At 41.8% G+C, this 576,716-nt stretch overlaps 5 protein-coding genes and 1 long non-coding RNA gene across 18 annotated transcripts; all 6 read right to left on the minus strand.

Moving 5' to 3' along the window:
- Positions 1-65,618: 65,618 nt before the first annotated feature.
- TMSB4X (thymosin beta 4 X-linked) lies at positions 65,619-67,735 on the minus strand. Its single transcript, XM_061407860.1, has 3 exons — positions 67,631-67,735; positions 66,484-66,597; positions 65,619-66,062 (listed from the first exon to the last, which is right to left on the minus strand). Exons 2-3 carry the CDS (start codon positions 66,581-66,583, stop codon positions 66,028-66,030), a joined length of 135 nt encoding a protein of 44 aa, XP_061263844.1. The 5' UTR covers positions 66,584-66,597; positions 67,631-67,735; the 3' UTR covers positions 65,619-66,027.
- Positions 67,736-77,413: 9,678 nt separating this feature from the next.
- On the minus strand, positions 77,414-87,075 carry LOC133242003 (uncharacterized). Its single transcript, XR_009734750.1, has 2 exons — positions 83,971-87,075; positions 77,414-83,697 (listed from the first exon to the last, which is right to left on the minus strand). It is a non-coding gene; the product is annotated as an uncharacterized LOC133242003 (long non-coding RNA).
- A 7,250-nt stretch (positions 87,076-94,325) lies between these two features.
- On the minus strand, positions 94,326-112,483 carry TLR8 (toll like receptor 8). 7 transcript variants are annotated; one of them, XM_061407859.1, is made up of 4 exons: positions 112,350-112,483; positions 105,918-105,981; positions 97,089-98,959; positions 94,326-96,860 (listed from the first exon to the last, which is right to left on the minus strand). In XM_061407859.1, exons 3-4 carry the CDS (start codon positions 98,951-98,953, stop codon positions 95,852-95,854), a joined length of 2,874 nt encoding a protein of 957 aa, XP_061263843.1. In that variant the 5' UTR covers positions 98,954-98,959; positions 105,918-105,981; positions 112,350-112,483; the 3' UTR covers positions 94,326-95,851. The 7 variants fall into 7 exon arrangements, with proteins under 7 accessions (XP_061263843.1, XP_061263839.1, XP_061263841.1 ...); XM_061407855.1 differs by adding an exon at positions 108,727-109,039 and having other exon boundaries at positions 94,326-98,959; positions 112,350-112,482; XM_061407857.1 differs by adding an exon at positions 108,727-109,039 and having other exon boundaries at positions 94,326-98,959; positions 105,915-105,981; positions 112,350-112,482.
- Positions 112,484-135,182: 22,699 nt separating this feature from the next.
- Positions 135,183-155,019, minus strand: TLR7 (toll like receptor 7). Of its 3 annotated transcripts, none has more exons than XM_061407862.1 (3): positions 152,889-155,019; positions 152,336-152,436; positions 135,183-139,361 (listed from the first exon to the last, which is right to left on the minus strand). In XM_061407862.1, exons 2-3 carry the CDS (start codon positions 152,336-152,338, stop codon positions 136,212-136,214), a joined length of 3,153 nt encoding a protein of 1,050 aa, XP_061263846.1. In that variant the 5' UTR covers positions 152,339-152,436; positions 152,889-155,019; the 3' UTR covers positions 135,183-136,211. The 3 variants fall into 3 exon arrangements, with proteins under 3 accessions (XP_061263846.1, XP_061263845.1, XP_061263847.1); XM_061407861.1 differs by having other exon boundaries at positions 152,816-155,019; XM_061407863.1 differs by lacking the exon at positions 152,336-152,436 and adding an exon at positions 152,467-152,528 and having other exon boundaries at positions 152,816-155,019.
- An 8,900-nt stretch (positions 155,020-163,919) lies between these two features.
- On the minus strand, positions 163,920-194,535 carry PRPS2 (phosphoribosyl pyrophosphate synthetase 2). 4 transcript variants are annotated; one of them, XM_061407864.1, is made up of 8 exons: positions 194,302-194,527; positions 188,890-189,073; positions 183,208-183,306; positions 182,057-182,181; positions 176,274-176,450; positions 175,209-175,368; positions 166,729-166,839; positions 163,920-165,269 (listed from the first exon to the last, which is right to left on the minus strand). In XM_061407864.1, the coding sequence occupies exons 1-8, from the start codon at positions 194,421-194,423 to the stop codon at positions 165,231-165,233; spliced, it is 1,017 nt and encodes a 338-aa protein (XP_061263848.1). In that variant the 5' UTR covers positions 194,424-194,527; the 3' UTR covers positions 163,920-165,230. The 4 variants fall into 4 exon arrangements, with proteins under 4 accessions (XP_061263848.1, XP_061263849.1, XP_061263851.1 ...); XM_061407865.1 differs by having other exon boundaries at positions 163,922-165,269; positions 176,274-176,447; positions 194,302-194,526; XM_061407867.1 differs by lacking the exons at positions 163,920-165,269; positions 166,729-166,839 and adding an exon at positions 170,809-173,370 and having other exon boundaries at positions 176,274-176,447; positions 194,302-194,535.
- Positions 194,536-230,098: 35,563 nt separating this feature from the next.
- On the minus strand, positions 230,099-435,546 carry FRMPD4 (FERM and PDZ domain containing 4). 2 transcript variants are annotated; one of them, XM_061407869.1, is made up of 16 exons: positions 435,379-435,546; positions 342,181-342,341; positions 337,577-337,679; positions 291,421-291,466; positions 282,623-282,727; positions 280,000-280,107; positions 275,031-275,162; positions 269,814-269,933; positions 263,038-263,174; positions 260,094-260,220; positions 257,605-257,694; positions 256,715-256,897; positions 254,589-254,727; positions 248,181-249,248; positions 246,536-247,828; positions 230,099-244,944 (listed from the first exon to the last, which is right to left on the minus strand). In XM_061407869.1, the coding sequence occupies exons 1-16, from the start codon at positions 435,414-435,416 to the stop codon at positions 243,620-243,622; spliced, it is 5,175 nt and encodes a 1,724-aa protein (XP_061263853.1). In that variant the 5' UTR covers positions 435,417-435,546; the 3' UTR covers positions 230,099-243,619. The 2 variants fall into 2 exon arrangements, with proteins under 2 accessions (XP_061263853.1, XP_061263854.1); XM_061407870.1 differs by having other exon boundaries at positions 230,099-244,949; positions 435,379-435,495.
- Positions 435,547-576,716: the final 141,170 nt, after the last annotated feature.

Genomic DNA, 576,716 nt, shown 5'->3' on the forward strand with positions numbered 1-576,716 from the left:
TAGAGGCTAGTTAATTAAATGTCTCCCTCCATGGAACCTACATCCAGAAAACCACAAGCACTAGGTGATGATGAAGCATTATCACTATTGCTGGGAATCATTAAAAGTAATAACATATGCCAAGGGATGGAGAGTAACGTTATAAGGAGCTGACCCGCTGCTTTTAAGGAGGCACCAGTAAAGAGAATCATAAATCCTTATAATTCTATTCCAGAAACAGAAGTAGAGAACTCACAGTGGTAACTAGTCCTCATTTCTTATTTTTCTGGCTATGGATCATTGAACTCTCATTTTATCAACAGTTCTCCATTGTGTGGCTCTTAGTAGATTTCTCAAGGGGAAAGGCAAAGGGTGTCAGATAACTCCCTCTCCCAAGTCTTCTGAGACTGGCACTTGAGCACATGACCTAGGCTCAGCCAATCAGAAAGTCCCAGTTAGGTCTTCAGGGAGGCAGGCATTAGATTATTCTTGAGGCTAGCAGTGAAGTCAGGAGCCTAAAGGTGCCGGGAGGTCTAGGTATACTAGGTGTCAGCAGTAAGGCCCTAACGCGAATACAGCTTGCCCTTGGTCTTGGCCATCAGGCTCACTGTTAGTGGTTGTTTATTTTCTGTACCTGATCTCTCATTTTCTGGTCATTATAATGAACGACCCATGTCCTTCTAATCAATTCCTTTTTTCTTGAGTTATCCAGCAAGGAGAACAAACCGGTCAATCCTAAAGGAAATCAACCCTGAACATTCACTGGAAGGATGGATGCTGAAGCTGAAGCTCTAGTACGTTGGCCACCTTATTCGAAGAACTGACTCATTGGGAAAGACCCTGATGCTGGGAAAGATTGAAGGCAAAAGGAGAAGAGGGTGGCAGAGGATGAGATGATTAGATGCCATCACCGATTCAATGGACATTGAGTTTGAGCAAACTCTGAGAGAGAGTGAAAGACAGGGAAGCCTGGCATGCTGCAGTCCATGGGGTCACAAAAAGTCAGACACAACTTAGCAACTGAACAACATCAATCCAGAGTTGGATGTGATATTTTATAGATGACACTTCTGATGGCCTGTGTCATTGCAGGAAGACCATCCAATGGACATTTAGAATGGCTTGAATCCTGAGGAATAAATAATTCAGGGCAAAGGCTTGCCTGAGTATTTGTAATACTAGTCACAAGACATTATTCTAACATGCCAAATAAGCACATTCATGATAGGTTTCCAAATAGCGATCTTTAGCATTTATCGTTTTTCTACATTCCTGAAATCATCAAGCCCCATCTTTACAATCAAAGTTCAGTGTGTCTGTGAAGAGCTTCCCATAATTTAAAATGGGGATAAAGTCAGGTAGAATCATAGCACTCAGTTTGCCGCCAAGTGCTAGAAATACAGAATGTCACACACAAGGGCAGAGGCTGTATTCTAAACTATTCCAGTGACACGTCCGCTCACAAAAGTGCCTTATCTTCCTATATATTTGCATTGGCTTTCATGCCAACATGAAAAATGCAACAGATCACTAGATTTTAAAATATACCCCAGTTAATCCAGTTTTTTTTTAATCTCTAAGCATTTGCACAACTAAATAATGACATCAAAATACCATATTTATATTAGCAAAGGACAAAACAGCTAGAATCAATGTAAATAGCCACCGGGAGGGAACTAATGAAAAAATGCTACCTCCATATGATGAAATACTGTACAACCATGAAATAAAGCAAATACACGTGTAATTATAACATGAGAACCCCCAAGGCTTGTCATTAGATTAAATAAAAGTGCAGATTTGCGGTGTGATCCTATTTATTTGAAAACAAAGAAATGTCAGTTGGTATGTTTCCATTCACAAGGCGGTCAAAGAGAAAACCAGCTGATTTCAATCCACTGATGTCATTTATAGATAATAGATGCTGGGAGGGATTGGGGTCAGGAGTAGAAGGGGATGACAGAGGATGAGATGGCTGGATGGCATCACCAACTCAATGGACATGAGTTTGAGTGAACTCCGGGAGTTGGTGATGGACAGGGAGGCCTGGCGTGCTGCGATTCATGGGGTCTCAAAGAGTCAGATACAACTGAGCGACTGAACTGAACTGAACTGAGAGTAAAAAAAAAAAAAAAAAAAAAAAAACCTGAACACTTATCTAAGGTGTTGTTAATATCCCTCTAAGGAATGGGACTAAGAGAGGGTGAACTGTCATTTCTTCATTCTAAATCCATATTATTTTTAGAAATAAATTTAAAAAAAGATCCCAAATGCCATGATTGTACTAAATAGAAAACACTGATTTGAGGCTGTGGACTCTTCAGGAAATTCTTTCAAATGAGTAGTTATTACTCATAACTAGTGTGCTGAATGGATTATGCTTATTTAGAGCAATACTGATTTGAAGTACATTGTAATTCTGATTTTATGGGACTAAGCTAAAAACTCCTGGTTTTTATGATGTTTTAAGATTATCCCATACCAAAGGGAAAAGGTGGGAAGAGGAATTAGGAATCTGGGATTAATAGAGACACACTATTATATATAAAATAGATAACCAACAAGGATCTACTGTATAGTGCCGGGAACTCTACTCAGTAGTCTGTAATAATCTATATGGGAAATGAATCTGAAAAGGGTGGATATGTGTATATGTATAACTGAATCACTTTGCTGTACACCTGAAACTAATGCAACATTATAAATCAACTCTACTCTAATATAAAAAATTTTTTAATTATCCCAGTAATTGCTATGGTGAATGCTAATGGCCAAAGATTCTCTCTGTGTCCCAGGTCCTTTTGTGTTCATGCACTCATATAGATTCAAAGTTCAAGTGTGTTGATGAATTCTGACTCACTTGAAATTTGAACAGAAAACACTGGTGATTCAGAGTTCAATAGCAAACACTGATTAAGTCTAAATGATTAATAATTAAGTAGTTTAAATCATAAAGAGAACAGCAATGTCTATGAATAAAACACTGTAAAAAAAAAAAAAAAGAACATTTCTGGGATGGCTTTAGGTAAATACAGAAAAATCTTCTTAACTAGAATGTTACTGGAGGCCAACTGTAGTTGATGGCTACTTAGCAAGGAATGAGGAGTATGATCACATAACTGTGGCAATCACTCCATTTTAGCACAATGACTTCAGATAACACAACCCCTTCATTGCAATATGGGGGCTGCATGCCTTTACTTAAATCAAGATGCCTACAGTGCTCTGTTCTCCCCCTAAGGCCATCTTTGTGACATCACAGATCCTGGGTATTGTTTCTGAAGTGCATGGATCTTGATCATAAACCTAGACAGATCATAAACCTAGACTAGGCCCAAGAACCTAGACTAGGCTCATAAACTTGGACAGATCATAAGCCTAGACTAGGCCCAAGAAGACATTCCTCTCATAGGAGACTAAAGAATGAGAAATTACAAAATGCCATGTCACCTAGGAAAAGTCATCATGGTTTGAGGCAGTGGTGCTTCAAATACTCTATGGCTATTTGTCCATGTCTATGGATATTTGTTCATGCCTCCTGTATTTAAATTCAAACCATGTGGTCACCATATCCAAAATGGTTCCCAAGGGAAACCTTCAAGGCACTGGATCCAGGCTCAAAGTCCCTACTTCACAAAGAGACTCCAGAAACTCTGACCCTCTTCAAGAGTCTGATTTTCAATAGTGGTGGCCAGACGGCAAACCATTCAAGTCCATCATGGTCCCATGGATCGGAACCAAAGTTCAGGACATTGGGACAATTTCAAAGTTTCTTTAGCAGTCTGATTTCACATAAAGTCATCCTGGGAGCCCCCTCCTGTCAGTGAGTCTTCCAATCCTTCCATGGCTGCCCTACCTACATTCTGTGCCAAGAGATGTTATCAAAATGTACCATGTCCCTCTGAGTTGGTACAGCAGTCTCACTCTGGGGGGGTGGGGGGGGGACTGTCCCTCTTGGACATTACTTGGAAGAATTCTCAACCATGACAAAGCTGAAGTGGTGAGTGAACGTGGCAATGACATGCTAGGTAGTCTGGGAGCATGGCTTTGGCCTTGGCACCTGCATTACAGGGCCCATATGAGCCCAGTGCCATAATTTTAAAATAGCGTGGGGAATGTGTGGGTATGAGCAGGGAGAGGATGGTGGGAGAAGGAGATTACAGCTCTAGGAAGAGGCACCTTTTCCTGTTCAAATGGGATGACTAGGAGGAATTGTGAGGCCAAGATACGTAAATATTGATTGAAAAAAATCAGTACAAATAGCTTTCCTTTTTCAAAACTATTGTTCCACCACCTTTGTGTATAGCCAATTGCAAGCTCAAAGAAACCCCTAGAATCACAAATCGGTTCTAATTGCTCTATAATTGGTTGCTCGGATCAACAAAGAGGAAATTGGGAGATTTAATTTTCTTCAGGAAACCTAATAGCATAAGAGAAAAAGAGCGGAGGTGGGGAGCAGAGAGAGGAACACAATGGCGTGGATGCATTGACCCCTCAGCATCAAACAATCATGCAAACAAAGGCCCTTGGAGCTGGTCTGGCTCTGGCAAACAGCCATCACTGTCTTTGAAACCCTCAGTGATATTGTTGAAATCATCTTCAAAAACAGGAAACTGTGTGATTTTGATTTTCTGGCAACCTCCCCCTTTCTTGTGAACTGGCAACCTGATGTGAGCTACCAGCTCTGATTCACACTAAAGGAGGGAGGTAAAAACAAAAATATTTCCTGTTCACTTAAATCGCCATGTTTTCAGAAACAGCGCTAAAGCTAAATCACTTCTGTTCATTATTGTGCCCAAGAAACATTCTTGAAATGAGGCCCGGACAGAGGCCAGACATGCCTTTGGCTTGAGTTTCCATCTGTTGCTAGAAAGGGGAGGAAAACCCACCCTGATGAGAATGGAAATTCAGTGGGTGATGAGAGCTGTAGTAGGCAATCAGTCATTCCAGGAGGCATTTCTGCTTTGTCGGAACAAGACAGAAAATAGGTATAGAAATAGAATGGGATGTCTGTTTCCTACATCGAGGAAGCTGACCTAGAAAGGGGATTGACCAACGTCCTCTAAAGGGCCTGATGGTAAACATTTTCAGTTTTGCTGGCCACACAGCTTGTCACAAGTATTCCACTCTGTCCTATATCACAAGAGCAGCCACAGACAATACATAAACAAGTGGGCAGAGTCAGTTCAGTTCAGTCGCTCAGTCGTGTCCGACTCTTTGTGACCTCATGGACCACAGCATGCCAGGCTTCCCTGTCCATCACCAACTCCTGGAGTTTACTCAAACTCATGTCCATTGAGTCGGTGATGCCATCCAACCATCTCATCCTCTGTCGTCCCCTTCTCCTCCTGCCTTCAATCTTTCCCAGCATCAGGGTCTTTTCCAATGAGTTAGTTCTTCGCATCAGATGGCCAAAGTATTGGAGCTTCAGCTTCAGCATCAGTCTTTCCAATGAATATTCAGGACTGATTTTCTTTAGGATGGACTGGTTGGATCTCCTTGGGCAGAGCTGTGTTCCAATAAAACTTTATTTACAAACATAGATTCTTTCTGTTAAAGCATACTTCTGAGAAACAGAGTTAAAACACCAGTATGCTCTCTTTCTCTGTGGCACTAACCTCTTTTTCTAAACTGTCCTGGCCCTGGAGGGAGGAACTCTCTTCCCGTCTCTGTCTCCATATCTTCAATCCACTACAGTCTGACTACTCCCTACACAGCCCTTCAGAAACTACCAAGCAAAGAACTCTGGTGACCTCTGGATGGTCAAATCTGGGAGTGGCCTCAACCCTCCCTGAGGGCTTTGAATTGACTGACCTCGCCACAACTCTTAGAACTATGTCCTCTCTAGAACTCTGGACCCAGCTTTCCGGCTTGTCCACCCACCTCCAGCTGCTGCGTCATGGTCTGTAGTGGTACTTCCTTCTCCTTCATCTCTGCCAGGGTCAGCCTTAGCCATTTTCTGACTCATTCTCCCTGATACATCTATTAACCATGTCTGCTCTCATGGTATTGCCTTGAGATCTCTTAGATAACTGCACCTTCATCTACTCCCACCCCCAAGCTGAGAGTCACGAAGTCATCCTTGACTCCTCACCTTTGACCTGCCAGCTGGTATATTCCCACTTCATATATTGCCTTTCCCCTCCCCTACTCCCTGAGTCAGTCCCCTGTCATTGCATGGATATAAATGTCCTCAGCTGTGAGACGCCCTCCACTGAAGGACTCAGACAGTCATTCAGACAATCAAATGAAACTCTCTGAAAAACTGAAATCAGAAGCTAGTGAGAAAAACAACTATTTCCTTGAAAAGAGGAGAGTATTGGAATGTAAGGAGGTGACATCCCAGACCACTAGACAGCTTTCAAGGACTGTAGGCACTTGTCCCTTCATGAGCCCCTTCCTCACCAAAAAAAATATTTAAAATTATATTTTATGGCAACTACAGTCCAGGCTTTTTTTTTCCCTTCTGATTTTTAGAAGAAAATGAAGTAATTTGTGGGCCCTCAGCTCTGTGCCTAATGGAAAAAATTGCTCCTAAAAATGTTTGTCAGATGTTGATAAAAGCACAAAAGTTATTTTTAAAAATAAAACCTAATCTTGTTAGATATTTCCTGTTTTAAACTGTTTATTCTTCTTTTAAAGAAAAATGTAATGAATGTCTGCCAACAGGAAAAGAAATGTTAATATGAGTATTGAGATTATATTCATTTATATCATATAATATTTGGTGAAACTCAGATACTAATATAAGGATAAGAAAATCATTTTTATATGTTAATTTATTGATAGAAGTAAATCAGCATTCTGATGATGCTGTAAGTTATTTCTTTTTCCCAGCTTTATAACTGACAAGTTAAAATTGTATATATTAAGGAGTACAATATGATATTTTGATATACATATGCTGAAGCTGAAACTCCAATACTTTGGCTACCTGATGCGAGGAGCTGACTCATTTGAAAAGACCCTGATGCTGGGTAAGATTGAAGGCAGGAGGAGAAGGGGACAACAGAGGATGAGATGGTTGGATGGCATCACTGACTCACAGACATGCGTTTGAGTAAACTCCGGGAGTTGGTGATGGACAGGGAGGCCTGGTGTGCTGCAGTCCATGGGGTCACAAAGAGTCGGACACGACTGAGCAACTGAACTGAACTGAATACATTATGAGATGATTGCCACATCAAGCTAATTAATATTTCCATCACCTCATTTAGTTACCATTGTGTGGTTTTGTTTCTGTCTTTGTTATTTGTGTTGAAGACAATTGAGATCAGCTCAGCAAGTTTTAAGTATACAATTCAGTATTATTAACTATGGTCATCATCCTATACATTACACCCTCAACACTTATTCATCCTACAGAAATGAAACTGTACCCTTTGACCAACATCCTCTCCTTTCTCCTAACTCTCAACCCCTGGCAGCCACCATTTTCTTCTCTGCTTCTGTAAGTTCACCCTTTTTAGATCCTATTTATAAGTGAGATCACACAGTATTTATCTTTCTGTGTCTGGCTTATCTCACTTAACATTAGGTCCTCAAGTTTCATCTATGTTGTCACAAATGGCATGATTTCCTTCTTTCTTAAGGCTGAATGACATTCATGTATTTTATATATATGTCACATTTTCTTTATCCATTCATCCATCGATGGATATTTAGATTATTTCAATTTCTCAGCTATTGTGAATAGTGTTTCAATAAACATGGGGGTACAGATATTTCTCCCAAAGCCTGATGTCATTTCCTCTGCCAATACAGCCAGAGGTGGGATTGCTGGATCATATGTAAGGTCTATGTTTAATTTTTTGAGGAGTCTCTATACAGTTTTCATAAGGGCTTCACCAATTGATATTCCTACCAAGGGTGCTAAGGGTCCTCCAAGAAAGTAAATACTGATATGCTTTATTCATGCTTTAATAATTAAAATGAAAGCCCGCTATCACCTCTTTCAGCAACCACTAGAGAAGACATCAATGTTAAACAAAATCTCTTTACCTTTTCCATTCTATACATCACTTGAATCTTTGTGTCTTATTCTGATTCACTCAGTTACTTCATTGTTTCATCCAGCCAAAGCTTATTAAGCATAAACCTTACACCAGGAATTGTGTTCAGTCCAGCAATACAGCTGCAAGCACTATACCTTCTCTTTTAACTGTGACATTTAACACTGTATTAATTAACCTCTCATTATTCAGAAGTTGCCATTAGCACAGTGACTTCAATTGTCCATAATAATAAAGAGGTAGCTCTGATAATGCAAAAGTGATTTAGATTTTGCCTTAAAAGGCATTTTTGGGAATTCCTGTGGGGTGGGGTGGGGGAGGTGGGAGTCCCAGGAAGAGGGATCAATGTGCCTGGCTAACGATTAGGTTTCTATGACACCTCAATTCCATTTCTTGACAGCAAGGAAGATGAAGGTTTTAGGCCTGAGTTTGTTAAACAAAGGGGTTTTTTTAACCATGGGAGATCCTTCGTTCTCTACAAAGACAACTCAGATCTACTGGGGATCTGAGGCAACTTGTTGTCTTTAAAACTTGGTGTGCACACCCTTCATTAAAAGTGTGATGTGTCGAAGGAGTTGAGATTTTGTGTTTAGAATCTCTGTCTCCCAGGAGAAGCAGCTGGCCCAGCAAGGAAGGGTTGAGCACAAAATGCTCGCATTGAACGTAGGCTCCGTCACTTGGTGGAGACAATCCCACCTGCAACATCAACAGTGACTCAGACGCACTTTGGGACCCACAGCTGTGTGTCTGTCTCGCCTGGGGCAGGGGAACGGCATGTACAGAGGAGTAACAGAGAAGAAATTGGTTTGATGAAGATGCCCCAGCCGGACGCAGGTTACTAGAGACAAGGGTGTCTCCATTACAGCCCTACTGACATCCGAACAGGGTGCTGTCCTGTGCACTGTAGGGTGTTCAACAGCATCCCTGGCGTCTACACACCGTGTCCGACTCTTTGCAACCCTATAGCCCGCCAGGCTCCTCTGTCCATGGGGATTCTCTAGGCAAGAACGCTGGAGTAGGTTGTCACTCCCTCCTCCAGGGGATCTTCCCAACCCAGGGATCGAACCCAGGTCTCCCATATTGCAGGCAGATTCTTTACCGTCTGAGTCACCAGGGAAGCCCGGTCTCTGTGCACTAGGTGCCCCCCATCCCAGATGTGGCACCCCCAAAAGCCTCCAGACATTGCCAACTGTCCCCTTCAGGGCAAAATCGGCCCCAGTTGGGAACCAGTGCCCCCTGATGACCTGCTAGCCTGTCCTAAAAATCAAATGACAGAAAGCGAGTGAAGGTGAAAGTATCCGGCAGCCCCTGAAGCTCCAACCCAGGGGTTCTGGGTGCTGCCGGCCTTTTTTGTCCCTGGGGCAATTTTGAATGATGGGAGGCCCAGGCGACATGCCAGTGCAGGTCATCAAAAACAGCAAGGAGGACGAAGGCAGCATGGTGCTTGGGTGTGGGGACCCTCTGCTCTGAGCAGACGTGTCCTTCTCAGGACCAGGCAGATTAACTCTGTCATTGGAAGGTAAGGCCAGGGCCTGTGTACACAGCTCTCATTCACCCACAGACAAAGGCAGCGTTTGCTTATGGCCCAAGACTGGTCTTGTCCTCCAGGCAATTCTAATCTACTGGCTACAGAGACTCCGGAAAAGCCCGTTAAGAAGGACCCCGATGGAGTTTGCACAAAGAAGCACACAGAGGAGGGGCAGCGGTGGCAGAAGGGTGTGAGGGACAGGAAGCTTTCTGATGAATGCAGGTCTTTATTCTTAAACAGCCAGAGCCTAAAACATGCTGCTGCATTCCAGTAAAAACTTGCCAAGGGGGAATGGGGCGGGGGCGGGGGGGGATAAATTAGGAGTTTGAGATTAACAGATGCACACTACTGTATATAAAATTGACAAAGACCTACTGTATAGCCCAAGAAACTATATTCAGTATCTTTTAATAACCTATAATGGGAACAAAATCAAAAAAAGGATATACACACACATTATATATATTGACTCAGTTATATGTATAACTGAATCAATTTGCTCTACTCCTGAAACTAACACTACACGGTAAAATCAACTGTACTTCAGTAAAAAATTGTTCATTTGGGGGGAAAAAAAGGAGAGAGAGACTTGGTTTAAAAAAAAAGGAGGGGGACATATGTATACCTATGACATGTTGATGTATGACAGAAACCAACATAATATTGAAAAGCAATTATCCTTCAATTAAAAATAAATAAATTTATTTAAAAAAACACACACACAACTTTTGCCAAGAGTCTAAGACCTGGAAAAAATTTCTGAAATTTAAATGAACATGAAACACTTGAGCATCTAGAGGATTACTGAGAGTGAACCCTCATCTCCTGCAGTATCAGCCCCATTTGATAAATCTGCAATATTTGATTGGCCATCAGAGCTGAAATCACTAAGTCAGGCAACAGAACATGGATGCTCCCAGTCTTGAGCCCAATAGGCACATTTTAGAATTCTAGATGTTCTCAAAATGAGAGGTAGATTTTTTTTCATAACATTTCTTATTAAAAATTTCAAACATAATACCAGAAGAAAAGGATTTTATAGAGAATACTCTCATGTTCCCACCACCAAGATTCCACCATCAACTTTTGCTATACTTGCTTATCCACCTATTCACCTTCTCCTCTGTCCATCTACTAATTCAAGTTGTACATTTCTTTGAGCTCATTCTTAAAGAATGCTCATTTCTTTTGAGCATGACAAAAGAGCAGACGTTTTTAAAAGCCATTTCTAATTTGTTAGCCAGCATTATTACTATTTGTTGGCCAATTCACACAACTGTGTGGAGAACGGTGTTGAGGGTGGGAGGGGTCAGGCCTTGAGTTGTTAGAAACCAGGTAACTAAATTACTATATTTATTCTAATAACTTTTGAGAAATAGCCTTTAAGTTTGCTCAGACACTTCCTGTGGTCTTTGCAGATAACCTCTAGTGGAAAAAAAACTGAAGTGACCATGTTCATCCTAAACACTGTGGTAAGTGCACAAAACCTATGTGAAAAACGCATTTTCAAGTGTTCAGCTTCCTCAAGCCACTGTTGCCTCAAATACACTTCCTGCCTTTACAAAGGCTTAAAGATTTGCATATTGAGTTGTTTCTTTCTGAGAGATGTCTCACAAATACTCTAGCTTGGAAAAGAGGTTAATTGCCCCATTTCTTCAGGGGTTTCTAGCTTGGACACTTGGAGTTCTTAAAAAAATCATTTTTGGTTTGTTTCTAGGTGGCTGTGCCAAATAAGTGGCTCTGTAATCCTTGTTTGTCTCCACCTGCCTTCTCATCCTGCTTTGTTAAGATCGAGAATTGTTCCTTGATTTGATATTATCTTAAAGAAAAAAAAATGAGCTGGCATTGAATTCTTAGCTGAATTCTTAGCTAAATACTGCTTGTTGGTGTGTATGTGTGTGTTTTTCCGATTACACCACAGGCCTGGAATACCATTTTCAGCCCAACTCCTTGATGAGGCCTTTGTAAAGTTTATTTCTCCAGATGGGCTATAAAATTGTCAGGATGGTTGCACAAAGCACTCAGCAAGATGTGTCTTCTTTCTTAATTGTTACACATCTTTAGCTTGAAACAGAGGGAAACCTGAGGCCATTATGGCTTAAAATTGCCCAAGATGTCTGACTGGTTAATTGGGGAGTCAAGTAGATGGTGCAGAAATGGGGTGAGCTGGTAGTGTTTAGTGGCAGGAGGCTGGGATTCTCTTTGGGTTACTGAGAACTCCCGGATATAAAGCGGGCTGGCTGGACAGGGGAAAATGGCATCCGACCCAGAAAGGGAAATGTTCCTGTCCAAAGAAATCCTGACATAAAGTGTGAAAGTTGAGTTTCAGGCTGGTGTAGAATTTTCCAGGGTGTCACTGTGCCTGTGCCTAGGGCGGGGACCGACACTGGGGGTGGGGATTGTCTGGGATGAGCAAGGGAGTCCAAGTGGTGATGAAGGAGGCACAGGCGCAGTCTTGGGGACTCACGTGGAGATGGGGAAAGAGCTCTAGACATGATCGTTCCTCATCTCCGAGCCTATCATTTTAGGCAGAACAGATACTTCGCCCAGTGGAGTATGAAAGGCCTGGATAGATTTAAATCCATCCTGAGCATTGCTGGTCAAGAAGGTGGAGATGGATTTTGAAAGTTTCTTAGCAGAGGAAATGGGTTTACGGCTGCAGCGAAGGGGCCTCAGGCTGGGTGCTTTTTGTGCCTGATGTCAGATGGTGGAGGAGGGAGGCACCCTTGGCCGCCAGAGCTGGGTCGGTGGGTGTGTTCTCCAGGCCCAGCGATGGTGCAAGCAAAGGGTCAGCACTGGTGGGGGAAAGACTCCACAGTGGAGGAGCAGGTGTCCAGGAGACAGGCAGGGAGAAGGGTGTGCTTTGGGCGCCCCTGTTGTGGTTTCCTGTTCTTTGTTTCGTCCTGAAGCAATTCCGTTTATATCATGGTGAACTCATCACCAGGCTGAAGCAAACCCGAGTTGCAAACAGACCGAGCACATCTCCTAGAACAACAGTCTGTCTGCTCCAAGTGCTTGCAAGCCATTGGTTGGGCAAGTCTACAGCTTTGTATTAGATTCAGCTTTGTCATAGATTGACTAGAGAATCATGTCAGGCCTGGAGTGAGTGAATAAAGTAGCAAAGGACCAAATCAAGGGCCCTGAGTCTATGGCAGGTCCTCCACCCTGATACTTAAGCCCTCCTGAGCTTTGTGAATCATTTCTAAAAGCAGAGAATGAACATATCCTGAAAGAGACCTTAAAGCAAACCAGTCCTCAAACCACATGCTTGTTTTCACTCCTCCCATTGTCACACTGAACACCCTTCATAATCTTTGGACCCCTATTTTCATGAACTTGAACTTCCAGAAACTGTTGCTTAAGACATCCCTGGTACATATCTTGATCCTATGTTTAAAAAGTCATCAGGGCTTCCCTCGTGGTCTGGTGGTTAAGAATCTGTCTTGCAATGCAGAAGATACTAGTTCAACTGCTGGTACAGGAAGACCCCACATGTCGCAGAACAATAAAGCCCATGTGCCAAAACTGGGCTCGAGAGCCTACAAGCTGCAACTACTGTGCTCACATGCCTAGAGCCCCTGCTCTGCAACAGGAGAAGCCACTGCAATGAGAAGCCCGTGCACTGCAACTAGAGAGTAGCCCCCACTCTCTGCAACTAGAGAAAAGCCCGCATAAAGCAATGAAGACCCAGTGCAGTCAAAAATAAAAATAAGTAAAGCTTAAAAAAATAAAAAGCCATCTAACATGCAAAAACGCCCACAGCGCAAAGTGGAGATGAGAAAGGTTAAGAAGCAGGAAAGAGAAAACAAATGAACAATGCTTAAAGGAGCCTGGAAGCTGAATAGGGGTCAACAAACACACAGCAAATTCAAAAAGGGAAATGTAGAAGTTGCCGAACCCATTTGCTCAGCTACCACAGTACTGGCTGGCAGTGGAACTCGTTGCAGAGGGCTGGGGATTAAAAAGGTTCAGTCCCCAGAAAGCCAAGACTGATAGTTGCTAAAAACCAAAACTGTAGGAAGGATCACAATTAACTGATCCTGACCAGCAAGCCTATGCTCTAGAAGGAAAAATTTGCAACCTTGAATTGAATATCATATTAACCACCAGAACCAAATCCATCAAGAATGTTCGTAAGGAACAGAACGAAATATTATGTTGACCTTCTTCTTAAGGAATGTTATCAAAGAACATTTTCTGTTACCACTCAAAGTTACAAAGCTTTATTGTCTCTATCTGTTCTTTTCTTGTTCCCAAACTCCTCTTACACACACTATTTGTATTGCATGTTTATGTGTTTACACTGGATGTTAAGAAAGAGACTACCAAGCTTGTTGTTAGAGAAATGGTTCGTAGTAACAAATCCTTGAGGTTTGAAAGGCGGCTGTGGTTAGTTTAAGAGTTCTGGGTCCCGCCTGATTTCAGCCTGCGTCGCTTCTCCAAGTTACTGTGGTGTCCATTTCCTTTGTGAATGAAGGAAGATGCTTTCCCCTCTAGTGATTACTGGGGCTGACTGGTTTTGCTCTATACTTCCCTGGAGGACCCTGTCTTTTCTTTGGCTCACCTTCTGTTGCCCTTCCTTATTTGTAGATCACTGAGCCAGACAGGTTTCTTTTGAATGTCATTGACACTTTGTAACTAGCCAGGAAGCTAACAAGAATACCAAATGTCCCTTTCCCATCAGGGAACCACTGCTGTTTTGTTTTTCTATCCTGAACCCCAAGCGGGGAGTGGCCCGGATATAACACCCCTCTTGGCGAAGACTGATTAACTTCATGGGCAAGTGAAATTTGCACAGTGCTCTCAGAAGCTCTTGACCTGTCCAGCTCAGGACTCAGCAAGCTTTTCTTCCCAATCACCGTGGTCAATGTCTTAGTCCTATATAGCCACACCAGTCCTCAGCTTCCTCCTCAAACACAAAGTACGAAAGGACTGTGGATTCACTGGAGTGATAGCAATACTACTGCGAGGCAAAATGCAAGGACACCCAGGCTCTGAGTCAGACTTGGGTTCAAGGGGAGGCCTGGATAATATGTGTTAGGGAAGCTGGTAAAGAATCCACCTGCAATGCAGGAGACCCCAGTTCGATCCCTGGGTCAGGAAGATCCCCTGGAGAAGGGAATGGCTACCAACTCCAGTGTTCTTGCCTGAAGAATCCCCATGGACAGAGGAGCCTGGCAGGCTACAGTTCATGGGGTCACAAAAAGTCAGAGACGACTGAGTAAGTAACACTTTTCTTTCACTTGGATAACATATACTTTTGTTTTTAAAAGTTGGGTGGTGAGGTGTAACTTACACATGGTAAAAGTCACCAAGGCCTGGTATTTAGAATTGCACTTTTCTATAATCCTTGGAGGAAACTGCATCACATTCAGAGTCAGGAAGCGTGCACCCTGTTGCCATCCCACCGCCATCAATGTCACCTAATAACTCTCACCTCTGAATGGCTTCTTTTGTAAAATCTAAGAGTTGAACCAGGTGATGGTAAGACTCCCTCTAGATTTTAAGTTCATACTTTTATGTTCTAAAAGACCCTGAAACAAAACCAAATCCCAAAACTTGTCTTCTTCAAAGATCTTTAGGAACCACAGGACAAATGGACTTCCCTGGTGGTCCAGTGGTTAAAACTCTGTGCTCCCAAGGCACGGGGCTCGGGTTTGACCCCTGGTTGGGCAAGATCCTGCAGGCTGCATGGCAGAGTCAAAAAAAAAAAAAAGAATTGTATGAGTCAAGTTTGCTGTTGAAAGAATGAAGCTTCTGGAGCTCAAAGTTTCATTTTTACAGTTGCTGCTAAGGGACTTGCTAAGCATGTCAGAGCAAAGAGTTCCCACCCCTTGCTAATGTGCAGTCGGGCTCCTCCACCTCAGTCACCCCAGTCTGCAGAGGCTGTGGGAACCAGAAGTCAAGTTTCTCAGAAAGTTCAGGCTGCCTTGGACGTTGCCAGGTGGCACTGGAGTAGAAGCGCCCAGGGCAGACACACAAGGTTCTCTTCCTCTGGTTACAGAGTCTCTCCTTACATTCCTCCCTTAAACCTTTCTGAGCTTCAAGGTGAAAACTTTTCTATAGCTGGGGAGAGTCCAGCACTCTTCGGTTATGGACTGGGGGCTCTGTTCAGCCAACTTTCGAGCAAGACGTCTTGGCTTGGCTGAACTTTGTTTGCTTTGCCATGTCTCTCATCCCCCAAACCAAATACCCGAATGCTGGGAATTAGTGGAGCGCACACCTTCCTGGATCCAGGTTTACATCCAGGACTGAAATGGGACATTCACTCACACGGTGACCAGCATTGAGTTTTTGGAGAGTGCTCCCCCGCCTGTAAAACTCTCTGGCTTATAAAAAGGAACACATGTGAGTCAGTTCTAATGAGGTGGATGAATCTAGAGCCTGCTATAAAGAGTGAAGTTAAGTCAGAAAGAGAAAACAAATATCATATGTTAACGCATACATATGGAATCTAGAAAGATGGTACTGATGAATAGATTTTCAGGGCAGCAATAGAGACTCAGACAGAGAGAAAAGACTTGTGGACACCGTGGGGGAAGGGGAGGATGGGAGGAACAGAGAGATAATCATGGAAACATATACACTACCATATGTAAAATAGACAGTGGGAATTTACTGTTTGACGCAAGGAGCTCAAACCCGGGCTTGGTAACAACCTAAAGGGGTGGCAGGGAGATTCAAGGGGGAGGGGACATATGTACAAATATGGCTAATTCATGTTGATGTATGACAGAAATCAAACCAATATTGTAAAGCAATCATTAATCAATTAAAAATAAAAATAATTACATAAAAAAAGAAACACACAGAAACTCTCTGGCTTGATTCCCAGTTGAGGGAGGAGACAACCACAGTGCCCAGTCTCTCCTTTCTGCTGGTGGACACAAAAGCTTCATACATGGGGGTAGGTCCCATGAAGAGATCAGATTCCTGACTCCTGGCCATTACTGGCAGCCTTGGTTTTGACTTGTTTTGTTTTGAAGTCCTATTGGCAAGTTGATTTCCACGGAATCTTGTGGGACTGACTGAGGAAGCCACACCTAAGGCTCCACAGTCCAGTTTACAGAAGCCAGTGGCAATGTGCACTGCATCATCGTCTGATGATACTTTACCTTGTTCTATTATTTCTAAGTTGCACGTGTTGATTCCTAACATACTATAACATTTTCAATTGTGTTTTTTAAAAAGAAGAAGAATCAAAATGACCAGGAAAATCAATCACTCCTCAGTAAAGCTGAAAAATGCAGAATATCCACCTCCTCTCATTAGAATATACAGGAATAAGAGCTGGGACTCATATCTGCTTCCTTTTTTATTGCATCACCGGTGCCTAGGACAGTGCCTGGGACCTAGTGTTGAACTGATTAAACAAGGAGGCCTTAGATGGATATGGCCTATGGAAGCAAACCAAAAGCTAAGCCTGTGAAGGCCTCAAGGGTACCAAATTGAAACCAAAGGACAACCAATCCCAAACAGCCAACTATGCTAGAAGCTATAACCAATCATTTCCTTATTTTGCTTCTGCCTTTTCTCCATAAAACTCTCTCCCCAAGCTCTTGTCAGTGGAGGGCTCCTAACCACTTTCGGTTTGATGCTCCCCATTCAAATAGAATTTTTCCCTCAGTTAAATGCAGATTATCTGTTTATCTTTTAACACTAGTAAAGGCTGAGCCGATCCTTGCAGAATGATTGAATAAGTGAATTAATTAATGACCTCTCACAGAATCTTCTTGTAGAGTTGGTTTTTTTTTTAACCAAATCCCTAAATAAATCAGTATAAGTATTTACTGCACCTCAAACAAACAAACAAAAATAGAATAAAGAGAGTAGGAATGTGTCAACTATCTATTCAGAGAAGTAATAACTAAGCTTAAAAAAAAAAACTATATGAAATATCACTCAGGAGAAAAAGAAATACTGACACTTGAAACATGGTTCTCAAAATAATTATGCTGAGTAAAAGAGGCTGGGTTTAAAAGAGTATCTGCTGCATGATTTAATTTATATAAAATTAATCTACAAAATACAATTGACAGTAATAATAAATGGGTCAGTGGTTGCCTGGATACTGAGAGTGGAGGGGGAAGGATTGCAAATGGGCGTCAGGAAATGTTTAGGAATGATGGCAGTGTTCAGTGTCTTGATTGTGGAGATGGTTTTACAGGTGTGTTTATAAATCAAAGGGCTTCCCAGGTAGCTCAATTGGTAATCCGCCTGCAGGAGATCCCAGTTCGATTCCTGGGTTGGGAAGATCCCCTGGAGAAGGGATAGGCTACCCATTCCAGTATTCATGAGCTTTCCTGGTGGCTCAGAGAGTAAAGAATTCATCTGCAGTGCAGGAGACCTGGGCTCAGTCCCTGGGTCGGGAAGATCCCCTGGAGAAGGGCATGGCAACCCACTCTAGTATTCAGTTTCCCAGGAGATGTAAGAGATGCACGTTTAATCCCAGAGTCAGGAAGATCCCCTGGAGAAGGAAATGGTAACCCACTCCAGCATTCTTGCCTGGAGAATCCCATGGACAGAGGAGCCTGGCAGGCTACAGTCCGTAGCATCTCACCGAGTTGGACACAACTGAAGGCACTTAGCACACACACATATAAATCAAAACTCATCATATTGCACACTTTAAATACATGCAGTTTGCTGCTGTTGTTCAGTCACTAAGTAGTGTCTGACTCTTTGCAACCCCATGGATTGCAGCACATCAGGCCTCCCTGTCCCTCACTATCTCCCAGAGTTTGCCCAAGTTCATGTCCCTTGTACATATACATATTCATATAGTAAACATGCAGTTTACTGTATGTCAATTGCTCAATAAAGTTGAAAAATGCAAAATGAGTACATTCTAATGTACCAATCAAGAACTACCATCTGAGTAGTTCATTAATTAATTCAAGAGAATTAATCCAATACGCACTCAAAGAAGTGATGTTAATGAAGTACATTTATGCTTGTCATGATACATCATAGGTTTCTATTTCAGAAGCAAAGTCACCACAACTATGATCCACAGACCTTTTGCTTTATCCATAGACCTGCTTCTCCATCTCCCCCTCCACCCTTTCATTTTAATACTCATTCAACAAGTGTTTGTTGTACTGTTTTGTTGGTGAATTTTCTATCAGTCTCCTCTGATCTCTTTTGAACTCGGGTCCCGTCTTCCAAATTGCTAGGTACCCACCATCCACTCCCATCCTCCTCTCCAGAAGCTTATCTTAAAATCTAGGGGTCTTAAAATCTAGGGTTTTTCTCTTCCGACCTACAAATCCTTGATAAAGCAATGAAGAACACCAGGACTGTGAAAGAAGATGAGGAAGAATTCCCCAGCTGTTTACTAAGAAAGCAATCTCTGTCACTGAAATTCTGGAGCTTTGCCCCAAGTCTCACCGGAAGAAGCTCTATCTAAAAAGAATGTCTGTTCCCAGCTGGCTCTCGCCTTGTTTTGCACGCAACCAATAAACTTGTGTCAGCTCAGAGAGAGGGAGATGGCGTAAGTGGGAGTAACTACTTAAAGTGAAAAGAAACATGAGATGTTGATATTTCCTTGACACAAACCCTGATCACTTTCTTTCTTGCTAGGCTTCCCAACTTTTCCAGATGGTGCAGTCCATCATGTCTGGGCTGTTCCCATATGCACGGTGGTTTACTAGTCCATATTCCCACCAAGGTCATCTCATGACCTGGAGTACCACTGAGCTGGTTTCCTTTTCAGATATTCTTGGGCCACATTTTCATTTCCCCCACATCCTCACTTTTGAAAAATTCTATGTGAAATCATCTTTCCCCAGCGAGGCTAGTTAAGGGGTGACTGATCAGGAGACAACAAATGACTCTAGAGTCGAGGGTCCCAGGTTTGAGTCCTGGCCTTGTAACCTTTGAGACTTCAGAATTGCTGATGACTCTCAGAGCCTCCGTTTCTTTATCTATAAAAAGAGGCGATAATACTAACCTGCATTTTTAAATTCTTTTTTACAATACAAGAATTTTATTGCTACTGACCCATGTTTTCTAAAACAGCAAGAATGAATTGTGCCCAATGCTGAGTAAAGGCTGACTAATTCCTCTCACTCTCATTGGTAGGGTGAGTTCAGCCGTTTGCCTTTGGGAAAATCCTCAGCTCTTCACTGCATCCGTAGTTTGTTTATTCTTGTTTGTTTTCTTGGGGTTCCCCCCTTTCTTTCCACTTGGACAGTTACTAAGCCTCGGGGGGTCTTAGCTCACAGAGAATTGTAAATCTCAGATGCTAATAAATTTTATGGCTCCGATCTAATTAGCCAAAGACCTCTGAGGCCTGCCAGGCACTTCATTAATTGTGTTATATCTAAGACCGTGGGGAAGTTGGGTGGTTTCCTTGGAAATACCCAAGTTCATAGATTTAGGTCATGGGTTTTCTGCAAATTTCTTACAGGGAATCAAATATGTGTCCGAACGATTAGTGTTCAAGTCTGCTTTTGCCTTGCTCTCATCACTAGTAAGGAGTGCTTTATGGCTGTGGTCCAGATTAAATTGCTTTGTGGGTAAAATGATTTCCTGTATGTATTCTTATATCAAAATCAATCAGTCTCTTTCTCTCTCTTTTCAAAAAATAAAGTGGCCCACATTCACGAGCTGTAGAATCTGGCAAGGGTAACTGTTATGATCTGCTGTAACCTCCCACTGTTGAAAAAGAAGATTCTTGAGAAGGCCCAAGCAAGAGGCTGGAGTCAACTCCCTTTCCTGCCAATCCACCGCTCTCTCCGAACTGGCCAGTCAGTATCTTTTTTTTCTGGCTCCCAGATCCACTCCCAGCACCCGTGGTTTCATGTCAGTCAGGTCTGCTTTTTACACACACAGAGTTCTGAATTATGTTTGCAGTCCAGTCCAACCTTCATAAATGACCATCCACGTCCACCTGAAAGTCTTCTTCTGCAATGGAAGAAGGATACTCAACCACTTAATATTTGCAAACGCCCACCAGTAGACAAGACGGCAGAGCCCGGAGAGAGCAGAAGGGATGGGAAACTCGTTAGCTGCCTATTGAATTCAAAGGAAAACAGGCACTTCCCCCAGATGTGCAAGGCGAGGAATGGGATTCTTTTCATGTGTCAGCACCCAGTGCGCCTGCTCATTGTAAGACTGAAAACACACATGGGGTATCCTCCTATTCTCCTCTGGAGGAGCGGAAAAGAGAACAGGTGGGATGTGGGAGAGGAAAAAGGAAGGGACCCCGACAGGCACTGGAAGGGACCCGCTGCATCCCTTGAAGATAAGGCCCTGCGTTGAGAATGGGGAGTGTAGAACCGGGAACTCTATTAGCTTGGTAAACAGTTGGCTCATCCCCCCTAATGGGAGGAGATCTCATATTTGCTTTTGTCTAGTTGCCCAGCACTGTTCAGCAAGCAAATCATAGAAACCTAAGGGCCAATGTCAATCACTTTCTGTCCCCCACAATCTTCACACCGTCTCTCCATATGTCCCATCCTTTATCAGTGATGGGGTGAAGAAGCTGCTTGACAGAAGTACTCCTGACTCCTCTTCCCTCTGCTGCTGCTACTGCTGCTAAGTCACTCCAGTTGTGTCCGACTCTGTGTGACCCCATGGACCACAGCCTACCAGGCTCCTCCATCCATGGGATTTGCCAGGCAAGAGTACTGGAATGGGGTACCATTGCCTTCTCTGCTCTTCCCTCTAGTTTCCCGCAATTCCAATGTCTCAGATAGGTTGTGGCATGGAGCTAGGGAACACAGCATGGATGACCCCACAGAGCAACCCAGAAGGATAAGAGAGAGGGGTTGTTGGGGAAAGAGGAAAACCCATCTGGGCAGGCTGAGCTCTGTTTGCAAACAAGGCAACTGGCTAAAAAGGGAAAGATGCATTCAGTTCAAAGCCTGTACTTCTAGTGTTCACTGCCGCCCTATTCACTATAGCCAAGACATGGGAGCAACCTAAATGTCCATCAACAGATGAGTGGATAAAGAGGTGGTGCATATATGCAGTGGAATATTACTCAGCCATAAAAAAGAATGAACTAATGCCATTTGTGTCAACATGGATGGACCTAGAGATTATCATACTGAGTGAAGTAAGTCAGACAGAGAAAGACAAATATCATATGAAATCACTTATATGTGGAATCTAAAAACAAAAGACTCAAATGAACTTAGTTACAAAACAGAAATAGAAAAAGGACACAAATGAACTTAGTTACAAAACAGAAATAGACCCACAGACAGAAAACAAACTTATGGTTACCAAAGCAAAAACATGGTGTATGGGGAGGATAAACTAGGAGTTTGAGATTAACATATACACACTGCTATATATAAAACAAATAAACAACAAGGGCCTACTGTATAGCACAGGGAACTATATTCAATATTTTGTAATAACCTATAAGGGAAAAGAATCTGAAAAAGAACAGCTATAGATAGATACATAGATATTTGAATCACTGTGCTATACACTTGAAACTAACACAACATTATAAATAAACTATATTTCAGTAAAACAAAACAAAAAGACTGTTACTGTGTTTATCTGACACCAAATCCCTGATTTGACTGGGTTCCCTTCCCTTCTACAGAGCAGTTTTTGACTGAAATGGTCCATTGTGACTTCATTGTGGAAACAGCTTCATAGCAGAATTTGTGTTGGGAGTCAAGTTGTGGAAATGTGATCCTCAAATCATTATGGAATCATGAGATAAAAAGAAAGAGAGTTGCAACAGTTTATAGGAAGTCTAAAGCAAAAGCGGAAAGAATCGATACTGAAAATAGGAGCCTTAACTGTATCCAAATCTCAGTTTAGTTTATCCCGATCTTACTCAGGTTGAAATGCAGGTTGACCTCACAACTTGAGAATCCCTGGGAACTAGTCATGTTCCAAGGAATTTTCCATTTCAGGTAAACAAGCTGTTGTTTGGGGTGGGCCGGGGAGAGGGGGAGGGGGGGTTTCCTTTCAAGTTACTCTTATCTTTTATCAAGGCCAAAGGCAGAACAGTGGTAACACTAAAGAAAAGCAAACATCAGAGCATGATATCAGAACAGGCTCCTACCCAGCAGCCCACGGTCAATATCTGTGGTTCTCAGTCCCCACCCTCCCATGTTAATTCATCATCTCCACCTGCTCCCAGATTAAGTCTCCCGATCTAGATGTCCAGTCCAAGGCCTCTTTCCCAAACTTATTAGAAGGAGAAGGAACTTCCCTGGTGGTCCAGTGGTTAAGAATCTACCTTGCAATGCAGGGGACATGGGTTCAATCCCTGGTCAGGGAACTAAGATCCCTCCTGCTGCAACTACTGAGCCGGTGGGCCACAACGAGAGAGTCCTTGCACCACAAGAAAAGATCCACATGACACAATGCAAATCCCATTTGCTGCAACCAAGATTCAACGTAGCCAAAGAAAGAAAGAAGGATGATCTTGAAAATGACCCTAATAGGTACACTGTAACATTCTTATTACAAAACATCAGATTATCCCACTCCCTGCTGTTGGCAGCCCCAAAACCTGAGAATCAGATGGCACCAGGACAAGGCCCATGGGCTTCTTCCCCATCCTTTGTACCCCGTGCTCACCAGCCATCCATCTATGTCTTCTCTCTTCCATGCAGTGCAGTGAGAGGCTCTCACCCTCCTCCCACTTCCAAGGCCTCTGCGCTTGCTGCCTGTCAGCCTGGGACACTTTGGCCCCCAGTTTTTCTTGCGGCTGACTCACTCCAGTCATCTTGTCTGAGCCCAAGCTCTCCTTCTCGAAGCCAGACTTTCCCAGATCACTTGAGACAAATCCACTGCTCCCCCACCTTCTTCCTTCTCCATCTATTTACCTTATTTTTTATCTTCTTTCATTGACTCGAAGCTGATTGAGTTTATTCTAAGGGCAGAGATCTTGCTTGGCTTTTTCAAGCTATATTTATTGAATGAATAAATAGCCACACACAGGCCAGCCTTCTCCCGCTGCATCCCTACCCAGGAGGGATTCAACTTAGAGGTTTTCCATTTCTAGAAACTTCCATCCCCCTCAACCACTACCTCTGTCCACCGCCCGCCCCCCCCACACACACACATACCTTTCTCACACCATCTCATCCTACCCCACCGTCCCACTCTCGAGGAGACCTGAATATACTTAGATTCATACTTAACACGTGGAACTGCAGTATCTCCCCCCAATTCCTTAAGCTTCCTTTGAATGTATGATGCATATGTGAATCTCTGGCGTATGCTAGGCCCACGTGCTCAGTAAACACTTGCTGGCTCCATAAATAAACTAATGAAGGAATCAAAGGGGCTTATTAGCACAGCTGATGGTCTATTTTTATATCGGGTTTTACTGGAAATCAGCAAACGTTTTCCGGGAAGGCCTAAATGGTGAATATTTGAGGGTTTGCGGGCTATACAATCTCTGCTGCAGCTCCTGCACTCTGCCCTTGCAGCAGGAAGGAATGAGCTGGGCTGTGTGCCAGGAACACTTCATTTACAGAAATAGGCGGTGGGTTGGATTTGGCACCTACCTGGCAAAGATCCTTAAAAGGTATTGCTTTGTTTAGCCCTAAAATACTTCGAGACAGATATTAGAATTCTTCTTGGAGAGGAAGAAATTGGGACTCACAGAGGCTGAGTAACTTGCTACAAGTGGGAGAGTCGACCTATCCACTCCAGAGCATACACCGAAAGACCCAAGGAATGATCTAGAAAGAAGGAGGTGGTCATCATCTGGAGAAGACTGAGGTATTGAAGATGATCAGCAAAGTGTTTTCTTAAGAACCTTTAGGATCAACAAGCAAAAGTGTTTAAAATGAAAGGTCAAGTGCTACTGCTGCTGCTTTTTGCCTTTTTTTTTTTTTTTTTTTTTTTGGTATTTGGTGTTGCAGAACATTCAAATGATTTGAAGGAGAAAAACGTTTCTTACATGATGTAGATTTGGGGAGAGTCTTGGGCTCTTGCCTGGCACAAAACGCTAAGCTGTCCTGAGTTGTCTGTGCCCAGATGCCTGGAGGGGGCAGGGGTTCAGGGAAAGGCAGGGCCCAGCATGTATTGCGAACGCACCCTGCACACTTAGTATCGCCTGATTCTCCACAACCACTGCCTTCGAATCAGCGATGACCCCTCATCAACAAGAAAAGGGAATCAGTGCAGACCTCTGTGTAGGCCACGGCAACCTGCCTGCAAAAGCATATTAATTTGGATCTGCCAGAGAAAGTGACTCAATTTGACCTTAAGGAGATTTCCCTTAGGATGCTTTCCTGCCTCTATTTCAGCAGCCTGTAAAAATTATAAAACATAAAAAGTCTCTTAATTTTAAAGCATAAAGAAGCTAAGCTAAATTTGGATTTATACATCCAACTGGGTATAATTTGAGTGTCTTCTCCCTTGGAACATGGAAATAAACATCGTCTGTCTAAGCCAGGGCATGCAATGGTAACAATTCCATTGGATCTATTTTGGCATTGGTTTATGTTGACTAGAGGGAAGGAGGAAGGGAGGGAAAGAAAAAGAACTTGGGTCTGCTGGCCTCAGGCAAGTTACTTAACCTTTCTGTGCCTCACTTTCCTCTTTGTAAAATAGATGCAATGATACTTAGACTTCAAAAGGCTTTTATGAGGACTAAGTGAAAAAAGTGAAAGTCAAGTGGCCCAGTCACCTCCAACTCTTTGCGACCACATGGACTGTAGCCTACCAGGCTCTTCCGTCCATGGAATTTTCCAGGCAAGAGTACTGGAGTGGGTTGCCATTTCCTTCTCCAGGGGATCTTCCTGACCCAGGGATCTAATAGAACCTGTAATCCAAGATGTCTGCTCTTATGAGAGGAAGTTCTCCTGGTCATTACAATCATATTCCAATCCCTCTTTTTAAAAATAAGGAAAATGGAGCCAGAACACATTAGTGACACATAGCATTCAGATACAAAGCTGCTCTGTCTTTACATAGACCAAAGCCTTTAGGATGTTTTTTTTTAAAAAGCTTTCAACTATGTATTGAAACGTTTTTACCATTAATTCAGTAACACAAAAAAATGCTTTGTATGCAGAAATTTTTACACATAGCTTCTCTACACATCTTTCCAGTAAAATGATACAGATTTGAGTGAAAGGATCAGCTGGTGTTTTGGAGTTTCTTGTAAAGCATTCCAGCTTGTTCTTAGACCAAGTCAGGTGGATTAAAAATGATCCTTGGAAAAATCTTATCCAACTGATTATTGCTGGGTGATGTTTGTACAGTCTTTTTGAAGTTTTCTCTCCTCCTGAATATCTATTAAATAAAAAATGATTAAACTTTTTGAACGAGTGATTTCACTCCTGGAAATACATCATACAGAATCTCTTGTATAAGTGCACATAATCCAGTAGAAGGATGTTTACTGTAGCATCATCAACTTTCCATAACATTAAAATATCCTTCAGACACCATGTTTTAAAATGATGCTTACTCTCCCATTTTGCTACACCATCATTTATCTGACTAATGTCCTTTGCTTGGCTATTCAGGTTATTTCAAACTTTCTCTTACTACAGCTGGAGACATGAATATTCTTGTGGGGAATCCACACAGAAGAGCCTCTGTGAAGAGAAAAAAGATGGTGAGGAGATGAATCTTTTATACTAGAACACACACCACAGCATACAGAGAATGAAAGAGTAAAGTCACTCAGTCATGTCTGACTCTTTGCAATCCCATGGACTGTAGCCCGCCAGGCTCCTCCGTCCATGGGATTCTCCTGGCAAGAATACTGGAGTGGGTTGCCATTTCCTTTTCCTGGGGATCTTCCCGAGCCAGGGATCATACCTGGGTCTTCCGCATTGCAGGCAGACTCTTTACCACCTGAGCCACCAGGGAATCAGAGAATGAAAGAGGCAGCACAATTAGTGAGGTAATTAAAAGCCAGCATCCATGGCACGGTTCCTCTGCTAACAGAGAGAGTAGCTTGCAGGCATGGAATGCCTTTCTTCTTGAAGAAAGGAATCACCCCAGGCTTGGCTGGGAGTCCCTCCAGCTGCTGATCTGCGAGAGGTGATCACTCCATGGTGATTTACAGAGAGAAAAATGTGGCCCCTGGTTGATTTTTAAACTACCCAGCATGCATGCTTAGTCCCTCAGTCCGACTCTTCACAACCCCATGGACTGTAGCCTGCCAGGCTCCTCTGTCCATGGGATTTTCCAGGCAACAATACTGGAGTGGGTTGCCATTTCCTCCTCCAGGGCATCTTCCGGACTCACGGATCGAATGTGCGTCTCTTATATCTCCTGCATTGCAGGCAGATTCTTCACCAGCTGAGCCATCGGGGAAGCCCTAAACTACCCAGGGATAAACCCATATGGAGAATTTCCTGTGCAGGAAACCTCCTATGTTCCTTGTCCAGGGTACAGAAGAAGGAAATGGAGTGGGGATGGGGGCAAAGAGCCGGGAGATTTCCACGTGGTCACTGTCCTGCAACATCCTGACTGAAAGCTTTTAAAGAGGCTGGTGGAGGCGAGGATGACAAATCAAATGAAGCCTCTCTTTCCACCTTGGGAACAAGAGCATGTTCCTCAGAATTGAAACTGTGAGTCAACCTTGGTAACAACGTGGCTTCGAACTGAACCATGTGTAGTAAAATAAATGTAAAATTGATTTCAGAATAAAGCCATCCACTGTGATCATTGACATTATAGTGGGAGTTATTTTTAGGGGGAAACCAGAAATAAAAGGATCCTTGTGACCTACACCATATCAGCTGCACCTTCACTGTGCCGTTAAGAGCTGTCCACAGCTCCACTGGGGGAAACGGATACAGGTTATTGAAAGATCAGAGTGTGCAGAAAAAGTCAAAACAATTACTGACAATATAGACTAGGTAGTTAAGTCAACTTTATTGAGTCCGTTCAGCAATTCATTCATTGAAGATAGTTTGTACTAGGATCTCCGTACAAGTTTAGAGGTAAAATAGAGGCAAAGAAAGACCTTTTAAACTCTGTCGTTCTTGATCTCAGTCATAAAAAAAACAACATTGTCAGCAGAAATTACACGGTACCCCAGTTTTTAGCAGAACGGAATTACAGAGGGTGGCTTTAAGATAGTTTCTCCTTTTCTGTTTTTGTTTGGTTGTCATGGAAGTGGGTGTCTTTGGGGCAATTCTGAGGGTGTCTGCTCCAAAGAGCTGTGTCTAACTTCTTCGCCCAATGCTCTTCAGGTAGTAGGAGCAAGGAGAGGTGGCTTTACTGAATGTGACTTAAGCAAAAGCACAGGTCTTAAAATGAGATTCCATTGGAAAGAGATTTGACTGGAGATGGAATGGAGGCTTCCCTTGTGGCTCAGATGGTAAAGAATCCACCTGCAATGCTGGAGACCTGGGTTCGATCCCTGGGTTGGAAAGATCCCCTGGAGAAGGGAACATGCTGGAAAGCATGCCATGAATGACTTTTCGACCCATCCAGGGATCTTCCCAACCCAGGGATCACACCCAGGTCTCCCACATTGCAGGCAGATTCTTTACCATCTGAGCCACCAGGGAAGCTCAGAATACTGGAGTGGGTAGCGTATCCCTTCTCCAGGGGATCTTCCTGACCCAGGAATTGAACCAGTGTTTCCTGCATTGCAGGCAGATTCTTTCGCAACTGAACTCAGAGAAGCCCAGGAAGGCTACAAGGAGATGAAAATATGAGTGAACAACTGTCGTCCAAAGGTCTGACATGGATCAGAGACAAGTGAGTTATTCAGAAAACTGAAGCATACTTTCTGAGCAAGCTGTGCTTCCTGCACTTGACTCAGAGACAGTGACTTCATCTTTCCGGATCTGAGACTCCTCATGAAAATGGAAGACAAAAGGCCCTGCCTGAAGGATGGCTGCCCAATAGCGGGGGCTTATTTCCTCCTGCTCCTGCTCTGCGCCTCTTGCAGGCCCAGCTCCCAACAGTCCCCAGATGGCTTTGCTCCAGTCCGTGTAGCTCAAAGCTCTCCTCAGTGTTGTCAATGGAAACCTTGGGGGAGCTGCTGAGTATGTGGCTCAGTCCTCACACACTTCCATGGCTGATTAGACCACCCTAGGAATGGGTCACAGGGGAGAAAACTGTCCTCCTGATTATTTGCCATAGGAGACAGGTTGGTTAAATACAAAATGATCAGTTCAGTATATTATATATTTTATAATACATGACCATGTCCTTGGTCAGACTCTATACAATATATGCCAAAGTAAAATACAGTGGAAATCAGAACAACAACAAATCATGCAGTAGCAATGGTCTATGATTTGGGGCCCCAAATGGAAGGAGAAGCACAGGCAGATCCATGACAGTGAATGGCATTTATTCTTTCCTAGTGTTTTAAAATGTCATTGTAAGGATTCACCTGACCAGTTCTTTTTCTTTCTTTTCCCATGAAAGACACTAATGTTACTAACACAATAATAATTATAACTAAAGGCATTCAGTGCTCTCTGTGTGCCAGGCATTGTCCTAGATGTTTTGCATGCATGACCTCATTAACTTTCTTTCAACAACAGTTTTTTTTTTTTTTTTTTGGCCACACAGCGTGACTTGAGGGATCTTAGTTCCCCGACAAGGGATTGAACCTGTGCCCCCTGCATTGGAAGCATGGAGTCTTAACCTCGGGATCACCAGGGAAGTCTGTCAACAATGCTTTGAACCTGCCCTTATCGTTCTCATTCTAGAGATGAGGAAACTGAGCCTTGGAAAAATAAACTCGCTTAATACCACACAGCCAGAAAGCAGGACTGCTGCCACTGGAATCACATCCAGCCGTCTTTCCCAGGACCACACCACACCAGAGAAAGGAGACTTGTGGGGTTTTGGGACTCATAGGTGTGTGCTACTGCATTCAACCTTCTCTCTCTAAAGGGATGGGAGGTAATCATATTTCTGATTCTATCATGAGCACACCCCTCCTACTATCTCGTTGAGGTTCCTTCTTTATGTCTTTAGTTGTAGAAGATCTTTTTTGGAAGGTCCCAGTCTTTTTCATCAGTGGTTATTCAGCAGTTAGGTATGATGTTGGTGTTTGTGTGAGAGGAGGTGAGCTCAAGGTCCTTCTGTTCTGTCATCTTGCTCTGGGATCAGGAATTAATGTTTCCAAACAGAGACGCAAAGTGGGACCTGCCTTCGTCGGTGAAAGGCTATTAATGGCGGGGCTGGGGAGGCATTCCATAAAAGGCCTGGCTATGCTTTTCCCCCTTGGAATTGCCCAGCACTGCAGAACAATGGCTCTGGGGTATCTGGGATCTGTCAAAGACCAGTCAATATGAATACAAGAGCGATATCTAATTCTACCATGAGCTTGTGGCAGACAGAAAGTCCCAGAGGTTTACATTTTGGGCCGTGAAAGGCGAGGCAATAGAGGGAACTTTCCCTCAACACAGGGACCTCTTCATCCAGAAGCAAGCAGACCCGGGAAGATGCTGTGCTACTATGCCTGCCGGAGCCCTGCACCCCATCATGCCAGATGAGGATCCTGCCTTCCTTATGGTTCCAAGGCAAGATGCCCAACGGTGAACATTGCAAACTGTCAGTTCCTGAAGAAGGAACTTGGAAGCCACATGTCCTGAAGTCTACAAAGGAGGTGACATGGTATAATTTGTTGGCCTCCGAGGCCTGCCCCCAAATCCGCAACTCTCGAAACCTGAGGTTAAAGAGGAACAAAGCAGCTCTGTTCTCTTTTTGCCTTTATTTACTTCCTCATCCACTGTGTCCCGGCATGAAAAAAAAAATGAGCCTATGGTTTCTCCAGTGTGGTCAGTGGACAGAACGCAAAGGACAGGGCTTCATGATGGAGCCCAAGTTTGGGGCAAAGAGTCCAGAATGCCACCTGCTGTGATGAAAGCAGCCAGAAGTCACAGTAGTCAGGGGTCACTTCTGAGATGGCTGCACTTTGCGGTCAGGGGGAGAGTCTGCCTCTTAGAGACGTTGGCAAGGGAAGAGAATAAGCCACCTCATTGCTGAATCGATGAAAATGTCAAGGGATACTTCTAGTAAAGATTCTCAACAGTTTCAAGGACCTGAGATTTGAGAGCTATCCTTGGCAATACAAGGCTTATATCTGATGCCTGCCCTAGAGCACTTAGATTCCAATGGAGACATAAGAAACCAAATCCTGAAGTTTATGGAGGAAAGAAGGTACTAATAGCAGGGCAGAGTTTGACTGCTTGGACAGTGGTCCCCCAATATTTTCTATGGCCCAGTGATTAAGGGAGTTGAAAATCTGGAATTTTGCCCATAGTCCATATCTTCCAAGTTCCAAATTCAAAAACTGTCAAACCATGCAACTTTTCTGGTCCAGATTTGTAAATGTGTAACATAAGCAAGATAACTGAAGTCCCTTCACATAATTGTGTTTGCAAAAAGGCCCTGTGACTTTTAGTTGTGTCAGCTCAAAGGAGGGAGATGTTGAAGAGAAACAGAGGAACTCTCAGTAGAACTGATAGAGCCACGGATGTGAGGGGGAAAAATGTCTGCATTCAGGGAAGGAGATGAGCAAGTCCTGGAGACCCGGGTGGCTGATGCAGAAGCTTCCTGAAAGACGATGGTGGAGCAGCGGACTGGAAAAGATACAGAGCCCGGAACATGGGATACAAATGGGACCGCGTGTCACGGTGATGTACGGCATCTCCCAAATTTCAAATGCTTTGCTTCCCTGTGGTGACTTACTGGTTCTGTGCCTTTCATTCCACCATCGTCAATATACATCTATTCCATCTAATCAAAACAGCCACCACTGATCAAGCGATTTCTAGCGTCAGGCACCGTTCTGTGGGCCCCATATATTGCCCTCCTTAATCCTCACAACAGCCACGTGGCATACACTGTACTACTCCTTCCATTCAAGATGAGAAAACCGAGGCACAGAGAGGTTAATTAGCTTAGTCAAGGTCACATAGCTTGAAAGTGGTCCAACCCGAGATTGAACCCACACTGTTTGATGATAGAGCCCCACCCTTACCCTCTAACTTGAAAGATCCTTTTGCTGGGAAAAAAAAAAAAAAGAAATCTAGATTGTTGAGTATTCATCCAACGAGGTATCCAGGAGGTCTATGTAGTTTGTCGGTTCATTTGATACATGCAAGCCTGACCACAGTAGCCCTGATCCTCAGACGGTGTCAATACAGGCAGGGGATAATTGCCTCCCATTAAGCTGGAAATGTTGTTTCCCGATTCCTTGGCTGACCCGCCAGGCAAATCTACTGCAGGAACAGTTTTCATGGCATTTGTGACAAACTTCTATGATAAGAAAGACATAAATCGACTGCCTTCTTTCACAGACCACACCGGCCTGGTAGCTCTCAGCTGTGCAGTGACAACAAATAACACGCCATGGGGCCGCCATAAGTGGGTGCTTATCCCTTTTCAGCCTTTTTAATCCCGGACAAGCAAAGAGCATTCACAGGAACGAAGGAGATGCTGCTATTCAATCATGTTATATATGAAAAGATATTTCTGCAATTAAAAAAATGTTTGATCACGTCTGCAAGAGCCAGTGCAAGTGTTCCATTCGTCTTCCTACAACTGTGTCACTGCACCTTAGAGCTCACTCACTTGTGTAACGTGGGGGAACGAAGAGTGCTGCTTCCTCATTGTCGCACAAGGCACTGCAGCCCCTCAGCTGTTATGAAACACTGCTGAGCTTCACAACAGGAAGTACAGTCCATGGCCAGTACATAAAGCCCTTCCTTCCCTTTTAGCAGCCCCAGAACTTCCTTATCCTCAGTTCCAAATCCTTTTACAGATGTCAACTTAGGACCTTAGGTTTCCCTTTCCCTCTCTGAGCTCCTCTAGGGGTCAAACAGTATGAATCGGGCTTCTGTAACTCACCCCTCCTTTTAGGTAGTGTGTGTGTGTGTGTGTGTGTGTGTTCAGTCATATCCATCTCTTCACAACCTCATGGATTGTAGCCCACCAGGCTCCTCTGTCCATGGGATTTCCCAGGCAAGAAATACTGGAGTGGGCTGCCATTTCCTTCTTCAGGTTACAAGCAAGCAAAGAGACAAGCAATACTATCTGCCTTGTTCCCACGGAAAGCATGACATCATAAGGGAAAAGCTCACTTGACCGTCCCCATCTTTCTTTTGTAAATATTTTGAGTAGGGCTTTATCAACATCATTTTGCCCTTGAGTTGGAATTTCCCTTTTAATTTAGCCCTGGCAGGCCCAGTTCAAAATCCAACCAGGGAGCCTGAAGGAGGCAAGAGTATTTTGTATATAAATCTTTGCAAACATAATAGAAAGTGTAAAAAGAGCTCTGCAAATAGCTGTTCAAGCTCAGCAACTACAATTCATGCCAGGCAAGTGGGGAAAAAATACTAATGTGTCTGTGATTATACATGAGAAGAAGGAAAGAGGTTCCTGAAAAAGCATACAGCTAATAAACATTTCGTTCCTAGATCCAAGAACGCACTTGCTCCAGAATTTCTATGGCTAGGTGCGTTCGTTTCCTCTCGCTACTGTAACAAATGACTGCAAACTTAGTGGCTTAAAATAAGACAATTTTTTTTCTCACACAGCTCTATAGATCAAAAGCCTGGCATGGATCTCGCCGGGCTAAGATCAAGGTGTTGGCTATGTTGTGTTATATTCTGGAGGCTTTCTGGGAGAATCCACTTCCTTGCTTCTTCCAGCGTCTAAAGCTGCCGGCATTCCCTGGCTCACGGTCCCTTCCTCTGCTTTCAAAGCTGATTCTGTCCAGCCAAGTTCTCTTCATGCCACCATCTCTCTGGTTCTCTCTTCCATAGTCACATCTTCCTTTTTCACTTGTAAGGACTCTTGTGATTACATTGGGCTCACCCAAGTACTCCAGGATCATCATCCCATTTTAAGTTCATCTGATTAGCAATCTTAATTCCGTCTGCAGCCTAAATTCCCCTTTGCCTTGTCACATACGTTTTCACAGTTTCCAGGGTTTAGGATATGAACATCTTTCAGTTCAGTTCAGTTCAGTCCAGTCACTCAGTCATGTCTGACTCTTTGCAACCCCATGAATCGCAGCATGCCAGGCCTCCCTGTCCACCACCAACTCTCAGAGTTCACTCAGACTCACGTCCATCAAGTCAGTGATGCCATCCAGCCATCTCATCCTCTGTCATCCCCTTCTCCTCCTGCCCCCAATCCCTCCCAGCATCAGAGTCTTTTCCAATGAGTCAACTCTTCGCATGAGGTGGCCAAAGTACTGGAGTTTCAGCTTTAGCATCATTCCTTCCAAAGAAATCCCAGGGCTGATCTTCTTCAGAATGGACTGGTTGGATCTCCTTGCAGTCCAAGGGACTCTCAAGAGTCTTCTCCAACACCACAGTTCAAAAGCATCAATTCTTCAGTGCTCAGCCTTCTTCACAGTCCATGAACATCTTTGCAGAACCATTATTTTCTCTACCACAACAGGCTATATATATATTTTTTCTTAGTAATATAACATTTGTTCTCTTTCTCCTGTGACAAGACCCTCATATTTCTAGGAATTCAAAAGCAGGAAAATGTTAAGATACATGAAGTCATATAAATAATAGCCACTCCAGTACTCATTATGCACGTGGGCATGCTAAATCGCTTCAGTCGTGTCTGACTCTTTGCCACCCTATGGCCTGTAGCTGGGCTCCTCTGTTATATCGGGTAATATATTGGGTTGGCCAAAAAGTTTGTTCAGGCTGTTCCATAACACCTTATGGACAAATCCGAATGAACCTTTTGGCCAACCCAATACTTACTCTACATTCATGTGTTTTTCTGAGTTTTTACCAGAACCCTGTAAAATAGACAGTGTGGATGATAATATTCTCATGTTCAGTTGAAAAAAATCTGAGGTTCAGAAAGATTCAGGTTCAGTCAGCTATTGAGGGCACCCTGGCTTCCAATGAGCCATGAAAGGCACATTTTTTTTCCTGCCTTCTCAACCTCCAGGCCCTCACCCAGGGAGGCCTCCCCCATTCTCCCCCAGCCTCTCCCTCTTCTCTCATCCTGAAGCTGCCTCGTGAGTCCCGGAGCTAAAGAGCTGGAATCCTGACAGCCCTCCCAGTCCTGGCTGGTCCTCGGCATCAGCCCCACCCCTGCTCCCAATACTGAAGTCTGGGGTTGTGGCCTGGGCATGTTGAGAATTGTGTGGAAGATGTGACTGCTAGAGCATCAGTGCTACATCTCGGCCATCTTTGCATCAAGAAAGCAAATTCTCATGAGAGATCAGAAGCTTTGAATATGGAAAGCAGAACTTGGGGACCCTTTGGCTGAACCCCACCTGAAATCCCATAGGTTTTCAACACCGTGATTTCTTCTGACATCAGTGGATGCCCTGCTTTTGGAGAATGCTGCTTTCAACTCTGTGTTGGGTCTCTCTCCCGCAAGAGATCCTCTCTGGGGACCAAACTGAGGCTGTGTGTCAGTCAGCTGGCCCCATTTCCCTGCAGCCCTTTGGTTTCAGTGGAGGAAATGGGGCCACACCCCGCGAGTCAAGCCCCTACATGGATGAGAGTCAGGAGCGGCAGAGTGAGGGGAGAGCAGAGATGATCACCGCCAACAAAACGAATAACCAACCACTGAAAATGACTGCTTTTCTGTTGGGTGCTGACATGGTACAGGTTTTGGCTGTTTTCCTGTGCTTTTAGCTGGGGATAAAGGCACTCTTTTTGTGAGTTCTTTGCTGTAAAATCAAACAGTTCAACCAACTACCATGTGATAAAGAATAAGATTGCTGGAGTCTCTTCCTAATGAGCCTTGCTTGAAAATCATACACACACAAATTGTCCCAGTATTAGGTTTCTTGGAGACCAGGACACTGCCCAGTTCTAAGAGTCTATATCTCCCATGATTAGCTCAACACCCCTGCAGTATTTTCTCCTTCTTAGTGAGGTCAAATTGGGCAGAGCCCTGTGTATCACCTTTCCAGATCTCCCTCCCAGCCCACTGACTAGCTAGGAATGACTTCTGATTTTTCCTGAGCTCATAGCAAATGTGTCCTCAGTGATACCTCTTTCTGCAACCTAGAGTTTCTGTCTGCAAACCACACTAGCTGTGTGCATCCCATGGTATGGTGGCATTAGTGGTAAAGAACCCGCCTGCTAATGCAGATGTAAGAGACATGGGTTCGATCCCTGGGTTGGGAAGATCCCATGGAGGAGGGCATGGCAACCCACTCCAGTATTCTTGATTGGAGAAGCCCATGGACAGAGGAGCCTGGCGGGCTACAGTCCATGGGGTCGCAAAGAGTCAGACATGACTGAAGCGACTTAGCATGCACACATGCTTGACAACTAGACAGCGACTGCTTGAGGTCATTTCAACCCTGCCTCTCAGAGTTAGTCCAGCCAGGGGCCTGCATAGAATAGGTGCTCAGCGAGGCTGGTGAAAAGATCAGCTAGATGTGTACAAGTGGACGTTTGCTAGAAAAAACAGCTACCAAATGCCATCTTGTGCCTGGGATTGGCTCCTGGGAGAGAAAAAGCATATTAATGGAAAAGCTGATGAAACCCAAATAAAATCTAGAGTTGAATTAATAGCACTGCCCCAATGTCAGTTTCTTTGTTTTACAGACAGTGAAAATGTCAGATGTTAACACTGGGGGAGGGGTATATGGGACTCTGTATGATCTTTGCAACTTGTTGGCAAACGTAATCCCAGAACAAAAAGTTTGCTCAAACAAAAAGAACAAGTTTGCAATTTGGTTTTAAAGACAGGGAGACGTTTTAAGATCAGTGGTACAATACGAAAAGTGGGTTTGATCTTTTCTCGGCCCCTCCCTTCTTCATTCCCCCTATCCTGGGTCCTGGCTCACTGGCTAGAGGTGTAGAATGGGCGGTGGGTGTCCTCTTCTACCCCCACATCTGGAAGTGGGCACAATTCAAAGTACAAAAGATTTAACCATTCCAAGTGACAGTGAGAAGGGCCATTTGAATCAAAAGGAGTGTTTTCCTTTGATTTACCAGAATACCTCTGGAAAGTGTTGGCGTTCACCCAGCCAAGATCACAGTCTCACGTGGAAAATGCTGAGTCGCCCCTCAGCCTCAGCCTTAAGACCCTGCAATGGACTGAGATCTGGTGATGACGAGAAGGGCGTTTGCCTTCACCATTCCCTTCCCCGAGGCCGGGAGGATGTTACAGGCTGGACCTGATATTGACCAGGAAACTAGTCTTTGTTTCCCTGGGTGGCTTATCCAGGTCATAGAAGACCGTCCAGTAACTGATAAGAGAAAGGTGCCTTTACTTGCCACCCCTCGAGTTCAACTCCAAACAAAAGAGACTGATGAAAACTCCCAGAGTGAAGTCCAAACTGCTGGGCCACTGCTGGGTGGCTCAGAGGGTTCCATTTGTCCTTACTGAGAGTGTTGGGGGGGAGTCCAACTGGCCTGAGATGGAACAACCATCATATCTGGTTGGTGACAAGTCTTAACTACCAGAAGGAGGAAGGTAGTCTGTAAGATTCTGGCAAATGCAGAGAAATCCAATGTCAGCTCTCCACCACCCACTCACCACCCCATCCTCACAACTCCCGCCAGGTTTTACTGAATACAGACAAATGGCCCCAAGTCTCTCAAACTGAGATGAAGCCCCTCGTAGCAATGAAACCCTAGACACACCACGACGGCTTTTGCCTCCGCAAGAAAAAACGGGAACTGTTCAGCCTGTGTCCGCTTAGAGCTGTAAGTTTACTTTTTTCTTATTATCACTGTGAGCATTTTCCTCTGAGAAAAAACTGAGCTTGCAAAACGACTTGAGGGGCTTAGTCCTCCCCAGCTCAGCCAGCTCACAGGGCGGGCGCCTGGCTTTTCCCTCCTGAACAGATCTCTGGGGCCCCAGGACGTGCATTCACATGCGAGGGTTCAGCCCAGGTAGTGGACCCCAAGACTTTGCAATAGCCAGTAGCAACTTGGTCCAGATGTCAACAGCCACAGAAGGTGGGTTTTGTGAGAATCCTGCTCTCTGCAGATGGGCTCTGCCGTCTATCCCAAACCAGGGCCCTGTGAATACTCCCCGCTCCCTTCAGGATGGCTCAAGCGAAGGACTGAACAGTGGGTGGTGGCAGCCCCTCGCAGAGGAAAAGCCTCACCATGGGACCAGCTCTCGGCTATTTTTATTTCCCAGTCAAAGATGCACGCTTTCATTTGTTGACACAGACTGAGTCACCCTTGCAGCCGAGATTAGCATGCAGGAGTCTCAGCTTGCAATCTGGTGGGGAGACACTTCCAACATTATTTATGCAACGGTCCTCCTTGCTCACTTCTCCCATCCCTGAGTTTCTGACACATGAACCCCTTCTTTTCATGGCACAAACCATGTGGCCTCCATCGCCTCTTCGATCAAGTGACTTGACCACGTGGCCCGGGCAGCCGGCAGAGATAACTCCGGGTCTGAGACATCTGTTTCTTGCCCAGATAATTACGTGCTTAACATTGTAATTCAGGCTTGGCACTGGTATTTCATAATGTTTTCTTTTTTTAAGCTGGATTCTTCCAAGGGAGGGGAGGAGGGTAATGGGGAAGGAAAGAAAGGGAATGCCAGCTTTGACTCTGAGGTTCTTCTGCAGCTGTGCTGAGGCAAACTGGAGCAGGGGTGCCTGGACCTCACTACTCAAAGTGTGGTCCATGGACTAGCAACATCAGCATCACCAGGCTTCTTGTTGGAAATGCAGAGTCTTGAACCTCAGCTAGACATCTTGAATTGGAATCTGCATTTTCACAAGATTCCCAGCTGACTCTCATGCACAAGACAGTGGGCAGTGTCCTGAGCGCTCAAGGACCGTCCAGTTGGTGGGGTCAACTCTGGACCACTCTGGAGTCACCAACTGGTATATTAACCCGTTTTACTTAGGTCTGTCTAGTCAAGGCTATGGTTTTTCCAGTGGTCATGTATAGATGTGAGAGTTGGACTGTGAAGAAAGCTGAGCACTGAAGAATTGATGCTTTTGAACTGTGGTGTTGGAGAAGACTCCTGAGAGTCCCTTGGACTGCAAGGAGATCCAACCAGTCCATCCTAAAGGAGATCAGTCTGGGTGTTCACTGAAAGGACTGATGTTGAAGCTGAAACTCCAATACTTTGGCCACCTGATGCGAAGAGCTGACTCATTTGAAAAGACCTTAATGCTAGGAAAGAGTGAGGGCAGGAGGAGAAGGGGATGACAGAGGATGAGATGGTTGGATGGCATCACCGACTCAATGGACATGAGTTTGGGTAAATTCTGGGAGATTTTTATGGACAGGGAGGCCTGGCACGCTGCAGTCCATGGGATCACAAAGAGTCGGACACAATTGAGTGACTGAAATGAACTGAACTGAACTGAACTGATTTTCAGTAGCCAGGTACAGATAAGAGAGTTGGACCATAAAGAAGGCTGAGTGCCGAAGAACTGATGCTTTCGAATTGTGGTGTTGGAGAAGACTCTTGAGAGTCCCTTAGACTGCAATGAGATCAAAGCAGTAGATCCTAAAGGAACTCAACCCTGAATATCCATTGGAAGGACTAATGCTGAAGCTGAAGCTCCAATACTTTGGCCACCTGAAGTGAAGAGCCGACTCATTGGTAAAAGACCCTGATGCTGGAAAAAACTGAGGGCAAGAGGAGAAGGGGAGACGGAGGATAAGGTGGTTGGATGGCATCACCAACACAGTGGACATGGGTTTGAGAAAATTCTGGGAGGTAGTGAAGGACAGGGAAGCCTGGCATGCTGCAATTCATGGGGTCACAAAGAGTCAGACACAACTTAGTGACCGAACAACAACAACATCTTAGGTACCATTACTGCTGGCATAAGTTGGTAGGGGGACAGTGTTGGACAATTTATTTTGTACTCATAAAAAAATAAGTACAAATTGATTGCAAAGGGAAGAAATGATAAACCTCAAAGTCTCATGATAGCAACTAATTTCCAACTGGGAGCAAGCCGAGGGTGGAAGCAAGAGTATTGATCTTGAGTAGCAAGAGCTTGGTTTTATTCCCAGAGGATACAAGTCAGCGGGGGACCCTTGGGCCATCTCTCAATGCCCCTGTTTCTTCATCTGTGCAGAGGGCGAATGGTGATGAAACTTACTAAGTTTTATGATCCTAATCTGTATAAAATAGCACAGGTCCCCACCTCCCATGCTCTATCTCCTTTACACTATTTTGCTTTTCTCCAAAGCATTTATCAATATGTCTAGCATATTATATATTTCTCTTTTTTTGGTCAGTGTTTCCTTGCTAGAATGCAAGCTCCCTTGATGCAGAAGTCTGTATTTTAGTCAGACTCCAAATGTTGGAAAAGCCTCAAGTATACAGGGAAAGATAAATCTCATATGATATCATTACACGAAGAATCATTAAAAAAATTATACAAATGAACTTATATACAAAACAGAAAGAGACCCACAGACATAGAAAACACACCGTTACCAAAGGGGAAGGTGGGAGGGGTGAATTAGGAATTTGGGATTAACATATATACATTATTATATATAATAGATAAACAAGTACCTACTGTAGAGCACAGGGAACTACCACATTCAACATTTTGTAATAACCTATAAGGGGAAAGAATCTGAAAAAGTATATATATATATGAGTGCTTGTATGCTAAGTCGCTTCAGTCGTGTCCGACTCTGTGACGCTATGGATTGTAGCCCACCAGGCTCCTCTGTCCATGGGATTCTCCAGGCAAGAATACTGGAGTGGACTGCTGTGCCCTCCTCCAGAGGATCTTCCCAACTCAGGGATCAAACTCAGGTCTCCCATATTGCAGACAGGTTCTTTACCATCTGACCCACCAGGGAAGCCTATATATATGAAACTGAATCACTTTGCTATACACCTGAAACTAGTAAACCATTGTGAATCAACTATACTTCAATTTAAAAGAAATTTATTGAATGCATCATATCCCCTCTCCTTTTTTTTTTTTTCCCCTCTCCTTTTTTATCACTCACTGAGAAATAGCTCTTCCACTTGGGATCCAGTATTTCAAAAGGAAAACTAATTTTCCCTTCCCACCAAAACTTCATGGAAAGCTTGGAAAGGTACTTATGGGCAGATTAGTAACATCTTTCAAAAAGTCCTTATACAAATGTTCCAGGCCTATCAGATGTTGTCCTTCATAGACTCTTCATTTTTCTAAGATGTAAAAATATCAGAGGACTAGCTTGAGATGAATGGTGACAACTATGGAAATTTAGGACTGGCCAAAAAAGGAAAAATTTCCCTGTAGTAGTGTCATATGTTTTTCCTCATTAGTTGTTCCTATTTAAACCCTTAGCGTTTCTCTCCATCTTCTCTTCACACTCACAAGCACATTTCAGATGTTCCTCACTCCCTAATTTGTTGTTATGTCTAAGGGTTGGTGAGACAAAATCCTGTGGAAACTCATACAGATAATCATTTGCCTGGAATACATTTGTCAACTGGGATTCAAATGAACTTCAAGCTGTAAGCATAGGATTTGCTGGCAGTGTGCTTAGACCCAATAATGACATGGATCCCTGCCTTGGTTGGAGGCCGTAGGAAGCAATGGTGATCCACCATTGTCCAGCATTCTTGGTCCCAGCATGGTCACACAGCTCAACTCAAGTGTTCCTCATCCCACAGAGCTACTTGGAAGATGTTATTGCATGTAACATGGGTTCAGACAGTTTCCCCTCTTAGCACTGTTTTTTGGTTTGTTTTGGTTTTTGTTTTGAAATCTTAAGACCCACCCAGAACTCATCCTGATACATGGAGGTGTGGAAGCATTGGAAGTAGGTAGGCTATAAATGTCCATCAACAGGTAAATGGATAAAGAAGATGTGGTACGTATATACAATGGAATACTACTCAGCCATAAAAAGAACAAAATAATGCCATTGGCAGCAACAGGGATGCACCTAGAGATTATCATACTAAGTGAAGGAAGTCAGACAGAGAAAGACAAATATCATCTGATATAGCTTATATGTGGAATCTAAAATAAAAAGATACAAATGAACTTATTTATAAAACAGAAAGAGACCCACAGACATAGAGAACAAATTTATAGTCACCAAAGGGGAAAGGGAGGGAGGGATAAATTAGGAGTTTGGGATTAACAGATACACACCAATATATATAAAGTGGGCTTCCCTGGTGGCTCATAAGGTAAAGAATCCACCTGCAATGTGGGAGACCTAGGTTCAATCCCTGGGTTGGGAATATCCCCTGGAGAAGGGAACAGTAACTCACTCCAGTATTCTGGTCTGGAGAATTCCATGGACAAAGGAACCTGGCAGGCTATAGTCCATGGGGTTGCAAAGCATCAGACATGACTGAGCAACTTTCATTTCACTTCACTTCATATATAAAGTAGATAACCAATAAGGACCTATTGTATAGCACAGGGAACTATACTCAATATTTTATAATAACCAATAATGGAAAATAATTTGAAAAATAATATATATATGCATAACTGAATCACTTTGCTGTACACTTGAAACGAACACAACATTGTAAATCAACTACACTTCAATTAAATAAAAGATGCAAAAAAGGAAGGGAATATGACAAAGCCAAAAAAAAATAGGAGGTAGGTCTGCCAAAAGCCTAAGTGGATACACACGCCACCACGTTCTATTTCTCTTTGTTTAACAATGCCTCTACTTATTCTTATTTTTTCTTTTCTGGCTTTGAGCAGTGATGTGTTTTGTTCCAAAAGAGAACCACCATAGAAAGGAGTTGTACATTGCTCATCCAATCTCAGGGCTCTGTTTTTGCAGGATTCTTCTGCCTACTCACTATTTCATATGCATTTAAATTCAAAACTCACTAAGTCAGAACTGAAACTATGTGGGTTTCAGGTCTCCTTTTCCATTTGCCTTTCTTCACAAACCAGGGAGCCCTATACAGAGATATGCGTGCGTGCCAGGAACCAGGAGCAAGAAGGCTCTGAGATGCTGTACTGGAAGCTGTGATGATGCAGCTTGCCTAGTCACCATAGACCTTTAGAGATGGAGAGGACCAGAAAGAGGCCTGGAGAGAACCTGATCCAATTCCATCATATTACAAATGAGAAAGTCAAAGCCAGAGAGAGTAACCCTCCCAAAGTCACTGGGCTATTTAGAAGCCAAGGGCAGACCCATACATCTTGGCAGCAGTTGGGTACCCATATCTAGATCTGTTTGGTCCACTATTTGACAGCAAGGTCAGAGAACCATGCAATTTAAAACAAAAACAAAAAACTTAGAGACAGTGGCAAGTCTCTGTACATTATTTAATGTGAAAAAACATCCCCACTTATTTTTAAAGAAGGCAACATAAGCAAGGATCTAGACCCCATGAAGAGTTCTTAGTAGTCCTTAAACAGAGAGATCTGTATAATTCCCAAGCAATTCTATGCAACCAGAGTTAAGGTGACGTGTGTTTAATATCCAGCAACCTAGAGAAGAAGTACTAATGAGGTTTTGGAACTGAGTTAATTGGGACATTTTCTCAGTAGAGGTAAGGTTTGGAGGTCATTGCCACTTAGATAAAGTCCCTAAAAACCAGCCTGTGAGGAAGGCATCCGTGAATCTAGTGGGTCAAGATTTTCCAAACAAGTTCATACCAGCCACAAGCTAAGAGCCAAACGACAGTCACAAAGGAATCTGAAGGGGAGCTTCTGTGCTGAGAATGAATGGAGCCTTTTCAACAATTTTTAGGATAACTTGTTGACAAGATGACCATAAAAATTATGATGAAAAGACATAAGAAACAAATTATTTTCAAGCAAGACTAAAGTACAGGTGAAAAAGGTGGTTATTGAGGGCATTTTTTTTTTTTCACATGACTATTCCAGCAGTCCATGGGTCAGGTCTAGATCCTTTACCCATCCAGCCATGTGACCCTGATGGTCCTTTCAGGAGGGAATAGGTCTCTGCAGTCTCTATGCTCATCAGGAAACTGAAAGACTCGGCAGTAGTAAGAAAAGAAAGCAAAACGCTCTGCAAAGGACAAAGTCTGCAAAGATGGAAAGTGTTAATTCACAAACATGTGGTCAGATTCTCACTAGATGGAGGTTGGAGGCCCTTCACTTTGTACTAACACATAAAATGAGTTGCTGCAACCAGAAATCTGTTTGAAAGGTCTGCACAGTGGTTCTGCCCAGGCAGAAGACGATCAAGAGGAGGGACCAAGCAATGCATGAACAGCTGGTGCTTAATTCCCATCCCTGGAAATGAGACACTGAGAAGCAGTTAGAAAACAAGGCCTGGAGTCACCCAAATGGCTGAGTGAAAACAAGCAGAGACTCGACACTGGGTCCCACCAAATGAATGCAATGCCCTAACTAGAAGATGCATCTTTTAAAATAAATTTCAAAACTCATAGTATCTTGGGGGCAGGCCACAAAAAATTCAGGGTGCCAAAAAGGGGTCCCTTTTTTTAAAAGTTCAGAACTGCCGACAGAGCAATAGAAATTAAACCTATCAATATAAAGGAAAATATAAATGGACAAGGAAAAACCAAGGGACTTTCAGAGAGGAGAAAGATGCTGAAAGTCCTAGAAAAGGAGAATTTTAATTCTTCAGCTAGTGTCTTTGTGGCCACAAAGGTAGAAGTTTCTTTTGGTTTCAACAGGACGGTTTGGTTAGCAGAATATGGGAATTAGGCTAAGGTTTGAAGGAAGAATCATCAAAATCTCTGAAAAGGGTTTTTGTTTCCAACCCAGAGGGAAAAAATCTGAACCTTTTTTATTATTTTTTTTTGCTATACTGAATGATTTATTCATATACTGCATATACACAGAGAATGACAAAGAGAGAAATGGCTTTGCAACTTTGGGGCCTTAATCTTCCGGTTCTAAAAGGAGCAAAACAGTGTCATATTCCTTCCAGAGACAGAGAAGTACAGTTTGATGAAATGAATCGTCACATTTTTACGAGGTTCTTTGAAATATTTAGCTTTAAGAGGCCATAGAAATGCAAATGATTAACAGGAAGTCAGGGAGGACCAAAGGCTGCCAAGCCCACCAAGGTGGCTAAAGGCAGATTTCTCACAAAATCTCCAGACACATGGAAAAAAGGCAAAAGTGGGCTTTAGAGATGCATGGTCTTGTAAACTTCTCTTCAATGTAATCCTGGCAGTACAAACTGTACCACTGACCCAGGAACTGGTGATTCAAATCTAACGGTATCCTAAACAGAAGAACTCGCAGGGTGGGTTAGAAAAATAGAAGGATAAGGAGGCAGAAGAGTCATGCATTCAACAAACACGAACCCTGCCATCTCTGGTTGTCCAGGATACAAAGGTACATAAAACGCACTGTCCTTCTCCCTCAGAGCTCACATCCGGCTTACATCTTAAAATCTTTAAGGTCCATTAGTAAAGGAAAAAAAGAAAAAGAAAACCTTCAAAATCAGGGAAAGGAAATCCAAAAGCATTTTCTATTTTCTCATGCTATGCCAGATTTTTGCCCCAGCTTTATTAAGACATAAAAGTTAGATTTTTTTTTTAAAGTCACTCTAGTTTATGTTGTCTTAAAAAACATCGCATCCTAGTGTGAGGGCAAGAGAGAATTCTAAAAATATGAGTTTGTGTATTTAACCTCATATTCTATTAAAGAGCTAGAACAAATGGATTTAAATCAGTGATATTTGAGCTGAAGGCTTGGAGTCCATTATCAGCCTGTCTGGAAATGATTTCCTTACTCTCTGGGGTTCTTAATTTTTATTTGCATGTGTTTCTGCCAGTGGCGGAAAGGTCGGCAAGAGGAAACACTGTTGTGGGCCCCCAATCTGGCTCATTCTTGAGAAATGGCTGAGCTGGCTCCTGGGGACAGGCTCATGCTTCTAGAAAATTGTGGGCCTGTCAAAGCAGTCATCACAGCCACAACAGCACTGCTGTTTCAAATGCCAGATTCAGTGTGGTTTTTTTTTTTTTTGTTTTTTTTTTTTTTAATTCCTTAGCCGAAGAACAGACAAGCAAACACAGACACTTTCTGCCTGCTTTGTTCGAGACTTTCTTAGCAAGGCCTTAGAAGAATGTATGGGCAGGTGTTCCTGCTCTGTCTGGAAAAACAAAACACAGCAGTGTAGAAGAGTACAAAAGGTTTCACTTCCTTTTTAACCTTTACTGAGCGGAAAAGAACAACTTGAAGATGGTGTCTCTGGGGAGAAGAGAGTGACTTCCTGGCTGCCTTTGTCAAGAGAGACCCTGCCGGGTGACCCATCTTCAGACAATACAGAGAAGCACGGTTTCTTATGCCTTTCACAGACACAGACAATTAAGTAATGTGGAGTGCTGACTTAACATCCTCTCCTGAACATTTCAGGGTTTCTGATAACCAAAAAGATGATGCCACCTCGGATAAAATGCACCTCTCTGTAAGGTGTTCAAATGTGCTCCAAGGAGTCTACCCACGGGCCAGCTGCTTAAATGGCTCACACAGTCCAGAAATATAAGACAAAAACTGCAATAGCACCACGTGGATTATTCCTCTTAACAATAATGCTGCAAGTGGCACATATAATATATAAATGTGTATATACAAATAATAGTATTATATACATAATATTATACATATCGGGAGAGAGAGAGGGAGATAGTTGGTTATACTTTAAGAAAAATGTCTGGAAGGAAAAGAAGGAACGCATAAAAACAAAAGTCATCAAGTTTGAGAAGTGAATAGCACAAGACATTCACTCTCAGATTCTCTTAGTATCATGGGTAATACCCTCTGACCATATGAACCCTTCCTCGCATCTACTGCTTCTTTGTTTTGAAAAAGGCAAAGGCTTCCAGGTTTTAAAGAGAGGAATCTCAGGTGTAACGCTGAGCTTCAGATAACAATTATCCTGTTTTGTCACTTATTAAAAAGAAAGTGAGAAGAGTTGAATGGGGAAAAATACAGCTGGCGATCACTGAATGAGAAACGCATGTGGGAGGAAATGCGTGGGAGAAACCGAACACTTGGTTCAGAGGTGGAAACTGCATCTGACTGGTTGCTGGCAATTCTACCTTCCTGGTGGCAGCTGGGCTGCTTGTTTTTCCCTCCAAGAGATGTGGAAGAGAGCAACAAAAAGCTGGCTTACTCCGACTAGAAGCCCTTGGTTTGGCCGCTGGTAAACTGGAAATCAAGCTAAACACATGTGCTGAATGACCAGGCAATTCAGCCTCACTCTTGTTCTCTTCTAGAATTAGGTAACCCGTGGAATGGTTTGGACCAACTTTCCAGAAAATGAGTGAGGCGTATGGATGTCACCACAACTTTGAACAACGCTTGTCACGAGATTTATAGTCCCTGGAATAGGAGCGCAAATTTCTTATGGCCAAAGTCCCTCTGTGTTTCATCTGTTTGCCTTTCAGTATCTTACACACAATAGATGCTTCCTAAGTGTGTGTTGAATGAATGAAATCTGCGCATGGCCCATCGACCCCACCCTTCCAAATACATGTGTTATCAATAAGCAAATAAACCAAAAGGATAAACAATGAATCCATGTAAAGCCCAGACTATCTATGTGTATACAGACTTCTACTACGGATGCTTCGAAACTTCTGGATAATCGATTGCCTGCATCCTTCTACATTCCTCCAACGATTTAATGATAAAAATAGATTATATACTGGGATACATTCTGAAGTAAGGCAAGAAATAATCTACCAAGCCTATTAAGTCGTTCTGTTCTGTGGTCTAAAATAATTCCTATTTTATGAAAAATTGAGCAAGATCTGAATCTGCCACTTAGGATGGTTTGCTAGTACTTGACAATGAAACTCAGAATGTTGCTGCATCTTGATGTCATTTCCCTCCCTCCTCTCTTTTCTATACAATTTTAGAACAGCGAGTTCTTTGGTTCACTCTGATAGGAAGAGCCCAAAGCACCAGCCATGTCAAGAATCCCAAGATGGCAGAGTTTCTGGACCTATGGCACAGGCCCTGCTCCCTGGAATTTTCTTTTCGCAGTCTCCCCAGACACAGCCCATACCCACACCAGCCACTCTGAAGAGGTTTCCTCAGCCAGCAGGCCCTCTCCCTGTTACCATGGCAGCAGCCATTCTGGAGAACAAGAAGCCAATACAAGGAGAAGACAAAGCCCAGACTGTGTGATTCCTGTCTGCCCACTGCGGTAAGCACGCGCCAACGTGGGGATGTGGGTGTTGCGCGTATCAGGAAGTCTGGAATCCAGGGAATCTATGTGACTTTACTTCCAAGTGTGAAAGTGTTAGTCATCCAGTCATGTCCAACTCTTTGAGACCCCATGGACTGTAGCCCACCAGGCTCCTCTGTCCATGCAATTCTTCAGGCAAGAGTACTGGAGTGAGTTGCCATTTCCTTCTCCAGGGACACGAGCAAATCTAGAGTGGTGTTTTTGTATGGAGTCTTCATGTTTGGGGGGCGGTTTGTTTTTATTTGTTCCTTTCCTTTCCTTCAGAGAAGAAGGCCTTAAAAGAACCCTTCAGCATAAGACTGCGAGGTAGGTAAGAATTACTGGCTTCCCTGGTGGCCCAGTGGTAAAGAATTCACCTGTCAATGCAGGAGACACAGGTTTGACCCCTGGGTTGGGAAAATCCCCCGGAAAAGAGAATGGCTATTCAGTATTCTTGCCTGGAGAATTCTATTGAAAGAGGAGCCTGGCGGGCTACAATCCATGGGGTTGCAAAGAGTCAGACATGACTGAGCAACTAACACAGGAACTACAGATGCTGGGTAGAATATTTGTATTTCTCCCTTTGCTACACATACTTTATTAAGATCTTTGGCAAGTGTTCTTATACTCTGACTTTCTCTATTGGCTTCATATTAATAGACCTTATCTTAGATGAAGGAAGAAGGCAGGGGCCATGTGGGCGGATTAAGTGTCTGTCAGTTCAAATAGCTCTGTGGGTAACAATAAAGAGAAAAAAATAATTTGGTGAAGCAAGCGATTTGACTTTAAAAAGAAGATAATCCTATCAATCCACAGACAATTGCTATGTACAATTACAATGTACTTTTGTCCAGATTTAAATTCAATCTATATTTATTTGGTGCAGACGCTTTCACAGACTTATCTCACTTTGTGTTCAAACACCATTTACTGAGCTAGCTTGTTCTTAGTAAGTCATTTCTATTATAAAACCAGGACTAACTTGCATTCCTAATTCCTTCCTCTCGTCTGGCTCTTTGAAGATCCTGGGATGCACATCCTGGTGATATCTAGCATAATTTTTTCTGATGGATGAATAAAACACCTGTATGTATGAAAATGAATATCGAATGAAAATATCTGACACCTATTCACCACTTGCTATTTGCCAGTCACTGTGCCAGACCCTTTATAAGTGTAATCTTATTTAATTCTGCCATCAGCCCCAAAGTGGTAGGTGCAAGAACGCTAAAATGATGCTAGAATGATCTCCAATTTACAGCTGAGAGCACTGAGGCATAGAGAATTTTAATTACTTGTACATTCACACAGCTAGCTAGTGGAAGAGTGAAGACTCAAAGTTGGCTCCCTATGACCCTGAGAGTCATGCTTTCTTCGCCCAGTGTGATATTCTAAGATGATATCTACCATTTTGGGTCCTGGTGTTGTGCCATGATTAGATTTATGTTATATGACAAAGGAGGCTTTCCTGGTGGCTCAGACGGTAAAGTGTCTGTCTGCAACACAGGAGACCCAGGTTCAGTCCCCCGGTTGGGAAGATCTCCTGGAGAAGGAAATGGCAACCCCACTCCAGTATTCTTGCCTGGAAAATCCCATAGAGCCTGATGGGCTACAGTCCAGTGGGTCGCAAAGAGTCGGACACGAATGAGCAACTTCCCTTCACTTCATATGCCAAAGGTGATGGATGTTGCTCCCTTGATGGTGTAACATCAGGTGGCAAGGCAGAAGGGACTTTGCAAATGTAATTAAGGTCCCAAATCAGTGAACTCTAAGTCATCTAGAGGGTGATTATCCTGAGTGGGCCTGACTGAATCAGTCGGGCATCCTTTAAAAGAGGGCTTAGGCCTTCTCTGAGTCAGAGAGTCAGAGACTCTTCACAACCTTGAAGAAGCCAGCCACCACGTGTTTTATAGCTTCAAGGAAAATAATTCTGACCCCAAACCAACTTGAACTTGGAAGGAGACCCAAGCTTGCAGATGAGACCACAAGCCCCAGCTGACACCTTGATTGCACCTTGGTGAGATCCTGAGCAAAGATCTAGCTAACCATTTCCCAGACTCCTCATGGACAAAAACTGTGAGATGATAAATGTGTTGCTGTAAGCAACTAAATTTGTGGTGATTTGTTATGCAACAGTAGAAAATTAAGCCAATAAGAATGTGAACAATTTGATAACACAAATAAAACTATCAATTAAAAGTTTGGGACTTCCCTGGCGGTTCAGTGGTTAGGACTCTGTGCTTCCATTTCGGGGGGCATGGGTTCCATCCCTGGTTGGGAAACTAAGATCCTGTACACTGTACAGTGAAGTCAAAAAATATTTATATCTTCTAATAACCTATAAGGAAAAGGATCTTAAAAAGAATATATATATAAATATATACACACACACATATGTATAGCTAAATCACTTTGCTGTACACTTGAAACACAACATTGTAAATCAGCTATATTTCAATAAAAAAAATTTTAAAGTTTGAGCACACAAGTATGTAAAAAAATGTATTATGCATTTATAAATTATATACAGGAGATTGTGTAAGGTAAGCTAAGTCACTTCAATCGTGTCCAACTCTGTGCAACCCCACAGACGGCAGCCCACCAGGCTCCCCCGTCCCTGGGATTCTCCAGGCAAGAACACTGGAGTGGGTTGCCATTTCCTTCTCCAATGCATGAAAGTGAAAAGTGAAAGTGAAGTCACTCAGTCGTGTCCGACTCTTCGCTACCCCATGGACTGCAGCCTTGGGGAGGAGTGCAGGCTCCTCCACTCATGGGATTTTCCAGGCAAGGGTACTGGAGTGGGGTGCCTTTGCCTTCTCCAGAGATTGTGTGTTCAGTTGCTAAGTCATGCCTGACTCTTTGCGACCCCAAAGACTGTAGCCCTGGAGGCTCCTCTGTCCGTGGGATTCTCAAGGCAAGAATACTAGAGTGGGTTGCCATGCCTTCCTCCAGGGGATCTTCCCAACCCAGGGATAGAACCCACGTCTCCTATGTCTCCTGCATTGGCAAGTGGGTTCTTTACCACTAGCACCACCTGGGAAATCCCATACAGGAGGTTGCTGTGTGCTGTGCTTAGTCCCTCAGTCGTGTCCAACTCTTTGTGACCCCATGGACTGTAGCCTGCCAGGCTCCTCTGTCCATGGGGATTCTCCAGGCAAGAATACTGGAGTTGGTTGCCATGCCCTCCTCCAGGGGATCTTCCCAACCGAGGGACAGAATCCAGGTCTCCTGCATTGCAGGAGGATTCTTTACCATCTGAGCCACCAGGAAAGCCCCCAGTACTGGAGATTATCCCCAAGTAAAACATGAGATACCCACATACACACACAAACCAGAAATTACAAAGTATAACCATTGTTCTTAGCCAGGTCCATTCTCCACCACGGCCAAGGTTAATACAAGTACTGAAATTCTAATCTTCATTATACCCTCACAAATGGATGAAAATCTGTCCAAAATAAAAGGAAGTGGCAGGGTTTTTGAAAACCTGACTATAGCCCTTCTCCAGAGGCCATTTACGGAAGACACAGACTCAGCCTTTACATGCTCACCACCGAAGTATGTGTGCTTTGACACGCTAAACATTCAAAGGTCACCCTGATCACTGCCTACACTGACCGAGGTCAGAGGTGAGTGACCTCATCCAGCAGTCAGTCAGCAAGGGTTTGCAATGACCTAGTGCTGCACAGTTCTGCAACCAGAAAGGGAAGCAGGCTAGTCCAGAAAAGGCACATTTTGACAATAGATAAAATATGCCCGCAATCCTTGGGCTCTATTCTCCAGACTTCCCCACAATGCAAAATTTAGATTTTTGTTTTTTACTTTTATCTCTAGATTTTAATTTCCCCCACTTATGCAAGATGCTGCACTAGAAATGACATCACATGTGAAGCTTGGTTTATATCCCAGGCCATTTCATTGCAATCATTTTTCTATGTCTACCCACTTCATGCTGGGGTTCAGTTCTCCTTCCCAAAATAGCTTTATTTGGAACAGGAAGCAGCAAACTTTTTCTCAAATGGGCCACATAGTAAACATTTTCTGTTTTGCAGGTCATAGAGTCTCTGACAGAGCTACCCACTTCTGCCACTGAACATAACAAGCCACATGTGAACGAGGGTACCAATCAGACTTTATGGACACTGAAATGTGATGGTCATGTAATTTTTATATGCCAAGAAATACTATTCCTTTGATTTGTTTTCCAGTCATTTACAAATATAAACACCAGCCTTAGCATTCAGGCTATAGCAAAACAGGCAGCTGGCCAAACCTGGCCCTCCGGCCAGAGCTCGATGACTCTGATATATAGAGAGACATTATCAGAGTTAATGAATTAGTCATTATAAAAGGTTCTTCTCTTTTTTTGGAATGAATATTTTTACAGATGAAAAAGCAGGAGTAAGTATATACACATGTATTAAATTAGCAAAGATGTGTTTAGAGTGGTCAGGTTTATAAATCATGCCAGATCTTTATAGAGGAGGCTGATTTTATTTTTGCTAAGGGCACTTGTTGTGCATTTCATTCTACACAAGAAACTCAGTCAACCCAGGTGTAGTTTGTAGTTCTTACAACTAAAGACCCAAGCAGTAGGTTAAAATTACCATGCAGTCCTTTGCACTAGTTGACATACACACATCACTATGTATTAAAAATGGACCAGGTGATGGCAGAATCCCTAAATGTTATTGGTGGCAATCAGCCAAGATAACTAAACCAAAGTGACTCAGCAAACCCAGATCTCGGCCATCTTCAGATAATCATGGACAAACTCCAAATGTCCAGTTTCCCTATGTCCTCATTCATTGCACTGAAATATATAATTTTAGTCTCAAATACAGCTAACTGTAATGTCATGCTGGTATTATGTTATAAAACAAACAAGTATAACGTTATAGATGTAAAAGACTGGACTAGAGTTTGCAAATTCTTATAAAAAGCATTTCTTTAGCCGATGGGAAACATGGCAAATGGCAATTCCACTTTCCAAAATTCAATTTTTTTGGCACTAAAATGCTATATATACACACACACATATATAATTTTGTCTTTTTACAAACCTCAAAAGAAGGAATGAAAGAAAGAAGGAAGAAAGGGAGGAAAAGTATGAATCATTTTTCTACAGCTAGACAGAACACTACTCTTATGATTTTGTCTTGTCCTGTTGGGTTATCAGAGTTTTGCTGGACTAACCCAGCGGTCATGTATGGATGTGAAACCTGGACCATAAAGAAGGCTGAGCACCAAAGAATTGATGCTTTCAAACTGTGGTGCTGGAGAAGACTCTTGAGAGTCCCTTAGACTGCAATGAGACCAAACCAGTCAATCCTATAGGAAATCAACCCTGAATCTTCATTGGAAGGATCAATGCTGAAGCTAAAGCTCCATTACTTTGGCCACCTGATCTGAAGAGCCAACTCATTGAAAAAGACCTTGGTGCTTGGAAAGACTGAGGGCAGGAGAAGGGGGTGATGGAGAGTGAGGTGGTTGGATGGCATTCCCAACTCAATGGACATGAGTTTGAGCAAGCTCCAGGAGATAGTGAAAGACAGGGAAGCCTGGCATGCTGCAGTCCATGGGGTTGCAAAGAGTCAGACACGACTGAGCAACTGAACAACAACAACCCCAACTTTATGCCATTGTATCCTCTACAGTGTAATATCTTGACAGATAATGAAAAATGAGGAGGATCCACTTGGGTGGTCTGGCAAAACTCAGTTTAAAGTAAATATAAGCTCTCTGGAGATATCTACCATGAGGAATGTTCTTTTAAAAGCTCATTGTTTGTTTTAATCCAATAGGAAAAAAAAGATAAAAACTGAAGAATAAGATCTATAAAGAGAAAGCACAAATATTAAGACTGGCAAGGGGAAATAGGCAGTCAGGGGATGGACTGAAAGCCAAGTTCAACTTTCAGATTGTCCTGGCAAAACTGATAATAGTGAAGGATTAAGGCTCACCTGAGCACAATATCTTAGTTAAACTCAGTAACTCTTAATGAAAAATCTATTAGTATATTTAAACTGAACAAACTTTTTGGCCAACCCAATATATGTCCTTATAATGTTTTCAAACACAGCTTTCTGTTTGTATGACTATATATATATATATATATATATATATATATACACATCTGAAAAATAAAGAAAAATACAAAGAAGAATATGCAATTAATAAGCAAATCCACCACCCATAACTAATGCCTTCTGTTGTTAAGGAGAGATTGTATTCTTTATGGGGAGGCGGGTATTTCATGATTACAACAAAAATTTCAAACTTTTATCTATAACAGTCAAGTAAGGTTAATAACCCAATTTCTAACTATAGAACTAAGGAAACTTTAATCGAGAAAAATTGTGACATGACCAAGACCACCTAGATTCTCATATGTTCAATCAGGATAAGAAATTAGTGTCCTCCAACTTATAGCCTAGTTCTTAAAATATTTCAGGCCATAATCCTAGGCGAGAACCAAAATTTGTCCTCAGCCCTGGGAGAACTGTGATTTACAAAATACCAGCTTCTGTGCAAAATGAGACCTTGATGCTGAAAAGAATTAGTGTGCCTTAAGTTTCATAGCTCTCTAATTAAAGAGGAGCTTTAGACTTACTCCCCAGAGGTTTTAATATTGTTACTTTAATTTATAGCTGTTCTTTAATTTTAATAGTCAAATGAAAGCTTTAATTATAATCAAGCAGTTCTTCATATGGAAAGATAGCACTGCTGGCTCACCTTCAACAGACCATGTGTTTTCAGTTATTTTCTAGGGTGGGGAAGAAGGGACCACAGTGAGTATTAAACCACCCCGATTCAAACAGTGTACATTTGCTCAAGATCTCTCTAGACAAAACTAGGACTGAGACTACAGCTAAAGAATCACACAAAACTATGCCGCCATGTCAGATCTAGAGCCTTGATTTTACTTGCTTTATACATCAAGCAGATTGCCATGAACTGTTACAGAAGACTTCACTACATTAACAGATGCTCTGTGTACTAACGAGATATGAGGAGTATTAAATTATTAAAAACAAATCTAGGTTGAATACTTGGTACCCAATTTAAAGTTGTTATCTTCTGTCATTTACTTTCTTTCAATAAACTTTATAGTGTTTGTCACAGCTAAGAAATTAACAAGCCTGTGTTACTGTTAACTAAACAGAAGACTTTATTCCAGTTTCACCCACATTTCCATTCCTCTTTCTGTTCCAGAATTCAATCCAGGATCCCACATTACATTTAGTAATCATCTTAGTCTCCTCAGAACTGACAGCTTCTGCATCTTCCCATATTTTTTCATGACCTTGGCAGTTTTCAGTAGTCAGATAGGAATTTTATAGAATGTCCCTTGATCTGGGAGTGCATGATGTTTGTCTCATTAGACTGGGGTTATGCATTTTTGGAAAGTGGCAAAGTTCCCTTCTCATGACAACACATCAGAAGGTACCTGATATCTATATAACATCGCTGACAATGTCACCCTTCATCACTTGGTTAAGGTGCTATCTGGCAGGTTTCTCCACTATAATATTGCTGTTTTTTCCTCCCCTGTCATACTCTAGTTTTAGAAGGAGTTACTAAATCTAGCCCAGTGTGGCTGGGAAGTGCGGAGGGGTTAATCTCTCCCTCTTGGACAGAGTAGCTTCATACATCATTTGGAATTATTCTGTAAAGAAGATGTGTATTTTCTCCCCTATGATGTTATCTTTTCATGCCCAAAGCATGGTGACCAGGCAAATTTTCATTTAGAGAAAATGTCTTTTGAAACTCAACAGTCAATTTGAATGCAAGTTAATTGTTGTCAGACACTGGATGCTATATTCTTTTAGGAAAATTTCAGCTCTCCATCTGGGTAAAATCAGACATTTCAGTGTCTAATTAACAGTGGACTCAAGGTAGGATAACAATGAAAGAGTAGGGCAAAAGTGTGACAAGGGTGGAAAGGAGAAGAAAGGGTCAGGCCAGCTGAAGTGCCCCTCACTGGTATAACGAGTTAGTCTCCACCATTCAGCAAGAGACTCGCCCATTCAGCAAGAGGAAATTCCTCCTAGGTCACTAACTCTTTAAGTCACTGAATCTAGAGACAGGTTTTTGCCTGGTTATTAGCCCGCTAATCAATAGCCATTATGCTTTATGCATCCAACCTACACATCTCTGACTTGTAATAAAAAGGGCTTTATCTGGGCAGCAATCTAACACTAGGGATAGAGTCTAACTGAAATGATTAAGTCGTTTAAATGGTTATAATCAATTACAGGTACTACCATGGATGTACAATTTTAGCTTTGCTCACCAGGCCCTTTCATTGATTGGGAAAACGTTTTCTGATCTACAACAGGTCATCTTGGTTCTATTGTCTAGATTCCTTTTTTTTTTTTTTTTGCCTCTTTCTCATTTTGTTGTTTTTGCTGTTCCCCATTTCTTATGTATTTTTCCAGGGGATTTTGCAGATTTATTAATACAATTTTTTTTTTCACCAGAACTTTTCAATCCTGGGGGTCTCTCTGCAAATCCTGTTTCCTTTTACTCCCACGGAAGACACAGCTCCCTTGTCTTTAGCACTCTTCTGACTTGGCACCTCTAGTCAGAGTTGTATCTCCCTACCTCCTTTCCCCATGGAGGAAGTGGTTCTAGATTTCTCCTTTAAACCAGTATGTGCTGTGGTCGGAGGAAATCCTGTCATCTGGTGGGGGAAAGACAAGCGTCTTGGCTGACTCCCACCTGGTGGACTATCTGACAGAAAGGAAACCAATGAGTCTCTGGGAGGTTGCCTGTTTTCTCCCTTTAAACATCCCTATGTGGCCCATGTTACAGGATCCAAGGAGCCATGATGCCAAAAGTTTATGGTAAGCCACGTGAGCATTAGGAAGACTTTGATTCTGTTAGATGAGAATACATCGTCATCCTCTCCACATGGAAAGTGGCAAAGAAGTTGACTGATTTATTCATCAGTTCAGTTCAGTTCAGTTACTCAGTCGTGTCCAACTCTTTGCAACCCCATGAATTGCAGCATGCCAGGCCTCCCTGTCCATCACCAACTCCCAGAGTTCACCCAAACTCATGTCCATTGAGTTGGTGATGCCATCCAACCATCTATCTCATCCTCTGTCATCCCCTTCTCCTCCCGCCCTCAATCGTTCCCATTGTCAGGGCAAAATAAGTATAGAGAGAAACAAATAAGGAGAGAGAGCAAAGGAGAGGACGCAGAGGTAAGCTGCTGCCAACAGATGATGTTCACAATTGAAAATAGTGCTTCAATTAATGAACATGAGTTCTGGATCTTGATGCCAAAGTACAGGAAGTGCAAATCACATCATGAGCTGCACCACTCAGTAAACATCAGCAAAATCCAGACTGTGGGAAACTTTACAAGTCCAACACCCCAGGTGGTGGTGGTGGTGGTGGTGGTGGTGGTTTAGTCACTAAGTCGTGCCCGACTCTTGTGATCCCATGGACTGTAGCCTACCAGGCTCCTTTGTCCGTGGGATTCTCCAGGCAAGAACACTGGAGTGGGTTGCCATTTTCTTCTCCAAATACCCCAGGTACTTCAACAGAAAATTTGTATGGAAAAGGAAGGATTGGCGGAAGATGTAGATGAAAAGACACAAATTTTCAAAAATAACTAAATTTGTATTAAGTTAGAGTATAGCACCTCGGGGTGCACTTACAAATGATAAAACCATAAGAAAATGAAAGCAGATTATTAGTATAAATGCAGAGGAGGGGTTCATATGGAGGTGTTGAGACTGGAACGGAACCCAGGTGGGGCTCCCGGGATGGGTGACCAAGTTCTATTTCTCGACCTGAGTTTCCATTATAAGAGCTGGATATCTGCCTTATAACACATTAAACTATAGGTTTGTGTGTTCTTTTTGTAGTTTTCTTTACTTTTTTCAATTTTACAACAAAAGGTTAAAATGTCTCTACTTAGTTGCCAATAATTAAAACCTGGGGGACTGCACATTTAAAGTTCTCTATTTCTGCCTTCTCTTGAAAAATCAGAATTGGCAACACTGGGTGCATGTTTCCTTATGGAGCTGAAAGGGCTGCCTCGTTTCTCTCTACAGAGCTTGACCTCTCCGGTTATTTATGTGACCTGCTGGGCACCTGTAAACACATGAATTTCCGACCCCAGGGGTGGGGAAAACTAGCTATATCTTTCACCTTTTATTGGCAAGATTCCTATATGTTGTGTGTAAATTCAATAGAAAGCAGTTCAACTCACATTTCTCAAGCATATACTCCACAGAGCTCCACACGAGGATCTCTTCTATTCCTCCCCAGCCCAGGAGCCTCCAATATGGAAAGGGAAACCGAGATTTAGGTCATCACCCTATTCCAGTGAGGTGTAGATTCTAAAGTCTTCATAGAAAGTACCAGTAGGATGCAGCAGGCATTGGGGAAGGGCAGAATCAATCTAAGCTAAGGTCTAAGGAGACTCCTTGGAGGATGTGAAAGGAACTGGGCCTTGGAAAATGACTGGGATGAGGATGGGGCCAAAAGGGAAGAGAGAACTTGACAGAAAGAAAAATTTGAACCCAGGGACACAGCTGGAGGCTTGTAGACCAGTGTTTGCATTAAATTCCCAGTGCTGGTGAATGATGGACATGAGTGGCGAGTCACAAGATACAGGCGTTTTTTCAAGTGTCTTGAACGACAATGATGCCATTGACCAAGTTGGGAGGACAAGTTTTGTAGACAGGATGACTTTAAGCAATGGAGCCTAAGAGAGAGCCAGATGGAGTTCAAAGGAGTCATAAAGTCATCATGTTAAAGAAACTTACTAGGCGAAGCCATGGGGAAAGGAAGAGCATAGATGAGGAAGACTATAAGGTCAAGGTTAGCTCTGTGCACAAACCAATATCTAAGGGGCAGGTGAAGCAGAGCCAGAGAAAAAGATGAGTGAAGAGAAGCAGGAGAATTCAGGACCAGGGGAGACGCTAGAATCACCACCCCAAAAGTGATAGGTGGACTACAGATGAAATTTTCCAGGATGACGGAGGACAGATCTTGTCTACTTGGCCATTTGGATTTAAAAAAAAGGAAAAAGCTATTTGGACATCAATGAGAAGTAGCTTTATTTTCTTTCCTAATTAAGCAGTGTCATTTATTGTCATGCTGTGGGCATGCATGCTCAGTCGCTCAGTCGTGTTTGACTCTGGGACCCCATGGACTATAGCCCGCCAGGTTCCTCTGTCCGTGGGATTTCCCAGGCAAGAATACTGGAGTGGGCTGCCATTTCCTCCTCCAGGGGATCTTCCTGACCCAGGGATTGAACCTGCAACTCCTGCCCTGGCAGGCGAATTCTTTACCACTGAGCCACCAAGGAAGTCCAGGTCATTAATGTTTGTTTCCCACGTGGTATTCTGCACTTGCCTTGTGCACATTTCCAATCACTGCAGCAGCACCATTGTTTTTTCCTATGGCCACCTGGGCTCCTCATCTCTGTCATTACAGTAAATCTACAACCAATCCCAAGCCTTTGATTTTCCTTCCACTCCATTCCCCTTGGTCCCTGCTGATTCACAGCTCCTAGAAGTTTTTCCTTATGACTTCTTATATCATGGAATAACTTTCTGATGGATGCAAAAAAAAAAACAACTGCAATTATCCTCTCTCCTCCCACAAACCCATTTGTTCAGTAAAATATTTGTCTCTGCCCACAGAGCTGATCACCAGTTTACTACTTCAATCATCCGGGTGTAACTGGATCTATGGGTCATGATTCCTGGTGGGTTAGATGGTGCCTCGCCCCTCTCCCCAACAGCTCTACCCATGTCAAATCCCTGGAACTCATGAATGTTAACTTATTTGGAAAAGGAGCTTTTACAGATTTAAGGATTTTGAAATGAGACCATCCTGGATTGCCTGGGTGGGCCTTAACCCCAATGACAAGTGAGTGTCCTTAAAAGAGGAGAAGACACAGAGAGTCATAAGTGATTGAAGACCAGCTTTTAGTGTGCAAACCCTAGAATAAGGCACTGCAAACCACACAGAGCTCACCAGAAATAAATAAGTAAATATAATTTTAATTATTTCAAATATATTAACCGCTGTCCACACCAGTATAAAAATTGGAAGCAAATCAACATGAAATGAGTTTCTAGTATGGAGATGTGACTGCCTGTGTTGTTGAAATGTAGACTAAGAAACACCAATAAAAGTCTGATGTATTACCTTCTCATGCTTGGTTAATGTCAATTAATAATTGTTAATGACAATTGGCTTTGTTGATGGCAAGCATGGGCAGTCCATTCTTTGCCCTATCCTCCATATAGCTTCATTTTAAACAGGAAGAATCTAGAAACTACCTCACGTGGGCTAAGTGATTTTACTTCTGAAAAGCCCCAGTTGCCAAAGGGGAGTTTATAAAACTCCTTAGTGAAGCAGACAGGCCCTTAAACCATCTGCTGTCATGTATCTCCCAACCCAAGTATTACGTGGCAAACATGGAGCTCGGTGAAATTGTTGGGTAAATGAACCGATCTATGGCTCACGCTCTATGTGGCTTTTCATGTACACAGGTCTGCCTCTCCCATCAGGCCCAGCTAGGATGCAGATTCCTATCCCCAGCAGCTAGGAAAGAGCTGGGTACACAGGAAGTGCTCAATATATGTTTGCAGAACAACTTTTTTTTTCTACCCTTCATGCAAGCCATGACTTCAGGTTGCAATAACAGGATGACATGGATATGTGTATAATATTATGTATATATAGTGTATATATTTAACCTCATGAAATATTTTTGTTCTTAGATTAGGAAAACTCTATGACAAAGTCTCTGCATAGCCAAAGGTATCAGCCACTTACAAAATTCAGTGTGGTGATGAAGAAAAGCATAATTTCCTATGGTTTGACAATAATGGGACAAGAATAGCTTCAACTGCTTTGAATAGATTATGAACATAAATTGTCCCTCTCTGTTGAGGCTCAAAGTTCTGGGGTCCTACTAAATGGAAGTGACCCAGCTGTCCATCAGCCAGGTGCTAGGCTTAAAGATATCCTCATGTGGTCGCCATTTTGCTACACCATCTGAGGGATTTCAAAATTTGAATGATCATTGTTTTTGCCCCTGTCAGTCTTTGTCAAATTGGAGAAAGAAGGTTGACAGAGGAAGGGTAGGAATTTAGCAATAAGAAGTGTTTCATAAGAAAACAAACTTATGGTTTTCAAAGGAGAAAGCTGAGGGGAAGGGAAGGGATAAATTAGGAGCTTGGCATTAACAGATACACATAGTAGTATATATAAAATAGATAACCAATAAGGACTTACTGTATAGCACAGGGAATTATACTCAATATTTTGTAATAACCTATGAGGGAAAAGAATCTGAAAAAAAAAAAGATATATGTGTGTCTTTGTGTGTTTGCTGTACATCTGAAAGTAACACAGCATTGTAAATCAACTATACTTCAATAAAATAAAGTTAAAAAAAAGAGAGAAGTCTTCCTCTGGAAATTCAGCATCTAAATAATAAAATCGTAGAACTGATTTTAAAATAACATCCAGCCAGTCCATTCCTAAATCTTGGGCATTTCTCATAAAAGATTGTCAGATGAGAGGCAAGAGTTACTATGCCTAATCTTTCTATGCTGAAAAATATTTGATTGTGATGCAAAGAATCAGGTGGTTTCCATCAAATATCACTCACCCTTGAGCTTTCAGAGGGATTTCAATGGAGTCATTATACAGACATTTGGGGAAAAGTCCACACCAAAGCAGAGAATAGATCTTCACACACACTTAAAAATACAAAGCCCTTGGGTTCGACATTCACCCTAAAAATGGAGAAGAATACTTTCTTAGCATTTTTTACTCAGGTTGAGATAAAAAGGATATCTTGAACTAAGGGAAGACACACAAGGGCAGAGGCTACATTTTATTTATGACAATCTCTGTGGCAAATAAAATACCTGGCATGTACTGGGCAAGCAATAAACATCAGTGGAGTGAATGAATGATCCAGCGCCCTGGCTTAATATTATGGAGTTGGTTACAAGCACTGATTGAAACCCAGCTCACAACAGATGGTGGCAAATTAGCATTCAAAGCTCTTTAAATATATTTGTAAAAGAAGTATTAAATTTCATGAATGGAGATTCCACATTACCTGTGACTTTACTTTCATTATATTTAGGTGTGTATTAGCAATAAATATTGAGAAGAATGTCCCTGTATAGTCTCCTTGATTAATAAGGAGACATTAATATATGTAGTGTCCTTGGTGGCTCAGACAGTAAAGAATCTGCCTGCAGTGCAGGAGACTGGAGTACAATCCCTGGGTCAGGAAGATCCCCTGGAGAAGGAAATAGCAACCCATTCCAGTATTCTTGCCTGGAGAATTCCATGGACAGAGGAGCCTAGCAGGCCCCAGTCCATGGGTTTGCAGAGTTGGACACAATGTAGCGACTAACAACTTAACTTTACAGACACACACACACACACACTCACTCACACACACACACACACACACACAGGGCTTCCCTTGTGGCCCAGAGGTAACGAATCCTCCTGTAAGACAGGAGACATGGAGACATGGGTCCGATCCCTGGGTCAGGAATATCCTCTGGAGAAGGAAATGGCAACCCATTCTAGTATTCTTGCCTGGAAAATCCCATGGACAGAGGAGCCTGGTGAGCTGCAGTCCATGGGGCTGCAAAGAGTTGTACATGACTTAGCTACAAAACCACCACTACCATATACATATACATATACATATACATATATATTGGAATAGGAAATGGCAACCCACTCCGTATTCTTGCCTGGAGAATCCCACGGCCAGAGGAGCCTGGTAGATTATGGCCCATGAGATAGCAAGGAGTTGGACATGACTGAGCGACTAAGCAAACATATATATATGTGTGTATATATGTGTTCAGTAGCTCAGTTGTGTTCGACTCTCTGCAACCCTATGGATTATAGCCCTCCACACTCCCCCATTCATGAAATTTTCCAGGCAAGACTATATATATATTTTTTTTTAATTGTATATCTATTATTGTATATAAAATTGCATATATATTAAAATATATATATTAAAATTATGTTTTGAGCATGCTATTCACATACTCAAAAGTATGTTCAAAAACATGTTAAATGAGATCGCCATCAGTTAATAGAGGAAAAGGGTTTGCTGAAGCCCTAGTATTTGTCCACCACTACACAAGGCACGCTATTGGACGTAGAAGAAAAAATACACAAATGGGAACACAGACTACATGGACCCTGCTCACAAAAGAGCTGGGCTGGTACCAGCATGGGTGTGTGACTAGAGGGATAAAAAAAATACACGTATCCAAGATCAAAATAAGCCAGGTAAATAGAGGTCACAGACACATATTTTATTCTTAGCTTACTTCATGGAACATCTGTATCTTCAATTTGTAATTCAATCCCTTCTCTTTACATGCAAATAAAATATAGTTGAACTTCAAACTGGTGTATTTCATTCTCTTAGATTGGTGTGTAAGCCACTCTAAAAAGTGAGAAATTGGGGTGAGGGACTGGGGAGGGTAATTTTCTTATTCTCTTGCCAGGCCAGTGAATGCTACCAGCGTAAATAAGCGTGAAGCGCTTTTCAAGCTATGAAACAATGTTTTCAATTTACATGATTGAACTAAAAAGAGATCAAGATTTTTATTTTTTGGCCATAATGTTGTTTGCAAAATGCACTGTTTTTTCAAGTAAGCACAAAATTGGCCCCATACATTTTTAGAAAGGATAGAAAATTATTTTGGTGTCTTGAGGAGTTAAAGACGCTTCTTTAGGGAAATAAATCTTCCCGGTACATTTCAAGGAGACGCTGTCTAATTCACAAGGCCTGTGAGGAGGATGCAATGATTATCAGGCATGGAAGAGGCCCTGGGGGCGGAGGGAGCTCCACGTTTGCACACATCCCCCCAGCTCCCCCATATATACAATCCTCCAACATCAGCCCCAAGACTATGCTGTTCTCCTGAAAGAATGAAGTAGCCTGAAAACTGTATCCGTTGGAAGACTGAAAAGGGTAGCTGTGATGGTTGAGGCATTTGTAAGATTTAGAAATGAATAAGACTCTGTCCCAAGCCTCTGTCTGTGAGCCTCTTACTTCCTCTATTTTTGCTTTATTCTTCCTGCTCAATTCAAAGTTTGCAGAAGTCCCAGCCCAGACTGGACGGTGCAAACTTCAACTTTTACATAAGCTCCCTTGGCTTGTATTATTTCTGGGGGTTTGGCGGGGAGAGGGTCTAAGACTTTCACTGTCATTCTAACGGTGACCCTCAGGTCCCCTTTGTGAAAAGCACGGTCCACTCCAAACGCAATAGTGAGGGTATAAATCCCCAAACTGATTCATAAATACCCCAACCCTCTGCAAAGATCCTCTCTTGGGAAGAGAATTCTCCGTTTCCCAGCAAAAAAACAAAACAAAACAAAAGCAGCGTCTCTCCCCCACCCCCTCCATGTACAGCAGTAAAGTGTACAATGTGATAGATACATGCAGAAGCTTTTGGGTTTCGCCATCCCACACACCAAGCAGGCAAAATTCAATCCTTACCAGATTTCTCATTTTACTTTTTTTTTTTTCTGGCAACGTTTGAGCTTTGTTGTCCCGGGAGAGAAAGGTCTTCTCTCCCATCACTTGATTTCATGACTCACCCGTTTCCCCTTAAATGCTCCTTTTTATTTTAAAACGGAGGAAGACTGGAGTTGTGTGCATTTCTTACCATCTGATTTCATCTTGGCATTGTTTGAAAAATGCAGTCAGTAAACACCTGAGCTTGGTTATATCTTTGTGCCTTGGACATTTTCATTTTGCCCACACCCCTCCTTACAGGCAGGAAGAGAACACGCAGGGCTTGGGGGGGGGGGCGGACTCCATCTTGAGAAGGCTCCCGGACTTTTGTGCTCGCTGCTTGGTTCTTCATCTATCCAGCAGGGCGAAGCCCTCCAGGTTTTGCAGCCGCCGGTTTTGCACCTATCCCTGCCCTTGTGAAGCAGATAAAGGCTTCTTGGTGATGATCTGGTTGTCTATAAACCACAGGTAAATGGTTTCCTGTGCCTTTCTCAAAATAAGTGTTGAGCAAAAGGAAACAAAATCAACCAATTTAATCATCAACAATGTGCCCTCCAGCCCCTCTCCTTAAAAATGTGTATTTTCCTAAGTCAGTTTTTTTTTGGTGGGGGTATAGTTTATGTCTTGGACATTTGCATTGTGAATCTCAGCTTTGCTGAACTATTTATTCAACGATCATTAAATGCTGTTTCCACTTAAAATTAATATTTTAAAAAATATTCGCGCCCTTCCTTATATAAAGGAGGAATCCGTTGAAGACGTTTAAGACATCCCCTTCTCCTTTAAAACCCTGCCATCTTATTTCCCTTTCTGCACCTTAAATGCCTCTTGAACAAGGACTTGGAGTTTTTTACCCATCAATATAGGTATTCAAGTAATTGAGAAGTTATCAAGGACTCAAAAAAGGTAAAGCTCTGGAGGGTGAGCCCATTAAATCCTATTGGACTTACACAGCACAATTTCATCCTTGCCCAGCTGCTGTCCTTTAAATTTGAAGATTTCCTTTCATTATCTAGATTGAGAATTTTAAGTCATATTTATTAATCCTAAATGCACTTTACAAAAAACTTTAAATATTGAATTCGAATTGGAATCAGACATTAGACAAAGAAGGAAGCACGCCTTCAATCCTTTATAAAGCAGCTGTTAAATGTCATTTTTCCGTATATGACAAGACTGGTAACTGGCTAAATACGCCAAGTTTGACACCTGAAGTAGTGTGCTGTGAATTATACCACCTTCAATTTCTTGATCAGATGAGAGGTTCAATGTAGGCTTAACAAACCCTTTAAAAGTAAAGGACTGCAAGTATTTTTATCAGTTTTCACTCAACTCCGGATACCAGGAATTCAATCAGCCTAAGAAAATGAACCATTTCCCAATTACCCAGTGTAGATGAGGTATTTCACATACCTGGATGAAACCCATTTTGGTCTTTTACCCAAATTGCCAGATGTTTGTCATCTATCACTCCCCAGGTCACCCACTTTGGACCCTTTTACCAAGATTTCATCTGAGTAAGCCACTCCTTTCAGAGACCAAAGCGTCACACCAGCCAGGTTTTAAAACTTTTTATTTGCATAATAAAAAAATTGTGCATTCCAATAATTAAAATCATTTGAACAACAAAAAAAAAAATGGCACTCTGATTAAACTGCATTTTACAGCCCGCAGAACACCTTGGACCAGCTTTTTACTCTAGATTTCACTGTCGTCCCACCCAGCTTCCTCCTTCACCAACATGCAAGTTCTTTTCCTTCCCTGCCAGCCACACAGGCAGATGGGAGAGGCAGGCGCGGCCTACGTTGTCAGTAGTTCTCCATTCTTTGATGTGAAAAGGGGTAGCACAGTCATTTAAACTCGATCCAACCTCTTTGCATCTTACAAAGTTAAACAGCTAAAAGAAGTAAAATAAGAAGGCAATGCTTGTGGAATGTACAGTGCATACTGGCGGCGCACGCTTCATTACGACTCGCCTGCTTGCTTCTCCTGTTCAATCGCTGTGATGGGAAAGAAAAAGAAAAAAGATGGAGCGGGTGAAGATGCGTATTCAGTATAGCGTAACATAGGATTACAGTCCTTTCTTTTGAAAAACATCTCTCCTTATCATACAAATTCTATCAAGTACCAATAGGCATTCCATCATGAAATGCTTATACAAAACAGAACATTTTTACAGATAAAAGGATACCGGCATCTGCATATTAATATGGAATATTAAACATTGCATTAAATTACTAAACCCCATTGTTTGTTGGCTGAAGTTTTAAATTAACCTTTGCAAGCCACCAGAATCAAAAAGCTGTTGGCTCCTCCCGCACTCCCTGCCCCCACCCCAATTCTTCTTCCAGCCCCTCCCATCCTCTCCTACCCACCCGGCCACTCCCGCTCAGCGTTTTCCAAAGAAGGGGGGTGGCTTACTTTCTTTCGAAGGCAGTGGATTTTTCTCTTGCGTTTCCGTTTTCTTCAATTTCGACTTATCGAACTTCTCAATCTCAGCCATATCGGGTTTGTCAGACATGGTTGCAGAGGGCGCTGCAGGTACAAAGCCAAGAGGTTGAGGGTGAGCCACCTACCCCTCGTCTGTCTGGGCTCAGAAAACGCCTTCTGCCTTCCTGTCTCCTGCCTGAAGACGCACTTTTAACTCCTACCACTTTCATTCAGGACTAAACATCTTCCTCTTTCTACAGCGGGGAAAAAAAAAAGAAGAGCGCTTTCCCGCTCCCTTTAGGATTTCAAAACGCGAGGGGCCAAATTGGGAAGACCGCCCACGTTAGGAGGCGGAATCTCAGGCAAGCGTGAAATTAATCACCGCCGATTAATGGCGGCGTTTCAACATAAAAGTGAAGTCATTTCAAGTTTAAGGGGAAGAAAATCGAGTAAGATTTCCGAAAATGAAGCCAAGGCTGCACAAAATGTTTCTTTTTTTGTATACTTGGCCTCCTCCCCAAAGACGCGAGCCATGCGGCTTTCTTTTCTTCTCACAAAGGCGGCAGCTGCGGCCGGGCGCCACCGACCACCGCCCTCCCCGCTTCCTCCCTCTCGCCAACAATGCAGCCAGCCGCACACAAAGCTATATCGATTAGGATCTCCATTTAGGAGCAATTCGGCAGCTCTGCACACGTCCCCCTGCAAGGACGTTTTCAAGATTTCATAATATAGCCCCGCAGCCCTAAACCTAACACATACAGCCCACGAAGCCAACGGAGGCGAGAGAAATAACTGTGAGTCTGAAGCTCCGGACTTGGGTGGGTGTGAGCTGGAACAAAGGATCTTTCTATTCCTGATTCATCAACGCCTAAGAGGCTACGCATAATGCCTTTGAGAGTAGGAAAGAAAAAACTGTTCCCTTCCAAACGGCAATAACAAAAAGTCAGTTTTAAAACATATTTAAAAACCACCGAATTCCCGACCCCATTACCCATCTGAACGGTCTAGCATTCCCCATGCTCCCGAGGAGCAGCATTTTCCCAGGACGATCCCTCGCGCTGGGTTGCGGGCGGCGAGGGGGTGAGCGCGGGGCGGGAAGGGGAGCGGAAGGCAGGAGGTAGAGGGCCCCGGGGCTCACCGGAGCGAACTGCGAGCGAGTGAAGTCGAATCTGCGCTGTGGCCGCCGCGAGTGCCGAGCGGGGCGCGGCAGGCGCAACTATATGCGCGCTCCTATGCAAATGAGGTGACGTCACCCGCCCGCCCGCTTAACTCCTTCGCGCCGGGTTTCGTCTCCGGAACGGCGTCAGGGGCCTGTATGGCGTTTGGGGGGGGCTCCGCGTCCACCCATGCACCAAGCCACGACGAGGGCGGCAAAATAAAGCACGTAAAGCGTCCCATCCCCGCCGCACTTCCTTCGTAACGCATCCCCCTCCCCTTTATGTTCGTTCTAGCTGCGTGGATTTTTGCAGCGGCCGTGAAAACCGGCCCTTGGGGATCCTAGCGTGATAACTAAGGGCCTGGGTGGTACCTAGCGGGACAGGCATTCCTTTACTGTGAAACTGCCTTTGTCCGTGGCAGACATCCCCCAGCCGGGGTGCAGTATGCCTCGCCTCGCGGCCTCGCCCACTTGCAGAGCTGCGATTCCTGTGACTCAGCTTTCAGACCAGTGGAAGCCCTACGCCCCACCCTAGCCCTCTTTGTCTCCTCGCTAGCATTCTCCTAAACTTGACTGCGAAGTAAAGCACCCTTAAGTGATTTTTTAAAAGAAAAATTTCTCACTGAAACACGCCTTTTTTTTTTTTTTTCAATGCTGTAATTGTGGTGGGCATCCAAACCAAATAACCGGAATATTTGCTAGTTGGTGGTTAATTTTTCAGGGATTTATTGAGTACGTCGCCTCCCTCTTAGAAAAATTAAGTCTCAAGTTCAAGCTCTGCTATTGACTTGCTGCCGGACAAGGGGGAAGTTCCTTTACTTTCCTGTTCCTTATTTCCCTAAATTATAAAAGTGATTGCTAAGGAGGCCCTGGTACAAGGCCAAAGGCTGCGGTCCCATTATGTCTAAAACCTGAATATTAAATTGAAAAGGCGAACTCTGTATTTCGAAGGGACTGTTTTGAGCAGGATTCCATTTTGAAGTGCGTATCTGAGTTACATCCGGAAACATGGGAGCTCGAGGTAGAGTGGAGCAGTTTTCAAAATGGCACCTGACTCTGTGAACACGAGGGACCCCCGCCCCTTGCGGCTGAAACAAGTTACAAATACCATGGGGGTGGGGCTGCCCGAGGCCTGTGAAGGGAAAAAAGCCAGGTTGCGAAGGTTTTCAGATAAAGCAGTTGGCAGTGCAATGCTCCCCTCCTCCTTCTCCCTCAGAAAATGTTTCTAGAAACCTCTTGCTAATCTCATTTATGGCAGAGGCTTTTGTCTCACTGGGGATTAAAATCAATTGTTATATAGACTCTTAACAGCAGGAGCACCTCCGACTTCCCCATTTCTTCGTCCACTAGACTTCCTTCTTCGTGGTGGGGAGCAGGTGACCGTCTGGTTCCCCAGTTCCTGCTCTGCTCGGCGGGCAGCCATTCTGCTCCTGAACTGGGGGCACTGAGCCTTCAGGCAGGCACAGGATGTCACCTCTCTGGTTCCACGTCCCTCTGACCTTCCCCTAGTTGACTGGTCGGTGAGTCCACTTCATCGTGGAAACTCAGGGTGGATTTGGGGCCCTTTTCAGCGACAGCTGCTTCATGCCAACACCATTTCTCTGGGGTCTGGAGAGTCCAGTTCCCCTCACCCAGCCGCTGTCAAAAATCACTTCTTTCCTCCTCAGTCTCCGGATCACAAGGGGACGCCACTAAGGCTCCCCGCTTCTCCCTGAGACCTTTTCCTCAGAGAGGGATAGGCCTTGCTGAGGCAATGCAGGAGTAGAAGTCTGCAGAAGCCTGGGGCATTTTTCCACTTAGGTAATGGCAGCTTTCCTGCTGCTTGTCTGTTTAGATACCGATAGAAAGGAAGGGAAAGTGGGGGAGGCGGCTCTCTAAAAGGAAGAGAGGCCCGAGAGTTGGCCCTGATGTCCTGACTTGCCTGGGGTGCTAGAAAGAATGGAGGGGGCAGCAGGAGGCAGATGGAAGCAAATGTGAATTCAAGGAATATTCCTCAGAGTTGTGTGACCCTGGCCTGTGAATGAATTTTTCTGTGTTTTCTCCTCTGCGAAATGGGCTTGGTCAGTCCTTAAACTCTCAGGGTTGCTGGGAGACCAAAATGCTTCAGACAGTGTATGACACTGTTGTTATTGTTTTGCTTTGTATTATTATCATTTAGGATGGAAGGCTGAGGAAAAAAATGCTTAGTGTTTGAAATTGACTGCACATTTTATATTAGTTCTTTGTCTTATAAAGGACCAGTTGACTGAGAGTTTCGTGAGATCTTTTGCTAATTTTTCAGCCAATAAAAAATAATTTCAGGCAGGCATTGTAGTATGGGGCTTTACATGTGTTTTCACCTTTCCTGCCCAGGGCCTTTCCATGAGGAGAGATTTACAGGTGGGGAAACTGAGGATTAGATATCCAGGGCTGTGAAAACTCAGCCAGTAGCAACTCTGTGGTACATGCTGAGAAAATTCTTCAGCCCCAGACCCCAAGTCTGCACCTGACACCCAGCAGGAAGAGCGTGGGGCAAACTGTCTTGTTTCCCACAATGCCTGGTTATGTAGTAGTTGCTCAGTTAACAGTGAAGGACGACCTGGGACTAACTGGCTTCAGTACAGAAGACCCTTGCCCCTGACTCAACTCCACTCTGCCCCTGTGACTCAGGCCACCATGCTTTCTTCGCTACAGTCCTTTCAGTATTGATGTTTTAGACGTCAGGGGGTCATTCCTGCCTCCTAGAAGCTGCCGTCTGTAACTGAGTTAGCATGTGCTGGGCCACCACTGGAGGTGAGAGGTCTCAAGCCCAAGAAAAGGCTCGTGGTTTGGAGGGACCAAAGAACAGCAAGCAGGGTGTGCTCGGCGCTCTCCAGCAAAAGCTGAGGAGACAGCCCACCCGGCCCTGGCCCTGCCTTCCTCATCCTGGGGGCCACAGACCCCGTGCAGACTGTGTCGAGAGAGAGCCTGCCCTGGAAGGTGGCCAGCTCCAAGTCCGTGCCCAGTGGAACCAGGAAGCGGTGTCAGGGCACGCTGTGTTTCATGTTGCTTTCCGGGGCGGGCTGGACACAGATTTGGAGCTATTTCCAAAGCTGGAGAAACAGGCCTTGAGGTCTGTTGAGTTCAGGAAAATTCATCCTATTATTTTTAAGTGATTTTGCGTACAGCACTGACCAGAGAAGAGGAAAAGGAATGGAGATGAAGCGGGGCTCCCAACTCTTTGCTTTCTGAGGCCCAGGTAGCTTGGTCCATGCTTTTGGGCCTCCTGCCATCTGCCCCCACCTGCCTCGATCCACCTTCCCCTGTGGCCCCGCAAGCTGCATCTGTTCATCCAAATCCCCTTAAAGACACAGCCCAAGCCCCCACCCCCACCCCACCGTGATGACAGGGAGGTGATATTTAGTGGTCTCACTATGTATTTTGGATCCTTGGTTAAAAGCCTTTTGTGTATAACATCTGATTTAATTCTCACCCTGAGCAGGGGCTACTAATATGCCCATTTTACTGCTGAAGAAGCTGAGGCTCAGGGAATCTAAGTAATTTGCTGGAGATTATCTCCCAAGGTCTGTCTACCGTGTCTACATCCCACGGAAACCTATCTCTCCTGGAGTCCCCAGCATGGGCGGCTCCACATTGCACTCAGTGCCAGGGAACCAAAGGTGCCCCCAGCGAGGGGCTGAAAAGGAGGGGATGCTGCCAGGAGAACAGAGGAGAGTCGGAGAACACTCTCAAGAAGGTTGGCCTGGGGGCTGCTAACTTCCCTGTCCGCTTTGTTGATCTGATGGAATCTTAGAGCCGAGGGGAACTTTCCAGGGGATCTCATTCCGCCCAGTTCCCTTCTGTGGCTTGAATTTGCCTCTACAACATCCCCTCCAAGTGGTTACTTGGCCTCCTCACAGCAAGGGCAACAATAAGAAGGCAGAGAACTTTCCAGTATGCGCAGGGGACAAGGATTTTCACCCGGGATTGCATTGAATGGGAAAAACTGAAAGGAAATAAAGTTGTAAGGCAGGCAGGGGCCAGAGGGTATAATAATAACAAAAACAACAACCAGAACTAGCACAACAAAACCAACCGCAGCAGTAGTCATGCCCATAATAATAGCCAAGAGTCTTTTGAGGGCTCGCCATAAACAGGGGAGCTTTCCATGTATCACCCCAAATCCTTGCACACATCTCAGACAGAGGCACTCTAAGGTTCCCCATTTTGCCAATGAAAGAATCTTGGAGAAATCAGATAACTTACCCAAACCACACAGTGAAAGCCTGAGGCAACATATGAACTCAGACTAGCTGGCTCAGAAACTGCCTCATTGAAACACAACACTTTTCTAAAAACCTACCCTAAGGCCTTTCGTTGTTCTGTAGGCCGCTTCAGGGTAGAGTTCTGTTCCATTGCAAGAAACCATCCAGGGTTTCCAGCACTAAAACGTTGAAGCATACATATCATAGTCATAGATCATATCAATTAAAAATTTGCCTGCTCCAATTTTCAAATGATTTTGTTACAGTAACCCAATCTGCTTTTTGCCTCCTCCGACACAGCCTGACACAGTCGCGGTAACGATTCTTTATCATGAACACTGACAGTTTCACACAGCTTTTCACTACTTTAATATTTTCCCCTGCAGTTGTTCATATTATGGTGGTTAAAAAAAAAATTAGTAGGTCAAATAACATATTGAAAGGCGAGGCATTACGTATAGCCCATGGCCTTCTGTGTTAAAAATGAAACTTTTTATTCCACTGTGAAGTCGAATTATCATTAGCAAGTAGAAAGTGTTCATGTATTTTAATGTGCTTCTTTGAAGGACGCCAAAGCTTTTTTTATAGAATATAGTTCCCACATCATCAGCAGAAGGTGGCTAATGGCTAATGAGAGAAATGAAGCTGAGGTGGGCAATGGACAGGTGGCCCAAATTTGGGGGGACACCTCACATGGGCCCTAATCAGGCTTATTGGATGACTGACCATTGCTCCTCCCCTAGGTTGGATTTTTGGGGCCTGTGATGTGTGCTGTTGCACAAGGCCCCACACTCACAGAGGCACTGTGCTTCGCTTAACACTCTGCCACCGCCATCTTGAAAGTCTTAATAATTTTGAACCAAGGGCCCCATGTTTTCATTCTGCACTGTGTCCCCAAGTTATGAAGCCAGTCCTGCCCCTCTCGTTCTCATTCCCTCTGTGCTCCCAATGCCCCTGGCTTTTCCTGGGGTCCACTGACTCATCTGCCTGGAATGCCCTCTCTTATCTTGACCACTCAGCTGCCCAGGTGTGGAAAGGTTTGAGTGTATACATGAGATGGTTCAGCCTCTCCCTCCTCTGCTAAGCTTCAAAGTTGCACTTGGAGGTGGTGGCCTGGGGTAGTCACTGCCTTTTTTCAAGGAGCTATGCCTGATGCATATGCCAGCTCTCTTCCCTTCTTTTCTTCCATGTTATTTTTCCTGTTCGAGGGATGCCTGCAGTGATTGGCCTACTTGCGCATCAGAACTGACTGGCACATACCAAGGCCAATGAAGGAACAAGCCTTTCCCAGCATCTCCACCCACTTCCCCAAGTCTCCCTTGAGCCTTCCCAGGGAAAGAACCTCATAGGCATCGTTTCCATCAAAGCAAGAAGATGAGGAGGAGGATGTCATCTTTTCACCCAAAGGCAACACATGGAGCAAATGAAAGCACCAGGAAAGAGAGAGCTGAGTTCCAGCTTTATGCCATGCCATTTTTAGACAGGAATGAACTGTCTGAGAGGGTCAAGATGATATGGACAAATGGGATTCCTAGACACCACAATGACCAAATCTCACTTTAACAATAGATTTTACTAAATATTTAAAAGTTAATCATATTCTTCACAGAGGTAAATAGTTAATGTTCATACGACCCAGTAATTCTACTTTTAGAACTGAACCCCTGTTCAATTGCTGATAACAGTGCCCCAAAGAACTGAAAGCATGTACTCAAATACTTGTACACTGGTTCACAGCAGCACAATTCCAATTGCCAAAAAGTGGGAACGGTCCAAATGTCCCTCAGTGGATGAATGGATAAATAAAATGTGGTCTAGCCATATGGTGGAATATTATTTAGCCATAAAAAGGAATGAAGCACTGATGCATGCTGCCACATGGAAGGCCCTTGAAAACCTGCTAAGAAGCCAGATACAGAAGACCATGTATTATATGATTCCATTTATATGAACCATCCAGAAGAGACAACTCCATGGAAAGAGAAAGGAGATTAGAGGTTGCCAAGGAATTGGGGAGGGAGGAAAAGGGTGTGGTGACTTAACAGGTCCAAGGTTTCCTTTTAGGGTGATGAAAATGTTTGGGAACTAATTAGAGGCAGTGATTGCATCAGGCTGCGAATGTGCTAAATGCCACTGAATTGTTCACTTTTAAATGGTTAATGTTATGTGAATTGTAACTCAATTTTTAAAATGAAAAAAAAAGAAGAAAAGTGAATCTAGTCCCATTTCCTCACTCCCCAGCCCTGGGTTCTGAGGAAATGGGAGGGGAGTCAGGGTGGAGTAAGCTTCAGGGGTTCTTAACTCTTTTTGTGCCAGGGCGAACTAAGGAAACCTCTAGACTCTCAGAATTATATAAATGCAGAAAACAAAAAAGCTGGGACCACGAATGAAAGCAGTTCCATTTCCATACAGTTACCGCAAGGGTTGTAAGCATTGTGATGTAGTGATATACATGCTTCTTTCTGCATTAAATAACACAATTTAGGAGGCGGTCACACACCCAGCATAATTCAAACTGGAGATGAGTGTGTAGTGTCCACAATCTGCGAAATGTGGACACGTATAAAAATACCTGTGATTTCTGTTATTGCCACAATCTCAGGAACTGCTGATAACAGGGGTTCCTTGCTGTTACGGACAGAATGTTTGAACGAAGGCAGGTGTCTATAAGCCAGGAAGCGAGCTCTCACCAGACACTGAATTTGCCAGCACCTTGACTGTGGACTCCCCAGCCTCCCAAACTGTGAGAAATAAATGCCTTTTGTTGGACTTCCCTGGTGGTCTGGGGGCTAACATTCCATGCTTCCAGTACAAGAGGCCTGAGTTCAATCCTTGGTCAGGGAACTAGATCCCACATACCTCAACTAAGACCCGCAACAGCCAAATAAATAAACATTAAAAAAAAATGTCTGTTGTTGAAGCTAAGAGATGTGCCTCCACCTACCCTTGAAGGAAATGCTAACACTCGGTTAGAGGTTGATGCAAATAAAGATGTGATTTTTGTCTAAGTTCATGGATTCTCTCCAGAGATCACTTGAATGTCTGTGGACCCGAGTCTATCTAAAAGAGATGTCTCTTGAATTAGAGAAAGTCCCCAGCAGGGTTTCTGAGACAGAAAGGAAGAGATGGTTACCAATACATCTGGGCTTCCCTGGTGGCTCAGACAGTTAAGAATCCGCTTACAATGCAGGAGACCCGGCTTCCATTCCTGAGTCCAGAAGATCCTCTGGAGAAGGGCATGGCTACCCACTCTGGTATTCTTGCCTGGAGAATACCATGGACTGAGGATCCTGGCAGGCTACAGTCCATGGAGTCACAAAGAGTCAGACATGACTGAAGAGACTTAGCACGCACGCACACACATATCGGATAAACCACTGAAGAACTCTGCTGTGGAAATTTAATCTACTCCTTCCCCCTGCATGCTGTCTGCATGGCCTAAATTCCACAGTCGAGAACAGATTACCTAAAAAGGTTTAGGCACTAGCTCAGGGGAACCAGCATATTGGACAACAGTTGGGAAAAAAATTAAACTAACACGACTGGCTAACAGCTTACAGGTGTCACCTTACATTCTGGGCTGCGGTAATTCTTATGTAATACAACTCACATTTATCTGATGTTTCTACACTTTATCAATGCATTTTCTCATTTTGGCGTCATTTTATCCTTCAAGCACCCTTATGCAGATAAAGGAATGAGGTGCTGGAATCAATCTTTCCCAGAGGATGAAACTCAGCACAGAGAGTTTTTGTGACCTGCCCAAGGGTATTCAGCTGGTTAGCTGAGCCAAGACCACAAACTAACTCCTGACTTGAAACTGTAGGCCCCAGTCCTCTAGGCATGGTTTTAGGTGTCTAGAGCTCAGACAATGCATCCTTCAGGAGAAAGATTTGAGATCTAGGATGACAAGGAGCCAAATTCAGTCACTTGTGAAACACAGTCATCTATGGGCAGTATTATTAATATAACTAACTGTAGGATGGGGCTTCCCCTGTGGCTCAGCTGGTAAAGAATCCGCCTGTTATGTGGGAAACCTGGGTTCGATCCCTGGGTTGGGAAGATCCCCTGGAGAAGGGAAAGGCTACTCACTCCAGTATTCTGGCCTGGAGAATTCCACGGATTGTATAGTCCATGGGGAATTCCTCATTCATGAAAGTGGCTCACCCAACATACTTATACACATGCTCTCCCCCAACTCTTATTTTACTACTTACGGGCCTTGGCACAGAGAGTAAGCGTACATTTGGACTTCAGTCTCTTTTTCTGTCTACATCCAGACAGGGACATAATTTTAGTTTGGGCCAGGAGGAGGTATTTTAATGTCTGAGTTTTCTATTTTGTACTCTATGGCTATGTTTGCATAAATGCTTTACTTTTTTAGCTAAAATACTTGATCTGGTTTTGCATATGAAAGAATGTAGCTGGCCTTGGTCCCTGGTTCCCTGGAGGGAGCCTTGAAACTTTTGGCATTTCCCAAGTGTTTGGGGTGTCTTTATTATTCCTGATGGGCCCCTTGGACCAGTCCCAGTTGTTTATGATAACAAGGTGACTTACAGAAAAGCTGCAAAAACACAATGAAGAAACAATGAAGAGTTCCTGTTTACTCATCATCCAGATTCACCAATTGGTAATATTTTGCTTTATCGTTCTTTCTCTAACGCTTTATCTGTCATCTATCTCCTAAACTCTTTGCAAATATGACACTTTTTAGCCCCAAATAATTGGTGTGCATTTACTAAGAGCAAGGCCCTTCTCCAGCATAGCCACTGGACAATTATCAGTACTAGGAAATTTCACATTGCTCCAACACTGTTATCTTAGCTACAGACCCAATTCACTTTCTGCCAATTAGCCCGAGACGATCCTTATAACATTTTTTTTTCTGATCCAGATTTCAATCCAGGAGCATGTATCACATTTAGTTGTGATGTCCCATTAGTGTATTTTAATTTAGAACTTCCTCAGTCTCTCTTGGTGTTCCATGACACGAATATTTTTGAAGACGACAAGCCAGTTGTTTTGTGGAATTTCCCTTGAATTAGGTTTGCCTGATGTTTCCTCGTGATTAGATTGGGGCTTTGCCTTTTTGGCAGGAATACTACACAAGGGATGCTGTGGCCTTTTCAGTGTCTCCCATCAGGAGGCACGTGGTACTGGTTTGTTCCATTGTTGGGGATGTTAATGTTGATCACTTGACTAAGGTGTTCTCTGCCAGATTCCTCCATGGAGAAGCCATTATGCTATGAGACGTGCTTTTGATTGTATCTCTGTTCCTTACGTGGTGTGGCTCTTTTAGCAGTCCTCAAAAAGAACTCTTAGCCCAGTAATACCACAGACTTGGTGGATTACAAACAACAGAAATTTACGTCCTACATTTCTGCAGGCTGGATGTTGAGATCAGAGTGCCAGCATCATTGGGTGAAGGCCCTCTTCAGGGCCACAGAGTTCTCATTGTAGCCTTAAGTGGCAAAAAGGCTAGGGAGCTCTGTGTGTGTGGGGGGGGGTCCTCTGTTATAAGGGCACTAATAACATTCATGAAGGCCTCACCTCTTGATACCATCACATTGAGGGATAGTATTTCAACACAAGAATTTTGGAGAGGACACGTTCAGACCATACCAATCACTCATGGTGGGATTAATTGTAACCTCCAAGAAGGTGAATTACTCTCCCCACCATGCAAAAACCCAGCTGAGATTCTATACGACATTGAAGGATCTGGAGAAACCATGTTCACACCATCCCCGCTTACAGGTAACTTGGCTGTCACTTGAGCAGTACCGCAGTATTCAAAATGTATGCCATTTCCAAAGGAAAATATTTAAAAAGATAAAACATGGCAAATATATTTTCATGAAGTAGACTCATTAAGGTCTTTTCTTATTAGATGCTAGGGTATGGGGTAATGGGGGCTGCTTGTTGAACCTCATAGGATATAATTTGATCTCAAAAGGCAGACCAGAAAGTTGAAGGACTCCCTTCCATCAGTGCCCTATGCAGTGTTGAGAGTCTCAGAGGGTCTTCGACTAGCCTGGCATTGAATAGGTGTTTGAGAATCATTTGTTAGTTGAGGGGAGCCTGCTGTCCACCTGCCGTGCTGGGGGACGTGGACTGAGCCTTTGGGGGGAATCGTGGCTGAGAGTAACAATACAAGGCTCATCCCCAGAGGACTGTCCCACGTGTTCCAGCATTCCCCTAACGACCTGGCTGGGTAGGCAGAGCAAACACCCAAAACATCCATCTTACAATGGAAGAAACTGAGGCCCAGAGATGTAACATGCCCAAGGATGCTTGGTGAGGGAAACCAACCATTTAATGTGACAGTTTCAGTTTTCTTTTTCAGCATCTGATTTGCATTTTCCTCCCTCAAACAGGGGCAGCAAGTAAGGAGAAGGTGAGGCCTCAGATACTGCAAAAGTTGTTTTGACTAGGTCAATTGACATCAGTTTTGTGTTTTGGGGTGCATTTTGTTATCTGTTTTGCTTTGATGGGAACACACTAACATTTGTAGTTCTAAATACTCTCTGTTGGATCCTCTTAATAACCCCAAGAACTTGGTCTTAGGATGCTCATTTCACAGATGGAAAAACTGAAGCTGTGGAGTTTGGCAAATGGCTCATCTGGTTCCACAGTCTGGTCTTGAAGCCCCTTTCACTGAGCCAGAATTGATGTGAGGAGATCCCTGCCCCCTGCATAGGAAGCTTTCAGATGCAAATCAAATAAGGAACCCTTGTGTGTCCCTTTCAGACTGGCAAAGTGAGAAGGTGGGGTAAACCTCCAGACCTGAGGTTGGTCAGAATGCAAGGGAAGGAGAGTGGGAAGCAGTTCTCCCAGGCCCTGGTGGGAAGTATAAATTCAACTTTTCAGAGGTACCAATGGCTTTCCCAGCATTTCTAATGTGATCTAGTGATTCCACTGTTAAAATTATTTTCAATGGCTGTATTTGGACACACACAGAGAGAGAGATCTACATCCATATACATATATATTAATAACCTTTTCCCCATAGCACTGTTACTAAGAGGAAAACCTACAATCAACCTAAGTGTATATTAATTAGATCACTTAAATACAGGATAGAATACCCAAACAATGGAAAATGACACGGCTGTTAGAAAAAGATTGGGGCAGGTTTATTCACAATGCCCTGAAAGAATGTCCAAAATATACTTACATGAATAAAAGAACCTCAGAAATAGTGTACGATCTCCTCCGTGCAATAAAAAAGTGAGATGTATTGAGACAATTGCCAAAAGGGAGTTTTAAGAACCGTGAATAGAGGTTACCTCTGGGGGAGGAAAATGGACAGTCCTCTATTATTTACATTTTTCCCAGAAGCAGGTACTATACCTTTCTATTTTAAAATATTTTAAATCATTTTATGTTTTCCTTTCATCTTTTATAGATTTTAAAAATATTCTTTATGGGGATGGTGGGGGACACTATGTATTACTGTGTGTTGGGGCAGGGGGTATATGGGAAATCTCCATGCCTTTCACCCAGTTTCGCTGTGAACCTAAAACTGCTCTCAAAAATAAAGCCTACTGAAAAATATAAAGAGCTATATATATTATTTGTACCCTTTCCTGCCCCCCAAAACTTCATAAAACCAACACAAATGGGAGCTGAGTATGCATTTGAAAAAAATCAAATGTGACCTTGGACTTGGGGTTTCTTTAGTAAGAAAACACCTTTGAAAGGAAGTGAAACAGGCCTTCAGGAAGGTGTAGGGGCACTTCCTGCTTAGCTGCACTTGAAGGAACTTGAGTTCTTAAAGGGGCAGGAGGACAGTCTTCTCCAAACCATGGCTCTTACAATCCAAAATCAAACTGGCTGTATACAGGTCCCCAGCGGACTTCCATTCTAGAAGGCAACTCAAGTACAGTTGAGTTATCCAGCCCTGCACAGGTGCAGTTCAGAGCCATCCTTCTGGAGAGTTCTGTATTGGAGGTTCCCTTGTAAGGTGTGAGCACCACATTTCAGTTCGGTGGACTGAACTATATTTTCAGGACATTCCGCCCCGGATTCATGTAATGGTGTATGTGCGTGTCTGTTATCCACGTGTTGGGTTTCTCTAAGTGGAGGCCCCAGGGGCCAGGCTGGCCCACGATAAAAGCTTATGCGGGTGCAGAGGCTTCGTGTTTAGCTGCTGCTATTATTTTTACATTTTCTCACTCATTCCTGCCCTCCTGACAGCCAAGCAAGTGTGTGACAGGGCAGCCAGCATCCCACTTAGAAGGGAAGGAACAGGACAGATGCCCAGCGACTTGCCCAAGGTCTCTGGGTGTGTAGCGAGCCCACAAGCAGATCCCAAGCCTAGCAAGCTGGCCTCCAGCCCAGTGCCCCCGCAGGGGAGGAGCCGTGGTTTCCTGGGGTTTCATCATTCGTCAGTCCGTTTATGTGCAAGTAACTTTCCACTGACTTCTCCTGTGCCTGCCCCGAGGGTTAAATGCCAATGAAGCGTGGCCGTGGGAGTTCTAACCAGGGCGGGGTCCACGTGGGTAGTGGATGAGGGGAGAGCCTGGGAAAACAGGTGAGGCTGGTGCAGGCAGCATCGAACCTTCCTTCTCTGCCTCTCATCCATGCCCACGATCCCCAGTGACTCCCACTTGGCGACCTTGTGGGCTTCAGGGCCTGGGAGACGAAAAAGGGTGGCACAGAGGAGGAGGTAGGGGGTGGGAGACAGAACGGAGCATCTTCACAGCTCGTTCCTTCTGACATCAGCCAACTGTGGTTTTCCCGGCAGTATGTTCACCTCCAGGGAAGCCCAGCAGAGAAGCTGCCCGCACCTGCCCTACAGTCGCCATGATCACTGCCGATACTGACAGGATTCTGACGCCCTGGTGAAGACCGTGTCCTGTGTAGCCTTAAAGGAAACCCATCTTCTCCTTTTCCCCACTGTTTCCCACCATACCCCAGCATGGATGCTCCATTTAGCGGGTTAAAAAAGCAGGGTGTTCCAAGACTAGACTTTCAGATAAATAACAGATAGCTTTTGGAGTCTGTTATCTCATGCAGTCTTCGAGACATTTAAATTTAAAGGTGATTCCTCGTGTATCTGAAAGTCCAGTTTAATGGGGCATCAGAGAGTTGATCTGGCAATCGTACCCTGAGAAGGGACACTTAGACCTGTCCACCAGACAACTGAAGAGCTGTCTGTCCACCCAGATCCACCCAAACACAGGCAGGCAGGCAGGCAGGCAGACACACACACACACACACACACACACACACAAAGAGCCCTTAGTCAGTCTCAGGCCTCTCAGTTCTCCCCCAGGGCCTCCTGCCAGCCCTGCCCCACCGGGTCCTCTGAAATAGGAGGGAGGGGGAGGGGAAGGAGAGGAGGGGGAAAGAGAACTCTGGCATCAGGGGCAGCAGCCCAGAGAAGGCTGCAGACAGCCCAGCAGATGGGAGCCACCAACAGCACAAACAGGCCTGCGAGGCTTGGAGCTGGTCCACCAATCACGCCCACGATCAGATCCACAGCTCCTGTGTGTCAAGACAAATGAGCCAAAAGACTTCCCTGCACTGCCTAAGGCCCTGTGGGATATGTGCATTGAGCCGAGGCTCCTCCTCCCGCAGAGGTTGGCCCCAGTCCTGGCTTCTGGTGGCCACACAAAGGCAGGATTGAGAACGGGCAGCCAGGGAGAGCCAGCTCCTGGGGACACAGAAAGTTTCTGTCCTCACCCCTCAGCGCCTTCCAGCTCTCGTGGGGCAGAGAACGGCTTGGAGAGGCCACCATGCGCCAGGCAGCGTGCTCACACGACCGCAGCGTGCCTGCCCTTGCAGACTTCTCTTCCTAATCAACTCGATGGACAGTGAATTTACATCAAATAAAGCACATTCATTTTAGGTTTCCATCCATGGATGTGGATGACCACGTGCGCCAGTGTCTCCATCATCCCAGGTGCTGGAGATACAAAATATTTCTGTGGCCCTAGAAAGTTCCTTGCCTCTCAGCCATTTGAGAGACTTGGCTTTAAATGGCGCCCTCCTGGGTGAAGCTTTGACTTCCTGAAGCAGAAGGCAGTTTCCCCACACCCCCTGCCTCGGGAAAATCTTCCATTGTTACGATTGCTCCCCTTGTTGCCATCTGTCTGCTTGCTCCCTGTCAGGCCTGTTTCCTTGGGGCGGGCCTAGGTTTTATTTCTGTTTGTATCTCTAGGACACAGACACCTATCAGCCCTGAGGGAATAAGGTTTGCTGAATGCTTCTGGGGCAGAGTTGAACCCTGAAAGTAGGAAGATGATGAATCCAGAGAGTTTCTCTTCCAAGGCAGGTAAAGATCGGGTCGTCTTCCCCTCTCCCCTGTGGCCTGGCTCAACACAGATTTCTGATCTTTTATCGGTCTCTGTTTATCAGGAGCCTGTATCAGTAAACAAAAGAAGTTTCGAGCATCAAGCCCTAAGCCCCTGCACCGGCCCCAAGCTGTGCAACTGAGGGAATTCAGGCTTGAGACAAGCAGGATACTGGCCCTGAGGTGCACATCAAAGGAATGATTTCAGTGAGCCCAGACTCTTATCTTCTCATACTTAGGAAAGCACCAAATTCATTAACTAGAGATGTCTGGTTTTCTTTATCAGTAATCTTTTGACGTGCTGACGACGGCATTTTTGCATAAACTCCTATATTTCCTGGCTCCTCCCTTACCTCTTGAGAGCACTTCTGCAGAGTGATGTGAGAGGCTGTGATCTGGGCCTAAGTCCTCAGTTTGCCCGCCGAATAAAACCTAATTCTCAACTTTTAGGTTGTGCTTTCCCTCTCTCTCTCTTTTTTTTTTTTTTCAGTCAACAACCCCATGTGGGAGGACCAGCCCATGAGTCCTTCTTTCCAGGACAAGCAAAAGGCTTAATCCACCCTTGTGACCATAGTGTCAGCTGATGGTACCTTCATTCCCAGTGACAACAGAGAAGTAATAATAAAGATGATATAACTTATATAGATGCTTCTGATCTTCAGTGTCATTCAGGATCATTGTAGAAAGTCTGAAGAATATGATAACTGACATATATGGGCTGCTTATCAAGCATGCCAGGGACCAATTCAAGCAATGCTCATTTCATCTTTAGAACAAGGTAATGTGGTAGGCATGAGGTAAGAACTAGCATTGTTAACCGCCGCCCCCCCCCCACCAACACACACACCCTTTATAGAAAGGAGCCACCTAACTTGTCCAAATCCCATGGCTAAAAAGTGGGAGCTGGGATCTCAATCCAGGCATTCAGGCTTGAGGTGGGCCACTACCCAGGCCCCTCCCAAGTGTAAGAGAAGACTCTGGGAGAGATTTGGAAGAACACTCCTTTTTTTTTTTTTTTTCCTTTTTCTGATTTTGTTTTAACTGCATAGTTTCTTTCCTCTGAAATTGACAATTATTGTCATATGATATAATTACATACAAGGAACACAATCAAAGAACTGATAATACCTCTGGAAACTGGAATATTCAGGGGGAAAAATCCAAATTGAGAAATAAGTGAATGTAGAGCCAGTGACAGCTGTTCTTTTCAGGAAGTGAAATCAATTTTTATCTCCTCAAAGAATTTCTTCTTCCTGAAGAAATGTATCCTGTTCACTGCGGGCTCAAAGGCTAAGTGTGTGTAGGTGATGATACCCCAAGACAGGCCTGAGGTCCCCAAAATGAAAGGCCAGGTCATCAGGCCTCAGCAGCTTTTCCTTCCCCCCCCCCCATATGCAGATGGTAACCCAAACTCATCATTTTGACTTGCCTGGGCTTGGGAAGATCCCCTGGAGGAGTGCATGGCAAACCATTCCAGTATTCTTCCTGGGAAATCCCATGGACAGAGGAGCCGGGCGGGCTACAACCTATAGGGTCACAAAGAATCGGACACAACTGAAACGACTTTGCACGTGCACACACACACACACGTTGTCCATTTCTCCCCATTTCCCTGCCTCTGCTCCCAGAGCCCCTCATCATTGTGCTCCTAGGGTGTCATCAGAACAGCTTCCTCCAGGTCGTGCTCGTGCCCAGGCCTGCCCTGTTCCACACAGCCCCTCAGGAGAGTTCTCTGACCTGTGTCTACATCACCTCCTGTGTCTAAACCTTCCAGTATGTTTCGAACGTATGCTATTTACCAGCATGCTTCTGCTTCCTGCAAGTCCCCAGACCGGCAGTCACAAGGGTACCTCATCCCTCATGCATATTCCTCTCCATTGCCTCCACTTCCAGACCACTGCATATACCATTCCTGCTGCTAAGAATGCACGAGTCTGGGGAGTGGGGTGGGTTGGGGGGGGGGGAGGAAGGCTCAAGAGGGAGGGGACATAGATAGGATTCTGATGGATTCCCCTTGATGTGCAGCAGAGAGCACCACAGCATTGGAAAGCAATTAGCCTGGAAAAAAAAAAAAAAGCATGCTTACTTCCAACCTGTAATTGTCCTGACTCTGACACTGACAAGCCATGTAACTATAAAATAAAAATAACTGTGAAGGGCATAGAACAGGGTGGGCAACACTGGGAGTGAGCAATAAATGAGACACATCTTTTCTCTCCGTCTCACACAGGAGGAAACACAGCCTCAGTGAGTTCATCAGTGGCCCATGGATGTCACGTGACAGAAAGTGACGCAATTCACTTTCACTTCTCTGTGAATGTGAACTTTCCTACGTAGCCCTGACTTTTCTCAGCACGTGATCACATCTGCTCTCAGTGCATTAACTGTGTGACAGTAGCTAAGACCTGTTCATACCTCTTTTACTCCTTTTTATAAAGCCTTGAAAGTAAGCCAAACACAGAGCTGGCATTTCTCACATTTGATAAATGAGGGCAGAGTAAATAAGTGACTAGCCTAAAGGCTCAAATCCAATTATCAGCTTTGCTGAGACAAAGATGGCGACATCAGAGTCTGGGGCTCCTATAACTCATTCATCACGATGTCTGGAACCAGAACCTTCCTTCCTCTCTGCAGATTGCCCAACAGGACACACACTGGTCTGGGGGACAGGCTACTTCTGGGGCCGATGGGTAGGTAGTCTTGATCTTTCCTGCAGCTCCCAGACTGCACTGAGGGAAGTGGGGGATGGGAGGAAGGCAGCTCCAGACACTACCAAGAGATGCTTTTAACTGTCATGAAGCTGTGAGAGCCCAGCCCTATGATTCTTGGTGATGATGAGGTGCAGTAATATTGCTAATATCAGAGTCTAGCATTCATTCACACATTAATTCATTCTGAATCGAGTTACTATGCTCTGGTCTTGGGGGAAAGTAGCACACTGGCAGAAAATGGTGCAAAAGTGAGGAGCAAACTATCTTGCTGTCAGGGATTAGGGAGAAGACGGACAGGGAGGCCAAGAATTATAACCATACAGTAAACCAGAGGGCCCCAAGCTCACGGACCAGTACCACCTGTCAGATGAGCTGCAGCATTGGATTAGAAGCAAAGCACGATAAACCTAATGCGCCTGAATCATCCGGAAACCATCCCGCCCCCTCTCCAGTCAGAAAACTGTCTTCCACGAAACCAGTCCCTGGTGCCAAAAAGGTTGCGGACCTACATAAACGCTAAAAGCCAGGTATTACGGGAAACTCAGGGGTAAAAGCAAAGGTATAGAAAGAGTGAGAGGGGAAAAAACAAAAGCCTCTCCCAGACTGTGGAAGCCAGTCCACTGTATTCCCTTCCGATGGCTGCTGTAACAAATGACATGACTTCGGTGGCTTAAACACCACAAATGTATTCTTACGGCTCTGGACATCAGAAGTGCCTCATAGGTCTCACGGGGCCACAGTCAAGGTGCTGGAGGGCTGTGTTTCTGTCTGAAGACGCTAGAGAAGAATCTGCTTTCTTACCTCTTGCAGCTTCTACAAGCCATCTGCACTCTTTGGCTTGCAGCTCCTTCCTCCATCTGCAAAAACAGGAAGGTAGGGACTTCCCTGGTGGCCCAGGGGTTGAGAATCCACTGGCCAATGCAGACGCCACCGGTTCCATCCCTGGTCTGGGAAGCTCCCACACACCGTGGGGGGCAACTAACCCGGAACTAAGTCCCGGCGCCCACGTGCCGCAACTCCTGAAGCCCGGGAGCCTAGAGCCAGTGCTCAGCAACAAGAGAAGCCAATGAAATTAGAAGCCTGTACACCTGTGACAAAGAACAGCGTTTCTGAGCCCCCTCCCCACGCCCCCCAATCGCTGCAACTAGAGAAAAGCCTGCGCAGCAACGAAGACCCAGCACAACCAAAAATAAATACAGTAATTAAAACGAAAAAAAAAGGCAAAAAACTCCAGCAACGCAGCCTCTCTTTGGCCCTTTTCCTTTAGCTACATTCCCTCTGCTTCTCCCTCCGTCTTCGACTTGTAAGGACGCTTGTGATTACATTGGCTTCATCTGGGTAATTCAGGAGTCCCTATTTTCAGGTCAGCTGACTAGCAACCTTCATTCCAGCTGCAACGTCAATTCCCTTCTGGCACATGACCTTCACAGTCACAGGCTCCAGGCAGTGGGCTGTGAACAGCTTTGCGGGCCATTATTCTGCCTGCTGCACCCATTTCATAGATTACAGTGTGGCCTTGAGCAGTTTGTTCTAGACTCTCCCAGACTATAAATAACATCTGTAAACAGTAGAAATCACACCCACCCTGCCCGTCTCACAATGTTGTCCTGAGAATTTAATGAGAGAGTGTATGTGAAAGTACCAGAAAAAATACTAAAGCCCTATGTTGCTATATGGGGTGGCTCAGTGGTAAAGAATTCACCTGTCAATGCAGGAGACACAGGAGACCTGGGTTTGATCCCTGGGTCGGGAAGATCCCCTGGAGGAGGACATGGGGACCCACTCCAGGACTCTTGCCTGGAGAATCCCTTGGCAGAGGATCCTGGCGGGCTGCAGTCCATGGGGTTGCACAGAGTGACTGAGAGCATGGCAGCATATGTGTTTGTATGGTCAGGGATGGGGTGGTGGGATGACAAGGACATACCCTCTTGTGAGTATCTGTGACATTCTAGGAAGGCACCACAAGATGGTTTCTCCTAGGTGGTACACATCTCTTCCCAATTCCACATTCAGTGACGTCCCACTGGTATCTGGAAATCAGCCATGGTGGGAGCATTTACATCATGGAAATAGGCAAACACTACCAATCAGGGTGCTTCCCATGCCCCTCCCGGCCCCCACTCGTGTTTAAATATTCCCAGCACATCACAGCTTTATCCCATTTCTTTAAGAGAAACCATCTAACATGATTATCATTACCTTGGAGGAGGGATCCCTTCTGGCCCCAGGGACCAGTTTCACGCAAGACAGTTTTTCCACAGACCGAGGTAGAAGGATGCTTTGGGGATGATTCAAGCGCATAACATTTATTATGCACTGTATTTCTATTATTATTACATCAGCTCCTCCTCAGATAATCAGGCATTATATCCCGGAAGTTGGGGGCCCCTGCTTTAGAAGACAGAAGAGCAAGGTGAAGCCTGAAGCCAGTGATAAACCTGCATAAGATCACACTCCTGGTGAGAGGGAGGTGAGGCCAGCTTGTCACATACTCCAAGGATCTAGCCCGTCCAGCACACCCCGTGACCATGTTACAGCCCCCCAGTTCTGCAGCTAGACTAGAGGGCAGTTAGTCTAACTATCCAAAAGAGTCATGGGACCTTACCGCATGCTTAAAAATGTAACCATCAACATAAGGTGCTAGACGACCGTTTTTTTTGGCTGTGAAAGTGATGTGTCCTGGGGCTCACCCAGATCACTGCCTCCAGTGGTGGCCCCATGTACTAATCTTTAAACAGACTTGACCTAAATTGTGCCTGGAGCCTTCAGCTCCAGAGTTTCGGCAACATATGGAAACGGTGACATCACTTGCCAACACAAAGGTTCAAAGAGATGTGGCACCAACAAGCTGCCAGGTCACTCAAAAGTCCAAGTGCCACATGGCTTCCTCTTAGACAACCTGGAAGTATTTGAAGGTCAGCCAATATGAATACAATCCCTTCATTCACAGATGGATAAAGTAAATAGCAGGCTGGTATTTGGGGGGAGCAGTTAATGGAGGCAATTGGAGAGAGAAAAAAACTGACTTTCCTTTATGTTCCATTTAAATCAGGTTCCCATGTCTCTGACCCTGCACTAAGTGTTCCTTCCTAAGCTTGGGCTTCTATTTCAAACGAGCTCAAGGCATGAGGAATCTGGTTAGTGGATTTCATTAACACAGGAGCAAAGGTTCACATCTAACAGTGGTTCTGTCTTGGCAGAATACCAGGATCACCTGGGGATCTTTGAAAGCTCCAGCTGCCCATATTACATCCAGAGCAGTTCATCAGAAGCTCTGGGCTGGGACCCTGGAGCCATACTTGCCCATGGAGACCCTCAGCTGAGAGGCTCCCTGGTGCTGAGTTTATTTTTCTCACTCCCACTTTCCATTCAATTTCTGGGGTTTCCTGTTGTTCATAAAGTGTCTGTTTGAGAAAAGCTTAGTATCCAGTTACAGCTGGAGGCCCTGGCTGGGCAGGAGGTGAAAGGCCTCAGCACTTTCTAGATGTTTCAGGGAAGAAAGCGGCCCCACACCTAGAAAACCAGTTCTCCCAGCCTCATCTGACATCACCAGGAGCCAATGAAAAACTTGCACTTGAGTTGACTGGTTCCTGTCTAAACTGATTAAACCGAGAACTGACTGGACAAACCATGTAGGGTTATGCCCCCCTGACGCCCCCAACTGCTCTTTTTAGGAGAGCCTATTCTCTGATGTGCACTGATCCAGCCGTCTATCAGCTTGCTTAGTCTCAACACATTTGTTCTGAGGCTGTGGGTGGAGGAGGATTTGTTTCCCAGGCAGGTGAGAAGCCAGGTCTGAGTAAACAATAATTCCACACCCCAAGATCCTTGTGAGAGAGAAGATTTTGGTAGATCGTGGCTGCCACCTGGTGGCAATAATTGGTAATTGACTCCCGTGGAAGCATCACACCCCTTGGTGGAGGTCAATCCTAGCTGCAGTCATCTCACCTCGTTGCTCCATATGTACCAGCAGTGCTGCAGGCAGAAAGAACTTTTCCTTAAACATATAAGATAGGGTAATGCAGATAGGGAGACACATGCATCAAAGCACATGAGCTTTGGATCATGTTCACTTGCAACTTAAATGAGCCTTCTTTTTGTAATTATTCATGTTCTATGATCAGAAAATCATGATTGTGTGTTCAGATTAGGGCCAAACATGATACTTCTGACCACTGGAAGCTGGGAAGGTGTGAAAAACCCATCCTGAGGAACTGGAGGAGCAGGGAGACCAGAAGAAGGCAAACTGTCACAGCTTGGGTGGTTCAGTCGGTAGGTGTTCGCTCAAACTATATCCTCTCAACATTGCTCAAACGAACATCATTAGGACACATTCATTTAAGATACTGCCAACAGGAAACAAACCATGGAAATCTCTGAAAAGGCTAATGTGTGCATTATTTATGTAATAAACATATTTATCAGATCACTTTCTAGAATTTCATTCTGCCTGTCTTAAACGACTGCTCTAAGATACCCCATGCTTAGCACTTGGGGGAATACAGGTGTGAGGCAGGGCTTCTCAACCTTGGCACTGCCAGTATTTTTCACAATTCTTTGTTGGGGGAGGGGTGTCCTCTGCATCGTAGGATGTTTAGCAGCAAGCCTGATCTCTACTTACTACATGCCACCGCACCCTCTCCCATAGTTTATATGCTATACCTATCAAGGAAAAAACATAATAATTCCTAGAGTCCAAGTCTCTATCCGTTGGCTATAGATTATAAAAAGTTGCCCACTTTTGTCCTTAAACTGGGGAGGGAAAAAAAAAAGAGGTTTGTTCCACGTTTATACCACAGCATACTCACACCTGTATCCTCCTGAGTGCCAAGCACAGAGAATCTTAGAGCAGTCATTTAATAAATGTAGAGTGGAATTCTGGAAAATTCTTGCAAGTGAACTGATAAATGTTCTCCCTTTGCCTTCTTCTTCGTCTGTGCTGCACTTGCTCTGAACCACAGCCCCGCCTTCAAAGAAGGCGGCAAGTGATTTCTGTCCAGGCGCGGAGCCTCATGGACTCAGCACCACAGCATCCAAGATGGCTGGTGCTATCTAGGACCCAAAGGACAACTGGCATGCTTGCTGCTGTGAGTGGGGAAGGGGGAAACAGAGGGTTAAGGAGCTCCCCCATAGGTGCTGCGGTGTGACATATGACAGTGGGCCCTCCTGCCCATATCTATCTGAACTTTCATTCATGCATCCATTCATTCACTCACTTGAGAAGTATTTCCTGAGAATCTCTGTGTGTCAGGCACGATAATAAATGTTGGGGACACAATGATGGACAGAAAGGAACCTTCTCTCATCTCTAGAGGCCACAGTCTAACAGAAGACCCATGTGTTAAAAGCACTCTATCCATTTCTCTGTTGTCTTCGCAATAAAACTTGTGATCAATGCTAAGATGATAGTCTAGGTGAGATTTGGAGGTTAGGGAACAGCCTCTCTAAGTGAACCTCTCCCTGTAGGATGAGCAGGAGTTAGGAAATTGAAGCCTGGAGGAGGAGGGACCTCAGGGCAGTAGCATGTGTGGAGGTACTGAGGCAAGAGGGTTTGGTGTGTTCTCAGCATGAACCAAAGGCTAGTTATGGGGATGCACAGAGAGGAGGCTGGAGGAGCAGGCCAATGGGAGATTACAGAGAGTCCTGTGTGCCTTGTTTAGGATTAAGATTTTAAATTTAATTCAGTAGTTGCACCTTTTACACAAATCACTGGCTGTTGGAACTGAACTGGAGGGATCAGAGTAGATACCAGCAAACCAATAAGAGATGCTCATAGCTTGGATAAGGCACGGTGATGATGGAGACAGAGACTGAGGATGGATCGGAGAGAAATTTAAGAGGTCAAGACTGCTAGATGGGGACTTCTCTGGTGGTCCAGTGGTTAAGACTCTGCTCCCAATGCAGGGGCCCTGGGTTCGATCCCTGCTCAGGGGACTAGATCCCACGTGCCATACCTAAGACCCGGCACAGCCAAGGGGAAAAAAAAAACCCTGCTAGACGAACGGTTGGGTATGGGAGTAAGATGGAGTAGTCGACAGTGAGCCTCAGGTGTCTGCCTTGGGGAACTGCCTCTGAGCTTCTCCTACAAGTCCAGACATCGATCACTCTTGATTAGCTCTGAGTTTCTGGCATCATCATTACTGAGATAGAGTTATACTTAAAATAGGCCAGGTATAATGTCAAAGGAGAGGAAGACTGGGAAAACAGAGGGGTCTTCTTTTCTCTCCTAGAAATGCAACTCACTAGAAATGAAAAGGCTCAAAAAAATAAAGAGCTTCCCCATGGCAATATTCTGCTATCATAAGTGGGGTTTTGGTTTTTCTCTCTGTACCTCTCATCTCTTCGCACACTGAAGGGACATTTATAAAGACCATTTTCTCTTTGGGGTCATTGGCAGACGATGTCCCGTGATGGCCCCTTCTGGTTCAAAATCCAGTTATCCCTCACCTTGTTCCTCCAAGACTACACCGTGATTGCTGAGTGAGACATGGATTGACCAATTCTCCCATTCAAGGGCAGAAAGAGAACATGACTGCATGACCTTCTTTTGTGCTCACGGGAAATAATGGATACCATTATGGCTTTAAGTTCAAGGATAATGAGGGTGGAAACCTGGCCGTATCACTATTATAGCTTTATTAATGGCTGAGAGGGGAATTGCCTTTATTCTTCCAATATTCATAAATGACTTTCCCTTTCACAAGGGCATTTTCAACTTTCACAGAGTTCTGAGTAATTTCTAAAGAAGCAAAGCCACAGTTGTTGTTATGAGTTGAACTGTGTCCTTCCCAAATTTTATGTTGAAGTCATAACTCCCAGTACCTCAGAGTATGACCTCATTTGGAGGGACTTCCCTGGTGGTCCAATGGTTAAGACCCCACGTTCCCAATGCAGGGGGCTGGCGTTTGATCCTTGGTCGGGGAACCAGATCCCACATGCCACAACTAAGAGCGCAGTCAAATAAAATAAATAAGAAAAGTAAATATTAAAAAAAAAATAAAACACTACTTCCTTCCAAAAAAGGAAGACTATGACCTCATTTGGAAACAGAGCTGCTGCAGATGTTATCGGTTAAAACACAGCCATGTTGGAGGAGGGGTGGACCCTGACTCCAGTAGGACTAATGTCCTTATAAGAGCAGAGAGACAGGGAGGGAAGGTGGCCATGCAACAATGGAGGCAGAGACCAGAGTGGTGCAGCAACGGGCCAAGGAACTCTGAGGACTGCCAGCAACATCAGGAGCTAGAAAAGGCAAAGAAGGACCCTCGGCTACAAGTTTCAGAGGAACCATGGCCCCGTAGACACCCAGATTTCAGACTTCTAGCCCTCAGAACTGTGAGACAATAAACTTTGATTGTTTTAAGCCACCCAGTTTGGGGTACTTTGTTTTGGTGATGCTAGGAAATGAATACAGTTGTAATATTGGAAAATCACATAGAGATCACGTAGTTCATTCTAGACATGAGGAATCATGCTCAGAAAGGTGGAGCGGGAACTTCCCTGGGGGTCCAGTGGTTAAGACTTGGTGCTCCCAAGGCAGGGGGCCCAGGTTTGACCGGGGGTCAGGGAACTAGATCCCACATGTCACAACTAAGACCAGTACAGCCAAATAAATTTTTTTAAAAAGGATAAAAAAAAGAAATGCAGAGTGATTTGCTATGATCAGACCTGGGTATTCTAATTCCTGTGGTTCAGGGTTCTTTACAGAGGCCAACCACCAGAGATCAGTGCCAAACAGGGATTTGGCAAATCTTGACCAGCTACCCCCCAAAAGAGGAAGACCAAACTAAGCTGATAGAGACGACTTCAGGAGTAGAACAGAAATGCCAGGAGCTTCAGACATGGTGAGGCCATGCTGGAAAAGCCACCGAAAAAAATGGCAAAGAAGAGAAATAAGGCTGTCAGGAGATTCACAGAGTTGTGCAGCCAACAAGACATCCTGTGACCACATGCAGTCACTTCCCAGCTTCTCTTGGCTCCCCCAGCCCTGGGGGAACCACTTACCCAATTTCTGTCCCTATGGATTTGCTTATTCTGGACATTTCCTATAAATGGCATCAGACAACATGTAGTTTCTTGTGACTGGCATCTTTCACTGAGCATCTGGTTTCTAAGGCACATCCATGTTGTCCTGTGTGTCAGTACTCCATTCCTTTCTAAGGCTGGATAATACTCCAGTGTATGGCGATAGCCCATTTTATTTATCCATTCAACAGCTGATAGATATTGGGCATTTCGGAACCTACCTTAGGACTCAGTACATATTGGTTGTTCAAAAAGCATCTGTCCATTAAGTAGAAATTGTGAATTGAAGAAGATAGATGACATAAAGGGATTTTATTTTCTTATGCTCTAATGATCTCCAGTTATTTTCAGGTCAATTTCATAAGGCACCTCTTCAAGATTCATACTGCAATGGACAGAAGATCCTATGGACAGATGCAGAGGAACAAAGGGCTAGCAGAGGTGGTAGGGAGGGACATCACTGTCTCACTTAGGAGAACTACATAAAGGGTACCAATACATACGCATCCTGATTTTACGTCTTCTGAATAGGAAGTAAGTGAAAGTGAAATTGCTGTCGTGTCTGACTCTTTGGGACTCCATGGACTGTGGCCTACCAGGTTCCTCTATCCATAGGATTTTCCAGGAAAGAGTACTGGAGTGGGTTTCCATTTCCTTCTCCAGGGGATCTTCCTGACCCAGGGATCGAACCAGGTCTCCTGCATTGCAGGCAGACGCTTTACCATCTGAGCTACCAGGGAAGTCCAATCCCCAGGGAATAGGAAGTAAAGATAGAATTAATTTCTATGTTAACAATTGTACACATTTCATGAAAACTTTTCCACCTTTGATATCTATTAAAGGTTTTCTTTTTCCCTAAGGATTCTCCAAAAACCCAGTGTTGGTGGTAATTTTATCTTTTAATCCCCTTAGGTTTTACTTTGGTGCCAGCAAATTTGGAAAACTCAGCAGTGGCCACAGGACTGGAAAAGGTCAGTTTGTCTAGTCAAGGCTATGGTTTTTCCAGTGGTCATATATGGATGTGAGAGTTGGACTGTGAAGAAAGCTGAGTGCTGAAGAATTGATGCTTTTGAACTGTGGTGTTGGAGAAGACTCTTGAGAGTCCCTTGGACTGCAAGGAGATCCAACCAGTCCATCCTAAGGGAGATCAGTCCTGGGTGTTCATTGGAAGGACTGATGCTAAAGCTGAAACTCCAATACTTTGGCCACCTCATGCGAAGAGTTGACTCATTGGAAAAGACCCTGATGCTGAGAGGGATTGGGGGCAGGAGGAGAAGGGGACGACAGAGGATGAGATGGCTGGATGGCATCACTGACTCGATGGACATGAGTTTGGGTAAACTCTGGGAGTTGGTGATGGACAGGGAGGCCTGGCATGCTGCGATTCATGGGGTCACAAAGAGTCAGACACAACTGAGTGACTGAACTGAACTGAGGTTTTACTTATTTTTAAAATTGAACTATAGTTGATTTACAATGTCATGTTAATTTCTGTATACAGCAAAGTGACAGTTATATACATATATACACTCTTCTTCATATTCTTTTCCATTATGGTTTATCCCAGGACACTGAATATAGTTCCCTGTGCCTTACAGTAGGACTTTGTTGTCCATCTATTCTAGATGTAATAGTTTGCATCTGCTAACCCGAAACTCCCAGTCCATCTCCTCCCACCCTCCTTGGCAAACACAAGTCTGTTCTCGATGTCAATGAGTCTGGTTCTGCTCCACAGATGGATCCCTTTGGGTCATATTTCAGATTCCACATATAAGTGATATCTCAGTACAATAATTTCTAGGTCCGTCCATGTTGCTGCAAGTGGCATTATTTCATTCTTTTTCTTATAGCTGAGTCCATTGTATATATGTACTGCCTCTTCTTTATCCATTCATCTGTCAATGGACATTCAGGTAATTTATTTTATTACAGATTTACTTCCCTGTGTATTTATTATATGCTCATGATGTGAAATGAAGCATTTTAATAATTAACTTCATGATTTACAGCAATGGTGATTGACAGATAACTCCAAATGCTTCTAATTTAGCTGCACACTTAAAAAATGGTTAAGAAGCAAACAAACAAAAAAACTTAACTACCATCCATCTTAGCCTTTAAATGGTATCTAAATCTTAGAAGTAAAATATTATAGCCAGTGTTTATAAAAAGTAATTATAAAAGGACTAATGCAACCATAACATAATATAACCAAATAGCCATGGATATATGATAAATCTAAACAGCAACTTAACATCAGAACTCTTACAGTCACAAAAGTCCTGAGATACTGAAAAGAAGGCAGAGCAGGCCAACTGTCAGGATGGCCATAGTGATCCCTGCTCCTGGTGTTCACCATTTACAACCGAGATGGCAGGCTGAGCGAGCTTACCATGACTGCCCGCCTTGGTCATAGACTACTTTCCCGGGACTGAGGTGATCACTCCCATGGAGCTGGCAGGGCCGCTGATTTACTTCTAACAATCAGAATATGGCCAGAGTGAGGGGTTATCACTTCCCTGATTGGATTACAAAGATGGCGACTTCCATTGTGTCAGCAACCTGTCTCTCTTGCTGGCTTTGCTGAAGCGAGCTGCCACGGGCAAGGGTCCGTCCATGTGGCCACGAACTGAGGGTAGCCTTGGGCCAGCAGCCCAGGGAGAACTCAGTCCTGAAAACCACCACACAAATGTAGGCTCTGAAGTGGATGCTAACCGTAGCAGATGCCTGTGGCCCTGGCTGACAGAGAGATTACCGCCTTTGAGGGGCCCTGAGCCAGAACTCAAGCCCGGACTCCTGGTCCACAGAGACGATGACACAACAAAGTGTATCATTTTAAGCCATTAAGTTTGGAGTACTCTGTTATACAGCAAGTGACAGCTAAGAACAAAAGGAGCATTGCTGTGCATTTTGACTATGCCTGTGACCCCTGGCTTAACATCAGTTAGTATTGCTTAATGGAATTGACATACAAGTTGTTATACCGTGAATCGTTGGCTGTTAGGACGACATTTTTCAGACTCTGCCAAAACAAGCCTTCCGCCTTGGGGTTATCAGGCCACTGGAGGATGGAACTCTTGCAGATCCTCTGCCGCAGTCTCAAATACTGCGAATGCTGCAACACTGGCTCCAGCAGAATAAAGACAATCACGTCCATATTCTCCTCCATTAGCCTCTGCAAGGCCAAGTAGAATGCCGTTTTAAAATTCCAGTTTTTGGCATATTTTTTGGTTAAAACAAATATTGTTTTCTTGCTTTGGTTGATGCTCTGCATGAGGTTGTCGATGATGGCTAGACCCGGGTCCCAATCCCTTTCCTCTAAACACAGGAGCACATTCTTGTCCTCACTCTCTTCCAGGTGGAAGCGCAATTCATTGATCACCCAGTCCGTGACAGAAGCGTCTTTGGTGTCATAAGAAATGTAAGCATCATAGAAAGTCTGGGATGTGGACAGAGACCTGTAGCCTTTGACCTTAGCTAAGCACACATGGTAGATAAACCAAGCATCCCAGTAAAACCAGTGGTGGGCCAGGGCAGCCAGCATCACTGAGATGGTGACAGAAAAGGTTAAGAAACAGAATATGGCTGCAATGGTATCTGAAACACAAGTGCTGAGGTCTAGACTCACAATGCTCTTGCCTTCTTGATCCCCAGGACTGGCACAAATGACATCGGTCAGTCTGGGAACCCTGACGTTCAGATTTCTGTCCATCCATTCTAGAAAATCTCCGAAGTCACAGGTACAGTCAAAAGGGTTACCCCCTAGTTCCAAAACAGTTAACTTGGTGGCGGTCTTCGTTTCAAATGTGGATCTGTTGAGCATCTTGAGCTGGTTGGAGTTCAAATCGAGGTGTATCAGGCTGCTGGCTCCAGAAAGAAAATCAGACGGCAGGTGGGAAATTCTGTTTCGACTCAGCAGTAGCGTCTCAAGAGAAGATGCAAATGTAGATAGGCTATTGGTTAAAAAGAACAGCTGGTTTCCACTTAAGTCAAGCAATCTGAGGTGAGGGAAGTATTCCAGTAATGACCAGTTAAAGAAATTTAACATGTTATCATTTATATATAGGTCAGTGAGAGTCCTGGGCAAGTTAAGGAAGGCCTGACTGGAGATATGCCGAAGGTTATTACGGGCTAAGTCAAGCCGGGTCAGATTGGTGAGATTTTGAAAAATTTGCCAGTACCTGACATCTTGAGCATTCCACAGAAGGTCAAGGCGGTTCCCACTGAAAACTAATTCTCCCAGGGACGCGCTTTTCAGTTGTGTTTCTGTTAAAGTAAAAATGTCATTGTTGCTCAAGTTTAAAACTCTCAGGTTAGTTAAATGTTCAATAAATCCTAGACGGTGCGTTACCCCTGCTATTCGGAAATAGTGCGCATTGTAGCTGAGATCGAGAACTTCTAACAATGGCAATTCACTGAAAGCAGCATCGTCATCAAAGTCTAGTCTATTGTTTGTCAAATCCAAATACTTGATACCAGACAAGCATGAAAATTCCGTTCCATTTAACACCTGGCCATTGCCATTTGAAGATAGATTTAAACAGGAAATGTTGCCAAAATCTTTAAACTGGTTTACCCCAATAAAGAAAATACTGTTCAAGCTTAAATCTAAGGCACTGCCAAGACGTGAACATTCTGTCTTTATTAAAGGACGGGTGTTATGATAAAAATTCGAATGTGGGTCAAATTGAATATCGGCTGAGCGTCGCTTCAGGATGTGACTTTGGAAAGAGGTCCCATTTGCATCATGTTGCTCGGTATCACTGACCAAGGGTGATATTCTGTTTTCTGACAAGTAAATGATTTTCAGGTTGGGGAACCAGTGGAAAATACTAAAATCAATCTGCTTAATAAAGTTAACGCCCAAGTTGATAGTCGTTAAATTTGAGAGGTTCCGCAGGGGCTCGAAATCTTCCTTTCTAAGTTCCTGGAACACATAACCTCTTAAATGCAACATCTGGAGAGATATAAGCTTCGAGAAATTTTTGGAAATGTTAATGTACTGAGGGTATTTTTTCAGTTCATAGTTGTAAGATAAATCAAGTATTTCTAAGGAGGGCAATTTTGTCAAAAATTCCCCCGAGGCTATTTCGTCCATTAAATAGTTGAATTCAAGATCCAATACCTTCAGATTGTGCATGTTGTCAAACCAGCTGGCAGGAACCTTCCTGAGCGAAGTGCTAGAGAGGTTTAGGTAGCGAAGTTGGGTCAGGGTTTGAAAAGCAAGAGGGTGTATCTGAATTGAAGCATCTCCTTGGCAAGGTACACAGGGAAATGGAGCGTTAAAACATCTCGGGCAGTTTCCACTTAAATCTAGTACTCTTAAATTGCTCAGTTCCTTGAAGTCTTCTTCACTGACGTTTCCAATATGGGTATTACTAAGGTAGAGTTCTGTTAGCGAGCTTGGCAGACTTGGTGGCACGCTGTGAAGGGGATTAAAAGATAATGACAGCACCTTCAACTTGGTAAGGTTTTGGAATGCTCCATTTTCTATGGTAAATTTTTTATCACAAGCAAAATAACAGTTCCAGCCCAAATAGAGACTTTCCAGGTTCCCAAGTCCAGAAGTGTTCTTTTTCGTTAACGTAATTATGTTGTTTTGAATTAGACTAAGTTTTTTTAAAGATTCTGGCAAACCAGCTGGTATTTGTTGTAACTGGTTGTCTTCCAGCAGCAACTCCCTTAGGTGTTTGAGGTTGAGAAATGCCCCGTCTGTAATAGTCATAGCTTTCTTTACAGCGGGATTTCCACTCTGGGACTTGGCATTATGGTTCAGGTTGATTTTAGTCAGATTTTGCAGCCCTTGAAAGGATTCATTCGTTACCCGTGTGATGAAATTATCAGACAGGTCTACTTCCGTCACATCTTTGTCCACTGTTTGGGGTACTTCCTGTAATCGACGACCATTACATTCTGCAATAAAAGAGCCATTTTCGTTTTTCACATCACAAGGATAGCTTCGGGGATAACTGGCTTCAGTGAAGAACTCACAGGAATCAGAGATGAGCAGGAAAAGGGATGTCAGAAGCAAAAAGTGAAGGGTCATGTTTTCCTAAGGAAAATCAAAGTAGAGTCACAATGTTAGACTGGCAGTATTTTCTAGGCATTTCAGGATGAAATTCGCAGTGCTTTGACCATACTTTGAATGAGTTCTGAAGTAGGAGTTCTCTGAACGGTTAAAGAAATTGCAGTAAGTTCAGAATGGTTTTAGTTTTTCACCCTGTTCAGTTTCTTGATGTTCAAAGAAGCCAAAGATGAAGTTATCTGAGATGTGATGACAAGAAAACATGGAAAGCTTTGGCAGAAGCACACAGCAAGATGCCCCACCATCACAGGGGGCCTGATGTTGGATCCTGGCTATGGTTCATGCCAGACCTATAGCAGAGCAAGGTATATGTCTGTTGCTTCAGTCTATTAGCATAACTCAAGGAAACGCTGGCCAGCCCCAAGGAGAGTCCAGATCCAGCTTCTACTAGGCCATCCTTCAAGATTTCCAAGCCAGAGTCTCTCTACCTTATCTACACAACCATATATTTTATTGATATTTCCCACAATCTGTCTATACCTCTATGATGGTATGTATCAAATTCTCTCATGTCCCAGCATGACAGGAAAGTGGACACTTTCGGTTTATAATAATAGCAAAGTGTCACGTGTTATGCTAAACATGAACATTTTCCCACCCATGTTTATGCTCCCTACAATGCAATAGGTTCCATTATTATCCATAGGTTGTAAGTGAGACTCCAACTCAGAGACTTAACTAATTTTCAGAAGGATAATACACTGCAGAGGTGAGACGAGTCCATCAGATTCCAACATGGTGCTTTTAACCACTAACCACTGAGAGAGCCATTTCCTAGGCAGGTTGATAGGGAGTCTAGGGGTCCCCAAAGAGAGAGGGGTCTGGAATTCTCAAGGAGGAAGAAAGGACAAATTTTTTTTTCTTTCTCCACATTCCTTAGGATTATATAACAATCATGTATCCTGCCTAAGGACAGTCTTTGGATTCAACCTTCTGTTATCTTAAAATGTTAATTATGGGAGTAGACCTGATCTTTACAAGGATGTATCTTGCCTGAGGACCATGTTATCTTAAAATGTAAATTATGGGAGTAGGTCTGATGAAGTCTTTACAACCTCCAGATATTCTTTGGATTATATAACTTCATTATTAACACTAGCAAGCGGGTACTCTTTCTGCCCCCTTCTTATGCCTATGTCAGAAGCTTTCTCTATCTCCTTTATACTTTAATAAAACTTTATTACACAAAAGCTCTGAGTGATCAAGCCTCGTCTCTGGCCCCGGATTGAATTCTTCTCCTCCGGGGGCCAAGAATCCCGGTGTATTCGCATGATTCAACAACCTTTCACCATCATGCTACACAATATCATTTTGAAATCTTTATGTTAGAATATATCTTCAAATGTAGACAACACTCAAAAAGTTTTTTGTAGGGAGGCTACCACTTATATATCTCTTATCATACAAACACTGGTATTAATAGCCATTCTTTTGCTTTTGTAAACTTTTGTGCGCATGACATTTAATGTTTTTGTACGTACTCTATAATGTTTAGTAGAGTGTCTCACTTTCTGTGATTCTTCCTTAACAGTGGGCTGAAAATATTATTTTCGTAATTATACAAAGCAATGAAAAGATTAATGTGATTGGTATGATCAAGGGTTATAGTTAAAAAAACAAAAACAAAAACAAAACTCTCAAAATCATATTTCACTGGGTGTGGAGACCAATCTTTACTAAACTGTATTTTTCACTAAAATCCAACTCATCTCCTTAGTGTGAGTTATACCAAGTACGTGCTCTCTTTTTAAATTCTCCTAAAATTTAGGGTTAGTGAACTAACAGTCACTGCTGCTGCTGCTGCTAAGTCGCCTCAGTCGTGTCCGACTCTATGTGACCCCATGGACTGCAGCCTACCAGGCTTTTCCATCCATGGGATTCTCCAGGCAAGAACACTGGAGTAGGTTGCCATTTCCTTCTCCAATGCATGAAAGTGGAAAGTGAAAGTGAAGTCGCTCAGTCGTGTCCGACTCTTTGAAACCACACGGACTGCAGGCTACCAGGCTCCTCCATCCATGGAATTTTCCGGGCGACAGTACTGGAGTGGGGTGCCATTGCCTTCTCCCAACAGTCACTACTGTACCCTTACTACAATATAAAAAACTTTCATATGGATGTTGAGAAATCTGAGGATCAATAATTATTGCCCATTCATAAGAGCCAAGGAAAAGCCAGCTCCTTACGAGACGGAAGTTAAAGTGGAACAGAACTTGCAGGCATTTTCAGTTACCTGTAGTTACTTCCAAATACAGCACCATCAAGGTACCACTGTTTAATGTTTAGCTTTTACTGAAAGAAAGCCTGGCTTTACATGGGGTAGGTAGAATTTTAAGGCGATCCCTATGACCTTTGCCCCCTGGCATTACTCCTGTAATTACATTATGTGGCAAAAAGATTATCTAGATGGGCCTAATCTAATCATATGTGCATGCCAAAGCCGCTTCAGTCATGTCCAGTTCTTTGTGACCCCATGGAGTGTAGCCTGTCAGGCTCCTCTGTCCAAGGGATTCTGCAGGCAAGAATACTGGAGTGGGTTGCCATTTCTTTCTCCAGGAGAAGAAATGGACACATCATTGCAGACTTGAAGCTGGAGGGGTGGGTCCCTGGCAAGGAATGTAGGCATCCTGTGAAAGCTGAGAGTGGCTCCCTGTTGACAGCAAGGAAATGGGGGCCCTGATTTGACAACCCAAAGAACTGAAATTGAGGGACAGCCCAAATGAACTTGGAAATGACTCCTAAGCCAGAACCTAGTGATAAGAGTCCAGCTGGCCAACACCTTGACTTGAGTCTCATGAGACCTAGAGCAGAGAATCCACTTAAGCCCACCCAATCTCTAATGCCCAGAAATGTAAGCTAATAAATGAGCATTGTTTGAAGGGTTTAAACATGGGGGTTATTTGTTATGCGGCAATGGAAAACTAATACATCTAGAAAACATCTGTGAAAAGATGCTTCATGGCTTCAAAATATGCAGCTTTTGCGGACTCCACCCCAGGTCTCCAAGTTCAACGTCTCTGTTGGGAGAGACCATGTGCCAGGAGGGTAATGAACCTTGGAGAAGCAAGGAGCTTGGGTAGGTGACCCAGGCAATACTGTGTTTGCTTGCCACCTAAGCAGATCTCAGCCTATGTGACTTTCAAGTGTGAACATCGCTAGATTTGGAAGTCACTTCCTGACTCTTCCTTGTCCTTTCCTAGCTAGTAGGTGCCTTGGGGTGGGGGAAGTGCTAATGTTAAAGAACCCACCTCCCAATGCAGGAGACATAAGAGATGCGGGTTTGATCCCTGGGTCGGAAAGATCTCCTGGAGCAAGGAATGGCAACCCACTCCAGTATTCTTGCCTGCAGAATCCCATGGACAGAGGAGCCTGACAGGCTGCATGGGGTTGCACAGAGTTGGACACGACTGAAACAATTTAGAAGGCACGCACGCACAGATTATTAGTTAACTCACAGACATAGATGAAACACAACCACATTACAAGAACTCAGTTATGACACAAACAAGTGAGACTAGAAGAGCCTTAAAACAGGAGGATTTCACCTCTTCATGGAGGCTGGGAAAGGTTTCCCTGAGGAAGTGAAACTCGAGCTGGGATTTTCAGGTTGCTTTGGCATGAAGAAGACAGAAAGATGTCAAAAGAATGTCTCAGCATATGAAAAGGCCCTGTGAGCATTCCTTTGAGTTTCCCACATGGTGCCACCACAGGAGCCCTGGACAGCAAACAAGAGGGGTAATGGTGTGGGCCAGAGACAAAGCACAGCAGGTTTCAAATCCTCAAAGCCCACTGAAACCTGTGGGGAACTGCTTGCAACAGCAGGACTCAGAATAAGAAGTAGGGCCAAGAGGACTGGAAGGCCATGTGAGAGACAATGTGGACAGAGATCCTCAGCACCTCCATGTCACTACCATCAGCAGACATTTCTCAAATCTCATCTGAATGAGCATGTGACTGTAAGGGACTGAAAGAAAGTCACGGATGTAAGAATCCACGAGTGTGGATTTTGATCTTGATCTGAGGAGCAATGCAAGCAGGGTGGTGCCATGCTCATTATTCTACAGTAGTCTCTGGAAAGAGGGCACAGACCTTCAGGAGAGGTATTTTTCACTGATTCTACTGTGTAGGTGAGGCTGTGGGGAATCAAGTATTCCTATATTTTACTTAAGTGAAAGTGAAAGTGAAGTCACTCAGTCGTGTCCAACTCTTTGCGACCCTGTGGACTGTAGCCCACCAGGCTCCTCCATTCATGGGATTCTCCAGGCAAGAATACTGGAGTGGGTTGCCATTTCCTACTTGGAGGGGTCTAAATTAGGGCCACCTTTAAGGTGGAGAGAAATTTGTAATATCTATCAAAATTAGAGAGACATACTTAGAACTTAACAATTTCAATTCTAGAAGTAGACCACAAGAGAGACCTTCACATACACAAATGCCTATCTACAAGGATATGCCATGCTGGGCCGTCAGCAATAGCAAAAGATTTGAAATAATCTAGATGCCTATGAGTCGTGTTCTGGTTAAATAAAGCAGGATGCTATAGTCATAAATGGAATACTATACAGCCATTAAAAAGGAAAAGGTAACTCTACATTCATTTATTCATTCAAAAATATTTACTAAGCATATACTTTATTGGGGGAAATATAGCAATGAACAAAACAGATGAAAATATCTGTCCATTTGGAGCAGTATGTTAGATGGTGGAAAGTACTAGGGAGAAAATGATGGGAAAGGGGATGGTCATGTAGACTGTCCCTCAGTTGGGATGTGTCTAATGTCTTTGTCAGGATTAGACTGGGGTAATGGGTTTGGGGGAGGGCAATCACAAAGGTCAAAGGCCACTTAAGTCACAGCTGAGCAATGGCACATACATGACTTCCACTGTTGGTGCAGAGCTTGATCACCTGGCTGAGGTAGTGCCTATCAGCTTCCTGTTAATAGATTAATAAATAATTTAAAAATATATTTTTAAAAAGTCTCTTGGGGAACAGGTGGCAAGGCAAGCTGGTTGCAGACTCTTCCCTGCATGCAGTACACAGAGTACTGTTAGTAGGTGAGACATTTCTATGTGGGTGCTTGGGTGGGGTGGGGTGGGGGTGTCCCCAGGACAGGATGGTGCTGTGCAGCCTCCCTGCTGCTGCTGCTGCTGCTAAGTCGCTTCAGTAGTGTCTGACTCTGTGTGACCCCATAGATGGCAGGCCACCAAGCTCCCCCGTCCCTGGGATTCTCCAGGCAAGAACACTGGAGTGGGTTGCCATTTTCTTCTCAAATGCGTGAAAGTGAAAAGTGAAAGTGAAGTCGCTCAGTCATGTCCGACTCTTCACGACCCCATGGACTGCAGCCTACCAGGCTCCTCCATCCATGGGATTTTCCAGGCATGAGTACCGGAGTGGGGTGCCATTGCCTTCTCCAGTGCAGCCTCCCTAGCCTCAAGTTAATTCCTCAACATCTGATTCCAAACTCAATTATCACACAACACTGAGCAATTGAGGAGAAAAGCCTCTAGGTGGCGCTGGAGACCACAAGAAGAGCCCTTTGACACTTGCCTGAATATTGAAGCTTCACTATTTTGGCCACCTGATGCAAAGAGCCCACTTGTTGGAAAAGACCCTGATGCTGGGAAAGACTGAGGGCAAGAGAAGAAGGGCACGACAGAGCAAGAGATGTTTCAATGGTGTCACAGACTCAATGGACATAAGTTTGAGCAAACTCCGAGAGATGGTGATGGACAGGGAAGCCTGGGGTGCTGGAGTCCACGGGGTCACAAAGACTCGGACACAAATGAGCGACTGAACACCACCACCATGGCCTCCCAGAGAATCTGAGGCAACTTAGGGGCTAGGCCATGGAAATAAGCAGAATATTGCAGAGAGGATTTCTAAGTGAAGAGCTTGAGGTTCCTAACTCCTGCCTCCCAAAAGAGTGTCCTGAGGTAAAAACAGGATTTGACAAATTCCAAATAACTTCAATTTAAAGAGAAGTACATGGATGGAAAGAGTGGGAGGTGTGAAGTAGGCATCTAACAAAGATCTTAAAGAGAAAGCCCGATAGTTCAAGCCTCTCCACCTACCTCAGGGCCTCAGAGAGGCAAAACGGACTGCAAATGCTCATCATCCATAGCGCAAACCCTAACTCACAACATCCACTGGCCTCTGAGGTGAGATGGCAGAGCCCAAAGCCCTGGGCAGCAAAAGCCCCACCTCGGTAGCCAAGTTCTTCCTCTTAGTCACACTCATGCCTCTGGCTTCCAAAAGTCTTGGCTCCAAAAGGACCTCAAAGGGAAACAGAACCCAGAGAACTAAGAAGGGTACTTGAGAGAATTTACTCCCTTAGTGAATAAATGAATAATAAATAATGAAAAAAAAAAAACATTCAGCCTGGCAGAATAAAAATGGCAACTCTGCAAATAAAATAGAGAAATGGCAACTATGTGGAAGAAGGAAAAAAAAAAAAGAGAAATAGCAACTCTGAAAATAGAAGGGAAAGGGTCAATTATGCAAATAGGATAGAAAGCCAAACTATGCAAATAAAGCTGAGAGAGAGAGGGAGAGACAGAGAGAGACACTTCTGTTGTTTGAGGCTAATAGCTGAAGGTACCCATTAAAGTGAGAGCAAAGAGTTAGGATTCTACAAGGTGAGAAAGGACATTAAGAGGAAAGCACAGCAGACACGGACTGTGTATGAACTTGAGGAAGACCGAAAGCAGATGGATGAGTGGTAGGTGGTACAGCAGAGTGGAGAAGGGCTAAAGCTGACGAGAGCGAGGTCAATTCATAGCAGACAAGCCCACAAAAGACTCGGGAGCTGCAGACAGCAGTCACAGGGGAGTCACCAGTGGAGTGCCAGGTGGGGCTGCACGAAGGATGGCCTGGAAGTCTGCATGAGAAGTTAGACCCCGCCTGAGTCCCTCCCTGAGACGTACTACCTTGAAAGGTTGAATCCAGAGCCTTGGTTCAGGAATTCAGGCACCAAGTGAAGGCAGGGGTGAACTGTCACAAAGCAAACAGGAGGGTTAAAGCCCTGTGTGTCTCTGGAGCGCAGATCCCCATTCTCTTCCCTCCTCTGGCCCTGGGGCCCCTAACATCCACCTGGTTCATAAATGCTCCACTCCACCCCCCAAGCAGAAGACTGGAGCACCTCATTGGGAAAATGGAAAGGCACAGTAGCAGGGCCACAGTGGCAAAAATTAAGAGGTTGCCCCAAAAGGTAGTCATCAAGATGAAAATAGTTTACAAAAAAATGAAAGTTCCTGATGGACCATATATCACTATGAAATAATGACAGAATCGGACCCTGCATGTGCCATGCAGTAAGTCCCCTGCCTTCCTCCATCCCAGCTCTGGTTCCAAGAAAACTTACTTTACCAAAATAGGCCCCCAGCCTGTGGGCCAGAGTTCCTCACTATGACTTTTAAAAATAGAACACTAAAATATTATGTGTCCTGACTGCCAAGCTGTTGGGGACCTTACCTGCCTGCAATTCTGCACCCAAAGCTAGGACCTCACTCCCCTCACCCTAGCCCTGACCCTGCACCACAAAAGAGACCTGTGATCACAGTGGTGCACCCAGCCCAGAGGTTTGCTCCCATCCTAGGCTGGGACCCATCATTTGGAAGGCCTGTCCTTGCAACTGAAACTTCTCATCAGCTGTTTGGGGTTCCACGCTTGAGTACGAAGTAACAGTCAGTACCAGTCACCTGGCATTTACCCAGCATCAAAGAGAGATGCACATAGGCAAAAAAAAAAAAAAAAAGGAAAATCACAGACAAAGGAATTAGTAGAATCAGGTCTTCTGGTCACCAGGACAGTGGCTGATGGTTTATATTCTGAATGCAGGTCCTGTCTTGTACCGGTGCTCAATAATCTCTCTGCAGTTCTGAAATTCTTAAAAATCTGAGCACCAGAAGATTTGGGGTTTTTTTCCTAACTTATTTGACAGAAAAAGCTGATCTGAACTGAGCTAAGGCTACTAAAATTTTTATTTATCCACTTATGGGAGCTCTGTGGTTTCAGAGTGGAAATTACCACATGTGTTATCGTCAGGGCTGCTGTGGACCCATCCAAAGTGTTTTATAATAAATCCTCTATGTACTATGATGGCATCACCAACTCAATGGACATGAGTTTGAGCAAGCTCTGGGAGATGGTGAAGGACAGGGAAGTTTGGAGTGCTGCAGTCCATGGGGTTGCAAAGAGTCAGACATGACTTAGCAACTGAACAACAAAACTATCTTCTCTCGCTACAGTGCAAATTCTGAACTTTGACACAATTCTAGCCTACAGGTTGCAGGCAATGGATTGTGATTCAATAATTAAATCTCCTTCACTGGAAACCTATTAGCAATTCCTGAACTGTGCTTGGCATATGTCAGATCAGAAAAGAGAACGTGGTTGTCAACAACACTGAGTTTTGACTTCGTGGGCCTGAGATGCTTTGGCCTTTACCAGCCTCTTCCTCCATTAAAAAAAAAAAAATTAGTAAAAAATTATATGTTATGACCACGTTGGCATAAAGACAAATATAACCCAGACTGGAATATATTCACTCTTCTGCAGATTTTAAAAACAACTAAAGTCTTTGCTTAAAGTGTCACAGGCCTTGTGTCTTTTCTGACCAAAGAGAAACTGGCGCTGGTTGTCAATGATGGTATCCTGGGGCTCAGACCAGGTCCTGGGAAAGTAGTCAAGATAAATAGGAGATACTTGCTTAAAAGTAAGGTAAGTATTAGGTTGGGAGAGGCTGAAGGGGAGGCCTAGGGTTGAGTGGAAGTGGCAGAATAGAGGACCAGAAAAGGACAGTGTTGCAGGTTGAATCGTGTCACCCTAAAATGATATGCTGACATTTTAGCTTCTCCATGTGAATGTGACTATGTTTGGAAATAGGGTCTCTGAAGTTGGAATCAAGCTAAGGTGAGGTCATACTTAGACTTGTTCAGTTGCTAAGCTGTATCCAACTCTTTTGCGATCTTATAAACTGTAGCCTGCCAGGCTCCTCTGCCCATGGGATTTCCCAGGCAAGGATACTGGACTGGGTTACCATTTCCTTCTCCAGGGGATCTTCCCCACCCAGGGATCGAAATCATGTATCCTGCACTGGCAGGCAGACTCTACCACCAAGCCACCAGGGAAGCCCCATACTAGACTCAAATGGGCCCTCACCCAGTGACTGCTATTCTGATAAGAAGAGAGAAATTTGGACACAGACAAGGGAAGAGAGCCATGTGGAGATGGAGACAGAGACCGGAGTGATATGTCTACAGGCCAAGGAACATCAAGGACTGCCAGGCACCACCAGACACTGGGGGAAAAGGCACAGCCCAGACTGTCCCTCACAGCCTCCAATTGGTAGAGGACACATTTCTGTTGTTTTGAGTCACCCAGTTGGTGGCAGCCCCAGGAAACAGAGAGGAAGAGCAGAGAGCAGGGGAAAAAGTGCTGACCAGTGGACCCCATGGCTGAGCCAAGTTCGATCTGCTAGATACAGCTCTTTGGCCGTGGCAGTGAGCTCTCTGCATAGCACACCCTGCCAACGATGGTCCAGTCTACACGGTCTCCCTGTGTGTTGCTTTGGAATATCCAATGGGAAAAAAAAATCGAGAACCCATTTCTTTAAAGAAGCATATGAATCAGATCAGATCAGTTGCTCAGTCGCGTCCAAGTCTTTGCGACCCCATGAATCGCAGCACGCCAGGCCTCCCTGTCCATCACCAACTCCTGGAGTTCACTCAGACTCACGTCCATCGAGTCAGTGATGACATCCAGCCATCTCATCCTCTGTCATCCCCTTCTCCTCCTGCCCCCAATCCCTCCCAGCATCAGAGTCTTTTCCAATGAGTCAACTCTTCGCATGAGGTGGCCAAAGTACTGGAGTTTCAGCTTTAGTATCATTCCTTCCAAAGAAATCCCAGGGCTGATCTCCTTCAGAATGGACTGGTTGGATCTCCTTGCTGTCCAAGGGAGTCTCAGGAGTCTTCTCCAACACCACAGTTCAAAAGCATCAATTCTTCAGCGCTCAGCCTTCTTCACAGTCCAACTCTCACATTCATACCTGACCACAGGAAAAACCATAGCCTTGACTAGATGAACCTTTGTTGGCAAAGTAATGTCTCTGCTTTTCAATATGCTATCTAGGTTGGTCATAAGTTTCCTTCCAAGGAGTAAGCGTCTTTTAATTTCATGGCTGCAGTCATGATCTGTAATGATTTTACAACAAAAGAAATTTGCCTCACATCCTGCTCCATGCTGAATAAATTTCAAAAAATTGCTCACTATTGAGGCAGTCATTTCATAACTGTTTTCCTGATTTCCACAGCAAATCAGTTCTCTGGCTGGGTCCATGGTGTATGATAATCCAGTCCTCTTTTTCCCTCATAGCTCAGTCGGTAAGGAATCTGCCTGCAGTTCAGGAGACCTGGGTTCAATTTCTGGGTTGGGAAGATCCCCTGGAGAAGGAAATGGCAAGCCACTCCAGTGTTCTTGCCTGGAGAATCCCATGGATAGAGGAGCCTGGCAGGCTACAGTCCATGAAGTCACAAAGAGTAGGACTACTTCACCTCTCTCTCTGAAAGCCTCCTTTGCTAAGATGTGATCTGCCTCATGCCATCTCCTGAGCTGCACTACTTTCTCAGAATGGATCCTGCTGATGCCCCCGACACAAAAGTGTCAAAGGAACCTATGGATTGTTAAAGATGATGAATCCGCCCAACTGAATCACTGAGCTGATGGCCATGATGCATGATTCCACTGGAACTAAATGGAACTAAATGCTTGCCAAACGAAACGTTTTCTAATTTTGCATGGGTTCTGATGTCTTCATAGTTGACTATGTTGAGCACTGATACATTATGAAAGTAAATTGATAAAGAAGTGGCAGAGAGAATTTGTCACCTGAGATGAAATTTACAGTAAATACTAGCTACTTGACTTGATCCATTCCACATTTGATGGATTCACTAACACCTTTGGAAGACCAAAGAAACCACTACCACATTAAATGCACGTATCAACGAAGAGGTGGAGCCTGATTTCATACACATAAAAATATGAAAAATTATGCTATTTGAAATTTAGCAAATATGGTAGCACACGTTTGTTGAGTGCTTTATCATGAGGCAAACACTGGGAGCACAAATCATGTATTTTCTTGTCTGATCTTCATAAAAATCAGTGAGGTGGGTGCTGTCATAAGCCCTCATTTTACAGACATGGAGCCTGAGACTCAGAGGCTCATTTACCCAAGGTCAATCAGATGGTAGGTGGCAGAACGGAAACTGAGTCTAAAGGTACCCACATAGGTAACAAGGTGGTACCAAGCGATGATCTGGTTTCAGTTATCAGCAGAAACACCACAGCCATACATGGAACCTTCTGGACTTAAATGGCTGGGAGTATTACCCACCTTGCCTTTCCACTGATGCCACAGAGCACTTACAGGTGCTCTGTAATTCCATAGAACAACTGGAAATCCATTGATTCTAGACATATTAGCCAATGAGTGGCTATTAACAATCAGCTGAAAACTCAACCCAGTCTGTGCTAGGTAACGTTGACCCAGAACCATGGGTTATGCATTTACATGTACTGTCTCTATAGCCCTGAAGAGTTATAAATTGGGAGTAACAATTTAAAAAACAACAAATCCCTCAGCACTGTTCAATAGGTCAGCTGAACTCAAAGGATATTTCCCTGGAATGACATCCCCCTCAATAGACCCCAGAGGTGACGCTGAGACGCACTTACAAATAATATCCAACTGAGTTTCCAAGGCTGACCCTGGGTCGTGACACCCTCCCATGTCAGACATACCCTGATACTCTGTCAGTCTGGGTTTCCACAGGACTGACTTCTCTCTCATCAATTCCTGTGCACTTTTTATGATTATTACATGAAAGAATGAGAAGCAGAAAGAAGAGTGGACAATATCAAGTGTCCCTGCCCTGATCCACAGCCTCAGCTTTTTGGATAAGGTATACGTGGAACTTTTATTTTGCTTTCTGGAATCAAGCTGAGAGGCTAATGAATAAGCTTCAGGTCTTTCTGGAGGCTTTGTCAGTCCCACTCCCAAAAGTCTGTGCTCCTTGTGGAAAAGACCAAATGGGATGTTCAGATGCTTCTCTAAGGCGGTGGTCCTTGACTCTAGCTGCTCGCAGAGATACTTGGGAAGTTGAAAAGCTACCAATGCCCAGGCCCACTCCAGAGATGCTGATTCTATTAGTCTGTGGTTCAGTCTGGACAGGGGGATTTTTTAAAGTTCACTCTGTGGTTCTGACACATAGTCAAGCCTAAGAACCTGTACTCTTGAGACCAGGAGTCAGCAAGCCTTCTACCCACCACCAATGACAGGGAGGCAGGGCATTTTTCCAAGTTGAGTTTGATTTTGTTCTAGTATCATTTTCTTTTAATGCAATTATATTGGCTATCAGAACAGTTTGCAAATATCAAGTAGAAATGGGATAAGATTAAATGCAATTCCCTATATATCATTGGCCCTGCTGGCCTAATTCCTTCTGAGCCTTTGCAGTCATTCTGCAAAGCATCAGAGAATTTCAGAGCAGACTTAATTTACTTTCAAGATCTATAATGGGCAGTCACTGGATATAAAAAAATGAACTTCAAGAACTTACATATGTTAAATAGTGGTAAAAAAAAAAATAACTCCAAGAACTTTAATAGGCACTAAATGATCATGGAAAAAATATACTAAAGTAAACATTGGATGAGATTCTCTGGAAATCAGTCTTTGCAATGGTGCTTAAATTGCATTCAATTATCGAGAAAATACATGATTTTTAAAAAATCGTTAAGTTTTTCAACCTGACAGTTCTTGACAGTAACAAAAACTTACCACCTTCTATGTCTAAACACTACAGAAGATAATTATAGCAACAGTAACATCTTCACTTGAACACTCTGAACAAGAAAGCCTGGAAATACTGAATGCACCTGAAGCTCCTGGTAGGAGATGAAGTCCAGGTTCTGCCCAGGCACTAGCAAGCAGCCTGAGTGAGCAAAGACAGCTTGTCCTTTTCTGTAGAAATAGCAAAGAACAAACACCTCCCCTCCAGCCTCTTGGCTCTAGATGAGAATACTATTTCTGGCAGGACCGGATCAATTCCTAACTTGGAATTCACTTCTTTTCCTCTTGAAAATGCTAAGACCACGGCATTGGATTTCTGACACTTCCTGCACGCCAGACCACTCCACCTACATTTAGAGCTGCTCCAAGACTTCGCCTTTTCATGCTCATCTGCCCGTTCACCACTTCTTTGGTCACAGTTATTTGCCACCAAACCCTGTTTCATGGCCAGAAATCCTCTATTTTGCTGGAAAGCTTTGTTAAAAGAATAGAAGGGGCTTACCGCGCCTCTGGTGGTGTCCTAACTGCTCATTCTAGAACCTGCGGTGCTGCCGAGTGGCAACCTCTGTGCTGTTGGGTGTATGCGCACAAAGAAACTAACCAACTTCCTAAAACTGGCCGCTTTACCAGCAGCAGAGCCTCGCCTACGGTTTGCAGAAGCTTATATGGGAAGAAGGGAACTCGTGATTTCTTAACTGTTGCCAAATCATTTATTGACTAGGCTGTACAATTTCAAAACTGAAGTGGAGGGGGTGGGAAAAAGGCATTTATAAAATGATCTAAATATAACCCAAGCCAGATCGACCTGGCGCATCTTTGTGAGTTTGGGTTCGTTTGTCCAGGTGGGTTGGTGGGCAGTTGCTGCAAGGATCCCCAGCGAAATGTTAAGAGCAGTGAGCTCTGGGGAGCAGGATGAGGGGGAAAGGAGGGAGAAATGGGGAAATTTTTCCTTAAAAAAATTTAGGGTGTTTTTTTCCCAACTTTACCACAAATGTATACTTGATTTATGGTTGCACAAACTCATTTTACTCATGGAATTCATGGATGCAGTTAAATAACATTTGAATGGCTTCATCTTTGTTCTGCCCATCTCTGGGACAGCCCTTGGTGTGGTGGGCACGGGTCCCCCCACCATCTTCCTCCTGGGTGTCCTTGAACCCCAGACAGTCCCTAGCATGTAGCATAACTCAATACACCTTTGGTGAATGACTGAAGGGATGAGCAGGAGCATGAGGCAGGAAAATTTTACTTCCTGATCTGCTGATAAGTGGATTGCTTCTTAAGGTCTCAGAGAGAAGGCTGTAGAAGGTTTACCAAGAGCAGGAGTCAGCAAACTCCAGCATGTGGGCCAAACCTGGGCAGGGAGTAGAGAACGATTTTCACAGATGAACCTTTGCCATTGATTGGTTGAGAAAGAACACTATCTATAAACTCCCATGAGGCAAAAGAATTCCAGAGAGTTCCATTCTTATTAATAGACTTATAAAAAAAACCCTGCATTTGATTAATATTTATAAAATTCCTCTTTTCTTAAAGAACCTACATGCTGCTGCTGCTGCTGCTAAGTTGCTTTAGTCGTGTCCGACCCTGTGCGACCCCATAGACAGCAGCCCACCAGGCTCCCCTCCAGGCTTCCCTCTCCAGGCAAGAACACTGGAGTGGGTTGCCATTTCCTTCTCCAATGCATGAAAGTGAAAAGTGAAAGTGAAAAGTGAAAGTGAAGTCGCTCAGCTGTGTCCAACTCTTAGCGACCTCATGGACTGTAGCCTACCAGGCTCCTCCATCCATGGGATTTTCCAGGCAAGAGTACTGGAGTGGGTTGCCATTGCCTTCTCTGAAGAACCTACATAATGCCCTCAATTGGCCTATTGTCCTGCAAAGCCTAAAATATTTACTTTACAGAAAATATCTGCTGACCCGTGGCCAAAAGAATAGTCTCAAAAGGGATATAATGTGGTTCATTTCCCTGACTCTCCTTGAATTGGAGGGAGCCACTTGGGGGGCAGAGTGGGTAGGGGGTTACATTTTCTCACACACACACACACTTCACCATTATTATTTTCCCTCAGGCCCATGGTCTGCCTCTTGTGCATGACTTCCAGATGACAACCTCATTACAAAGGCATGCCTTTCAGAACACGCAGGCTTGGCAGCAACTCTTGAACTGCCCTCCACTGGTCTCTCAGGTGATTCATGGCCTGACACATGGCGTGAGAAAGATATCATAGATATTCCTATGATATCAGAGAACACGACCCGTGGCTTCATGGAATCACCAAAACTCTGGGTTATAATCAACATGAAGGCCTCATCTGGCCACCACCCAGTCCTCTTGCGTGTATGTGTGAGTGTGTGTGCACTCAGTCGTGTCCGGCTCTTTGCAATCCCGTGGACTGTACGCCCACCAAGTTCCTCTGTCCATGGGGTTTCCCATGCAAGAATACTGAAGTGGGTTGCCATTTCCTCCTCCAGGGGATCTTCCTGACTCAGGGATCGAACCCGTGTCTCCTGCTTTGCAGGTGGGTTCTTTACCACTGAGCTACCAGGGAAGCCCCACCCAGTCTCTTGGTTTCCCTTAAAACATTTGCTTAGAAATAAAGTTTAAGAAAGTCAGTCAGTGTGACTGCCAGTAGTAGAGCAGTGGAGCATGCTCAGCCTTTTGAGAAAAAGCCAGACACATGTGGCCTGGCCCCAGGCTACAGAAATCACCCACCAGGCAGCTGGGATCACACAAAGCATGGCACACACTTGCGTTATACTTGCCAACAGTCCAGTGCCCACGCCAGGCAGATCAGAAAAATGAGCTACTTATTCAAATCAAATGAGCCATCACAGGTTTTTCCACACAGCCAGTAACCAAAAAAGATGAGCATGCAAATGGAATCAACATCAGGTCAAAACAGTCACCATGAGCCAGAAGTTGATCCCACGTGGAAAGTGGCCTTAAGGACCCAGCCCTCTGCCCAAGCCCAGAAACCAGCTTTCAGGGCCCAGGTCCGCTCTCCCCACTCTGGGAGAGCCCAGAGCTTCAGGCAGCTCTTCCCTTGCTCTTCCCCTCGCCATGCATGCAGACTCGGATCTTTATTTGGCAATGGAGGCGATCAAGTGCTCCCACCAGGAAAACCCACCAGGCAGCATGCATATTCCAGATGCACAAACCCCCATCCAGGGCACATGAGCCTCTCTGAGCCTCAGTGTTCTCATCTGTCAAATGGGGAGAAGAATAACAGTATCCTTGAACAGGGGCTGTGAGGATTAAATCATGCTTACAGAACCCTCAGTACAGTCCCTAGCACAGAGTAAGCACTCCAGAAGCGGAGCAGATTATTACTTCTCTCACTGTCATGGACTTCACTCGCCTCTGACTGCTGCCTGAAGTAGGCCTGGAGGACCACTCCAGGTCTGGCCACGAAAGCTTAAAACTAGTCTAGATAACTCCTCAGTGCCAATTAGAAAATGACAGCACAAGAAGCCATCTGCCAATGTAGTGGTTATGGGTTCAATCCCTGGTCCAGGAAGATTCTACGTGTCGTGGAGCAGCTGAGCCTGTGTGCCACAGTTACCAAAGTTTGCTGAGAGCATGCTTCCTATGGGCTGATGTACTCGACATCAGGGCGCAGAGCTGAATAAGAGGAGGGAGGGCTGGATTCCAGGCTTGCTTGGCCATATGAGCAGTGGACAACCTATGCAAGTTTACATGGCTGCCCAGCTAAATGCAACTCATTGCATCATACTGAATGGGACCATCTCCCCTCAACAGCACACCTGACTTACCAAGAATGGGGACAAGGGAAGGTCTCTGTTGTTCTTGGCAAATTCCCTTCTTGAGTCAGGCACAGGTTGCATGCAGCCCAATTACCTGACAATCTCAGTCTTTCCATCAATTGAAACCTCTTCCTGTCTTTCCTAAAGTCAGTGTCCCCCATATAATTGGCCAAGACATCAGAAAAACCCATAGCACCCTACAGCTGGAAGGGCCCCTTATTTCATGGATGAGGAAACAAGCCAAAGGTCAAGAGTGCAACAGTGCTGGAGAGAACTCTTGCGGCTCCACTTCTGCTCCTGTGTTCTTTCAACTTCTCCCTTTGTTAACCTGCTAAGAAAGGATGTGCTTCATAGCCACAGCTGACTTAGGCAGGGCTTACTATGGGCCTGGAATTTTTCCTTGATTAATTTCTTTACCTTGCCCAGAAACCCCATGATGGAGGGACTGTGACAATTTCCAATTTTCCTATGAAGAAACTGAAGCACAAAGAGGTTAAGAAAAGTGTCGTATTCTGGACTTCCCTGGTGGTCCAGTGCATAAGAATCCACCTGCCAATGTATAGGGTTACGGGTTTGATCCCTGCTCCAGGAAGATTCCACATGTCACAGAGTGACTAAGCCTGTGTGCCACAGTTATTAAAGCTGGTGTTCTAGAGCCCATACTCTCCACCAAGAGAAGCCACTGCAACATAAGCCCCTGCTCATCACAACTCGGGAAAGCCCACACAAAGCGATGAAGACCCAGCACAGTGAGGAAACAAAGTCATGTTCCTCTGGCTCCAGAACTGTGCTCTTACCCACTATCCAATATCCTAACCACGCACAGGATCCCAGAGACTCATAAAAGCCATCTACTTTGGCAAAGAGAAGATTGTAGGTGACACTCAACAAAGTAGCTTCCAATGTGGTAGAATCAAACGCTGGGTTCTAAAGGGCTAAACAAGTAGTGAGGGATGACAACAAACATGGTCACTTTCCAGCTCCAACCCCAGCACGCCAGAGGAACTTTCCAGAAGGAGCACACCGATGATCCCCATCATGGTGGAGGTGGAACCCCTCAGCTGAGAAGCAAATTTCTCTGCAATCTTGATCCAGTCTTTCCCAATGTTCCCTCTCCGTAGCCTTGGACCCCAGTCCTCCTCAGGTTGACATGACTGCCCCTCACTGCTTGAGAAGGCCCCACACCCTGCTCGCCTCTGCAGCCTTCTTCCTGCTTCATGGTGAGCTCTGCGCTGGCCCCCACCTCCTGGGATGGGTGCCTCCTAGCTAGAGGCGTTTGGGGCACAGCTGTCAGCAGCCTGCTCATCTCAGCCAGCACCCACGTGGCCAGGCCCACCCAGCAGACGTGTGCCCTGTGTTCAGTTCCCAGGCCCCTCCCTACTTCTGGTGGCATTTAATCTCCTCCGTCCCAGGCACCCACCTGTGGCTCTGCTGCTGCTGCTAAGTCGCTTCAGTCGTGTCTGACTCTGTGTGACCCCAGAGACGGCAGCCCACCAGGCTCCCCCATCCCTGGGATTCTCCAGGCAAGAACACTGGAGTGGGTTGCCATTTCCTTCTCCAATGCAGAAAAGTGAAAAATGAAAGGGAATCAGTCGTTTCTGACTCCCAGCGACCCCATCTGGGGTCCCTCCTCCATCCATGGGATTTTCCAGGCAAGAGTACTGAGGCTCTAGCCATGTACATTTCACACTGTGCTTTGGTGGTTGGTAAAATCTCCACTTTTAGAGATAGAAGCATGCTTGCGAAGCTCCAGTAATTCGCCCCAATGAACCAAAAGCTCTGTAGAACTTGTCACGTTCTGTCTTGCATTGTATTTTGGTAGGTCCATTTTACCTCCTCTATCAGACAGTAAACCTTCTGAACCCAAGGGCTGGGTTTTGGGGTTTTTGTTTTTCGGCTGTGCTGTGTGGTTTGTGGGATCTTAGTTCCCCAACCAGTGAGTGAACCCACGCCCTTGGCAGTGAAAGCATGGAGTCCTAACCACTGGACTACCAGGGAAGTTCCAGGTTTTGTTTCTTAATGGCTATGCTGTATACACTGTATGGACATAACATGTTATTTAATGAATCTCCTATTGATTGACTCTTGGGTGTCCTAATCATTTTTTTTTCCCTGAGCTGTAAGTATTGATGACTTATAATACTACGTTAGCTTCAGGTGGTTTATTTAAAATAGCCAAGACAAGAAGGTAACCCAAGCACCCATCAACAGATGACTGGCTTAAGAAGATGTGGTGTGTATACACACACACACACGTTCCGTTGTATGCATATGCGTATGTGTATATATACACAATGGAATATTACTGTGCCATAAAAAAGAATGAAGTATTGTCCTGATTTTTTAACATTACAAACAATGCCACAATAAACACCTTTGGAGGGAAGGTCATTTTAGAAGAACTATGTTCAAGTGAGGGGAAGTGCCAGCAGGATGGACAAGAGGGATGATGAAGCATATCTGATACAGCAAGTAGGCCAAAGGGAGTGAACCAGAAGCAGAGGTGGGTGGAGCTGTAACTTAGGAAGGGCCACCTAAGGGGGGGCCACCTAAAGAGGGGCCACCACTCCTTGCAAACATGACGGGCTCTTTGGGGAAAGGATCTCATTTTTGTGAGCTGGTGTGGAAGACAGTCACGTAAAACATATTTTGATGTTGAGGGGAGGAGATTTGAAGAAGTGCATGTTGGGGGCCTCCAATTTCTCTGTGATGGATATAGGAGGTGAGGTTGGTTACCAGGAGAGAGCGCAGCTGGTAGAAGGGCACGTGTCAGTACTAGAGGCTGAGAACATGTGAGAAGACTCGGAGGACAGCCACGTAATTCACGCAGATGAGGGCACACTGAACACATAACATGCTCTTAGGTTTGAGGCCCCGGGCTGGGTGCAGAGAGGAAGACTCCAGGTCATCAATGGATTTCCCACAATCCTCAGAACTCTTTCTTCTCTCTCTTCACCCCAACTTGTCTTCTTTCCTCTTGCCTTCTAATTCTCTTTTCCCAATCTTCACTTCTCTCAACATGGTGCTTCTAGTGTTGTATAAAACCATTTTGGTTTCTTCTTTTCTGGGTCTGCACTCCACACTCCCCTCCCAGCCCCTCAAAGGACTTCAGTACCCCTCCAGGGTCAGAAATTACTTCTGGAAGATCCAGCCCATGGCAAAGGAGCTAATAACCATCCTGCCACCAGGTGGCGCTCCCCACCCAGTATTTTGGACTTGTGACTATAGGCAGAGGGGTTCTTCTTGTGTGATGCTGCTACTGCTACTGCTGCTGCTAAGTCGCTTCAGTCGTGTCCGACTCTGTGTGACCCCAGAGACGGCAGCCCACCAGGCTCCCCTGTCCCTGGGATTCTCCAGGCAAGAACACTGGAGTGGGTTGCCATTTCCTTCTCCAATGCATGAAAGTGAAAAGTGAAAGTGAAGTCGCTCAGTTGTGCCCGACTCTTAGCAACCCCATGGACTGCAGCCTACCAGGCTCCTCCATCCATGGGATTTGCCAGGCAAGAGTACTGGAGTGGGGTGCCATTGCCTTCTCCTTTGTGTGATGTGTATGGGATAAAATGAGTATAAAATTTTACTGCAAAGGTTACTACAATCTACACATGTATACAAGGCTTATTCCTCATGTGGGGGCCATTTCAGTTAAGGCAACTCGAGTTTCCAAATAAAAACAATGTTTATGCACAATTTGCCCTATGGGTCTCAAAGGTTTAAGATTCAAGGAAAACAAACACCATGAAGCAATAAGCTTTTGCCCCTCCATCTGGGAACAGATAGAGACTTTTAACTAAACAATGATCTAGAGAAGGGTCAATTTCATAAATGAAGAAAGTGTATGTGGATTTCCCTGCTGGTCCACTGGCTTAAGACTCTGCACTCCCAATGCAGGGGCCTGGGTTCGATCCCCAGTCAAAGGAACTAGATTCCACGTGCCACAGCCAAGAGTTCAGAAGCTGCAGCTAAAAGATCCTGCATGCTACAATGAAGAACTAAGACCCAGTACAGCCAAATGACTACACTTAAAAAAAAAAGAAACTGAATGAAATAGAGCTCGGACACTCCAGGAGATAGTGAAGGACGGGGAAGCCCATGGGATCGTAAAAAATCGGACACAACTGAGCAACTAAACAACAACAATACTCAATCCACTTACTGAGTTAGATTTTGAGAAAACAAAACAAAACCAGATTACAAAAGAAAGCCAGCCAGGTAGAAAACGTTCCAGGAGTATAGTGGAGAGCTAATGCACCCGGTGTGGGTGTCAGTCTACCAACTGGGATGCACAGCAAGACAGCTTCATTTCCTATGATTTGATTTTGTTTCTGTCCCTGAGCTTTCATTCTACCTGAGGTCTCCCGAAGGTCAACTCAGACCTTCAGGGGACCGGAGGAGCCTTGCCTTCCAGGACTTGTATGCAGCTTCTGAGTCTAATATAGTAACACCTGGGGGTGGGGGATGCATGTGAGAGAATGCACAATCTATTTCTTAAGCATTTTCCACAGAAAGTTGGCAGGTCCTCTCTTTTCTCGGAATCAACCGGACTTCTCAGCCCTCCAATTCCCTTCCCTCTTGGCTTCTCTCTCCCCCCCCCCCCAAAAAAAAAAACGGTTGAGGGACTTCCCTTGTAGTCCAGGTTTAAGATTCCAGGCTCCCAAGGCAGGCGGCATGGGCTCGAACTCGATCCCACCAGCTGAGACTAAAGGTCCCAAACACCACAACTAAGACCCGGTGCTGCCCAATAAATAAATAACAAAATCCAAATAACGTACTCACCCCACCCAAGACTCCCAAGGCAGTGGGCACAGAGCTTAAGGCCAACTTGAATCAGAATGATGAAAATGGAAGAAGACAGATGTCATTCTTAAAGATGACTCTGCCTCCCAGTGCCATCTTAGCATCCAGGGCAGGGTTTTGCAAAGGTTTCTCTCTACAGCACGTGCATAGAATCAGCTGTTTTTTAATTTAAAATGCAAATGTCAGGACTCAAAAAACTCAGGAGCTCTGGGGCCAACGAAGTTTGAGCACTACTCAATAGAGCAGGAGTTCTCCAAGTGTGATTCTTAGCCGAGCAGCTTTGGAGCCCCCAGCCCAGCTTGTTAGAAGATGCAAGTTTGCAGGCTCCAACTCGAGACCTACTGAATCAGAAACTGAAGTGGGACCCAGCCATCTGAAGTTTAACAAGCCTCCTCAGCTGACTCTGCGCATGCTCAGGTCTCAGACCTAACTGCAATACAGCAAAGATTCTAAAGCAATGGTTCATACTGTTGCCTGCAAATTGGAATCACCTGCAAGCTTTTAAATCCAAACGCTCTATCCCAGACCAATTAAATCAGCATATTCATGGATGGAGATTTTTAAAGAACCTCATGTAATTTTGGGGCTTCCCTTGTGACTCAGCTGGTAAGGAATCTGCCTGCAATGTGGGAGACCTGGGTTCGATCCCCGGGTTGGGAAGATCCCCTGGAAAACTCCATGAACTGCTACCCACTCCAGTATTCTGGCCTGGAGAACTCCATGAACTGTATAGTCCATGGGGTCGCAAAGAGTCGGACACAACTGAGCGACTTTCACATAATTTCAAGGGCAGCCAAGGTTAAGAACCACTTTTAGGAAGTGGGGAAACTGAGGCCTCACCAGGACTGTCTTAGAATAAATGAACCCTCCCTGCTGGGATAGCCTGGTATTGTCCCCAGCCTGAGACTCTCTGTAGTCCTTATTATGGATGGAATAGGGTCACCTTACACCTGTGTGTTTGCATGGATTAAAGACTTAAATGCAGGACCTAACACCATAAAACTCCTCGAGGAAAACAGGAAACACCTCCTTAACACTGATCTTGGCAATGTCTTTTTAGATATGACACCAGAAGCACAAACCACAGAAGCAAGAATCAGCAAGTAGGACTACATCAAACTGAAAAGCTTCTGCACAGCAAAGAAACACATCAACAAAATGAAAAGGCCATCTATAAAGTAGGAGAGAGTGTTTGCAAACCATATATCCAATTAGGGGTTACTATTCAAAATACATAACGAACCTATATTACTCAATGGCAAAAAGCGAGCAATCAATTTTAAAATGGACAGAGGATCTGAACAGGCATCTTCCCAAAGAAAACATACTAATTGCCAACAGGTACATGAAAAGGGAAATACAAACCAAAACCACAATGAGATATCCCCTCACACCAGTTAGAATGACTATCATCAAAAAAAAAAAAAAAAAGAAAAGAAATAACAAATGCTGGCAAGGATGTAGACAACAAGGAACACTTGTGCACTGTTAATGGGGATGTAAATTGGGGCGACCACTATAGAAAACAGTATGGAGGTACCTCAAAAAATTATACCATATGATCCAGTAATTCCAGTTTTGGGTAAAATTTATCTGAATAAAATGAAAACACTAATTTGGAAAGGTGTCTGCCCCCCCATCGCCCCGTGTTCACTGCAGCCTTATTTACTTTAGCCAAGATACAGAAACAGGCTATCCCAGCAGGGAGGGTAAGTGTCCACTGATGTATGGATGGAGAAAGAAATGTGAGATATATATATATATATATATATATATATATAATATATATATATCAGCCATAAAAATAAAGGAAATTCTACCATTTGGAACAACATGGATGAATGTGAAGGACATTATGCTAAGTGAAATAAGTCAAAGAGAGTAAAACAAATACTGTCCGATGTCTTTATAAGTAGAATCTAAAATAGTCACGGAGAAGGCAATGGCAAGCCACTCCAGTACTCTTGCCTAGAAAACCCCAGGGATGGAGGAGCTTGGTGGGCTGCAGTCCATGGGGTCTCAAAGAGTCGGACACGACTGAGCGACTTCACTTTCACTTTTCACTTTCACACAGTGGAGAAGGCAATGGCAACCCACTCCAGTGTTCTTGCCTGGAGAATCCCAGGGACGGCAGAGCCTGGTGGGCTGCCGTCTATGGGGTCGCACAGAGTCGGACACGACTGAAGGGACTTAGCAGCAGCAAAATAGTCAAACTCGGGACTTCTCTGGTGGTCCAGTGATTAAGACTCGGTCAGTTATCTATTTTATATATAGCAGTGCTGTACACCTGAAACTAGCACAACATTATAAATCAACTATTTTCAGTGAAAAAAATGTTTTAAGTGTAAGCAGAAGAGGAGACTCCCTCCAGAGTATCATTCTGAATCAATAAGAATCGGTCTGTTCCTTTTCAACAGAGAAATTAAATAGTTCACTTCTGGGGGGAAGGTCTTTTTAAAATTTATTTATTTTTTAATTGAAGGATAATTGCTTTACAGAATTTTGTTGTTTTCTGTCAAACACCAACAAGAATAAGCCACTTTTTCACCATGAAAATCAGCAAATACCCATTGGCTCTTCAGCTTTTAGAGCTGCAATGTCCAACAAAAATGAGTCACATATGTAATTTAAATTTCCTAGCAGTCACAATTAAAATGTAAAAAGAAACAGGTACAATTCATTAAAATAGCATATATAACCCAATATGGGCTTCCCTGGTAGCACAGCAATAAAGAATTCACCTGTAACGCAAGAGATGTGGGTTTTATCCCCAGACTGGGAAGATCCCCTAGAGAAGGAAATGGCAACCCACTCCTGTATTCTTGCCTGGGAAATCCCATGGACAGAGGAGCCTAGTGGGCTACAGTCCACCAGGTCACAAAGAGTTGGACACAACTTAGTGACTAACATAACCACAGGCTAACCCAGTATCTCAAAAATACTATGTAAAAATGTATGACAGTATAAAATTATTAGAGACATTTTATATTTTAAAAAAAGGGAGAAAGAGAGAGAGTCTGCCTACCAATGCAGGGGACGTGGATTTGATCCCCGGCCTAGGAACCAAGATCCCACATTCTGCAGGGCAACTAAACCCATGTGCCATAACTACTGAAGCCCACATGCCTAGAACCTGTGCTCCATAACAAGAGAAGCCAGTGTGAAGAGAAGCTCGCAGCACGACTAGAGAAAGCCTGCGTACAGCAACAAAGAGTCAGCACAGCCACAAAATACATAAATAAGTTATAAAAAGAAAATAGTCAATTAATTTTTGACTATTAAAAATTTTGACTAATTAAAAATAATTTTAAAAATTTTATTTTTAATATAAAAATTAAATAGTCAAACTCATAGACTCAGGGAGTAGAATGGTGCTTACTAGGGGCTAGAATAAGGTGGCTGGGGCAGATGGGAGACGTTGGTCAAAGGGTACAAACTTCCAGTTATAAGATGAATAAGCTGAGGATCAAATGCAAGGCACGATTATTACATTACTAATACTGTATTTTACACTGGAAATTTGCTGAGAGTAGATGTTAAATGTTCTCACCACACCCGCCCCAACAAAATGGTAGCTATGTCAGGTGGTGGATATGTGGTAATCATTTCACTAGATATGCATATATTAAACCACCACATTGCAGACCTTCAATATATACAATTTTTATTTGCCAATTCTGTCTCAATAAAATCAGGGAGAAAAAGAAAAAGGAAGGAAAAAAACCCACCAGTCTAGAGTAATAGACGTCAACTGCACATCCACTGATACAAATGCAATTAGTAAAAACATTAAGATTCTGTTTACACCAAACTATACTAAATAGTCTTTGTTTAAGAAAGTCAATTAGGTGCAAAACACATGTTCATTTTTTATTGGGCACTAATTGCCTGCATAAAGTAACAACTGTACTTGAGACTTAAAATCATGAAATTTTGAAGCCACCATCTATCTTGAAAATAGGAGTACAACCAGAGCTCTGATTTATGAGTTTGGAAATTGCATATGTTCCTGTTTAAACATGTGCCATGTTCAACCATATGTGGTTCCTTTAAATCTATTTATAGACAGTAAGTATATTTAAGGCAGTCATGTGTAGCACACCGGTTGTAGATAAAATTACACAATGTCTTTTTCTTCTCTTTGACTATCAGACTGAAGACTTGCCTGTTAGTCAACTTTAATGTGCAGGAATCACCCGGGGACCTGATTCAAGAGGTCTGGGTTGGGACCTGAGACTCTGTATTTCTAACAAATCCCAGAGGGTCACTTCCATCTCTCTCTCTCTCTCTCTCTCTCTCTCTCTCTCTCTCTCAATTAAATGGGCACTCAGCAGTCCTCATCTTCCACTTCATTTCAGCATCATGTGACATTGTCCTTATCACCCTCGCTTCCTTGATTTCTTGGATACTGCTCTCCTGATTTTTCTTCTCTGTCTACTCCTTTTCACTGTCCTTTCCAGGCTCATCTTCTGCCAGCTGTGAACAATTAGAATTCTTCAAAGCTCAATTCCCATCATCTTTGCATCTACTCCAAACATTGCCCTTAGGTCAGTGGTTCTCCATTGAGGTGTATTTTGTCCCCCAAAGGACATTTGAGGGATGGATGGTTTTCACAGCTTGAGGGGAGGAGAGGTGCTCATGGTATCTAGTGGGTAGAGGCTGGGGATGCTGCTAAACACCCTACAATGCACAGGACAGCTCTCCCTTCAAAAGCATACCCCCCACACACTTCATCCCAACAAAGGCCTTTTTGTCGGTAATGCTGAGGTTAATAAGCTCTACACTAGGGCAGTTCTTCTCACACTGTAGCATGCCTGGCAACCGCCTGGGTCTGTTGTTGAATTCAGATTCTGATTTAGCAGGTACAAAGCGGGCTTTTCTAAGGAGCTTCCAGGAGGTGCCAATGTGGCTGGTCCGGGGACCACAGTTTGGATAGAAAGGCCCTAAATTATATCATTGCTATGCAAGGCGTCCGTCACTGTCATCACCACAGGAGACCTGAACTACGTGTCTCTAGTTCACAGCTCTCTTTCTTGAGCTCCATAGATGATGGTCAACTACTGACTCAGCATCTCCAATGTGGGTACTGGAAACCTCCCCAGATCAATATTACTAAGCCACACTTGTGATCTCCTACCTCCAAATGCTGTCCTCTTTCAATGCTGTCTCGTTCAGCATTTTCACATCTCAGCTCTGGTGGTCTTCCTTAGGCTGCCTGCTCCTCCAGTTCCCCAATCTGACTCATTACTCTGACCTGTAATGTGAGAATTATATAACCTTCTGGAACATTCTTCCTTTCCTTCAAAGTACTTAAATCTCCCCCAATATGATTATCTGAGTAATGAGTTTCTGAATAAGCTCTGAAGAAATGAAATATTTCTATTTTTGCTGATCAGCGTCTCCTTGGGCCCTAGAATGATGCCTGGTCCATAATAATATTTATTGACTACCTGAATAAAATGAATAAATGAATGAGTGAGTGAGTGAATATAATTGACAGCTTCTAAATACATCAATATAATGCAGAATACAAATTCTAAATAACTTATTCGGCACTATTTCATAAATGCTTAAAAGGAAATTATGGCACCCAGTCAATAATACACGACTGAGTGACTGAACTGAATTGAATCAATAATAAGGAATCTTAGAAATGATATCTTTAGTGCCCTTGAAGGTAACAACTCTGTCTGTCTCCAGAAAGGATGAGAAATCTTTAAGTTTTGGTCTTAGACTCTAAAAAGAAGAGTCTTCTTCATTTCATGCGTCCAAGCATGGCCTGATGTTGTAGAAGCTAATTTATTAATATAGTACATTTAATTGAGATTTTATTCACGTCTTATTGATTCAGAATGATACTCTGGAGGGAGTTTCCTCTTCTACTTACACTAAAAAAATTTCTTTAATTGAATATAGTTGATTTACAACGTTGTGCTAGTTTCAGGTGTTCAGTTCACTTCAGTCGCTCAGTCATGTCTGACTCTTTGGGACCCCATGGGCTGCAGCACGCCAGGCCTCCCTGTCAATTACCAACTCCCAGAGCTTGCTCAAACTCATGTCCATCGAGTTGGTGATGCCATCCAACCATCTCATCCTCTGTCATCCCCTTCTCCTCCCGCCCTCAATCCTTCCCAGCATCAGGGTCTTTATCAATGATTTAGTTCTTTGCATCAGGTGGCCAAAGTATTGGAGTTTCAGCTTCAGCATCAGTCCTTCCAATGAACATTCAGGATTGATTTCCTTTAGGATTGACTGGTTGGATCTCCTTGCAGTCCAAGGGACTCTCAAGAGTCTTCTCCAACACCGCAGTTCAAAAGCATCAATTCTTTGGCACTCAGCTTTCTTTATAGTCCAACTCTCACATCCATACATGACCACTGGAAAAACCATAGCTTTGACTAGACAGAACTTTGTTGACAGAGTAATGTCTCTGCTTTTTAATATGCTGTCTAGGTTGGTCATAGCTTTTCTTCCAAGAAGCAAGTACCTTTTAATTTCATGGCTGCAATCACCATCTGCAGTGATTTTGGAGCCCAAGAAAATAAAGTCTGTCACTGTTTCCATTGTTTCCCCATCTGTTTGCCATGAAGCAATGGGACCGGATGCCATGATCTTTGTTTTTTGAATGCTGAGTTTTAAGCCAGCTTTTTCACTTTCCTCTTTCACTTTCATCAAGAGGCTTTTTAGTTCCTCTTCACTTTCTGCCATAAGGGTGGTGTCATCTGCGTATCTGAGGTTATTGATATTTCTCTTGGCAATCTTGATTCCAGCTTGTGCTTCATCCAGCCCGGCATTTTGCATGATGTACTCTGCATATAAGCTAAATAAGCAGGGTGACAATATACAGCCTTGACGTACTCCTTTCCCGATTTGGAACCAGTCGGTTGTTCCATGTCTGGTTCTAACTGTTGCTTCTTGACCTGCATACAGATTTCTCAGGAGGCAGGTAAGGTGGTCTTGTATTCCCATCTCTTTCAGAATTTTCCAGTTTGTTGTGATACACACAGTCAAAGGCTTTGGCGTAATCAATAAAGCAGAAGTACATGTTTTTCTGGAATTCTCTTACTTATTCCATGATCCAACAGATGCTGGCAATTTGATCTCTGGTTCCTCTGCCTTTTCTAAATCCAGCTTGAACATCTGGAAGTTCATGGTTCGTGTACTGTTGAAGTCTGGCTTAGAGAATTCTGACCATTACTTTGCTAGCGTGTGAGATGAGTACAGTTGTGTGGTAGTTTGAACATTCTTTGGCATTGCCCTTCTTAGGGATTGGAATGAAAACCGATCTTTTCCACTTCGGTGACCACTGCTGGGTTTTCCAAATTTGCTGGTAAATTGAGTGCAGCACTTTCACAGCATCATCTTTTAGGATTTGAAATAGCTCCACTGGAATTCCATCACATCCACTAGCTTTGTTCGTAGTGATGCTTCCTGAGGCCCACTTGACTTCGCATTTCAGGATGTCTGGCTCTAGGTGAGTGATCACACCATCGTGACTATCTGGGTCGTGAAGATCTTTTTTGTACAGGTTCTTTGTGTATTCTTGCCACCTCTTCTTAATATCTTCTGCTTCTGTTAGGTCCATACCATTTCTGTCCTGTATTGTGCCCATCTTTGAATGAAATGTTCCCTGTTACCTCTCATTTTCTTGAAGAGATCTCTAGTCTTTTTCATTCTATTTCTTTGCATTGGTCGCTGAGGAAGGCTTTCTTATCTCTCCTTGCTATTCTTGGGAGCTCTAACAAGATCTCTTCACTCAGTGACATCAAGTCCTAAAGTGGGGCATGTGGTCTGCTATGGGCTGATTGATGATAGCTGGAAAATGGTAACTGCTCCTGCCTGTCTCAGTCCCCTGGCTCTTGTTCTCTCAGAACAGCCTGCCAATAGAACGGCACACCCCCCACAGCCTTGCTTCTACCACCCTGAGGTAAGCCCTGTATAACAGGGCACCTGCACTCTGGATTGAAGTTTCTTCTTTTCTGCCTGTAGCTGGGTGGGCCAACTCCATGGAGTTGGGGGGTTAGAGAGGTGTCAGATGACAAGTCTATGCCATGGGCATCAAATTTAGCAAATGCTGGGTCTTAACTCCACCTGACGCCAGAATGTATAGCTCAGCAGGAGAGAAGAGTAAGGAACTCGACTCCCCCAGACCCCAACAATTCTGCAAACTTCACGTTCTAAATGGAATCCTAAACATCCAAGTGAACCTCACCAAGGCGGGACTTGATGCAGGTTTGGTATCTAGCACCTCTTAGGGAGAGATCAACCGTGCCCATCACATTCTCAGAAGAGAGCACTTTATGCTTTTGTATGTAAACCTTGATACGGTCTCTCTCCACAAGGCTTTTTAAAAGAAGTTTTTGGAAAACAGGTGATATCAGGAAAATTGTAAACTCATATGTGACAATGGAAAAAACCCATTATATTCAGTCAGTGAAAATACCAGGAGATGGTGGGGGAGGGGAAGAACAGGAAAAACTGCATCCTGATTTTTGACAGTAAAGAAGCACACAGGCTTCTATGTAGATGAACATGGAGCTCCTTCAGATTTGTGGATTTTCTTCATCTTCTTGTAGGATCATAGGAAAAAGCAGAACTGGTGACATATGGGAAATTGGATCAATGAAAAGGGACTTTCCTCTGATAAGTTTTGAGCAGGAAGTGGTCAGCATTCTCATGGTACGAAGATTATGGAAAATGAAAACTTATACTTACAAAAAAGGCCTAAAAAATGAGCTCTGGGTATCTGAGACATTTCTGGAAAGTCTCATGGACTTCAATTCAAAGAAAGCAAGAGGAGACCAAACAATGAGTGAGACTATGTAATGCGTGGAAGCGCTAACAAATGAAATATCACCCTTTGCATAAAAAAATTAATTATATGAATATAATACATGAAATACATAAATTTTATACAGCAGGAAAGGCCAGAAGAAGGAAATTTCCAGATACTGTACACTAAGAGCCAAAGACTAAAAATATTAGTGAATATGAGGAATGAATTACTGAATATGAGGAATGTTCTATATATATAAGAGCAAGTGAGCATGCCATCATCTTTGACTTGTTTAATGCTACCTGTGGGAGGTGGTCATGAAACCCCCAAGCATCATGCCCACCCAGAGACAGTTTTCATCAACTCACAGTTAAGTAGGATGGGAAAGACCGCTAATCCTCAAACAATTAAATTACAGCAGGCTTTAAAGATGCCATTTATGGGCTAAGGGGGGTGATGAGGAGGTGGAGGAGGAGAACAGGTAGATTAGTCAGAAATAGGAGAGAGAGAGAGAGAGTGCTTAGTGAGTGAGACTGGAGTCAAGAGAGCGACTAAAGGGTGTCACTACTACATAAACCACAGTTCAACATGACGGCCACGTTCTATGGAAAGAGGAGATGTGTCATAGGGAAAAGAAAGCCCCTCACCCAGTTAACTCAGGTTTTTCATCTACACCCACATGTGCAAATGGCAATGCATGGCCAGCCCCTTCTTGAGACAACAAGCCAAGCAATGGAAATAAGTGGTTGAAACAAAGAGTTAATAGTCTATGGTCCTCAATATTTTTATATTGCCCTCTCATTAATAAACAACATTGAACATACAGCCCTACATATTTCTGTGTTAACACACTGGACATATGATAAAATAGCCACAGACACACTTTCTAAAAGATGATTATATCTATTATATTCTCTGTCCGCACCCCACTTTTGGACCTAGGACCCCACTCCAGTACTCTTGCCTGGAAAATCCCATGGACGGAGGAGCCTGGAAGGCTGCAGTTCATGGGGTCGCTAAGAGTCAGACACGACTGAGCGACTTCACTTTCACTTTTCACTTTCATGCATTGGAGAAGGAAATGGCAACCCACTCCAGTGTGTTCTTGCCTGGAGAATCCCAGGGACGGGGGAGCCTGGTGGGCTGCCGTCTATGGGCTCGCACAGCGTCGGACACGACTGAAGTGACTTAGCAGCAAGGGTCTCAGAAGCAGACCAGCAACACACATGAAGTTCCACTAGGTGGCGCTCTGCACCGCATATGTACAACCACAGTCAGCATCTAATTCAGTCAGACACTAGGAAACTGACAGTCAAGACATCCTTGAAACCGTGACCACAAGCAGCAACTCTACTGGTCAGGATCCTCAGGACTTCGAATCACTTCGCCACCTGTCTCTGTCACTACTCAAATCTGTTCGGTTTGTGCCTGCCCAAACTGTCTTCACATTTTAGCCCTGAACAGAACTGCCAATCCTATATGGTTAGACTATGTCCCTACTCAAAACAAGCACCGAGAGGGAAGCAATTTGAGTTGAAGGGCAGTGGGTTAAGAGCACCGAGGTCTGGATGCAGGAGAAAGAGAAATTGAGCATATCTGGGGGCTCGGGCTTTCCTTGCTGAAAGATCCCCGTGTTGACTCTCCCTGGTATCCCAAAGGAAGATGTGGTGCTTCCTGCACGGGCTCTGCAAACCAGCTGCTTCAGAAGCACTTAGGGAGTTTCCAAAATGTCCTGAGTACCAGAGATCAGGATCTCTGGCATGAAGGACTGGAAGCCACATGATATCTAAGCTCCTTGGGTGAGTCTGCTGCAGCTGCTGCTGCTAAATCGCTTCAGTTGTGTCCGACTCTGTGCGACCCCATAGATGGCAGCCCACCAGGCTCCCCCGTCCCTGGGATTCTCCAGGCAAGAACACTGGAGTGGGTAGCCATTGCCTTCACCAATGCATGAAAGTGAAAAGTGAAAGTGAAGTCACCCCTGTAAAATTGGGAGAACCAACTGGTCTGAGTGGACAGCTGGGTCAGTTTGGGGTAGGGCCATTTCCAGCCTCATGGACCTTGGCAGTTGACTTAACACATCTGATCGCACCTTCATCTCTGAGTTAATCCATCCTCTTTAAGATGGAGCCCCTAATACCACCTTCAGGGAGCTGCTGTGAAGATTTAATGGAATAAATGAGGTGCTGAGCTTGGCATTTGCTGCTTTATAAATGTGACTCCTTCCCCTCCACTTCCCTCTCCAGACCCCACTAGATAACGCTGTCCAGGTACCAGTGACTTCATCTTATGCCCTTCTTCCCAAGATCCTTCTTGCTATCTCCTCACCTGTCATTCCCTTGGGGGCCTGCCCTCAAGAGGAAGAGCAAATTGGTGATTATTTTACAGTTCATTCTTCCCATTCCACTTTCATCGAAGGGTAACTAAATGGTGGGAAATGAGGACCCAGGGGAGAGAGATGAGCACTATAAAAGATTGTTATTTAATGCATTTCTTGTTGTTTAGTTGCTAAGTCATGTCTGACTCTTTTGCGACCCCAGGGACTGTAGCCCACCAGGCTCCTCTATCCATAGGATTTCCTGGGCAAGTATACTCCAGTGGGTTGCCATTTCCTCCTCCAGGGAATCTTCCAGGATCAGGGATTGAACCCATGTCTGCTGCTTGGGAGGTGGACTCTTTATGAGACTGAGCCACTGAACCACCAGGGAAGCCCACTTAGTGCATACCACCTGATTACAAGGTCCTGCTTGGTGGACCACCACTTGGACCTGGCCCAGGATATTACCCACTGTTTCAAGGTGACTTCAGGACAGCAGGATGGTTCTAACTGCCAAAAGAGTCCACCCCCGTCCCACTCCCTGCCAGTTTTCTTAGCAGCACAGTCCCCGTGGACAAAGGGCCGCAGATATGGGTTCATGGAGATGTTCCTACCAAGTTCTATGGCTCATGCAATTCACTATTGCAAAAGCCTCTGGGATGTCTGACCCGCTGCATCTCCTTGGCCAGTGATGGGTGAAGCAGTCATGTGTATCATACAAGACAAAGATGGTGTCCTAGTTGTCTGTCTCTGGCCTTTGCTTCAGGGGCGCCACCAGCCAGGATCCTGAGAACCGTTTTCTTGTGTCAGAAGCATCTGCCCATCTCACCGTGACCACTGGTGGGCTCTAGGGATGTCTGAAAATTGCCACAATGCCACAGGGACTTCCTCTTACCCTCCAGAACTAACAGACTGTTTCTGGAGGGTGCTTGTGAGACACTGGGACTCAAACCTCCTCAATTAGTCTGGGCTTTTTCAAAACTGTTAATATAAATCACCAAGAGGGAGATGGGATGCTTATACAAAGAAATACAACCACTGAAATGTCATGGCAAACACATTAGAAACTGTCAATACTTACAACCCAAGAGCAGGGTAATCTTGAAGGCAGAGGACCAGATCTCATCCAGTTTCTTAGCCCACATGCTTGAAAATCGAGATAAGTTGAAAGAATATGAATTTGAATGTGACAGAGAGTCTGGCCCATGTCAGCCAGGGAAAGTTTCACCATGCCAATTCAGAAGCTCAGGCTCAGTGAAGCAGGTGGGGATTGACTCTGTGTGTGTGGGAAAGAGACCAGTGTTAAACCAGGATGACACACCAAACCAGTGCTTCCCCACAAAAGAATCCACCTGCAACAGTGGCTCCTTCTCTTCATTCTTGTGCAGGACACGAGGCTTGCCGGGGGCCCTAAAGCCGAAAAGGGAACTGAGAGGTAGGGGGAGACAAAAGAAGAGATATAAAACCCTCAAACAGGGTGCAAGTGCCCTGCTGTTATCTCCCTGTCACCAGCATGGATGGCCCTTCTGCCACACAAGCTCCTCATGAGTTTGGGGCTTTTTTGCTCTTTGTGACCCTCCCCCCTCACTATGTTGGTCGGCTGGTGCATCTCATGTTTGCCTCCGTTACATTAACTCAGTGACATGGATTCATTTTCAGGCCTCATGTTCTCCAGAGAACATCTCCTTTGGAGTCACCTTTAATCACGTTCTTTGGTCATTTTCTTCCCACACTGATATTTGTATTTCCAGAGAGACAAGGAATTCCCAGAGCTTCTCAGGCTCAAGGGTTCAGACTTCCAGCAGAGGGGCCTCGTCTCCCACTACCAACTGCTCCTGAGGTCCGGCATCCCACCACCCAGCTGGTCAATCTGCCCCACGGCCAGGGTTCTCTGTCCACTTGAGTGTGTGCAGAAGAGGTGGAGGGCAAATCAAACCTTGTCCCCACCCCCCATTGTAAAACAGGGTCATCAATACCTTACAGGAGATACAAGCTGGATCCCCTTGGTGAGGACCACGAGAGGCCAACAAAAAGCGTGTTTTATAGCGGGGGCGGGGGGGGGGGCAGGGACAGCCTCCTGAAAAAGAGGTGTGTGCATCCTTGCTGTCCCCGTCAGCTTCCTCGGGAACAAGACAAGACGCCCAGACTGTTACATCACTGCGGCCCCTCTCATGTAGTCTGTACTCCCTGACTACATGTAAGAGATCAGCTGGACCTAAGACTGTTTGGACAGAGCTGGGAGCAGACGTGAGGATGGGCCAAGAGACCTTAAGAGACCCTGACTTAGCCGTGGGGTTGCAGTCAGACTCAGACTTTCTCTGCTCTATGAACTGCAGCTCTGTGTTTCGCCTTTTTCACAGCCATAACGCTTACCTGCCCAATGCCTCTCTTGGCTTGGATCCTACGAATGTCCAAGTCGTGCTAAGGTACAGTCTCTATCTGAGGAAGAAGGACAGGTTCAGGGCTGGAAGAGGTTGGGAACCCCTTCATGGTAGCATGGGATTCATGGACAATCCGGAGTCTCTTCCCCACTCAGAGCTTGGCAGGGGACCTAGCAGTCATGTTTTCCTGGTGGCCTGAGTTGTTGGCTTTCGATCCAAGCCATCTATGAATGGCTCTAATGGTACAGGACTCCACAGAGGACCCTCAGGAGATTAAGAGTGACTTGTCAAGATACAAAGGAATTAAAATGAAAACCATCTGTTACTGTGCTTTGGGTCATTTCCTACAACAAACCACTGTGCACAACCTCGTGTTGAAATATGCTGTGGTTTCTGAGTTGTGTTGTTGTCAGTTTCCCTTCCTCTTGATTCATTTCAGAAGATGTTTGTCTTCAAGTGCTTCATGGTTTATAAATCACCAAAATAACTTAAACCTTGTATAGTTATGTGTTTTAATAGAAGAAATTTATGATGCCAACAGCCAATTTTTATGACGTTATCTTTGTTTTCACATAGGCACCTATGAAGTACAATCTAGCTTACTGAGGCTCAGATCGTTGGCTCTGTGGATTCCAGAGATTAATTTGGGAGTTTGTGACCCTTATTGATTACATGTCCTTTGGAAATAATACATATAGCCATCCTCAGAGTAAAACCTTTGTCTTTTCCATATATGAAGAAAACACAGTTATCTCCCAGATAATTTGAAGTCTGGGATTTGAAGCTATCTTCTAAAGGGCACAGACACCTCTGTAGGTAACTTTTTTCATGAAATAAAAACAAACAGGTCACATTTCAGACTTTGGACTCATGCAAATTTATACACACTTAGAAAGTATGTGTCTTCAGAACATCTTGGTTCTTTCTGGTGTTTTTTTTTTTTTTTTTTTTTTTGAGTACTGAAGCCAAAGTTCAAGACTCAAGCTTTCTCAGTGTTAATGGTGGTAAACCTCTGTTCCTCCCCCAGCCTCCAAATTTAAAGGAATCCATGTGACTGTCATCCCTGCTTGCTAACTCTAAATAAATATATGCTCTTGGGGTTCTCCTTTAGAGTTTATCATCAAAGCTGTCTGACGTTGATGGATCAGGTTTTCAGATAATTACAAGTATGCAGTATTAGTTAATAAAGCAGTTTGAAAGATCATTGGATGAGGCAACTTTTCTTTGGAAACAGTACTTTGCCATGCAGATAAAAAAATCTGTCTTAGATCGGCTGCTGTAACAAAACATCACAAACTGCATGGCTTAAAGAACAAACATTTATTTCTCACAAGTCTGAAGCATGGAAGCCAGTCTGGAGGAAATCAGAATGCCAACGTGATCTGGTTCTGCTGAGGGTCCTCTTGTGTGTTATAGACTGGCAGCCTCTCTCCATACCCTCACACAGTGGGAACACAGCAAGTTAGTCCCCTGACTGCTTCCTCTAAGGCAGTAATCCCATCACGAGGGCTCCAGTCTCATGACCTAACCACTTCCTAAAAACCCCACCTCCCAACACCATCACATTGGGATATTAGGATTTCAACATATGAACCTGGGGGGAGAGAAACATTTAGTCCAGAGCCATATTTAAGCAGGTAAATTATCATCAAAAGTAAAGAGCATGACTTTGCATACAGAGTGCTTTATTCTTCTCCCACTTGTAAGTAGACTATATCCATCGATGACAAAGATGTTTCTGTTTCCCCAAAGAGCCCAATAACAGGCCCAGGAGAGAAAGAGCAAGGAGCACTTGAGCTGCAACCACCTGCTGGGGGCCAGCACATGGTCTGCACAGAACGGGGCACTAGATAGTTGAGTCAATTGGCTGAAGAGTTAACTGTGTCTTTATTTTTACCACTAATTAACTGGTACATTTTAATGCCATATAAGCAGACTCTGAGCCTTTTTTTAACCCTATTTCTATACATACCAGTGCCTCTTAAGGGTAGAAGTGCAGTTCTTGGTGACTGTGTGTATGTGAAATAATCACAATTACAGGAGAATCAAAGTCCCACATCCTCTACTTGCCACCCTTCTCCCAACAGTATTTTATGCAAGGGCAGAAGACAAAGACTCAAGTGCAAATGGAGACAGAGAGAGCTGAGAAAGATGACTTGATGCTTATATAAATCCCATTTTTCCACTTCCTTTGTCATGTATTGGTGACTCCTCTCCAATATGGGCAATCCCAGGGCTTGAAGAATCTTAAAACGCTCTTCTGGCAACACATGGGTGAGCCTATCAAGGCAGCCAAGCTTCTCCTTGGTAGCAGTCACATTCGGCAAAGAAGGGCTAGGCTGTCTCTTTGAACACCTGACTGTAGGTCACGTGATTGTCTGTGGCCAGGGCATTTTTCAGACACTGCCAGAAGTACGGGTGAGCCTGTGGGTTTGTTGGCCACTCAAGGACAGAACTGCCACAGAGCCTCTTCCGGAGTTGGAGAAACTTGGACTTCTGAAGGGGCTTCTCAAGGAATATCAAGATGATTACATCCACTTTTTCATCCATGAGCCTCTGATGGGATAAGTAAAATGCTATCTTAAAATTTTCAGTCTTTGCGTACTTGTCTGTCATCACAAACACTGTCTTTTTGCTAAGCTGTATGCTCTGGGAAAGATTTTCCAGAACAGGCTGCCCTGGTAACCAGTCCCTTTCCTCAAGACATAAATTAAAACACTTCTCTCTCGGGTCTTCCAATTTGGCCACCAGCTCGTCCAAAACCCACTCTGTCACTGCTGGGTCTTTAGTGTCATATACAATGAAAGCATCATAGCAAGAATTGGGTGATATCAGACGTCGATACCCTTTTATTTTGGCTTTACAGAAATGATAACTATACCACACATCCCAGAAATAGAGATGGTTTGCTATTGTGATCATCATCAGAGAGAGAACTGCTGATATGGAAAGTGAGAACAGGATGAAGTTAGTCAGATCTAACTCACAGGTATATAGATCCAGAGAGACTACACTCTGGCCCTTGTGTGCTCCTGGTCCCATGCAAGTCACATCTGTGGCCAAGTAAGGAATAGTCACCTCGGTATGGTTAACCCACCAGACAAACCACACAGCATCACAGTTGCACAGAAATCGATTGTGATGCAGAAACAAAATGTTCAGATTGTTGAGGACGTTTTCTGGAAAACTCGTCTTTTGGATAACCTGAATTTTATTTGAGCTGAGGTCCAGATGTCGCAACTGGAAAGCACCTTGGAGAAAATACTTTGTCAGGCACCTGATTTGATTATTCTTAAGTATGAGTTTCTTGAGGCTGCGGGAACAGTTGGATAATCTCTCAGGGACAGTCTTCAGCTGGTTGAAGCTGAGGTCCAAAGTTTCTAGATTCTTCAGACTCTGTAGTCTTTCCCAACTGAAAGACTTGAGCCCATTTTTGGCTAAGGAGAGAGTCTTTAGATTTGGAGGCATACTATCAAAAACTCCCAAAGGTAAGAAACTCAGAGAATTTTCAGAGATGTCTAGCTCTTCTAAGTTTAGCAGATTCTTAAAGAATTTTAAGTATCTGTTATCACCATCTCTCCATAAAATATCCAAATGGTTGCCTCTGAACTCCAGAATTTGAAGAGATTCACTCTCCATGGTCCTGCTGGTGGAGGTAGCAATGTCATTATAGTTCATCATCAGTTTCCTCAGAACCTTGAGGTTCTTGGTAAAATTTAGCATGTGAGTAATTCCTTCTGATTGAAAATAATGGCTGTTACTGCTTATATCTAGGACTTCCAGGTTGTGCAGCTCCTCAAATGCAGTTGAGTAGAGTAAATCAAGCCGATTGTTAGAGAAGTCCAAATATTTCAACTCCACTAAAGGCTGAAATTCACTTCCATTAAGCGTCTGGCTAATGCTATTTCCTGATAAGTTTAGGCATTTGAGGAAAGAAAGATGCTGGAAATCAGAAGGCTTGATAAAAAATATATTATTTCTACTAAGGTCCAAGGTCTGTCCATACATATAACAATCTTCATTAAGAGGTAAGAAAGAAGGAGGCTCTTTGCTCTTGGACCGGCAGCTCCTTGCATACTCATCATATCTGAAATAATGCAGTGTTTCAAGGACCTGGGGCCCATGGCCTTCTACAGAAGTTCTCCTGTTAGAGCAGAAACCACCTTCAGGTGAATCTCCCGAAGGTGATATTTTATTCACTGAAAGATCTATGAATTTCAATGTTTTAAATTGGTTAAAAATGCTGAGGTTAGCAATTTTTATAAAGTTAGTGCCAAGATCAAGAACTTCAAGATTGGGAAGATTATGTAATGGGAAGAGGTTTAAACTATTCAGCTCTTTAAAGACATAGCCTTTGATTCGCAAAACTTTCAATTTTTTCAGTGAAGAAAATGCATCTGATAGATTTATAACTGCATGGTAGACCTGAAGATCATAATTGAAAGACAGATCCAAGTTGACAAGGTTATGAAGAAGATGTAAAAATTTGGCATCCCCAATTTCTTTGGCCAAGAAGTTTTGGGAAAGATCTAGTTCTTTAAGTTTGTTAATGTTTTTAAACCATCTTTGGGGCACGTGCTGTAGAGAGTTACTGTGTAGACGTAAGACTTGCAATTCTGTCAATGCATCAAAAGCATTTGGATCAATCTGTAGGGGAGAATTATTTTCACAGGGTGTGCAAGGAAATGGAACATTATAACAACGAGGGCAATTTCCACTCAGATCAAGAACTTGTAGTTGACTGAGGTTATTAAAATCATCTTCTTGGATTTTTGTAATGATGTTATTGTAAAGATAGAGTTCTGTCAAACTAGATGGCAAAACAGTGGGGACAGCTGAGATATTGTTATCTTTTAGGGAGAGCAATTTTAAATTTCTCATATTTAGGAAAGCATCTTTTTCGATAGTAAATGAAACATTACAAGGGTTACGATAGTAACAGTTTTGGCCCAGGTAGAGTATTTCTAGGTTGGCCAGTTCTGTTAGATTCTCCTTCATGATCAAAAAGATGTTGTTGGCCTCCAGGCTCAGCAGCTGTAAGCTGGGAGGAAGATCCTGAGGTATTTCTAGAAGCTGGTTTCCATCCAGGTAAAGAGATTTTAAATACGTGAGTTTGCTAAAGCTGTTGGGTTTAATCTGTAGCCTTTTGGTGCACACGTTGTCTTTTGGCCCCAGTCGAACAGGTACGCAGTTGCATCTGAAATCGATCTCCACCAGATGGTCCAGCCGGTGAAAGGAGGCTGGAGAGATGCCTGCTATGTGGTTAATGGTGAGGGTAAGGTTGGTGGCATTGGCAGGAATACCTCCAGGAATTTCTGTCAAATGCTTGTCTGTGCAGTCCACAATCACATGGGTATTTGGGGCATCCAGAGTGACATCACAGGGCAGAGTTTTAGGAAACCATCTAGCCCCAAGGAGTCCAGAAATTAGGATCATGTTAAAAAGGATAGGAAACTGTCTCTTCAATGTCCACATTGGAAACACCTGAAAGTATAAGAATAAATCACCCATTTAAAATACACCAAGATCCAGAATTTAAAACTCCCGTTTGCTGCCTCTCTCTTGCTCCATTTGAAAAATCAACAGCTCAGGTTTATCGTTCTCAACTGTCTAAATAGCATCCCTGCCCCCACCCCATGACTGTAGTTGTCAATTACTGAGGTTCATAAAAACGTACATATTTCGCTTTCAGCATCTTGGCTTTTGTTATATCGCTTTTCAGATAGGGGAAGCAGCATTTTCCTATTCCCTGTTACTTATAATGTTACAATGGAAGAGCCGTCAACATGCTGCCAAAGTCTGAAATGCAACTACATCTGGTAAGAAAACCTTTAGTGCAATTAACATTTGCTTGTTAAGCCCACCTGGTACACATTACAAGAGTCCTTTACCACATCTGAGCTTCTTAATATGCTAAGTAGGGAAACACTTTGCAGACTGAGACACAGCTCAGCGATATTAACTGATCTGTTTATGGTCACCCAACTCCTGATATTTTGGCACTGCTATCTATAAGCCCATTTTCCTCTTGGACTATTTTTGGAAATCATCTCCAAGATGACTTGGGGATGAACATTTTCCCTACACATTGGGTTTACATTACACAGATTAGGAAAGGGGATAATATAGTAGGGTACCACCTGGGTGATCCCCAATTGATCAAACAGGATACTCATGGGAATGAAAGGGGAGGGGCTTTAATAATTTATGCCAAGACTACAGGCACAAAGACTCTCTCAGACCAACTGGGACATGTGGGAACCTACTCTTACGGGTAATTCTTGGGCATCTATGTTTAGTATCAGAAACACCTGGACTCTGGGCAAAAAAGACCTTAAGAGGGAATATGGGACATAATGAAGAGTTTTACTAACCACCCTATTAACTCGAGCTTGCCTTGCATAGGGGGTGGTTTACCATAGACTCGCTCTCAAGTTTCAGAATTTCTATCAGTATTTTCCTCCAGAACACTGGTTTTCATTTCGCCTGTGTTCATCCATGGGGTGATCTAGCCTGGGTCTCTACAACAGCTTTCCAGCTCAGTTAATGCTTTCATCCCCTCAACTGACTGAATCAACCAGTCATGCTCATATCTAATAAATCTACTGCCTACTTCCCTTAATTCCTTTAATAGGGGATAAATAAGCAAAATTTTCCCTCAGCATTTTCTCTACTGCAAGATGGTTAAAGAAGGAGTTCAAAGAGCTTCTTCACACATCTTTGCACGCCTAAAGCTTGTTAATTTATTATCATTTTATTAAGTCTTTTCCTCCCATTTCTACCTGTTTTCTTGCACCTGTCCACTTTTCTCCTTGTCTGCTCCCACCCCGTACTCCACTTTGCCAGGAGGTTTCACCTGGACTATCATCACACTGGACTCAAACCTGGTCTCCTTGACTCCCATCCTCCTCTACAATTCATCCATCAAGAGCATCAGAGCAGTCTTTATAAACACGAATCAGATCAATTACAGTGATCACTCATTATGTTTTGAATGAAGTCCAAAGTCTTTGCCATTGTTTATATCATGCATGTTTTGACACTAGCCTACCACACTGACCTTGAACCACTTTTCCCCTTCTTTGACCACATGGCAGATATCCGGCCTGTTTTCTGTTCTGCATTTGAGTCAGTCTTGGCACTTGCTGTTCCCGCTTCCTGAAATGATCTTTCTCCTCCTCTTCCCACAGCCAGGTCATTCTCATCCCCTGGGTGTCTGCTTAAATGACACATCCCCAGAGAGGCTGTCTCTGAGCAACTTGTCTAAACACCCTCCCATGTAATAACAGTGATAAAGACAGGAGCAGTAATTAACTTAGATAGCATTTAGCATATGTTGGGCAAAGTTTGCAGTGCTTTACATATATTAACTCACTCATTTCATCTTCATATTAACCACATGAGGGCAGCATTACAGGTCTTTGGTCCCTTATCCACAACCTTTGCAACTAGATGTGTTTTGGAACTCAGAATTTTTCAGATTTTAGAAGGCAATGTGATGTATGTACCTCATATTATGTAACACTCCAACTGGAATCTGGGGCAGCATCTCATAATCAAACACATAAAAATTTGTGCAATAAAGCACAGGATTGTCCACTCTAAGTGGGATTTAAAAAACAAGAACAAAAACAACAAACACTAGATCATCTGGTTCTGGTCTAAGATTCATCTCCAAATGAGTTCAGATTAAGTTGTGCTTACCATCAGCTGAGTTAGGACAAAGCTTTCAGTTTAGGGATTCTGGAATTGTAGACCTCTATTATTATCCCCATTTTACAGATAAGTCAACTGTGGCAGAGAGAGGTATATGTACTCTGTATTAGACTACTGTGCTTTATTTCTTTCATAGTCTTTAGCACAATCAGAAATAATCCTGTGGATCATTTATATGCTTCTGGTTTATGTGCTTATTTGTTTTATATATATTTTGCATGCAAATGTTAGCTTCGAGAGAGCAGGGTTTTGTGTGCCCTCATGTAAAACAATGTCTCACACTTAATGCTGATTATGTTTGCAAAATACATGAATGAAAGAATAAATGCATAAATGAGTGAACAGTGAAATACAGCAAAATAGTTAAAAGAAATCCTCCTTGGAGTAGGTTAGGTGTACAACATAATGATTTGAGATATTGCAAAATGATCACCACAGTAAGTTTAGTTACCACACATAGTTTCAAGTTTTTTTTTCTTCTGATGAGAACTTTTAAGATCTACTGTCTTAGCAACTTTGAAATACGCAATACACCATACTTACATGACATTCCCAGAAGGCCAACTTCAGTTTTACTCTAAGGGGAAATTGCTTGACAATATTCCTAATGATGACATGTGATGATTAACTCCTAACTGTTCCAGGCAATTTTATGAAAGAAATGCCCTAGGGCTGAAGTTAGCCTAGCGGGGAGGGGAAGCTAACTTTATTTTTTTTTAATTGGAGGATAATTACTTTACAATATTGTGATGGTTTTTGCCATACATCAACATGAATCTGCCACAGATGTACATGTGTCCCCCTTCAACTTGAACCCTCCTCCCACCGTCCTCCCCATCCTATCCCTCTGGGTTGTCCCAGAGCACCAGCTTTGGGTGCCCTGGAAAGCTAACTTTAGTTTTAGTTCTATAAGATGGATGGAAGGAAACATAGCTTCGCTAAGTGAGGTTTTCACTGCCTGCAGCCTGAATTCTAAAGATGATTAAGACTTCCTTAATTTGGGGCCTTCTGGGTTTGAAAAAGCCAACTGCCTTACCCCAAACAATAGCAGATGTCATGGATACAGCTTTAAGAGGAAGTAAGTGTATGTTCACACACATTTTTCTAGCACTTTCCATTAAGCATTTTCTAGAAGACAGTGAAAGCCAGCCCAGGGCCCCCAAAATCTGATTAGGAGTGCTGCCTTCTTCTTGACTCAGACAGCCTCTGGGAAGTTGATTAAATTGAGAGACAAGAACACTGAGGGAATACAGAATCTTCAGACTTAAGTGGTCTAAAGCTGCTCTGGCCAATGTGATGGCCACTGGTCACGTGTAGCTGTTTCTATTTAAATGAAATAAAATGAAGTGCAACTTTCAAATTCAGTCTCTCAGTCACACTAACCATATTTCAAGCGCTCAAAGTCACCTCAGGTTCGTGGTTACTGTATTCAAGCACACAGATACGGAATATTTTCCATCACTGTGCAAAGTTCTAGTAGACAGAGCTGGTCTAGACTAGAGGTTGGCAAACTTCTTCTCTAAAGGGCAGGACAGTCAATATTTTAGACTCAGTTCAGTTCAGTTGCTCAGTTGTGTCTGACTCTTTGCGACCCCATGAACTGCAGCACGCCAGGCCTCCCTATCCATCACCAACTCCCAGAGCTTACCCAAACTCAAGTTTATTGAATTGGTGATGCCATCCAACCATCTCATCCTCTGTCGTCCCCTTCTCCGTCTGCCCTCAATCTTTCCCAGCATAATTGAAGCTATTAATGTGGGTACTTAAATAACCACTTAGAACATTATGAATCAAGGTGGTAAAAAATAATTCTCAGCTCACAAAAACAGGTAACAGGACAGATTTGGTCCATGGGTCGTAGTTTTCAGGGCCCCGGTCTGGGCAAAAACTTCCATTTGCACATGGAATTACCTCAAAGCAAATCCAGTTCAAGTCTGCCAAATATGAAAAGAAATCATATCACCTGTAAACCTCTAAGTTGCCTCATGGGCCACTAATTTCAACCAATAGCTTTTAGCCAATTATTTCATCCTCACCCCAAGAAATAGGTTCACTGACAATGAGGACACTGAGATGCAGAAACTATAGAACTTGCCTGCCAGGAGATCTGGCATGCAGTGCTGGCCCTCAGCAATTCTCCTGGCTTACCTTCCCAGAAGTCTAGGTATTAATTCACCCATGTCTCCCTCTAGGAGGTAAAACACTCTAGGGGCTGTGGCCTTATCTGTCTTGACCATTTCTGATGATGCCTGCCACCTAGTGAGCACAAGACAAATATCGGGCAAGTAAACCAAGGCTTTGAACGTTCTTAAAATCCCGTGGAGGCTCACATTCAATGATCACAAACAGTAAAGTCTTTCCAAAGATCAGATTTTTGATAAGGCAGTGAGGAGGGACCAGGAGGGCTGGGGTCTTCTCAAGGAAGGAAGGAAGGAAGGAAGAAGGTGAAGTCGCTTAGTTGTGTCTGACTCTTTGTGATCCCATGGACTGCAGTCTACCAGGATCCTCTGTCCTCTAGGGCTTGCCTAGTGGCTCAGAGGTTAAAGCGTCTGCCTGCAATGCAGGAGACCTAAGTGCAATCCCTGGGTCAGGAAGATCCCCTGGAGAAGGAAATGTCAACCCACTCCAGTATTCTCGCCTGGAGAATCCCATGGAAGGAGGAGCCTGGTGGGCTATAGTCCACGGGGTCACAAAGAGTCAGACAAGACTGAGCGACTTCACTTCACTTTCACTTTGTGACCCCATGGACTGTAGTCTACCAGGATCCTCTGTCCATGGGATTTTCCAGGCAAGAATACTGGAGTGGGTTGCCATTTCCTTGTCCAGATCTTTCTGACCCAGGGATTGAACCCGGGTCTCCTGCATTGTAGGCAGACACTTTACCATCTGAGCCATCAGCAAAGTCTGAAATCGGAAAAGAGCCACAGAAGAAAAGGGGATGGTATCCAAGGGAGGCCCTGGGGAGCAGACCTATAGAAGGACTCCTATGCAATCTGTTTTCTCAGAAGTTCTTCCCCCTGGAACCTGAAACCTGAGTGGGAGCACAGAACTCATTTGTCTCTCCTGGGAACAAGCACAGCCAGGATGGGACTGTCCCTGACTTGTATTCAGTCGCTGAGTCCCAGCCCAGGCAAGCTGGATGCCGGACAAGCCTTCTCGTGGCTCTCTGCGCCAGCTGCCTGGAACTCACAGATGGGTTCTGATCAAGCAGGAGAGGAAGAAAACTGAGTCAATGAACAAAGCCTTTTAAATGTGTTAATGAGAAATAATACCTTTCAGGCTTCCAAACAGAAAAGGTATGTTTGAGAAGATGATTGTAAAATGTGAAATAGTCCTTTATTCCCAATTTCCCAAAGTATGGAAACTTCCCCTTTCAAACCATGGGGAACTACATGGCTTCAGAATTAAGCTAGGACCTTCGCTTCAACTAAAGGCCATTTTTAAATGTAAGTGTTCATTCAGCATGATATGAGGTCTGTTTTTTTCATTTCATACAAATAACCCACATTATTTTTTTTTTGCAATAATTGCCAAAGACATACATCTTTCAGGAATTTGATTTGTAAAATAACATAATTCACCATAATAGGCCTGGCTTTAGTCATGAATCATAGCTGATTACACATGCAAATATACTGGGTAAATTTGGATGCTCAATTAGCAAGCTAATTATGGTAAAAATGGGACTGTTTGATTTTGTACTCACAGGTGTTCTGTTCTCTCAGTAAATCACCTTTTTGTTAAAATGGAAAATGTAGAATTCACACTGACTAGTCATCAGACAGTCATTTGTGTGTTTTTTTTTTTATAATGGTCAATTACCAGGTATTTATTATGTTCTTAGATGCCAAAGAAGATACTTTGTTTATATTACATCACTGAGCCCTGACAATGAAGTTTAAAAGACATAAATATTCCCATTTTGCTGATGAGAAAACAGGGATCAGAAAAGCAGTTTCAAACCAAGATTCAAACTCCATTTTAACCAATCATCTTCCAGTTATTTCATATTGTTCCAACAAATGCACTTGGTATGCTATATACATGCATTTTGGTTAATTTCCTTTTCAGTTAAAGGATTTTTGGTCATCTAATGTTTTGATATTGTGGTATTTGGAGTTTTCATAATAAAAATGTCCAAATATTATGAAAAGGTATTTATGATTTGAGTGGGACCAACTCGAGAGAAAAAAAGAGACTTTTCAGATCATATAGTTCTTAGGTGTGCATTCATATCCAGTAATGCTATGCTAGCATAGTTCATGGATTTATAAATTTAAAGGCAGACTGAGCTTTAGCTTCCTAATAAAGAAATATATGCCAAGGCCCCCAGATGCAAACATGCTGGAATCACCACAAAAATGGCAACAAAGGAGGAATAGAGAGTAAAAGGAGATGAATTCAAAGAGGGAGGAGCTGTAGTCCCACATTGAGGATTCCTACAGGGACTTGTCAGCCATCCCAACAAGGAATGGAAGATCGATCCATTGCAAATTTTTAAGTCAAAGAGTGCCATGGTCTGACTTCCATGTTACAAAGATCATGCTGGTTACTGCCTTGAAAGAGACAACGAGGGGTGAGGTTGGAAGCGTGGAGACCAGTCAAGAGGCTATGATGGTAATTCAAGCAAAAGCCCCAGCTGGCTGGGGTAGAGGTGGTGAGAACTAGCCAGATACTTGGATAGATTTGGAAGGTGAAGCCAAATCAAGTAGGACTTTCAAGTTCTTGGAAGAAAATGAGAAGAGGGGTTGGAGGCAGCCAGCATTTCTGAGAAGCTTCCTGCAAAGGGGAACAAAGATGCTGGCGGTAGTTCCCAGGGCCAAGAGGGTCAAGAGGATTTATTTGAGGATGGGAGGAATAACGGTACATTGTAATGATGGTGAGAGGGAAAAAAACTTTTTTCCAAAAACCCCATCATTAATAATAGTACCAATGACAATGCAGGAGAGATGGGAGAATGCTGGTGCGTGGAGCCCAGGGAAGGAAGCAGGCAGGTGACCCAGTGCACTAGTGGAGAGATTTGGCTTTAGCAAGGAGCCTAACAATTCCATCCTTAGTATAAGAGTCTGCAAACTATGCAATTATCTCCCACCTCCTTAGAAGCTGGGCAGGCTTTTGGGACTGTCTGGAGGACAGCAGCAAAGTAGGACTGCACAACTTCCCAGGCAGGGACAGACAAGGTGGGAGACTTTCACGGCACCCGGTGCTCCATCTTTCCCTGTCTCTCTCTCCACCTGAACTGGAGTCCTGAGCCACCAGCCTTGGAAGAAGCCCGGGGACAGCACAGCTGACATGTTGGGGAGACCACCCAGAGACAGGGGCAGCCTGCAGCTGCGGAGCTTGCCCATCTGGGCACCAGACCTGTGTGGGCGGAGCCCAGCCCCTGACATTGACTGCAAGGCGAGGGGGAACACACACCAGCGCCAGAGTCACCTTGCTGAGCCCAGTCAACCTGTGGGCCCGCCACTCCTAACACTCGAGGACAGTGGTTGTTTCGAGCCAGTGGGTTTGGGGGTGATCTGCTCTGCCGTGGTGGGTAACCAGACCATAAGTCAAGCAGGACGGGCAGGTGTAGAAGCTCTAGGTGGGCACATAAGTGGGGAGGAGCAGGTGGGTAATCTCTTCCAATTGCTGTGATGCTCTTGGGGAGACGGTGAGCAGCCGGCAGGAGGGGCTGGTGGGGCGAGGGAGAGGGGAAGGTGGAGAGAGTCCTCTAGGCAGAGAAGTCAGGTGTGATTACCTGGTGGCAGGGAAAAACCCTTCACCATTCGGTATTTCATCTGCATTCCCCTCGCAGTCTTTATTATGTAATTTTCCATAGCCCCTGATCTGGTTGGATGAAAGGCCTACAGAAAAATTCTTCACAGAAGGAAATTGACCTCAAGGTGAGAACGAGTGAGGCCAGGGGACACTCACGGTTACACTCAGTTAAGAGAAGATCTGCTCCCTCCTTCGCTCATCTACCCAACAGACTGTCTGAAAGGCCAGCATACTGGGCATCCTCTGTGGGCTGTGACATGCCAGCCTTCAAGGGACCACAGGTCAGTGCCCTCAGATACCCCTCCCATTTATTTTCAAGATGAGAGAGCAGGAAAAAAAAAAAAAAAAAGGCCACATTGCTTGAGTTGAAAAGGAAGTGTTGGAATATGCATTTCCGGTGGAGGGAGTCACTGAAGCCAAGCTACTAAAGCCAAGCAGACCACGGCGCAGTGGGGATCCCCCACGTGGACGGGCTGGGTTGAAGCAGAGGTGATGGCAGGCTGGAGAATCATGAGACAGGGACCAGGAAGAGACAAGGAGTGGGGCGCAATTGTGGGAAATCCTTGAATTCGAATTCAGTAAACTTTTGTCATGTTGCCGTGACACTGAATTGTTTGATAACTAAATAAGCGTTGTATATATCACCCTAGTGGCTAACCAAGGTCTGCGAATAATGGAACTTAACAGATGTGATATTGTTTTATAGGCCAGACTCCACTGGGAATTTCCCTACTAGACTTACAATGACCAAATATCCCCTTTTTGCAAATTTTTGAAATATTTCTAATTATAGGCTAACCTCTGAAAAGTGTAATTACCATAGACATCAAAGTTTCATTATATAACAACCAAAAGATTAAGTACAAGGACATAACCCATTTACTTAAAAAATAGACTTTTTATCATTTCCTTTCTCCCATTTTAGCCCAACAGACCTAGTTTTCAAAATAAAAGAGTCAAACGATATAAAGGAGTCTTATATAAATTAGAAATTCAACAGCTACTTTGCATCATAACAGGCACCAAAGACCAGAAGAAATTACATCTTACTTGACCTCATACCCTACCCTCTTTTTTCCATAAAGGAAAACTGTCAACTTGGCAAACTTTTTCGGTAAAGAGCCAGTCAGTAAATATTTTGTTTTGCAGGCCATACAGTCTGTATCACAGCTACTCAAATTTGCCACTGCAGTGCAAAAGCAGTTATAGACAATATATAAACAAATATGCAAATACTAAAGCTAATTGTGGGCACAAAAATTTGAATTTAATATAACTCTTAAGGGTCACAAAGCAGTATACTTCCTTTGACTTTTTCAATCATTTAAAGAGATTAAAAAAACCTCTTAGCTTGTGGGCTCTACAAAAACAGGTGGCAGGCTGGCTATGACCCACACCCATTATTTGCATTGCAACCTAAACTTTGAGGGACTTCTGAGATATAAAAATGATCTATTCTTGGGGTGCAAAGACGCTGGTTGGTTGGTTGATCTGTAATGATTGCTTTTAATTTTAGTATGATTTTCCCTATTTTTAAATAATCAGTTTTGATTAGTTTAGTTAATGGACTGCTTTGTTTGGCCAGGAAGGAGTGTGCTATATCTAAGAGCAGAATAATGTTTTTATTTGTAAAATCGCTTAACTACTGTTATATCTTGGCATGTTGCCTCTAACACTCATCTCCCTCTTCCTGTATCTATTTCAAATAGTGAGAAGCACTTCAATACTGCCAGGTGCTTCATCTAGTAAAGTTTTGATTTTAAGTTCTTATTCTGTCATCTAAGCTGTCTTGGACATTAGTGAATCACTTTCCCTCATGAGCCTCTGATTTCTCAACTATAAAATGGTTTGAATACAGGGCTCTTTTGTGAAACTATTGAGAAAACTATTGAGAAACTATTGAGAAAAACTATTTATGCAAACTGTCATTCCAGATGAACCACCATTTAGCAAGCATCTAGTATGTGCATTAAAAACATCAGGAATAAACAATACTTCACTACTAGATTGCTTTTTCCGTTTACCATTTTATCATGAGTACTTATGTCATTCAGTATTCTTTTAAAAAATATGAGACTTCCCTGGCAGTCCAGTGGTTAAGACTCCAGGCTCTCAATTCAGGGTCACAGGTTCAATTCCTGGTTGGGGCACTAAGATCCTGTATGTCAACCAGCACAGCCAAAAAACCAAAATTAAACAAATAAATAAACAGATGATCTGATGGTTATATAACATGCTACTTAATGTCAGTCAGTCAGTCAGTTCAGTCGCTCAGTCGTGTCCGACTCTTTGCGACCCTATGAATTACAGCACGCCAGGCCTCCCTGTCCATCACCAACTCCCGGAGTTCACTCAAACTCATGTCCATTTAGTCGGTGATGCCATCCAGACATCTCATCCTCTGTAGTCCCCTTTTCCTCCTGCCCCAAATCCTTCCCAGCATCAGAGTCTTTTCCAATGAGTCAAATCCTCGCATGAGGTAGCCAAAGTACTGGAGTTTCAGCTTTAGCATCATTCCTTCCAAAGAACACCCAGGACTGATCTCCTTTAGAATGGACTGGTTGGATCTCCTTGCAGTCCAAGGGACTCTCAAGAGTCTTCTCCAACACCACAGTTCAAAAGCATCAATTCTTCAGTGCTCAGCTTTCTTCACAGTCCAACTTTCAAATCCATACATGACTACTGGAAAAACCATAGCCTTGACTAGACGGACCTTTGTTGGCAAAGTAATGTCTCTGGAGGACCACAATTAATGAACCCTTTCCCAACACTGGACATGAGATGTTCTCTTTGCTATGCTGCACAGACTACCTTCATAAATTGCTTGTGACATCCCTGATCATTTCTTTAAGAAGAGTTTCTAGAAGTGGAGTTTCCATATCAAAGGGTCTGAACTATAACTATTAATAAGATCGAATAATTTCCCTATGCTTTTTGACCTTTTCTGGTTTTTTAAAAAACTGTTTTCATATTTTTTCTTATAAAAGATATCCCAATTTTTTTCTTAAGGACTACATTATCGCACTTGAAGCCCACATTGAAGCCCTGAGTAGGAGTGTGTGCTGGGCTCGGTCTAGGTAGAACAGAGGGGTCTCCACCACGGCTTCCAGGGTCGAGCTGCCCAGCCAAAACCAGAAGTTCTTAGACTCTTGAAGCCCCGGCTCCCTCATCTATGACTTACAAGGCTGCTTAGAGGGTGAAATCGAAACAGAGACGTCCAGCCCTAAGCACGATGCTCACTATAGTAAGCAGTCAATAAATGTGAGCTCTCTTTACTACCATCAATCCTATCACGCCATCCCTCAAGGGGCACAGGCAGATGTGGGCCTCAGTTTGCCTATAAACAGACATCTGAGTTTCTAGGAAATGAAACTCTACACTGTTGCTTCTCTGTCTCTTCACACAGTGTCCTGTGGTTAAGTCTTCATTAGACCTTAGACATGAAATGAGCCTGGGAGCCCACCTTCCAATCTAGAAGTCAGAGTGGGTTCCTGGTACAAGTACTCCATTGTGTCTAGTTGGGGTGACAAAATAATTTCAGCAAGAAGTCACTGGTGTCTTTTTCTGATGAATTTTGTGGCATGCCTAATAACTCATACCACATGCAAAGGATCTAAATATACATTCTGTTATTTGAGCCTCCACAATGGCCCAGCAAGGCAACTAGAGAGCCATAGTAATGTTCATTTTATAGTATAAAAAAAAAGCTGACTTTCAGGGGGCTTAAGTGATAAACCTAAGGATCCCTCACTAGTAACTGGGATAGTGAACACGACAGTCTCTCTGTGACTAAACTTTAGTCAAGCTCCTCTGACTCAGCCTTGATATTTGGGCTTTTGTGTTCATGTGGCCATTTTTCACAAGGATCCTGTCAGGTTGGTTTAGGAAGAGCCCCTCACCACAGTTTCATTATCCTTGCTATCTGATCAAATACCCCATCTCTATGACCCCCCAGGGAACAGTCCATCTTCCTGGCCTGCTTTCAGCAAGAACCCTGTCAGGTGGGTCGAGTCAGAACCACCCCACGCCCTGCCACCCCTGATGTTTCCTCTTAGTAATTTTCCACCCGCTGACCTCCACTCTGCTCCTGGACTATAAATCCCACATGCCTCTGCACTATTTGGAACTGATCCCAGTCCTATACTACAGTCTCATTTCCCCGATTGCAACAGTTCCTGAACAATATCTGTTTTTACAGCTTTATCTACTGTCCGGTTCTGGTTTTCTTGGACTGCATGGGAGCCCAGGCTCCCTGTATTTCTAGTCCTATGCATCCTGCCCACTCCCTCCCCTGCATACTCGTTTAGACACCACCAAATGCTAGAAAAACACAAAGGAACCTCAGTAACTTGTATGGTAATAAAGCCCGAAACGAGGGCTTCCCTAGTGGCTCAGTTGGTAAAGAATCTGCCTGCAATGCAGGAGACCTGGGTTCAATCCCTGGGTCAGGAAGATCCCCTGGAAAAGGAAATGGCAACCCACTCTAGTACTCTTGCCTGAAGAATTCCAAGGATGGAGGAGCCCGGCAGGCTACAGTCCATGGGACCACAAAGAGTTGGATACGAGTGTACAACTAACTTTCAAAACCAAAAACGTGGGGTGAAAAAAGTTAGACCCATAGAAGCTATTTCCCCAATTCAAACATTTGCTCCTCCTCAGGGCAGGATGCATTAATTCTTATAGGAAGGAGAACACAGCAAGTATTGATTAATCTTAATTAATCTTAATTAATTGAAATTACTACCACCTGAGCCACCAGGGAAGTCCATAGGAATGAGAACACAGCAAGTATTGATTAATCTTAATTAATTGAAATTACACAATACCCCCATGATTAATCTTGGTTATGAAAGATCATGAAAGTTTTCCTCAGTAAATAACTGAAGTACAGATAACTTAAACATCTCTCTTGCTAGCCAGTTTCAGTTCTTCCACAAAAAAGGACAAATAACACTTTTTAGGGATCTCTTAGCTGTCCTTACCATTTTCAGTCTTCTTCCAAAATGAAACAGAGAGGTCTGGTTGAAGAGAGCAGAACATGAGAGGTGTCAAGATCAGCCTGAGATGGACCCAGTAGCATCAACTAAGATAAACAGAAAACACCAAACTTTACCTTGCAAAGACAGCAAAGGATTGATGCTTCAAATTGTGCTGGAAAGGCTGCTTTAATATACGCTGTTGAAAACACTTATTAATAGTATTTACTTCCTCAAGTCCAAGTATCAAGCCCAAATATACAGACGAGAGACACACTCCATAAAACCATTTCCAGCATTATTGTAAAAGTCTGACTTTATCTTCAAAGAAGTGACATTTGAGACTACCAAAACTCTTCTTCAGATTCTAAAAAAAAATTTTTTGCATATGATTTGGGTCCCTTCCCCTCTCTCCCCTTCTCTCTGAGAATGGCTCACAGATCTAGGTACTTAAATGATCTGAGTTCTTCCCAATGTTTAAAATACCTTTCTTTGCTGCATGGAGTGAGTCCAGGTCTGGAGTCTTCTGAGGTGAAGAGATGAGCTGTGGAAGACCTACCTAAGTCATGGAGACTCCAGGCTGCCAGTCGTGAACTTTCTAAGTGCAAAGACTGGTTAGGGGGTAGGGGGAGGAGTGTGACTATTTATGCCATCTCAGACATGAGGTTTGCAGAAGCAGCAGGTTCCTTTTATTTCTACCACCACAGTCAGGGAAACCTCATGTCTAAATTCAAGCAACTTGGCTGGCTGATGTTTTTTTCTAGAAGTTTCTCAACTGGCGCACTCCTGCCATTTCTGGTGAGCTACATCTTTGTGGCATTGTAAGAGGCTGAGCAGCAACCCTGACTTCAGCCCACGAGATGCCAGCCACACTGCCCCTCGACAATCACAGATGTCTCTAGACATTGTAATACAGCCCCTGCCCCTGACTGAGAACCGTCATTCTACAGGTATCTTTGAGACGTGTCTACATTTCCCTTGTTCTCTCTTAGGCTCAGCTGAAAGGGATTCTGGTTTCTAAGCAGGGGCAGACTTGGTTCTCTCACTTGGGTGAAATGAGGGCAGCTATACTCGCAGTCCAGGGTCAGGTAAAACCGTTTCTCAAAGTGGGGTTTCTGGGAGACTCATTCCCTTCTGAAGTGATTACTGGGCCTTTTAGGGGGTAGAGTCAAAATATCGGTGGTTATGTTTAAAAGTCCACCTAGTCGATCCAGAGAGAATTTGAAAATTGCCAAGAGTGCCACAGGAAAACCAGTTGCTAACCATCAGTGATATCTACTGGATTGAAAAGCAAGCAGTGCCCTAGGTCAGCTGAAAAACTACTAGATACAATAATAAATGATCTTTACTGGGAGTTTATTTTGAACTGGACTGTTCTAACTGCATAATATGTATTATTTCATTGACTACTAAAAAGAACGAAGAAACATCTTCTTAGCCTTCAATTTTTTTTTTTTTTTTTTTTTACAAATAATGGAATTAATGCAGAAAAGATACTGGACTCTCCTCAGGTCACATACCATGTAAATGATATTCACACAAGCAAAAATTAAATGCCTTCTTATCATACCACTTTGACATGCAAATAATACATAAAAATTAATAGCTTTCTCACATATTTTGTTGTTTGGTTGCTAAGATGTGTCTGACTCTTTGAGACCCCATAGACTGTAGCCTGCCAGGCTCCTCTGTCCATGGGATTTCCCAGGCAGGAATACTGGAGTGGGTTGCCATTTCCTTCTCCAAATAAACATTTCCTTCTCACATATAGACAGTAACTAATCCAGATGCATAATAGAACTTCCATGTAAAAGAGCAACAAAAAATATGAAACATTTGGGAAGAAAATTGTCATGAAATGCTTGGGAACGAAGAAGGTGGTAGATGGGCAGGGGTCAATGACGCCTTACCTCGCAGGCTGCTTCCTATCCATTTATTTGCCCCTCTGAATCTGCTCTCCATGCCTTCCTACCCAGCTATGTGTCTGGGCAGGCTGAGTTGTATGAACTTCATCACTAGCTGGCACACTTCTGGTTGAGTTCGGCCAATGCAGAGAGAGGTCAGAGCACCCCTGGGCTCCCTTCCTCTCTGAGGCTGTGGGTTGGCTACAACCCTCCAATGAGGCTCTCATCAGGTGATGCTCCAGGGCCACTCTTTGTGAATTCTACTGTTTCCTCACCTCGCCATTTTAGGCCTGGGGTTGTAAAGACTCAACCCTTGAAATGCTGAACCTTGTTTCTGATTTCCCTATATTCTGTGCACACTATCAAGAATAGTGACTTTTCCCAATTCATCAGTTTCTTATTCTGAGTGTGCCACATGTTTTTCTTGTCAGGAACCTGGAAGACACAGAGAAGATGTAAAAAGATAAAGAGAAATAGATCGTTATTAGGGCTAGAGGTCACAGCAAGGCATTTTTGGTTTATCACAAAGATTAGGGTTATGCTATCCATAAATGTTATCTCCTCTGGATAGTAAAGGGTACATGACCAGATAGCTCTTATAAAAATGAGCCACTGGATCTGACTGGGTTAAGATCCCCAGTGAGAACAGCCAGAAAGAAAAAGTAACAAGGGGAGGATTTTTTTTTTCTTGATCTCTAAACGCTTCAATGGCATAGTGCCGGCACATCAGTGAAAGGGATGAGACAGCAAATTTTAGTAAAAGCATATATGGGGGGGCCACCCTGGTGGTCCAGAGGTAAAGGATCCAGCGTCCAGGGCCATGGGCTCAATCCCTGATCAAGGAGCTAAGATCCCACACACCGTGGGATATCTAAGCCCACGCACCAGAACAAAATATCCCACATGCTGCAGCTAAGACCCCATGTGGCAAATAGACAAATAAAAAAATGTTTAAATGCACATCTGGAGTATTAAAGTCACATCAATGGCAAAAGGAAATATTAAGATAACATTGGGCAACTGGCTTAAAGTTTGGAAAAAAAATTAAGCTGTAGTCTTACCTTGTATCTTACATCAAAATTAATTGCATATGGCTCAAAAATTTAAATGTTAAGACCCTAATGCTGGGAAAGATTGAGGGCAGGAGAAGGGGATGACAGAGGACGAGACGGTTGGATGGCATCACTGACTTAATGGACACAAGTTTGAGCAAACTCCAAGAGTTGGTGACGGACAGGGAAGCCTGGTGTGCTGCAGTCCATGGGGTCGCAAAGGCCGGACATGAGTAAGCGACTGAACAAGACACTGAATATTAAAAATACTAGAAGAAACCATGGATAAATGTTTTTATAATCTTGATATGGTAAAGCCATTCTAAGCACAACAACAAGAACAAACAAAAACTCAACAGCAACAACACCAGAGTCTGAAAGAAAACGTCAAAAAATTTAGCTACAAAAAATACATCTGCTTACTAATCTATAAAGTGAGGGATGAGGCCATGTGATCAGTAAGGGCATGCGTTCATGTTTTATAGTCTAACATCTTGAGAGATTATGATACAATTCTGTGTTCTTGTATTGTTATTCATCTTTGATTCTGTCTGCTAGGTCACCAATGATATTGCAGACCCCTTGAGTCAAGAATGTGTTGTCCCCCGCATCTCATCCATAATTGGTATTTACAAATCATTTTCATGATGATAAAATGAAAGTGATCATGAAAACCCGCATAATTCAATCTCTTACGTCAATTTTGAGAAGAGTTAGTGTGGCCCCCATGAGCTACCCGCATTTGGGTGACATCGTGGGCCCAGGCTGCCGCAGGTTAGTTGGCTCAAGAGAAACGGTTGGATGACGAGGATGTGCTGTGCATGCTAAGTCACTCCACTCGTGTCTGATTCTTTGTGGATAAAGAGGATAGAGTGCTTCTATTTATCTTGCAAGAACAGGCCTCTCGTTGGCTGGGACACCTCTTACTTGGTTTTCTAAGTCTCAACACATTTGTTTTTTCCTTTTGGATGCTCAGTCGTGTCTGACTCTTTGTGACCCTATGGACTGTAGCCCACCAGGCTCCTCTGTCCATGGGATTTCCCAGGCAAGAATACTGGAGTGGGCTGCCATTTCCTCCTCCAAGGGATCTTCCCTACCCAAGGACTGAACCCACTTCTCTTGCGTCTCCTACATTGGCAGGTGGATTCTTTACCACTGCATCATCTGGGAAGCCCCTTTTACATCTGAAAGAAAAAAATCTACTTTTTCCTTTCAGATGAAAATAAAAGAAGACGGAAATGCCCTTGGTGGGTAGTTAAGGTTTAGGGTAAAGTGAAAGTTGTTCAGTTGTGTCCAACTCTTTGTGACCCATGGACTATACAGTCCATGGAATTCTCCAGGCCAGAATACTGGAGTGGGTAGCCTTTCCCTTCTCCAGGGGATCTTCCCAACCCAGGGATCAATCCCAGGTCTCCCACATTGCAGGCAGATTCTTTACCAGCTGAGCCACAAAAGGTTGGTAAATGTAGCAAACTGCAACATGTGGTATTAAAAGAGGGTTTGTTGTTTGTCTGAAGTTCAACTTTAATTGGGTGTCCTGTATCTTACTTGGCAGTCCAAGCTGTGTGTCATACTTTCATCTAGAGAATTAAACACTGATGATTAAGTTTCTGAAATGAAAAGGCAGGCCAGACTTCTGCAGGATCCAGAGTGCTCAGTGAACAGGTATACAGCTGGGGACAGAAACCCAAGGTTTGAGCCCCAGCGCTGCCATTTGATGGACGTAGACATCAAAGAGGTTGGGTGGAAACTTAACAACATACATACTTTCCTAAAGCTGATGAGAACCTAAATAAATCCGTAAATCAATTGCTCTAGTCCACCTAAGGCTGTGGTCCTAGCGTGGAGAAGTAGAACGTCTTAACATTTCTTTATTTGGGTGAGGATGGGAGTGACAGACCCCAGTGCTTCCCCAATTTCTGTTGCCTGTTTCCACTCTTGCATACTTAAAGTCAGGGCTCGCTTGAGCAAAAAGAGAAAGAACTTTAACGACAAGTGTCATAGTATTTTTATAACAAGGCTAAAATTTTAACCCTTTCAGTTAGATACAGCCATGAATGTCTTTCAAATAAAAAACTTTATTAGGAATTTGCAGATACCATGAATGTGCTCTTTATAGAGGACACATGGAAACAGAACACAGCCTCCATAGTTCCTTCGTATACAGTATATTTTTAGCACTGTAAAGTCCCAGTGTCATAATTAAACTTGTCTTTTGTTTCATCCCCCCTCCTCCTTTAAACTGAAATGTGAGGCAGTTCTCTGCTTAGTCCTCTAAGTTTCATTTTATCTTGAAATGAAAGTGTTCTGAAAAAGTCCTTGACAGGATATGCAAATTCATACAACAAAAACCTTCTTTCATGTTGAGGACTGGCCCCATATAAATATTAGTTTACCAGATGAGTCCAAAGGGTCAGCTGCTTTGAAAGAAGGCCCTGATGCAAAAACTGGAGGGCAAGACTTAGAAAGAGAAAGGCTATTTATGGAGGTAGTGGTCGCTAAGCAGTTCTGCCTGCTGCCTTGGAAAATCAGAAGCAGTTTTGCCAGGTGGGCATCACAGATAATCCCTGTCACCATCTGGTTTGCGTAGATTCATAAGTGGATTCATTAGTAGTGAGGTATAGTGGCAAGAACACTTGCTTGGGATTCGAGAGACATAGCTTTGTAGTAAATATGTGACCTCACACCTATACATTTCTTCATGTTTGAGTCAGAAGCACCATCACTCGAAAAGTCTAAGAATAAAACACCTGAGAGACAGCTATTGTTAAAACCTGGTTTGCCCACAAGGAAGCTGACTCCAAGAAATCATATATCTAATATGCAAAACCAGTTGTAATTCATGTTTTCTTGACTCCATTGCCCATGTTCTTTCTGAAAGTCATCGAAACAGTGAAGACCTCAGCAATTTAACCAGATAAGAACACAAAGTATGATTTTTGAGTTTATTTTCCATACGTGATGTAACTATTCATATAAGTGGTCATCTTTCGATGATCTATTGCTGTGTAACACATCAGCTGAAAACAGCAACCACTGTATTTGTTTACCCTTCTGTCGTTTGGCTGGGGCTCTGCTGGGCTGTTCTTCTGTTTGTCTCAATTGAGGTCTCTCACGTGGATGCAGTCAGATGGCTTTGTTCACAAGTTTGGTGCCCCAGTGGGGACAGTTGGGAGGCTGTGACCTTTTGCTCTTTTACTTTCTATGTGGCTAGCTTGGGCTTCTTCTCATGGTGATTGGGTCCTGTTGCTGTTGTTCAGTTGCTAAGTCGTGTCCAACTTTTTATGATCCCATGGACTGCAGCACGCCAGGCTTCCCTCCACCATCTTCCAGAGTTTGCTCAAGTTCATGTCCATTGAGTCAGTAATGCTATCTAACCATCTCATCCTCTGCCACCCTCTTCTCCTTTTCCCTTCAATCTTTCCTAGCATCAGGGTCTTTTTCAATAAGTCAGCTTTTCCCATCAGGTGGCTAAAGTATTAGGTCCTAAGAATAAGCATTTCAATATACATAAGCCCTAATACGCAAGCAGTAAGCCTTGTTTGCATCATCCTTCCTAATATTTTATTTACAGTAAGTCCCCTAGATACAATCCTTCAAGTTGTGAACTTTCAAAAACGCAAAACATGGAGCTTACTAATGAAGACTTGATGGGATTGGATGCCTAGACATCCAAGGACGAAGACAGACTAGAGGAAGGAGTAACTGAAGAACCAAAGAGGTTCACAACTAGGGGAGTTTCTTTACTTGAAGAGGCACTGTTAGTTTTTGAGGCACAGGAGCCAAATGTAGAACAGTACACAAAGGCTGTAGCAGCTGTTCAGAACGCAGTCCAGTGCTACTGTGTCATCTATGACTAGAGAAAAGGAGTTACTTCCCTCATAGCTGTCGGTAAAGAATCTGCCTGCAATGTAGGAGACCCTGGTTCGATTCCTGGGTCTGGAAGATTCCCTGGAGAAGGAAATGGCTACCCACTCCAGTCTTCTTGCCTGGAGAATCCCACGGACAGAGGAGCCTGGCAGTCTATAGTCCACGGGGTCTCAAGAGCCAGACATGACTTAGCAACTAAACACCACCACCACCACCCAGAAATCACTGGATCAGTTTTTTCAAGAGGGTAGATAGAACTGAATCCAGCAGAGTCAGAACCTGTGCCATCAACATCAAGCGTAAGTGACATTGCAGCTCTACCATCTCCCACCTCCTCTTCCTCCCCCAGTCAGTACTTCTTCTTGCCTGTTCACTTGATGCCAGCTCCTGTATGCCAGCTGTTGTACTGTACTACTGTACTTTTCAAGGTACTATACTTTAAGATTAAAAATGTTTTATTGTGTTTCTGTTTTTATAACAGTACAGTACTATATAGCCAATTGTGTTAGTTGGGTATCTAAGCAAGTGGGTATCTAAGCAAACTTTGTAGGACTTAGGAAAAAATTTGACTTATTACTACAAATGCACAAAGTATATTATAATTTAGAACAGGAATTGGTTTGATGGAGCAATTCTATTCATAGGAATTATAACAAGGATAAAATATTTTTAAATTCTCCAAAATGTACAAGCTAGCTTGTACTGATTTGTGGCATTAATGGTGGTACTTTGTTCTTTTATATACTCTCCAGTGCTCTTTATATTTTCTAAATGTATAAATGCTGATAAACTCACATGTTAGGAAGAGCCAGCCAAACCTGAGAGTTTCTTTGTGGCCGTGACATTAAACCATACACACTGGAAAGGGATCAGTACAAAGTGACTGATGTCTGGCACCCAAAGATTCGGATTTCATTACTCCTGGGTGAGGCTTAGGTTACCCAGAGTTTTCCAAGCTGCCCGATTCATTTCCAATTGACAGACAAGGTTGAGACCAACAGGCATAGTAATTCTCTTGATTGACCTCTGTTTAAAATATGATTGGTTGACTTGCATTCTCCCTTCTATTAAAAAAAATGTTGACTCATCTCCAGGACCTATTTAACATTTCAAGTCAGTCGGCTACTAGTATGTATGCCCTTCTGTGTCCACCAGTTGAGTTGATTTCCAAGATTCAGTTGTACTGGTTTCTAAATCTTTTTATGCCAGTTACATGTTTTTAAATAAATATGAGTATAAGCAGAGACAGAGTTAAATGTTTTTGACCGGCAGCCAAAGCAAGCTGCTTAGAAAAGAAAACCACAATGGTTCATTTTTTCTTCTCTTCTTAAAAACTTATTTTCATGATGGTTCATTTTCTGTGTCAGGTTGGCCAGGCTTCAGTGATCCATTGTTTGGTCAAACATTAGTCTGCATCTTGCTGTGAAGGTACTTTGTAGGTGCAATTAAGTTTTACAATCAGTTGATTTGAAGTAAGAGATTACCCCAGATAATGTGAATGGGCTTCAGAACAAAAATCGAACTTTTCCAGAGGAGAAGGAATTTTGCATTAAGACTGTCACAGAGAAATCCTGCCTGAGTTTCCAGCCTGCCACCTGCCCGGAAAATTTCAGATTCGCAAGCCCCCACAATCATCTGACCCAACACTTTACAGCAAATTCATATCTGTATCTTTATCTTATTGGTTCAGTCTCCAAAGAATCCTGACTAAAAGCTGTCAGGTGAGATGTGGGTGAGATAAATGAAAAGGGGAAAGTATCTGAAAAGATTCTGTACTCAGACTGTTGTACACATGTATTTAAGTTCTCACTCCAGTTAAAATTTTAAAAAATAAAGGTATTCCAGGCAGTTTGTGGAAGACAGGTAATCACGGACCTGTACTCAAGGGGTCTTGGCTGTACTGTGAAAGCTTGGAGGTAGTGCTGTACTTGCCAGCTAACAAGTTCATCTGCCACAGGTTCCTGGATGCTGAGGGAATATAAGAGACTCGAGGTCAGGCACAAGGACTTTAGCACTCATAGCACAGCAGGCACTGATTCCCTTTATCCCACCAATGCCACAGATTGGCCCCAGGTGGATGCTATACATGAAGTGGGTTTGCAACACAGCTGAGGGACACTGAGTATAGAGAACCCTAACATTCATGATGGGCTGCAAGCAAACCTAGCTGAACTTTGCCCAGGGGGAAATGCTGTCTTTATTAGACCAGACAGCAAACAAACCTGCCATCTGCCTCAGAAAAGGAGGCTATGTCTGTCTTCCAAAACTAGCCACTATCTTCTGCTTGCTATACAAACATCCTTGACAAGATGATCCAGAGGCAATGCTCTCAATGCCTCTGCTAATGAGATGTAGAGAACTGCAAGAGACCTCTGGAGAACTGTATCCCCAAATAAGTCCATTTATATAATTGAAGTTAAAAAACAATATTTAAGTCATATATAGATCCTTTTTTAAAATATAAATTTATTTATTTTAATTGGAGGCTAATTACTTTACAATATTGTATTGGTTTTGCCATACATTGACATGAATCCTTTTTTAATAAGAGTCCTTGGGGACGGAGGAGGGAGGAGGGTTCAGGATGGGGAACACATGTATACTGGTGGCAGATTCATTTTGATACATGGCAAAACCAATACAATATTGTAAAGTTAAAAATAAAATAAAATTAAAAAAACATAAGAGTCCTTGCCTTGGGTGTGGAGAAAAGGGAACCCTCCTCCACTGTTGGTGGGAATGTAAATTGCAGCCACTATGGAGAATAGTAGGGAGGTTCCTTTAAAAGCAAGAGTTGCCGTATGATCCTGCAATCCCACTCCTGGGCATATATCCAGACAAAACTATAATTTGAAAAGATGTATGCACCCCAGTGTTCACTGCAGCAGTATTTACAATCACAAAGACATGGAAGCAGCCTAAAAGTCCATCAACAGCTGAATGGATAAAGAAGATGTGGTGCATATATACAATGGAATACTACTCAGCAATAAAAAAGAATGAAATAGTGCTATTTACAGCAACATGGATGGACCTAGATTATCATACTAAGTGAAGTCAGTCAGACAGACAAAGAGAACTATCACATGATATCACTTATATGTGGAATCTAAAAAAATGATGCAAATGAACTTATAAAACAGAAAGAGACTCACAGACATAGAAAACAAACTTATGGTTACCAAAGGGGAATGGTGGGGGAGGGATAAATTAAGAGTTTGGGGCTAACAGATATACACTACTTTATCTACTGTAGAGGACAGGAACTATATTCAATATCATTATAATAAGCTATAATAGAATAGAATCTGAAAATATATGTATATACACACACATCTATAAAACTGAACCACTTTGCCCTATACCAGAAACTAACACAACACACTGCAAAACAACTACATTTCAATAAAAAAATAAATAATCCTTGAGTTAATTGACTTTTGGTTGTTGTTGTTTAACTGACCAACAGTATTGAAAAAAAATAGTATTAAATAAAACTGCTTCTATTATTTTTCTCTTGGTTCCAGCTTCCTTTCTAAAGATACTCTTGTAAAAGAGATTCCCGTATTAATAAAACCATTGGAAATTCCTTAGACATTAAGAAGTGTGTGTTGAACCCATTATTACAAATGATTAAGTACTGCTAATTTTTAACATTTTTTGGTAATAACTATTTTTTCAAATGGAATCTTATACTTTGTGTTTCTAGAAAATAAGCATTGCTGTTTTCCATCCATAAAACCAAAGTATTAACAATAATTCAAATATTCCAAGCTACTAAGTACCTGACAATTATAGTTTGGAGGTAAGTGGAAACAAGTATCAAAAACTTCTAATCTAGGTACATGTGAATCTTCAGATAAATTGAAAGCTTCTATTCTTTCCAAATATCCATAAGTAGGCATAAATGTCCAGAGTAGGCATAACTTTTCAGCTGAATATATGAATTACGATTAAGTATAACTAAATTGATTGTAACTTACTAGAGTCTTCTTTAAGAAGGAAAGGATCTTCTACGCAATGCATGAACTCAGTCATCAGGGATGATTCAAGCTTGGCTGCATAGTGGAATCTGGAGGTCTTTAATAATCCTAATATGTGGATGCTTCATGGGTCAGTTAAGTCAGACTCTCCAGGGGCAAGGCCCAGGCATCAATTTCTTTCTTTCTTTCTTTCTTTTTTTTTTTTTTTAACTGAGGTGTAACTGACATACAGAATTATCAGTTTTGGCTATACAATCTGATGATTCAATACTTGTATATGTTGTCAAATGATCACCACTGTAAGTGTAGTCAACATCCATCACCACACAGAGCTACACATTTTTAAAATTAATTTCATTTTAAACAATATTTATTTTTTTCTTTACTTTCAACAAGGGAAAATAATTTTTGTGAGTACATTGTTGAATTTATTGCCAGCATCATCTATATTTGTATAATTGCCCACATTTCCTTCATCTGCTTTTATGTACAGAACAATAGTATCACCCAGCAGGACTATTTTCTTTTATTTTTAATTTTATTTTATTTAACTTTACAATATTGTATTGGTTTTGCCATATATCAACATGAATCTGCCACAGGTATACACGTGTTCCCCATCCTGAACCCTCCTCCCTCCTCCCTCCCGGTACCATCCCTCTGGGTCATCCCAATGCACCAGCCCCAAGCATCCAGTATCGTGCACTGAACCTGGACTGGAGACTCATTTCATATATGATATTATACATATTTCAATGCCATTCTCCCAAATCATCCCACCCTCTCCCTTTCCCACAGAGTCCAAAAGACTGTTCTATACATCAGTGTCTCTTTTGCTGTCTCGTATACAAGGTTATTGTTACCATCTTTCTAAATTCCATATATATGCGTTAGTATACTGTATTGGTGTTTTAAGCTCCTTGGGGGCCCCATATGCAACCAAGTTGCCAACTACTAAACTACAGGACTTAGCCTTGCGATATAGCTCTCAAACTTTATTGTATGGAACCCCATGCCTGCCACACCTGTTTCTGATCCAATAGGTCTGGGGAGGGACCCAAGAATCTGCATTTCTCCTAAGCTCCCTAGCAATACAGATGTCACTAGTCCAGGGCCACACTTTGAGACCCACTCCCTACAGAATTATGGTTATGTTAAAAACATCTGTGCCCCAGGGTGGTTATTTCAAATCTCCCCACATTAGCATGACTCTGAGAAAGGACCAGGCAAATGCCATGTGTGCAACGGAGACTTTTTTTTTTTGGAAGGAAAGTGAACAACCAAATCTGCAGAAGCAAGCATCCCAGGCTGATGAAAGTACCACACCCTATTTTGAGCTTTTCTTTTTTTACTGCCCTGAGACTTAATGATAAACTCCTTTAAGGACCATCAAAGACCCAATAGTAAGCAGTGGCCCAATACTTGGAAATCTCCACCCCTTCCCCAAAACAGCAGGAATAATCCTCCCACTCATCACCCAGCCCACATATTTCCAGCAACTGACACACACTCGCTTTCTGAAATGGCCCATACTCTGTCTGTGGAGTGTGTTTCTTTCCAAATAAATCAATGCACTTCTTACCTGTCAGTTTGTGAAGGGAATGTTGGAGGAAACACCTGGATGAGAGGAAAGGCCTCCAGTGGAAGAGCACAAGGCCCATTGACCAACTACAGCATTTCTTCTAAGGAACAGGGTGGCCTTAACTGAGCCAGTCACTTCATCCTTGGGCCTTAGTTTCTTCATCTGAAAAATGAGTCTAGAATGTTTTATCTAACTCCGAAATCTTATCAATTCCATGACATTTGACAAGAGAGGTGATGGGCTCTAGGACATGACCACGGAAGACTCTGGCCACCTGTCACATAAGAGTTCAGTCATTGAAGGCCCAGGACTCCCATCACCTGGGCAGTGCAGAGGGATCTCTGCTCTCTGGATGTAACTGAAGTCAGACTAAAATCCAGCCACCTCTTTAAAGCTTACCTTAACCAGTTTCTTGACTCAAAAAACACACCTTGTGATCCATGCTAAAGCTGAAACCATTCTGAGAGGAAGTGGAGGGAGCAAGAAAGCACTTCGTGATTTATTAAAATCTCACCATATTTCATGGCCGACGTAGGGATCACTGAAGTCCTGTGTCAAAAGGATAATGCAATTATTTTGGTGTAAATTTCACATCGTAGCAAGTACTGGTGTTAATATATTTAAAGTGCCTTATGGGGACTTCCCTGGTGGTCCAGTGGTGAAGACTTAACCTTGCCATGCAGGGGGTGTGTATTCAATCTCTGGTTGGGGAGCTAGGATCCATATGCCTTGTGGCCAAAAACCAAAACCGAAGCAATATTATAACAAATTCATAAAGACATTTCAAAAGTGTGACTTATGACTACCATTGTCTTATCCACTTTGTTTTAAAATGCTTTTCTACTTGAGACTGAACCAGCAGAAGGATGGAGCTCCTCTGGAATTCTGACCTTAATGTCAGGACAGAGGATTAACAAAGAAGGTCCTGGTTAAAATAAATCTATGGTTCTCAGTAAGGACCAATTTTGCCCCCAGGGAATACATGGCAATATCTGGTGACATTTTTTGGGTTGTCAAAAATGTGTGTCTTGGCCCCAAAGGAAGGAGGCAGGCTGCCACCGGCTTCTAGACAGTAGAAGCCGAGGGATGCTGCTGAACATCCCATGACGGGAAGGACAGCACTGCAACAAGGAATTATTTAGTCCAAAATGACAATAGCACTGAGGTTGAGAAACCCTTAAATAAACAGCACAGGGAATTCTACTCAATACTCTGTAATGGACTATATGAGAAAGAGTGGGTATATGTGTGTGTATATGTGTGTGTGTGTGTGTGCATATATATATAGGTATATATATGTGCATGCTCAGCTGCTCAGTCGTGTCCAACTCTGTAATTTCATGCCCTATAGCCCACCAGGCTCTTCTCATGGGATTTACCAGGCAAGAATACTGGAGTGGGTTGCTATTTCCTGCTACAGGGGATCTTCCCAACCCAAGGATCGAACTCACCTCTCCTACATTGGCAGGCGGATTCTTCACCACTGAGCCACCAGAGAAGCACATATATGTGTGTGTGTGTGTATATATATATATGTACATGTATGTATATATGTACAGCTGATTCACTTTGCTGTACACCTGAAACTAACATACTGTAAATCAACCATACTCCAGTAAAAATAATTTTAAATTAATAAATATGTGCAATTCCCCCGCCCCCCCTCAAAAAAAGAAAAGAAATAGATTTTCTGGAGGCAAAAGGAAATGGCCAGAGGGATGAAGAGGGGCAGGAGCAGAGGGACTCTGTCCCTGAGGGGAGGTGTCTGACCCCAGAGAAAGGCTGTGCTCCTTTGTACATCTGGCTTCCTTCCCCGACCCCATCTTGAAATGCTTCCATCAGGGACATTGATTGAAGGTAAAATTGGTTCTGAGGAAAATACGTACTAAACATAAGAAGCTAATAAACACAGGGAAAAAATGATTAGCAGCAGGAGGACACCAGAAATGGCTATGAAAACAACAGAGTATGTTAAAGCAGGTATTTAACCTGGTAGAGACGTAGTCACGCACCTTTGAAACAAGCTTGCCTTTGTTCTATTTACATGTAATGCTGGGTATGAGCGTCTTGGTAGGCTCAACATAAACAATTCTGATCGCAGATTTGTTTTTTTACAATGCTGAAAGAAAAATACACCAACAATATTAAAAACAAACACAAAAACACCCCACAGCACTGCCCTTGCTCCAAATGAAGGATTGTGTCTACCAGGGTGTGGCGATCATCCTTCTGTGTTGCCCACATCACATGCCTATGTATGAAACAATCCATGATGTGTTCCATTTATCTGGTACTTTCATCAGAAGCCCATCCTAACACAGTGATCTAGCAATTGCTCCACCAAGAATGAATGGGTGAGTAAGTGTGAGACCCCCTTCTTCACTTTGCCGGTGGAAGAAACCATCAAGGCAGGCCAGAAGACTCCAGATACAAATCTTCCATTTGACATCTGTCTGAAACAAAGTGTTCCTAAGAGTCAAAATACAGAGAAGACATACTTCTATTGGATTATAGTTCCTATAATTTGTACAAATATAACACCTCCAGTGACAAAGGTTGAGACTCCGTTTATGGCTGCACCAACGCAAATCAGTAAGGAATTACTGACTGAAAACACCAGCCTTCTTGTGCTAACTGGTTGTCCCCCATGTGCTCTTTTATTCACAGGACATTGTCCATGAGTTGTGTCTTCATGGACACACTGCTCTTTGTAGGCTATGAAAACCATCAGTGGGGAAATGAGTGCACAGTTACTGCAGAGTGGGGTCTGTCCCTTTCAGTACTTTAGGAGGCTGCTCCACAGACCTGGTCCTAAAAACAGGATATTCTGAGGCTTCAAGAAATTTGGGACCCTTCCTTGGTTCCTTGGATGAGTTTCAGTGGCACTTTCTGAGTTCTTTTTTGTTTAGTGTGGACCATTTTTTTTTTTTTTACAGTGTTTATTGAATTTGTTACAATATTGCTTCTGTTGTTGATGTTGTTTTTTTCGCCACAAGGCACGTGGGATCTTAACTCCCCAAGCAGGGATCAGACCCACACCCCCTGCATTGGAAGGTGAAGTCTTGACCACTGGATCACCAGGAAGTTCCCATAAGTTCATTATATAGCAAATGTACGTGAAAATGTGCCCCCAAAGGATCACTCTGATGATCTGACACAAATTCAATGTTGCTGCTAAGTCACTTCAGTCGTGTCTGACTCTGTGTGACCCCATAGATGGCAGCCCACCAGGCTCCCCGTCCCTGGGATTCTCCAGGCAAGAACACTGGAGTGGGTTGCCATTTCCTTCTCAAATGCAGGAAAGTGAAAAGTGAAAGTGAAGTTGCTCAGTCATGTCCGACTCTTAGCGACCCCATGGACTACAGCCCACTAGGCTCCTCCGTTCATGGGATTTTCCAGGCAAGAGTACTGGAGTGGGGTGCCATTGCCTTCTCTGAAATTCAGTGTAAGGCCTCACAATTTTTCTGTAATTCATGGTCAGTCTTGGTGTTGAGGCAGGAAGATACTACATTGAATACTCCCTTCAAAGCAGAGGAGGGCGATGTCCGTCAGTGAACATTTGGGATTCTCTGCCTTCTACCTGGACTGTTCCCTGGGGTCTCTAAAGGTCACTTACAGCTTTAAAGGCAGCTCTGCCAAAGGACTGGCAGTCAAGTCAGATCTTGAATATTTTTCCTAAGAGTACCCCTTTTTCCCTCTTTTACCTCTGACTAAAGCCTTCAGCTTCTACAGGTAATTGACAATGGATTTTTAAAAAAACTGTGATGCCACAGGTCACTGGCACATTATTAGGCTTGTCATATAGCCTCCTTTTTGTTGCAACTGGCACAAAGCCAGTTCAGAGCCACGAGCATGGGATCCTTTAGCCAAGGTGATGCTGGGAATCCAGAACCATCCACGTTAGAAGAAAGAGAATTCGAGTGACCAACCTGGCATGCCCAGGACTGCAGGATTTCCTGGGATGTAGGACTTCCAGAGCTAACACTAAGCAAGTCCCCTGCAAGCCCAAACATGATATTCACCTGATGGGGAAGGAACCATCTTTGCCACATTAGAACCACAGCCTTCAATTAGTAGAAATAGTCCAGCTAAACCTAGCATGAAGTCACAGCCTATTAAAACTGCTGGGACTTGACCAATCATCTACCTCCTCATTTTCACAAAGATACCAGGCTCAGAGTGGTTGTTGACCTTTTCCCCGGGTCACACAGCTTGCTGGTATATCAGGAACCAGATCCTGGAACGCAACACTCCCAATTTAGGGCACTTCCCACTGCATCACATTTTTTGCTTTGCTCTTATCACTCTTGTAGAATGAGTTCATCTGAATTTTCTTCAGGACTTGGCTTTTAAAACAGTGAAAATTGCTGTTTATATTGGGCAACACTTTTTTTTCATGTTGGGATAGTGAATGGCATCAGGAGGCTATAACTGGCCTCAACTGGCCATTCACATTACTACATGGCATCCATTCCTGTCATTTTACAGCCCAGTTAAAAATCTTCAGCACGCAACCACTAGTCATCACGAGATGCCACCCTTGGTGGAGATGGTCACATGTCAGGACGATGTACCCCTGGGTGACCGGCTGGTTTGTGACTAGCTCACAGGCACACAGATTAGCATCTACAAAGTGCATGAAAATCTTGCTTCTTCATACCTTAGATTCTTTCAGGGGGAAGACATAAGATGCCTGTTCTAAAAAGTTGAGGTTAATGTAGAAAACAATCAGTTTTAAGTACTTTACAGGTATCATCTTATTTAATCCTCAGCACTTCCTCTGAGTTACCATTATCCTATTTCAAATACAAGGGAACTGAGGCATAAAGGGGTAATTAGCCAGCCCTGAAAGGTTCTGTTGTTGCCGTTGTTTTAACTCTAGTAAGCGGTGGAGGGTTCTGAGCCTCACGCTCTTTCAGAAGAGAAAACAAGAGCTCAGGAGAGCAAACCAATCCAGAACGTGGACTCTGGAATGCAAGGGGAAAGGTGGAGGGCTGTGTTCCTGGGGTGCAGGAGATAAACCAATATGGTGACGATCTGCAGTGAAAAGGAGCAACTCTGTCGACTTCTGCATGCAGCACACACAAAGGATAACGTAGTGTTTCGGCCCGACCTCCATCTTCATTGGCTATCCTCACTTAACCATAGTAAGTACCAAACACCTTATGCTGTCCTGCATCAGTCCATGCTGGAGTACAGCCACTGGTTCTGGAGAATCCCACCATGATGTACCATTGCTAACAGTCCCTTCACAAAGTTCCTTCTCAGCTCCCCAGCCTCACTCGATCCTCTGAACCCCTTAGTATTGCATCTTCCCCTTTGACTTTTAGCCCGTCCACCCAGGAACTCAGCCAGTGGGTTGGATAGGACCTACCACATGAAATCAAACACTTCTGAAGAAGTGTGACAGCATTAATGAAGTGAAACTGGCAAGTTGAAGTGATTTTGATATTTCCATCTCTCAATTTTCTTCCTCCCTTCTAGTACATTCTATCCTGTTCTGTCTTAAACTGTGATCTTCTGCAGCAGGCTTAGTTTTAGTTCTTTATATTTAACTGGGAATGTATTTCACTGGCACCATTTAAGACAGAATGGTGCCACTCTCAGCATTAGCCACACATTAAAGCTGAACTTTCCTGGCAGAACCGTAATTAGAAATTTGTCCCCACAAGAGTAACTTAAAGCATCACAGAACAGGTAGTTGTTTTATGGGAGAACAAAACTCTTCCTGGTGCTTCTGAAATCAAAGCATGTGAAAAACTTTTAAGGGGCCAACATTTAGGTTTGATCAATTCCAACTATGAACACAACTACTCTGATATGAAAACACACAGTGCAGTCTTCAGTTTTATAGGAGACATCTAGAATTCTTAAGTGGCCCAGATACTATGCTTTGGGGCAAGGAAACTGCTCACCAGTTCTTCAGAAACACCTTCAAAATGGAGAAGAGCTGACTTCAATGAATTCTGCTTTTTCTATAATTTTATATGCTGGGCTCTAGCCATGTTGTAGCAAACACTTCAAGGTACCCCATAAAAAAAAAGTCACTCCATCAAAACATATTACTCCATAATGATTATACAAGGTATGAAAGAAAGGAGGAGCATGATTTTATTGAAATCTTTTAGTACAGTGTTGGAAGATCTTCGAATCCTATATTCTAAAGCAATACAAGCACTGCAAATGATGTAGTTCCTGAATCTAGTTGAAATCATCTCTACCACAGGAAAGTTATCATACAAATCTCTTGAAGTTGTTGGATGTAATTTAAGTTGAAAATGGAGCAACTTTGGTATATTCGTATTTCTCTGGATCCCCTTTTTGGCTAGATGTACACCAAGTCGATTGCCATTCAGCAGAGTTGGATAGAACCAGTATGTTTGATGGTTTCATTGAAATGTTTCCGCACGAGCAGCAAGGGATTGCATGAGCTCAAATGAAGCAGCTCTCAAGGCCATCTTCATCATCTTTCTTTGAACTGGACCATCAAATGCCACTGCGTAGGGCTAAGTCTAGTCTAGTTAGTTGACAGATGTACCAGAAGTACTTTAAAATACAAAATGAAGCTAAATAACCGTGGAAACAATCAGCTCTTAATTCAGAGAATGACAATATCACTTTCTTAATATCTTTATCTGAATATCATTTTTGAAAATGAATTTTAAAATTATATGTCAGCTCTATAACACATTTAGATCTATGTGTTAGACTAAATCTTCAATGAAATCACTGCTTTAAATCAACAGGTTTTAGTAACTGTTAATGTGTCTATGCTGGGATGCCAAGATGTCTAGCTGCGTGCATTCATAACTACATTTTCACTCTACAGAAATTGAAGAAATACAGATTATCACTCATTTGTCAAAAAGAATAATTACATACATCTCAATGGACTCTTCATATATCTCAAATCAACTCTGTCTAGATAGAGTCCATGTATTGCATAGGTGACTTTAGCCATTTTAAGGTACAGCAAAATGCTAGTTTCTGCAATGATTAAAACAATCCTTTAAAACTTTGATTTAACCTCTGCTGTGATGAAGTTTGAAATCTTAAAGATTGCTATTCAGGTTTGTTAATAATTTAAAGAGACCTCATTTTTCCACCCACTGAATTTAGATCCGAGACTTTGCTCTGAGTTTTGAGATCCAGCAGGAGGAGGAGACTTCTCTTTCTTTTTCCTGGGCTTTGTCTATGGAGGCACGTTTTCTTTTTTGTGGGTGGAAGCGCTCAGCTGGTTGTCCACCAACGTGCCCTTAGTACAATTCAGAGTTGCTGCTTGCTGCCTGCCACCGAGGAGGGGGCACCTCACTCAGGAGCCATCAAAGGTCACCTGTGAATAAAGCTCTCTTCCCTCCACCATCACTCCTTGGGCCACCACTGAACATTCACTTCATGGAGCAACTAATGCTTACCTATTTGTCCTTTATTTGGTAGGCCCTTCTCACCTATGTAACAGCTTTAGCTAAAATAATCTATTGCCTAGAAGGTCTGCTACTTGTGATTACAAAAGACCAAAAACCACGAGGTCACCACTAAGGAGATAACGTTTAAACGTGTATTTGGAGGCACCCACCAAAAATGTACCCTTTTATCATGTCAAAAGCAAAATATAGATGGGACTAGTAAAGCTAAGAGGACTTAGGGAAGAAGTCCTTGTTGCAGTGGAGAGCCATAACATAAAAATCTTGAGGAAAAAGGCAGAGTAAAAGCTAGAGCTAAAAACAGGACGTTAAAAAAAACAAGATGGCAGGACATGAGGTGCATCTGGATGGACAGAGCTTGAACGTGACCCCAAACCTGGAGATTATCTTAAAAGAGTTTCTCAATCAGATCTATTGCTGAACAAACTTTTGGAATTTTAGAACAGTGTATTTCATGAAAAGTGACAGTCATGCTTTTCAGAAGTGGTAATAAAAAAATACACTGCTTCTGAGGTGTCTATTGTTTACCAAAAATAAACATGCCAGTGGCCATCTTCAGCTATTGATGCATTTCATCCTAATTAAGCATAATGACCAAAATGGTTTCCTGGAAACCTGACCACTAAAAACAAATATTCAAAATTCAGGGTATTATTAATTCTCTAAGGTTCACTCAAAAGTGAAAGACTAATTCTCTACAGGGTTTCACCCAAATGTCCATAGACATTATCATTTTATATTTACAAAAAGGCTTTAATCTGAAGTGACCTTTGGTAGCCCCGAAATTCTTAAACTATGAACTTCCACAATGAAATTATAAACTTGAAAGTTGTGGCCTCAAAGTACTGACAGAACAAAGGGCGGGGGGAAAAGTCACTTATCAGAACAAGTCAAGGTAACAAAAACATTTCTCCTTTAAGACTGTTCACTTAAAAGATCAAATAACCACTGCCCTCCTCACTAAAGTGAAAATAAATGGTTGAGATCTTTAAGAGGGGGAAAACAGTGGCCTTGGAGTATACATAGACCTGATGCTTTCGCATTAACATAACTGCTCAGTCCCAAAGCTAAAAAAATCAGACAAATGCACACAAGTTAGAAGCCAGACCAGGCTTGCTCCACACCTCACATCTTTACAGTGGGACGTGACTGAACAGGTAAGACACAGATTCACCGTTGTGGGTCCTTCGGATCGCCTCAGCCAAGATCATCGAAATGTCAATAACCTAAACACCAGTGAAAAGACAGAAAAGGGGAGAGGAAAGTGGGACATCTCAGTGATGTTTAATTAGAAACATAGAAGCCAGAAAGCCTAGAAAAGCTTTCTCCAGCACATAAGATACGCTACTTGTAAACCCCCAGCCCACATCCACTTCTTCTGAGAGGACAGTTTGTGCCTGTCTTCAGAGTACAATCCTGGGTGAGGGATCCTGGAAGTAAGATTTTTCAGTGTAGATACTTCAAAGGCTGTTCAGGGCTGCTGGTAACCAGAGACATCCTTTTCTTTGGGTGTTTGTTGTTTTTAAATTATTTTTAATCAATCATTGCGTAGAAGATTTTTGTCTCTCGGTTTCTGAAAACACAGATACCACAGCATCTAACGATACAGCTGTAATCACCTAACTCCAAGGTCAGCATTAGAACAGCCATACACAATGGAGAAGGCAATGGCACCCGACTCCAGTACTCTTGCCTGGAAAATCCCATGGACGGAGGAGCCTGGTAGGCTGCAGTCCGTGGGGTTGCTAAGAGTCGGACATGACTGAGTGACTTCACTTTCACTTTTCACTTTCATGCATTAGAGAAGGAAATGGCAACCCACTCCAGTGTTCTTGCCTAGAGAATCTCAGGGATGGGGGAGCCTGGTGGGCTGCTGTCTAAGGGGTCGCACAGAGTCAGACACGACTGAAGAGACTTAGCAGCAGCAGCAGCAGACAATGCATAAATGCATAGGCATGGCTGTGTTACAATAAAACTTTATTTACAAAAGCAGATGGTGGGCTGGATTGGGCCTGCAGGCCTTAATTTACTGACTCTCAACTACTGAGAATCAGACATGAAAATCTAAGGCAAAGCTATTTTGACCATTTTCAAACAAATCTCCTGGGGCCAAATGAACTGCGTTGCTCCCTGATAGATGAGAAATCACAAGGTGGATCACTCTGATCCATCTTCATGCTCTAATGATGGGAATGGAGGCTTCCAGCAATGAAAGGACTTGCCAAGGTTCACCAAGCTACAGAGGCCAAACAAGAATTCAAACCCTTCGACTTATTTCAGGTCAACTGGTGTACAGCAATCATTGCCACCTCTCTGGGGGCCCCCAAGTCAGGAGGGATAGGAGTAAACCCTTGGTACAGCCTTATCATTTCAAACAGAAACCTTGCACCCATTAAACACTAACTCCCTAAAGCCGCTCCTGGCAACCACCACTCTACTTCCCCTTTCTATGCATCTGACTACTCTAGGGCCCTCAGGTTAAGTGGAATCTAGTTTAAATATCACACAGCATTTGTCCTTTTGTGACTAGCTTCTTTCATTTAGCATACCATTTTCAAGATTCATCCATGTTACTGCATGTGTCAGAATTTCCTTCCTTTTTAAGACTGAGGAATATTTCACTGTATGAAGAGACCACACTTTGGTTACCCATTCAACTGGCGCTGGATAGTTTGGTCATTTCCACCTTTTGACTATTCCGACTAGGGCCTGCTATGAATGTTTGTGTACAAGGTTTTGTTGAACACCCGTTTTCAGATTCAGGGGAATAATCCTAGAGGCGGACCTGGTGGATCATACGGTAATTCTGTTTAGCTTTAGCACAGTCTGTTTCTTAATGGTCTTTACTGTGGCTTTATTCACTTACTCTTTATAACTTTGACCTCTGCTGACCCCAGCTTTTCCCAGATTATCTAACATGTATCAGACCTTCCCATTACAGGAAGCTACAACCTCTGCCAACATCTGCCTTAGCAAGGGGTCACACATGCAAGATGCAATGCTATTTTTCGGGATGTGAGCTAAGTGTCTCACTGCACGGCTCTGCCAGCAGTGTAGCCAGTACCTGAATCTTGGAGCAGTGTTTCATCTTGTCCTCTTGGGGAATAGTGTTTGTCACAACAACAGCCTCAAAGGCAGCATTATTTATTCTGGAAATAGCTGGCCCAGAGAAGATCCCATGGGTAAGGATAGCATACACTTTGGTGGCTCCAGCCGAGAGTAGTCTATAAAACAAAAGACAAAAAAGTTAAGTGCACACAAATATTCTTGAAACATTCTCCCCTTTGTGTGAATTTAGAAGCAATAGTGTGTTCCATATAGGAAAACATGAAACCAATTTCACTCACATTTATTAGTCTAAAACATGATCTTTTAAGCTATGTGCTGACCAAACACTTTATATTTCCTTACATCAGGGATTATCACCCTTGGCTTTGGGCCCGGACAATTCTTTGTTGTGCAGCACACATCCCTGGCCTCTACCCAATAGCAACACCCCTCCCCTCAGTTGTCACAACCAAAAATGTCTCCCGACATTGTCAAATGTCTCCTAGGAAACAAAACTGCCCAGGTTTAAAAGAGCAAAGCCAAAACGTCCCATGTTGACATACAATCAATACAAAAAGGTGAGCTATTCTACACTCTTAGTTTTGCTCTGTCTTTGAAACCTTCTGTGCACTGGACCCTCCCAGCACATCTCAGTCCATGCATTCTGCAGCCATGCACAGGTGGGCAGTGGCTCCTAGGTAGGATAGCCCAGCTCTAAGCCCCTGGAAGGCCACAGCTGAGAAAGCTGGAGTGAAAGCGAGCAAAGGAAGGGAGGGCCTAAAGAGGCCGAAAGACTGTCTTTTCCCCTCTGCTCAGTTTCAGAAGCTTCTTCTCTGAACTTTTAAAAAAATACACTGCAAGTAAAACCTTGAAAACAAACACCAGGCCATAAAGGACCATGGTTTTTTCCCTACCAAGACAAAAAGAAATGGGCCTAGAAACTGACTTTGGTCTGAAAATCCACTACTAAGCAGTCAGTAATAATTAGGAGGACGGAGCTCGGTTTTTAGCAGCTGACGCTTCTCCTTTCTTCATGAGATGGCCTAGTGCTTTCCTGAAGGGTCTGGAAGCACCCTCATACTTGTCTGCAGCATGGCAGATGGTGCCACAGGTGTCGGCCATGTCATCCACAAGGATGGCCACGCGGTCCTTCACGTCGCCCACCAGGACCATCCGGTCCACTTCATTCGCCTTCTTTCTCTCCTTGTGAATCAGTGCAAACTCCACGTTCAACCTGTCCGCGATTGACGTGACCCTGCTCAAAGACATATACAAACACAGACTTAGTGAACATAGACTTCTGGTTATTGCAGGGGGTTGGGGGGAGGCTGGGAAGAAGGGATAGTTAGGAAGTTTGGGGTGGACATGTATACACTGGTGTATTTAAAATGGATAACCAACAAGGATCTACTGTATAGCATAGGGAACTCTGCTCAATATTATGCAACAAACTAAATGGGAAGAGAATTTGAGAAAGAATAGAAACGTGTAAATAAATAACTGAATCACTTTCCTGTACACCTGAAACTAACACAACACTGTTAGCCAACTATACTCCAACATAAAATTAAAAGTTAAAAAGATACATAGGGAAAAGAAGGAAAAGAATTACAGCTGAAGTCTGAAAACATATTCCCAAAATTACATTAGAAAACTCTCGGTTTACAAAATAAGAAAAAAAAAATAGACAGATGTGTCAAATATTGTCAAAACAAAAAAGACTGTGCTTCTCACAGCTGCATTTTAGGACTATTGTAACTAGCCCCACTCAAGATAATGCAGGAATCAGGCCTCGCCTGAAAAGCCAGGCCTGGTGTGGGGTATGTGCTAAGCAACCAACACGGAGGAATGTGCCAGGACATGGCCTTGTGCCTGGAGCAGCTGGGGAAGAAAGCCAGGGTGCCTTGACCACGGTCTAAAACTCCTGACACTCAACAGGCTGATGTTTACGGGCATCTTGTAAAGTCAGAGGCCCAAATGAAAGTAAATTATTTAGAAAGTACTAACTGCTCAGTTTGGGCAGCAGCCATGAGGGACAAAGTCCTGTTTAGCGAAGCCACGTAAGCTGAAGGCTTATGACAAAGGGCTTGACTGCACTTGAGGCCTCTGAGATTGTAATCACAGTCCAAGCCTCTGCCCATCTACAGCAAATGCTCAAAGTCATCAGCCCTGAAAGGCCTGAACTGGCTAAAGGAGAAGTTGGCAGGCTAGGCTTGCTGCTGAGCCCGGGGCATTCTACATTTTTCCTGTGAAGAACAGACTTCCATGATGAAACTTAGCATAAAATAATCCCACTGACATAAGGGAACATGAAATATCCTGTTTCACTTCTTAAAATGACAGTCTCTTATTATGCAATGCAGCTGAAAAAAATTTTTGAAGGACCAAAACACAGACTCAGACACAACCCAATTTAGTATGCAGTCACTAGAGGATACAACCTCTGGATGCTTAAGTCCTGGCACCACTCACTGTGTCCTCCTCAAATGGTGACCAAGTAGAGCCTGGCCCAATCATTGAGGAGAACCCACTTTCTGGGGCCAAGAGGGCAGCAGGAAGGGGACTGTGTACCATGGGTTACCCCTGCTTGTTTCTGAGAACATACAACAACTGGTATCATTTGTAACTGTGGTAGACAAAGTTATACATATTATATACAGAGGTATGTATACCTAATAGAATTTGAACACTGACAAAAATTTTGCCCCATAATCGCCTTAAAACATATACTACTCTCTTTATGCCAATTTCATAAAAGATGTGCTCTTTAAACTCCAATTAAGGAAAGCTAGTTTCTCAGAACATAAGACAGATTTTGCCAAGAAAAGCCTCTTGAACACCTTACATATGAGCATATAAAAATTTTGTTTCTATGTAAGGATCAGGAAGACCTCGGTAGGGCAGGGCCAAGGTCCACAGCCTCACACGGGGACGCACCACCACGTGGGGTGAAGGTGGCATGGCCTGTGTTCACATGTCTGCCAGGGGATCTGCTCTCCTGAGTCTGCGAATAAACACACCAGCAGGGGGCGCAGTGGCCCGAGTGGGAAGGAAGCTGAGCTATGCAGTTTGGTGGGTAGGGTGGGGGTCAGGGGGATAGAGGAAGGCATGGAACATGAGTGGGGAGCCCCAGGCACTTCAGGTACCCAATGGCAACGTCAGAAGCAGAAAATCAGGGAAACTATTCCTGCAAAAAAGCTCCAGGGTTGTTACAATATCCCTATTTCTCCACAGGTTCCAATGCTTCTCTTCCAGGTGTACAACTGTGACTTACTGCCTATTCCTAACATACAGTTGTTGAGACAGGGTATTATACAGAAATCTCAGGCGGAAAAAGCTAGAACAACAACAACAAAAATACATAGTTCAATTTCTATTTCTTCTGGATACACCATTACAGTCTTTACAGAAGAAAAAGAAAAAAAAAGGAAAATCTGAAATAGTTGCACCAACTTCCTGAACCAGTTTTATGTGAATATTGACCATATCAACAGTGGCGTGCTTCCTTCCTAAGGTCTACTTTTTTCTCAGCTTCAAAGACTACCCACGAGTGACCTCTTGTGGTGATATTAAGTTTTACCTGGAACAAATTAAGCTTCAAAGGTTTTTCTACAGCAACAAGTCCCAATTTCTCAGACACCTATTTTTGTCTGTGTGTGTGAAAAACAACTTATCACATCAAGCAAAGAAGTCACAGATAATGTCAACTGCATGTACCATGTGTTACTTGCGAGGCTATTTTGTTGGTTGGGGAATAGCTTACTCTAGGATATGCGAGATGTGTAGCAAAAATTTAAGGGAAAAGAAACAGAGGTGACAAGAATTCTGAAATGCACACCCTTAAAAAGTTTGCCTTTCCCAGCAGAGAGGGAGCAGCAGGGTAGTCTGAGTGGAACTGATCTGAAGGGGCTCTGAACAAAAACAACATCTTGCTGCTGGCCTAGCTAGCCGATTCTGTTATTATTATTATTTATTTATTTTTTTTTTAGCAGGGGTTAGCAAGTGCATGAGGGAACTTGGCATATAATAAAAGATGGTACTTCAAGTCAAAGGGAAAAGAATTGATTACTTAACAGTTTGGGGACAATCTAAATAGCTGGGAACAGGGGAACTTGGATTCTTCATTCACTGTTTATTCCAAAACAAGTTTCAGATTGAAGAAAAATCAAAATATTAAAAAGGAAAAAAGCAACCCTTAAAATACGTAAAATCAGAGGAGAGGAAAAATGTTAAGGGTGAAGCTTTCATAAACCCAGAAGCCATAATTTGAAAAAGAGATAAATATGACTACATAAGAATGTTTTAAGAGTCTTGCAGAGAAGAAAAACACAAGAAGTGAAAAACTTGGAGAATTATTTGCTACACAGAGAAGCAAAGATGTCACTTCCTGCCTGCACAGAACTTCTAACAAACCAGAGGAAGAGGCCTCCAGCTGATAGAACAAGCAAAAGGTAGGAACAAAAAATAAACATGCTGGAAAGAGCGCTCAACCTTAAGCACAGCAACTGGAATTAACAGGAAGACATGCCCTGTACCACTCAGCTGATCTGTAAAGTAAAAAGAAGTTTGATCAAGTGCTGAGCAAATGAGCCTGTGTACGAAGTCACTGGCATGCATAGTCAGGAATGTCAACTGGTCTTTTCCTCCTTAACTGAAGTATACTTGATTTACAATGGTGTGTTAGTTTCAGGTGTACAGCACAGTGATTCAGTTATACATATGTGTGTGTGTATATATATATATTTATTTTTTTTTTCAGATTCTTTTCTATTATGGTTTAAGATATTGCATATACTTCCCTGTGCTATACAGTAGGTTCTCGCTTGTCTATTTTATACACAGTAGTTTTATCTGCTGATCCCAATGTTTTATCTTCTTTGAAAGACCCAATTTTGCCGCTGTCCATCAAAACCGAAATAGCTCATGCTCTTGGACTTGGTGACAGTAGTTCTAGGAACACTTGTACTTCCACTACTTGCACATGTATAGGAAACGTGAAAGTGAGTGTCGTGCTGCAGGAACGTGCCTAAGAACACCAACAACAGCACCAACTCAAGAGGAATGAGACTGGCTAAAGGAATCCCTACGCCTACACACAAGGGCCTATTACCCAGCCGCCAAAACCAAGAAAGCCGGGCTCCTGCACAGCTGTGGAACGCTTGCTAAGGTGGAACACACTTTTAAAAAACACAGAGAAGTATGTGCAGCGTATTATCATCTGTGTGAAATAAAAAGGGAGATACATGTTTCAATAGCATTTCCAAATGCTATTGGAAAGACTGGAAAGAATAGAGGCCTCTCAAGAAAGAGGTGGGACACATCACCTCATCCAAAAAAAAAAAAAAAAAAAAAAACGGGAGGGGGCTGGGATGGGAAAAGATAAGGCCATACAAGTTTGTGGACGGAGCTCTCTTCACGTCGCCCTTCCTAACGGAGAGCCCTCTCCCCACCAGAGAAGCAGTTGTGTGCTTCTACCCGGGGACCGAGTCCAGAGTCTCGGCGCACAGTACAGCACTCTATCGAATCGGCGTTCCACCGCCTTCACCCTGATCCTTAACTGTCTCTACTGACTGCTCAGTACACTTCCTGAGGCCATTCAGCGTGCCTGCGCTCTGTTGCTTTTAGTGCCAAGCCAGTTTCTGGCCAGCATCCTCCTTTTCCAGCCTAACACTGTTCTGTGGCCCCACGAGGTAGGCTGCCCGCCACCCAGTCATCTGCAAGCTCGGGCTCTCTGGGGGCTGCACCCTCTCGCTTTCCTAACTTGGATCATCAGGTGGTCTTCATCGCATGAGGTGGTCTTCCGGGGGGAGTATTTCCTGAACAGCTGGGCTTGTGGAATTCTCCCTCTGCCGTTCTGCAGCCTGGGGTCCATTTTCCCAGCACTGGGACCCCCACACCAGGGTGCAAGTGCAAATCCCACCACACATCCAGCCGTAGCATAGACCCTGAGCTGGCGCTCTCGCAGGTGGCGCCTTTCTCCCTGCCCTCTCCCTTCTCTCCGGAGGCTCCCCTGTGGGCACTAGCCTCTGCCAAGCCACCCGTCTCTTCCTGGATCCGACCCATCACCCAGGTCACCCTGAGCGCAGCTCTCAGCCTTTTTTATTTCTTGGCCACAGTTATCTCCCTTTCCCTGGCAGTTCAGTTGGTAAAGAATCCACCTGCAATGCAGGAGACACCGGTTTGAATCCTGGGTCAGGAAGATCCGCTAGAGAAGGGATAGGCTACCCACTCCAGTATTCTTGGGCTTCCCTTGTGGCTCAGCTGGTAAAGAATCTGCCTGCCATGTTGGAGACCTGGGTTTGATCCCTGGGTTAAGAAGGGAAAGGCTACCCACTCCAGTATTCTAGACTGGAGAATTCCATGGACTGTATAGTCCATGGGGTTGCAAAGAGTCAGACACGACTGAGCGACTTTTACTCACTCACATACTCACTCACTCATCTCCCTTTCTCTCGGGCTGCTCTGTCGACAGGGATTTTAAAACTGTTGTATTTTGGCTTCCATTGCTAAGTGTTTGTAGTAAGAAGGCCAAGCTTGGTCAGTTGTGTTGTGAAGTGAAAGCCTTATTTTCCAGTTAGGCTCATGGCTTCTATCACCAGAAATAAAAGCTTTTTAAAAACTCAGAACATTCTTTGCTGAAAATAAATGTCTATGTGTATTTTTTTTTTCTTTCGTGAGTGATGAAATATTAAAGATGACAGCTCTCTGCTCTGGAGGTGAAGCCTGTTGGTTACTTACTTGGTCATCTGCAAAATAAACTGGTAAGTCATTTAAGACATGCTTCCTTACCTAACACATACAGCAAGGAAAAAGCAGTTAGCAAACCCAGAAACCTGCCTCGTGCCACCTGAGCCTGTGCAATACCTTTTGGCGCCCCCAGCGTCAGGTGAAACAATGATACAATTTTTCCAGTCAGTGATGTTCTCCCGAATCCACTGCAGGACCGCAGGCTCTGCGTACAAGTTATCCACGGGGATATCAAAGAAGCCCTAAAGGGAGAAGTGGGTGTCATGTTATAACAGGGCTTTTTAAAAAAGATCTTCTCTGCAATGAAATAAAATTTGAATTTTTTATTCAAAAGAAGCCTTTTCAACAGATTCCCCTTTTACTTCTTTTTAAAAATATTTTTTTCAATTGAAGTATACATTGTATTTCTTTTTTAAAAAATGTTTTTGTAACTGAAGTATAGTTGATTGACAATGCTATGTTAGTTTCAGGTATACAGCCAAGTGATTCAGATATAAATATATATATATTCTTTTTAAGATTCTCTTCTGTTATACGTTACTACAAGATGCTGAATATAGTTCCCTGTGCTATACAGTGGGTTTTTGTTGTATATCTATTTTATATTTTATCCTTCCCCCCACATTTTCCCTTTGGTAACTATTAAGTTTCTTTTCTGTGTCTGTACAGACTCCCTTTTCTTAATTCAAATGGAATTAAATCAAAAGACAGATACGTTCCAGAAGCAGATTTTGGTTCAGCTGGTATCTTTGGGGACATGGTCTATTACCTTATGATCACCGCTATTCTAAGAAAAGGAGACTGTCTTTGTAGATAAGTGGGGGAAAGATTTGGTTAAAGCTAATCTTAAGCATCTTATTGTAAGCCAAATAATTCACAGTTCACTGTACTGCAGGGCAGGCATACTGTAATTCGGCCTGTTTTATAGATGAAGGAACTAAGTTATGAAGAGTATTTAAAAACTTAACAACTCTCCCATTCTAATTATTGGCAAAAGTTGAGGCAGAATTACAGAGTTTACTACCAAGAAGCCATTCCTGCTCCTCCAAAATTGAGTGGAGGCAAGGTGGTGGTGGAGATGGGCGATATCAATGTTAAATTATCTAAGTTCGGTAAAAAAGACGAAAATCCCAGAGAGACACCATATACAAACTTAAAAACACAAGTAGTGTTACCTCCTTTGAAAACTAACCTAACAGAGAGTTAGGATTTAACCACTTGCATTAAGCCCTCACTATAACCAAGAACAACAAAGAAAATGCTGGAACCTGTATCTGAGAGGCATGCAGGTCCATGGTGATGATGTGATCCGCTCCAGCGACAGAGAGCATATTGGCCACAAGCTTTGCTGAAATCGGAGCACGACTCTAAAATACAAAGGCACAACTTTTATAATAAGGGAGAGATGGCGACATTCAGATTTCTCCCACTGAGATCTACAGGAGAAAGATGAATCACAGATGTGTTATTACATGTAAAGAGAAGTAACATTAATAATTTAATTCCTCAGTAATTTGAATTTAGTAATTTAAATTATTTAATTAATAAAGAAAGTTATAGATTATAACAGCAAAAGAGACTCATCCCAGTTTTATTCACCAAATACTAATTATTTATTATTGGGAGACAGTGTGCCTGACACTGGATACAGAAAACAAATATCAAAGAAGCAAAAATTAAAGATAAATACACATAATACCACAATTTATGTAATTCCAATTGTGACAACTAGGTAGAATAAAAGGTACCAAGAGAGAAAGTGAGAGGGAGACAGAGAGAGACACAGACAGACAACAGCATGAAGGACAAGAAGTTAAAAGACATTAGTTGTCAGAGGCCCCTCTAAGGAAAGTACTTCTTTTTTTTCTTAAGTTCACAACTGAGCAATTTAAAAAAAATTTTTTTAATATAAATTTATTTAATTGGAGGCTAATTACTTTACAATATTGTATTGGTTTTGCCATACATCAACATGAATCTGCCACGGGTGTTCAGGAAAGTGCTTCTTAAGGCGAGGCCAGCAGAGGCAGAGACTAGTGGTGCAGAAAGAGCCCATGTGACATCATGGAGGCTGAGAGGTCACTCACATCCAAGGACGGACAGAGCCTAGTGTGGCTACCTGGTGGTCCAGGATGCAGCGCAAGGGGATATCTGAAGGGAGGCAGGGCTACATCTTCAGAGCCCCAAAGGTCAGTCCTTAAAGCTGAGTTTCTGCACTACAGCTAGAAGCAAAGGCTGTTACGAATTCAACAACAACCAGTAGGAAGAAAGAACAGCTTAAGGTGATGGATCAGCTGATATTTAGAGAAACAGACCACAGTGTGACACTGTATCTTCTTGAAGGTACCTAAGTTCTTCATAGCTTTAGCTTCCACACCATAAGTGATGGACATGAACTCTGCCCACGTCAAAACAATCCAAGGGACTATACAGGCATGATTAGGCCTACGGAAAGAGTTCAGCACTTTGCTATAAATCAAGCATTCTTACATACAACAAAAAAGAAAATGTAAGCTTAATAGAAGATTTTATTCAAACTTACAATGTTATGTAAGTTTCAATTATACCTAAAAGCAGAAAACAAAGATTTCATTCAAAATAGTAATAAATGATCTCTGTTAAATACACAGACATGCATACAGTATATTCCTGTAAAAACACACACAGGAATTAAATCAAAATGTGAACCGATTATTTTTATTTTCTCTAGTATCATTCTTTTCTAAAAAAAGAAATTATATTTTACGATAATTCACACGCCCACACACACACACACTTTTTTTTCCCACACACAAAGAATGAGAGGAAATATCCCAAATGTTAACAGTAAATGTTTCCAGAAAGTGAGATGATGGGGAAATAGTTTTCTAATTTTTTGTGAATCATTCGACCTGCTCAACTAACTCAGGTTTTTTCACAATGTAACTCCCCTGCTCTGTTCCACGTTGTCCTTGAGATAAAAAGCCTCCCGCCAGTGTGTGGCTCTAGCTACTTAGAAGTGGTCTGCCCTGCACCCTCAGCCTCAAGGAGTGGTCCTCCCCAGAGCGGGCTCCGGGCCCCCTCTCTCCCTCTTCTGGAGAACACTGTAAGCCTTGCCATCTACACCCACACTCCCACCTTACCCTTAATCTGCCCCTACCTTTGCAGACCCTGTATGTCTGATCCTCCAGATCTGGTTCCAATCTCCAAACTTTAAGGCACCTGGAGAGTGATCTGTCCGTTATAAAGGGACACAGCATTTGGCCCCCACCATGTGGGACTACCGTAAGCCACCTGCTTAAAGATGGACATCAGAAGATCGTTTACGTAGAATGCATAGTTCACAACTAGACTATGTGTCCCTCAAGAGCAAAGGATTGGTTTTGGAGATGTCTGCATCACCTGCAACCCCAGCTCTGTACCTTGCATGTGACAGTTCTTCAATAAATATTTCATAACAGGATTTCTAGAACACTGAGTTTCCAAGGCTTAGTCATTCACCCCACTGACTGGGAGAGTTACTTAGTCTAACAAAATTCCAGGGTAATTAAAAGAACAAATCCATAGCTGGGAATGTGATTCACTATGCTGATCAACTTCCTCTAAGTTGATAACCTGCAAAAAGATTCCTCTGTCTCTCCACGGCATCAAGCCATTCTTACTTCTGAGAGCTAGAGCACAGGAGCAATTTCTAAATCCATACTTTCTGCTCTCCTTCAAACTGTTTTAGAAGTTAATTTTCAGACCATCTTTCATGATTTGCCTTAACACCCAACTGCATCTTGCAAGAAAAATGATTCCCAGGTTTTAACTGACTTTATGGTTAAGAAAGAGAAAAAACTAGTATGGCATTTCAACAAAGGTAGTCAAGGTACAGCAACTGCAAATAAAACGGTTGACTCCCCTAATGAAAAATGGTTAAAAATCAAATATTTTGTGAGCCAGACCAGTCTGGACAAAGATTATCCAGAGAGTCCAGATTTCATTCAGCATATTAGCTGCTGCCCTGATAAAAAGCGTCAACTTCACAAGCTTTAAAAATGGAAAAGATTATAGAAATTTGTGTCAGCACAACTGTCCTCAATTTTTCCAGTTAAGAAATCAAAAGAAACAATGTGACCATTGAAAATAGATCATAACTTTGAAAATTTTGAAAAACAGCCCTCTGTGATTCCTTTTTTGCTATCAGTTTTTCTCCAACAATATGGCGTACCATTTCTGAATTCTGGGTTCCTTCTACTACTACTGGTGCCAACTCTCAACTGCTATCGTGGCCTGGCTTCTGTGTTGCTGACAGCGCTCACCTTGTCTCTTCTACCAGTGGTTAAGTTCAGAAAGTCGTGGGATTGTCTGATTGAGGTAAAAGAGAAAAGTGCCCACCGTATTGTTTCCAAGAAATGTTCCGACAGCAAAGTGACTAAGTAACAGTGAAAGAAAGGAAAGAAACTGGTGTTCAAAATGGCCTCCACAAGAAAACCTATCTAAACGTCCAACAATGGAAGCTGGATAAAGAGATAGTCAGACAAAGCAGATTCAGGGGATAGTTAAGCCCACTGGGGGCTCTGGAGGGCTCTTTGCCAGCAAGATGGCAAGTGGAGGCCAGAGGCCAAGAGTGACCTCACATCTCCTGTGGGAGCAGGAGATCAGCCACACAGACCCTGCTGGTGTCTCTGTATCATGATGATCAAATGGAAGAAACAAAGTTTGAAAATACAATCTTGGAACAAGAGGTAAGTTCCAGATACTTGCAAACAAAAAAATGCAGGTGTCTCAGTATTTGTATCAGTTAAAAAGAAAGTTAGGATAAAAAAAGACAACCAAAAACCAAAAAACCAGCTAGGGTTCCAAACTGTTAACACAGTGGTAGATGGCCAAGTAATAATAAAAGAAGTAATTTACTGAAAAAGCAGTAATGTATCAAATGTCTTAGTGCCAAGTGCAAAGGTTAGTAGAAATAAAAGGAAAATCTGGTGACAAATGGCAGAATACAGAATTTACTAAACCTCCTGTTATGTAGAAGAGAGATGGTAGCAGAATATTAGCTTCTCTAGGACATAGACAAGAATGAAGATGCTGAATAATCCCATGGAAATGCACAAATGGGAGGAAGAGCTGGGACGACAGATTACACTGAGGGAACAAAAGAAATCAATTTAAATTTAGCAGCTAAAAATGCACATAAAACTTGCAAATCAAGTCTGGAATAAAAGCAGCTTGACAAATGATACGTGGGAGGTCATATGCCTCACCGGAGCAGATGGGACCTATACATAAGCTAAAGCCAAGTTACAAAGTGAAAGACACACACACACACACACACCTCTCCACATACTACACACTCTCCAATATTTCATGGCAATGGCAATTACCTGCTATTCAATGTCCATAAATAAATGTTTTATAGACATACAACCATGCCCATTCATTTACATCCTGTCTCTGTCATACAACTGGAGCTTGGTAGTTAACACAGAGACCATGCAGACCTTCACAGGAAAAGCTTGCTGACCCTTTCTAACATATATAATGAGTCACATTTCAAGTGCAGAATGGAGTTCTGGAGATCAAAATTTTAGTGTGCAATTCACTGACTAAGCTGTGTTCAGCAGAGTCTGGAAATCACACCTGAAGGAGTTGACATTAAAATTTACTGGAACCTTGCTACAGGAATCCATATTTATAAACAACTTTTTTCACATGAGGGGAATCTTATGCACTGTTGAGAAATTTGCATTGTTTCAGAAAATCAATTCTGGAAACAAATGGAGGTGCACTGGAGAAAGTTTCTCTCACAACTAGTTATCCCATCACAGGACAACAGTTTGGCTGCTGAACTAGAAGGATTCACTTGGAACTGACCATCTAGTCATAAAACACAAGGAGGGCAACAGCTTAAGTGTTGCTCCCATAGAGGGCTGAATGGTAACCCCAAACTCACGTTCACCCAGAAGCTCAGACTAGGACCCCACTGGGAAATCAAGTCTTTGCGATTTGATTTCAAAGCAAGATGGTCATCAAGATGAGATCATTCTGGATTAGGGGACTCCCTAAATCCAATGACTATCCTTTTATAAAAGGGGAAAGGACACATAGACACAGGGCAATGACACTACCAGAGGCCGAGGAATGCCAGGAGCCCGCAGAAACGGAAGAGGCAAAGAAGGCTCCCCCTGGTGTCTCCAGAGGGAGTGCAGCCTGCTGGCACCTTGACCCCTGACATCTGGCCTCTAGGACAATGAGGGTGCACATTTCCGTCATTCTAAGCCTTCCAGTTTACGGTCATTTGTTTTGGCAGCCCGAGCAGAGTAATACGATCCCTTTGCAAGTTCCCCTCCACCTTCCCTGATTTTTCTTGAGGGCAGAGACCATATCTTCTTCAGTTTCTTCTACAACCTCACAGGGCCTCCTACAATGCCAGTGTTGCAAAAAGGATAATTCAACAATACCAACTTCATTCCTGTGGGGGTGTTAAAAAGGGATACTGGTGTAAATTTAACTTCGTATCCTGAGAGAACTGTAGACTCACACACAGCTGAGATGGTGCATCCTTACCCTGGTTTTTCATGGTGACATTTTGCAGCCCTAAGGGAGGAAATCACAACCAGGATACTGACATGGATACAATCCAGGGGTCTGCCTGGGACTTATCAGCATTTTACACTCACCAGAGTGTGTGTGTGTGTGTATGTGTTTAGTTCTACTCCCCACCACAAAGACACACACCAGTTTCATCACAAGGACTATAGTAAGAGTATTTTCAGACCTGCAAAAATACTCTTTACCTGTTTCTGTATCTACAAACATGACGGCTGATTCAAAGATAAACCTTGGATAAGGGCAAGAAAGCATGTTTACTCCATCACAACAGTAGAAGGCCAACATTTCCCAAGGAGTCGGAGGTATGAAGTGAGAAAATAAACGCAGCCATCAAGCCGGAGCCAGTTCCTCCAGCAGCTGCCCTGCATGCATACCTTGTCCTTCTTGTCTTGCCGGGCGTAGGGGAAGCACGGGATCACAGCAGTCACCCTGGAGGACGACGCAATCTTGCAGGCGTTGATCATGATGAGTAGTTCCATCAGGTTGTCGTTGATCTCGCCACAGCCACTCTGGATGATGTACACATCTTCCCCTCTCACACTTTCACCGATCTCCACGCTAGGGAAAGGAAGGTGCTGCTGTTAATAGCTAAGCCTCCCTGGGATCACCCCTAACGGTTGCGACTCGCAAGTACTCAGCAGGCGGTGGTCCTTGAAGGTAGGACATCTTCCACTGAGAGGAGACAGAGCAAAATCAGCGAAGGGGAAGAGGCACACGGGCAAGGTCTGGGCAGATTAGACACAAGCTTCCAACACTTCTTACCCGAGTGGAGTTGCAGAGGACATGTGTATTCCCCCCCAGCAACCAGCTGTGACAACACAATCATAGAGGAAGCCCTGTCATCCCGGGAAGCTCGTTGGAGACTCCGTTGCCTTGGGTTTTCTTGGGGGCCAGGGACTCAGTGTTAACCACATGGTTCACTGTTCAGCAGGGACCCTTTCCCATGAGCAATGGGGGAAACCTTGTGCAAACTCAGTTCCCAGAAGCCAGCCAAGGATCATCCTATAAAGGGGCCTTTTTCATATACGAGGGACTCTAATATGCTCTTTAGAAACTGTCTCTGGCCTGTTACATTAACTCTTTTTTGGCTCAGTACTGTATTCTAGTTTTTTACTTTCATTACTGTTACACGTATACATTGCTTTAAAAATTCCAACCATTCTGTAAGGCCTGTAGCAAATAAAATAAGCCCAGAGGCAGCCAATTTCATCTCTTGATGTGGTTTTAACATATTTATCTTCAAAGTCCCTCACTAATGCTTGGATTGCTTCATCTGGATTTTTCATTTTAGGCATCACGGGTTGACTTCTCACTCTGGACCATGAGGACTGACCCGTCCCTTCCCCATCTCATCCCCTGCATCAAGCACAGCCCTCCCATCTCTTGTCGCCATCCTCCCAGCACAGATCAGTTATCTGCCAACCAAATCTGAGGGCTGCATTTTAACTGTGTCGGTGCCATTCAGAGCCAAGCCATACAGTAAACTGAAAACCAAGTTCACGTTGCCTTTCTGTACACAATTTTGGGGGGTGGGTTGTTCACCTTGGAGGAAGTGATCCTACCTCTTCATCTACTAAGTTTTCCAATACAAATGGCAGCCTCAAAACTGAGCTAACAAACGAAACCCCACAATGTCAAGGTCAAGGCCTCGAGCGTGCCCTCTATTCCGCGGCCTGCTGGAGGCTCGCCCCCCCGCCTCCCCCCTCCCTCTGCTGGCTGACCTGGGTTCTCTTCCTGCCTGCACACAGCTGCCTCCTGGGGATTCCCTTCCCCTGTCTCCTGCCCTTGATTTCCCACTCTCTGTACCCTCTCTTGGTGCACTTGCTGGTTTTGCTGATGGACATCCTCTGGTAGTGTCTTGAAAAAAGCAAACAGGAGCTCAACTCTTTGAAAACTGCCTGCCAGGAAGTTGCAAGTGTAGGATTCTGGGGGTTCAACAAGAGAATGAGTGAATACAACACTGGCATACATATACAATCAGCTGTGCCCTTTCTCTTGTGATCAGAAGCCAATTATACCCAATAGTATTGGAAGAGCTGATTATTTCTAAAAGAAAATGGAAATATAAATGGTATTTGGAATACCATATAGTAGGCTATCTGAACCAACGGAAGCTTCTATCCAACTTCAAGTAAAATAATTAGAAGATAAAAATGCCATTTTTTAATTTGACATGATCTGGAAATAGTTTTGATCACAGTGGGTCAGGCTCCCACGTACTCTGTGCTCTGCCATGGATGGAAAAGGTACAATGCCAGCCTCAGGATGAGCATATGACAGAGTTTGATGTACTCCTCTCGAGCTCAAGTACTAAGGAGCTAAACGTAATTCCTTTGTGAGCATCGCGTCAAATGTGAGGTGAAGTTGATTGCGAAATCCCAGTATTATAGCTCAGAGGTTGACAATCTACAGCCTGTGAGCTGAGAATACTGTGGTGGGCAGAATGATGGCCTCCCAAAGACATCAATGTCCTAATCCCCAGAACCTTTGAATATGTTCATTTACAGGACAAAGGAGAAGCAAAGTGGCAGATGGAATTAAGAATACTAGTCAAGTCACCTGAAAACAAGAGAGATTATCCTAGACTATTTTAGTTGGCCCAATGTGATTACAAGGGCCCTTAAACATGGCAGAGGCAGAGAGGTCAGAGAAAGAGATCTGAGGGCCGAAGCAGGGTCAGAGATGTGCTATGTGGCTGGCCCTGAAGATGGAAGAATGGGCCAAGAGCCAAGGAAAGTGGGCAGCCTCTAAGAGCTGGGAAAGCAATGGGTGGATCCTGCCCTAGAGCCTCCACAAGGAACACTGACCCACAATGGATTTCTAACCCGCAGAACTGTAAGATGCAACAAGCAACAGAGCTGCTATGGGCCCATGAAACCTAAAATGTTATCTGGCCACTTACAGAAAAAGTTTGCCAACAACTCCTGATGTTATGATTTTTTAGCCCCAAATTTCAGGGGGATGAACTTCTTTGCCCTATTTTTTCTAAGGAACAACCTCAATCCCCATGGGGAAGACAGAAACTACGTACGATCACCATGGCAACTTTTTCCCAAAGCTATTCCTGATTCTACTCATATAGATGGTCACGACTGATCTTTATTCTAGGTCTTTCAAAAATTGTGGGCAGAAGGCAGCATCCACTGCTCTTCACTGATCCTGAAATAAGGCTGATGAGTTTATCTGAGCCAACAACGAATGGGTGTGGCAATTAAAAGACAGCCACAGACTAACATGTTTTCCACCAAGAAGGGCAATCTATGGCCCCTCCCCGTGGACCTGGGAGGACTCTGCAATTGACAACACAATGTGACAGAAGTGTTGATGCCCTGACTTCGGGGTCCAGGCCTTCATAGACTGGGAGCTCTGACTTCCTGTGTTTTGAAGTCCTTGTGCTTGGATGCTAGTTTCCACGCTCTAATAAGGAAGCTCCAGCAGCCCTGTGGGGAGAGGTAGAGAGGTTCCCAGCCAAGCTGCCAGGCCAAAGCTACTGCCAACTTACCAGCCATGCAAGCCAGCCAGCTCAGAAGTGGATTCTCCAGCCCCAGATGCCAACACGTGGGGCAGAAAGAAGCCTTCCTTACTGAGCCCTGCTCAAGTCAGTGTGAGAGTCAAAGAAATAACGATCGTATACAACAGATAACCAGGACTTTGGGTCTTACAATCCAGGTAGCCACTCTGGGCAGGTTAACTGACCAGCAGAAAGGGTTACAGTCGCCATCATCCGTGCTGTTCTAGGACGTCATCACAGCCTTTCAATGGTCAACTGGAAAGCTGGAACTGACATCTCCCTGTGGAGCTTAAATGATTTAGAGATGAGAAGGTAAAATCATGAGGCTCTGTGTCCAATTAGACAATGTTTTTTAAATGGGTAATAGGAGGAGTTGAGGACCAGCAGATGCCAAATCAGATTTATGGTCCTGGCTCAGGGAGAGATTTAGGAAGGGGCCCCTGGACCTGAACTGAAGCATTTTTCTCTTCCTTTCGCCCTTCTAAGCTTTTCATCTTTAGGACCACACAGTAAAAACCAGATTACCAGATTACAGGGAGACCTGTTTGTAAAAACTCAACCTCTGGGCCTAGACAGTTCATGGGAAAGAGGGAAGTCAGGAAGTTAACCTCTGATAGTCTAGATATTAAAAACATAAAATATAACTATACAGCAATTCCCAGACTTCATGGTGAGTGGTTTCTGATACCTCATGATTTCTAATTACCTGGTAATTATAAAATACTCAGAAACAATAATTTCTTCTTGACCTATATGACACCACCTCTGGAACACAAACTGTTATTCCTTTCTTCTGAAAGCTACTGAAACTTGAACAGGACTGCTAAATATTGTCGTATTCAAACCTAAATATACTATCCTTTGCCAGAACCCTGACCATCCTAGGAGACTTCGTATGGAACTCTGCAAAGTGGAATTCTTTAGCTGAAAGACTCCTGCATTAATACTACCTGCTACTCATTCACAAATGTGTCTTCACTTATATTATCACCAGGGTCATGTAATGGAAGAAGGAATTCACGGAGCCTAAAAAGCTGACTCAATAGCAAACAACACCTTCTCTCTCTGTCATAACAACCACTCCTCTGTAACTAAGCAATCTTTGCCTATGCCAAGGTCATCAAGATTTTTCTCCCGTGTTTTCTCTTAGAAATTTCCAGTTCTAGGTTTTACATTTAGATTTAGGATTTCAAGGTCATTTCTGAAATGGTAGGAAGTATGGATGGAGTTGTTTGGGGTTTTGGTTGGTTTGTTTGTTTGTTTTTGTTTGTTTGTTTGCAGCTCACCAACACTTGTTCCAGCCCTGCTTGTTGGAAATGTTGGCTGAACTGGGTCTTTGCCAAAGATATTAAAATGATTGGTAACTTAAAAAAATAGATCAGTAACTGAGTATAGTGGTAGATATTTAAGGGGGGAGGGAGAAGGAATGGGACCAACTTGAAATGAGTTAAGAGCTGCGTGGATGCAGGCAAGTGGAAAGAAAGGAGCCCCTGGCCCGGCTTCCGAGGGGGCCACCAGCCTGACCTCACTGAACGGAGGTCACCGCTTCTTGCGGACCTGAGACATGGGGAGCAGCAGTTACACTCAAGCCATGGCCTTGCTGCTGGACACTGCAGTGTCCCAGGACGATGAAGAAGCTGGAGAAGGAAAAAAAAAAAGTCCATCATCTCTGAGGCAGAAAAGTTAGCACAAGGGATCCCAGCACGTGAGCCCTGAAGTTCTCAGGCTCTTTAAACCCTACGCAGGTCCACACCTGCTGGATAACTCAGGAGCTGGCACCCGAGCAACTTAGGACTGTCACCTGGGGAGCTTTCAACAGGCGGACCCTCACAGCCCTCGGAAGAAACCTCCGGGAGCGCGGCGAAGCTGCATTTTCCACAGCCCCGGGCGAACCCAACGCGCCGCCCGGACTGGGGACGTGGGCGGGACGTTCCCTAGCGCGCCCCGGGTTTGGGAGCAGCGCTGCCGGCAGGAACGCGGACCCCGGGGCGAGCACGCCCCGGGCCATGTCCCTGCCCGCGTGCCCCGCACTCGATTCGGCTCCAGCTGGCTGCACCCACCTAGCCCCGCGGGCCGCCCGGGGGGTCGCTCTTCCCGGCTGGGGCCGCTCTCCTTGACTTCTCACGGACGCCGCGGCGGTGGCGCGGAGGCCGCGTCGTGGCCGGCCCGCCCCGGAAGGGGGAGCGGGCGGCCGCAGAGGGGGTCTCAGGCACACGCCGGCCCCGGCCGGGCCGCTCAACCGCGCGCCCAGAGCCCTCCCCGGCCCGGCCCCCACCTGGTCTCCTGGTTGCTGAACTTCTTGGTGATCACCTTGCCCAGCTCCAGGCCCAGCCGGTCGGCCACGCGCTGGGACAGGTCCTGGTGTGAGCTGCCGCTGAAGAGCACGATGTTGGGCATGGTCGGGCGCGGAGTTCCGAGCGGCGCTGGGCGGCTGAGGCGGCGGTCACTCGGCAACCGGTGGCGAGAGCGGGAAAGCGCGACTGGCGGACACCGGGGAGGAGCGGAGTTAAAGAGGAGCTGGAGGGGGCGGGGCTGAGGGGCGGGGCCTGGGGAGGAGGAGCTGGAGGCGGTGGCGCTCAAGGGGCGGAGCTGCGGGGTGGGAGGAGTGGGAAAGCGCAGCCGCGGGCTTCGGGGGAGGAGCTGGAGGCGGGGCAGAGGAGAGGCAAGGCGCAGCCGCGGTCCCGGAGGCCGAGCTGAAGGAGGAGGAGCCGCGCGGTGGGAAGCGTGGGTTAAGCGCCGCCGTGAGTTCCGGAGGCGGAGCTGGAGGGGCGGGCCTGAGGGAGGAGGAGCTGCAGGAGGAGGCGGAGTGGGAAAGTGAGGCGGCAGGACCCGGAGGAGGAGCTGGAGGGGGAGGAACTGGAGAAGCGAGGCGGGGGAGGAGGAGCGCGAGGCGCGGAGAGGATGGAGGCTGGACGGGTAGCTGGAGGAGCGAGGGAGGGCGAGGCGGGAGGGGGATAGCAGGAAGAAGAGCCCCGAGGGTGTTGGCGAGGCGGGGGCTGCTGCACACCGAGGGCTGTAGGATGAGAAACCCTGGGTGGCCTGGCTCCGTGGGAGAGCTCCAGGCTCTAATCTTGATCTTTCCGTCCAGCTTCGCGGGGGAGTCAGTGAACCTGCTGAACTGTGCACAGACGGAGGGTGCGGCAAGCGGGGAGGGAGATGCCTCCCAGCAGGAGCGCCTCCCAAATTGAAATACCCTCAAACCCGTTGCAGATCGCTAGGGCAGTTTACAAGGTTCTGCACACTGGCCTGCAGGCGAGATCCACATCCTGCCTGTTTGTACCAGAGAGCGAAGCATCGCTTTACACTTGACCATTTCTGGATGTACCTGATAACAGCTACCATGCCATTGAACCCCGATTAAGAGAAGTGTTTTCCTTTCTCTGATTAATGGGTGTCTGCTGAAAAAAAAAAACAAACCTGTAAATTAGAGTTTGGATTTCATCAATAAAAACATTGTGAAGTTTTTCCCTCTCTTGCTATTTAAGTACCTCCATAATAGCCTCTTCATTTTGCCTCTTGGCCCACAAAGACTAAATTATTTACCATCCAGTCCTTCGTCAAAGAGCAGAATTGCCCGGGGCCCTTGAAAAAGCCACAATATCAGCGATCATCTGAGCCCTGACAGCAGCTAAGGGGCAAAGTTGCTTTCGATGTTGGATGGAGCCAAAGCCCCTCCAGATTCCCCATCTTTAGATCGACCCGGTGGCCCTCGTATCAGCTTCACAGCCTCCTACCTGTTGCTTTCTCAAGGACCCGACCCCAGGAGCAAGACGGCCCAGGTGACTCCCAGCCACAGCCCTCCACATTCCCGGAGGCCCTGCCTTCCCTTCTCTCCCTGCAGACAGAGCAGAAAGGTTTTCTCAAGAAGCAAATACAAAACTAACACAACATTGTAAAGCAACTATACTCTAACAAAAAATTAATTTTAAAAAATAATAAAATATATTTTTAAAGGACATGGCAGTAGTTCACCATTTAAGAATGTTTGTGGCACAGGGAACTATATTCAATATTCTGTAATAAACCATAATGGAAAAGAATGTGAACAAGAATATATATATATATATAACTGAATCACTTTTCTATACATCAGAAGCTACTACAACATTGTAAATCAACTACACTGCAATTTTAAAAAGATACATAAAAAGCAAAATTTCTAAAAACAAAACAACAACAGGCAAAGAATCAAATACAGTCCCAAAGCCAACCTCTGGGCACAAAGCAAATGCAGGGGAAAGGAGTGTGTTACACAGGGGTAGAGGGCCTTTGCATTCATGATGCTAGTCACAGTTTAACATTCTCAATGTAAACAAATTAAACAGGGTGGATAAATGGCTAGGTTTTACCTTATGTTGCCAAGAATTGACTCTCCATCAATAAGAGAAAGCCACTTGCCGGCAGGGGGTTCAGTTCAGTTCAGTTCAGTCGCTCAGTCTGACTCTTTGTAACCCCATGAATCCCAGCATGCCAGGCCTCCCTGTCTATCACCAACTCCCAGAGTTCACTCAGACTCACGTCCATCGAGTCAGTGATGCCATCCAGCCATCTCATCCTCTGTCGTCCCCTTCTCCTCCTGCCCCCAATCCCTCCCAGCATCAGAGTCTTTTCCAATGAGTCAACTCTTCACATGAGGTGGCCAAAGTACTGGAGTTTCAGCTTTAGCATCATTCCTTCCAAAGAAATCCCAGGGCTGATCTCCTTCAGAATGGACTGGTTGGATCTCCTTGCAGTCCAAGGGAGTCTCAAGAGTCTTCTCCAACACCACAGTTCAAAAGCATCAATTCTTCGGCACTCAGCTTTCTTCACTGTCCAACTCTCACATCCATACATGACCACTGGAAAAACCATAGCCTTGACTAGACAGACTTTTGTTGGCAAAGTAATGTCTCTGCTTTTCAATATGCTAACTAGGTTGGTCATAACAGCGGGTAGCCTGCCCTAATTCAACTTCATATTCTTGGGCTATGGGTGATTGTTGGGATTATTCATACCATTGGAAATTTTCATCTGGGTCCATATACTCTATGAATTAGACTACCTAGCACATCAAGTGTTTCTTTTAAACTCCTGCATCTGCCTGCTCACCAAAAAATTGGCCAAAGCCCTAATTTTGGCAGCACCTCTGCCCCTTTTTCATCTATTGTTTTAGGAGGAAAAACCCTACTTGGAATGACTTTTTATCTATGTATTTTATGGATAATCACTGTAGCAATGAGATTCATACTCATACTCAACCATATGCTTAAAGTTTTCATTGAATGACTTTGCCAATGTAATTATTTTAAGCTCGCCTAATAAAATTTACTACCAACAGTATCACTATAATTTTTATGTCCTTAAAGTTTCTTTCACAGACAAAAATATATACACATTCTTCTCAGAGAGTGGCCTCTTGTTAGCATGGTGGGGCTGCAGTTCTTTGATAACAAAACATATGGACTCTATGAAACAGGAGAAGTTAAAGCCCCGGTCCTCAAAGTCTGTTCATGGTTGGGCATTTGAAAGCTATGATTGAAGTGTCACAAGCCACAACTTCAATACTACCAGGGAGAAGCAATATCTGAGTTGGGGCAACTAAAAAAAATGGTTGTGGGCACAACACTTTGATGAGTTACTCTGCTTAAATGCTGAGTGTAAACAAGGGGAAATGTACCACTGGGATGGATCTGAGCTACCTAAAATCACTAGGAGTAGCAGACTGTCCAAAAAGCTGATTTTTATTTAAATGTGAATACTTTCTCTCCCAAGCCACTTCATCCTTGATCCATAACACCCAGGTTGTGGGGAAATCTTGGTCTAGAGCAGCTCTCTCAGCTTTGGCACTACTGACATCTAGATTGGGTAATTCTTTGTTGTGGGCCCTTTCCTGTTCCTTGTAGGATGTTTAGCAGCAACCCTGGCCTCTACCAGTAGCAACTTCTCACCAGCTGTGACAACCAAAAGTGTCTCCAGACACTGTTAAATATCCCTGGAAGAGTAAACTCACCCCAGGTTGAGAACCGCTTGTCTGAATGAACCACCATCCCTTTCTTCCTCCACATGAATCTCTCCTTGGAGCTGCCTGGGCTTCCTCACAGCATAGCTGCAGGGTTCCAAGATGGGTCACAAAAGAGTTCTCAATGAGTAAGAGCTAATCAAGCCTCTGATTTTATCCTGTTTGCTCAGGTCCCACTGGCCAAAGCAAGTCGCATTGCCAAGACCAGTGTGCAAGTGGTAAGGGACAACATAAAGGCATGAATACTAGGTCTACCAGATGTCTACTCCAGTACACTGACTTCTTGGACAGAATATGGGGTTGAGGAAGCCTCCAGGAAAACGGGACACACATTCAAAGACTCAAGATTCAGAGGATGAAAAGAACATCTACTATGTTTACATATGATCTCAGACAACAAACATATTGTAAAATATTATTTTAGGATAAAATATTAATGGAGAAAATTAAAATGATAAGGTATTTCCATTGCTGACTTCTATTTTCACTGACTCATGGATAGGTTCACTGACTCATGGATAGGGCTGAAATGGGAAAACACTGATTTGACTTTGTGAACTGTTTCTTACCTTATATTTCCTGCCAATCTTTTAGCCAATTTCTGTCTATATAGTGAGAGCTCTAAGTATTTGCTGAATGAATTTATTTTCAACTATCCTAAGGCTGAGAATTGGAAGAAATGGCTCAAGTCACATGGCTAGTAAAAGGCAGCAAGGGGATTAGAATGCAGGCCTTCTAGCTCAGCCCTTTGTTCTCTGGAACAGTGCTGTCCAAAAGAAATGTAATGCAAACCATGTATGTAATTTACATGTTTAGTAGCCATATGTAAAAAGGGTAAAAAGAAACCACTGAAGTTGTCTTAATACACTATTTAATCAAATATATTCCCCAAATATTATTACTACTACTTATAATCAATATTTAAATTATTGAGATATTTTCCATATTTATACCAAGTCTTTGAAACATGATGTACACTTCACCTATAGCACAACTCAATTTAGACTCACTATAGTTCAAGTACTCAATATCCACACATGACTAGTAGTTGCCATATTAGAGACAGAATCTCTAGAACACTGGTTCCTAAGAGCAGTGCCAAGACACACTGATTCATCCATTCTATCTTGTGTCTTTATTAGGAGTATGACAAATAATTTACAGCTAATTATAAAATGCTAATGTTTATAAATAACAAAGTATAAGTTAAAATGAATGTAAGTTTATTTTTTGAGTAGTGGAATTTTTCACTCATAATCAAGTATTTCTTCCAATTTTTATTTTGATATCTTTTCCTTTTATTTTCTATTATTTAAAGAAAAATATTTTCTAAATACTGAAGACCCATAAACTGATCGCCTAGATTGAGCAGCTGTCACATTTTTGCTATACTTGCTTCATCTGTGTTTTTTCTGAAGTGTTCTACATTACAGTCATTGCATACTGACCTCAAAATTATTTAGTCTGCATCTATAAAAAGATATAGATATCACACAATAAACAAAGATTAACTCAAAATGGATCAAAGACCTAAATATAAGAGCCAAAACTATAAAATTCTCAGAAGAAAACATGGGTATAAATCTTCAGGCCTTTGGATTAGGCAATGATTTCTTTATTATGACACCAAAACACAAGCAAGAACAACAACAAAAACAGAGAAGTTGGACATCAAAATTAAACATTTTTGTGCTTCGAAAGACACCATCAAGAAACTGAAAAGACAATCCAAAGCATGGGAGAAAATGTTTTCAATCCATATCTGATGAAAGACTTGTATCTAGAACCTATGGATATGACCACAACTCAATAAAAAGACAAATAATTCAAAAATGGGCAAAGGAACCTGCAGCTTTATTCCTAAGTGCCAAAATTTGGAAGAAACCAAGATGTCCTTCAGTAAGTGAATAGATACATAAACTGTGGTAGATCCAAATTATGTACCAGTATGTATTCAGTGATACAAAGAAATGAGCTATGGAGTCATGGAAAGATACAAAGGAACCTCAAAGGCCTATGGCTAAGTAAAAGAAACAAACAGAAAAGAATACATAGTGTATGATTACAACTGCCTGATATTCTGGAAAAGGCAAGACTACAGAGACAGTAAATAAGCTCTGGTTTTCAGGGGCTGGGTGGAGGGAGGAATTAATAGGTAGAGCACAGATGATTTTTAGGACATTTTTAGGCAAATTATTCTGTATGATACTATAATGGTAGATACATGTCTATAGCTTTATCCAAACCTATAGACTACACAACACCAAGAGTGAAACCTCATGTGAACTACTGACTTAGGCTGAGGATGACATGTCAACCTTGATTCATCAGTTGTAACAAATGTAGTCAACTTGGGTACAGAATGTTGATAGTTGAAGAGGCAGGGGGTATGTTGAGAACTCTCTGTTCTTTCCACTCCATTTTACTGTGAACCCAAAACTGCTCTTAAAAAAAAAAGTCCATTAAAAGAATGAGAAAAATAGGCCAAGGGTTTGAACAGATACTTTTCCAAAGAAAATGAACAAAAGGCTAATAAACATATGAAAAGATGATCAACAGCATTAGACATCAGGAAAAGGCAAAAGAAAACCACAGTGATACCACTTCATACCCATTAGGTTGGCTATAGTCAAGAAGACAGTGACAAATGTTGGTGAGAATGTGGAGAAATTGGAACCCTTGTATACTGCTTGAAGGCAGGTAAAATGGTACAGCTGCTTTAGGAAACAGTTTGGCAGTTCCTCAGTTAAACACAAAATTGCCATATGACCCAGCAATTCCACTCCTAAGTATATAGCTGAAAGAATCGAAAACAGGTACTCAGAGAAACAATTTACATGAATGTTTCAGTTCAGTTCAGTAGCTCAGTCCTGTCTGACTCTTTGCGACCCCATGAATTGCAGCACACCAGGCCTCCCTGCCCATCACCAACTCGCGGAGTTCACTCAAACTCATGTCCATCGAGTCGGTGATGCCATCCAGCCATCTCATCCTCTGTCGTCCCCTTCTCCTTCTGCCCCCAATCCCTCCCAGCATCAGAGTCTTTTCCAGTGAGTCAACTCTTCGCATGAGGTGGCCAAAGTATTGGAGTTTCAGCTTTAGCATCATTCCTTCCAAAGAACACCCAGGACTGATCTCCTTTAGAATGGACTGGTTGGATCTCCTTGCAGTTCAAGGGACTCTTATGTTTATAAAAGCACTATTCACAATAGCTAAAAGGTGAAAACAGTCCAGATGTCCATCAACTGATGAGTGGGATAAACAAAACATGATCTTTCCATACATGTGATATTGATTCAGCCATAAAAAGGAATGAAGTTCTGATCCATGTGATGACATGGATGAACCTCGAAAATAGTACGCTAAGTGAAAGAAGCCAGTCACAAAGGACCACATATTGTATGATTCCATGCCTAGAACAGGCAAATCTATAGACAAGTACATTAAAGGTTACATAGGGCTGGGGGATGGGAGGATGGAGGGACTAGGGGGTGATGGCTAAGGCTGTGGGGTTTCTTTGGGACTCAGGAAAATGTTCTAAAATTGATTATGGAGATGGATGTATAACTCTATGAATATACTAAGAGTCATTGAATTTTATACTTTACAAGGATGAATAGTGTGTGAATTATATCTCTAGAGATTTTTAAAAGGCCATTTCTTTATGACTCCAATACTATCATATCATCTAACATATTAACTATCATCTAACATATTATCTAACATATAACTATCATCTAACATAACTATCATCTAACATATTAACGTGTCAGGTTGCCCTCCTATGAGGGATATTGAGGATGACCCTGGCTTAAGGCGGTGATAGTCTGATTCCTTCATTATAAGGCTCTTTTCTACCCTTGCAAATGCTAATTTTCTAATTTTGTCATCCCTTCCTGTCTACAAATATTCACTGGAATTCTCCAGTAAAAAAAGAGCATCCTTTATCTTCTGAAGCTATGTAGTTACTCTCAAATACAGTTTGTACTAGAAAATCGAGACTAAAGTTTCATTTTCTTCCTTTAAATGACCAGTTTTAAGAACATGGAGTTCAGTAAGAATGCCATCTCCCACTGAAAGGAAGGAGGGTCCTTGGAGATCTGGCAGGCCCAAGGTCCCGAGCAAGGACGGACAACACAAGTCAGGAAACCCTGTGTCAGCTCTTTCCAAGGCAAGGAGAGAGGACTATGTCTGCAGGATCAGGGAGCCGGCTTAAAGTGGTTGCTGCTGCTGCTGCTGCTAAGTCGCTTCAGTCGTGTCCAACTCTGTGCGACCCCATAGATGGCAGCTCCTCTGTCCCTGGGATTCTCCAGGCAAGAATACTGGAGTGGGTTGCCATTGCCTTCTCTGTTAAAGTGGTTACTTCTCATCAAAGGTGGGACAGTGTGAATAGCAAAAGTCATAGAAGGATAATGGACTGAAATACACAAAATATCTAAAAATCAGCAAGTCCAGAATAATAGGCAATAAAATGAAAACCAGAACAAAACAGGAATAGAAGTCAATCTCACTAGGACCCAAGGAAGATGAATATTAAACTAACTCCTTTCCATGAAAATTGGTCATTAGAGAGTTTGCTTTCTTGAGAGGAGAGGTGAAGGTAGAATTAGCCGATTTCTTGGGTAATTACATATAATATGATGCTGCCCAGGGGAATCTCCTTTTCATGTAGGTTGGATCAGTCACTTCTGGAAATTAGATCAAAGATAGAGACTTCAGTGCCCTCAGTGATCCTAAGAGAGCTGGATATGGCATACATAATTCAAGTAGAGGAGTCCAGCAAGTTAAGCAGCACAGGAATTCCCAACCAGGGCGTAGATGGGAGTGTGAGGAAGTTTTATAATGGCAGCGCCAGAGGTTCTTCAAGCGAATAGAGGGTTTTCAGGGTGGTGAGAAGATGGGGGAGCTTTCTGACGAGAGGAGCAACACAAAGTCAATTAAACTGAATTGAGTTTCATTTTACTGTGAGCCAGACAGATAGAGAAGGGAAGGGTCTAGACTAAGTAAGGACCAAAAAAGCAAGTTGTTGCAAAACCCTTTCTAGAATAAGGTAGTCATTGAGATAAGGAATAATATCGCACGTGCATACAGCCAATACTTTGGCCACCTGATGCAAAGAACTGACCCGTTGGAAAAGACCCTGATGCTAGGAAAGATTGAAGACAGAAGGAGAAGGGGACGACAGAGGATGAGATGGTTGGATGGCATCACTGACTCGATGGACATGAGTTTGAGTAAGCTCTAGGAGTTGGTGATGGACAGGGAGGCCTGGCATGCTGCAGTCCATGGGGTCGCAAAGAGTTGGACACGACTGAGTGACTGAACTGATATAGCACTTGCTAAATGGCAGGCCTTCACCTCAACCCTAATGAGGTTGGTCTTATGACTCTCATCTCCATTTCACAGGCAAAGAAACTGGGAAACAGAGAGGTTAGGTAACTTGCCCAAGGTCCCACAGTTATGTAGTAGAGTCAGGCAGCTTTTACTACTGTACCCACTGCCTCTTACATCACTCCATCATGTCAGTAGGAGAAACTGAAGAAGCCTTTCCATTTTAGATCAATGTGATGTACAAAAAAAGGTACTTCTTCCTTATGATAATATTTCCTGCTTATAAAGAAATCACAGTAACACAATTTTGATAAAGATGATCCTGCCCACTCAACATTTCTTGGGATGTTGTTGGAATGCTTTGGCCTGCCTTGTCTCCTTTGATCTTTCTATAAGCTCTCTTTACCATCATCCAAGCCTGTGACCTGGAAAATCCTGATGATTTACATGTTCACATCTCCAGCCCAGACCTCTCTCCTGAGGGCTAGGCATGAATATCCAACTCTATAGTGGGTGGGTAAACCAAGGCCAAATGCTGTTCATAGCCCATGTTGTTAATTAAGCTTTACACATTCACACACATTTGAAAATGGTCATTGACATGTTGTCTATGGCTGCTTTGTGCCACAAGAACAGATTTGAAGAGCTGTGGCAGAGATCATGTGACTTTAAGGCCTCAATATTCACTATATTTACAGAAAAAGCTGGGCCTCTTTGATAAGAAGTCTTATTCCCACCCCCACCCCCAGCTTTGTTGAGGTATAATTGGTATATACCTTGTGTAAGCTTGACATATATGATGTGTTGCGTGTTACACTTGTATATTACAAAATGATGACCATTATAGTGTCAGCTAACACCTTCAGCACATAATTACCATTTCCTTCTTGTGGTGAGAACAACTAAAATCCATTCTCCCAGTAAATTTCAAATATATAATACAGTAGTATTGGGTTGGCCAAAAAGTTCATCTGGGTTTTTCCACATGATCTTACAGAAACACCTGAATGAACTTTTTTGGCAACACAATATTAGATATAATCATTATGCTGCACATGAGATGTCCAGATCTGGTTAAACTTACAGCTGAAAGTATGTTCCTATGGCTAATATTTCCTTTTCTCCTTTACCCGCTACTTCCCCAGACCTTGATTCTCATCTTCTCATCGCCTTTCATGTGCTGAGGTTGTTGGTTCTGTTAGTAAAGTCTCAATCTCAAGTCTGATCTCTTCTGTCCATTGCCATAGCCACCAGTCAGCCCCAGCCTTGGCCTCCGTGATATTCGTACTAAGATCTTAGCCTCTCCGGTCCCTCTCCACACAACAATAAGAATGATATTTAAAAAAAATCAAAGCCAATTATATCACATCACTTTCCTGCTTACAACCTGTCGATGGCTTCCCATTGTGTTTGGAATTTGGCCCTGCCTAACCCTCCAACTTCACATGCCCTCACTGACCTTCAGCTTCTCTCATCTCCTGCCTACACCACAAACAGCTCTCCGGCCACAGGACCTTTTCACATGTGTCTTCCTTTCTTTAGGAAGCTCTTTCAACTGACTCCTCCATCACGGGTTTGGCTACTTTGCTCTCTTGGGCTCAGTATATAAGTGTCACTTCTTTAATCTCCCCACAAACCACAATTCTCTTTCCTCCCCTCGTTTCCACTATACTTTTTCTATACCTCCTTGCTCCCTGCCTTCATAGCATTTATCTTAATATATAATTGCCATTGTGCTGCCTCCAGTTGCATGTTGCCTATTGACTAGACTATAAGTAACACAGTCCGGGATTGAGTCAGTCTTGGTCACAGATTTATCCTCAGAGTCTAGCACAGGGGTTGGCCAGATGGTAAATATTCTCAACTCTATGGACCATAGGGTCTCTATTACAACTACTTAAGCCTGCAATTGTAGCACAAAAGCAGTCATACATGTAAATAAATGCACACGGCTGCATTTCAATAGAAATTTATTTATAGACACTGAAATTTAACTTTTGTTATGTTACAAAATATTATTTTTCCCCCAATATTTTAAAGTATAAAAACCATTCTTAGCTTGGAGGCTGGACAGAAACAGGGGACAGGTTAGATTTGGCCTGCAGGCCATAAGGAGTTTGCCAATCCTTCATCTAGCACACTGCTTGGCAGATTCTCATCATTTTTTTTTTTTCTTTTGGGGGGAATAAAGAAGACAGACTGGGAAGAACTTAGAAATATTCTCCAACCAATACTCCTTAAATTTGCATGTGGATAGAGCAAACACATGGTGAAATGAAAACGTAATTATTTTGCAACTGACATGATCAACACAGACAGCAACCAAAAATCCCCTCATCGTTTGGCATCCTCCTAAAGATTCACTTCTCTTTATGCTGTGCAGACACAGCCATTCTCATAAACATTCCAGGGATAAAACGGGAATTATAGTATCAAGTGACCCCCTAGAAAATTCTTAGAGTGATAAGGAATAACTCGACAAAACATGTTTTTCTGATCATCCTGTAATAAGGGACACTCGTGCATAAACACACCCTTCATCTTTCCAGTTCTAGCAGTGATTTTTGTTTCTCTGGATCCTTTTCTTCTCTTTCCCCAGAATACTGAGTAGCTTTTCCTTGGAGGAATTGGTAGTGAACCCCAAAATAGCACCCAATTTAGTGGTGCTTCTGCTGTTAGTTGGGGTCATTTTATTCTTGGCTTAGTTCTGTGGACCACCATCCTCTCTTCCTGCCATCAGGGCTGTGATACAATACAATTTCTCCTTATGCTGCCATATTACAGATCTCCTGTTTCTCAGGCTCAGAGGAGTCAGTTAAACAGATAGAAACTGTTTATGCCACCTAATTATTTTAGCTAAGGTGGCGGGGAAATGTTGAAATCAACGTTTTCTTGGTGTTTATTGAAAAAGTGTTTTGTTTTGAAAGCTGTTTATTTTCTTAAAAAGATAAAATGAATACTTTTGGAAGCCTTTTTCTTTTTCTCCAAAATAAAATTCTAAAGTACGTCAATGAGTTCAGCATGTACTTTCCGAAGGTTTATCATATGTAAGAATCTGATTTATGAGCATAGTTTTATAACAAAAAAGATGTTTATTTCCCTGAATGCCAACTGTATGAAAACAACTATCTACCCATCAGTCCTCAAAAGCATGAAGTGATTTTCTTAATCTTCTAAAAGAGGAATAATGTGACCTTATTCAGGCTTGAAAAAGCTTCAGCTCAAGTGTCTTTGGGGAAAGAGCCATACTTTGTCAATTATTAACTCCATTGGCACTCCTTCAGGGTTACACTATCATAGCAAGAGAAAGCTGCCACAAGCCATGATCACAAATTTTAGTTCAAACGCACTCCTCTGGAATATTTAGGTCCTTAAATTGCAGGTGCTTTAAATTAATCCAATAAAATACATTTAATAAATACCCATCTTGTGTGAAATACAAAGCATCAAGTATAAATTGTATCAGTTTAATTTAGAAAAAGTAAAGCGGCCAAAGTTAGAGGTGGGCAAGGATTTAAACTCTCTGTTACCTGTGTATAAGTTTGATTTTTTTTTTAAACATTGAAACATAGAAGAGTATTGCTCATTCTTAAATAATGGGTGGGTAAGCAGTCCTTTGTAAACTCGTGGGATGCAAAATATCTGACTATAGGTCACTGATGAGATGAACATATCTTACAACTGTGATGGGAATACAATTAATATAAAAATCATACATATATAAAATTATAAATGTGTTCCCTTTTAGTCTCTAAATAAACTAAGTTGTATCATCCAAGAGCACTTACCAAGTAACCTAAGGGGTACCATCTTGCTCCTTAATATTCTAATACTTTCCAAATTGTTCCTGATTTTTAAAAATTGTCCACATGATCTTTTCCTTGATGCAGCTATGACCAGCTAAAGGATGCCCCTGTCTGAGCTGTAATTTGACACAAGGAACCACATCTAACTCATCCAATGATGTCCCCCTTAAATGGGTATCACAAGGCGATGGCACCCCACTCCAGTACTCTTGCCTGGAAAATCCCATGGATGGAGGAGCCTGGTAGGCTGCAGTCCATGGGGTCGCTAAGAGTCGGACACGACTGAGTGACTTCACTTTCACTTTTCACTTTCATGCATTGGAGAAGGAAACGGCAACCCACTCCAGTGTTCTTGCCTGGAGAATCCCAAGGATGGGGAGCTTGGTGGCTGCCGTCTATGGGGTCACACAGAGTCGGACACGACTGAAGTGACTTAGCAGTAGCAGTAGGGCCCCAGGGGTAGGTAGCTCCTGGATTTGTTGCAGCCCAGGGGCCACCAGGCTGTGTGTTCCACATCTCAGCTGGCTCAGCCTGTAGATACCAGAGCTTTTGACATGGTATGGACTGTGAGAACCATGGCTCTTCAGACATGGGGCCACCAACACTCCCTGCTCCAGCCAGCCAGGCAGCCTACACTGGCACTACCCTCACCTGCCTTCAAAGCTGCCAGAGAGCCATACTGTCTGGGGATTTCTTATCTAATCAGCAGAGAATATATGTTAATAGCAACCATATTAAGTGCTTAATCCACTTTCAACTTCTGATGAAGCAATAGCAAATTAATAAAAACATTTTCCAGCCACTTTTTCTAGCTTGGATATGAACATATTTAATATTTCCATTAATTGACCAAGTCGCATAGCCACCTGATGATTGGTTTTCAGGACATTCAATGACATGGCAAAACCTGTCACTAAGTTTATACTGGAATGCGTGTTATTAATGATTCTTATTAGTCATAGCAGCTACTATCTTGCTATTTACCATTTAGTAGAAAAGTACAGCAATTTCAGGTTGAGACATGAAATGACTGATATTTAACCATTTATGACCTACAAAAACAGCTATGGCCTGTGATTCTACCTGGTAGTTCTAACAACTCAAACACCAGTACTGTGCAGTACACTCCCTCATAAATATGCTTTTCGCTTGGCCAGAGGTTCTCAATCAGGGATACTTTTCCCCCCAGGGGACACGTGACACTGTCTTGGGTGCTAATACTGGCATCTAGTGAGCAGAGACCAGTCTCAGACACAGCTAAACATCTTACATCACAGGACAGCCCCCCACAACGAAGTATCCAGTCCAAAGTGCTGAGAAATCCGGCTCGAGGTGGATTTAGAGACAGACAGTCATGTACGTGTGTGTAGCTGTGTCTTACAGCTACAGTTTTTTCCTTTTCTCCTGGCCCTTTAGTCATGCTTAATCTTTCATAGTACACACCCTGTATTTCATTAACTTGGTGAAAGAAAAGCCATTGAAAATAAGAAGTTAGGAAATTGGCAGGCCACAGATGAATACAGAAGCTTTCCTGTGATTATGAAAGGGTGTTTTCAGAGAAATGAGCGATGCCATGATCTGCTTCGTACCAGTGCACTCTCATTTTCTTTCAGAGTTGTCACCTACAACCTTCCCTAGTAGATCTTCTGACCTACCAACATTGGTTTACCCAATCGTCTGAAGATATTGCGTTGGCCACAAATTTCGTTTGGGTTTTTCTGTAAGGTTTTGTGGAAAACCTGAATGAACTTTTTAGCCAACCCAATGTATTGTTCTTTTTGGAATTTTCACTTTCAGCCACCCACCCCCGCCCCCGACCCGAACTCAGTTGTACATTAGCCCTTATTTCTGACTTATTTGTGCCAATACTACAATAATGCTTATGAACATTTGGCTTGTTCAATGTGTGTCTTATAGCTGAGTGGATGTATTTCACACCTGTTCTTTTATATACAGTTCACGGGTTTGGACTGTGTGGGTTCACCTCTAAGCAGATATTTTTCAACAGTAAATACCACAGTAAGGGGTGGATTGAATCACAGACAAAGAGGTACCTCAGATCAGGAGGGTCAACTAGAAGTTATATGTGGATTTTCAACTGTGAGGAGGGTCTGGCCACTAACCCCTGTTCATTGTAAAATAAACCCTGTGTTGTGGAATCATTTTAGATACACAGAAAAGTTATTGAGCTTGCATAAAAGTTCTCAGAAACCCTTCACTGACTCTCTGCTCACATTCAGATCTCACAAACTGGGGCCCACTTGTCAAAACTAACATTGTTTCAACACTACTACTAAACTCCAGACCTGATGTGATTTCACTACTGTACCGTTATGTTTTTGGTTTTTTCCTTCGGTTCCAGGATTGGATCCAGGACATCACATTGCATTTAGTGTAGCTTCTTTTCTTTTTCTTTAAATTGATGTATAGTTGATTTACAATGTTTTGTTAGCTTCCAGAAGGAAGCTTGATAATACTTTGTGACAGGCAATTTTATCCTTCATCATTCAAAATAAGAGGCACAATTCAAACTGTTCTTCTTTATAAAAAAGTGTGGGGGTTGTGGAAAGAAAAACTTCTAGGTAAAACTTTGTTTCTCTCTGCGGAAGTCTCCCCAGCATTTTTTCTGAATTTTTCTATCTTTGTAATGTAATTCTAGTCAAATACTAGTTTATTAAGATAGTTCAAGGTCTGATTTGCATGCAGTAATCTTTAATTCAAGACAATAAGATGCTATTCCTTTGGAGTTTTTTTTCCCCCCCGTTTTAAAAATTGACAGTATATGATCTTAACAGATATCACTGAAAGAACCAAGAAGTGAAATATGTGTTAGCTTCAGGTGTACAGTTTTTTCAGATTCTTTCCCCTTACAGGTTATTACAAAATATTGAGTATAGTTCCCTGTGCTATGCAGTTCATTAGTTTTTTTTTCTTCAATATTTCTTATAGAGAAGAGTTTTTTGACAGAATAGCAATTGCCTCAATTTTCCATTTCAAGGCGAAATGCAACCTGAAAGAAAACTTCATAGTCTGGGCCAGAGTGAGGAAATCAGTGTTGTAATTATAGTCCTACTTTCTTTGGTCATCATAATGATGTCACTGCATTGTTGCCTTTCACTTGAATGACTTGCTGACTTTTGAAATAGAGAAGATTTCATCTAAAAGCCAGATCTTTGCGTTCACTTGAAAAATCAGAAGACCTGGCAGTGCTGGCCCTGCTTTTGTGCTGAGCCACAGTTGTTTGTTCCGGAGTCGAGGCTGACCCCTTTTGAGGGGCAGCAATCTCCTCTCTGCCATGTCTCCGCAGGCTTTATTTTATCCCCATGGAGGCCAAATGTCAGTTGTCACTTTCCATCCCTTTGTGCCTCTGTTTGTCATTCTACCTGGCCCTTGTCACACACTTCCTTTGCTGTCTTGGCTCTTGCAGGCAGCTGACTTAGTTTGTCTACCTCCAAGCCTTAGGACCCACTTAAATTAGACAGCAAATAGCTGCCTGGCTCCAATTATCTTGGGCCTGCAACTCAGGACATGCCTGCAATCTGGAGAAATTTAATTATCCTCCTAGACAGTGAAAGTGTTTTCACTGTTGAAAGAAAAAAACACCAAAGAGCATATCACACAGGTCTGTATCAATGTTGCCTTAAGATGGAGTCTGTTTTTAAGCAGGGGATTCTGCACCGGCCTCAGCAGAGCCTGGTAGTCAGGCCTGAGATGGGGAATGGAGACCTGGGCTGCGCTCCTCACAGCCAAAGACCTGCATCCTGCCTTGTAAATGCTTGTAGAGAATTAAATAACATCTCAATTTTCAAGTGAATGATGCAGCCCTAAGAAACAGGTACCAGTAGCACGGTCAAATTGTAGATTTTTGTTTCAGATACAGTTGGTTGGCAATTATCCTTTTCATTGGAATTGTATGTATGTGGAACTGGAGATTTGCCATTTTAGTTTAATTCCCCAAATAATCCTTATTTTAGAAATATGTTTATATTTTCAATTTCTTTCAGAGAAAGGCTTTTTTTAAATTGTATCATCATTGTTTTGGTAATAATTTTCCATTTTTATTCTGCATATTTTGTATAATTTAGAAAATCTAAAATATGGAAAGTATATTAGTCTCATGGAAAAGCCGATTAAAGGGAAGGAACTATAGCTTCCTATTTTTCTGAAATAGTGTGACTTCCAGTGAACTTGTTTTTCTAACAGTAAAGGAAATTTACAAATATTTCATTTCTTGATTCTTTCAGTGTTATCTATCAAGATCATATTCTGTTGATTTTTAAAACTGGGAAAAAAACTCCAAAAGAATAGCATCTTATTGTCTTGAATCAATGTATGGTGAAACCACTACAATATTGTAAAGTAATTAGCCTCCAATTAAAATAAATAAATTTATATTAAAATTTTTTAATTAAATTAAAAAAATAAAGATTACTGCATGCAAATCAGACCTTGAACTGTCTTAATAAACTAGTCTTTGACTAAAATTACGTTACAAAGATAGAAAAATTCAGAAAAAATACTGGGGAGACTTCTACAGAGAGAAACAATGTTTTTCCTAAAACTTTTTCTTTCCACAGCCCCCACACTTCTTTATAAAGAACAGTTTGAATTGTGCCTTTTACTTTGAATAAAGAAAGATAAAATTGCCCGTCACAAACTGTTATCAAGCTTTCTTCTGGAAACAAAATTATAAAACTATCCTTATCATATTTGGCTTTAATGTCTATTAAGTCCATATTATGCATTCTCCAAGCACTGTGCTAAGTGTTTGCATTCATTATCTCCAATAACTCTCCCAAGAGCAGAAGAATTGTGAATTACAGGCTTCCATGATGGCTCAACGGGTAAAGAGTCCACCTGCCAATGTAGAAGATGCAGGTATGATCCCAGGGTGCAGAAGATCCCCTGGAGAAGGGCATGGCAACCCACTCCAGTATTCTTGCCTGGGAAATCCCATGGACAGAGGAGCCTGGTGGGCTACAGTCCATGGGGTCACAAAGAGTCGAACACGACTGAGTCACTGAACACAGCATCCCTATTTTACAGGCACATAAACTGCAGGGTGGGGAGAGTAGGTCACGTGACAGACAGCTGGCAAGGGACAGAGCTGGGATTAGAACACATGTGTGTGCGCTCTCCTGTCCCTGCCCACTGCAATGGCTTTATGTCCCATGCTTCCTACGCATTAAGAAAAAAACACAGGTACTTCCCTGGGGGTCCAGTGGTTAAGACTGTGCACCCAATGCAGGGAGCCTGGGCTCCATCCCAAGTCAGGGAACTAGATCCCATATGCCGCAGCTAAGACCCAGTGCAGCCAAATAGAGGAGGAAGCACAAGCTGGAATCAAGATTGTTCGGAGAAATATCAATAACCTCAGATATCCAGATGACACCACCCTTATGGTAGAAAGCAAAGAAGAATTAAAGAGCCTCTTGATGAAAGTAAAAGAGGAGAGTGAAAAAGTTGGCTTAAAGCTCAACATTCAGAAAACTAAGATCATGGCATCCAGTCCCATCATTTCATGGCAAACAGATGGGGAAACAGTGGAAACAGTGGCTTACTCTATTTTGGGGGGCTCCAAAATCACTGCAGATGGTGATTGCAGCCATGAAATTAAAAGACACTTATTTCTTGGAAGGAAAGTTATGACCAACCTAGACAGCATATTAAAAAGCAGAGACATTACTTTGTCAACAAAGGTCTGCCTAGTCAAGGCTATGATTTTTCTAGTGGTCATGTATGGATGTGAGAGTTGGACTATAAAGAAAGCTGAGCACCAAATAATTGATGCTTTTGAACTGTGGTGTTGGAGAAGACTCTTGAGAGTCCCTTGGACTGCAAGAAAATCCAACCAGTCTATCCTAAAGGAGATCAGTCCTGAATGTACATTGGAAGGACTGATGTTGAAGCTGAAACTCCAATACTTTGGCCACCTGATGCAAAGAGCTGACTCATTTGAAAAGACCCTGATGCTGGGAAAGATTGAGGGCAGGAGAAGGGGATGACAGAGGATGAGATGGTTGGATGGCATCACCGACTCAATGGACATGGGTTTAGTTAGACTGTGGGAGTTGGTGATGGACAGGGAGGCCTGGCATGCTGCGGTTCATGGAGTCGCAAAGAGTCAGACATGACTGAGAGACTGAACTGAAATGAAAAAATAAAAAGGAACATAGAAGCAATTTTTTGTCTCTAACCCTAGCCACCCCTGCCGTTACCATGAGCAGGAAGGTGAGTTCAGGGGTCCCCTGGCCTCTGGTTTCCCTGGTGCCTGCCTCCAGACTAGATCTCAAAGGCTCAGCACTGGAAATATAATACATGCAGATTTTTGATTCATGTGCTTGTTTATACTATTCCACTTCCTAAAGGGATCTGGGGCGGCACAGAAAGATAAAAACCAACATACTAATACAAGTTTTAAAAGACCAAGTGGATTTGGAAGAATTAACTTAGAAAGCCAATTTCAAAGAGAACATTCAAAACCCAAAAGAGCTCTGAGCTTCCGGGTGGGCAAAGGAGGCCAGGAAGTCAAAGTCGTGTATATGACTCTCCTGAGAAACACTGCAGGGGTGAAGGGACACCTCCAGACTCAGGATTTTGAAAGAAGGCATCTGATACTTACTGAAGGTCTGGTTGTAGGAAGAAATGAAAGGACCACTGGCCTTTCATTTGGACAAACTCAGCAGCTCTGTTCTTAACCCATCAATTTTACGAGCTGTTATACATGAGGACAGATAATCCAAGGCAGCAAAAAAGGTTCACTTCCTTCCTTCCCAGGAATTGCTGGGTGATCCCCAGCTTATGCTCACAAGTAAACACACTTCAAAAGCCATTCGAAGCACAAAACTGACAATATTTTGAGAGGAGATCAAACATGTATTTGAAGAGAAACAGTGTTTGCACAGAAAAGGAAAGGCGAGAATGATGCTGAAGGTTGAGAAAGGGTCAGTGTGGATGCTCAGGGGTATAAACAAGATCTTTCCATTAGCTGAGTTGTTCATGTTAAGAGTACGGGCATGATGTTCTTTTGAATACAGATGAGCTGAAACAAGCCTTTAAAAAAATGTTCTCAGAGAACGTATTTTTAAAAAGAAGGAAAAAAAAAAAAAGATGTTCTTCATATGCCTGGAGAAGTGACCTAGAACCAGCATGAAGCCATCACAGGAGAAGCAGCACTGGCTTTGAAGTGCCAATGATTAGGTTTGGCTGTGGGGTCTTCCAAGACTATGTTGGTGAATTACAAGCTCTCAGGTCAGAAGCACAGGTCAGGGCAGGCGTTTCTATTTCTTCTGCAAGATCTAGAATCACAGCAGCCCCATCCTGTTACACAAACAAGGGGGCACTGTGACTCACATGACTGTCCACGTGGTTTCTGGAGTTGTGCAGTGTACAACCTATGCAACTATACATGGCAACCCAGAGAGAGGGGAACCCAAAGGGGCTTTGGGTTCTTATTCTTTTTTTTTACTGTCTGCTGGATGAATAAGTATACACGTGAAGAGCCCATGACTTGGACAATATTTCAATGAGCTTAGCCTTAAATCAAAAGTGATCCTGAAAAGGTGAATGAAGAGTTGGGTTTTTAAATTGAGTTACTAAAAATACAGAAAAGGGTTTGGTATCTTAAGAGATGCTGTGGCAATTTTTGGCACAAAGAGAGGAAGCCTTTCACAGAGTATGAAGTCATCTCATATAATTAGAAGAATCCAGATTTTCCTACATTCAATTTGCTTAAAATGAAGGCCATTGAAAAGCGTAGCTCCAGCTCTGTGAGTGGAGCCCTCTGACCTTTTCAGTCAACCAAAATCCCACTCAGACCCTCCTGCTCTCGGTCATCACAGTGCTACCTCTGTGAGTAGCTTTTGTCCAGAAAATAAGAGGCGCCTATACAGATACTTAGAGCAGCCAAGGAGATGGCTGTGCTTGCTGCATGCGGATTAGATGAGAAAACCTCTGCCAAATGCTCTTGCCACCAGTGAAGTGCCATACTCACGTAAGACACTGTTACATGGGGACTTCCCGGGTGGTCCAGTGGCTAATACTCCATGCTCCCAATGCGGGGAGCTTGGGTTCAATCCCTGGTCAGGGAATGAGATCCCTCATGCTGCAGCTACGAGTTCACATGTTGCAACCGAAAGATCCTGCATGCTACAACAAAGAACAAAGATCGAGTGTGCTGCAACTAAGATCTGGCACAGCCAAACAAATAAAAATAAGTATTAAAAAAGACACCACTGCATGGAAGTACAGGCTAATGACCCACAGGCTAGTCGACCCCATGGGAGTTTATGCGTGAAAACCCCAGGGAAACTTCAAAAATTCTGATGTCTGGCTCCCTCCCAGACATGGAGATTTCCTTGGTCTGGGATGCAGTCTAGTTTTGGCATTTTTTAAAGATCCTCAGGTGACGTTAATGTGCAGACAGGAACAGGCTTGCTCTGCAAACTTAGCTTCCATCCACGCCAGCGGTCCCTCATTTAGCTTAACAGATGTCAGAACTACTGCCACAGTTCATTTCTCCCCCGTTCTCCAAGCAAATCTATCGTTGGTTCCTTTTGTGTGGATGACGGTGACAATAACGATGAAGGTGCATAGAATAACTCAGGACACTTGCCCACTTAAGGATTTCTTAGGAGAGACCTTTACTGGATTATAACACACTTGACAAAAGAGCACAGCCATCAATTTCATTTAATGTCTGTTTCCTTTCCTTTCCTTTAGTGTGTCATGTGCCAGCTTGAAACTTTTAGTGGAACTACATTTCATCTTTGCATCAAATGTTTTTGACCATCTGCTCTGCATAAGGCACTTAAATTTTACATTTCAGGAATCAGATCACAAGTCTTGAACAAAGAACAGCATGTTCAACAGAGAAGATGTGCAATTACTTTGGCCACTAGATGGCAGGAATCTTTCTTCCTACAAAAACAAATCAATGGCCCCAAGGTGAGGATGGGGCAGTCTTAGGTGGTGTTTTAAAGAAAATGCCATTTATCTTTGATGCCTCTAGATTTCTTTTCCCCCCATATGTTTGGGGACTCTACTCCCATCAGGTACAAATGGACCCCACCTGGCTGCATGCCTCCTGGTTCTGCTCCGCCTCCTGGGAGCTCTACCTCTTTCCTTTCAGTGTGAGTCATTACATTTTAGATCTACTGGTTAGAGCAATTTAGCTTATAACAAAGGATGTGGATGACTGCTGCTGCTGCTGCTGCGTCACTTCAGTCGTGTCCAACTCTGTGCGACCCCATAGAGGGCAGCCCACCAGGCTCCTCTGTTCCTGGGATTCTCCAGGCAAGAACACTGGAGTGGGTTGCCATTTCCTTCTCCAATGCATGAAAGTAAAAAGCGAAAGTGAAGACGCTCAGTCGTGTCCGACTCTTCGAGACCCCATGGACTGTAGCCTACCAGTCCATGGGATTTTCCAGGCAAGAGTAATGGAGTGGGGTGCCATTGCTTTCTCCATGTGGATGACTATATCTCAATTAAAAACAAAATCACAAGAGTTGGGAACAAAAACAAGTGGATGGAGCTCCCCTGGTGACTCAGTGGTAAAGAATCTGCCTGCCCATGTAGGAGACACAGGTTCGATCCCTGGTCCAGGAAGATCTTGCAAGCCATGAAGCAACTAAGCCCGTGCACCACAACTATTGATCCTGTGCTCTAGAGCCTGGGAGCCACAACTACTGAGCCCATATGCCACAGAATTAGTGCTCCGCAACAAAAGAGGAGCCCGCACAGCAACGAAAACCCAGCAACAGCCAAAATTAAATACATAAAATTTTATTTTAAAAAACCAAGTGGATGATTCCTGTTGGAACTCTCAGGCTTAGGCACCTTAAACCTCATTCTGGGAAAATGATAGATCTCTCATCAGCATACACACTTTTGCAAATGAAGTGTTACTGACAACAAGCTAGAGTAATATTTTACAATGGAAAGCAAAGAAAATCACATTCAGGGCAGCAATGATTGTGTGCTCAGATCAGTGTTCTTCTGAAAAGTTTAGAAAAGTCAGCTCTATGCAAGCTGTACGGTTCACAGCTTTCACTGTAGAATGCTAAATTAGAATTCTTGGTGACCCCTAATCACACACAGATTTTAATTCATGAATACCTTACTTCAGTAACTTTTAAAGACTTACCTAGATGGAAAGCCACTTAATACAGCCATAGATGAGAAGGAGATAGCACTTGGCGGTGGGTATGGATTTGAGAGGGGAATCAATGACCTGGGGATTTCTCCTAGGTTTCTCGCTACCCTAGAATTCAGATGAGCTATGTCACCTCTCAGAACCTAAGTTTTCTCACTTAAAAACCAACATAGTCACAAATACTCTCATCATTTGTCTTCTTTTTTTTTTTTCAATTGAGTTTTACTTTTTATCAGTTAAATAGTGATGGTTTAGAACAGGGGTTGGCAAAGTTTTATTCTGCAAAGCGTGTGATAGGACATGTTTAAGGTTTTCTGGGCCACGTGGATTATCCCAGTTACTTAACTCTGCCACTCTGTGGTGGGGAGGCAGCCAGATGTATTCACAAAGGTCCTCATAAGTGAAGGAGGCAACCAGGATTAGGCAGAGGCAGAAGAGATGTGACAACGGAAGCAGAGGTTGAGATGAGGCAGGGCTGTGGGTCAAGGAAAGCAGGCAACATAAATCATTAGGTGATACATCTTAAAATGCTGCTGCTAAGTCGCTTCAGTCGTGTCCAACTCTGTGCGACCCCAGAGACGACAGTCCACCAGGCTCCCCCGTCCCTGGGATTCTCCAGGCAAGAACACTGGAGTGGGTTGCCATTTCCTTCTCCAACATCTTAAACTAATACAATGTTAAATGTCAATTATATCTCAATAAAAATGAAAAATTTTAAAAAAACCACCCTGTTCTTTGCTTAGTGGGGTTTGGAATGGAACAGTGCTTCATTTAACTGGCTACGTTTAATTGGAAACCCCGATCATTAAATTGATACTTGTGTGTTTCAGTAGAGACCAAAAGAAATTAATAATATGAAAATTTGATTTTTTGAAACTTAGTATCCCTTTGAAAATAAGTCAACTTAGGTATTGTATTCCATTTTAAGCATTCTAATAAATATATTAAAAGCTTTAAAGTGAATAACCAGTCTCTGTATTTGAATGTATTTCTTTCTTTTCTGTTTTTTGTTTTCTTTTGGCAGAGTTAACACTTTATTTTGTTTTTGGCACGATGCTTGGCTTGCAGGATCTTAGTTCCCCACCAGGGACTGAACCTGGGTCCCAGCTGTGAAAGCCCAGAGTTCTAGCCACTAGAATGCCAGGGAATTTCCAGGGTTAACATTTTACACCAAGTCTTTCTGATGCAGAAGCCCAGAGCCACCAAACTGCCCGATACCCAGAAGCACCGTTTACACAACCTCCTTCAATCTCTTTTCTTCCTTCTAGTTTTATTGAGATACATGTGTTATTATACTGAGAAATAATTAGCATATAGCACTGTATAAGTTTAAGGTATACAGCATGACTTGACTTACATATATCATGAAGTGATTATCACAGTAAGTTTAGTGAACATCTATCATCTCATATAGACACAAAATTAAAGAAAAAAATTTCCTTGTGATCAGAACTCTTAGGATTTACTCAACATTCAGATATATAATCAGCAGGGTTAATTGCATTTATCATGCTGTACATTATAGTCCCTATAACTTATTACTTATCTTATTACTGAAAGTTTGTACCTTTCAACTGCCTTCATCCAATTCCCCCTCCCCCAACCCCATCTGTGATAATCAAAAATCTGACCTCTTTTTCTACGAGTACGTTTGTTTGTCTTCAAAGTACAGTTGACCTACTGTGTTATTTGCTGGTGCACAACATAGTGATTTGATATTCTATACATTTCAAAGTTATTATCATAATAAGCATACTTAGGATATGTCACCATACAAAGATAAGATGTAGTTATTGACTATATTCCCCATACTTTACATTTCATATTCCTGACTCACTTATTTTGCAACTGAAAGTTAGTGTTTCTTAAATCTGCCTCACCTAGTTCTTTCCTTCATTCACTTCCCCTTTCTGTCAGGCAACCACTTGTTCATTCTCTGTATCTATAACTCTGTTTCTGTTTTATTTGTTCATTTGTTTTGTTTTTAAGATTTCATGTATAAGTGAAAACAAAGTATTTGTCTTTTTCTATCTGATTTATTTCACTTAGCATAATCTCTAGGTCCATCCATGATGTCACAAATCAAGATTCTTTTTATGAATAATACTCCATTATACATGCATATAGATATAGGTGGATAAACAGATCATAATTCCTTTATCCATTCAACTATTGATAGGCACTGAGGGCTGGATGAATCACAAGCTGGAATCAAGATTGCCAGAGTCAAATATCAACAACCTCAGATATGCAGATGATAGCACTCTAATGGCAGAAAGCAAAGAGGAACTAAAGAGCCTCTTTTAAAAAAATTAATTTATTTATTTTAATTGGAGGCTAATTACTTTACAATATTGTAGGGGTTTTTGCCACACATTGACATGAATCAGCCATGGGTATACATGTGTTCCCCATCCTGAACCCCCTCCCACCTCCCTCCCCATCCCATCCCTCAGGGTCATCCCAGTGCACCGGCTCTGAGCGCCCTGTCTCATGCTAAAGAGCCTCTTGATGAGAGTAAAAGAGGAGAGTGAAAAAGCTGACTTAAAACTTAACATGCAAAAAACTAAGATCACAGCAACCAGTTCCACCACTTCATGGCAAAAAGGAAAAAAGTGGAAACACTGACAGATTTTATTTTCTTGGGCTCCAAAATCACTGCAGATGGTAACTGCAGCCATGAAATTAAAATACGCTTGCTCTGGAAAGGAAAGTTATGACAAACCTAGACAGTGTATTAAAAAGCAGAGACATCACTTTGCTGACAAAGGTGTGTCTAGTCAAAGTATGGGTTTTCCAGTAGTCATGTATGGATGTGAGAGTTGGACTATGAAGAAGGATGAGTGCTGAAGAACTGATGCTTTAACTGTGGTGTTGGAGAAGACTCTTGAGAGTCCCTTGGACAGAGAAGAGATCAAACCAGTCAATCCTATAGGAAATCAATGCTGAATATTCATTGGAAGGAATGATGCTGAAGCTGAAGCTCCAATACTTTGGCCTCCTGATGCAAAGAGCTGATTCGCTGGAAAAGACCCAAATGCTGGGAAAGACTGAGGGCAAGAGGAGGCAGAGGATGAGATTGGATGGTATCACCAATTCAATGGACATGAGTTTGAGCAAACTCTGGGAGATGGTGAAGGACAGTGAAACCTGGCAAGCTGCAGTCCATAAGGGTGACAGAGTCAGACACAACTGAGCAACTCAACAACAAGGCACTAAGTTTGCTTCTATATTTTGGCTATTATAAGAAATGCTGCAATAAGGGTACATATACCTTTTCTATTCCGTGTTTTCATTTCTTTGGATAAATAACCAGGAGTGGAATTTCTGGATCATAATCTTTGCAGGAATCTTTATACATACATAGAGGCTGCACCAATTTACATTCTCACCAGTATATGAGGGTTTCCTTTTCTCCACATCCTGGTCAACACTAACTTAACTGTTTTTTTTTTTTTTTTTTTTTTAATAAATAGGTATTCTAACAGGTGGGTGGTGATATCTCATTGTGGTTGAATGTATTTCTTTAAAGTCTACATAAAAAATGATGGATTCGTGATAATTATCTGGAGAACATGTGGCCAGAAAGCATTTTGATGTTTTAGCCTCCATTTAAATAACCAATTCATTTGGCCCACGTGAGTGCATTTTACACTTAGTTTATTCTCACAAGTCCATCAAGATGATGTGCTTCATAAAGCTAGAATATCCATAGAGACGACACGGAGGTTCTTAAGTGGAGTACGCTATGAGAAAGCAACAGATGTTTCAAATAATCTTCAACCCAAATAGCATCTCTTCCGCACTGTTTGGCAGCACCTGTAGGGCCTTATATATCTTTTAAAAATATTCCAAGTTTTTGGCTGAGAAAAATTACTGCTCCTCCTCAAATGGGCCCCCCTATTTCCCACACTTTTCAGAAAGTGAGTTGATAATCCATGTAGCTGGAAGTAAAGCCGGACTTTTCATCTTTCTCAGATGAATGTGGATTCCATAAACCCCTCTTTCTCCCTAGTCTCACAGCCAAATCTTGTATCAAACAGAAAACCCTGTTTTGAAACACCTCCCTGGACAGGTGACTGCTGCTGCTGCTGCTAAGTTGCTTCAGTCGTGTCCGATTCTGTGCGACCCCATAGACGGCAGCCCACCAGGCTCCCCCGTCCCTGGGATTCTCCAGGCAAGAACACTGGAGTGGGTTGCCATTTCCTTCTCCAATGCATGAAAGTGAAAAGTGAAAGTGAAATCGCTGTTTTGTCTGACTCTTCGCGACCCCATGGACCGCAGCCCACCAGGCTCCTCCATCCATGGGATTTTCCAGGCAAGAGTACTGGAGTGGGGTGCCATTGCCTTCTCTGGGACAGGTGACTACTGGTTCTTAAATTGGGGGCCCTGAACCAGCAGTATTAGTATCACCTGGAAACTTGTCAGAGAAGTAAATTCTTGGGCCCCGCCCAGACCTAGAGGTCAGACCTAGGCTTCTGAAAGTCCTGGGGCTGGGATCATGTTGCATACTCCAGTTGGAAAAGTCCTGTTTTGGAGGACTTCGGGGTAAAGTGATGGCTATTTAAGCCCCTGGCACAGTGTTTGACATACTGAAGATAATAAAATTTTCAGAGAAGAAAACTAAGAAAGAATCACTTAAGACATACAATATTGGAGGAGATAGCCTAACGGGACACAGTACAGCCTTAATTATTTCTAAAGGATCAAAATAATATATATGTATGTATAATTCAATCACTTTGCTCTACGCCTGAAAGTAACACATTGTAAATCAACTCTCCTTCAATTAAAAACACCCACAGAAACTTAATGTAGCCTTACTAGATCCACCATCAGAAAGCCGAGAGGACTCCCTTTGTCCCCCTCCCACGGGGCTCTTTACTCTTGAGTGACCCCACTGTGCCCTTGGCTTGATCATGTGCACAGCCTCCAAGTCTTGGGAAACCGGCTGGGTATAGATTTGTGATAAGAAGGTGCATGGATGGCTGCAGGCAGCCCCGAGGCCAGGGTCAGTGCACAGAAGGGAGGCTGGTAGTGACCTTTGATCACTCGGGCTTGGCATAAATACGAGGAAAAAGCAATATGCGGGGGCCGTTATCAGCTTGCACCTGACAGCAGGGCAGCTTGAGTAGGACTCCAGAGCAGTTGGTGAGGGGGGTGCCAGCTGGAGCTGTGGGAACAGCAAACATGAACTTCTGGAAGGCTGAGACGAGCTTGTCTCTGATCGGCTTGGACGACTTGGGGGACTGCAGAGCTCAGTGAAGCTTGTCCCTCCCCTTTGGGGTGCCCTGGTTTCCTTTTGTGGCCGGAACACTCATGGGTCCTCTATATTATGTAGCCACACTGCAGGAATTACTGGGATCTTTCCAGCAATTGTATCCTTGTCCTACTGGGACAACCAAGCAGTCATTAGAAACAAAAATGACTGACAGGTGATGGTTTTAAAAGGTGCCTGGAGGAGTGTGGAGAAAAGGGTAACTTTCCTGCACTGTTGGTGGGAATGGAAATTAGTGGAGCAACTATGGAGAAGAGTATACAGGGTCCTTAAAAAACTAAAAATAGAGCTACCCTATCATCCTGCAATCCCACTCCTAGGCATATATCTGGACAAACTTTCAAAAAGATACTTGCCCTGCAATGGTCATTGCAGCACTATTTACAATAGCTAAGACAAGGAAGCAACTTAAATGTCCATGGACAGAGGAATGGAAAAACATATGTAGTGGATATATACACAATAGAATGTTACTTGGCCATAAAAAAGAATCAAATAATGCCAGCAACATGAATGGATTTACAAGTTATCATACAGAGTGAACTAAGTGAGACAGAGAAAGACAAATGTCATATGATATCACTTATATGTGGAACCTATGTATGACACAAATGAACATATCTATGCAATAGTCTGATAGAATAGACTCGTGGTTGCCAAGGTTGATGGTGATGGGGGAGGGAAGGATTAGGAGTTTGGAATTAGCAGATGCAAACTATTATATATTGAATGAATAAACAACAAGGTCCTACTGTATAGGACAGGGAACTATATTCAATATCCTGTGATAAACCATAATAGAAAAGAATATGAAAAAGAATATATAACTGAATCACTTTGCTGTGCAATAGACAATGACAACATTGTAAATCAATTATACTTCAATTAAAAAAAAATCCTGCACTTTCCCACGAATGTGTTCATTTTACTTCATCTTAAAACACTAACGGCTAACATTATCAGGGCTTATTACAGGTCAGACACTCTCGTAAAGACATCAATGAACTCATGTATTTCTTATGAAAACTCTGTGATAGCAGCTGTTTTACCCCCATCTTACAGATAAGAAAACTGAGGCACACAAACATTAGGTGAACTCACCCAAAGTCAAGACTGGGATGCGCTAAGAGCTAGGAAAAAGGGAAATACATATTTTTAATTCTATTAACTGGAAAAGTGTTTCTGACTCAAAAATAAGTTCTAAAATCTACAAAACAAACACCTAAGTACCAAAAGATTTCTTTTATTAATGAAAGCTTTTACAGTAATAAAAGACTCAGTTTATTTATAAAAGGAAGGCCCTACAGGAAAACTTTCCTTAATAAAGCCTGTGATAAAGAGCAGCAGTAAAAACTTACCTGCAAAAATAATTCCATGTATCATTAAATCTCAAAATTTTTTTTAAAAAAAGATCATTTATAGCTCAGCAGCCTAACCAGGGATTTGTCCCTGGAGAGTCGTATTAAGTACTGAATTATGTGTCTGTGTTCTCAGCGCTACCTGGTGGGGTATTCTATTCTAATCATACTTCAAAGCAGCGGCTAAAATTAGAGAATTAGCATAAAGCCAGGGCCTAAAGGGCTATTTGGAACCCAGGTTTATTACTTTTATTCACTCAATAGTAAACATTTAATGAGTATCTGCTCTTTGCCAGGGATATCTCTGGTTACTTGAAAATAAATACAGATAAAACTCATCTCTGCCCTCAAGGAACTCAGTTTTACTGCAATAAACACATACCACTGCAGTTCATGAGAGTATAAGACAAAGGTCTCAGGAGATGGGAGGTCAGACTTCCCTGGGGGAGATCCGAGAAGGTCAGAGAGCAGGGCCTACTTCACAGGAGTCATGAAGTTCTGGCAGAGAGACTGAAGTTTGAGGAGGTTCAAAAATGCCCCCAAGGGGTTGTAAATGACAGCTTCAAGACCCAGAATTGGAATCCAGGTCTTTCTCCACCTGATCCAATGCTCTTTCCTCTTTACCAACAAGAAAACAAATCTTAAGTGTAATGGATGACCAACTCGCACGTGGCAGATGGTTCCAAGGCACTCCAGTTTGATCCTCCCATATCACCTGTCGGGATGTTTGGATTCTGGCAGCCATGAGGGAATTGGTCATTGAACACAATGGTTGCAAGGTGAGTCTTAGAGCAATGGTTTCCCAAGTGTGAACCCTGGACAAGTGGCGTCAGCCCCACTTGGGAACTTGGTAAAATCCAAGCCCCCTAGCCCCACCCGAGACCTGCTCACAGAATACTGACTGAGCTGGGCTTTAACAAGTCTTACAGGTGATACCGATGGAGCTGAAGTTTGAGAATTGCCATTTTAGAGACGTTTAGCAACACTTGTTTTCACATTTGTCTGCTTGCTGACCAGTTGTCCAAATGTTGGGGCTGTATTTCATGCCTTCAGTTAGCGGGGGGACTAGGGTCTTGCTGCTTGTGTAGTGGTGGATGAAAAACATCCTGTTACATAGGAGCTTGTTAGAATTGCAGAATCTCAGGCTGCCCCAGAGCCCCTAAATCAGAACCTCTATTTAACAAATGCCCAGGTGATTCATATGCATGTTGAAGTTGGCGAGGTGCTGGGCCAGATAACACCCATTTCCAAAGTTCAGGTTGTATAGTTCTGTGAGTTTAAATGTGGTCACAAATCAGATTGTATTGAAAGATTTTTTTTTTTAAATACAACTTTGCCCCTGCTCCCTGGAACTGTTTCATCACTGTGGTAATACATTTTTAAAAGCCCTTGGTATATTAGTTCATTTTAAAATTTTATTTATTTGACACTGGCATATGTATGACTGAGTCCCTTCACTGTTCACCTGAAACTATCATGATATTGTTCATTGGCTATATCACAATACAAAATAAAAAAGTTCAGAAGAAAAAAGAATTATTTTATTTATTTTTGCTTTTTTGGCCTTGTCACGGGTCATGCAGGATCTCAGCTCCCTGATCAGGGATTGAACCTGTGCTCCCTGCAGTGGAAGTTCAGAGTCCTAACCACGGCACTGACAGGGAATTCCCTCAGTTCAGTTTTTAAGACAAGACATTTATTTGGTGCTTGCTGCGTGCTACATATTGTTCTGAGTACCAGGAAGACAAATGTGAGTAAGATTCAGGTACTTCCTTAAGCAGAAGAGATTAAAAAACAAAACCAAAGACCTAATGCTGTGTGAGTAAGGCAGTAATAGAAGTATTAAGACATGGGGAGCTCAGAAGAGGAAGCGTTGCTCTTGATTGGGGTTGGAGGTACAATCATGGAGGGATGCCTAGGGAGGTGATCTCTGAAGTCTGATTGGAAAAACTAATAGGACTTCATTAGTTGGACAAAGCCGAGGAAAACTTCAAGACAGAGAGCTAATTTCCTTGGAAAAGGTCACTTACTATCATGATTACAAATTCAAGAAGTATTTATCAAAAACCAATTGTTACTACTTTTAATCTGTACTTATTCCTGTCTCAGGCACTTAGGAGCACTGCTCTGTCTTCTGCTCTACATTCTCCAAGTCAGATAAAAATGTCTTCCTGGATTTAGTTATTCTTTCCATTATGCTTTTTCATTTAAGATATGTTCAAGTGTGATTTAGTGATATTTTTACAAGATTAAATGTTATAATTATGTCTTATTCCACATCCATTTGCCTTTAACAGTATGAATATTGTATAATAGAAAGATAATTCTAAAATATAGAGCAATCCTTCACTTATAACAACATGAATGGGTGACATATTCAGGCTGGGTTTCAAAAATAATTTTTTTTCTTTTCAAATTGCGATTTACTCCCAGGAATGTAATTCTTATTTAATAAACCTGAAAATAAAACAGTACTTTCACCCCATCACACACTAGAGAATGCAATTTACACATATTGTTCAATTTCCCCTGACCCCATCAGCTGTGTGGTAATAAAAGGGATCAACTTAATGGAATTTAACCATGGCTTGGCTGCTCTTGTGCCCACCTAACAATGTAAGCTTTTTCTTCCCTTTTAATGTCTCATCCAGTTTTTCCTGGGAGTTCTTGATAGTATCTCACATAAGTTCACCAACAGGTCTGACCAGAATGTGTGGTATCTGCCTGTTCTTCTGCCTCCATTTGTTCTTACGATCTGCTCCCTGGAAGCTGGCGGACAGCACCTCAGGCTTACCCCATGCCACGTCACCACAATGGAATCTGGCTACAGGTGTTCCCTCCAGGGAGTTCCAAGTGAACCAGAAGCAGAATGCATATAACTTAGATGGGATACACATCACCATCCCCAATCTGTCCACCCTGTGCTATTTTAAGCCTCAGAATATGCTGCTGTTCTATAGGATCTGATCAGAGATCTGACGCTGAGGAAAATCATCTACACACATGGAAAAAAATAAAAGTGGATTCCTACTTTGCCTTCATATTAAAAAAAGTTTTGACAGGTTTCAGATGGATTAAAAACTAAATATGGGGGGAGAGAAATCAGGAGTTTGGGATTAATAGATACACACTACTACATATAAAATAGATAAACAACAAGGACCTACTGTATAGCACAGGGAAGTATATTCAATATCTTGCAATGATCTACAATGGGAAAGGATTTGAAAAAATATTTATGTGTATGTATATGTATATATATCACTGAATCACTTTGATGTACCCTGAAACTAACACAACATTGTAAATCAACTATACTTCAATTAAATAAATAAAACTAATAAATAAATAAAAGTACATGTCAGCAAATGTTAAAAAAAAAACAAACCTTAAATATGAATGGTGAAACTACAAAGCAAGTACAAGAGAATGTGTGAGGATACATGTCTCATGAACAATTGAGGAAGGACTTTTAAACAAAACCTTCAAGGCCAACATCATAAGATTAAAGACAGATGGGCTTGATTATTTCCATACTAAGCTTTTCAGTTTTTAAAGGAAACTATGGACAAAGATTACAAACAATGGATTGGGAGAAAATATTGGCAATGTCCCAAACCAATGAGGGCTTTATATCTAAATGCATAAGAAATATCTGCAAATCAACATTAAAAAAACTTGATTGAAAATTGGGAAAGAAACATAAAAGGAAATTAAAGGAAAAAGAACCCATATGGTCAACAAATCTATGAAAAGAGGCTCAAACTCCTTAGGTATCAGAGAATGCAAATTCAAACAATAAAGAAAGATAAATCCATGAACCAGGCAAAGTCAGAAAGCTGGACAATGCACATTGTTGGTGGGGTACACGAATCAACATCTTGTGGGTATGTAGACAGGTGCCACCATCTTGGTCACATTAAGGACACACATACCTTATGAGCCAGTATTTTTGTGTTTCATGTGGGTGTGTGTTGCTGCTGCTGTTATATAGGAGGACAAATGTGTAAAAATGATGTTTTACATAGGAGGACGAATGATGTCTCAACTTTGTTTGTAGGAGAAAGTTAAAGATCATTAGGTGTTCATCACTGAAGAAATGGATAAATAAAGGTGGTAGATGTACACTGTGGGATATTTTATAGCAATAAGAAACCATGATCTGACTAAAGAGTTCACATAGCAACATGGGGCAGATCTTTCAATAATAATAATATGAAAATAAAGATCAAGATGATAATTGGAAAAGAAAACATAAGCAGAACACTTGATAACATAAATCAAAGCAAGATCCTCTATGACCCACCTCCTAGAATAATGGAAATAAATACAAAAGTAAACAAGTGGGACCTAATTAAACTTAAAAGCTTTTGCACAGCAAAGGAAACTATAAACAAGGTAAAAAGACAACTCTCAGAATGGGAGAAAATAATATCAAATAAAACAACTGACAGACTAAAATATATAAGCAGCTCATACAACTCAATATCAGAAAATCAAACTACCCAATCAAAAAGTGGGAAAAAGACCTAACAGACATTTTTCTCCAAAGAAGACATACAGATGGCTAACAAACACATGATAGGATGATCAACATTGCTCATTATTAGAGAAATGCAAATCAAAATTACAATTAGATACCTTACACCGGTCAGAATGGCCATCATCAAAAAGTCTACAAACAATGTTGGTGGGGATGTAAATTGATACAGCCACTATAGAAGACAGTATGGAGATTCCTTAAGAAACTAGGAATAAAACCACTATATGGCCCAGTAATCTCACTTCTAGGCATATACCCTGAGGAAACCAAAATTGAAAAAGACACATGTACCCCAATGTTCACTGCAGCACTATTTACAACAGCTAGAACATGGAAGCAACCTAGATGTCCATTGACAGATGAATGGATAAAGAAACTGTGGTACATATACACAATGGAATATTACTCGGCCATAAAAAGGAACACACATGAGTCAGTTCTAATGAAGTGGATGAACCTACAGCCTTTTATACAGAGTGAACTAAATAAAAAAGAGGAAGATAAATATCATATACTAACATATATATGGAATCTAGAAAGATGGTACTGATGAATTTATTTGCAAGGCAGCAATGGAGAACCAGACATAGAGAACAGACTTATGGACGGACACGGAGAGTGGAGGAGAGGGTGGGAAGTATGGAGAGAGTAACATGGAAACTTACATTCCCATATGTAAAATAGATAGCCAACGGGAATTTGCTGTATGACAGGGGCTCTGTATCAACCTAGAGGGGTGGGATGGGGAGGGAGATGGGAGGGAAGTTCAAGAGGGAGGGGACATATGTACACCTATGGCTGATTCACGTTGATGTTTGACAGAAAACAATAAAATACTGGAAAGTAATTATCTCTCAATTAAAAAATTAATAAAATAACATCTTCAAAGAAAAAGATGATAATTAGAATGAGATCTATTGTACAATACCATTTGATTAAGTCATGATACATGCAAACAAAACAACACTCCCTTTTTCTTTGAACTTACCAGAAGACGTGTTATTCAGATGATGTACCTCCTGAACTGATTTAATTTCTTCCATTCCCTTCCTTTCCCCTCTCCTTCTCCCTCCCATGTCTTGGTCTGTTTGATTTATCCAAACTGTGTGTGTAACTGTCAGTAAACACCCACTAGGAATGTTTTTCTACACTCTAGTCATGCTGTCATGAAGAGGAACAGAATAATGTATAGAAGAGTTTAACATGAGCCTAGATACTCGAGAGTACTTCTGGGTTCTTTGGTCTGGGTTAGTGTTGGGGAATACATAATTTATTGCAGAGAGAGGAATCAATCTCTTTCTCTCTTTCATCTCTATCTCTACCGTTATCTCGATCTCTCATCTCTCTCTCTCCCTAAGAAACAAGCCAGCCTAATTTGGTAGCCTGCTTAGAAGGAAACCTCAGAGAAAGCAGATTCAGACCATCTTAGCCTGCTCCTCTGATTGCTTTTCCTGCTCTTGTAATCGTCATGGATCGTTGGGCCTGTCTAGGAGGGAATCAATATCTAGTAAAGTTGAAGAAAACCTATTTCTCAAATTCCACACTTCAGCATACCTCCTGAGAAAAATCATAACACGTATGCACAAAGAGACAGGTACAAGAATGTTCATTGCAGCAGTGTTTTTAATAGCAAAAAAACAACAACCTAAATATCCATTAACAGCATAATCTAAATTCTAATATGCAATAGACAACTGTAAAGCCATAAAGGTCAATGAATGAAAGCTCTCTCTCTTAAAAGGCATAGATCTTTCGAAACTGATGTTGAATAACAAAATCAAAGTGTGGAAAGGATATGTACAGTAATGATACCATTTACATAAAGTTTAAAAACATGCCAAACAATATTACACATTTTTAAGGACATGTAATCATGTGGTAGATATATGAAGAATTGCATGGGACGGGTACAAAAGCAAAATCAGGCTTGATGATATCTGAGGAGGGAGGCACAGGGCACTGGGGAACGTTACTCAGAGTATTCCAACTGTCTTTGATACTCATTTCTTTACAATCAAGATCCAAAGCCATATGGTAATTTGCTAGGATCTGACAAATCTGGGTGACAGGTACACAGGAATTGACTGCAGAATATTCTAGATAATAATGTATGCTTCAGGTGTGTCATACAAAAATCACAATATTAAATCAATGTGTTAAAGTAGAGAGAGAAACAGTAACTCACACATGTAGTTGTGCACACCTAGAATATGGCCAGGTCACGTATTATTCACCTATGACCTCCACACAGTCCATTGAGCACACTGTAACCAAATCAGAAGAAGTGAAACCAGCACTCTGTAGTTCATTAAAAAGAATTTTATGAAAACAACATAGCTGATATCTCTGAAAAAAATATCAGTTCTGTTCACTAAACACTAAATAATGACTACAGAGAAAACTCAGAGGGAAAAAAAATAATAGAAGGAAAACAATCTAGAATTGAAGAAAGGCATGAAATCTCAGAAGGAAAAGATGCACTAAATTCCAAGCAAATTGAACAAAATACAATTCCAGATCTAGAGACAACCTTGTGAAATTCACACTGTGAGTAAACAGAAGAAACAGATCTGTGGGGAGACGGCAGATCCGCTAATGGAATGAGAACATTCAGCAAACCGACGTAAAAACATGATGGAACAATGACATCCATCCAAGGAATGTCATTTTGAACCTGGAATCCCATATGCAGCCAAATGATCAATTGAGCAAAAGGGCAAAGTGAAGGTATTTTCAGATATGCAAGATTTAAAAAGGTTTCAGTCCATGAAACCTTTACAAGAAAATTCCCCTAGTAATACTGGATACAGGAAACTGTGGGGTCCATTCTAAGAAAGTTGGGAAGGCAAAGTCCTAGGATGATATTTATTCAGATAAAAATAGGTTTATACTAGAAAAGGAAGTCAGATGGCTCTAGCAAAGAGGAATGCCTTCAGGAGGAGCTTATTCCATGGGACAACACAATGGAGGTACTGGATCTGTTAAGGCTTTGATGGACCCACGAGGGAGAGATTAAAGAAGGCTGCAGGCTCTTTGTCACTCCTCCAACTGAGAGCTATAGCCTAATTCGCCTCTTCTTGACAATGGTGAGGCCTCAGGTGACCAATAAAATTTTACTGAGTGACTTTCTAGACTAGGTCATAAGATTTGAAGTTTCTGCCTAGTTCTCTTGGGACCTGGTTCTCAGGTGACCAGTAAAAATTTACGGAGTGACTTTCCAGACTAGGTCAATAAGATTTGAAGTTTCTGCCTGGTTCTCTTGGGACCCTCGCTCTTGACATGCTCCATCTTGGAAGCCAGCCACCATGTAAAGGTGCTGCAATCTTGAAATTGCTGTTGTGAGAAACCCAAACCTCACGGAGCAGTCTCATGAAGACTCTGTTTGACAGCCTCCAATGAATTCTTGGCTAGTTGCTAGCCACGTAAGAAGTCATTGTGAAGCCCTGTCAAGCCTCAGGTGACTCTGGCCTCAGTCACCACCTAAACACAGCTGCATGAGACACTGCAAGTAAGAATCAGCCAGCAGAGTCCAACCCCAGACCCAGGGGGGATGCTAATAATTCGTTAAGCTCCTACATTTTGAGGTGGTTTTTAATGCAGTGCTAGATATTCAGAATAGCGTATTTTAATTTCATGAGAAAGAAAAAAGGAAAGTCTATAGAAACATCAGGAAAACTTTAAAAAAAACCTAGAAACTAAATACAAAGGAAGCTATGATATGATTTTGAAAAATCAATGCTATTTAAGGAAAGAGTCTATTTTATTTTGATGCTTTGAACATTCTTTCAAGTGACTTGGGAGCCATGATATTGAAGGTGGATAAAATGAATCCTCTTATCATCACAATACAAACGTTGATTATTGGCTTGTAAATTGTACAGCCAATCTAAGTCTAATGAATGACTTCATTTTCACGAGAGAAATGAAAATGCTAGCAATCTTGACTAGGGGGAAACAGTAGGACAACCTTGCACTTATAAGGAAGAGAGATCAGATTTAGTTAAAGGGGCTCTATGAAGCAATGGCACCCCACTCCAGTACTCTTGCCTGGAAAATCCCATGGATGGAGGAGCCTGGTAGGCTGCAGTCCATGGGGTCGTGAAGAGTCGGACATGACTGAGCGACTTCACTTTCACTTTTCACTTTCATGCACTGGAGAAGGAAATGGCAACCCACTCCAGTGTTCTTGCCTGGAGAATCCCAGGGACGGGGGAGCCTGGTGGGCTGTCATCTCTGGGGTCGCACAGAGTCGGACATGACTGAAGCGACTTAGCAGCAGTAGCAGCATGAAGCAATGACACTGAACTTCTGTTAGGCAAATGTAGGGCAGAAAACTAGCTTGCTTTGGTATATATATGACCATTCTGGCTGCTATAGAACTTCTCCAGGTTGAATGCAATTCAAATTGTGTTCTGTCTACTTTCTCTTGTCTTATGAAACTTCTCCCCTTAATGTCTCCTGATGTTGAAAATCCAATCTGGTGAGAGTTCTCTTAAATATGTATGTGGCTGTTGTCATCTCTTTTGGATCTATTAATCATAGCCACTCTGTTTGTATTTCAATGTTTAAACACATTTTAAGTAATTTAGGCTTCAGTCACAAGAAAAGGTTTAGTGCAGAAAAAACAGTGATTTTCAGACATGCGCACTCATTAGAATTATATGGTGGCTTCTTCAATCCTATTGGTGGACTGCACCCCCTGCCACCTCCCCGCCCCCCAGAACCTGAGTCAGTGGGTCTAGGTAGAACACAGGAATCCACATCTCTATGTTACCAGAGGGTGGTGGTGCTGCTGCTGGTCCGAGGGCCATACTTTGAGAATCACCAATTTAAGATACAATGAATTCACAGTAAACTCTTTCTTCTTTCCTTCCACATATAGGGGTCTCTGTTTTACCTTCTAGAAGAGCTCTGGATAATATCATGGTTTTCGCAAAAGCAGTTGACTATGATGGTTTTCCAGGCTGTAGTGGTTTACAAAACATTGGTCCCTAAACATTGTGACCAATATTGCTTTAATAACAGTGTAAATGATATCAATGTGGTGCTACTCATGGCCTAAAATAGGAGAAATGAGTGAAGAAGTGGTGAGGGGGAAAGAAAGATATGTTGGGGAAATAATTTGCTCCATTCCACATCAATGAGAAATCAACAGAGACCGTCTAAAGATGACTGAACAAGAAGCAGAGGTTTAACTATAATATTTAAAGTTAGATAATGAAGACTAGAACACAGTAACACCCCTATTAGATATTGGGTGGGGAGGAGAAGGAAAGGTGAGCAGTAACATAAATAAGTGAATTCCTCATCGTTTAAGAGGTGATTGGCAGCGATTGTCCATAGTCGGTAAGTCAACAAATTGTACTATTTAGAATTAAGGAGAAAATCACTAGGAAAGCTAAAAACAGAAACTGGTGAAATGGGTTGTCTCTTGGAACTGGGACTTAGTGGGGAGTTTGGGACGGGAGATGGTTGCTTTTTATTCTATAATTTCTTTGGTGGAATTTAAGTTTTTAAAAAATACATGCTGTATTTATTTGATTAAAAACAATCAAGCTAGCTACTTGGCCCAAACCTGGTGAAGAAAACTGCAATTCCTGAGTTCAAATTTTGATTCTGACAACATCCATGATTTAGGGCCAGTTATATTTGGATTCTCTAGCCTCAATTTTCTTTCTTAAAAAAGATAAAGATTATTAGGTATAAAATAAGCTACAAGAGGATATTGCACAACACGAGGGATATAGCAAAAAATGAAAAATAATCAAGGGATGATAATAATTTCTTAGAGGTTGTTCTAGGAAACAGATGCAATAATTATGCATGAAAATCATTTGGCATAGTACCTGGCACATTTGCCTGAATAAATGTTAGGTATTGTTATTAATGTCATTCTAATCATACTGGTAACAGATTAGAAACCAAATTTGCAGTAGCGAAGAACAGAGGCAGATAGGAGGCAGAAAAGACAAGCATGTATTTCTGGGTGATGTGACACTACATTTATTTACATCACAGGCATGTGCACGGGTGTGTGTGTGTCTGTTTGCCTCGTCTCAGCTTTCTCAGAAATCAAAGGAGTATGAACAGAATACTTCAGTATAGCCTGATTCAACAATATAGTTTTACATAGCTTTGCAAAACAAAGGGAGAGAATCCATAAAGAAATGAGCCCTGCTCCATATTCATCTCTGCTGAAACCCACATGAAGGAAAGAGCATCCTTTCAGGGTACTCTGGCCAGCAGTGCCAAGTGGGCATGGAGGGCAGTTGAACTTCACTGTGTGGGCTCCACTTCAGATGAATAACTTAGGAGCGGGTGACCTGGAGCCCATTCATCCCCCTTCCCATAAATACATGAGAAAGGCATGGTTATGCTGGCTAAAGTTTAGCATCTTTAATAATTCATCCATCAGTTTGATTGATGTAACCTGACCTCAAAGTCATACTTGACTCTAAAATGAGTGCAAAGAAAAAAGTCATACTGCTGCAGAAAGTTTACCTATGGACTCACCACTAATGAAATCCTGACCTGTACAGGTCAGTGCATCATAATTATTGGAGTTTCCAGCCCCAGAGAAGCTTGGCATATTAACATGGAAATACATCTAGAGAATGGGCCAGGGTCAAGACAGAGCTGGCCAAAGGCTGTCCACGTGGCCTTTGATGACTTATGTCAGAGCTGTGGGCTCTGAAAGCCTTTGAAGTTTGTATTTCAAGTGTCTACACTGTATATTCTGTTCAGAGGAATATGTGACCTGTTGAGTTTGTTTGAAGGCTGAAGGAAAAGCCTTAGACGTCAGGGCTGACAGCCCCCAAGGTGGTCCCCGTGATTCCTGCCCCTGCTGTTCATGCCCCATCCAGCCCTCTCCCCTTGAGTGTGGGCAAGACCTGGAACATGCTTCTAACCAACAGAATATGGCAATGGTGAAGAAATTTTGGAGATGTACTTACGGTCCCAAATCTATTTAATTTTGAGTTGATTAAATGAGTTTATTCTTGGAGGACCTGACTTAAACCTCATTGCAGACTTGATAAAATAAGCAACCACATTGGAGATGGCCCTGTGGCAAGCAGTTGTGGGCAGCCTCTATGACCCTGGGGTAGCCTCTGGTCTCCAGCCAGCAAAACAGCAGGAATAATGGCCAGTCCTAAAGCTGCAAGAAAATGAATTATTCTAGCAATCTGAATGAGCTTGGAAACAGAGTTATCACCAACCAAACCTTCAGATGAGAATGCAGCCCAACCTAAACCTTGTTTGCAACATTTTGAGACCCTGAGCAAAGGACCACTTAGGCTGTGCCCAGATGCCTAATCTCCAGAAACTGAGATACTAAATGTGTGTTATTGCAAGCCACTAAGTTTGTGTTAATGTGTTACTCAGCAGTAGAAAAGTAGTACAGAAAGGTGGGGGCAGGGAGTGTCAGGGAGATAAAGAGGGGAAAGAAGACAAAGGCAATAATGAAGACAATAATGGATAGTGGAGATTCAAGTTAAATTGGCTTTCATCAAACTCTAAGCTTATACCTTCCTTTATTCCTTTCTACCTTGTATATATTTTAAACCTCAGAATGGATTGGGTCACATCTGAGTGGACTTGGGATTGGGCTTGGAACCCAACCAAGAAGGAAGTTGGGCCCAAGAACTGGTGGAAAGATGGGGAAAAGCAGTGGAAAGTTCCAGCTCTGGACTGAGGGTTGGTATGGCATCAGACTGTGTTTTCAGGAAAGACATATTTCAGGGAACAAACTGCATATGCTGCCTGTTATGTCAGTATTTGACACAATTCCCATATGCCATAGTATGTGGTAATCGTCACAAAATAATCTATAGTCAAAATTCACAGCAGATTTTCAGATCTTGGGGAAAAGGTAGTTATCCATGTAAATCATACATGATCATCTAAGGCGTCCAAAGGCTAAGAACAAGTGAGTGTTGTTTGAGTCTCTGTGTGTGTTGGCATTGTTCAGGGGCACTCTAATGAGGGGTACTCTTCAGCTGCTACTGTTTCCATTATACACACCCTTTGCATGTCTTTAGCACGGCCTGTGTGAAATGGAGGTCATGTGTACTAAATGATCAGAGTTAGCTCCATCCTGCCAAATCCAGAAAAATCTTCCTTAGCAGCCTATCAATTTCCCTCTTAGACTTTACTGCAATCTGTCACAATTATGCTTATTTTTCTACATTTTTTGTCTGTCTGTCTGCTAGAGCTTCATTGTCCAATATGGTAGCCACTAGCCATGGGTGGGTGTTTAAATTTAAATTAATTAAATTGTATGAAGTTAAAAATTCAGTTGCCACATTGGAAGTCCTCAATAGCCACGTATGGCTCTTTGCTACCATATTGTACTTCAAAGATTTAGAAAATTTCCATTATTGCAGAAAATTCTATTGGACAGTACTGAATGCTACCCATTCAGTCATTTTTACCACAGGTTCAGGCCCTTTAAACACCTAAGTACAGAAAGTCTTCATTCTGGATGGCTCTGATATATGTGAATCTCCATTAACACAGTTCAGCGAAATACCAGTCCCCCAACATGGTTTAAACTTTGGTTACCATGGTATGTTAACTGTGAGTAACTTCATAAAGTACAAATTTTGCTACTAACTCTTTAATCAAAAAACCACTATATAAATAAAAGATGGGGACTTCCTTGGTGGTCCACTGGTTAAGAATCCCCCTTACAATGCAGGGGACATGGGTTCTATCCTTGGTTGGATAACTAAGATACCACATGCCACGGAGCAAATAAGTCCTTGTCCCACAACTACTGAGCCCACGTGCCACAACTAGAGTGTCCATGCACTGCAACTAAAGATCCCAAGTGACACAACTAAGACCTGATGCAGCCAAATAAGCAAATATAAATAATAAAAGATGTGACTAATCATATCATCTCCTTCAAAGTCTGCCACTGATCAGTCAATGAGCATCTGGTATTCAGTTCATGCACAGACAGCAAAGCATGAAGATGTGCTTCCTCCCTTTCTTCTGAGTGATAAAACGGAACCATATAACATTTTATAAAAAATGGATGATTACAACAGGGAACTGGCCAATGAAGGCAAAAGTGCAACAAAGAAATAAAAGTGGTTGCTCTGGAAGTAGAATTTTAATTGAATGTAAACGGAGTAATAGAAGAAGTGGGTGACTGTGGGAATGTCATCACTGTCCTCATTTGGGATTACAGATATGCAGGTCGGCTGGAGGGATGCAGGGAAGGCGAACTTAGTGACATAAAAAAGGGAAGTGGTTGTGATGAAAAGGATGAAGCAGTCCCCAAGGAAGTGACACTGGGGAAAAAACAGTCACATTAAGGAACTCTTAGAGATATTTCACAACAAAGAAAGCACGGATGATAAAATGTTGGAAGTTGATCCATACTGAGAAAGGAGTATGGCAACTTGCTGAAGCATTGTTATCGTTAGTCGCTCAGTCGTATCCGACTCTTTGCAACCCCATGGACTGTGGCTCACTAGGCTCCTCTGTCCATGGGATTCTCCAGGCAAGAATACTGGAGTGGATTGCCATTCCCTTCTCTATGGCAACTTGCTGAAGCATACAAAGATGCTAATTCCATACTGTAAGTTGTTGTTGTTTGGTCGCTAAGCCATGTCCGACTCTTTTACAACCCTATGGACTGTGGTCCCCAGGCTCCTCTGCCCATGGGATTTCCCAGGCAAGAATACTGGAGTGGGTTACCGTTTCCTTTTCCAAGGGATCTTCCTGACCCAGGGATAGAATCTGCATCTCCTGCCTTGGCAGGCACATTCTTTACCACTAAGCCACCTGGGAAGTCCATACTGTAAGTTACATGATGCAAAAAAGGCAAGTACTGTTCAAACTACTCTTTATAAGGTTTTACAAAAAGACTCATTTTAATTCTCAGAGTTTCTAATGTTTTAAATGACTGTGTACTGGATAAATAGGCATTTTATTATATTGTCGTATCCCTATACATTAATAGTTGATAAGAGAATGATATTTTGACTAAAAGTCTTTATGGATCACAGAACAGTTGTAAGTTTTTCACAGTATTAAGATCACTTTATGCATTTTGGGCCTGCACGGTCTTCTCTGCAGTCCTGTACTACCATACAAAGTGAAGACTGTCTGCACTGACTTACTCTGAGCCCCTTCTTTCTTGCGAAATAACAAAGGATTACCCATTCTAGAATGGGTGTTCCCTTTTTGGCAGAGACCATGTCAATCATATTGTACTCTGCCTCCAGAACCTAGCAGAGTGTGTGCCCAGACTAGGACATTGTTAACAGCTATTTGAACAAATGAATGGACTCACCCTGGGAGCTGGGAGACAGAAAGGAGTTATGGGTCATGTAGTCAAACAGCAAGATGTGCCAAGGGTACTAATTCAACAGGAAAACAGAACTATTACTTGGTTGGAGGTTACCAAGAAGACTCAGCTTCCCCAATACCACCTATATTGACAGTCGAAGCTAATTCTTTCTAACGTTGTGAATGACGAGACTGCAAAGGACATCCTAGTCAAGAATTTTGGTTTAGACTGCAGAGTGAAAAATGAAGGGAATTCCCTGCTAGTCCATTGGTTAGGACTCCATGCTTTCACTGCCAAGGGCCCAGGTTCGATCTCTGGTTGGGGAAATAAGGTCCCAGAAGCCATGCAGTGTGGCACGTTAATTTTAAAACAACAGAAAACTGAGATGCGATTATAAATATGGAGGAAAGATTAGGGCAAGTTCAGAAGAAGGCAGTGGGTTAATTTCAAGTTGAATGGTGAAATAAGTTATCCCAGTACTTGGGATAATTGGTTATCTACTTCTTTCAGCTATGCAGGATTTAATTCCATTATTTTCTACAGCAGAAATGGTTGATAAAGACATGGATTGTTCTTCCATGTATTTCCTATGTGTAGGCTTTGAAATTTATTTATTTTTTAAATTAAAAAAATTCTAATACAATTTCTGAAGTTACTTTCCAAGCTTTGAAATGAAAAAGTGAGAAGGGTAGGCTAGGGAATAGGTAGAATAAAAAGTACCCAACTTAGTGATGTTCAAGTTGGTATGAATAAAATTCAGTTCAAAAGGTAAGATTCCAACCCTTTGATCTTTCAAAGCTGAGAAGCTATTTGTGCAATCTGACTTGAAAGTTTTATCATAGTTTTTGGACTGCCAGAGGGGAAACTTGCACTGAAACCCACAAAACTAAACTGAAAACAATTCACACAGACAGGCACACACACACATACATCTATATACTCAAACACCTCTTTTGCACCTCTATACTCTCAAACACACACCCCCCCCCTAAAATCAACCCCTTTCACAGCACAAAATCAGGTTAGAGAAACAATGTAATAATATCCATATATTTTGACTCCTGTGAAGATTCTCAACTGTTTAGAACAGAGAAGGAAGCACCTGAACATAGCTAATTTGCCTTGTTTTTCAATTTCAAAAGTAGTTAACACAATTACGAATGGTGATAATCAGTCCAAGAGAACAAACATTGCCAAATTAAGAGTAAACCAGGAGGAATAAATTACAGTGCCATCCTGAGTAGCTCAGAAATAACATTCAGAGAATAACTGACACTTAGAACTATATAAAAGTAGAACAGAAATGCAAATTGTCTTTCCTAAGATGGAGCATGATGAAAGAGGAAATTCACAGCAAAAGGAATTGATCTATTGTAATGTTGTGGCTGGTCATTTCAATATAGTCAGTTCTTCTTCTCTGAAACATAATTTCTTTTGTGTTTAGACTAACTTCAGCTGGGCCGAGGGGTCTGTTTTAATTTTAATGTCTAATGCAATTGCATGAGTTGTTGGATTTTACTGGCAGCCTAATGCTGTGAGGGTGATTCATCTGAGTCCTCCGTCTTTCCATGTCAATCAGATTCTTCCAGCCAATCCACTTACATAAGATATGGTGAAACTGAGACTCAGAAAAGGGGCAAATGTATTCAGATTGAGTCAAAAGTTACACTCATAAATACCTACAATAATAATAACATTAGCATAGATATTGAAAAAATTGAAAGCAAATGTCCTAAATTGTTGACGATGATTGTCTTTGGGGGTTTCTTCATTATTTCTGTAACATTTATTTGATGATATTAGGGAATTATTAATTTTAAAAAGTGTAAAAATGGCATTATGATTATGTTTAAAAATTCTTATCTATAGTAAGTGCTTACCGAAATATTCATGGATTAAATGCTATGATGTCTGGGATTGGCTTCTACATACGCTGTGGAAGGAGGTGCCTAGAAATAGAGAAAATAAGATTGGACATGAATTGGTGTGTGATGAGTACATATTGATTCATTATATGATTGTGTCTACCTTTGTATATGTTTGAAAGCTTTATAATAAAAGATTAATTAAAATGATAGGTGATACATCTTGAAAACTAGGCTGCAGACTAAGTGTAAAGGACCTTAGGGACAAGAAATTTTCATTCTCTGGTTCAGTGGTCTCCACACTTCAGTGAGTGCAACTCTGTCTGTGACAATATCCCATACATGCACCAGGCATATGCTTATTAACCGATTTATTTAAAATGATGTACATACACCACTGTGCTCTTAGGCTGTTATAAAACATACACAAATGTAAAAAAGGCTAGATAAAAATAAACACATGGATCATTCTAATACATTCTTCCTACACTCTAGTGGATCTGGACCCCACTTAGGAGCAGCACGTTTAGCAACAGGGGAGCTTTTGAGGTTTTCTAAGTAGTAAAGAGTTTGTTTATATGAAACAAAAATTTATTGGTGCACCCAAAGGTTCTGGGAGATTGATTAGAAAGACCCAGAGCTATTTCACTGAGGCCTCCGAAAGAAATGAAATGGACTGGGACGGTGTTCTAACTGGAGATGTCACGTTCTTGTATAGTTCTTTTATACATATGCAGTACACTAATGCATTCTGTACAGTCAGGATACAATATGCATATAAAACAAACAGCCCCCACGTGTTATCTTGGGCAATATATTTAATGCAATGCTTATGATGCTAATGATATATAACACTGAGTACTTACTGTCTGCCAGGTATTGCAGTAAGAACTTCGTATACATATTTTTACTTAAAACTCATGACAATCCTATGGAAATAGATCTTATTATTGACTTCCATTTTACTAGAAGGAACTTGAGACTGAGAAAAATTGACTATCTTTCCCAAGATGAAAGGAATAGAAAATGGCAGATCCCAAATTTAAATCAAGAAGTGTCTGACCCCAAATTTCATGTCCTTAACTATGAGACCATATTGCCTCCATATGGAATTAATGATAGCGTCCAAACCATGAGATCATTGTGATGATTAAATGAGATAATATATATGTTTCACACATTGTCTGACATAGAACACAATCCTATTAATATTTTAGTATACAGAATATTTACCAAAATTTTCCACAGTAAACACCATTAATACTTCTATCAAACACCAATATTTATAATTGTAATCAAATAATGTTTTATTAAACATTGTAATAACACATGTCTAAACTCCTTTTGTTTGCTACCACCTATAAATATGTGTGGCTTTTTTTACTGAGTCTCTATGGAACGACTGATGAGAGAGATAGCAACTGGGGACTGTGTTATGCCTACAAAAATGGAAATATTTGCACTGGGCACACTCCTGTCATATTTTAAGAAGCCACCTACATAAATAAGAGTGTGTGTACCTTGAACACTAAAAGAGCCATGAAGTACATATGTACATTATCAACTTTATTTTACAACTGCAGAATTTGAATCCTTTTGCTTTGACCCAAAGATACATTTTTAGAGAGACGATGGTTCTGAAAACTTCTTTGCATTACATCAGGTTCACTTAAAGTGGTCAAGTTTACCACTCGTGTTTTTTTTTTTTAATTTTTTCCCAGTTTACATATTTCTATCAGCCAATCCAGACTAGAACATTTCATAGATACTTCATTATTTATTTAAGTATGGCTTCCATATTAGAGTAACTATCTTTCCCTGATTTTCTGTAACATTCCAGATTCAAAACTTTGTCCCAGTGTTAGGCTGTCATTGCAAATTTGGTTGGAAGCATGGGCTCCTGCAGAGGGGATGCATGAAGCTCTTTGCTGAGAGCTGTGATTTGTGATGTGACTCACAGCCTGATGTGTGGTCTGCTTCAAGTTACTGGACCTGCATTTACTTGTGAGGATCATTTTATGTTCCTTTTTGTAGTTTTGCAAATACTTCTCTAAATGCTCTGTCACTCTGAAGGGAATCCTATGTTTCATGGCTGAAATGGCAGGCAGAGAGATTGTCTTTGGTTTGTATATTTTGACACTGAGTCAAAGCAGAGCTTTCTTTTCATCAAACAATTTAATTTTGGTATTCTGAATTACTTTCACTTTCCATAATTAGTCTATAACTAGGTATTATCCAGAAACCTGCCCATCATTCCCCTGTTCTTCTATTTGGGAAGTACATTCATTCTAGAAACATCATGAAGAACATTTGTGTTGACACAATAGAATCCATTCCCACCCCATTTCTAGCCCAAATGGCATAAGCCAAAATGAAATATGTAGGATTCTTGGAAAAAAGCATCAGATAACCAAACACTATGAGCAAAAATTAATTTATTATATATATTCTCTAATAATTCATAATAGCTTTTTGAATTTTAAATGTCTTTTTGCTATTTCCAATGCTTAAAAATCATAGCTTTAAAACATAAGTACTGTTTTATATACATTGTGATTTTTCTTTCCTTTCCTTTTCTTTTTACTTCTAAATATGAATGATATGGTCTCCAAGTATCATCTTGGAAGGAAAGGGGATAGGATTCATTGTTTTGCTCCAACACAGTAGAAATTAAAATTTCACATCACATACCTGGAGTTTTGACTATATGAAAAATAGCCAAATGTCACCACTTTCTTGTATATTTCTTTTACATGTATATATATGTATAATATAAACAGAATACATCTGGATTAGTACATTTCAACTTTTCATCAATGTGACTTTTATCTCCTATTTCATAGAAAATAACAAAATATACAGAGAGAAGAAAGGAGACGTCTGTTCATCGTACACATAAAGTAAATAAAAGTTCATGTATGGCTTTGCAAAGGTAGATTATGATGTGACTTTCATACTTTATTTATTTAAAAGCATCTTGAGAGAACGTGTTAGTGTGCTTACGAGAGCGGCCATGGTGGTTGAATGTCGCATCGAGAGTCCAACATTGGGATCACCAGTGGTCTTTCCAGTGGCTGCCTCGGCAGCTTTCAGGAGACAGATGTAGTTTATGACCACTTCATCGATCTTCGCTACTATTTCCTGCCGCTGTGTTTCGGAGTTCACGACTTTAACTAATCGCATGCAGGCTTCTGTTAGGCAACAGAGCACTTGAAAGCTGGAAGTCATAGCTAGGAGCATCTCTTCTGGGCTTTTCTCAGCCATTGCCATTTTCCGACAGGCACTTCCCAACTGTCTGGACTCAATGGATAATAGCTGCTTGTACTGAGAAAGTGTTAGGTCATATGCTTCAGAGCGTGACTCCTCTTTCTTTCCCTTGGTTGCCCTGACAAGGCAGAGCAGCTCATTGGCATCATTTTGGGCTGCGAGGAACCCATCGGGCATTGTATATGTGCTCTCCTTAAGGGCATTTATCCTTGCAATCTGGGCATCAAAAGCTAGGTTGCTGAAGTCCACATCATCTGGGCCACTCAAGTCTTCGGCCCAGACCTTCAGCACTGAACCTCTGGACAGCTCTCCTCCTTGCTTCTGAATTCCAATAGCCAGGGGTGGGCTGGTTGGGTCTGGCATGGCTTGAGTCATCTGTGGTCGAAAGAGGCAAGAGACTTGATGGGTGGCCTCTCCCTCCTCTTCATCCTCATCACCATCTTCATCCTGCCCTCGGTTCAGGAAGCAGTAGCTGAAAGGTCCCCGACATCTCCAATGGCTGCCTTCCAGCTTCCGCAAGGGCAATGTCCTATACAGCTTTGAGTCTTTGTGGGCCACCGGGGACTTTTTGTGAACTTTCCCCTCAGAGCTAAAGTGCATCGAGCTTTGGGAAAAACTTTTGGTGAGCTTCTTCCCTAGGGGGAGTTCTGCTCGCCTTTCTGAACTGGTCTCCTGTGCTTCTGTGATACCTGGACACTTTAAGCTGACCGCACCCTGGCTTCTCTCCCGGAAGGTCTCCAAACTGACAGATCCTGAGAGGATATTGCTGCTCCGTCTCAGAGCCCTCTGGCTGGGGGATGTCCTGAGGCTCCCCCTTCTCAGATCCAGTGGCCACCAGCTCACAGCCTCTCCGTAGGCCTGGTTCGCTTGGGAGAAATCATTAGGGTCTTGATTTGGAATTGGCACCTTTGATTCCGAGTGAATGTTTGATGGTAGCAGGGTGGGATCAGCTTCAGGATATTGAGACCAAGCTGAAGGCATGCCTCCTCGTCTCTCCTTCCCAGGCTCTGTCAAAGCTACACTAGGGGTAGCAGAAAAACAGAGAATCATTAAGCACCTCATGGGTGGTCATTTTTACTAAATCTCTATGTGATGTCTGTGATCTCCCAAGGATATATTTGAGAGAACACACGTCTTACAGTGATTATTCAAGCATATTTATGACTTTGAAGTTCCATTTTAAGGAGTTAGATTAATCCTGGCATTGGCTATCTTTTTAAAAAGAAGTGGCCTAATTTAATTAATGCAAATTAAATATACTAATCTTTTAAAGAGGACCCCATGAGGTTTTCCTGGTACAGGGTTTGAAGCTGAGACACTGGGAAACTGCCAGAAAAGTTGTCATGTGAAGAGCACAATTTCCACTTCATAGAATTTTTGTGAGAAGCAAGGGGTAAATTAGGTGAAAGCTCTTTGTAAACTGCAAAGTATCCTTTTACAAGTTTAGAGGAAAAGATGCTAGCTAGGAGACGAGTTAAGTAACATTCAGAGATGGGTTTCCCAAGGCAGGTGAAACTAGTGGTGAGTTTTGACAAAGGAGATAATCTTAAAAGGGCATGAATGAAAATTAACTGACATATACTGACTCAATGGACATGAATATGAGCAAACTCTGGGAGACAGTGGCGGACAGAGGAGCCTGGCGTGCTGCAGTCCATTGGGTCGCAGAGTTGGACACAAATGAGCAACTGAACAAGAACAAGGTCTCACTGACATCTACTGACCTACTGGAAAAGACACTATATGAGGGTATAATTTGAAATGGGAAAGTATGAAAGAGCGTCTGTTTTTGTCCCATGATGGCCAGCCAAGTGGATCTTGGAGACCGATAAGTGCCCACCTGGTGGCAGAATGGTGAAGATGAGCACAGAAGATAGCTGTGCTCATGTTTCTACCTGTGCTTATTATTATTTTGGGGGAAATAAAACAGCTCATCATGTACCCCCAGACCTTCCTGACACTGCAGTAGGCCTGACACCTCAGAATACTCATCTTGGAGAGTTTAACAGAGTATGGAGAATCTGGAAATATTGCTGAAAGGCAAATGATCTCCCTCAATCCCTCCCAACTCCCAGATCCCCTGCTCTATTATCCTTCCCTGCTTCTCAAAAACGAAATGGCAAAATGAGAAATTCGATATCTTGAGAAGGAAATCAACCTTTTGTGATTCTTATAACTTAAAAGTGGCACTGGGCCTGGCTAAAAGTCTACATTTAGAATTCAGGAAAAAAATATTGCTCCATTAAATTCTAAAAGCAAGACAGAGCAGGAATCTAAAAGGCAAATGCCATTTCCGATACTGCCCAGATCTAGAAACATCAGTACGTATTAAACACTGGGGGACCGATGATTGACAATTAACCTGGCCGCAGTTCAGCAGCTTTTTCAAGAATAAAACCCTAACTTTTACTTTTCTTCCAGATTTTTAGTTTTAGTTGTAAATTTGTTTTACGTGCTCCTGGTGGGTACCACAAAGTGCTAAATCAAGAATTTTCAAGAATAAAACCCTAACTTTTACTTTTCTTCCAGATTTTTAGTTTTAGTTGTAAATTTGTTTTACGTGCTCCTGGTGGGTACCACAAAGTGCTAAATCCATCATTGCTGTACCTGTGGTTTCCTTAATCTTGGGGAGTCGATGACATCCGTCTCTCAGAGTGCCAAACAGGGGTTCGGCATTAATGGCTGTATGCAGGGCAGGCACCGTCATCCGCGGACACATCCCTTCTGTCTGTGGGTGTAATTCCTTAAAGGTGGCCCCATGGTTGGGCAGCCCGGGGGCTCTCTCCTCGGAGGGAAGGTAACTCACACCTTTTGCGGAGGCCTCGGCCATCAGGTGCTTCCCCAGGGAGGGGCAGAGGGGGGACTCCACCGGAGTGGCGCACGTGCTGCTGCTGCTGCCTGTGCCACAGCCTGCATCCACCGAGGAGCCTTGAGAGCTCTGGAGAGAAAAATGGCCCTCGCTTTGCAACGACGACATCCGCTTGGCCAAGTGGTAGTCACAAAGGCGGCCCACGCCCTCCTCTGCTTCCGGGAGCTTGGCTGGACGGTCACAGCCGGACGGGTCGGCATCCTCCGGGTTACCCAAGTCTTTGGCAGAAGACACACAGGTGACGTCTGTTAAGAAGTGGTCCCGCGGGCCAAGTCCTGAAACCTCGATGGCTTCTCCCTCGGGAGCCCCGTCATCCTTCCCTTCAGTGTCCCTGCTCCCCACACCCGAAGCTCTGGGAAAGGTGATGCCTGGTGCTGCTTCCAATCCAGTTTTTTCAGCCACAACGCCCTCAGTGGCCACGTACCATCTTTGGCTGTCCTTGCGGAAGGCAGTTCTCTCCAGGTTAAAAGTGCTGAGGTGTTGACTGTCCCTTGAAGACACAGTAGCAAATTTACCGCCTTTGGCGTCCTCCTCTGCCTCAGCTGTTTTGATCCCCTGCTGTTTTTTCCCCGGCATGCTCCCATTAAGGGGTGCTTTCCCCTCCCCATCGGCCAGCTGGCTTTTCCTTTTGCTGGTGCAGGAATACGCCATCGGCCCAAGGTGCAGTTTGCCAAAATAATCAGTGACTGACTTGGTTTCCATGGTTTCGGGCTCCATCTCCATGTGGTCCGAGTGAAGCATCTGCTTGGAAGGCACAACTTTGGGCGGGAGGTCACTCACCGGACGGGCGGCCAGAGTGTGGGAGGCCTTTGGGGGCAAGCCCCCAGCAGGGCTTTTGGAAGCGGGGAACTCTGTCTGCTCTTCTGCCAAGGGGTGGTAGCCTTCGTGAGTGGCCAAGAACATGCGGGAGAGGTTTTCTGACTGCTTCTGGGCCGTGGCCAGTTCAGAACTCTCCGTCATTTCAGAAGAGTTAGTCTCATTGCCCGAGTCAGAGGAGGACTCGGGACTATAAGCCCGCAAGATGGCTACACCTGCAGGCCGTAAAAAACAAGAAGTGGTTAATGGATGCATCACAGGCACTAGGAGACACGTAAGAACATGGGATTCATTAGTATTAAAAACAATACCAAGTTTTCCCTTTTCAGTAAGGACTCTGAGTTTATTGCACAGTTGTTCCGGAAATAGGGGGGAAAAAAAGTGCCACATGTTTAAAAAAAAAAATGGAAACCACATACACAAAAACCCATGATGGTAGTTTCAGCACATTTGGGAAACGGGACATGCGTGAAATGAAGGACATATGACAGGATTCCAAGGGCGGATGGCTTGAAGGGATGGAAGGATATGGCTATCAGTGAATAAATGTAACAATCGTGAAAGAACCTGAATTGTCACTGGTCTGCGGATCTTCTGACACGGACAGAGCTTCCAGAGTGTCCAGCGTGGAAACGCCAGTGTTATCCAGGCCTGTGTCACACTTGCCCTCGGTGCTGGTGGGCACAGCGTCGATGAGGGACACGGGGATCTCGTCGTTCTGCAGGGTGCCGCCTGGCTCCTTGTCCTCGAGGAAGGAAGCAGCCTGGCTCTGAGAGTCCTCCTCATCAGAACTATCTCTGAAGCCAGGTGGGGGCGCGGCAATGGCCATGTTCAGGGAACGCAACAGGAAATCATCCTCATTGTCGTCCCCTTCGGGAGGGGGCAAAGACGTGAGGTCGATGATGTCATCGCTTGAGCCAGAGAGGCTGAGGAGGGCTGGCTGGCTCATCTCTCCCACCACGAGGTCCTCCTCACAGCTCACCTCATCCTCGTCCTCTGCGTCATCCGTGTTCTCTGCGTAACAGATGTCGTGCAGCAGGGGCTCCTCTATGCCCTCCGCAGCCTCGAAGTTCTTCACGTCGCCTATGTTTGCGTACACAGAATTGGCCACGAACTGGACGCTCTCTGCGTCTGGAGTGAGACCCAAGCTCTTCATGTCATTGGCACCGCTTATGTAGAGGTTGCTCTGCTTCTCCAGCAGTTCTGGACTCTCATCCAATAGCCTTTCATAGCCGAGGGTGGGGGCAGTGACCCCCTCATCCAAGGCGAGATCTCCAAAAATAAAGGACACTTTGGCTCCTCTCGGAGACTCCTGTGCTTTCTTAAGAGTTTCTGGGCCTGAGAGGCTCAACAGGGACCGCTGAGCTAGACTTCTGTAGTCTGCCTCACACGGAGCCTCACCCGGCTGGGTCAGCTGCTGGGTTAGCTCATCTGAGTTATAGGTGTTGTCCACATACAAGTGCCGGTGGTGGTCTTTTGGACACAAGGTGCCATCCGGAATCTCAACTGCCTTCTGCTTTGCATCTATGTATGTTATCTGTGCTTCCTGCTCCTCTTCACCAATGAAGGTGGTTATTTGGGGTATACAGTTCCACTCGGGACCAAGCATGTTGTGCTTTCCTTTATTTTCAGTTCCTAAAGAGAAAGAGTCATGCAAAGACACATTACTGTGTGGGCTGGTTTCTGGGGGCACTTTGTCTCTGTTTCTTAACTTAATGGCTTGTAGCATCACTTTTGTGAATATGGTTATTATTCAGCTTTCCAAATAGGGGAGTAGTTGATTTAGGCTTCAGATATAAGGATTTCTTGGTTAGGAGAATTGATACTGCAGAAAATAGAACTGCTACTTGATAAAACAGAATACCATCTGAGAGTAGGGCACTACAGCTTCATTCCATCTGATCTCTGGTTTTAGTATTTAAAAGACCTTCTTTATGTCTATAGATGTGAATATACAACATACCTTTAAAAAATCCTTAAAGGTGATAGTCCAGTGGGCTATTATTCTGGGAAAGATTGCCCTTTTCTTTGGAAAGTGAAATCTAACATTTCCCACTTTGCATAGGGAGATGCTGGACTTTTTCCTCACTGAGTTAAGAGAAGGTCAAGGATCCTCATACTTCTACCATGTATTTCAGGAAATATTGTAATGACAATATAATAATAAATATATATATGTATAGTATAGTAACACAAACTGTAATACTACATATTGCAATGGTAGTACTAAAACTCCTCTTTAGCCTTTTCCTGTCCTAGTGGGTTTGCATATTTTTACATATAAGTGCCAGCACATATGCCCATAAGCACACATGCACACACAGGCAGGATGTAGAAGGTGGAGCATCGACAAGTACTGTACTCCTCTCTGCTATTTTTAAGCATAGTTAATACTTTGATGAATTTCCATCTTTATTTGTACCATGAAAACTCCTGAAGATTTGTTTAATGTTCCTCCAGAATTAAAATGGCAAAATCCTAATTTAAACAGCATTGTGTTATTTGATCTTTAAGGGTCTTCCAATAGAGAATTCTGCTGTGGAAATTTTGCTCTGATATTTACCAAGACAGGGCAATGAGTCACTGTGTCAATATTGCTTTGTCAATTCCAGAGGTGACATTTTGAGGAAATGTTAGGGCCACATATTCTCCCATTTGTTTCCTCAAATTGCCCTCTGGCCCAAGTTTGATTAATGCCAATATCAGATAAACAAGAGATATAGGAAAAATAAAAACAAAAACAGTTTTACTGAAGAGGTTTTGGCTGTCTCCCAAATATATAATGGACTCAATGTTGAAGAATGTTCCAAGTCATTTTACTCAATATATATATTTTCATGAATACCACGTAAAGATAAAATTTGAAGACACTGAGTTACGCAACAGGCATATTTACATGTGACATAATAATAAATACACCTGTGGGGGTTCAGCATTGTTTTATTAACAATGACATGAATTATGACTGGCTCTGTGTGTGAGAGCATGTGTGTGTGTATGTGTGTGTGTGTGTGTGACTAGTGCAGGTTGTTGTGGGGAGGGAGAGTGGTTGAGCAACGATGTAAGAGAGCTCTTGGTTTAAACCCAAAGGTTGGCAGATTTTTTTCTGTAAAGGGAGGGCCAGAGAGTAAATATTTTAGGTTTTGTGGGGTCAATAGCTCCATTCAGCAACTACTCAACTCAACTGTTGTAACATGAAAGGAGCCATAGCTGACAAATAAGCAAACAGATGTAGTGACTTGAATGGTGACCCTGCAAAAGTTATGAATGTGACCTTATGTGAAAGGAGTCTTTGCAGATATAAGTAAGGATCTTGAGATGAGATCATCTGGAATTATCTGTGTGGGACCCTAACTCCAACGGAAAGTGTCCTTATAAGAGAAAAGCAGAGGGACACTTGGGCCATACACAGAAGACGGGGAGGCTGAGTGAAGATGGAGGCAGACACTGCAGTCATGCAGCTATAAGGAATGCAGATGGCCACCTGGAGCCGGAAGAGGCAAAAGATTCTCCCCTAGAATCTCTGGAGGGGGCCTAGCCCTGCCAGTGCTTGGATTTTGAACCTCTAGGCCCCCAGACTGTGAGAGAACAAGTTTCTGTTAAGTCCTCAAGCTTGTGATAATTTGTTATGGCTACCCTAGATATTTAATATAATGTACATGCCTGAGTTTTAATAAAATTTCATTCACAAGAACAAGACTTGATCCATGGGACATGGTTTGCTGACCCCTCGTTTAGACCAACAAGAAAACTGAATAGGTCAGCAGGCTAAAAGCAATTTAATAAGACTTTCCTAAGGCCCAGAGATGCTTAACTACATAGGTTCAGGGATTTGCAAAGTACTTGAAGGGTTAATTTTCAAGACAGTGAAGAAGAAAGAGGGGTTTACTGTTCCTAGCTAGAGGTCTTGATGAAGGTCTCTGATCAGTTTGAGACAAGAAGAAAACACACACTCTCTCTAAGCTTTCTTCTAGAAGGATGTGCTGATTTGGCTTCTGGAATGATCTGGGAGACACGAAGGATGTTTCCTACAGATGAGCTGGCCTTAACAGACTTCAGACTCTACAGGTTTTGAGTCTCAGGAGATCTTTGGGGGAATTTCTGAAGAGAAGGGAGGCTTTTCAGCCATTAGAGGAAGCTGAGCTCTGAGCTGCAGCTCTGCTTGGGTCAACCAGTTAGTTGCTTTTTGGAGTGTGCCATCTCTCCCTCGTCCTCTCTTATTAAACACAAGCATGCACACATGCAGGCTTGTGTGTGCTATTTGGAACATGTGCCCTCACCCTGAGGCTCACTGTCGAACCAAGAGAAATAACCGAAAGGTTGAAGCTCCCTTACTTCCCTATGGTGATATGATACTTATTGGAACTAAGTTTTTGCCTTATGAAACTTTATTCAACAACACATTGTGAGTTGCTATAAATTAGACAGAACTGAGGCCCCTATTACTGTAACCATTTGTAGAGTGGTAGCTTTGGCTTTCCTCTTGAACCCATACAATCTTAACCATCCATGGGGAAAAGGTTTGATTTTAACAATACACTTTAGGATTTTAAGATTTTCCAACGCAAAAGGGATATGTTAAATTGTGGAACCACTCTTGGTAATTTCAAAAGTCACAGTTCAATTGCTCTAAATCTCCTCGCTCAATGAAAACATGTGGTCATAAAGATATTCACCACTTAACCCAGCACACACATCCACCTCCTCTTTGATTCAATGTTTTTTTAATCAAACAGACACTTCAAGGTGGGTTGGGATGAAATCTAGCTGCAAGTCACAGTCGCCTTCTATCATGCCTTGCTCAACTCTCTGGTTTTCCTTTACCCTTTGACTGTAACTTTTTTCACTCAACAAGCTGTCACAATAAACTGTGTACCAGTCTATCTGTATGTGTGCCTAGCTTCATATTACTATATTTGCAGGGAATAATAATTTTTGTTTCCTGATAAGTTTAAAAGTAGATTTTCCTTCCCTTGTTTTCTCTTTCATTTTCTCTTCCATCTTTCAAAAACTGACAATGGAATTTGTTCCCTAAGAATTTCCTTTTCTTTTAAAATAAACTCTAATTATGGAGCCTCTGATTATACATTTTTCATGGCTCAGTATCTCTTACTTGAATGGTAGGCTCTGTCCATCAGCCATATTTACTGACTGTTCACTATAGATGGAGGAAAAAGCTCAAACACTGAAGAAAAATATGCAAACTATTCTATATAGAATGGATAAACGATGAGGTCCTACTGTACAGCACAGGGAACTATATTCAATATTATGGGATAAACAATAATGGAAAATAATGTGAAAAGAATGTATATACATACACACACATATATGTATAACTGAATAACTTTGCTGTACAGGGGAAATTAACACAACATTGTAAATCAACTATACTCTAATAAAATAAATTTCAAAAAATAGTTCTAGAATAAATGAAAACCATCTTCCCTCAAAGAAACTCTCAGTTTAACAGCTACAACCCCCCTTATCTGCACTTTTGGGGCTATTTCTTCGTGTCAAAGGGCTGAGATGAATTATTTGATCTTTGCCATTTCGATGCTTCTGCGAAAAAGCTAATATGATGTCCAGGGTCCCTTCTAGAGCCCCAAGTCCAAGGGTTGGACAATTTCCATGTCTTCCCAAGATAGAGGTCCCAGAACCCTGGACATGAGTCTGACGTGGGAGGAGGCACTTGGCGTCTGGATGTAGGGCACCTTAATGAGGGACCAGCTGCTTATAAAGTTGGAGGCTCACAACTACTGGGCATTCCATCCTGAGTTCTCTGCACCCTGACTGAGTTCTGGGAGAATGAGGCAGTTACAAATCAGACATAAAGGCTGAGACCTATACCCTTCACAATAATTAAATCACTGCTTTGGAGCTAGGTACCCAATATTTGCCAAGTGACATGTGAAAGACAGTGAAAGTCGCTCAGTCGTGTCTGACTCTGCAACCCCATGGACTATACAGTCCATGGAATTCTCCAGGCCAGAATACTGGAGTGGGTAGTCGTTCCCTTCTCCAAGGGATCTTCCCAACCCAGGGATCGAACCCAGGCCTCTCGCATTGCACGCAGATTCTTTATAAGCTGAGCCACAAGGGAAGCCCCATGTAAAATGTGATTTTTTAAAAAAATCAACATTTTCATTAAAAAAATAGAACATATCAGAAGTATTTGGAGGTTTTGTGTTAAATTTGGACATTAGATGCTTTTATGGGTATACTTTTTAATTTTTCAAGAAATATCCTTATTTTATTATTTTTTGAAATATTAATCACTTTAAATTAAACAGGTTTGTTTCATATATGATATAAATGTTTCAATGCCATTCTCCCAAATCATCCCACCCTCTCCCTCTCCCACAGAGTCCAAAAGACTGTTCTATACATCTGTGTCTCTTTTGCTGTCTTGCTTACAGGGCTATTGTTATCATCTTTCTAAATTCCATATATATGCATTAGTATACTGTATTGGTGTTTTTCTTTCTGGCTTACTTCACTCTGTATAATAGGCTCCAGTTTCATCCACCTCATAGTGTATACCTGTGGCGGATTCACGTTGATGTATGGCAAAACCAATACAATATTGTAAAGTAATTAACCTCCAATTAAAATAAATAAATTTATATAAAAAATAAAAGCGATATGGGTGAAAAAAAAATAAACAGGTTTGGTTAACATGTCTTAGATCATTCTTTTTAATAATTCAAACCGCAACTACAGCATTGTACCAGATTGGTTTGTCATGCTAGATTTTGCTTCTGCAGTGCTGACTCACCCCTAGTTTATATCAGCAATACATTGTTCAGTCTCAAAATATGGAATCCTTTTTACTTCTCCCTCTTCCTATATTAGCCTGTACATCTATAATGATTAAATCTGCTCATCTCTCCTTAAAAGGAAACATCCTTATTACTGTTGTCAGTTGGCATGGGGAAGGGAGGTCGGTGCCTCGTGAGTTTGGGAAGAGAATACCTGTGTCCTGGGTCCCTGCGTTTTTCTTGTTGGCCATGTTAAATATCGACCTCCTGGAATCCACAAGCAGACGGTAGTATCCAGCTGTTAAGCAGGCCAGGTTCATGGCGTCCGAAGACTCCATCAGGAGCGTGATGGGCTACACAGAAGAGAACGCTTTGGTTAAAACCATCTCCCCTTAATAACCTCCCTCAAGTGACAACAGTGACATTTGTGCTTATGAAATGTGAACAAACGAACTTCTAGAGTGACTGTTTCACTGGAGAAACACAAGTGAGGGAAAGGTCAGGTGTAACAGAGAGCCTGACTGAAAAAAGTTCCGGTGACACTATTTTGAAAGTCTAGACATTTGGAATCTTTTCCAAGTTATATTGGGTTAAAACAAATAACACTGGTTTTGTTTCAAATCATTAATATTTTAAAAAGTCACAGGTAAGGAGTCAGTTAACAGATACGAATTCACCATCTGAAAAAAAATCACAGGAAGACTAAGTTTGGGTTCATGGTGAAAATTTGTGTTGAATTGAAGTAAAAATCAAGTGGAAATTACTGTTAAGACTGAATGAAAAGTGTTGAAGAGACCCAGGGGAAGGATACTTCTAAAAGAAATTGTAAATTCACAGGGAGGGGAAAATAGACATGGGAGTTGAGAAAAGGCCTTGCCCCAACTTTCTAGAAACATAATTGGACAAGGATCTTGGGCATACAGGGAAGCAACTATTCTCGTTGAGAAAGGGAGGGTGGATAGGCTGGTGTGTTCTTGTTGAAAAAGAGAGAAAGTGAGAGGAAAATAAGGGAGCAAGAAAAAAGCAGACAACCAGAGGCACAGAAACAGCGAGATGACAGGTCCCTTGCTTTCACTGCCAAGGGTAGGACACTGGCCAGGACGATGGCCTTGGGTGATGAAACCTAACTTCCGTCCCAAGGCCTTAATCAACTCGAGTTGCTGCCTTTTCCTTCCATTTCAATGGCAGTCTCCCTCCAAGCAGCCCCGCAATTCTTTTATATAAACAGGAAACCATCCACAGGGTCTTGTCACCTCCTCCTGTTTGAGATAGATTATCCCTGTTATCAGGTCTGTGATGACTGCACCCGATACACCCATTCTTCTGCCCCTTTTACATGACAGGCTATATTGCTCTTAGCATCTTTGGTCATGGACCAGGACAGGTGTGCCAAGTCTACCCTTGGTCATTCATTGCCATGAAGTCAAGTGCAGTGCCCTGGACTCAGCCCATGAAACACCATGGGCCATGGCCGGCGTGCCTAAGCTCCACGCTCTCCCTTGATGTGTCCCTTCTGTTGTGTAGAAGCCCATTTCCACATTCTCCTCTACTCTTAATCTGCCCCTCCCACAGCACTGGGGGGTGGGGTGAAGCTAGGAGTGGGTCCTTCCCCCGTTCTCAGAGCACAACTTCTCCCAGTTCAACCTGTTTCCTCTGCAGACTCACTGGGCCTTTTCTCTACAGAAATGTCACATACATTAATGCTGCCAAAATCCAATGACTCATCTATGACTGGGACAAGACGGCGGGGACAGGGGACCTGGATTGCTTCCTGTCAACTTCTGTTTGGGGAGGAAATGTCTGCCCTCTGAGGACAAACTCAGATGGCTGTTTCCAGTGAAATGGCCATGATATTCAAGGGGCCAGATGTTCGGCCACCACTAATTGCTACAGCATGAAAAGACAGATTGACTGAAATAGTCAGTCTTTCCAAAAGAATGAGCACATATGCATGCTACATCAAAAAGGGAATGGGGAATCTAAACAAAGTTGGGAAGACTCTCCCTGACTCTCTACATAAGAATCATGTGTTCTAGAAAGTAAGTAGGGAAACATTTCCCCCACTCCCCATCACTCTGGAGCCAGACGGGACCTTAGACCCAAACTCATTTGCTTTCTCATATAGAGCTGAAGAGATGGAGCTCAGAGAAAGAGGGGGACTTGTCCCCTAATCACAGAGCCATCTAGTGAGGACTGGAGCCCTCATGTCTGAGTTGAGTGGATTTTTTCTTTACCCATTTCACCACTGATGGGCTGCACAGGTTGAAATTTTGCTTGCTTTGTAAATATCAGAAGCACTATCAGGAAGCAAGGTCATATGTCAATATCTGAAAGACTTACCTTCACATCCAGCACATGGAGCTCCACCCTCACCAAGCTCTCCTCTTCAGTAAACATCTCAATCCTGTTGACATGGCTGAAGTCAGCTAAAAGAGCCACCAGATTGGTTTTGGTGTTTATGACGTGGCTTATGCCATAGCGGGGTCCCACCAAGAGGGTCACTTCTGAGCGCTTTTCTGCCTGCTGAGAAAGACATGTCCACAAAGTTTTAAAAATACCAGACTTCTGGCAATTCCCTGGTGGTCCAGTGGTTAAGACTCCATGCTTTCACTGCCCGTGGTCCATGTTCCATCCCTGGTTGGGGAACTAAGATTCTGCAATTTTCATGATGTGGCCAAAACAAATAAATAAATAAAATAACAATGAAAATGCTCTGAAGCACCAGGCATAGTTGAACCTGAGAGTCTGTTTTTCTAAGATTACATTTTCTTTAGAAAGTATTCCCAGGTTATATTGTACTAAAACATCCAAGTAGAAGAACCAGATATATGATTACAGCAAGGCTCTGATAAATTATGAATAATGTAGGAAGTAAATGTTATCATAGTATGCATATTCATTATCATGAGAGGCTATCAGAAATGAGGATATTTTTTTCTCTTTTTCAAATCATTCTGGCCCAATGATTTAAAAGGAGGCCATTGTGAGAGTGCACCAATTCTCTCGGCTCTTCATATTTCCTTTTCTGGGGCATTCTGCAGTGATATTATCTAGCTTAACATTTCTTCTGATATTTTCAGACTAGGGTGCAGTCAATTAGAAATGAAGGCTGGAAAAGATTCACAGCTGATTTGCTTTTGTCATCAAAGGCAGCTCATTCAAGACAGCCTAGGCAGTGACATTTTGAAGGCCTCTGTGACTTCCACCAAAAAGCAAGAAAAAGAAATTACCACTAATGTTGCCTTGAACACACGGCCCCCATACAGTCGGAGGTCACTGAGGAACTTGAGATAATGGACCTTGGCTTGCAGTGCGGAGAGCTAAGGAGAGAAAAGAAACCTCAGGTGTTCACTCCATCAGGTGTGATTTTGTTTCTGCTGGAGACCAGCCGAAAACAAAGGCAAACGAGAAGGATGCTTCCACTGCCAACAGATGGGGTGTGACAAGGGCTCTTCATGAGGAATGAAAGTAAGCTGACCAAGGGCTGTAACAGGACATCTAGCTTAAAATTTTTGTATTGGGCGGGGGAGGGGGGGAGTATAGATATGCTGGGCCAGGGCATTCAACAAGTCAGAACAAGATAATAAAATTCTCCACTGAAATGGGGTGTGCAGAGTTTGTGGGGGCTCTTTTGAATACATACCTTCAATCCATAGAAAGCCTTTTAAACAGGCTCTACCATCCCATCTTGTTTCTTCCAGTCTTTGTAAGAGTTTAGGGAAAATGAGCTTTTTGAGCATCTATCATTGTGGAAATGTTTGAAATTCCTATCTAAGTCTCTAGAAATGTAATTCCAAGAATCTAGCGAGTTTCATAAATGATTGACAAATGAAATTTTATCCAGTAAAATTGATCCTTAAGAAGACTTAAAAATGTAGATTCCCATATCCTAAAAAAATACTTGATTGAAAAAAGTCCACAGTTCAATGTAAAATATGATATAAAACTACTATATAAATATAAAATAGATAAACAACACGGTCCTACTGTGGAGAATAGGGAACTATATTTAATATCTTTATAATAATCTATAATGGAAAAGAATCTGAAAGCAAATATATAATATATATACACACACATATACATATAACTGAATCACTGCTGTATACTTGAAGCATTTTAAATTAACTATATTTCAATAAATCTTTTTTAAATTTAAAAAAAATGAAAGAAAGAAAAAAGTCCACATTTCATAACAAATGTTCCAGAAGAGTTTGTTAGGGGTGAAGTTTTCCAACAAGGTGCGGAATATCAAGTGGCAAGGGCTGTAAAACTCTGTTTTCAACTGCAGATAACTTGCCAACTCATTTGTTAACTGTACCTCAATGCGCTATCCTTCATATAATTGTAATTTAGGACCAATCATCCAGCCTACTTCTTTCAAAAATCCAAAGCACTTTGCAAATTGATGCGAAAGCAAACCACTCACTCTTAACTAGAAAAAATGACCTTTATAGAAGGACAGTGATAGACCGATCTTAGAGCCGTTATCCAAATTATTACAAAACCAGTGGGCCAGGCGTGGGGGAAAAAAAATCACACCAAGTCAATTAAAAGAAAAGTAGCTTTGGGCAAATCAGAACTGACATTTAGAACATCTTGACCCATGACATCCTGCTATATTTTCATAGGCTGAATACTTACAGAAACTGAGGAGTAAGTCAAAGGTGACTGGTAGTGTGTCGAACTTGATTACATGTTTAAAAACAGTCATTGGGGTGATGAGGGAGCAGAAACAAGTATGTGTTAGCCAATAAAAAGGACTTAAAACCAGATACTAAGACCAAGAAACTACCCACAGAAATAATTTGTACTCCAGTTACACATATATTGATGGCCGATATCACTGAGAAAATGTTCTTGGGTTGGTAGGCTGCCTTCAGTTTTACAGTTTACATAAGGCTCCTTCTCTCTCTAGTTTCTAAAACCTTTTGCTTTTTATTACCAATAAACATAACTCTCTATTCTGACCAACAGTATATTTTTAAATGTTCTTTCTGTTTCTTCTACTCGATTAAAAAAAAAAAAAAGATTTTAACGCTAATGATGGTGAGTGACAGAACTGAACTTATCTTCTCTCTAAAAGTACAATTCAGTTCATTGGTTGTCAATTGGGGTGATTTGGACAAAATCTGGAGACATTTTTGTTTGTCATGATTGAGGGGATGGGTGCTGACAGCTCATGGATAGAGACCAGAGATGATGCTAAATATCACACAGTGCGCAGGACAGCCCTTCTCCCCAACCAAAAATGATCTGATCCCAAATGTCAAGAGAGCCAAGGGAGAGAAACTTTGGTTTAATTAATGTGGCATCAAGTCTGCAGGGACCCTTACTGACTGCTGTGCACTTAAGCTGGTCTGAGTGGTATGCAAAACTATGATGAAAATATGAAATTATTTGGCAATTCTGTCCTCTAATCCCAAGGTCTTAGAGGCTTTGCAAGGTTCTCCTGCATGCACATGTGAACGCGCACAAACTCTGTACAATAAGGAGTCTATAGTGTGCAAGGAATAAAGAGGTCTCCATAAGAATACTTATTTTTCATTAGTCTTAGAAACATGTGAATAGTTAAAGTAAGAGAAGGTTATATAGTGTTACAGCTTCTGAAAATCTGGTGCTAAGTATTTTATTCATGGGCTAATTTTAAACATTTTAAAAAATGCATGCAAGCCTCTCTCTTTAAAATCCATTTTCTATTAAGATGCAAATGTGATACCTTTTTACCGGGTGGTACCAAGTTTTGATTTGCTTTGACAAGGTGTGAAAGTGCTTTCTTTATGTTCTTCTCTTTCATGCTTTGCAGCACAGCAGAGGGAAGAAAAGTCTCTAATCCCCATTCTTTTCTGCAATAAAGAGCAGATCTTTAATTTCACATTCTCGTGATGATTAGTTATCTAAGACAAAATGGCGCTCTGATGTTTGTTGGAACAAACGAATTCTTATGAAGGCAGAGAATGGAGATAAGTCCCCAATAAGGGAAGCAACCTTTAATTTACACTCAGGAAACATACTATTTGATCATTAATCCATATGTTTGCATTTTAAAAGAAATATATTCCTCACTGTCCAGAGAGGAGCATTTGGGATCAATGGAAATTGAAGAGACACTTTATCCATCCCACCTCTGAGTCTCTTAAAACTCACTCACATGTCTGTGTTTGTACTTCCAACAACTTTTCCCCATCCCTTTGTTTATTCTCATTGTCACCTCCCCTGTCTGCCCACGGTCGTCTTTCTCTATTCGCTTAGAAGGATGAGTATACCTCCTTCATGGTCCCAAACCATTCTTTCCTCCTCATCTCCCTCACTAATGGTGATTTCCTTAGAAACACACAATTCTCTTTTCTCCCACCCAGATAATGTCTATCTAACTCCTTCCATCAATAGTTCTTGCTGAGGTGGGGAGCGGGTTGCCCATATGGAGTCAGGGTAGGGTTTAGGACCCTTAAGTGTGTTTGGTACTGAAAGGGAGATGTAACCATCTCTCATAGGTGTGGCTATACTAGGAAAAAACAAACAATGGGACTGGGTTAGTATATTCTTGCCAAGAATCTATTTCTCCAACAATGACTAGAACCCTATCCTAAGACAGTTCCACGTTTTGAATTCTAGGAAATTATCCTGATCGGTCATGTGACCAACCAGTATCTTCTAAATTATATGAAGACTTTTGAGAAGGCTCTGGTTATTTCTCCTGGTCTAGATTCTCTCTAAAGAAGAGTAGGAAGTCAGCCTCCCTCCACTTGGCCATTCACATGCTTTTCCCTAGTTAAGATGGTGTTTTTCATGATCACCATTTGCTTCCTCCTCCTTCTCCTCAACTTGTACTTATTTTCGCCCATCATTTGGCACTTCTTATGGACTACCTTGTAATTCTACTTATATCATTATTTTACATCATTATTTTTCATTCTATGTCTTGTCTTTATAATCAGATCACAAATTCTTCAAAGGTTAAGATAACAATTTATACTTACTACTATTTTCTCTTCTCCTAGTAGAAATGTCATATAAAATGCTCAGTGAACATTTGTTGTGTGAATGAATTAATTAATGAGAACATTAATTAATCATCACAGGCTCTGCAAGATTCTTAGGCAAGCTAGGTATCTCTGGAAGTTTTTGACTGTACCATGTCCAACCTGGTAAAATGTGGGTACAGAGAGTAGGAACAGAGATGCATTTTGGTTGTCTGAAAATCATCTCAAGTTGTGCAGGCCACCTTTTCAAATGGGATCCAATCTCATCTGTCCCCCAAAACCTCAGAAAGCGGATTGGGTGAGGGTGTGAAGGGATCCACTTGGGTGTGAGACCTCTTTGTGAGCTGAATCTCTCTTGGCTTCCAGAGAAACTAAGAGAGAAAGAAACAAACCATCTGCAAAAAGAAGTGCGCTGAGATTGGAAGGCCTATGGTTCTCAAACTGCACACAAGGATCTGTCCCTAGGCAGCGACAGGGCAACTGAGAATGGCAAGATCAGGGCGCTGGGAGTCCACAAGCTGGAAGCTCTCATCTTCCCCACAAAAGGCTCTCAAGCCTGCTCAGAAGCCATTTTGCTGTGTGGGAGAGTCAATCTGCCACTGTGGAACCTGGGGAGGCTTTGCAGGCAGCCAGCCCATGGGAAACTTCTTTGGGATGGAGGGTTTCAATCAGCCATATGCAACTTGGAGGTGGAACAGACACTAAGGCTTTCAGTGTTACATGAAGATGAGGCTTCAGCCCCACCATAAACTTTGAAACACGACTATTTCTTTTTCTTAGCATTAGAGCTGCCAGGATTAAGAAAATGGTGGCTGCTTTAGGTAACTGGATCACCCGCCAACGGGAAGTATACAGACTGGGAGACAGAGGGTTCGCTTTTAAAGGATGACTTACATGAGCTTGTCAACTGAGGACAACATAAATTGCTTTTTTCTAAGAAGGCAGGCTCTTTTCCAGCTAAAGAGGTAGTATGCTGTTATAAATGCCATATTCAGCAAGAGAAGGTATTTATGTTCCAAACTTTTGATTCATGAAGCAAAGTTTGTATGGCATCCTTTCCCATGCTGTCACAGTTCTTTATTACCAATACCAACTTACCTGATTATGACTCAAGAAATTACTTTTTATATGACATTTTGATCATCCGAAGGTAATCTCTGGTTATGCACACCATTTTCTAAACACAGGTCTTCAAATGATTACACAAACAACAGTGCAAAGCGGAGTCCCACTGCCTTGGTTCAAATCCTACCCTCCCTAGTTAATAGCCAGTGTGATTTGGATAAGTTACTAAACTATTCTCAGCTTGCTCATCTGTAAAATGGAGTGACAGTTCTACACTTTTCATAGGGAGGTTGTGGGAATCAAACAGCTTAATGTCTGAAAAGTGCTGAGACCAGAGCTTGGCTTGGAGCCAAGTTCATTTAGGAATTTTAAAATGTACGCTTCATTTGCAATGTGACCTTCAGTTTAACCATAGTTGTCTGAAGGTGGATTACAGAAGAAATGGTCTCTTCCACCGAAAACGAACAGAACATTCATATATTTTGCCTCTGGTTAACAGATGCTCTGCCACAAACAAGATCAATTTTGGAAATACACATACACATCAAAAATACCCTTGGGCATTAAGGAGACAGCATCTTTGTCTTCAAAATGGTTCGGAGAGTCAGCACTTACTCGATGTACTTGAGAGAGATTTTCTGCGTTTGCTTGGTGGTCACGGTTGCGATGTACATTTGCAGCGCTGCCAGCCTCAGGGCTATGTCATATTTCAGCTCCGGCCCAAACCTCTCCTGAACGACATCGTTACAACTCTGAAAAGACACCAGCAGAGGGCGCAGCTTGTCAAAGGATGCATCATGTCGCCCTAGAGTGACACGCGTTTCTTCTGTGTCCCACCTTCACTTCCACGTGAAAGTGAAGTGAAGTGAGTCGCTCAGTTGTGTCCGACTCTTTGCGACCCCACGGACTGTAGTCCATCAGGCTCCTCTGTCCATGGAATTCTCCAAGCAACAATACTGGAGTGGGTTGCCATTCCCTTCTTCAGGGGATCTTTCTGACCCAGGGATTGAACCTGGGTCTCCTGAATTGCAGGCAGATTCTTTACCATCTGAGCCACCAGGGAAGCTGCTTGGAATTGAGTCAGTATTTAAGTATACACACACAGACCACACAAACATTGAACATTCATCACAAGCGAGCTGCTAATTAAATATTTAGCTTTTTTGTAAAAATAACGAGGAATTTAGGAATGGAATTCCCAAACACAGGTGTCATGACTGAAAACGTGAAACCCTGGTAGCATGACGTGGCTTGTGGAGCTAGGCTACCGGGATTGGAATCCTCGGTTCCAATCCTCTTTCTCCACTTTCAGTGTGTGACCTTGGGCAAGCCCCTTAATTGTTCTGTACCTCAGTTTCCTCTTCTGTGAGTTGGGGATAATACTCCCCATTCACTGAGTTGTGACGAGGATTAAATGAGTTAACAAGGTAAAGCCCTTAGAACTCCATCTGGTAAATTGGAAGCTCTCATACATGTTAAGAGCTGTCATCATCAATATCACCCTCTTCCTAGCATCCAGAGAGGCTTCAGGGAGGCAGAATTAGAAGGCGATGGAGAGGAGCAGCTCTGGACCTACACCTGCTCGGGAGTCCTGGCTTCACTAATGGCTACCTCTGTGTATAACCTTCAAGCAGTTAACTTTGCTCTTGCAGCCTCAGTTTACTCATCTGTACAATGGGAATTCATACTAACAACGTGGCCAGAGTAGGGAGGGGGGTGAGGATGTGAGATGCATGCTTTGTCACAGTGCCTTGGTACATTCAGTGAAGGGTGGCTCTTGAAATTGCCAGTCCGTTCCAGTGGGGAGTGCCCTCACTGTGACTTTGAGGGAGTCGCTTGGCTTTACTTTGTTCACATGTAAAAGGGCAATGCCTGCCTCACAGGGTTTGGGGTAAGCATCAGATTGAAGAGGTGCTGAGACAGTGTTGTAACATGCCAAGCCCTCCAGGACCACATGGTTTTAGGGTGCCATTCTCACTTCCTCATGGATCAAACACTGAACCGAATGGTGATGAGAAACATGGTCCCGAATAAGGATATTATGCATGTGTGTTTACTTATCTTTGTTATGGGAAACTAAACTCTTGGGCTAGAAAATACAGCCTCTTTCTCCCATCTTTTATCCTTTGCCTTGCCTCCCAAATGATTTCAAACAGAAAACTGTATCAGGATTTGCTTGGCTCCTTTCTGAGATAAGTACATTTATGACTACTTCATGCATTGATTTGACTGAATGGGAACATGTACCCTCGCAAAGGTCCGTCTAGTCAAAGCTATGGTTTTCCAATACATTTCACAAATGTATGTATGTGAGAGCTGGACTATAAAGAAAGCTGAGTGTCAAAGAATTGATGCTTTTGAACTGTGGTGTTGGAGAAGACTCTTCAGAGTCCAACTTGTCATTCCTAAAGGAAATCAGTCCTGAATATTTATCAGAAGGACTGATGCTGAAGCTGAAACTTCAATACTTTAGCCACCTGATGTGAAGAACCAACTAGTTGGAAAAGACCCTGATGCTGGGAAAGATTGAAGGCAGGAGGAAAAGGGGACGACAGAGGATGAGATGGATGGATGGCATCACCCATTCAATGGACATGAGTTTGAGTAAACTCCAGGAGTTGGTGATGTCCATCCATGGGGTCGCAAAGAGTCAGACACGACTGAGTGACTGAAGTGAACTGATGGTTTCTGCACACAGTATTTGCCCTTTGGATACCTCCCAATGGCGCTCTGGTGCTATGGAGTTATGCCCTGCCTACCTGCTCTGGCTCTCTGCCTCTCAACCCACCCCTCACCCCCAAGAGTGAAGCCACATTCCCTGCCCTCCATTCTTCATATGCTTTTCCTTCTCCACTTCTCCTTAAAAGTCTTGTCTATCTGGACTGGACTGCACTCTGGTTGGAAATGGGTGTAATTAGAGGCAGGAGACAGGGTGGCTCTGAAGGAAGACAGCCTCTGGGAGCAATTTCAAGCTGCCATTTTGTTTTTGTGGCATTAGATCTACCAGTTATTTTCAAGAGCTCAGGACTGTCCACAATGGGGCACCATGCATTTCAGGGTCCAGTTAGGGTCATTTTGAGGGATAGGGTGCCAGGCCATAAAAGGTATTCAAAGAACCATTTTTTTTTTTGATATATTACTTCATTTTAGGACTGCTAAAAGGACTTGCACAACAGATGTGAAACAGGATTTTAGCATAGAATTTAGAGACAAAAGGTCCAAGTGGGATCCTAGGCTCTGTCAACCACTAATCAAATGACTTTGGACCTGGCATTCCATCTTTCTTGAGTCTCAGTTTTCCTATCTGAAAAAAAAAAAAAAAAGCTAATGACAGCTAACTCTCAAGGTTGCTAGTATACCTGTGAGGATGTTTCATAATAAAGACTGTGCTTTATAAAGGTGAGTCATCACTATCACTTCTCAGAATTGCGACTGAGGTTGTTGTTTCCCACTCCTGTATTTAATCAGACTTCAATTTTTTTGTTTAAGTGATTAGTCACTAATTACATTATATAATTAGTTCAGACTGATCCCAGAGAACTACTGTGACATATGACTTATACATATTTTTGGTACAAATTATGCATTTATTACTCTCAAGTGCATTATTTAAAATAGTTACACATGCAAATGGCAGTCGCTGATTTGCTTAACAGAGATCTCAACAGACTCCACTTTAGACCTACAAAAATTCATTTATAATGAACATGTGAGATACTAAAAAAAAAAAAGAAGATACTTCTAAAGTGTTAGAACACATTTTGTAGCCTGATTATCCTGTTTACCAATTGGTGTACCATCTTTTTAAAAAAATAGACGGTGGACAGTAAAATGTCAGCAGAGCTTATTATAATTATGAATTAGAAGAGTCAGGATTATTAGGGCTTAGTGTTATTAGATATGTTAAAATCTGTAAAATACTTCATGGTCCATTAATGGTTAAGACATTTCTATATATTATCACTATTGAAACCTCTGTGGTCATTGTCATGGCTCACCTCATCAATGGCCACTGCCCTCAGTAAGAGCTCACTAAGTTGGATTGATTTTTGGCTGTGTAATGTGATAGACACTGTTTCTGTTTCCTCTTTTGTTCTCTAGGCTAATTTTATTGCATCCTTTTAGTACCTTAAAATCAACACTTGGGACATAGAACCATTTGTAGGTCCATGGACTCATGGTAGACACATACGTAATTTTAGACAAACTGCATGTTCTATGATACAAGGCATTTTGAAACAGGGGTCTGAATCCAAGAAATTTTCATTTCCTGTTCTCAGTGAAGGATAAATGAGATGATGATAGATTAATTTTGGTCTCTATCACCCACCATAACATGGTCCCCGCCCCCACCCCTGCCCTGCTACCCATCACTGGCTACTCCTTGAAGGAGTAGCTAGTCCACCAGCCAAGCAACACCCAAGGTAAGAAAGCAGAAATATCTTCAGTCTTCAGCTAGTCCCAGGGCAAGAGTCCCAGCAGGTTTTCCTGTTCTCAGGACAGCTCCACAGGTATAAAGGATGTATCATTGAAATAAGAAAGATCTCCATGAACTGCATTCAATTTGAGCAAACAGACTTAAATAGAACCATGCTTAGCAGTACTCCCGGGGTACTTAAAAGGTCTCCCCTCCCCAAAACAAACACAACTGTGTTCTTCTTTTAGAAATGCAATAAATTTGCGATGTTTAAAACAGACGCCGAGTAAATGGTTTTAAAGCATCATCTTGTTAATGGGATGAGTATATAATTAGAGAATGACAACTGAATGCATATCGTGTTCTACAGCCATGTACTGATAGGCACCTGTAACTATGTATTTGCAACTAATAAGCTTAAAACATAGTATATGGGATGTGAGTTGCAGTGGCAGAGCCCTGGGTCGGTTCTCAGTAGGAATATGGGGAAGATGCAGTAACAGGTCAGCTGAGAATCAGGCTGTCCCATGCAGTCAGGTCTGGGTTACCTGGCCTTTGGGGAAGAGAGGATATTGTTGAGGGGTCCAGGGAACCAAAGTTTAACATTTAAGGAAGCCAAACTCATGGCGGTTCATTGTTCTGGGTAGAAAATGGAGTGAAGTGCACCGCACATCTCTCTATTTGGAGTAGGACTTCCTTTTCCTGACGATTTCAGGTTATCTACATGAACAGTAAACATCCTACTGAGCTCTAAATACCACAGTCTCCTCCAAAGAGGTGGGAAACATTTAACAGGCCTTTGCCTGAGTGCTCTCATTGGTTGAAATGTTCCAGTATGTTCTGCTTTTCTCCTCCCACTTAATTTCTGCTCTCTAGGGCTTATTGCTACTTAATTTATGTCATTATTCCTAACCTCTGACATTTATCTTTTTTACATCTCTATGCCAACTTCTATTTTCTTTTCATACCCAACTTTTTAAAGCAATATTGTCCTAAAACCCCTACCACTTAAGTATTTATGTCGATTACAGGTCTCTTTAAAAAAAAAAAAAAAGATCACAAAAGCTTTGCAATGTACAAGAAAATACTGAGAATAGTAAAAAAAAATACCAATTTATCAACTACCCAGAGTAAAGGAATATTTCTTTTCTTTTTCCTACATTCTTTGCTTTTTATTTCTTACTTAGGGCTCCAGCAACCTTTGACTTAACAGATATCCCCTAGCCAAAGAGAGCAGCATTTTTTTGCCTCCTTTTTCTGTGGGGGAAGGTTACATTAAGGTTCACAACCTCTTTGTGTAATTCTAATGTAGATGCTTAAGTATTAAGTAAGTGGGTTCTTACTGTTTAATGTGATTATATTGGGAATTTAAGAGTAATGGGAAGCGGTTATAGAGAAATATAGGAATACTGCCTAAATATCAAGTGGATCAATTCCCTTTGGGACAAACTAGCAAAGATTCTCATTTCCGGAAGCCTTATTTTTTAAAAATTATATCCCAGTATCAGACAGAGACTGCAAAACATACTATGTTCTTAAAGTTTTACTGCCTTGAAATTAGTAATTCTACTACAATGAATATCATGATGTTTTAGAACAATCTAAACACTAAATAAATGAATGAACAAAATACGTAAATAAAAGAGAAGGGAATTCTTACAGAAGAATGCCAATGAATAACTGAAGAAGAAATAATGGAATTAGGCAAATCATTTTCAACCATTACAATAATAATATTATTATTTGGGCAAGCATCATCAATGAATACTGAAATGAACAGGTGAAACGATAAAAAGGGAGTTGCAAAGTGACTTTCTGCAAATTACTTATTAACTAGAAAAGGGAAAGTAGTAATTTCTGGAAAACATTATTTAATGTTTATGCTGACAAGAGTCAATGTGTAAAACTTCCTAGAAAAAAAAAAAAGAGTCAGTGTGAACCTTACCACAAAGGGGACAGAACGATACCATGTGCTTCCTGACACAATGCACTACAGAGGGCAGGGGGTCACTTGTGTTGCTTTTCTGCCCCCAGTGCAGAGCCCCATCTAATCACGAGAAAACATCAGAGAAACCAAAACTGAGAGATTTCTACAAAATAACTGATCAGCATTCTGCAAAACTGTCAAGGTTGGGGAAATTAAAGAAAGGCTGAGGTAAGGCATGCTCCAGATTGAAGGAGACTAAAGTGGCATGCCAACTAAATACAAAATGAGATCCTGGAGTGGATTCTATTCTAGAAAAAATGGATATAGAGGACAGTTTTAGGACAATGGGCAAACTTTGGATATAAACTGTAGATCACATAATGGAAATGTATCAGTGTCACATTTGCTTATTTGGTTAATTGTGTAATGATTATATTGGAAAATGTCCTTGTTACTACAAAATACACTGACATATTTTGGGGTAAATGAGTATGGTTTTAGTAACTGACATTCATATGGTTCAGAAAAAATATTGTGTGTGGGGGGCGGTGAGGAGAATGTGTGCACACACTGAAGATAGAGTAATGTGGTATAATGGGAATAACTGGTGAATCTAGGTGATGGATATGAAAGAGTTCATCTACTACTCTTGCCACTTTTTCACAAGGATGAAATCAAAATCAAGTGAAAATTTAAAAAGCACCATGGAACTTTACTCAATATTTTATAATAACCTATAAGGCAAGAGAATCTGAAAAAGTATATATATATACTTTATATATATATATATATATATATATATATATATATATATATAAATATATATAACTGAATCGCTGTGCTGTACCCCTGAAACATGATATTGTAAATCAACTATACTTCAATTTAAAATCAAAGCACCATGGAATCCTTTTATAATACATTAAGCTTGGGGGAGGTGAGGGACGAAGAGAAAGAAGATCCCAAATGAAAGAATTCAGGGAGGAAAACCCCACAGTTTATTCATCCCACAATGTTAGTATGAAACATGTCCCAGTTATCACATACCTGAACATACAGATACTCAAAAGCAACTGGATCTCGCCTTAAAAGGTCAATTGGATCCTTTGGGACAAAGCTGATTCGGAAAAGACATCTCATCTTATGGGAGCTGGGCCTCTGGGTGACCTAGAAGAACAGACCAATGATAAGACTCCTTCAGGGCTGGCAGAAAGGTCTGTGGGCCAGAAGCAAAGGCAGCTTTCTCTGGACACTGAAGAAGGAAGTGGTTGAGGTTATTTTAGTATCTATCATCCATACTCATTCCCTGAAAACTGCACATACCTATGACTTAGGTCATGTTCCCCCACAGCAGTCCCTGAAATGAGTGACTTCAAAAAGGAACTGTTCCCAGGAGAGGCCAGTGAGGGAGGAGAGGAAGGATGTCAGACAGCAGAGGAACCAGCTCAGGTCAGCCCAGCAGAGATGGCTGTGGGGTGTCCCGGGGAGATTCTGGTGGGAAACTTACCCCATGGATCCCCTGGGTGCACAGATAAGTCACTGGTTTTGGCCTCTCCCAGGGGGATGTGAATTTCCAGGTATGTACAGGATGGGTGCCAGCTGTCTGAGGGCAGTCCTCTGAAGATGCTGGCTGTTATAAGTGACAGTCACACACTCAAGGGAGGCTGGGGGCAGGGCACAAAAGGAGCCCCGGGGGAAAAGTGCAGAGACGTCCACTACTGTTTATTACTGCATACCACTGTCATGGCTTTCTCCCTTGGACTCTAGCATGACGGTAGCAGTGAAAACGTGACAGTGACAACCTGCATGACATCCAACTGAAAGGCTGGGGGACAATCGTACTGGCCCAGTCACTAAATCTGGAGTCCACAAGTTTCCAAAACTACCCCAATTTCTACTCTCATGATTTGTTCAGATTGTTCAAAGGGGCTGAGAATATACCATAGGTCCTTCAGGGTTAAGGACCGTGGATCCTTTTGAGTTGCTTTCCTTTCCCCCAGCATAGTGTGTGACACCTACTAGGTCTTAGTTTCTTAATTCTTTCTGTAACAAAAGGGAATCAGTCAATGGATAGTAGGTAGTTCACATACAGCTGAATGAATGAAAGACACTGGACTTCAAGAAAACAGGTAAAAAATAGAATAAAAAAATATTTAAAAAAAGAAGGTAAATTTAACTTCCCTTAAAGAGGAGGTCAGTGCAATGAAACTAAAAGCGTGCAGCATGAACCCACACAGTTGTTCGACTTTCAGCTTTGTGCATCTGGGTGTCCGTTTTGATGCACTGGCATGCAGTTTCATGCACTTGCACGCAGTTTCACGCACTTGTAACTACTTTTCTCCAGCAGAAAAATCTGGCAAAAAAAAAAAAAAAATGTCTGTGAACTGCTGTTTAAAAGTTCAAAATATGATGGGGATTTCCTTGATGGTCCAGTGGTTACAACTCTGTGCTTCCACTACAGGGGGGCATGGGTTCAATTTCCTTAGAGGAACTAAGGTGGGGCATGCTGTGCAGAGCGGACAAAAAGTAAATAAATAAATAAAAGTTCAAAATAGGGAGTTTCCTGGCTTTCACTGCCATTGCGTGAGTTCAGTCCCTCTCAGGGAATTGAGATCCTGCAAGCCATGTGGTGAAGCCAAAAAAAAAAAGAAAGAAAAGAAAAAGAAAAACATGTTCAAAAGAAAAATAGTATTAATAACAGCTTTCTTGAGTCCCTGGCTTCCATGCGCACACACTCACATACACTCTGAGAATTTACATCGCTGACTGTGCTATACAGAAGAATTTCAAAGGAAAAACATTCCACATGTAAAGGTACACTGGGCATCCTGAGAACCGGCTTTCCAGCTGTGGGCAGGATTGCAAAACTGAGCGAACTCAGGAGCCCATAAGCTCTAGGCTGGTCATCACTGGCTGATCATAAAGCAAACCAGGATGGAGGATATGTGGGACCCTAAGAGAGCTGGGTGCTGGCAGGGCTGCTGTTGCATGTAACAGTGACGTCACAGGGGGTTTGCCAGAAGATCCGCTCTGATGTTAGAAAGTCAGGGGTCATCGTATCTCTGGCTCCTTTAATTAGTGGTGGAGACTGGGGTTTGATCCCTGGGTCGGGAAGATCCCCTGGAGAAGGAAATGACAACCCACTCCAGTATTCTTGCCTGGAGCATCCCTTGGACAGAAGAGCTTGGCAAACTACTGTCCATGGGGTCGCAAAGAGTCGGACACGACTGAATGACTAACAGTCTCACTTTTCACAATCTGTGCTGAATTTTCCATAAGCCACCTTGAGTCTATTTTTATCAGTAGTAGGTTATACTAGTTTTGAGAAATAAATGCTGCTGCTAAGTCGCTTCAGTCATGTCCAACTCCTGGCGACCCCATGGACTGCAGCCCACCAGGCTCCTCAGTCCATGGGATTTTCCAGGCAAGAGTACTGGAGTGGGTTGCCATTTCCTTCTCCAATGCATGAAAGTAAAAAGTGAAAGTGAAGTCGATCAGTTGTGTGGGAAATAAATGAATGGAATGCAAAAACATGCTTTAGACTCATTAAAAAATGGCAGTCCATAAGAGTTACAGTCTCTAAAACAAGCAAAAACCCCAAATTCTTGGAAATTTTAGGTAGTATGTAAATAACAATATTATTTTCTAGATAGAAGTTTAGTGTCAAACTGCTAAAAACTCAGGTAGAGTTGCTTAGCAGTTCCTTGGGGGTTTTCATCACAGGTAAATGTTTTAAAACAATTTTTGTTATTGGACATATTTCTTATACTTACTCCTCCTTTCTGTCATGCCTATAAATATTTTATGGGTCAAGTTTTCATATGTATTGAATTCAAAGGCATATAGCCAATTTGTTTCAGGATATTTACACTACCAATTTTCTGTCTAGAGAGAATATTCAAGTTTCAGCACTTTGTTATTAGTTCTGATGAAAGACAAAACAAAGCCTCTTTTAGAAAGATAAGGGAAGAATCATCGTTAGAGGGTTTTTGTTTCCTTCTAATGTTTTAAGAGGAAGTTAAAAATTGGAAATCAACCTGGAATGAGAAGTTATGATTAACTAGCATCAGAAGAGATTTTTGAAAGAATCTCTAGGTGGTAGATGGAAGTTCTGGGGGAAGGCAGAAATATCAAAAAGTTGTGGGAGGTTTCCATTAGACTCATAGTAACTGGCTGTCCGCCCACATCCCTTTGGCATTTACTGCTCCAGGGTGAAGGCTGGTACTGCAAACACCTGTGACCATCTGTCAGTCCAGGGCAAACCAGAACAGCCAGGGAGTAGCTGTCCTTGGGAGAAGCCCACCCCCAATTATGGACAGGATGTTAGCAGACAAAACCCCAGTCCCCTTTCCCCTTGAGGGGGATACCTCTGAGGTGTGCTCTCTACTGGTTCCCAGTGTCCCCAGTGGGACTGAGCTCCAGCTGTCCACAGTGGGAACTGGCTTGAAAACATTCTTTAGTGGCAGCCCCTTATCCATTTCCCCTCCTATTCCTCTCCCATTATTTCCCAGTGTCGCCTCCCAAATAAACCACTGGAGTCTAAATCCTTGTCCAAAGGTTGGCTTATGGAGGAACTCAACAAAACACTGGCCTTTCACATGTGGGGTTCTGTATATCAGGGGTTGGTCCCCTATACAGTGAATATATCAAGGGTCATTACCCAATAACGATGAATATATCAGGGATCATTCCCCTATAATGATGAATATATCAGGAGTTGTTCCCCTATAATGACAGATGTCATTCCCCTATAACGAATAAAGAAGTCATCTGGTTCCAAGCGTGTTTTGGTATAATAACAAACAATAATAAACAATTAGATGAGATTTAAAATATCAACAGGTAGATTAAAAAAAAGGTCAAGTTTAGAGAGAAGAATATAAATGAACACAAATACTGACTTTGTAAGAAAGTCATCACATTAAGTTTTACTAAATCGAAAGAGTTGAGGATAACTCCAGGTCCTGATGTGTGGCTTTTAATTGTGTGACAACCAAAAATCAACTAAGCGTGATGACACTTTTTGCTACTCCATCCATGTGGGGGTGACTTGACTGCCTGCCTCTCCTGGTGTCTGCTCACACCCCTGTCCAAAAAGTCCCCTCTTCATTGAACTCTCCTACATAAGAGAAAATTGGTGAAATCCCTTGTACATCCAACAAAGACCACGCCTGTGTGGAATCACAGGGAAAGTCATGGCGCTGTGCTGAGTTCAGCAGCAAAGCAGCCTGCCTGGCTCCCCAGCTAACAGGTGGGGGTGGCACCTTGGTGACCAGGAGCTGGGACACATTGAAAAGTGAAGTCACTCAGTCATGTCCAACTCTTTGAGACCCCATGGACTGTAGCCCACGAGGCTCCTCCATCCATGGAATTTTCCAGGCAAGAGTATTAGAGTGGGTTGCCATTTCCTTCTCAGGGGGATCTTCCTGATCCAGGGATCAAACCTGGGTCTCCCGCATTGCAGGCAGACGCTTTACCATCTGAGCCACCAGGGAAGCCCCCTGAGCCACCAGGGACACATATTTATAGTGGGCAGGACTGGGTCGGGGATTTCAGGCTTCCAAAAAAAAAAAAAAAAAAAACTCCGAGGTAGGCACTCGGAACTTAAAAGAACGAAATATGATTTGGGCTTCATTTAAATAATCTCAGAAAGCATTTCTTTTAATAGTTTCTAGAGATCAATTAGCCACTCCAGTATTCTTGCCTAGAAAATCCCATGGATGGAGGAGCCTGGTAGGCTGCAGTCCATGGGGTCGCTAAGAGTCGGACACGACTGAGCGACTTCACTTTCACTTTTCACTTTCACGCAGTGGAGAAGGAAATGGCAACCCACTCCAGTGTTCTTGCCTGGAGAATCCCAGGGACGGGAGAGCCTGGTGGGCTGCCATCTATGGGGTCGCACAGAGTCGGACAGGACTGAAGCGACTTAGCAGTAGCAGCAGCAGCAGAGATCAATTATCGGAATAGGTGAATAAGTCATTACCATCACATAACATATATTTCTGCAGAGCCACCGCCCCCAGTGAGTCACTGCTGAGCCTTTGACAATTCTGCTTGTGAGAGCAACTGACAGTCTATGAAAAACTGACGAAAAGGGAAACATCACCTTGAGGTGTAAAATCCATTATGAATGCCAGCACTTCCTTTAGTGGGGCTGCCCAGGGCTGTGGGGAAGGCACTGAAAAGATTCAAGGACAAGGGAGCTCGGGGCTGGGCGGCCTCTGCTCGGCCGGGCAGTGTGGACCACAGGCAGCATTCACGCACCTGAGTTAGGGTCTCCTGTTCATGAAGCAAAAGCAGCTTTGTTCCGGCCCCTTCCGTCCTCTGCTCCAGCATGAGGGAGAAATGTTCGATGCCTTTGATGGAGAGCTTCTCTTGAAGGGTTAAGATGACATCCTTACAGAGGAAACATTGAAGATATGTGATCAAAATCAAGGTAGTCCTTTTAGATTCCACATGTAAATGACCTTATATGCAAAACAGAAGCAGACCCGCAGACATAGAAAACAAACTTGTGGTGATCAAAGGGGAGAGGGGGGAGGAATAAATTAAGAGATTGCAATTAACCTATGCACCCTACTATATATAAAATAGATAACCAACAAGGACCTAGTGTGTAGCACAGGGAACTCTGTTCAGTATTTTGTACTTATCTCTAAGGGAAAAGAATCTGAAAAACAATATACATAGAAATATACATATCTATATTTCTCTATATAAGTGAATCACAGTACTGTACTCCTGAAACTAACACAAGATTGTACATCAATTCTACTTCAATTAAAAACCAATCCAGGTACCCTCTGGAGTTAGTAGTCAAGATAGCCAAGGAGTTTACCATGACTGAAAAGTATACAAATAGGCTGATTTTTCCATTTTGTACGTTTGACTGATTCTTAAGCTTGATGCTCCAAAGACCCCCCGAAAGATACAGATACGGGGCCTTCTTTCTCTGTTTGACCTTTTCCTGGCCAGCCCCCACCCCAATTCTTTATGGACTTCAGACACGGAGAGGCAGTCAGGTGCACGGCTGGAAGAGGATTTTACCTATCACCTAAGGTCTTAGAGAGCCCGGCCACAGATTGTGAAGTGAAGTTGGCTCAGACACCCTCATTCTAAATGGGGAGGCAACTGAACCACCCCTGAAAGCGGTCTACCCCAGGGCTTGGCCTGCAGGCCAAATCCAGCCCACCACCTGTTTCTATAAAATAAGTTTTGCTGGAACCCAGTCTCGCTCATCTCTTTATGTATGGGCTGCTTTCGTGCTCTGCCTGGGCAGACCTGAAACTGGTGGCAACGGAGACTGTGTGGCCTGGGAAGCCCAAAATATCTGCTATCTATCTGGCTCTTTACAGAAAAAAGAAAAAGCTTGCCAACCCCTCTGTAAGTGCACATGGTGGTGGTAAGGAAACGGGTGGCAAGGAAACGGGTTCTGCAAACAGTTGTGTTTCTACCCTGGTTCTCTTCTGTATCTGCTGGCAGCTTAGGGTCGGTTACTCCACTTTGAGGTACCTTAGTGTCCCTGTCTGTCAACCAGGGATCATAAAGATACCTGCTGCAGAACAGGTAGCGGGATTACACGAGTTCATACATAGACAGCACTGATTACAGCACTGCTTGGTACACAGTTAGGGTATCAAGTTGATAAAAGAAATTTTCACATAATGAGGTCTTGGGAAGTCATTCCAACTTATGCATGAGTTAACCTGAATTTTGCTAACTCGAACAGTCTGTCTGTGGCCTATCAAACATTGTGCACCTGCTTTAATTATTAAAGTAAAGGGCCCATTGACCAGAAGTCATGAATTCCCAGGTTAAAAATAAAGATGAAATGTATCCTTTTCTGGGATGCCAATGCTGGTCTTTCTTTGATGATAGGACTCCCTACCTGGGTGCCAAGGCCAGATTGACTCGTTGTGTACATGCTGGTCTGGGTTTGTTTTGAAATCCTGAAGCAATGTATTGCTGACCTGTTTAATCTTCTTTTTTTCTGACAAGATATAAAACTGTGCTGAAAACCATGCTTTTCCTAAAGCATTCTGGGAAGCTGGCTTCAGGTCTATAGTCCTCAGTTTGCCTCAAATAAAACTGTTTTCTATTCCGATTTTTGATTGTTTATTATTTTCATCGATGTAACAATATACGTATATCAGCTTCTATTTTAAATCTCTGAGGAGGGTAGAATGAACAAGCTGTGTCAGTAATCCTTTATATGATTAAACACTTATGATCAGAAAGGTGTTCTATACACAAGCACAAGTGTACTGCAATGCAAACAAATGTCGTCAACCATTACTTTTTCATGTACTTGAAAACTAGTAAATGATCTCTCTTCAAATATAATTAATACTCAGATGCTGAAAATCCCATAGAGCAGTGGTTTTCCACCCAGAGAAATTTTGCCCCACAGCAACATTTGGTAATATCTGGAGATACTTTTGGTTGTCACACTGGGGTTGGGGATGCTATTAACATGAAAGGAATTATCTGATCCAAAGTATCGCCAATGTCAAGAGAGAGAAACCCTGCCATAGAGAAAAAAAAATTTTTTTAATTGATCTTTTTTGAGGTTTTGATTTTTCTCTGTGGATCTTTTTAAATTTCCTCAGAGTCCTTTAAAACAAAGATCGCCATAACTACTCACCAGGAAAAAAAAAAATCATTTCAACAGAAATTCCATGACTATACTGAATTTCATAAAGGGATTCTCTTTCAGAATTTTTGTTCAAGCCTCAGAAAAAAACAAAACCAGCCTCTGTGTGGCAACACACCCTTTATAAAACATTTTCCTGAATCACCGGGAAGGACATGTGATAGCAATAACATTACCCTATTGTGAATCTGTAAGCAAGAATTTTGGCAATTTTTCTTAAACAGTGTCATATCCCTTTCATACCTATACTATTTCCATTTTATGCCTACCAGTCTACATCTATTGTGATAATAAGGCTATTAGGCACAAGCTAAGATAACTTTAATTTGATGTGAATTCTTCACATTGCTCCCCATCTTCTCACTGTCATCTGCCATTCTCAGGGAAATCAAACTTCGTCTGGGGTGGCTTCCTATAATAAAGAGGCCAGAAGGAATTAACAACAGGGCTCTCTCTCTCTTTTTTAGGGCTCTCTTTTAAATTTAGATTTATTTCAGTTAAGAAATGCATTCAAACCTTCACCCATATCTTCAGATGGGTAAGGGGTCCAATGGCAAGGAGCTTTTCTGACCAGTTGGTATCATAGAACAAGACACAATATCAGAGGGAGTATCTCTTTGGAGTTAGGTCAGGGGTCTTCAAACTAGAGCCTGGCCCTTTCATTTCAAATCTAGCCATGGCCATTTATTTACATATTATTATCTGTGTAGTAAAAGATTAGTCTTGACTAAAGAAAGGTTTGCTTCTTTGCCCCTGGCTCTTGGGAGGTAACTTTTAAGCTCTTGGCAGGTCCTGCTTGATAGGGGTGTTTTTGTTCATTGGGGAGTCTTGGGCTATAATGGATAGTCTATGGGATTTATGGTAGGGATTTATGGGTATGGGATTTATAAATGGGATTTATGGTGGGGGCCTTGAGTCATGTGCTATCAGCTTATCTCTGGAGGGTCAGGGTACTAAGGTCAGCTACACAGGTGGGCAGCTGTGTTTAAGTGGCCAATCCCCAATAAAATTTCTGACCATCAAGGCTTGGGCAAGCTTCCCCGGTTGGCAGAACTCTGTGCGTGTTGTCATAGGTCAGTGCCGGGAGAAATAAGCATTGCTGGCACAACTTCATTGGGGGAGTATGGCTGCAAGCTCTCTGCTGCCCTGGGCACCTTCTCCCCTTGTTGATTCTTATGTGTAGGCTTCCGCTGTAATAAACCGTAACTGTGAGTATACCAATTGGCTGCATTCTGTAAGTCCTTTGAGTGACCTTCTGAACCTACCTGTCTCTGGCTGCTTTCATGGCACAACAACTGAGTCAAGTAGTTGCAGCAGAGAACAGCTGGCCCACAGAGCTTAAAATATTCACTCTGTGGTCCTTTCCAGGAAAAGTTTGCTGACCTCTAAGTTACTTGATCAATAATTGGAGTTACATCTCCCCATAAATTGATTTTGAGAAGGAAAAAAAGGAAAAGGACTTTTTCAGTCATCACCACTTAAAATTAGCAGTCTTATACAAAGGAAGTTAATATTTCATCTGCAATGATTTAAGGGTGATTTAAATGCTCCATCATCAATCTAATATTGTCTGCTCTATTACCTGCTAAATCACTACCTATTTAAAGCAATTCAGAACAAGCTGCTTGTGGTAGCATAGCAATAAGAACGCACGGCAAGTTGGCCTTGGCAGAAGTGATTCCACTCATAAGGTCTATGCTGATTAATTAAAAAAAAATAATGAGAATTAGAGGCTGACTATTGATAGACATTTTCAATACAAAGTGTATATTCTCTTGATACATTATGATACAGCTCATCACTAGGTACTTTTTATTTTTACCTCAATAAAATCTTTTTCATTGTGTCATTTGAAGAAAGCCTAATTTAGGCTGATGGAACATTAGGGAGGAATCAATTTCTGAACACACTTTTGCTCAATAAAATAGTGAATATGCACTTTTTTCCCCCAGGAAGGAAACATAGGGGAAAAGAATCCATACGCTTTGTAATAATCCCCATTAGGGGGAACTCACCTATGGTTCTGAAATAAGAGGATTGCTCTGTGACTCCTCTTTTCACACCTGCCCTAAAAGCACGACTCACTTCTGCCTTTTTATGTATCGTTTTCATGAAATTGGTTACAGCAATTCAAAGTAAATGTTATCTTTACATTATTCTATCCCTTATTTTTGCTGGACACTAAAGTAGCAGGCATTTAATTAACAGCTAACATCTTAATCTTCTCTGTGGCTGACATGGCTGAGAAATCATGCTGGCTTTGGGCAGGGTGCCAAGGCTTCTTGGTGACAGTCACACTATTTTAATTAATTTTCAGTTGCATTAAAATGACTAGTCCTAGTATTTCATGACTGATAGCATATTATATTGGTTTGCAACACAGAGCAGAACCTTCTTCATTTAAATTTTTTGTTTGGGTCTGTATTTAAGTATTCACACACTACTGTATTTGGAAACAACCAAGACAATCTCAGATATAAACAGATAATTCTAAATGAAGCTGCCCACACAAAACTCACAGTGGGACTTTCATGTGATACCTGGTAGTCTCCAGGTACAGAGTTCAGTGGGTCCTCTTACCTTTATGGAGGTGCTGGAGTCAAAGCGAAATGATTTGGTTTGCCCATTTTCCAGATAGACTTTCAGGACATTTGGCATAAAAAGAAGTGAATTATCCTTAACAGTTTCCTATTTAACAAACAAACAAACAAAAAGAGTTACACGTCAGTCGAATTAGGATTCTGCCCCTTGTAGAAGCAGCAATTTATTGTAATCACAACATAAAAAAAAAAAAAATCAAACTTTCTAAGGCCAACCAAACTATCCCTCTGGTGATATCTGAGTTCAGTTGTTTATAGCAAAAATCTTCTCCTCTAGCTACAGATAACTCAGTTGATTCAACTGAAAGACCTTTTCCTATCAGATGAGGCTTTATTTTAAATTAATTTAAATCAAGGCCTCCCACTGGAAAGCACAATAACAGAAATAATTCCTTTGTAATTAAAGCACAATGTTTGGGACCACAAGGCCAGATTTTAGCATAGCAACATGTCTTGAGCAGAATCAGGACCAGAAATGATATTGTTTCACGTGATGCCTGTTGGCAGGAGTCATGATGGCAAATCATAAACATTAATAAGCATCGAGTTTAAAGTAATTTTGTGAAATGATTTTTAAGCTACTTAGACATGTTCCTTGGGCTTCCCTGGTGGGTCAGCTGGTAAAGAATCTGCCTGCAATGCTGGAGACCTGGGTTTGATCCCTGGGCAGGGAAGATCCCCTGGAGGTCACAAAAAGTCAGACATGAATGAGTGGCATGTTCCTTAAACTCCAAGGGATATATGAGGAACAGGTTACTGTGTTAAAAGAATAAAACACTGTAACAAACAGATAACTTAAAAATAAGTCAAAAGGGATACTTGAAACACAAACAAAAGTAAACAAAAGAAATGTGTTTCTTTGAATTCTCTTTAACTGGAAGTAGGGACGGATGAAATGCGGAATAAGAAGCCAACATGGGTAAGTTCCACAAACATGTGGTTGGTCAGGAAGTCTTAGGAATGGAGGGAAAGCCAGCAATCATGAAAGCGTAAGTTCCTTTTGTTACAGATGAGGAAATGGAGACCAGATGGCCACAGATTTGCTAACGTCCATCAGTTGGTCCATGAGAATTCAGTTTCCAGGTATGCCTGAAACAGGCTTTGGCCTTTCACTTCCTGTTTCTTTCTCTGACTCCCCTCTCCTCCTCTCTACTCCTGTGGGTTTCACACATGACTTTCCTGCTGCCTTATTCATTGAATGAGTGAGGCTCCATGTCCAAAAGGAAGGCCACACAATGACTCAGAAGAGGAAGAGGAGACTGGAAAGGAAGCCAGTAACAAGGCTGAGCAGCAGACAAGAGACTGAATGTCCCTGCCATGTTCAAGCCTGTGGTTAGTCCATGGTGGATGAAGGAGATGATCGACCCCCAGAGCTGTCCTATATCCTATGTCCAAGCAGAACAGACACAGGGCAGCAAGTTTTGGCAAGAAGACACTTGCACCATGAGTGCCTTGCCAAGGATCTGAAGGCTTATATCTTCAAATTCACATCCAGGACCACCCTCAGGGAAGAGTCTGTGGCCCATAGCAAGTATATCATGGATGCCATTTTATCCCTGTGAGTTTACTTAAACAACAAAACCTCAACACCAAAAGCTGGCACTTCAAAGGTCCAAAAAATATGAGTGCCCTGGAGGGTAGCTTTCTAAAAACTAAAAACACTAGGCTCTATTTCTGGGGAGAAAACTGAAAATAAGCATGCCATTGATAGTTGCATTATTCATTTTGAAGATAAATTATGTGCCTGAGTAGCCATGATTCCTATCAAGACTTATTGATGGAGGTCTGAGCAGTATTTCCTCAGTCCTGGTTGAATACAGGAGACTTTTCCATCATTTTAACTTCTTTCCCTTTTGATTATTTGAAAGAATAGAGACATTTTATTTTGGATAAGAAAAACTTAGAGGAAACCCTTCTCAGAATATAGAAAGGGCTGTCACATGGAAGAATGCTTAGTTGGCAGAATGGGGAGAAGTACGTGAAAGTTTCAAAGGGGCATAGTCTACTCAATAGGAGGCGAGGTCAGAGATCTCAAATCAAATGAATTCCTTTGCAAAATAGTGAGGTCCCTAAGCCTAGAAACATTCAAGGAAATAATGGACTATTATGTATTCTGGGTTTGGTTAAGAATCCACCTTACACAATTAAAAAAATAAAAGGAATCCGCCTTGCAACACAGGAGACACTGGTTCAATCCTTGGTTCAGGAAGATTCTGCATGCCGAGGAACAATTAAGCCCAGGGGCCACAACTACTGAGCCCATGGTCTGTGACTCCTGAAGCCCTCTGGCCTACAGCTCATGCTCCCCACCTAAAGAAGCCACCACAATGAGAAGCCCTCACACCTCAACTAGAGAAAGCTCATGTGCTGCAATGAAGACCCAGCACAGCCAAAACACAAAATAAAGAATAAAATAAAATAAATAGATCTTTTTTAAAAAAATGAAGGAGGAGGAACACAGCAGGCACATCCTGGCGATCTCTCAATCCCTTTACAATCTTGAGATTCAATACCCTGTGAAAGCCAACAACCAATTTTGAACTGATCATTCCAGTGGGGCAATTGGCTCTCTGTGAGTCACCAGTAGGTGACTGTCAACTCACCGACACTTGGCCATTGATGATGACCTCCTCGGAGAACCGTACTTTGACTGGATTGGACTTTAATCTTGCCTTTTTTGCAGCGCTAATAAATGCTGATTTGGGAGACTAGAAAAAAGAAAGATCTGATTATTGGTAACATAAGGTCAACCTGGTAAGAGTTGTTTTCTATCTTTATCTTCCTAGATATTTAACATTTTTGCTCAAAAGGGTTTGGTACATGCCCAATTCAAAGACTAAATATGAATGATGGATGCAATCAAAACCCTGTCATGCTCATCAAGTAATAAGTTTGATTTAGCCACCAGACCAGAACTATAAACAGCATATGCCATGTTCTTCCAGAGCACATTTCCAAGGATCTTTTAAAATGACAGTCGTGGAAGTATGTAAATCCTGCCTTCAATACAGAGCTTTGAGGGCAATGTATCAATAGAAGGTGAGGGGGTGGCCAAATCTCATGTTCAGTTTATAACAAGTTGATCATTAATAATCTATTTTAACACAGTGGAGAAGAGCCACCGATAGTTCTAAAATAACTGATAATCTCATTGTTATTTAGGGCATATTAAGGGCATATGGGACCGTGAACAGGAAAGGGTACACACACACATATGAAAGATGCCACGCTTTATGAGTCGAAAACTTGAGCTTCAGCCTCTTGTTGGTAACCTGTGATCCTATAATCTTACTGAGCAAGGTAGCAAAGAGGCCTTGATTTAGGATTGAAAGTCAACTAAATCACTTTGCTTTACAGCAGTAATTACTAACACAACATTGTAAGTCGATTATACTTCAATAAAATAAATAAATAAAAAATAATTATAAAAAATAGAAAGTCAACTTCATGTTCTGCCTCACCTTATAGGCCCTTTGTCTTTCGTTGGAAAGAGGGGCTGAGAGATTCAGTTGTCTCCCCTCAGAAATGCAAAGGACAATGAGAAAACCTGCTCAGAGGATATGATCTTGGGAAATGGACTTCATCTGAAAAGTAGCCTCTTTGCACAGTTTTCATGAAGCCCAAGGGGAAGGGAATTCACATGGTAGGTGTCTACCATGTTGCAAGTACCACCTGTTTATTCTGCATTCTCTATTGAATCTAATATAGAGGTAAATAGTTAGCCTGAATCATACAATTGCAGTTTTAAAATCCTACAATTGCAAATACTGGATATACCACGTGGTTCAATCTAACATTCTTCATACTATACAGTTCTAAGAGATTGAGGATGTTGTGTACAGAATTCTAGCAATTAACTCTAGAATCAACGGAGGCTCAACCTCCTGTGTACTGCAATCATCTCAAAGCATGAAAGCCAGTTAAGAGTATCCCATATTTTGAATTTCAAATAAAATGAAAAAAAAAATTTCCATCTTTTTCAAACACAAGTATACTTGAGATCAATTTAAAAACAATATGTTGGAATGGATAAGTTAGGTGTGGTCTATCCATACAATGGGCTTCCCTGGGGCTAAGTGGTAAAGAATTCGACTACCAATGCAGCAGACTTGGGAAGATCCCCTGAAGGAGGAAATGGCAACCCACTGAGTAATCTTGCATGGGAAATCCCATGGACAGAGGAGCCTGGCAGGCAACAGTCCATGGGGTTGCAAAGAGTTGGACACAACTTAGCAAGGAAACAACAACATCCATACAATGGAATACTATTCAGCTACAAAAAGCATGAAATTCTGATACATGCTACAACATGGATGAACCTTGAAAACATCATGGTAAGTGAAAGAAACCAGACACAAAATACCACATATTTTATGATTTGATTCCACTTACATGAAATGTCCAGAATAAGAAAATCCAGAGACAGAAAGCAGATTAGTGGTTGCCAGAGGCTGATAGGGTGGGGAGAATGAGGAGTGACTGTTTAATGGCTATGGGGTTTCCTTCTGGAATGATGAAAATGCCCTGAATTCCAGAGTGTCAATGGGTGCGCAAGATTGTGAATGTACTCGATGCCACAGAACTATACACTCAAATGTGGAAGATTTATGTTATGTGCTTTTTTTGTGATAATAAAACAAAATCATTGTTGGAAAAACTCATTATAAAATGTGTATGTGCATTCCTGGGTGGAGTCTGCCTTAATGCTGAGAAAATTCTGTTATTTCAAAAGTTCCCTTGTGTCTTAAGGGCAGTATGGATGGATGGTTTGGCCTCCAGAATTTCAATTCCCCCATTTATGCAAGATGTTAAAGGGAATGGCTGCCCTTTAAAAACAAAACGAAGTGAAACACACCTGCCACCCTGCAAAATAATCTCTGAATGGCTGCTCCTAAAAAGAATAGCTTTCAGCATACTCAATGTGACTTAAAAGTCCTACTGCAAAGCTGAAGTCGTGGTACAGAGGTGTTCTCTTTGGTACCATAATTACAGGCCAAGCTTAGTCATAATGAATGAACAAATCATATAGTAGTGAGTTCATTTAGTTTTGATATGCCATTTTTTAGCTAAAGGGAAAACATTATTTTCCGGTAATGATTTTAAGCAGGGGATATTTACACTGGCACAATGTGTTTAGCTCCAGTGAAGCGGCTGTAATAAAGCTACCCAGAACAGGCACTGCTAATTAGATGAGATATTTGAATGTGGGAACACCCCACTTTCTCAGCAGTGTTTGGGAATGATGTATTTCACATGTGTTCCATGCGCCAGATGCTGAGGTTTATTCCATTATATATCTGAATTTCTAAATGTAATATTTTACCTCATTTTTCTAAAATGTTCTACATAATTCCTTGCCTCAATTAAAAGTATATTTAACAGAATGTAGTTTTCCATGCATCTCATTTGCTGCATAATCTTAGAATGCAGTGATGGTCCCATGGAAGTACATAAGGTTATTGCCCTTAAAAGTGGCCCCTTAGAGCAGAATTGGTCAAGAAGGGGAAGGTTGTTTCATAGCTAATGCATGCCTACCTCTTGGAGATCCATTCGTGAATTTATTGGGTTGGCCAAAAAGTTTGATTGGGTTTTCCATAACAGCTTATGAAAAATATTGAACGAACTTTTTGGCCAACCCAAAGTTTCCCATGCCCTAATAACAATCCTGGTAACTTAGGAAAACCAGAAAAGAAACTAGATAGCCAAGGTAAATGTTACTTTATACGTATTTTGAAGTCAATAGACTTGGGATAAAAGTCCAAGAATCTACACAAGTTGCATTTTGTTGTTGTTCTGGATTTGTGACAATTTCATATAACAGATACACATTCTAAAAATTACTTTTTGACAATAAAAACATAAGCTCTTCAAGTCTGAAGGTTATTGAATGTGAATCAATAAAGTAATGATTTCTTCCACTGACTAGAGTTACTTCTGGTACATGAGGTATGTAAACTAGTCATGACTACAGTTTTAACTGAGGTGTTTCTCTCTGGCTAAAAAATATACAATGTGCACCACCCAAAAACCTGATGAATTAATTCCTGGCAACATGCTGACCAGGAGGTGCTGATCAAAAGCACTTCATATCCTGTGGTGGAAATGACAAATAATTACTATTTAGAATAATCAGATTTTCCTGCTGTTAATTAATTTTACAATTAAAAGGCCTCTAATCAACCCCTGCACATCTTTTCAAATTCCCTGTTGCAAAGATGGCCATGATAGATAGCTGACATTCTTCCGATGTTCTTAGATGTTCTAAGTCACTAGGACTTAGTTTGAAATAAAATTACATAAGATAAATTTTCTGAAGCTGAAATGTAAGGTCTTGAACTTGCATTCCTGTAGCTCTAAAGTACTACTTGTATAGTGAAGATTAACTAGCTTACAGTTATCACTGGGTGACTGGAGTTCTTCCAAGCAGACCCTAGGACCAGAATTCATAAGATGATAGCTGATTTGGGAGATGCTCCTAGGAAGCATGGGCAGGTGAGCAGGGGAAGGTGAGGAAGCCAACTAAGCATTCATTGTTTAGTCAGGCACCACGGTCAGCAACTGGAGTTGAACCATGCTGGGAAGGTCTGAGAAACAAGGCAGGTTACATGCCTCGAAGTTGACTGAAGAAAGAGGGAACTGGGGTATTTATCTACCAGCTCCTGTTAATCAGTGATGAGAGGTGGCTGCTCTTCTGGGAGTGAGAATTCCTAGTGGAGTGCTCATAGAGCACACTGGCCTGCTCCAGAAGCATGGCCCTGTGGTGAAAGGGCCCACAGGCAAAGAATCCCTGGTGCTTTCAGTTGGAAATTGGGCCAGCATGCTCACATGCCAAGGGGATATGTTCTGGGTCCTGATAGCATCTACTACAGAGGAGCTTCCATGAGGAGGTGTGTAGCCTCGCTCAGGCATGTGGAACACAGTGGAAGGTAGACAGGAAGTGAGAGGCAGACAAGTAGATCTCTCAGCTCTTTGGCCTAGAGGGAAGGTGAAACATGGTAGCATAGGGATGCTAGAAATGAGAGTAACTTAGTCCAATCCAAATGATCTGGGGTTATGTGAGGGGAGATTACAGAGACTGTTTAAATACTCACTGTTTAAATACTGTCTCAGGTAATGTTGGATTGGGATGCTCTGAAAGTTCTAGACTTGGGAACTATGGAAAGGAAAGAAGGGAGCAGCTGGCCAAGAAAGATCTGGAATTAAAAATGGTAACAGTATAAAGGAATAAGATGGTATGTCAGAAGAAAACAAATAAAATCCACAAGTAACCCAAATATTCCTCTTCTAAAATTCAGTCCTGAGGAAATGTTACTAAATACAGATAAAGATTTACACACAAAGATGTTCTTTGCGGATTTATTTATAATAGAACATATGAGAGACAGTGGGCCTAATGATGGATGCTGGTTAAGGATCTTGATTCAATGTAGTGTTTTACAGACTATATATCGTGCTTATATAGAAACCTTGATGACACAGGAAAATGCTTGATATACTAAGTAAACAAAGCAGAATAAAAACGTACATATAATATCAACTGCAATTCATAGGGTCGCAAAGAGTCAGACACGACTGAGCTACTGAACTGAACTGATAGACTGGAAGTAAATAAGGCAAAAGGTTTACTCTGGTTGTCTTTGAAGAAAAGTATTGCCAGCACATATTTTTCTGCTTCTGCATTTCCTTCTGCTCTTCCATGATTTTTCTCTAAGAAATAAGGTAAAAATGGTGGCTACTGAGGCCTCCATAATACTTAGAATAAGAAGGCAAAACCCATTAAGAATTATTTCTCATCAAAGAATTTTGGGAATCCTGAGTTTTCTCCCAGACCCCATTGACCTGAGCCTCATTGGAGGTTGATTGCTATGGCTGGGTCATGTTGGGGTGCCCTGGGAACACATGGAGTGTGCCAAAAGGTGTAAACACTGGCTCTCTGTCTTGACTGGATCTTATTATGCAGAAGAAATACAACAGAAAAACTGCTGACCAATAAGTTGCAAAGAAATTGAAATGCTAATATCTCTTGTCTGTAATAAAAGCAGAATTAATTGACTTTCTTTTGGTCTAGTGGGTCCTTCATTTCTGTCAATTTTGGTTGCCAAGAAAATGTTTAGGAAATACATAAAATCTGTTTTTTTTTTTTAAAGCCATTTGCTTGCAGGAAAATCCAAACACAAAAATAAAAGTAAAAATCTGCAGTCTCTTTTCTCATTTGCACTCCTCTCTTCATTTGATGTATCTATTTAAGTAACATTAAGGTTTCAATTCTTTCGGTTCAGAGGAGGAAAAAGCCACTTTGGACTGGATCAAAAAGAGAAGGCTTTAGGTGACACATTGGTTCCCAAATAGGGGTGATTTTGGTCCCCAGGGATATTTTTGGTTGTGACCACTTGGGACAGCATGCTACTGGCATTCAGTGGGTAGAGGTCAGGGCTGCTGCTAGACACATGTCCCAACAGAGAATTCTCCAGCCCAACGATGCTGATGTTGAGAAACTCTGAGGTAGCATGCAGAATCTGTACTGAGACTTGAAAGGTAAGAAAGATTTGGTGAGGCTGAGGAGGTGGCAGGTAGAGTATGTGAGGAGCATTTCAGGAGGAAGGAGGGTTGGTCAGAGGAAAGTGAAAGTTGAGCATGCATCTACAATAACTGGCCAGGAGCGAGTGACTCTGAAAGGTGCAACCGCTGTCCGTAAGAACAAGCAACACTCCTGAATGTTAATACAGCACAGCAGAAGCCAACTGAACTCCCAGAAAATTCCAGATTATCTGTTAAAAGTAAGTTTCATGATTCACGAATAGTAATGAGTATTGATATGAATAACAAGTCATGCAGACTGAAAAGGCAAAAACAGCAAGCAAAGCCATAAGACTATGCAAAACTCCTCTAGGCTTACTGTGCCGGGTAAAGTGCTATCCCATGTTGGAAAAATAACCTGGTTTGGAGTACAATAGTTTTGATCTTGCATTGCTAATGGGTTATAAAGTAGGGAGAGAGAATTCAGGAAAGACAATGTAAACTCAAAATATTACCAGGAATTTCTGGTTGGTCAATCACTTCCATATGACAGACATTTACATTGGCTTTACCAAAATGTATCTGTTCACTGCAGAGAAATGAAGAAGAGTGGATAGATCTGAAGTAGGTGTGAGTGACTACTGGTTTAAATGAAATAATCTGAAGACAGACGAGCTGTACTTTCTAAGGAAGGAATCACCGGGTCATGAGGTAGTGGATGTGAAAGGCCCTTGGATGGGATGCCATCTGACCCTCTCCTTACATAGATGAGGAAACTGGGATTGGAGCAGCTGTGGGAGTCACCTGTTATACTGTTGGGAGCTAGATCTCAAATTTTGGTGCTTTTACATCCTACTGTCTCCTTAGATTTCAAATCCAAGTGTGTGTGTGTGTGTGTGAGAGAGAGTGTGTGTCTGTGTCTATGTGTGTCTAGTTGTGTCAAACAGTTGGTACTAAAAGTAACACTCAATATTAAATTGCTTTTAATATATGTAGCAATGTTCCCCCATGGCATAACTTGATGTCTTATGATCTTACTACAAACCTGAGTACATATTTTTTCCTGCCTAAAATGCCTAGCCTATAGTGCTTAGGAAGAAAATTTTATGACAGGGGAGATGAAGAGTTTTGTCAGAAGATGGAGGCTGGCAAATACCAGAGCCTTTGAACTGATGTAGAAATCTTTATGGGGAAGAAAAAAGAAGTATAAGCAGGTTGGAATTTCTGCTGTTCACCTGAAGGCCACACAACAAACATTTGGGGAAAAAAAATCTGAAGGAATTGGACTTGGTATTTTTTAGTTCACTGCCCATGTGTGAAATTCACAAGCAATGGCAAATCTATAGAAATAAATAAATAGTTAACCAGTGGCTGCTCAGGACTAAGGGTAGGAAAAGGGATTCACTGTAAATGGGAATAAGGAATCCTGTTGGGGTGATACACGTGTTCTCAGACTGGATAGTGGTGTAGTGGTGACAGTTGCATACCTCAATAAACTTTATAAAGATCACGGAATTATATACTTACAATGGATGAAGTTTGTGATATGCAAATACACCATGATAAAGTTGTTTTAAAAAAAAATTATGGGAACTCAAGGCAGTACAATTTTAATCATCCTCCACCCTTCTGACAACCTACTGAACTGTCCAACATCTGCACCAAATTATTATTATTCTTTGTTATTAATTATGTATATATTTAAAAGTTTATTTATTTTTAATTGAAAGATAATTGCTTTACAAGATTGTGTTGGTTTCTGCCATACAGCAATTTGAATCAGCCATAGGTATACATATATCCCCTCCCTCTTGAATCTCCCTCCCACCTCCCACCTCATCTCACCCCTCTAGGTTGTCACAGAGCCCTGGTTTGAGCTCCCTGAGTCATACAGCAAATTCCCGCTGGCTCATCTATTTTACATATGGTAGTGTATGTGTTTCCATGCTACTCTCCACATTCATCCCACCCTCTGCTTCCCCACTACCCCATGTCCACAGTCTGTTCTGTCTGTCTGAGCCTCCATTGCTAGATACCATATATATGTGTTAATATATAATATTTGTTTTTTTCTTTCTGACTTACTTCACTCTGTATAATAGGCTCTATATTCATCCACCTCATTAGAACTGACTCAAATGTGTTTCTTTATATGGCTGAGTAATGTTCCATTGTGTATATATACCACTGCTTCTTTATCCACTCACCTGTCGATGGACATCTAGGTTGCTTTCATGTCCTAGCTATTGTAAATAGTTGTTTTGAATGATATCTTTATTATTTTATACTTTTTTAAATTTCATACTTGTCCTAACCACTTACTAAGGCCCATCAGGTGTAAGTCCAAGATATTTTCAAATCCATCCACCTCTTCCCATCATTACTCTACTTCAGATCACAATTATTTCTCACTGGAATTACTCCCACAACCTTGATCATCTGCTTCCCAGGGTCATATATCAGCAATCAGCATATTGCAGTTATTTCTCAACTTTAAAGTCCCACCAAATTACTTAGATGGGGATAAGGAAAATAATCATGCTTTAACCTCTTAAAATTAGATATTCCCTTTAGACTTGTGATTCATAACCTGGAAACTTAAAAGAATCACAAGGAAATTCTTGAGTTTTGTGTCGTTTCCAGATGTGAGAGGCACATAGGACTGAAAAGCTGATTTCCAAGATATTTGGGAAATGCATCACTTTCTTTTCTCTCCAATGAAGGGTTTCTATCATAGAGTACAAAATACATATAATCAAGATTTTGGAACTGGTACTATGAATGCATGCTATTTCTCTCTGCTGTTATTCCCTGGAGTGGAGTGGGAGGAGGAGACTGGAAATCTGAGAACACACACCGGCACTTTTACTCACAGGACACTTACAGGGTAAGGTTGAATAACAGTGAGGAGTATCGACTCTTTGCAGCTTCTGTAAGAGAGAGGAAAAAAAGTATTTATGACATGCACAGAGCCTGGGCTCTACCAGTGATGGTGCTCTTTTGAAACAAAATGTGTGATGTTGGCGCATGTTCCTTGGACTCCCAGGGCAGAGATTCAAAAGGCTCAGAAGTGAGCTTTCAGACCACAGAGAAAACCAGAATCAAATGTTTACCCAGTGGAAAGCCTCCTGTTCGATTTATATTGGGTGATATAATCTGCAACACTGAACAGCAGGGCCCTAAAATAAAACTCGCTGAAGGAAGGTCGGATTTTAAAAGCATCGACTGAGTCTCTCAAAATTGATTCTCCCCTTCCGACTTTCCTTTAGCTGCTTAAAATGTCTGTGCAATTTTCTGGAAGGGGATAGATTTTTTAAAATGCTATCAATTCACTGAACATCATTATCTTCTTAGGGTCAGCATCAGGAAAAGAAAAATGTCATTGTAGGTTTCTTATGTAAAAACAGGATCCCAGCAAATGTGACTTCCCAGGCTGTGTGGCTTTCTAAGGCCAAGTTAACAATGCCTAGGATCTTGAGCCGATAAACATTTCAGAAGGGCACTCGTTGGGAAATATTGTTCACCATAGTGAACACTGCGTAGCCAAGAGCAGGACAACGGAATACAATGTCATGGTTTATTTAATTTCCCCCAAGTAACCCAAACCTTTCAAATAACTTGACCCCTTGAGGAAAAATCTTATTATAGGTTGCAATAGTTTTTCTTCCTCCCTTTGTTCCTTTTTTATACTGAGTAGGAGAAAGGTCAGTTGCCATTTTGTTGAGAAGGGGCTGACTTTTTCTATAGTTTAGGTGGTAATTAATTACCTGCTTTTGTGACGTCCTGCCCAAATGATTCAAGAGAAACAGGATCTATTGCGGTGCTGTTCCTTTAGAGAAGTTACGACAAATTGCATTTCTAGCGTTAAGTACTCTTCAACCCCTCACTATAAGCTCATTGCCTGGAGAAGACCATGTGATTTGCACAGGAGCGGTGGCGGCTGGGGCCTGATGGAGGGAGTGTGGGTGGGGAAGAAGAGAAATCAATGGGGAGGAAAAAGAGGACTAGAACTCAAGAACTGGATGAAGAATCAGAACATTTAGGATGATGCTGATGGTGGGAGAGGCCTGGCTGATCCCATCAATTCCTAGTTGCCAAGGGTTGACAGAAAGCCCCACTAACTAGAGTGGCAAGACCGTGTTCCCATTAGATGGAATAATAGAGCAACAGTGTAATCAAAGGAGAATTTGGTGAATGAGACAAATGACAGTGCATGGCTGGTGGCCATGGAGCCTCGTGGAGCAGTTCTGGGGAGAGTCTGGCACACCTAGGCAAACTGCAGCCTCACAGCACTAGGACCGAGCCATTCCACTCTGGTTCATATCCCAAAGAAATCCTCCCACTAGCCTCTGAGGGAAAGTGGATGAGGACATTCCCAGTCAGGGGACACATGGATGTGAAACACTGGAGGCAAGGTGGGCATCCGTCTCTAGGAGGGTGGGCATGTGATGTGGGGGCCGAGTGTCATGGAACGATGTGGCAGGAAGAGTCAGAGTGTGGTAGCCATGGTGTGTGCCTGTTGGTCCTGCCTGGCCTGCTCTACCCAAGGCTGTCCCCAGAGCCCTCAGCAGTAGGCAATGGGCTCAGAACATATCCTGGGGGCACAGTTGATTGGACCCAAGTGTTGGAATGAGGCCACTGGATGTCCTCTCTCCAGAATCAGAACTAAGAGATACAGACAAAGAGCTGGAAGCTGAGTCACAATCATGACTGAATAAGAGGAAAGGTTACAGATGCCAGGGTCCCCTGAGCAGGCCTAGTTCCCACCATTCCTGAGGGCTGGTTGTTCATCATTTTACATCAATAAAATGACCGAAGTCAAATATCTCAGTATGATATCTGTTGTCAGTTCTGGCAATTGGCTTTTAGTTTTCGTTTCACTCATCTGTAAGTACTTAATTATCACCTGCCAGACAAGAAGAATTAACTCCATAGTGCTTTGCGTCCCTTAGGATTCTAATCCTAGAATGAAAAAAAGATGGAAGTCACATGTGTTCACATATTAGAGAATGCCACTATGATTGAGGCAGGTTCAGCTGAGGCCTGATGCCAGTCACCCCTACGTGCCAAAACAGGGTGTTACATACTTTCAAAGGAGAGAGTAAAACCAGAGTTTGGGACCCTTTTTCATCTTGGGGTATTAATCATGACTTAACTGAAACAAAGGTAACAGGGAAAGGCCAGTGCAAGCAGCACATGGCCAAAGAGCAGAGGCTATGTTTGAAAGATTATTACTCTTTCACAGAGACAGACTCTAAGTGTGCAATTCCTGTGATGATATCTGGAAGACACAGTAGATATGGTGCCCTGGGGTCATTTAATAAAGGCAGTGCTCAACTGAGCTTCTTCCAGGGCAAGAGGGCCTTATTGGAAAGATGTAGAAGCTAAGGAGTGTTGGACACAGCCAGTCACTGGGTACTATCTGATTCAAGGGACGTGCAGTTGGAACAACCCAACAGAGAAACATTCTAGAAATCTGCACAGGTACCCATAAGTCAACCGTTATGATCTTCCATGGATAGAAGAAGCCAATACTGGATTACCTTGGTGTCAAAACAGTGAGAATTTCCTCCTTTTTACCTCACTGTCCTGTCCTCATTTCAATGTGGAAGGTGCCAAAGCTGGAGAAGAATCTTGGGGAATGCCCCTTAACACAGTGCAGGCTTCTCAGGTTGGAAATAGGGGCAAGGGAGAAATTTTGTGGCATTGGCAGTTTTGACTATCATGTGACAAATGAACATATTGATGACAGAGTAAGAGCTGTCGTGATTGTAAGTATTCAAATGACTGGAGAAATTTTCTGAACATGCTTAATATATTTGTGGACCTGCCTGAGATTTGAACGAAGACCTGCCCCTAGAGAGCTGTTCTGAACAGGAAAAGAGGGAAAAGAACAGTTGCTTTACAATTTTATCCTGAGACCTAACTGCTACATTTACTCCCAAGTTTACTTTATTTAAAACTGACTTGAATAGATCAGATTATTTGAATCCAAACAGTCCTTAACTAAGACAGTGAGTGCTTAAAATCTGAAGAAGAAACAATAAAATGGTAAGTGCAAGAATGAGGGGTCTGATGTGGTAGGGTGGGGGAGAATGAATGGGCCCACGAGGCTGTGGAAAAGATGCTCATTTTCCCTAGAGCAATGCTCACTGGCACAGTATTTGTAATTTGTTCATTTCCAGAAAAAGAAAAAAATATTCACAGCTCCAGTACAGTCTGTTAGGAGCAGACAAACCCCTGGGGAAGGACTCATTATTCATGTTAGATGCTAACAGAATAAGCATAGACTGCATTAGCTTCCTATTGCTGCTGTAATAAATTAGTGGCTTAAAACAGCACAAATTGGTTATCTTACAAGTCTGGAGGTCAAAAGTCTGAAATGGGCCTCACTAGACTAAAATCAAGGTGTTAATAGGGCTGCATTCATTCTGGAAGCTTTTCCAGATTCTGGAGGCTTCCTATATTTGATTCGTGGCCTCTTCCTCCATTTTCAAAAACAGCAATGTAGCATCTTCCAATTTCTCCTTGAGTCTCCTGCCTTATTCATTCACCTATAAGGGCCTTTGTGATTACATTGGGTCCACCTGGATAATTCAGGAAAAACTGCTCCAACCTTAACTGAATCACTTCTGCAGAGCCACAGGATCTGGGCATTATGATGTGGATCAGTATTCTGTCCTATCACAGAAGCCAGCTTCAGTAGTTATCTTGTGCTGCATAACAACTTACCATACACTTAGCAGCTTAAAACAACACACATTTATTATCTTACAGTTTCTATGAGTCAGACATATGAGTATGAATTAACTTGGTCATCTTATCCAAGTTCTCTGATGAGACTGCCATCAAGTGCTGCCCAGGGCTAAGGTCTCATCTGAAAGCTCCATTGGGAAAGATCCAATTCCAGGTAGACTTTTTACAGTTTTTGGCAGGATTAAATAGTTTCTTTTGGGATTGTTGGACCAAGGGCCTCAATTCCTGCTGGCAGTTGGCTATAAGTCACCGTTAGGTCCTTGTTACATGGACCTCCTCAACATGGCAACTTGCTTCATCAAATCAGCAAAGGAAAAGGAGACAGAATCCTTTGGCAAAATGGAAGGTATAATTTTATGTAACAGAATCACAGATGTGAAATTCCAGCACCTTTGCCATATTTTTTTGGCAAGAAGCAAATCACAGGTCCAACCCACATTAAAAGAGAGGGAAATACACAAAATTGAGAACATTGAGAGACAGGGATCATCCATGGGGCCATCTAAGATTCTGTCTGCAATACCAACAAAGAAAGATTCACAACCAATTAATCTGTAAGTGTCTCAAAGGTAGTGTCCATGTATGACTTCACCTTACACAGAATATTTTCCTGTCAAGCATGTCAGAAAGAAGCACTGCTCAGTATACATTATTAATTTGAAAATGGAAACCATTTTCTAAAATATGTCTATTATATTTACAGCATTTAAATTCTGTGTCTATAGTAATTCCCTTTTACTCATCTGAAACATATCCTATATTGATTTTAATTTTACCACTTAATGAGTAAACGATGCTGTCTCAATTGAAATAAAATATTCCAATATGTTATTTATCATTAGAACTAGGGATGTGTTTTCAGTCTGTTTTCTCTCACCTATAATTATTTAATTATAATCTGCCAGACAAGAACTCCATAATGTTTTGAATTCCTTAGAATTCCTAACCCTAAGATCCTAGGAGAAAATAAAGAAGATCAAAGCCATATAAAAATAGCCACAACAGACAAATTAGAATTTGGAATGAAAAATGGCTCATTCAAGTAATCAGATAACTTCTTTTTATGAAGGCTTAAAACAGCTAGGGACTTGAAACAAATCCAGTTAGGAGCACATTTAGAGAAGTACAATTTCATACTGAATGCCAAGCAAATTTTCTACTCTTAAAGATTAATTTCAAATTAGAGTGCCAATATTTTTTAAATGATTGAATTTGTGAAAAACACCACTTTAATCCCTATATCACAGTGCTGACCTGCATAGGAAAATATAGTCTAATCTACCCTAAAACACTTCTACAAAATTTCCGTTTTATTCCTCTCTTTTCATTCGTTTAACAAAAGTCTTTTCTTAGATTTTTTTTTGATGGAAAATCCCTTGAAACATGTTTGGGACACCCAACGTCAGTGGTTACACGTCATTCTTTAGCATCACAACCCATTTTAAAATTTCACTGGATGGGATTCTGTTGCAGTAAGTGAAGAATCTCAGATTCTAATGAGGTTTTCGGTATTAAAATCCCTTTCAAAAATGAAGCTAAACTTTTTGTTTGCTTTCTCTTAGAGCAGAATAGCTGGACACCTTTCTTTGACTTTCCCACTTGATATTTCCATGATCTTAATACTGCAGTATATAATCACATTGGCATGCACTATTGTGTATTTCCCTCATAGACTGAATAAACAGATTTCCTTAACTAATACAGAGATCAACACGAATTTACATGTGAAGAGCAATGAGATTTCCTCAAAGATTGGGAAAACAGAATAAAATGAAGCAAAAGCAAAACAAACTAAAATATAAAGAATATATTCCATGTCAAAATTCAGGAGGAGTCTTTTTTTTTTTTTTTTAAAGGGTGTAAACAAGTGAACAATATGATTTTCAACTTCTCCAGTAGAAGTCAGGAATCAATTCATGAAGGCTGAAAAGTTAGGCTTTTAAAAGGAAAAATAAAGAGGTAATTTAGGGCAATATATGAAAGATTTTGTGAACTGTAAAATCACATCTTAACATAATTCAAAAGACTGATAGGCAGTATTTTTATTCGGAAAGAAAGGTGGTAAGGCACAGTGAAATGGTGTTTGAACTCTCACTTCTAAGTACCCATAAGTCTTTCTTCTTGTTGAACTTCAGAGTTTTTCAAAGAAGATAGAAAAATATCCTTTTCAGCTAGCTAGTGCATCTCAGTCCTTAAACTCTCTGCTGGTGGATAGTCACTCTTTATGGAAAGAAGAACAGATAAACAGTATTTCTCCAATGATGCTTTTCTCAGAAGAACATCTCAATCCTAGGTGTTGGCTGAAAAGTTTGTTTGGGTTAATCTGTACCATCTTATGGAAAAATCTGAACAAACTTTATGGCTAACCCAGTATTTTCTCTTCTTACCTGAACCTGGAGATATGAAAAAAAAACCAAGAGATTTATGATGACTAGTCATAATATAAAGTCAGTTGCTGCAAAGCTGGAGGAAATAACACTGTCCCTCCATTTCAGAAAAGTCACCACAGGACTATTTGAAATGGAGGTTTAATGCTTCATCCAGTTGACCTTTCTACCATTCTCAACAGAGACTGCAATTATCCACTGTATCAGTTCCTAACAGGTGCCGAAGCCATTAGCTGGAGAGGGTGGAAACAGCTAACAATCAAGCATGCAAACAGGGTCAACGCATTAAGTGTGATCTGTCATGGACTTCATGAAACATCAACACTCTCCCCACTGTGGCTGCACATTGCCTTTACTTCAGTAACTGCAAAGAGGAAGAACCGGATTACTTGTCATTTTATTACTAAGGTTCAAGGGATGTGGAGAAAGGAAACAGGCATAATGAAGCCACCATAGTTATCAGGGCAGCAAAGACAGAGGGGATGAATCATAGAATTCACTTGTCCAGGAGCACTGGCTTGCCTTCTACCAATTCTACAATCTCTCTCACTACCATTTTCTCCTTGAATGAGGGGTGGTATTGCTGACACAACCATACGCTGCCTGCAAGAGATGAACTTCAGCTTTAAGGACGCACATAGGCTCAAAGCAAAGGAACGGAGAATGGTATTCCACGTAAACAGAAACCAAAACAGCGCAGTAATACACTCATATCAGACAGAACAGGCTGTAAGGCTAAAAAGGTAACAAAAAATCACTATAATCATAAACAGGATCGATTCATTAAGAAGGCATAATAATCATAAACATACTGGGTTGGCCAAAAACTTCTCTTGGGTTTTTCCATAAGATGTAATGGAAAAATCCAAGCGAACTTTTTGGCCAACCCAATATATGCACCCAATATCAGAGCACCAAAATATACTAAGCAAATACTAACAGATCTGAGGGCTTCCCTGGTGGCTCAGTGGTAAAGAATCTGGCTGCCAATGCAGGAGACTCGGGTGCAGTCGCTGGGTTGGGTGGCTTAGACAGTAAAGTGTCTGTCTACAATGCTGGAGACCCGGGTTCAATCCCTGGGTTGGGAAGATCCCCTGGAGAAGGAAATGGCAATCCACTCCAGTACTATTGCCTGGAAAATCCCATGGACAGAGGAGTCTCGTGGGCTATGGTCCATGGGGTTGCAAACAGTTGGACACAACTAAGCAACTTCACTTCCAGTATTCTTGTCTGAGAAATCCCAAGGACAGAGGAGTCTGGCGGGCTACAGTACATAGGGTCGTAAAAGAGTTGGACATGACTTAGTGACTGAACAACAGGTTTGAAATGAGAACAAGTTTGGTACCCAAAGCAACAGTGAAGAGAATTTAAGGAAAGACTCTTATTAAGTACTATGTTAAAGGGTTCACCCTGAACAACTGCATAATCACACTGTTTATCTTTTCCCATCTGTACGGAGGCTCCAAAGACGGTCCTCAATGAACCACGCTTTTGGGGACTCACATAACTTTGTGTAGTCTTCTCCCACTGAATCTGGACTAGTTCTGTGACGTACTTTTGACAAATAGACTATTATGGAAGTGACAGTGCATGACTTCCAGGCCTTGATTAGAAGAATCCCAGAAGCCCTCAGTGTCCACAGGGGTATCTTGGAACGTTCACTCTGTGAGAAGCCAGCTGTCAGAGAAGCTCAGCAACCCCGCCATCACCATGTTGTGAGGAAGCTAGCCCTGTGCAGAAGCAGCGTGGGGAGACAGAAACTGGCCTGGTCAGACACAGTGGTGTCGGCTGTCTAAGTCCACGTGACAACACAGGTGTGAAAAAGCCACCTTGGATAGCCAGTCCAAAAAAGTCTTTATCCAGCTCCTGCTCTAGCAGTCGACTGAACTGAAGCCACAGGAGTGACAGCAGTGAGAACCATGTGAATGAGCCCCATCAACCCACAGCATCATGAGATAAGAAACTATTTTCTTAAGCCATTTCATTTGTTGGGTGGTGACAGAAAACTGAAACATCATCTGTCCATAAAGAGTTTGCAAACTATTTTTTTAAAAAACAGCCAAAGGAGTCAAAGGGATTTGAAATTGAACATGGCTCCCTTATCAAGGAAGGTTCAGTATTCAATCTAATGACTCCACAGGATATTCGGAATGGACACTTTTAAAAAAAAATCTGTCCTACAAACATAAGTGGAAATGTGGAAAATGAGGCTCTAATTGTTGGGCATGGGGCTAGCACAATTGTAACATTAACTATGGGCTTTTGGAGATTGGGGTAGTGGGGAAAAGAACTAAAAACTCAGGGGAAAGAAAAAGATCCAATCAGAGTCTTGGACTAAAAATGCTTCACTACAAAAAAGAATTTTGAAGGCACGATTGATGTTACCTTGTGGGGTATGTATTTGAACTTGCTAGAGAAAGGATTAAAGCACATTATAATTTTAGGTTTAGAATTAATAGCTTACATACAATCAATGACTTGAATATAAACCTAGGGAGAGACCAGAATTCTTTGAACAGTTCAATTCACATTTGACAGATTGCGTTAAAGGCTTAAGCTGTGCTTTTCTTTCAAAGAATATTAGGCTATTGGGTTAAAATCCATATAAATGATGCAGTGATTATCAAAACTAACATTCTAATGAAATTGTATCATTTCAAGTTCTTTTCTTAAATTGCATTTTTTAAACCTTTGTACTAAAATTTCAGGTTAGGCACTCTGACTCTGTAAACTGCTACTACTAACAGTTTTATTGCATAATAATATTTGGTTTTGGTTTGACCTAATTTTTTTGTTCAATTAATTCATTTCTTTTTTTTTTTTTGAATGAATACTATCTTTGGCCTTTGAAGAATCTTTAATGGATGAAACTGGTACTTGCATTTAAGATTGAAAAAGGGCAGCAGGATCTCTTGCAATAAAAATTGTTTTACACATCTGTATTATACTAAATGGTTCTCACCTCATTCATTCCTTCACTAAGTATTGAGTATCTAGCAGAAGAGAGGCATTTGGGATATGGCAGGAGGGCATTTGGCAGTGTCAAGAGACATTTATGGTTGTCACAATGAGGGTGGCTGCTATTGGCATCTAGTGGACAGACACCAGGGATGCTGTTAACATCCGACATTGCACAGGACAGCCACCTACAACAAAGAAGTTTTGGCCCAAAATGTCAGCAGTGCTGAGACTGAGAAACCTGAGGCTACGTCCGATGTACCTCCACGCCCCCCCTGCCCGCCCGAGGAAAACTACTATCCTGGCACCGAACACAACAGAGTAGTTTGATCCCCAGTGGGAACTTATCTTAATATAATCACAGCATAAACGATTTTCCTTTCTTCTTTCACTTTGAGTTGTGTTTAAGATAAATCCAAGTCGTTCTGTGCCACTGTGTGAATGTATCACAATTTCCTTATCCATTTTACCATTGAGGGATATTTGAGTGATTTTCAATTGGAGGTCACAAAGAATAGTGTTGCTATTAACAGTCTTGTGTATGTCTTTTGGTGAATATATGTAGGCATTATTGTTTGGCATATTCCTAGGAGTGGAACTGCCAGGTCATAGGGTATGCAGGTGTTCAGGCCAAGACCTTGTTTTATGGGGCTACATCATTCTTTCCAGAGCTCGTGATATTCATATGTCTTAAATTATATTCTGATAGTTTTCCTTTACCTTATTTCTTCTACTCTTCTAAGTGTGTGACCAAGCGCTTTCTATTCTGCTGGCTCCTGGAATAAGCTGCAGTCCATCAATATATACATCAATATACATCTTACATCTGTAAGAGCAGGGAGCTTGGACTAAATCAGTAGTTTCCAAATTGTGCTCCATGCAACCCTTCTCAGACAGGGACACATGTCCGTGGAAAGAGCCCAGTATACCCCTGTATTTCTTCAACTGGAAATCCTCCACTGATTTATGCATTGAGACTGTGGGTTAGAGTTCTATTGAAAAAAGGGTTCTATTGCTAAAAGCAGTACGAAAACCAATGGATAAAATGACTGCTATTGCTTCACTGAATTCCAATAAACCTTCTTAGCCTGCAAATCTAAATCCCATTTTGAGTTTCCACGAAGGTGTCCAGCATCCTCTGCTAATTTAAACTTCTTTTCCTCAATGAAAAGCACAAAGAACAAAGGTTTATTGGATTTTGTTGCTTTTCTATTCTTTATAATTTAAGAATGACAATAATATTACTTGCAATTTTATACTGCAATTGTAGAGCAATTCAGTAATAATCACGACACCCTAGGAGCTAGGTAATATTATCTTCATTTTACTGATAAGAAAATGAGGCTCAGAAAGGTTATAGCACAAAGGTAGTGGCACAGAATGACTTGGATGTATCTGACTTTTAATGAAGTCAAATGTTTGGAAAGTGGTGTTTTCTTCCCTGACCCTAGAGTTTGGGCTTGGCCAAGACCTGGCCTTGGCCAAAAGAAGAGGTACAGACTGACCGGAATGCCAGACCCCAGGTCAGAGCTCCCACTTCCAAAGGCCTTGTGTGTTCCTGCTTGCTTATTCACTCCTTCCATAAGCATAAGCACACCACACTCTGGTCCGAAGAGGATGAAAGACTTGTGATGCACACTTGCACCGAGCCTGCCTCTTCCAGGCAGGCCCAGCCAAGATCAACGGAGCTACTTCAACAGTTTCCAGATGTGTGAGAAAGAAATGCTTATTTCTAGCCACAAAAGGACAAATACTGGATGATTCCACTTAGATGAAATATCTGGGATAGGCAGATTCATGCACACAGAAAGTACACTGAGCTGACCAGGGACTGAAAAGTGGGAAGAATGGTGAGTTCTTGCTCGGTGGGTCCAGAGTTTCTATTTGGGGTGATGAGAGTTTTGGAAATAAGTAGTACTGAAGGTTATAAAACATTGTGAGAGTAATGAATGCCTCTGAATTGTACACTTAAAAGTGGTGAACATGGCAAATTCTACGTTATATGTATTTTACCACAATAAAAGAGACATGTTCGTTGTTATTAGCCCCTGAGATCTTGTGGTTATTTGTTATGAAGCAACTGCTGACTGATTGATACATCCTCTAATTGTGTGACAGGTGTCATGTGGAAAAGACTGAGAGTTTGATGGGACAATGAATATGAGTAAGAGAAGAAGACTCACTGTCTGGTCTGCCAAATGAAATCTCTCCATGTTAAAAATAACTCAGGATGTGGGCCATGGAAGGAACAGATTGCTGGGCCAATTAACAGAGACCATTTATCAGTGGCTTATGCCATCTCAGGGTCATTGCCATGGATGCACTGCTGTCATGGGTTATATGACATGACCGGAGGAATTCAGTAAGCTGGAAACACTTTGAAAACATTAAACAGTTTGAAGCCCATACACATGTGTAGCCTAAAAGAGACTAGTAAGAGACAGGTAGTGTCATATGCTGAGTTGAAGCTGTTAGAAAGTGTAGTTCATATCCTGAGTCAATTCCTGAAGAAAAAAATCATATTCTTATGCAATTCAAGTCAATTAGGCTTGACAGCCGCTTTCCATTTCCCTCTTAGTTCTCAAGACATTCATGTTTGATTCTGCTCTATCAGCGCTGACTTCACCTTCTGCTCAACAGTCCTGTAGTGCTCGCTCAATACAGGAATTTAGTACAATTTTTAAGCGAAAAAATGAAACAGAGGTCCAGGGATTGTCATGGAATACGTGGCACAATCACCAAATGGGAGGTGGCAGTTGAAACCTTTTTTATACATACACTGAGGGGCACGAGATTGTTCAAAAACGGAGGCAGTCGCCAAAAGTCTCAGCAGCAAGTGATGTGACTGCAAATGGAAATAATAATAATAATCATAACGGTAATAATCATAATAATAGGCTTGTTCAGAGGATTGTTGTGAGCAGAAATTATAGATGGGGGAAATGCTTTTCGTATCTTGGAAGAAAGGTGCTATGTAAATTCCAGTTCTTTTTCTTTTTGTTATTTTTCCTTGAATACTGCCAAAAAAAAAAAAAAAAGGATCCAAGTGGGTGGATGAGAGCAGGATTGAGGGAGGAAGGGGAGAGAAAATAATTTAAATAAGCAAGTGATGGAAGTACTACTGGGTCATTGCCTTGGCTTTAATAACCTTCATCCACCTAGCCACACAGCTATGTAGGTGGGGGGTGATTGTGAGATTCTATTTCCCCTTCTTGCTCCTAGCCAGGAAACAACTAGATTTTATGTTCATTTTTTAAAGAGCATTCACTCCGTCTTGTCGACGTGGCTGTTGCCTTCACTTCCATCACTGTCTTCTGTGTTTTTAGCACTGACTGAGAATATTCCTCCCAGGGAACTGTACATGCCAGGTCCCAAGGGCGGACATGGATACTGGGGCTCCAGGGCAGAGAGTCAGTGAGCAAAGGCCAGTATGTGCACCTGTTGTTTGGAACTCAGCATTTCAGAAGGCAAGGCTGAAAGGCAGCTTGTTGGACTCCATGGGGATGGCCAACTTTGCCAAGTGAGATGGGGATGAGAAGCTTATGGCTTTCACGACAAACAGGACATGAATTGTTTTTCAAGTTAATTCATTCAATAATAAACTATAAGTGGTGTGTTACAGTCCCCTACTATTATGGTGTTACTGTCGATTTCTCCTTTCATGGTTGTTAGCATTTAATAACCTATAATGGAAAAGAGCCTGAAAAAATATATGTATATACAAATATACACACATATATGTGTGTATATTCATATATGTAATTGAGTCACTTTGCTGTACACCTGAAACTAACACAACATTGTAAATTAACTATTGCTATCGCTCGCATGCTTAGTCATGTTCGATTCTTTGCGACACCATGGACTGTAGCCCAACAGGTTCCTCTGTCCATGGGATTCTCCAGGCAAGAATAATGGAGTGGGTTGCCATTTCCTTCTCCAGGGGAGCTTCCTGACCCAGGGATCGAACTTGTGTCTCCTGCATTGGCAGGAGGGTTCTTTATCACTGTGACACTTCAGTTTAAAAAATGGTTTTAAAAAAAGTAAAAAAATGAATTCATTCAATAACCACATTTGGGGGAAATGACTTTTCTTTCATCAAGCAGTGGAATGCCTCCTGTCTCCTTTCTCCTTGATCTACTCGGAAGCAATCTTGAACCATCTTACTGAGTCACACCATGTTCCTTTTCAAAATATGACAATTTCCAAAAGCATCTCAGATTCAAAGAAGATTCAAAGAAAGATTTTTCTCCCAGTAGTGGATACTCCTGGTAGCTGTCCACTTACACTTCAGCTTTAAAGACCACTGGACTTGATTAAACAAATGTTTGACATTCCCATCCTACGCACTGACGACTGTTCTAGGCTATATGGATACACTAGTGAACAGAGAAAACAATCCCTGCCTGTCTGGGACTGTCATTCTCTGGAACTATCCAAGACTTGGGAATTTGAAAAGAGGATGCCTTAGCTGGCTGGCCTGGGTGAGGCCTTCCACCTCTGGCTACCTGTTTTCTCATTCAGAAGATGCAGAAATGGGATCAAACCTCAAACGACGAGTTTCTCCTAGAGACCCAAAGCTATTTAGCCTTCCAGTGGATGAGTTCCTTATATTAATCAAGCTGTTTTGTTCAATATAATTCACCTAAAACTTCTTGTGACCTCATCTTCAACAAGTGATACCCTAGGTCCTTCCTTCAGGACAGTTCCTAGGAATCACTCCTTTGAAGTCTTCCCAGATTACCTCATCTAGCTCCAGGCCTATTGGTGTCCATGGCAACCTGTCAACGTCCATAGACAGCCCTGCAGGGGCGGGTGGGAGGAAAGACTCTGCTTTTCCCTAAAGAAAAGAGGGAACAAATTGGAAAAGAAAAGAAATAACTTGTTTGGCTCTGTGAAGCCACATGGCTTTTATCAGAAGGTTTCAATATACATCGGAATGGGGATGGCCAGGATCTCTGTGGAGACAACAGTGATCATTTATTTCACACCTATTGTATGCTTTGTTGTTGTCATTAAGTCACTGAGTCATATCTGATTCTTTGCAATCCCATGGACTGCAGCATGCCAGGATTCCCTGTCCTTCACTATCTCCCGGAGTTTGCTCAAACTCATGTTCATTGAGTCGGTGATGCCATCCAACCATCTCTTCCTCTGTCGTCCCCTTCTCTTCCTAACCTCAATTTCTCCCAGCATCAGGGTCTTTTCCGATGAGTTGGTTCTTCACATCAGATGGCCACAGTATTGAAGTTTCAGCTTCAGCATCAGTCCTTCCAATGAATATTCATGGTTGATTTCCTTTAGGATTGACTGGTTTGATCTCTCTGTTGTCCAAGGGACTCTCAAGAGTCTTCTCCAGCACCACAGTTTGAAAGCACCAATTCGTCGGTGCTCAGTCCTTTATGGCCCAACTCTCATACCTGCACATGACTCCTGGAAAAACCATAGTTTTAACTATACAGAATTTTGTTGGCAAAATGATGTCTCTGCCTTTTAATACGCTGTCTAGGTTTGTCACAGCTTTCCTTTCAAGGAGCAAGCGTCTTTTAATTTCATGGCTACAGTCATTGTCCACAGTGATTTTGGAGCCCAAGAAAATCAAATCTGTCACTGTTTCCACTTTTTTCTCTTCAGTTTGCCATGAAGTGCTGGGACGGGATGCCATGACCTTCAGTTTTTGAATGCTGAGTTTTAAGCCAGCTTTTTAACTCTCCTCTTTCACCCTCATTAAGAGGCTTTTTACTGTATGCTAGAGACTGTGTAAAGCAGTTTGCACCCAGTATTTCTCATGTACTCCTTCAAGTATGTTAGGGTTTGGGTGCTATTATTCTCTGGAAATTAAAATACTTTGAGCCCAGGAGCCAGAAATAAAAGAAAAAATAATACTCATTTACCAAAGTACATATACTCTTGCTACAGGAGGAGGGTCCTTGCTAGCGTGACCCCGAGGCTGGATAAAGTAGGATAAGGGATGAGAGATACCTTGACCCACATGTCTTCATAAACACTGCTGCCTGCTATTGTTGTTAAGCTATTATTGTTGTTATTATTAATTCCAGTTTCCAGAGCCTTGAGGGAGAGCATGTCAGAAGATACAGAGGAGAGTCTAGCCCAGTAATGGAGTTGGCTCATGTCACTGCTCCCCGCCCATGCACACTGCACATTCTTGGGGCTTCTGTCTGAGCTCATCATTGCTGAGGCTCCGAGAATAACTCCTGCAGGAGAAGATAGGATGCTCTAAACTGCTGTCAGCCATGAGTCTGGATAGCCTGGGATTGTGGTGTTTTGCAAAGCAGGTTTCTAAAGCAAGATCTTGACACCTGTCCAGGTCGGCAGCCTCCCAGGATAGAATTCAGTCTCCAGGGTCTCAGGCCTTGTCAAGTCATATAACACTGTCTGTTGCCTGGGTGCGTATCCCGATCAGCATTGGTCCATGAGGGAGATGGTAAGGCAAGATCGGAAACCATCTGAGTTCAAGTCATCAGAGCTATGTCAGCTTCCATTCATTATTTATCACTGACGGCACCAGTACTCTGATGGACTGCTTGACCCTCATCCTCTCTAATCTTTAAAATCACTCTGCAAGGTAGATTTCATTATTTCCATTTTACATGTGAGAAAACAGGCTCTCTTTAAAGAGGTTAAGTATCTTGTCCAAGGCCACACAGCTCATTCGAGGTCGAGTCAGGAATCCAACCCAGACTGCCTGTGTCAATGTTCTTTCCCTCTGTCCTTGGTAAAGTCATTATCAGTAATCAGAGTGTCCACATGCCCAAGTTTTGCCTTTCTCTGTTGGCTCATCTGAGCTTCCCAGAAAGGATACATGCTGTGTTCACCTTGACAGGCTGCAAAGCATGTTTCCATATTGTGTCTTTTAATCACCATAATGCCAGTGACAGGTAAGTTTCACTTCCTCCATTTGGTAATTGACTAAACTGTGGAGCAGAAAGGCTAAGCAATTGGATCACTTCACCCAGAAGGGCAGGGTTGGACAGTTGTAAAGCAGAGAAATGAAGAACGGGGAAAGAGCAACTTTAACTTGTGGGAGATGGGAGGGTAGTCGACAGAGAGCCTCAGGGAAGGCAGCTTTGGAGCTGGGTCTCGATGGATGGGTAGGAGCCTGACAGGGAAAGGGGTTCACAGGTGCACCAAAGGACCCAACAGTTCTGCAGGTAGGAATGCTTTGGGTCTGTTTAGGGAAGAGTGTATTTCTAAGCATAACTAGCACACAAGGTTGGAGTGGTGGTTCTTGAGGAAGAGAAGAGGTAGAAAGGATGCCTGGGAGAGCTGAGTGCAAGACACTGTTGATGCAAGGAATCCTGGTGAGAACCACTCTAGAGTAGCAGAGTCATTATAGAGGGAGAGGGTAGCATCAAATGCTAACTAACAGCCAGCAGAAAGCATTCTGTGCACAGGAAACGAAGTGGAGTTACAGGTGAAAATTTAAATGTATGAGTACAATTTGTGTTTAGTGGGTGTCTTACAGCAAAGAAAGCTCTAAAATGCCTGTTGCTACTACAGGAATTTACGAAACCCATTCATTTTTTTCAGAAGGAGGCCAGACACAGAATAAAGGTTTTGAAAACCAAGCAGCCAAATTGGGATCTCACTCATTCATAAATTCATTCACTTTTCTTTTCATTCAAACATATAGGTACCTGGGACCATGCTACGCTATAGGGAAATGAAGAACATATCAGGCTCCTTGTCCTCAAGAAGCCCACAGTCTAGACGGAAGAATTAGCGTCACTGCAATGAAGGTGTCATGTAGAAGCAACATGGTGGTATGAAGGGGGAAGGGTCAACACATCTCAGGGTTTATGTGAAGAAAGTTACACTCGACGAAGCATTTGCAAAGTAGGAGATGCTTCAGCTGGTCTTCAGGGATGGAGGAGGAGTTTACCAGGTGGGTAGGGAAATGAAGGAATTCTGGAGCTGTGGAATTAAGTCCAAAGGAACTAATGTAGGAGGGAAAATGGTCCACTTGGGGGCTGTGGAAAGGTGGGAATAAGGCCATAGCAGAGAACAGACAGGGAAAGAGGCCCAGGAGTGTGGGCCCGATCACAGAAGGTCTTCAAGCTATGTAAGCCGTGTGCACTTGACTTCAGATGGCTGTGACCCTGAGGTGGATGCTTTAAACTGGGACTGGTAAAATCAGTTTTACTTTGAAAAGTTGCCTGAGCCAACAATGCAGGCAAATATTAAGGTTGTTGGGGAGAAGATGACTCAGTGATGAAGCCATGGTAATACCTCAGATAAGGTGGAATGATGGCTTAAATGGAGTATGTAAAAATGGTGATGAAGAGGAAGGGAGATACAAACACGATATGGAGGAAACCCGTGTCCAGAGGCCTCACCATCTAGATGGTGTCTACGAATGAAAAAGTAAAAGGCACAGATGGAATTAATGAAATGGAAACTACAAAAGAGGTTGTTCTGGTGCCAGAAGTAGCTAGAACTCTTGGGTATTCCTAGCAGTTAGTGATCACAGCCACTACCTTCCAATTCATGTGGATCAGAACTGGAAATATGAAAGGCTCTAATGTGACTGAACTTGTCCTTGAATATCAATAATCAGGCAAATGGTACTACGGAGAACAGTACAAAGATTTCTTAAAGAACTGAAAATAGAATTGCCATATGATCCTACAATCCCACTCCTGGGCACACATTCATAGAAACCTCTAATTTAAAAAGATACATGGACCCAATGTTCATAGCAGCACTATTCACAATAGCCAAGATATGGCAACAACCTAAACGTCCATTGACAGAGAAATGGAGAAAGACGTGGTATGTACATACTATGGAATACTACTTAGCCATAAAAAAGAAGGAAATAATGCTATTTCCAGCATCATGGGTTGACCTAGAGATGATCATACTATGCGAAATAAATCAGAGAAAGACAAATATCATGTGATATCACTTACATGTGGAATCTAAACAAAATGATACAAATGAACTTCATTACAAAACAAAAATAGATGTAGAGACATAGAAAACAAACTTATGGTTACCAAAGGTGAAAGAGGGGCAATAATTAGGAGTTTGGGATTAGCAGATACACACTACAATATATAAACTAGACAAACAACAAAGACCTTATGTATAGTGCAGGGAACTATAAATATATTCAATATTTGTAATAACCTATAAGGGAAAAGAATCTGAAAAACATATTCTTGCCTGGAGAATCCCCACTGATAGAGGAGCCTGGCAGGCTACATACAGTCCATGGGGTCACAAAGAGTTGGACACGACTGAGCGACTAAGCACACACACATGTGTATAACTGAATCACTTTGTTTTACACCTGAAACTAACACAACATTGTAAATCAACTATATTTCTAATTTTTTAAAAAAGTCAACCAAGGAAAGATAAAAAAAAGAAGGCAATGGTAAGGGCTCTGAATTCTTGTTTCAATTGATAACTTTTACATGCATGTTAGGGAAGGGGGAAATTGTAAAACAGAGAAATGTTATTTCTAACCTTGGTAAGGAATAGAGATGATGCCACTAAAGAAGCTGTAATTCAAAGATGAGGGCTTCACGTGGTGTTTCAGTGGTAAAGGATCTGGCTGCCAATGCCGGGTTGATCCCTGGTTGAGAAGATCCCTGGAGAAGGAAACGGCCACCAACTCCAGTATTCTTGCCTGGGAAATCCCATGGAGAGAGGAGCCTGGTGGGCTACAGTCCATGGGGTCGCAAATAAATCGGACATGACTGAGCCCCTAAAATAACTCAATGATGGCACATCCAGTGACAGCCTGTAAACAACTACAGGACAAAACACACCCTCTTACCAGGAGGAAAAATCAGGTTGAGGAAGAATAGGTACATAGCTCAAGCTACCTGAAAACAACACCCCCAATCTTATGAAATCTAGCAATGTTCTAATCCTCTGAGAGTTGACAGATTGTCAGTGGATGATGATCATATTTTCACTGATGGAAAGAGGTTGTGGGATTTCTATTAAATTTTTGAAGTGTGCTTTCCATGTTTGAATTTAGCCTCAACCTATGAAAACAATTTACTGTAATCAATGGCTATAATTTCTCCATGACAAGGTGTAGAGAAATTCTGTTTTCCTGTCTATTGGGAAATAATGCTGTGAACATGAACTTGGACCGTACTAACCTTGCAACTGAATTCTGAGACCTTTCTGCTTTGTATTAATAGGTTTATAGGCTGTACTTGGACTGACTATACGAAGAAAGGATGTATTTCACTCACACAACCTCTCCAATTGCTACATGAAGAATCATAAAAAGATAACTTTTCAAAAGCAGGTATCCACTGGGGATAAGAACAAGAAAAAACAAACAAATAGAAGTAGTGGAATAGCTTCCATGCTTAGGACCTAAAGGTCATTTCCCTGTATTACATGTCCCCAAATAGTAACAGATCAGAGTTTTGGCAGTATCATTGTTATTTCTTCTTTTTACTTTCAAGGCTATGTAGAACAGAGAGGGTATAGGCTGGTGATCTCCATTTTTAATCATCCTATATTTTCTATTCTTACCACTATATGGAAGCTTAATCGCATTCCAGAACCAGAGTTAATTTAAAAGAATGCAAATGAAAAATATATGCAACAATCTTTTAAAAATATGAACAATTTTTTGTGTTTCACACTAATTATGCTTTTCTTGAGTTTCATTAATCTGCAAGGGGGATCAATATTCAACTAGGCAAAACAGAAAAACGTCCCATAAAGTGGTGAGAAGATAAAAGGCAGAAACTGAGTTAAAGAGTGAGAGTTTTCAAAATTACTTGATGTCTAACACAAAACTACTATGTATAGGAAAACAGTATGAAACAAAATATAACAAGGCCTGAATGGATTGTAATATGTTAGAAATACTGGCCAGTGATTAGCAGGAAATATAAAGTAGGTAGGAGACTAATGCTATGTGAAAATTATTTTGATAATATTATAAAGTCTAATTTTTCATATATGATGAGCAGTAGCAACGTTAAAAAAAAAAACCACAAAACATGATTATACAAACACACATTAGGAGTTCTTTTAAAAAATGCATTTTCTTTGCCCAAATGAGACCTTACTGGGTGCTCTGAAACTCAGGTAATGTATCATATAAATATGTCTTTAAACATATGCCCTGTAGAACTGTTAGGAAAAGTCTGAAAAAGAGAACAGCTGAAGGAGTCAATCTGCATAGTTAATAATTCACTCTACATGCTTTGCTCTTATTCACACGTAGTTTTTCCACATAGATGGACTGCTGTTCAATTAATGAAAGGGAAATAAAAGCCCACCAAGTAGATCCCAGAAAATGATTAAACAGGAATGGTACTCTGAGCTTCAATTGGAAATGTGACTATCTGGTCATCCTTCACCTTCTGAGTTGTGCCAGATTCTAACCTGGGCTGGGTCTGCAGATTGAGGAGACGTGGTGGGGAGTGGCTGGGGCTTAAGATTCTACTCGGCTAGAGTGGAGTAGCAAGGCCACCAAGAGAGGCCTCTTGTTGCCCTCTCAGCTGCCTAGATGAGAAGATGAGTTAGTTATGGGAGGGCTTATTCAAGCTTGGGGCCCTCAGAGCTACTGCCATCCAGTCTATGGCTAAGCACAGTACTAGAATCTCCTGGTGGTGAATCATGACCGAGAAATGGGGAGTGTGTCCCGGGGGGATACTGGAGACAAAATAAATATTATGGTGACAGAAAGAGCCCCACAACTATTTTGAATTCTATACCGTACATCCTCAACAATGCTCTCTGCATAGTATATGTAGTTAAACATTTAACTCATGCCTGAAAGATTTTAATCAGTGCCTGAGATAGTAAGATAAAGCTCAAAATTAGCTCATTTTATGCATAATATAAATCATATATAAACTTTGTCAAATATAAAGAACAAAGCTACACAATTACAGGCGTATCTTTCTAAATCAGGTCACTTTGACCATTTCCCTGTGTCCCAATTACCCAATTGCCCCAAATATTGGTGTGAAAGATTTATTGTTGGTGGTTTTGTGTGAAAGGCACTCCTTCAATTGAAAGTTAAACCCCTGTGATGATTCCTATGGTACGCCATATTCCTTATGGTAATAGCATGATGACATGGTCTCCAGTGTGGAGTCCATAACTTACTAACAGAATTCTTAGCAACATAAACTTATTTGCTGACTGAAATTATTTCCGTCAACTCCAGTTGTCTCATCTCATTGACTGGCACCATCATCTACCTGGAGTTCATGCTTGAAATTTTTGGAACTTACCATCCATTCCTCACTAACCATCAATCTCCTCATCAAATACACCACCAAGTCCTACTAATTATTCCTCTATGACATACTTTGCTCTACTCCCAGGATGATCTGTGCCAGTCAGATGTTACTTCTCAGCTGGACTCTTTCAAGAACTTCTAATGGCTTCTCTGTTTCCATTCTTCTCTCCTTATTCCATTCTCCATGAAGCAAACAGCCAGGGTGATAGTTTACAATGCAAGTTGGACGATTTTACTCAACTGTTTAAAGCCTCTCAAAGGTTCCCTCTTTTTCCTACAGTAGAATCTGGACTTCTATTCAAGGAATATATCAAGGGGTCAGCATGTCTGTTCTGGAAAGGGTCAGACAGCCAACAGTTTAGGCTTTGTGGGACAGATCATTTCTTGTTACTACGCTCCTTCGCAGTTGTTGTACAGAAGTAGCCATAGACAATATGTAGATACACAACTGTGGCTATGTTCCACTAAAACCTGATTTACAAAAATGGGCAAGGGGCCAGATACACTTACTTACTTACAGATAAGTAAGTCAGAGAGACAAATACCATACAATAACACTTATATGGGGATTTAAAAAATGATACAAATGAACTTATTTATGAAACAGACTCACAGACATAGAAATAAACTCCTTTCCCCAAGGTAAAGGAGGGGAAGCGATAAATTAGGAGTTTGGGATTAACATATACACACTACTAATCACGATGGTGTGATCACTCACCTAGAGCCAGACATCCTGGAATGTGTAGTCAAGTGGGCCTTAGGAAGCATCACTACGAACAAAGCTAGTGGAGATGATGGAATTCCAGTGGAGCTATTTCAAATCCTGAAAGATAATGCTGTGAAAGTGCTGCACTAAATATGCCAACAAATTTGGAAAACTCAGTAGTGGCCACAGGACTGAAAAAGGTCAGTTTTCATTCCAATCCCAAAGAAAGGCAATGCCAAAGAATGCTCAAACTACCACACAATTGCACTCATCTCACATGCTAGTAAAGTAATGCTTAAAATTCTTCAAGCCAGGCTTCAGCAATATGTGAACCGTGACCTTCCAGATGTTCAAGCTGGTTTTAGAAAAGGCAGAGGAACCAGAGATCAAATTGCCAATATCTGCTGGATTATAGAAAAAGCAAGAGAGTCCAGAAAAACATCTATTTCTGCTTTATTGACTATGCCAAAGCCTTTGACTGTGTGGATCACAATAAACTGTGGAAAATTCTGAAAGAGATGGGAACACCAGACCACCTGACCTGCCTCTTGAGAAATCTGTATGCAGGTCAGGAAGCAACAGTTAGAACTGGACATGGTGCAACAGACTGGTTCCAAATAGGAAAAGGAGTACGTCAAGGATGTATATCATCACCCTGCTTATTTAATTTAAATGCAGAGTACATCATAAGAAATGCTGGGCTGGAGGAAGCACAAGCTGGCATCAAGATTGCTGGGAGAAATATCAATAACCTCAGATATGCAGATGACACCACCCTTATGGCAGAAAGTGAAGAACTAAAAAGCCTCTTGATGAAAGTGAAAGAGGAGAGTGAAAAAGTTGGCTTAAAGCTCAACATTCAGAAAACTAAGATCATGGAATCTGGTCCCATCACTTCATGGGAAAAAGATGGGGAAACAGTGGCTGACTTTATTTTTCTGGGCTCCAAAATCACTGCAGATGCTGACTGCAGCCATGAAATTAAAAGGCACTTACTCCTTGGAAGGAAAGTTATGACCAACCTAGACAGCATATTAAAAAGCAGAGACATTACTTTGCCAACAAAGGTCCATCTAGTCAAGGCTATGGTTTTTCCAGTGGTCATGTATGGATGTGAGAGTTGGACTATAAAGAAAGCGGAGCACCGAAGAATTGATGCTTTTGAACTGTGGTTTTGGAGAAGACTCTTGAGAGTCCCTTGGACTGCAAGGAGATCCAACCAGTCCATCCTAAAGGAGATCAGTCCTGGGTGTTCATTGGAAGGAGTGATGTTGAAGCTGAAACTCTAATACTTAGGCCACCTCATGCGAAGAGCTGACTCATTTGAAAAGACCCTGATGCTGGGAAAGATTGAGGGCAGGAGGAGAAGGGGACGACAGAGGATGACATGGTTGGATGGCATAACCAACTCGATGGACATGGGTTTGGGTGGACTCTGGGAGTTGGTGATGGACAGGGAGGCCTGGCGTGCTGCGGATCATGGGGTCACAAAGAGTCGGACATGACTGAGCGACTGAACTGAACTGAATATACAAAATAGATAATCAACAAGGTCCTACTATAGAGCACAGGGAACTTTACTCAATATTCTGCAATAACCTATAAAGGAAAAGAATCTGAAAAAGAGTACAAATGGATAACTGTATCACTTTGCTGTACACCAGAAACTAGCACAACATGGTAAATCCACTATATTTTGATTTTAAAAAATTAAAAACAAACAAAGAAAACAAGAAACAGGCAACAGGGTAGATTTGGCCCAATGGCCACAATTTGCCAGCTCCTACTTTAGAAGATCATCTATCACCCCGTTCCTGTCTCCCTCTCTCATCTTTTCATACCACTTTACCCGTTGCAGGCCAAGGACGACCACAATGCTCGTTTCTCTTCTCCAAGCCCTCTAAACTCTTTCTTCGCCTGATTGACTTTTCCCATCCTCTCAGTCACAGCAAAAAATGTCACATTCTCATCATTCTCCCCTACAGGGCCCTGCTGTTTTCCTTCACGTCACGTAACATAATTAGCTATTGTCTCGTAACACGATATGTTGTTATATATATATATATATATATATATATATATATATATATATAGTTGCTACCATTTTAGAGGTGGGGAAATTAAGACTCAAAGAGATGAAATATATTTACTCAGGAAATGTTTATTAGGCACCCTCTGTGTGCTAGGTAGGGCAGTAACAAGCACAAGCACCTACTGCCCTGCCTAGCAAGCAACAATACTTGCCCTAGCAGATTGCTGTGTTGATTGAATATGTGAAGAACCCAGGTAAGTGCCGAGACCCAGACATCTCCCGTGCGTTTGGTTCTCTCCTGTGTACGGCTTTTTAGCGACTGGATGATGTCCACCTATTTATTTTTTCAAACAACATTCTGGTGGTTGGTGGTCTATCAATCCAGTCAGAACATTCAAGCTACGTTAGCTACATATTCATAATCTGAGTTAAAGATGAAAAAAGTATAGTTTTCTTTTTATAGAAGAAAAGTTCATAGTTATTCAATCAATTCACTCTCAAGTCTTTTTTTTTTTTTCTAGAGGTAATTGTCAGTGAACTGGAATGTTAGGTTAGAAACAAATGCTGGATTAGGTACAGGTGATCTCTGATATTGGATTTGATGGGTTTCTAGAGAGCACAACAGAACTTGGACTTCTTATGCACCTTTGTCTGCTTAAGATGTCCCTGGATGGTCTAGGATGTGTTGATGGAAAGCAGCAGGGATAAATCAAATGCAAGAAGGACAGTGAAAGCACCGAGGTGATCAGTATACAGAGCACACACACTGACCCCAGGGCCTTCATTCCTCTCATTCAGCACTGGACTTGGCTGTTGAAGAAGTATCCTTACGCTACTGAGTCCACCATTGCCAGAGAGCATGCAGGGAGCACAGTGACCTAAAAGTACCTGGAAATTTACATTCCCCAGGGGGCAGTCACTACCAGGGAAGGCCCTGTGATAGAGGACGAACACAAACATTCCTTCTTTTGGCCTCTGATGGGAAAACTACTAGGTGTGACTTAGGAGATATCCAGAACTCCCTGTGGAATGAACCAAACTTATCCACCCGGGACTTTCCATCTTTGGCTTCCTTTTCTTCAACATTTCCTAATTTATTTTTCCTGGGAACTCTTTTCATTAGATCATTTTCACATGAATCCTCATCTCAGGGTAAGCTTCTGTGAGCCCAACCCAAGACACTGAACAAGTGCTCAATGAAGAAAAACTGGTATTCATTCTATATTTGTCATTTCGAGCTCATGTCTTAATGGTCAAATTTTGGGTAAACTTCTTGTGGAAGGTATACACAGACAAGTCCAGCTTACTTGAAAAGTTTAACTAAATGCCATTCAACAATTTCTGGACAATAAAGAGTGGGAAAAGAAAGCTCAAAGTATTTGGAGCTTGCAAGTAAATAAGAAACAGACCAGATTAAAACTAAAATCTCCTATGTCAGGGTCATGCTGGGAACATTTTCTCTCTATCAAAACATATTGAAATAACCATCATTAATAAGGATCATTCTTTTAAAAGAATGACTGGAAATGTTCTTTTAAACCAAAGAAATGCCAATCTGCATTAGTCTTACATAAAGACTTCTCTGAGCAAAGAGGTAATTACAGCCTGACAGGTGCCTAAAATAGCCTTGATTCTGTGTTTCTTTTTCAATCCAGAGGTGGGCAGATACCACCCTGGTGCCTCTCTGAATTACAGCTTATAAAACTTAGAAGAAAAAAACCCGAGATCTATTGAATTGTAATGTTGAGACTACACAAGCCTTGTAATACCTTCTACTGCTGCCTCGTCTCCTCACTGTCCTTTAAGGAAATGAAGTGTAAGTTTTCTTCTCCAATGGTCATGATTCGATCACTTCTTGTGTTGAAAACAGTGCTAACGATTTCTGTGTGGTCAGGTTCTCTTGGCATCCATGTTTGACTCTGGACTCTGCTAACTACTGGCTCTGGGAAAATACTCCATTCCTTGAGCCTCTAGAGCCTCACGTAGAGCATAAAGAAAACCTTTTCTGTTAATGCAGCATTCTGTGAAGGTAAAAGGTACCCTCTATTCACATATTAATCATGGAAGATTCATATAGCATGAAAATAATACTGGCAGAGGCAATACCTTCTGTGGATCAAATATTTCCCATGTTACTTTACAGATACTTTTGCATGAAGTAGTTTGCTTGTTTTTTTTTAAATCTAGGCTTTGATGTCCACAAGTGTTACATTCTAAACCTTTGAATCTCATAAAGCAAATCACACATGTACCATAAAAAGTGGTCTGGTATTCACTTCTGAGAAAAATATAAGTCACTTAGTTGTCAACAGAGCATCTATATTGTATTTTTCCACAATATAAGATTATTTCATCTTTATTTAAAAAAACACACACAGGATTATACTTTTGCCTGGGAGAATCACTATTTGTTTATATTTGTGTGCTAGGTCTGCTCAACAATTACTCGCATTTGAAAGTATTATATGACCATAAGAAATACTTGATTTTTATAAATACTTTTGTACAATTAAAACTTTTTGATAAAATTTGTAGCCATTGGAGGCTGATGTCAAGTGGGTAAAATAAATATTGAACGTCCTTGAGTTCTCCCATCAATAAGAGAGAAAGTAATGAGGATGGCAAAGTCCAAAACCTAAGGACATCCCCAGCAAAACAAGGTGAGGACATATCTTTATGAGCACCAACTAGGAGCTGGTGGAGATAAACCACCAAGGCACCTGTTTGGGAGTCTAATGGAAGGAAGGGGGAAAAAGGAGCTCTGATAAGATACCCCAGAATGCCTACAGGTCCTCACAAGCAGTGGAGATGAGCATCCAGGGGGAACAAGATACGGGCATCCCTCATCAACAGAGTTGACAGGCATCAAGGCAGAGCAGTCAGGCACAAGCATGTAATTCCCTGTGTAACTGTCACGCTGATGCTGTAAGAGGGCCAGGCAGCAGCCACATTGGTTCCATTCTGACAAAGTAGATGCAGCACACTGATTCACAGCAAATGGGGGAGAAATTAGAAAGTTTATGAAGAACAGAGGTAGGTAGCTTCTGGCCTTAGAGGCATTAACATGAATTATGAGTATACAGTGGCTTTCCTAGTGACTCGGTGGTAAACAACCCGCCTACCAATGCAGGAGATGAGGCTTTGATCCCTGGGTCGAGAAGATGCCCTGGAGGAGGAAATGGCAACGCACTCCAGTATTCTGGCCTGGGAAATCCCATGGGCAGAGGGGCCTGGTAGTCTGCAGGCCACGGGGTCCCAAAGAGTTGGACATGACTTGGCAACTAAACAACAACAATAAATGAGTATAAAGGTATTACTTCAAGTCAAATGTCCAGGGAGCGAGCACAATGGCAAAGAAGAGGTTACTTAGCTAATTTCAAGTAATGTTCATAATAAGAAAGCAGGAGACAATAGCCAGAAAATTTTAAAGGTAAGTTAAGTGTGGGGGTGGGGGTAGACAAGGCTATTACACAAAGGCATTAGTCTAATGACAACCATTAGAACAAAAATATACATCTTTCTAATTACTACTTATGTGAGTGTGTATGTAAAAACATGATGATAAGATGCAGTGATTGGTAGGATATAGAGTTAAGTGAAAAAGCAAAGTGAATAAAAGTGTCTTGTTTACTATCGTTTCTAAGAATGGAGATAGATTACACTATATGCTCATATTAATGCAAGAATGAACCATAAAATGAAAATTTTTAAAAAGTGTTAAATAAGTGGAAGGAAACAGTGAGGCGGGACAGATAGAATTTACACCTACTTCTCTGAATATACATTTTGTATATTTGACTTGGGAATCATGAAAATATACATAATTATAAAGTAAAGTTAAAGAAAATCTCTAAAAATTGATTGTAAAATTTAATAAAGTACCTGTGAAACCAGTGGGTGGCATGGTTATAGTTATGCATAATTTTAAAACAAAATCAAACAAAAGAGCCATCCCTAACAATTGTAAGTAAAATGAAGTAATTGTAAGCAAACTGGAATTTGCAAATCCAGTTAGAGGCAGAATGACACAGAGAGGCACAACCTCAAGTGATTTTAAAACAGTACTTTGCACATCCTTGTGGGGTATGCCATAAAAACAAATAGAACTGCAATAAAAATATCTTACAATGTGTTTAGTAATTGGGTTATTTGCACTAGTGCTGTTATGCTGAGACTGGTGTGTGTGTAGAGTGGGATAAAGTGGAGAAATTATGATGAGAATTGGGACTCAGAGTTTGAGAAAAAGGAGACAAAGATTTAAGACCGATGAGGTTACATAATAGCTTTTGGTCCTGATTTTGAATCAGACATATCATTTTGGTATGAGCTCATGATGTATTTTATCTTGAAAAAGTTTGCAAATGTCTTCATTCTGTCCTTATCAACAAGCACACCAGCGCTCAGGTTACTAAATACAATTTCCAAATAGAAGGAGTCCTGGCTCCTTGGAGAAATGACAGATTTCAGATGTGGAGCAACAAACAAACAAGCAGGATCTTGAGTATCTTCCCTTATCAGAGTCAAGGCACTAACAGAGACTATTAGGGTCCTGTAGGGAGGATTCAATAGCTCTCTGTGCGAGGCTCTCACTTACCAAAGAGGAGACAAACTGAGCTTCAAAAAGAATAATAATATCAATGGATGTAAATAGTCAAATATAATGAAATCCATGCATTCAGAAAGACACATAAAAACAAACATGGTTTGCGGGAATGCTGATGAAACAACTAATTATTTTTAAAACTGGTTTTGAAAAGTGGTAAATAAAGGGATAGAAGCAAGTGACTGTTCTTCCTTTCCTGTGAATTATTCCTCAGGGTAACCAAATACTTTATAGAGTTATTCAGCTTATAACTGAAGAAGAAATGATGGAATTAGAGTATCAGCTCTTTGTAATCATTCATGAATTGATAGCTCTTGGCAAGATTATTAACAACTGCTTACATCACAAAAAGATATTATCAGATACCATAGACGTTTAGAGGATGAAAATACACAGCATCCTCCATAAGAGAGCAGATGAGATTCTTCAGGAAACAGGAGAGCAGAACATGTGACATGACACTCAGGGACACAGTCAGCAAAATTCAGGCTCTGGGAATCTCTACAGGATAAATAAGTCATTTCTTTAAATATATACAAATCATATTCAAAGATAATTAAAGAAAAAGAGATGGGAGTGAAAACTACAGATTAAAAGAGTCTTAAAAGACATACTAGCAAATCATAGTATATCAACTTTATATGGATCTTGATTCAAATATACTGTGATAAAGGTGTGGGGGAGAATGGCTACATGTATATGTATGGCTGAGTCCCTTCACTGTTTACCTGAAACTATCACAACATTCTTAATCAGCTATACCGCGACACAAAGTGTTTTTGGTGTTAAGAAATAAAAGTAAAAATACAGAAATAAATAAATAGTTGAATAAAAAACACACACAAATATACTGCAATAAGAAATTATTTTATGAAACCAAGGAAGATATTTGAGACTGACTGAATATCTGATTCAGAAAATACTGTTAATTTGTAAGGTATGATAATGCTATTGTGAATTTTATTTTTTTTAGAGAATGCTATTCCTTAGAGATACATATTGAATTATTCCAGATGAAATGATGCAATGTCTGGGGTTTGCTTCAATGTCATCAAATGATAAGGAAGTGTCTTGGGTATGGATGATTGGCCATGGGCTGATGGCAACTGAGCCTGGGTGATGGGAACACTGATTGACTATCCTATTCTCTACACTTAGGATTTTGTTCAAACTTTTTCATAAAGTAATAATAAAGTAATAAATGTGTCCAAAACAATCTGCAGCCATGAGTGACTAATTGTAGTGGCAGTTTTTCCTTTGCAGAACCAACTTCCCCACCCTTCAGTTCAGTTCAGTTCAGTCGGTGAGTTGTGTCCGACTCTTTGAGACCACATGATCCGCAGCACGCCAGGCCTCCCTGTCCATCACCAAGTCCAGGAGTCCACCCAAACCCATGTCCATTGTGTCGGTCATGCCATCCAACCAGCTCATCCTCTGTCGGCCCCTTTTCCTCCTGCCCTCAATCTTTCCCAGCATCAGGGTCTTTTCAAATGAGTCAGCTTGTCGCATGAGGTGGCCAAAGTATTGGAGTTTCAGCTTCAACATCAGTCCCTCCAATGAACACCCAGGACTGATCTCCTTTAGGATGAACTGGTTGGATCTCCTTGCAGTGCAAGGGACTCTCAAGAGTCTTCTCCAACACCACAGTTCAAAAGCATCAATTCTTCGGCACTCAGCTTTCTTTATAGTCCAACTCTCACATCCATACATGACCACTGGAGAAACCATAGCCTTGACTAGATGGACCTTTGTTGGCAAAGTAATGTCTCTGCTTTTTAATATGCTGTCTAGGTTGGTCATAACTTTCCTTCCAAGGAGCAAGTGTGTTTTAATTTCATGGCTGCAGTCAGCATCTGCAGTGATTTTGGAGCCCAGAAAAATAAAGTCAGCCACTGTTTCCACTGTTTCTCCATCTATTTCCCATGAAGTGATGGGACCAGATTCCATGATCTTAGTTTTCTGAATGTTGAGCTTTAAGCCAACTTTTTCACTTTCCTCTTTCACTTTCATCAAGAGGTTCTTTAGTTCTTCTTCACTTTCTGCCATAAGGGTGGTGTTATCTGCATATCTGAGGTTACTGCTATTTCTCCCGGCAATCTTGCTTCCAGCTTGTGCTTCCTCCAGCCCAGCATTTCTCATGATGTACTCTGCATTTAAGTTAAATAAGCAGGGTGACAATATACAGCCTTGATGTACTCCTTTTCCTATTTGGAACCAGTCTGTTGTTCCATGTCCAGTTCTAACTGTTGCTTCCTGACCTGCATACAGATTTCTCAAGAGGCAGGTCAGGTGGTCTGGTATTCCCATCTCTTTCAGAATTTTCCACAGTTTATTGTGATCCACACAGTCAAAGGCTTTGGCATAGTCAATAAAGCAGAAATAGATGTTTTTCTGGAACTCTCTTGCTTTTTCGATGATCCAGCAGATGTTGGCAATTTGATCTCTGGTTCCTCTGCCTTTTCTAAAACCAGCTTGAACATCTGGAAGTTCACGGTTCACATATTGCTGAAGCCTGGCTTGGAGAATTTTAAGCATTACTTTACTAGCGTGTGAGATGAGTGCAATTGTGTGGTAGTTTGAGCATTCTTTGGCTCTTAGATACTGATAATCCAGGTGGGGCTGATCCCATTTGCATCACATGACCTGAAACTGGCCCCCCTCCCCCTACCACTCAGCCAGAGCATAGTCCACTCCCTGGGTGATAATGACTTGTTTAGGAGTGGTGTGCCAACATACCTGGCCAATGAAAGTCCTGTCTGGGAAGCGTGGGTGGATTTAGTAGGCAGTGATGGTCTTTCATCCACTTGGCTCTTTAGGATAGTAGAATGCAAGTCTAGCTGAGCTATTTAAAATTTGAAAAGATGATGCTAATTCTAAACGATGATTTAACAAGTGCTGCAATCAATATGCCAGCAAAGTTGGAAAATTCAGCAGTGGCCATACCACTGGAAAAGGTCAGTTTGCATTCTAATCCCAAAGAAGGGCAAAAGACCCTGATGCTGGGAAACACTGAAGGCAGGAGGACAAGGGGATGACAGAGGATGAGATGGTTGGATGGTATCACTGACTTGATGGACATAAGTTTGAGCAGACTCTGGGAGTTGGAGATGGACAGGGAAGCCTGGTGTGCTGCAGTCTATGGGGTCACAAAGAGTTGGACATGACTGAGCGACTGAACTGAACTAACTGAAAGAATGTTCAAACTACTGCACAATGGCACTCATTTCACATGCTAGCAAAGTAATAGTCAAAGTCCTTCAAGCTATGCTTCAACAATACATCCACTGAGAACTTCCAGATTCACAAGCTGGATTTAGAAATGGCAGAGGAACCAGAGATCAAATTCTCAACATCTGTTGGATCATAGAAAAAGCAAGGGAATTCCTGAAAAACATCTGCTTCTGCTTCATTGACTAAGCTAAAGCCTTTGACTGTGTGGATCACAACAAACTGTGGAAAATACTTAAAGAGACAAGAATAACAGACCACTTTACCTATCTCCTGAGAAACTTGTATGCAGGTCAAGAAGCAACAGTTAGAACTGAACATGGAACAACAGACTGGTTGCAAATCAGGAAAGGAGTATGTCAAGGCTGTATATTGTCACCCTGCAGAGCACATCATGCAAAATTCTGGGCTGGATGGGTTACAAGCTGGAATCAAGATTTCCAGGAGATTGCCGGTATCATCAGATATACAGATGATACCAATCAATCGGCAGAAAGCAAAAAGGACCTAAAGAACCTCTTGATGAGGATGAAAGAGGAGAGTGAAAAAGCTGGCTTAAAAAATCAACATTAAAAAAACGGAGATCATGGCATCCAATCACATCACTTCATGGCAGATAGATGAGGAAAAAGTGGAAACAGTGACAGATTTGATTTTCTTGGGCTCCAAAATCACTGTGGACAGTGACTGCAGCCATGAAATTAAAAGACACCCTTCGGAAGAAAAGCTATGACAAACCTAGACAGTGTAAAAGGAGAGACATCATTTTGCCAACAAAGGTCCGTATAGTCAGAGCTATGGTTTTTCCAGTAGTCATGTATTCCCACGAGAGTTGGAACGTAATGAAGACTAAGTGCTGAAGAATTGATGCTTTTGAACTGTGGTGTTGGAGAAGACTCCTGAGAGTCCCTTGGACTGCAAGATCTAACCAGTCAATTATAAATGAAATCAGTCCTGAATATTCATTGGAAGGACTGATGCTGATGCTGAAACTCCAATACTTGGGCCACCTGATGTGAAGAGCTGACTCATTAGAAAAGACCCTGATGCTGGGAAAGACTGAGGGCAAGAGGAGAAGGGGGCAACAGAGGATGAGATGGATGGATGGCATCATCGAGTCTATGGACATGAGTTTGAGCAAACTCTAGGAGATAGTAAAAGACAGGGAGCCCTGGTGTGCTGCAGTTCATCAGGTGGCGTGTTGTCGGACACGACTGAGTGACTGAACAATGCAAGTCTAGAGCTGAGGTAAGTAGTCTTACTGCTACTGGGATAGAGCTCTCCTGAGAAAGAAGCCAGGACAGGAAGTGGGTGGAGCTAAGAGATGGAGGGCAAAGGATTCCCTGTGCCACATCCTTTTGAGTTCCACCAGCCAGCAGATTCCCTTTTTTGTTTAAGCCAGATTGAATTCCACTTCAGCCTGGCCTGAAAGGCTCTTATTAATCACAGCTATGCTACTTTGAAGATATATACTGTATATTTGAGAGCTCAAAGAGAGGGACTTCACAGGGAAAGAAAACAAATTACAGGGGAAGGCTACTTTTAAGGGCCTCCCACATATTTTATTACTTTGTCAAATAATGGAAACTGGTACCTCATAGTGTTTAAGAAACATAATACACACAGGAAATTAAAGGGTGAGAAATGTGTGCTGTATTTTTTTTTTTAAATCTTCGCACTTTTGAAAGTGTTCTCCAAATGTGGTAATTTTTATTATAAATCTCGGAAGAGGTTTCTTTTGTTATTGTGTTTAGCTATTCAGTTTTAAAATTACCAAGCTCTAAGTTACCTGAATACCCCAAAGTGCTCTATCAGAAAGAACATTCCGAATGTTATTTCCTGAATTCAGAGTGAGCTGATGCTGTTGATCAGGTTCAATGAAGAACAGCCTGTTCCACCTCTAATATCCTTGATTTAACATTAAATATAAATGAAAACACCCTAGGGTAGGGTGCTCGGAGCCTGTGATGAAAACTCATCTCTGACATGCTTCTTGTAAAAATCCAAGAATGTCAGCCCACAAAGCAATCCCATTTTATTAGACACAGAGATGTAGACTATTTTGTGCATAAAAATATAAATAGAACAGCAGCAAGAGGCTAAAAGGGAAAGAAGGATGTTTAACAATGATAAGTTCTCACATGGGGGAAAAATAACAAATCTTTTGTTTTCAAGGTCTTTTATTATTTGACCTAGAATCGGTAACAAATTTCACCTTGGTTGTTTCGGCTGGAAATTCTCAGAATACAAAAAACCACAGATGTTGAAATAAACATGAAATCCTATTTGGAATCATAACATATTACAACTGCTTCTGTCTAAATGGCAAGATCTACACTTTGGGGGTCCTTTTTTGTCTAACCGTATATATCACATGGAGATAATGTCTATGTTTTATCTTCTCAGTTGTTTTCAAATGGCTTTATTGACTGCTTTTTAATGTCTACTACATGGTGATACATAAATTTGGCACACTTAATAAAGACTGATTTAAAACATACAGAATACTAATAAGCAAAGGTGTTGAAATTAAAGCCAATTTGAGAGACATGAGCTCATATGTATGGATGTGGAATTGAAAAGTATTTCAGAGTGGACAAATGGCACTAAAGGAAGTCCCCATTTTCCTTGCTTCTGCATATCATCCAACATTTAAAAAAAGACTAGGTGTTTACACTGGTAGTAAGAACATGCCATTTCTTTGTATTACTAAATAATGCACCTTTACTCTGAACTCCTGATTAGTTGGCTGGTGGGTAACACATTCTCAGTTATGTCTTGGAAGAGTTCCCCCTTGGCTGGGTCATGCAAGGGTCCTGGGGATGATAATCAGCTCTCAACATTCAGGAAAGATGCTCTGATGGCTGAATCCACATCCACCACAGACTGGCTTGCTCAATATCTAAGGGTCCCTTGGGCACTGATTGGCAGCAAGGAGTCAGAGAACATGCACACCAAGGAAGCACTGGGCTGACTTCCTGGCTTCATCAAGTATTGCTCAACTGACCTTGACCAAATCACAGCACTTTGCAGTTGAGTTCAGAGCCTTGCATTTAGTTAGCACCAATCCTGTTTCCTGAACTGTGTGTGTGTGTGTGTGTGTGCTCCATCGTCCAGTTGTGTCTGACTCTGCGACCGCATGAATTGTAGCCCGCCAGGCTCCTCTGTCCAAGGAATTGTCCAGCAAGAATGCTGGAGTGGTTGTCATTTTCTCCTCCAGGGGATCTTCCCGACCCAGGGACTGAACCCAGGTCTCCTGTGTATACTGCATTGGCAGGCTGATTCTTGACCACTGAGCCACCTGAGAAGCCCTTAACTATCAATGAGTCCAATCACAGAAATGTGCCAGAATTTGTGTATGTGGCCCAGAAAAAGGCTTAATAAATGGTGGCTGCTTTCCTTTTGCTTTTTTAAAAAGATATTTCCGAACAAGTGCCTCTTTCAACAGCTTCTGTTTCCATGAAAAAAAAAAAGGTAGCAAAGAGTGTCAGGGGAGTACAAAATCTCTCTGTATCTTACTTGTTCAAAGAATCCTTTTCTGCCTCAGATTTATGTCAGTACATTTTTATAGATACTATTTATAACTAAAATCCACTATCTTACCATTCTGTTTATGAAGTTGGGGGTCTCTGCTACCACACCAGCTGGGTTCCCAGCAGGGAGAGGGTGGATGTTGGTAATTGCTACCTCCCTGCTCCCTACTCCCTGTTCTGTTGCTTGGGAACAGGAACAGGACTTTCCTCATTGCCTCCTTCCTCTCTTCTCAACCATCTCCTGGATATGGTGCCATCTTGGAAAATTCCACCCACTGGAACCAATCATCTGCAGGAATTTGAAATTTGCACCCTCTTGAGGAAAATGTATGATGCATTGTCTATTGACCACAAGAAGCTCACACTGGAAGCATTTCATAATAATCATCTTCAGTGGTCCTCAATGGGGTGGACACGTTCCCAGTGATGGGGGGAGCACCACCAGGATTTAGTGAATGAGGTCAGTTGTTAAATGTCCTTCCATTCAAAGACAGAGCTGTGCAAAGAAACATGATCTCGGATGGAATACCTATGGCTCTCTATCCCCACGTTTTGATGGGTGAGGTCTCTCAAGCCTATAGGTCGGCACTCTTGTTTGTGTAAATAACGTTTTATTGGAACACAGCCATGTATGTTTGTTTACATATTAATTATGGTTGTTTATGTGCTAGATGGCAGGGTTGAGTTGTAGCAGAGACCATGGCCTTCAAAGCCTAAAATATCTACTGTCTAGTCCTTTGCAGAAAAAGTTTGCTGACCCCTGGTTTAGGTTATTCATAACCTACTTTCAACCTCAGGAGGGCACACGCCAAATATCCCTGCATCTTTCCACACCCCATCCCCCCATTTGACAAAACACTCTTGCTCCAGCTGGAATACACTGCATACCTCATCCCACCACTGCCCACCTGTGTGGTCCCCCAAGTCAAGTTCAACGCCAATCACTTCTGGGTTCTAGCACCTGCAGCATGAGCCTAGCTATCTTTGAAAACTCTGAGGTTTAGGGCTTTTAAATTGCTCCCCCAAGAGATGTTAAACCTGAAAGATGAGACTTCTACTCAGGGTCCTCTCTGGTTTTGGTTGACTTCTGGGTTTGTGCTCCAATCCCCAGAAGCAGCAATGACGGTATCTGACGTACAGAGACGGAGAAGGCAATGGCACCCCACTCCAGTGCTACTGCCTGGAAAATCCCATGGATGGAGGAGTCTGGTAGGCTGCGGTCCATGAGGTCACGAAGAGTCGGACACGACTGAGCGACTTCACTTTCACTTTTCACTTTCACGCATTGGAGAAGGAAATGGCAACCCACTCCAGTGTTCTTGACTGGAGGATCCCAGGGACGGGGGAGCCTGGTGGGCTGCCATCTATGGGGTCACACAGAGTTGGACACGACTGAAGCGACTTAGCAGTAGCAGACATACAGAGAACAGCAGGTGACAAGTGACAAAGTGCTCCCCTGTACATCACCTCCTTTGACCTTGAGGCAAAGCCTTCCAAGTGAAAATTCTAAGTGATGATGCTGATGGTAACCTGAACAAATACAAAAGGAACTCAAATTTATGAGGAGTGTGGTTTCTGACCTTACCCCACTAAGAGTTTTCAGTTCAGTTCAGTCGCACTGTCGTGTCTGACTCTTTGCGACCCCATGGACTGCAGCATGCCAGACTTCCCTGTCCTTCATCAACTCCCGGAGCTTACCAAAACTCATGTCCATTGAGTTGGAGATGCCATCCAACCATCTCATCCTCTGTCTTTCCCTTCTCTTCCTGCCTTCAATCTTGCCCAGCATCAGGGCCTTTTCTAGTCAGTCAGTTCTTCGAATCAGGTGGCCAAAGTACTGGAGTTTCAGCTTCAACATCAGTCCCTCCAATGAACACCCAGGACTGATGTCCTTTAGGATGAACTGGCTGGATCTCCTTGCAGTCCAAGGGACTCTCAAGAGTCTTCTCCAACACCACAGTTCAAAAGCATCAATTCTTCAGCACTCAGCTTTCTTTATAGTCCAACTCTCACATTCATACATGACCACTGGAAAAACCTTGACTAGACAGAGCTTTGTTTGCAAAGTAATGTCTCTGCTTTTGAATATGCTGTTTAGGTTGGTCATAACTTTCCTTCTAAGGAGCAAGCATGTTTTAATTTCATGGCTGCTTTTAACTTCACCATTCGCAGTGATTTTGGAGCCCAAGAAAATAAAGTCTCTCAATGTTTATATTGTTTCCCCATCTATTTGCCATGAAGTGATGGGGCCAGATGCCATGATCTTAGTTTTTTGAATGGTAAGTTTTAAGCCAGCCTTTTCACTCTCTTCTCTCACTTTCATCAAGAGGCTCTTCAGTTCCTCTTCTCTTTCTGCCATAAGGGTGGTGTCATCAGCATATTGGAGGTTATTGATATTTCTCCTGGGAATTTTGATTCCAGCTTGTGCATTATCCAGCCTAGCATTTCACATGACATATTCTGCACATGAGTTAAATAAGCAGGGTGACAATATACAGCCTTGATGTACTCCTTTCCCAATTTGCAACCAGTCTGTTTTTCCATATCCCGTTTTAACTGTTGCTTCTTGACCTGCATACAGGTTTCTCAGCAGGCAGGTAAGGTGGTGTGGTATTCCTATCTCATTAAGAATTTTCCAAAGTTTGTTGTGATCCACACAATCAAAGGCTTTAGCATAGTCAATGAAGCAGAAATAGATGTTTTTCTGGGACTCTCTTGCTTTTTCGATGATCCAACAGATGTTGGCAATTTGATCTCTGGTTCCTCTGCCTTTTCTAAATCTGGCTTTCAATGAATAGCAGGACAATATTTTGAAATATTCACTGATGTTCACCTCCAAGCCCATTTCTTTACTCTGCACGGTCTGCTGTTTTGTTTTTTCTATGGTCAGCCAGACAACATGTAATCATGACTGCAGGACAAGACAACATACCTAGATAAATACCTAAATTTCAGGAGCTAAGGGATAGGAAGGATATTCTATAAATGAGAGTGAAGCTCCTTCCTCTCCAGAATGGGGATTAGCGAGAGGCTGGGAGAGATGGGGAGTATCTTGGGGAAAGCAGAAGAGCACCAACTTGTGGGTGCCTGGGAAAGGACAGGTGTGCTTCCCCTTGTTTGAGAAGCTGATTCTCCAGGAAGAATCACTTGGGAACCACCACATAGCCTTGTGAAATTAAAGACTACAGTGACCTATGTCTTCTTTCCTAGCAAGAAGCTCGAAAGTGACACGATCACAGAAGGAATTAGCCTTGCAATTATTCAGTGTCCCATTATGGCTCAGGAGGAGCAAGTGTACCCAAGATGATAGAGACATGGCTTTGGAAGGGTTGAAGGTGGTGAACAAGGGATAACAAGTAGCTCCCTGCCTATGTGAGTGATCAAAAGTGGACCAGATGGGCACAAAGATGTCTCAGTGAATTCTAGTGAGATCGATGATGAGGCCAAAAACAGGAACACACTTCACCTTTCCAACGCCTTCTCCCATTGCACCAAGCCCTGTAAATGTAGACTCCACACCACAGCAAATGAGATGAACTGACCATGCCCTAGGATAAGGATTTGGAATAAAATTTAGATTGTGACACATAACAGATAAATAACAATGCACATCTGAGGGTATGGCCTGAGATTTCTGCCAACCACAGCCTCCACTGTGTTGCCTGTAAAAACACAATCTGGCCTTGAACACCTGAGACCCTCTATTAAAATATATAGGGAATTAGGTTTATAGCTTGATCCTGAGCATGTTCTGACCACAGGCTCACCAGGATAATTTTTTTTTTCTTTTCAGCTACTTGTACAAATGGCATGGAAGAATTTATAAATTGCTAGTTCTAAAGGATTAATAGAACATGGCATAAGGCCAATAATTATCTTTTTCCATTTTTGTTCTTAATTCAAGTAAAGTACTTGTTCTTACAAGGTAAGACATTCAGTGGTCTCAAACATAGAAGATCACTGAAAACATGCCTGACCTTACATTTTTCTCTGCTTCTTCCATCTCCAACATTGATTTTCCATACATGAGTTGCTATTATAACCTTTATAAACTATGGACTCAAATCTCCTTTTCTACTTTATCCATATTAGAATGTTTTCCCACACTTTCCATCTTCTAGAATCCCAAACTTCTTTCTCCCAAGGCACTATAATTTGTAATTGTCAGAAAATGTGTACACTGCAAGTGTGTATTAGGTGATACCACCATCTGTAACCTCAGCATACTGAGGGGCTGTTCCTTTGTGTTTTCACTGAAAGCGCTTGCTGGTTTTACTACAGGAAGGCTTTATTATGTCATACACCATCACGCATACTTTATTTGCGAGATGCTCAGTAGATGTTCATCACTTTGTTATTTTACTACTCAGCACCAAGAGGCATTTAAGTCCAGCTGAAATTAGGAAGGTGACCTTCTGAATATATTCTTCTATAGACACAACACTCTTGGAACATGATCTGATGAGGAGGGACTGACAAAAAGACAGATATTATTGTTAGATGGGTCCCTTCTAATTGCTTCATTTCACTCTTATTAAGCTTACCAGGCTCCCACTGACCGCAGCGAGCAGGTACTCCTGAGCTCTTCCTACAAAAATCAAGACGAGCATTGGGCCAACTGGTGATAGGAGACAGGCTATTTTGTCTAACCTAAAATTGGAGTGGAGGTGTCGATGGGGTGAAGGCACTAAGATCCAGATTCTAGAGCCCCTTTCCAGCTCTGTTGTTTTCTGGGTTCACTAAGAACCTAATACACTAGATAGCTGGCTTGGTCCCTTTGAACTACCGGGCCCAGTCATTTGTACTAGCTTTCTACTACTCCCACTGCATATCCCCTTTGTGGCCCTGAGCAATTGTCCAGGTTAAGCAAGTGCTTCAACCTCTCTAAGCCTCAGTTTCCACTCCGTAATGAGGGTACAATAAACACTACGTGCCCGCATGGCTGTTGTGAAGGCTACAAAGGAGGAGTGGGTTAAGAGCATTCACTTAGGAGCCGGACTTGGTTTCCCTCCACTGCTTACTAGCTGTGGGATCTTGAGCATATTTGTTAACTTCCCTGTATCTCAATTTCCCCATCTGTGCATCCTGTGCATGCTAAGTGGCTTCAGTTGTGTCTGACTCTTTGCGACCCCATGGACTTGTAGCCCATCAGGCTCCTCTGTCTGTGGGATTCTCTAGGCAAGAATACCGGAGGGGGTTGCCATGCCCTTCTCCAGGGGATCTTTCCGACTCAGTGATTCTTTACCAGCTGAGCCACCAGGGAAGCCCAATAATACTGGAGTGGGTAGCCTATACCTTCTCCAGCAGATCTTCCCAACCCAGGAATCGAACTGGGGTCTCCTGCATTGCAGGCTGATTCTTTACCAGCTGAGATACCAGGGAAGCACTGATGAGGAAGGGCAGAAGCAAATGTTGAGATTGTGATTCAGGACATTTATCAAAGCAATGGATATTTCCATGTCTGCCAGTTGAAAAGTGAGTGTCTCTCAGGAGGGTTTGGAGTTCCCAGAGACAAATGGAAGATCCATTTTACAACTCCTTCTCTGTGTATAAACCTGCCCATCCAGGCAGGACCAACAGCCACCCTCTACCACCATCACTACATTCCTGCGAATTCTTGTTCACCCCCATGGAACATTCCCACCCAATACCCAACACGACCCTCCCACTAAATAGAGTGCAATTACTTAGTAGTCTCCTCCGTGAGGGCAGGAATACTGTATTTATACACTACCAGCATTCTACATGACATTTGCTATCCCCTTAATGCTCAATAATTGTGAGCCCTATAAATTAATTAAAGAAATTTTAAAAATGAATCTAATTGGATTGGCTAGCCTTGGGGGAATGGAGCATGATTCCTAATGTCTATGAGCAATTATATGCCACCGTTTTTTAAAAACAAAAATTAGGAGACTGTTTTAAGTTAATTTGTCTAATTGTGAAAAGCCAAGGGAAACTACCCTTGGATACTTCTAAAGAGGAAAGATATGATAATTTGCAAAGGGCATGAATTCTTCAAAGATTTCAGTCTTCCACCACTAGAAAGTATGAGTTAGAGTTAACAATTTATAAAACTATGAAATGAACGGAATTCATCTAATTTCAGTTGCTGCAATTATAGTTCTTTTTGAGGATACATGAAAAAACCCAAATGTGGTTACTATAGCAGTAAATTGGTCTCCCAGAAACTCATTTTCTCAAGAAAAAAAATTCTACAATACAGCAGCCAAATGATAAGAAAAATAATCCACAAAGAAACACAAATATATCTAGAAACAAAAAATGATCCATGAGCAAAAGTGGTAATGGGGAAAAAAAAAAGACCAAAATAAGACCATGTAGGCAAGTAAGTGGATGCCAATTTTTAAAGGGAGAATTTTACAGTGTTATTAAAAAGATGAGCATTTTCCCAGATTTCCTCAATGGGTAAGAAAATGAGATATTTTATCAAACAGAAAGGGAATTCATCTTGTATAAGATACAGATGTTAAAACATGTATCGGCTGAGAAGCCCAATAAAAAAGAGACTCTTTTACAATAGCTGAATTTCAGTGGAGTATACATATGGCAGATGGAAGACTAAACTGGTGGAAAGACACATGAAAATTTTCTAATGGATGAACTTTTTCATTAGTGAGAAATGCACTACTTGAAAATTCTGGTTTAATGAGTTTGAAGGTATCTGTTACAATAACTACACAGCCAGCTGCATCTCACCTCTGTGAACTGCACTGCCACTGTACTTAAGATTTGTTTGATTAAAATAAAGTGCCCTGTTACTTTTATAAAGGTACATTTACTGCCCTGAGATTAAAAGGGAGTAAGTTTTAGGATGATGTGCTCACCCTCTCAGTACATCCAGGCCTATGTGTGTGTTTGTTTTAATTTTTTTAATGTGTTTTATTTATTTTTGGCTGTGCTGGGTCTTTGTTGCTGTGTGGGCTTTTCTCTAGTTTCGGCGAGCCAGGGCTACCCTCTAGTTGCGGTGCTCGGGCTTCTCATTGCGGTGGCCACTCCTGTTGCAGAGCACATTCACCTACCGAGGACTTCAGTGGTTGCAGCACCTGGGCTCAGTAGCTGTGGTGCACTGGCTTAGTTGCTCTGTGGCATGTGGGATCTTTCCAGACCAGGAATGCAACCTGTGTCTCCAGCATTGGCAGGTGGATTCTTTACCACTGAGCCACCAAGAAAGCCTCAGGCCTATGTGTTTTTATCACTAACAAAACCCTTTCAAATCTGACAATCCTGCCATGTGGCTAAGGTGGGGGCTTGTCTGTCTTGAGGGGTCCCAAATGAATAGACGTGATGTAAGCTCCCTGAAGGCTTGGCTTTGGCTCACCTGTCCCTGTAGATCGGGTGCCTAGCTCAGTGGCCTGCATCTAGAGTAGGTGCTGTAAAAACGTAAGATAAATTGGTGAAAGAAATGTATGTTTTCGTGAGGCATGGATTCATTTATCTCACATTGAAACTCACAGAATAGCTGTAGGAGGGCTTGAAGAAAACCATCTAAATTGTCATTTTTTGCAAAGAGTGCTGTTCAGAGCCCACTCCCTTTCAACACATCGTTAGTGGGCACCTCCTGCGGGCCTGGCACTGGACCTCGCTGTGGGGACATGGCAGAGGACAACACAGACAAGGGTGCTTTTCTCACGGAACTCGGGATCCAGGTCACCTGATTTGACAACATCAAGCATCACTGCTGAATCAAACTGTGTCCCTGTCATCCATCACTGAGACAGCAGCTAAAGGATGCTCAGACTGCATTCTAAAGTCAACTGCAAACAAACGGGATTCGCCAGAACTTTCTAAAAGGAGGCAATTGACTTTAGAATGTAGTCTGAGGCGATGCCGCTTCTGTCCTTCTCCTTCTAGAAAGAGTGGGGGAGAACCAAGGAGCTGTGAGAAGGGCCATGAGGCTGTGAGAGGTCACGTCCCTCTGTCAGGGATGAAGTCAAGTGGACGTCTTGAAATATAGCCAGTCTGCCTGGTGCTGTACCCAAGAGGTCTTGCAGGAAAGCTGGTGCCAAGACGCTGCCCTCCTCTTCCACCACCAAAGAACCCACGGGTGAGTCTCATGGAAGAGCCAGTATGGGCACTTCAGGAACACAATGGGCGTGACAGCCAACGCTAATCAGAGGAGAAGCCACAGTTCACCCTGAAAGGGCTCAAACTGTGACCTCAGTTCACCCTCGGCCACCTTAGGGATGTGGAAGGGGGCCGGGCTGAGATAATGGCAAGAGAGTTTTATCTACCTGCTTAAAAAGCATGAGTGCTTTCCACGTCAACCCATTTCAAACACCACACCCCATCATCAAGAATGTGGGAATCCTGCGGTAATTATAACCCCATCCTGAGTAAAATCCAATACATATATCATTTGGATTTTAATCTAAATTTGGCTTAACCAAAGAAAAGGTGATTGGTTACCTTAAAGTTTCCTAAAGCAGGGGTCAAACCTTTTCTGACAAGATCAGATAGTCAATATCTCCTTCCCTATGGGCCCCAGGTTGCTCTGCAGGTACAGGGAGCAGACCTTCTTAGATCCTGATCTATCTAAATGAATGGGTGTGGCTGGTTTCCAAGAAAACGTTATTTATGGGCTCAGAAATTTGAATTTCAAATTATTTTTCTGTGGCACAAAATATTCTTTTATTTTTTGCCCAACTCTTTTAAAATGGTGAAAACCATTCTTAGCTCCTGGGCTGTCCAAAACAGGTGGCGGTTGGATTTGGATTGCAAGCTGTCGTCTGCTCTCCGCTCTTTTAATTGATTCATCTATTCAACAACTCTTCACTGAGCTCCATTATATAAAAAATGCGATACAGATTTTTGTTTACAGAGATGCCATTTTCTTTCACCATGCTTTAAACCAGAAGGGAAAAATCTTTTTCTGAAAAAAAGAAAAAATCTTTCTAAATGCCCTGAAAGGATGGCTAGAACATGATCACACGCTTAGATGACTTTTTCTCCATCTCTGTCTTGCAGCAGGCGATTTAGTCACAGCAAACACAAACAGAGATATTTTATTTCTTCTGTCATCCTCTGAGCACAGAAATCAATAGGACTGATCACAGGAGCATGTGTTTAGGGGATAACATGAAGACCGTGCAACCTGTCATCAGCCCCACCACTCCAGGACGTGAGCCCACAGAAGGCTCAGAGCCTGCTGGCCCAAGGTGTGTCCCCCCGACACCTACACGCATCTGAAGAGAGACTGGTTTCTAAACGGTCACATTCCAGCTCCCCACAAGGGCTCTACATGGTGGCAGCACTCCTGACCCCTGCGTTCCTGGTCCCCAAGAAGAATGGCTCCTGCCCTAGGGTGACCGACATGCACCTCAGTGCTTGCTCCCCGGGAGGAACTCAAGGGGATTTGGACACCCCATGAGCACAGGCACTTTGCCATCCAGTTGGGAAGGCTCCACTCTGAGGCCGGCACTAAAGTGGGGTGACCAGACCAACCACCTCAGAAGAAGGACCATCTCAGGATGTGGGCCCTTTGCTGCTAAAACTGGGACGGTTGGTTACCCTAAAAATAAGTGTCTATTTCTGTTTCTCTGTCTTCTCACCACTGTCCCAGTTCCTCCCAGGAGGTGTGACCAGACAGTACTTCGGGGTAAAGCAGAAGCTGAACTAAGCTTGGGAAAGAAAGTTTCTCCAGAAAACCCTAGTAATACATTTTTGCCTTTCTCAGGGTACAGATGTACCTTTCTGTTATGAGAGAGCGTTAAGTGTTAGAAGATTCCTATCTCAGTTTATTTAAAGTGTCCTGAGAGCCTTCCACTTCCATCTCGCCTCAGAAGATCGGTTTATAAAAAATGTCACACAATCTCGTCAGTATCCCTCGATGCTGGGCAGTATGAGGGGGTCCATTCATCTAACAGATACAGCTTCATTTGGAAAACTTCACAAGACCCCTTTGCCCTAGATTCACCATGGAAGTAGAACTCTTGTGGGCTTCGAAGAAGACTGTTCACCCTATTTTAACATCACATAAAATACATTTTCTGACACCCCTTTACGAATATGACATAACATTAGTTACATCTATGCTGAAACTAAACCAATAAACCAAGCACATTTTAAAAACTGTTCTACTTTTGACCTAATGATCCTGTTACCTTGGTTGATGATTTGAAAATTCAGTAATGAATCACTCAGTCAGGTATGAAAAATTAGTGAACTGCATGTTTCTGTATCCATGCGATTACGTTTAGAAAAGTATTCACCACTTAAAATGAACTCAGCAATGGCGTGTTGATCTCCTTGATTATGGAATATCAATGTGTTAGTTATTTTGAAAGGAAACAAAAATGCAACACTTGGTTAGAGCAGTGGTAATAGGACTGTTTCATTCAGCGTCTGCATTCTGAACGTTAGCAGAACAGACAAGTAGGTGTCTGTTTACAGAGCCTGGTGATTTACATTAGAGGTCAGTGTCAACAGCACTTTCAAGGTGATTGGGTCAGCTTGTGTTTCTGCTCTGAAATGGCCCATGGGAAGCCCTTCCTCTGCAGAGTGAGGTCTCAGAATTGCGCAGCCTCCTGACGGAGCCCAGGTGAGCGAGTCACTTACCTGACTAAGTCGATGACTCGCTCCCTTGGTGCGGCACTGACTGCCTCATCGTTGATCATTACAATCTGATCTCCCGGGATCAGCTTGCCTTCAGATGGGCCACCTGGCGACAAAGGAGAGTAAAGAGCAGGTGAGAAGCCCAGTGGTCATCCGTCCATGTGTAGCCTCGGCTCCTAGTCATGACTTCTTGTGAGCAATGGATGTTATCAGCAAAAACAAACCCCACCCACACATGGGTGTTCACTTCAATATCCTTGCCAACATTAGACAGAACTGGGGAGGTGGGTGGGAGCTTTGGGGAAGCACCCAAGGCCCAGGGTGCACCCGGGCTGATGAAATCAGAAGCTCTGGAGGTGGGATTCAGGAATCAACATGGCTCTTAAACTTTCCAGGCAAGGTGGAGACTGGTAATGCTTCCCATACTTTAACAGGCATATGAATCACGTGGGAATGTGTTGCCCTGCAGACTGACTCTGTAGGTGAGGAAGACAGCAGGGGGACAGATGGCCTGTCCTAAAAGGTCCTGGTGGCTGCTAAGGCTGCTGGCCAGCTGCCCACACTCCGAGTGTCAGGGCCCTTAGAAGAAGGTATTTCCCCAACAGGTAGCTGGTCAGCAGGGCTGATGCCTGGCAGCCGAAGTTTCGACCACCTGAGCACACCTGGATTTGAACACAGCTACATTTGCTTCCTCTGTACAACAGGGAGACGGCACACTGTGGGGGCCTGGAAGACAGCTGAACACGAGGGTGCCAGGAAGGACCTGCGGGATTCGACTTTGTGTTATGGGTTTTGGGGAAGAGGGTTCAAGGAAGCAGGGCTTTGCTCTCAGCAACTGGGGGGAATTCTATTATGAGCATTTAATACGTATTGCCTGACTGGTGGGAGGAAGGAAGCTGGCTTTGGTAAGAAGCCGTGGTCCACCATGACTGCTGGGAGATGAGGGCGTTGGGTTATTTCTATGGTTTGGACTGTGTCGGGATGTTTGTGGTGGGGCTCACATGTGATTGCAGAGGATTTGTCATCCATCACAGCCTCTTTCAATTGTTTTTCCAAGGAGCAAATAGAGAACAAATATTTGTTGAGCATTTATTGTGTACCAGGCAACAGGCTAAGTGCTTTAACTAGTAACCTCACTGAATGCTATAATCCCTTCCATATAATGACATGACTGAGGTTTACACAAGGGAAAGAATTGCCTGGAAGGGTTGGACTGGGTCTCAGCTTAGGTCTGTGAATGCTTCCATGTTCAGGGTGGCCAGCATCTCTTTTGAACTTCCTCCTCTAACTCAAAAACTGGTCACTGACAGGTCTCTTGACACATAAACTTAAGGACATAGCTGCATGAAGCACACATTTGTACTAAATAAAACTTGAAAGCAAATACTTTGATAATATGAATTGCCTTCACATGTCTAATGGAATTATCCCCTAAATACTGATCTGGTGCTATATGGTACTGGAATTTTAATTTTTTTTCCAGAGGTCTATCTGGGTAATAGGTACAACTGAAAGGTTATTTTACAAACGTTGTCAATTCATGTAGTGATTGAAATGGACACAACACTCAGAACATGGAACTCAAAGTAATTCAGCTGTTGTCTACCCACCAGACATTTGGCATACGTCTCTCAATCTGGAAGAGACATTTGTCTCCTTTCTGTGGAGTGAGATAGAAGGGAGAACCTTTATGTGGCCCTGTATTAGTGATAGAAAATACTCATTTCCAGATGTGGGAACTGAGATTCAGTGTTCGCACACAAAAGAAATTCTGAAAGTCACTTGAGGGACTTTTAATGATGACTGGATTACATAAGAGCAAGTCACTCAAATTCAAAGAAATGGTTAGAAGTCAAATGCTGTTCAAACACAGAAAAATCTCCAAAGTAACTGTTTGCAGAATGGATGTTAACTAATGTGATGAGAAAACCATATGCAGATGAACAAGACTTAGCCTTACATTTGACCTATGTTTTTTGATCACATGGAAATACTCTTTCTTAAGCAAGAATTATAGGAGGAAGCAATATACAGTGCCTTCCGGAACATGAAGTGGGGGAATACTTCAGAGGGCTCTCATGCCCTTTACTCTGAAGGCTGGGTGGTCTACTATAGAATAATCTGATCTTACCATTGGAATCACTTGACTTCAATAGAGTTATTTTATGAGAGATACAATTTCTATGACTGCATTTTAATTCTTAAAAATGACTGGAAACAGTGCTCTTTGACTTTAGTTTTCGCTTTTTCTACTCTTCTCAAAATTGTCTTAAAGTAGGTAAGAGTGTAGGAAAGTTGAGGGCAAGGAAGGGAAGAGGCTAAAGGAACAGTAAGTCAGTAAAAGAAAATGAAAAACCAAACCCGAATCTCCAGTTAGCAATGAGGAGGACATATACATTGGAGAATTCTACAGAGATGTTTAGTGTCCCGCTATTACAAAACTGCATATCCAATGGGACCCCGTTGAGGAAAAAATGTGTGTGCACACACACATACATACATATAGTACTATGTATATGTTTATATATGAATGATACATAATACATGCAAATGTATAAACAGAATGGTCTTACTATATGTATGCTCTCCATGTATATCTTAATAATGGTTAACAGTAGTTGGAACTCAGGTGATTTTTTAAAAACCTTTATCCTCTTACTACCTACATTTTCTTTTAAGAAGAGTATATGGATTATTTCATTATTATAAAATACAAAAAATCTCTTTTATTTTGAGAATAAAATTCTCAAGTGCATCGAGTTCAACAACTATAATCTATAGCTAATAAAATAAAAAGCTCAGCAGACAAAGTATGAAGCTGTGTGATGAAGCAGTGGTAGGAGTGAACAGGAAACTTACTCTTCTCTGCACAAGTCTAAAGAGGTTGACTGTATCTGCAGTCCTTGCCCTGGGCCATATTGTGTCAAAATGAGGAAAAATGAAATCCACTTTAATGATCTATACTAGCCCACTAGTTGGCTTTCATTCCCCCTAACTGACAGACTCAACTGGCTGAATATTTTAGAGTTTAACATTAACAGATATTAATCTGGCATCCTTCCAATGCATTTTGCTCCCTCCCTATGGTCCTCCTTATCCAAAGGACGTAGAGAAGTTACATCACCCTGAAATGGAGGGGAGTTAACACGGAAGCTAAAAACAACCTAATAAGAGCAGAGGCAGGATTCAAGTCCATCAAACCCAGGCAGTCTGATGCCAGAGTCTGCACTCTTGACTACAGCATTTTCCTTTTGAACTCTGTTACTGATTTGAAAAATACTGGAGAATAACAGCATAGAAGATACTTTCCTTTTATCTGAAAATAAATCCAGTACAAGTTCATTAAAATAAGTATATAAATACACATAATTAATAAATAATAGAAAGAGCATGGTTTCTGGCAAAGGCAGCCCACATCAGGCAATAATACTACAGTCCATTATATTCAACTGTGTTGACAGTGGGACATCTCTACACTGAGAATGACTGAGACCAAGTACATTCATTATCTGATCCTATGACAGAATTTAAGAGATTTGCCACACACTGTATCAGTTAGAGTTGACTCATTGGAAAAGACTCTGATGCTGGGAGGGATTGGGGGCAAGAGGAGAAGGGGACGACAGAGGATGAGATGGCTGGATGGCATCACTGACTCGATGGACGTGAGTCTGAGTGAACTCTGGAAGTTGGTGATGGACAGGGAGGCCTGGCGTGCTGTGATTCATGGGGTCACGAAGAGTCGGACACGACTGAGTGACTGATCTGATCTGATCTGATCTGTATCAGTTAGCATTTACAGTATAACAAGACATCCCCAAACTCAGTAGGGTTTCCTTTCATGCATATGGGTCTTTAGAATGACTGTGGATTGGCTGATCAAGGGCAAAGTTAGCTGGGCAGTTGTGCTGTACACTGAAGGTAGTTTGTAACTTAGCTCTCAGCTGCAGGCTGGTTGCCTTACAGGTTCATTTAGGAGCTCAGGATGAAGGGGCAGCAGCCACTTCAGGGAAACTCTTCTTACGTCTATGGCAGAAACCCAAGAAACAAGCTCAACTAGGCAAGCGCATTTCAAGCCTTTGCTTATGGCATCTTTATGTCATCATCTAATATGACACTGGCCAAAGTCAATCATCTGGTTCAACCCAATAGCTATGGGGTAGCGAAATATCTTCTGCCTCTAGTGGAAAGAGAGGGGAGTACATTTTTGCAAAAGAATGCAACCACTCCCAAAGACCTAAATCCTAGAGAAACTTACCGACAATTTTGTGGTAAGGAGTTTGTCCGGAGCTGACTGAAAACAGCACAATGCCTGCCTCTTAATACATGCATTCATACATTAAGAAGTGGGTCATCTCCATGGTAACAAATGATGGATGGGTGTTTTGCTAAGTCTGGCAATATGATGGATTTGGAAGTTTAAAAGCTCGTTTGCAGAGCCATTTTTGTACCTCTGCTGGTCTGGCTTTATCCAGGTGCTGGGAAAACTTAACTAGACTTCACAGACTGAGACGGAACAGTATGAAACTTATGAAATGGAACAGTGGTCGTGCTGGCATGGGGTGGCAAAAGGTCCTGGAGACCAAGCAGCGGGGTTGGGTGCTTACCTGGTGTTACTGAGCGGACGACCACGGGCTTCTCACTCCCTGCCACGAAACCAAACCCCAGCACAGGGTCCCGCCTCATCTCCACCCTCCGTGGGGCTGGAGGGATGACTGGGCAGCTCTCCAGCCGAGGGTCATCAAATGGGATTGCTTGCGTCATGTGACTGTGGGCAAAGCACACACAAGAGAGAAGAGGCATCAGTGTATGAGTTTCAGGTCACAGCACCTTCTCTAGCTGCAAAACCGTCTATTCTCTGTTGGGGAGAGAGCAGGGAAGACGTGGGGAGATGCACTGCCATGCTTCTTCCTTGAGCGCCCCAGGCCCACATCTGCTTCAGGCCTTTGTATTGGCTATTCCTCACCCTGAAATCCTTGTCCTGCAGATATGTGTGTGGCCCAGCCTCATCTCTCTCAAGTCTGTGCTTAAATGTGGAGCTTAAAGAGGACTATCCTGGTTACACACGCACACTTAAAATCGCAGCCCTGTCTCCCCCTTTTCCCTCTTCTATTTTTTTTTTTTTCTGTTGTTGTTCCACAGCACTAATCACTTGTTAACATGTTATGGAACCTACTTAATCATTCTGTTCTCCACACCAGAATGTAAGCCTCATGAAGCCAAGGGATTTTGTTTCATTCTCTGATTTATCCCAGATGCCTAGAATAATGCCTGACACATAGTGGACTCTCAATAAATAACTGAATTACCGAGTAGAGAAAAAGACAACTGTTTATCAAATTATAGCTGATCTGCTGAGAAAGAATCTCAGAATATTCTGGACCTTTAGTGGGTAACACGTATGGCTTCTGACTCCAGTGAAATTGAAGTGATGGGGATCATTTGGGTGGCAATGGGTTATCCTGGTATCAAATACAGTCCCCCTTTTCAAAGCTGAGGAATTAACTCTTGGTGTTTCTATTCCAGAAAAACATTCAAATGATTTAAATGCTTTTGTTAACACCTAAACTTTGGAAGGCTTATCGATAATCTAAACTTGAAATCTGTACAGCCTTCAAAAATTTTCAAAATGCTTCCATAAACAGCTCATTTGATCCACAAAACAACCTTAACCATGAAAGAGCAGAACAGGTATTATTATCTGCATTGTGCAGGGAGGAAACTGAGAATGGTGGCTTATTGTCACTCAGGGCCCATGTGCCAGAGAGTCAGGTCGAAAATCAGCTCCTGTAAGTCTTCACTCATGCACATCATCCAAGGCAGACTTCAATGGAGAAGAGTTATTAGTGTGAACACTAGAAATCTCCTTAAATATGTAAGCCAAGATTATTTCAGTGACACAGACTTAATTCAATTTTTCTCTCTCTAATCTTCTTCAATAAGGAAAAGAAGATCATTTTAAAATACCTTGAAAAGATGCTACTCTACACACCATCTGGACAATGTATTGTTTAAATGTAATCAAGAAGGAAAGAGAAGGAGGAACCCTGTGGTCCTTCAGTGTCATTCATAAGAGTTGAGAAAAATCAATGAAAACCCTCTTTTGGGCATATATCACTGGCTAGGAAAATAGAAGTTTAAAATCCCTTTGAAACAGAAAGGAAGGAAATGTCTTTTCGATCCAGCAGTTGGTGATCTGGAACACCAGCAAAAAGAGAAGTGTTAGTCACAAACTAACCCGTTGCGGGTCATGTGCTGACACTCATCTGTTACCTCCTTTCATCTTCACAAAGCCCACTGATAGAAGGAGTTGGACCCCACCACCTCCTCTTTGTAAATGCCCAAAGAGGAAGAAGAACTGGGCCAGGATCACACTCTTCTCAGGTATAAAGCCAGGTGCTATTCACATCAGGTCTTCTGATTCTAAGCGTCATGTGCTTGACCAGCTACATCATTGGCAAGGACAGTGCAGAAGGAGAACGCGGGGCCCTCCTTCCACCAGGACTGAGAACTTCAGGACAGCAGAAGGTGACACCCAGTCCAGGGTCCAGTGTGACTGCAGCTGTATCACATGCCCGTGAGTTTGGCCTTGGTAGGGTGCTATCTCCAATGTCTCACTGGAGTGGTGGCCTCCACAGCAGTACCTGAGGCAGATGGTCCCTTGCCTTCCTGGTGCTGGCCCCGCACTCCACTGAGGCAGGGGCTGCTTCCCTGCACCCCCTGGCTCACGGCCATGCCTAGCCACCAGGCTGGCTCGCTCTGGGGGCACCCGCTGACAGTAATCCTGGTTGATGGGCTCATCTACCGCCCTCTATCTGGTTACCCTGGTCTCCGCTGCCTGCAGGCCCTCCTCCACGGAGGGCTGGAGATGGACATTGCTGGAGCACCTGGGTATTTCTTCAGACCCGGTCCCTTGCTGGACTTACACCTTTGTGCTCAGGATGTAGTGGCAGCAAGGCAGCCACCAGCTACAGCAGCCTCCTGCAGCCATTGGCTGGAGCCACAGTGGGCCCCTGGCTAAGCAAGAGTCCATGGGTGAGCAACAGGTCAACCAGTGACTGCTAGTGGCCCCACTCAGCTATTGGTCGGTTCCACAGTAAGCTCCTCCCCCAACTGAGGGAACAATCGTAACTGTCAATCAGGGAACTTTAGTGGTCCTGCTCAGCTATCAGTTGGTTCCACAGTAAGCGCCTCTCCCCAGTGAGGGAACAGTGGTAACTGTCAAGCAGGGAGCTTTAGTGGCCTGGCTCAGCCATTGGTCGGTGCCACACTGGGCTCCACTCCCTCCTTCTGACATAAAAGGAACCTGAATTATGACTGAAGGAAAGTGGTTTTTTGAGGTGCTCATATGCCATCTTCTCAGTCTGCCAGCTTTCAGATTAAAGTTATTCCTTGCTCCAATAACTCGTCTCCCAGGCCGGAAACAGGCGTGGCTGTTTGTGCCTGTGGGTGAGTGGGGTTACCTGGGGGTCACGGACACTGTGCTGTTCTCTTGTGTCCTCTGTAAGAGGGCTCCATCTCAGAGTGTAACAAGAGAGAAGAACAAACCCAACTCCATATTGGATCTGTATCTTTAGCTCTAACCCTTGTGCTCTGTTGTCTCTGCTTAGTCAAGCGGCCTCTGCACCTTTGTAAAAGAACATTGCCTTGTTCAAGGTTTATAGGAACATTGTAACCAGACCTATGTAAGAAGAAAGAATACTGACACCAAGAAGTTTGTAACAACCAGCCACACCCCTATTCCCTCTAGTATAAAAGAATTCTAACTCAGGTAATATGGGACTTCTGGACATCTTCTTGTTCACCATCTAGTTCACCATCTTCTTGGTTTGCTAGCTTTCTCAATGAAGCTGCTATTCCTTGTCCCCAAAACTTGTCCCTTGATTTGCTGGCCTGTTGTGTGGCGATCGGTTTGAGCTTGGGTTCAGTAACATGAGTGTGCTGTACTCTAGCTACATTTTGAAATGCGTCTCTCCTTTTATCCCCAGAGGGAAGAAAGGAAAAAATGGAGAGGAAATACACATTCTTTGGCCCTGAGCTCCAAGTTTGCAACAGAATCCACAGAAGACATATTCTAAATGATGAAGAGGTCGCAGAGGTGACTTAGCTTTCTAATAGTCATAGGAGTTGTGTTACAGAGAATCAAATTCTGGCTGGCATAACTCAGTTCCAAGCGTAGAGTGGGACTAGGGAAGATGAGTCCCCATGTTGCTGCCAGCACTGTGAGAAGCTTCCAGCACTGTGAGAAGCTTCTAGCAGTGGTGCCCAAACTTTACTGCATATTAGAATCATCTGGAGAACATTAAATATCCCTAATGCCCAGGTTTCACCCCAGACTAACTATATGAGAATATCTAAGGGTGAAAGCCAGGATCACTTTTCAAAAAAGATTTCCCAGGGGATTCCAAAGTGTAGCAATGTTTAGGGATCATTCATCTGTGCAGGGAAGGGTATGTTCTAGTACCTTCTAGATAACAGGAAAAGGGGCCACAACTAATGTCCCTAACAACCTCCCATAGCATCCACTGCAAATGTAAGTTAAAATATTTACAGCATCTCTAGAAAGATCATCTTCTTTCCACTTACATGATTAAGTAAGTCTCCAATTTTTAATTCATCATTCACTTAATAAGTACTAAAATATTATTTTATTAATATCTGACATTTATTAAACACTAATTTCATGCTAAGCCTTTTTCAAGATGCTTTCCATATGTTAGCTCATTTAATTCTCCAAAACAACTCTAAAATGCCTTCATTTATTCATTTTGTTAACAAATGTTTATTGTACGCCCACTGGCTTCTCAGTTCTGGGGACACAACAGGAATGAAAGCAGAATGAAAAATATGTTCACTCTAGTGGGCAGAGACAGGGAATAAACTAATGGATAAGACATATGGCTTATCAGGTCATTATAAGCACTAAGGAGAAAAATAATGCAGGGAGGAAGGCTACAGAGCTGGTGGGTGAGGGTATTGCCAAGTTATACTAGGCATCAGAAAATGATTGGAGGAGGTACATTTCAGCAGTGCAAAGGTCCTAAGGAGAAGTGAGAGCAGCCAGTGGTAGGGGGGAGGTGGAGGCAGTGAGGGGAGTGGTAAAGAACTGATGAGTGGTCGAAGATGACACAGGTTCTAAGAAGAACTCTCTGTCTTTCATTCTGAGTAAAAGAGGAAGCAGTTAGAAGGTTCTGAATGGAGATGATGTGCCAAATACCATACTGAGAACAGACCATAGTGCACCCCGATGAGCAGGGAGGGCACTTCAGGTCCCACTGCATCAGTCCTGACAAATTATCACGGTGCCCTGGAACAGGATGGGGGCAGATACGGCAAGATATCCTTGGACTTTTAACATATTTGGAAGCCACTTTGACAGAGGAGGGTTGGGCTCCTACTTTGGAGCATTCTTCCTGCGCACATAGGAGGGTCCCAGTGAGGATGGACCTATGAGCCCATTATCTAATGCAGGTCCCGAGTCCTGATGTACCCAAATTGCAGGAGACATTTACTCTTTAAGGAGCTACAGGAAACACACAAATGCTCAGGTATAGGCCAATAGGGGAACTGGTATGCTAGTCTGGGAATGAGACTCTGGAACCAGACCCTCTGAGTTCAAATCCTGGCCCTACCATTATCTAGCAGTGTCATGCAGACAAATAACTTCATCATCCTGTACCTCAGTTTCCTTCTCGAGGATAATAAAGGATAAGAAAGGTGATAATAAATGAAACAATCTCATCAGATCACTGATGAAATTAAATGAATGAACAAATGTCAAGCACTTTGCAAACTCTCTCACATGTGGGAAGCACTCAAAAAGCATCCACTGTTATTTTCATCTCTTGAGTGCAATGAACAAAGAGGCATAGATTTCAGACATTACGAACTCATTCAATCTTAAAATATGAAAACAAACTCAATGTTTCAATTGCCTATAGCCCAATGCTCAGTGAGATGCCTCACAAATCCTAAGCTCTGAGGCCTTCAATTTGAAGAATCGTATCAAATGCAATGACAGTAAACACAAATATACATTGACATGCATGAAGTAAAACAATATCAGAATACAGAAGAAGAAAATCTAGGCTCCTCTAGCAACTGAATCAAGATTAGTAAGTTTTCCTCCTCTGTGTTTCAAAGACTGTTAAGTGACCTTGGAGTGAATGAGTGAGACTTAGGAGCAGGCCCTTTCATCCCACAGAGGATCTGCCCTCAGTCCCTAATACTTCCCCACCCCAATAAAGTTTGAAACTTACAAGCAGGTGTGTATTTGGTGATTGCTGCCTGTTCTAGTATTGTCTCTTTTATTATTATTTTTAATTCTATTTGTTTTGCTTGAACTTAGTGGATAACCTTCCACTGTTATTATCATTTTCTTGCTAAATAGGTTATATTTTCAGAATACATTATCTATAAATAATCAACCCCTGTCTCTTTTCCAGTTAAGAATGGATTCACACTAAAATGTTCCCCCATGAAACATCATTTTGCCCTTTGTGTTATGCAAGTATATTTTGGCTCTCTCCCTGCAATAGTTTTTATAAAGATGCTTGAGTTTTTTCACAATGAGCTGAAAAAGCAACATCTTTTTACCTGCTGAACATGCTTCAGTGAATTCTGATGCTGAGCCTTGAGGAATACAAATGATGAGCTACACAAACTTTCAGCCCCTGCCCCAATCTTCTCCAAAAAACACACGCAAATAAGCTAGACATCTCTGACCTAAAAATCCATAGTGTATTAACTGAGATGGAAAATGTGTCCACTGAGATTAAATGAACAATCTTCCTGTTTTTGACAGATTCATTTCAAAAGGAATGATAGGAATTCTGCTGCCTAACTTCTCAGAACAAAAGGAAAGGGCTTTCTTTGAACTCAAGAAGCTTTTCTTCCTCAGCAGAAATAAAAGACTGATACATCTAAAGTATCACAAAGAACTACTTTGACTAGTAAAATGTGCCCTGTAAGAAAACCTATTAATACAGTAATTTCAGTTTTCCATTCACTTATTAGAGCCAGTGAAGTCCTTTATTGGAATACGTGCTGAGCAGAAAGATCTTGGAAGAAGCAAAATTAGAAGCCATTACCTTTGGTGGGGAGTTAAAGAATATAGAAAGATGGCGGCAGGTGGGATCCCTAGGAAGTTAAGATTGGAATGAAAAGGAGTATAAATAAACACATGTGCCTCAGTTGCAATTGAGAAGGTCATTGTTCGTATTACCTTTCAGGGATGGCAACTGTGATTCCATGAGAGCATTAAGCATCAACATATAATATTCCCATCTAGGTAGCACTGGTCTGGGGTGGAGACAGAGGCATTCTTGATTTGCCACAGGATGCGATTTGCCACTGGACGCCACAGTGCTTTCACGGCCTTCCCACTAGACGCATGACACACTTCTCCACCTCTTGACTCTGTTAACATCTCATTGCCCAAAGCATGTCACATGGTTGAGCCCAGAATGACAAACAAAACACACCTGTGTGGGTGGAAATGCGCTCTTGCTTTTCTCTTGTCACCATGAGAAGACATTCTCAAGGTCTCTGTCTCCCCTTCAGCTTGGGCTCTGGAATGGACACATGTGGAACAGACCAGAACTGGAACCTCAGTGAGGAGCCAAGTGAAACACAGCTGCCCCTCAGCCTAGATCAGCCAGCTGAATGAAGAGTAACAAATGATGATTGTTTTATGACACCGACTTTGGGGGACGTTTGTTATGCACCAAAAGTTCACTCATACTATCTGTAGTTTGTGTTTTCAGTAGTATTTAAAAACTCTGAAATACCACATCCAAAAAGGATGCTCTCTACCAACCCTATTCTCCATATCACTGATGGCTAAATATATAACATTTTACAAACATTATAGACACTTCCAAAGGAAACTTCTCCCCTCAATATCCCAGTTGACATGCTGGCATAGGCACTTCCTGCTCTGTTCTGCATGACTTTCTCATATCTGACTGGACTTGAGTAGTGGTGGCTCCCAAGCCAACATTCCAGAAGCCCTGTTGTGACCTGTGAAGGGCCCTAATAAGAAAGGCTCTGAGCAAAAGTGCTGAGCCAGACCAACTAGTGTTCCCCAGAATACAGATGTCAGTAGGAAGGAAAAAGAAAGCAGAAGTGTGAATTATTTAAGTTGATAGGTTACAACTCAGAGGGGATCATGAGGTAGATTAGACCCCAGGATATGTCTCCAGTAAGTCAAAATTAGGATGGTGTGTGCAAAATAACACACTGAAATGAATTTTTGCTTTCTTCTCATTGAGGTTTTTTCTCTTCCATAACTAGTAAGGTAGACAGGCTTCATTCAGTCCTTTGCCTTAGGGAAGATGCATTTACAAGGGCCCAGACCAAAAGCTGACACCAGAAACCCTCTCTCTTGACTTGTTTCCTTAAAGTCTGAGCAACTTGGCTTAGGAGTCAAGGGCAGAGGACCCCTATGAGGTGGCAGAAAGTTCAGGAGAGCAGCTTGGTGGTAAGTCTAGCAAAGCACCAAGATCCATAGGCTAGCAAAGCACCAAGATCCATAAGCTGAGTCTAAAGAAATGTCAGAGTCGGTGAACTTCAGGGGACCATGATGGCTTGGAATACAGTATCTTAGGACTGAAGACCACAAAAAGGCCTGCTGGAATTTCTGCTCTGCAGAGATTTCAGGGACTTCTGAATATTCCACATGATTATATTCGAATTGCTAATCAGCAGAAATCTAATATGACAACACACATGAGTTGAAGGATAAGATTTATACTGGCTATGTGAGTAAACAGCATCTTGAGGGAAAGGTGAAAGGAGAATTGAAAGACAAGTGATGCCACTGGAGAGAAACCATACTGTGGAGTGATGTCAAGCTAGGAAATTCAGGAAGTATTGCTAATGAGGGTCCTAAAACTTCTCTGAATCTGGAACTACCTCCTAGAGCTGCTTCTCATGAGGCTAGGAGGCTCTACCATGCTGCATTTCCATTCTCATACATCCATGGGATTCCATGTCTTTTAGGATATAACATATTTTTATACTCGACTACCCCCAGTTCCTTTAAAAAAAAAAAAAAAAACAAACAAATCTGGACAACCCTCTGTCTTCTGGAATGAAAAGAGCCCAAACAATCCCACCCCTGGAGGTGAGTAAAATTTAATATAAACACATATAACCAGACATGATGTGTTTCCAGGTCACATAACACAGTGAGTCTCAGGCTTTTTGCCTTCATGAATATATATGCAGATTATGAGTTCAGGGGAACTTAACTTTCACTAATCAATTCCACAAGCCACTGTCAGTCAATTCCCACAATATGTCAGGAGCATTTAAAGATTTAGAACTGTTTAGTCAAGCTTGGAAACTTACATAGTACTTGAAAAGCCAAGAGAATCCAGAATCCTTACTTAAACTTGTTAGAGAATTTTAGGAGGGTTTGAAAAAAAAAAATGGGGTTTTTCCTTAAAGGGTAGATAAAAGATGAAAAAATTCAATTCTTTTCAAATTAATTTATAGATTTTATGCCATCAAATAAAGATAACTCAACAGTTTTTTTAAAGAATTCAACAAAGAGAATTCTAAATTTTATATGATAATATAAAAGACACTCTGAACAAGAAAAATACTCTGGCTGTAGAACCCTACAGGATACTGAGACACTGGGACAAATAAAGATAAGTATAAAATGATGGAGTAGCAGCTTTGACTACAACAAAACAAAGGTTCCAGGGTAAATTTAGATATAAATGCCTGCTTGAGAGAATTCAGTGCAAGCTTTGGCACTAAAGAAAGTGAAGTACCTTAGCATGTTAACAATATGGTTGCTTTCAAAACAAAACCATTAAGTGCAGTAGAGTGACTATGAAAATCTTTGTCCTACTCAGGGGTAACTACCTGGTAACAGTGAACTAAAAGAGTTGTCTCTTCAGAATAAAGGGGGTATTATAATAATGAATGAGAAAGTAGCTTATTTTTTAAAAGAAACTTGGATTGTGGTAAGAATATAGGGAAACAGATGTTTGCAAATGATTCTAGCATTATGTGCTTGTTTTATTGAAAATTATGCAAATATGTATCTATCAAGACAGCAGCCTTTGAAAACCTGAATATGAATTTTTCTAACCTGTTTAAAAAACCTCCAAATGAAGCATTTCAGTGGACTCATTTGTGAAAATATGATAAATGGCAACATCTTCCATTTTGTTTGTGAGAACAGCTGAAGGACATCAAGGAATACAGAAGCTTTCCAGCTGAATTTCAACAAAATCCCTTGCATGGATGGAAATGAAAAACAGTATTTCCTGATCTAATAAGCAAGCTGGTGAAACACTTTGTCCATTTGTCTCTTCCTATGTTTCTATAGTTCCCTCTTTTCTCCACTGACAGTGATTGAAACCAAGGAAAGAAATAGGCTGAACTTGCAGCCAAACCTTCAAAATTTATCCAATGAAGCGGTAAACCAAAATGCTCAAACACCCTGAATGACTTTGTTGTCATTTAAAATATTAAATACTTGTTAATGCAGCGGTAGTAGCAAAAATGATTAAATGATTACAAGTCATTAAAATGTGTATTTCATCTTCATCTCATTTTAACATCTATTCCTTATGGCCACATATATATTATATATACATAACATGAATACCAGAGAAGGCAATGGCACCCCACTCCAGTACTCTTGCCTGGAAAATCCCATGGACTGAGGAGCCTGGTAGGCTGCAGTCCATGGGGTCGTGAAGAGTCAGACACGACTGAGCCACTTCACTTTCACTTTTCACTTTCCTGCACTGGAGAAGGAAATAGCACCCCACTCCAGTATTCTTGCCTGGAGAATCCCAGGGATGGCGGAGCCTGGTGGGCTGCCGTCTATGGGGTCGCACAGAGTTGGACATGACTGAAGCGACTTAGCAGCAGCAGTAGCAGCAACATGAATACATGAATATATATTAAGGGGCTATGTGTTTAAAACCTTTTTACTAATAGGCATACAAAAGCTACAAATGTGGACATTTCTGTTCTGTGTGATCTAGGGGGTTCCTGACTTATGGTGTGGCTCTAAAAGGTGTTCTATATACTCAATGATTTGAGAGAACAGCATTGAAACATGCATATTCTCACATGTGAAACAGATCACCAGTCCAGGTTTGATGCATGAGACAGGGTGCTCAGGGCTGGTACACTGGGATGACCCTGAGGGATGGGATGGGGAAGGAGGTGGGAGGGGGGTTCAGGATGGGGGACACATGTACACCCATGGTGGATTCATGTCAATGTATGGCAAAAACCACTACAATATTGTAAAGTAAAGTGGAGAGTGAAAAAGTCGGCTTAAAGCTCAACATTCAGAAAACGAAGATCATGGCATCCGGTCCCATCACTTCATGGGAAACAGATGGGGAAACAGTGGAAACAGTGTCAGACTTTATTTTTTGGGGCTCCAAAATCACTGCAGATGGTGACTGCAGCCATGAAATTAAAAGACGCTTACTCCTTGGAAAGAAAGTTATGACCAACCTAGATATCATATTCAAAAGCAGAGACATTACTTTGCCAAAAAAGGTTCGTCTAGTCAAGGCTATGGTTTTTCCTGTGGTCATGTATGGATGTGAGAGTTGGACTGTGAAGAAGGCTGAGCGCCAAAGGATGCTTTTGAACTGTGGTGTTGGAGAAGACTCTTGAGAGTCCCTTGGACTGCAAGGAGATCCAACCAGTCCATTCTGAAGGAGATCAGCCCTGGGATTTTTTGGAAGGAATGATGCTGAAGCTGAAACTCCAGTACTTTGGCCACCTCATGCGAAGAGCTGACTCATTGGAAAAGACTCTGATGCTGGGAGGGATTGGGGGCAGGAGGAGAAGGGGACGACAGAGGATGAGATGGCTGGATGGCATCACTGACTCCATGGACGTGAGTCTGGGTGAACTCAGGGAGTTGGTGATGGACAGGGAGGCCTGGCATGCTGTGATTCATGGGGTTGCAAAGAGTAGGACACAACTGAGCGACTGAACTGAACTGAACTGAATTAGCCTCCATTTAAAATAAATAAATTAATACAAAAAAAAAGGTAAAAGGTGTTCTATATACTCAAACAGAATGGACAGAATCACCGATATCCCAAAGCTGCTCACAGCTCTTGAAAAGTCAGGCTCTCACATTCAGAAACATTCAGCAGCATTTTTAGAAAGCGAAAAAGGAAGTTGGAATGCTGTTGATGGGAAATGGTGCCTTTCCACCCAGTTTATCTGATCCTACCCCAGGCACCAACATGAGACAGAGTGGCTGGCCCTGGGTTTGAGTGCCTAAGGCACAGACAAGGTGATGGTTCTGGCATGTGCTCTTGCTTTGGGCTCCACTAGATTGAACCCTTTGGGGTTTGGAAATCTAACCATCCCAAGTCGAAGATGTCATGGATATCTGTTCCTTACAGAGCATGAAGTATTGCATGGCTGGGCAGACCTTTTCTTCTTGATAGATTACCTTTTTTATTCTTTTTTTATATATCTATAGGAAAATATATTTTTGAACAAAAGACTTGATAACAATGAGCTAAGCCTCTCTCAAACATGTTAAAATCATTACTGTAGGTCTGAGAGTTTGTCTCCATCAAACTGGATTCTACCCATATTTTAGTGTAGTACATGGTGGGTGGTGAAGACACAGGAGGCCCCCTCCCCATCCCAAGGGGTGGTTGTATATCCCTGTGATCTATGCATATTTGAAAATTTATTTTATAAGTTTGTACTTAGAAAGTGAAAACAATCCCATGGTTCTTTTAAATTCAAACTATAAGAATGTGTGTAACAGAAACCCTGATCTAAGACAATATTTTAAAACATGAATTGATTTTAATAAGATATTTTTAGAGAGACGATTAGGCACACTTTATAAATTTCATGATTTTCTAATCTTTATACAAAGGATTTCAAAAAGCGATTAAGTGGTAAGGGCTCACTTTGATGACTAAGAACTTATGATGGAAGTTAAAAGGCACTGGTAAGGAAATCACAGACTCAAAGGTTTAAGCCAATAGTCCTGTGTTAATTAAAAACTTGTGACCTCTTAATCTTTTCTTCATTAAAATAATCATTCTTACCCCCTACTTAGAGCATTTAGTTTTCTTAGACATAAAACTACATGACTGCTTAGGGTTACACATCTGTTCTGTTCTGGGTTGGGTTTGTTTGCTTGTGTTCCCCTTGTTCTAAGCCCCGTTACAAGACAACAGAACCTCAGCCCCACATCCCCTAGATCCACGCCTGGCTCCTTTTCTATGAGCTCTGTGTGTTGGGATCCTGCTCCTGTGGAAGGCAGTAGGTGGGTTGCTGCTCTCTGGTTTCCATTGGTTTCAACCAATGGAGGTGCCTGTAGCGGAAAGCAAAGAGGAGGACAAAGAGATCAGGGTATTTCACTCTCCTGCTCCCTCCTTGGTTTGGTCCAGGTCTGAAGTGACTTCAGCCACTCTGATCACTGTTCCTGTCACATCAGGCCCCTTGCACAGCTCCAAGGTCACACCATGCTCCATGGCAGGCCTCTTGAGCCTCGTGATGATAACAGGTTCCAGCTGCTGCAACTCCCTGGGTGCCTCCATGACACTTGTTGGTTTCCTTATCTGAGCCCACATCCATCCATTTCCTGCCAGAGCCATGCATCAAGCCTCTCTCTTCCATGAAGCAACCTTGTAAGTCCCAGGAAACAAACTCTATCTCTGGCATGGCACTAATAAGGAGTCTCCTTGTGCTGGCTTCCAGTGATCAATGTAATTCTAGCTTCTTTTTTGATTCTTAGCTGTGAGATAATAAACATCTCTGATGTGAGAGAAGCATTGAGATCAATTGTAGGGGATTCCCTGGTGGCTCATATGGTAAAGAGTCTGCCTGCAATGCAAGATACCCAGATTCAATCCCTGGGTCGGGAAGATTCACCTGGAGAAGGAAATGGCAACCCACTCCAGTATTCGTGCCTGGAAAATCCCATGGATGGAGAAGCCTGGCAGGCTACAGTCCATGGGGTCGCAAAGAGTCGGACACGATGGAGCGACTTCTATATCTTTCACTTTCTTTGAGATCAATTATTCAACTGATATTTAATTATAAGATAGCAACCATATGTGTATTTACACCAGTGCTTCTCAAAAACAAACAAAAACAAAAAACCTTCTAAAATTACTTATGAAATAAACATTCTTTCTGAATGAAACATATTTTCTGAATATAAACCTTGAAAGACAATGAAGACACTGAACTGATGTGCTGACCACTGTGGAATCCATTTCAATTTGCCTAATTTGACTGAGATGCAAGCTCTTTTTATCTTGAGGTATGCTCTCTTTGTCTCTCTGTCAAAGTGTTCTGAGTAAACTTTTATCTTTGGTCAGCATTACATAGAGTCAAATTTGCAAGACAGAGAATATCACTGAATTTGAGAGCTGGATGATCCTGACTAATGTTTTTATGTTTTAGAAGAGTTGATATGCTCATTTGAAGATTTCATCTACCATTTTCCTTCAAGTTGGCAGAAGGACTTTTCAAATTCAGTTAACATCAGTCTCTTTTGTTATTTATGCTGGATCAAATCTATCAACCATTTATTCAACGACTATTTAACAGAAGCTTTCTATCTGACTGTGCCCAGAATATGGCTATGTTTCAGACCAACAAGCTTATATTACAGTGCAGGCATCATCAAACTACAGTCCATGGGTTCCAAATGTGATTTCTGCCTGATTTAGTAAATAAAGTTTTATTGGAACACAGTCATACCCATTTATTTATGCATTGTAGCTGTTTCCATGCTATCATGGCAGACTTTAGTAGTTGTGACAGAGACTGGCCCACAAAATCTAAAATAACTACTATCCGGTCCTTTACAGAACAAAATTGCTAACACCCCTACCAATGGAAGGACTGAGACAATAAAAATAAAATAAATATGAACTATATCATGTACTGTCAGAGGCTGGTAGTTTTTATGAAGAAAAACATAGTAGGATAGAGAATAAAAGGGAGTGGATTGTTTCAACAAGATGGGAGTGGAGACCTCTCTAAGGAGGCTATTTCTGAGATTTGAATGAAGTGGGGAACTAACCTGGGAAGGTACTAATGAGAAAAATATTTTAGGCAGAATAAATAGATGCATAATGAGACCTTGAGAGAAGAGTCTCAAGGTGATTGTTTTAATCAAGCATTCATGCCTTTAAGAAAGCTTTCATGAGCATCAATTTACTATGAAGTTCTCCCTGGTTCTATGCTTTCAAAGAAATTCACAGCCATTAAAGAAATCCCAACCCTGTAAGAGGAGCCAGATAGATAAAGACTTGAGTATAACAGATTGCTGACTTCCCTAGTGGCTTAGTGGCAAAGAATCCATCTGCCAGTGCAGGAGACCTGGGTTCAATCCATGGGTAGGGAAGATCCCCTGGAGGAGGGCATGGCAACCCACTCTAGTATTCTTGCCTGGAGAATCCAATGGACAGAAAAGCCTGGCAGGCTACAGTCCATAGGGTTGCAAAGAGTCGAACACGACTGAAGTGGCTTAGCATGCATGCATGCATAAGAGATTGCTAGAGGCAAATGTGATGGAAGGGTTCACTCCATACTTCAGGGGGACAGTTCATGAGAGTGATCAGGGTACCTCAAGGGCAGTGAACGGGGACCAGGAAAGACTTCACACAGAAGATACCCATGAAGTGAGTCTATAGATATGAAGTGGTGACTACCAACAGGAATGGAACTATACTCCCATCCAAGGGAAGAGTAAGCAAAGCCGTAGAGGCATAAAAGAAACTGGTGTTGGGACAGCTGTGAGTGTGGCTTGTTGGATAATGGGGGAGAGTGTTTAGGAGACAGCACAGTATCTAGGAGATGGGAGGTTACAGAGGAAAACTACAAGCCGTGTTAGAATGCTGCCCAGTATCAGCCAGACACCTTTATGTAAGCAAGAGCATGTCCTTCCTGGAAAGGTCAGAGGCTCTAAAATCTATCACATGATTAGGATCTGGTATGCAATGGGTTGAGGGAATAAAAATCCTGAAATTCTCTCCACATTCTAGGAGATGAAAGTAAGAAATCTTAGAAAATAAGATAAACATAGTTCTTAAATATTAACTTGAACACACATATTATTAATTTTATTAATGAATCAGAGTATTATTCATTTTGAAGGCTATAGTTCAAAGGACCACAAAATTTAAAAAGGACTCAGACTGAAACATTTTTCCAGTCATGTTTTCAGCCTTAGCAAATGAGATGCAATACATCAAGGATCTATTAGGGCTTGTATAAATTAATATCCAAAATAGGTCCCACTAATTCAAGATCAAATTTATCCTTCAAGGACTCAGTTCTATTTGTCAATACCACCACAGAAAACCATTTCAACAATTAGTCTTTTATCAACATCTAGTTCATCTACTCAGAGAGATTTTTGTCATCATTAAAGACGATGAATTTAGCGCCTACAAAATGCTTATTGACTGTGTCTTGTGAATCTAATTGTAGGATCTAAAAGGGTAAAATGTTTGTCAGTTTCCTTAAAGCTGCAAAATCTCTACAGCTAGACTGGTAATCAATTACTTTAATTGAGTTCAATTCAATGTGTTTAAGAGATGACTTTTATGTTAATGACACTCTAATGTGTCAGAGGCAATAACAGTCAAGTCACATCCTTGAGTTGATTGAGATGCTGAGCAGAGCTGGTGGCTCTCAACCTCGCCTCACAACAACTCTAGGTATGCATTACCCCCAAGACCACTCAATCTTAGATTGAGATTTACTGCTGATTAAAAATTTAAAAGGTAGGTAATCTAGGCAGGTAGCCACATAATGAACACTCAGAATGATATGCATTGTTTGGCAATAATCAATATGAACCGTGTGAGATCTGGGGGAGTGTAAGTTAATGGGAATTGAATTTGAGAGAAGGCTTTTGTGCTTTAGTCGCTAAGTTGTGTCCGACTCTTGTGAACCCATGGACTGTAGCCTGCTAGGCTCCTTTGCCCATGGGATTCTCCAGGCAAGAACACTGGAGTGGGTTGCCATTTCCTAGAGAAGTCTATAGAATACTTCAAATACCACTAGGGGAACTTACGGAGACTTCATTTGTACAACCACATTAGAAAAAAAAAATTAGCTGCAAGCCCAAGCTTTTTTATTCTCAGCCCTGACTTCAGAGCTGCTGGGTAGGAACTAGGAGCACAGATCTTGAGATCGTGTCAATGGTCCTTCCGTGACAGTTGGCGTGTGGTCCTGTGGTTTCAGGATTGCCTTCCAGCTAGACTAGAGGTGCTAGTGAGCGAGCTCAACCTCACCCGGAAAGCACTGGGAGGAAACCAGAGGATTTCATTGCTCAGAACCCATTCAAGCAAGGAAGGCCTTCCATTTCAGTAGGTAGGAGAGAAAAATCACTGAGAGTAAAATGATCAGTATCTTCCAAGGTAATGATTTTCCCCCACCTGACTCTATTTCAAAACAAAAATATTAAACTAAATAAAGAATGTGAAACAGCGTTATGATCAGGCTTAAGCTAATTCACTTCAGTTGTGTCTGACTCTATGCATCCCCATGGACTGCAGCCTGCCAAGCTCCTCTGTCCATGGGGTTCTCCAGGCAAGAATACTGAAGTGAGTTAGTTGCCATGTCCTCCTCCAGGGGATCTTTCCGACCCAGGGATTGAACCTGCACCTCCTGCACTGAAGGCATATTCTTTACCACCTGAGCCATCTTTCCATGATACCTACTTCGATGCTTAAAAATATTTCATTTTTTCAGACCCAACTTAGATGATAATGTAAATTATCCTTTAATTCTTTCCATTAGTTAGTCTAGTATTATTGAAGAATTTGCATTTTTAAAAGGCATTCGAGGTGATTCTGGTACAAGGTTCAGGATTACATTTTGAAAAGCCCTGGCTCAGTGGGAGACATCCAAGGAGGGAGCTGAAGAGATGAAACAGGCAGTCAACCTCATATATCTTGTACTTTGCAGCCCCCTCTCACTGGTGGGACTGTCAATCATCTTAATTCCCAGTGACTTTCTTGAGAATCTGAGTTCCCAGATGGAGAAGCATTTATGGGAAGCAACAGCAATTCTTGATGACAAATAATTTGATGACTTGAATAAACATTTGCCATTATGTGGGTATGAATGCAGACTTCCGTTGAGGGTTGGAAAGCATATAGATTAAAGGCACTTGTTTTAAAACTCGTATGTTCCACTGTTGAGAACTGATGTACCATCGTTTGTGGACAAAGGAAACAGCTCTTCATTGTTTCATTTTAATTTCCGGTGTTGCTCGCACACAGACTAGTGGTACTGGGACTTGGGAACATTCCTACCCGAACATCTGGAGTGCAAGCCAAGTTTATTTTATAGACCTTTACTATGGCAATTTGCATTTCCCTTTGTCTCAGTAAGAGAATTTTAGGGAAAATTTTACTTCATTTTATATTGTTAGATTCACTGGAATAAGCTCAAAATAGTGCAAGCTTTCAGAGGCCATGCATGCTTAACGGCGTATTGAAATTTTTAAAGAGCTCAATTATTTTCCAGAATAATTAACATGTGTCAGCAGTATCCATTTTACTAGATGCAGATTTCTTATGATCATAATTGATGTTTAACAAAATATGGAACATAGGCATTTTCAATGACATATATTTAGCAATTTTATGCATGCCTAATTAACTTGTCACAATAGTATTCATTTAATTCAATTTAACTGAAAGCTACTTTCAACCTTTATTAGTGTGACACTTATTTTCTGGGCCACACAAACCACAGGGGAAAGAAATCAAAGACCCAAGATAAAACTCTGGGAGATTTTGCCCCAATCCCTCCCTACTTTTAAAAAAGGACTTTAAAACTTTATGATCATCTCTGTTCCTCACAAGTGGTTTCCATTCTCTTCAATAATTTATTTACCTAAGTTTTAAGTCATATTTTTAAAATCAGGCACTGTGCTAGGCTCTAAAGAAAAGAACCAGCACCATCATAGTAGCAGGTGCTGCTAACATGCACTAAGCTTGCCAAACACTGTTCTCAATATTGATATACATGCATTACTACATTTATTTTCACAACAAACTTTAGAGTTTTCTTATCAATCATAGTTGAGGACACTGAGGAACAGAGTGGTAACACTCAAGATAAGAAACTAGAAAATTAAAGGCCATATTTAGAATCTTGGAGTAGGAACGGCATTTCTCAATAAAATGTGAAATCTAGAAGCTCCAAGGAAAATACAAACAGGTTCAACTACATAGTAATTTAAAGAGGTGAAAACATAAATTTGTAAGACAACACACTGGAAGAAAACATTTGCAAGATATAGAAAAAATATATAATATACATAAGAGATAAAGAGCCTGCACAGTTAAGAAAAAAAAAGGTAACCCAATAAAAAAAAATGGTGAAGTACATAATCAATGTGTGTGTGTGCCTCCTTAGTCACATCTGACTCTCTGTGACCCCATGGACTGTAGCCCTCCAGTCTCCTCTATCCATGGGATTCTCCAGGCAAGGATGTTGGAGTGGGTTATCATTCTCCTCTCCAGGGGATCTTCCCGACCCAGGGATCAAACCCAGGTCTCCTACACTGGCAGGTGGATTCTTTACCACTAAGCCAACTGGGAAGCATATGATCAGGCACATGACTAAAAATAATGATTTACCATTTATTTTCCCTTAAACTGTAAGGTGGTATACAACTGTTTCTGAAGGGTCATCATAAGTTTTGAAAATTTCAATGCTTATGATACATGTCTTAGCAATCTCATTTCTAAGCCTATATCTTACATAATAACTGGGTAGAGCTATGTACCCAAGGATGTGCACTGCAGCATTGTATTAGGGAGAAAAAGAAGAAAGAAATATGGGAATAAAGGAGTTCTCTTGGAAAATAAATATATAATTTCATAGTTAATTCAACAGAATGCTTGAAGAATGAATTTTTTTTTAATCACAGAAAGTTGAACAACAACAAAAAAAAAACGTTGACAACAGAAAAGAAAAACAATTGCAGATGATTAATTCAAAATACCCAATATGCAATTGATAAGAATTCCTAAAGTAGGTGTTAACTCTTCTCAAAATGTTAAAAAAAAATTCTAAAAAAGAAAAAAAAGGGAGAAAAGGAATTATCAAATAAATGCACCTCAATAGTTTCTAAGCTAAATGACCTGAGATTTTAGCCTGAGAGCCCTTGCTACTGCTAAGTCACTTCAGTCGTGTCCGACTCTGTGTGACCCCATAGATGGCAGCCCACCAGGCTCTCCCGTCCCTGGGATTCCCCAGGCAAGAACACTGGAGTGGGTTGCCATTTCCTTCTCCAATGCATGAAAGTGAAAAGTGAAAGTGAAGTCGCTCAGTCGTGTCTGACCCTCAGCGACCCCATGGACTGCAGCCTTCCAGGCTCCTCCATCCATGGGATTTTCCAGGCAAGAGTACTGGAGTGGGGTGCCATTGCCTTCTCTGTGAGAGCCCTTAGCCTGACAATAAAATCACCTTCACACCTGGATGCATCACAATGAAACTTTAATACAGCAAGGATAAAGAAATTATCTTTAGAGCCATAAAGAGAAAAGATACATTGAGGATAAACGAATGAGAACCAGGTCATTATCTGACTGCAGGACTAGAGGCTGGAAGGCAATGTAATTTGACTTAAATCTTCTGTGGGACAATCATTTTCAACCTAGATTTCAATGTCAAGTGAGAACACAAAATAAAATATTTCCAGACATGCAAAGATATAGGAAGTTTACTTTCCACACATCTTTTTAAGCAAGTTATCTGAGGATGTGCTCCAACAAAATCAGGAGAGAGAAAGACCAAGAAAACCATGGCTCCTACCTGGGATAAGAAAAGTGAAAGTGAAAGTCACTCAGTCGTGTCCGACTCTTTGCAACCCCATAGACTATGTATAGTCCATGGAATTCTCCAGGCCAGAATGCTGGAGTGGTTAGACTTTCCCTTCTCCAGGGGATCTTCCCAAGTCAGGGATGGAACCCAGGCCTCCCACATTTTAGGCAGATTCTTTACCAACTGAGCTATCAGGGAAGCCCTTGGGATAAGATAAGCCCTCATGTCACAGACAGTTTTGCAGTGGCCTAGGAAGGCATCATGGAGAAGGGCATGGCAACCCACTCCAGTATTCTTCCCTGGAGAATCCCATGGACAGAGGAACCTGTTGGGCTATAGTCCACAGGAATCACAAAGAGTTGAACACAACTGAGTGACTAACACAACACAACAAGGAAGTCAAAAATCCAGATTAGAGCCGGGGGAGAAATTGAGGTGGGAGTTGCCTGAGAAGAGGGTGGTTTGAGAGATCTGGTTCCACTATTCAGAAGGACAAAGTATTTAAGGCAGGATAAACAAAGGGGAAGTGAAAAACAGAGACTGCTGGGGAAAAAAAAAGTAAAATAGAGGCAATATAACATCAATAACTAGGTATACAGTGAATAATATTTTTTTTTAGTAATCAAAATTAAAACTCTTCATTGAGTTTTAAAGTTTAGTTTCAACCTATATATAAAGGCCAAAAGACTCAATAATTATTACAGGATAATTATACATGTTTCCATACTTTGTATTATTAAAGAAAAAATATGGAAAACAAAAAAGAGGGTTAGGAGCAGTAAGCAAGAAGGGTGCATGAGTTATATTTTCAACAAACTAAGTGAAAATTACTAGTATCAGAACATGCTGTTTTCAGTATAAGGAAAAAGAAATAAAAGTCTAATCAGTCAATTAAAACCACAAAGATAAGAGGCAGTCATAGATGTATACTGGAAGAGGTGTGGGAGGAGGTGGTGGATGGTGCAACCAATCCAGTTCTTATCTGGCAGAGTGTGTAACAGTCAGTTCAGTTCAGTGGCTCAGTTGCGTCTGACTCTTTGCGACACCATGGACTGCAGCAAGGCAGGCTTTCCTGTCCATCACCAACTCCTGGAGCTTGCTCAAACTCATGTCCATCGAGTTGAGTTGGTGATGCCATCCAACCATCACACCCTCTGTCGTCCCCTTCTCCTCCTGTCTTCAATCTTTCCCAGCATCAGGGTCTTTTCCAATAATCTGGCTCTTTGCATCAGGTGGCCAAAGTATTGGAGCTTCAGCTTCAGTATCAGTCCTTCCAGTGAATAGTCAGGACTGATTTCCTTTAGGATTGATTGGTTTGATCTCCTTGCTGTCTAAGGGACTCTGAAGAGTTTTCTTCAAAGCATCAATTTTTCGGCACTCAGCCTTCTTTATGGTCCAACTCACATCCATACATGACTACATAGCTTTATCTAGATGGACCTTTGTTGGCAAAGTAATGTCTCTGCTTTTAATATGCTGTCTAGGTTTGTCATGGCTTTTCTTCCAAGGAGCAAGCGTCTTGTAATTTCATGGCTGCAGTCACCATCTGCTGTTATTTTGGAGTCCAAGAAAATTAAATCTCTCACTGTTTCCATCGTTTCCCCATCTATTTGCCATGAAGTGATGGGATTGGATGCCATGATCTTCATTTGTGTATGTTGAGTTTTAAGCCAGCTTTTTCACTTTCCTCTTTCACTTCATCAAGAGGCTCTTTTTCCTCTTTGCTTTCTGCCATAAGGGTGGTGTCATCTGCATATCTGAGGTTATTGAAATTTCTCCTGAAAATCTTGATTCCAGCTTGTGCTTCAAGTAACAGTAGACAAGGTCTAAAATTGGTAATACTAGAAATAACAGTTTAAGCATATTATTCAGATCAGGAGTTGGAAGCTTTTTTTCTGTAAAGGTCTACAGAGTAACTATTTTAGACTTTTCAGGTCATATGGTCTCCATCACGACTATTCAACTCTGCCACTGGACAGTCATAAAGAATTCATACGACTGCTTCAATAAAACGTTATTTATAAAAAAAGGCCGAGGGTCAGATTTGACCTAAAGGTCATAATTTGCTGAGTCTAGATCTATATGGGAAATTACCACATTTACAAAAACAAAAGACAATAATTTTCCAAATTATCATTAGGGACACCTTACAGATTAACACTTAAATTTCCTTCTTCATTTAACATTTGGAAGGAATCCTTTCTCTTGCTTTTCAAAGTCAGGTGAAGACCACAAATGGTCTACTAAGATTAAACAATGGTAACTTTTTAAAAAACTGTTTATTTTGTATTGGGGCAGAGATGATTAACAATGTTGTGATAGCTTTTGGTGAACAGCAAAGGAACTCAGCCATACATATACAAGACAGTGGTAACCTTCCCCCAGTATTTAGGACAAGAACAGTCAACAGATGAAATGAACTTAAAATCAAAGCTTTAATCCAGCATCTCTCCAGGTAAATCACTGATAAATGCATCCTTTTGGCGATTTTAGAATTCAATACAACTGGATTCTGAACTCCTTGAAAACTGTGTAATATCTGTTTACTTTTAGTTTCTGCCACAGTAAGTAGTACAGAGTTGGTGTGCAAAGAATATTGGAAAATATAAACTTAATATACCTGTTCAGTTATTTTATGTTTCATTTACCAATATTTCATGGGGTTTCACAAAGAACTTCACTGGTACCATGCCCCATTTAAAATTTCAGAACCATGGTTTCAGGTTTAAACTTGGTATAGTCAACTTGACTTTAACTAGTTAGATGAACAGAGAAGCTGTACATCCAGATTATGAATTAGGGCTAGAAACTTTTGCAAATAGGTGCTGACGGTAAAGAACCCACCTGCCAATGCAAGAGACATAAGACATATGGGTTCCATCCCTCAGTCGGGAAGATCCCTTGGAGTAGGAAATAGCAACCCACTCCAGTGGGCTACAGTCTATGGGTTCTCAAAGAGTCACACAGGACTGAAGTGACTTTGCACTTTTGCAAGGCTCCCTTCAGGCTTTAGAATTGCATGACAAGTAATGGGTCTTTTTCTACAGATATTTGAACAGCTATTAAAGATATGTTTAGGAAAAGAACCAAAATGCAATTGTTGATAACTGGCACTTTAAAAAATATTACTTATTTTTGGCTGTGCTGGGTCTTCATTGCTACGCACGTTTTTCTCTAGTTGCGGCAAGCCAGGGCTGCTCTCTGGTCATGGCACATGGGCTTCTCACTTCAGTGGCTTCGCTTGTAGCAGAGCATGGACTCTAGGTATGCAGGTTTCATTACCTGTGGCACGTGGACTTACTTGCTCCATGGCTTGTGGGATCTTTCTGGATTAGGGATTGAACTGGTGTCCCCTGCATTGTCAGGCGGACTGAACCACCAGGGAAGTCTGATAACTGGCACTTTTAAAAGTTTGTGAGCATGTTTATGACCATGGAAGAGGCAACCATATTAAAGTTTCCCATTATTTTTCAGGACATTGCCTTCCTTCCAGAAATTTAAAAGCAGATTCTCATGGGAATTTAAACTGTCAGAAATGAATTGCTTGTTTGTATTCCCCCCCACAAACATCATATCAAAGTTAAAGCAAAGAAATAAAACTCTGTGGTTTCAGTTTAAATAAAGTCTCCTTTCCACACTGGGGCATAACCACAATTCATCATTTAATTATACATCGTCTCATATGATAATTATGCAAAGCAGACTTTCATTACGTCTCAAATAGAGCCCTGAAAACTGTGGATTTGGTGTAAATAACTGGAAATCAATCTACCTTTCTTTTTCTGAAAAGTGTTGCCTTTGAAATGTTATGGCTATAAGTATTCTTTTATGAGCATTATAAAATCATGCACAATTAAGAAGCAAATTAAGCGTGAAAAGGCCACAACTCACTTTTGATAGCCATGTCTCAGAAAGGGTTTCATGGGTAAAAGTGTACAAAAATGGAGCTTGAGTAGGGAAAGGGTTTGAGCACCTGTTTTCAGATCATATTGAATTTCAGGGTTTCTAGGTAATAATAATTGCTAATACTTTTTTATCTTACCTACGCTGCATGAAAAGATATTTCCTGTGTGACTATGACTGAAAAGTAGAATGTAAGTCTTTCTGTATTCAATTTCAGAAATATTGAAATCTGAGATTGTTCACATATCTGTCCTCTGGGTTCTCTCCCCACAGCGTTTTCCTTGAATTCAGAGAATTTGTGAAGGAGCAGTTGAGTGGATGGTGGCCTGATCTCTGGAAAGATAACTGCACTGCCTGCTTTCATGAATATTGTCATTAGACAATAAAAGGTTCAAATGAAAGACCCAGCTGGTGTCAGAGAACTGTTCCATGTGCAGGGTTGGGAGGGTGGTGAGGGAACCCCGTATAGTGGAATGGAGTGCAGAATTGTACATTATGAATATCCTAAGTGTCACTAAGGGTAAATTTTAGGTTATGTGTATTTTACGACAATAAAAAAAATGCATAGAAATATTTCCTTTTGAGGGACTAATTTTCTCCCTGAATCTCACTCATTCCGTTCTAGGCTCCTATGGGGGGGGGGGCACTGGTAAGAGAGGAAGGGCAGTATTAAAAAGGAATGAAATCTCCCTTGCAAAGCAACAAGCATTCAATTTCCTGAACCACTATGCATGAGATCTTCCCTGAGGAAGGGAGTGGGAGAGGAAGGAGAGAGCAGAGTATCTCTGAAGAAAGAATCTGAAAGAAAAGAGGCTACAATGAGCATGACCTGGTAATGGAAGGTTTTGCAATAACATTCAGGCAGGTTTCTGGTCTGATAAATTGTGTTTGTCATTCTGAGCCACAGACTCCTTGCTGTGGAATTAGCTTTTTGTCCTTGTAGCTCTTTGTATCATTGAGCCAACAAGTGACAGCTAAAGTCTGTGCCTATAAGGTCTGGTTAATAGTTTCAATAGCTCAATTAAAAAAGACTGGTTACTGATCTGGGTCAAACTTACAGGCAACACTCAGCACTGAAGAATGTTCAACTCTGCAGTAAATACTAAGAGTATGCTAAGAGACCCAAGATACAAATGTCAGATCCTAAAGAAGTCACTTTATTTGAGAAGCCATAGGAAAAGGTCTCCTAGGCATTGGATCCATACTTCCTGGGTTTAATGACAGCAAAGACTAAGTTTTAAGTGAGGTTGAGACTGAAAATTAACTGCCTGGAACCAGCTGGTTGGCAGAGGTTCTAAGTGACTGGGCTTAGTTTCCAAGTGGATTTTTAGCTTTTTGAATATTTGGCCAAAGCCAGTTCTCCAGTATTTCATCAACTCTTGGCTCTGGCAAACTGGAAAAGGAGGGCGGTCACAGCCTGCAGTGTGAGGGGGCTTGATGGCTTTTGTCTACAAAATCCATGAAATGTTAAAAATAAAATCTCAAAAGCATTGTTACATAATGATGAAGACATAGAGCTAAATATCAGCTGCCAGGTTGAACAGAGCATGCCCAGTCCAGTCCCCAACTCATGATCACTGCACCTGGGCTCTGTTGGGAGACCACAAGGATTTGGAAACAAGGCCAGAAAGAGGTTGCCCCTTAAGCTGGAACTACTTGAAACAAGAAGAGATCTGCTGAAGTAACTCTCCTTAGTAGATGGATTTGAAATATATCCCCGATGATACTACACTCTGCAAACTAATCCAATGACAAAAACTAAGATGGTTCTCAAGGGCTATCAAGGACTCAGTTGCATTGTAGCATGTAAAATTGGAATGGTGGTCTGAAGGGTGTTGAAATACATCGGGAGCCATGTTAGGCATTACTGACAAAATGGAGGCACGGCCACAACCCCCTCTCTTTGTCCTGCAGGCACAGACCTGGGATGAAGGAGTTAGGCCTTGTAATTCTGACTTGTCTTTTCCTCTCCTCAGCTGAGTTGACTGAAAAGAATATTAAGGTGCTTATTGTTCTTGAGAGGAGCATGAGAAGGCACAAAGTCTTCTGCAGCTGTGCTCAGAGAATAATTCATAAAGTTAATCATTGACATTTGTTCAAGGACTTTTACAAAAGAGTGTTCCAGGGTGAGCACACAGGCCACAGCTTGAGACCATGGGAGGAATTGCTATCTGAAGCCTATTTGTGAGGAAAGTGTTTATGGCAAAGGAGTTTGCTGAATTTAAGGCTTAGGAATAATTAAAATAGGTAGAAGCTAAAGATTTAAGGGATGCTGTAATGTTAGCATATTCTACTATAGCTTATAAAGATTAGGGACTTTAGAGATATTTATAGCTAGAAGCCCTTTCTTAGAAATAGTGAGCTTAGGATACTAGGGGAAAACAGGACTTAGAAAGATAAGAATTAAACTGAGGAATGTGGTATGCAGCCCAGACATTAGCATGAGTTACAGTGTATTCACAAGGACACATGAGAAAAAGTAGATAAGAGAATCGCTGAGGAAGGAACTCCTTTTGAGGGGCAACAATGATTTATGGCCTGGAGAAGGAAATGGCAACCCACTCCAGTATTCTTGCCTGGAGAATCCCATGGATGGAGGAGCTTGGTGGACTACAGTCCACGGGTCACAAAGAGTTGGACATGACTGAGCGACTTCACTTTCACTAATGATTTATGGAGACAACAAATCTGAGTCTGTGGGAATTAAAAATATCAAACCTCTGACCTAATGCTTTTGTAAAAGTATAAAAGAAAATCATAAGCTTGAAATAAACAGGCAGTCCAAGAAAACTGAGAGGCTGCCTCAGTTTCTCGCTGACACCGCTCATCTCTTCAGGTTGATTCCCTGGCTGCTGGAGCTGGACTCCGGCAGAAACAAAGCAGGATGAAAAAAACAGATTCAGAAACTTCATTCAGCATTGTCAAAGAGACAGAAAAATTGTATCTGTGATACAGTTCTTGTTGTTTGGTGAGTAAGTTGTGTCCGACTCTTTGTGACCTCATGAACTGCAGCACACCAGGCTTCTTTGTCCTTCACTATCTCCCAGAGTTTGCTCAAACTCATGTTCATTGAATCAGTGATGCCATCCAACCATCTCATTCTCTGTCATCCCCTTCTCCTTCTGCCCTCAATCTTTCCCAGTATCAGGGTCTTTTCAAGTAAGTTGGCTTTTCACGTCAGGTGGCCAAAGTACTAGAGTTTCACGTTCAGCATCAGTCCTTCCAATGAGTATTAACGGTTGATTTCCTTGATCTCCTTGCTGTCCAAGGGACTCTCAAGAGTCTTCTCTAGCACCACAATGTGAAAGTATCAATTCTTCAGCACTTAGCCTTCTTTATGGTCCAACTCTCACATCCATACTTGACTACTGGATAAAACATAGCTTTGACTATACAGACCTTTGTCGGCAAAGTGATGTCTCTGCTTTTGAATATGCTGTTTAGGTTTGTCAAAGCTTTCCTTCCAAGGAACAAGAGTTTTTTAATTTCATGGCTGCAGTCACTGTCTGCAGTGATTTTGGAGCCCAAGAAAATAAAATCTGTCATTGATTCCACTTTTCCACCTTCTATTTGCCATGAAGTGACGGGACTGATGCCATGATTTTCGTGTTTTGAATGTTGAGTTTTAAGCCAGCTTTTTCACTCTCCTCTTTCACCCTCATCAAGAGGCTCTTTAGTTCCTTTTTGCTTTCTGCCATTAGAGTGGTATCATTTGCATATCTGAGGCTGTTGATATCTCTCCAGATAATCTTGATTCCAGCTTGTGATTCATCCAGCCCAGAATTTTGCATGATGTACTCTGCATACAAGTTAAATAAGTATGGTGACAATATACAGCTTTGACAGACTCTTTTCCCAATTTGGAACCAGTCTGTTGTTCCATGTCTGGTTCTGTTGATTCTTGACCTGTACACACTACTATAGAGTTAGATATATTTTCTTTCACTAAAGTTAAGTTTTACATGTTAGAGTGAGGGAGTTTTCATTGGGCACTTCTATACATAAGATAAAATATTTCCATGACTGTCCAATTTATTTTATTTGATTCATGTCTATACTCTTTAAGCAGTTCCCCCCCAGTCTATTACTTCAGTTTTCCTGGTACCTAGATGGAAGATGGGAATATTCATTTCTTGAAAAGTTACACTTTTCAGTGTGAATTAATAAATAATATCTGATTTGGCATCCTAAATTTTTTGTGCAACAAAGTGACATATGTATACAAAAAGACATAGCCATATACACATACATATCATGAATTCTCTGTGGGAGTGATATCACTTCCAAGAGGGTGAAAACTGGTTCTTAGCACAAAAATCTTACTGTTTTTACATACAAAGCATCAATATACATGCAGTATATAAACTTATAAACAGTATAAGTATTCATGATATTAAAAAACTGGTTCTTAGCACAAAAATCTTACTGTTTTTATATACAAAGCATCAATATACATGCAGTATATAAACTTATAAACAGTATAAGTATTCATGATATTAAAAATTTAAGAAACAGTGATATAAATGTACATACTATCTACATGTATGTATATACTTCTTAATTTCTGAATAAATACTAGTTATAAACATATTTACAATTATATGATTGACTGAAAAATAGATATATAGAGCTTTTATATCTCTAACTATTTTTATATCAGTTTGGATTTTGTGTGAGTTTGTCAGTTCAATATGATGATTATCTCACAAAGCTATGCCACATCTTAGACCTACTAATTACCCACTTCACACAGTGGATAACACCCAACAAGACAGTTACTAAGGTACATCCTGGGCAGATCTCAATGCAAGATCATCTCAGCAGCAACACCAAAGAGTGGACAGTCCTCACTCTCATCCAAGTGGCTCTCCTATGTGGCACTGAGTTTAAATGACTAATAACTCCTTCTTCCTCGCCCATCCTAGCACATCCACCTCGGGGAAATTGGATTGTTTCAGGCTCTTCACACTCTCTCACATCTTTGGCCACACAGCTCTCTTGTGGAAAACCTCTGCCACCAACTTCATCTGAAGTAAAATCCTACAGATGATCAACACCCAACTCGAATAGAGGCTCTTCATCAAAGCCTTCCTAAGCCTCACTCTAAAAAGAAAGCGTCCACTCTACAAGCTTCCCTTGCTTTGTTTCTACTTCTCCCACTGTACTTGTTGTATTTTGCTCACAGGCAGCTGTCTCAATAAAGGTGGTCAATTCCACTGAACTGTGAGTGAGTGAGTGACAGTCATTCAGTCGTGTCCGACTCTTTGCAACCCCTTGGACCTAAGCCCACCACACTCCTATGTCCAGGGAATTCTCTAGGCAAGTATGCTAGAGTGGGTTGCCATTCCCTTCTCCAGGACATATTCCTGACCCAGGGATTGAATCTGGGTCTCCTCCACTGCAGGCATATTCTTTATTGTCTGAGTCACTAGGGAAGCCCCTAGCCTACTGAAATGTAGGCCTCTCTAAAAAGAAGGTTTTTTTTGGTGATTTATTTTAGAGATCCAGAGCACCGAAAACAATGTCTGGAATGAATAAACTGTTGTGGATTAAAACTAAAGGGTCATCTGCCCCCAGTAACTAATAAACACCTACTGAGTACCCACTATGTACGACACTCCTGCTTCTGTGGGAACAGAAGGATGATGACTAAGATGGGATTCGTTTTTTCAAGGGGTTTAGAGTTCAGTAGTGTCTTAAGACAAGTTCATGGATTGACAATTTTTCAAGAATTAGAGGCTTAATGTGACAGCTATCAGGGAATTCAGGCCATCCTTGGACCCTCAGAGACCTCTGGCCAGTCCAGGTGACAGACACAGCTCATTAAACTGGCCTCAGTGGGAATGCCCACTCCTACACGTTTTCTTTCTGTAGACAGAAAGCGACTACAATGCAGCGAATTCTTCAAATTAAATGATCTTTTCCTTTTCAGGTTCCAAAGAAAATGCTGAAGCTGATTTCTAAAGTTTTAGACCCAACACTTGTAGCACTCGGTTGAAGAGAGCTGAAGTATGGAAAGAGCTCCATCACAGGGCCCCATGGACACCATGGAGAAGGCACCCTCCATTCATTTCATCCTGCCCTGACCTACAACCTGCCTCCTATGACCTTGACAATGGATTTGTTTTGCTTTCTTGATTTCCCATAGAAGAGAGCCTGAGGGTTGCTGTTGCACGAGAAGGGACTGACAGGTTTCTAGTTTGACAAATTTAGCCTTCAGGCCTTAAGCACCTGAGGATGTACTGTGGTATAAACCCAGACTCCCCGAGACAGACTGCCTCTTGTATCCTCGCAGACCCTGACACACTTCAACCATCTGTATTAATGGGGCTCTGTTCAGAGCAAGAATATCTTTTTACTTTTCTTCCCCAACTTAAGCACTATTAATTAAATGTCTAGATTGAATCTCTTTTTGTTATTTTGGTTGCATTAAGAAAAAGAATCCATCCCGAATGAAGTCAAAGCCCTTATTTTCACTCTGAACTTGGCTATCAGTGAGAAAGGAAAAGTTCTATTTCTAGAAGGAAAGAGCATTAGTGACTAGAACTGAGGGGTTTAGGATCTCCTGCCATTCATTAAATGAGATTTGAGAACATATCCAGGGCCACTCTTCCCTAGAAACGGACACGAAATTGTGCCTATAAAGCATGGATGGGTACTATTTAGCTTTCTACTGCTGCCATGACAAACTGCCATAAATTTCAAGGCTTAAAACCACAAACGTTATTTTATAGTTCTGGAGGTCAGAAGTCTAAAATGAGTCTCACGGGCTAAAGTCAAAGGGCCAGCAGGGCTGATTCCTTCCTGGAGCCTAGAGGACAATCTGTTTCCTTGTCTTTTCCAGCTTCTAGAAACTGCCTGCATTCCTTGGCTTCTGGTCTCCTTTCATCTTCAAAGCCAGGTATGGCTGGTCAAGCCGTCTTCCCATTGCATCACTCTGACACTAACCTTTCTGCTATCCCCTTGCACATTTAAAGAGTCTTGTAATGACACTGGACATACTTTGGTTGAACCAGGCTATTCTCCTTGTCTTCAGGTGAGCTCATTAGCACCCTCAATCCTGTCTGCAACCTAAATTTCCTTGTGTCATTTTACAGAAGATTTTTAATCCCTGGGGGATTAAGGCAGGCACATCTTTGGATGGCTAACCAAATGTATCTTCCTGGGGAAAAGGGGTTATTCTCTGTCAACGGATTCCCAAAGAGGAAGTTAAGAACCACTGGATCCATGCTACAACATGTCCTGAAACTCTAACAGCTTCAATCTATTCATGTTATTGACAAGCTCCAAGGTAAAGGATTTAAGGCCATCTACCTGGGTCTCAACTTTATCTAGACTGAGTAATAAACAGGGGCACAAGAGACATGAGGAATGATTCTGAAAAAACACATCTTTACTGATAAAAGTTAATTGATTCCTTTTCTTTTTTGGCCCATCAAGACAAAGCGTCTTAGATGGTTTTTACTAATGACACAACAAATGGGAAGAAGAGGACAATTGACTTGCTAGATTCTTGAGAGGACTGAGAGCCAATTCTGATGATCCAGAACCCTTCCACCATCCAAATAACCATGCACAGTAATTAGGTTCTCAAGGAAGGACATCACTGGAGAGACCTCCTTAATATGTCATTTCAGTAGATAATGATGGATCAAGTTAGGAGGAGAGCCAGACAGCCAAGCTCTTGTGAAATGAGAGTTTCTTTATAACTCTTATGAGTTATTACAGAGTGAATACTGATACAAAAGCTGTCAGGAAGGGAGACTTATCTTGGTAGATTTTCCTGTTTAATGAGTACCGTCAGGAGATACAAGAGTGTCAGAAGAGAAGCCTAATTTTTAATGGGTAATTTTATTGGGTTGAAGATGTTAATGAATGCCAGTTATGAGACTTCTAGCTGCCTTTCCATGTGTATTTGAAATGCTACTCTGTGCTGCAGGTTACTTTGAGTTTAGTCGTATCTTTCCAAGTTCCTGTGCACTCAACAGAACATTCTCATCTCTACCACTCCAACTGGTCTACAGCCAAACCACCCTGAATGTGCCTGATCTCGTCTTCCACAGCACTTCTTAAACTGTTGGTCTTAGTACCCCTGCATATGTTTCAAAATTATTTGGGACCTCAAACAGGTTTTGTTGAGTTGGATAAATTAATCAATATCAAGCGTGTTGGAAATAAAAACTGAGACATTAAAAATATTTCTTAATTCAGTACAATAATAATAAACCCATTATATTGCAACATAAGCAACATACTTATAAAACATAACTATATTTTCCCAAACAAGAAAAATATTAGGAGAGTGATATTGCTTTCTATCTTCACACATCTCTTTAATGCCTGATACAGAATATGGTGGGTTTCTCATATCAGCTTCTATATTCAATCACTTGTGAGATCCAGAAAATGCCTTTGTATCCTTGTGATAAATGAGACTGAAAAGGGCTTCTAATGTTGCAGCATTACTACAGGAATAGTTTTGATATCACATACTCCATGATGGGACTTCAGCACTCCCTAGGGCTCCCACTTTGAGGACTCAGATACATTTTTCATCAGGGAATTACTACTATATGGTCCCTTGATAAATGAGAAACATATGGGCTGCAGGGAACACATTGGTCATAGCAAACACCCTCTTCCAGCTACACAAGAGAAGACTCTACACATGGACATCACCAGATGGTCAATACCGAAATCAGATTGATTATATTCTTTGCAGCTGAAGACGGAGAAGCTCTATAAGTCAGCAAACACAAGCCTAGGAGCTGACTGTGGCTCAGATCATGAACTCCTTATTGCCAAACTCAGACTTAATTGAAGTAGGGAAAACCACTAAACCATTCAAGTATGCTGCTGCTAAGTCGCTTCAGTCATGTCCGACTCTGTGCGACCCCAGAGACGGCAGCCCACCAGGCTCCCCCATCCCTGGGATTCTCCAGGCAAGAACACTGGAGTGGGTTGCCATTTCCTTCTCCAATGCATGAAAGTGAAAAGTGAAAGTGAAGTCAGTCAGTCGTGTCCGATTCTAGCGAACCTATGGACTTCAGCCCACCAGGCTCCTCTGTCCATGGGATTTTTCAGGCAAAAGTACTGGAGTGGGGTGCCATTGCCTTCTCCGAATTCAAGTATGACCTAAAGCAAATCCCTTATGATTATACAGTGGAAGTGACAAATAGATTCAAGGGATTAGACCTGATAAGGGTGCCTGAAGAACTATGGATGGAGGTTTGTGACATTGTACAGGAGGCAGTGATCAAGACCATCCCCATGAAGAAGAAATGCAAAAAGGCAAATGGTTGTCTGAGGAGGCCTTACAAATGGCTGAGAAAAGATGAGAAGCCAAAAGTAAAGGAGAAAAGCAAAGATACACTCATTTGAATGCAGAGTTCCAAAGAATAGCAAGGAGAGATAAGCAACCCTTCCTAAGTGATCAATGCAAAGAAATAGAGGAAAACAATAGAATGGGATCATTCTATTAATAATAATAATAGAATAATTCTATTCTAAGTATAGAGCTCACTTCAAGAAAATCAGAGATACCAAGGGAATATTTCATGCAAAGATGGGAACAATAAAGGACAGAAATGGTATGGAACTAACAGAAGCAGAAGATATTAAGAAGAGGTGGCAAGAATACACAGAAGAACTGTACAAAAAAGAGCTTCATAACCCAGATAACCACAATGGTGTCCGAAGGCAAGTGGGCCTTAGGAAGTATCACTATGAACAAAGCTAGTGGAGGTGATGGAATTCCAGCTGAGCTATTTCAAATCCTAAAAGATGATGCTGTGAAAGTGCTGAACTCAATATGCCAGCAAATTTGGAAAACTCAGGAGTGGCCACAGGACTGGAAAAGGTCAGTTTTCATTACAATCCCAAAGAAAGGCAATGCCAAAGAATGCTCAAACTACTGCACAATAGCACTCATCTCAAATGCTAGCAAGGTACTGCTCAAAATTTTCCAAGCTAAGTTTCAACAGTATGTGAACCATGAACTTCCAGATGTTCAAGGTGGACTTGGAAAAGGCAGAGGAACCAGAGGTCAAATTGTCAACATCCACGGGATCACAGAAAAAGCAAGACCATTCCATAAAAACATCTACTTCTGCTTCATTGACTACGCTAAAACCTTTGACTGTGTGGATCACAACAAACTGTGGAAAATTCTTCAAGAGATGGGAATAGCAGACCAACTGACCTGCTTCTGGAGAAATCTGTAAGCAGGTCAAGAAGCAACAGTTAGAACCAGACATGGAATGGACTGGTTCCAAATTCTGAACAGAGTACACCAGGGCTGTATACTGTCACCCTGCTTATTTAATTTATATGCAGAGTACCTCATGTAAAATACCAGGCTGGATAAAGCACAAGCTGGAATCAAGATTGCCGGGAGAAATACCAATAACCTCTGATAAGCAGATGACACCACCCTTATGGCAGAAAGTGAAGAGGAACTAAAGAGCCTCTTGTTGAGGATGAAAGAGGAGAGTGAAAAAGTTGGCTTAGATCATGGCATCTGGTCCCATCACTTCATGGCAAATAGAAAGGGAAACAATGAGAGACTTTATTTTCCTGGGCTCCAAAATCACTGAAGATGGTGACTGCAGCCATGAAATTAAAAGACACTTGCTCCTTGGAAGAAAAGCTATGAGAAACCTAGACAGCATATTAAAAAGCAGAGATATCAGTTTACCAACAAAGATCCATATAATTAAAGCTATGATTTTTCCAGTAGTCATGTATGGATGTGAGAGTTGGACCATAAAGCTGAGTGCCAAAGAAATGATGTTTTTGAATTGTGGTGTTGGAGAAGACTCCTGAGAGTCACTTGGACTGTAAGGAGATCAAACCCGTCAATCCCACAGGAAATCAGTCCTGAATATTGGAAGGACTGATGCTGAAGCTGAAGCTCCAATGCTTTGGCCACCTGATGTGGAGAACCGACTTGCTGGAAAAGCCCCTGATGCTGGAAAAGATTAAAGGCAGGAGAAGAAGGTGACCACAGAGGATGAGATGGTTGGATGGCATCACTGACTCGATGGACATGAGTTTGAGCAAGCTCTGGATGTTGGTGATGGACAGGGAAGCCTGGTGTGCTGCAGTCCATGGGGTCGCATAGAGTCAGACACGACTGAACAACTGAACTGAAATGAACTGAATGGGCTGCAGAGGATGTGTGCTGGGGCTGAAGTCAGAGAAAAAGAGAAGCTTTATTCTACGATTTCAAAATATTATCACTTTAAATAAATTTACTTTAAAATAGTAAGATGCAGAGATAGACTGGGGGCTCTGGTCTCTCAGTCAGTCTCTAACAGTACTGCCTGAGAAGAAGGACAGTCTTCTCCATAGGTCTGGTCTCCTTATTATGCATTTTGTTCTGAGAGTTTTCAAGCTTGAAGAGTTTTTAAGCAGTCAATAACTAGTGACCTAGGAATAAAGGCCAATTTCATTTTTAGGTCCCATTTAATAAGTAAAACAGAGAATGCACTATTATTCTTTAAAGGTACAAAGTCAAAGCACTTTATCAGTGTTCACTTTGAAAATTTCCTGGCTTTGCATTCACTTGCATTCAATAACTAATTTCAAATGTTTTATTTTGTCCCACCTTGAATATCAGGTGCTTCAGTTCAGGTCAGTCATGTCCAACTCTTTAAGACCCCATGGACTGTAGTACACCAGGCTTCCCTGTCCATCACCAACTCTCAGAGCTTGCTCAAACTCATATCCATTGAGTCAGTGATGCCATCTCACCATCTCATCCTCTGTTGTCCCCTTCTCCTCCTGCCTTCAATCTTTCCCAGCGTCAGGGTCATTTCCAATGTCAGTTATTTGCATCAGGTGGCCAAAGTATTGGAGTTTCAGCTTTAGCATCAGTCTTACCAATTAATATTCAGTCTTACCAATTAAAATTCAGGACTGATTTCCTTTAGGGATTGATGGGTTTGATCTCCTTGCAGTCCAAGGGACTCTCAAAAGTCTTCTCCAACACCACGGTTCAAAAGCATCCATTCTTCAGCGCTTCGGTTCACGTACTATTGAAGCCTGGCTTGGAGAATTTTGAGCATTGGTTTGCTAGCGTGTGAGATAAGTGCTATTGTGTGGTAGTTTGAACATTCTTTGGCATTTGCCTTTCTTTGGGATTGTAATGAAAACTGACCTTTTCCAGTCCTGTGGCCACTGCTGAGTTTTCCAAATTTGCTGGCATATTGAGTTCAGCACTTTCACAGCATCGTCTTTTAGGATTTGAAATAGCTCAGCTGGAATTCCATCACCTCCACTAGCTTTGTTCATAGTGATGCTTCCGAAGGCCCACTTAACTTCGTATTCCAGATGTCTGGCTCTAGGTGAGTGATCACACCATTGTGGTTATCTGGGTCATGAAGATCTTTTTTTGTACAGTTATTCTGTGTATTCTTTCCACCTCTTCTTAATATCTTCTGCTTCTGTTAGTTCCATACCATTTCTGTCCTTTATTGTGCCCATCTTTGCATGAACTATTCGCTTGGTATCTCTAATTTTCTTGAAGAGACCTCTAGTCTTTCCCATACTATTATTTTCCTCTATTTTTTTGCATAGATCACTTAGGAAGGCTTCCTTATGTCTCCTTGCTGAAAAGCCCTGTTCTAAAGAATGACTGAAATGTTCATATCTTAGTACACGGGCATATCTTTTCCTAAAGGCAGCAACTATTCTCAATGGGTCTCTAATCACTTCTCCATCAATCTTATCTTTTAAGGAGTTTATAAAACCCTAACATGATTATCTTAATATGTTTATAATAAGATTTGAAAATGGTTGAGGGAATTATATGTTCAGATGAACATATGTCACTAACAAATCAAAGCTATCTGGGAGGCCATGGGTTAAGCCATGCTTTAAAAAAGTAAGAGTACTCCACATGGAATTTTTTGTTGTTCTTGCAAGAATTGCCAGAGGTTTCAAGTCTAAAGCACACTGTAGACCTCCAGAAAAGGTCTGCAATGCATGCCATCTGGGGACCAGGAACTATGTTTTTTTAGGGAGACCTTTGGACAGGGCTACCTGAGGAACAAACTTGGAGAAATCATGTCTTTTAAAGACAAAGCAAGCCATTTCAGAATTTCATGTATGTCAAATGAAAATCCAATCAATCATATTGATTTTTTTCTTGCTATTTTCTTCAATTTATAAAATTGTGAATTTTTAAAAAAGAAATACAAGTAAAATCACATTTATTTTATACCAATATTTACTGTCTACCACACAAAATAACTCTTTTTAAGCAAAGTTTTGGTGACCTCATTATGAACAGATCATAGCTTTAAAGCTTCAAAATTTTTCATGAAGTGAACAATAGTAACTAGGAAATCCCTTTCCAAAGTCCTTCAAATCTAGGAAAATGTATCAAATCATGTAACTATAGACACAATCATTCAGATGGTGATGAGTCAGGAATAGAAGCTTCCAATGGAAAGGTAAGAAAGAGAAGGCCAAGGGCCTCTAATGGAGCGCTTCAGAAAAGCCAGAACATGGCCTGATTATGGGCAATTACAAAGTGGAATTAAAACTTATCATCTATAATTATGGCACAGAATTGCTTTTCTGAGCTATAATCCCCAATCACTAAGACACAGTTCATCACGATAGAAAGCCTGAAATGGCTCTTAGGAGGAAGGAGAAACAGGCAGAAAAGGAGAGAAGAAAGCCTATCCTCGTTTAGTTCCCATTAAGTCAAAGTCAGGTTCAATGTCATATAAATGCACACGTAAAAAAATTATAAGCACTCCATACTTAGTGTGCAAAATGCTCAGAAATTTAGGGGGGGGGGGACTGTTGCCATAGCAACACCTATCGGCAACTAGCATAAATATGTTTTCTATGCAATTTAATAAAGATTTTCATGTTGTGATCATTTGTGTAGTTTTCATTTAATTATTTCACAGGGCATTGCCTGGCTAAAGAGTAAATTATTCACTGTGGGAGAAGAGAGCTCAACAGTTTAATAAATTAGGGTCAGACTCAATGACTGGGTAGAGAATTTTGACCTCAAAGTTGAGGTTTGGATGTAGATTACTTGGAGACATGAAAAACACAAATGGCAATTATTTTATTTACTGAAAGCACAGTACTTCTGTTTTTTGTACTGTGGTTCTGGGGAGAAAAAGTTGGAAGTAGGAACCTGTTTAGTATTTAGAGCTCAGAGAGAGGATTTGTGAGTTTTCAAAGAGATTACCAAGGGGATGTGCCCTAAGGGGCTGATGGAAAGGGCAGGGAGGCTTATGGGGGAGGTGAAGTGACTCTTTGTGACCCCAGGCTCTTCCACCCATGGGAGTTTCCAGGCAAGAGTACTGGAGTGGGTTGCCATTTCCTTCTCCAATGGGGAGAGGCCCTGGGTTAAAATCCTAGGGCAAGTGGCTTCACCTCCAGGCAACTCTTGGGAAATTTACATTTAATGCATTATACTGACAAATATCTTGCTCTTGCTACATTTAATTTCCTTCCATTTTCCAGGGCCCATTGTATTTATATTACCTCTTACTGGATGATAATTGCATTCAGTAGCTAGCCTACATCCTGTATAAGACACTGGGTCAGGCCTTAGAGGACACAGTTTTCAGTCCCTGCCTTCTAGGTGTTCAGTAGCTCCTCCTCTGTTGATGGCTCTACATTCCCATATGTTTCCTAGGCCTCCCAGTTCACACATTCACCGCACCCTCCAACTGCTCAATGCTGGGCTTCTGGAATGACCAATATGATGAAGGAAACTTGAGTTTCAGAATTAGTGGGTTAAAGTGTCACTTCACCATTTTATTACATCTTTAATTTTGGAAATGTTATAGTTTTGTAGAAAAGTTTCAAAGATAGCAGAGAGAGTTTCTGTTTACCCCTCATCCAGTTTAAACTCAACAACAGTACGTAAGCATGGGCTATAGTTCAGACAGTATTTGGATTTCATCAGTTTTCCCATTAACATCCTCTTTCTGGTCAGGATACAGTCATTTGTCGTGTCTCTTTAGTCTCCTCTCATCTGTGAAAGTTTTCCAGTCTGCCTGTATTTTTCATGACCTTGACAGTTGTGAGGAGTACTGGTTGGGTATTTGATAGAATGTCTAAAATTGGGTTGCTCTCACATTTTCCTCATGAGGAGACTAGGTCATGGATTTGGGGAAAGAATATCACTGAGGTGATGTGTCTCTCTTACTACAATAACCTTGATCACCTGGCCAGGATGGTGCTTGCCAACTTTCTCTGCTGAAAAATTATTATTAATATTTTATTCCTTCACATACTCTATTCTTTGAGCTGACAAGGAAGAGGGGGTGCCACTAAGGTCTACATCTTAGAGAGAAAAAGTATATCAATTATTTGGAATTATTCTATAAGGAAGATTTGTCTCCTCTCTCCCACTAATTTATTTGTTAAATGATTCATTTTTACTATAGACTCATGTTTACTTGAGATTTACTTTGGGTTGTAACATAATACTATGTGACTGGATAAACAACACGGTCTTAAGTGTATAGCACGGGATGGGAAACTATATTGAATGTCTTGATATATTATCCAATAATGGGAAAGAATATGAAAAATAATATTCCTTCCTTCCTTCATTCAATCAGTTGTGTCTGACTCTTTGCGACCCTGTGGACTGTAGCCCACCAGGCTCCTCCATCCATGAGATTCCCCAAGCAAGAATACTGGAGTGGGTTGCCATTTCCTTCTCCAGGGGATCTTCCCAACCCAGGGATCGAACCTGGGTCTCCCGCATTGCGGGCATATGCTTTAACCTCTGAGCCACCAGGGAATGAGTCACTTTGCTGTACAGTGAAAATTAACAAAACATTGTCAATCAACTCTATGTCAGTAAATTTAAAACAAACAACTAAAAATAAAATTGATACTATGTAATTATTTTATTGCTCAAATTTTCCAGGCTTGGACAATGGGTGGTCTTTTTGATTGGCTGCTATGTCCCTTTAACTTTTCTTTTTTGTTTTCTTTTAATATTTCCTTACTTCCGAGCATTACAGGATGCCATAGTCTGTTCTTTCCCTGTTCTAATCCCCAAATCAGCCATTTCTCCAAGGAGCCCTGTGCCCTTTTATTGGAAAAAGGATAATTCTTTCCTTTTAAGAGGAGGCTTTTTATAGGAGTCATGTGCCTTAACCTGAAAGTTGATCTTACTTATTGATTCCAAGTAAAATGACTTATTGAATATAAAACTCACTATATTCTGTAAATACCTATTTAGCGAAACTGAGTACAAATTGTGAAAGTGCAGGTTTGGGGACAAGCCTATTGGAAAAAAATGTTGTACTTCTATAGCATTAATTTGTTGTTGTTTAGTCCCTAGGTAGGACTTCCCTGGTGGCTCAGATGGTAAAGCGTCTGCTTGCAATGCGGGAAACCCAGGTTTGATCCCTGGGTCGGGAAGATCCTCTAGAGAAGGAAATGGCAACCCACTCCAGTATTCTTGCCTGGAAAATCTCATGGACACAACTGAGTGACTTCACTTCACTTCACTTTACTTTAGTCCCTAAGTCATACCTGTCTCTTTGCAACCCCATGGACTGTAGCCCACCAGGCTCCTCTGTCCATGAGATTTCCCAGGCAGGAATACTGGAGTGGGTTGCCATTTCCTTCTCCAGGAGATCTTCCCAGTCCAGGGATCAAACCCATGTCTCCTGCATTGGCAGGTGAGCTCTTTACCACTAAGCCACCAGGGAAGCCCATAGCCTGAATACTTAGAACTAAGTAGTGTTTACACAGAGAAACATACGGCAGAAGAATTCCTTTTTCTCAGATGGAATGAACTCTACCAACCCATGTTTCATCAATTTGTCATTATTTTACCATAAAACAAAAGCTTTACCATAAAAGCTTCCCAGGTTGCTCAGAGGTTAAAGCATCTACCTGCAATGCAGGAGACCTGGGTTCGATCCCTGGGTCAGGAAGAGCCCCTGGAGAAGGAAATGGCAACCCACTCCAGTATTCTTGCCTGGAGAATCCCATGGACAGAGGAGCCTGGTGGGCTACAGTCCACAGGGTCACAAAGAGTCGGACACGACTGAGCGACTTCACTTCACTACCATAAAATAGAAACCTAAGCCATTAAGATTTCAAAAATCTATCATTCAACTAATCTCCATTTACGAATGTTTGAGGGAGCACACTTACTCAAATTTGGAAAGAATATCCCATGAAATGTGAAGTGTGATGCTCAGACATCATATTAATATCATCTAACAAGCATCTTGAAGATACGTCCTCACTGAAACTCAGTTCTTAGCCACATGCAACATTACTTAAAAATGTAGTTTGCAGCAGTGTTTCACAACCCACTTGTCGGAATACAGTGGGGTCAGAATTACTTGGCAAGTATTTGAGAGCAAAGAGCATTTAGGAAAGTGAAGTTCCCTGGGATTCCCACTTGACAGTTAAAGTTGTGTGTCAACAAGTAATGCCTCATGAATATTTTCATGTTTCTGCATGGTCTGCACTGGCATCTGGGTTAAAGGACGCCAGAATTGCAACATTCAAGACTGAGGCCTTGGTAGTGATAGAGACTTCTGTCTCCCTGGAGTCATTTGTTTACATGTCAGTGTGCCAAGGTAGAGACCTTCACCTCTCCTCCCCAGACAGGATTTGTTCCATTTTAGAACAGTTTGATCCTCTCTTTCTCCAGAAAGTATGACTGATGTGTCAGAAGTTCCTATATAAGCTCTGGGTTATAATTCTGGAGTTCTTCTCTTGTGATGTGAAGCCTGGATATACAGGTAGACATACGTGGCTTGCACTGGTTTGCTCTGAAAAGAAGTGGGACTTCGGGAAAAGTTTCTCTGTAACCAGTCTGTCTCTAACCCAGAAGACTGGTGTGTGTGTATATGTAACTTTGACAAGCTAATTTGTTAGACTGAGGCTAACATTTCAGACCTTTCACAGCTTCAGGCCTAACACAGCACCGATACTTCAAGGAAACCAGGGCTGTGTTTCCATAGGCACCCACTGGTGTGTTGATACCTGTTACTTTTATCTATTTTTTCCCCTGATATGTCTGTGCCCATAACATGAATGTTACTACAATATTTTGGGTGTCACCCTGATGAGAAACGCCAAACATACTAAGATTCAAGGTTTTACGTGGGAAATATCTTTCCTTTATGCTTTGCTTTGGGTCTCAGCAGGCAAGGGCAGTTCACAGGCTGTGTGTTTATGTGAATTTTCAACTCAATTTCCTGTGTTTCATTTTGTTTCCTCGTTCAACTAGCACCATCTGAAGAGAATGAAGGATTTAATCATAACACTTTGTACATCTTTTGCACATTTTTTCCTCCCAAGGAGCTAAAATGACTTCACACTGAGTTCCTCAGAGATCAAGAAAGAAGTCTCAAAAACTGACTTTTCACTGGGGCAGAACCGGGAGGAGCCTGTCTGTGCTCTGGCCCCGCACAGACTGGAGCCTGCGAGCTCCGATGGCTGGGGAGGCCCAGCGGCCACACCGGTGCTTAGGAAGCTGGGAGGCAATATATTAAAAAAGAAAGAAAGAAAGAAGTCTCTGAGGTAGTTACACTGAAAATATTTTCCTAAGTGTTCAGATGAAGAAAATGGGGCCAGAGATATGTCTGCCTATGGCCAGTATGAGAAACCAACAATATGGGTCAATGTCCTGGATATCCCAGTGAAGAAATATTTAAATATTTCATTTGAGTTAGTAAGAAGACAGAACTTAACATTTTCAAGTTACAGAAAGATTTAGTTTCCCAACCTCTCCGGGGAGTAACCAGCCCACTCTTCCTCCATACACAGGTTCATGTAAGCAGGACGTAGGTTTTTAAGCCTAAATCACATACATTAAGCTAATGGAAAATGACATAGAGTTCTGTGAACAACGCTGCTTCACTTACTAAGACAGACTGAACTAGATATAGGTAGCATTTGATCAATGAATGGAGGACTGGAATCTGTAGATATGGGTTGGCTGAAATCTATCCCATAGGGGGAAAAAAAAATCTCCCCAGTTTCTACATACCTACTAGGACTGGAGAAGTCTACTTATCCTCTAGCTTGATGGCTACTTAACATCTAATTGTCATAGAGTCAATGAAAGCTTTTAGTGAAAAAGACATTCACAGACCTATGATATTCTGTCTTGTTTTTTCTTTGAAAATATAATGTGCCATTTAGTAAGTCCTCCTAGTTTCCCCTTAGGTCTGATTTGTAACGTGGATCATCCCAATATTCATCTTCCAAACACTACTTCCGCAGGTTCATAAAATGTGCTACAAGAGAAAGCTGTGAGAGCCATGAAAGCACCACTCTTTTGCTCAAAGATTTTTGAGGTTCACTATTCTTAACCTCAAACCAACCTGGTGCCTACAGTCTTAATGAAGAGTGCATAAACCTGCAAAATAATATGCACAATTCTATGCATGCATAGTCTAGGGACAGGTTCAGTACTGTTATCAGATTCTCCCAAAGGGTATTAGACCCAAATTAATCATTTGTGGTCTAAGGCAATTTTTTCCAACCTTAATTTCATTATCATCCCTAAGAAGCCCTTTAGACCTGTTTTCCTAATACATTTCCCCATACCCCATGAAATTTCAACATCAAAGATCTACCATGTATCTGTTTATGTACAATAGTTATTAGTGCTTTACACATAAAAAGAATAAAGCAAAACTTGTCCCCTGAGAAGAAATTTTTGTCCCACTCAGAGGTAGGACATCAGCCTCCACCGAGAATGCATTGTCTGCAAGGGTCACAATTAAATTGCTCGCAACTCCAGCTCGAATCCTACCCAAGCTGGCAGTGTGTCAGGGACATTGTCCTAGCCTCAAATCAACCCCCACAACCATAAATTTCACTGGTCCAGCAGTTGTATGAAGGTGGTATTAGAGTCACTGACTCACTGTTCCTTGAGCTACCTCAAGGCATTTCTATCTCAGCAGCTTATTCAGAGCATTGTCAGCTTTGGCGTGGTGTTTTCCCCTTAGAACTCTCCTTTGCTTCCATGACATGGTTCACGCACATATATACTAGGAACATGGCATAATTTTTAAGACTTCAATCTCTGGGGTAGATGGTAGGTTTGCCTTGACCACGCCATGATGAGAAAACTCGATTTTGAGCAATGGCGATAACAATAATGTTTATTTAGTAAGTATCTATTGATTTTGCCAGGGACATTTCCCCTTGTCAGTTCTCTTTTGAGGAACAGCTAACCTCATCCCCTCATCCCATTTGAGGTGACCCCAATAACCCGGCTCATTTGGTAGAAGCAGGACTTACTTGAAAGTGAAAGTCGCTCAGTCGTGTCTGACTCTTTGCAACCCCATAGATAGCATATTGAAAAGCAGAGACATTACTTTGCCAACAAAGTTCTGTCTAGTCAAGACTATGGTTTTTCCAGTAGTCATGTATGGATGTGAGAGTAGGACTGTGAAGAAAGCTGAGCACTGAAGAATTGATGCTTTTGAACTGTTGTATTGGAGAACACTCTTGAGAGTCCCTTGGACTGCAAAGAGATCCAACCAGTCCATTCTGAAGGAGATCAGTCCTGGGTGTTCTTTGGAAGGAATGATGCTGAAGCTGAAACTCCAGTACTTTGGCCACCTCATGTGAAGAGTTGACTCACTGGAAAAGACTCTGATGCTGGGAGGGATTGGGGACAGGAGGAGAAGGGGACGACAGAGGATGAGATGGCTGGATGGCATCACCGACTCGATGGACGTGAGTTTGAGTGAACTCTGGGAGTCAGTGATGGACAGGGAAGCCTGGCGTGCTGCAATTCATGGGGTCGCTAAGAGTCGGACACGACTGAGCAACTGAACTGAGACTATACAGTCCATGGAATTCTCCAGGCCAGAATACTGAAGTGGGTAGCCTTTCCCTTCTCCAGGGGATCTTTCCAACCCAAGGATTGAACCCAGGTCTCCCGCATTGCGGGCAGATTCTTTACCAGCTGAGCCACAAGGGAAGCCCAAGAATACTGGAGTGGGTAGCCTATCCCTTCTCCAGCGGATCTTCCTGACCCAGGAATTGGACCAGGGTCTCCTGCATTGAAGGTGGATTCTTTACCAACTAAGCTATGAGGGAAGCCCAGGACTTACTTAGGTCTGGCCAATGATCCTATTCCATTAGGACTGGCTACCCAATTTGTGGGATGCAATGGAAAATGAAAATGCAGGACCCCTGGTTCAAAAATTAAGAATTTCAACACAATGGCAGAAGAGAATTAAAAGAAGCATGGGAGCATTCTGAGTGCACAGTTCCAGTGAGGCTGCGCAGATCACACACCCATGAAGCAAGCCCTCCATTTCATACTTCCAGCCGCAATGAATGGTTCAGGCACAGACACAAAAGCAAGAGATGATTGTTAGGCTTACGCTTTGTGTGGGAGGGACAGCTAGAAAAGAGAAGCACTCTTTCTGCCAGTCCTAAAGCTTGTAAGAGGTAAGCCTGAGACTGAAAGTGGACAAGAGAATCTTCCTGAAAATGAAGCCAGCCCAGAAGAAAACACACTGGCAAGAAAGAGCAGAAATGAGTGAATTTTGCTAACATTGTTGGAGCCTTTGGATCCATCTCTACCCCTGAATATTAGGCAAAAAATCCTTCTTTGTTCTCAAACCAGTTTGAATTGAAGTTTCTGTCATTTGCAACCAGAAGTCTTAACTAACAAGATTACATTTCATGGTTGTTAGCAGGACAGTCTCAGGAACAGATAAATATTAACTATTATAATCACAAAGATCTTTTCTTCAAACTCCTCTAATACTTTGCTAACCTTATGCTCTTCATATGCGTCGCAGGTTGCTTTATACTGTTAATTTATGTTTATGATAAACAGATTTTAAGCTTTTTGAGAACAAAAGTTATTTTTAAAAATTTTTTTCATAGGATCTAGAATAAGACATGGTTGTATTAAAAATATCATGTGAACTGATTGATCATTTAGCACTTTGAAGGAAAATTAAATACAGATAAGTGCTGTCTCGTACACAGGGTTATTGTTACCATCTTTCTAAATTCCATATATATGCGTTAGTATACCATATTGGTGTTTTTCTTTCTGGCTTACTTCACTCTGTATAATAGGTTCCAGTTTCATCCACCTCATTAGAACTGATTCAAATGTATTCTTTTTAATGGATGAGTAATACTCCATTGTGTATATGTACCACAGCTTTCTTATCCATTCATCTGCTGATGGGCATCTAGGTTGCTTCCATGTCCTGGCTATTATAAACAGTGCTGCAATGAACATTGGGGTACACGTGTCTCTTTCCCTTCTGGTTTCCTCAGTGTGTATGCCCAGCAGTGGGATTGCTGGATCATAAGGCAGTTCTATTTCCAGTTTTTTAAGGAATCTCCACACTGTTCTCCATAGTGGCTGTACTAGTTTGCATTCCCACCAACAGTGTAAGAGAGTTCCCTTTTCTCCACACCCTCTCCAGAGGGAGGGTATGGGGAGGGAGGAGGGAGGAGGGTTCAGGATGAGGAACACAGGTATACCTGTGGTGGATTCATTTCGATATTTGGCAAAACTAATACAATATTTTAAAGTTTAAAAATAAAATAAAATTAAAAAAAATTAAAAAAACACATTTTTAAAATTAAAAAAAAATACAGATAAGTGTGTTTATAATATATAATATGACAGAGGAAGAAAATTCTCTGAGGTAAAATACAAGATTTTTGAAGCCTGTAATTTATTATGACTTGTAGCTAAAGAACGTTTTCTAGGAATATGCATCCAAGAGGAATGTGGAATTCAATAGGAAAGATGTTTTAACCTATTGACGTATTTTTGAAAATACATTTCAACTGTGAATGATTATTAAATTTTTCAGTCTTCAATTGACTGAATAAGTAGAAGTATTTGAGGAGACATTTAGACATTTGTACTTACTGATTTTCTCAAGGCCTGGGAAAAGTAAAAATTGGTAAGTAATATTAACAATTTCCCTCTGACTGAGAAATTAGTGTTAAAGCTGTCAAAAAAGATGAGGAAAGATGCAAACACTAGGGAGAACTCCTACTCTCAGGTGCTGAGAAGTGACAAAAAATATATACAGACCAATTATTGTTCAGATATGTGACATGCCAGGTTTATAAAGAGAAAACAATAATCTACTGAGACTCACTGGACATAACCAGCACTTCCAGCTAATGAAATTATTTACCATCAAATTTGTATTTATTATTTTATTTTATTTATTGATTGGCAGCACTGCATGGCATTTGGGATCATAGTTCCCTGAACAGGGATGAAACCTGTGCCTCCTGCAGTGGAAGCATGGATTTTTAACTACTGGACTGCCAAGGAAGTCCCTCCAAATTTTTATTTTATTTTCTCATTTTGCTAGTAGCAAATTTCCAAAAGGTATACCATTGCTCTTTTGAATTTTTAAAGAAATCATGAACTATTCACTTTTCTCCCCCTTAGAGGCATTACAAAGTCAAATTGTTTTAAAGCCTTGTCAATACACCTCCTCTGAAGTCCCTCAGGTGAATATGGGCTTTTCTCTGATTTTTTGCAGTGGGGGGGGGGGGTCCCTTCTAAATTTTCTCTTGTGGACTTCCTTTTTTGTCTATTCAGGCTGTTCATTTTTTAATTCCCTGGGTTCACAACTCTGTGGTTTTTGGCAATTCTAAGAGAAATGAACTTCAGATAAGAAAACAGACATATATATTTGAATATAGGTTTTAACAAGGGAAAAATACTAATTACGAAATCATAGACTTTTATATTCAAAGGGGAATATAAAAGTTTTTAATTGTGTATACCGTCTGATATTTTACTGTGAGGGTTAAATCAATATTTTCTTCAAATGATTTTGAAAAAAGAAAACTCAAAAAAAATTAAATAAAAAATATGTATATAATCTTTATCATTATTTTCCTTTATTTAATTATATATTTAGAATTGTTTTCAATTTCTATGACTATGAGGTTTTTTAGTAATATTGCATTTATTTTTTAATTTAATAAATTTTGTCCAAAGGGGAGAAAAAGTATCAGGAACTATTACTAAATAATTTCTGCCATTTCTTAAACTCAATAAATTTAAATAAACTTTGTAATCACAAAGAATTTGCAAAAGAAAACTTGTACTTTCTTTCTCAAGTAAGTCTTGGCTTTCCTGGACTGAAACCAGGCAGGACATACTGAAACAGACTAGATATTCTTATTCTTAAGAGAATAAAATCTAATTTGAAGACAGCAACTTTCTCTTCCCTAAATTTACAATTTAAAAGAATTATTCAACAGAGCAAGTCACAAGACCCGCACACCATACAAGTTTCTAGAACTAAATGCTTCTTTGAGAAAGTTACATTCTTTCTTAAATAAAAGTTTCATGCAGACTTCAACACAGTATGCCTTAAAGATAAACTTATTTTGCCACTTTGTCAAGTATCCCAATTTTTGTTAACTTTTCTTGATTAACTAATCCTCTCTAATAATACTTTGCTTTCCTACAATATGTCCCTTTTGCTTTTGTTTTCTTAGACTCAGTAAGGATTTACTAGAAGGTATGGGCTTCTTCCCTTAGAAGAAATGGAGTAGCCATCATGGTCAACAAAAGAGTCTGAAATGCAGTACTTGGATGCAATCTCAAAAACGACAGAATGATCTCTGTTCGTTTCCAAGGCAAACCATGCAATATTACAGTAATCCAAGTCTATGCCCCAACCAGTAACACTGAAGAAGCTGAAGTTGAACGGTTCTATGAAGACCTACAAGACCTTTTAGAACTCATATCCAAAAAAGATGTCCTTTTCATTATAGGGGACTGGAATGCAAAAGTAGGATGTCAAGAAACACCTGGAGTAACAGGCAAATTTGGCCTTGGAACACAGAATGAAGCAGGGCAAAGGCTAGTAGAGTTTTGTCAAGAGAACGCACTGGTCATAGCAAACACCCTCTTCCAACAACACAAGAGAAGACTCTACACATGGACATCACCAGATGGTCAACACCAAAATCAGATTGATTATATTATTTGCAGCCAAAGATGGAGAAGCTCTATACAGTCAGCAAAAACAAGACCGGGAGCTGACTGTGGCTTAGATCATGAGCTCCTTATTGCCAAATTCAGGCTTAAATTGAAGAAAATAGGGAAAACCACTAGACCATTCAGGTATGACCTAAATCAAATCCCTTATGATTATACAGTGGAAGTGAGAAATAGATTTAAGGGACTAGATCTGATAGAGTGCCTGATGAACTATGGACTGAGGTTTGTGACATTGTACAGGAGACAGGGATCAAGACCATCCCCATGGAAAGGAAAGGAAAGTGAGGTCGCTCAGTCATGTCCGACTCTTCGCAACCTCATGGACTGTAGCCTACCAGGCTCCTCTGTCCATGGGATTTTCCAGGCAATAGTACTGGAGTGGATTGCCATTTCCTTCTCCAGGGGAATCTTCCCAACCCAGGGACTGAACCCAGGTCTCCCTCATTGTAGACAGATGCTTTACTGCCTGAGCCACCAGGGAAGTCCTAAGACATGCAAAAAAGCAAAATGGCTGTTTGGGAGGCCTTACAAATAGCTGTGAAAAGAAGAGAAGCGAAAAGCAAAGGAGAAAAGGAAAGATATAAGCATCTGAATGCAGAGTTCCAAAGAATAGCAAGAAGAGATAAGACAGCCTTCCTCAGGGATTAATGCAAGGAAATAGAGGAAAACAACAGAATGGGAAAGACTAGAGATCTCTTCAAGAAAATTAGAGACACCAAGGGAATATTTCATGCAAAGATGTGCTCAATAAAGGACAGAAATGGTATGGACCTAACAGAAGCAGAAGATATTAAGAAGAGGTGGCAGGAATACACAGAAGAACTGTACAAAAAAGATCTTCACGACCAAGAAAATCACGATGGTGTGATCACTAACCTAGAGCAAGACATCCTGGAATGTGAAGTCAGGTGGGCCTTAGGAAGCATCACTACGAACAAAGCTAGTGGAGGTGATGGAATTCCAGTGGAGCTATTTCAAATCCTGAAAGATGAGGCTGTGAAAGTGCTGCACTCAATATGCCAGAAAATTTGGAAAACTCAGCAGTGGCCACAGGACTGGAAAAGGTCAGTTTTCATTCCAATCCCAAAGAAAGGCAATGCCAAAGAATGCTCAAACTACCACACAATTGCACTCATCTCACACACTAGTAAAATAATGCTCAAAATTCTCCAAGCCAGGCTTCAGCAATACATGAACCGTGAACCTCCAGATGTTCAAGATGGTTTTAAAAAGGCAGAGGAACCAGAGATGAAATTACCGACATCTGCTGGATCATCAAAAAAGCAAGAGAATTCCAGGAAAAACATCTATTTCTGCTTTACTGACTATGCCAAAGCCTTTGACTGTGTGGATCACAAGAAACTGTGGATAATTCTGAAGAGATGGGAATACCAGACCACCTGACCTGCCTCTTGAGAAACCTGTATGCCAGTCAGGAAGCAACAGTTTGAACTGGACACGGAACAACAGACTGGTTCCAAATAGGAAAAGGAGTACATCAAGGCTGTATATTGTCACCCTGCTTATTTAACTTATATGCAGAGTGCATCATGAGAAACGCTGGGCTAAAAGAAGCACAAGCTGGAATCAAGATTGCCAGGAGAAATATCAATAACCTCAGATACGCAGATGACACCACCCTTATAGCAGAAAGTGAAGAGGAACTAAAAAGCCTCTTGATGAAAGTGAAAGAGGAGAGTGAAAAAGTTGGCTTAAAGCTCAACATTCAGAAAATGAAGATCATGGCATCTGGTCCCATCACTTCATGGGAAATAGATGGGGAAACAGTGGAAACAGTGTCAGACTTTATTTTTGGGGGCTCCAAAATCAGTGCAGATGGTGATTGCAGCCATGAAATTAAAAGACGCTTTCTCCTTGGAAGGAAAGTTATGACCAACCTAGACAGCATATTGAAAAGCAGAGACATTACTTTGCCAACAAAGGTCCATCTAGTCAAGGCTATGGTTTTTCCAGTGGTCATGTATGAATGTGAGAGTTGGACTGTGAATAAAGCTGAGCGCTGAAGAATTGATATTTTTGAACTGTGGTGTTGGAGAAAACTCTTGAGAGTCCCTTGGACTGCAAGGAGATCCAACCAGTCCATTCTGAAGGAGATCAGCCCTGGGATTTCTTTGGAAGGAATGATGCTAAAGCTGAAACTCCAGTACTTTGGCCACCTCATGCGAAGAGTTGACTCATTGGAAAAGACTGATGCTGGGAGGGATTGGGGGCAGGAGGAGAAGGGGACGACAGAGGATGAGATGGCTGGATGGCATCACTGACTCGATGGACGTGAGTCTGAGTGAACTCCAGGAGTTGGTGATGGACAGGGAGGCCTGGCGTGCTGCGATTCTTGGGGTCGAAAAGAGTTGGACATGACTGAGCGACTGAACTGAACTGAACTGATGGGCTTAATCTCTCTACAATGTGGAGACCCAGTTTAGATTCCTGGGTCAGCAAAAACCTTTGCAGAAATTAATATCAACCCACTCCAGTATTCTTGCCTAGAGAATCCCATGGACAGAGAAGCCTGGCAGGCTACAGTCCATGGGTCGCAAAGGGTTGGACACAAATGAGCAACTAACACTTTCACTTCTAACTAACACAACAAAATGTTTATTAATAAGCCAATTAACCAATAAAAGATTTCTCAGCCAAATGAGGCAGGATAGTGGATATGAAGCTCAAATAACCTTTCTATGCTTATGAATTACCTTGGATAATGGATAGACCATTTTTGGCAGCTTCAAAATTGAAAATTCTGACATTTAAGTGATTCCTCCTGTCCAAATCTGGAGGGGAGTATAAAATTCAAGCATAACACCTGTAAAATAGTACCATGCCCTGACCTTGGCCTTTTTATTCTTGGAGGTTATTTTAATATTTTCCTTTTATGAATGAACCCATTTAATCACTAAGGCTGCTATTTACTGAAAGACACTGCTGTTGCTCAAACATTTCTGTGCTTTTTCTTTGCTGTCTCCTCCGTTTAAGCAAAACGACTTTTGAAAAGAGTTGATATCTATTGTTCTATGACATAATTTAGCAAATACAGTTTATATTTTAAAGACAGAGCATTTCCTGAGAAAACGTCTTAAACAAAAAGCATACAGTATTTGGTTTTCACTATAACCTTAGAGTTGCAGAGGCAGATAACATACATTGCTAGTGTCTTGTTTACAAAACGGGAACTTCAGTCATCTAGATGTCTCTAGGTTGCTTTCTTTTCTTGTTCTTTTTTTTAAAAATCAATGACTTATTAGGCATGACTCTATTGGTTTTCAATTCCAGATAATGTACCTTCAACTTTTTTTTAAGGGGAAAGCATGAGCAATCAACCCTGTGAATATCAAATGAAAGACATACAGGTTCACTGTAGCCCATAAAGAGATGTACAATGGTAGCCGTTATGATCACACATGAATGGGTTAGTTGGTGACTTAGGGCAAAAATGTGCAAAGCTTGACATACTGTTCGTATCTAATTGCACAGGATGTAGTGGCAAGAGACTGGCATTTTGGAATACTCCAGACATAGATAAAATTTTGTTTCTACCATATACTAATCGTATGACTTCAGCTGATTTCATCTCTTAGTCTTGTTGTCTCATTCCTTTAAAAAAAGGGGTGCAGACAAATGATGCCTAACCCAGAAGATGCTATTAAAATTAAATGAGTTCATGCTATGTTACAGAACTGGATCTACAGAAGGCTCACTAAACTATTTACTACAATAGCTATTACTAGACTTCCAAGTCTAGCCTACTTCTGAAAAAGTAAAATCCCTGGTTCATGAGATAGAAAGCATTCAATTAATGAAACAAGGCGGCCATTAGTCCAAAGTGGTTCTAATGTCTTTGAGGCCACCTTGCGCAAACCAAAATCTAATCCTGTAAAGGATTGAGCCATTTGGGGAAGTTTCACTCAGTTTTCCTGGGTATTTCCCATGTATACAGGAGCTGTATGTGTCACTAAACTTCCATTTGTTTTTCTCTTGTAAATCTCTTTTATTACAGGGGTATCAGCCAAGGACCTAGAAGTGTACGGGGAAAATGATTTTTCCTTCCCTATGACAGGAATGCTTCTGAATATATCTGTTTCGTCTTAAGCCATACATAATATTCCAATATACTTCAATTGGACTTTTTAAACTAGAATGATATATTTTAATGAATATATATTCAAACTGAAAAAAATATATAATATTATAATGAAGTCTCTGGACATTCATAATACCATAAAACCCGATTTAACCCTAAAAGTAAAAGCAGCTCTTTTGTCCCTTTCTTGTTTGCCCATTCTGTTCCTCTCTAACCTTAAAAGAACCCGATCACTAGGCAATTTAACCTAACTCCTGACTTATGCTCTCCAGAATATACACCATGCCTCGCCTAACCTATTGATTGTTTCACCAGATTAAAAGAAGAATGAAGAATTAAGTAAAGAATAACTAGCTCTCTACTCTCAACAGCCCCCTTAGCAATCCTACAAGCAGATCACAAAAGCAAGATAACAACTCAAGAGTCAGCCAGTCTGCACGAAATGGAGAAGGATAGAGAACCCAACCTTCTGCCTCTATGATCACTGAGATTCTTCCATTCTTTATCTCTTTAAATACTCTCCTGCTGAGGAGAAGGTTGAGAGTTGGTCTTGGGACATGAGCCCACCTTCTTGCCAGAGAGCCAGCTTTTCTGATTAAAGCAACTTTCCTTTCCATTGACACTTGCCTCTCAATTTATTGGCTTTTGAGCTATGAGCAGCGGAACAAGAGTTCAGTGACAGAGGGATAAAAAAGGAGATTTTAGTTGAGTGGACAGATAAACATAGTAGAAAAGATCCAAAGGGCCTTTGGATGCACCTTGCCCGCTATGATTCACCAGTTATGTGGAAGTAGAAGGTGGAGGTGAAGGCTCATTGACAGAATGAGAATATTATTATTTTTGCCCCAAATCAAGAGTGATAAGATACAACATTTAAAAGAAAGAGGAAAAGCAACAATAAGAACAGAGAGGAAGATGGTGAATATTTTGAATGGAGCTCTTGCCCTGTGAGCGGAGAAGGCAATGGCACCCCACTCCAGTACTCTTGCCTGGAAAATCCCATGGATGGAGGAGCCTGGTGGGCTGCAGTCCATGGAGTCATGAAGAGTTGGACAAAACTGAGCGACTTCACTTTCACTTTTCACTTTCATGCATTGGAGAAGGAAATGGCAACCCACTCCAGTGTTCTTGCCTGGAGAATCCCAGGGATGGCGGAGCCTGGTGGGCTGCCGTCTATGGGGTCACACAGAGTCGGACACAACTGAAGTGACTTGGCAGCAGCAACAGCTTGCCCTGTGAGAAAACAGCCCACAGAGACGAAGCAGAGCATTCTTGTCAAGGGGTGGGGTGGGCTGTGACCCACAGCCACCCAGAGTGTGGGCCTCCTGACTTTCTTGATTGCCAAACCCAAGAACACAAGAATAAATACATTTTATTTACTGACCTAGTATACATATATATTTATTTATAGTGAAACAAAAATTTTCCAAAGCAATATATACTATGTGCAATGTAGCCTTTTTTTTTTTTCCTATTCTAATATAGGTCATAGTTTTAAAGGCTGGTTGTGACTTAATGAATTGATTTCATGAGTCACTAATAGATCATGGCTGCATGTGTGCATGTTAAGATGTTTCAGTCATGTCCAACTCTTTGTGACCCTATGGGCTGTAGCCTGCCAGGCTCCTCTGTCCATGGGATTCTTCAGGCAAGAACACTGGAGTGGGTTGCAATGTCCTCCTCCAGGGGATCTTCCCGACCCAAGGATCAAACCTGCATTTCCTGTGACTCTTGCACTGCAGGGGGATTCTTTACCACTGAGTCACTGGGGAAGCCCCAGATCATGGCTACTTTTTGAAAAAAAGTGATGTCCCAGACAGCCTTTGGAAATCTTCCAAGGATATGCTCTTTAGCTGTGATGCTAGATAATGTTTGAATATTACAAAAGTCTGTATAAAACACTATATTACACATAGTTTTTTCTCTATCATATATTTGATGTAAAATTGTGACCTATTGAGGAAGAGGCTAAACAAGGTGGAGAGAACAGGGAGAAAATCTTTTCTTCTCTGTATGCATCTGATTTTCTAGATATCACTTTGGAACCAGGTAAAATTTTAAATATAGAACAAGATAAAATTTAAAAAGGAATGTTTATAAATAAAAGCAAAGTGAAACAAAGGAATCTAATTGTGAATTGAGTTCGTGACATATGTGCAAAGGAAGGAAACATTTCAAGTAAATTTACAGCACAGAAATTTGACTAAACTTCTCTAGTGTTCTCCTAGGAGAGAATAAAATGAAATATATATACATATATATTCACATAAATACATATGTGTATGAGATATATGTGAACTGCATATACTTATATATGAGAGAATATGTTAATATTAGAACATATGCACTACATTCAAATATACTTAAAATCTCAAAGACAGAAAATAAACATCTAGACACATACAGATAGATATATGTATATATATCAGGAAGGAGATTTATGTGCATCAAAAATGACTAATGTTCTATGAGATAAGGAATATTATTAAGTCAATCTTCCCCACTCAAGGCCCCAAAGGAAAAAAAAAGTGCTGTTTATATACAGAGAACAATTTTTTTTACTACCTCATTTGCCTTAGAAAATGAATCCTCTTTAATAAATGAGTTGGAAAACTGCTTTCAAAGTTGAAGCTGCCAGTGCAGTACTATGGTTCTTAAACTTGACACACTATTCTGAAATATTCAATAGTACACCTCAGTGCATCAAAAATAAATCACTCCCCTCTTTTCTGGGGAAAGATATCAGATATAATGCTCATCTTCATTTTTTAATATTCATGAGTTTTTTATTCTTCAAAGAAGATGTAACATCTTTGAGGCCATTAAACATCAGTTCAGTGCAAGAATTTATTAAAATACCTTGACTTGGTTATTTCCCATATGCAACACAGAACTCTACTCTAGAATGTTAAAAGAACACATTGTCTATCAAATTCATAGGTTTTAACTATGGCTTAAAACAACCTATGAATCTGAAGCCTCTGCTACACACCTGCCAGTGTCCAATATGCAGTTATAATTTGTTAGTTCCTTGTTAGAAAAGCATTTTTTGAAGGTCCGAAGTGTTTTATTTAAGAAAGACATAAATTCAATATCTTTTGATTCTAACTAAAATTGCCCTTTCACATATGTAAATATTTATGCTGCTGCTGCTGCTAAGTCGATTCAGTCTCAGGGTCTGTGCGACCCCTGAGACGGCAGCCCACCAGGCTCTGCCGTCCCTGGTATTCTCCAGGCAAGAATACTGGAGTGGGTTGCCATTCCCTTCTCTAATGCATGAAAGTGAAAAGTGAAAGTGAAGTCGCACAGTCGTGTCCGACTCTGAGTGACCCCGTAGACTGCAGCCTACCGTCCATGGGATTTTCCAGGCAAGAGTACTGGAGTGGGGTGCCATTGCCTTCTCTGAAATATTTAAGCTAGAAAAACCAAAATATCATAGATCCTCAGGTTCAGAGATATAAATCTCACTAATTAACATTATGTATAAGATACATTAGTTCCCTCGCTATCCCACATCTATAAGTAATGTATCAAGGAGATATTAATGGGCACTTCTAAAATAAAGGCAGGAGGTTCTTTGGTTCGAAGAATTTGGAAAATGATGGGCTGAAGAGCATGAAAATGCTTTCTTTACTCAGAACATATTATGCTAATGAGCATTTTGATTCTCCAAAAAAAAAAAAAAAACCAAGGCTCCTTTCACAGACTTTTTTCTTGGATCAATGTTCAGTAAAACATTTAGGATAATGCTGGTCTATTGGTGCCTGGATACTGCCAACAACAGGTAATTAGATTTGGCAGCGTGGTGCCCATTAAATCTTTTTGTAGCTTTGATTCAGAACTTCCATTTTCTGAACTGGATGCAAAAGCTGGAAAATTTAGAGGAAAAAAACAAATCCATTTAGGAAGATACACTCTGGGATTCTGTATTAGAAATCTTACACAAAATATAAACTCATTTTAAAAATTAACCAAGAAAAGCTACATTAATATAAGAAATAGAAGAAAAATGAAAAGCATCTACAATTTGAGTCATCTAATTTTATGGGAAATCAGGAACAGTTAATATTGATATAAGAAGTGGAGAACTTTTGAATGTGCATATTGTAGGAATCAGATTTGTGAAATATATTACTTTTTTTTTCTGCTCAGAAAGGTGGAACTAAGCTTGGTTGTTAGTACTACTGAGTTGACCCAGGGGAGGAAAGCTCTGTGGGGACCTAATGTTATCCCCTGAACCCAACTGATGGAATCCTTAATTGTACTGGCTTTTCTGTCTAATAATCTGGGAAATCTTGTGTATATGGACATCTTCAGAAGCTTATTTTGCTGGTTACAGCTCCATTCTTTCAATGCAGAACAGAAGATCCCTGAGGACACAGTAGAGAACAGGAAGTTTTCCAAAACAGCATGAGTTTTGAAAAAAAAAAAGAAAAATCAAAATCAACCTGTGACTTTGAAGGAAGCAAAGTTGACCTCAGAAACATCTACTCTTCGGGGGACTGTCCATGGTCCTGAGTTGTCTCCATGAAAAACGAATGGTGGAGAGTCAAGCTCCCTAGCTGTCAATATCTTATTTGCTTTAAAACAAAAAACAACAACAACAACAAAAAAAAAAAACAAAAACCAGCCTCCCCTAACCTTCCCTGTGGCTCAGATGGTAAAGAGTCTGCCTGCAATTCAGGAAACCTGGGTTTGATCCCTGGGTCGAGAAGATTCCCCTGGAGAAGGAAATGGCAACCTACTCCAGTATTCTTGTCTGGAAAAATCCCATGGACAGAGCAGCATGGTAGGCTACATACAATCCATGGGGTTGCAAAGAGCCGGACACAACTGAGTGACCTTTCTTTTTTTCTTCTTTCTTTCCCCTGACCTGTGCCTGACCTGACCTGATTAAAACAACCATCTTCTGCAAGGCCCAACCACACAAGACTAAGCTTGTCTACCATGGCTTCAATTGTTGACTTCCATGCTGTAGACTAGTAGTCCAGTTCCTTAATGGTTTCCAGTATATTACTTCTCATTCAAACAGTACACAGAGAGGTGTAGAAACAATTTTTAGGTACTCAACAAGGATTTAAACCTAGAAAATGTGCATTAAAATAGACATAGTGTAGTCAGAACCTCTGATTTTAGAATCTATTCATTAAAAGTCTATTTATTTTTGTTTAGAATTCCTTCTATTCTCTGAAAAATTAACTTATCCTGTGCCAACATACATAATTTTTAAAGTTGGCTTTGTTATTGCAAAAACCACAAATGATCATTGCAGAAAGGTAGAAAATATGGATTAAAAAAAACACTCATTTTCCTGTTTAAAAGTATATTGCATAAATTAGTGGAATCATACTTTCTTCTGTCATAGATATTTTGTCATAATTATTTTCTCATAAAATTTAAAACTCTTTAAAGGATAGTTTCAATGGTTGAAAACCAGCTTCTCACAGGTCTATCACACTAAAGGTTACTATAAAGTTGGATAGTAAGGTTGCTTTCAGTTTTATCTATTGTTAAAATATTCAAATAGTTTTATATGTAAATCATTGTTACATTCATGATTATATAGAGAGGCTGCTGAGGCTGCTAAGTCACTTCAGTCATGTCCGACTCTGTGTGACCCCATAGGCGGCAGCCCGCCAAGCTCCTCTGTCCCTGGGATTCTCCAGGCAAGAACACTGGAGGGAGTTGCCATTTCCTTCTCCATACAGAGAGGCTATATCCCACGAAATAGTACTATGAGGCCAAAGGGAATGAATTATTTATTTCTTTCAGTTGTAATATTTTGTATATCTTAGCCATATAGTATCAGAACAATAATTTTAGGCCACACAATTTTCAAAACCCTTGATAACTGGCTTACAAATAATAACTGTATGTAAGTGATGTCATTCAGTTTGATTAGCAATATACAGAATTTTATATTGCAAATATAAAAAATCTGGTGGGGGGCGTGCCAGATGAGAGTGGCAATACACAAAGCTCAGGTATTTCGTGTTATTTCATTAAGATAGTAATATTTTTGGTTGCGGCAAGTTACATCTGATGTGAAATCTTAGTGTGTTACATTTCCAAGAGGATCCTGAGCAGAGGTGAAGGGGGGCAGGCAACATGGCCTCAGGCTGGAAGGTAGCACTTACTGTTGATGCTCCATCCAGGGCCCCTGGGCATTCACCCTACATACCTACAACTTTCTGCCTGAGGGCTTTTATTTAGGAAACTAGAGTACCTTGGCCAGAGAGCTTTACAAAAAGGTGTCAAAGTGTTCCCCTGGAGTCATTCTTTAATCAATGACAAAAGCCCTGCCTGCCTGCCCTTGGTTGGATGGGTAACTGTGAGGTTTGATCTGAGCCCAAGGGAGTCATGTATTTGATAGGGTACCTTTAACTACTTCCTTTCCCTCTTTGTGTGTGTGTGTGTGACAGGGTAGATCTTTTTGATAACCTATCAGTTGAATAAAGAGTTGAAGAAGACAACAGAATGAGCCTCATTTATATATTGATTTATTCTCCCACCCATCAGCATTTGGGTGATGCCCATGTTCGTACTATGGGAACACTATTCAAATACTTTCCTGCAGTCTCCTAGTACACCTGTATTCCTCTCATGCGTACATACCTCTTCTGCTAGACGGCAAGTTCCTTGATTATGGAAAAGCGATCCTACAGGCTGGGGAGGGAGACTCTCGTTAGGAATGGGTCCCAAGACTCCCTTGCTGTTGATACCTTCCACCCCTCCAGGCTTCTGGATTTGGAGTCACTCCAGTCCCCCAGGAGGATGCTGTTGGCCTACCTGGAGCCCTCATTCCTGACCTGCCACTAGTGAACACTATGGGAAACGCTGGCATTCTGGCCTCCACATGTACACAAGCTAAGTCTCTAGGGCAAAGCCTTTGATGGAGTCCTGACCTCGCTGGCCAGTGGGGGCTTACGACCAAGTGCCATTACAGGGGTCCTGAAATGGGAGACTGGGCTGGCTGGCATCCCCTGAATGGGAGAAACTGGACTTTGCAGCAGGAACCTTGGAGTCCTAGCACCAGCCCCAGCAGGGAGAGGAAGAAGAATTTGATCTTCCAAATGCCAACATGTATTGAGGATTTACAATAAGACAGACATTGGCTCTGACAGCTTTTTGCTCACTAAAGCAGATATCAACAAACTTCCAGAAAAGGGCCAGATTATAAGTATTTTAAGCTTTGTGGACCAAAGGGTCACAACCACTCAACTCTGTTATCCTGACCCAAAAAAGCTACAGACAATACACCCACAAAAAGGTGTGGCCCTGCTCCCATTCAATTTTATTCATAGATGCTAGAATTTAAATTTCTATCAAAATGTGATAAAATATTCTTCTTCACTCCCTCCCAATGCTTTAAAAATGGTAAAACAGATCTTACCTTGCATGTTTTACAGTTAAAGGTGGTGGGATATAGTTTGTGGGCCCCTGTACTGCAGTGATTCGGAGCATGGCTTCTGGAACCAGACAACCTGGGTTTGACTGAGTTCTGCCATTTGCAAGTGGTATGACATTGGGGGATGCACTTAACATCACTGGGGAAAGATCCCTACTGTGGAGGATTGTTGAGAGGGTGACTTCCTCAGTGAAGTGCAAATAATACACATATAATAAATATGATGACTATGAAGCATTCATAATCATTGTCTTGGCATATGTACATGTAAATACCACCAAGATCACACAGGTCAGCTACCAGTGTTTTAGTGGAGAACATGGTCAGTGGCAGGTCAAGCTTCAGCTGGCCCCAGCTCCACAGTATTTTCTAGGTGCACCCAACTGCCACTTCAGTCCCTGGGGTTGTTCAGTTGCTAAGTCCTGTCCGACTCTTTAGGACCCCATGAACTATAGCAGGCCAGGCTTCCCTGTCCTTCACCATATCCCGGAGTTTGCTCAAACTCATGTCCATTGAGTGGGTGATACCATTCAACCATTTCATCCTCTGTTGCTCCATTCTCCTCCTGCCCTCAATCCTTCCCAGCATCAGGGTCTTTTCAAATGAGTCAGCTCTTCACATCAGGTGGCCAAAGGATTAGAGCTTCAGCTTCAGCATCAGTCCTTCCAATGAATATTCAGGGTTTATTGCCTTTTGAATTGACTGGTTGGATCTCCTTACTGTCCAAGAGATTCTCAAGAGTCTTCTCCAGCACCACAATGTAAAAGCAACAATTTTTCAGTGCTCAGCCTTCTTTATGGTCCAATTCCCACATCCATACATGACTACTGGAAAAACCATAGCTTTGACTATATGGATCTTAGTCAGCCAAATGATGTCTCTGCTTTTTAATAAGCTGTCTAAGTTTGTCATAGCTTTCTTTACAAGGAGGAACTGTCTTCTAATTTTGTGGCTGCTGCCAACATCCACAGTGATTTTTGAAGCACAAAAAAGTCATATCTGTCACTGTTTCCATTGTTTCTCCATCTATTTTCCATGAAGTTATGGGACCAGATGCCATGATCTTAGTTTTTTTGAATGTTGAATTTTAAGCCAACTTTTTCACTCTCCTCTTTCATCCTCATCAAGAGGCTCTTTAGTTCCTCTTTGCTTTCTGGCATTAGAGTTGTATATCCACATATCAGAGGTTTTTGATATTTCTCCTGACAATCTTGATCCCAGGTTGGGATTCATCAGCCCTGCATTTTGCATGGTATACTCTATATCGAAGTTAAATAAGCAGGGTGACAGTATACAGCCTCAACATACTCTGTTCCCAATTTTGAACCAGTCTTTTGTTCCATGTTCTAACTGTTCCTTCTTGACCTGAAAACAGGTTTCTCAGGAGACAGCTAAGGTGGTCTGATATTCCCATCTCTTAAATAATTTTCTATAATTTATTGTGTGTGATCCAGACAGTTAAAGGCTTTAGTGCAACCAGTGAGGCAGAAGTAGATGTTTTTGTGGAATTCCCTTGCTTTCTCCATGATCCAACCAATACTGATAATTTGACCTCTGGTTCCTCTGCCTTTTCTAAATCAAGCTTGAACACCTGGAAGTTCTCGATTCACATACTGCTGAAGCCTAGCTTGAAGGATTTTGAGCATTACCTTACTAGCATATGAAATGACCACAACTGTAAGGTAGTTTGAACATTCTTTGGCATTGCCTTTCTTCGGGATTGGAATGAAAATTGACCTTTTAGAGTCTTATGGCCACTGCTGAGTTTTCCGAATGTGCTGGCATGTTGAGTGCAGCACTTTAACAGCATCATCTTTTAGGATTTGAAATAGTTCAGCTGGATTTCTATTACTTCCACTAGGTTTGTCTGTAGTAATGCTTCCTAAGGCCCACTTGACTTCACATTCCAGGATGTCTGGCTCTAGGTGAGTGACCATACCAACATGGCTATCTGGCTCATTAAGACCTTTCTTGTATATTTCTGTATATTCTTGCCACCTCTTCTTAATCTCTTTTGATTCTGTTAGGTCCTTGCCATTTCTGTCTTTTATTGTGCCCATCTTTACATGAAATGTCCCTTTGGTATCCCTAATTTTATTGAAGAGATCTCTAGTCTTTCCCATTCTACTGTTTTTCTCTATTTCTTTGCCTGGTTCACTTAAGTTGTCTTTCTTATGTCTCCTTGCTATTCTCAGGAATCTGCATTCAATTGGGTATATCTTTCCCTTTCTCCTTTGCCTTTCACTTCTTTTCTTTTCTCAGCTATTTGTAAGGCCTACTCAGACAACCATTTTGCCTTCATTCATTTCTTTTTCTTTGGGATGGCTTTGGTCAGTGCCTCCTGTACAATATTACAAACCTGTGTCCATAGTTCTTTAGGCACTGTGTTTACCAGATCTAATCTCTTGAAGCTATTTGTCAAGTCTACTGTATAATAACAAGGGATTTGATTTAGGTCATACATGAATGGCCTAGTGGTTTTCCCTACTTACTTCTATTTAATCATGAATTTTGCAATAAGAAGCTGATGATCTGAGTCACAGTCAGCTCCAGGTCTGGTAGTTGAAATTAATGGATCATAATATACTGCTGCATGGGAGAAACATGAGGGAAAATCCCTATATTCCCAACTACAGCTAAATTATACGGTAACCGAGTATATTTGTGCACTAGCCTGGAATTTTGCCACCACTTTTAATACCATTTCTATGGCAAAGCCAGGTTCAGTTTCTGGCTTACAAACCAATAATTGGGAAACATTCTAGTCATAAGAACAGAGTATAATAGAGCTGCCTTGTGGGCTATTAAGAAAACAGGAATAAAAACAGTTGGGAAGAAATAAAATTCTCACAATTTGGGATACAATATATTTCATGAAGTGATAAGTACTATACAGCTAAACTTCATTAGGAAACAATAAGTGAAAGCTTGGACAACTCTTTCATTGACATACTGAAACCTCAGCTCAAGAAGATGGCTTTAAATGCCCCTTCCTTCACTCACCCTGTTTCCAGCTGTGACTAGCAGTAGTTTTCAGCAAAACAGCTAACTGCTGCACAATAAATGTAAGTCAAATGGCTAAGTGATAATTAGGGAAGCATTCATTCCTGTTTCTAAGATGTGCCCAGGGCTGGGGCTCAGGTTTAGTTTCTCAAGTTTTCCTTAACATGTGGAGCCAAGTCAGAAAAAAATCACTTACATAAAGGGTTGGCCCAAGCACTGAAGTGCAAAAAGATGACTCCAAGCTCCCTTGCCTTCCACCCTGCTGATCTCCTTGCAGTTTACCACTAAACATCATTATCATGCTCTTTCCAAACTAAGCCACGCTATGGGAGGCTGCATCAAAGACTGCACATTAAAATAGCTCAAAGAATCCGTCCCCTCCACCCCTCCCTCCTCCCCAGCAGGGCAACTCATGCCACACAGTTCCCAAAGGAGTTAGGCCCATTTGAATTAATTTTGGACATCTCTGGGGTTTATCCTTTTTTGAATGTTGTTCACTGTGACTGCCCTAGGGCACCCACTAGCCAGGAAGCCTTTGATGTATCTTATACTTTGGTCCTGATGCCAGTTAGACAGAAACAAGAAATGCCCTTATTCTGTACCTGTTCCAGGGGGAATGGCTCAGTTTGAAGGAGCTAGGGAGAACATCTGCAGAATCAACAAAATTCTGTGATTTGGTGTCTTAATATAAGGATCCGAATAAGTTGTGGTGACAGGCGAGACAGTCAGGTAGACAATTCAACCTGATCAGATTCAAATATCCAACAACAAAACATGGTAGGTCTTGAGACTATGAAAGAAGCAATATTTCACCAAGTTCCAAAATGTTAAAATTACACAGAAAGGGTATTTACACTTGGCACCCCACTCCAGTACTCTTGCCTGGAAAAATCCCATGGACGGAGGAGCCTGGTAGGCTGCAGTCCGTGGGGTCGCTAAGAGTCAGACACGACTGAGCGACTTCACTTTCACTTTTCACTTTCATGCATTGGAGAAGGAAATGGCAACCCACTCCAGTGTTTTTGCCTGGAGAATCCAAGGGACAGGGGAGCCTGGTGGGCTGCCATCTACGGGGTTGCACAGAGTCGGACATGACTGAAGCGACTTAGCAGCAGCAGCAGCAGAAGCAAAACTATGTTAAATCCAGTCCTGTGATGAATGGAGGGGGGGGCAATTTACAGCATTATTGAAGAAAGGATTATTGTACATAATCTGACTCCAGTGAGTTCGGCTCCAGGACCACACCCTAGGTACCAACAGTAGTAGCTTGGCATATAGCACTAGGTTCCTGAGAAGGACTTGGCTGAAACTGCTGGTTGTTCGAACCCTTCAGTAGGCTGAGAAGGCAACCCCCAGATTTCAAGGGATAAAATAAATGACAGTGAGTTCATCTGGGGTGTCTACTTCAAGTTTCAACACACAGTTGGAATCTTTGCTCTAAAGTCTTCTCAATAACTGACACTGCATTAGCAAGTGTCAGTAACTGACACTTGCTTGAGCATCTTTCAACCCTGAGAAGCTTTAGAATTGAGAACAGAAATAACTGAGAGATTCAAAAGCACCATATTACTATCTCCTGGTTAAGGCATCTGAACAAATGTGGTATTGTCCTGTCTTGTAAGAGTTAAAAGAATCTGGCTTGTTAAGTTGATAGCTGTGATTCCCAGATAAAGTATACAAGTGAATGATCAATTTAGTCTTTTTAATTTATATGCATATTCAAAATTTAAAAAACCCCTCTGTTTCACCATATTCATTTATAAGTTTGGTTTATTAGCTTTGTAAGATTTATTTTGAACCCCGGAAGGTTTTCTTAATAAATTCAGACAATGCACATAGTTTAAGAGAAATTAGCATATATATATATACACACACATATAATACACATATATTATACACATACAAATTAAAGTCTTTACCTTTTTGAAGATATTTAAATACTAAAGTGCATACACTGGAACACTACTGTTTGAAGGCTGCTAAAAACTGAGTGCTCAAATACTCTATATTCTACTTAGAAAATCAACTTAAAAGCCAGAGGGAAATTAGTTTGAAGTGTAAACTGTAAAGCATTGCATGAGAATTACTTAAACCAAACAACCCCTTGAAGAGGCTTTTCTGGGGGAAAAAATGGTGCTCAGAGAGGTACAAAGACAACTGAAAGGGGATGGCAGTCCTACTAGGTGACTCAGCCTGGACCAGGCAAGGAACGAAATGTTCACACTGTGTGTCCCTTGTCCTCATAAGTGTACTCGCGTCTCTGAATCAGGAGTCAACAAACTGTGTCTGTGAAAGGTCAGACAGTAAGTATTTTGGGCATTGTGGGCTGTATGGCCATATTGTAACCCAAATCTGGCCACTACACTGCAAAGGCAGACATGGAGAATAGTAAACAAATGGGCACGAGTGCGTTGCAAGAAAACTTTTATAGACAAAGACAAGCTCCTGGCTGGTTCCTTTAGGTCATAGTGTGCTGATTTCTGCTGCAAGTGAAGGGCAATTTTACCTATCTTATAGGTGAGAAAACTGATTTCAAGTCTGAATGCATGTGCTCCCTAAATTTCATATGTTGAAATCCTAACCCCCAAGGTGATGGTATTAGGAGAAAGGGTCTTTGGGAAGTGATTAGGTTAGGAGGGTAGAGTCCTCACGATTGGGATCTGTGCCCTGGTACTGATAAATGAGAACCTGGAGAGCTGACCCCCTTCTTCCACTCTGTGAGGACACTTAATACTGAACTTCCTAGTTTCTGGAACTGTGAGATTATACATTTCTATTGTTCAAGGCACTAAATCTCTGATACTTTTCACAGAAGCCCCACGTACTAAGACAAAGAAAAGGTAAATGATTTGGTCAAAGTCCTATAGGCAGTAAAGGTGGAACAGGCACGTGAACCTTACCTGATTCCATGGTGTCATGTTGCCTTGTAGGGGTCAAGACTTCAATTTCCTGGTCAACAAACCAAATGATCTGAATTCTGATGACCTTTACTACCTTTTCCTCATACTGGAATTAAAAAAAAAAAATTTTGTGCCATGGAACCCTTTTGACAGTCTATCAAGGCTATGGAATCCCTCTAAGAACAGAGTTTTTAAAAACAAAATACACAGAATTACAAAGGAAATTATTATACTAAAATATGGTTATCAAATGATATACTTTTAAAAAGGCTACAGCAGGCTTCTCAGTTTCAACACTACTGAAATTTGGAAGTGAAACATTCTTTCTTGGGGGAGGGGCTGTCCTGTGCATTGAAGGACATTTAGTAGATGTCAGTAGCAGGTCCCCTGCTAGTTGTGTTAAATGAAAATGGCTCCCTATATTGTCAAATGTGACCTGTGTCTCTTACAGACAATCACTGCCCTATTAATAGATGTGCTTCTTCATTAGCAGGTTCAATGAGGAGACAGAGTGGAGGGTCTACAAAGCACCCAAACTTTGAAGCAGTGGTGAGCATCATGACATGTTGATAATAACAAAAACTCTAACGTGACATCAGATATATTTGTGGTTTCTGTTGGTGACCAAGTACCAGGCACTGAAATACTCTAGTCTGTTGTTTATATTCCTGACTGAAGAAAATGCTCACTGACAGTCAGAGGTCAATGAAAGCAAAAACCTAATTCAACCTTACCCACCCCCACTCTGTGCCCCAGTGTAGGTTTATGGAGTCTGTGAATCCTGTTCACAGCGTTCTTGGAAATCCATGAACCTCGGGTTGGGAACCCATCTTCTGGTTAAGACATATAATGAAAATATGACATTAGTAAGTCAGCCTGTACATAATTAATTTTAACAGATGATGAAGATCATTTAATTGAATGTACTATATTACAACAAACTTCTGACTCTGGTAGGGTAAGCAGTTTCCTCAAGGTCAGGCAGTTGCTTAGCAGAAGGCTCAGGATTTGGGCTGCCTTATTTTTAGCTAAGCCATCATCCCCCAGCAACCCACACTGACTGCTTTTCTCATTTGTGTTTCTTATACACATTGCTGACCTCCTAAACACTACCAATTCTCAGATCCCAAATTCCTCCTCAACAATTGGACTTGATCCCTGACCTATGAACCTTAATTGATTGTGGATATTTGAAGAGTTTAAGGAACATGAGACTAAAGATTAATTCTGAAGACTGTAAACAGAGCACTAAGCTGGGTGAAGGGAAGCAGAAGGGAGTGGGGAGGTCAGCTTTGACAGCTTCATTAGGGATCTGGAGTAGGGGAAAGACAGCAGGCTTGGATATACTCAAATATTATCATTGAGTTGGAGGAGCTGGAAGCATTAGAGAGGGGAAAGATAATACAAAAATCACTCAGGGATGCCACAAACAAGGGCAGGAGGTAAATGAAATTCTGGATTGACAGGCGGTTGACAACATGACTGTGTCAACAATAGTGGTATCAGCCAAGTCACCCACACTGAATGATACCTGCACAGCCTTGCCATTCAAAGTGTGGGCCACAGATCAGCAGCAGCAGAAGTGCCTAGGACCTCGGAAACAGAGACTCTCAGGCCCCATTCCAGGCCTCAGTCAGAATCCACATCTTAATAGATCTCCAGGTGGTCCACTTTCAAGTCTGAGAAGCACTGCTTCAGAAAATCTGAAGTCCAAGAAACCTGAGAGTTCCCAAGAAGCACGGCTGTACCATTTATAGAAAGTTAAATGTAAGGTTATTGTAGGATCTGAAAGGAAATTCAACTTTGATGTGAGTTTCTGAGACCTTTTTTTTTTTTTTTTTTTAAGTATTCCCATATCCCTTACTACAGTTGAAGGGATGCTAACGGGCTTCAGTTAGCCAGACTGGTAGTTGCTTTGCATAATGTTTTATGATAAAACACTGAGAAATCTAATAGGATTCCAAAATGTTGATATGAGTGGCACAAAGTTTTGTTCTCTAATAAAACTACTCTTTATTAAAATTTGTTAAAGCAGATGGAATAACAAATTATGGATGAAAAACCATCAAAACTGTGGATTATCATAAAAAAGAGGTAGATAAACTTAGAGTGAAGTAAATCAGAAAGACAAATATCGTATATTACTGTATATATATGGGACACAGAAAGATAGTACTAACAATACTACTTGCAGGGCAGCAAAGGAGACACAGACATTTGGGCAACAGTGGGGGAAAGAGAGGGTGGGATGATCTGAGAGAGTACCACTGAAATATATACATTACCATATGTAAATAGGTAGCCAGTGGGAGTTCGATATATGACAGAGGGAAACCAAAGCCAGTGCTCTGTGACAATCTAGAGGGGTGGGATGGAGAGGAAGGTGGGAGGGAGGTTCAAGAGGGAGGGGACGTATGTACCCCTAATACCGATTCAGGTTGCTGTACAGCAAAAATCACCACAAAGTAATTATATTCCAACAACCACAAAAAAGAAACCCTAGTGAATTTTCTACTTCCACTTCTCCTTCTATTGTCACTTTAGCCATTGAGGGTCTTACTACTTCCTTCTACCCATTCTCTCCTGTCTCCCAAACTGATTTCTATCATGCATTTCCTTGGATGTTTAACAACACTTATATTATATCCAACCACTCTTCCACTCAGACACCTAATCACCCACCCACTCATCACAATCTTTCCATCCATCCTTCCACTCACATGTCAATTCTTCAAGTGCTGACCATCAAGTACTTGGCACCAATAAAATATTGAGATTTTAGGTGTTGTCCCTCTTTCTAAGAAGCTTTTATTCTCTTGAGATACAAATTACAGAGAAATACTTGGCTCTTCTATACCCCTCTCTGATTTCTCAGATCTTACCTGGATCTGATAATCCTGTCAATTCTAGCCTGAAAACATCTTCTGATTTTGAACTTCCCAGCTTCATTGCCATCTTTTCCCTATATCTTACTTTGTATTATTTATCAACTCTCCTTGAAATATTATCTTAGCCTCTATCTACTATTTCTGGCAAATTCTCTACCTGATTCCACAGTTCCTTTCTAAGGCTTATGTGAGTGTGTGTGTGTGCTCAGTTGCTTCAGTTCTGTCTGACTCTTTGTGACCCTATGGACTGTAGCTTGCCAGGCTCCTCTGTCCAAGGAATTCTCCAGGCAAGAATACTAGAGGGGGTTGCCATGCCCTACTCCAGGGGATCTTTCCAACCCAGGGATCGAACCTGCATCTCCTGCATTGGCAGGTGGATTCATTACTGCTGAGCCACTGGGGAAGCCCTCTAAGGCATACATTTCACTACATTATTGTACTAATTAGCGATCTTCAGTGGCTCTCACTTCCCGGATGTAAAGCCCAAACTCGGTGGTATAGCATTCAACTTCCTTTTCATAATATGACTTCAATTTATCTTTCTAAACTCATTTCCTGCTATGAAAATTCCCCATTCATGACCATACTTCCAACATTCTAGCCATACTGTAGTTCCATAGCTCTGGAATGTATCACACAACATCATGTTTCTATGCTTTTCATTACACTGTGTTTTACACTTGGAAAGCCACTCCTACTTATTTCTTAAAAGTCAACTGAAATGTTACCTTTCATGGGCATTAAGTTGGGGAAAAAGAGGAATGTCAGAGAAAGCTTCAGAGCAGAAGTGACATTGTGCTTATTTTTAACCATGAGAGACATCCCTCTTTTCTATATTCTCACTGGGTTTTGAATCTGACTCGGCTATAACATTGTCCATTTGAGTTACAGGTTGATGTACTCCTGTTCCCAAGCTGACTGTGAGCACCTCAAACACAAGAGCCACTTATTATCACAGCTCACACCATTGACATGATGACTGATAAACGTTTGCTGAATAAAATAATTATGCATCCAGCTTCTAAGATAGTTGTCAGTGATCCCTGACCCCTGGTATCAGCTGCCTTGTGTCATCTCCTTCCTTTGGGCAACTTGCTTCTAACTATTAGAATATGGCAATGTTGGGGAGGTATCACCCTTGTGATAAGGTTGCAAAAAGTACGATTTCCAGCTTGAGAGCAGACTGTCTCTATGGACTTCTTGGAGCACATGTTTTGATGAAATGAACAGTCTTGGGAGGCCCACATGACAAAGAACTGAAGGTAGTCTAAGGTAAACAGCCAATGAGGAACTGAAACCTTCAGTCCATCAAACCTGGAGGAGCTGAATCCTACCAATAACTACCACTGTGTGAGCTTGAGAGTGCATCCTTCCCCAATCTAACTTTCAAATGAGTCCTCGAGCCAAGCCAACCCTTTGAGGGTTGAGGCAGAGGCTCTGAGGCAGAGGACCTACACCTTGTGTGTGTGCTCAGCTGTTTCAGTCCTGTCTGACTCTATGCGACCCCATGGACTGTAGTCTGCCAGGCTCCTCAGTCCTTGCAATTCTCCAGGTGTGAATACTGGAATGGGATGCCATCCTCCTCCAGGGGATCTTCCTGCGGCAGGATCAAAGCCATATCTCCTGCATTGGCATGCATATTCTTTACCACTGAGCCACGGTGGAAGGCACACCTACACCTTAGTCAGGTTTAAACTGTTGACCCACATAACTGTGAAATAAGAAAATCTGTGTTAGTTTAAGCCACTAAGTTTGGGAGTAACTTGTTACGGCAACAAAAGATAACTAATACAAAGAGAGAACTAAGCTGGGTGGCTTGATAAATAATAATCACTCAAGAATATTTATGGATGATCCTGCATGCTGGGTTAAAAATGAGTAGGAAAAAGTCTTTTTTAAGGTGAGATTTCCTTAAGGACTCCTAATGCTGGATTTTTATACACAGTGCACCCATGCTGGAAATAATAATCCTTTGGAACAAAGGTCAAGATACTTCAAAGAGGAATCTCACACTTAGCAACAGTCCCTATCTTTCTTTCCAGCTTGTCAAGTGTTTATAACCTGAGGAGCCCAGTGCAGGCTGGGTCAGGTCATGGAGGCTTTGTTATCACATCAGAAGTGAAGGAAGCCACCAGAAGACTTCCTGCTGTGAGGGAGTGGAGACATCTAGCTAGGGCAGCTGCTTCCTCCGGAGGCTCTGTCTTTTCTCTGATCTCCTCCTGTACTGCTTTTAAGATATAATTGCTCTGCTGATTTAGCTTCAACTAGATTATGTGGCTGGCACACAGTAGATGTTTAGTAAACATTGGTTGAATAAATGAATAAATAAATAGATAAACAAATTTAAGCTCCTTAAAACCAGGGCCATATTTTGTATTTTTTCTTATTTTTCAAAAGTACCAAACACATGATAATTGCCCAATAAATTCCTGTTGTCTGACAGGTTGGTTGGTAACAACAAAAAGTTCTTTTTTTTTAATTTGTAATTTTTTTCTTTTCTTTAAAAAAAATGTACTTTAATTTATTTTAACACCAGAAACATTTTGTATTGGGATATAGCCAAATAACAAAGTTTTGATAGTTTCATAGGAACAGTGAAGAGACTCAGCCATATGTATACATGGATCCATTCTCCCCCAAACCATCCTCCCCAAAAAAGGTTTTTAAATGCCACAAGTTTTAACATGAGAAAACATTTAACTTTCCCTACTAAGACAAAGAGACTTCTTATGCTTTAAAATGTCTTTGGAATGAAAATTTAAGAAGCTTCGTTTAATACCTCAGGAAAAGTCCCAACTTTGGCATTTCAGCTGTGTAAGGATGTTGACTAGTGGAACAAATAAATATTGCAAAACGTTGTGGTGATACATTAGAGATAGTTTGGAACTAATCTTCGCATAGGTATTTTAAGTATATTTACCTAATGAAGATTTGGCTTAACTACATTTGATTGCCATATAGAAGATAACTAAAATGGGAGAAGGATATTTTCCTTGAGTGGAGTAGTTCTCAGAAGTGTAAAGGAAAATCAACCAACCAATTACAAACCAAAACCACCCAGATTCCAAGGGAATGGGGTTTTGCTTGGGCTTCATGAAGGAGGAAGACAAAAACCAAACTGTAACTCAAATCTCTCTGATGTTGGGTGAGGGACAATTAATATTGCAAGCCCTAAGCCCAGAGGATTAACAAGAAGCACTTACAGTAATATAAGTAGTGCCAATATAGTAAACAGAAATGTTAATTAACAAAGGAAGAAATGCAGCTAAATACAAGGTGACATAAGTGGAAACACCTCTAGTGAGTTCTCTAGGCGAGGGGCTCAACCAGAGAGATGCTACTCGCATGTCATTTTACAGCAAGTGAAAAATCACTAACAGCTTTAATAAAGCACCGTGAAGTATCTGGGACTGCTGTAGTCACTCAACAGATATTTATCCCTCAAGAGATATACAGATTATGAGTTTACAATTTAGAAGACAAAATGATCAACTAGGGCTAGTCTTTTCTTCAGGGATTGCTTGACTATGTCTTCCCAGCTTTCCGAAATGTGATCTTGATTACCTGATAACCCATGAAGCTGACTGAATGTAGCAGATAAAAACAGACTGTAGATCAGAAAAGTCATTCTTCCAAATTTTTTTTTTTTTACTTCTCATTCTAAGACTGAATCTCAGGAGTAGCACTAACAACCTAATGTGTCGTGAAAGCTGAAGGATTTAAAAAGTGCCACCTATGGGTAATTCCTCTTAATATGTACACTGATGTACAAGGCAACAATATTATTTTAAAGCATAAGAAATCTTTCTGGCTCAGTAGAAAATTAAACTGTTCTCTCATAAGATAAACTCTTTCGGAAATTTAAAACCCTTCTATTGTCACCCATAGATGATCTCCCTTGAAAACACAAGGAGCTTTATTGGTTACACTTTCTACAACGTTGTAAAAGGCATTTCTAAGGCTCATAGGAGCCCCAGATGGCTGCTGCTAACACAAGAGAACAATACAGAGAGTGTATTATGAGGGTTGACACGGAAGGCCCACCCAAGGAAAAGAATCCAGAGGGAGGCTTTTGAGGTGTGAAAGCAACATTAGAATTCCTCTTAAATCCTGTAGAAATGGACTTCTCTGAGTCAGCAGTTTCTGCATGCGTCAATTCAATAGCCCACAATGCTGCTTGCCCCAAGGGGCTCCCTGTGAACCAAAATGCAAACTTGGGATTGTATGAAGAATCATACACCAGGATAGGATCTCATTAAAAGCTCCTGTCACTCAGTCTGGCTGCTCTAGATTTCAGGAGCAAACATTAAGACCAAAGGTGCTTAAAATTAAAATTCAGGGCACATGACTGTTAATGTCAGACCTAGTTCTTGCTGTGCACCCAGCTCTCGCTGTTGGGAGACTGACACAGACAAACTACACTTTGATGAATTGGTCACGCTGCAGGACCTGACCCAGCAGGGGAGCCTGCTGAGGGCTAGATGCTTGTGGTAACTTCTAATCAGGGTTGCTTTTGCGATGAGGCACTATGAAGGCCCTGGAATTTTAAGTTACCTCCCCAGTAGCACTCTGAAAAAAAAAATGTATTTCAAAATGTTTCAGGAAATAAAAAGGGATGCTTTATTCAGAATATAGAAAGAACACTGACAATTTAATAATAGGAAGATAAATGACCCCATTTAAAAATAGACAAAATATTTGAATAGTATTTCTCCAGACAAGATGCATAAATGATCAAAAAGCATATGGAAAGACCCTCAGTATCTTGAGCTATTAGGGAAGCTCAATTAAAGACAGAAAATCACAAGAATTGATGAGGATGTAGAGAAACTGCTGGTGGGAATGTAAAATGGAAAACAGTTGGCCATTTCTTTAAAACTTAAACACAGAGTTACCAAATGATCCAGAAAATCCACTCTGTGGTATCTACCCAGAAGAAATACAATCATATGTTCACACAAAGTGATTTTTACAGGAACGTTCAAACAGTGGATATAACCCAAATGTTGACCATCTGATGAACAGATGAGTAAAATGTGATATATACATACAATGAAATGGGATTCAACCATAAAAAGGAGGAAACTACTGATACATGCTATAATATGAATGAAACAAAAACTTATGCCAAGTAAAAGAAGCCTGCCACAAGAGATCATATATAATACGATTTCATTTATATGGTATATGTGGAAAAGCCAATCCCAGAGACAGAAAGCAGATGAATAGATACCAGGGATTGGGGCAGAGGATGAGAACAGGAAGTGATTGCAAATGAGTACATAATTAAGTTGGCAGTGATAAGAATATTCTAAAAAAGATACTGATGACAGTTACACAACTGAATTTACTAAAAGGCACTGAACTGTACATTCAACACAAATGACTTTCATAATAAGTTACACTTCAAAAAAATGAAAATAAAAACATCTATTAGAGTTGTATTAATATATCTCCATACTCAGTATACTCCCCGATCTTCTAGATTTCCTACCTGATTCATTGGCTCTCCAGGAGCATGCTGTCTAATTTCCACGCATTTGTGCATTTTCCCATTTTTCTACTGATTTCATACCAATGTGACTGGAAAAGACACGATTGCAATGTAGTTGGAAGATATGATTGTAATCTTCCCAAATTTGTCAAGATCTGTTCCAAAGGCCAACATATGACCCATCCTAGAGAAAGCTCCATGTGTGACCGAGAAGAACATGCTCCCTGATGCTGTTGGACAGAACACTCTGTAGGTCCACAAGGTCCAGAAAGTGAAAGTTGCTCAGTCATGTCAGATTCTTTGCGACCTCATGGACTGTACCCTACCAGGCTCCTCTGTCCATGGAATTCTCCAGGCCAGAATACTGGAGTGGGTAGCCTTTCCCTTCTCCAAGGGATCTTTCCAACCCAGGGATCGAACAAGGTCTCCTGCATTGCAGGCCAATTCTTTACCAGCTGAGCCACAAGGGACCAGCTGAGCTACCAGGAAAGCCCCATAAGGTCCAGGGTGTTAGTTAAATATGTTGTTTCCCCAGTGATCCAGCCTGGATGATCCATTCACTGATGGAAGTGGAGCACTGTAGCTTCCTACTATCATTGCATTGCTGTCCATTTCCCTCTCAGCTCTATTCATTTTATATACACTTGACAAGTCTAGCTTCCCTGGTAGCTCAGTTGGTAAAGAATCCGCCTGCAATGCAGGAGACTCCGGTTAGATTCTTGGGTCAGGAACACCCACTGAAGAAGGGATAGGCTACCCACTTCAGTACTGTTGGGCTTCCATTGTGGCTCAGTTGGTAAAGAATCCGCCTGCAACGTGGGAAACCTCAGTTTGATCCCTTGGTTGGAAAGATCCCCTAAAGAAGGGAACGGTTACCCACTCCAGTATTCTGGCCTGGAGAAGTCCATGGACTGTATAGTCTGTAAGAGTCGGACATGACTGAATGACTTTCACTTTCACTTTTCAATTGACTAGTCTAAGGAATGGCTGATAATTGGGAAAGCATTAGAAGATATGAGCATTTGAATTGGCAGACCCAATAAAAGCAATCAACCTTACCAATAAATGTGGGCAACCTTCAATCCACTGAAGGTCTGAACAGAACAAACAGGAGGAGAAGCAGTGAATTTGCTGTTTCTGCTTGAGAGAGAATATTCTTCTACTGCCCTTGGATAGCCTCCATAATTCTGAGGCAATTCCTTGTAATAAGTTTCTTCTTACGTATATCTCTATATACCCTATTGGGTCTGTGTCTCTGTAGATCCTTGACTAATAAATCTAATACACTGCTACCTCCAGAACTTTGTACATTTCAAAGTGACAAATATCAGAGATGGAAAATACACATCTGTTTCTAGGCACCAGTCCCACTGGTGATATTTAACTTGAAGTTTGTTTGGAGAACTTGCTTCCTAACAAGTTGTCTTCCTCCTTCTCTTCTTAATAATTATAATAATAAATAAAATAATTAACCCTTAAGTACTTCCTGTTCTTAGCACTTTACATGAATAAGTCATTTAACCTTCATCCAATTCGTTGGAGTAAGTGCTACTCTCGTGCCCATTCTACAGATGAATAAAAAAAAGAACAAAAAGTTAGGCACCTTGCCCTCCATCATACAACTGGGGAATGACACAGGAGACTCAACTCCAGGCAGCCAAGCTTCAGAGCTCACATGATTAATCACCTGGCTTTCCTGTACCTTAGATTTTATTCACAGGTAATAAAAACCCTCCATTACAACATTATCTGGAGGTTACTTTCTATAAATGTACCCATGTGGAACACAACAATCGAGTGTTAGAAAGGATATGGGTCATCTCAGCCAAGAGTGTTTCAGCATCTCAAGGAGGTATAACACCACCTGAGCACTAAAACTTAGGTTCGTTTGTTTCATCAGGGGACTGGAGGCACTTGCATAGAGTCAATTAACTTTTATCTCAGTAGACTAGGAAAAACTCCCCTAGTAAACTGGCTTCCTCGTCATGAACAGATTATAAACTATAATTAAAAGGAAATGAGGAATCAAGATATTTGGGGGGAAGGGTCTGCTATTATTAGGCTTCCCTGGTGGCTCAGTGCTAAAGAATCTGCCTGAAATGCAGGAGCCAAGGAGCAGCGGGTTCGATCCCTGGGTGGGGAAGATCCCCTAGAAGAGGGCATGGCAACCCACTCTAGTATTCTTGCCTGGAGAATCCCATGGACAGAGGAGCCTGGCGGGCTACAGTCAATGGGAACACAAAGAGTAGGACAAGACCGAAGTGACTTAGCATGCACACATGCAAGCTGCCATTATTAGAAGGCAGATTTAAAGCCCAAAACCATGTGAGAAGTTTGCCACGTGGTAGTCCTCCAACACAGAACATAAAAGAAAGGAAAAAACAACAAAGACCACAGAGAAAACAAACAGCATTGGCAACATGGACCCACTCAGAATGAGGACCAAAGGGAACCCTCCCTTCTGAACTTTAGTGTGCCTCATAACAGGGACTCAACAGAGCATACGAGGAGGGAATTGCATTTTTGTAAATCTTGCCATTAAACCAACAGCTATAATGAACGTCTAGTTTATAATTTTAGCCTGCCAATATTAGAATGTTTTACTTTAGTGAAGAGTTAGACAAATGAACCCTACATTTGATATATGTATGGGTGTCGGTGCAGGTGAATTCCTCCTGGTAACCTCATAGCCTTGCCTTTTAAATGGCCCTTGGACTCTATTTGGAAATTGCACCTGGGGAACAATTATTCAAATATATTGCCACCCATCCATTGAGTCGGTGATATTATTCAACCATCTCATCCTCTGTCACCCCCTTCTCCTCCTGCCCTCAATCTTTCTCAGCATCAGGGTCTTTTCAAATGAAATGGCTTTTTGCATCAGGTGGCCAAAGTATTGGAGCTTCAGCATCAGTCCTTCCAATGAATATTTAGGGTTGATTTCCTTTAGGATTTACTGGTTTGATCTCCTTGCTGTCCAAGAGATTCTCAAGAGTCTTTTCCAGCACCACAGTTCAAAAGCATTAATTCTTCAGCGCTCAGCCTTCTTTAAGGTCCAACTCTCACATCTGTACATGACTACTGGGAAAAATACAGCTTTGACCACATGGACCTTTGTTGGCAAAGGGATATCTATCTCTGCTTTTCAATAAACTGTTTAGGTTTGCCACAGCTTTTCTTCCAATGAGCTTCTTTTAATTTCATGGCTGCAGTCACCATCCACAGTGATTTTGGAGCCCAAGAAAATAAAGTCTGTCACTATTTCCACCTTTTCTCCTTCTATTTGCCACAAAGTGATGGGGTGTGATGCCATGATCTTAGGTTTTGAATGTTGCTTTATGCCGGCTTTTTCACTCTCATCTTTCACCCTCATCAAGAGGCTCTTTAGTTCCTCTTCACTATCTGCCATTAGCACGGTATCATCTGCATATCTGAGGTTGTTGATATTTCTCCCGGCAATCTTTTTTTTTTAATATTAATTTTATTTAATTAATTGAAGGATAATTGCTTTACATAATTTTGTTTTTTCTGTCAAACATCAACAAGAATGAGCTATAAGTATACCCATGTCACCTCCCTACCAAACTTCCCTCCCCAACCCACCCCTCTGGGTTGTTACGGAGTCCTGGTTTGAGTTCCCTGAGTCAAACAGCAAATTCCCATTGGCTATCTATTTTAGGTATGGTATGGTAAGTTTCCATGTTACTGTGTCCATACATTTCACCCGGCAATCTTGATTTCATTCCGCTCGACATTTCTCATGATGTACTATGCATATAAGTTAAATAAGCAAAGTGACAATACATAGCCTTGATGTACTCCTTTCCCAATTTTGAACCAGTCCATTGTTTCATTTCTGGGTCTAACTGTTGCTTCTTGACCTACATACAGGTTTCCCAGGAGACAGGTAAGAGGGTCTGGTAGTCCCATCTCTTTAAGAATTTTCCAAAGTTTGTTGTGGTCCACACAACAAAAGGGGGTACCATTTTTAATTTGCACAAGAAATGCATAGGCTAAATGAGGCTCTGATTTTTTTTTAGAAGTAGGCAGATCACAAGCCAACAATGAACACATTTTACAAGTTATTATATGAGCTAAAGGTATTTGGACAGTAAGCCAAAATACATTTGAACAAATCATTCCACAGTTGCCTGTTTTAGTTATAAAAGAGATCATTGCCTTCCTCCAGTGCCATGCTTTTCCAATGCATTCTACTCCCAAGCCTGTCTTCTTTTCATCTTCCTCCAGAGATGTGGTCAAACCTTCTGCCTATAGGAATTTAAAAGCTTCCTTGACTTTATCCTTCCTTTGCTCCTTTATTATTCAGTTCTATTTCCCAAGCCTCTCTCTCCAGGGTCACTCTTTGACCCTGAAGATCTTCAAACTCACATTCCTAATACTTACTTCAGTCATTTACATAATAGCACTCTGACCAATGACTGACAAATAAAGCCTTTAAGAAGTATATCATCCTAAAGACAGTTCTAGTCTACTAAATATTTAAGCTAGGGAAAAAGAGGCAGAAATAAAGGCGAATAAAAATAGGAAAATAATTGCTTAGCAACATGACAGGGTTTTAACCCAACTCTACAAATTGTACTGTAGATGTGAAGGCGTCTTTAATTTCGACTAATGGTGAAGGGAAAAAGTAAATATCTTGAATATTTCACAGCATATTGTCCTGTATTTCCCAAGTATTCTACAGCAACCAAGTTACTACGACTACTAGGTCCCACAGGAAAAGGAAAAAGACTGCATGACCTTCCAAATGCCTTTTTTCAAGACAGGTTGAAGATTCTGAGATTTTACCAAATGTCCTTTATCTGTTCCAGAATGGCATCCAGGATTGCTGTTGTTGGTTAATTGCCAAGTCCTGTCCTACTCTTTGAGACCCCTCGGAATGGAACCCACCAGGCTCCTTTGTCCCTGGGATTCTCCAGGCAAGAATACTGGAGTGGATATCCATTTCCTTCTCCAGGTTATCTTCCTGACCCAGGGATCGAACCCAAGTCTCCTGCATCTCCTGCATTGCAGGCAGTTTCTTTACCACTGAGCCACTGGGGAAACCCACCAGCTAGGATACCACATCATATTTTGTTGTCATGTCTCCTTAGGCCATGACAGTTTTACCACTACTTTTTAGATACATAAATCAAAAAGATAGACATTTTATTGTGTAAGATAAACTGGTTAAGAATTTCTGTTTCTTGTAACTCACAAGGTTCCCAGTGGACACAGTTTTCTAATACAGATTATTTTATAATGAGAAAAATGAGGCCCATAGTGTCCAAATGATGGCCCAGCATCACACAGCTAGTACTGAAAGCTAGCATTCTAGCACAGGTGGTTTTACTCTTTCATTTCTGTGCTTATGATAATATAACACTTGTTGCTGGAATATACTGCAATCAAACTACCCCAAAAAGGTTTTTTCATTATATCTTGAATATCGGAGCTCATATAAACAGTTGTAAAGAATCTGCCTGCAAATGCAGGAGACGAAAGACACATGGGTTGAATCCATGGGTCAGGAAGATCCCCTGGAGAAGAAATGGTAATCCACTCCACTGTTTTTGCCTGGAAAATTTCATGGACAGAGGAGCCTTGCGGGCTAAAGTCCAAAGGGTTGCAAAGAGTTGGACACCGACTGAGTGCAGACACACACATAAATAGCCACACTAAGATATACTTCACTGACAAGGCCTTGATGAACTTTTAAGGTCTTCTGAGGAAATAATAAGACCAACTTTTGGTATGAAATTTCTATATCAATAAGTTAAAGAGAGAATTTTCATTCACTGATTTGTATATCAGCATCTTTCCTAACAACGTACTGAGCAAAACGTTTCAGAGAAAAGTCTATTCATCCAACCAATAATTCATTCACCCACCTCCTCAAATAAAAAACAAACAAAAATGACTTGCCAGTGGTTAAGACTCTGAGCCTCCTCTGCAGGAGGCATGAGCTTGATCCCTTGTTGGGGAACTAAGATTCCACATGCCCCACAGCTAAAAACAACCACCCAACCAACCAAACAAAAAAAGCATCTACCCGTACAAACACACATGCAAGTACTTATTTAACAAACACTTATTGACCAACTGCTACTGCGAAGACAATACTCCAAACAGTGTAAACCAAGCCCTGTTGATCTCTTTTGTCTGCTGTAGTGGGACAGTCATGCGTCTCCAGAAATTTTTGGATTCAAATCAAATGGTATCAAAGTATTTATGTTCATGAATCCTTGTTTTTTTCTTTTTTTTGTGTGGGTTCTAATAGTTTTTCCAGTGGTCATGTATGGATGTGAGAGTTGGACTGTGAAGAAAGCTGAGCGCTGAAGAATTGACGCTTTTGAACTGTGGTGTTGGAGAAGACTCTTGAGAGTCCCTTGGACTGCAAAGAGATCCAACCAGTGCATTCTGAAGGAGATCAGCCCTGGGATTTCTTTGGAAGGAATGATACTAAAGCTGAAACTCCAGTACTTTGGCCACCTCATGCGAAGAGTTGACTCATTGGAAAAGACTCTGATGCTGGGAGGGATTGGGGGCAGGAGGAAAAGGGGACAACAGAGGATGAGATGGCTGGATGGCATCACCGACTCGATGGATGTGAGTTTGAGTGAACTCCAGGAGATGGTGATGGACAGGGCGGCCTGGCGTGCTGCGATTCATGGGGTCGCAAAGAGTCAGACACGACTGAGTGACTGAACTGAACTGAACTGAAGTAGAAATATAGGCTTGAAAATATGACAAAGTGAACTTTGAATGTTGAAAGAAAAAAGAACAAGTTGAGGAGCCATGAGAAGGAATATTCTTTGAGTTTGGAACAAAAGAAGTGGGATGGTGTCATGGAAGCCAAGGGAACAGCCTAGAATAGAGCAAAAATAAACTGGGGACCTTTATATGGGAGCTTTATAAAATTTGAAAAAGATAATGAGTAAAATTTCTTCAAAACATTATGGACAATTAACGTTTTGAAATTACAATGGAGCTGTTTCTCCGTAGACCATTAGTATGAGCAAGTTGCTATGTAATTTTCACCTCCCTAATAATTATTTGTGCTTGCATTGAGCATTCCACTGTGACTGGGCTTCAAGTTGCTGTCAGTTCCTGTCCCTCAAACCCCCTACAGCAAAGGTGTTGGTTGAAAATGTGTGTGTGGGGGGAATCATGATACGCTCAAAATAAAAATTCTACTTCTTTAGTGGATTTTAACAATGTTATTCCTAGAATACCTTTTAGACATGAGGGACAGAGGAGCCTGACAGGCTACAGTCCTTGGGTCACAAAGAGTTGGGCACGAATGAAGCAACTTAGCACACATGCAATAAATGTCAGAAGACAACAGAGAGAAGGAGAAGAGGGCATCAGAGGATGAGATGGTTGGATGGCATCACCGATGCAATGGACATGAACTTGGGCAAACTCCAGGAGATGATGAGGGACAGGGAGGAATCCTGGTGTTCTGCAGTCCATGGGGTTACAAAATGTTGGACACAACTGGGCGACTAAACAACAACAACAATGACTGTGAGAGCTGTACAAGAACTCTTACTGACAAGAGATACATCATGGAGCTTTTAGGCAACAAGTAGGAAAAAACGGCGGAGAAGGCAATGGCACCCCACTCCAGTACTCTTGCCTAGAAAATCCCATGGACAGAGGAACCTGGTAGGCTCCAGTCTATGGGGTCAATAAGAGTCAGGAACGACTAAGCGACTTCACTTTGACTTTTCACTTTCATGCATTGGAGAAGGAAATGGCAACCCACTCCAGTGTTCTTGCCTGGAGAATCCCAGGGACGGTGGAGCCTGATGGGCTGCCATCTATGGGGTCCCAGAGTTGGACAGGACTGAAGCGACTTAGCAGCGGCAGCAGGGAAAAATGGGGCTCTGGAGTCCTTTTTTAACTCCTTACATGACTCACAAGTCTCAGCAGCCTCAAAAGTCACTTTACCAATGTCTGGCATGGTTCCTTTCATATGAGATTGCAGCCAAGTGCACGATGTTCTAGAGCAAGGTTTAGCAAACTATTATAGCCCATGAGTCAAATTTAGCCCACCACCAATTTTTTTTAATAAAGTTTTATTGGAACACAAGCATGTCCATTCGTTTACACATTTCCTATAGCTTCTTTCACACTACAGTGGCAGAGTTGCACTGTTTTCATTTGAAAGAGAAATGGTCTCCAAAGCCTAAAATATTTACTATTTGATATTTTATAGAAAAAGCATGCCTATTCTGGAGATGTAAGAGATGTGGGTTCAATCACTGGGTCAGGAAGATTCCCCTGGAGTAGGAAATGGCAACCCACTCCAGTATTCTTGCCTGGGAAAGCCATGGACAGAGGAGCCTGGTGGGCTACAGTCCATGGGGTTGCAAAGAGATGAACACAACTGAAGCGACATAGCACACACAGAACACACCTTGCTGACTTGACCAAGAGAATTAATAGCTGACAGGAGAAGAGTGGGGAAGTATATACCTTAGGGTGACAAAAACCATCCTGGAAATGGCATGGAGACGGCTTTCTGAGTCAGTCAATAGCTAGCTCCAGGCAAGTTTCCCTCTTTCCTAGGCCGTTACTGAGAAATGCATGATAAATTATTTTTAAAAAACCTCAAGGGGAGACGTTTGGAGATGAAGACTGAAGGCTAATTAGTTCTGAACAGATGTAGCTTTTTGAGCAACATGAATGATCAAGGAGTCCTTGTTTATCCTCTCATCCTCGTGTGATCACCCTGTACTGGCCAGGCATCCCCTTAAACTCAAGGTGATGACACATAAGGCATGGGAAAAATAGGGGCACCCAGAATTCATTTTCCTCTTGGTTCCCCTTGCTTGCTTGCAAGTGTGCTCCATTGTGTTCGACTCTTTGTGACCCCATGGACTGTAGCCCAGTAGGCTCTTCTGTCTATGGAATTTTCCAAGCAAGAATACTGGAGTAGGTTGCCATTTCCTACTTCAGGAGATCTTCCCGATCCAGAGATCGAACCCATGTCTCTTGTGTCTCCGGCATTGGCAGGCGGATTCTTGACCACTGAGCTGCCTGTTGGTTCTCCTTATGCATCAGCAAGCCAAAGGAAGGGAGATTTGGTGGCGTGTACTCATGTCAAGAAGTAAAACAAAAATCACTGAGTTCATTTTGTGCATTTCTACTCTCTGTTCAGAATGAAATATGTGTACATGTGAAACAGCAGTTCCTCATATGAGTTACCTACTCTGCTATTTGCATCTAAAACTCACACTGCATAATATATAAATGATTGGGAACACTCATGCTAATGATTAAAAAATTTTGTTTTTGGCTAGTTCCAATGGCATTCAATAGAAAATCAAAGACATGTTGACAGAGACACATAGGAAAAATGGAAAACCTTTACATTTATGAGCACGGTCATCCTGCTGTTTGAACAAGGGGCGTGTTTTCATTTTGGAATGGGCACCAAAAATGAAGTAGCTGGCCCTGCATCTTTAGCTGTGTCCTTTAATATCGGATGGGCTTCCCTTGTGGCTCAGCTGGTTAAGAATCCACTTGCAATGTGGGAGACATGGGCTCGATCCTGGGTTGGGAAGATCCCCCAGAGAAGGGAAAGGCTACCCACTCCAGTATCCTAGCCTGGAGAATTCCATGGAAAGCATAGTCCATGGGGTCGCAAAGAGTCGGACACGACTGAGAGGCTTTCACTTCACTTTAATATTGGACAGATCTGAGAGTCTCTCCCAGCCTTCTTCGGTGAACTGCTGTCACCAAACCTGTGCTCCAGCAGTGGGTGAGTGGCGCACCCTGGGGCACAGAGATGGGACACCACTGCTCTTGACTCAGGCTGATCTGAGTGTCCACTAAAAAGCATTGCCATCTCTCAGCCTTGCAACTAAGAGACTTCCCTAGAAGGTGGCTACTAATAAGACGGTTTTACTCGGGTTTTGAGAGGAAATAGAGGTCAGGGCCTGGTGGGGAACAGTTGTCTCCTGCCCCCTGGTGGGCCCCAGGAAGGCACTTCTGCGCCTCCTCCTAGGTGGCAGTGCAGACAGTGATGAAAAACACCTGCCACCACAGGTGATTCCTTGTTCTCTTGAGTTTAGCCAATTTCCTTGGCTCAATAGCCACATCCCCTACTTGCCATTCGGGACAGGCCAGAGTTTCCTGCCTGGGTCCCAGCCCTAGGTGATGAGATCAAAATTGCTCTCTGCAAGGGCTGGCTCAGTCCAGAAAGTAGGGACACAAAGGCCACTCAGGAAGCAAGGGGTGGTAGGCAGCCCCAAGCTACTATTTCAATTACAGGCTGTGATGGAAACCTGGCCACCCAGGTGCTTGTCCTTTGCACAGGCTGCCTGTCCCTGGGATTCCAAATGGGCTCTGTGACCCACCTCATGTACATCCCCAGGGGCTACATAACAGCTCAGGAGAAGAGAGAGCCCACCCTGTCCAGCAGCCAGCCGGCTGTCGACAGCTCTTCCCAAATGTGCATGTCCCAACTCGGCCGGAATCAAGTAGCCCAAGGGACTTTGAATAATTACATTCCCTTCAGATACCTTGGCCTGCTGGTATCAAATAAGCAAATGCATTAGGGACGTGTCCTAGATGACGGCCAGATTAAGTCCACCAGCAAAGTTACAAAAACTAAACGTGTAGGGAAAATGAAATAACCTCCAATAAAGGAGAAGTCTGCCGAGCACAGTTTGCTGTGCCATATGCTAAGGTAGAACTGGAATGATGGTGTCATTTCAGAGCCTTCCTGTTAAAAGCCTTCCATCAGCTCTGCAAACTTACCTTCCAGCTGGGAGCTGTGATTATTAACTCAGTGGAGAGGTGCTTTGTCAGATTCGAAAGAAAACAAATCTGCTCCAATGAAGGGAATAAACAGCCCCGAATGTTCAGCCTGGGAAGCTTTCGCGTTGACATGACATAATTACCTTTCATTTCGTGTAATGATCCTATCACGTTTACTTTGTTCCTCCACTTCCAAAATTATAATATACCTCCCTCCCCTTGAGTGGATGCTCAGAATCCTAAGGAACTCATTTACCTAAATGGCATTTGCTCTTGCAATGAGGCAATTATTTACATTTTATGCAGAATTCATTGTGTGTACTTGGAAGTGAAACATTTTATTTAAGAATTCTTCACCAAAAACACAAAAATGAGGCAAACTGCCTCTACTCTAGGCTCTTAATTTAAAACCACACAAAATAACAGAGCAACCCACCTCAAATAGATCTCTCCTATTTCTTTTACTGGCACAACTGTTAATTTCTACAAAGACGTTCTGCCTTTTATTGCCAGAAACAAAGAGTAACAATTTGAGCAATCTCTCAGATTCAGTTGTCCTCTGTTGAGTGTGTTTTTAAAATGTAAGCTTAATAAAGTAAGAAACTGAAATCTGCTTCAAATATGAAATTGATCAAGGGGTTGAGGGGTGCAACCAAAATATACACACAGAACTTTATAACTTAACTCTTCTTGACTTATTTTTATTCTTTAAATTTTAGAGAAGGAAAAGTTCAAGGGCATTCATCACATAACAAAAGATTATTGGATTCCTCCACAGAATAACTCTAAGACTCTCTTATGAAATCTTGGGGTAAAAATGTAAAAAAAAAAAAAAATACAAAGACTAGCCCTAGAATTATCAAAAGTATTTGAAAATAATCAATTGCTTCTTCCCTTTTGGGGACACTTGAAGTAGACCAGATAAAGACTGGAGGGAATACTCAGAGGCTCCCACTTTAGGATGATGAAAGGTTTTGATGCTGGGAAAAGATTGAAGGCAGGAGGAGATGGGGGATGAGACAGAGGATGAGATGGTTCGATGGCATCACCAACTCAATGGACATGAGTTTGAGCAAGCTCTGGGAGATGGTGAAGGACAGGGAAGCCAAGGGTGCTGCAGTCCATGGGATCGCAAAGAGCTGGACTTGACTGAGAAACTGAACAAGGCTTTGTCATTTGTAATTTTCAAGATAACAGAATTCTGTCATGTTGACTTAACTGTCTTATGGTTAATAAAAAACAGGGATGGGGCACAAAAAGTACTTGTATTTCTTCAGATAATTCTTTTCTGGAGATAGAGGAGCCAAAAACACATTTCTCATTGACCACTAAATTGACTGGCAGATAGCAATGGCTATATAACTCCCAAGTTGGGCCAAAGCCATACTGGAAAACAAAGTGGAAGTTTCCACATCTCATTACTAGTATCCAATATTCAGGTTTCAGAATTGAATTCCTCTGCATTAAGAAGATAGTGACTTGGTTTAATTACCCCCCATGAGAATTGCTGGTTCAATAATGGAACACTGTGTCTTGTCCAATATGCACACAGGGTTACATTTGCAAACTTATGGGGGAAAGTGGCCAGAAAACCAGTAGGTCAAAAAAGAAGAGGAAAAAAAAAAAAAGCCTCTTGAGTTTAGAACTTGAAAAATGAGGGCGTGTGGTTTGGAAATGACCCTCCAGTCTGGTCTCCTACTGCCCAGCCCCTCATCCCTTTCCCCAGACTCCAGTGTGGCTCATCTAATCTATTTTGGTGGCAAATGTTTTAATATTTATTTTGCTCATGCTTAAATTTTTTCTTCAGCCTCCAAAAACAAATTTACAAAGCATTTATTTTTGCATTATCTCTACCCACCTCTACAGTTAAATAAGCATATATTGCTTCATTTAATTAAAAAATGGAAAATAAGGAACTCACATTGCTCCCTCATTTTTGATATGAAACATATTATGTGTCTCTCCTCATGCGAAGAGTTGACTCATTGGAAAAAACTCTGATGCTGGAGGGATTGAGGGCAGGAGGAGAAGGGGATGACAGAGGATGAGATGGCTGGATGGCATCACTGACTCGATGGACGTGAGTCTGAGTGAACTCCGGGAGTTGGTGATGGACAGGGAGGCCTGGCGTGCTGCGATTCATGGGGTCGCAGAGAGTCGGACACGACTGAGCGACTGAACTGAACTGAACTGAAAGGGCTTAAAAGAGATACTACCTGGTTGAGAATAATGGTTGGCCTCTCTGTTAGTGTGAGACCCATGGCAACGGCCTGCATCTTCACCCCCGGCTCCAAAAGACAGATGGTTTCCTTCTTGGGCCTTCCCCTGTATCTAAAGCATATTCTATTGTTTCATAGATCACTTCCACCACATTTTAAGAGCTTGGAAGGAAAGAATACACCTTGCTTATTTTAACATCTTCATCACTTGCATGTGTGTGTACTAAGTCACTTCAGTGGTATCTGACTCTTTGTAACCCCATGGACCATAGGCCTCCAGGCTCCTCTGTCCGTGGGATTCTCCAGAGAAGAATACTAAAGTGGGTTGCCATGCCCTTCTGCAGGGGATTTTCTTGACCCAGGGAATGAGTCGGACTCTCTTACGTCTCCTGTGTTGGCAGGTGGCTTCTTGACCACTAGCGCCACATGGGAAGCCCCATCTTCACCACTTAGCTGGTGCTCAATATACGTTGGGGGGGACACATGTTAGGTGTAACCAAGGAGTGCTTGTACACATGAGCAGATAATCAGGCTGCCCAGGCAATTTCTAAGGATGCTGAGTAGGGAGGGTATGGCAGAGTACATTGGTGGGGCTGGGGAATCCTAGGGGTATCGACCAAAGCTTAGTATGGATGAAAAGTCAAAAGTACCAAGGCTTTGGAGTCTTGACAATGTGTTCTGATTAGCCATAGCAGGTGGAGACCCCAATTCCCGTGAACCTCAGCTTCTTCTGCAAGAAGGAGATTCCTCTGTGTGCTTTAACTATTTCACAGGACAGTTGTCAAGATGAAATGCAATCCTACATCTTCCAAGAATTTTCTAAACTTTGGTAGTTTGATATATAGTTACCTTATATTATCCAAATCAGAACACTCTGAGAACAAAAGGAGATGCCATCAGAAATTATGCCAGAAGAATACCCATAAATCAAGAACCTCCTGGGCAAACCTGGGTGCACAGTCACTGGTCTATGTCTATCCATCTCGATCTATAGTCTATATCCACTGACATCTATATCTACAACTCTCTTTGTATATCTGTAGCCATTTATATCTGTATCAATGTCTACATGATTATCTATAATCCTTAACTATATCCATATCTATTTCTCTATTTATATCTATAGCAATATGTATATCCAGCTTCATTTATAATTTATGGATGTTATTATTATAAGAAACATCTCAGAGTACCTTACTTTCCCTAGTTTGTCCTAATTTCTCTGCCCGCCCATTGTTTCCTCTCTTAGCCATTTCTCACCAGGATGCATCCTTTCAAGACTCTTCTTTTGGTAGTTTCTCTCTTCCGATCTGCTTCTCTCCCTTCCCCTGTTCTGCTGTCTCTCTTAATTGTTAATAATGAGAAACTGAGAAATTTTTTTCCCATCTGTCATGTTTCTTACACAATGTTCTTCATACCTCAAAAAAATTATTTCTCTAAGCATATCAACAAAACTTGTCCTTTTCAATCTTCTTGTAGTGTTGGTGGGAATGTAAATTGTGTAGCCACTATGTAGAACAGTATGGAGGTTCCTAAAAAAAACTAAAAATAGAGCTAACATATGACCCAGCAATCCCGCTAGTGGGCATATACCCAGAGAAAACCATAATTCAAAAAGGCACATGTACCCTCAGTGTTGGGCTTCCCTGGTGGGTCAAAGATTAAAGCATCTGCCTGCAATGTGGGAAACCTGTGTTCTATCCCTGGGTTGGGAAGATCCCCTGGAGAAGGAAATGGCAATCCGCTCCAGTATTCTTGCCTGGAAAATCCCTTGGACAGAGGAGCCTGGTGGGCTACGCTCCACAGGGTAGCAAAGAGTCAGACATGACTGAGCAACTTTACTTTACCCTCAATGTTCATAGCAGTGCTATTTTTCATAGTCAGGACATGGAAGGAACCTAAATGTCCACCAAGAGATGAATGGAAAAGGACGTGGTACATATATATACCATGGGATATTACTCAGCCATAAAAAGGAATGAAATTGGGCCGTTTGTAGTGACATGGACTGTCACACAGAATGAAGTAAGTCAGAAAGAGAAATACAAATATCATATATTAACACATATATAAGGAATCTACAAGAATGGTATAGATAATCTTATTTGCAAAGCAGAAATAGTGACACAGATGTAGAGAACAAACATATGAACACCAAAGGGGAAAGACGTCTTTAACCCCATGGAACAGTAACTCTTTATAGAAAACATGCTACCCAGCCCTACTGTAAATAATTGAGGATAGAAGAGGAAAGATGAAATTTGAACACATCTTAAACTACTCTGAGCCATATTCTGAAATATTTGTAACAATAGAATTGTCTCAATTATCTCAATAGAATTAACAATAGCATTAACTCTAAGAACAGTGAACCCTGGTTCCTCCCATAGCTCTGTCCATCACTTAGAAGTTGTTGTATCTCCATCAAAAACAATTGTCTGATGTGAGTTATCATCTAGATCTCAAGACAAGATAAGAAAAAAGACATTTCTCTTTCAAAGAGAAAATGTAACAGAGTTGAAAAGTAAATGCAAAGGTGCTAATTACTAATAATAGATTAGTTTTTCAAATTGTTCTTTTAACTTCTAAAACTAATGAGTAGAGAAACACTTTGTAATCTCTTTGTAACGGACATCACTTACTTGGTAAGAGAAAAACTCAGAATGATTCTGATTATTTGTAAAACTCATACTATAAAACTCATCAGTGCAAAGAAACAACAAAGACTTTCAAAAGAAATACCATTTTTGACATCTTTAAACAGTATCTTTGAGAAGACTGTGGAAATTTACTCTTCAAGGAAGAAGCTCTGTGGATTTAGATAAGTGATACCGGTGACTTTGGTTTTAAAACTTGTCGTTTAGTAATCAGTGCAGGCTTCTCTAATAAGTTGCTGATCTGTTCCTTCATGTTTCAACAGCTGGCATTAGGCCAGTGTAAATGTTAAATTGACACCTGGGCTAGCCCTTAAAAATGTCAATGACATTGATGGAAATGCATATCTGTAGATCTAGTTGGGGTTCCTAGAATCTCCAACCAATGGGCCGTCGTTTGGGTTTGTATCTATTGATCAACTGGCCTCTAATGTACAGGAGTCTCAATCCAACCACAAAGGAAAATCCATTTTAATTAGGAAAGCATGAGTTGTACCATCACAAAATTCATAACCCATGTGTTTTTAAAATTACATTTCTTTGGCAGAAATTTTTATTGTTTTGAGTCAACGCATCTAGGCCACCTCAACTGTGCCAATTACATAAATTCATATCCATGTTATGAAATAGATGGCATAATATAATACCAAAAAATATCATATTTCTACCATTATGAGGGACACAGGCAAACTGTTGAAATTAGCAAACAACAACATAGAGTGTAAAAAATTCCTGGCGTATCTTTGTATCTTCAAGATTCCTGACAGATTCCTTCCCCATCCTATTTAGGAAGGACCCAGGAAGCCAGCCCCACAGTCACAAACTAACTCTAAAGAGAAGTCCTCTTCCCTTTGCAGAGACTAGGAAACCACTGACAACACCCACAGGAGTTTTTCCGAAGCTACTCGCCAGCAGTCTTAACTTAAATGTGCTGGACTGTCCAGAAGAGCAGATACTCAATAGCAGTCTTGGCAGATGTTTCCATTTTTATAAAAATGATCCCCTATCTCACATGGATCCTATATTTGCTAATCAGTCCATAGGCCGCCGGGCTGAAACAAACAATGAAGCCTGTGGTATTGAAACATTTTTTCCCCTTGGCCTACAACCTCTGTTCACTTCTATTAGGCTAGGGCTAAATATGCTTTGTGATTTCAAATCTTGTTCACTAATTTCTCATAATTAAGAATATTTCACTTAGATTGGAGAAGAAAACAGAGTGGCCTCTTGCTGTTATTAGAGGTGCAATATAAGCAACTTTTTTCACACAACTGCAAAAAACCAGAGCACTATACCCTCTGTGAACAACAGTTTGGTTATTCTTGAAAAAAAATGAACATCTAACTATCATATAATCCAGCAATTCCACTCCCAGGTATATACTCAAAAGAATTAGAAGCAGAGACTCAAACAGATACTTGTGCACTAATGCTCTTATGTGCATGCTACATCTCTTAGTAGTGACCGACTCTTTGCAACCCTATGGACTGTAGCACACCAGGCTCCTCTTGTCTATGGGATTCTCCAGGCAAGAATACTGGAGTGGGTTGCCATGCTTTCCTCCAGGTACTAATGTTCACAGTAGCATTATTCATAAGAGCAAAATGATGGAAACAGCTCAAATGATTGCAGACAAATAAATGGATAAACAAATGGGATCTATCCATACAATTAAATATTGGGTGGGGCAAACACTTCATTTGGATTTTTCAGTAAGATCTTACAGAGAAACCCAAACTGCTAGCCAACCCAATATTACTTGGTCTTAAAGGAATGAAATTCTTAGACATTCTACAACATGAATGAACCTTGAGAACATTATGCACAGTAAAATAAGCCAGATAAAAAAAGTACATTGTATGAGTTCATTTATGTAAGATAACAGGTATTGGGGGGGGGGAATAGGGAATTACTGTTTAATGTGGACAGAAGTTTCTGTTGGGGACGATGAAAAAGATCTGGAAAATGAAAGTGGTGATAGTTGCAAATAGTGTGAATATAGTTCATGTCCTTGAATTGTACGCCTAGAGGCAGTTACGATGGTAAATAAAATTTACCATTATGTTATATGTAACATAGCCATTATATATATAACATAAATTAAATAACCTGTATGTAATATATATTTTAGCACAATTGAAAAAGAAAAGCACCACAAAATATCCAAAACCTTAACTAATGTTAGTGGGAGAAAGTTATAGGACAACCCATAATGCATGTAATCCTCTCTGATGATTTTTCTAGTTAGAGAAGAACCAGGAACATTTCTGTCTTAACCGTTTCAAGAAGGCTTTCCAAATGACACTCCTCCATGTCAAACTTTATTCACTCATCTCAGACAATGAATACAACTGGCCTGAGATTCAATAACATACATTTTTGCTCTGGCCCAGGAGGACCTGCAACCCTGGGTATTGTCAGCCTAAAATGGCACGAGCCCAAGAACAAAGCAAACTCATGTCACCAGATATGGAAGGCCCAGGCGATCAGTTGATTGAGTCATGGCCTCCAAGTGCCCAGGAGTCCGCAATTTAAGAATGCTAATTCTACCGAGTCAAGGGTCGAAACAGAAATGTCCCAAAAGGCAAAGTTGGCACCGTTCATGAGTGTTGTGTTCAACTTACTTGATGAAGCAGTCTCGGCCATCCCGGTTTGCCGTCATCTCCCATCCATAGGGTGGTACCTGGTTCAAGCCCCAGGTTCCCGAGGGAGGTGGCCAGCCTGAAGACTTCGTCCTGTGGCTGGAGGAAAAAAAAAAGTCATTACACCAGACTCCTGGAAATTTCTTCTCTGACAAATTCCAGAAGGGGCACAGGACTTGCTCCTCACAACTGCGGGCTGTATACTCAGGTGACTACATGAACGATTAGGACGTTTTTAGGTCACGTACTGGGCTCACAATCTGTCTTTACAGTGTCTCGTTAGCTTTTCAAAGCGGCCTTACGTATACACATCTTATTTTACAAGATGGGGAAATGATGAATAGCTCACAAAGATTAAGCAACCGTCCTGAAGACACACAAGCCAATTTTGAATGTTCACACTTTCTATGACACTAGGCACTCCTGGGACCAGATATTAGGACAGATTGGCAAACAAACAGCTATCACAACACAATATAAATGCACACATGAAAATAAATTCCTATTGTTATACATCTGAAATAAATAACTCCAAGCCTCAGTTTTCTGAACTCTGACTAAACTACAAAATTTCCACTTACAACTACACTCCAGTCAAAATGAGTCAGAAAACCTTAGACAAACTCTCCATTTATGTTGCAGTGAAAATACACATATTAGCTTTTACATTTTCTAGTTCACACCCTAAATGTGACTCCACAGCAAAATGAAAGCGTAGGTTAAAGAAAATTTTCTAGAAGCCTGTCTTTCCAAGAGCAAGAGGAAGAAGGGAGTGACTCCATATCACAAGCAGCTGTGATGAGCAGCGTTGCTCGGTGACAACTGCTAACCAGAGGCCTAGGGTCCAGTTTCTGAGGCATCACTGAATCCTGGCCAGTGCTGTTCTGCCCGGGACCTGCCGGAATTCCATTGTTCTCTCAGGAACATGGGAGACTCCTTTAGAGCCCAACCATGGGAAGGAAATACACGATGTCATTTTAGGATGTCAACCAACATCCTTCACCATTTGTCCTGTCTCTAGGTGATATTTCTCACTCTAGATGGGCTGCTAGGTCTTCTAGGTGGTTCCAAATTGTAGATGGGAACAAAGTACGTATGTGTGTGTTAGAGGTTGGGTAAGAACACCTCCAGAGTCTCACAGTTAGTGTCTCAATAGTGAACCTGGAGCCCTTCATAATTAGAAAGAATCGTCCCCTCCCCCTGCACCATGTGTAACATGCACGACTTATCCAGCCATCTATGGCGGGCCTCCCACAGTAATATCCAAATCAGAGGTGTCAACCTGCCTGTAAGCAGGGGACAATTTTCACAGGATGCAGGGTAACTCAGCTCCACCCCTACTCCCACCCCGTCCACACATATGACCCTGACCCAATGCTTCTCCCCAAGGGAAACCAGCCCATTTCCTGAAAGGTTTCTGAAGAGGAACTAGCTTGCAGAATTTTAACCACCTCCATTGCCTTTCTTTAACTTCCTTTTCAGTTTTCCCACATCCTCCATAAAGTGTGGGGAGCAAAAGAGTTCACAAATTTAACACAGATCCCACCATAGGGCTAATTCCCACCTGGGGACTATTACAAGAACAGACATGCCAAGTTTCTGTCCTTCTCTGCACACAATCCAGCAGGGACAATATCCTCTGGTGGTTTTTGAACAGTGAACTGCTTGTCTGCAGTGAGAACTCATGGAGTCCCTACTCCCCTTCCCCCCCACCCCCCACCCCCACCAGACGAGGTGCTAAAAAAAGTCCACCAATTTCTCCAGAGCACCAGAGGTCTTATTTGGAACAAGCCCTTCAAGGTATGAACAGAGTCTATTCTGTTAAAACCTTTTGCAAAAGTACAATAGGAGGCGACACATGGAACATTCTTTTAAGTGAAAGGAGAGAATGCAACAATTTATTCTGGATTACTAAATGACAGTTTGTATCAGAATCTTTATCTTTCCCAGAGGAAGAGAACTTATTAAAAAACAAAAACTGTTTTTTTTTTTCTCTCATTCTGTTTTTCCTGCAAACTCTAAATTACTAACAAAAATACACTGGCTTCCTAATATAATTTACATGTAAAATACAGGATTATAGTAATAAGCTAGAAGGAGACTGAATTTTATTATAAATAACATTCTGTCAAATAAGGCATGTTCAGGAAGTAGTAAAAAACAAGAGTTCAGCTGCTGCTGTTGGCTGGAAAAAGCCACTCAGTGAGTTAATTCAGGGCAAGGGACATCAAGTGATATAAAACAAATAACTGAATAATTAGTATCAGAAATAACCACACGTTAGTTTGTGATTGTGTTGACATAAAATGCATGGGTCAGAAGGACACTTGTAGAACTTAGCCAACTAAAAGTGCCAGCACGAACTAAAAAATAATCCCTTTTCAAATCTAACCACACATCCTTAAGAAGCACCAAGGACAAAGGTCAAATTCTGGAGGGGTTTGGCTCCTGGGTCTGTGCAGTGTGGGAGCTAGAAGTTCACCGCGATATACAACTTGGAAGCAAACAGTTACACTCTGCTGGGAAGATGCTCCGGGGACCTCCTTTCCTGGCTCCCATCCCTGTGGCTGCACCAAACCCTCTACCACTGCCAGATGCTGCCCACCTCGGAGCTGCTGGCAGACACTCTTTTCCACCAGGAGGGCAAAGAGCTGGCCCCCTGGAGAGCAGAGGCAGGGCCAGCGCACATAAAAGTAGAGTCCACTGGCTGCTTTGCTTTAGAGCCTCCTTGGAAGCAGACATTATCCCCAGGGTGGACCGGGAGCTGCTATGAAGCAGTGATCCTGTGCAGAACTCCTCGCTTCTGGGAGGAACGCTGCCCTTGTGTCTGGTGTGAGATGCATGCTCTTCATTTCCCGCCCCATTTCAGAAAGAGTCCACTCTGAGTTCCTAGGCATCCTTCCCAGGGGCTAAGGTATCTTACAGTATCTGTTCTCTGAATGAGGCCTTACTTTTCTGATGCAAAGACCTAATAGCTTCAAAGGTTCTCTTGACTCCCTCTATGGGGTCTAACTGTGCTGTAAGAAGGAACCATGTGGTTCTGCTCAGCTGCTGGCATGAAGGTAGGCTCCATCAGGCTTATTTGCAAGTACTCCTCCAGCCAGATTTACTGACTTAAAAACACAGGGCACCCAGTTAAATGTGAATTTCACACAAACATCAATTTTTTAGCATCAGTGGATCTCACATAATATTTGAAGTATATTTAACTAAAAAGTTACATTCATCATTTATCTGAAGTTCAGATTTAACTGGGTATCCCATATTTTATCTGCAAACCCTACTCCAGCCCTTCAAATCAATGAACACCCAGATTCTCTGAGAATATCAAAGAGGTTAAAATAAGATGGTCAAGAATCTTTCTGATTGGACTTGACCTTAGCGGCAGGACTGAATACTGAATAGACTCTAAAAATTATGATTCAGCAGGTCTGAATTGCAAACAGGAATCCATGAGTGAATGTTGAAACTAGTTCCAATGATTCTTATCTTCGGGTAGAGTTGCTAGTGCTAAGTGCTAAGTTGCTTCAGTCATGTCCCACTGTTTGTGACCTTATGGACCATAGCCTGCCAGGCTCCTCTGTCCAAGGCATTCTCCAGGCAAGAATACTGGAGTGCAATGCCATTTCCTCCTCCAGGAGATCTTCCCAACCCAGGGATTGAACCCACGTCTCTGGTGTCTCCTGCATTGGCAGGTGGGTTCTTTACCACTAGCACCAAACAAAATAAGCTGAAGCTCTAATATTTTGGCCACCTAATGAGAACAGCTGATTCACTGAGAAAGACCCTGATGTCAGGAAAGATTGAAGGCACAAGGAGAAGAGGGTAACAGAGGATGAGATGGGATCACTGACTCAATGGACATGAACTTGGGCAAACTCTGCGAGGCAGTGAGGTACAAGCAGGCCTGGTGTGCTGCAGTCCACAGGGTTGTAAAGAGTCAGACACGACTTGGTGACTAAACAACAACAAAGCCAAACACTTAAATAGAATTTCAAATACAAATTGAATACTTTTTAGTATAAGTACATCCCGTGCAACATTTGGGACATAGTTATATTAAAAGATAATTATTTAGTATTTATCCAAAATTCAAATTGAACTAGGATTCGATGTTTTACCTGGCAAGAATGAAGTTTGGGAAATACTTACTTGACTAGTTGCTACTATTCAAAGTTTGGGCTGAAGTCCATCAGCATGGGTTTCTCCTGGGTGTGTGTGTGAAGCGTAAAATCTGCATTTTATCGGCAGCCCTAGGTGATTCATATGCCCACTCAAGTTTGGTAAGTGCCGCTTAAATCAGGAAAGTTCGTGAAGCCTTGCTACACACGGAACCACATGAGGGAACCTGTAAACGACACATGCCTGGACCAATGCCAAGCTATTGGAGTCAGAAATCGGCATTTCATACGCCAAGATGGCCGCTACGACTCAAAGTAATTCTACCATTTTTTATTTAGCTCAGGAGACAGGAGAGGCAGGGTGTGTCGGTCAAGGGAATGTAAGCAGGAGCAGCAGGTTCACTGGTCTGAGGACCAGCAATAGCAGCAGCATCACCCATGAATTTATTTGAAATGCAATTCCTTGGGCAGGATCCAAGATCTACTAAACCCAAAATTCTGGGGCTGGGTCTGACTCAGCAATTTGTATTGAACCAGCCTACAGGCAATGCTGCTGCCCACTTGAGTCTAAGAACCACTGAGTTACAATCAGACTTTCTTCAATCCAGGCTCTGACATTTGCCATAATTTCAAGTTATTCAACCTCTCTAAAACCCTAATCCCAGCCCCTCCTATATAAAATGGCAGTAATAGGACCATATCTTGGGGTCACAAATGCATTTTGTAAAGCTTTTAGTATGCTGCCTGGCACATATTATAGGACTTGCTATAAATTTTTGCTAAATAAATCTCTACCTAACCCTCAGAATAGCAGAAGTGTGAAAGGCTCTGTCATCTACTTTTTTCCAGCCTGGCAAGAACAGGGTAGGAAGGACCTGACACTAACCAGTTATACCTTCCTGTGAGGTCACAAGTGGATGAGTTCAATAGAAATAGAAAAAAGTATCAGAAAGGATTTTTTGTTTAAACCAGGAACCATGTGTGTGTACATGGATTCATGGTGCTGAGGGTCAATTTCCACTTGTCTCAGGCCAGGCCTTGAGATTCCTTACAACTCTGATGTTCTGTGACTTCAACCTAAGAGCAGGGCTGTGTGAACCACTTTCAAACACTTAGCTCAGCCGTAAAAATAGCGACCTACATTGGCAGGGCTATTTAAATCACCCCAGAAACTTCCAGCAACTGACTGAACTGGTTTGTGACTTTATATTTGCAACAGATTGAAACTGTCCAGGACAAAAAAGACCTTCATATTTCATAAGAAGTCAGAGCAGCTATCATGGGTATAGACAAAGCTGTAGAATTATTTATGTTGAGACCATGGTTGGAAGCAACCCATGGTCACTTCCTGGGTGCATGCCACTAAATCCTGGACTAAATCTTGATGGCAAATCTGCTCTGGGAGAAGGCAGTTTATTAGCAAGCACCTGCAGAAACACACCTCAGTATCAGAAAAAGGGACACCATGGGGGAGAGGGGATGTGCGTCCTGTTTCCAAGTTCCAAATCAGACATATTCCAATTCTGCCACTTACTAGCTTTGTGATTCTGGACTCTTGATTCTTTGCATCTTAATTTCTTCATCTGTAAAACAGAATTGGTCTCCCACAATGTTCCCCTCAACCGGGGGAGGGGGGCGTGCCCTCAGGTATCTAGTGGGTAGAGGCCAAGGATGCTGCTCAAAATCCTACGAGGCATAGGATGGCCCCAAGACAAAGAATGATCCAGCCCAAACGACAAGAGTGCCCCGTACTTGCCGAGAATAAACAAAGTAATGAATGTAGTTCTTAGCACAGTATTTGACATAGGCGAGTGCTCAACATACTTTAGTGGGGGAAAAAAGCCTTCTCAGTGTTTCCACATAAAGTTGAATTATGATAAGCAGAATGGATCTTTACATCAGAGAGAATCTAGCTTTACATCAGAATTCACACGGCCACTTAATAGCTTTATGGCCTTGGGTGAATTACTTGGCCTTTCAGGTCTTCCGTGTGAAACGGAAGTAATGATATCTAGTCCACAGTGATGCTATCCTGATAGATGAGATACAAAAAGCCCTGCAGAGCTGGCCTCATTTAGGACAGTCTCATCAAAGGGTAAGTAGTGTTGTAGGAGGTAGTCATGATAGTAATGGAAATAACTTTTGTATTTGACAGGAGTTTAAACAGCACTTGTATATACATAATTACTTTAGATACTCACAAGCCTGTCTCAGCATGCAATGACAGAATGCCTGCCATAGCATTAGTGTTTCCATTTTAAAGAGGAAGAAACTGAGGTGCAGAGAGAAGGAAAACTTGCCCAGTGTTTGATGGAGGCACCGGTTTTCTTCACTGGCGTGAAACAGGCCCGGCAATCTTGCTGGGAGACCGCGTGTTGTGTTTTATGTAGAATGTACTAGGGATGGAAAGAGACAGAGGAGGGCAGAGGCCACCCAAACTCAACTAATACAGTGAGTGTCCAGGAGTGAACCCTGAGGCTTCCCGATCAAATTCTCTCTTACATAAACTATGTCATAACTAAGTGTAACTTCAACTCAGATGGGTTTCCCTGGCAGCACACAGGGTAAAGAATCTGCCTGCAATAGCGCAGGCGGCTGTGATGGGCGCACCATAGCGCAGGCGGCTGCGACGGGCGCAGCGCGGCCGAGAGGAGCCACCCCACGTCCGAGGTCAGGGGCAGCGGCCGAGAGTACCAGACTGCGACGGCGCAGGAACAGCCGAGAGGAGCTACCCCACGTCCAAGGTCGGGGAGGCGGCCTAGAGGAGATACCCAGCGTCCGAGGTCAGGGGCGGCAGCCGGGAGGAGCTACCCCACGCCCCTAAGCCTGCAATACCGGAGACCTGAGTTTGATCCCTGGGTCAGGAAGATTCCCTGGAGAAGGGAATGGCTACCCACTCTAGTATTCTTGCCTGGAGAATCCCATGGACAGAGGAGCCTGGTGGGCTATAGTCCATGGTGTCACAAAGAGTCAGACATGACTGAGCAACTAACATTCAACTCATGTGCTTCCTCATATACCTGGTAATACTTAGAACCAATGGCCAGGATGACACTGTATCCTTTGAACCTGATATGGAGAAATGAATTTCAATGCTCATTTCAGATATGAGATAACCTAAGCTACAGCTATTCAGTTATTCATCCCTGACACAGAATGACTCTATACAAATCCAATAAAATAAGACATGACCCAGAATTTGATTATCCTCATCTCTTTGGAGTCACAAAGATGCTTTTCAGAATAACCCAAATTATAGAGTGCTAAATATGGTATTTAAGACTTAAAGCACTTCCTCATTTATTTTGCTCTAAGTGGTGGCAGGGTATCCAAAAAAACGACAGAATTCCTAATTTCACAAAGCATGCAAGCAGATGACCTTCAAGGCTGATGAGCAATGTGGGTGGAGGTAAAGGAAGCAGAGAGGGAGTGAGAAGAATGAACAAAAGATGATTCTAGATGAATGTACAAAGTCCCCAAATTACAAAGTTCCCAAATTCCACATGGGAATCCCAGTTCAATGTGAACTGCATTTATAAAGGGCTTCCCAGGTGGCGCTAGTGGTAAAGAACCTGCCTGCCAAGAGACAGAGGTTTGATCCCTGGGTAGGGAAGCTCCCCTGGAGGAGGGCATGGCAACCCATTACAGTATTCTTGCCTGGAGAATCCCATGGACCAAGGAGCCTTGTGGGCTACAGTCCATAGGGTCGCAAAGAGTCGGACATGACTGAAGTGACTTAGGATGCACATGTACTCATAAAGAAACACAAGGTACGTGATGATCCTGGCCCAGAATCTTATGCATTAAAACCACAGCTCCCAGTAACTTCCCTACTGGTCCAGTGGTTAAGACTCCATGCTTTCAATGCAGGGTGCATGGTTCAATGCAGGGTTCAATCCCTGGTCAGGGAACTAAAATCCCACATGCCATGTAGTATGGCTAAAACAAACGAAAAAACACCATAGCTCCCTGTCTGCAGGCAGCTAAGAATGAAAGCTGGGGAAGGGGAGCGGTAAGTAACACATATAACTAATGCTGAGTACCTAGTATGTACCACGAGTTGTTCTAGGTGCTTGGAATATATAGTGAACAAAATAGACAGTGAAAGACAGACTCATCAATACAGAAAATAAACAGCCCCCATCACCTGACAGAGATCTGTTTTCCCACCCTAGTATTCCACTAGGACTATGTCTAAGACTATGCTGAAACTTTTAAACTAACTCACCTACATTCCCTGAATACACGTTTCCCAGGCTCAGGTTTCCATGTCTTCGTTCATGCTATTCCCTCTGGCTAAACATTCTTCTTCCCTCACTCAATCTCTCTACCCTCTCGCTATCTGTCCCAAATGGATGCCTTCTTCAAATGCCTACGGAATGGAACTACTGCAGAAGGTAGGCCCTGAATCCCTTGCCCTGAAATCATGACCTCGCATCTCTTGACTCACGGGAAGGCACTGTTTGCAAAACTGAGGTGCCATCTACCTTGTCTAATTAGAATAATGATGTGAATACATATCTTCCTAGATTGTCAGCTCTTGAGAGTTAATACAATTTTGAAAACTTCTACCTGTTGCACTTAGTTGGTGCTCAGTGAACACTTATTTCTGAATACAGTCATTGCAACTTGAACTCTTCTCATTAGCCTTACCACTTTGAATTGGAATTTTCTCAGGGTAATCTGTCAAATCCCTTGGCCAGTTGTGATTTCCTTAGGACATGGGTGTGTCTCCTTCATGTTTAGGTCCCTGGAATCTACACTGAACTTAGTAATGGTAGAAGTGCAACGTTTATTGTTTGTAAACAGACTTGTCTTGTTACATTTGGTTTACTGTGTGTATTAGTCACTCAGTCGTGTCCAACTCTGCGACTTCATAAACTGTAGCCCACCAGGCTCCTCTGTCCATGGAATTCTCCAGGTAAGAATACTGGAGTGGGTTGCAAGTAGACTTGGTTTACTAAGGGCCACAAATTTTGGTACGGAAATAGTCATTTTATCATTGCTTTGGAGGGGAAACATAAATGCATGAAAGCAGTAATATAACTTCTTGGTGTCACCTTCTGTGCTTGAATGGCTGTGGGTGTGAGATTTATGTCTCTGCAGAGAAAATGTACAGACATGGACCTCATGGGATTTGCCTCTGAATTCAGCATTGGCTGATAAGCCCACACTCTACGTGACTGGATCCAAAACCACAGTTTTTTAAAATAAGTTTTTAGAAATTAAATTATCAATTTTTGCCTGTTGGGTCTTAGTTGTGGCACATGGGCTCAGTGGTTTCCCTGTGACATGTGGAAACTGGTTCAATGACCAGGGATTGAACCTGCGTCCCCTGCATTGGAAGGCAGATTCTTAATCACTGGACCACCAGGGAAGTCCCATCACAATCACTTTTTGCATCAGCACTGAGTGCAGAGTGGCATATTGAAACTGTTTTATAATATCATTAGTCTGAACAAACGAATGAATGAATAAATGAATGAACACCACTCAAACTCTGGGGCATCCTCTGAAAGGAGTCACGTGACAGTGACTAGGCAGGTCCAGAATTTCTACAAACAGATGCTGCAGCCATGAAGGCAACACCAGGCTCCACAGGAACTTGCTGCCTTGGCATTCCTCAGAGCCTCCTGCTTTGTGCAGACAAAACTGTAATTCAGAATCTCTAGATCAAAATCAAAAGGCTTAAATCTAAGCCTCATTACTGCTAAGTGTTGAAACCTCGATCAGTGTCCTTGATAGAAGGTTGTTTTAATTTTTCTAGGTCAAGTTTCCCTTAGCTGGAAATGACTCTTCACTGAGGACAAGTTCCCAAGCGCTACCAGAATGTTTCTTCCCCCACCTTCTCATTTTGTGAAAGTGGAGTCCGACAGTCGTCCTTGTACACTTCACCTAGAGGAGTGGTCCTCAGGAAGGGGCAATGGTGTCCCCCAGTGGACATTTGCCATTGATGGGAGACACTGTTTTGGTCCTTGCGGTGGGTGGTGGTGGTGTGCTACTGGCATCTAGAGGCTAGAGGCCAAGGATGTCACTACACATCCCACAATGCACAGGATGGTCACACAACAAACAATGAAAACAATAATCTGGCCTCAGGTAGCAATGGTGCGGAGGAGGAGAAACAATGACCTAGGTTCATCAACCTTATTTATCTTATTGTGCAACACGGGGTTTCACCTCTCCCCTTCTGCTACTTTCTTCACGCCCTCTGTCTCTGTTTCTATTTGTAAAATGTTTACTTGAACCAATAGACATAGGGACATTTCAGCCCCAAATCCTTGCAGCATCTCTCTTAAGAAAAAGGATATTCTGCTTTAAAATGGCAATACTATATCACACTCAAATTTAATATTGATATGTGTCATGCCATGCTAAGTTGCTTCAGGCATTGTCTGAATCTTTGCAACCCCATGGACTGCAGCTCACCTGGCTCCTCTGTCCACGGGATTTTCAAGGCAAGTGGAATGGGTTGCCATTCCCTTCTCCAGGGGATCTTCCCGACCCAGAGATCAAACCTGCATGTTTAATGTCTTCTGCATTGGCAGGTGGGTTCTTTATCACTAGTGCCACCTTGGAAGCCCTTAATATTGATATAATACTATCTAATATATAGTCCATATGTTCTTTCATGGGTTTTGGGGGATTTGTTTCGGAATCCACTGAAGCCTTACACTAAGCATTCAGTTATCCTGTCCCTTTATTCAATAATGTTTTAAGAGTGCAAAGTTATCCTAACTTCAACACTTGAGAAAAGAAGATGTAAACTTTTCCTTCGACATCCATCAATAACGGCCACTGTTGAGAAATCACACCAGAACTTAAGCACTACTCCAGGAATTCACACAGTGCCTGGCAATGGTAGTGTTGCAGCAGATACTGTCTGTGAGTTGAGCTGACACACGTGTTTAGAGTCTTTTGGGCAAGGACCATAAATATAGGCAGCTGGGACAGTGCCCCAAAGACTCCTGGATTTTTCAAAGGGCAGAGTTCAAGAGGAAACATAAATGAATAAGCCAACAATCATCTTAGAATTGAGGATGAGGAGATGGGCCAGTCAGGGATGACAGGCCTCACTCTCTGGTTATTAGGGCAGATTGGGCAAGGAGGACCTCACGGACACATAGCAGGTGCCAAAACAGAGTTTTGGACATCAAAAGTCCCTCACAGATGTCTTGATAGTCCAGGGGCCTGGACACAGCCAGAATACGTTGTTCACACTTGCTGGAGAACGAGAGACACTTCTCTGTCCCTTTGTCCTTCCTCTTCCCAGAAAAGATCTGAGCGGGCAAAGGAATCTCTTGAAAAAACAGGACAGCTGGGTTTAGCTCATGGTCCAACTGAATGGACAAACAGTGCATTGTACAGCCAAGCCTATGTGGTCAATCAGCAGACATCCACTGATGCTTGGATCGATGCCCTGCTGCAAGGTTTTGGGGCTGGCTTTGCATCTTATGTCACAACCCTAGAGAACAGTTCTTACTCTCTGAGCTAGAATACAGTCCGAGCACTCTGTCTCTCTTTCAAGCACCAAGTACCCTCATGATGTTACATTCATTTATTCAATTAATCATTCAAAAGATGTTTTCGAGGGCTTTTGTGCACAGCTAGAGCCATGACAAGCAGATAGGGGAGGGTACCACTGATGAGGAAGCAGGCATCATGGTGCACCCTACCTAGGCATGGTCCAGACCTTGGGTATTGCCCTGACTGTTTATTTATGCTCCTGAGATATGAGTTCCATGTTAGGAAATTCAGGCATCAGGAGACAGGGAAGTCTACCTTACTCTTCTCCATTTAGACCTCAGGGGCAACTATTTGATCCACACTGACCATTAAATACATTTCCTGCTTCACCTCGGACCCACTCTTTCACTTTGAGCTGGAATATGGAAACTGAGCATGCCCTCCAGACCCAGCAAATGTGTCACGTCTTAGAACTGAATGATCATTACAGGAGGAATGAAAGCCATTGGCTGCACCTTACCAAATGGCCTAATGTAATTTTCAAATGTGTTGTGGAAACACTTTTGCAAACACTCATCATTTTGAGAGGCAGCATTCATGTTCATATTTGACTTATTTATAGCTGATTCATGACCTAATAAAGCTACTCAGTAAGATCAACCAAGTCCAACTGGCTTCCCAGGGGACTTTTTCATGAAACATATACAAAAAATTTAGACATCTTCTGAGTTACCTCTCCATTCTGAACATTATATTTGTGCTATTTGTTGGGGAATGCAGGAATATTCAGATCATTTAAAAATTTTTATGTATGAACATACAAAGTATGTGCTTATCTGGACTGTAGTTTTCTTAATATTCTTCAGTTCAATTCAGTTCACTCACTCATTTGTGTCTGACTCTTTGCGACCCCATGAATCGCAGCACGCCAGGCCTCCCTGTCCATCACCAACACCCGGAGTTCACTCAGACTCACGTCCATCGAGTCAGTGATGCCATCCAGCCATCTCATCCTCTGTCATCCCCTTATTCTTAGATTTCCTTAATAAATTTTAGAATCCTATATTAAAAGTATATCTCAGAACTATCTCTAGATCACATTTGTTTTTTTTTTTTTTTCCTTTCTGGGTAAGATAATTAAATAATACTTTAAAATTATCTTCAATTAGGTGCCAGCAGGAACAAAAAGAAAGAGATTATAAAATTGAAGGAAGAGAAGAAGAAAATGCTATAATGATATCTGTACCCTTTGGGAACTAAAAGTTAAAAAGGGTTCACAAGAACACTGGCCTGGAAGGCAGGCGAACAACTTCTAAGTCTACAATTTACAGCAGGGATCCGTGAACACTGGGCTTCCCAGGTGGCGTGGCAGTAAAGAATCTGCCTGCAGTACAGGAGACACAGGTTAAATCCCTGGGTTTGGGGAAGATCCCCTGGAGAAGGGAATGGCAACCCACTCCAGTATTCTTGCCTGGGAAATCCCATGGACAGAGGAGCCTGGTGAACTACAGTCCATGGGGTCGCAGAGAATCAGGAACATTTCCTGTAAAGAGGTGACAACAAATATTTTCAGCTTCGAGGGTCATGTGGTCTCTGCTGCATTTATTCAACTCTAGTAGCCACAAGGAGAGGGCAATGGCAACCCACTCCAGTGTTCTTGCCTGGAGAATCCCAGGGACAGGGGAGCCTGGTGGGCTGCCGTCTATGGGGTCGCACAGAGTCAGACACGACTGAAGCAACTTAGCAGCAGCAGTAGCAGCAGTAGCCACAATATGCAAACTAACGGGCACAACCTGTGTTCCAAGAAGATGTTACTTATCCCCCAAATTTGTATTTGGCCCATTGCCCATAGTTAGGTGACCTCGGATTACAGTGGCACCTCGGAAAATCATTTCTATTTCTGTTCCTCGAGCTTCTGATCCAACGAATGAAGGTGCTGGATTAGATGATTTATGAGGTCCCGTCAAGCTCCAAAATGCTCACCTCCATCAACTGAACATGTCTCTTTCTCCAAATGCCATCATCTTTAACAGGATGGGAATATACCCAGACACACAAATTACACGAAACTGTTTTTGCAACAGGGTAACAGTTCACCACTCAAGGGAAGTGAACAAGATTCCTATTTTCCACAGCATTTGACCCAAAGATAGAACATTATGATTCAATCCATCACATACCTGAATGTGATGGGGAGTTTTAAACCTCTGAACCATTGATCTTGTCTTCTAAATAGGGCCACTATATAGATGAGTGATGTTTCAAATAAGTAATATGCAGACAGTCTAAAGTTGTAATGAAAAACTTGCTAGACTGGCAGCTTTCCAAAATTCAAATCAAGATTTTGGGGAGCTTGCAGGAAGAGTATGATGAGCTGATTTTTTTAGAGTTTTCAAATGTGATGCTGCAAGATGGTTTAAATATGAAGAGGTATGATACCTAATAATATCCACCACTATTGTAGCCTTATTCACATTTTTAAACCACCAAAGGCCATTCATTTTCCAAACTAAAATGTGTCTCTTTTCAATTGAAAATATGCTTGTTTTTGGTTTGCTATTTCAGTGTCTGCTGGAGATTCCTTTATTTACTGCACCTGCTGTAATGTGTTTAGACTGCACCTGCTGATATCCTTAACACTGGAAGCCAGAGGGTTAGAGCACACTTCTGCACACCATGACTACTGCAAAAGCCACAGCTTTGACTATACACAGACCTTTGTTGGCAAAGTGATATCTCTGCTTTTTAATATGCTGTCTAGGTTTGTCATAGCTTTCCTTCCAAGGGGCAAGCATCTAGTGTGCTCTATTTTTACCTAAAATTAGGAAGATTTCTGGTGGCTTTTCACTTAACACCAATTCATACAGAGATGCATGGCTTTGTCATTGAATTTCCATGACCATCACCTTTCCCTGTCACAAGTCTGAATGCACTATGCAGTTTCATGGCTTCTCTTCATTTTGCTTAACAATTAATATAGAAGCAACAAAAATGTACATGATCCTAACTTTAGAAATTTAAATTTTTAAAATATTTCCTGCCTAGATAACAAAGAGGAAATCATGATTGCCCTAGATTTCTCATTATCTACACATCTTAAAGGTTATCCAAAACGTGTAAGGCTATAGAGAACACAAGAATATAGAGCACACGAACAGATACACTTGAGAAAAGGTAGCTGTCACTCAGAGCATGCCTACTACTTTTCTTTATTTTCGGGGACTGGGGGGTCCTTAAAACAACTGTGAAGATCCTAAAGGAAAATATGCATTCAAAATGTTGCCCATAGTAACACTCTGAGGCTTGCTTAGTTTTTGTGCTTCAGTACTTGCAGTATGTGGGCTCAACAGCTGTGGCTCCTGGGGTTTAGAGCACAGGCTCAATAGTTGTGGTGCACTGGCTTAGTGGCTCCACGCTAAGTGGGATCGGGTATTTCTGAATTGGGTATTGAACACATGTCTTCTGCATTGGCAGTCGGATTCTTTACAAAACCCGATGACAGGAAGCTTACCCATAAAATAATTTGAAAGCAACCAAGAACAAAGTTGATTGAAAACAGATATCCCTAGAGAAATCATATCCATCTTCTTAGAACCCTTTGCAATGAAGGCCAGCCTCGAATACCCAGTGGTGCTGTCTCTGCTCTTTGTTCCCCACACCAGTGGTCATAAAAGCACAGATCATGGGCTTGGCCCACTGCCTGCTTTGTATTAATAAATGAAATTTTAGTGGAATATGGCCATGCCCATTGATTTATGTATTGGCTTTGGCTACTTTGATGCAAATATGGTAGAGCAGAGCAATGCGACAGAGACCATGTGGCCTGCAAAGTCTAAAATATTTACTATCTGGATCTTTGGAGAAAACGCGTGCCAGTATCTGCTCTAGAGTAGTGAGCACCTTCTGCACATCACTTCTCTAGCTCCTATATTACAAGGGAACAGGTGGTGAGAGAGAGAGATGTGAAGAGAGTTCGATCACTAGGGCCACCCAGTAGTACAAGTGCAGGTGACGTCATTCAGTTTATGTCATAAGTGACCCTATATCCTACACAGATACAGTTCTCTCACAGGTTCCAACCTCCTTATGTCCAAGTAAGCCATGGACCACCAACATAAGGCTTTGCCTAAACTTGAAGCTCAATGAATAGAGTTGAGTGAAACTCAACTCTGGAGTTTTTCTAGGGCACGATTGAAGCTGTGGTATTTAGGACAATGAAATTACTGAGAGCAATAAGCAAACATCTGATTATACCTGTAACGAAATTAGCAGAAACCAAATGGTCCTATTGGCAGCAAAACAAAAAAAATGGCTCTTACAGCCATTTTGTTTGACTGGGATTTTACAAGAGTCTCCTTAATGAATTGCAGCCATAAAATACATGATATTAGCACTACGAATCCTTGGTGAATCTTTACTTCCAAGTCATAGCAGAGACAAAGAGCTCAGTCCATGCCCTTTCCAATGCAAACAACCCAGAAACACAGCCATTGGCACGCTGCTTTATGGGCTGTGTATTTCTCCTTCTGCTCCAGCAGCCCCATTCATCTGGTATTTTACAGTCTTAGCTGGGCTCCAAGGACCCAGCAGGAAAAAGAGGCAGTAATTGCCTTTTGTAAGCAATTAACTTTTTTCTTTCTTTTAAAATTTCCACCTTTATGTTCATCAATTTTTAAGGATGGAGTAAAAATATACACCGTCTGTCATTGCCTCTGCAAAGGAGACAAAGTCAAATGCTTTGTAAACTATCATATCCATTCCTTATATGTTCTCATGCTCAGCATTAGCTATCATTCTACCAGTGCAGTGATTCAATACTTTTGCAACTGTGACTCCATACTACTCTTACCAGTTGCTAGATCATAACAGAAAAGTTTCCAAGATGCTTGGGAGTATTTGGCCCTTTCAAATAAATGCATTTAAGTTTTTATGGGTATAGCAAGCTATTTCATTGGCTTTTTCCCCCACTAAACTTTTTTTTAAAATTTTTCCCATATGCAGATTCTATATCATAAGTTTACGTATAAATTTAGAGAATTTATAAAAATAAAAAACTTAGAGACAGTTTGGATGAAAAAGACTAATAAGTGTGATGCTTAAATTTAATATAATTGATTTAGACTTGGGCGATAAAAATATACAGCAAAAACGATGTATTTCAGTGAATGTTCTTTCTTAATAACTTAAAATTCACACAATTCCAATAAAGCACAGAAAATAGACCTTCGTTTCATGAAAGATTAGACTATAAATATTCCAATAAAAGCTCTGGCATCCTATGTACAAATGCCATTCCAGCAAGGAGCCCTACTTTGTATATGGAAGATAATGAGGTGTGCAGGAAACATACAGGATGGATTGGTGTACCTAACCTTGTCATGGTTCTAATAATGAACTTTGCTGTGTCTATGCCTCTGTGTTGAATGACAAAAACTGAAAACTCCAACTCAATGGAACCTATACCCCATGTTGGGTACAAGGTATTGGCTTTAGCCATCCTTTAAAATGCTGGTTAAATTCTCACCTCCTTTTGGAAGCTTTTGCACTCTAGTCCAGTCCACAGTAGGGTTTCTGAAATTCCTGTAGTTCTTATCATCTCACATCTCCACTTGAGTCGTCCACAGGCAACTCACATGCAGCACATCCAAAACTGAACTCAAGTTCATTCCCTCCAACCCACGCCTATGCCTAACTTCTGAATCCCTATACAGGGCAACTCCTGTACTCCAAGAGAGGCTACAGTGAATTTTCCTGAAAGGTATCTGCCTTCTCTTATCTTTGAGCGTTTAAGCTTTCTGGCCCCTCAAGCCTGGAAGCCTTCTCTAACCCTCCATTCATTCTCCCAGCAGAGCTATGATCCTTCTGGCTTAATAGTTCATCCTCCGAGAAACATTCTATCAGCCTGCTCTGGACAATATGGTAGCTACTCACCGTATGTAGCTACTGAACACTAGAAAAGTGGTGAATTTGAAATGAGGTGTGCTGTACCTGTAAAAGAGACACCATATTTCAAAGACTTAATAGGAAAAATATATAAAGTGTTTCATTAATAATTTGAAAATGTTGATTACATATTGAAAAGATACTTTTTTATTTTTTATTTTTTTAAATTTTATTTTAGATATACTTATTTTGGATATTTTAGATATACTTATTAAGCAAAATATACTATTAAATCTCATTGTTTCTTTTTATTTTTAAAATATACCTACCAGACAAACTAAAATAACAAACACATTTAGCTCACATTATAATTTTGTTGGACAGCTCTAGAGCACTCGGACAGGATCAAGTGCTCCTCCCAGATGTCTTTATATCCTCCATTCTTTTTATTAATCTGGTAGGTGACTTGTCTATGTTTTGGGCTCTGTTGCCTTAAGCAGGAAACATGTGGTCTTGTTCAGTATTATTCCCGTAACTGATGCCCAGTAGGAACTCACATGTTTGCTGAATGAACACAAGAACTACACTAAAAGTCAAGTGAGAGTCATTGACTGCAAATATCTAACGTGGACATTTAAAAGAGTCTCTTCTTCCTCAACAGATTTTTTTGGGTTATTTGAAAAAAAAAGTCTTAACTTTCACAGAACTCAGTAAATACTATTACCTTAAAATTCATTATCAATTCAACCAATAGGAAGCTAAAAATATTGCCTAAGAGTTTTATAGGTTGGGCCTGATATGGGAGAGTAAGCATTCCATTTATTTGGGCTGTGCTTAAATCAGGTACAGGTGTGGAAGCTCTTTCCCTGGAGGGGAGAGGCTAAGGGCAGGGTTTGGGGGAACAGGGAGGAGGTGGGGGCGGTCAGAAGAATTGATTACAGTTGGGCTGACAAGCTCCCTAAAGCAGCTGGGGAAATTCCTCACAGGCCACACCACTGAGAAGCTGCAACAGGAGTCACCATTCAGGAAGGGCTGTATCCAGGGACACACACCCTCTTTTCTTTCTCCTCCTCCAGACAGTAAGGAGTAAGCAAGCAAGACCGTTCCAAAAGTGCAGGGTATTGCTGTCTGAGTTGACCATTTAACTCTGAAGTGTCTGTGATCTCAAGATGCTTCTGGAAGAAAACCAGAACCTTAATTTCTGCCCAGAGCAAGCAAGTCCATTGCTTGTACCTGATCAACTGCTCCTTTTGTTTAATGAACTGCTCCATTTATTTAATGAAAATAACCACATCAAAACATATATTTTTCTCATAGGCTTTTTAAAAAAAAATTAACTGGAAACCCACCTGTCCAATCGGCTTTTTACAAAATTTAACTGGAAACCCAGTTGTCCAATTTGTCATTGCTTGCAGGTTCAAAGTCTATGTAATTAGTTATTATTAATGATATGTTAATAATTTCACTGCTGTGAAATGTTTCCATTGTAGACTCCTGAAGTCATTAAGATCATTGGCTTTATTCACAGACAGGATGCCAGCCATCAATCATGACACACAAGACACCCTGACACAGGCCACTCTCATTTTAGTGAAAAGAAGGAGTGAGCTGAAAGTAACTTTGTCTAGAGCACATGGGCATGAGTTGAAAAGGAAGAGGCACTGCATACAAGAGAAATAATAAACTAATAGGCTGCAAACCCCATAATTACTATTTATATGCCATCATATCACATGCATATTACTCTCCCATTGATATCCAATACCTTATGGCTAAAAACTCTTTTCTGGGAGATACAGTCAAAAATGCAAAGGGATATTGGAAATTTTTCTTTCCCTTTTCATTTCTCTTTTCTTTTTTCTCTTTGTAAAATGTAGCTTGCCTAAAGCTTCTATTCTGGAACCTCCCTGATCATCCCTGGAGAAATCGCCATTTTACCTATCAGAGATTTTTGTTGTATTTTTCTTCTTACTCACTGCCTGGCTTCCTCTGAGTCTGGGATTTTGGCCATGTGTCCTTGAAGCCAATCTCTGTTTATATAATTGTTCTCTTATCTTTCTTGCAATTACTTTTCTTTTTTTATTCTTTTTTTTTTTTTTTTGCAGGGGGTGGTAAATCTCACCCTTTGTTACATTTCTTTTTGATCTCTTGCCCTAAGAAGTTTCTCTTTCTGGTAGGCTCCTCTTGTTCTAACCCAAGGAGATAAAGCCACTCTGCAGACATTATCCCATCGATCTGCCCTAAACCCTGTAAGGAGAGTCTGATTTCCTAGGGGAAACAAGAGGGTAAAACAGCTGCATGCTGAGCCTTAAAGAAACAGGAACATCAGATGCTGGGATCCAGCCCCGGCTGATCCAGGGTATTCGAAGTGGGGACGGACGGCGTCGGCGAGGGTCAGGATACAACAGCTTCAAGGGTATTCGAAGGGGAGACGGCTTAGGTGACTATTTAAATATTCATCAAAGATATAAAGAGTAATAGAATGAGGATAGCTCAGTAGGAAAATTCAGTGGAGAAAAGAGGCTGAGTAGCTTGGTTTACGCGGGAGACCAATAAAACTTCAAGACAAGAAGCTTGCACCACTTAAGTAGGCCGCAGGCGTCCTTCCGTTCTCCCGAAGGAGAGGAGACATTGAGGCCTCCCTGGTCGGATCTTAGAAGCCCAGGCATAATTAGTAAGCATGGCGGGTTCCGCACTCCAGATGGAGACTCAGCCAGAGTGAGAGAGAGAGAGACATGGGGAGACCAGTCTTTCGAGGAACTGATCCCAATTCTTTATTTTCCAGAGTCTGTTTTTATACACTGAGATGTTATACAAAAGTCACGTGGGGACAGCAGTCCTGACTTTTATTAAAGTCAGGTGCTTCACACAAATGTATACAGAGGTCTTAGGGGTGTTACATCATCTTCTGGCCAGGGGGGCCTGCTGACAATTTACTACCCTCTCCTTGTGACAGCAGTCAGTCAATCAGGACACTTTTTTCTCCAAGGGTGATTATTCTTAAAACAGACACCACCCAAATAAAGTTACATTCCTATAGGGTGAGGGTGTAGTGGGTTTTAGTTAAGGAAAGAATTTACTTAGCCTAAGGTCTAATGTGATTAATATCAAAGGTTAATACTTATTTCTTCTATATATTCATTAATGTGTGTAAGGGCAGGGGATGTGGAGACTTAGCAACAAACATTGGCTCAACAAATGAAAAACCCTTCACCAATACAATTTCTAATCAGCCCATTATACTTATACTAATAGTTTTCTAACTTTTCTAAGGAACCTGTTTTTAGAAGGTTTAAAGCATCTTGTGCCTCTCACGGTTGGGAGGCTGTGAGCAATCACATGGGGCCGGACAAGCCTGTCAGGCAGGCCAGAGAACCTTCAGAGGAGTTTGTAGGTTAAAACACTCTTGTCACGCCCAGGAGTTTTTATTAACTGGAGCTCTAAATTAACTCCTTCTCCGAAAGAGGTGGTGGGGGACAGCCCCCCGTAAAGTCAGAGGTGTAGGTGAGAGCACAAAGTAGTAAAGTAGGCAGGCTCTGGTTATGGGGGTAGATGCTCGAGGATTTCCAGGGGGACTCCTGAGGCTCGATCCCGCCTTTGCGTATGTCGAGCCTCCTTCCTCATGACCTTTGCCATGGGCGGAGTACCTCACTCTGGCCCCCAACAATCAGACAACCTAAAGAAAACTACAGATTCAATGCAAGCCCAATCAAAATTACAATGGCATTTTTCATAGAACTATAATTCACTCTAGAAAAATAGTTATAAAATTTGTACAGAACCACAGAAGATCCTGAATAGCCAAAAAAATCTTCAGAAAGAAGACAAGAGCTAATGGTATCACACTTCCTAATTTCAAACTACTACAAAGCTGTGGTACTCAAAGCAGTATGGCAGTGGTAAAATATAAGACAAACACACCAATGGGACAGAATTGAGAGCATAGAAATAAACCTACACACATACTGACAATCAATTTACAAGGGAGCCAATGGAGAAAGGACAGTTTCTTCAATACACAGTGCTGGCAAAAGTAGACACCCACATGCAAAAGAATGAATCTAGACCACTACCTTACACCATACACAAAGACTCAATTCAAAATGGGTTAAAGGCTTGAAGGTAAGACCTGAAACTATTAAACTTAGAAGAAAACATAACCTCCTTAGCAATGCTTTTGTGAATCTTTTTCCAAAAGTAAGGGAAACAAAAGTAGAAATAAACAAAAGGGATTACATCAAACTAAAAAGCTTTTGCACAGTGGAAAAAAATGAAAAGACAATATACTAAATGGGAGAAGATATGTACAAATCATGTGTCAGATAAGGGGCTAATATCCGAAGTATAGAAAGAACCCATACAACTCAACAACAAAAAATGAACTGAGGATCTGAACAGACAGTTTTCCAAAGACATACAGATGGCTAATAGGAACATGAAAAGATGCTCAACATCACTAATTATCAGGGAAGTGCAATTTAAAGCCACAGTGAAATATCACCTCACACCTGTCAGAATGATTATCAAAAATGTTAGCAAGAATGTAGAAAAAAGGGAACCCTTGTGCAATGTTGGTAGGAATGTAAATTGGTACAGCCTCTACAGAAAAAAGAATGGTAACCCCATAAAAAGTTCAGAATATATATACCATATGAATTGCCTACTTAACTTATGAGTATGTATACAAAGACCACAAAAAACAATAAATTGAAAAGATATACCCACTCATATGTTAAATACAGAGTTATTTACAACAGCCAAGATATGGAAACAGCCTAAGTGTCCACTGATAGATGAATAGTTAAAGAAGAGGTAGTTTATGTATACAGTGAAATACTACTCAGCTATAAAAAAATGACATTTTTGCCATTTGTGACAACCGTTTGGTTGGACCTTGAAGGTAGTATGCTGAATGAAAAAATTCAGAGAAAGTCAAATACTATATGATTCCACTCATATAGAATCTAAAAATTTCAAAAAGATGTGAGCAAACAAAACAAACAAAAAAAACCTTATAGATACTGAGAACAGATTCGTAGTTACCAGGGAATGGAGTAGGGTGAGGTTAAAAGGGTGAAGGGGGTCAAACATGCAGTGATAGACTGTCACTAGAACTTTACTGCTGACCACTTTGCAATGTATAGACATGTCAAATTATAATGCTGTACACATGAAACTTACATAATACTATACACTATTTTTACCTAATTGCTTTTAAAAAAGGAAAGAGGAACAGACTATCACTCACTTAGATCACAACAGTTTCAGATTTTTATATTTTAGGTTTCCCATTCTTTCCTTCTGAACCTCACCCTTAATTTTTACCCTTAACAAAAGGGTGACTCATCTCTTGAGATGTCTTTCTTTTATATATGTAGTTTGAAATCTGTTGCTGTCTCAAGTAGGAGAGGCACAAACAGGAATAAACACAAATTCAGTTTGTTTTGAACTTACTCTCTATTTCACATGCTTCCCTTACATGGTTCCACAAAGGCTTACTTTTCACCCTCCTATATTAATAATGGTTTTACTTAGATTTCTTCAATGGCATCTGATAACCTGGTAAATGAAGGAACTTCTGGCCAGTTCTCTCTTCCTCTGCCCATTGTGACAGATGGGGCAACTGATGCTGAAAAATTTAACAGCACCATGACAAGCTATTTGCATGTCCAAATTAGATCCATAGCTAGATCTTTAGAATTCACATTCTACACTTTGAAGGTTTTTTGAAAGCACTTTAGAAGAGTTTCGGACTTAATAATTTAAACAACCCTATGAGGTTCTTCCTATACACATTTCACAAATGAGGAAACTGCTACCTTACTTGCCCAAATTAATCTAGCTACTAAGTGGATGGAGCCAGCATTATAAGCCAGGTTTGTCTAATACATATCATGGGTCTATACTTTTTTTCAAAACTGTTTATTTTTTGACAGGCTAAAGAAAAGGATTACCATCCCCTTGAGCTCCCCAGCTATTCACCCATGTTTTGTAGGGCTGCCCCCCACAAGCCCTTGACCTTGGAAGGCTCCCTCCATGGGAACCAAGAGTTTGACCTACTGGAGACCTTCGTCCTGTGAGCAGGAAGGAAATGCCTGCTGAGGGACATGCCATTCACATTATTTTTTTTGAAACTTGAAATGCATGTTCATAAGAGGCATGATGGTACTGCCAGCACATTCTCTCTGGGCCAGGTGTTGCCAAGGGCACAGGGGAAGCCAAGAGCCTGGGGACATTTTCCGGTGCCACCTGTCCCTACCTTGCCACAGGCTGTTGACTGCTTCAATTTTTCAGGGGGTTCCCTAGGGCAGGAACTCTTTTAGCATTCTACTGGGAATGCAAATGTGTAGTTCTTTACACTTCTGCTTGGAGATAGGAAAAACAAAACAAAGAAAACATGACAAGTCCACCAAGACCCTTCGCGGCCCTTTTCATCTATAAACAAGGCCCCCTCTGCACACACGTAAGTTCATATAAAGAAGATTAACCACTGGGCCGCTATAAATAAGAGATGGGCAATAATTATTAACAATGCAGTAAACACGGAAGTGTATAAATATGAAAAATTTTCATATAATCTTAGAGAAAGAGAAAGAAAAAAAATTTCCTTCCCTACTGATCTAATTATCTCATCATCCATCTTCCCCTAGAATCATCTACAAGGGCAGTATTTCCTGAAAGATGTAATAGCTCAATAATTAGATACAGGCAGGTTCTCTGTAAGAAATAACTACATAAAATTAAGTCCTTTAAAACCCACATTCTGGGCCAGCATCCTGAGCCTGGGTATTTATGACATTACCAAAGGGAGCCCAGGTCCAGTATTTTAGAGGACTTTGAAACCAAATGGACAAAACCAATCTTAACATACAACTACTACTATTTCCTACTTTGCAAATGAGGACTCTGATGTATGACCACAAGTAGACTCAAATCTAAGAAACATGTCATATTTTCGAGATCTATGTGCTGTGATTCATGGGGTCGCAAAGACTCCGACACGACTGAGCGACTGAACTGAACTGACGTGCTGAAGCAGCATCAGCATTATTTCCTAATCACCCATTGCTGATGAGTGGAAACATGTTAAAGTGGGAAGTTTAATGAAGTATTTTCATATTAAAAATGTGCTTATGACACCTTATAAACTTTACAGTTCAAGCTCCTTATTTTATCCATTATCAAGGGCTGAAATACAAGACTGTTCTTCCGTTGGGGATATTTTAGGTGTGAATGGAATGATGGTGCCAGTCCACTTTGGTTAACATATGTTGCAAATTCTATGTACCAGGAGTTGGGTTGGATGAGACTGGGGCAACATTCTAGGGTTGGGGTAACAACCTCCCTAATAATTTTGTTTTAACCTGGAAATACTCTACAAACTCTTCTTACTCTGTTACTATGAAAACAGTATCAAAATATTGTTGTGGATAAGTAATCAAATAATCAGCTGCTTTATTGACTATGCCAAAGCCTTTGACTATGTGGATCACAACAAACTGTGGAAAATTCTGAAAGAGATGGGAATACCAGACCACCTGACCTGCCTCTTGGGAAACCTATATGCAGGTCAGGAAGCAACAGTTAGAACTGGACATGGAACAACAGACAGGTTCCAAATAGGAAAAGGAGTACATCAAGGCTATATATTGTCACCCTGCTTATTTAACTTCTATGCAGAGTACATCATGAGAAATGCTGGGCTGGAAGAAGCACATGCTGGAATCAAGATTGCCAGGAGAAATATCAATAACCTCAGATATGCAGATGACACCACCCTTATGGCAGAAAGTTAAGAGGAACTAAAAAGCCTCTTGATGAAAGTGAAAGAGGAGAGAGAAAAAGTTCAACATTCAGAACACAAAGTTCACGGCATCTGGTCCCATCAATTCATGGCAAATAGATAGGGAAACAGTAGAAACAGGGTCAGACTTTATTTTTCTGGGCTCCAAAATCACTGCAGATGGTGACTGCAGCCATGAAATTAAAAGACGCTTACTCCTTGGAAGGAAAGTTATGACCAACCTAGATAGCATATTGAAAAGCAGAAACATTACTTTGCCAACAAAGGCCCATCTAGTCAAGGCTTTGGTTTTTCCACTGGTCATGTATGGATGTGAGAGTTGGACTATGAAGAAAGCTGAGTGCCGAAGAATTGATGCTTTTGAACTGTGGTGTTGGAGAAGACTCTTGAGAGTCCCTTGGACTGCAAGGAGATCCAACCGGTCCGTTCTGAAGGAGATCAGCCCTGGGATTTCTTTGGAAGGAATGATGGTAAAGCTGAAACTCCAGTACTTTGGCCACCTCATGCGAAGAGTTGACTCATTGGAAAAGACTCTGATGCTGGGAGGGATTGGGGGCAGGAGGAGAAGGGGACGACAGAGGATGAGATGGCTGGATGGCATCACTGACTCAATGGACGTGAGTCTGAGTGAACTCCGGGAGTTGGTGATGGACAGGGCGGCCTGGCGTGCTGCGATTCATGGGGTCGCAAAGAGTCGGACACGACTGAGCGACTGAACTGAACTGAACTGAATCATAATATTGAAGAGGAATATCCACACCCTTTGGACTATTATACCTTTAGGGAGCACTGCAACACTGACTCATTGATTGTTAATGATGAGCTGTGCTTCTCAATAACCCCACTGTGTCTAACATGTGGTCTCTAATCACAAGGAGCTTTCAGTATTCAGAATTCACTTCTGTATTCAGTGAGGCAGCTAAAAATAACCTAGTGAAAGGACTGATGCCTGCCCAACAGGTATTTTTTACACCTCCAGCACTGCGTGGCTTACAAATAATTTATATCTAAACCTGCATCAGTTTCAGGTCTATGAAGGAAGACCCCAGGAGAAGCCTGTGCATGGCCTTGCTCTGTAACTTGAGTTCTCAGACTCCATGCTGACGTCATAACAGATATTTTGCTTGCAACAATTCTTATGAGCATTTCCAAGAGATCCTAACTAGGACTGGGGAAAAAACTTGAGTAATGATCTTAAAAATTTTGAGTTGTACAAACTTAGCTTTTACACTGGTTTCCATGTTTGCTTTTGCACTTTTCAGTTTGGTGAAAAGTGCTGCTGCTGCTAAGTCGCTTCAGTCGTGTCCAACTCTGTGCGACCCCATAGACGGCAGCCCACCAGGCTCCCCCGTCCCTGGGATTCTCCAGGCAAGAACACTGGAGTGGGTTGCCATTTCCTTCTCCAATGCATGAAAGTGAAAAGTGAAAGTGAAGTCGCCTAGTCGTGTCCGACCCTCAGCGACCCCATGGGCTGCAGCCTATCAGGCTCCTCTGTTCATGGAATTTTCCAGGCAAGAGTACTGGAGTGGGTGCCACTGCCTTCTCTGTTGGTGAAAAGTGGAAGAGAATAAATTTTTACATAAACATTTTCAAAACTTGCATAATGAATCATCAAGAGCACCACTTCTTAACTAGGCATGGTTTTGCATGTCCCTATTCCCATCCCCACCCGGGGGACATTTGGTCATTTCTGGAGACATCTTTGGTGGTCCCGAGTGGTGGGGCCTGCCACTAGCACCTGTCGGGAAAGAGGCCAGAGATGCTGCTAAAGATCCTGTAGTGCACAGGACAGCCCCCAACACAGAGAACGATCTCACCCATGCCAACTGTGCTGAAATCTAGAAGCCCTGCTCTACAGAGAGGGCAGAGAAAAGTAGAAGGAGCAGAGCTGAGAGTCTGTTGAGTCTTGGGCATATACTTAGCTTCAGCTCTTTGTTGCAAAATGAAAAGTCCTTTCTCCTTTGGTTGTGGGTGAATTCGATGAGATGAAGAGGCCAAATTCAGAGATTGGTGTCCTCCCCTCACTCTCAGGTAAACCACCTTGATAGTCAGGGAACCCACAGAAATGAGTCCTCCTCAACTATGTGCATTGCCATCTCCAACCTCCCTCGGTTCTGGAGAGAGCAAATAAGGGACGAGCAGGATTCTGAATAAAAGTCCAACAACGAGCACCACAAACTCACCGACCTCAAATCTCCTTACCCCCCGGCCTACACACTGGCCAAACAAATCTGCCACTCACATGTACTTCAGACGTTGCTTCTATTCTCAACTGTGCTTTAGGAACTTCTGGATCAAATCCACCCTTCTCAGAGATCATGATTTTTATTTGTCATTAAACGAAGGCAGAGCTTTAGCTTCACTGATACACTGGTTTTCATCATGGCTCCATTGTGATTGGCTCTTTGCTGGATTTCACAATAATGATATCTTTGTAGATAGTAAAACTACAGTACAGATATTTGTAATATTGGTATCCTGGATCACAGATTTCCCTTTAAAAAGTGTTTCATCTGATGCTAACCATCAGACCACAGAGGGTAAATCAGAATTTACATTTCAGAGATGTTGAACTGACTGGTCCCACATTAAATGACTGACAGTTTTTGCCTCGAAAGGAAGCAGCACTCCCAAGATTCCATGTCAACTGTCTAAGAGAATGAATGGACTCCCAGTAATAGCTGAGACATTTGTGGATATTTTTACCTAATAGATGACTTCATATTCCCTTGCTTAGGATATCCAATTATAAGCCAACAATGGATAATATATTGGAAATAGCTTCAAAGATTTTTTTCCTCTTCTCATTAGCTTATTTTAAGGTTGCATTTGAAATACTCATCACCTTGCTTCTTCTTGAATACTTGCCAGTGCTTAGCTTCAAGAAAGTAATTATACAAGCCAGTCTACCTCAACCTGGAAAATCATGACCTCTGGAAATAAGATTTTTTCCTGGAGCGATAGTTTGCCAAGAATTTTTTTTAAAGGATAAAATAAAATGACCGTTTGAAGAAATGAAAAATAAATCTAGGTTAATTACAAATATCCAAACTATTAAGGTGTACTTATTTCCTACAGATCACCAAAATTTTATGTCTAAATAATTGTACCCAATGTCCAAGTCACTTTAAGTTAATGACATGACTCGATTTAATTTTAAAGTAGAAAAGAACCATGCTTGTTAAAAATCCCTTTCAAAATGAGCATTCCCTTAAGGAATCAAGGCATTGCTTTCCCCACTCAATTTTTGTTGCATTATACCATCAGGATGTGTCAAATATTAAAGGACTTAGATTTGATCATGTTACCATTCTATGTGTCCTATACAGGCAGTGTGAAACCAGCAGATTCAAGCACATTTATAACATGTCTTTCCTTAGAAGATCAATGAGGGCTTTTAGGACATTTCATCCTCTATGAACATCTCTCCATAAATTTCTATACTCCTATCATGGAAGGAAAAGAGCAGGTGTCTGCCAAGTCCAAGGTATCAAGGTGACTCACACCTGGGATTCTGTGGTAAGAGGGTAGTGACGGGACTTCACTTGGGCCCCATTTAGGGCATGTCAGTCACCTGCAGACCACAAGTCAGGCACACGCCAGAGCAGATAAGCAGTTTCTAAAAGTTAAACAACTTCACTGAAATGAACAGTTTCCTTTCTGCAAGAATTTCTATCACCCTGACTCAACACAGAGCCTGAGTACAGACACACAATGAGCTCCGAGCATCAGGCGACTTAATTGTCCCTTCATCACAGTCATAATGATGGGAGCATCATCTTGCAGGTGACATCTCCCTACCAGCTTCTTTGTTACGTCTCCATTTTTATGCAATCTTGCTGTTAGTTTTTGCTGCCTCTGTATGGTATCTCTTTTGTGTTCTGTTGAAAAATACTTCCTTTTTAAAAGCATGATTTGTTCTAGTGCTTTGATACCATCTCAAGTAGATACAGCTGGAGCCAAACCACTTCCTGACCAAAAAAAAAAAAAATTACACACATTTGTTGAAAATAAAGTGAAGCAAATGCTCCTTCAAATCACTCAATCCACTGAGATTAAATTCATACACAGCCTCAAAGGCAAACATGATGTGTGGGGGTAACTCTAGTAAATGGGATTTCTGACTCATCAGAATTCACTCATTCTTACAAATTCACTGATTCACATCTCCACGCATTTTATTTTGATCCATTCAATTTCATTTGTGATTGTTATTACACAAATAGATCTTTTCTTGAAGAAACAGGAAGAGTACATCAGTACTTTTTATTATCTTAGGACAAAAGGACACAGAAATCACATCATGCAACCATGATGAGAACAAGGGACACACACGTTCTAATTTTGATCTTGTTTTTTTTCCCCCCTTTGATTTAGGTAGCTATGATTTAGCATTAATTCAAACCATTTACTCAGTATAAAATCAATTCCCTCCATTAGACATTACACATAGAAAGGATCTTATGTACAATAGAATGCATGTTTTCCTCCCCCTTTGTTTGCATTAAATTGGAACAGATTCACTTAAAGTTGCATGAAAATCTGTGAAGTATTACCTTAATTAAAACAAAGTAGTGCTAGGGACTTCGCTGTTGGTCCACTGGCTAATACTCTGGCTCCCAATGCAGGGGTCCCAGGTTCAATCCAGGTTCAATCCCTGGATTAGACCCTACAACTAAGATCTGGTACAGCCAAATAAATAAATAAATGAAAAGAATTTTTTAAAAACCATAGTAGCACTATACTATGAAGCCCAACATACACTCTCCATTTCTTAAAAGTAAACAGATGATTTTTCTTGATGACTCATAAACTAGAATTTCATCTTAATCTATTTTGATAAGTCAGACCAGGCCCATGTGGGCTGTGGACCAGCTACTCCTCGTGGAAAAATGAAGCCTTACTATTTGGACAGTCTCCCAGCACTGAGGCTGATCCAATAGGGATAAGCAATTAAAACATCAATCAGAGTGATCTTCCGCTACTAAAATGTGAAGGAACAATTGTCAGGAAATAAACGCTTATTTTAGGACATACCATATAAAATAATACTTTATCAAAAGACTATGCATTTCATTCATTGAGCCCTTCAGCCAGAGATGAAATGTAGTCTTTGGTCATAAAGGGACACCATGTTGGCAATCAGATTTAAAAGCTGGATTGCATGGCAGAAGTTGGCCAGCATGTTTTAGAGGTAAAACTCTTGTAGATACTTCAATTGGCCAAGGTCTGTGTACACTGCTTTTCTTTTTTTCCATCCAGAAGACACTGATGGTAGGCCTTGAAGCCTGCACACTGACATTTCCAACTGCTTTAGGGCTCCATCATAAGTATTTCTGAGCAAACAAGAAATGAAGCATGCTTCTCTGTAGCAGGCACACATAAAAGTTTCCATAGCAACACACACGCATAGAGGCACAAGCATAATTCTCCCCATTTGGGGACACAAAGAGGAAAAGAGAAGAGATGGAACTAACTAGAACCCTCTAGAAATGACTCGGTTCAAATATATCTACACTTCTAAAAAACATTTTGATGGTCCTTAAATGGATCTTGCTGCTGCTGCTGTTGCGTCGCTTCAGTTGTGTCTGACTCTGTGCGACCCCAGAGACAGGAGCCCACCAGGCTCCCCTGTCCCTGGGATTCTCCAGGCAAGAACACTGGAATGGGTTGCCATTTCCTTTTCCAATGCATGAAAGTGAAAAGTGAAAGTGAAGTCGCTCAGTCGAGTCCGACTCCTAGCGACCTCGTGGACTGCAGCCTACCAGGCTCCTCCGTCCATGGGATTTGCCAGCCAAGAGTACTGGAGTGGGGTGCCATTGCCTTCTCCTAAATGGATCTTATCTTCCCTCAGATGCCAACCAAGGCATCTCTTGCTCAACCTCAGCCATTCTTTCCTGCCGATTCCTTTAGGAAGTAGGTTGGGTTAGCCCTCTTGGCCCAGTGCCCTAAGCATGGCCCTCAAGCACTCGCAACAGTCTGTGTGCTCTGCATCCTCCACTCACAGGGGTTCTTACTCTTTCCTTCCTTTCTTCCTCTGTGATGTTAAGACTGCAGGGATTTCAAAATGCAAGTCTCTTGTTAAGTTCTAAAGACACCAATGTGTGTGTGTTCAGAGATCACAGAAGGGAGGAAGGACAGATCATAGGAAGACAACTTTTGGGAGAGATGGATATCAAAAAGAAAACCGAAGATCCCAGTTAGGCCTGCTGAGTAAAGACCAGAGCTGCATTGAGGGAGACAAAAGAGGTACAATCACATGCTGTGAAAACATGATCCTTACCATTTTCTTTGTTTTTCATTACAGGTGCTTCTAAGGGGAACAGCAGCAACACTGGGAAATATATTACCACAGGTTTTGATCCTGGCGTTACATTTTGTTTCCCTGTTTAGTCTCACAGGCATTTCCGAGAACATGAACCAAAAAGCTTTATATTCAGGGGGAGAAAAGGTTATAGTTCCACTCCTATTAATAATTCTCCACTTCAATGGATTAGATTTGTGTTGATAAATTCCCAAATACTCAGCCTGGAAGTAGGCTTGTACCATTTTGGCTTCTTCTACCTGGGGCCACCATCTCATTCTAGGAGAAAAAAATTAAAAAGTTCCACGGAGAATCTAATTTCAAAATGTTTTATAGATTTCTGTAACCTTTTAGGAAGAAAATGCAACTGTCCAGTGGCATCTCTGCATAGAAGGAACGAGGGCAGGGAAGTCATGGGTCAGGCCAGGCACACAACTCCAGGTTTCCATCCAACAGCAAAAGAGATCAATACTCTGTATGCTTTTTGTATTTTCAGATACACATGGCAAGAATGATTTATTGTCAGAAATTGGTCTCTACATTAAATATTTCTTTCCTTCTTTTGGCTTGTTCTCAACAGTTACACATCCCACCATAATCCAGTGTTCTAGGCACTGCATTTATTACTCAATCTATCCCTTCATTTAATCTTTCATTTAAGCTCACAACTCTCTAAGCAAATGCTTATCAGAACTAAGGTCTTCAAATATCAGAAGCCTAGCATCAAAGAGGATTCAAGCGAACTAAGAAAATCTAACTGAAATCCAGCAGAATGTTTGTTCTCAGGCACAAAGGACAATGAAGCGCCAGCTGTTGGAACATTCACTTTAGCATTTCAGAAGGCTTCTTGATTGACTATTTTATAATTAAATCCAACCTCCTTTCTATTTTGTGTCAACAAGACATTCATCCATCAGTACAGCTGAGCTGGGGACCATGGGGCTATCAGAACGCTAACCCACCAAGCAAAATACAGTCAGAGACCATCTCATTACATCATTCTCTTCAATCATCACTTCCAAGAGGACAAATGCTTCCAAGTTTGGGATTACGTAATTATTTCCAAATAAGCCATATTTTGTTACTCCTCTGTTCATACATTAGAGTTGGTAGATGAACGAGAGCTAGACAATATTAGAAAGGCAAAGGGGAAGTTAAGAGTATGTGACAGAGTCCTTTTAACCCTAGATTCTGTCTGCTGTTTTTCAGAGGCAATCACTTCAAAGAAAGGCTGTCCATATAGACTCAAAATACTAACTACTGGGAAATAGATCGCATATTTAGTGACGTAACTGATTATGACCTACAGTGAAGGACTGGGCGAACTGGTCTTGGGCCAGAGACTCTCATCTAGGGTGATGTTAAAGGAGGGACCTCCATTTTTCATCTTCACTTTTCATTTTCAGCCCGTTGCTTTGCCAATTCAAAGTGACCACCTCTATTTTTAGTCCTGGAGCAGTACTATGGCCCTAATCTACCTGTCATTCTTACACAATTCAATTCCAAAATGTCTTGTAATTAGATTATGGAAACAGTTACAGTTTTGTACATAATTACTGATCAGGAGCGTCAAAAGTAACATCAAATGACAAACGATTCTTTCAGGAGACATTCAGCTCCATGGAGCTTGCCTGGACATTATTTAGCGGACATTGGCTGGAGGAGGCCCCTCTGAACTCTGTCCCTTAGTCGGCTGTGCCTACTGGGGGTTCTTACTGGGTGAACTTGTCTGTTGGTTGTTGAGACACGGGTGTATACATCTACACACACATGCACCCCTAACTTTCTTTTTTCAAATGATGGTTAGCATGTTTTAATAATTGAGTATTTTAAAACTAAGGTATGTACATTGGTTTTTAGACATCATCCCACTGCACACTTAACACACTGCAGTATAGTATAACCATAATTTTTATATTTATTGGGATTTGACATTGAAATGTGTGGGATAAACAGAACTTTCTACAAGATGGGACAGAGACAACAGCAAAGCTTTCTTTTTGATCAAAACAAAATGGAGACTGGGGGTGGGGGAGTGGGAGGAGAGGGGGTAGGGGTAAGAAGAAGTTAATGCTTGCGGGATACCAGCACTGTAGCAGCTGCTTTTCATGCCGCTTGTTGGCCAATCTCTGCTAGTTATGCAGTTACAGGGGACAGAGCTAGGGCCGGTGGTGGTCTCACCGCCAGGGTCCTGGTTGAATGGTCCCCAATGTTCTGTCTCAGATGTTTCTTTTAAAGGTGCTCAGATGCAGTCCAGGTGCTACTGGAGCAAATTCTTGACCTCCAAGAAGGGTCAGGAAATAAATACTTCAGCTTACATCTATCAGGCCAAATCTGGGGTAAACCCTACACCAGGCAGGAGTACGCTCTGCTCAGTTTTGAGCCAGATATTTTGAGGTCCTTTTAGCTATTTTAGGCAATACAGTCTCTGTCACAACTACTAAACTCTGCCCTTATAACATTAAAGCGGCCACAGCTAATATGTAGACAAACGAGCAGGACTGCGAGCCTGTAAAGCTTTATTTACGTAAACGGGCCAGGTCTGGCTTGCAGGCTATAATTTGTTGCCCTCTGTTCCACGTAAATTTTTATCAATTCACCAGTGGGTTTGAGCCTCAGATATTCACAATGCTAACCCATGGTCTGTTTTCTTTACAGTGGAAAGTGAAAGTCGCTCATTCGTGTCCAACTCTTTGTGACCCCATGAACTGTAGTCCGCCAGGCTCCTCTGTCAATGGGATTCTCCAGGCAAGAATACGGGAGTGGGTTGCCATTCCCTTCTCCAGAGAATCTTCTCAATCCAGGGATCAATCCCAGGTCTCCCACATGGCAGTCAGATTCTTTACTGATTTGTTTAGTTTTCTTATTTTTCTCTCTTCTTCACTTCCTTAGTCCTGCTCCTGGAAACACCTCCCAAATAAATGACTTGCCCTCACCTCCTTATCTCAGATAGCAGGCCCAGGCCTTGCTCAATGTCTGTTGACAGAAGTCATGAATGAAGTCTGTTGTACAGAGGCTGCGGTGCCCGAACAGGAAAGGATGCTTACCAGAAGATGCAATAAAGATAAAACAGCTAGTTCAGGACTTCTGTTTACTCTAGAATCAGAATAAATTCTATCATCTTTATACTCTGCATCTCATCAATATCATTTAAGCCAAAAAAAAGGTATGGTAAAGGAACATGTTTGGTTCATGAAGAGCGAAAGACCAGGAGGTAGAGTGGTGACCAGTAAAGTGGTGTTGGTGAATAGGCCCTCAAGCTTACTTCAGAACCTTTGCTCATCAAAGACTCCTTCTAGAAAACTCTATGAAGAGCTGGTCGAAACACACTCTCAGGATTTACTGAATGGTAACGACAGGGGGTATCCCTGATAAAAATAAGGAAGCCAGGACAAGGAGAGAGTCAGGAGGCCTCATAAGCTTCTCTAATATTTTTTTTCAGTTCATAAAATTCTTAAAGAAAGCTCCTTTCTTTTGTGGGGGGAGGCTACTGGTTATGGATGGAGGGTGCTTTGGGATTTGGCGCTATCTATAATCTCATAGCAGAGAAGGTAATGGCACCCCACTCCAGTACTCTTGCCTGGAAAATCCCATGGACAGAGGAGTCTGGTAGGCTGCAGTCCATGGGGTCGCTAAGTCGGACACGACTGAGCAACTTCACTTTCACTTTTCACTTTCATGCATTGGAGAAGGAAAAGGCAACCCATTCCAGTGTTCTTGCCTGGAGAATCCCAGGGACGGGGGAGCCTGGTGGGCTGCAGTCCATGGGGTCGCACAGAGTTGGACACAACTGAAGTGACTTAGCAGCAGCAGCAGCATAATCTCATAGCTTACAATAATAGCAATAGAAAAAATATTCTACTCTTCCTTTGGTAATTGTTATATATGATGTCAATTTCAATTTGATTTTTTAATAGATGAATACTTCAAATATTCACTTGCCAAAATCCAGATGTAACAGTACACTAAATTAACTCAACTTTAAGAGAGTGCCTTTGTCAATTGAGGTTTACTGAATAACAGGAATATGGAAAGTGGGCAAATATTTGACCATGTTCCTGAATGGCATTAAGTGATCTGTAACTGTAGAAAGTTGGTCATGATGAGTTTAATCCTATGGTCAAATATAAGGATCTTAACCTCAGCAGAGTACATAAGTTTACAAAGGTTCAGTATTTCAATTTCCACATGAAACAATAAAAAAAATATGATATCCATTCTCTATTCTTCTTCTCTATGAAAACAAGGATCTATTTCAAATTTTATGACTGATAGGGCTACATTCTGGAGGAACAATATTCAGATGATACCACCCTCATGGCAGAAAGCAAAGAGGAACTAAAGAGTCTCTTGCTGAGGGTGAAAGAGGAGAGTGAAAAAGTGGCTTAAAACTCAACATTCAAAAAACAAAGATCATGGCATCCAGTCCCATCACTTCATGGTAAATAGATGGGGAAAATGTGGATGCAGTAACAGATTTTCTTTTCTTGGGCTCTAAAAATCACTGCAGACAGTGACTTCAGCATGAAATTTTACCATGTATTACTTGCAGTAACGACCCTGTAGTAAGTGACTTCACTTTTACTTTTCACTTTCATGCATTGGAGAAGGAAATGGCAACCCACTCCAGTGTTCTTGCCTGGAGAATCCCAGGGACGGGGGAGCCTGGAGGGCTGCTGTCCATGGGGTCGCACACAGTCGGACACGACTGAAGCAATTTAGCAACAGCAGCAGCAGCAGTAAGTGTTAAATAATAAAATGAGATATATAATGTTACAGAGTTTATGAATAATTTTCATTTCCTAAAACTTCTCCTATAGCCTTGCATCAGCCCTGTGAGATTATTAGGTTAATGATACTTGACTGAAAAGGTAAGGGAATTGTCACTTCTTGAAGTCTGCTCAAATAAGCAGAAGCAGAGCTGATAGAACAACCTGGCACCTTAACTCCAAATCTATGCTTTCTTTCATCCCACTAAATCTTATTGTCTATGAAAAAGGAGGCCTCATATTGTACTGGATGGATTGACATAGAGTGAGGGATAACAATATATCCCCCATAATCTACAGCAAAGCTCAACATCCAAGTTCTATTAGAATCCCTCATTGATGCATCGACAAAATGACTCCTCACATGGCCCTGCATCTCTTTTTTGTGTCAACCTATGTTGGCAGAACTGGTCTTGATCATCAAGAGGTCATTTTCCTTTGCAAAATCTGCCTCCAGCCATTCTTTGACATTTAATTGACTGTAGCTCATGATCATGTTATTATTCATACTTGCACTGTGGAATCTTACAATATTCTGGAGTTCTTCCAGGAATCTCATGGTTTACAATACACACAAGAATTTTAGAAGAGACTATAGAGCAAGAAAGGTTTTCTTCAGCTTAGAAAATAGGAATTTGTCTAGCAGATATTCCTGTCTGGGTATGGTATCCCAAACCTCCAAGGTCCTACTGGCTTCTGGAAAAAAAAAAAAAAAATCAAAGCTTACAGATACATCACTGACACTGTACAGACAAGAGAGGCTTATTGATTGATTCCTGTCTGTAAGCACAACTTTTCTAGAATGTTAGTATTCACACAGAAATGTACACATCTAAAACAGAACTTTTAGCTAAGCCAATACTAGTGTATATTTTGAACTTTCTAAGATATAATGAATTATCTTTCTCCTGCATTTTTGAAAAAGCACTTTCTAAAACACGTACAAATCAGTTCACAACCAAAGATTTCCTATGCCAAATTTATTTCAGCTGTATTTTCCAAGTAGAATATGCATGGATAAAACTACTCCACAACAATGCCGAGGAATACAATTTGAACAGCAATTGAATGGTTTAGTATATTAATATGTTAGTATGTCAGCCTGACGAACTGTGTAAGTAAAAGAGAAGTTCACTGTTGGACAATAAAACCATAATCCATGTGGATCAGTGAAGTGCTTCTTCTACATTGGAAAACACAATTCTGCTGAATCTGCAGATGCTGCTATCCCTAGGTTTTAAAAGTAAAAGGGAAAAAATGGGCAGAAGACCTAAAGAGACATTTCTCTAAAGAAGACATACAGATGGCCAACAGGCACATGAAAAAAATGGTCAACATCACTCATTATTAGAGAAATGCAAATCAAAACTAAGAGATATCACCTCACACCAGTCAGAATGGCCATCATCAAAATGTCTACAAACAATAAATGCTACAGAAGGTGTTGAGAAAAGGGAACCGTCCTATATGACTGGTGAGAATGTAACTTGGAACAGCCACTATGGACAACAGTATGGGGATTCCTTAAGAAACTAAAACTAGAGCTACCATATGGTCCTATAATTCCTACTCCTGGGCATATATCCAGAGAAAACCACGGTTTAAAAGGATAAATGCACCCCAGTGTTCACTGCAGCACTATTTACAACAGCCAAGTGATGGAAGCAACCTAAATGTCCATCGATAGGACAGATGAATGGATAAACAAGACGTGGGGTGTGTATATATACTGGAATATTACTCAGCCATTAAAAAGAATGAAATAACGCCATGTGCAGTAACATGCGGAGAAGGCAATGGCACCCCACTCCAGTACTCTTGCCTGGAAAGTCCCATGGACAGAGGAGCATGGTAGGCTGTAGTCCATGGGGTCGCTAAGGGTCGGACACGACTGAGCAACTTCACTTTCACTTTTCACTTACATACATTGGAGAAGGAAATGGCAACCCACTCCAGTGTTCTTGCCTGGAGAATCCCAGGGATGGGGGAGCCTGGTGGGCTGCCGTCTATGGGGTCGCACAGAGTCGGACAGGACTGAGGTGACTTAGCAGTAGTAGCAGTAACATGAATGGACCTAGAGATGATTATACTAAGCGAAGTAAGGCAGACAAACAAATATCATATGATATAGCTTATATGCAGAATCTTTAAAATTGATACAAATAGCTTATTTACAAAACAGAAACAGAGTAAAAGAAAATAAACTTATGGTTACCAATGGGGAAAGGTGGCAGTGGGGGATACATTGTGAGCTTGGGATTAACATATACACACCACTGTACTAAAAATATATAACCAACAAAGACCGACTGCATAGCACAGAGAATCTACTCAATATTCAGTAATAACTTAAATGGGAAAAGAATTTGAAAAAAATAGATATTGAATATGTATAACTGAATCACTTCCTTGTACACTTGAAACTAACACAACATTGTTAATCAACTATGGACCAATATAAAATAAAAATTTTTTAGAGCAATGTAGAAAAGATTTGAAAAAACAAACAAACAAAAAATAGATATTGGGTTCTCATTACACAGGTAACTGTGAGGTTCTGGATATGTTAATTAGCTTGATTACGATAATCACTCCACAATGTATACATATATCAAATCATTAACTGTACATATTAAAAATATAAAATTTTATCAGTCAGTTCTACCTAAATAAAGCTGAAAAAACTTTTCTAAAAAAAGAATTAAAAAAAAAATTCTGAGTCCATATTACTCCAACCTGTAAATCAAGAAAACTTTCTCAGAATTACTAGGGAAGACCTTGCTGCTTTTAAGAAGACATCAAAAAAGGCATTTTCCCCATAAAAATATCTTAAGTAAATTATTAACTTCAAAGTAAACAAAAACGACTAACGCAAAACCACAATAGCAGCCTTGCCGCTCTCTCATGAACACACAGGTTTTCTGCTCTTACTTTGTTTTACAAGTATATCTCCTTTTCAAGAAATAGAACATCTTACTGTTTCTACATGTGCCAAGGCCTAATTCTCTCCATTATTTGCTTAATTTCCTCTACAAACTGTAGAGAGTTTTGAAAAAGAATGGGAAATAAACACAAGCTCTTACAATGGGCAAGAAAACTCAACATCACCATTGACCTGTTCCTGTATGATTTGACTGGAAGCAACAATGACAAATACGTGTTTGGGCTTTATTAAAAAATGAGAGAGACATTACACAATAACATTTTTTGAACATTCTACTCCACTTTCTGTAGTCAAAATCAAAAGTGGTGATAATTATGCCCATGCTGGGATGGGAGCCTGGCCTTGCCACTCGGAGCTCCAGGACTGAGGCCATCAAGCATTCATCATGTCTGACCAGATAGTCTGGGCAACTCAGAAGGCAGTTTTGAGGTGGTAATTCACTGAACTACAGGAAGCCCTCACAGCAGTGCATTTTTAGAAGTTGCAATTTTAGCCTCATCAAGTGGTAATTTACAAGTGATTTAATGGTGCTGAATCATGGGCCTGCTTCAACATTTATGAGTGGACATAAAAAGTTATGACAATTTCACAGCAGAAAATGAATATTAATATTAAAAATAGGCTTGGCTTTTAACTGATATTCCATTTCTGAGATGGTAGGGTAGTTTTTTCCATGCTTGCTTAAAAGGTAGTCCTGAGGGAGAAAGATGAGAATGGCAGGCATAGTTCAGGGTACAGACAAGGAGGACCAGTTCCTTGTTGGGAACTGGGCAATTTCCAGTTACACATCTAGTGAGAAGTTGCTGAATAACACAGGGAGCTCAACCTGATGCTCTGTGACAACCTAGAAGGGTGGGACGGAGGCTGAAGAGGGAGGGGACATATGTATACTTATGTCTGATTCACACTGTTGTAAGGCAGAAACCAACACAGCATTGTAAAGCAATTAACCACCAATTAAAAATAGATTTAAAAAATACAGCTGTTTCTGCTGATTACAGCAAAGTTTCTTAATCACTTGCTGTCTTTATCTAGTTGCTTTAAAAAAAGCTATCAAGATAATATTGATGCTTTGTCATGCACTGTATTATAATTTGTGGGATAAGTTTTATTTAATATCTGCAACACATTCATGGCCGGACATCAAACTCCATCTGTACATCACATTAAAGTTATATAAAACATTATTTTTGAGAAACTGTTACAATTGCCATTCACTGAGGAACAGCAATTTGAAAGGGAGGCTTAAAGTCAGAAATAAACTACTCATATTTGTTCTGTAAAGATAAAGCCCTTCTATGTTTTAGGGTTATCTTTTCAGATACGGCAACACTTGTTGGTGTTAGTTTTGTAATTTGGGTGCTGGCTTTGCTTGACCTAATTAGCTCTGTCAGGCTTCCCTGGTGGCTCAGATAGTAAAGAATCTGCTTGCAATGCAGGAGAACCAGGTTCAATCCCTGGGTCGGGAAGATCCCCTGGAGAAGGGAATGGCTACCCACTTCAAAATTCCATGGACAGAGGAGCCCAGTCCATGGGCTACAGTCCATGGGGTTGCAAGGAGCTGGACACCACTGAATGACTTTCACTTCACTTCAACAATTATCTCTGTACGCTAGGCAAGAGGATTCAGCAGAGAAGAGAACACTCTACTGAGAGAATTGCATGACAGCAGTGCAATAGAGCTCACAAAGTATCTCGTAATATACTGCTTGGAGGATGGTAGAGGTTAGTGAGAAAAGACAATAAAGATGTCTTGACAAAATTTCAAGGAAGGCATGGGAAATGGATTCAGACAAAAATAAAAGATAAGCCAGTGAGGCCATACACTGAGAAAAAATTGCTGCTCAACTGTGGCAAGAGTTGTTATAAAGATAAGAATGAAAAAGAGGAAAATACATATGCACACACATCACCAAGGGTATCTATAGTGGGAGCTCCAAGGAATACAGGATCTGAAAAAGGGATTTTACACGTAATCTAAGAACTGACTGTGAGAACAGTCTGAAACTTTGGAGACAAGTACAAATACATTATATATATGTAAATGCATGTTTTCCCTGTTTTTGTCCTGTGAGCATGTTTTTATTGATGTGGTGCATGCCTGCTCAGAATATCATTTGCCTCAAAGTAGGAGTTGACCAAGAGATGCAAAGACATTTTCTACAGTAACTGCTATGTGTGTTTAGCTAGACAGATAAATAAATCACACATATATATATATATATTGTTGTTCAGTTGCCAAGTCACATCTGAACTCTTCGTGACCCCATGGACTGTAGCCTGCCAGGCTTCTCTGTCCGTGGGATTTTCCAGGCAAGAATACTGGAGTGGGTTGCCATTCCCTTCTCCAGGGGATTTTCCTGACCCAGGGATCGAATTCATATCTGAGTCGCCTTGCTTACCAGGGGGATTCTTTAGTGCTGAGTCCCCTGGGAAGCCCCATTTTTACTGATATATACATGGAAATAAGTCTTCCATCAAAATGTATGATACTTTTCTTGAAGGCCACACTCTGAAAATCCTAGTTGCCTCCTTTTCACAGGAAAAGTATCTAATGAAAAGATAAAATGAGAGAACCAATGAAAGACCCAAGTAGGTTCTTCAACCATTTACAAACACAGTCTGAAAAAGTTGAAAATGCCATTATTTATTTTTTGAGGGGTGGAGTTTCTACTTTTCTGAACACTATGAAGAAAAAGTGGCAAAATTCCTAGTCTCTCTGGATCAGTGGAGACTAAGGATTCTGATACTCAGTTCCAATGTGGGGGCAGGGCTCCTCTCGAACAAGCAAGCCTCTGGACATCAGCAGGGTGTCCTCCAAAATTCAACTCAATTCTAACACTAACTACCCAAAGAAAGCAATTTAAGAGCAACAGCCCTCTCAGCATTATAGATACCAGGCACAAAGCCAGGTTGACACCTGGGCTTCTGACAGACTAGCTGGAGACTGAAGTTTCTAATGACCCTCTCTTTAGGTTTCAGTAAGTTGTTAGAGTGGCTTTCAGAGCTAAGAGAAAAATATTTTACTCAGTAAATGACCAATTTATTATAAAAGGATGTAAAGCAGGAACAGACAGGTGGAAGAGGTGTGGAGGGCAAGACCATGGAAAATGGCACAGAGCTTCTTTGCTCCCCCAGCACTTTGCTCTCCAAGCAACAACATGTGTTCATCAACCTGGGAGCTCTCCCAACCTTGTCTACTGGGGTTTTCCTGAGACAAGACTTTTCCTGATTTTTCCTGAGATTTTCCTGAGACAAGACAATACACAGACAAGATTGATTACCTGATTGTCACTGGCCACTGGCTGCTGAATTGACCTCCAGCCTCTCTCCTTACCCTGGAGGAGGGGCTGAGTCCCAGTCCTTTAATCACAGGTCAGTTCCCCTGGCATCCTGCTCCCAGCCCTGGAAGTCTCAAGGACATGAACCTCATTAACATAACAAGAGACACCTTTCTCACTCTCATCCTCAAAAATTTTAGGAGCTACCCTCCAGAAACTGGGACAAAAGGCCAAATCTGTCTTTTCTTATTATCTATCACAATATCATAATAGGTTTTCCTGAAAAGAGTAAATTCCAGCAAAGACTTGAAGGAGGAGAAGGAAACAGGCCCAGTGGAACAGCCAGGACATAGATCCTAAGGCAGATGCCTGGCTGGCAAGTTCAAGGTGAGTGTGTCTAAAATGACCTGAACAGTAGGTGAGATAACAGGCCAGTTCCTGCAAGGTCCTGTCAATTATTCGAAGGAAGGACATTGCGGGGTGAGGTGGGGAGCCATTAGCAGAATGTGCTCTTTTGATTTTCCATCTCTCCTTGATCCAGATAAATTTCACAGCAAACCGAACCAAAAGTAGAGAAACTGAAAGTCCAAAAAGGAGACAGTTTATTGATTCGGTGGTGATTCATCGGGGAAAAGAAAAACTGCCTCAAACATCCTGTTGAAACTTTGTGGAGTGTCCCTTATTTGGGGCACAGTACAGCAGATTCTCCTAGAGGCTCCCCAACTGTTCTCCCTTCTCTTCCACCTCAGTAAATCCCTCTGTCATGCAGTGACAGCGTGGAGGCACCATTTCCCTGAGTAGAACTTGGTGAGGCCACATGATTCAGTTCGAATTCATGAAATTGCAATGAAAGAATTCAGTGGGACTTGATGAAAATTGCTTAAAACTGTGAGATGCAAGCCTCCAGCACGTCTTACTCTTTGCCTAGTCTCTAGAATGCAGAGGCCCATGCTGTGTGTTCCCAGGCCAAACTAGTACAACAGGTGAGCTCCAGATTGAAAGCTTGTTACCAGATGGACAGAAGGAAAGGTAGAAGGACCTGAGGGCGTCCTTTGGTGGCTGTGGTGTCCATCCAAGCCTTTTCTCCCAGACTTCTTCTACAGGAGAGAGTATCTTCCATGTTTTGAAAATACTATTTTAAAGTTATCACTATTATGCTTCTGATCATCATTTTCTATTACATGTAACAGAACGTAAGGCTAACAGACAGAGTCAGGGTGTTTTTGTCATAGCTCTTTTCCTCCTTTAGCTTTTTAAAAAATATTGTTAAAAAACATCACTCTTTGGTTTTTAAATCATACACCCCTCTCCGCCCAGATAAGCATTGTGTCAACTACAAATTGGCACTTGCCATCTAAGAATCCACCTGCAATGCAGGAGACACAGGAGACTTGGGTTTGATCCACTGGTCAGGAAGATCCCCGGGAGGAGGAAATGGGAACCCACTCCAGTATTCTTTCCTGGGAAAACCTATGGACAGAGGAGCCTGGCGAACTACAGTCCATGGGGTTCCAAAGAGTTGGACATGACTGAAGGACTGAGCATGCGCACACACGTATCTCTACAAGGATTATATCATGAGCTGTAGCTTGACATAAAGTACATACTTAATAAATGTTCATTTAAGATTTCACCACCGTAGCCCCAATTCAAGTCATCTGTGTCCCTTTAATTTCATTAGTCAAAATAGATCAAATAAAATCTCCTGATATTTTCACAGGGCGAGCAATAGATATGGAAACACTCTAAAATAAATGAAAAGCCTTTCAAATAGGAGTAGCATGATTTGTGTCAGTATTACATTTTGCTGCATTATTTTAAGACAAATATTAATGTTAATGTTCACTCTCTAGGTCTAGCCATTCTGATACTGTGGTTTCAACTACTAAGAAATGACAACCTCGTCTTTCATTTTGAAGGCACTTACAGTTTCCAAAATATTTTCCACTGTGTTAGTGTCTGAACTACCTACAACGGTATTCAAATGTACAGCAGCAAAATGGTTACTATCACTTAACACGAAAGGATAGTGAGGATCAAAAAGTTGGAGCAACTTGTCCACATCCCCGGCTGGGAAGTGAGGACAGAAGTTTTAGACTTGATTCTTCTGATGGCAAAATCCCGTATTAGTTTAATCCCATAGTTTTCCTTTCCAAACAATTTCTCAGAGAGCAGATGGATGGCTCACAATCAGTTTGGCTAAAAGAGGTTCTCTGAAAATCCCTTAACTCACAATTTCAAATAGCATGGTTCACCCAGGAATTTCTGCATCTCTGAATAGCCCAGCCAGGTATGAAATAGAGAGCTAATTCCCTTAAGTCTTGTAGCCAGATTGCCTGGCCATCAGAGAGACAGTTTTCTGAGCAGGGGTGGGGGGTCCAAGCACAAGAGAGGCAGACCCTGAAGGGTTGACCGTGGAGGGCTCGGTGGGGTGCACACTGGCCCAGGAGTGCTACTCAATGGGAAAAGGTACTTGTGAAATCAGATTTGGCCTTCCACAGTCATTTTATCAGGCTATGTTTAATATGCAATGCATCACAAAACTTGAAATCAAATGTATAAATGTAAAGTGCACAAAGTAGAAGCGCCTCCATTTCACTATGTCCAACCTATGATTCCCTTTATTTCCATAAAGACAGCAATGATTCCTATCAGTTTTTCTTGCATGAAAAATAGGCAAACCTATTTGCCTGGATAATTTAATATTTCCCTGGCATATGCCAGGAATATAATTTTCTTTCCAGCCAAAGATTTCTTAACTCAATCAATGGCAGAAATAATAAAATTCACAAGGACCTAAATTGTACTTCTTGGGTGAATTTGCCTAGTCCATACCACACAAGAGAGCAATGTTTATTTATTTTTTAAATGAAGCTAATTTTATTTAAGTGTTCCTCAGCCAAGAATCAGGTAGTATTTTTTTTCTTCTTTTCATACATATCTCGTCACTTTCTCATTTGCCAACAACATGAAATCTAAAGGATAAATTTCTATTTTTTCTCAGCTCTAAATGTACTTACCCTTAAAACAGAGAATAAGTGACAGTGTTAGACACTCAGTCGTGTTGAAACATTGTGACCCCATGGACTATAGCCAACCAGGCTCCTCCATCCATAGGATTTTCCAGTAAGAACACTGGAGTGGGTTGCCATTTCTTCCTCCAGGGGATCTTCCCAACCTAGGGATTGAACCCGGGTCTCTCGCAATGCAGGCAGTTTCTTTCATTTTCTTTACAGCCAAAGATTTCTTAATCAATGGCAGAAATAGTAAAATTCACAAGGACCTAAACTACTTCTTGGTTGAATTTGCCTAGTCCATATCACACATGATAGCAATATTTATTTTTGTTTTAAATGGAGCTAATTTTATTTGTGTTCCTTAGCCAAGAATCAGGTAGTATTTTCTGTCTTGTTTTCATACAGATCTTGTCATCAACTCAATTGCCAACAACATGAATTCTAAAGGATAAATTTCTATTCTTCTCAGCTTTAAACGTACTTATCCTTAAAAGAGAGAACAAAGTTCTTACCAATGCACAGATCATTTCATTTATTGGGAGTAGTTACTCTGAATTAATAAATTGTAGGAGAAGCGGATTTTATTTGGAAACAATAGGACACTTCCCCACTGATGAACTGAGTACACAAATATTCCATTACTCCCTGGACATGCACCATCAGTGGATTCTAAAGAGATTCAAGCAATATTTGCTGCATGCACTTAATTACCTTTCTATAAATACCACCTTTGTAAAACAAGGGCAGTTATCACCCATGACACCTAAATACAAATGATGTTTCCCAGAAAAGGTGAAAGTAGAATTCTTGTTGAAAGGACACTTCGTATTGTGAAAGCAGACATTTGATGGCTATATTACACTTAGTGTGATGAAATCAAATAGAAAAGAAACAGTGAAGTTCATAGGAATCAGCCAATGGATGATGCTTATTATTGTATACTGTTTTACTAATAACTGCAAATATGCTTTGTTCCTCAAACAACATTTGACCAGGAAACTGTGCAAATTACAATTCATGTACTTAACCCACGTGTTGGTTAACAGAACAGGGTCTTGGACCCATGATGGAATTAGGATATAAATGATTAGGTAATTGCTCCAGACCAAGAGAAATAGGAAAAGTGTAGGAATCATTAATTAGTCCATCACACTGGAAAACACGATGAAACCCTGAAACATTGTTTTCATCTGAACTTGGTTTCCTCCTTGACTCAGGAATGCTGCAGGAGGAGACAGGCTACAACATGGAACCGATTCACAGACATAGAGAATCGTCTATGGTTGCCAAGGAGGGAGGGGGTAGGGAGAGGGAGGGATGGATTGGGAGTTGAGGATTAGCAGATGTAAATGATTATATATAGCATGGATAAGCAACGAGGCCCTACACTATAGCACAGGGAACTACAATCAATATCCTGTGATAAACCATACTGGAAAAGAATATGAAAAAGAATATGTAAGTATTATATGTATGGCTGAAGCACTTTGCTGTACAAAAGAAATCACCACAACATTGTAAATCAACTATGTACTGGTGGTTTAGTCGCTAAGTTGTGTCTGACTCTTGTGACCTCATGGACTGTAGCCTGCCATGTTACTCTGTCCCTGGGGTTGTCCAGGCAAAAATACTGGAGTGGGTTGCCATTCTATACTTCAATAAAATTAATTAAAAAATAATAAAACTAAACAGAACTGGGGGGTGTTAATTTAGTAATTTTAAACCACAGGAGCCTAGCTAGAGTCCTCCAAAATGTTCACAGTAGACAATGTTTTGCAACATTTCTGTATTTTCAAAATTTCAAGTTGCTACTGACTAGTGAAATGCAAAATCACTACAGTGGGAGTTGATTAACATTCAAAAAATAAATAGAATAAAACAGCAGATAGAGTTTATCACACATACAAATGGAAAATATGATTTTGTTCAATTTTGGTTGTTTTTATAAAGATGTACATACATTTATGTGTGTCCTGAAATGTATTGTAAAAATGTATCTCTCACTGTGGGTCTTGATCAAAAAGGATCAAAGCTACTAGTCTAGATAACCATCTCCTTTCTTATGATTTATCTCTCTCACACTCTCATCTTTGAGCTCACAGACCCAAGACACATTAACAAAAGTCTAATCCATTGAAGAAGGCTTGTGATGAAGCACTTTCATTATTTTGAAATGAGATGACATCAAACACAACACATGAGATTGAAAATCCTTTAGGCAAACCGTATATACATACTGCTAGAAAAGAGACCAGGAAATGCATTGCCAGTCATCAAACACTCAGATTACATATCATCGAATTTCTGAAGTTGCTGTCAAGACTAGAGAGAATGTATGTAAAAGATGCTAGAACACTTCTTAGACATCACAAGCATTCAATCTATGATGTACTTGTTATTCCCAAACCTGCTGTGCTTAGTCGCTCAGTTGTATCTGACTCTTTGTGACCCCATGGATTGTAGCCTGCCAGGCTCCTCTGTCCATGCGGATTCTCCAGGCAACAATACTGGAGTAGGTTGTCATGCCCTCCTCCTGGGGATCTTCCCAACCCAGGGATTGAACCCAGGTCTCCCGCATTGTAGGAAGATTCTTTACTGTCCAAGCCAACAGGGAAGCCCTCCCAAACCTAGATTTATGTATCTTTCCTCTGTTTCTCCAATTGGAACTTTTTTGCCTAGAAGTTTCCCATTATTTTCATTCTTATGTTTTCTTTCTTTCTTTCTTCCTTCCTTTTTTTCCTGTGCCTTATGGCATCTTACTTCCCCAATGCTGATAATGCCCATACAGGGATCAATCTCAGGGAACCATAGCTCTACATGGACTTTTATGATAACAAATGCATTGGCCACTATAATACAAATCAGCCAGCCACAGGCCATCCATCAGGAAAGCCCTGGAACCAGCGGCCCCAGGTTCAAAGAAGCTCCTGAAGGATAAAAAATAAGGATGCAATTATCCTAATTTGTCTGAATCAAACTCCGGTCAGAACAATTGCTCCTAAAATAAATGAAATATTCACTGGAGAGAGAAGAGAAGAGGGTAAAGCCCTTTACTTGACTCCCTAAACCCCATTGTCTAGTAGGAAAACAAAACCAAACAAGCACTGTGTCTGCATTTTTGGAGTAAGTAGCAAAGGTCAGTCTCATCTCATTCTCATAAGAAAATATCCTCACAGTTGCTATTTATGATCCTCTCTGCATAGACTTCTCCACCCCCTTTATTTGCACCTGTCAACACGAACACAGGCTCACCAAAATTAATGAAGGACATAATTCTGCTTTTGCTTGGGAAATACATTTCTGTTCAGAACCTTATCATTTCCCTTGTCCTTAGAAAACCTCAGCTTTAGGAAAGAGACCAGCTTTTTCCTCCCTGTTCTCCACTTCCCAAATAATCCCCATGTCTACTCATAGGTTAATGAAAATCCTGTGTCACTGAAATTAGAGGATGGACAGAATAATCTAGAGGGAGTTATCATGCACTCTAAGCCATGCTCTTGACCTATGACTACACAAAAACCACCAGGCAGACAGGAAATAAGAACCTGAAAAATCAGAGGTTGCTGAGCTGAATTAGAAGTGCCAAGAGGAGCATTTGGCCAATGTCTAGAAAATGGAGAAAGAATGCAAATAATACTGAAGTTGAAGTTCTTCAAGGAAAACTCATTCATTACATGACTGGGACACACTTATCTTAGAGACCAAAATAAGAACGTGAATGCATTTAGTCAGTAGCTCTGGGTTTGCTCTCTTCCTCGAAAAGCAGAAACATCTGCGTCCCATGCCTACTTTGAAGTCACAAGAGATAGTGCAACAAAAGGGACAAATGAGCTAGCCCAGAGAAGAATCAAAACCCAATTAACCAAGCTTTCGTTGGCCTCCACATCTACTAAGCTTGCTCAAAAATTTAGGTTACTTTTTACTTCAGATATAACCTTCTTGTATTAAACCCCAAAAACCTAGAAATAATAAAATCATATAATTTATGATCTTTTGCAGTTGGTGGACATTTTCACAAGGAAGCCTTGTCTGACTTCAGATTGAATCCTATCTGGAAATCTCAACTCATCACCTTCCCATCAAACCCTGCCTTCCCATTTCCTTCTGGCATTATCATTCTCTGTTAGGTGGATAAAACTTGCAGTTGACTTTGACTATCTTCAGCAACTTACACAACGAATCACCATCATATATCTTCTGGTGCTTTATGGGGTCTTTCACACCCCATTCTTTCCAGGCCCACTACTACAGTTAATAACAGTAATACAAAGTATAACTGTTAGTGCGGAAGCTCATTACCCTATGCTGGGAAACATGCCAACTGACCGCATTCTTAGAGCCAGAGGCGCTAAGAAGCTTCGTGTTTCCAAACTATTCTGACGAGAAATGTTACAAGTTAGTAAAATAATCACCTTCTTAGATAGAAATTCTTAGAGGGAAGGTCTTACCAACGAAAGGCATGTCATCATCACTGTGACAGCCTTAGTACCTGGGAGCTGAGAGAACTAGTTCTCCATTGAGTTGAGAGACCTTGTTCCATAGTTCACTCCTACAGAGGTCATTTTTTGCTACACACTCAGTTCTCAAAATTAAATCTCCATGTGCCTTTCCACAGTCTCTTTTCCTCTGACCCTAGCTTTTCAGTGTGTTCCTTTTCATTTCTGAATAATGCACAAGGCAGAGACAACATGCCCTACCCCATAAGCCTATCATTTTGCATCCTCGGAGTCTCCCAATCAAGGGAGGGGGAGTGGACCCGATACTGGAGGTACTATCAGAAGGAAAGCTAGGGGCAAAAAGCCAACAAACAAGATTAATGAGATTTCAATAGACTTGTTCTCCACTTGCATTTTGTGTACTTAGCTATTTTTCATTTTCATATTTAGAGTTTTATAGGCCAAGCAGAGCATCTAGCCCCTTGGGGAGGCTTCCCCTAAATTACAGGGTTTTAAAATGTGCAATTTGGGCATCAGTTTAAGGCAACTGAATTTTTCTGGAAGATTTTTCAGACAAGGCCATGTAGCACTTCATGGACTTTCAAATTACGCCCTATAGTTGCCCCACCATGTGCCCTTCAAAGGCTTTATGTTTAGAGTTGCCTCCAGCTGGGCTTTTGGCAGCACAGTAAGGAGGAGGCTGTCCTGAAGGGGATGCTATCTCTGGATTCAAGGGAAAACTCTGTTTTTTCTTCTTAAATAGATACATGCAAATAAAACTGAGAGGAGACACTATCCAGTGTCCAAAAGGAGTAGCAGGTTCTAGGTCTAGCAAAGAACTATTAGAACTGTTAAGAGAATTATGACGCAACTGTTGGGGGGATAGGGTCCCCAGTCTCTTTGGTTTCTATTATGGACTGTCTGTACCTCCCCTCCACCCCATCCCAAATCATAGGTTGAAATCCTAACCCCTAAGGCAACAGTATTAGGGGGTGGGGCCATTCAGAGGGGATTTATGTCATGAATGGGATAAGGGACTCCAGGGAGCTCTCTCACTTTCCTCCATGTGAGGACACAGAGAGAAGAGGGCTGCCTATGAACCAGGAAGGGGGTTCTCACCAGGCACGAAATCTGCCTTCTGGCCTCCAGAAACGTGATAAATAAATTCTTATGGATTCTAAGTCTCTGAGTCTATGGTATTCTGTCATGACAGCCTGGATGGAACAAGTTTCTTAAGTGAGAGTCTTGTCTCCCATTGCCCTTCAATCTGTTGTTATAGACCATTCACAGCATTCTGGAGTTTGGACAGCACTGGAGTGGGCACTGCCCATTACATGGATTACACCCATTCCAACGGATTCCATTGACTCCTCCCTGCTACCCCTCACCCCACCCATATCTTTGCCTTTTCAATGATCTCAGCAACAGATTTTCTGAGAGGTGGTATCCTAGCTCCCTCAGATCTGCTTGGCTGAGTACTGCAGAGAGGCAGCGATGCCCCTTAACCAGTAACTGAGCCTGCCAAAACCCAGCTTCCCAACACTGCTGGAGAATCATCTGAACTGTTCCTTACACTGCAGAGCTGCCCACAGGGTCAGGCTGGAGTTCCCTTAAGGACAGGGCCTGCAATTGCCCACCTGCTTCTCTTTCTCTTCTTCTCCTGTGTTCTGCTCTCCAGATTCTCAGAACCAACCCTGGGAGCAATTTCTTCAAAATATTATCAGAATACAAATCCTCAAGTCAGGGTCACTTTATCATATATTATATCTCTGTATGGTTTCAAGTAAACTATAGGTCACCCAGTTAAATTTGAATTTCAGATTCGAGGGGGAGTGTACATTAGGAGTTGGGGATTAACATATACATACTCCTATATATAAAATAGATAACCAACAAACACCTACTAATAATCAGCATGGGGAACTATACTCAATATTTTGTAATAATTTATAAGGGAAAAGAATCTGAAAAATAACATATATAATGTGTAACTGGATCACTATGCTATAAACCTGAAATTAACATACTATAAATCAACTATTTTTTTAAAAAAGAGAAAAAAATGACTTTCAGATATATCACATATACTATTTGGTACATATATATTAAATGGGCTTCCCTAGTGGTTCAGATGGTAAAGAATCTGCCTGCAGTGAAGGAAACCTGGGGTCAATCCCTGGTTCGTGAAGAATAATTATGTGAAATAAAAGTATAACTGGCCAGCTGTGTCTTCATTTTCTAAATCTGGAAATCTTATCTACTGTACTCTCAGAGCAACCAATTGAGATCATCATCTGCTTTTTAGAGGAAAAAAAACTAAAGTTTGGTCAAGTCTAGTGACTTTTTAAAGGTCATACAGGAGTTGGCAGTTTTCTGATTCACATGTGGGAACCTTTTACGTTTTTTGTTTTTTTTTTTTTTCAGTTCACAGTGGAGACGTCTCATATGCTGACATACAATATTCTCCCAACCCTCTTAGAAAATCAGTTCAGTTCAGTTGCTCAGTCGTGTCCGACTCTTTGCAACCCCATAAACTGCAGCACGCCAGGCCTCCCTGTCCATCATCAACTCCCAGAGTTTACCCAAACTCATGTCCATTGAGTCAGTGATGCCATCCAACCATCTCATCCTCTGTCATCCCCTTCTCTTCCTGCCTTCAATCTTGCCCAGCATAAGGGTCTTTTCCAGTCGGTTAGTTCTCTGAATCAGGTTTCCCCATCTACTTGCCATGAGGTGATGGGACTGGATGCCATGATCTTAGTTTTCTGAATGTTGAGCTTTAAGCCAACTTTTTCACTCTCTTCTTTCACTTTCATCAAGAGGTTCTTTAGTTTTTCACTTTCTGCCATAAGGGTGGTGTCATCTGCATATCTGAGGTTATTGATATTTCTCCCAGCAATCTTGATTCCAGCTTGTGCTTCTTCCAGCCCAGCATTTCTTATGATGTACTCTGCATTTAAGTTAAATAAGCAGGGTGACAATATGCAACCTTGATGTACTCCTTTTCCTATCTGGAACCAGTCTGTTGTTCCATGTCCAGTTCTAACTGTTGCTTCCTGACCTGCATACAGATTTCTCAAGAGGCAGGTCAGGTGGTCTGGTATTCCCATCTCTTTCAGAATTTTCCACAGTATATTGTGATCCACACAGTCAAAGGCTTTGGTATAGTCAATAAAGCAGAAATAAATGTTTTTCTGGAACTCTCTTCCTTTTTCGATGATCCAGCGGATGTTGGCAATTTGATCTATGGCTCTTCTGCCTTTTCTAAAATCAGCTTGAACATCTGGAAGTTCATGGTTCATGTATTGCTGAAGCCTGGTTTGGAGAATTTTAAGCATTACTTTATTAGTGTGTGAGATGAGTGCAATTGTGCGGTAGTTTGAACATTCTTTGTCATTGCCTTTCTTTAGGATTAGAATGAAAACTGACCTTTTCCAGTCCTGTCACTTCATGGCAAATAGATGGGAAAACAGTGGCTGACTTTATTTTTTTGGGCTCCAAAATCACTGCAAATGGTGACTGCAGCCATGTAATTAAAAGACACTCCTTGGAAGAAAAGTTATGACAAACCTAGACAGCATATTAAAAAGCAGAGACATTACTTTGCCAACAACGATCCGTCTAGTCAAGGGTATGGTTTTTCCAGTGGTCATGTATGGATGTTAGAGTTGGACTGTGAAGAAAGCTGAGTGCCGAAGAATTGATGCTTTTGAACTGTGGTGTTAGAGAAGACTCTTGAGAGTCCTTTGGACTGCAAGGAGATCCAACCAGTCCATTCTAGAGGTGATCAGCCCTGGGTGTTCTTTGGAAGGACTGATTTTGAAGCTAAAACTTCAATACTTTGGCCACCTGATGGGAAGAGCTGACTCATTTGAAAAGACCCCAATGCTGGGAAAGATTGAAAGCAGGAGGAGAAGTGGATGACAGAGGATGAGATGGTTGGATGGCATCACTAACTCAATGGACATGAGTTTGGGTAAACTCCGGGAGTTGGTGATGGACAGGGAAGCCCAACATGCTGCGGTTTATGGGATCGAAAAGAGTCGGACATGACTGAGCGACTGAACTGAACTGAATCATGATTAAACTGATACAAAACTAGGAAAGAAATAAAACTTCTATGGCAATAAATGATACTTGCTAAAAATGTACAGAAAATAACCTACCTAGCTGTTACATTTAAGACATCTTCCACAGAAAATTCAGAAATAGCTAAAAATAACTGCAGTCAGCATATGTTCAACATATATGCATTACTGTCCTAGAGATTTAAGCTAACAAAGTGATTTTTTTAAATTGGCAAGAAGGCTTTAGGATTATAAAAGAAGGGACAATATTTTCGTTTCTCGAAGATAATGAATTAGTTAAGATAATCAGTATGTATTAGAATTTATATGAGAACTGAGCACTTGGCTAGTGACAAGATGAACATGTAAGATCCCAAATGCCACATTCCAACCAGTTAGAATGTATAAACAGTAAGATAGATTCCATTATCAATAGAAAGAAAAAACTAGTAAATACCTTGGAATGAATCTAATGGAAAAAATGTATGTTAAGAAAGCATTCATGAGGAACCATATATGAAGATATATACAATGTCAACAGAGATAAAACAACACTATGTTAGCAGCATACTGTGTTCTAGGATGATTGCCTCTCTGAAATGGATAATTCTTCTCAGTTAATTTTACTCAAATCCCAACCACAACGTAAGAAAGACTTGCTGGCAATTGGCTAAAATAAATTAATAGGATCCTGGGCTAGTAAATACGCAAAAATAGCAATGGTGGTTTTTAAAAGGTGACCTTGTATATAAAATTTCCTATCAGTACCACAATTAAAGCATGAATGCCTGGATCTTCTGGATTTCCCCACATCCATGCTCTCCCTCCTCCAGTGTGGAGATGCCCTGGGCTTTGGGGATTTACCCAGCACCAGAAGTGGCCCTGAGTGATTTCGATCTCTCAAGTCCTGCAGGCAGATTCTTTACCAACTGAGCTATCAGGGAAGCCCTCAAGTCCTGCAGGTGGTTTCATAAGTCAGGTCGCAGTCCAGTCAGATTATTGCATTGCCAGGCCAAATCTGAGGCTGATTTAGCATAAGTTATACGACTTAATTCAGGCCTGGGAGACTGAGGAGGAAATTTCCTGGGTGCTTCTAGAGAGGTAAAGACATGGATGCCTTCTCTTCCTTTGATATTTTTCAGGAGGGACTTCTGGAACAAAGTGAGCCACCATCTTGCTGTCAGAGATGAGGCCAACGCTGAGAGGAGAGAGGAGCAGGGCCATCACAGGGAATCAGAGTTGCAACCCCTGGGTTTACAACACAAGAAGTACTTTTATAATAATTTCTGAAATATGTAATGACAAAAGTATCTTCTTGGGTACAATCACAGTTAAGTATTTATCACAGGGTATTCCTAAATGGCAATTTCTCATGGAAGCTTTAAAACAGAATAGAATTTCTAATAAATGAAAGCACATGCATTGAAGGAACATACCCGAGTACAGAAGAAATGATATGAGTGTAGAGAAAGGCCGGGAGAGCCGAGGTCTACCACGACCAAAAGAGCTTTATTACAAGTCAGGCCCTTCGATTACTCACCTACATTATTTCCCTCCTCTACATCTGAAGACACTCTGTATTTTGTCACCTCCACGCTTTTAATAAATTTATAGTATTCTTTTGACTGGGTAGACCTCCATCCCCTCTTCTTTCCACCTATCAAGTTATCCTCATCTTGAAAACCCCACTGAGATTTTGCCTGGTTTCCAATACTTCCCTGTTCTCTCCTGGCTAGCCATCTCTTGCTCTTCCAGGCTGACATCACAAAGTTGGCAATTGAAGATGTATTGCCAGGTGGTCTCTTCTGCTGTTGCTGAGACCTTTACTCACCGCTTAATTTTCCAAATATTTGTCTTCTTTCCAAATAGATTTTAAGGCATTTGGGGACAGGAAGAAAGTCGTATCTTTATGTTCCCTCGCACTCCGAATAAAATATTGTTTAATCAGTTGGATTTCTGGGATCATGTTTTTTGAACCATCTGCATTCTGACCAGAATTTTCTTGCCATTCAGTATCTTCAGCCCCAATTCCACTCTTGGGTATCCTTAACATGTCTTCAAATTGTAACATCTGCTCACTCCCCTTGGGTCAGGTAACTCAGAAGATACAACTGTGAATTTTGGCCAACCCCTGGACACTGTTATCTCCCTAGCGGCAAGAGACTGATTCAGTCTCCATGTTTTCAGACCCTAGGAAATCATCTGTACCCCCAGCACTGTCCACAGAAGAGAGGATATGTCAATTCCCTAGGCTGTTCTTTATAGCTTAATCCTGCTCCTCTCCTTTCCATGACAGCAGAAACAAATTACTTTTTGCTCTTCACTGTTGTGTTCTGCCCATGGCTTCGTTTATGAAACCAAGCACCAACCTAATAAACGCCTTCCTTGCTCCTAAAAGCTACCATAGCTGCTCAACATTGGTGTGAATACTAACAATGATCAGAGCTCCAGAGCTAACCTATGAAACTTTAAAAGATTATTTCAGATACCAATGTATATTCACAACTCAACTATTTACTTTACAATCTCCCTTTCTGGGAAACTGTTTACACCACCCTCTCTGGCAACTTTTCACATCACATAGCAGAAAAATGCAGTTCATTTTCTATTATATAAAACTGTAGCTACCAATAGTTAGGAATTAACTTAGACCAGAGCTTAAAAAGACTCAAAGCTTCATTGAAGAAATCCTATCTAATCACAACATATTTATCAACAACCAAGCCATTTGAGGTGTGATTAAATGATTGAAAAGACTATTGTAAAGATTCAGTCACAAAATCTCTCTATTGGACAATAAATGTGCTTTATTGAGTATACAGATATTTGGATATCTGGCTATATTTTTATCAAAGGTTCACAAACATTCTACTCTAAGAAGTAAAAATAATGAACATGAGGTCTCATATTTCAAAAAGAAAAAAACTTTTAGACAGAAAATATTCATTAGAATATTATTAAAAATTGCCTACCTTCATTTACACTAAATAGAATTTCTTTCTACCATGTACAGTCATTCTTAAATACAATGAAACCTAAGAACCACTCAGCATGGTGGAAAGGGTATCTGTACTCTAAAGTCTGGGCAAGCCTTTTGAGATAACCACCAGATCTCACAGATAATGGAAATAAATGGAAAATTCTCAACGGATTCTCAACTGTTCTATTTATCTGTTTGGTTTAGTCTATTCTGTTTTTGTTGTTGTTGTTCAGTCACTAAGTCGCATCTAACTCTGTGACCCCATGGACTTCAGCACGCCAGGCTTCCCCGTCCCTCACTCTTTCCTGGAGTTTGCCTAAGTTCATGTCCATTGAGTCAGTGAGGACTATTCTGTTTTAGTTATATATTAATGCAACTATAGGGCAGGTTAGTTTCATGAGATGTGTGTTAAACATTGGGCACTGAACCTTACCTCACATACAGTAGGTGACAGATAAATGTTTTGTGGGTTTGAAACCAAATCTTGCTTGAACAGACTCACATTCATATTGTTATTCAAAAAGTTGTGAGAACACATCACCTTCATCTCATGCCATCAGATATCATGCTCATTTCCTCTGACAAAGGTCCCATAAACCATTATCTACTCTCATGGGATGCACTGTATTTGGCTTATAATCTATGTCCTTTTCCCTCCCAGTCTCTTTGGAGCAGAGAACATAGTTAAATATGCATTTCTAAGAGCCAACTCATTGGAAAAGACCCTGATGCTGGGGAAGTCTGAAGGCAAATAAAGAAGGGAGCAGCAGAGGATGAGAAGGTTAGACAGCATCACCGAATCAATGGACATGAATTTGAGGAAACTCTGGGAGACAACTGGAAGATAGAGGTGCCTGGTAGGCTATAGTCCATGGGATTGCAAAGAGTTAGACATGGCATAGTGACTGAACAAAAACAACAAAAAGCCCCCCAAACTGCTTGGCATATAATAGGATTTCATTAAATAGTTGCATACATGAATGAATACATTAATTAAAGATAAGTTCCTAAAAGATAAGAGTCCTTATAAGATGCAAATTGATTTGTAGCTCAAGAATAAGACTGAATTTCCCTATGCAATTTGGATATAATATTCCTCTGAACCCTGAGTGTTATGGAAATATTTTTCTGCAAATAGTGGCACCAGTCAAATGCTTCAGAGAATGGTTTTCATGTTAAAAAAAGACTTCATTTGTTCCAAAAGAAGAAGAGATGCTTGAAAACAGCACTTAACAAATTTAAAGATGAAAAGTAGACTGAGGGTAAATAAATTGGTCATAATATAAAACAGTGAAACCCAAAGTGGTAATTCATTAATTAGACAGAGGGTACAGCAACAACTTCCTGTCCATCTTCTCATACAAAATATCAATTTCCAGTGGTTGGTAAAGCTAACCTTTTCATGAGAAGAAAAGGCAAAACCAGGAGTTAAGATAAGCATTGTCCTCGTCTTTTAGAGGGCTATCATCCAAATAAAAAAAATCATCCATCCATTTACTAAACATATATTAATTGAACACTTACTATAAGCACATTCCCATCTACAATATAAGGGCTCCCAGGGTAGCTCAGTTGGAAGAGAACATGCCTGTCAATGCAGGAGCCACAAGAGAAGCTGGATAGCCCCTGAAGGAGAAAATGGCAACCCACTACAGTATTCTTAACTGGAGAATCCCATGGACAGAGAACCTAGTGGGCTATGGTCCATGGGGTGGGAAAGAGTCAGACACAACTGAACCGACCGAGGGAGCATGAAAACAAGATCTGCAATATTAGGACTAGTAATAACCCATTTTCAGAGAGATAGAGGCAAAGGAGTTACATAACTTGCCTGAGGTTACACAGGTAGTGACAGCCAGGATTCTAATGAAGTCAGAAAACACTGAACTCTATAGCTAGAACTCGAAGGAATATATATGGGATTGAAGACGTGATATTCTCAAGATTCAAGTGTACGCTTGAAGAGCAGAATTGGAGGGATGATTTCCAGAGGAGGTGAAATTAACAGACAGACTGAGTGTTCTTCCTGAACAAGAAATCAATCTGTGATTGGGGAAGGGCTATAACTGCTTTTATTTTCCTCACTTTGTGGTATTTTTGTTTCTTTGTTTTTCTTTTGCTTGAGGTGGGCCAGGGGTCAGTTTACTTTTCTCCAGTGCTTTTTCCCAAAGCTGATTAAAGTCAGGGAAAGGAGGGTGGCCCAGAGTTTCTTCTTAGAATAAGAAGCTCTCATGACAAAGAACAAAAAAAGGCCTAACAAAAAACGAGGGTGTCCAGAATGGCTCAAATTAGATCATGGGTTTTAGGGCTCAGTCTTCTCTTTGTATAATCTCTTTTTTCCCCTTTGTTATGGCTAATCAATGGCCAATTGCCAATACTTTTCTCTAAGGTAAAGAGCTGTTCCCAACCATCTCTCATACCTGCTAAGCCAAGGATTGAAAATTCTGGAACTACTGGTCGGGTGGCAGGCCATCTTATCCACAGCACTCAGGATCAATGTGACTGAAAGGGAGTTATTTTGTTTCTATAATATATTCCCCACTAATGCCACATGAGAATACTCTGACAGGAAACCTAACTCCATATTCCTTCCACATATATTAAATACAGACAAATTCCTCTAGCTTGGGGACCATATTCTTTCTCAAAGGATGCTTACTGCCAAACTGCATTTTCAAATAAATGTACTCAAAGGACAAAGTCATAAGGAATTTATGATTTCAAAAATAACTTGCCATAATTTTTAAAAATTTACCATATACAAAAATCACTGTTAACAAAATTTTAAAAAAGTACAAAATATGTAAAATCTTCAAAAAAAATCTAATTTCATTGCCAAGGATTATATATACAATTTTTATAACTCCAATGGAAATTACATGGAAAAAAAAAAGGACCCTCACACATCAAAACAAAATAGAGTCTAATGGAACTTTAGGGAGAGAGTAAAATAACCCCACAAGGGAAGCAAGACAGTATCCAGGAAGATTAGACCAGGATTTCTCACCTTTATCACTCTTTGTTGTGGGGAACTGTGCTATACACAGAACAAAGTGTTTAGTAACGTTCCTGATCTTGACCCACAGCATATCAAAACTCCCAACATACCCACCCTGCATCCAGACAACCAAAACGTCTTCAGACACTGCCAAGTGTCTCCTTGGGGTCAACTGACCCTGGTTGAGAATCATTGCTGGAGAAATAAGAATACATCAGCTGTTATCAGGAAATACTTAAACACCAATTCTAATTTTACAGAACAAATTTACTCTGTATCTATAAAGTTATGATGACAGATGCATTCAGTAGAGAACAGGAAACAGGGTTTAGCTGGCCCAGAGCTCTGTGAAAACCTAAGAAAGAGTGCCTATTTACATGTAATTTTCACTTGTTTTCCTTTTTTTCCCCACAGAAGGTGACAAGAAGGAACAGGAAATATGACTTTGGTTGACTGGCAATTTCTCATACCTTTCAAAATCGCTCTGACAAGTTGATAGAAGAACATCGTGGAATACAAAGCAAAAAAATTAAACAGGAGGAAGGTGGCATTTCTTTGAGGGATGTGATCTGTCTCAACAAATAAAGGCATAAAGAAACCCGACTAAGCATAAATACGAGCTCAGTAGATTCATCTGTCTAGCAAAGAAGGCAAGGCTCTACTTGATTTTTCTTTATTCTGTCTTCCTGAATCATGGCAGAACAAGTGCCTAATTAGCTACAAAGGGAGAATCTCATTAAAGCAGTTCAGGAATTCTTTTTTTTTAAGAAAGACTTCACATATTCAGCCTATAAAAACATCCTCTGGCATTTTACTCGCCTCAGGCCGCTGTAACAAAATACTATAGAATAAGGGACTTGAACAAAATACCATAGACTAAGGGACTCAAATAAAATACCATAGACTAAAGGACTTGAACAAAATACCATAGACTATGGACTTGAACCGGAGAAGGCAATGGCACCCCACTCCAGTACTCTTGCCTGGAAAATCCCATGGACAGAGGAGCCTGGTGGGCTGCAGTCCATGGGGTCGCTAAGAGTCAGACATGACTGAGCGACTTCCCTTTCACTTTTCACTGTCATGCATTAGAGAAGGAAATGGCAACCCACTCCAGTGTTCTTGCCTGGAGAATCCCAGGGACAGGGGAACCTGGTGGGCTGCCATTTATGGGGTCGCACAGAGTCGGACACGACTGAAGCAACTTAGCAGCAGCAGCAGCAGCAGCAGCATGGACTTGAACAAGAGACGGTTATTTCTCACAGTTCTGGAGGCTGGAAGTCTAGGAGGAAGCTTCTTTCTGGCTTTTAGAAGCCCATCTTCTCACACAGAGGGTTGGAGGGTGAGGGGAGGGAAAAGCACAATGATGCCAATGACCTCCAAAGGCCCATCATATTGGGGGATAGGGCTCAAACATTCAGTCCATAACACTTGGGGAAAAAGATAAAAGCTGAGTTACTGAGCGACTTGTTTTCAGACTGAGGCTTGTCTTTGGGAAAGCCAAAGCACTGTAGAAGAAGCGCTGCATTCACCTAAGGCCAGGGGAATCTTAAACTACAATCTTTCTTTGTAATTCATGCAGCACTTGCAATCAGGGATGTTCAAAAAACTTTCAGGCAGTTAAAAAAATGTTGCAAGATTCCTGTTTTCAAAATGTAACAACTAGCATTTAATTATTTCCCAGATGGAGAGGCTATACAATCAGTGTATGGGATACACAATCAGTTCCTGTATACCCAGTGAATGTGAACTTCAGAAGAGGTCTTGAACCTTACCACTCAGAGTGTAGTCTGTGGACATGCTGCACCAACATCATGGGGTAGCAGGTGAAAAATACTGAAGCTCAGGCCCTGACCCACACTTATGTAATCAGAATCTGCATTTTGTCCAAGATTCCCTGAACAATAATTATGCTCATTAAAAGTTTCAGAAGCAATGCTCTGGTGAATCCAATTTCATCATTTAAGACTACCTTGTAAAGATTCTTTTGTGGTAACCATGGGAAACGTTTTTTTTTTGGAAAATATTCTTTTTAGAGCTTCCTGGAAAATATGAAAAAGTATCTTTTAAAATGAACTCTTGATATTACATGAATAGCAGATTATACATACAAACAGGGACAATAGGGAACAAGAGACATAGAACTGCTACAGCAATGACCAAGTTAAGCCTTCACTGTAAATATTCTTCAAAGCAAGATATTTCTGGTTAGATATTTCACATGGAGTATGAGAACTTTACTGAAAAGGTATGACAAGAGCCATACCTCAAGCTCAAAGGAAAAGTGTTCTCCTACCACTTACTGTACCCAAGGTGGCATTGCCCATCATTTCCTCATGGTGACACTTTTCAGATCTTCCACACAAACCTTCAAAATGCTATCCTAGCATTATCAAGTAAGTACCAAATATCTAATAAGTAATTAAAACTCAGTTGGCTTGCTTTTTTCCTTTCCTTGCCCTTTTTTCCCTCCCTCCCTCCCTTGCTTTCTTCTGAGTTTAAGACAACTGACAAGGCTATGTGGTCAGGGAGTTTGTAATTTGAGACTACTGGGGCAGGAGTCAAAAGCAGCTCTTTTGCCCCTTTTCTGTTTGCCCATTTTGTTCCCCTTGTATTTTGAAAAAATCTAATTATAGGAAAGAGATCACTAGGCATTTTAACGTTAACTCCTGACTTATGCTCTCTGGAATGTACACCATGCCTTGCATAACCTGTTGATTCTGTTCCTAGATTAAAAGAAGTATAAATGAAGAATTAAGTAGTTAAATAACGACAAGCTCTCTACCCTCAACAGCCCCCTCGGCAATCCTGCAAGCAGATAACACACAAAAAACAACATCTGAAGAGAGTCAGCCAGTCTGCAGACAGTTAAGAAGGATGGATAACCCAACCTCCTGATTCCACGATTCAATGAGATTCCACAACACCCCCACTGCACCTTTTTCCCTTTAAAAACAATCCTGTTTGAGCAGAATCTTTGGAGTTGGTATAAGGACATGAGTCCACCTTCTCCCCAGATAGCTGGCTTTTCTGAATAAAGCAACTTTACCTTTTACTGACACTTGCCTCTCAAATTACTGATTTGAGCGCTGAGCAGCGGAACCCGAGTTCACTAACAAAGCTTTGTCAGGCCTTGTTAGCTGTCTTCGGAACCAACACCAGGGGCTGAGATTTCTCTCATTTGAAAACAATGAGTCAAAGTTCAGTGTGTTTGTGTGCACTTTCGACAACTCAGTCGTTCAGTTGTGTCTGACTCTTTAAGATCCCCAGGGACTGCAGCTTGCCAGGCTCCTAGGTCCATGGGATTTCTAGGCCAGAATACTGTTGCTACTTCCTTCTTTAGGGGATCCTCCCAACCCAAGGATTTAATGGGAGTCTCCCATGTCTCCTGCGTTGGCGGGCAGATACTTTATCACCGAGCCACCTGAGAAGCCCCACAAGCACAAAGTTAATGAACATGAATAATTAGTACACAGCTCTACAAATGAAAAACAATGTCATGTAATTAAAAGGCAATTGTAAAAATCATTTTTGAAGTATAACAAGAATAAAGCCAGTCAAACTGAATTGCAGAGAAAGACATTTCAGTTACATTGATGGGGTTCTTTCTCCTCTGAAGCGTTTTTTCCCCTACTTAGGCCACAACAATATAGTAACAGGAAATATATGAAAAAGGTGGAAGATTAGAAGCTTAGAGTCCAGAATCCCTGTGGTGGCAGCCAGAAATGTAATTAAGGAAAACACTTATTTAAGTTTCCCCTCCCTTCAAAACATAATCTCATATTATTTAGAAAACCTTGGAGAGGAACAATAATTTGGGGTCAACTTGTGAAGAATGTTAGATGACTGCTAACTGGACCCTGTGACCTTATTTAGAATGAAATTATGTGCTAAGAGATTTTAGGAGTTGGAATTTTTTAAAAGGTGTTATGCTTTCTCAAAGCCCCAAAATAAACCTTTCATATAAGAATGCCAGGAACACTAGCTTATTGCCTCTAAACTTTGCTTTTTGAAATCTACTGAGTTCCTGCAGGCAGGATATGAAAGACTCAGTTCTCAAGAAAATCCTTTTCCCTCAAAACCCCAGTTCACTTTGAACAAAAACAATATACATAGTCTATCACCCTTTCCTCTCCCTCTTGTAAACGTCAGCTCTACCAAAAAAGACGCATCTTTCCCATTTCTGGACCTATTCTGTCTTTTTAAAGGTGCAAGCATGAAGAAGTAAAACAAAAATTAAAAACCTGTCAAATGGTTGGTCAAAATTCTGGGCTGTTAACCACTTTCATCCCCTAGAGAACTAAATGGCAACCCACTCCAGTATTCTTACCTGGAGAATCCCATGGACAGAGGAGCCTGGCAGGTCCCAATCCATGGGGTTGCATGAGTCGGACACGACTTAGTGACTAAACCACCACCACCAACAACTACTTTCATCAAGAACCAGTCAAATCACATAGCAAGAGTGCTACTTACAGAGTGAGACTGGCATAACTCTTTCACACTTTTATGAAAATGTATTTCCTCATTTGTTTTGCAGTAAGCTGTATATTTCACTTCTTACAAAAATGCAAGACTTCTTTCTAGCTCATTTTGAAATCCTGGAGAATCTTTCCTGATCGGTTTGAATCCTGCTCTCAGAGTTCATGAAACCATTATTCTCCAGGGGCCCTCTGGGGCCAGGGACTGAGTCACACACTTTATTTGCATTATCTCATTTCCTTCTTTAAACAGTCCTGGAAATGAGGTCATACTTTCAGATTTGGGGGATTGAGGGAAGAGAAGGTAATTGGAAGAAAAGGCTCCATGCTCAGGTTTTATACTCAAATATCAAAGTCTGAAGTCTATCCCTGGTATGTTACACAGTGTCTTTCTAGAAAATTGCTAATAAATATTTGTTGAACGAAATTGACTTGTAGATGAGGGTCTCCATTGGTCAGATGATGACTTGTGCACTTTTTAAACGCACATTGATGTGACAGCTGCCACAATACAATCTAACCAAATTCTTTCAAATGAAGTTAAAGATACCTAAGCGCTACTATAGCCATCTTACTACTAGAGTCACTGCATGGAAAAATAATGAATGAACCTTTTGGTCAACCCAATATTTGCCTTGCAAAATCAGATCCTAAGGCAGGAGGAGGAAGGGATCAGAAATTTAAAAACCATAGGGAACACATGATTAGACATAATCAAGCCATTCTTTCTAAATTAAGAAAACCAAGTAATATAATCTCCTCCAATAAATACACATGCAACACCAAGAAATTTATCTGTGGTATTAGAGAAATTATCCGGCATTCTGGAAAACTGAAATTCATGCTGAAAGGTTTTCAGAACAAACAACAGAAGAAATGCAATATCTTTGGCCTTTCTAGAGAAAAGTCAAAGAAGTGGTGGCTATTTCCAGCTGTTTGGAAGCTGGCAATAATGATATTATTGGAGGATGTAGCCGGAGACTAACATGATTACGTCTGGCTCAATAACAGAGTTCTCAGCATATCTCAGCCTTGTCACATGGAAACAAACACTGTTTACAGAGAGAAACTGATGGATGTCTGAGTTTTCAGCTGGACCTGGAATAGTCCACAGTGACCAAATCATTGCTCCGTCAATTCTTTGGTGCTCAGCTTTCTTTATAGTCCAACTCTCACATACATACATGACTACTGGAAAAACCATAGCTTTGACTAGACGGACCTTTGTTGGCAAAGTAATGTCTTTCCTTTTTAATTTGCTGTGTAGGTTGGTCATAGCTTTTCTTCCAAGGAGCAAGCGTCTTTTAAAATTTCATGGCTGCAGTCACCATCTAGAGTGATTTTGGAGCCCAAGAAAATAAAATCTCTCACTGTTTCCATTGTTTCCCCATCTATTTACCATGAAGTGATGGGACCAGAACTCATGGGCATGTCTGGGTCAGTCTCTTATGGGGGTCACTGCTCCTTTCTCCTGGGTCCTGGTGTGCATGCACAAGGTTTTGTTTGTGCCCTCCAAGAGTTTGTTTCCCCAGTCCTGTGTAAGTTCTGATGGTTCTATGGTGGAGATAATGGCGACTTCCTCCAAGTGGGCTTATGCCATATCCAGGTCTGCTGCACCCAGAGCCCCTGCAGCAGACCACTGCTGACCCGTACCTCCACAGAAGACACTCAGACAGAATTCTGGCACAGTATCTGTGGGTTGGGCATGCGTTTTTGTGCTGTTCCCAGGTCTGAGCAGCTCAGGTGACTAGGTGCTTGGTGAGAGCACTGCCACAGGTGGGCCGTGCATCTTAATCACCTCCCCGGTCCTGGCTGCTCAGTGTCCTGGGTGCACCAGGAGAGGACCAATTCAGATGTGCTGTATGTCTCCTCTGGAGAGCTGATCTCAGGCTGAGACCCTCCTGGCAGATGTCAACCATCCAGGAATCCAGGAAGATATGGTTAGCAGCTGGGAGCCTGCTCACAGTTTGATGGAGTATGCCATCTTGGGGCCTGAGATTGTAGCAGCCCTTTGCCTTCCAGCTCTGGATGTAGCAAGCCTGCCTCTCTGCCTATGGATGGGGAGGGACCAGTATGAGGCCAGCTAGCTCTTCTTTGGTATTAGATAAATCCTTTGTTCTGTGAGCGGGCCAGGCTGCACATTAGGTTTCTAGGTTAGAGCCTTTCATGGGAAAGTTCTCTTTCCCATGAGTGTCCAGACATGCCCATGAGTGTCCAGGAGTCTTTGGTGGAGGCGTGGGTTGGTGGTGGCCTGCTTCAAGGTCGGAGGCACTGAGTGCAACAATGCCTACATGGGATCTTTTGAAGGAGGTCGCCATTATCTTCATTACCTCCACCATAGTTTGGTCTTAGGTCAAGCAACAGGGAGGGAACACAGCCTGGCCTATCAACAGAAAATTGGATTTAAGTTTTACTGAGCATGGCTGCTACTGCTAAGTCACTTCAGTTGTGTCCAACTCTGTGTGACCCCACAGACAGCAGCCCAACAGGCTCCCCTGTCCATGGGATTCTCCAGGCAAGAACACTAGAGTGGGTTGCCATTTCCTTCTCCAATGCATGAAAGTGAAAAGTGAAAGTGAAGTCGCTCAGTCATGTCCGACCCTCAGCGACCCCATGGACTGCAGCCTTCCAGGTTCCTCCATCCATGGGATTTTCCAGGCAAGAGTACTGGAGTGGGGTGCCATTGCCTTCTCTGAGTATGGCCCCATCCATCAAAACAAGATCCAGTTTCCCCTTCAGGTAGTCTCTCTCATCAGGAAGCTTCTATTAGCCTCTTATCTTTATCTATTAGAGGGCAGACAGAATGAAAACCACAATCACAGAAAACTATCTAAATTGATCACATGGACCATAGCCTTGTCTAGCTCAATAAAACTATGAGCCATATGGAGTAGGGCCACCCAAGACAGATGGATCATGGCAGAGAGTTATGACAAAACATGGTCCACTGTAGAAGGGAATGGCAAAAACAAGTCAGTATTCTTGCCTTGAGAACCCCATGAACAGTATGAAAAGGGAAAAAGATAGGACATTGAAAGATAAACTCCCCAGGTCGGTAGGTGCCCGATATGCTACTGGAGATCAGTGGAAAAGTAACTTCAGAAAGAATGAAGAGACGGAGCCAAAGCAAACACAACACCCAGTTGTGGATGTGATGGGTGATGGAAGTAAAGTCCAATGCTGTAAAGAGCAATACTGTGTAGGAACCTGGAATGTTAGGTCCATAAATCAGGTTATATTGCAAGGGGTCAAACAGGAGATGGCAAAAGTGAACATTGATATTTTAGAAATTAGTGAACTAAAATGGGCTCCTTATTTCCAAATTCAGACTTAAATTGAAGAAAGTAGGGGAAACCACTAGACCATGCAGGTATGACCTAAATAAAATCTCTTATGATTATACACTGGAAGTGAGAAATAGATTTAAGGGACTAGATCTGATATACAGAATGCCTGATGAACTATGGAATGAGGTTCCTGACATTGTACAGGAAACAGGGATCAAGACCATCCCCATGGAAAAGAAATGCAAAAAACAAAATGGCCGTCTGGGAGGCCTTACAAATAGTTGTGAAAAGGAGAGAAGTGAAAAGCAAAGGAGAAAAGGAAAGATATAAGCATCTGAATGCAGAGTTTCAAAGAATAGCAAGGAGAGATAAGAAAGCCTTCCTCAGCGATCAATGCAAAGAAATAGAGGAAAACAACAGAATGGGAAAGACTAGAGATCTCTTCAAGAAAATTAGAGATATCAAGGGAACATTTCATGCAAAGATGTGCTCAAAAAAGGACAGAAATGGTATGGACCTAACAAAAGAAGAAGATATTAAGAAGAGATGGCAAGAATACACAGAAGAACTACGCAAAAAAGATCTTTATGACTAACATAATCACGATGGTATGATCACTCACCTAGAGCCAGACATCCTGTAACGTGAAGTCAAGTGGACCTTAGAAACCATGACTATGAACAAAGCTAGTGGAGGTGATGGAATTCCAGTGGAGCTATTTCAAATCCTGAAAGATGATGTTGTGAAACTGCTGCACTCAATATGCCAGCAAATTTGGAAAACTCAGCAGTGGCCACAGGACTGAAAAAGGTCAGTTTTCATTCCAATCCCAAAGAAAGGCAATGACAAAGAACGCTCAAACTACTGCACAATTGCACTCATCTCATATGTTAGTAAAGTAATGCTCAAAATTCTCCAACCTAGGCTTCAGCAATACGTGAACCGTGAACTTCCAGATGTTCAAGCTGGTTTTAGAAAAGGCAGAGGAACCAGAGATCAAATTGCCAACATCCACTGGATCATGGAAAAAGCAAGAGAGTTCCAGAAAAACATCTATTTCTGCTTTATTGACTATGCCAAAGCCTTTGACTGTGTGGATCACAACAAATTGTGGAAAATTCTGAAAGAGATGGGAATACCAGACCACTTGACCTGCCTCTTGAGAAACCTATATGCAGGTCAGGAAGCAACAGTTAGAACTGGACATGGAACAACAGACTGGTTCCAAATAGGAAAAGGAGTACATCAAGGCTGTATATTGTCACCCTGCTTATTTAACTTCTATGCAGAGTACATCATGAGAAATGCTGGGCTGGAAGAAGCACAAGCTGGAATCAAGATTTCTGGGAGAAATATACATAACCTTAGATATGCAGATAACACCACCCTTATGGCAGAAAGTGAAGAGGAACTAAAAAGCCTCTTGATGAAAGTGAAAGAGGAGAGTGAAAAAGTTGGCTTAAAGCGCAACATTCAGAAAACGAAGATCATGGCATCCGGTCCCACCACTTCATGGGAAATATATGGGGAAACAGTGGAAACAGTGTCAGATTTTATTTTGGGGGGCTCGAAAATCACTGCAGATGGTGACTGCAGCCATGAAATTAAAAGACGCTTACTCCGTGGAATAAAAGTTATGACCAACCTAGATAGCATATTGAAAAGCAGAGACATTACTTTGCCAACAAAGGTCGGTCTAGTCAAGGCTATGGTTTTTCCACTGGTCATGTATGGATGTGAGAGTTGGACTGTGAAGAAAGCTGAGTGCCGAAGAATTGATGCTTTTGAACTGTGGTGTTGGAGAAGACTCCTGAGAGTCCCTTGGACTGCAAGGAGATCCAACCAGTCCATTCTGAAGGAGATTAGCCCTGGGTGTTCTTTGGAAGGAATGATGCTAAAGCTGAAGCTCCAGTTCTTTGGCCACCTCATGTGAAGAGTTGACTCATTGGAAAAGACTCTGATGTTCGGAGGGATTGTGGGGAGGAGGAAAAAGGGATGACAGAGGATGAGATGCCTGGATGGCATCACTGACTCGATGGACGTGAGTCTGAGTGAACTCTGGGAGTTGGTGATGGACAGGGAGGCCTGGAGTACTGTGATTCATGGGGTCGCAAAGGGTCAGACATGACTGAGCGACTTAACTGAACTGAACTAAAATGGACTGGAATGGGTACATTTAACTCAGATGGCCATTATATCTAATACTGTGGGCAAGAATCCCTTAGAAGAAATGGAGTAGCCATCATAGTCAACAAAAGAGCTTGAAATGCAGTACTTGGATGCAATCTCTAAAACAACAGAATAATCTCTATTCGATTCCAAGGCAAATCATTCAATATCACAGTAATCCAACTCTATGCCCCAACCCGTAACGCTGAAGAAGCTGAAGTGTATGGTTCTATGAAGAACTACAAGACCTTGACCTTCTAGAACTAACACCAAAAAAGATGTCCTCTTCATTATAGGGAACTGGAATGGAATGCAAAAGCAAGAAGTCAAGAGCAACCTGGAGTAACAGGCAAATTTGGCCTTGAAGTACAAAACGAAGCACGTCTAAGCCTATCAGAGTTTTGCCAAGAGAACGCACTAATTATAGCAAACACCATCTTCCAAAAACACAAGAGAAGACTCTACACATGGACATCATCAGATAGTCAATGCCAAAATCAGATTGATTATATTCTTTGCAGCCAAAGATGGAGAAGCTCTATATAGTCAGCAAAAACAAGACCAGGAGCTGACTGTGGCTCAGATCATGAACTACTTACTGACAAATTCAGACTTAAACTGGAGAAAGTAGGGAAAACCACTAGACCATTCAGGTATGATCTAAATGAAATGCCTTCAGTGGAAATTCCTACAGTGGAAATGACAAATAGATTCAAGGGATTAGATCTGATAGACAGAGTGCCTGAAGAACCATGGATAGGGGTTTGGGACATTGTATAGGAGGCAGTGATCAAGACTATCCCCAAGAAAAAAAAATGCAAAAAAGCAAAATGGCTGACAGAGGAGGCCTTACAAATAGCTCAAAAAGAAGAAAAGCAAAAGGCAAAGGAGAAAAGGAAAGGTATACCCATTTGAATGCAGAGTTCTAAAGAAGAGCAAGGAGAGATAAGGAAGCCTTCCTCAGTGATCAATGCTAAGAAATAGAGGAAAACAATAGAATGGGAAAGACTAGAGGTCTCTTCAAGAAAATTAGAGATACCAATTCTCTTGCTTTTCCTATGAGTCACCGTATGTTGACAATTTGATCTCTGGTTCCTCTGCCTTTTCTAAATCCAGCTTGAACACAGAGAAGTTCTCGTTTCATGTACTGCTGAAGCCTGGCTTGGAAAATTTTGAGCGTTACTTTGCTTGCATGTGAGATGAGTGCAATTGTGCCTTAGTTTGAGCATTCTTTGACATTGCCCTTCTTTGTTCCTGGAATGAAAACTGACCTTTCCCAGTCCTATGGCCACTGCAGAGTTTTCCAAATTTGCTGGTATATTGAGTGCAGCACTTTCACAGCATCATCTTTTGGATTTGAAATAGCTCAACTGGAATTCCATCAACTCCACTAGCTTTGTTTATAGTGATGCTTCCTAAGGCCCACTTGACTTTGCATTCCAGGATGTCTGGCTCTAGGTGAGTGATCACAGCACTGTGGTTATCTGAGTCATGAAGATCTTTTTTGCATAGTTCTTCTGTGTATTCTTGCCACTTCTTCTTAATATCTTCTGCTTCTCTTAGGTCCATACCGTTTCTGTCCTTTATCGAGCACATCTTTGCATGAAATGTTCCCTTGGTATCTCTAATTTTCTTGAAGAGATCTCTAGTCTTTCCCATTCTATCATTTCCCTCTATTTCTTTGCATTGATCATTGAGAAGGCTTTCTTATCTCTCTTTGCTATTCTTTGGAACTCTACATTCAGATGGGTATATCTTTCCTTTTCTCCTTTGCCTTTTGCTTCTCATCTTTTCTCAGCTATTTGTAAGGCCTCCTCAGATAACCATTTGCCTTTTTGCTTCTTCTTCTTGGGGATCGTTTTGATCACCACCTCCTGTACAATGCTAGGAACCTACGTTCCTAACACAGTTCTTCAGGCACTCTATCTAGCAGAGCTAATCCCTTGAATCTATTCGTCACTTCCACTGTATAATCATAAGGGATTGATTTAGTATTTAATTATACTGCAATATAGATATATATGTGTGCTTCTTAGGTAATACATAAAATAGAAATTTCTAGCACAATTTTGAAGTCCTACTACTGTTACATATGTCCAGGATAGTGTTGACCACTGGCAATAGCTAGTTTAGAGGCCAATGGGAAGGCAGACCTTTAAAGAAATCAGTTGAATAGGTTGAAGAAATAATAACTATTAGAGTATAGACTCATACTCTGGGATACTGGGGAGGGTCTCTTAGCATAGAAATGGTTTCTATGAGGAGACATTATCTGTGCTGTTTCAAGACATAAACATGTTATCCTTACCTAAAAATTAAGAAAAAAATTCAATTTAGTAGGCACAGTATCTTCATTAGTAAGGCAAGAGATTATGCAAAAATAGCAAAAATTTTTCTGAAAAACCATTTTTCTGGAGTTCATAAAACAAAAGACTTAATGTATGATGTTAATGTATAACTTTAATGAATGATAGCTCCCTCCTTTGTAAAGCAGCCAAAGGAAAAGTCCAACATAACTAGAACACAGAGGAAATACATCTCATTTTAAACAAGACAGATAACTTTTTCTTCTTTCCCAACAAGGGATGCAAACTAATCTTTATTGTATGTTCCATCTCCAAAGAAAAAAAAAAGGATAAATAAAAGAGAGCTGCTGCTGCTGAGTCACTTCAGTCCTGTCCAACTCTGTGCGACCCCATAGATGGCAGCCCATCAGGCTCCACCGTCCCTGGGATTCTCCAGGCAAGAACACTGGAGTGGGTTGCCACGTCCTTCTCCAATGCATGAAAGTGAAAAGTGAAAGTGAAGTCGCTCACTCGTGTCTGACTCTTCTCGACCCCATGGACTGCAGCCTACCAGGCTCCTCCATCCATGGGATTTTCCAGGCAAGAGTATTGGAGTGGGGTGCCATTGCCTTCTCCGAAAAGAGAGCTATAAGACACCAATTAAAATACCCTCTGAGAATATAGATTCATTTTTTGAAAATCAAAATTCATAATTGAGTCCAATTTAAAAAAAAAGAAAGAGAAAGAAAAGGAGAAAGAGAGGAGGGAAGGGAAGGAGAGGGGTGGGAAGGGAAGGGATGGAAAAGAGAGAGGGAAGAAGACATTCAGAACAAAAGCTTAGTAAATGTTATCAAATCCTAGTAGCCTGCTCTTGACATTTCAGCATTTTAAAGAAGATGGACTAGTTCTTCCTCTTTAAAATTCTACATGCTGCCCAAAGATGTATAAGTTTCTTTGTATTATTAGGAAGACCTGTAAATAAACAGCAAAATTCCTAAAAGCTCAGCCTCTTAGGGTAATTGTGAATAATGCTAAAGTAACATGGCTGTGAAATGATCAGAATCATAGTAGAGTGTTACAAATAACATTCTTCAAAGTGAAAGACCAAACAATTTTCAGGAGATAATAACCAACATTCCTCTAAATCCTGACCATTGTAAATAATAAGTTTTGCCACATGAGCAATAAACCAGGAAGACTTTGGATACATCCACATACACACAAGGTGGTAGAATCAAAGGCAATGTAGGAAAAAGTTAACTTAAATGCTGAATAATATTTATACTCATAATATGTAAATGGCAGCTGAGTGCTACTCATAAAATTTTAGTAATGGTAGGAGCCTTAGCAATCAACCTTATCTCCCTTACAATTGTAGTCAAAACAAAACAAAACAAAAAAAAACATGAAATAGAAAATCATACAGTCACATTTCACCTACTTCATAATTTTTCCCCTTAGTAGCCCAGATAGTATGATTTTATTTAGCTCCTAAAGAGGAAATCTTGAACTACTACTGTCTGGTAGCCAATTACTCCTTCTGAGGGTACCATGCGTATCTCTTTTTTTGGTTAAATTACAGCATTTATACTGTCTGCTGAGACCAAAATCATCTTGTTAAATATCACCTGAAAATACCACAAAAAATATTATTCAGGTTACATAACAAATGCACTGGGAGGAGGGTCAAAGGGGTGTTAGAGGAATTCTGGTACAAAATCCTTTAATCAGATTTTCTCCAAATACATTAATTTAGTCAGATTGTTTTGTTCACACTAAGAACTAAAGAAATGAGAGTTTTCATTTGGGAGGAGCGAATGGATGGAGAAGGTGAAGGTTGTAGGGCTCAGAACTATCTCTATGAAACCAAAATATATTACCCAGCAATATTATTTATCCAGAGCAACTTTGGCCATCCCGAAATGCTCAGTAGGTCTGTACTTGTCATGAAGATTCCTCTAAATTAATCTCAGAGTTCATTTGTGTCCACAATAATTCCAATGGAAGACATACCACCTGAGCATCAGTCTGCTATTTAATTAGAAGACCATGGTCAGATGTGTCATTATCTAGAATAGCTTCCATGGAAAACTGGGGATGACCAATGCTTGTCCCAGGCCTCACCTCGTTCCTTACCTTTGTAGTGCTCACCATCTAAATAAAGTGAGTAGCAGCATCCTGATATGGAGACAGTTTCCTTCATGACGTCATATAAGGGACCAGGAGAAGGAGGATGCAATCCCAAAAAAGAAAAACTCAACCACTTAACATGGACGCTTTCAATACAACCTGGTACCCACGTTTGGAAACAGAACTCTGAAGTCAGATAGACCTGTATTTGAAGAACTCAAGTCTCTCTAGTCTTGTCACCAGCTGGGGAAAACGACTTCTCTTCGTGGTTTAGAGAAAGATGTAGTGACATGGAAAGCAACACCACAGAGATTAGCATGGAGTGACTTCTCAACACATGTCAGATCTTCTCCCTGAACTAGACTTTCTCCTTCATTATTTTTGGACTACTGCTTCCCTAAAGACCTACCCTATGATGAAGATTTTCAGGGTCTCTACATATTGATGGGTCTTCAACACCTGATATAGACAGAACCTTTGGTTCCAAAATTTTGTAGTTATTTTTTTATCAGGAAAAGATAAATATATATCCCATGGATTTCCAGGCTGATATAAAGTATTTTCAGTATAATATCATTATTAAACTGAGAAGGATCAAGTAAGAAAACAAATAAATCAACTGAGGCTAAGAAACAATATTTTTACTTCATAAAAGGCTTTTTAAATAATTCAAATAAATCTTTGTCACAAATAAAATTGAATTTCATGTGGAATCAATGATATACCTTTTGACCTGTAATCTGCCAAAAGTAGACAAACAGAAAATTGAAAACAGTCATATAAAAGTTACGTTGATAGGAATCTGTGAATAGATCATGGTGTGTTGGGTGGGCAGGAATAGTGAAGACCTCTCTGATTTACCAGTAAGGTGGAAGGTAAAAGCAACACATATTAAATTATGACTAAGTATTTTTGAAACAAGTCTTTGTGGCAATAACTTCTTAATTAATTCCTTCTAACTTAGCCAAGATATACACATATAAAACTACTGAAACCATATTAAATTATGACTAAGTGTTTTTGAAACAAGTCTTTGTGGCAATAACTTCTTAATTCCTTTTCACTTAGCCAAAATATACACAGATAAAACTACTGAAACCCTTATTTATAGTCACAGAGACCAATGTGGGATTAACAGAGAAAGTCACCATCTTACAAACAGTAAATCCATAGTCCTATAGGCTTTAATTAAAAGACATTCATCATCCAGACATTAAATGAAGTTGAAGGAAATAGAAGACAAAAATATCACCTTTTAGATTGCTGATGATTCTGGAATGCTGTGATTGGGAGAGCTTAACATCCCCCAAAATAGCACCAGATTTTAAAAAACAACCCTCCAAGTGGTTTAATTAGTGGGCAAACGAAATCCTCAAAAATAAGTTTGTACATATAAAAGCCAGCATGCAATGTTCCAGGGGCCAAGTCATAGCTGTAATAGTCTGTATAACACACCGCCCCCGTATTTAACCAGACGTTTTTCTTTTGGAAAAGTAACTAAATCTACAGATCACTAGGTACCCTTTTCCCTATCAAACTGGAGTCTCCACTTGATATGAAAAATCTCTACACTCCTTCACTTAGCTCATATGGTATTTATGTCGTGTTAGCTAGAATGTGAGCTCTGAACCCAGACTTAGTACACATGTTGGAACACCAACTCTTCCCCACTTCCTTTACCTTTGTTACAATTTCTGTACCTATAAAATAAATATAATAATAGTTTTAATTCACAGGGTTATTAGTATTTGGCTTAGTTTGGGTTTACCCAGGAGCAGACTGTAAGAGAAAGATTCTAATGCAGGGGCAGGGAAAATATACAAGGAGAATAAAGCAGCCAATAAAGAATGTACCATACAGCCAGCTACCACAGGAGTTTAATCCTGTCAGGAAATTTTGGAAATGGTTTAAACTCACATCTCTGAAACAACCCGTATGAGGTACAAAGGAGCTGGGGTATTTATACACCAACACTTGTCAGTTAAAGTGCTCCCAGACAAAAGTACAACAGCCAAAACAGTTCCAGAAAAGTTCCTCAGCCACAAAGATGCAGATACTGCTGCTTTAAGTCTGCCACTGCACAATGACGTGGGCGAGGCTGAATGAATTAATGTACCTGAAGTGTCTAGACCAGTGCACAGCTCATGCAAAGAGTTCCATAAGTGTGACTTACTATTACTTATAATATCAGTATTATTATTATTACTTTGCCCAGAGGCATCACCTAATGCCACTCATATTTATGTCAATGGCCTACTACCAGGACATTTGTTGATGCTCCCAGTAGAGTAGCTATTCCATAACATTTGATGATCATCAATATGTTGAAGCAGACTCAACCAAAACGGCTCAAACTGAGAAATCAGGGAATATTAGCATCTGCAAACTATCATCCTATGAGATGAAGTGCAAAGCAACGACAACCTCAAACAGAAATTCCTTTTCCATGAACCACTGAGTCTTTCTTTACCCTCATAAAATCCACCACCTCTGTCTTGGCTGGCAGTATTAGGCATGACCCTGAATGCCTTGCAACAGGCTGCAGCAGTTTCTTCAATCTGCATTCTATAGAAATGCCTGACCCAGAACTGACGTCTGCCAGAACGTGGGTTAAAACATTACCAAAGGAGATAAGCAGACTCTAAAAACGTCCTCTTTTCAAATTGCTGCATCTATAAAATTCTTCCTGGATTCAAACAGGGAGCCTCAGACACCAAATTAGCTAGACGCAGCAATCACTTATCGAGGCCACAGACACTGGATGACATTGAATCCATGTATGGAGCATTAACTGTGTCTAAGCTAATTCAGACAGTGGCAGCATGGTGGGTAATGGGTTGGGAGAAGTGACTATGATGTGGAAGACAGATCTGTCTCAAAGAACATGGAGACCTGTTAGGTCTCCACCAGTAGAAGTGGTTTAGCCATATTAAATACCAATCACTATGGACCTGTGCTTACTTTTGATGACATGTAATGACAAGAACAAAGTGTCAAGATTTGTCACAAAGCATGGCACATTGAATTATCATATGATAGAAGTTAGGCTGAAGGGGGATGTGAACCAGGTTGCATGGAAACTGAGCCTTTCAAAAGGATGTGGTGAAGAGACCCCCTAGTTCACTACTCAGCATTCAGTCTTTTCTTCTTCCCCATATCAACAGCCCAATTTGCTCCCAGGAGATAAATGTGCCCAAGTAAACGACTGTAGCTCCCATCCAGCTTCCCTTCAAGTTACGGAGTGTCTGATGAGTTACAAATTCTCTGTCTTTTTTACTTCCTCCCTTTCTGATGGAGCACAAATATCATCTTGTCCTCTATAGGGGCCTTGACAGTGGAAGTCATGTGCTAAGGATGCAATGGCAAACAGGCAAGGGAGCTTAGGCCTCTGATACAGTCTATGGAGCCACCATATTGAATCTTGAGTATCTATCTCTGGAATGATACAAGATGAATACTTTCTACACTATGACATCTTTAAAATTGGGATGAGACTTACAGTTGATAGTGTTTTAAATTGTTCTCTACTAAGTAATTGCTCAGAGAAGGCAAAGGCACCCCACTCCAGTACTCTTGCCTGGAGAATCCCATGGACGGAGGAGCCTGGTGGGCTGTAGTTCATGGGGTCGCTGGGAGTCGGACATGACTGAGTGACTTCACTTTCACTTTTCACTTTCCTGCATTGGAGAAGGCAATGGCAACCCACTCCAGTGTTCTCGCCTGGAGAATCCCAGGGACAGGGGAGCCTGGTGGGCTGCCGTCTATGGGATCGCACAGAGTCAGACACAACTGAAGTAACTTAGCAGCAGCAGCAGCAAGTAATTGCTGTTTGCCTTGAAGATGTGTGGACAATATAGTCACTGCTATTTCTATGGGCTTCACTTCAATGGAATCATGTTCTGTATTGATACAATTCATGTTAAGCTTAAATCCCATTTAAAATGTCTTGCAAAAGATTATACTATGATTCAATGTTGAAATGGAAAGTTACTGGTATACAGAAAGGCATGGAAACAGAGCAGCAAGCTATGAATTTGATATTAGGAAAGAAAACATTAATGACTGAAGAACTGAAAAGATTTTCACAGTTTTTTAGTGAGGTGACAAATTCTTTCAGCAGGAAAATACCCACACAAGTATACAAAGCTGTGTTGTAGTGTGCTACAAAGATATATACTCAGAAAACTATTGCCTCTCTCAGGCCAAGCAAGGAGAACTCAATCATCAAAATGTGCAGAGTGGTTATTAGGAATTTGGAAGAAAAATCCAAAAGACAAAAGTGGGGATTATTAAGAAATGCCACATCACCAACACTATTGATGTTACAAGACAATATTGAATGAACAATTGTGGACATCAGTGATTATGAGTCAAAAAGGCATTCAGAAGGGACTCTGAATATGAGGTTCAGGACTGCCCTAAACAATTTATTCTGCTTATGTTATTTTTCTTTCTGCACGTTCAAGAGTGATACATGAATAAAACTCTAAGCATAGAAGAGACCAGCAGACAGAAAGGAAAATTCCGAGACCATTTCTGTAAGTTGGTAGTAAGATGAAAGGGGCCTGAAGGAAGGAAAGGCAACAACAAAAACTTACATTTAAAGTGGTATTTGCTAGAGGTAATGGCCTCAGAGAAAATATACACTAAACAGCCTTTAGCAAGATTTGGGGATTAAGGAAAGAAAATTTTCTTCACCAGGGTTAAAAGTAACAGCATTTTAGGGGATTGTGGGCAGGATCAGTTTTGAGGGATCTGAAATTGACATTTTAACTGCTATTCACCGCTAGCAGCTTTTGCTTTGATTACATTTTTATGATTCCATCCTAAAAGGGGCAAAAGCAGAACTTAAAAGTTCCTGACGCAAGGTGGTTACATCTCAAAAATCAATAACGGGGCTTATTTATTGAAGCTGAACACCAATGAGCATGAGCATGCTTGGTCGCTAAGCCGTGACCAACTCTTTGCGACCTCATGAACTGTAACCCGCCAGGTCCCTCTGTGCATGAGATTTCCCAGGCAAGAATACTGGAATAGGTTGCCATTTCCTCCTCCAGAGGATCTTCCTGACCCAGGGATCATTTATACCCATGATTCCTGTATTAAGCCCACACCAAGGAGCATTACATGGTAATTATGAAAAAAAAAAATTAGAAGTACAGAGAGTAACATGGATGGATCTTAAAATCCCAAGGCTCAGGAGAAACACACACAGTGATACATAATACTGGAAAAAATTTCTTCACATTGAAACAAATATATATATATATATATATATATATATATATATATAACAATGATACTCACTTGAGAAAACACATGCATGCAAAAAAGATCCACACTAAACTCATGAGAATAATTCCCTGGATGTGTAAATAGGAGGGGTACAGGGATGAGATGAAACGAACAAACTATTATTCAATTCAGCCAGTGATGGTAATGGGTCACAAACTGAAAAATAATGAACTACATCTGACGCCTCTTCTCATGAAAAAAGTCTCTGCATAAACTGGAAGTTTAAATAAGCTTCAATAAATAGGCCCCGTTATTCTAAAATTCAAGAGAGAAATTGTGCATATATTATTACATACTTAAAAAAATAGATAAAAGGTAGTGAACACAAAAGAACTTAATAAGCACTTTTAAGAATTACTAAAAACGTACCACTATTCAAAGGTGATACTAATCAACACCTTTCCCCCTCAAAATCTAAATAAAATGTAACATTGAGTGATTTTTGGTAATTGCCCTTTTAATTTTATTGAACAATGCTTTCAGTAAAATCGGAAAACATCAAAATTTAATTGAATTTATTTTTAAATCTACTATTCAATGATTAAAATATTCTTCTGTGTTTCTTTAATGTGTTTACCCAAACTTCATTTCTTCTGCTAATTTATTTTTCACATGTTAAATTCTGGAGTAACCTTGTAGAGGTAAATTCTAGAAATGTGATCTGCATTTCTCTGTGTCACTCTGCTGTATTAATAATTTCAACATGAGAACCCATCTACAAGCTTTGCTGTCTTCAATAAATGGAAAGATTCATATACTCCTCAGTTGCACTTCTAAAGAAGGGATGTGGAGCACACAAAGAGAAATAGTTTAGGAAATGGAGAAAGCACATCCCTGTTGGTTGGAGAAAACAGGAAAACTGCATCAACACAGCAAGTGTCCACCTACCTTACACCGACCAGGGTTTCTCGGCCTTACCCCTATAGACGGGGTAGGTCAGACAGTGCTCTGCTGTGCGTGCTATCCTATGCGTTGTTGGATGTTTATCAACATCCTTGGCTTCTACCCACTGAATGCCAGTAGCAACCAACCCCCCACAATGTGAAGTGGGCACAATCACTCAGTTGAGAAGCACTACTCTATAGAATAAGGGCAACAGCCTGAAATCCACTGCAGACCAAGCGCTGTGAATTACCAGTGTTCAGGAAAGGCTTAGGCTTCATCGACTGTGTGCCTTGTACCATGGGGAGTACTATTTTATGCTACCTCACTACGAAGGTGTTTAATAAGAATAACAACAAAAACAGCACCACTAGATATCAAAAACTTACTGCTGCCTCTTGTCCTTTATTCTAGTAAAGGCCTACTCATTTTCTTCCATGGAGATAAACTCTCCTCCATCAATTACGAATAGGGGAAAGCAGTCTCACTCACTCCTAGCCAGTGGAATGAGTGGATAATTTCTCTCATTGAAGCAAAAGAAAGAGGAAAAGGGCAGAGGCCATTCATCCTCATGAAGAATCCTTGAGAAGCCATCCTGTTGCTCCTTCTCAGATTTAGTAAGATGCCCTTATTTTTTACCCTTTCTGATACTTGTCTTTGAATCCTTAGAGTGCCTTCATTTATTTTCTACTTTGGCTAAATTAATCGGTTTGGGTTTTGGGGATTTGCCATCCAAGGATCCCAACTGGTCAACAATCATTTATTGCACTGAACTATGGGGCTACGCTGATGGCTCAGACGGTAGAGAACCTGCCTGCTAGTGCAGGAGATCTGGGTTCCATTTCTGGGTGGGAAGAATCTTCTGGAGAAGGAAATGGCAACACACTCCAGTATTCTTGCCTGGGAAATCCCATGGACAGAGGAGCCTGGGGGCCTACAGTCCATGGGGTCACAAAGACTCGGACAGGACTTAGCGACTAAACAACAACAAAACCTTGCCTGAGCACTGTGCTCTCACTGTGGCACACGTTGCCTCAGTCACAATCAGCTAGTAATTCAGGGCCCAGCATGGCACAGGTCATCTTCTTGTTACGGGAAGCAGACGCGAGGCTGTGGTGTGCACCTTCTCCATTCAGGCAGCCGGGGAAGCATTCGGAGAGCTTCCTCAAACAGCAAGTGCTTATGTCTCGCACAGAGAGATTTTGACTCAATGGGCCATGACAATGTTTTTCAGCAAAGTGCTATTGAAAATGTACTATGTACAAGGCAGTGTCCTTAGTTACTTAATTTGCAATCACGAGTAGAAAAAAAAGGAGGAATTATATTTTTAGTTAAAAGAAAACTGAAAATTAGATGTGGTATCATGACCATAGAATTTGGTGGTAATCTCATAAGGCCCGCCCAGACTTTAGAGTATAAACACCCTTTTTGCCTTAGTCAGTGGGTCTTAGATTTTAGTGTATTTGACAATGACTATACATGGTTGTTATACCCAAAATCATCTATAATAAACTGTATGGTTGATACTTTTGATAATATGCTAGTTTTGCAAAAAACATACACTTTGGGGTCTTTTATAATAAAAGGGCCAAAAATATATACTTTGCAAATCCAAACCCATATACTTTGTGGCCCTTTATAGAAGAAGTCTGCTGACATGAGGATTTTCTTGTTTAATCCTTGTAACAGCCCTGTGAGTAACAACAACTAATGCATACTGACGAATTCTGTATACAATTTTAAATACATTGTTTCACTTATTGCCTTCAACAATTGTCCTACTAGGGAGGTACTATTGGAACTCTTATTCTAGAGATAGAGAAACTGAGGCAAGTAACTTTCCCATATCTACATGGCTCACAGTTGTTGGAACTAGTACTGTAATTCATGTCTGTTGACTCTGAAGCTGCAGCTCTGTGTTAAATTGCATGTTGTCACTTTCAAGCTATGGCAGTGTAAAAAAATTTATAGAAAGAAAACTCAAATAAGTTGAAGACGGAACACTTATCTCATCTTTGCTCTCCTGAAGAATGGAGTGCTCCACCTGTCGGATCTAGAAAGAAACAAGATGAAAGACATCCCAAAGAAGCCTTTCTCTCTGCATTTATCTACGATTATTTCTGGGGTCCATCAGGGAGCTGCACAGGGCCATCTACCTGGCGGAAGAGGCCTGCCCCGGCATCTCGAACACCATGGTGGCCCAGCTGGCACAGCAGCTACAGAGATATTCTCTAAGTGGTGGAAGAACTTCATCCCATTGAAATCCCTTTATCATTTGGGGTTTTGTTTTTCCTTTTATTCTCCACGCCAGGATAGCAAAGCCCGATAGTAAGAAGAAAGACTCCCTCCCTCTTCTTTCCAAGCAATAGCTCAGCTAATGAGAGACTATCACAACTCAGCCGATGGAAAGCCACGGCCTGTTTGTTTGCTCTAGCCTCCTAACTTCCTTTCCTATAACAGAGTGCTCCTCTCCATTTTTGCAGGGGACTCACACAGGGACCGCCATGGTTGAAGAATTGTGATTCTTTGCTGATCCTGAATAAACCCATTTTTGCTGTCTACTGGTTTTAGGTCAACAGTACATAGAATACTTGCCCCTCAAAAGATGTCAATGCCCTAATCTCTGAGCTTGTAAATATGTTACTTTATATGGCAAAAGGAACTTGAAGATGTAAAGAAGTATTTTGAGATGGGAAAATGATCCTAGATTATTCTGGTGGATCCAATGAAATTACAAGTTTCTGATAAGTGACATAGGAAGCAGGAGGGGCAGAGGACGAGATGTTATGATGGAAGCAGAGGCCTGAGTGATTTGGGGCCACAAGGCAAGGAATGTCGGCAGCCTCTAAGATCTGGGAAAGGTTAGGAAATGGATTCTCCCCTGAGCCTGCAGAAGGAACCAGCCTTGTTAACAGTTTGATTTTAGTTCAGTGAAATCTACTTTGGATTTCTAACCTTCAGCATGGTAAAAGGATAAATTTTAGTAGCTTCAAGTCAGTAAGTGTGGGGGAATTTGTTATAGCAGCCACAGGAAACTCATATAAGGGCCATATTTTACTTACTTGGGCCACACTTTAGTAGACACACAAAGGCAGCAACACAGGGAATTATTATAATTCAAGCCAATGGTCGAAGCTTCAGGGAACAAAATAATGCAGTTTAGTGGGGTTTCAGTTGAGAAATAGCTTCTGGGCGACGGAACTACAGCAAACTCAAGAACTCAGAGAATGATTGCCTGTATTGACTGCACTGGGTTCAGCAGATCTTCCCTGGAAGCAGATACTAACCCAACCATCTGTGTAGGGGAGAGAGACCTAGAGAGCTCTATTACCCCAACAGCAAGAGGGGATTTTTTTTTTTTTTTAATTAAGAACAGGCCTTCCTGTAATTTGAGTTGTTTTTTCACTCTAGTATCTCAAAGCCAATTTTTAGATTCCCATGTTAATGCTATCGCCCTCTACTCTGTTAAAAGATATCATTGGGACTTCAGAGATTATTAAAAATTAGACCTATGGGGATGATTATATAAGTTCTCCTTGAAATACTAGTCACAAATTTTCCTGAAAACCAGGGTGTGTCTGAATATATTAGCATCATCTAGGGTTTCTCAGCCTGGATGCTATTGACATTAAAAACCAAAGATAAATCTTTGCTGTGGGGGCTGCCCTGTGTTATTGTACAATGTTGAAGAGCCTCTGTGGCCCTTATCCACTAGCTGCCAATATTGCCTCCTCCCTCAATTATGACAAAACATCTCTGGACATTGCCAAATGTTCCCTGACGAACAAAACTGCCCCCGGTTGAGAACCACTAGCATAGTCAAAGACAAACCATATTTTCATACTTCCATCATGCTATGATGAATTTCTACTCTCCTCATCACTACACAGAATGTCACCCTACTCCACCTTTCAAAAATAAATAAAGAACCAGTGACATTAGGGAAATGATATTGAAAGCATGGATTCTGGGCTAGTATATAAAACTGGCCCATTGTCTCTATAGTGTTCCTCAGATTTTTATCTCAGTTCTTTTTTCCCCCCCTGGATTTTTATATGCAGGTCCTAAACAACAACAACAACAAAAACCTGAAATAACAATTTAATTTAATTTAATTATTCCTTTGCCTTTAGTCACTCATACATTAATTCCAGAAGAGTACGATAATTGACAATGTACAAATAAACAACAGCTCCTGGGTACAGGTTTTAAGTCTTCATTACACTCCTGATTTCACATTAATGAGGGAGATAGGACTTTGCAGCAATTTGACTAGAGATTAATAGTGCCTTTGTGCCAATCAAAACCTGTTCAAAATTCAAGGATGACTCCAATGTCACTCTCTCGGGAAACTTTTCTCTGACTTCTTCCATCCTTCTATGGGCTCCCCTTGTTCTATTAGAACATTTATTTCACTCTTTTATTAGACTCAGCTATTCACATGCTCATCTACTTCACCTTGGACTACACTCAGACCTTTGATTGTAACTTCCAATAACAAATTATAGGTGATAAAAAAAAAATTTAAAACTACGACAAAGCAAGTCAAATGCAGAAGGTTGAGACATTTCACAGGACCTGACTCCTTCACAAGCCATTGGCATTAATGAAAAGACAGCTAGTCTAGAATAAAAGAGATACTAGAAATGTGGGCCATTTTTGACTCCTTGTTTGGATAGTTATGTTAGGGACGATTGCAACAGTTTGAATGTGGAGTGAGAATTGCATGCTTTGAAGGCCTTATTAATCTGCATAGGTATGAGCATGCTGTTTTGTATGTGTAATAAAATTTCAAGTGGAAGTATTTAGGCTATATAATCATGATTTCTGCAATTTAAGATACTTTCTCCAAATACAGTGCAACATGCTAGGAAGTGAAGTAAAGTGAAGTTGCTCAGTCGTGTCCGACTCTTTGTGACCCCATGGACTGTAGCCTACCGGGCTCCTCCATCCATGGGATTTTCTAGGCAAGAGTACTGGAGTGGGTTGCCATTTCCTTCTCCAAAGGATCTTCCTGACTCAGGGCTCGAACCTGGGTCTCCCACAGTGTAGGCAAACGCTTTACTGTCTGAGCCACAAGGGAAGCAGATGTGGCAAAACTGTCATGATCGCTAAATCTGTGTGACAGGGTGATGGGATGGGCATATAGGTGTCCTTATACTATCCTCTGCACCCTTGGATATGTTTCCAAATATTCAAAATGAACGATCTAAACAAGTTCACACTCGGCCACACCAACGACACAAACAGTGTTGAGGTCTGAGGCTGGTGAATGCTTCCTGGGTCACTAACATCAAACTCACAAGAGAAATACAGACCCAAACGGGGCCAGGTTATGAGCCAGTGGAAGGGAAGAACACATTTCAAGACAGGAATCAGGAGCAAGTTTCAGCCTCCCAGAAGGTCAAGGCCAATGAATGGCCAGGGGAGAGTAGAAAGGATCCATTCAGTATGACAGCTGTGCTGTTTCCATACTGCTGCTAATTTCGTGTTACTCAGGGATTCAATGTGCATTTACTGAGCACTCAGGTCCTGTTTGGGCTGCTAAGGGAGACAGGGACCAACAAGACCTGTATGGCTCTCAGGGAAATTCCATCCTTAGGCTCATGAGGGGAGACAGCAGGTGAGCTGCCAAATAAGTAAACCATAAATGAGAATGGCTAGGGTGCTGAAAGATACTGGGAAACCAAAAGAGGGAGACACAGGATAGAGTCGACTGAACAGGAAGATGGACCAACTTCAGACTGAGTGGCCAGGACACTCTGGCATTTTCCAGGAGCCTTGAGTAACGAGGCCTGAAGGAAAAGGTGTTTGGAGAAGAGGGGAGAGAGCGCAACGAGTCTGAGGTAGGAAGAAACTTGGAAAATAAAGAGGCTCCTGTGCCAGAAGTGGAGTGGGGTGGGGAGAGTGGCTGCAAAGGCGGCATGGAAGGTAGGCAGGGGCCAGGTGAGGTCAGCCACTGAGGCCGAGCAGAGGACTTGAGAGTTGATTCTCAGGCGTGGGACATGGTGTAGTACCAGCAGGGGCAGGCCCATGATCTGAGTTGTGTTTTTTGAAAGACCTTTCTGGCTGGTCCATAAAAAATGGAGTGAAAGCGGGAAGAGCTGCAGCACGAAGAGCCATGAAGAAGCAGCCGAAGTCAGCCAAGAGAATGATGACTGGGGGCCCTGGTTACCAGTGGCATTGATTAAATCAAAGGAGCCTATTCCAGAATCTTGTTCAAGGAAAGGATGGAGGGGGAGGGGCGAGGGGGAGAGAGAAAGCAAGGAAGACCCCGAGAGGCTTGGCCTGAGTGTCTGCCCTGGTGCAACTGAATAAGATGAGGAAATCCTCTGGATCTTACAAGCAGGGTGTTTTGTTTCTGGAACATGTGAAGCTTATTCCTGCCTTAGGCTCTTCGGATTTCGATCCCCTCTTTGTGGAACGTTTCTTCCCTTAATTATTAGTTAGATCTCATTGGAGAGGCATTTTCACAGAGATTTCTGTCCTGACCACTCTATCGTCATTCTTAGGAAGGGGCAGGATGCAAGTCTGGAGAAACACTGACTTTGTTAGAGAGAGCCAGAATTATTGAAGGGTGACACTAGGCAAAACGCTGGCTGCCCCGCCCACCTCCCCCCTCCTCTTCTTCCTCCTTTTGGCCACCTGAGAAGTCTGACCTTCGATTTCCCCAGCACAGGCCAGGGGGCCAGGGGCTCAGCCTCCACTCATGCAGCCAGCTACTCACTGAATGGGCAGGGCCCCCAGCCGGCACTGAACCAGGGAGGCTGCAGGGCTTCCCTGCAAGGCCTACCTATTTGAAGCCCAATTTGCCCTTCCAGTAAAAAATGGGCAACCGTGGTCACCTGCCCCCTTGCTCGAAGGTAACTTGTGGACAACAGCTCTGAATAACATTTATCTCCCACAGCACCTCGTCTAATACTCTGTAAATAAATTAACAAGCATCACTTTGCACTACTTCACAAATACACTGTTTGTGGAATAGAAGAATCTAAACATTGCAGCCACCAGGCCTCAGACTTATTACAGTATCAGAGAAGTCATTATGGTATATAAAGAATATCTGAATGGTAATATATCTAGAGGCCAATTGACTGCTGTATAAAACCAATATTCTTTAATCATCCTCTGTCCCAATTTAACTAACATATCCAACTTTTGTTAGATATTTACTCCTCTTTTCATGTTTCTACATTTATCTCTGGCACATTTGGTCCTTCCAAAGACAGGGAGAGTGCTGGGGGATAAGAATAACAAGGAAAATCTGGAACATGGTGAGGAGCAGAAACAGGGAGCAACAGAAGCCAAAAACTCTTAGAAGCAACTGTCCTTAGACTGTCCTCACTCAACCTGCCAGAAGCCACGGATATAAGCAGCATCCGCATAAACAATTTCATTTGCATAGATGGAGAATTGTATTCTCCACTGAGGGACAAAGAGACAGACAGACAGATTGAGATTTAACTTGCTTTAGAAGACTCACCAAGATAGAAAGACATCCTATCAACTGACAAGTTAAGTTGTCCAACTTTTACAGGGAAAAAAATTAATGAAAATGGAACTTGAACAATAAATTTCCTTCTAATGACAGGCTTTCTTCAGCTAAGGTCTGGCTTAAACTAAGGGATGTGCAATTTAATTATATTCTTCTAACAAAAATAGAAGAATTAACCCTTTCTCTGAGGCTTGTTAAAATTGGAATTATGAGAAATTTAGTTTCTGAGTTTTGTGTACGTGTTTCTTTTAATTGTGGATCATAACTATAGTTCCAACTGTTCTCTTCAAATCAGTATCATTACAAAATCTTTCATGACTTTAAACTATTAAAGCAGAAACAGTAACACAATGAACTCTAATGAAACAAAATGAAACTCTTTTGTGATCTTGATACTTGTCCTGAACTTGTTTAATAACCAAACTGGAAACAATATTGAAAGGGCATAAAAATCATATAAAATAAAGTGGCAGTTTGGCATCTATCCTGGGCCGAAAAGGGTACTAATAATTTCAAGCATAGTGGTAAGAAATTCAAGAAAAATATGCTATCAAAGTCACATTTTATAATCGTGAGATGACAGTTAATGTCTTTTTCCTTTAAACCAAATGAACCTGATTCACGTATGTCATGATGCCGGCTACATTCAAACATGCACTGACATCCAAGGGGGGGACTGATTAGAATTAATACTCCTCCAATAATTTTAGGCTTTGCACTCTGCCAGTTGGTTTCATCTCTCTGCTTTAGGCAGATTTCCCAAAAGGATACAGTGGTTGCCCACTTTCTAATCAAAAAACCATCTTGGTAAATTAAATATGACAAATATGAAGAAGCAGATGGTTCAACTTACTTTTGAAAAATGTCACTGAAGGTTAATGTTACTAATTATCATACATGGACTCATTTCACCTAAATATTGGGGGCACTACCATGCAGCCCTCTCAAAAAAAGTTTATTAACCAACGGAGTATGAGTCACTCCATGTGTCACTTTCCTCTTCTGAGGAATCAGAAGCGAATGTAAATATTTACAGTGAGTTCCCTGCAAGTCTATTTTGCCAGAGCACACCTTTTAGGTAAGTGTTTGAGAAAGTGATGTGGGCCAGCATTATGAGATGTAAAGAATACACCAGAGAACATGTGGTCAAAGCAGAATGAATGCTGCAGCATAAATATTTGGCAGAAAGCTTCAATGTCCATACTGTTTTCACATTTTGTGGCCTTGAGAAACTAGAAAGACACCTTTATATATATGATATCCATAACTGTACCTGTATCTCTATTTCTACATCCCACCCACATCCATACCTTCAGTTCAGTCAGTCGTGTCTGACTCTTTGTGACCCCATGGACCGCAGCACGCCAGGCCTCCCTGTCCATCACCGACTCCCGGAGTCCACCCAAACCCAATCCATTCCTTCAGTTACATATAAATCCACATCTATATAGAACCTACTCAGTCCTGGGACCCAGTCAAAGTACTACATATGGACCAGTGAACCAAGTAGACAGTATGGCAGTTTATCAAGAAAAATAATACAAAAAGAAGCACCATACAACCCAGCGATTTCATTCCTGATATATGCAACCCAATGTTCATAAAAGCAATATTTACAATAGCCAAGATATGAAACGGACCTAAGTGTCCATCAGTCAATGAATGTATAAAGACACACACACACACACACACACATATAAAAACACACAGTGGAATACTATTCAGTCATAAAAAAGGAATGACATTTTATCATTTGCAACAATATAAATGGACTTGGACAGTACGATGCTAAGTGAAATAAGTCAGGGAAGGACAAATACTATATGATGTCATTCATACATGGAATCTAAAAATAAAAGAGAAACTAGTCAATATAACAAAAAGACAATAGACTCATAGATCTACAGAACAAACTAGTGGGGAGAAAAGAGCAAGATGTGGAGAACAGGATTAAGAGGTACAAACTACCATGTATAAAATAAGCGAAAAGGATATACTTTACAACACAGGGAATATAGCCATTATTTCATAATAACTATAAATGGAGTATAACCTTTAAAAATTGTGAATCACTATATTATACACTTGTAACTTATATAACATTGTACAGTAACTATATGTCAATATATATAAATATATAAAACATATTTTTATAAAACATATAAAAAGGACTCCAGAGCCTTAAATAAAGTCTCAAGGGAAATAATGTCAAAGAAGATTAGATGGATGAAAATTGATATATTCCAGATATTGTGAATGAAACACTTATTAATGACATCCACTTGATCATTTAAAATTTATCAGATGCAATCTTTATTAAATGAGTAACTGGACACAAGTTTGTCCATTAATTTTTTGAAAACCTGGCTAGTTTATAATTAAAATGTATCGTATCACTACTTTTGCAGGAAAAAAACCAAACACGTAAGGGGCTAAGTTAATGGCTTTTATATCCACAAAGAAAGTTCTGTTCATTCTCCAGCCAGCCCTCTGGGAAGGTATGGGTGGAGACCTACTTGTCTTATACCCCACAACCTCCCTGTTTTCCTGAAAAGCCTCCTAGGACTAATTAATCTACTGGTGTAATTGTCAATAGAGCTTAACTCACTATATGATGCCTTAAACTAGCAGTTGGAGGATATAATTGTTATTGGTCAGTGCCCAACACCGACACCAACAGATGGCTGTTAGTTAAATTTGTCAAAACACCCAAATAAGCAGGGAATTTCATGCTTCAGAAGTGGCTAGCTGGATGAAGACTTCTTTTGAATCCTGGAAACGCCAACCTACAATATGCTGGAAGCACATGACCTGCCCCAACATTTCAGTCATCTTTACCTCAGCAATTGTGAAACAGTATAAAATCTGTGTGCAACATCACCTACCTTAATCTTTATAAAGCAGTATTCTGCCCTGTGTATCTGCCACAGACCAGCATTTTGAGTGAGAATACAAATAAATCCAAACACAGGGGTGAAAATGTCAAAGGCACTGCAACTCTTCCAGGCTCTTCTGTGTAATACTTGATGAATAAAACAAATGACTTTTTAACTACATTGGCAGAGGAAGGAAGAAGAGGAGGAAGACAGGAAGAGAAAGGAGAGCCAGAGAGCCAGAGGATTACTGCTGACACCCAGTGTCTATCCACAGTATAATTCTTCGCTCTGAGCAGGAGAACAAGAAAGCTACAGCACTCCCTCAGAAAGGTTCGCAATCAACAATACCTCTTAAAAACATTTATTAGGAACTAGATTTTTAATCTGGTTTTGAAATGCAATACTTAACGGAGAAGGGAAGAGATCATGCAAGAGGAAAAGGGGTCACAGGGTGGAGGGCAAAACAAACTGTATTTGTCAATTTGGTCTTGAAAAGGAACCACCATTCTGTCTCGCCATCTTAAAAACTCATTTTAAATGCCCTCATCTCTCAGGTTCAACACGGAGATTTATCGTACTTTCTCAACCTGAAATTCTAGGATTCCACTGTGTGATTTTAAGTTCTGACAGCCATCAGTCAGTGATGGCAAAACGGGTAAGTCATGACATTTCCAAATCAAGACTATAGCCTAGTCTTATTATCACACACATACAGTGAACCCACTTACAGGTTCACAGAACGGCTACAGGTTCCCCATCTGGCACAGGCAAGTGTGTATAATTTTGTTTAAAAGCTCTGATCTTTAAAAATGTGTCTGGTAGATCTGTAGGGAAATATTTTATTGCCTTGCATTCCCTCAGGGGTGAAAATGCTGTCTTGACAAATGGATTCCCTGAGAAAAAAGTATGTGCAAATTTCTAATCTTCTCAGAGACAGACGTTAGTCAAAAAGCAATGTCAACTTCTGTAATTTTCCCGAAAAGCTAGCTGCTGTTTCTTCTAAAAACAACAACAACAAACACTCTTGCTTTAAAAAGAAAAACAGACCAATGGTTTGGTTATTTTTAAATGGGCCTCTTCAGTTCAATATCTACTTAATTTTTTCCCAGACCAGAAGGCAAGATAGGCCAAGCCTATCTTAAATTAGATTAATCATGTTTTTTAAAAAATTACTTCTTTGGTCAAGAAAACAGAAACTTACATGGATAAAAAGATGATGCAAAGTGCTCTGAGAATGTTTTCCAGTTTTTACCTTTCTATCTCTTGAAGCAACAGAAAGAAATAAAAGAGAATTGATGCTTGAAAAATACAGATTAATAGGGTTGCCAGAAAAAATACAGCACACACAGTTAAATTTGAATTTCAGATAAACAAGATATCCATTCTTAATTTTTATTTGTGAAATCTAGCAGATCTATTGCTGCTGTTGCTAAGTCGCATCAGTCGTGTCCGACTCTGTGTGACCCCATAGATGGAAGCCCACCAGGCTCCCCCGTCCCTGGGATTCTCCAGGCAAGAACACCCGAGTGGGTTGCCATTTCCTTCTCCAATGCATGAAAGTGAAAAGTGAAAGTGAAGTCACTCAGTCGTGTCCGACTCTTAGTGGCCCCATGGACTGTAGCCTAGCAGGCTCCTCCATCCATGGGATTTTCCAGGCAAGAGTACTGGAGTGGGGTGCTATCGCCTTCTCCAAGCAGATCTACTAGTGATTCTTTATTTCTCTTCAAAAACTAGGGAAACCAAGGCACAGACTGACTGACAGAGAAGATAGCTTCAAATTGAATTTGTAGTCTCTGCCTTCAGACCAACGGTGCATCCTGTTCACCTCTTAGCCATGAAGCTTGTTAACTTTAAAAATGGAGTTAAGTGTATATATCAAGTTGGAATCAAAAATATTTTAAATCTTTACCTGTATGTAGACTTAAGATTACATTGAATGGTTTTATCTCCAGGACATGGGAAGTAGAAAGAAAATAACACAGACACATAGACATGAGTTCAAAATTCATAGAAAGAGGAAGGAAGGGAGTATGTCCAAGATGGCCACCAGTAGTCACATGTGGCTCCTCAGGTTTTGATTAATTAAAGTAAAACAAAACAAAAACTTGAGTTGCTCAGCTCTATTGATTTTCAGCACTCAATATCCACATGTGGCGGTCAGAGAAAGCTTCATCAGACAGGGCTGGCCTAGAGGCTCCTAAGACCCTGCCTGGCACACAGTTATGCCATTCTGGGTCACTGCTATATAAAGCAGTGCTCAGGATGCACCAAGCTTCAAGGAAATCCTCATCTCAGTCAGAAGTTTTGTTTCCGTGGTTCTCTACTAGGCTACCCACTCCAGTATTCTTGGGCTTCCCTGTGGCTCAGCTGGTAAAGAATCCGCCTGCAATGCAGGAGACCTGGGTTTGATCCCTGGGTTGGGAAGATACCCTGGAGAAGGGAAAAGTGACCCACGCCAGAATTCTGGCCTGAACTGTGTAATCCATAGGTTGCAAAGAGTCTGACAGGACTGAGTGACTCTCACTTCATTTCACTTCCTGTGCTCCTGCTCTACCCCAATGCTCCTTATCCCTGAGGAACTCATCTAGGAGGCTCAAGCTACAGATTTCAAGCACCTGGCAGAGTGATGCCAAAGAACACAGGGCTCTGGTGCAGAGGATTACTGCTTCCCAGGAAGCTCTCCACCAGCTAGCAAGTCTCTTTTCATATTTGTTCCTCACTTTCCTCATTTCTGAAAATGAGGACCAGACAATAGATGAGTTCTAAAGACTCTTGTGGCTTTAAAATGCTGTGATTCTAAGTAAGCAGAACAGCAAGACTACAGTGCCAGGGAGCATGAGCAAATTTAGGTACTAATTAGAAAGATCCTTTCTTGATTTGCTTCCAGTCATCACAGAACCTGTATGAGTTCTGCAAGGATGGTTCATTATATCATCATATTGTGGACTTGTGTTTCATAGGTATCTATAGTAGCTACTACTGTGCAGGACGTCACTCCTGAAGAAGTATCTTTCTCTCTCTCAACAATGTCAGAACTCTGACTGTATTATTCTCCTATCCCCATCCTCATTTCAATGATGTGAATAAAGAGGTGGGTTTGATTAGAAGCAAGATATCATTCTCTTTTGAGAATTTTCTGTACTGAAGGGAATGGAAACTTTTCTCTTAAGAAGCATTCTGTGAGAAGTTTATGATGCTAAGCACCAGAGGGTCTCACTTGAAGATAAGGGATTTGGACTGAGCATCTGTTTAGACCTTCTTTTCCAAAGGACTACGGATTCTATGAGGTACTGATACTTCTTTCCCATGCTGATCTGGAAAACTCTGACCCACAGTAAAGTCTTTGAGACATAATAAGGAATGAATTTAATAGAAGATTTCCACCAACACTCTTTTGATTACATTTTAAATCATGTCTTGAGCCATGGCATTGAAATTTTAAATGAGTGAGAAGGCAGCAAAGAAAAGAGAATTTTCAAAACATATAGAAGACTTTGTTCTTGCCCCCTCAAAACTTAATGTAATTTGGAGTGATTCAAACTGCAGATGCAAAAAAAGATGATAAATACCACAGGCAATAGACCTCAGCATTGGCTTCATCACTCCCAAGTAATATAGTTGTGAGCAAAGTATTGCAATTTCAGGGGTACCAATTTCCAGGCTTCTCTGAAATGAGGAGGTTCCAAGTGTGACTCCTAAGGATTCATTCCCATCCACCATTTTGCAATTCTAGGGTGATGTACAAAAGGCTCTTAAAGTTGACATATTTGTTGCAATATCTAAGTATGTCAGACATTCTAGAGAGCATAAATGATGCAGATTAAACCCTGCATCATTTATGTTGGAATCATTCTTGTTGGAAGTTAAAGAATTAACAACAGAAACGATCATCTCACAAACAAAATTTGGTATAAACTGGAGCTTTGGAGAAACCTATACAAAGGTAAAAAGGGATCATGACCAAGTAAAGAGAAAAACTTCATCTCTTGAATATTTATAAATTACTTAATTCATATTTCATGGAATTGTCCTTTCTTTTCTCTTTTTTCTTTTTAAAGTTCACACTCTCCCTTTCATGCCATTGATAAGTTCTCTCCTCAGAGTGAAAAAATAAAACAGCAATGGGCCTGGGTTTGGGTAACCAACTGTTGTTTCCCTACATAACTTTATTACTCTATCACAAAGCTGAAGTTTAATATTGTAGCCTGGTACTTAAGTTAACTGCACTAGAAAACTCCAGCAAGACTGAAAACTACAGCCATCAAAGCTAGTAAACTATCAGACTCCATTTTCAATTTGACTTCTGTAGTAACAATTCCATTAACTCCTCTGATGGAGTGAGATGACCTGGGGTTCAGTCTTGGCATGGTCATGCTCAGTTGCTACAGGACACCAAATGATGAACTCTCCTTGGCCATCAATTTCACTGTTGAAAATACTACTTCTGAGGTGGGGGGGTTTGGTGAGCAGAGATTTCTAGACTCTAGAGCAGGAGTCCCTAACCTCCAGACTGTGGACCAATACCCCTGTAAGATCACCAGCAGCATAAGATTAGAAATAAAGTGTACAATGAATGTAATTTACTTTAATCCTGAAACCATCCCTCCCACCCAGGTCTGTAGAAAAGCTGTCTTCCATGAAACTGGTCCCTGGTGCCAAAAAGGTTGGGGACCAATGCTCTAGAGGTAACATAAAGCTAGGAAGGAGAGAAGAGTCACAAGGTAACTGAGGTGACCAATAGGTGGTTACACCACTGATGGACACAAACACTGGCTGTCAGACATATTCAACAAATCTACTGGATGCATGAGGAAGAAGGGAAGAGGAGAAAAAGGAGGGCAAGTACTTAGTGAGCTTAGGGACTGTTTTATATCACATAGTACTGTTCACCTAGCCTACAGAGTCATGAATTATAAGAAAAAAAAAGAAGTTTCTGAAACGAGACAAGTACATCAATTAGAGGCACATTATTAATATAATTTGTGTTAAATCTCAAACAAGAGGGATTTTCAACAAGATGTTACTCCATGATTAATTCATTTTAATTATGTTTTTCTTATTTACCTGATTTAAACTTGTCTCTTCAATCATGACACCTTATTAAAAAGCTATCTTCATAGATATAACTTTCCTTCCACAAGCTTCCTGCCTCTGAGTGAGGCTCATTTCACTTTCTAATCAATAAGCTTCATGCTCCTTTGTGCATCTTTTCGTTGACTGTTTTCACATTATTTAATCTGCCTTAGAATTTCCTAGAGGCTTAGATTTAATGCCATAAAATAGAAATGAACAGCCTTTAATCACCATGTTTGCCTGAAATGGTATTAACCTATGTTTAATGTACCTGAGCCCCCAGGGATGTTCATGGTATTTGAAACAGCAAAAAAATATTTATCAAGATTTCATTTGCAGATTTTGTTACTAAAATGCTTGCTGATATCATTAGACATTCCTCTCACATTGAGACAAAGGAAAGATGGTTTCCCTGTTGTTTTGTGAGTCTTAACCTGTAATTAAAAGAATAGCACACCCCATGAACGTATCAGTTCAGTTCAGTTCAGTCGCTCAGTCGTGTCCGACTCTTTGCGACCCCATGAATCGCAGCACGCCAGGCCTCCCTGTCTATCACCAATCTCCTGGAGTTCACTCAAACTCACGCCCATCGAGTCAGTGATGCCATCCAGCCATCTCATCCTCTGTTGTCCCCTTCTCCTCCTGCCCCCAATCCCTCCCAGCATCAGAGTCTTTTCCAATGAGTCAACTCTTCACATGAGGTGGCCAAAGTACTGGAGTTTCAGCTTTAGCATCATTCCTTCCAAAGAACACCCAGGACTGATCTCCTTTAGAATGGACTGGTTGGATCTCCTTGCAGTCCAAGGGAGTCTCAGGAGTCTTCTCCAACACCACAGTTCAAAGGCATCAATTCTTCAGCGCTCAGCTTTCTTCACAGTCCAACTCTCACATCCGTACATGACCACTGGAAAAACCATAGCCTTGACTAGATGGACCTTTGTTGGCAAAGTAATGCCTCTGCTTTTGAATATGCTATCTAGGTTGGTCATAACTTTCCTTTCAAGGAGTAAGCGTCTTTTAACGTATAGTTAAAACTAAATACAGTAAGGAGAAATAGCCTTCAATAAAATTAAAAAGCTTTCCTTTACGTCTTGCTTGCCAATAAGGGTACGTTTTGATTCATTCCTAGTGTAAGTGCTGAATGTTAAGGAAATGTTTTTCTCCTGAAATGGGGAATTAGCACAAAACCCAAATTGTCCATGATGACCTTTAGGGAATGCCTCTCCCATAAGAACAGCTATAGCTCTTCATTATAACTTCCTTTTCTGACGACCATTTCTCACCATGTCCACTTACTACTCTTGATGAAATGCCTTTGGCCTTTGAGCTGAATCTCTTTCTTTGATTCTCCACTGCAGGCCCCTTTGTAGACTCTTGACATATTAGGTATACATACAAAAATGGCAGAGGCATTTTCATGCGAAGATGATGAGTTGGTTACAGGTAAAACATGGCCATCATCAACTCAATGGACATGAGTTTGATAGTGAAGGACAGGGAAGCTTGGTGTGCTGCAGTCCATGGGGTCAGATACGACCTCGCAACTGAACACCACCACCAACAGGTAAAACAAACACAAAGCAGGTAATTCCCTCAGGTTCATTTTATTTCCTCAAAGCAAACTGAACAGGTGAAGGGGGTACCTACTGATCAAGCCTCAGCCAGCCCCAAGAGGGTTAGGTAGACCCCAGAATAATTTGAGAAGCCCGTCTATCAAACATAAGGCAGGGCCCCCAAAATTAGAAAAAGCCACCCACCCCCAGCTCAATCCATCCACACAGGGTCATTCTTGGCTGCTCATCACTTTCCCTCCTTTCAGTCAGAGTGAACCATGTAGTCTATATTTGGGTGCCAACTCTCCCCAGCTTTTCTCCCTCTCATACTTCTCATAGGAATGGGCTGTAGCTTTGTACTTCATTTGAGAGGGTTATTCAATTTGATGGCGATTTCAGGTGTGTGGATCCTCTTCCAGATGTTATAAGATCTAAGGCTGAAAACCTGGCTTCAGTGTGGAGGAATTTGTTTCCAATCATGAGGTAAATACCAGTGTTCTTCACATGGTTTTCTAAGGAACGTATGATGCCAGTGAACCTGTAAGGCAAGACGTTTAACAAACAGCATCAAGAGGGGAGTGTCCTCAAAGCTCATCCGAAAGCAAAGGGTCCTACATATATGTGTTTACCTGTTCACTTTCTCAGTTTCTGAGAGAACAGTCAATGAACTAGTCTGAAAGGCCTTGGTTTACACATTAAGAGAAAACTAGGGAGAAAAACCAGGCACCATTTTAAACTCCCTGTACAGCTCTTCCAAACAGTCCCTCTTTCTCTTTGGACTACTTTTCTTGTAGGTAAATATTTGTATTTTTAATCTACCGTTTGGCTCAATGCCAATCAAGATTACTCTTAGAAATTCTTTGGTTCTCCTTCTTTTTCATTGTTGTTAATACAGGTTAATATGTTCTCCTTAAAATTTACCAAAGGCACTGTGGGAAAAATATTTTTGAAATACGTATTTTTAAAATTCATTCTACTTCTCTGTAAGACTCAGCATGTAAAGGGCAAAACGGTGTTGGTATTCTTTTCCACTAGGGCATACTTTTATTCAAAATTCAAGTTAATTTAAATACTGACCTCAGGACAATTAGACAAGTAATTGAAGAACTGACTGAGGTCCTTGGTATCACAAAATAAGGTCTGTATTCTTAAAATCAGGCAGCAGGTCTGAAAGTGAACTGGCCTCTCTACTCCAAGTTGTAAGGCTGCATCGTATAGACTAATGGAAGGCATAGAATGTCTCAGTATGTACTTTAACCTAACTAGCCTTATTGTCTCCTCTGATCACATTGAAATTTTGCACAGAATACCATTATGTTTGATTTCATTGATAACCAATAAGCTGTTAGCTGACTTGCCAAGGCAACATCCTTGGACTTTGAGCCCCATCTTTCTGCTCTTGGATGCTTCAGTACCTATTTACGCAAGACTGGTCACAGGAAGGACTCTGAAACCATGGCTTGCGATCAGAAAACTTATCATGAGAAACAGGATATATCCATTCAAACTCCTGGAATAGACCTGGGGCAGGGTGGGGAACATAGGCCATCAAAAAGTCTACCTAATATAACCCCTGAAACCTATGCAGTCCGGCCACCTATCAGCTAAATAGCCTGGAAGAAGCAGTAGAACATTTTCCAAACTAGATTTAGAGGAATACTGGTGGATAATAGAAGTGATGATCTAATAAATAAATTTTCAGGGAGCCGTGGATTATAGCTCCCTCTTGGAGAGTTGTACTGTACAGGAAAAATTCTGCCATGTCCTTTGGCAAATCTGCTTTATTTTTGTTTACCCTTGCATTTTCTACATTGATCTGACCAAGTAACCCCGTTTTCCTATAACATCCTTTGAAACTAATATTCCAGTTTAGGCAACACTCCTCTAGTGAAGATGAGCAGAGTGGACAGTTCCAGTACCCCTCTCTGTGAGACTCAATAAAGCTCCTGATCTCTGAACACCACTCCCACGCCCACCCCAACGCCAGCTCGTTTCTCTCCAGATCCAGGGCTGTAGCAGATGGTTACTGAGATATTCTCTAGCCCTCTCAGCCCATTATTTATACTTTATATTAATGATGGTGGTGCCCTGAATATTAGTGTTGGGTCAAATTCTACAATACTGTAAAGATACTATTTCTCTGTGTGACAGTCAATATTACATTGGGGTGGAGCCTCAAGGGATCATCGTGAGCAATCTTCTGTGCCACTTTATGTCCAACAGATAAAATGGGGACAGCTGAGCCAGAAGAATATACACAGTCGGAAATCGCTCTACTTCTGGTTCTGCCATTTACTCGGGAGACTTCAGACCAATCATTTACCTCCCTTTAATTCCATGTCTTCACCTGGAATTTAAGAGGGTCGAAGAGGAATTTAAGAGGGTTCCCTTAGGGGCTAATAGTCGATGATGTGGGGCCCAGTGGGCTTCTTAAGTAAAGATAAGAATGTGTGGTGGTTGTGTCTCTGCTTTTACAACCTGACATTGACTCTATTGATTATTTCATGTCCGGGCCTTGATTAGAAATGTGGTTTCTAATTACAATGTTGTTCCAAAGAGGACACTGGAGCACCATTTTTGGCATCATTAATATTTCTTCATTCATCAATCTAGTGGCCATTTATTAAAAGGCAATATATGCCATGCATTGTGCTGGAGGACACAAGCCTGAGAAAGACAAACCACTGCCACCCAGAAGCACAGAGCTTAATGGAAAATACAGACAAATAATAAAATCTGTTCTATAACAATGTGATAAGGGTTTTGTTTCACATCAGGGTTTCTTAACTTCAGCACTACCGACATTTGGGACCTTTTTTTGACTCTGTTGGTGGCTGCCCTGAACACTGTAGAATGTTTACCCACATCCCTAGCTTTTATCCACTAGATGCCAGTAGCACCCCAACCACACCAATGTGACAACAAAAATACCTCCAGATGCTTCCAAGTATATCCTGGGGAGGAAGTGGAAAAATCATCTTAATTTGAGAAACACTGATTTCAACACATTCTTTTATTGTTTGAGAATTTTCTATCTATGTGCTATGTCCTTGATGAGTCTGACAATAAAATTTTAAGCCTAGCAACTTGTCCCATTTTTTGGTATAAGTTCAATTTTCTTAATATTAAGTATGTGCACAAGTTCAAGGTGCTATCCTATTCACTGAGAGTTTTTTAAATATTATCATTAGTAGGACACAATTCGTCACTCTCAAAGGTTTAAAATCTTGTTCTGAAGTGCAGAATACAAGCAATACAAGTCAGGTGAGAAAATTTCAGAAGGGGTTATAAACAAATGAGTTAGGAGCAGATCATTCATCTAATTAATATTTCCTATGACGGGAATGGCACTGTGCAGGGCTCTGAGGAGAAGGCAGTGAGCAAGAAAGATCTTTGTGACCCGGATGAACCCTTTGATTCCGTGTTTCACGCACAGCGGAAGCCTAAAGCATCTCACGGTGGACGGTGCCTCTGATGCAGGGAAGGGGGAGGGGGCTGGGGGCGCTAGGGGAGCGCTAGGGAGTGCCATAACTTTAAAACCAGATGAAGACGAATCAGGCCTCACATCCCCCAGGGATCAATCCCAAGAGCATTTAAGCAACACCAGCACAAAATGTGGCTTTTGTTAGGTGAACAATGATTTGGGGTGGGGAGGGGGTGGAGGGTGGGGGAGGCTAGCCTCCACTGTGTGGGTTTGGTGAGAAAAGTACCCAGCCTCCCTGGGTCTTGGCTTTTCAAGTGCATAGTCCACACTGGGTCCTCGAGACTAAAGCCTTCAACAGTCCCTTCCGAACCTCCCCCACTCACAAATCCTCCCAGCTTCACCAGTCCCTGCTGGGCTGGTCCTTCAGATCTCTGTCCTCTATTTGTGAGTCAGCCCCTCTTCCTTATACCCCTGGTTAGGTGTGAGCTACTTGACTCAGTACCTGTGATTACAGGAAAAGAGTGGAAGTGTTAGTCACTCAGTCATGTTTGACTCTTTGCAACACCATGAACTGTAGCTCTTCAGGCTCCTCTGTCCATGGGATTCCCCAGGCAAGAATACCAGAGTGGGTTTCCATTCCCTTCTCTTCTCCAGGGGATCTTCCTGACCCAGGGATCGAACCTGGGTCTCCCATATTGCAGGCAGATTCTTTACCATCTGAGCCACCAGGGAAGCTCACAGGAAACAGGAGCCCTTCTCTATTCCCCCAAGTGCCTCTTGTAGAATTTCTTGCATCCTTTAAATGGAACCAATCAGGAATCTGTATGTTCTGCTCTCAGGAATTTTCTTGCATCACCGCAGCTTTGCCAAGGGGGTGCAAAGTGCCAGGCTCCCTGCCAGCCTTCTTGCTTCTGTCCTAACCACATCTGTTTGGATCCTCTTGCCCTTTAGTTCTTTGGTCTCTGGTCCTTCTCTGAAAGCCTTCAGAACTGGTCCTCTCCCCAGGAGCTCTGTTTGCAGGCTGCCTCCCTTTCAGCTTGGTTCCCTAACTCATTCAAATTCAGACTCAGTATGTAAGAGCACCGCTGGGTGCCAGGCCAAGGGCAAAGACCTTCTTAAGGATGATTTTATCTAGTCCCCTGGTATAGTTACTCCATTTTGCAGACATTCCTCCTAAAAACCATCTGCCCAGAGGCAACCTCTGGATTTCTGTATCAAAAGTACATTTGCAACCTGAAAAATTTCTTATTTTGTAACTTGGATACAATTTTTTCCAAAATAAGCATGTAACTGAGTAGAAGATGAGATGGTTGGATGGCATCACCGACTCAATGGACATGAACTCGAGCAAACTCTGGTAGACAGTAAAGGACAGGGAAGCCTGGCATGCTGCAGTCCATGGGGTCACAAAGAGTTGGACATGACTGAGTGACTGAACAACAACCAACTGAATAGGGCAGTCTCATGAGTGTGTGACAATATTCTTCTAAATTCCTTAATAATTTTTATTCAATGTTGAGCAAGCTTAGCCTGTCTAAGAGCTAGAACCTCAAAGGAAATGTATTTCCTGGCTGTCACTTTCATGGTTCCTACATCAAGGGAGAGAAGGCATTCCAGCTCTCTCTCAGTTGGCTTCTGGAGAGGGTCAAAGGTTTTCAAGTCTAAACACGGGAGAAGTCATGTGTCCTGTGGCTTTCCACACGGGTGGTGGAGACCTCTAGTGACATTGGCTAATTCTGAGACCCCAGTTTTGCAGCCCATAGGCATGTCCTTCATTGCTTTCACTCCAGTTGGTCATCGCAGATGATGGACAGGTCACGGAATCCCGTAACCACATGCTGTTGGGATGGGGTCCATGAAGTTCAGTTAGAACAGGCACCTCTTGGGCTGAGGACCCCACGGGACACCATGAGAGCCAGCTGGTAAGGTAGTGGGGACTTTAGAGGCAAAAGTCCCCAGACTCACCCATGGAGTTCATCTTGGCTCCTTTCCTAGATATGCATCAGTGTTTTTCGGAATCATCCTGAATAGATTGCTTTACCTCTCTGTCGCCCTGTCATCTCAACTGTAAATTGGAGATAGCATGAGCTCTCTGTTTCCCTGTGGTGTTCTGATAATTAGATAATGTCCCCCAAACACTCTGAGCTCTTCACAAAAGGCTGCTCTGTAAACACAAGATATCACAGTTGCTTTGACAGTTCAGTCTAGGAAATAAATCAAGCACAGACATCCCTAGCTTCCAGTGCCATGGACTCTGTTTGTTGGCTTTAACGAGACAGGCCAGGTTGGACCCTCAAAGAAATAATTGCAGCACCATTCGGTGCCCGTGGGATTTTGGACACCTTTCTTCAACAGACCAGATGCTTGGTTTAGTTCTAGCAAAATACTCCACACAACGAAAACTCAACTGCTCATCCAAATTAGTGGAAACATTCTGGAATATAGGCCCTGTTTATTTCCCCTACTTTCTATTGTTACAGAGCTGCACACATGCTAACTAAAAGTATTAAGATAATAAAATTTAAATTTCAATGGAAAATAAAGGAAAACTAGTTTGAATCCCTGTACGTGATTTTTTTCCAGTTTCCTGTTTTATAACTAACTGTAATCATCAATCAAACCTGTCTTTCTGAAAATTCAGAACTTACCTTTTGCAACATATCTGCTATTTACTTTGATATTTTACTAGAAAATATTCCATATAATTACATGGAATATTTAAGACTTTTAAGAAACTCACCAGAAAAGTATTGCTTGGAAAAACCTAACTGGTACCTTAAATAAGAAGTTAAACAGATAAACCAAAAAAAATGGTAAACATACTTTTATAGGTTAAAAATAACCTGTTGATATTACTGGAAGAATCTTCCAAAAATCAAAATTGCTTTCCCTATCAAGGCAAAAAGAGGAGTTGCTCCCTGTGCCATGGACTCTCAATAGAAGCTACTACTTTTGATACCAATTGTCCCCAAAGGTTTTGCATCCCTTCCTCTAAATCTTTGCCCTTGTTCCCATTCTCTCGTGCTGAGATCAGATGCACAGTTTTTGGCACAGGAACAACAACGAGCTACATGTCATGCCATGATGAGTCCCCAGTAATCACCAGCTTGTTGCTGAAGCACAGTGCCACTGGGTGATGCCTGCTAGGGCATGGCTCTTCTTTATGAGAACCCATATTTCTGTGCCAAGTGTGCTTTAGTCCATTCTAAGTCTTAGCAACTCTGCTGCTGACAAACTGCATTGCTCCCAATCTAACTTTTTGAACAAATCTTTTGCAAGATATGTACACATGTGTATATACGTATATATGGATGTATATACATATGTATGTGTATATACCAATTAATAATACTGATATATATATATATGACTACATAATAGGCATATTATATATATCACAAATTGTCGCATGTATTTGAATGCTAACTAAAAGAAATATTCAGTTGTATAGAGTGATAAAAGAAAATAGCCCCAGAGATCTAAAGAGCAGTAGATTTAATATAAAATTGTGAGTTATATGAACAGTCTATTAGAAACAACGGACTCACATGATCCACGTGCCCACTAACTGCATCTCAGCTCCCTGAGGACAAATACAATACCTAATTTAATTAAAAATCTATCCTTCTATTTTTAATGCTGCTTGTAAAAGAGCTCGACACCCAGACAGGAGATTTACGAGACAAGAGTTAAGTTTCCAGTCGCAAAATTCATCAATAACTTGCAGAGAACACACACTGCCAAGAGACACTGCTTGCTTCAGAGAGTTTTTACCAGAAAGCCAACACATGGAACAATGATTTACAAAAGCGGGCCTTAAATTTCATTAGGCAGATGACATGTTCTAACTGAGAACTTCACCCTCTCATCAAGATTCTCCCCATAGGGATGACAGTAAGAACATAAGCTTTTAGAAAGGAACCTAAGGGGAATGTTTCATTTCTCAGGCTTTTTGTAGCACTGAAAGCCCTTTCTTGTTAGATTTTGGGAAAACAAACAGAACCAGTACTTCAAAACACCAAATGAATGTTCAAGATGAGATTTTACCAGAAAGAAAATAGAGACAGTAAAGAGTGTGTGTATGCCATCAGTTTCTGGGATCAGAACTTTTCTTTACATGAGGAGTGCCTGAGAACAGTCTGCTTCGGAGCCAGAAGTCCCGGACAGCTCTGAGTACTTGGGGATGAGAAAACTCATCCTCGTGTATAAAAGTAACTTCTCTCAGCAGCGAGGAGAAATCTCTCCCTTTCTTCTCCTGACCCACTGGCCAACAAAACCCGAGGAACCTATCATTTCAAAGAAAGTGAAACATAACCCCCTGTTTCCCCAGGCAATCTCCCCTCGGCCCACACGTGCCTCCTCCACACAGCACACACTGCACGCTTTACCTTTAAATTCCCAGATTCTGTCACCGGTCCTTCCTACTCTATCCAGCAGGAATGCAAGATGATGCGTGCTCTTCACCCCCAAGTGGCATTTGACTCCACTGCATGCAATCACTCAATGCAGTATGGATGAACGGGCCAAGTTCAGGTTCACTGCCCTACGAGGCTTTATTCCTCACAGCACATGATCAGGGAGCAAGCGCGCGCCGCTGCTGGGGTTGCTCCGCTCCCGTGGAAACTAATGGAAAAAGCATGTTGCCAAAAGCTCTCTACAAGCTCGCTCTCCTCACCCTTGCTGTGACAATGTTAAAGCTGCCGCCTTGAGAAAAAACAAAAGCGAAAGGGACAAACTGCCTCCCCAGAGGAGCTTTCTCTTCCAGCAAAACGTGATCCATGCCACGCTCAGGGACAACAGGTGAAGCCACGGAGGAAGCCTTGAACTTTATGGCCCGGAAAAGCCTGGGCAAAGCTGGCTGGGTCCCTGAGTGGTGCAGGCATCGGGTGTCCTAACCGAGCCTGTTAGCAACTTGCCTGGGGTGTGCAGGGGGCCAGCAAATAAACCTCCGATAAACAATAGAGAACACGGTCGACAGCTTAACCTTGCTCCTGCCTTCAGAGATGCCAGACTGTTGTGTTTGCTCAGGACTCTCCTTTTACCAACATTCAATTTGAATGAGCCAGTGCAAAATGCGCTGCTCATCCGCTCTGAGAACAGGATGCGTTTATGTGAAACACGAGGAGAATGCCTAATGGCCAGGCATCCTCTGCATTCCCAGGAGCTTGTATTACAGGCTAGCTTACATTTCACTGCCTGCCTGAACCCCTGCCAGCACCCGCTGCACTTCTGCGAGCATCATGACTTCAAGCCAACTTCCCATCCACACACACACACACACACACACACACACACACGCACACCTGAAACATTGTGATGCCTCCTGCTAAGAGAAGCACCTTTTGCAAGCTCCCATCTGCACCAGGTGACACGCCGGGTGACGGTGATGAGGAGCAAGCTGACTCTGCCAGGCTTCTCTTTTCTCTTTCAATCAGCAACTTTCAAGTCTGGGAAAGAAGAGTGCCAGATGCATTGTGGTGTGTCAGCTGTAGGCTGAGAAGTAACTGCTCCGTGGGTCTGCATTAGAAACGGACTCACGAAAATGGGGCTGCTATAGCTTTAATTCATCTTGGATGTATAACATTAAATACAAGCTTAAGAACAACCCACTGTTCAAAAAACGTGTGATGTTATGTGACACAGTAAGTGTGCCTTGCAGGCTACTGCTAAGGTCCCATCTGATTACAATGACCTGTGACCAGCTGTGAGGGAAAGCAGGTCTCTGAGTACATTTCATTGTACATTTTCTCCTCATGTGGAGCTCTGAGTTGATTGAGTTTCAAAGAAAATATTGTTACAGTGCTTATTTTTCTTCCTTAAAATTGCCCCAACTGTCTAGTGTGGTCTGGTAATTAAGAGTTGCATGGCCGAGTTTCAGGTAGAATCTTGGTGTGGCCTGGCAGTGAGCAACTTTCCTTAAGCTTCTTCCACAGCCTCTTCTGACTGTGGGTCAAATGCACTTGGATGGAGCAGAGAGAGTGGATGAGATTTACGTTCATGGAGTAGACGAATGACTGAGGCTATATGTATGCCTAGCAAGCACCCCATTGGAAGGAAGTACCTGGGAACCTAGTCAAAAGTATTTCCTTGGGAAAAACAGCATGTTGTCACGGAGGTCTGAGGAATTCTGCTCAAAACTATATCCAGGGCTTACGCAGAGCTCTAAGAAGTCACAGTAACCACACTCACAAGAGAATAAGGTAAAAAACAAATTACAATTTCTAAATTATACTTCATCATCCCATAAATAATGTATGACAAAGGAAATGTCTTTCATTTATGAGACCAGAGTTTTCTCATCCCCTGACTGAGCTTGATACAACTCTCCTCCACCTTTTCTTCTGGATTTAGGTCCTGAGAGAGAGCATGCCTTACTACTACTGATGTTTTGAATTCTGAGTGCACAGAATGACATTTTTTAAAAACAGAAAGAAAAAATAAATCTAGTAAAAATCACTCTGAGCACTGCTAGGTAACGTAACTCCTATGAGCTCCTCCTTGAAACTGTAGCCAATTTGTCCCACATGGACTAAGGAATTGAGTGTAAGAGAGTGAGTGTGTGTGCGAGCACGCACTGATAGCATGGGAATGAATATCAGGTTATGTAAATCTCATCCTAGAATCAATGCAAAATTGAGGGATTTTACAAATGGTTGATCAATCAACAAGTTAAAATGAACTCTAGCAGATTCTTAGACTTAACAACAGAGGCCAGTACATCAATTCAATCTCTAATCCTAGTACAGTCATTTGAAGCCATTAGTGCAAGACTGGGAAGCACGAGTGGTGATGGGAAGGAGAAACAGACCCATACGTTGGCATTGGTGATTACGAAAGAAATTCTTCTTAGGCAAATGTTCCACCCAGCTCTCAAACAAGCTATTTACAATTATTAGTACTCACAGATAGCCTGGACAATTGGAAGATGCCTTCCAGCATTTGAGGGAATATGGAAATAGCTGGTATAAAATGGTGACTGTATCAGTTCAAAAATTCCTATTAGAAGATGCTCAAGATGGATGGATTCATTTATCCATTCATTTCTTCAAACAAGCATGTCCAGAATACCTCCCATGGGCCATGCTCCATGCTGCCTGCTGGGGGAATGGATAATATATGCATACCTCTTGACCACAGAGACTCATGGTCTTCATACTCAGATGCTTTTCCTCATTTCCCAAAGAATACTTCTGTCAGTCCCAAAAACTGACAAGGCAGGATTCTACAGGTGGGATTTCAGACTCCTGAGGAATGTCCCTGGGGTTCTAAACACCTGACCCCACTCTTCCCACACACCTTGGGAGACAGAAGGATAGAAAGCACCAAGGATCGTTGGCCCCTGAAGTGCCAGCAGGAACTACAAATGATTGGCTGTCTCCCATGACCTTTACCTTCTGGTATCAGCTTGGGGTTTTGTTAGATTACACAAGAGGCCTTGCAGATGTAATTAAAGCTATTCATCAGCTGATGTAAAAATGAGATTATCCTGGAATATTTGAGCAGACCCACTGTTCTCACATGAGCCCCTAAAGGCAGGAAAGGGAGGTGGTAGGGTAAGTCACAACCCCTGAAGCCTGAGAAGGACTCAGTGTGTCACTGCTGGCTTGAAGACGAAGAGAGCACATGGAAGGGAAATGGAGACCTCGGTTCTACAACTGCCAGGAACCGTACTCTGCCAACAAGCGGGGAGCTGGGAGGAGTGCCCAGCCTCTAGGAGTTGACAGCCGCAGCCCCAATACCCTGATTTTAGCCTCGTAAGACCCTAAGAAAGGATCCAGACATGGGCTTGTTGGACAGCTGATTTACAAAAATTGTAAGACGGACAACAGGGGCTGTTTAACTCACTAACGTAGTGGCAATTTGTTGCAAAGCCAAGAGATAACTAATAAAGCAGGGATGCCCATGGCCAACGTTAGTGATCATCCATAAACTCACCATCCAGTTTTGCAGACAGTTTCCATTCATTTGGCTCATCCATGGGGAGGGTGACCCTTACCAGGGCCACAGATGTCACTGGATGGACATACTAAGCCTAGAAAGACACTAGGTCCAGGACTGGGACACCCAGAGGATAAGAAAACGGAGCACCAGGAGGGGAGGCATATTACAATTAAGTGCCAGACACTGTGTTAGGTCCTGGGGTTCAGATGCAAGGAAGCCAAAGTCCTTGTCTTGCGGGGGGTTACAATAGAATGGAGGAGGCATGGCAACTAACTAGAAGGCAAAGCACAACTAAGTGAGATTCCAGGAACAGAGAGTAAAGTCATTCTTTCCATCTGGAGGTGGGGGTGGGTGCTCCTTTGGAGCCACCAGGAGTGTGACTACCTGAAGTGCCAGCTGTGCGTGCACCCTCCCCCAAGAAAAATTATCTGTTACCAGCTATCAAAAAAATCAGTATTTTATATAAAAACAGGCTCCAATTCTGCACTTGCATACCCTATCTGGCTACCCTCACCCTGGTCTCGTCCCTCTTGGATCCCGACTTCATTTAAAATATTCATATTTTGTTCATCTTGGATGTTTTGCAGTTTTTTTTTTTAAGATATTGTGTTAAGATACTGTTTAGCTCCATTGTGGAATTTTGGGGCAGTCTTTTATAGTTTGCTCCCCAGGAGACGCCTCATTTGCCTTACCCTGGGGTGAACCAGGGAGCGAGGGGCCAGGCAGGGCGGGAGTTAGGGCGGGAGTTAGTCCAAGCTCAACATGGGTAATTCTGGCAGGGATCATCAGAAAAGCTGTTTGCATTTGAACTTAGGCTTTCTCATTTGGGGATTAGAGGACATTCTCTCTAGCTTCATCCTAAGCTTAAAATTCAGAGCCTAAGATTGTATAGATAATGTTGCATCTTTAGGCAGCTGGACTCCAAATGCTAACAACGCTTCCTTGCCTGCATACAGATGTATCAATGCTCAGCTTTAAGTCTGTTCAAAGTGTTTATCTACTTTACTGTTAAATTAGAGTAATTTCACTCCAGAAATCTCCAGAGCTCCCACTCTGGACACTGAGCTCATCAATAAAGAAAGATGAACAGAATTTAAGGCTTTGGTGAAATTCAAGGAGAGCTAAGTCAGAGTTGGGGTTTTTTCTGTATTCTTCGTCTAATGAGGTCAAACTCCGTCTGCAACTCCACGCAGGTGGTGACGCAGCTTGAGGGAACCGTTGGCTGACCTGTGTGATGCAGGTTACCAGTGATCACAGACCCTCTGTTCCTCCTTTGAAAGACGGTCACCTTTGTGGGTTTCGATTTCTGTTCTAATAAAAGGAACGCTGGTATCCAAAATGGTGCTCAAAGGGAACGCTGAGCTTCCCAGTGGCTGACTTCATATTTAATTGGATCATTTTTAGAATGAGGAGGATTCTTTTCCCCGCAAGTTCTAAAAATAGCAGGAGACCACACAGTTTTGGCTTTGGATTATTGACAGAACAATTTGTCCCATTGGCTTTTTGGCTTTGTTTAGTTGGGAGATAATATTATTCTATTGTCAGATTGATGCTGGTTCTTGTAGCTGTGAGTGGGCTTAACACAAAAGGCGTTCTCTGGGCCAATTTAAATCAGCAGGTAGAAATTGTTACACATCTGAATCAAAATAGAGGAGAAAAGTATATGGCACTTGCTTTGATAAACTCCCACCATTTATTATCTGGGACTGAGGTTTTGAAAAGCAAACACTTTGTAGAGTTTAAGCAATCAGCATCTGATTATTACTTAATGACTGAACTCTCTTAAAGGCTCCATAATAATTAAAATGCAAAAAGGCAACAAAATGTCATCTGAGAGTTTGAATTTTTAAACACCCAGGTTAAAGCATGGGAAATGTAATAGTCTCTCTGAAAAATGAATAATTTCTTTTTCACTAAGTAATCAGTTAGAATTCTAATAGTTCAACAGAACACACAGAGCAAAGTGGGTACATGAACCAGCCCCGAGAAAACGTGGTCGCACATATGGCAGTTTCATACCTGACTTTACAAATCTAGGGCTAAGCTACCTGAGGTTTTTGCACTTTGTATCTAACAAAGGCCAAAATATAACGAAACGGTCCTGTAACTGTAGATGAGGCAGGAGGAAGAGAGAACTCAGCAAGGCTGTTCCACAAAGTTCTAAAGGACATCTCGGCTATATCATGGCACAACGAGGCCAGGGGTCCACCAGCTCCTGGCCTCTCCCAGGGACCAGTCACAGAAAGATACTATCAGGCCCTGTGGTACTGCAGAACTGAAGTCTTTATTTCATCAGATATGAACGTTTCCATCACTCAGAGCTCGCTTTCCTGTGATGAGGTGTCTCAAACCCCCAGTGAAGGGAAGTCCAGCTCTGTTAGCATATGACAAAGAGAGAAAAAGACCATCTTCCTAAAAGTCTTTTAGATTTTTCTTAAACATTTCTGGGCCCAAGTTACTAAAGTTAGAGCAAAAGGCAATGGCCTGGCCTAGACAGACTGCTGTGTGTGAGTGTGTGCTCAGTCGTGTCTGACTCTCTGCGACCCCATGGACTGCAGCCCACCAGACTCCTCTGCCCATGGGATTTTCCAGGCAAGAATACTGGAGTGGGGTGCCATTTCCTCCTCCAGGGGATCTTCCTGACCCAGGGATCGAACCCGCATCTCCTGTGACTCCTGCATTGTAGGCAGATTCTTTATCACTTGAGCCACCAGGAGAACCCAAAACACAGGGTCTTTGCAGTTTAAGCAAGAATCCAGCTCAGCTACTTTGCAGCACAAGGAGATGCTGATGGCAGGGATGGCAATAGGCAGGAGGCTAGGAGGGGCTGATGACACCAGGCTTCAGAGGACCTGTATACTTGGGTGGTGACTCTCACATCCCAGGAGGCATACCAGAATCATGTGGAAAGCATGTAAACAAAATCCTGTCTGGCCCTATACCCCAGAGATTCTGACAGAATGGGTCTAGGCTGGGACCTGAAAGCTCCTCATTTGATGTTCACATTTAATGAGGTCAGGAGTCACCCAAGTAAGGCAGGCAGGTTTCTGGCAGTTTCCAGAAGTTATCACATGTCAAACCCAGGGAGGCTACATGTGACTGAAGTTGGCCAGACTATAGAGACTGGAAATTAGAATCAAGTCAAGAAATTCTGATGGAGCTCAGGCCTGACCTAGGTCCACACCCAAGATGCTAGGTGAGCGAGGTATGTCCACAGAGGAGAAGTGATTTCTGGAAGTCCTTCAGCATTTCTTCTATGCCACTGTTCCATCAATACATCTGTTCTTATTTTAGATCTTGTGATAGAACACAAAATGCCCAGCTAAAAGTGAATTTCTAATAAATAATAAATAATTTTTAGTAAAGGAATATCTCAAATATCACAAGGGTCAGTAATTTTTAGGATAAATGTATTCCAAATACGGCATGAAATAATACTTTTTAGCATCAGTATATGAGAAATATTGCTAGAGTCATACTTGTCCGAAAGCTATGTGTTGTTTACCTGAAATACAATCTCGCTGTGCATCCTATATTTATATTCACTACATCAGGCCACTCCACTCATTTTTAGTCTTCATTGTTATCACGCGCATATTTATTGATCTCCTGTGCAGCCACCCAGCTGAGCATTTAATCTTGTGGCCTTGCGCTCTCCTGTCTCATAATGAGTAACTGTGTTGGGGGCGGACCTAGGTGTGCACAATCCACTCAGCCACTTTCAGAGGGCCTTGTTGCAAATGATTTAGCCTTTCTTAGCCTCAGACGCCCTCTAGGCAATGGGGGCTTCTTGTGGGATGTAAGGAGAATTAAGTACAGTAACTCCCCTACGTAAGAAAGAGTTCCATTCCAAGACAGTGTTTTTAAATCCAATTTGTTCCTAAATCCCACACAATTAATCTAGATACCCAACTAACACTATCAGCTATATATATAGTACTGTACTGTATGAGGTTTATAGTACATTCACATTTTTGAAAGTTCACTGCTTGAAGGTTTGTACGTAGGGGACTTACTCTATGAGTCTGGACAAGGCGCAATGTCCAGTGCTTGGCATATAATAAGACTCCTTAAATGGTTGCAGTTACTGTCCTGACTTCCTAACTAGTTGATTTCAAGGAGATCTTTGGCACACTCATATTAAATTGAAGTACAAAGACACTCTTAGTATGGGAATTTCAGGTTCAACTCTTTAGGCTATGAGTAAATTAGTTTCGAAAATAATATTTAATTAGGGACGTTTCTCCCTTACTTCCCATGCTTTCTCTTTCATTCTCTTGTCATTCCACCTGCCTCTTTCCCACCACTACTTCTCAGATGTGATCATGAACAAGCAATCTGTGACATGCTGGGAGCAGGAGATATTGATCAGGCCACGTTTATATGGGTAACTAATTCCATAGTGTGTATATATATTTTTTAATCTACATGTTATTTGGATGACTTATACAAAGAAGCACAGATACTAAAAACAAACAAAAAAAAATCACTAAAACAGGTTTAGAAAGTACAAAATTCAAGTAGCGAAGAGGGTGGAATAGTTTTACAAGAAAATCTAGGCTCAAGACAACAATGGCAACCTAACTACGTGCTTCCCAGCAGGCCAGGCAAAAAGGGAAACACATCTATTCGTGGGTTTTGTATCTAAGAGTAGGAAACATGCTGTCAGGAAGGAGGAATTTTCCCAGCAATAAGATTAATAGATCACCTAGCTCCCCAGACAACACAGTAGGCTGGGTCTATTTTTAGATTTTACTAAAGATACAGAAGCATCCTGGATTCCAAATATTCTGAAGGAAAAAGCCCCTGAGCACAAAGCAATCAAGAAACAAATATTAAAAATATGTTTAGGAGGGAGGAGGGTTCGGGATGGGGAACACATGTATACCTGTGGCGGATTCATTTTGATATTTGGCAAAACTAATACAATTATGTAAAGTTTAAAAATAAAATAAAATTAGAAAAAAAATAAATAAAAATATGTTTAAGGAAGAAGGTTTGGGTTCTAGCCATTTTAGAAATGACCAGGTGTCTGGCTAAGGGCAACCTGAAGAATTACAATGACACCCCATGTAATTTTTCTTTATTCTTACCTCATCCTTTGTCTTTAGAACACTTGAAATATTTTGTGAGCGTCTTCCAGATTCCTTGCCTTTTTGCAAGACTAAATGTTCACAGCACATGGGATGGGTCCTGGGGAGAGGCACTGCCCTGGAGCTGCATGCAGCTGTCCCAGCCCAGCCGCCTGTGTGCCTCATCCAACTGCCCGGAGCCAGGGGTGTGCGCGCCACATGGCCAAGACCAAGGGCAGAGGGCCGCAGCTTCTCAGAGAGGACTGGCTTGGGCCTCCTGGGAGAAAGGGCTAGAAAAACTCCCAACCCACGCAGCTTTTGCTTTTTGTTACTTTTCTTTATCTGCTTTCTCATTTCAAAACCTTTGAATGAAGCAACCAATTTGAAGCAAATTCCCTGTGGACATTCTCTGGTGAATTATGTTCATTATTGAACAGCATAGATTTTCTTTTTTTCAAAACAGGAACATTACAGGACCGAAAGAGCGCTTGCTCAATATTAGAAAATGAAAATGCTTTCAACATACCAAAAGTTGAGGTTGGTCAGGAAGAGAGCTGTTCATGTTACAGGGGCAGCAAAAATTATCCATACACACACACATCTGTGCCACAGACAAAACATATATCATGCATATTTACATGTAATAGAAGAAGAAAATCAGTATTCTGAATTGATTATTTTCTTTACTAACTGTGGCTAAGCCCAACTCTTCAGCACAAGAAGGTCTGTGTGAATCTGGCCTCGCCCTCCTTCACTCATGGACTGTTGTACTATATCAAATTTAATCCTCCACACATTTTATACATCACAGACCTTCTTTATAACAATGGTTTCCACTGACTATGAGACTCTTATTATTTCTCTCTAACTACTAAACTCCTATGGATCGTGAAGACCCAGATTAAACAGCACCTCCTCCATGAAGCCTTCCCAGAATGCTCCAGGCATGGTGATTAGCCCAACATGGTATTTGCTACAAACCCATGACACTTCCCACAATGGACAATAATGAGTTTTAGTATGTTTCCCATTCTGTACTACATGACCCCCATTCTGATTTATGCCTTTATGTCTTCAGTGCTGAGACAATTATCTAGCCAAAGTAAAGATGTATTGAATTGGACTCAATAAATTCAACCAAAAAGAGGGCCTGAGTTAACGAAAAGATACACTCATGCTCTAAACTACTGTTTGTTAAGACTGGTTTGGAGACAGGATCAGTGTGATTCCAAACACTTGCATGGTTTCATAAATTTTTATAGAATTCTCCAAATGAAAATAAGTTTTGAGTTTAGTTTCTAAATGTCCTTATATTGACCACAGTGCCCCTTGAAAAAGGACGGTGTCTCCAAATGGGAGAAGGCAAACTCAATAAAATTCCACAAAGCTCTATTTTGGGGAGCTACTTTCTAAAGAAAGAGAAAGAGTGGGAGAGAGAGAAAGGAGGGGCAGAAAGCATTTAAATTAGGTTCGAATTTATCATATGCTTTTTGTAAATCTGGTGTGAACTTACAGCTTTTATTACATATAATGGTGTTTTTACATAACAGGTCGGATGATTAAAATCTGTTGACCTGCACAAACAATAGCAAAGAGCAGAGACTGTAATGGATGTTCCCGATCTACAACCCAGCCATGTAGCCTTCTTCCCTTTTCAGTGCAGTGCCAGCCTTCACTCTATTGGAAGGTCTATGGTGTGAATAACTCATATTAGCTGGTTTTGCTAACTTCGGTGGTACCTTGCATTCAACCTCTTTTTCCTCCAAAAAGTCAGTTCTTAAACAGTCTCATCTCCAGCTACTAAAAAATGGTAAAGGCCAAAGCATTGGGCTGCAAGGTCCTGTGGTTTTTAACACCTCACTCCTGTCCCTGAGGCTTGGTGCCATGGCCAGGCGTTGGGCTCCAGGGACCAGCTCTCAGCCCTGCTCTCTTCAGGGCTCAGCAGAAGGGTCTCGCTGGGCCAGGACACACAGCTCATGCCCCCTTCAGCTCTCAGCCCTCCCCGAAGACCAGTCTGAGTCCAGGACCCTGGGATGTGCCCCACAAACCCTGGAGGTTTCTGTCAAAGCTACTGGCACATACCACTGAGCTGAGCACCCCTGGGGTCCTACGCCCACCTCCTACTAGGCGGTGTGGCCATCAGAACGAGGACTGTGTTACTCTGGCTCAGTGTCATGATCCTTGAGCTGGCACAGGATCTGGCCCATGGGGACCCTGAGTAGGTGCATTCACATCCAGTGCCTGCATGGTTGCAGATAAAGGAATAGATGCATGAAGATCGCCAGTACCATGATTAGTTTGTGCCTTTTCTCTCTCTCTCTTCCAGACGTCTGCCACAAAACCCCACCTTGATCCTGGAACTCTGAGCACCCTGCACCGTCGGCAGGGCCGGGTATCACTAAGGTCATCCTGTCCAGTCTTCTGACACCTCTGCTCCATCTCACCAGATGCCCATGGCCTGCAGGATCCATCTCCAGTTCCAGATTATGATGTCTGGGCTGCATCATCACCCAACTGAGTCTGCGCCTAAGATTCCCATGGCTCCCAGGCCCCATCCTATGTCCACCAATGCTAAACTTTAGTTCCACCCCTTATAAGGCTGGCCATACACTTCGGCTTTGGTGAAATGCCCTCACCCCTTCCTGGTCCAGCAAACCCCTCTGCCTACTACAGACTCAGCTCCAAAGGTACTTGTACTAATGTTATCCTGAATCCTGGGGTCTTGGTATTATCTTCCTGCCTTCAATTTCTACAACTCTCTATCCCACTCCCTACCGTAAGGGAAAACGCCTGGGAAGACCATCAGTTATTTAGTTGTTCATTGCAAATCTGAGCTTTTAAGGGAAGTACAGTCCTTATATCTGTCTACTCCAGTGCCAGGCACAGAATATGACACGTAAAGCTACTGAATGAATGAATGAGGGAGGAAAAAACGTGGCAGAAAAGGAAAAAATGAAACAGAAAACAATTTAACAGGAGCTAAGAGGGGGTGAGAGAGAGGAATAAGGTGGAAAGCTTAAGACAAGACACAGAGGCAGCTCTCCTCCCTGGAAGGATCCCATGGATCAAGGCAGGTCACTTCTGAGGAATGGAGAAGGAAGACATGTACAAGCAATGGAATTGTGGGAGGATCAAGCGAGGTCTGTCCCAAAAAGACAGGCCCGGCTGGAGGACAGCAGGAAGGCTCCAGAACCTGGTAAACTGAGCAGCAGCGTGGAGGAGGAGGAGGAGCAGCAGCAAGGCAGAAGCCAAGGGTGCTCAAGGCAAGATCATTGCTTCATAACTTCCTGTTCCTACAGGTCTGTGGAGGAGCCACAACCAAAGAAGACATGGTTAGAGCCCTGTCTTGTTTGCAAAGCCATTTCCCAAAACATCTCAGAAACGCTTCCAGCAGGAGCCACTGTTACGCAGGTTCAGAGCTGTGAGACCATAGCCAAGGGGCGCCTCTTCCCCAAGGTCCCATAGAACGCTCTGCGGGGATTGGATTTCAAGCTCAGTCTTCTGCCTCAAATGACCCTTCATGTTGGGAAGTAGATTTAAATTTGTCAGTATCTTTGGGTTTCTGCTTGCTGTCTACCTTCTTGAGCTTGGACTGTTCTCACACAGAATCACAGTAAGGCCCACGTCACAGCACAGAACTTGCTAGATGCAGCAGCCTCTAGACTAGGACACACAGACAGGAGAGCAGGAGCTGAAAGCCAGCCCCATGTACAGCTTCCAAGTCCAGAAGGTGGCCGGGGAGGCGGGGTGGGAGGCGGGAATCAGCTGGTCAACATGCTTTTCACCATTTCAGGTCATCTCCTGCCAAGGAAAGCTATGTGAACTTCACTAAGCCAGTCTCTGCAGCTTTGTGACAGGGACTCTAAGGATCCAAACTGGCTTCTAGCTTTTGGGAAAGCTCTTCTATTAACAGCACTAGTGTGTGTGTGTGTGTGTGTGTGTGTGTGTGTGTGTAAACCATCTTTTCAACTTCTGTCAACCTGGTGCTTTAACATCTGCCCTCCATGCCATAATATCTGCATGCCAGGTAATCCTAGTTTGGACAACCCAAGAGTACACCCCAGTCACCTTGCCTTGGCCTCGTGCCTCCCTCATCATCCGAATCCCACCTACAGAGGAGTTCTCCTCCAGGAAGTACGCTTTTCAAATACAAACCTACCCACCCAGGCCCACAGCCCTAAGCGCCTCCTTTAATGGACTCTAACACTCCAGGCTACTATTCTCCTACCCTAATCACCCCAGGGCCAGCCCCTCTGCACCAGAGTCTACTGATATTACCCAGACGAGTGAATCCTAAACCTACATGCCATGCATGAGGCTGTTCTCACCTCTTCCTTCCTCCAAAATCCACAGTAAAAGCTCTTGCCACAATTCCCCAACTCCTTCTGCTTCCTAACTGACCCTGGTGCCTTCCCACATGGCCCCTGATGGCACAGCAAGCCACTCTCTTAGGAATTGTGAGTAATAAACTATGTTTCCAATGGCAATCATCTCCTGTCCATTGGTCTTACCATATCTAGAATTTTCTATTCATAGACTATATTTCAGAACTGTGTGTGCATGTGTGTGTGTATGTGTGTATATGTGTGTGTTTTGGCATGGGTGTGGGTGGAGAATCTGATTCTCCAGTTGTCTTCAGAGAAATTGGAAGTTTAATTTTCTCCCGATATGGAAACATGTACCTTTTCAATACCTCATAGATTTTACACGTAAATAAGGGACGCTTCTGCCAGGCTGTAAGTGAACTCACTGCACAGATGTTTGAATGGGATGCAGGAGTCTGCTGTCCTCATCCCAAAGTGCTCTGTCACCTAGCCTGCTCTCCTGCTTCTAACCACATGGAGCTAATGCCCTGGGCATCACCTGCCTCTCCGTTTGCAAGATGCCACTTTCGAGGCTGTCAGGCTGACAACTTGTCACCACAACCTTTAAAGAGGCTGTCAAATTCTTCTTTAAAAAACACACACACGCCACAACAATGGAATGGACCCCCTCAGAGTGACTGAAACTTCCAGTGTCTGAACTGCTTCATGTGCCAGATGACAGCAGTGGCAGAAACCCACAACTGCATTTGGTTGGCACTCCAGCTGTTGGCATGCCACCTACAAGCTGAGCCCAGTGGTTGAACTTTTAGGACTTACATAGTCTGAGATGTGGTCTGCTGATTTCTTGGCCCTGGGAATCCTACATTTCCAAGGACTCAGAAGAAATGGAAACATTTACTTACTACTAAATGTCACACAGCCTATGGAACTGTTTCATTCCAATGAGGCAATTACTTTGAAAGAATAAAACATTCTGCTTGTAGGGATGTAATTTAGACTTGCAAGTTGCTACAGGGTAGTATGAAAAATGTTTGTGAATGATGGCCTTTCCCTCTAATGATTTCAGACCTGAAGAAGGTTAAGATTGGCTACATGAACTGGAAGAAAAGCAATGGACAGATTTCTACTAAATATTAATTTAGTCGAGCCTTCTTTGCTATCTGGGCTTCCCTGGTGGCTCATAGGTTAAAGCATCTGCCTGCAATGTGGGAGAGCTGGGTTTGATCCCTGGGTTGGGAAGATCCCCCGGAGAAGGAAATGGCAACCCACTCCAGTATTCTTGCCTGGAAAATCCCATGGACGGAGGAGCCTGGTGGGCTATACTCCATGGGGTAGCAGAGTCGGACACGACTGAGCGACTTCACTTTCACTTTCCTTTGCAGACAAAACTGTCACCATCAACAAAACATGTCCAAGTTCTAATATCTTGTACCTATAAAGGAGACTTTATTTGGAAAAGGAATCTTTGTTTGCCTGTGTGCTAAGTCGCTTCAGTCATGTCTGACTCTTTGTGACCCCATGGATTATAGCTCACCAGGCCGCTCTGTCCATGGGATTCTCCAGGCAAGAATACGGGAGTGGATTGCCATGCCATCCTCCAGGGGATCTTCCATACTTAATTAAGGCTCAGAAGATCATTCCAGATAGCTGTCTGGACCGTAAATTCAACAAGTGTTCTTATAAAAAGAGAGAAGACAGGAAAAAAACACACAGGAGCAGGCCATGTGAAGCCAGAGGGAGAGACTGGAGTCAAGCTGCTATGAGCAAACAAATACCTGAAGGCACTAGAAGTTGGAAGAGATTAGCAAAGATTCTCCCCTAGAGCCTTCTGACGGAGTATGACTCCAACAACATTTTGATTATGGACTGCTCACCTCCGGAAGGGTGGGAGAAGGAAGACCTTTCCATTGTTTTCAGCCAACAGTTTGTTACAGCAACCCTAGCACACTAATATCCTGTCATATGTTCAGTCAAAGTCCAAAAGGCACAAATAATAATGCCAAACTGTGTCCTTGTCTCACAACATTTGAAAATCAGTATGTTTAACTATTGCATCTAGCCCTCTCCCTTGCAAGCAGAAAAGGCTAAATGATAAAATCTCCCTGCCACCAAACAGAAAGATAGGCTCAGTGTCCCAGCAAAGCCTGCTGGTTCATCTCCCTTCTCTCCTGCATTAGGGTAAGACTGCTCCTCTGATTTCTAAAGTATCACAGAGGAGTGATATCAAGACCAGTCTGGAATCTTCCTCGAGTTAGCAAACTCATTATTCCCCCTGACAATGTTCTTTTATTGTTTGTGTGTCCTACAGAGAAGATCTCCTTCATATTGCAACTGAACTTTCATTGCCCTGGCTGGTTGTAAAACTCATCCCTTAACCGATACATAAATACTCTTCAAAGGTACCTTACATGATCAATTCAGGAAAATGCAACATCAGGATTGCACATTCTGACATCATTCAGGAAAGAGTTGATTTACATTACTTTGTAAGACAAGGCTATTAAACTCAACTATTCCATTGTACTGGCTATTAATTTTTTCCAAGAAACTTCACCTTTCCACTCTGAGCTGACAAAATAAGAATAATTTTGAGTGACTTCTATGATCATTCTCCAAACCTCAAAGCTCCACTGAGGCCTGTAGAATTCACAATACAAACAGGTCTCTTCTTACATGACTTGAGATTTTAGAACAAGAGCTACAAAACACAAAAAAAGCCATACACATCCCTGTTTTCTCTAGATGGACAGAAAAAGAAATGAACATATGAAGCAGAATTGTTTAACTGTTAGGAAAAAAAGCAAAACAAAACATCGCCTGTGTGTGTTAGTTGCTCAGTCCTGCCTGACTCTTTGCGACCCCATGGACTGTAGCCTGCCAGGCTCCTCTGTCCACAGGATATACTCCAGGCAAGAATACTGGAGTGGGCTGCCATTCCCTTCTCCAGGAGATCTTCCCTACCCAGGGATCGAACCCGGGTCTTCTGCATTGCAGGCAGATTCTTTACCGACTGAGCCACCTGGGAAGCCCCAACATTGCCTGAACACAAACTAATTCTTAAATATACTTATTTCTTGAATTAGTTTTCCAAACACATGGTCGCCTTCTCATGAAGTAATATGTAGTATGAATTAAGGATTTGGAAAGCAACCAGTTTCTAGTAGTAAAGAAATTGCGGGGATTAACCAGAGTAGGAGGAGAATATAGTACTTGTGGGAGGATGAAAAGGAATTTCATCAGTTGGCTGTCATGACTACTATCCACCCCATACCCCACCTTTATTCAGATGTACTTGACAAATATGACTACTCTTCATGATGCAGAATACCAGTGACCAATAGTGACTTTCACACTTCTTCAGAATTAGAAATTGTGTAAATAACAAAGGAATCATTCTTTACCTTCGTTTTTCCCCCTACATATTTAGTTTTGATATACAAAATGAAGCTTAAAGCATCAGGCTTCTCAGTGTATGTACAGGGACAATAACCTCCATTAAACCATCTCTGTATATCCCAATGAACTGTATCTTTTTTTTTCAGCTCATATCTCTGAGTAGGCCAATCTTCTGCAAAATTTTGCAGCTATTGGAATTTGGTGTCAATGCCCCTTAATCTTAATACCAATCAGATTCAGAAGAGAATCATCACATGAATCTCTTCACTCTGGAGTCATAACTGGCTGATACAATTTAACTGGTTACATATCTAAAATATCCAAATCTGTTAAAGATCAAGATGCAGTGGTAAGGCTCACACTGCTAGTCTTTAAACATTCAACCTGATATGCCTGACAGAAAAATAAAAATAGTTTCAAATATCAAAGTATATTATTGAAATGTAGAAAAGTAGCATTAAAATCAAACTTAAATCTCAGAAGGGGCCGCCTCTACAGGCTTGATGGAAAGTCTGTGGTGGTCATCACCAGATGAAGTGTAGACTTCTATGTCAGGTCAGTCATTCTGGGCTCTGCAGATGGACTGTTGCCAACTGCATAAGCCAGAGAAGGACAAGAAGAAAACTGCACCCCCGCCCAGTGCACGGCCCTCCAACACAGGTTCTTGTAAGCAAACAAACAAAAGGGCGGAAAGATGAGAGGAATGAACTACAGGAATTCTTATTTTCTATCAGATAAACCTAAAAGTAAAACTGACATTCTGAAATGGCTGACACAAAATACTAAGTATCTGTATTATGTCTGTACCCTCTGACACACAATATGCTGCATATTCATAAGAAAAAATTGTTAAGAGGGGAACCTGCCCTGAGTTTCCTTCATCTTATTCATCTCTATTTTTGTAGCTTCTATAATAAATTCAAGGTCAAAAATCAACTCTGGACTATTAATAGATCTACCAGCAATCACATTTCCAGCATCATGGAAACATGCATCACATTCTCTCCATCTAGCATTGATGATAGCTTCCAGCATCCTGTACCCTTGTTTAAAAATTTTTTTAAAGGCAATTATTCCCTTCAGGGCAAGCTTTGTGGCACATTTTACAATGTTGCTGAAATGAGAGAGGTAATATCTATCTGGAAATCCAGTTAAAAGTCATTATTAGGAGGGACACATCTGATGAAGCAAAAAATCAAATTATAAAAAACAGAGCAAGCAAGAGATACCTACATTCTGAACATTATCAGTAGACTCTCCCCGACCTGTTCTCATAGACATCCAACACTGAATTTCTGAAACTATCCCTTTTCTGCATTGAGAGCTGTAATTGAATTCTCTTTCTCTATGTTTCACAACTTTTTTTCCTTAGATATAAACTAGGGTAAGTAAAGACCTCTCTCAGAGGGTCCCAATGACTGAACTCCAAAATTAATTATCAAAGGAAGGGATTTAGAAAGGATGAATAGAATCACATTAAGAACTGAGATTTTGGTGATGGAGAGGGAATGGAGAAAAGGGACCCCCCCAACACTGTTGGCAGCCATGATGGAAAACAGTATGGAGGTTCCTCAGAAAACTAAAACTAGAATTACTATATGATTCAATAATTCCACACATGGGAAAATACTGGAACACAGGTATAATTCAAAAGGACACATGCACTCCTATATTTATAGCAGCACAATTCACAATAGCCAAGACATGGAAACGCCCTAAATGTCCATCAACAGATGAATGGATGAGGACGACATGGTACATACATACAATGGGATGTTACTCAGCCATCAAAAACAATGAAATAATGCCGTTTGCAGCAACATGGATGGACCTAGAGATGATCGTACTAAGCAAAATAAGTCAGACAGAGAAAGACAATACCATGCGATATCACTTACATGCGGAATCTAAAAATAATGATACCAATGAATTTATTTATAAAACAGAAACAGACTCACAGACATACAAAAGAATCTTTTGGTTACCAAAGGGGAAGAGAGATGGAGAGAGACAAATTAGGAATTTGGGCTTAACAAATACACACTACTATATATAAAATAGATAACCAACAAAGACCAACTGTATAACACAGGGAACTATATTCAATCATCTAGGGTAAACCAGACTGGAAAAGAATATAAAAAAGCATGTATAAATGTGTATTACTGAGTCACAGTTATGCAGCAGAAATTAACATAAAACTGTCAATCAACTATACTTCAATTTAAAAATAAATAAATAAAAGAAATGAGATTTGGGGTCATCAAGCAGAACTATAAAGCCACAACACTGGCAAGATGAGCACCTTTACTGTGCAGTCCTATAAAATGGAAACATGAAGCTGCTATTATGGAAAGCATCTATTTCCTCTGTCACCAAACAACACAGAATAACATATAAAATAAGCTAGTCACTGTTCCAAATGCATAAACACTTGGATCTTAGCATCGAAGAGCATGGACTTACTCATAACTCATCTTCTCCAGGCAGGAGGTACATTTGCTGGCCTCGGGGTCTCAACGTATTCCATGTCTACACATGGGACGTATGGGCACAGGGAGAAGCTTGTAAGAAAAATAATAAGTTGGGCTGTGCTTAGACTATATAATTTGGGAAAACACTAGTAAATTAAAAAAATAATCATGGTGAGAAAGACAAATATCATATGCTATTGCTTATGTGGAATCTTAAAAAAAGATACAAATGAACTTATTTACAAAATAGAAATAGATGCACAGATATAGAAAACAAACTTATGGTCACCAGTGGGAGAAGTACATGCATGCTCAGTCATGTACTCTTTGCAACCCAATGGACTATAGCCCACCAGACCCCTCTGCCTAAGGGATTTTCCAGGCAAGAATACTGGAGTGCATTGCCATTTCCTCCTCCAGGGGATCTTCCCGACTCAGGGATGGAACCTGTGTCTCTGGCGTCTCCTGCATTGCAGGCAGATTCTTTATGACTGAGCCACCTGAGAAGCCCCACCAAAGGGAAAAGGAGGGGAATAAATTAGGAGGTTGGGATTAGCGTATATACACCACTACATATGTAATAGACAACCAACAAGGACCTGCTTTACACACAGGGAACTATACACAATATTTTGTAATAACCATTAAGGGGAAAGAATATGAAAAAGAATATATCACTGTACTGCAAACTTGAAATAAAAATGAAATTGAAAATTAACTAGGACTTCCGTGGTGGCTTCCACATATATCTATAAACCGGAGAATGGATCAGCAAATTGATACATCCAAGCAATGAAACGCAATTCAGCAATAAAAAAGAAAAAAGTGCTGATACATGCTATAGCATGGATGAATCTCCATAATATTATGCTAAGTGAAGAATGCAATCACTAAAGACAACATCTTGTGTGACTCCATCAATACGAGATGTTCAGAAAACGCCAATCTATAGACACAGAAAAGAGTAGTGGTTGCCAGGGGCTAGAGATGAGAACAGAGATTAACTGTAAATAAGCACAAGAGATTTTATACAAGTCCATAAATTTATGAAAAAAAAAACATTGACTTAAAGTATAAGTGAAGTGGTTGAGCTGCACTATACATTCGTGACACTGTACAGGAGACAGGGATCAAGACCATCCCCAATAAAGAGAAATGCAAAAAAGAAAAATGGTTGTCTGGGGAGGCCTTACAAATAGCTGTGAAAAGAAGAGAAGCAAAAAGCAAAGGAGAAAAGGAAAGAAATACCCATTTGAATGCAGAGTTCCAAAGAATAGCAAGGAGAGATAAGAAAGCTTTCACCAGCGATCAATGCAAAGAAATAGAGGAAAATGATAGAATGGGAAAGACTAGAGATCTCTTCAAGAAAATTATAGATACCAAGGGAACATTTCTTGCAAAGATGGGCTTGATAAAGGACAGAAATGGTATGGACCTAACAAAAGCAGAAGATACTAAAAAGAGGTGGCCAGAATACACAGAAGAACTAGACAAAAAAGATCTTCATGATCCAGATAATCATGATGGTGTGATCACTCACCTAGAGCCAGACATCCTGGAATGTGAAGTCAAGGGGGCCTTAGAAAGCATCACTATGCAGAAAGCTAGTGGAGGTGATGGAATTCCAGTTGAGCTACTTCAAATTCTAAAAGATGATGCTGTGAAAGTGCTGTACTCAATACGTCAGCAAATTTCGAAAATTCAGCAGTGGCCACAAGACTGGAAAAGGTCAGTTTTCATTCCAATTTCAAAGAAAGGCAATGCCAAAGAATGCTCAAACTACTGCACAATTGCACTCATCTCACACGCTAGTAAAGTAATGCTCAAAATTCTCCAAGCCAGGCTTCAGCAATACGTGAACCGAGAACTTCCAGATTTTTAAGCTGGTTTTAGAAAAGGCAGAGGAACCCAAGATCAAATTGCCAACATTCGCTGGATCATGGAAAAAGCAAGAGAGTTCCAGAAAAACATCTTTTTCTGCTTTATTGACTATGCCAAAGCCTTTGACTCTGTGGATCATAATAAACTGTGGAAAATTCTGAAAGAGATGGGAATACCAGACCACCTGACCTGCCTCTTGAGAAACCTGTATGCAGGTCAGGAAGCAACAGTTAGAACTGGACATGGAACAACAGACTGGTTCCAAATAGGAAAAGGAGTACGTCACCCTGCTTATTTAACTTCTATGCAGAGTACATCATGAGAAATGCTGGGCTGGAAGAAGCACAAGCTGGAATCAAGATTGCCAGGAGAAATATCAATAACCTCAGATATGCAGATGACACCACCCTTATGGCAGAAAGTGAGGAGAAAATAAAGAGCGTCTTGACGAAAGTGAAAGAGGAGAGTGAAAAAGTTGGCTTAAAGCTCAACATTCAGAAAACTAAGATCATGGCATCCGGTCCCATCACTTCATGGCAAATAGATGGGGAAACAGTGGAAACAGTGGCTGACTTTACTTTTGGGGGCTCCAAAATCAGTGCAGATGGTGACTGCAGCCATGAAATTAAAAGATGCTTACTCCTTGGAAGGAAAGTTATGACCAACCTAGACAGCATATTAAAAAGCAGAGACATTACTTTGTTAACAAAGGTCCATCTAGTCAAGTCTATGGTTTTTCCAGTAGTCATGTATGGATGTGAAAGTTGGACTATAAAGAAAGCTGAGTGCAGAAGAATTGATGCTTTTGAACTATGGTGTTGAACTGTGTGAACTGTGGTGTTGGAGAAGACTCTTGAGAGTCCCTTGGACTGCAAGGAGATCCAACCAGTCCATCCTAGGAGATCAGTCCTGGGTGTTCATTGGAAGGACTGATGTTGAAGCTGAAACTCTAATACTTTGGCCACCTGATGCAAAGAGCTGACTCATTTGAAAAGCCCCTGATGCTGGGAAAGATTGAGGGCAGGAGGAGAAGGGGATGACAGAGGATGAGATGGTTGGATGGCATCACTGACTCAGTAGATATGAGCTTGGGTAAACTCTGGGAGTTGTTGATGGACAGTGAGGCCTGGTGTCCTGCGGTTCATGGGGTCACAAAGAGTCAGACACGACTGAGTGACTGAACTGAATATATAAATTATACCTTAGTAAAGAGATTAAAAAAAAAAAAAGAGAGAGAGAGAAAGCTCCAAAGGCTTTTTCCATGCATGAGTGCTCAGTCAATTCAGTTGTGTTTGACTCTTTGGCAACTCCATGGACTGTAGCTCACCAGTGGCTTCTCTGTTCATGTGATTCTCCAGGCAAGAATACTGGAGTGGGTTGCCATGTCCTCCTCCAGGGGATATTCCTGACCCAAGGATCGAACCCAGGTCTCCAACACTGCAGGCATTCTTTACCCACTGAGCCACCTGGGAAGCCCTCCAAAGGCTTATGGCAAACTAACTGTGCCTCTGAAATGCCTTCTTCCCTGAGATCTGGTCTTTCTGCTTCAGGTTTCTCACATCTGATGCTGCAGTGTATGCTTTCATCCTATGCTCCCAATTCTGCAAGACAGTGACATGTGGACACCTGGGTAGCTGCCACTTTTTGGCTACTGTGAATATTGCTGCTATGAACATAGGTATGCAAATATCTGCTCTAGTCACTATCTTCAATTTTGGGGGAGTATATACCCAGAAGTTAAACTGCTGGATCATATGACAAATTCTATGTTTAATTTTATGAGGAATTGTCATACCATGTCCATAATGGTTACATCACTTTACTAGTCTGACTAGTAGTGGAACACATACACACCTTAGTGCAAAAACTGCAACTGCAATGTACTAAGCAGATACTGAATACCAGGAAGGAAAATTTATTCTGTTACATCTCCTTCAGAAGAAAGGTATCATGCTACTCACACTATAAGTTTTTCAAATGGCTTTTATTTCACAGACATCAAATCCAGGTGTATTATATCAGGGAAAAGCCAAGCCTAGAAGCTCATCACACATGGAGACTGCACAAACTGAAGTGAGATTTGGTAATATTCTTCCCAACCATCTTTAGTCTCATGACATTTTAATCTCTGTTCCTTCAGTAGGGAGAGAAGAAAGGCAGTGACACGTGACTCTGTTATTGGACATCAGCTACGGTCAGAATTCTTTAGGATCATTTCATACGATCTTAGAAAAAATTATATTAGTGATCATAAAGCTACTTGAAAACAAGATCACAGTGCACTAAATTTTCTAAAGGCACTAGCAGCAGTATCAGATTTGGGTCTAAAAATCCAGGAAGGTTTTTCATTAGGTAGCAAAGGAATACTGTTCTGGCCTACACCCAAAGCTCAAGACTAACCTTCTAACTGTCCGAAGATAAAAGATGTTTGAATAAAGTACGAAAGACAGTTGAACCCCAGAAAATGACTTCAGCTTGGTTCAGGCTTTCTGTGGCCATTTTCCCCATGCTTGTCAAAATTTGAAGGTTGCCCCTGAGGTCAGCTGAGTTGGAGGCAAAGTTTGGAACTGGCACAGCATCAAGCTGCAAGTCAATCTCCCACTTCTTGGGACAGACATGCCTGTCCCCTCTGAAGCCTGGAGGCAGATATTCCAGCCCAGCTGTTCTTACATTTCATCCTCCATGTGAAAACAGCTGATTTCTATGTCGGAACAAACTGTCTTTGGGGGGGACACATCAGCGAGCACAGGTTGGATGAGATGGACTTTGGTTAGAAACAACTCTTTCCCAACAAAGAATACACCTGTTAGGCAAACGAAAACAATATAGGGATACTTCTGAATTTGTGTCAAGTTATGTTTTAAGTGGGTCTGAGATACAAAGTTAATTAAACATTTTAATAGTTACTGGAAAAAGCAAAATGTGCTGGCAATGCCACTTGGTAGAAACATGACCTTGGCAAGTTACTTGAACCCCTCTGAGGGTCAATTGCCTCTGAAAAGTGAGGGTGATAATAGCATCTTTGTCTTAGAAGACATGAATGTTCAATGAAATCCTGTTGACATTGACCTGCAGCACAAAATGAGTTTTCCATGAATTCTGGCCGCTATCCTCATTAACCAAAAACCACTTCACAACTAATTGCAGCATTCCATTGCTGAGTTCTTCTGTTTGAACTCCCAATCCTTGCCCAAAGGCAAAAAAAAAAAAAAAATCAAACAAGATGTGAGATATTCAAAGAGCAAGAATAGCAAATTACAGATCTGCTATTACAAAATTAAGTATAGGGCCTCATAAAGGGCCTGTGTGAGTGAAGAGCTCTAAAACTTAAGGGTCATTAGCTTCACGGAAAATTTGTCTCTACACAACTGTCTTGATGAGCAGCCCAAGTATTTTGAGCTTCAGTGGGTGAGTGCAGCGCAACTGGTTTCCAGCCTTCCACAAGGCAGAAGTCACTGCCGGGAAGCCTGTCTAGTGGATGGAGAAAAGCGGGAAGCCAAAGCAGTGAAGTGATGAGCTAAGACGGAATAATCCCACGCAGAGAGAGATAAGTGCTTGTGGGATGAAAACAGCCTCTAGAATCAGCTAGAGCCATTGTCTCTAAAAGCCATTCTGTGGACTGGTGCCGGTCTGTGGTCAATGGCAGGCAGAACCCTGGAGGCAGTTGCATCTGAGACACATCTCTTTCTGGGCCCAGTGGATCAAGGTCAGTGCAGCGTCTCCCCTCAGCCCACACACAGGATCCGGCCTTGTGGACATCCCTTTCTCAGGTCCTAACTACAGAGACACTCCACACCTTCTTCCTGGCCTTGCCAAGGACCTCAGGCATATGAACTCTGCTTAGTCTGACCAGAATAGTCTAGATTTAGAGGACCACTATTTGGATATTCATTCCATGTTCAATTATGAATGTAATAACAGTGGAAACACCAGAGCACAGTCAATACCCAGATGTCATGTCACTACTTGGCTTATGCTGAACTAGCTAAGTTACATTGGGGGTTTTAGTTAGGATATAAAATAGGTACAAATAAAGGTAGTTACACAGTAAAAGGAAAATTTTAGGTTGTCATTTTTCATCATTCATATTTTCAAAATGTGTGTTTAAAATTTTGCAAGTCAACAAAAAATGCCAATTGTTCTCTTTGAGAAATAATTACATCTTCTGCACTCTCTTAATTCTGCTGTTAAAATGCCTTCTTGGAAACGCAAACCAAAACTCACAATGGGGTACCATGATGAACCCACCAGAATGACTGCAATGAAAAGGATAAACACTGAAAACCGTTGTGGGAAGACAGACAAGCAACCCTAATACACTACTGGTGGGAGGAGAAATTGGTACACCTGAGTGTACAAAAAAGTCCTTTACTAGACTCCTAGATATGTACTCACATAAACATACAAATAAAGTCACAAAGTGGCAGGAAGTAGAATGTTGACTTTGACACTGTTTGTAATATTTGGAAATTACTCAAATGTCCATCAGTGACTGAATGGCTAAGTAATCTGTGGTATATTCATTCACTGGAATTCTATAAAGCTGAGAATAAATGAACACAGCCTTACGTAAAGTCACTCACATAATGTTGAGTGAAAGAAACTTGATATAAAAGACCACATGCTGTATGACTCCATTAATAAAACGTTTAAAAACAGGCAACACTAATCTGTGTTGTTTGAAGTCAGGATAGATTTTAACATAATCTTTGGACTGGGGAGTAGTGCCAAAGGAGGCATGAGGGGCTGGGATGTTCTCTTTCTTGTTCTGGGCCCTGCTGCAGATGCCTACTTACTTCATGAAAATTTCTTGAGTTTGCTTACGACGTGTGCAATTTTCTCTCTGTAATACTTTCAAATGGTCTGTCTTTCTTGAAATGAAAGAGACTGTCACTATAGTAGTACCTCATGTATGAGACTGTGAGATTCCCAAGGCTGGGAACTGCTTGTCTAGAGGCCACCAAGAGACCCAGGCATAAAGAACAAAATTGCATGTTCCTGCATTTTTAGTGGAGACTCAGAAACCACGGTCAAAGACCAAACATTAGAACATAAGATGCCCTTAGTACGTTTATCTTTTAAGAAATTACAGAAGTTTTGGAGCTCTGGTAAGAAGATAGAGATGAAAACCTATTTATATGGGCTTCCTTGGTGGCTCTGATGGTAGGGCATGTGTCTGCAATGTGGGAGACCTGGGTTCGATCCCTGGGTCGGGAAGATCCCCTGGAGAAAGAAATGGCAGCCCACTCCAGTACTCTTGCCTGGAAAACCCCATGGACAGAGGAGCCTGGTAGGCTACAGTCCACGGGGTCACTAAGAGTCGGACACGACTGAGTGACTTCACTTTCACTTTCATGACAACATAGCAATGAAAGAAGGCACCAGAGAAGGGGTTAGAAATACCAATAACGTTTACAAATTTCTGGATTCTCCACACACACTGCTTTCTGGAAAATATTGTAGCAAAATAACACATTATAGGCAAATGTCTTTATTCCAAATGTTCTTTTTCATTTCTTGCCATCTTCTACTTTGGGCACATTTTGCTCTGTGACGATGTAGCATCTTTTGGAGAGTTTAAGCAAGAGTTTTAAGAATGATCACTCTGCAAGGACTTTCCATGAACTTTTTCTATTTAGATTTTCCTTGCTCATCTCCAGTTTTCATTTCCTGTCTCTTGACCTGTTTTTAACTTATTAGAAAGTTAATCTGAAATGTCAGACCTGTTCCAACATACAGTTCTTATCAAGGTAGTTTTAATAAAAAAACAGCTTGAAAATTTAATTAAACATGAGACAGTTTATCTCAGCCCGGTATTGTAATTCCAAAACAACTTTCCTTTTCCATAAAAATACAATCACAATGACCAAGGCAGATGTGGGGCTTGATAAACAATTCTCACATATGAATCTGCTGGTTCTGCTTCTGAAATCTGGCAAACAGCAGAAGCCAGAAGTTTTGCGCTGAAAAACAATACAACCATTAAGGCGAATCTGAAATGTGAAGATGAAAAAAATATTCTCTACTGTTTTTTTAAAAAATAAACCAGGTCCAGGATGTAAAAATCTAAAATGAAAAATCAAAACCTAAAGAATAGAGGGAACAAGGAACAAAAGGAAGAGTCTCTCTCACATGCATCAACAGTAGCTTGCTGCATGCTCTGTCTTGCTTGTTTTGCTCCTGACAATTTGAATGTATTAGACTCAATTTTTGAGATGTCCTGTGGCCACCTGTGTAAGTGTATTAAATGCCCCAACATCTTTTTCATGCATGACTAACTTCAGACAGGGTCTATTAATGATGGACCTAAAGAGAAATAAATGTTTCCCCCTAGTTCCCTTCATGCTCCACTTGAAAATTTTGATTGGTTACATTGTGTTTTAAGTTCCTTTACTGGTTATCTTTGTACTTTCCAGCTATACTTGTAATTTAAGCCTTAGTTGCTTAATGTATTCATTTTAGGCAATAGCTTTTTACTGCTGGCAAGGAAACAAGAGGAAAGCCACATCCCTGAACTCCCACACCCTCTCCAGCTATGAATTTTTATTTGTGTTAGATAAATTATATTATTAATGACTCATTAGGAAGATGTCAAACATTTGCATCCTCTTCTGTAATCCCAATTCCCACAACTGTTTGCACTTCTATATTGAAAAGGACATACTTCTCATTTCAGCATCTCTATTGATTCCTGGTTAAAGAAATCTCAAAATCAAGTCTTTAGTTTTCAGAAGAGCTCACAGATGTCACACTTACTTGCACAGTCAAAGATGTCTCTCTTTTGCCTTTGTTCCTGAGATTCCGGGCTCCCACTGTCCACTTCCCCGGCACTTACAGATAAAACGCAGGCCTGAGCTCAGCTGTGGAAATTTCTGGAGGCAGCCTTACAGCTGATGTGATTCCCATGCCTTCCAAGTGACTTGTTTTTTATTGCATCAAGAATTACAGGATTCTTTTCTTCCTTCCCATTTCTGGTATAAACTGCAGGTCTGCTTGTGGCTTATAGGGAAGCCTGGTATGTTGCAAGGTTTGCAGTAATTTTGTGGGTTTTGATTATTTATCTTCTGTTGAGATGACCTGATGCCGAACTGACTGCACACACTGCCTCGCCTCCCCCTGGCCTTCTGCGCACATGGCACGTCTGTGTGACTTCTCCTTCAAGGCCACCTCCCCCTTTGCACTCTAGCCAGGACAGGAGATACCCCTGCCCGGGTCCTGCTCTTTTGCAGACCCTCACGGGCCCTTTCTCATCTGTGTCCCCCATTCACGGAGAGCTCCCTTCTTTCAGAGGTTTGTCTTTTCTCAAGGGCCCCTTCACTTTAAGCTACATTTCAGTGATTGTCACAATTCTCTGTCTTGGTGGGTGGTTTCAGATTTGTTTGACAAACTTTCATAGCTTACTTCCTTGGTTTTAACAAAAAGAGAGTTTTCTTCTTAGTTTTGTATTCTCTTTGTTGTTTTTTCCATTAGATGATGGGAGGAGAATGGGGTTAGAACATCCTAACTCTGACATCTTTTAGCAAATTTCTCCATTATTCAATTTAAAAAATGATTGAGTTCAGTAAAGTGGGATGCAGCCTTAGCCTATGGGCCACTTGTTCTTTAGTTTATGATCAAACCTTGTTTTCTAAATGCTTTCTGAGCGGTCTTCTGGACAGCAAACACTCATTCAAGGTCCGCTTTTCTCTGAGAGAAAGTCCTCCTGCCTGTAGGCACCTATTGGAGATGGGAGGCCCAGTGCCAGTGTCTTCGTTCTGCCTGCTGCTGCTGCTGTTGCTGCTGCTGCTGCTGCTGCTGCTGTTGCTAAATCGCTTCAGTCGTGTCCGACTCTGTGCGACTCCAGAGATGGCTGCCCACCAGGCTCCCCCGTCCCTGGGATTCTCCAGGCAAGAACACTGGAGTGGGTTGCCATTTCCTTCTCCAATGCATGAAAGTGAAAAGTGAAAGGGAAGTCGCTCAGTCATGTCTGACTCTTAGCGACCCCATGGACTGCAGCCTACCAGGCTCCTCTATCCATGGGATTTTCCAGGCAAGAGTACCGGAGTGGGTTGCAATTGCCATTCTGCCTAATCACTCTCTTTTCAGGGATGCTCCAGAATTCTTGGGGGCCTCTGATTCACAGATTCCTCCTAGCCTGAGAAACAGAATCACCCAGGAGCCTCATTCTCAGCTTCCCTCTCACACATGGAAATGGGAAAGAAAATGGATGTCTCATATTTTCCTTCATTTATAGCCTAAGAGATTTCAGAGATCAATCTTAGTAGATACATAGTCTTGATCATCTAAATAAGGTTATCAGCTCATTGAAAGGAACACTTGCCAATGTAAAGTCTACAGTTTCATTTTCAAGTTTGGTTCATTGTTAAAATAAGTTGCTGCCCATGCAATGGAAGGCCATGCATGTAAACACTTTAAATGACCATAAAGGAAAAATTTACATTACCAGCTCTAATGAATTTAATTTTGTAAAATCTGTCCTTAATACTTTGAGTGTTTTCTCTAAATGATCGTTCATAAATTAGATTATCCAGCAGCCAAGAGTCAAATGTACATAGGCTTACTTACAAAATTCTGTTTCAAACAAAAATTGACAATATTAATTTAAATTACATATGATGCTTGGAAAAATTGCAGTAACTATGACATATATGTATGTATAATACAACAAAACATTTAAATAAATGGAAAAATTAAAAATAACACTAGTCATATTTCATTATCATATACTGTAAAATAACTATTTCTATTTTCATCAATAATTTAAATAATAATAATTTAAATAAATACATACTATCTTGGTTTACAAAGTAAAATATTCAAACTTTTCAAACTTCTACAGAATAATTAGGAATTAAGAATTTAACTTCCTATTGCCTACTATATACTTATACTTCTTCCCCAAAATAATCACCTGCAATTTTTATACTAATTTCATAAGCATTAATTCAAGATTTTAGATGATAAATACTGTCAGAAATTTTATAACAGACAATAGAGAAGATTAAATACATCAAATACAAAAGGCATATTTTCAAGAGCAGCAATATCAAATTTGTCCAGCCTGCCTTCTTATGCCAAATCCAAAGAAGCAGCTTTCCCTTGATCAGATATGATTAAACAGACTATGCCTCACGAGGCTGAATCATCATAGTATCATTACTATCCCCAACCAATTACTTAAAAAAATTTACAACCACTTTGTGACCCTGAAAAATATTATTTACATTAACTACTTGTCTCAGAATATTGAATAATAGATTTCATATCCTATTTATAAATGCCAATTCTACTAGTATGAATTAATGACAGGTCTTTTAAATTTTAAGTTTACCCTTTTTTAAAGGGAATATTTTTATTATAGTATTTAGGAAAATAATGAAAGCAACCATCAGAAATAATAAAAATTGTGATTTTAAAACATCTCTTAACAAATACAAGAAAAATATCAAAGAATCAGTACCGTCCCTCAACAAATAAAGGGGTAAATAAAAAACAGAGATGAAAAATAAAAATCCACACCCATTCTTGCCAAAACTAGGAGGCAGACTGAAAAATACTTGTAAGGGGGACTGAAAGCAGCTAAGTATCTACAAGTGTGCTAGAAAGAATTGCTATAGAATTAATAATCTACACAACGATTCTCTGAAGGAGGTATTGTCGTGCCAGCTTTACAGATAAGGCAGTCTAAGCAAAGTAATTGTATGACTTTGCCATGGTTTCAGTAGAAATGGGGGAGAGAGAGTGAATTCAGAGCCACACTCTCTGAGCCCTTCAGGCTCAAGCCTTGTCAAGATGCAGCAACCCCCAAACAGGACAATTTCAGACTGGGCTCTGCCTTTTTTGTTCTTTACTTACAGAATTTAAGTGTAACCAATTTTTTTTCTAGCAAAATTTTATCTTCTGAAGAAACACATTCCACTTACTTCACAGTGAACCATAATGATATTTAATTAATGATAACTTTCAATTAATCATCAACTTGTCATCCTCACAACATACCATGTCTTTGCTTACTGGTTTGCTTTACCATAACTGGCTGCACAATTTTAAGTAGTTCATGTCAACTGCACTAATCTTTATTAAGTATTTACCTTTACAATATACATTAAAAACTTTTGTTCATATTTATTAAAATATGAACAAATATGAACAAATTCAGAGAACATCTTTTAAAGGCAAAATTATATTCTGAAGCTTAAATGAAACACTAAAGATGCCCCCTTTTCTGTTTCTAAAGATTTCTTGTACATAAAAAGACTTAGCTAATGCTTTTTATAAATTCAAAGCAAAAAAAATTCTCAGGCTCTTTGTCAATTTTCTAAGCCTTAAGCACATCATACACTGTTATATTTTAAAGAGCTAGAGACATTAATAATTTTTATAAGATGTGAGCAGATTTAGTGTTCAATATAGTACAGAATTAACATGATGGAACTTAACTGGCTAAATTAGTGACAAATTAGATTTTGCTACCATCCCTCATAGCCTCAAATCATGTATCAGTATTATAAAATGCTGGTTTATCTATGGAAATGGGCAGGGAGAAATAAAAATCAGCAACACAAGGAATTACAAAGGAAATTTGGCGGGGAAATACTAAGAGACATGCACTAACATCCAAGATGACAAATGTGCTTGGACTATGTACATACAGGATTTACTGACTGTGGCTCCACTCTACTTCAACAATTAGCGTGATGAAATTAATATCGCCATGACAGGAACAAAGTATGACAATTCCTCCTCCCGCATTTACTAAAGATGATGAACAAGAAGGAAGATGTGTTGGTTTTGACAAAGACTGCACGTGGGAGATGCAAGGGAGGAGAAGAAGAGGTAAGTGTAATATTCAAAGATTTAAAAAGTAGGGAAGGGTGTGCTGGCTTGCAGGGGCAACAGAGAGAAGCCAAGAGAGATAAGCAGAAGAAGGCAGAAGAAAAGGAGAAATCTGAGCAGTTACAGACAGGAGTGGGAAGTGGACAGAAGTGGGATGTGGGAAAAAGAAGGCTTTAATGCGGAAAGATTTGCAGGGTGAGTGATGTCCCTCCCCCTCAATCTACATACAGCCATGTCCTCCAGACCTTCAGCAAGGACCCCCATCCTTTCACAAAGCATCTTGAGGTTGCTTTTGTATTTCCTCTGAATGGCACAGCCTGCTGAGATGAGCCTTAAGGCAAGAGCAGGCAGCTTAGGTAGACACCAGACATGTGGACTAAGGGCCTTTGGAGCCAAAAACAAAAAGCTACACAGGGAAGACAACTGAAAGGTCATTGCTGAAATTTTGGACGACTGTTCCTCCAGCCGGCTTTCACTGCACACTATGATTTTGAATTGCAAATTAAAGGAATGAATGCATTTATGAAATACCAAATAACAAGATCGTAGCTTCACTGGCAGCATACGATACCCCACAGAAAAGAGAAAACAAACTGGGAACATCAAGAGTGACTGGAGAAGGGGCTTTTACATTTCCCTTATGGATTTAGTAACCAGGGGGTGACTGTTGAGGTCATGCTGCTGAATGATTTTATCAGGACATAGCAAATGTGGAGAGCAATAAGGAAGTGTCAATAGCACTCACAGCCGCAAGCCCATGATGAATCGAGCGCAGGTAAAAACGCTGATGTGAGGGAAGAGAGCGACAGCTTCACTGATCAAAAAAGATGTTAACCTCAGAACAAGGGATCTAGAAGCCTGGAATATGCTCCCAGTGATCTCTTGATCAATCCCCTCTGCTCCTCGGGGACAGGCGGCGGGGGAGGGGGGTGTTTCCCGTAAGACCTCCTCTCTTGCCCTCTAGTCACCCAACTTAGCAATTTCAATGCTCACCTCCCTGGTGGTGATGCCTGAGTCTGTTTATAGCCTTGACCTGTTTCCTGAGCTCCAGACCCAGATTTCCAACTGACCTGCCGGGCACGGCCAGATGGACAGCCGACTGATACCTCGACATCAGCAAGGCCAAAATAGAACTAACTCCCCCGGCTCTGCGGAGTCTCCCCCCTTTGTGAACGAGGAGTCACAGTACAGAGGATCCTCCCAAGGTCACACAGCAGCTTATAAAGGACAAAGTCAGAAGCTGAACTCAGAGCGCTGACCTCCACACGGCAACTCTATCTCATTAATCTCTCCCACCTCCTGGGCATCTCAATGCCGCCAGCCCACCCCCCACCCCCATGACACTGACCTCCCACGGCAGTGTGGCGGTAATCTTGGCTGCCTCTCCTTCCGGTCACTCATCTTCCTTCTTCCTCTCCTATCCAGAGATCCTTACTCATGGATCCTTAGATCGGATTACATCATTTAGCTTCCAATTAGTATCTACAGCTATACAGTGGGTAAAATCCTGGCCTCTGCCACCACACTTCCTCAATCCGAATCCCAGCTCTACCTCTTACAAGCTGAGCAATGATGGGCGATTGATCTCTGTTTTTCTTAGTGTCCCAGTCTGTGAAATGGGAATGGTTCTAATGACACACTATCTCCTTGTGAGGAACAAACAATTTAATACGGGTGAAGTGGACACACAGTTAGTTCTGTGTAAAGGTTCGCTAAGTAAACTGAGTTTGCTCACTTGGGCCTTTGCAGCCTCTACAAGCTGACCCTCACCCACTTTCAGCCACATCATTTCATACACAAGCCATTCCTATCGGGTTGAATCTTCAACGCTCCACAAACATCTTCATTGTACCTTTCTGTCTTGGTTGTTTTTCCAAAGATTTCCTCAGTTTGGAGCAACTTCCAGGGTCTAGAGAGCAAGTGTCAGAGAAGGCAATGGCACCCCACTCCAGTACTCTTGCCTGGAAAATCCCATGGACGGAGGAGCCTGGTGGGCTGCAGTCCATGGGGTCGCTAAGAGTCGAACACGACTGAGCGACTTCACTTTCACTTTTCACTTTCATGCATTGGAGAAGGAAATGGTAACCCACTCCAGTGTTCTTGCCTAGAGAATCCCAGAGACGGGGGAGCCTGGTGGGCTGCCGTCTATGGGGTCGCACAGAGTTGGACGACTGAAGCAACTTAGCGGCAGCAGCAGAGAGCAAGTGTGAACTTGTCCATCACAACCAAACCCCCATGTCCTCTCTTCCATCACCTGCTCTTCCAGTAGTTGTGTGACCAGGGCAAGTTGTGTGACCTTCCCAAGCCTCAATGTCTTCTTCAAATATAAAATGGGGACTAAAATAGCATCTTCTTTATAAGGGGCTTGAACATCAAACGAGACATATTATACATGTACAGGACAGTACCTGACACAGAGAAACACTCAGTAAGTTCTGGCAGTTGTCTACAGAAAGCTGTCTATTTGCTTTCATATGTCTCACATTTTTAGACTGGAAACTGGGAAGGCTATTTTATTCCTTTTATAGTGTCATGTACTACATCTAGTTACACATAGGTACTATCAAGACCCAGATCTTTGTTGAATGAGTGAATATCAGTCAATCGTCCTATGTTAGTTGTTGGAACATAACAAATGTGTGGTCTCGTTCATAAATCTGAATTCTATTTTGTTCTATTGACTACCAACTCTAAAAAAAATAGGAGATTTGGCAAAATCCAGAGGCAAAAGTCAATACCTTGTTAATAAAATATTTTCCTTCCAATTAATTTTTTTTAATTTTCCATAAAGGACTACAAAAGAAAGCAATTCTATACGGCTTCTAGTTGTGGTTAATTATGCTGTTTCTGGACTTCTTGAATTTTAATTCCAAAAGCCTTTAAAACATTTGAAAATGGACATTTTTTTAAACATTACTTCAATCAAGGATTATTCACTCAATGTGTTAGGAGATATGAAATAATATAAGACTATGGGGAAGAGCTGTAACAATTGTCTACCAGCGAAAGTCAAATGCAGCAGAGTACTAAAAGCTCAAGGTTTACAGGTTGACAGAGCTTAAATCTTGAATCTGTCACCTGCCAACAGGGTGACCTCATGCCACTGAACTGCCCTGTGCCTCAGTTTCTTTAACTGTAAGTAAAGGTACTAGTGCCTGTCTTGTAAAACAGCAAGAGTACCGGAAAAAAGTAACAGACACTCAGTAAGTGGTGACACAATGACAGTGACACAATCATAATAATTTGGGAAAACAAAACTAACCTTTTGAGTTGGTAATCAAGATACAAAAGTCCCCATGAATTAGAGATAATCACAGTTTGGGTTCTAGTAAAATCACTAATTCAGCCTAAAGAAGAAAGACCAATGGTTCAGCATAGGGTGCTGTTTCAATATGCTTCTCTTCTGTGCATGATGACTTTCTAATCAATCATTTAGATTTACTTCCTAAAATAATGCAATTCTGAGGAATTATTTCATGCCTTGAAGATAATGGGGAATGCTCTGGGAGGCAAATGTTTATGAAGGACAGTCCTAGCCAGAGAATTGAAGGATGAAAGAATCTGAAATACCATGGACTCCAAACCCAGTTGTCTCACAAATAAACTGACTTGAAAACCAAAATCAAAAATCAAGCCAAAAACCCCTACCAAATTAAACTAAGCTGAGGGCTAGAGTCATGAAGTCTGCAATTCTCCTGAGGTAAGAGTTCAGTTAAGAGATGCCAGCCCTCAAGCCAGTGTGCTGACAACAGCAAGTGCTGGTCAGCTCAGCTAACATGATTTAAATGCCATTACCTTTTCGGGCACTAACAGGAAGGAAAAGGATTGAAGCAACCTCATTGAATCAAATCATTTAGGGAGAACACAGGTTACACAGATACATATAACTATATAAAGAACAATTTTCACTAACTGACTTTTTCTGAATGGTCTATCTTCTTCAAGGTTCATTCTACAAAGGCATAAGGGACCTCACAATATTTTCTGACTGGCCAGTTTATATGCCTGTTGCCCAGCATTTATGCCGTCATTAGGCTCAAAGGCAGACTTGGTTAAAAGACCTGGGAAAAAAGAAGCCCCTGACAGCTTCCGTAGCTTCCATAATTGAGATAGTTCACAACAGTGTAGTTCATTACCTCAAATCCACATCCCAAATAAATATCATAAACTGGACACTTAAAACTATCACACAGCATACTGTTAGAATACGTGTGCATTCCTTATAAATTCTAACCATATTTTTCTAGTCAGGTACATACAATTTCTCTCTAGCTCCTCAATTAGCAATTCTAAATAGCTCCATATCCTTGGACAATGGCAGTAATGATAATTTTTTATCTTACTTTCACAATGAAACAGATATTGAGCTAATAA

This window comes from Bos javanicus, chromosome X, assembly GCF_032452875.1.
Source record: "Bos javanicus breed banteng chromosome X, ARS-OSU_banteng_1.0, whole genome shotgun sequence".
NCBI classification, from domain to species: Eukaryota; Metazoa; Chordata; class Mammalia; order Artiodactyla; family Bovidae; genus Bos; species Bos javanicus.

Bases quoted from the DNA above. Each gene is read 5' to 3' on its own strand.
- FRMPD4 (XM_061407869.1), bottom strand. From the start codon at position 435,416: ATGACGGCAAACCGGGATGGCCGAGACTGCTTCATCAA. The intron at 337,680-342,180 runs GTAAGCACCCAA...CTTTGTCGCCAG, and splicing joins CGTCCGCTCAGTAACACCAG to GTGGCCCATCTGAAGGCAAG. The intron at 257,695-260,093 runs GTATCACATTTG...TTCTCTCCTTAG, and splicing joins TGGTACCACCCGGTAAAAAG to CTCTCCGCACTGCAAGCCAA.
- TMSB4X (XM_061407860.1), bottom strand. From the start codon at position 66,583: ATGTCTGACAAACCCGATATGGCTGAGATTGAGAAGTTCGATAAGTCG. The intron at 66,063-66,483 runs GTAAGCCACCCC...TTCCCATCACAG, and splicing joins TCCACTGCCTTCGAAAGAAA to CGATTGAACAGGAGAAGCAA.
- PRPS2 (XM_061407864.1), bottom strand. From the start codon at position 194,423: ATGCCCAACATCGTGCTCTTCAGCGGCAGCTCACACCAGGACCTGTCC. The intron at 183,307-188,889 runs GTATGCATGCAG...TTTGTATTTTAG, and splicing joins GGCAAGACAAGAAGGACAAG to AGTCGTGCTCCGATTTCAGC. The intron at 165,270-166,728 runs GTGACTACGTCT...CTTTTGACACAG, and splicing joins CAAGCTTGTTTCAAAGGTGC to GACTTCAGTGATCCCTACGT.
- TLR8 (XM_061407853.1), bottom strand. From the start codon at position 98,953: ATGACCCTTCACTTTTTGCTTCTGACATCCCTTTTCCTGCTCATCTCT.